Raw genomic sequence first — 561249 nt, forward strand, 5'->3', positions numbered from 1 at the left:
AGGAGCGAGGCTCGCGGGCGCTGAGGGCGGGTGCGGGAGTCCCGGGGGAGGCTCCGCCGCGGGGTCCGGGTAGAGCTGTCCCGGCCAGCGGTGACCCTGCCGGGCGGAACAGCCCCTCGGCCCCTGTGTCCGTGCCAGGGCTGCCTCGCAGGGGGAGGCTGGGAGGTGTAAGATGAGGATGCCTCTTGCGGGAGTGTCGCGCGGTCGTGAGGGCAGCGTTTGTGTCCCGCAGAGTCTCCCTCCCGGGCGATGCTCCTGAGCCGTCTGGATGCCATCCCGTGCCTCGTGCTCTGGGGCGGCCCTGCTGGAGCAGGGAGGCTGGAGCAGATGAGCCACTGCGGTCCCGTCCAGCCTGAACCGTGGCGTCACTCTGCGATTCTGCAATTCCGCCGTTCTGTGGATCACAGAATGAGTCAGGCTGGACGGAACCGCAGTGGCTCATCTGCTCCTGCCTCCCTGCTCAAGCACGAGGCACAGGATGGCACCCAGACCGCTCTGGAACATCGCCCGGGAGGGAGACTCCATAATCTCTCTGGGCAATCTGTTCAGGTGTGTGGTGACCCACAGAGTTCTTCCTCATGTTCAGGTAGAACTTTCTGTACGTCATCCTGTCCCTATGATTGTGATCCGAGTTCAGCTCAGATGTCCAGCACAATACAGCTTCCTTGTCCGTAAATTCTTCATTGTCCGTGAAAATCTCAGGTGGGTGCAGGACCTTCCCGGTGGTTTTAAACATAGACAGTCACATTGGAAAAATGCCACAGACTTCCTCCTGCAAGACACGGTGGGATCCAAGCCCCAAATCTGCAGTGCCCAGGAGAGTGGAGAACCTCTGGGCATTCCACGTCCCTCCACAGCTGCAGGAACTCCAAGCTGCAGGAAAATGTTCACCAGCTGTGCCCTTCCGCTTCTTAGGGTGAGGATTAAGATGTAGTTCACCATCTTAGCAGAAAAGACGAACCTTCAGAGATTCATTACCTCAAGGAGTAGTAAGAGAATATCATCACCTTGTGTTTCATCTCAGTAGTTCACACCCTCTTGGCACTTTTGTCTTTGCAAATTGTTTCTTGAGGGTTTAAGTTACCAGTTTCTGCATTCATTTTTCACAAAAGCAACTTCGAAGTTTTGGGGTTTTTTCTTTGCTTTTACATAGTCAGGAATCTTGCTGCTACTGCAGAAAAAATAACTCATTTTTCCATTTTACCAAGCTGAAAAGGCTCATACGTCTTCGACCAGGAAATCTAATTGTATAAATTTTTTACTCATTTTGTACAAAGACAACAAAAATATGATTCCCAATGATTTATTGAGGTAGAAGAGTGGGAGCATTTTAAGTAATTATTAATGTTTAAATGCTTGCTGAAAACTATTTCAGGATGCTGGATTAGTCAGAGAGGTCTTTTTCCATCATAATTGTATGTGATGAGGATGGACAACCATGTGGAACTTCCCAGCTGGGAATCCTGCTCTAACTAAATGTAAATAATGCAAATTTATGGAATCTTGGCGTCCTTGTTAATGTGAGTCTATTAGGATGGCACAGTGCCTCATCATAATTTGGCTGGATCTTTGCCCTGTTGCAGCACAGATGCCAATTAGTTATTTGTTGGTTATGGCCTGTGGGACACCTTGCTCTGGCTCACACCTGTTTGCTTTGTGTGCCAGAAAGGAATTCATGCACACAGGAAGAAAAGTCACAGTGAGGATGTGGATAACATTACCTGTCCAACATATTAAACAAATAAACACATTAGAAACAAATCTTCAGTTGTTCGTTTTAGACAGAATTGCAAATAATTGCCTTCTGGTTCTGTATTTTAATTTAAAAAATTAAAAATATCTTTCTCAAAATCAAAAAGCCTTTTGAGAGTTAATAGGACATTTTATTTGCTAAGAGATTGTGTTTGGTTTGCTTTTGGCTCATTTCCTTCTCTGTTTAATCCCCGTTTAGTATTTTGGACTCAAAATGTCCTTCCAATATTTATGAAACAAAAGAACAGTGAGGTTTCATATTAACAGAATAGGAAAAATACTCCTCATTTTACTGATTCTCCCATATTTTTTTCCATTTAAACATGTCACTGAATATGACCTGAATCTGCAGACCAGTCTGAATGACCTGATTTTTCTTTTCCATATGAGCTAGTTTTCTGAACTTTTTTTTTCCAGCTTTAAATAAAAGTGAACGAATCATGAGAGGCTTGGCAGGGAAAAGGAGTACAGATGAATGAGGCAGAGCGTGGTGTGGTGCTACATCAATGCTCATGATGTTTGTCTCCAGAAATCTTCTGTCACATCAAAAAAAGACAGAAAAATAATTTTAAAAGTCTTATAAAGGGCGTGATTCTTAGGTTATCTACACTGACTAACACAGAGCAGAGCACCACAGAGTCTGTGTAGCTCATGTGCTGACACTCAGCTAATGCAGTTTCTCTTTGCAGTTCCAGATACTGCCTTTCCCTGGCTTCCACCTTGGATTTTTTCCATATAAAAAAGGTCTCAGCATGCTCTTCTGATTCAGAAGGTAGCTGGAATAATACTGTCAGGAAAAGTTCCTTTCCATTCTTCTCTAGCTGGTTTAAAGGGACTTTGGTAGGGCAGAGCACAGTCTACTCAAACTCACTCCATGTTTTCTGGAATGACAAATTCCTCTGCAACATTTTTATGACTGCTTAGCACACAGCTACAGCAATAATTCCTGGAGCTGGAAGAGAGATCTGCAGACTGAAGCTGTGAGGTTAAAACCTCTTTATTCCAAACAGAATAGAAAATGCTAAATAGAAGTCATTCTGCTGAGCAAGAGAATTTTTTCTTCAAAATGAAATACTTAATCATTTGAATCCCTATTAAATTTGACCATTTGGCAAAATCAGTGTCACACATAGCCCAGCTGATCACCTGCTTCCACTGTTTCCAAGGCAGAACTGCATCACTAATGCCATCAAACAAGTCTATCACTGCATCCTGTCATTTGTCATTCCACTCACACTGTACATGCAGCCTTCCCTCTCAGTATTTGTGCTCTGTACGAGACGGAGGAAATGGCTTTGGTTGTTCTGCATGTGAATCTGTCACGCACCTTCTGTTAGTGACCCACTTCTAATGGTATTCACAGACAAGTTCTGGGCTTTACACTGGAATACTAATGTTTGGCAATTGGCAGTGTGCAGGCAAGCAGGAGGAAGGCACGGGACTGCGGCATGTGGTGCTGTACCTGCACAGAGTGTCAGGAATGACAAGTAATTAACAGGCTGCATGTCATCACCCTGAATCCTGCCAGTTTCCCCAACTCCATGCATGTGACAGCATTCTTTCTCCAAGATTCACAAAAAAAAAAAAAAAGAAAAAAAACAGCATGATACAACTAGAGAATACCAGTTATAAGCAAAATAAAAAATACAGGTAACAAAGTCCCATGGAGCCAGCAAGATGTGCTGGGCAAAGCTTTGACTGAGACTAACCCATTGTTCTTTATAGAATGAAGCATCCTTTTCTTCAGCAACGTTCAAGATCCCTATCCCAGCCCTGCCAGGCTGGCAATGCATGCTGCCTGCACAGCACAGGAGTGCAGCCTGAGAATACAGCTCCCCATCAGCACCCCCCAGCTCCAGGGAAATAGTGAGAAACAAAGGATTTTCCAAAAGAACACGGGAGAATTTGTAAGTCTGGGACCTTGACACAATCTGGGCAAAATTTCTCATCATCTGATCTAGTGAGGTCTGCTGTTTGAGAATCACAGAATATTCTGAGTTGGAAGGGACCTACAAGGATCATGAAGTCCGACTCTTAAGTGAATGGCCCACATGGGGATTTAACCCACAACCTTGGTGTTATTACCACCATGCTGAACTCATCCCAGGGTCAAGAATGCCCATTTTAGACATTTGTGTAATTAATAAAAATACTCATAGTTACATAAGGACTTTTTACAGGAAGGTTGTACATAATTATGTTTCAAGGCACAAACTAAACATTGACTTGAGGAGGATTAAGAAGACCTTTCTTACTAGCAGTTTTTTTCCATTAAAGTGTACTATACTATATATTATTCCAGTGCATCTTCACTGGAAACTACTACTATTAGTCTGTTCTAGGCACAGACTAATGAAGTAAACCAGCTGACATATGAATGGCAATTACTAGATCTAGATATAGCGAAATTCCAGTCATAACTGGGTAGGATTTGCTTTCCAATAGTTATTTTCCTTCTTCATATACCATGAAGGACATGTATCCTTGTTTGTAGTGATGCAGTATGTCAAAGTGACAGCTTTGCACTGCTCTAACCTTGTTCTAGGTATCATCTGATAAGGAAGTAGAAGATAAAAATATGAAAATACGTAGTAGTAGAAGTTAAAAATTATGGTTGTGAACTCCCAGGAGAGCTTAGTGCAATAGCAAAGTTAACAGCACTTCTTAGCTACAAGAGCTCATCAAACACATTAGAGCTTTAAACAGAGGAAGAGACCAGTGAATGTGGTGCTCTCTGTCAGTTTGGGCTTGACTGTACAGCAATTGCTACAGTAGGGCTGTTACCCTTGTGTGTGAACAGAGGACAAAATACATTTATACCAAAATACATATATTTGTGTGTATTTCTGAAAGGTCCAAAAAGAGAAGCACTTTAGGAAGGGGGAGAGATTGGCCAGCAGGAGTAGATTCAGATCCTAAGTGTTGTCACACGCTCTTTGGCACCCAAGCAAAGATGAGATTTAACAAGGGCCAAGGGGAGGATTACACATGGTTCTACTGTTACTTACAAAAACACCTCCCAAACAGAATATGACAAATACAAAACAGCAGCCCTGGAAATCCAGCAGGTATGCTGAGAAGGCTGGCACTGGAATACTTCAAGAGACTTAAGGTGTCTGTGTTGAAAGAGAACAGTCAAAGAGGGCCTTAGATAACTGAGGAAGGATTTGGAAGCAAGACCAAGTCTTGGTTTATATAACAGAGAGCAGAGCCGTTTGAGGGGTGCAGAGAGAGAGATGACAATGTAAACAAAGGTACTGGACAAGAAAACACCTGTTTCATGAGTGTTGTGGTCAATTTTCTAGCCACAGAATCATCACAGGACAATGAGTCAAGCTATCTAGGACTAATATGGCATGTATGGGAGTCGCTCATCAGAGACAACGTGTCCTCCTTAACATTCACCCCTGCAGTGATGCCAACAGGAAAAGCTCAGCAGTGACTCATCTGGTGGTTTCCAGTCACTGCCTTCTAATATGTTGACCAGTATGATCTCACTGCTACCTTGTGCTTGCATTATTTGTTTTCTCTATAGACCTGTCAGCTCTTCATTTTCATTACAAGGTGTTCAACATAACAATTAAAAAAAACCAGCACAGAATGTCAACACAGTGGGGCACAGAGGCTGGCAGTTCTGACTGAAAGCACAACTTTCACGTGTCTCTCTCAGTGTGATACCACCCTTATCAGCAACAAAACTCTTCTTCAGCTGTGCTATAAACTGAAACTGATTCACACAGAAACACTGGAGGCAAGGGAAGCACTAGATTTCTTTTTGCTGTATCGCTTTCTCCATCTGGTTGGGTGCACAATCCCCTGTGAGTTGTCCCAGGACAATGGAAGGAAAGGGGCAGTACAGGATCAAGGCACAGAGGGGACTGTGGGACATGACCACCCAGAATCCAGTAATGGCACCAAGTGCTTTAAAACACTACATCACAGCTTTAGGCAGGGACATCTAGGCATTATCTCTGTTACCCTTAATACAAGTGTATTTTTTTTTTAATGTATTGCTATTCCCCTAAGAGGAAATTCATCACTCATAAGTGATTTCTACATACGAGATGTAGAAAAATCAGTTAAATATTAATGGTCTAAATTCAAAACATGATTGCAGCTGGTTATTTCTGGAGTATAGGTCAAATGGGACGCAGATTTTCTTTGTCACTTGTGAAAGTCCCCTTCACACCAGTCAGGACCTACCCAAACCCTTCTTTGTAGAAAAACTAACAGTAGTTGTTAGTGGTTCAAGGAACCCCACAGTAACAGACTAGCAGAATGTGAAAGGCAAATGAAAGACTAGGGCAAAGGAAGAGCATTCTGTTATGCTTTCAAGAGGTGCTTTCAACTCAGTAATAAGCTGAAATAAGTAGGTTTTTGTCCCCTTTAATTTTGAAAAGCCTAACATGGGGCTTAAAATGACATTTTTACAATTCTAATTTTGTTGGTTTGGGTTGTGATTCCTTTTTAAACCTACCATTCATTAAAATATCTGCTTTTTTACCCACCACTGACTCACACTCTTCATTATATAAAATTACTGGTGCTTTTGTCATTCCTGTGCCCTGTTGGAGAACTAGCTCAGCAACATTTGTGTACTCAAATAAAACAAATAAGCCTTACTTTGTTCTGTGATGTATTCCTTACACCAAGGAAAAAAAATAGGAGAAATCCTATCAGTGAACTGAAACAAATCACACCTCAGATTCAGTAGCATTAAGATTTGACCTCAGCTGTTTTTCTCCAGAGTCAGAAGTGCCAGACTGAGTCCATCTGGAGTGCCTCCCCTGGCATTCAGCTTGACTTGTGACATGATACATTCAACCAGGACCTGTGAAGACAAACTCTCAGTTCTAAAGTCTGACATAATGGAAGTCCAGGTTATGTTCTTCACTGATCATCAAATAACATGTTCTTGTTGTAATTTTAAATGAAGTTTTGCATTTAAAGGAGGTCCCTAAATTAGAGAACAACCTGTCCTCCTCAGTACATTTTTTGTTACAGTTAACAAGAAAAACACTTCCAACTCTGAGCATGCAGACTTACACTGAGACACCAGGAACGAACAGATAAATTTCATTAGCAGACATTGCCATCTCTAATAAAGCTGTAACAGGCCAAATGCTCTAATTTACACTCCTGAAATTCAGTCTCCCTCCAGTGACACTGTTGTTACACTTTCAGAGTGCCAAGAAGGGAAATGGATCTGGCAATTGTCACTGGTTGGAAGTACAAACAATTTTTCCCTTAACTGCAGCAGCTTTGCACATTTACCAAGAATATAAAAGCATGAAAGCTTGCTGCAGTCATTAAAGAGATCTGACTCACAAAGCAGGGATCACTCTGTTGAGTTATGAAATGTCAGTTCACATAGTTACTAAACTGAGTGCCAGAAGCTGGGAAATTAGAAACTATATTTTTTAAACATTTTTTCCCCTAATTTTCTGCCAATGGCTTGTGCCAGAAGGAAATTGCTCAGGTAGATGACTCTTGAGACCTAGTGTAGCAGTGTTTGTGGGTTTGGAATAGAGGCATGGGTTTGTTAACACCCTTGGCACTCTCAATTAGATCATCAGATGATAATAATTTATTGTTGTGGCGCCTGAATTGTTGTCTGTGGCAATACCTCAACATCATCCATGCTTTCACTCTAGCTTCTGAAGAGATGAACAGAAGTTACAGGGTACTGATATTAAAATTAAAATGAAACGGCAGTAAGAATCTTTAAAGTACAAGAATATTACCAAGTGCTTGAAAATGAGTTAAATTTTAACAAATTAAGATAAATGACCCCTTCAAGTATGGGAAAAGGTAAGAAAATTCCTTTAACAAATTTCCCAGTATAAGACATCGGACAAAGCAATTGGTAGAGAATACTTTTAGAAAAGAACCAAGATTCACTTCTCAGGAGATGATGTATAGCCAACATCGCTAAAAGCTCCTTAGCCTGAGCCTGCTTACATGTACTGCTAACCAAAAGCCAAGTCTGGGAAATCACAAGCATATGACAATTTTCCTTCCTGCTGCTAGAAACTCTGCCTAATCTCCCCGCAAGTGGTCCCATTTGGCTCATACTCAAAGCCTGAAAGCGATCCCAGTTTCCTATAGCTTAATATAATTTGTATGCCAATTCAGTGAGCAGAGGCATTACAAGAACCTCCTGGCATGCTGACACCTCACCAGTGTCCATGAACTTCTCACAAACCAAGCAGGAAGGAGCAGAGCATGGACTATTTCTGTGCTTTTCACCAGGCTGGCCAGCCTGTCCACTCCTCACAGGGTTGAAAGTCAATGTTCGTATTATACTTTGGTCTTTATTTTGTACGACTACACAGATCTGAGTGCTGAGCAGCGCACACACCAATCCTGTACTTTGCAAAGCAGCAAGCAGCCCCATAAATTTCAGCCAACACTAGATCAAGCCACATGAGGTGAAAGCATGGGTAATAAGCCATTAGATTGACTCCATTTTCTCGTATACTTACTTTATGCCTTTTTAAACTTGCCTTAATTAAATTCATTCTCTAAATTTGCCTTAATTAAATTCATTCTGGAACATGAAAATTGCTCAGTTTCCATTCATCTGGAAAAGGCTCTTTTTAGGCCAGCAAGACTCACCTTGAGGCATTTACTAGAGCTAGAATAGGAATCAGTGCTTTCAGCTTGTAGAGATTGTTTTATTATCATGCATGTGCCTTTGCACACTGAGAATCATACCACACTTCTACTGTGCCAAGGTTTGTATTTTCAAAAATAAAAGGTTAGTAGATAATGTCCTCAGAGGATTATCTGACAAATCAGTGTTCTATTTAAAACACAAAACCAACAGATGCTGCTTTCCTCATGCATATAAATAATTGCAAGGTACTGAGGGGTGCTGCTTTTTACAGTACAGCAAGACAACCTGTGAAAATGAGTGCAACCATTTATCATCACCACCAATGGTTTATGCTTAGATGCAAATGCTCTTTGCAGAAAGCAGGTTTCCCAATGAAATCCCATCAGGAGACACTACCAGTGGTACAATCAACCATTTCTTGTAGTGCCTGTGAGCCTGGTTGTAAGGTACATATGAGACAGGTATAGAGCAAGCAGGGTGAACAGCAGCAGGTTTGGAAGGGATCTTATGAAGAGAGAGCAAAGAACAAAGAATCAGGAGACATGGACTATCTTCCAGGGAATGTAGCAAAATTACTGTGTAACAAGGCAAGCCATTAGTCAGAATTAAGTCAGTCAGGCTGAAATAAGAAGCATTTAATATCTTGAATTTACTGAAGCCTGAATTTGTGGTGAGAGGTCTATGAAACTGTTGTAGAAACTAATTTAATAATTAATAATACAAGGAATCATGGAAAAATCAGGCAGGAGGGGTTAATGGCATTTGAAATATAGGAGAGCTATTGTTTTTCTAATTCTAACCTGTGTTTGTACTTTCCTCTTTATCATGTCGACGTTTGCAAGCAATAAAAGGGCATTATGTGCTGGTCATTGCATCTGCTTTTGAGATAAATTTGTGTTAGCATTCCAAAGGGTCAAGGAACTCTTCCAGGGCAAACAAATTCTGGAGCACTGATGCCAGATGGTGTGTATATAAAATGGAAAATGGGAAAAGCAATTTACTGTGTTCCTGTTCCAGGGAGAAGTATCACCCAGAAGGAAAGCAAAAGAGGTGAGAAATCACTGAGAAACTGGAGAGATAGTTTTCTTCTTCTGTATAACTTGGTCTTTATATCTGAAAAGTCTAGGTACATAGAAGAACTGCAGTGCTTATTCAGACAAAATTATTCCAAAAAGTTAACAGGAATATTTAATTAAAGAATGAAGGGTTAAATTAGTAATATGTACAAAGAATAATGTATTGATTTATGTAAAAAGTTCTAGATTTATCTTTATAGGTGACTAATGTATAGCCCGTGTTTCGAGAAATTTTAGTCATAAAGACAAAGCGTTTTTGTCTTGCATTTTGACCAAACTCTACAAAAGAGGCCGAAAATAACAGATCAGATTCTAAAATATAAATTAGCATAACTTCAACAAAGGTGAGTATTCAATGTAATTTATCCAGCTCAGGTGGTGAACACTACTATCTCACTTGCAGCTATATCTAATGTGTCATTTCCAAGTGTGCAAAAAAACTCTTCAGGTTTTAGAATTAATCAATACTTTCTTCAAATCTAATGAAACATACAAATGTCTCTTGGAAGGTTTAAAAAATAATTCAGCTCAGTGGAAGAAATTGAAAATAATTTTCTTAAATACTGAAAATTATAACATGCTTTCATACATAGCCTGAATTATTGATGACTTTTATCACTTGCCACCAAACCTCAGAAACATGTAACAGAGGGCTAAGTGTTCAGTTATAAACAAATAGGAAGGGAGAATGTGTCTTAGTATTTCTGTGTGCATCTTTGCTGAGCATTTTTATCTGATTATACATGTAGTATTTTAAATGCAGTCCTTCCTTTTAATGTTATGGGTTCTCCTAGAAATAAAGGAGGTAAACAAAGACTTCTCTCCATACAGGCAAAAGAGCTGAAGAACAATGCTGAGGTTTGCTATCACCCTCCTTGCTGTCGTAACATCATCCACCTGCCAAAACTATGGATGTCTGGAAGGGGACACCCAAAAACTGAAGCCAGGTCCTGAGCCAAATATGCAAGAGTGCACTCTCTACTCTAAATGTAAGAGTGTTTAATTTTTTCCAAATATGGTCAAGAAGTAACGCATTGTACACATTAATTGTTTTGGCAGTTCCTCTAAATTCTCAAAAATATATAAGATGCAATATACATTGTCTTTGAAAAGCCTCCTTCATTGGCATTTTGCTGCATGCAAACCAAGAGTAAGATTCTGGGTCTTAACAAAGTCAGCTGTAAAACTCTCATTAACTTAATTTACTTTCTTTTCAAAATTCTGATGCAGTTTGCCTTTCTTGTAGTTCCATCTGCTTAAAAATGTTTAGAGCAAAGATTATTTTGGTTTTTTGTAATTAAGTATAAGAATCAATTGTAGCAGACACTAAATGGAAAATTTGAAATCAAAATTCTATTGTAAGCAAAGTACAGCACTTATTAAAATTCTTCAACACTTTTTTTTAATGTTTGGTAGTTTTCAAAGTTAGTATCCTTTGGGATGTGGCATCTGGCAGAACACTGGTAAAATTCTTGGGACTCTCTGGGCACAACTTGACAAAACACTGTTTATGTCAGTCTGCCTCACCTGGCATTTACACTGCCACTTTCGCAGCCAAAATTGTTAGAGCCTGAGTACATCTTCTAGTTACTACTGTTACTACTAAAAGACTTTATCACATTATGGTTCAAACCAGATTAATCTTACATTTTGCATCTTCCACACACAGTGTTAAAAGGAACACTTATTGCAAGATCTTTGTTTTACTCCCAACAGCTTCCTGTTGCTATGCAGACTTCACAGAGCAATTGGCTCATTCCCCGGTAATTAAAGTAAGCGACAGCTACTGGAACAGATGTGGGCAGCTCAGTAAATCGTAAGTCAGCTTTGATGTTTTCTGTGTCCTGCTTCCACTGATCTGGGCTGGAGCAGCCACCAGCTGCTGATGGACAGTAGGTTACCCTAGAGATTATGTCACCCAGCCTAGTTCCCCATCACCTTTTCTCTATAACTGCCCAGCCTCTGACTCTTCCTATCCTCTCACACAAACCCACAAATCCCTAAGTCTACATGATTTCTGCCATTTTTTCAAGACAGGGTTTTTTCAAATTTGCTTTCAGTATAGAACCAGATCTTGCAAAGCAAACCAGTCATAAACCCAGTAGGTGACGACCACCCTGCACCTCTGTAGTTCTCTAACCATCACCCAGCAGTGAGAGTGATCTGTAATGAATAGAGGCTTCTTCCTTTGTTTAGAAAGCACATCAACTAGATTACTAAATCTCACCAAAAACAAAGCACAGGAGTCCAGAAATGAAATAGCTGAAACTTTAGAATTAAAATTCTTGTAGTCCTGTGGGTTTTGTAAACATGAAAAATGTCTCCTTAATTAAGATCTTTAGTACCCCGTTAGATGTTAAAGCTGTGAAACATGGCAAGTTATAGAAATAAAGGGATGAAAGTACAAAACAATTAAGCAAAACCAGATGTGAAAAAGTAACAGCTCTTGCCTGCCCCTCCCAGGAGAGCATCACAGTATGCAATTTTAAGTAAATTCAGCTGGGCTGTGGGAAAAATCTAAAGATTGGTGAAAGCATGAGGCTACAGCACAGACAAAGCTTTATACTATAGTTTTAAACAACATTTTATTATTGCCTGGAATCGTTGTTGCCAGGAAAAGTCAAGGCCTCAAAAGTTTATGGAAAGCTTACACAAATAGGGCTGAAATATGCATGGAAACATTTGTGCTGTAGCTGGCTGTGGTAATTGCACGGTCAGAGCCTGTACACAATGCCAGAGGAATGAGTTTCAAACTTCGGCATTAACAGGGCCAAAGGATGCTTTTCTGTGTTTTTCTCCTAATCCGTAGTATTGCATCCACATCAAAGCAGGCCTAGAAAACTGAGGCTGTAGCCTTGATGCTCAGAAACAGGCTTATTTGTGGCTTTTCTCATCCACCACAGCTGTGAAGATTTCACAAAGAAAATCGAGTGCTTTTACCGGTGTTCTCCAGATGCTGTTTACTGGATCCATCCCAATGACACTGCTGCTATCCAGGCTGTTCCATTGTGTCAAAGCTTTTGTGATGACTGGTAGGTTCAGCTTTTTAATCAAAGTATTTTTATTTAGTTTTAATATGCCCATGATTCAGTGGTGTTGCATCACCTTTGCTCTTGTTCTGCTTCTGAATTTCTTGTTTGCCATCTCTGCTTTTCCTTCTGCTAAGCTACTGCCCCCAAAATAATAATGACACAGGCTGTGAATGCAGGATGGGGACACTAAGATGAGTTTAGTGACTTGGGGACAGCACTGCCCTACTCTGGGGGAGGATGCAGTGCAGTGGCATTGTGACAGAGGAGCTCCTGCCACACTGAGGGGCACTGGCAGCAGCAAGGGCCTGCCCACCCTTCAAAAAGTCCATGCCTGTGAAACATCATTTATGCAATTAGCATTTTCAATCTGAATACTTGATCATGATATGATAAATTTGTTTTGCATGTATAAAAGGAAAGACATAAACTCATGTGGGATTTCAACAAATTATTGTTACAAATTAGCTTCATTCCTTAATTTTTTACCCATGACCTTATCCCTTCTATCATCACATTCTCTAAAATCTCTTCTAAAATCCTGAATATCAGAGACAATTGCAGCCAACTAATGCTAAAATTATTAATAGCAATGAGCAGCATAATAGCATTGAATTTTGTTTCCTAAACCACAGCATCAGAGAATCACATTATGTTTTGAGTGCAAGGCACATGGTAGGGCAACCCAGCACCCACCTGTCCTTAGTGTTGGGGCAGGAGAATTATATCCATGTAGGGTACTGAGATTTTTCCACTGGTACTTATCCAGCATATATCTCTCTCTCCCTCTCTCTCTCCTTTCCATCCCTGTTTTGAGATGTTGGATCTTAAAAACATCACCATGGGACACATAAACTTAGTCAGCACCTTATGAATGTTGCGCCCAGTCACTGGAGGAACCTGTCTGGATGCGCGTGTGAAGCACAAACACCCCAGGCTCTGTTCACACTATAAGATTATAAGTGCTAGCTTTCCATGCAAGTAATGGACTGTGAATGTCTGGATCCCTTAGGCCACTCTGAAAATCACGAAAAACCATTACAATACTTCTAAAAATGTCATAAAAGAGCTTTTCTTAAAAGTACAGAAAATACAGAACACAGTAGGGTTCTCTTGGGTTTCTCTCTGCCCTGCTTCCCTAGGGTTTACACAACTTGAATGTTATTGACATGTGGATCCAGTTCCATTCCCTCCAAGGGCAAAATCATGTATGCAGTGCAGAATTTCAGTAGGATTTGTCTTCAAATATGTCTCCATTGCTTTGTGCCAGTGAAGGAAACAAGAAGCATAGCTTGCATTTGTAATGGAAGTGAGTGAGAAAGGCTGATGCATTTCTTAGAGGTTTCCCTAGGAATGAATTTTATTTCTGTGTCAGGAAACTACATGTGCCTCAGGAACAGATTTGTCACGCGCAGTCTTCCTTGCTAAGTTTTTTGTAATCTTCTAAACTGAATCCGGATTATTGACCTCCTTGAAGATAAAGACTGAGACCTTGAATTTCCCTCAGTGCTCTGAATCTTAAAGCTCAGAACCAATTACCAAATATTGCATTTGGGTGTTAAAGCATTGCCAGTGAGCTCTAGAAGAGATCTAATGGGCAAAATGATAGAATACCATTATCAAAAACAAATGTGTCCCAAAACAAGTAGCATGAAAAGTCTTTACTAAACTGTTATATCAAGTGAAAGTGTAAAGATAAAAGAAAATATGTGCTGTAAGTTTAGTTTGCATCTATTAACTAATTTAAGCCAGCTTTATTGTATATGAGGTTTATACCAAAGTGTAGAACATTGTAGGTCAATTGTAGATCATGCAGGTCAATATTACATTGCAAAATCCTCAGTGTTCCCTGGGCACTTCCAGAGCCGGCAGGTAAACAGTACTTTTAACTTTTGGGGTGTAAACAGTACTTTTAACTTTGAACAGTGGGGTGATTGAGAGCTGCTGCCCAGGATAACTGACCCTTTTCCTGAATAGAGTCTCCTGGCAGAGAGAGGATCTGCTCTAAACAAGTCCTGAGCAATGATCTATGGCTCCTGTTGGCGTCACAGATGCCTGGCCTGAATCAAAAGTGTACTGATGGCCCATTACCCTGCATGCTGGTCTGTGTGCCTGCCTAATGCCAGTGTCAAACCCATTCCCTCACCCTGCTTAAGGCCTCAGGCTAGAAAAGAGCCTGGACAGAATTCCCACTCTTTCTGGTGATTTAAAGTAACATTTTTTCATGTTCTATTCACTGGAGGCCCTTTAGCATGCTGTAGCACTGCTGGTGATGTGACCTACTTTCTCTACATACTGTGAGTGTGCCTGCTGCATACTGTATGTCTTTGTGGCCAGAAATGTGCAGAGTATTCTGAATGAGCAGTGACTTAATTTAAAAGAAATCCATCTGAGTAGCTTGGGGCCTTCCTTTTCTTCCTATTGTTTTAGGATTCCTTGCTCTCACTAGTCCTTAAACTATTGCTTTTGAAAGAGCCCAGTGTACAAGTCATTTTCTCATTCACCTGCGAAAGGGCCCTGTGTCCTATAAAAGAGAAAGAGTTTAATTAGAAAAAATACAGTGGAAAAGGTTTTAAAATAAAAATATCTTGCTCATTATACATAGGGAACTAATATGGTCAGGGAGGGTCTTTTACGTATTTATGTTTCTCACATTTAGTTAATGTTCAAATAAAATTATGGGTTTCTGGACTGCAGAAATTAGACTTTTCACAAATCATGACTTTTCGTTAAGTTGACTTCATAATTACTTCCACTGGGATAAAGAAAAACTCCTACCAATGGAATTATGCATTGTCACCTGCTTATAGAACAAACCACAGTCAGGTAATAATAGTGGTTAGGAAATATTTTATCTTGACAAGTCAATAAATAATGGTGAATAAAAATATAAACACTTCTATTCGTATTCCTGAGGAAACCAGATGCATACCATGAATATTAATTTCTCAAATTTTGGCCTCTATTTCCAGCAGAGCCACTACCTCTGACAGCAGATTCAGGGATGAACCCATTGAGAGTACATGTCTTCTCACCCTGAGCTGTTTACTTCAGGCCCTGGTTACCTTCCATCTGTTATTGCTCTTTCTCCCTCCAAAAAGCCCAGAAAACCAGTGTGAAGATACTGCAGATATGCATCTTCTGACCTTTCTGCATTTGCAAATCTACTGCAATGTCCAGTTCTCGTGACCACATGACAGCCCCCATATTTCATGTAAAAATGTAAGGCTGTAGCCCTCGTGATATCAAAACAGTTTTGAAACATGACCCTGAAGATTAAAAATTACAAACAGAAAATCTATCCAAAGACACTAATTACAAAGACCATGCTAAACATTAACTTTCTGGAAGCTGTGCCTCATTATTTTACTGCTTACTTGTATGAATAGTCCTACAAGCCAATGAGACTAAATTTAAGAAGATGTTAACTGATTTCCAGAAAGTAAAGTTCTCAAAAAAGATAAGAGCCAAAAAGTACAGCATAAAAGAGAAGTGGAAGGGAGGAAATGATGTAGGATAATGGTAAGTCATGAGATCTCTCATCACATCGAACAGCCAGAACTCTATTCATTCCAGGCCATTTATAGGTTTTTTCTACATTACCACTTACAAATTAAAAATAACTTAGAATTTAAGATTTTAGACCTATGCTCTAGAGGACTCTTATCTTTCCTTCTCTTTTTAACTTTGAAAATGTCATTCTGAGGCTGACAGCCTACTAGTTTATATTATTTTGGTTTCTGTGGAATTTCCTTATTTCAGTGCATGTTCCTCATAGCAACTCCCCTGCCTGGCAAACATCATTCTTCTTGTCCCATATTAATTCATAAATACAAACTTTCCCCACATCTCCTTCAAGTGACAGTTTACCCTTAGCACACCTATGCTCTGTTGTGATACTGAACAGCAGAATTCATGAAACTCCCTCTCTCCCTCCCAGGATTTCCTCCACTCAGAAACATCAGATAAACAAGCAGAAAACACCCACAACATGAGCCCTTTGCTAAGGCTGTCAGTATAGGAGGTAACGAGTGAACTGTTTAGTTTTCATGGGAATTTAGGTTTTCCTGGGCAGCTCAGAGTTTATGAACATGTCAAGCTAAGATAATGTGCACATTGCTTGAAGATCTGTTGCTAAGCTGCACTGTAATCACACCATGTTACTAACAAAGCCCCTGGACATCTCTTTGAGGTGAATCTAAGTCCAATGAAAAATGTGAGAGAAGTAACTATCTTCCACACTAATCTCCATGAAGGTATGAAGCCTGCAAAGATGATTCCATATGTGTTCGTAACTGGCTGACAGACTGGGAGTGGGATAAAAATGGAGAAAACCACTGTAAGGATAAATGCATTCCATACCATGAGGTAAGAAAACCTGATCAACTGAAGCAGAAACTATGGCATTAGGGGTTTTTTCCCTGAATATATGGGAGTAAAATGCCATCAGTGAATTATTTTTACTTCAGAAATTTCAAGCCATTCCTACATCAGACTTTTTAAGTACACAAATTTTCAAACATTCGTTTTTATATACAGCACTCGCTGTAGGTTGATATACATTTAATTAATCACTATTCATTCCACTCGGGAAACAAAAGTCCAAGAAACACAGATATTTTAACCCAGTGGGATTTAGAAAGTAAAAGATAAATGAACTTTGTTCATACAAAAACACTAAGATGCAATTCATAGGGTTCCTTACACAATATGGAGCGGTACACATATCTGTCTTTTTAAATTGGAATGTGAATTCCCCAGCCAATGAGGAATTTTTGAAGTTTTCTTGCCTATTGAGTATCTTTGCCCTTTTCTCTATTTTACCTTGTCCTTCTTTATCCCATCTTTCTGAGAATGTTTAATGGTTGGGATAACTAATTTTATGAGCAAAAGTGTATAAAATGAGAACTGACAAGACTTGCCTGGAACCTGGTCTACAGACTTTTCCAGAGTCAGGTAGGATTTTTCTAGTGACTCAAGTAAGTTTAGCATCAGAGTGATATAATACAATTCAAAAGTGTATTTGAATATTTTTAACAGCTGAACTTCACTGAGTCCATTAAAAACTGGCCAAATTGAAGAAGTAAACAAAATTTAGGTGAACTGCTTAGGGACTGGTAGTAAGGCTTGCAGATTCATTATTTTGAATTCAATTCAAGTACATGTACTTCCAGAAGTCAGCTCAGCAACTGATACAAGTAGAAAACACAGTCCAGTTTGTGCTGGATTGCTGTCTGCCTTGCAAAAGTGACACTAATCAGCAGATTCAGGAAGGTGGCCAAAAACAAATGGGCTGTGGAAACTTACAGCTTAGTTTCCCAGATGTGCTAAATCATCAGTAGTTCCAGATGAAGTGAAAAACAAAATTATAATCTCCATAAATAATCTCCAGTCTCTGTTCAAACTGTCCTTGTTTCAGATATAGGAGTTTTTAACCTTGAGTTCCTTTGCACTTATTTCTTAAAGAAAATATACCATCTGCAGGGAAAAACATGCAGCAAACTCCAAGGTCTTATCACTCAAAGCCAGGCACAGCTATTCCTTAACTAAATGGAACCACACCTTAAACTACCCATGTTTTTCACCACAAATAGGCTTGCCGGGTAAGTAATCATAAAGATTACATTTCTGTAGAGAAATTAAAAAACATACATTTCCCATATGAAGATTACATGATATACAAACACTAGACTGCCTCGGTTTGGACTCAACTCATGGAAGGGTTCTCACACGTCAGAGCACTGTAAGCAGTTCCTTTTTTTCACACAGAGGAGCAATCAGCAGCCCTACATGTGATGTATGCAAGTAGTTCTAAGGCCCATTTGGGACAACTGCTGAATAAAGAACAAATGCTGACTATTAAGGATACACAACTGACCATGGCCAGTTTTAGCCTTGTCATTATTCTCCTAGCTGGGTGCTCCTCAAGCAGTGTTAATGCACAGGCTAGGACATTTCCCAAGAAGCTAAAGAGTCAGAATCCTTTGCAGAAATTTAGGAATATGTTGGGGAAGCAGGCTATGTGCTCCATGTATTTGCTGCAGCATTCTGATTATCCTGTGGTCTTTAAGCAGAATTAGGAGGAAAGTAAAATTACCAATTTAGCTAGTAGAAAAGTACAAACATATTATAGAACCTGTGGGACACAAGTATAGGCTGTATACAGGTCTCTTGCATAAAGACCGAAACAAACCCATGTGACAGGCTTTAATACTTTCTGGGATGATTAGCTAAAAGCAGGTAGAAATTCAGAACTGCACAGGAGCTGGAAGAAAATATCTACTGCTACTTAAAATAACAGGAGTAGAGGGAAAGAAAGAGCTAAGATCTGCCTGTCCTGAGAGCACAAGGAAAGAACTAGATGGAGGAGATTTCCTTTTCTGACTGTGCTCCCAGTCCATCATCCAACCTCCATACTCCTTCTCCAGCACCTGCAGCATCCATGGTGCAAGCCCTGGCTAGAGATGGTATTGGCTGAAAAGCTGGTTTACACACTACAGAGTCTTTGGGGCTATTTGAAATGGACATTGTATTATTCATAAAGGATAGTTTTTTAAGGCAAAAGACAACATAATTTTTTGCACATGGGGACACAGGGAAGAACTTGCTAATTTCTTCAGATAAACTCAAGCTGAGCAAGCAGAACATTGTCACAATGTGAGCTCAGCAAACAAGCAGTATCTTTGTTGTGTGGTTGACGGGTCCTATGACACAGGACTTACAAAATGCAATAGTAGCAAGAACAGAACAGTTTCACTTGATAAGGGTACAAGAAGCTGCAATTTGCAGTTTTTTGAGCCAGAAAGGCCATTGCCCCACTGGAAAAAGCACCTTGGAAGCTTGACAAAAACTTACTTACTTCAAGCAGTTTCTAAATTACGTCTCTTCTCTTTGCCTACGAGGTCCTGCCCGGCCATGAAGTACATTGCAGCAGGCACAATGAGATCTCTCGGAGCTGTGACTCCACTGGGCTCTCTCTGGCCTGTAAATAAAAAGATTCCTCTATTCAAAGCACTATCTGGCACTTTCAGTGCTACTCAGATTTCAAGGCATGTCAGAGTGTCCTGACATGCTACAAGTTGTAAAAGCTCTCACACACAGCTTTAACTGTCAGCCCCAGAGAGCTGCTGGGCTGTCAGCCCCAGGGTGGAAACAAAGGGCAGCTGTTGATCTCTGCATTTTGTGTAACCACTTGCTCTCAAAACAGGCAAATTACTTTTGCCAATTGGGGGGACTGGGTAACATTTTCAGACATCTCAGAAGAGATGAAGCATAGCACACAACAAGACAGAAAATTACTCCAGACAGTGGTTTTATATCCTGGTACAAATTTTTAAAAAGTGATAAATGTTGATCAATTTGATACAAACTGATGTTAATTCAATTTATTTAAATGTAATGAGGCATTTCTTATTTGACACACAGATGTACGCAAATGGGACTGATTTGTGCCAGAGTATGTGGGGGGAGTCATTTAAGGTGAGCGAATCCTCCTGCCTCTGCTTGCAAATGAACAAGAAGGACTCGATTGCAATCAAGTATCTCCTCTCCAAAAACTCAGAGGAAAGCTCCAGCAGCAGCAGCAGCAGCAGTGAGGAGCGTGCCTGCCAAAATAAACTCCTGAAGTTCGAGAAACTAAAGCAAAAGGAAGGTGAACAGATGAGATAAATGCTAGTGGATGTATGTCAGCACAAGAGAAATCGTGGTGGAGGCTGGGCTTGGGGCATCATGCCAGCCTGCTTTATCCCTTCCTTTCTAGAACATAATAAATCAATGGCTGGTTCTATTAATCTTGCTCTGATGTTTTTGCATCTGCATCACAAAGCTCCAGACAAGCTAGCACAGGTGTAATCTTGTGACTTGAACTGAACAGCTACAAGCCTGAAGGAAACATCCAGGGGTTGACTTTCAGAGAAGAGGCACAAGCAGCCCCTGCTGACTTAAGGTGGAGCAGTGAGAACCAGAGACCTCTGGAAGGTCATGCCTGCCAGTAATGCACCAAATCTTCAACCCAAACACTTCATTAGCCCAGGCACATAGCACTCCTGTCACGAGTTACTCTGTGCCTGGGTCTGCTCAGATAAAGAAGAAATCTTTAGGCAGAAATAGGTCAGGGAGCCTGGCTACTGACCACTGAAAATGTATTTATTTTGAATCTTAAAAACAGAGATTTATAGTGTACTACATAAATCCCTGGATCCAAATATTGTCAGTACACAGCATACACAGTCTATTGCACAGGACTTTTACCTTAAGCAAAAGAAGTGGAAAAGTCTCCTACAATAGTGAAATTATTCCCACTGAGTTATTCCAAAGATAATGAAACCAAAGTGTCAGGGACAGCTCCAGTCAGGTCTCTCCCATCAGTAATTCTGTTTCCCAGCATCACTATTACAGTCAAACTAAAAATCTGCCCCAGTCCCAGAGGGATTTTTAAGGTAAAAATTATGGAAATCCTGCTTTCAGTTATGCATCCATACTTCCTCTGACATCACTGCAGAGTGGACAGGTCTGTGCCATTCTGTACAGCCTTTTTCAATGCCATCACCCCAGAAAACATGAGAAGGGTTGAATTTGGGGGTCACATTATCAAATTGTGAAAATCAGCATCATCTCGGTGCTTCCAAAGGATCTGGTTGCCTTACAGCATTTAAGGATCTGTTCCCAGTTAAAACAATGACTTGGCACATCCTCTTTAACTGGGAGAATGTTAAAAATCTAACACACTTTCTTCACTGAGCTGTTTATTTATTGGAATGGTTTCACACAGCTGCAAAAGTAATGCTAAACCCATTAGGTCATGCTCTGCTTCCAACCAGCTTCTCAGTACACTTCAAAATGGACTAATTCCTAACAGCATTGAATTGTTTTCAGAATGATTCTTTGCCACATCTGTATTTTGTGCTAACTCTATTTGTCAGTTCTACTGTTAGAAAAGAAAGAACAAGAATTTAGTCTTCTGAAAAGCTCTAATAGTCCTTTTCTCCCCCTATTTCACTAACTCTGTTCTTTCCTGTCCTTTATTGCACCTGAATCAGAGCAGAAATTTTCCTGCATTTTATTTTGCTATGCTCAAAATTCCAGAATTCCTCTCACTGATGTAACATCAATTTTTTTCTGTATCACCATGGACAAATATTTTCTTCATGTTTTTTGTTACGCATAGCACATTTTTTTTTCCCTGTGCCCCTGCTCTTTTTCTTCCCATTCCACTTTTTTCTCTTTGCTCTGACTAAATTACTCTTGAAACCACTCTCAACAAACAACTCCTCCGTGCTGAGTTTCAGGATGACCCATAAGACTGATTATTGCATGCTTTTGAGGAACATTGGGTCCTATAGCAAGATAAAGGACAAAGAAAGATCGTTCTGCTCCTATTCATAACTTTCCCACTGACTCATGATGCACCCTAAGTAAACCATTTAACTCTTTTATGACCCAAATAATTTTGCAGAGCTACCATATTTCTTCTAGGCCATTTCTTTTCTAGGACAAAAATTCAAGAGCTTCTCAGTTGTCCCTATGGGACAGTTTTCCACTCTACAGCTCCCTGGTCCCAGAGGTGTGAACCGTGATCTTAGCTTTCAGGCTCATTGCTTTGCACTCGCTTGTGTTACAAAAACTTCACATGAATATGCCAATCTTCTTAAGCCACTGTTGCTCTGTCTAGTTGCTTTATATACACAGTAATTTACACCCAAAACAATCTTTGTGATATTCAGAAATGCTATCAGTGGATATTTTACAGAAAGACTAGGATAACTCAGGTAAAGCAAAATGAAAAAAAACACAAATGGCTAAAAAATAGACCACAGCAATACACTGTGAAGGCAACCAGGGAAAAGAAAGATCCAAGTTATTGGTGGCTGCAGACATCCCCAGCTAGTGCTACCGGATTAGGTAGGTGCCTCTATGCATCACAGCCCAAAAGCACAGGTCCTGCCTCTGGAGCCACACTGGCCCAGACCACTGAAATGCCTCCATTTTTAGTGACACTAGACTTCACTAAGATCTTTATTAAAGTGCCACAATGGTAGTCAAATGCTTTGGGAAATAGGTTGGGAAATAATTCCTACACCAATCTGAGGAAACAGATCTAAAACTCTTATCAATAAATTAAACTGGACTTATCAACAAGACAGTGTTGATAAAAATTAAAATTATTGCCAATTATTGACTTATTTACAACCTGGCTAAGAGTCAACTTTTTCACTGTGCCACTTGGGCCTGGTGTCATGTTAACCAGCTAAGCTGGGTCATCCTGATTGTTCTGTTTATTTAATGTTCTTTCCTTAAACACTGGCAGAATACTGTGAATCTTCTGGTATTTCACTGACAGGCCAGGATTTCTTACAAATGAGACCCCGCACGACAGATCTGTTAGAGTTCTCTAGTATATGTTATCTTAGCCTACTGTTTTAAAATTATGAATGCAACTTATGATGATGATGAACTTCTTCCTTAATTACTTGCAGACTGAAAATAATTCCATCATACTTCCATAATACAAATACTTCATCCAGCACATTTTCAATACTCAGTATTATCAACAAAACTTGCCCACTGTTCTTTTTGCCATTGCAAGGCTTTCTTCCTCAGGCCAGAACTTCCTGTAGTACCTTTAGAGTTCTCATTCTATTTTTATGGTTCATAAATCTCCATAGATATTGATTGCCATAGAGTCTTCCTTTTTAAAAAATAATAAACATCAGTAATTATGACATTTTCAACTTCTGTTGCATTTTTCATGTGCAGGTTTCACTCAAAACATTTTATAAATATTCATTAATCTTCAAAATATACCTGAGAGGAAAATAAGAAGTGAGAAGCAAACTGTATCAGTGGGAGACAGTCAAAAAGAGACTTATCTGATCTCTGCAAGTATTGCAGAACTAGGACTAGCACAGACAAGTTCTGTTGCAGTCTTTTTTCACATTGCAAATGGAGCTACACTTTGTAAGATAAATGTCAGAAAAAGTTATTATGTTAAATTATCATGCAAAAGTTATTATGCAAAAATTATAGAATCACAGAATTAATCAGGTTTGAAAAGACCTTTAAGATCATTGAGTCTGATGCTCCAGGTTTTTATAAAGTAAAATAGTGCAAAAAGCCTGAGCATCCAAAAACCAAAACAAGTCATTAAACCATACATTTCCATGGACCTTGAAGGATAATGAAATCATAAAAAAAATAAGCATTAAATTATAAAAAATAATCATTTCACTATATAAGACAAATAATGTCAAACAGGCTAATTTGCCTTGCTGAGAGACAACCAGCCCAAAGAGAAAGATATAGATTTGGCTTTTTAAGATTTTGATAACATTTGATATAATATTCTGATAAGCAACTGGAGAAAATCAAAGTGCAAATGAAATCACCATAATACTTGCTTAAAAATACATTAAAAGATTACTGAGTATGTTGCTGGTAAACTCAGATTTTCTGTTAGTAATCCCTAAGGATCTGTTCTGATCCAGCCAATCCTTATGTTTTCCTAAACAATGAAGCAGAGATTTTGCAAGCACTTTGAAGGACAAGATTAGAATAAAAAAGATCTTTCTATCCAAAGAACTAGACCAAGCCTCCAAAGCTGATATTCTAAAAAGGGAGATGAAAAATTCTTGTGCTGAGGAAAGATAAATAATTGGAAAAAATTATCCAGGAAAATACATGGCAAAGCAACAGCAGAGCAGCCAAGGAGCTGGGATGCATAGCAGCAACCTATGCCATTTACAGCTGAAATGTTACATTATGGAAGAAGGTTTAATCTTTTAAGGCTTCAGTGTATGCAGAGCCCTGGAAGTCCTGACTCACCAAGCAAGCAGATGCAGGACCTACAGGCATCCTACTAACAGTTACTCAGAGTTGGTGACGTATCTCACATTCCACTGAGGCCTGCTTCTGGAATGACCCCACTGCATCACACAGGCTCTGGAATGTGGTGGGTATCAGGCAGAGTTTAACTCTATCTATCTTCCCAATGAAATCAGCTCACAAGCTCTGTCAACACCAGTGCAATATCTTCTAGGAGAGCAAACATGCTCTTGGTATATATCTAATGACTATATAATTTAAAATGAATGAAATTAGCTGAATTCATGCACATTTTCTGATTATTTTCTTTCCCTTTTTTCTCTTCCAAAGGTTTGCATAACTTGGAGATATTTTAAAAAATGCCACATGCTTCAGACAGCTCATGTCTATTGTATGCTTGCTCCTACATCCAAGGAAACACTGAGATTTAGACAAGAGTAAAGAAAAGAGTCCAAAAAGCATTAGGGTTTGGATTACAATTTGAAACATTGCCAAACTTTACTAACAGCAGGACTCAATTCCCCCATGCCTGGAGAGGATAATTCTCAAGCACAACTCATTTTTCCTTTTGGCAAAAAAAACCCCAAACCTGCACCTTTGATACAGTCACCTAAGAGAGCAGATCTAATTCAGTGTGAAGCTGCAGGTCAGCTCCAGACTACAGTGAAAAAAGACCCAAGCAATGAAATCAATCATCTGCTTCAAATAAGTGTGAGGACACAGTTAGGATCAGACCTCAACAATCTGGCAGCTTTCAACATCTCCAAGATAAAGTTGCTGTGATTCCCTACTACTGAGATTTATCTTCACAGAGAATTGAGGGAGGAAAATCTCTCTCCTAAAAGCATATCTCTCCTGCCTCTGTTTTGACACCAACTGCTATCCGAATTCCAGTATTCTTTTGGCCTCCTTCCTTGGAAATGCAGTGAGGTCTCTGTGGAGCTCGCCTTGGTTCCCCTCTCAGACAGCTGTGACTAATTCAATGTTCAAGCTCTTGAGTTAATTCTCTCATTAGATCACTTTCCTTCTTCATGGAATAATTATTCCCACGGGAGAAATGAGGAAGACTAATACAATATTGTGCTAGTATCTGACACACTGCATCCAGGATGTTTATTTTAAATCAAATTGCCTGGAATTGATCCAGATCTATGGCTTAAACACAAGAATCTTCTAAGTGGTGGGGAACTGTAGCCATGCATGTTACACAACATTCCCCATTTCACTGGAATTCCTCCAAACTTCCTGCTAGGTAAGTGTACCTAGAACACAAACCTCTCTACACAAGTAGGTCAGGTGACACAATCCTTTCATTGCTGGGGCATACTTTAGGACTGCAAAAGGTTTTTTCCCTGGTTTTATAATTTTTTTTTATCACCAATCCCTTTTCCACCCAATGCTGTTGTGAAGGTGAAGCCTGGAGCATACAGTAGTGAAATATCGTCAGTTATCCTGAAATCACAAGCCAATATCTGTGCATTACTGACTGGGAATGTCACATTCTCTCTGAAGCCTCCTGTGGCTCAGATGTGTTTCCCAATTTTGCTACGTGGCTGATCACTGGAGGGGGCAACACCTCTCTCAACTGGATGCCAACACAGCCTGTGCTGCAGCACCTTTGGTGGGATCTGAATACATTGGGGGAGTTTCTCAATCCCCACCTCAGGAGTGCTAAACCTCTCTGGACTGACAGCTCTGATACCAGGCTGTTACCTTAATGCCACCTTTACCTCAAGCCACATTACAGTGAAAATAGTAAACACTTAGTTTCGAATTTTAAAACAGAGAAAAAAGTTCACAAAGGCTTCTAAAGATGGGAGAGGGGTGGGGAGGGGCAGGGTGAGGCGAAGACAGCTGTACATGTGAAAAATGGACGGAGGCATCATCACCTTGCTGGTAGTGTGAAAACTGAAATGTGGGACTGTCTGTGCAGAAAGACTGTCTTTGGGGACCCCTCTTGCTCTCTGTGTTTGGGTCAATTTCAGTTCAGACCTCTACCCTACCCACACATACACACATATTCATCAAGATTCATTAACCCTCACAAGAATGACGGTAATAGCTCTTGGGCCTGGCACAACCCTGTCAAGAAAGAGTGTTCTCATGCCTGGCTTGAGTCTGGAAAAATGTGTTATCTCCCTGTGAAGAACTACCCACTGAGGTAGGAAACATTCAGACCCTGAAGAGAAGCTTCTTTATCCACTGAAGCTTAGGTATCACGTGAAAGCATAAGCTGACAACAGGTTTATGCAGGTATCTAATTAGAATATAGTGTCTGTAGCTCATTAGAGGCTTTTGGCTGAGTAGACAAACACAACAAGCAGTTGTGATTATCACCATTGGGGTGATAATGGAATAAACCAATGCTGTCTTTGAGAAATACCTTAAAGGAGACAGGGAGCATCTTCTCTACTCCAGGCTGAAGAGTGTGAAGTCCAGCAGCCTGCCTTGTCTTACCCCTTCAAGGGATACACAACAGCATGCACCAGCTGTGCATCCACAGACTGCTGATCTGCATCATACCTTTGGACATGCAACAGCATCCAGAGTAAATGGGACGTAGGAAAAACCTAGACCTTAACAGAGACAAGGTGTCTTGGAAGTGTGAGAGATGTAGCTTAGATGCTTGTACTGCAGATGTTTGTACTCCTCATGAGCTCTTGGTAGCTCGGCACTTTTACAATTTTGGCTTTCCTGGGAGAAGTTTGAGTTCAAATCCTTGTGGAATTTAGGGAAGTGGAGCAAAAATTGTATCTTATTACCTGCACATCAAAGCACAAAGCTCCTTTCCATTTTGGTGAGGCTGTAGAACACCTCTCCTCTGATAGATCCAGTCCATTACAATACAAGCAGCAGCTGTGCTAGGTAATTAGTAACAAAAATGGCAACTGCCTGTACCACTGAAAGGTTACAGCAGATGCCTTAGCACAGAGGGCAAAGTGCAGAGATGCAGTTTTTGACAGGAAGTGAAGATTTCCTACCCACTAAACTGGGGGAGGAATTATGGCACATTCTGGTTGCAATGGAAAGTGGCTCCCTATCACAATAGATCCCATGGAATTTGATGTACCTATGAATAGTCAAGCACTAAGTTTCATGTCTCCTCTGCAATAGAGAATTTAACAGCCAAGTATGACAAGAGGTTTTAAGTCAAAATGGTCCCCAAAACTGCAGGTGTAATGGACAGGTTCTGAGAAGAAGCAGTCAGGCAAAACTGCACATTCAAATCAATTATTACTCCTTTTAGGTTTTGGGGTGGGTGTTTGGTGTTTTTTGGGTTTTTAAGACTAAGATCTCTCCATCTTTATCAAATTCAGGGGGAAAACAAAACAAAAACAAAACAAACAAAAAAACCCCCACAACAACAAAAAAACCCAACAAAACCCAACAACGACAAACTTAAATCATACTGTAAGAGAGAAGAGATTCAGCACCCGCACAGGCGACACCTTTCAGCCTCCCGATTTGGTTAATGTTCCAATACGTCACCCTGCAGTCCCGGTTTTATTAATGTTCCAATACATCTCCCTGCGGTAACAGCGGCACCTGCAGGATTCGGGGAAAGCAGCACAGACACATCCCATGGCTCCGCAGAATATCATCCAGGCATTTGGAAAGGTTTTCCTGAGAACCCTTCAGCCAGAGAAATCTGAGCAGCCATGGGCCTGGGTGGGACAGGGGTTTTTCAAGAGAAAACCTGGATAGTTTTTTGTGAGAATCTTCTCACTGTTTTGGCAGGGTGGCAGCAGCACTTTGGAGCAGGTGTGGGCAGTGGGACATGTTGAGGAGCACAGGGCATGCCTTTTTTTGTCACCAGTCCTACATCACAGTCAGCATTCAGCTGGCTTATTGGCAAATATATTTTTAAAAGTCTATTATATTAAAATTGAAGACATTTTTAATTCCTTCACTACAGTGACTGCCATTCTTGGTGCTGGTTAATCAAAAGGCCTCCTCATTACACGGTGCAATCTCACACTGTCAAAGGTACTTTCAGACTTATTCCTGAAAATCTACAGTATGTTTTGGGAAATTCACAATTGTATATGGGATCATTAGCTCCATCCTGTACAGCTCCTCTGTGGCCCAGAAGACACCTGCTGAAGAAATGCTCTTTGCTGGGGGCAGAACCATGAACACAGCAAAGGCCTTTGGGGCAAAATGAGCCCTCTCAGCAACACTATTTTGCATCCATAAATTTGGAACTATGGTGTGAAATCCTAGTGCTGGCCAAGAGTCGAACAGCTGACATCAGCCAGCCAGCAAGCCACTGGCATTTAGGAGAATTCTAAGCCTTTTACTCACAGGCCACTTCCAATGAATAAAATGTCAGCACAAGAGGGGGCTGGTTTCTTTTACTGATGTGTCAAAGAATGAAAAACTTTGATGCATTTATTAGCCAAGCTTAAAATATATAGAATTATACCAGCATGCATCCAACCGTGTGCTTACAGAAACCTCTCTAGATCTATGTTTTCTATGGCTTTTTTAAAGACCAACTTGAAATGTAATTAGAATGTAATGCTGATGAAGAGAGAAACCAACAGCCCCACGAGGGTATCATGATTCAGATTCTTTCCAGAAGTACATTTAAAAGTTATTACAATGAAATGCAGACTCATGAGAAAAGCCTGAGGGGCCATGACCATTGTAACTGTGAGCAGACATGTTTTTCTTTCCCAGTCTCACAGTAAATAGATATGGAAGCTTTCCAAGTGGCTCTCTGATCGCTTTTTGCTCTGGCTGGATGTTATGCTCCTGGAACAGCTGTGGAAAACTCCGGACATGTTTTTCTCTCAGAATTAGTGCCAGCTCTGCTGGACCCAGTGACTGTGTGCATTTAACTCAGTATGTGATGTTCATCCCCCATCAGTGCTCAGGCATGCCGTGACTCAGGGAATTACACAGACTAAGATGGAAGCACACTTTGCCTCAGGATCAGTGCTGAACCCAGTGACCCACATGGTGCTGCTACAGGATACTGATGAAACATCTGTGCTGGAATGAGGAGGAAGGCCCACACATGGTATGACACTATGGACAAAGCGGGTGCTGAGCTGCGCCTGCCTGTCACGCTCCTGGAACAGTTGTGGAAAACTCAGGAGGGATGCTTTTCTCTCAGAATTAGTGTCAGCTCTGCCAGACCCGGTGATCATGTGCATTTACCTCAGTACGTGATGCTTATCCCCTGTCAACACTGCTCTGCTGCCACAGTCCCAGGCAGTGTCCCTGCCTCCCATCTCTGCGGTTCCCTGGACTGGTGGCTGCTGCAATTTCTCCCCAACATAGCCATATTTCTCACAAGCACAAACTGAGGTGGATAGGGACCCAGTTTGCAAGAGCATGTCTAGGACTGAGGGACAGAGGTTGTGAAGGCAGTGACTAAGTAAATAACCTATTGCAGGACCAGTTTTAACCATGAACAAGCTCTTTGCAGAGCAAGGACCAGAGGTGTCTGTAGGGGTGCACAGGGTCTCCTCACTTTAAAATAAACATTGAGTTGCTGGAGCATGCCCAGGGAAGGCAACAAAGCTAGAAAACATGGCTTATGAGGGGCTGCTGAGGCAGCAGGGGTTGTTCAGTCTTAAGGAGGCTCAGGGGGGACCTCACTGCTCTCTACAACTCCCTGGAAGGAGGTTATAGTGAGGTGGAGGTCAGACTCTTTTACTGTGCCTGCAGTGAAAGGATCAGGGGAAATGGCCTTAAGCTAAGACAGGTGAGATTCAAATTAGATTTTATAAAAAAAATGTTCATTATGAGGGTGGTCAGGCAGTGGGTGGTCAGTGGTGGAGTCACCAGCCCTGGTATTCGAGGCATCTGGATCTGGCACTGGGTGATGTGGTTTAGCAGTTTAGGGGTTACAGGGGCAGTGCTGGGTGGACCATTGGAATGAATAATCTTAAAGGTCTCTTCCAGCCTTGATAATTCCGTGATTCCTGCGGGGCCTCACGGGGCCAGGTGCCCAGGCAGGCGCACAGACAAAGGAGTGAACAGAAGTACCTGAACCAGTGCCGCCGTGAGGGCAGGGTGCTCGACACAAAGAGCCTTCGGCACACACGGAAGCCGCACAAAACGCGGAGCCCCCCACAAAACGCGGAGCCCCCACAAAACGTGGAGCCCTCACAAAACGCGGAGCCCCCACAAAACGCGGAGCCCCCAGCAGCGCCGGTCACGGTGCCCGCCCCGTCCGGGCAGACCCGCCTCAGCGGGGAGCGGGTCCCCCCACTTCCCCCCGCGCACGCGCCCGGGCGGGCGGAGCGGGGCGCGTGCGCGTGCGCGGCGCGAGGCCGGCGCCGGGGGGTGCCGGTGCCGCAGCAGCGATGGCGGCGAATGCCGGGACGGGCAAGGGCGGCTCTGGCTCAAGCTCCGTCTGCAGTTCCGAGCGGCACGCCCGCCTCCTCCTGGCCCAGATCAACCGGCTGCGCGCCGGGCACAGCTTCTGCGACGTGCGGCTGGAGGTGGGTCCGGAGGCGTTCTCCGTGCACCGCCTGGTGCTGGCGGCCAGCAGCCCGTACTTCGCGGCGCTGTTTGCGGGCGGCATGAAGGAGTCCGGGCGGGACGTGGTGCGGATCGCGGGCGTGGAGGCGGACACCTTCCACACTCTGCTCGACTTCATCTACACAGGTGAGGGCTGGCAGGGGGGCGAGGGGTGGGTGCCCGGCGGCCGCAGGCTGGAGCGGGGCCCCGCTGTGGTTTGGTGCCCGCAGGGGTGGTGAGCATCGCGGAGCACAACGTCCAGGAGCTCATCGTCGCCGCGGACATGCTGCAGCTCACCGAGGTGGTGGAGCTCTGCTGCGAGTTCCTCAAGGGCCAGATCGACCCGCTGAACTGCATCGGCCTCTTCCAGTTCTCCGAGCAGATCGCCTGTCACGACTTGATGGAGTTCACCGAGAGCTACATCCACGCGCACTTCCTGGAGGTGCAGAGCGGGGAGGAGTTCCTGGCGCTCACCAAGGAGCAGCTCGTGAAGATCCTGCGGAGCGAGGACCTGAGCATCGAGGACGAGTACCAGGTGTTCACGGCAGCGATGCAATGGATTCTGAAGGACGTGGGGAAAAGAAAGAAATATGTCGTAGAAGTACTGGAGCCTGTTCGCTTCCCTCTGCTACCAGCACAAAGGCTGTTAAAATACATAGAAAGTAAGTGAAAGAAGGAATATCAGATGCATGTATGTGAGCAAACCATGTGTTGTTCAGAGTTACTGGGCTTTGATGGACTATTCTTTACATTAATGGAATGATGAATAAAAACATTTATAGCAAACAAGCTCTAGTTTTTAAAAAATAAGCACAGCTTACTTTAAAAGATGCTTTTGAAAATGCCTTATCAAAGTAGGCAACATTGACTTGTCTGCAGTTTTCAGAGAAGTTAGTAATTTTTCTACAACTGAATTGCTTACAGTTTGTTACTTTTCGCTGTGATTTTTTTTTTTTTTAATTCTGCTCATTTTATTCTCATTCTGCTTATGTTACTCTTGAAGGTATTCCAGATTTCAGTCTTCGGGTGGCCCTGCAAACTCTGTTGAAAGAATATTGTGAAGTCTCTAAGTCTCCCAAAGAGAACAAGGTCAGCAGTTTTCTGCAGGCTTCTAAAGGTCGTCCCCGGAGGAAAGCCAGGAAGTACCTTTATGCAGTAGGTTAGAATGTGGCTGTTTGAACCTTATAAAACAAATGAAGTAGTATCTCAGAATGCAGTACTGAAGGAGATACTCGACGATTTTTTAAAAATCAAAATATAAAATGATACCAAAACATTTCATCATGGCTGAGTTACCATGTTAGCAGCTTTGATCAGAATTGCAGAGGAGTCCAGCATTCACATTTCTTGTCATTGTTACAGGGCATTCAAAGCCCAGATTTGTTGTTCAAAAATAATTTGCCTTGGGTGGAAAGCTGCAAATCAGCAGAGGATTTACTCAGGGCTCAGTGCTGGAATGGTGCGTGCAAATTCACTGCACATTTTGTTCTGATGGCTGAAGTTTTCTCTGTACAGGACACTTTGGTTCATATGATGGGATACTTGAAATTCCAGGTTTTCAGCAAAGCTGCAGTTTTATATTGGAAGGGAACTTGTTTGTTTCACTCTGTGGGCAGTAGCACCAGCTTGTACTGAGCTGTCAGTCACACACACTTGTGCCTCGCTTGTTTATTGTTCTAGTACTCTATTTTTAATTCTGTAGAATTCAAAGACTATAAAGTTATCTCTTGTCTTCTGCCTTTTATCTCATGAAAAGTTTTTACATGGCTGCCAATGTGGTTATGCAGCAAAGGCTGTTTGGCCAATCCTTGTATTTTACTGAAAACACGAATTCTAATATTTTTAGTGTTGTGGCATCAGCTCAGCACAATTTCCATGACCCTCAAGGCAACCATTCTTCCTTGTATGCTGGAGAAATGAAGCTACTTGGAAAAATCCAATTCCTTCTGAAAGTGGCTAATGGCTGTTACTGTAATGTTTTTAATGGTTTGGGTATAGGAGCACGAGGGTGAACAGGAAGCTCTTACTTGGCCTTTCCACTTGCTTTGCAGGCGGGTACACCCGACTGCAGGGAGGACGCTGGAGTGACAGCAGAGCCCTGAGCTGTGTGGAGCGATTTGACACCTTCAGCCACTACTGGACCACGGTGTCCTCTCTGCACCAGGCCCGGAGCGGGCTGGGCGTGGCTGTGGTGGGAGGAATGGTCTATGCCATTGGAGGTAACAGCTGAAATAAGCTTTCTTTCTTACAGGAATGCTAGAGAACTCATGGATGGAGACTTTCAAAATTAGTGTTAAGTGGTTCTGAGGTTAATACAATTTTTAAGTGTAATAACAAAGGAATTGGGGTTCCTTGATTCTCTACTGTCACTGCTCTGTGAATGCCTGTTAGGGATCCTCTGCTGGCAGTTTTTAATAAGCTGCTCTCCCCTCATGATGTAGCTGTTCACAGGTTACCATACAGATGTCTGCAGATATACTCAAAGATGCTGGCTATTCTGAGGCCTTTGTGTACCACCGCTGATGGAATTTGTTTTCTCACTTACAGTAGCATAAAAGGCAGTAGCACAGGACAGACCACTTGTACACTGCCTGCCTGGAAAGGCTCATTATGTCTGTTTGCACAAGGATGTGATGAGTAACTCTACCAGCCCATCACACAAGAATGCATATGTAGACTGTTTTGGTCACTGCAGAGCTCATTCTTTGGTCTTGAAAACCCAGTCAGTTGTGCTCAGGAGTAAAACGTGCAGCACCGCGGTTGTTTACCTCTATGATGTTTTCAGGAACGTTTCAGGGAACTACTGATGAAAGTGGTTCCGAGTGATGATTCATGTATAATCATCACTATGTATAAATTAAGCTTTTGCTACGTTGGCTCTTTCACCAAAAGATAAATCTTGTATTCAAATGTTGCCTGTCCTGGAAGAAGTTGAAGAATGTTTCCATATCTGCAGTGCAAAAGATTGCATTTCCCCTGACTCTTCTTGCTTTTATTATGCAGGTGAGGACAACTCAATGATTTTTGACTGTACTGAGTGTTATGATCCTGTTACTAAGCAATGGACAACCGTGGCTTCCATGAACCATCCCCGTTGTGCACTGGGAGTGTGCACGTGCTATGGTGCCATCTATGCTTTGGGTAAGTTGTGGGGTTTTTCTAGGTGGAGTTAAAGATGTAAAGTCATAGAACTTGTAAATTTATTTGATCTTTAATATTACATCTTGATGATGCAAATTCACAAACTTAAGTTTTGAAAAACATCCGTGTCCATAAATATTAACATATATACTAAATTTCTGTGGATTAGTTATTGTTTAGTTATAATTTATTCCCTGCATTCCCTGCAATTAGCATGACTGCATGCTAATTTCAGAATTTGTCCTGGAACAGTCCACTGCATGTCTAAAAATGCAGCTAATCCAAAGCTTTATGCCATTAAATTCCTTCCTGTGTTTGCTGTTATTTGCAGGAGGCTGGGTTGGAGCAGAGATTGGCAACACAATTGAAAGATTTGATCCTGACGAGAATAGTTGGGATGTAGTGGGAAGCATGGCTAAGCCTCGTTACTGCTTTGGGTGTTGTGAAATGCAAGGTGAGTATTCTTAAGTTTATATCCCTAAACAGTTCCAACAGCCATTGGATTTTGAAGCTTTATGTCTCAATCATGAAGTCTTACCTTTGTCTTGTACTGAGCTCTCACACACACTTGTGCCTTGCTTGTTTGTTGTTCTAATACTCTGTTTTTAATTCTGCAGAATTCAAAGACTATAAAGTTCTCTCTTGTCTTCTGCTTTTTATCTCATGAAAAGTTTTCACATGCCTGCCAGTATGGTTATGCTTTCCTCAGGCCTTCTAGTGCTCAAGCCTCAAGCTGCTCATGCAAAAGCGTTATGTATTCTACTACTGAGCAAGAGGAGGATTTTCTGTCATTCTTTAACCATCTTAATGTCAGGCTGAAACTTGTGTTGTGACAGTAAATTTTCTGTCTGCATTATGCAGCCTAAAAGAGGAGAAACTCTGTTTCTGCAGGTTTGATTTATGTCATTGGTGGTATCAGCAGTGAAGGAGTAGAGCTGCGTTCTGTTGAAGTCTACGACCCCATCTCCAAACGCTGGTCTGAGCTCGCTCCAATGGGCACCCGAAGAGCCTATCTTGGTGTAGCTGCTCTCAACGATTGTATCTATGCTGTGGGAGGCTGGAATGAATCCCAGGATGCACTTGCTAGTGTAGAAAGATACTCCTTTGAAGAGGTATGGCAGAGTCCCTTCTTTTCATAAAGGTAGACTGCATCAGCTTTGTGCACGCTATAGAGCCTGCTTCCTTTCTTTAAAAAGAAGAAGCTGAAAATTCCATTTCCTTTTCACTACTGGCTGGGTATCTTGACTGAAACAAAGTTTTGGTGATCTCAGGGTCCTAAGTAGTGGACAGAGGTGATCTCCTCTGTCCCAAGTAGTCATCATGGTTTAACTATGCACAGATATACTGTAGTTTGGGGTTAAGATGAAAGGATAGATTCCCCCGCTGCAATAGAAAGCTCAATAATCTGAATAGAGAGAAAAAACTCATTGTAAAGGTAAGAGTTTCCTTTTATTGCAAAATTTGAGGATCTTCTGCATCAAAATGTAGTGGTGTTTCAGCATGACTAGAATATAAAAAAAATTTCCAGACTGCTATTGCTCATGTTTTTATGATGCTCTTTGGAAGAGTAGCTACTCTTAAGAGCAGAACATAATCCCATGTGCCATCTGCTTTGCTTTTCAAATTTAATCTAGTTTTCCTGTTTCCCCCACCTCAAACTGTACCATGCTCTATTTTAGAGGCTGACTGCATCTTGCAGTGACTGAAGAAAGGGAGGGGTGTTTTGTGCAGACAGTATGGGATCTGCTTTTTAGAGATTACCACAATTTGGACCCCTTGTGAAAGTGTTGTCATTCCTGTCTTGGTAATCCTCTGGATACTGTACACATACCACATGTAAGCCTGTGAAGTGTATACACAGTGTTCTTTGTATATGTTTCAGTCTTTAAGCTTTAAAAGTTACTTTAGCAGAATCAGGGCTTGCCTTAAAGCTATTTCTTCATCTTTCACCTTTTTGTTAGGAAAAGTGGGTTGAAGTTGCATCGATGAAGATCCCAAGAGCTGGTGTTTGTGTTGTGGCTGTGAATGGACTTCTCTATGCCTCAGGAGGCAGAGCTCCCAGTCCTGATTTTGCTGCTCCAGTAACCTCTGACTCTGTTGAAGTTTATAACCCTCACATGGACAGCTGGACTGAAATTGCCAACATGATCACCAGCCGCTGCGAAGGAGGTGTAGCTGTGCTGTAAAACACAAAGAACAAAACTCATTCAAGGAATGAGTCAACTATGTCTCCTCAAATTTCCTGTTTCATTGGCCAGAAACCTCTTTTAACACAGGAGCTTGAGTGAGAATTAGATCAGAGGGATTTTCCTGAGCAAAAGGAAAAGCCCTTCAACATAAATTGGCTTATCCAGTGTGTCTCAGGATGTATTCTGTTAAGAGTAGGAATGCCTCCTAGAACTGGATTAAGCTCACTGAAACAAATGGTGAATTTGCCCTGTAAAAATCTGAAGAAATAACTCCAGCACATTAAGAGACATTAATCAGGTTGTTATTGAGCCGGCACATTAGCCAGACTTGCAATCTGGAAGTGGGTTACTGTCAACAGCAAGGAGTTACCTGTAAGTAAGATCAGATGGGTGCTTTGGATGGCATTAGTTCTTTTTCTGGCAGAAAACAAGGAAGAGAAGATAACACACAGGAAAGACTTGGTGCCTCTACTTATGACCTTGATGCATTTAAGCCTCTTTTCTGTTGTTGGACATGGTGGGCATTAAATATTAATTGGATCTTTACTTTCTGGCCACTCCACAAATTTGAATGGTGAGTGGATGAGGATTTCCTATTCTGGAAGGTTGTCCTCACAGTTCTAACAATGCCATTCCCCTTCAGCGCTGGCTTTTCTTCTCAGTGGTGTCAGTGATGCCAGTAGAGCTGGTTTTTGTGTAAGCTCTGGTGAATTTTAAATGCAAATGTATTAGATTGGCTGTTCTGTTTAGGACTGCTCTTAGTATAAAAACACAGGGAAAGGCTTTTGCCCCATATTTTTTCCCCATAGTCAAATGTGTTTTTACCCTGTGTGACACATGCTGAGACTTGGCATTGAATACTTGCTGTTCAACAAGACACACTCTTTCACCTTCACTACATCTTGTATCCTGCCTCATCCAAATTTGAGCCAATGGAGCTTTCTGTGATAGAATTAGCTGCATTTAGCATTGAACTGATGACATCAGTGTGCTCTTAAGGAGTCTGTATTTAGCTCGGACACACTTAGTAAAACAATGCTACAAAGAGTTTGGAGTTATTTCTAGATTCAAGTTGTTTTTTGCACACAACAAAAAACAAGTTGTTTTTTGTTTTGTGGCTGCATTTTCAGCACAGCTGTGGATGATTTGGATGGAGTCTGAAGTGAGGCTGCTTGAATTTTGATAGGCAGTGTTATTCTGGATCACCAAACCACAACTGGAATGTCACAAAACAGGAAGCCTGGCACTGTGTAAAAAAGGAGGATTCATTTTGTTTAGGTCAATATCCCCTGTGTAAAATTAACAAATTGTTACATGATAAATCCTCCAAGGTGAGTGTTGCAGGTACCTTGATAATCGAGGTCCTAAAATCTAATGTAGAATTGGGCTAAAACATGCTAGATGAGGGAGAGGCTCTCTGGTTGTTCCATAATCTTGTGTATGCTTTTACTTCAAAGAATTTCTTATGTGTCTGAATTAATGGTTTGATCTTGTTTAAACTGTTTTTCATAATAAAATGTATTTTCAGAACTGACTGGAATGCTCTTGAATAGATTGCTTTCATTGTCTTACTGCCACTTTCATATAATAGGTCATTTTTTCTTTTTACTGGAAATCATATTTCCCAGTAGAACACTAGGGGAAAATCGGTTATAAATTTTGGCTATTTGAGTGGTGGAAGTAACATGCTTCTGCAGTAAAATACTCATGTATTTCTCTTCTCAGTGTAAAATCACTCAAACTTCTTGGGAATCTGACTGTCTTGCCAGCTCTATTCAGCCCTTTGTGGGATGAAATTACAGGTTAATATTTCTTCTTTATATTTCAGCATCCCTCTTGAAACTGTTTGAGAAATAGTACCTTAGCTGTATTTTATTTGTTTGGGAACTACAGGTTTACCTCTGATCCCTACCTGTAAACTCCCTGGTTTAATGGAGCTTGAGGGAATCTGCAGTTGACTGAAGTTACCTTCTCCAGGATTTGTAACTGATTCTGTCATGTTTGAATGAACCTTTGAAGCTGGTTGATTATGGTCTCTGAACCTCAGCACCTCTTTTACCTAATCAAGACAAAGACAGGACTCTTCTCTGGACTCATCCTAAAAGATGCTATGTCTAAGTGAGAAGGAATAGAAAAACCATTTTCATTCACAAATTCAATTTTATTTCCTTTATGTTGAAAAAGCTCTGAAATATTTTGTTTAATAGGGTACTTTTATAATTCAGCATAGAGCAATTGATACCCACAATTGCTTAGTGTGTTCTTTAACATAAAAATGATAACAGATTGCAAAAGGGAGAGGCTGATGTACAGAGCTGCTGTTTCAACATCATACAAGATGGTTTCATCTCCAGGACAGGCAGGTTTCTTAAACATCTGTTCTTTGCAGAACAAACAGGTAACAAATTTTAAGGGACAACATGTGCAACAATGAAGAATAGTGCTTTAACAGAACTATGAAGATTATCTGGTCCTAAGACCGCATGTGGATGTCATTTTCAGCTTTCTTCCTGCATCTTACACTGTACTTAAATATTTCTGAAAAAAAGCTTACAAGAAATATGCCCACATCCCATTTCATAGGTTTCTTGAGGTAGCTGACACAAAAAAGAAAATCCATGTGACTTAGGTTGTATCTTCTACTAAATGATGTACAAGGAAGAATCAAGTACAGAGAGCATATGCTTCTGCAGTGGTTTCAGTAATAGACCTGCAAATGGAGGGTTTGCAGGCTACATACAAGCCCACTGGTACCTGTCCAAATGTACAGATTCTTAGGAGAGAGGAGCTACTTTCAGTCCCATTATCTGATCCCTAAGTGCCAGCACTTGAGTCCTCGTGTCACAGCATAAGTTAACAGTCCTTTAATTTAGGAGTAGAGCAGATCTTTATGGCTGTGTTGCATGCAGCTTCCTTAAATCCAAACAAAACCTAGGAACAGGTGGCACAAATAGCCTTTTTAATTTCAGTGAGCCTGAGCAGGAATTTGACCTTCCTTCTCCTGTGGCACCTTGTCAGCCATACAAAGCTTCCTCTTCAGTTTTCCCCCACTCCAGCACAGCAGCTGAATGGCACATTTCAGGTGAGTGCCACTGCAAACAAACCTCACCTGTCCTTTCTTACTGGACATCACACTGAGCACTTCCTCACACAGCATCCCTGGAAGAGTCCAGGCTGGATGGGGCTTTGAGCAACCTAATCTTGTGCAAGGTGTCCCTGGGTACAGCAGGGGATGGGAATGAGATGATCTTTCAGGCCCCTTCTGACCCAAACCATTCTGTGATTCTGTGATTTTCAGCATCTCCTCTGAAAACAGAAGTGAAATAGGAGTCTTGTTCCACATTACAGCAGCTGAGTAGAATGTGCTTCTGCATCATTCTCTGCTACTTATTTAAACACCAAACTAGAACTGCTTTCACCTTGTTACTGTCGTTTTCCCCACCTCAGAACATGATCACACATTACAGTCAAACCAGACGCTTTCATAGCTCAGCATAGAGTAATTCATACCCATGTCATTTTCCTAGAGCAGCAACATCTCATTCAGGAGTGATTCTTTGTTCTACAGATAAGGACAGACTCGTGCTTGCCTTAGAAGTAATTGCTATTTACAATACTTCCCTCCTGAACTAACTTCAAAATCAGTTGGAAAATCATTTTGCTTCAAGAATAAGCATCTTGATTCCTGCCATCATGCGACTTCTAAGCACAAATCAGTCTTTATTTCTCCTGGAAATCCATACAAATACCTTATTAGTAGATAATAGCTTTTCCTTACAGATTTATTAATTTATGCTCTGCTGTATTTTTCTGTCATCGCTTTTCTCCCCTTCTAAGAAAGCTTTCAGTGCTACAGTGGCCAACAGGGATGATATCATCACCACTGTTCCCACTACCCTCAGTACTTTGAACCACCTGGGGTAAGTAGGAAGAAGGGAAATGTCATAATGCAGCGCTATCCCTAAGGCCACCGTGAGCATCAGTGCTCCCTGAGTGACATCTTTGAAAAGCAAGGCTTGGCAGGCAAGCAGAGCAGGAACGGTGCCGTTGGCCAGGTTCAGCCAGTCTGGCTTGGCTGGGCTGTCTTCTGGGAGGGCAAACCCCCACCTCATGCCCCCCAGGAAGGAGGCTGTGGCAGCTCCGTAGGCGACCTGAGCAAAGGCCAGCTCTGGGCAGTAGGAGCCCTGCGAGGCCATGGCCAGCGGCACGGCCACAAAGGGAATCAGCCCCCCCAGGCTTAAGTAAAGGGCTGGCTTGGGACAATCCTTCAGGGATCCCGGGCTCTCTTGTGATTGCGCCTCAGATTCCGCAGCGGTTTTCTTCTCGGAGACGGGGAGAGAGGTGCGGAAAGGCCGGAGCTGGGTTGTGTAAACTGAAGCTGGTTTTGTGCAGAGAGGCCGTGCATCTCTCTGCAGCTGGAGGAGGGCCAAGGAAGAGCAGCTTGTCTTATTCCTCCCGTGGAGCAGCACGCTGGCACCAAGGAACTTCTGCAGCTGCAAGCACAAAACTTGTTCTCAACAGGGCACAGTGCAGGCTTACAGACCTGCAGGTACCTAAATGACCTCCTGAATATTGTACCAAGTGGTTTTCCAGGTCAGGTGGCACCACAGCTGTCTTTGCTTTTGAATTTCGAGTGGTTTTAACCAAACCAATGAAGGCACCCGATGCAGCTGATGAAGAGCAACTGGGCTCTCCAGAGTGCACAAGCAAAGCTTACTCAGTGCCCACCTATCCCTCCCCACACATCCTCTCGGCACTTCGAAGATATATCAGTCCTTTTCAGAGTAAAATATAAAGTAGTTTCATATAAAAGCAGGACAAGGTCACCCCAGAAATCAGCTACTGTCCCCTCACTACTCCACCAAGAAGTGATAGGAAGAAAAATACTTTGAGACAATAAAACTTGATTTTATAAAAGAGTTTTGCCTAAAAGTGCTGTAGAAACAATGAACTATTCCAGAAAAGCTGAGTGATACACTCCAACTTAGAAGCCACCTTTTTTCCAAAGCAGTCCTATCTTTTGCTATTTTATTTTAAATAAAATCAGCAAAAAAAGCCTTCAGTAACTTACTCTGAAAGGTGTGTTGAAGCAGCATCGTTGTATGACAGGAAACATATTTGTTTTCTCAAGGTCCTAAAATAGAAAAATTCAGAAGAATGTCTGAAACCAATGAACCACTAAGTTGATCTGATGCTCAAAGTTCAGTGACAGTCTACACTTATCAAATACAAGAGTCTTACATGTATGTATTTAAAGAGATAAGTGTATAAATATTACATATGTATTCAATCAGTACTTGCCCACTGCAGAATACTGCGTTTCAAGCAGCTCTATAAACTGAAATTCTAAAGTTGTATTAACTGTTTCAAGAACAATTTCTAGTTAAAAAACTGAATAACAGCGGACAGGTGATGACTTCCCGTTCATGGATCATTCCCTCTTCAAGGAATAAATGGCTTCACAAAGCTTATAAAGGAGCATTTCTTCATGCGCGGGAAAAGCGACCATTAATTAAAAAGGGAGCAGAAAAGCCATCCCATGGAAGCAGCAGGTGAGCTCCCGGCCGGGGTACGACACTCACCGGGGGAACGTGGGCGGCTCGCCCCGGATTTGACTCCGCAGTTCCCGGTCCTGCTGCGCCGGGAGAGAAAGGCGGCTCCGGCAGCCAAACTCCCCTACCGGAGGGCGAAGGGAGCGGAGAATATATGTATCTTCCAGAGGGAGGAGGGGCCGCCCTGCCCACCGGGGACCGGGCAGGACTCCAGGACTCACCGGGCGCTGCCACCGCCCCGGGCCAGCCAGCTGCGGTGGCTTCCGGTGCTCCCATCAGCGCTCCGGCGGCGCCCGGTGCCTAGCGCTACCGGTCCGGGCGGGAACCGGCGCGGCCCATCGTGTTCCTCCGGGCCGCGGAAGGCCCACCGAGCCGATACCGGGGGCAGCAGTGCCGGTCACTCTCAGCCCGAGGGCCGCGGTCGGTCTGGCAGAGGAGCGACACGCTCCTCTCTTACCCGTGGGGCAGAACGTTTCCTGGGGAGCAGTGCGGCCGTTCCTGCTTTCTGGCTTCCGGCATCACCGCATCGGCAAGCCTTTCATAGCCGGACTACGAATCCCAATCCTCCCTGCGGCGCGCCGCTCGTCTATCTGCACGGCGGAGATGGCGGGTAGTCTTCTGGGACTCGTAGTCTGCGGCTGCTTCCGACAGGCGGTGACGAGGGCGGTGCGAGCCGCCGCCTCTGATTGGTGGGGCGTGAGGCGCGGGGCCCGGGGCGGGGGCAGGGAGGGGGAGCCGGGGGGCGTGTCTCTTCCGCGTGCTCGGCCCCGCCCCGCGCGCGCGCGGGCCCCGCCCCCTCCGGCCCCCGGCCGGGCAGGGCTGGGCGGCCATTTTGGGCAGAGCTTTGTTATGGTTGTGGGGCCGCCGGAGCCGCGCCAGGGCCCGCCCGGTGAGTGCGGCCCCCGCGCCGCCCCCTCCGCGCCCCCAGCGCCCCCCGCGTCCCCCGCGTCTTCACCCGGCCCCTGCCGCCCCCAGGCCCGCCCCGCCGCCCCCCGCGGCGCCGCGGGCTCGGTGCGGCCCGGGAGCGGCCTCCCGCCAGGCCGGCCCCCTCCCCCCCCCCCCCCCCCCGCGCTCGGTCCCGCGGCCGCGGCGGCTCCGGGGGGGGCAGCGCGAGGTCCCCACGGGCAGGGCCGGACCGGGGTGGGCGGCGGGGCCGGGGCTCTGCGGGTTATTGTTTCCTGTTCAGCCGGGAAGTTCGTAGCGCTGACACTGCCGGAGCTGAGCTCCTGTCATGGGGCCGTCTGTGAGCGGGGCGGGGGGGGGGCGGGCCGGGGCGGCGGGTGAGTCCCGGGGGCCGGGCAGGGGCGACCCCGCTGTGGGCTGGAAACGAAACCGGGCGGCCCGGCCGTTCCCCTTCGGCTCCTCCCGGGCCGCGCTTCCCGGCTGCCCCCGGCGGGAAGGGGCGGTCGGCGGCCGGCAGTGACACGTGGGCTGCGGGCAGCCGGGGCTCGGCTCGCCGTGCCCGCTGCCAGCGAGGCTGGGAAACTTGTCAGGTGCCGCTCGGTGTCTGCTCGTAGGGAAACAACGCCCGGCCCGAGCGTGAGGCGGCTCTTTCGGGCGTCAAAGTTATTTCCGTGTGTCCGGTGTGTTTGATGCCCCCTTGGCCTAAGGTCTTGCGTGGTTTGACTTAAAGGGCTGGGGCTGGACTTGGTCAGAACGCGGCAAGCGTTTCCAATATCCATTTAAGACTTTGAATTCAGTTCAGTTTAGTAACGAGCTGTTTTGGAACGATTTTAGAGCAGTCAGTAGGTGTCTGCACAAGTTACGAGTTTTTAAACAGCTTTAGAGGAACAGTGGCTATTTAAATTTTTACAAGTAATGGTGGAATGGTTTAAGAGTGCTGTTTAAAGATCTTATTATATTAACATGACCAGGTAGGTCAGCCTGCCTTTCCCCGCCCCCAAGCTGTGAGTGACACAAGCGTTAGTAATGTTGATAATACTCTGAAACGTTGCAAGTGCCTGAGCAAAGTGTGGAAATAGCAAAGAGGGGGAATGGAGATAACAGCTGAGATAATTGGAGCACCATCAAAGCTGAGTTTACTGTAGAGTTGACATTGCTTCTATAAAAATGTTAGGTGGTTATGAAAAAAGCTTATGCAAATGTTAGTTCATGAATGAAGATGGCTGGTATTTCAGTGAAAGGTTCCCCTTAAAGCTTATCCATTTGGAGACGAGTATCTGAAACTTTCATTTTCTGACTCAGGAAGGAAACAGGTGTAGAGCAGTGGTAAGAACAAATAAAATTCCCAAATTCTTAAAGCAGCTTTTCCTCTTGCACTCTTTCACTTCATTTCTGAAGGAAAGTCCCTTTAAGAAGAACTTATTAGAAGTTTTGTATTTGGAATAGAAAGGCTTCAGGTGGTACTTCCTTATGGTGTTTGGTTTCTTTTACAGCTGTTTGTAGGGAAGTGCAGCAGCCCTCTGCATTTTATATTCATCTGGTTTATAGCCTTAATCCTATATGACACAGAAGTTTCCATTGCAGATATCATACGAGGACCTAAAGTGAAAATATGCAGGGAACAGATGGCATTTAAAAAAAAACTCAAATCCTGTTTTTTCTGCAGTGTCTCAGAAATATGAGGAGCAGAATGCAGATGTGAAATACAATAAATCAAATGGAAGTGCATACTTTCTGAATGTTAGGAAAAAAATCTTCACTTTGAGAGTATTTACAGGGTATGGTCACCTTGTCTCACATATGTGACTGCTGCATGGTGTTACTGAATCTTGACATTCCTGTTTTAAATTAGGAAATTAAGTCACTACAGGAAAAATAATACTCACTAGCATTTTCATTAAATGGAAACAGTATTTCAGGAGTTGTGGGATCCTTATTTTAATACAGAAAAATGCTGTGGTTAGATCTGTGAATTTCTTCAGGAGTGTGGGATGTCAGATAATGTTGTTCTTGCCTTTACAAAGTGAAGAAAAACTATCGGCTCAGGAGTTAAAGTTACCTCTCCCCCCCCCCAGTTAGGAGTTGTTTGAAGTTAGTTGTGTAACTGCTGAATTGACTTAGCTGTGAAGTGTACTCCAGGGTGTGCTTTGTTTGTTTGTCTGTACGAAGAGATTTGGAAAAGGGCTGACTCTGTTCAGTAGAGCTGAAGCTTTAAAGCACCTCTCTCCTGCGGAGTGCTGGCTGTGCTTGCATGGACACAGCTTTTCCTCACAGCTCCATAGAAACCAGGGGGTGACTGTTGCTCTAGCTTATCCAGGGACAGGTCATACTTAGTGCATTTTGCACTTGATGAGGTAGTGTGTGTACCAGAAAGTTTGTCTGGGATTTTTGGTTTTGTGTTAATTTATTTGTAGAGGCAGGAGGGGTTTAGTTTTGGTTCTGCAAATTCAGCAATGTAAGTAGACATTTTACTGTCACTTATGTAGCGACCAGGATGCCAACTAAATCATGTGTGGCTTTTGTTTCAGCAAGAGGAATTGAAGTCCATGTTCTCTTTGCTTGTCAGATTTGATGAAAAGCAGTGAAGTTGGCAGAAACATGGTCCTGCTCAGAATACTTCATGAAAGCCAGGATGTAGTTTAACTTGTGTACTGTAACTTTATATGTTCACGTGAAAATGTGCCAAACTTTAATGAGTTACTGTATGGTCAGAAGATAAATCTATGGTTTTGGGAGTGGATTTAGGTAGAGATTGATAGTGGCTATGTGTCCACTGCCCTGTACATGTATGTGCAAACACTGGGCAGACCTAGAAGTTCTAGGTTAGACAGGGCTGTGAGCGTGTCAGTAAGCAGGGAGGACAGCATTTTGGCTTAATTGATCATACATATGAGTGATCAGGCTGTATCACTCCAAACTGGAAATTCTTGATTGAAATGTGCAACTCCTTCTCTAGCTGGTCTTTGAAAGTTGAAAGAAGAATTTTCACACTTGATACTACTTAAACCTTTCTATTATTAAACAGCAAACAATTTTGCAAAGTGTTGGTGTATGCAGTTCTATAATATGACTAATCTGAAATAGTTGCACTTCCAAGGTCTGGCTTAACAAAAATGCTTTGAACCAGTGCAGCCAAACATGACTGAGGTTTTCTGCAATAAATGATGCTCAGAAAGAAATATTTTACAGCATGTGACCTTGTGCCTCAGGGACTGTTGTACATTAGGGAGTTCGCCAGGAGCAACTGAAGTTCTAGGACTTACAGACATTCTAGCAAAAATGCCAGTGTTGATTTGTTTTCTCCTTGAATCTTGTGATCATTTCCAGTTCAGTGTTTTGCATAGTTTTATCATCCTCCACACTGGAAGGAGGATCACAGCTCTGTGGTGTGAGGTTAGTGGCACTCGATAAGAAAGTATGTGTATAATGTTGCCTAAATGTCCTTGGTTTTAAGAATCCCTTTTTTCAATACAGGAAGAAATTAGACATTTTTAAATAAGTTTTATTTTTGGTGTCTCTTCTAGGTTCTGGAAATCTGTGTAACCCCCTCCCCATAGCATATTTGCAACATACAGAGTATGTGGCAATGAGTGAATGAGTGACACTCTCTTGGAATTTTGTCATCTTCAGTTTGTGATGAACAAATAACTTGTAAATAAAGGACCGAGTCTGCCAGGGAGGTACATGGTATTATTCTGGGCATAGAAATTATTGGTATTCACAACGTTGCTGGTGAAGGTGTATGGTTAAGATTACAACAGGTCTCCAGCCTTTCAGCAGAGAGGAGTGTTTTGCCATTGTGTTACAATGCGTCATCCATCATCAAGGGATTAATCAGGACTCACGTGAGATGATCTGAAAAGACCTTTGATGTTAATCTTAAAAAAACTCAACAAGGATCTCTCATCCTGAAAATATTGAATGTGCTATGATCTTGACTGTTAGTTTGGAGAAACTGTCTTTCTTCTACTTTGAACTCCAGTTAAAAGTAGAGAAATGGGTTAATGATAACTTCAATGTCTTCAGGGTGACTGGGCCTTCTGGAATGTTTAGGGAGCTGATAGCCATGGGGGTGGGAAAAGTTCCAGAATGCTGAAGAGTTGAGGAGCTTTTTCCCTCTCAACATGTAGAAAAAAGGCAAGACTTGGGTATGTCCAAGGGAGAGTGTTCACATCAGGGAGTCTGTCCGGTGTTATGTACTTTTTGGTGGTTTCAGTTCCCTATATTGCAATAATGTTCTTACTGAACACGCAGATAATGTGATCCTAACAAATTCAATAAATGGTCTGAAAACAATAGCTTTGGATTCAGCCATTTTGGTGTAGATGGGTTCAAATTACTGTGTTTTGGTATATTGCCTACACAGACAAGTAGCAGCTGGTAGGGAAGCAGTTCTGTGGGGGAGTATCCTGGGGGTTGTAATAGTTCCTAAATTATCATGACTCAGCAGCATCACTGTCACGAAAATTCATTTGTCATACTGGAACATACAGAAGCATTTTAAATAAGGCAATGAAGCAGTTTCTCCATTCTGCTGAGGAGGGGTGGGTATTCAGCAGGAGCTATCTTGTTCAGTTTGGGATAATGTGATATTTGAGAAAGTTATGGCTGTGTAACAAGATTTGTAAAGAAAATAATGAAGTCTGAAAAAGAGAAACCATAATTAAGGATTGGGAAAAAAATTGATTGGTTAGCTCTCCAATGGTTTTATACATCATGTTTCATCAGACATAAGCAGGTGATATATAAAGCAGCTTAAAAAAGTTACCTGCAGGTATAACTGGGAGGCACTTCCAACATCCTGTGACTGCCTCTGAGCTGTCACACTTGGTAGGTGGGTCATGTCAGTTTTTTCATCATTGATGCTTTGAACTTGAAAGCTTGATCTTTGCCAGTAAAATTTGACTGGTTGAGGGTGGGTTGTTTGTTTGGTTGTTTTGTTTTTTTTTTTAAAGCATGGCTATATTTGATCTCAGAATATGATAGTAGATCCTTTTTCTGCTGCCAAACAATGCTGGGATACAGGGTGGTCTGTGGGACTTCCCCCAAAACAACACCTGCTAAAGTTGCCTTTCGTTCAGGGAATACTGAAGTTTTGGTCTGAAGAAAATATTTCTTAAAAGGTATCTGCAAGGAGAGTTTAGTCAGTTTTCCACATCCATCATGAATAAAACAAGCAGTTATGAGTTGAAATTGCAGCAGAATATGTTCAGGTGAGGCATTAGATGCAGGGACAGGCTTTCAAGCCATAGGAATAACCGAAACAGATTGTAGGGATACACTGGAGAATGCTGGTATGCTAATCTGGTTTCATTTACCTTCCAAAAAAATATCCCAGTAGGGGTATATATAGCTGCATAATGAATTCCAGTCTGCTGATAACAAACTTGTTTCTCTGATACTTCATGAGACATTTTAGGGTTAATTTTTGCACCTCTGCAGGCTGAAGATCACTGTACAAATTGGTGAAGAAGGGAGCATTGCTTAGTTGACTTTGAAAGATATCTGATGGACGAGGGTAGAGCTAAATTCTTTTAAATGTCTGGAAAAGGTCCTTAACTGTGCAGTGTATGAAGATTCCCCCCGCCCCCCCCAGGATGTTTTGCTTGTGTTCCCTAATTTATTGTAGGACACTAGGATAGAAGAATGACAGTGTTTTAGTCTTGGCCTGCATAGATTACCTGGAGAAGAACAGCACAATAATTCTCTTCGAGATCTAAAGACAAAGTCCAAACCAGCTGGACAACATTTTGTCCATAACTCCTTGCTTTATTTTTACTCAGTTTCATGGAGTAGATCATAGAGAGAACTCCAGGAAAACACTGTAAATGTGCAAAGAGGATATATGCCCCAGCTGCAGCAAATCATTAGATCACAGGACTAGAGATCACTTTCTCCCCCACCTTTTTTTTTTTTAAGCCAAGACCAAACTATATATGTATTAGTTTTGCAGTTTATTTTTTATGTATATGAGTTGTTTTAAACTTCATTGTGTTCAGTGACTTTTCTGCATTGATGTTTGTTAATACTTTCTCAATCAGAGAAAGTGCTGAAAATGTTAAACCAGTGAAATAAAAACCATTGCAGACAATGTAAACTTTACAAACTGTAATGCAGGTGTTGTACACATGCTGAAAAGTGCTGAGTGAACATGTCTTTGTCATGTCCTAGTTACAGACAAATAAATGTGGAGTTTGATCATATTGTCCTGGTCTTCATGTACAAGGGTTTGGAAATAATCCAGATGCAGGGAGGGGCAGAGGTATGAGCTGTCCCTCAGTCTTGGCAGGTTGTCTGTAGGGGAAGTACCTATAACTGGAATGCACCTCCCTTCCCAGTTTGTAGTACTGTTCTTGTAGGACCCAAGCAATGGTATTGAGGGGAAGAATTAGTCCAGTACTGGTTAGGAGAATGGTCTCTTATTTCTGAATGTCCTCTGTTTTGTTGACTTTCAATTCTTCTTCCTCTTTGCAAATGACATGTCTTCTACTTGCTTATCCTTCATCTGGAATGCAGATCTGTACTTCCCTCTACTTGATTTGTAGTCTCTCTTGCCTTGACACAAATATTTGATAAATAGTCTGGTTGCATTTGAAGCTCTTTTCCATAGGAAATGTGTTTTTCTCCACTCCAAACAGAATATATTTAAATATAAATGTGCTGTAGTAGCAATAATAACCCTGGTAAAATACTGATTTATAAAATACCCTTAGTGGGAAATACCCATCCCATTTTTTTTTTAAGGTGCTGGAGAACTACTTACTTAACTTCTACTTAGGCTCCATCCACATTTCTGGAAGACAGGTAGGCAGGATGTATGCAGCATCCAGTGGGGATAAGCCAGTAATTACATATTTGCAATTCTTTCCTGATGATGGAGGACATTATCCTGGTGTGTGCTGCTGTGCAGTAGAACTGACTTCGTTCCTTAAGGCTTTGGGCAGACTGCACAGATGGGCTCTTCATTGCCCTTTCACTCATTCTGTCATGAGAGTTTGGGGACAAGAGTGGTACCTTAAAGGCATCCATGACAAGGTGCTGTGCTGTGCAAGCTTCTGGGCAGAACAGAGCCTTATCTTGACTTACTTGCACAACGTCTGTAGATCAAAGTGCAGTACAAAATAGATGTTTGATTTTGTTCCTTAAAGAGCTAAAAAGACCTTTGGATTTGATTAAAATAATAGAATACCTTCTGCAGATTTGAAATAGCCTATTTCATAAAATGCTACAGCTGTTTGAAAGTTCAGAGCATTGTTCACATTTAAAGCCTAATACTATTTAAAATGTGTTTCTTTGGTTTGTATCAGTAGTGTCAATAGATGCACTTATTTAAGAGAGGTGTACAGTCCCTGAAACCCTCCTCCCTGAAGCAGGGTAGAGCAGTAAACAGATTTTAATATTTCAGGTAAATATCACAGTTCTTTAACATAAACAGTCCCAAAGACAGTTAAAGGGGCACTGGAGGGAAGTGGAATCTTCACAGGCACAGGAGAGTGGCTTAAGGGGATGACAGCATTGCCAGGGGCTGCACAATATGAAACATGCAGGAATAATTGGTAGTAGGCATAATAGCTAGAAAGTCTGTGCTCTCCTATTTTGTGCTTATGAGAAGTTGAACCTTTTAGATTTTACATGTTTTCAATGGCTTTATCTTGGTATTCTTGCTGCTTTGAGGAGTGAACTCATGAAAACCCCTTGGAAGGGTTCATTTTTGATGTATCACACTTGCTGGCTGAGGGCCAGAGACTTATCATCTTACACAGGCTTCTGTACAGGTTCCCCAGATGCTGCCTTTTCCAAAATGCACTTTGGGCTTTTGAGTTAAGTACAAATTGCTTCCAAAGACAAGTTTGCTGGCTTTTGTATGGTAACCTTGCTTGCAGAAACTTGGATCAACAGAAGCTCGAAGGGCAGGTATCATTCCATCAATAGCATTTCTAAAGGCGGTGTTTTTGTCAGTGGTGTTTTCTTGTTCGACGAAGAATCTTTTCTACAGTCCTGGAAGTCACTTTTCTCTGTTACTTGGTTGTTACTCTTGTATGCCCTTCTATCTTTAATTGCTGTCAGAAAGGAAAAAAATAATCTCCTTATCCCCTGCACTTGAGATCTCAGTATGTATTCACACGACCAGAGTGCTAAGGCTTTGTTCAGCATGTGGTTTTGTGGGAGTATGTGTTTGTCCAGAAGTTTTGAAGGAGGTAAGACTGGGTCAGCATGACCTTGGAGAAGTGGCAAGTAAGTATGTGAAGGGACAGGTTGTTTGTGAAGCAGAGCTGTGTGAGATATCAGTTGAAGGACTGTCAGTAGAGAAAAGGGGAGTAGGACACAGATGTATGGACCTTTCTTAACCTATTTTCAGTTCATTTAAGTTTGTCATCTGGTTTGTATAAATGCTCAGGTATGTAACCATTGGTATGATTTTCCCCCACCCCTAGCCTGTTACTCTGGAAGAACTTTTGTATGGCCAAGCTTCTGGCATGTTTTCATCTTGGAATACAGATTTATATAGCAGTGTTCTGTCTAGAATGCAAAACAGTTTTGATGACTCTGCAAGATAGATTAATTTGCTTTAAACTTGAAAAATAAGGTGTTAATCTCTCAGTAATAGCTGCTCTTCACTAAAACATTTAATATCTGTATCTGGGAAGATTTTAGTTTAGTACATGATTAACATTTTAATCCATCATTTAGTGTTATAAAATGGGCTCATATTTCTGTAATTCTAGAAAACCTGTTATGAGTGATGCTCAGCATTTTTAGATACTGGAGTTGTGGGTTTTTTAGCAGCCGGATACCATTTCAACAATGTTTTTTGCAGTATTTTTACTTAATAGGGCTGTCCTTTATATTTGTGTAGTCATTTTGGAGGGCTGACTGTGGGATATAATGGGAAAAAACGAGTGGTGATGGCATCTCTGGGATATAGTTCTGGTTGCTGTGGCTCAGATGCGTGAGCTGTGCCAGTTGTTCATGCCATTCCAGAACATCTGCAATTGTCCTCTCCAAAGGGAGCTGTGCAGACACGGTGAAGGTGTGTCTAGTTGTATTCATGGAAGTGAAAGCAAAAGGAAAGTAAGGGTTTTTTTGTAGATACTTGATGTATGTAAACTGGAAATGAATGATCTCAACTTGTGAAGATGTGGCTCACCAGTTGTTACTACAACTGAATGAGTTGTGCTGCGCTTGTCTTTTACAGTGAGGCCTAATAATGCATGCCAAGTTGAAGCAGAGTTTATAATTATGTTAGAAATGGAATTTGCTGGCACAGATTGCCCAGAGAAGTTGTGGATGTCTGGAAGTGAGCAACCTGATCAAGTGGAAGGTGTCTCTGCCTGTGGCAGGGGGGCTATAACTAGGTGCTCTTTAAGTCTGTGTGCCCAAATATTATTTTCTTAATGAAATGCTTATGTAAGACCAAGCCATGTTCTGTTTGGGTTTTTTTCAGGATAGTGAGATTTCATGTGAAGCTTTTTGATATCCTTAAGGAAATCAGTAGCATACTTTTGACTCTTCCAGAGTTGGACCCCAGGCTGTGGCTCCCTATTTCTGTGAATGTATTGGGTGAATTGGAGGTTATTAGAAAGAGATATTTTAGTGAATACATATTGTTGTAATTCCTTATTTTAAGGTAACATACACCCATTCAGTGACACTACTCCAAAAATTAGCTAAGTGGAAAGTGGTCTGTTTTGAATGTTTGGGCATATCTGCTTGATTAAATAACTTTAAAAGAGCTTCACAGAAAGAAAACTGATGAGAGAAGTAAATTCTGTTCTGCCTTCTGCATCCATTAAATTGTTCACTAATGCTTCTGAATGCTTTTGCAACCCAGCTGACATCTGATCTTTAGGAATATTACTGAAATCCCCATTGACTTGGCTGGTTAGAAAAACAAATTTTTATTTCTTTAAAGTAAACATGTTTTATTTAGAGTAAAGACAGAAATGCAGTGAATTAAAATCGTGTCAGGGATAGACAGGTGTTGCCCTTATGACCTTTTACAGCTGCTATTAACTGGATTGATAAATGTGTAATGAAGGGTAAAAGTTTACTTTTATGCTGGTTTTTTGCTAAAGGTTCTACGTCATTGTGATTTGCTGTTGCAGGAAAGGAAAAACTGAAGTAGAGGCTGCCGTTTATAGGATTCCTGGTAGACAGCAGTGCTGAAGGGAGCTGGGGATGTCTGCAGGGTACTGTGAAGCAGAAAAAGCACCCAGTAAAATGTGACCATTTCAGAAATGTGCACTGCAGTACGTAATGTGGACAAAGGTTGGAAGCCCTAGTTCCAGGTATTCCCAGAGAGGGGCTGGAACAGCACATCATGGCACAGCAGGCAGCCTGGAGCTCAGGGGAGACTGCTTCCCCTTGTGTTTTTACAGCCTTGTAGGCCAAGGCAGGAGATGGAAGAGGAAGTAATAGGAAAAGTGCACCACTGCTAAGGCTCATCTGTTCTGTTTCTTAGGACTTCTGAAGTATCTTGATCCATTTCCAGTGAAAAATGTCATAGCTCAGTGGCTCTGATTATATGTAGCTTGTCTCTCTAGGCTCGTGTTCTGGTCAATGTAGGTCTTTACATATTGAGCACCTCCTTGGTTCCCACTGCCAGGTGTATCTGAAAAGCTCAGCTTGAGACTCAAAGCTTTAGAAACTGGTTTAGAGATTAAGTCTGATCAAGTCTGTATTAGGAGCAGAAATGAAAGTAAGCAGAAGGCTGAAAACAGCCAGGCAACTCCGTTCAACTGAGGTACTGCAAGAACTTTATGGAAGGGGTATTAGAGAATGGGGGTTTGTCTCTGCACATGTTTCTTACTGTGGACTGTGTCTCTTTAAATTCAATGTGGTTGTATGTTCCTTCTGTTTTCATGCCAGTTTTTAATACTTGTTTAGACAAATACACTATAAAATCTGGTATATAAAAGAACACCTGACAATTTTGTTTGACTCAGTGATAAATACCACTTTTGCTTGCATGTAAAATGACACAGTGATATTTAGTTGTGAAACTTAGGCACTTAACAAGGGAAAACATATTTTGGAACAACTAAAACTTAAAAAATAGGTAGCATGAAGTAGCAGTTAAGACATTTTTCATGTTTCACATAAAAAGTGATATTCTAAATTGTTAACAGTTCTAGTGACCTTTTAAAAATAAGTGGTACCCAGGTGCTAATGCAGAGTTTAATTCTTTTTCGTACTTAGATTACTCACCAAAGACTTAACCATTTTGATGGGCGAAATAATATTTTGGGGTAGTTGACAGGTTTTTTTTCTACACCAAAGCTCATTAATGCAGATTTCATTGTTCTGAAAGGAGGTATGCCTTTAGAGAACATTTCATTTAGTGATATTACTAGTCTTTTCTCTTTTTCTGATTCTTATTACCAGAAATAATTCACATTTTAATTCATTTAAAAGGAAAGCAAGAATTAATTAGATTTGCATTGACAAGCACTTTTGTTTGCTTTTTTTCTGGAATTGGGAGTGTTTACTGATGATCTTTGTCCTTGTGTTTTCCATAGTGAAGCAGAGATCAGTTCGATTGAACTGTAAATGCAATAATAGAAGAACTGAGTAATTGTCAAAGGTCATTTCAGTTCTGTGTAGTAATAGAGGAAAAAATAACTACGTTAGATATTAGGAATGCACAGTTTTGCCACTGTAGAAATGGGCCATACTCCCAAATCTTGAACATTTGATGCTGTTTTGGTGATGATGTACCTAAAGAATAGGGTAAAGGCTAATAAGGATGACTGGAGGCATTCAGAAGACTTCCATGGAAACTCTTAGTTTGAAAGAGGCATGACTTGATGAGTCCGTGCACCTTGGGTGAAATCCTGAGTATCATGAAAAGCTGAATAGAATGTGGTTGGACACTTTGGTAGCACAAGAAAATATCCAGTTGAATTGAGGCAGGTTTTTTTTAATAACTCCAAGTTGAATTCTACATAAAGCACAAATAAACTGTGCCCACTCTCATTTGGGAGGCAAAAATGTATAAATGCGTCTGAAAACAAAGCAACTAAATAATACAGACTCTGGCTTAAAAGTCTAAGTATCCTGGGAGTCCTGATGCTATTTATTCTTGGTCTTGCACTTTTTTTCTCAAGAATTTATTACAGGTTGCTGTCAGAGAGGGCAAAGGAGAGACTTTGGGTCTTTCCCGTTAGGATTTTGTGATGTTGTTGTCAGTAGAGTGGTAGGTTATGGAAGTGGTCTCGCGTAGGTTGCAGATGTGCTGTTGGACAGGATTCAGAGTGTGTGTGGGAAGGGGGCACGTGGGCTAATCCTGGAGACCAGAGGGTTTCAGTGCTACTATAATTTACAGCACTTCATCTAACAAGGTTTTTGCTTTAGCAAAAAGTATTGCATTTAAATGTGGCATCTGTCGTTCTCTTTGTGCTGGGACATGCCCAGGAAGGCGATGACTGAAGAGTTGTGTATGACCCTACTGAATTTTGGAGTCAGCTCTAGGTATTGTCCTAGGCTGTCTACTTGCATGTTAGGCACTGCTTAAGAAACTGCCCTGGTTGCTCATGCTAACAGTGGTATCAGAATAGCATCTTAGGAGACCCAAATGTCTGCAGGATCATCTATAAATTGGTGGTTGGAGTTTTAGAAAATGTTTCACCTTCACTTTGATTATGCTGAAATACAAGATAAGACATGCAGCACCACAAACTGTTGATAGGCTTTTCCCTTGCCTTTTCCAAAGGTACTGGGAACCATTTTGGTAAATGGAACCTGTGGTGTTTTTATTTTTATTTTGTGCTCAGACCTCGTTCTTACTTCAAAACTGCAGTTCTGTGGTGTTCATTTATTTAGATACCTTAAATCCAGAGAACAGTTCTCTCTGGGCTTTCTTAGGTCCATTTTTCACATTGCTGTGAACCATTCTCAAGGTTCATTAAATCAACTTCTTAAATTTTTTAACTTCTGTCAATAGCTTGACATAGCTTAATTGCTATACAGTTTGTTCTGAAAAGCATATTTATTCAGAAGGTAATGAATCTTGTTTAAATACAGTCAACTGCATTGACTTTGTCCCTGTTTTATCTTCTACTTACTGCTCAAACGTTTGGTAGTAGACTTGGAAGGTCACATCTGAAGGAGTTCTGCACCTGTACAGAGTTCAGCAGGATGGGAAGTCTGTTCTGTCTGCAGCACGTGTTCCATTATGTCCATTATGCACACTTTAATATAAAACCACATTTCTATGGATTAGAACTTCAGTAGTTTGCAGTGTGTGACGCTCAGTAGATTGTAGCACAGGGTGGGGTGCCCAGAAAGTTCCCAGGTCAACAGTGTGTGGCCTTGAGCACTCGGCTTTTTCCTCATCTTGGCTGGTGGTTTATGTGCATTGTGAGGCTGCTTGTTCTTACTTTGCCTGTAGAAGTGTGGTTGTGGCTCAGAGCTTAGGTGCAGAAGTGTTTCCATCTTTCCAAACTCCTCTATACAACAGTAACATCTAGTTCCAGAAAGGGAAAAAAAAAAAAAATTAAGGAGCTTATTAAAGGGGTGACCCAGAGGATATAAGGTGGTGATTATTTTACTGTTCCCCAGGGTGTGTTTATCTTGAGCCTTGATCAAAATCCCCTTTAAAACTTTTTTTAAAAGTTAAGAATGACATAACATACACAGTGAAAATCAGAAGTGATCGAAGAATGGAACTGTATCCAAACAAAGAAAACAAACTCGGATAAGTCAAATATAAAAGCATAATAAGACACACATAAAGGCATCCTATGAAACAACTAATGGCATCAAAACAGTAATAAAACTTGTCAGTTGTTTTAGGATCACTAAACTATCTATTTGCTTCTGGTTAGGTAGGATGGTTCAAGAAAAAAGGTCATAGCAGAGTAACTCAGGTTTTGGTGTGGATGGTGGTATTTTCCATGGAGAAGTTAATGGAATACTGTTTGTATTGCTGTCATCATCCTCTTGAGAGGGTACTCTGGCTGTACTGGAGCAAGTTAGGGATGATGTGGGCATGTAGAGATGAGGCATTTGGAATGGCCAGGCCGACCTGCAGCCCCAAGTCTCATTTGAGCAGCAGGTTTTAAAATTGCTGTGAAGTGTGGAATCGCTTTCATCAGCTGCATGCAATTTCTCTAGTCTTCCCTTTATTCTGATTGTTTTTGTTGCCCTTTTGTGGACTAAATCTGGGAAGTGATCATTTAAAAGTAAAAATGCCCTTTTCAGGGACTCTTTTTTAGGTAGATTATTTCAGGTTCTGTTTTGATCGGAGATCAAATAGCTTTTGGCACTTGCACTATAGTTGCTCAATTTCCCTTTCTGTTCTTCTCTTTAGTCATACTTTGTTGTGTTTATGCCACTTATATTGATGGAGTTGTGTTTGGTTTTTTTCCAGTGACGACAGTTCCTGTCTCACCTCTTTGATGGAAGAGGACTATGACCCAGAAGTGAACTCTTCACTGTAGAACAAGAAGCTCTTGTGGATAAATTGTGTCCCTTTAAAAGCAGCACCCAGTCTACAAAAAATAGAGTAGAAGAGATTATTTTTGGACCTGGCTTTTTTTGTTCATGTGACCTATGTTTCAGCATGTAAATGGTGAAAAACAGGGAGAACATTTGTGCCTGCTTCTGAGCTTTATATCAAGTAGTGCTTAGCTCTGTGGAGCATTAGCCAAGTTACGTGAAGACTAGAGTATATCCTAACATTCATTTTTTAAAATATTTTACCTTTTTTTAGCAGATGTATGTGATAAAAATGAAATTTATATTTTAAGAGCACTTGGGCAGATGCATCTTGTTTAGATCTCAGCATTTAGGGCAAACATTTTTATGTAACATCTTTTTTCCTGAGTGTTTAGGTTGATCTGCTGCAGATCATGAACTGTCCAGCAGCCTTGAGTGTATCTGTTTAGAATTAACCATGATGTTGCTCTGAATGTTGTCATGCAGACTTGACAAACCTTTTTGTAATGTAAAGGCTGATTTCTGTACTACCACGACCAGAGGAAATTTAATGAGGTGAACGTGGGCGTGGCTTTTTTAAATATAAATTACCTTCTTAGGTATCTTTTTTTTGTAGTGAGAGTGCAAAGAGAGGGTAAAATGAGCAGCTGAGGGGGTGAAGGGCGCAGTTGGCACGAAGTGCGGCCTCTCGTGCTCTGCTTCGAGACGCACTATTGCCTCAAGGCTGGCCTTCCAGAACTCTGGAGAAGGAAGGAACCTGGAGGTCACTGAAGCACACAAACTGAGGACATTGGACTGCAGAGGCCAAACTCAGGGTGAGTGATCATATGTATTTACTACTTTGCTTATACTGTGTTGACTTGTTTCTTGGTAAATTAAAGTTGAAAAATGAAGCAAAATGGTGAATTGGAGAACCTTCCACAAAAAAAGGTGGAATTCTGAGCAGTAAAAATGGCTATGATACGTTGGAAAGAACATAAGGGTGCAGGAGCTGGCATATGGTTGTCTTTCAGGTCTCTGATCTGCTTTGAATGTCTCTTAACATCACCAGTTGGTCATATTTGATTTACAGCCTCTGGAATAAAACATGCAGACTGTGAGACAATGAAGGACTGTACCCCAAATTCTGTCATGTCTTGATTTTTACATCTGCTTTGTGTAGCTTTTCTATGCCATTGGTTCTGTTTTCTTCCCCCTCCACACCTATTCTGTCATGGGTGTGTTAATGGTAAACAGGAAGTAACTAGGACTGTTAAATTTCTTACCTGTTTCAGTCAGAGGAACAAAGTCAGCAGGAGAAGAAAAATGCTCAAGTATAATACAAAAAACTTCAGAATTTTACCCCCTCCTATTTATATGGGCCAAATACTGAGAGATAAATTGTATTGTTATTTCAGTTTGGATAAGATGACAGGGAATGTTCTTCTCATTTACAGAGCCTGGCCATGAGGTTTGATGCCTCATTTTATTGAAGGGAGACACTGGACCTAAATGGCGCAGCATGACTTTGTTCCTGCCTGGCTTAACTTCTCAACACCACAGTCAACCAAGGTAACAGTAATACAGATCAGCTTCTTTCACAGCTCTGGCCACGGGTAAGACCAGTTTGTTGGTTTCTCTGTGATTCTGTGTGAGACAGGTGGATTTGTGAGCTATTCTGATCAGATCCAGGCTCATTGATGTTGCTGGCTAATCAATGCAGTTATGGATGCTGTATTGAAAACTGATACAGGAATGTGAGGGTTGGTGGTTTTTTGAGTTAGCCAAATGTCACTGCTGGGCTGACAGGCTCCTGGAGAGTCCAATGAGTGCTTCATTTACATGACTTTTTACTTTCTGCAGTCCCCTGCAGCCACCTTTGAGAAACATGGAGAGCATCTTCCAAGGGGAGAGGGCCGCTTTGGCGTGAGCCGCAGGAGACACAACTCTTCCGATGGATTTTTCAATAATGGGCCCCTCCGAACTGCAGGAGGTGAGTAGGAAGGATCAGAATGCAGCCTGAGAGCAAACAGTTTGAAATATTCTACAGAATGAGGAATTCAGCAGAATAGAAACATTTTCCCAAACTGTACCTTTTCAAAGCATCCTAAGAGGAAGCTGTGCTATTCTCTTCTCCCCTGCAATGTGCTCAGGCCTTAAGAGGTTTTCATAGTAGCTGTATGTGCATTGTGTAGCTTGAGTTGTTTTCTGATATAATCACACAGTACTTAATAAGTTCAGCTCAGCAGTTCTTTAGTGAGCACTGGCTGAACAACAAGAAAAACAACCTGATATTTCCAGTATTCTGCATACTGTGTTGATTTTTTAATTTGCATCCTTATCTCCTTTTGTTTAGACTGCTGGCATCAGCCGTCCCTTCTCCGCCATGATTCTGTAGATTCTGGTGTTTCTAAAGGAGCTCATGTTGGGCTTTCTGGCAGTCAGCCTGGCTGGCATGGTCCCTCACGGGGCCATGATGGTGTGAGCCAGCGTGGAGGAGGAGGAACTGGAGTTCATCGCCACTGGAATGGCAACTTCCATTCTCGGAAAAGTTCCGCCTTTCAAGAAAAGCTGCCTGTTGAATCTAGGGAAGAGAAGAAGGAAGATAAAGAGCATTTGCAGTTTGAGGAGGAAGACTTTGTAAGTGTGTAGCTTCTCACTAGAAGTGGAAGGTGTGAGAAATGGCTTTTCAGATCTCGTTTGCATTAGCATTGATAGGTGGTGAGGATCTAGAATTGCATTCAATTCCATGTTTGAGACACAACAAATTTAACAAAACTTTTTCAGCACTTATAGGATGCTGATTGGTACCCACAGCCCTCAGGACTTGAAGACCTGTTGGATTATGGGGTTTGGCTCCTATGTTTTGCCAAATGGTTATTGTGAACTGAAGGCATTGTAACATTCAAGCCAGGTCTTCAGTGAAACCCATAAGGTGACAGAGGAAGAGTAGTTGTACTGACTTTGTGGCTTTGTTTACAAAGCCTTTTTTTTTGCTCCTAGAAATACATCTGTTCAGTTTGTCTTCAGTCTGCATGCTTCAGTCTTCCTTCACTTTGATACATGTTGGTGTTTGTGATAACCTTTCCCAAGCTTGTTCATGACATGCTCAGACTTTAGCCGCCATCTGCCTTGAATCTTCTGTAACAGTATTATCAGAGATGTTTTCCTCTCTGTTAATCGGTGGATCAGGGTTTCTTGAGTCATTTCTTCCATCAGCATCTTCAGCTGACCAACTTTCTTCTTATTCAGCATTTTGATTCATGTGGTATTATCAGTATGATAGTCTCTTACATCCTGGCTCTATTTTTACTGGAATATCTTTAGTTTTTCAAACTTTATCAAACAGTTCTTGGGCTTAGAATTTTCATCTTAGCATGTGCCTTCCTTAATGCTAATACTTTGAGGGATGTGCACCTTTTCTGCTTTCTCTTTTCAGTTTAATTCTATTTCTCCTGACCCCTGAAGAGTGTTATATTATCAGACCATGTGTTTTTCTTTTTGCATCTATTTCTTGCTGTCTCTAGGCTCTTATAGACCAGTGTAAGGAGAATATCCTCTATAAGGTTCTGGTAACTCTGTCCCTTCCCTTAATGCAGTTCCTCTGTCTTCATCTTCAGTGCTAAAGCCTTTGCTGCCTCCTGTCATAAGAGGTTCTGGTGATACTGTGCACACTTGTGTGTATCATCATCATGAGGTTTTTGCTGTCTTATTCAGCATTTGTCTCTGGAAGGTTGTTCACAGCTAAAATTGTTGTGGCAGTTTGATGGCTTCTGCTGAGGAATTTACGAGTCAGAGTGAAGTACTTGAATACCCACAGCTGCTTCAGGCCAAAATCCAGAGCCTCCACTTAAACTGCCACAGGAGGTAGTTTGATTTAAGCTGCTGGGTTTTTTTCAGTGAAGGGCCTGGGAAGTGATTGCCCGCTCTTGTTCAGCTGCTGCTGCTTGAAGCAAGAGCCTGCATCACAGAGTGGTTAACAGCTGGAGAGTGGGAATAAAGCTTGTGTGTGGATTTCTACTAGCTGATTTCTCAAGAATATTGTAATTCAGGCTTTCTATAAGCCTGGGTTTTTTGGGTTTTGTTGTTTTTTTTTTTGACTGTCAGAAGTCTGTTGAAATCTAGAAATATTTGCAACTGTGCAATGATTGCAACTGTGCAATGATTGCAACTGTGCAATCTCTTGTTGTCTATCTAGGTCTAAATCTTTCTTCCACATACTTCATTCTCCTCTTTAGTGCCGTGATGAGTGCCTTCCCCAACTACATGGCTGTTTCTTCTCTAATTACTTCCCTCATTTTTAAGATGATAATACCACTATGCTGGCTGGCAGCAAGCTTTGTTCAGTAACTCCTGTACTGTCTCTGCCATAGTGGTGAAACTGATGTATGCTGTGGTTAAGTGTGTAGCTGTTGGGCCTGCATGGCTGACAACACTTTTCCTGAGAGGTCTGCAAAGCAGGCTGTTTGTCTGAGCACCCCTGCTGTAAAACTGACCTGTGGCTAAAAATTGAAGCACTTAAACAGAGGAGTTTCTGGAGACCGAGGCAGGAATTTATGCTATGGTGTGACATTTTTCCTTACTCTTATAGAACAGAAATACCTACTATTTCAGATGCTCACTATTAGGGAGTTATACTGTCACCATAGTAACTGACATATGAGGAATTCATTAAAAAGAGGAAAAAGATGGCTGTATTTTGAACTGAAGTTATCTGGGACAAGGGAAGAGGAATAACTAATCAAGAACATTTGTCATTGAATGCTTAGATTTTCTTCATTCTGCTTTGAGCTTGGACATGTCTGTAGTTGTTCCATCAAGTTGAATTCTGAAACTGAATCTCATGTAAGTGTGCAGAGAGCACTGCGTCTGCGTGCACTCTTGTCCTAAAAAGTGGACTCTGAGGTTTGATACAAATTTAAATGTGGCTCTTTTTTTGTTAGTAAATATATTCTTTCCATTATGAATCTAGTATTGCTTTGGGGTGTTTTTTAAAATTGGCTCATGCATAATTACTGTATTAAAATACTTATGAAATAAGGATAGAGTGTTCATTTACTAATGATGTGGATTTTATTTTATTTTTTAAGCTGCTGATCAAATACCTAATTTTTTAATACATGTACTGGTTGGTAGAATCTACTTAATTATAGTAGAAGACTAGAGGAGTTATCCTGAACCCTCTGGTATTTCCATTGGAAATACAGCAGAAACCAAGAAGGCAAACTCAATTTTCTGATGTCTTGTGGCAAAGCACTCTCTTCCACTCCAGCTGCTGTTCATAGAAATCTACCCATCGTCTGGGTTCTTGGAAACAAAATGTTAATACTGATTTTTTTTTTTTGTTTTGTTTTGGGTTTTGTCTGTTTGTTTGGGGTTTTTTTGTTATATGTGATATAACAATATATTCATTTATATTGTCTTTTTACAGCCATCTTTGAATCCAGAAGCTGGAAGACAGAACAACCAGAACAAACCTTTAGGGACACCTTCTGGAGTATGGGGTAGGTAAAAGTCACTCTACACAGTGCTGATGATGGAGCAGAAAGTTGTAACTGGTGTTTAAATGCTGGAGTTTTCACTCCAAAATATTTTAAAGATTTAAGTGAAGCAGACAGTTTGCTGCTTTCTGTCCTTTGCTGTTTTCCTCCCACAATCTTCCCTAATCTCTTGGCCTTTTTGTCTGTTTGAAACTGTGCTTGTCTTGTCATAAAAAAACAGCCACTGGCAGTAATGTCACTGTTCTGTGTTCGCTTCCTGTCGTGCTGCAGTTACAGTTTCACACAGACATCACTTGAAGGGCAGAGCAGATTGGAGTGAACTAGACATTAGTTCCTGACTTGGGATCTTCATAGTAGAAATACAGCAAAGCTGTCATAGTTCTGTGGTTTGAGTTTAGTTGATTTTTTTAAACTCAGAACAGCCTTGCTTTTGATCTTGATATACTCTGTGAATCTATGCCTTTAAAAAAAAGAGGTGAAACAAGGTACCAGTTCTAGCAGTTAAACACGGATAGTTAATAACTAGTAGGATTAGATATTGTAAATAGTACAAATGCAAAAGAAACTCAAAAACACTTCTTGCAATACTGTTGAGTTGTATTCTTTTGTATTGGTCTGTATTCTTTTCTATTCTGTTCTTCAGGTATCTGTTGTTCTGCTCAAAACCTAATGACAACATTTATAAGGCTTTTATCTGTTTATACTATTTGTATTTTTGTAATTGTAATGCTCCTGGAAATGTGTTTATTTGGCCTAAGAAGCATTAATGTGCTTGTTTGTAAGAGCAGTGTGCCTTTTGAGGTATAGGTTATGTAAATATTTTTGCTGTGTTAGTGAACTAATAAAGCTGATCCATGGTTGCTCAAAAAAATGCTCATACCTGTTCTGATTTCTGTAGAAGGGTGCAAGGCTGTTAACTGATGTCACTGTAGGTTTTTCCTTTCAGCGTCAAGGGAGCTGTTGTGTTTAAATTAGAAAAGATTGTGTTTAGATATCCACATCAAGTATCTTCTCTCAGAGCTGAAACAAAAGAGCAGCTGATGGTTCCAGAATCAGATGTGCAGTGTCTAAGATGGAGAGGGAGGAACTGGACCAGTGTACTGAAGCTGTTCTGAAACTGAACATTTGTATTTCAGAATCTCTTGTTCTCTTTTTACAGAAAACCCCCCTAGTGCCAAGCAACCTACCAAGATGCTGGTCATCAAAAAGGTTTCAAAAGAGGATCCTTCTGCCGCCTTCTCAGCTGCATTTACATCACCTGTTTCTCACCTGGCAAATGGCAACAAAGCCACCACCATTGTCCCAAGTGTCTACAAAAATCTGGTTCCTAAACCTGCAGCTCCTCCTTCCAAGGTACAGAGGGTTCCAACCAAATTAGTGAACTGCAGATCAAAGGAATCAACCTGCCAACAAGTAGCAGGAGTTGGAATCCAGTAGTTTCTGGGCAGTGGCTTTTACAGTAGAGATCTATTTGCTACTAAAGTTGTTGTTCTCTGTTAAAATGCCTTTTATGTTTGTCCATAGGGAGAGCTAACCTCTGACTACAGTGCTGTCCAAATGGATGGGTGTGTCCTCATGCATGAGACAAATCCTTATCTTAATAAGACAAAACGAGCACTGCTGGAGAGGTGGAATGTGTGCTGCTATGTGCTTGAACTGTTCACATGACTACCTTGAAAAATCTTTATTGGGTTACAATACTTTGATGTGTCCAGAACAATAGAGGCTAAGATCAGATTAGATTGTAACATCCTGCAATTCAGGTGTAATTTAGTTGAGCCTTAAAAACAATCTGGAAAAGCCATGGAGTTTGTGCTATAGTTCTTTTACTGAAGGAAATACAGTTGTGCTAAAAAAAAAAAAAAAACAAGTTTGGTTTTTTTTTCCCGTAGTTCTAGGCTTAGTCTTGCCCGTTTTTCCGGAGAAACAACTTGTATAGATGCATTAGAAATTTTGAGGAATTAATAGTGAAAGTATTTAAAAAGCTAAAAAAAAAATGCTAGCTGGGTTATTCTTTAAAGAGATGTCCAAATACTTTGAGTTCTAAAATGTATTAATTACTAATGCTGCCTGCGACATTCCAACAAAATCTTCCCTATGATTACAGTAGAAAATGTTTAACACACTTGAAAGATAAAAGCAAAATAAGAGACTCACAGCTTCTTTTTGTAAGAAAGCAAGTTTAGAGCTTCTTTCCATTTTGTAAATTTTTGTTAATTCAGGTTAAATTCTGCCAGCTACAGAAAAAATTGTAGTGGTTAAAATTATTATCAAATAATCTTGTCTAAATACTTAATTTGACAGCTGATCTACTTCTTGGTGAGATAGGATAAATTGACCCATTAGAAAGGATGTTTATAAGGAGTTTTTCATTCTACACACAGTTTTCAGTCCATATATGTTCTTGTTTAGAATAGGTAAACAAAATGCAGTTTCTAATGAGTAGGGAGCCTCCTGTAGCTTTTATTTTTGCTTTTACAGTTTGATTGATACATATCGATATAGCCTGATTGATACATATAGATACAGCCTGACCTGGTTTTAGTCTGGATGTTTTGTGTGTTCTTTGAAACAAAAGGCCAGAGATACAGTTTCTCACCAGACTGTTAGATTGTCTCTGGCTTCAAAGTAAACAGAATTTTAGTGAATCACAATGCATATAGCTTGTCCGTGTTACTGGCTGTTGTATGCAAAGATAATTTCTGAGGTCAGAAAGTTAATGCTGTACCAGTGTAGAGACTGAGAGATGAAAATGCACTTCTGAAAGTTATGGGAATGTGTATTGTTAGTGCTGGTCATGATATACCCGTTGCATTACAATGTAGAATTTAGTCATAAAAATCTGCTTAGGTAATGTAGCAGCTTTAGGAACAGATACAAGTGCAACAGTAATTGCACAGCAAGTTGCTCCTTGCAGCTTGCTGTGCAATTACTGTTGCGTTTGTTGTAACTGCTTCTGAAGCCCATGGACAGAGGTTTTTCATTAATTCAATCAAGGAGAGCTGCTCTCTAAGCTTTTGCTAACCATGTTCTGAAATTAGACTATGTAGGTTTTGATTCCTCAGATAAAAAGAATGCATTATTCAGTGCTCAGAGTTGGAATAAAACTGACTATGAACTGAAGGTTCAGTATCCATCAAAATATAGTGGTAGGGCTTTTTTTTTGGCTTGCTTTACATGTGACATAGTTAATTTGCATTCCAGATCGTTTATCTGTATTTAAATCAGAGATTATGGCAATATGGCAATAGTGGTACCTGCCTACATTCCTTTTAGTTAAGTTTTTACTTCACTGAATCCAGTAGGCCTGGATTACACCTGGATTTATGCAGGAAATATTGCAGTATTGATAAAAAAGGAAATGTTCTTTGGCTAGTGGAAAAGGTATTAATTTTTTAGATCAGTCACATTAAGCGGGCTATTAATATGTACTTCGTGATTTAGCTGCTAATTTCTAAGTGTTTACACACTGACGTGGTGCTGTGATTACTGGGGCAGTGTGATATTCCTCAGTGGTGGCGATTGCAGTGGGAAGAATTATCTGATGTCATCAACAGTGCTTTTGTTAATGAATGGTGACCATTAGCAAAACCCAGAAGTGGGGTATCAGCATATCCTTAGCCAGAAAAGCTGTGTGCATTGATGCCTTTTTAAAGTCACAGCCTTCATGCAGCTGTGGTAGGATGCATTAGCCTGAAGACTTCTAGAAAGTTATCCAGGAATTGCAGTGCATAAAGTAGTAGAGGAGTCAAAACATTCCTTTCCATAAAGTCAGCAGTATTGGAAAGTTGTCACAGGAAAACTGAATGAAAAATTATTTTGTTAAGTTGTACCAAGTAGTTCAGAAAGGAAGAGAACTGATGGCAGTGAAACAAGTGTGTTCTTTCTGGCTAATCGAGATGGCCAATAGCTCACAGTCAGGCGATCCATGAAGGTAACACTCAGCCACGCAGGGAAAGCAAGGGGGGTCTAGCTTGGATCTGTCTGAGCTGCGAGCTGCCCCTTTGTGGAAGCCTGGAGAACAACACTGGGCAGCTGAGAGTGGGAATGGAAAAGTGCAACCCTGAAACTGTGGAGAGAAACTTCTTGTCAGAGTCATACTGTGCCCTAATTTTAGTGCAGGCAATAAATATTGTGCAGATCAGGATATTTCTGAGGTTTGGAGGGGATGTTTTTAATGTGTGCTGTGAGTGCCATAGAATCTATTTGATAGTGTGGGATGCTCATTTTTAAGTTAGAGCGAAAGAGTAAAGCTGATGGCCTCCCCATGCAATGTATTTTTTTTTTAATTCATAGAACATAGTAGATAGTGACAACATACTGAAATAGTGCCTCTCTTCTCATTGCTGGCAGATTGCAAGATCTGTTGCATCTCAGATTTAGCTGAATCCCATCTGTACATGAATTATTTTGAGTGACTTGAAGCTGACTTCAGAAGTCCAGTGGGTCAAAGGAACCTGTATGTTTTAATGTTCTGACAGTGTCTTGCTAGTGCCACTTGGTACAAGTTTCTCCTTAGGATTGTTTTTGTAGAGACTCTCACTTCACAGTGTTTGTCCCTGACTGATAAGAGTGCTTCAAGAACAACATTCCAAGTAACAAAAACTTATCTTTAAGTCTTTGCTCTTCAGCCAAATGACCAGTATATTCAAAGGGATACTGCAGAGAGTATCCAGGGTAAAACAGCAAGTGATCCTGCTCTGTAATAAATTGGCTGCTTTTGCTTCTTGTTATTGCTGCTAAATTGGTGCAATGATGAACACTTTCAGGGCCCTAGGAAATAAATAATTTTCATTCTCACTCAAAACAAAACTATTGCATGATGATCTTCTTCTTCACACAGGGAAACTTCCTATCAAGTGATTGGAAGCCTTTCTTTGTGGTGTGCAGTGTTCCCCTAAGAAATGTCATTTTAATTGGGATTTTTTTTATTTCCCATCTGTGAGTGGCTCTAAGGTGAATTGTATTACACAGTGGTGATTCCAATTAATGAAGGGCAATGCTGGATTTTCTCTGTGAGCTCTTAATGGTGTTTTACTGAAGGGTGGTGCCCATGAACCAGAATTGTGTGTGATTTGGGGAAAACAGAAGATGCCAGGGGAAAAACAACAGGTGTTGAAGTAAACCTGTTGAGACTGTTGTTGGAGAGGGAAGAAGAAAAGGAAATCCATACAACAGCCAACACAATGTTGCTTATTTATTTCAGTATTTGCAAGCAGCCCCTTCTCATGCCTTCCCACTTACTACCCTGTGTTTTGTGCTCTCTGCAATACAGCCAAGCCCATGGAAAGCCAACAGAAGTGAACATAAACCAGGCTCGCTGTCCTCCACCCGTGACTCTGCCTTTACCAGTCCAGTGTCTGTAACCAAACCAGCGGTACTGGCAAGTGGCTCAGTCCTCACCTCTCCCAAAGAGGTAAGGGTTGGGCTTGGGGATAGGCTGGGAGCTTTTGTAACTATCACCTACTAGAGCATAAACTCTAGTTTATGATAAATCCCTCTCTGCATGTGGTATGTACCTTTGCACCCTTGAGGGATGACTCACTTGTACATTCTTGGCACATTCTGCCACATCAGTGATACACTAAAAGAAAAAAAAATGGGGTTTATCTTTCTGTAAAGCCATTGATGTTTGTTCAACTGTATTAGAATTTCCTTCCAGTAAAAAAGAAAGTACTAATGCTTTAAGTGGTGTTGTGTAACAAGACATGTGTTAACTTGGTGTTATGGGAGTGCAGATACAAGAACTGATGTGAATAGGTAGGCAAATTGATTCCCATGATGTTTTTCAGTATAGGAAAGGAAGGGGAAGGAAGGTAATCTGCCTAATTTCCTTTCTCTGGAACAACAGCACAAGCACTCAGATCTGAGGGGGCTGAAGGAGTTTAACATGTGTACAGATGACTTTTCAGCTACAGTATCTCTTTTTAGTTTTGACATTGGAAGGAGGTAATCTGCTGAGATGGAAACTGACTTGCTCCTAGTTTTGCTCCGAAGTATAGAGAGAACCTTGAAATACAAATCTCTTAATATTTCAGCAATAACTGACAGAGCACAAGAAAAAAAAAATTAAAATAGAACAGACTGTGATAAATTCTTGGCCAATGCAGCTGCTCTTTACAGGTTTGACTTGATGATCTTGGAAGTCTTTTCCAACCTTAATGATTTTGTGATTCTGTAAATGATGATTCACAATATCTGAAATTAGCTTGTTCTAACTGTAGAATTGGGGGATTTTTCTAGTTGCGCACTTGTCTTGTTCTGTTGTAGGCATTACTTCTAAAATAAGGCCTTGTCACTTTATGATTCTCTGCTTTGCAGACTTTACTTTGCAGCAACCTGTACTTTTCTGCCTTAGCCAGAGCTGAGTGTACAAGCAGTTATTAAATGCAATAGTTAATACACAGGCACCTGTCACTTTGACAGATAGATGTTACACTGTTTCTTTCCCTTACTTTGCTTTTCTCTCTCTTTAGACAAAGTTCTTTGTGCTGCTGATAGCTTTCCTTTTGTGTAATGCACAGCACAGTATGGACACTGTAAATATGTAAACTTCAACAGGCTTTCACTTCAGCAGACAGGACAGGTGTTCACTTTGTATTGTCAGGAGTAATGCAAGTGTTTCCTTCACATGCCCCCAAGAGGGTCTTTTGTGAAACTCCAGTCAGTGAAGATGTTGGGTACCAACCTGAGAGCTAAACATAAAGGGCTTAAAAATTACTTCCAACTAAACTGCATACTTGTAATACATTTTTCTTTGAATCTGTTGGAGATTGAGATTATGAAAACACAGGTCTGTGGCCAGCAGATAGTATTGCAGTCCTGGTTGTCCAGGACTACTACACATAGTCTCTGGCTTTTTGTTTCTGAAAGGGGGCTAATGCAACTCCTTCAGAAGTGGTAAAAATAGCACCTTTATTCATAAGAGACCACAGTGTGTTGAAAACTAAAAGGATGCCAAGTAACGCTGGCCCTGTCCCCACAAGCCAGTCTAAGACAACCAAGCTTACAATACAGCCTGAGTTCTTAAAATGAATTCAGGATTACTTTTCTGGAAGAATAGCCATCCGTGTTACGTAGACAGACATCAGAACAAATCTGAGGTGATGCGTAGTGCTCTCCTTCATAAAAACCCAAACACTCAAAAAAAAAAAAAAAGCAACACCAAAAGACTGAGGTGTCTTATGTTTCAGTGAAAGGGCTAAGCTTACTTGAGAAGAGATGCCAGTTTACTATTTTAGTGCTAAAGAAGAATATTTTGTAAAACATAACCCTTCTGCAGAAAGTTATGCATAAAACCACAATTGAGGTGAAATTCATTCCCTTTCAGAAATCTGTTGTTTCTAAACTTTAGCTGTAACTGTCTTCCCCTGATGTGTAGAAATTAAGTTTTAGTACCTCAGTAGTTTATTAGGGATTAAAACAGCCACTAGCAAAGAGTTCAAGTTGAGTATTTCAGATTACCAGAAGACATCTAATTTTAGTCTCCTTTGTTCATTGTTACCTTCTGTCACTGCAGTCAAACTAATAGTTACGTTGAGTGCTTAATTTCACTCTTGTGTTGGCTTTTTATGCTGATAGTTGCAGTCACTCATTAGGTCTGTTACAACTGCTGATTTGTTTCTTACTGTGTTGAATTAGACAAAATCTGGAAGGTCTGCCTGAGAAATTACTTCCAGGCTGTGCTTACTTCCTTGCAGGCATTATTTCACACCCGTGTTTCACATGCAACAGCCATTGGAAATATAAGCAGCAGTTGCTGCCTTGTTTTTGGTCTAGTTCCCTTGATCTTTGCTCAGAGCAGTGAGTGCGATAAAAATTTTTGGCACCGGAGATTCATTTTGAAGAGCCTGAATTTGCAACCTTCCCCCGCAGCTTAAAAAAAAGTGTGTGGGGAGAAAAACAAACTTCAGGAAATTTTACTGGTTTAATCTTGATTTTTTTTTTTAAATCAAAGCATGTACATGAAGAAAAAGTAGTTTTGCATGCAAGATTCCCGTGTCATTTATCCATAATAATGATTAAATTCCTCATTGTTTTAGAGTAGCCAGACATGAACTCCTGCAGGAGGTTAAGATACTGGGAACTTTCCCATAACACGTTCTTAGATTCCTTTTGTGTGCCCAGTCAAAACATGGAACAGATAAAATTGAAAGCTCACCTTGGTTAGCAGTGCTCCTATTGCAGGATCATGGACAGATACTGCCAGTGGGCCTGGTTCACAGACTCCAGATTATTAAGAAAGCTTAAACATTGTGGAAGAGCACAGGAGGTTTCCTTGTGTTCCTGCATTGAGCTGAGCAGATTTCCCACAGGCTCAAGGGTTGTCCGTGTCTGGCTCCACACTGAACCATCTGGGCTGAGTGTACAGAGCCAGCAGTTGGCAGCATTCTCTGCAGGGGAGGATTCCAAGGCTGCGGCTGCCTGTTCCGCACCCGGTTGTGGTTAGTTAAGGATGTGACCACTCCCTGAAAGGAGATTACCTCCCCATAGCTTAATTTCAGGGTAGAGTCTGTCAGGATGACTTAAAACGCAAATATGAACTGAGTCTGATCTGCTTAATTTGCTAATTTTTGTAGGGCAGGAATCCTGCATGAAGTTTTTTACCCTAATAGTCTGTTGTAGGCACCAGCTTGCTCGAGAGAATTACATTACAAAGGAACAAAATAAACATATTCATGGCCATGTGAATTGACTCCTAGGGGAAGAAAAGAAATTGAGTTGATAATAATAGATGGGAGAAGTGAATGTGCAACACCCATTAGTATTTTGATGGGAATTTGACATTAGGTTGGGGTTTTTTGAGGGGTTAAGAGCCACCCAAGGAACTGATGAGTGTTTGAAAGGTGTAAGCACAGCCACTGAAGAGGCCTCAGGTTTGCAGCAGTGCAGTTTGATGTCTGTGTTCTCCCTCACTGCGCAGAGTCCTTCCAGCACCACCCCTCCCATCGAGATCTGCTCCTCACGCCTGACGAAGCTGATGCGTCGGACCACTGACAAAAAGAGCGAATTCCTGAAGGCACTGAAGGATGATAGAAATGGGGAGATAACAGAAAACAGGGAATGTGACAAGCTGGATGATGTAAGATCACTGTCCTTGCTGTGTATGCAATCATTACTGTTGTAGGAGTTGGGGCTGAAAAAGCCCTGAGCAGTGTATGTAATTCAGGCTCTGGAAGAGGAAGGGAATGATTCCCACTGGTCTGGCATACATGTCAGTGGAAATAGTGAACAGCAGTGATGGAGGGAGATGTGTAGCACATTGAAATGCAAGTGGATAAGTAATAAATGAGGTGGAAGGGAGGGTCACAGATGTTGAAGGTAATCTAGATTTTTTGCAAGGATTCTCTAAGGAGAGGAACGGTATCATATTTTAACATCTCAAGTTGCTTTCCAACTTCCTTGTCAAACTGCATTCACAGAAAAGTAGAATTTTGTGTTTGTGAAAGGTGCAGGAATGTGGTTTAAGCCTCAGAGGTTCAGACCAGATCCCCAAATGTATATATCTGTGCCTTAATATGTATGTAATGTGTGTCCTTAGGAGCATTTAGTTCTCGTAGTTTTCTTGCTGTCACTCTGAGCTGCTGACTTTGCAATGCCAATGCTGCTTGGCACAGCAGCACAGGCCACCAAATGTCCTTCGTCCTGTGTTGTCCTGTCGCAGCCAGGTACATGTTGCTGCAGCTTCTGTAAAAAACAGTGGCTCAAGGTGAAAGCCTTGGCTGAACTTTCAAAGACAGAAGCTTGAACTTGGAACTGTGCTGTTGGCACGGTCTGCACAAGCACACTTTGATGGTTTTATTTTTCTTTAGATGGAGAGCAACAGCACACCAGAACCAAAGGAAAACTGGGAAGAGAACTGCCATCAGAATGGCCTTTCTCTCCCTTTGCCGGAGGAGGGGGAAAACCTCTCCCATTCATTGGAAGCAGAACACAGGTGAGTAAATGGCAGAATAAAGTGTCTGGAGTAAGGGAGGGTTAATCCTTGGGCTGTGTGAGGAGAAGGAAACAATTTTGAAGAAAATTCTATTTTTGGGAAGCAGCAGTAGCTGTGTTTATACAGGGAAGGAGGTGTGGGGGCTTTGTGACTAGTACTGGACTGGGTGGGGTCTTATTGAAAGTAAAACAAGACACCAATGACAGATGAGCCAAGGCTTTACCAAGCTCTGTAATTAAATTCCAGTGCTTCTTTAATGCCACATCCCCATGTGTTAATGCAGCCTAGAGATATTTATCTGCCCACAGTGGGAGTCAGCATGAACCAAGGGGGATTCTGGTTAATTTGCAAGCAGGTGTCCTAAATGTAATGATTTGAAGACACACACCACACTTTGTTTGCACTTAGAATACTCCTGTGCTCCTTTACATGCTGTAAAAGTAGAGGAGAGTTGGGAAAATATTTACCTGGTATCTCAGGCTGTATCTCACATCAGTGAGTAAGCAGTGTGAGCATCTGGTGCAAGCAGATAATAAGGTTCAGGAGATTCTGAGCTGTGATACTGGCTTGGTTGCCTCATGTCCTTCTTCAGTGTCCTTGAGTTAGAATTTCAAATCCCTGTCTTCCACAAGGCTGGTTATGTACCCATTGTACAGGGCTGCTGATGGTTAAATATTTGTAAAAGACATTGAAAAAATGGTGGGTAAACACAAAGGATTGTTGAAGTGGTCTGTGATAGAGCAGATTCCGTGGTGAATTTGGAGTGATTTACTACAAAACCTTGCTTTTCATGGACAAAGTGTTCCTTCCTTTGCCATTGTTCCCTTGCTTTAGTTCCCATGCCCCTTTTATTTTCTCCACAATCAGGTTATTGAAAGAAATGGGATGGCAGGAATATCCTGAAAATGATGAAAACTACCTTCCCCTCACGGAGGATGAGCTCAAAGAGTTCCAGATTAAATCAGAGCAGGTATGTTTACAGCTCTTGCTACTTGTGACTGCTCTTTTCCTCTCCTTTCTCAATGGCTTGTTCTTAAGCGTGTTCAGAAGGACCGAGCATTTAAAGGACAATGTAGTAGAATGGATGATTCTGCATTATCCATGTGTGCATACACAGTTAAATGTGGTATTCATGTCCACCACTGAGGGTTGGTCACAGTTACTCTCCACACTTCTGCTCATTTTAAAACTTACTTTCATTCCTACAGCGAAGAAGAAACGGATTTGGGAAGAATGGATTTCTTCAGGGCCGCGGCTCCAGCCTGTTGTTCCACTGGGGAAGCACTTTTAAGACAAAGATTGAGGACTCAGACACAGAAACAAGTAGCAGCGAAACGTCAGATGACGATGCCTGAAACTGGGCACAATAAAATTAAAATAAATAAAACCAACCCAATAAACTCAGTTCATAGTTCAACACGTGTTTGGGGTTGTATAAACTAAACAGAGTTTATTCTGTCTCCAGTCTGTTCAGTTTTTTCTTTTGTTGTTGATACTTCATGCACAAGGGAAATAATTGTATCCCAAAGAAGAGAGAAATTGGCTTCTTTAGCTTTTTCTTTTGGTTTTGCCCTTAATGCTTACTAGAAGTTTGTGCAGCTAGCAAATTTTGACAAAAATCCCTTGTGGGGCAGTGCACAAGTTCAGTCGTGTGAGCAGGACACAAGTGGCTGACTGATCTCTGCAACAACAAGCTTCTAACAGTGCCGCCGCATTGCCCAGCGCGCGGTAACGGTGTGCTAAAACAATCATTGTCGATGACAAAATGGCTTTTGAAGTTCTAATTATGTTAAATTAATGCTAATAACATGAATATTTTATTTTATTTTATTTTTTTTGGCGGCTCGGGGAGCTTCATCACTTAACCAGGCGTTTGTGGTTTTCTTTTTTTTTTTTTTTTTTTGGGTACAGCTGTAAAATATTTGGATATAGGAATTGTTTGTGTTCTTCTTCTTGCAGCCTTGATATTCAGGGTGGATTGTAAAATATAAATTTTTTGTGAGATTTCAAAGATTAAGATTATTTTGATAACATTATTTACAGATTTTAAAAAGTGACTATCACATTGAGTCTGTATGAGGGGGAAAAACTACTGCATCAAAAATAACTAACTTGGAATAAATATTTTGCATCAGTTTGCCAATTCTAATTGTCTTTCTTATGTAAGAGAAGCTTTCCTCTAAGGGACCTGCAACTTTGGGGGTTCAGTAGCACTGGGGATAAACAGTTTCTTCTCCCATTCTATTTTTCCACTTGGCAAACATTGCTGTAGTGCTCAGACTGCAGGAGCTGAACTCTTCCTTTAAGAAGGGAGAGGGAGAACAATGCTGAGATGACAGTCCATGTTTGGGGATTTTTTTTAAAGAAAATAATTCAAAATTATCTTCTACTAAAGCAGTTTGCTTTTTTTTCCGCTTCATACAAAATGGTGAAGCTCGACCGGTCGGTGTCACTTGTTCCTAGTGCAATGCTGCTGTTTATGTTCACAACGTGGCAAGGGAATGTCTGAATCCAAAGCTGTTTTCATTGAAATCTTTTTTAAAAATTCATGAAAACATTTCTATTAGATTAAAAAGAATTTTACAAACAACTCAGTTGTGGCCTAAGCTATTTTAGTGTCTGGTGTAAGTTCAGCTTGTGCACAAAGGTTTTGGATTGGAAAGTGCTCCGGGGTTGTGCAGTGTTTGCAGCGCGGTTGGACGGAGTCACACAAAACCTGGTCTTGTTGCGCTGAGGGGGTTTATCCCAAGGCTGTGCCTGTGTGTTCTTAATCCATTCCTGGCCAGGCAGAGAGAACAGAGGTGTATGAAAATGATAATGTTTAGTCCTGAATCTTTGCATCTGGATTCAAGGGCGCACGCTCAGCATTATCGGATGTAACTCTGCTACCTGTGCTTCCAGCTCCTGCTGGCTCTGCAGTGAACTCCAGAGGAGAGGGGCAGTGGGGTATTTCTCCATCCCTGTGCTCTGGAAACCTGGGTCCAGAGGCTGAGGCTGCCTGGGAGTACTTGGGAAGTGCTGGGGCTCCTGTACAACTTTGCACAAACCATCTTGTTCCTTCTGAATATTCAACCACTGTTTTTGTCTGGGAGAGCCTATCCATTTTTTTAAAGTTGAACTTCCTATATCCATTTAAACCAAGTTATGCAGATCTGTGTGCACTGATCTCAAGAAATGGGGTAAATTTAAAAACCCCTTCACCTGAGATCCATGCTGACAGCATTTGGAATGGGGGAATTGGATTGCTGAGCACTCGAGTGGAACTGGCCTGCCCTGGGGCAGCAGGGCCTGGCCTGTGTGTGCCAGGAGCTCCTTGTGCTTCACACCAGATATTGTGCCCCGAATCGCCCGTGGGCTGTGCAGGGCTTAAACATCGATGAAACTTTGGAAGTGGCAATGGCAGCCCCTGGGTGAGCCTGGCAGGGCAAGTCCCCATCCATCAAATGGCAGCTTTTTCCTGAGCAAATAATGAGTACCACTGGCAGTGAGGTGAGCAGAAAAAGCTGGTAAGCACTTGCCAGGCAGAGCTGAGGTGGGTGCAAGGATGGAATGCAGGGAGCTTTTTTGGGATAAAGAGCAAGGCCAGGACACTTGTGGCAAGAAAGGGCAGAAGGAACTATTTCACCTCTGTGTGGAGGTTCCCCCTTAGCTTGAAGTCTGCTAAGGATCAGCTAAGTGGGAGCTGCTGTAAGGCGGGCAAGGGGTGCTCCTGGACAGGCCCAGGCCAAGCATGCCTGTCAGCGAGCACTTTGTAACCTCAGAGGGACACGGGGCAGCAGGGCCTCCCTCATCTTGTTTTCTGTGGGATTGCTCTGGTGGCTCAGCGATATTTTTTCCCCATTCCAGTGCCCCTGGTAAACAGTGGGAATGTCCTGGGCTGGGGGCGGGGCCCTCCAGCCCAGCCCAGCCCAGTGTCCAGCCTAGCAACAGTGGCTTCAAACACTGCAGCCACCGCCGCCACCAGCAGGTCTGTGCGCACTTCCAGCCTGTCCCGGGGTACCAGCCCCGCGGGGGGACCCCCTCTGCCTGTCAGGGTGGCCTCCCCGAGTGACTCCACCCGCTCTGCTTTCCAGGGTGTTGGACATGGGAACCTTCCTCTGCCCCCGCTGCCGCTTGGCGTTCAGATCCCGGCCGCTGCTGCAGGTGCACATGGAGAAGCTGTGCCTCGGGCCCACAGCACCCAGCAGCTCCTGCCTCCATGGCGGGGACCGTCTGCCTGTGGAGGGAGCACAGGGCACGGCAAGGAAACCACAGGACATCTCGGTAGTGTGGAGCTGGGTCTGGCACAGAATGGGGATGGGGACAGCTGCTGGGCTGGGAAACTAGGTATCAATCACATCCTGGATCCAGCTTGGTCTGAGCTGGGTAGGCTTCCATCTTCCCATGCCGGCACCACACAGGCAGCCCTTGGTGCCTATTTTGCCAAAAGCAGAAAAGTATATTATTAGGGGGGGATTGGGGGAGGGTGGGAATGTCACCCTTTTCTTCCCTTTGTGTCTGCGAGGTCGGAGTGTCCCAAAATACCGACAATGCTGAGCCACGCCATCACTTTGTGCCTCGTGGAGTCCCACCAGCCGTGCAGGGACAGCCGGGACCCGGGTGGGTGCGGGGAGCTCCCCTGGGGGATGTGCTGACCCCCCGCGAGAGGGCCCTGCTCCGCACGGCCCACCCCACTTCTAGGAGGCTGCCAGTGGAGGTACGGAGAATCCCGAATGCCAGGGCGGGCATCAGCAGCCTCAGGACTGGGGCCAGCCCCTCCTTCCCGGTGAACCCCGTGTGCCGCAGGGAGAGCCCCCCCGGCAGCCGCTCCCACTGCAGGGACACTGGCAGCCGCCGCAGGAGCTGCTGGAAGCCCACGAACGCCAGGTGGCTGAGATCCGGGCCAGGACCCAGCAGCTGGAGCGGCAGAGAGAGGGTAGGCCCTGGAAATGGTTTTGGGGCGATGGGGAGACACGTGTGGGATGCAGTAACCCCCGAGAGTGGGGCTGTGGGGGCTGTGCTGAGCCCCCGGCCCCTCACGGTCCTTCAGGGCTGTGCCGGCGGCTGGCAACACTGGGGGCCGGGGCACCTCTGGGGCCCCAGCCCGAGCAGGGGGAGCCCGAGCTGAGCCACGGCCCACGGGACCAGGCCGGACAGGTCCGAACAGCACGGCACAGGTGAGCCCCGGCCTGAGGGGTCACAGCACAGAGCCCTGGCCCTGCGGGGTGCTCTCCATCAAGGCTCCCTCACACACAGTTGCCCATCTCCTCCCCAGGGCCACCCTCCACCTCGACACCCTCCTGCTGCCCGCAGGGCCGCTCACGGCTGAGGCCAGGTGAGGGTCTGCGGGCCATGGCGGCTCCAAGCGCAGCGCCCAGCCGGGCCCTGGCAATGGCTGATCGGGGGCTCCGGCAGGGCACTGCGGGTGTCCTACCTGTGCTCCGGGGGACACGACCCGGCCATCCTGGATCAGCTTCTCCAGCTCCAGCTGGAGGCCATGGTGCTGGAGAAAGGAACCGCGGGGCCACACAGGGGGCGGATGGGTAAGCACGGACAGCAGGCCCAGGCCTGTCCCCGCTCAGGGACCACGGCGTCCAGCAGCAGCTGAACACCCCCGGCTGTGCCAGCAGAGCCCCCCAGCACTGGCACTTACGGTCTGGATGCAGCGCTGCTGGCTGTGGAGCTGGAGAACCGGCGTCTGGAAGATGAACTGTTGGCACTGAAGGTCAGAAGGGAGAGGAAAGCAGATGCTGGTAGGTGACGGGTTCCCCATCTGCACCCCACAGCCCCCGGCTGCCTCTGTGGTTGCAGCATCAGAGCTCTGGGCTGGAGATGGCTCCTGAAATATTGGCAGGTGGAGGGGGGCTGCAGCCCGGGGTGGACTCTCTGCAGTGAGAGTCCTGGACCCCTGGGGACCTAACATGGGCCTGGTGAGGTGCCAGGAAAATGGCTGCTGTAAACCCCACGGTGACCAAATCCTGTTGGCCAGGCTCACGGGCAGCCCAGCGGCACACGCAGGAACTGGCCCGGCTCCAGGCAGAGGTGGGAATGCTGCGATGCCATGCAGAGCAGACAAGGCCATGGCTGCACCCCACTGTCTTCCCATGCCCTGTAGCCCCCCCACTGCCACCAGCCCTTGCTGTGCCAGAAGTTTTCATGGTAAGAGCCTCAGCCCAGGGCGACTTCCAGCTCTCCAAGGAGGAGAGAGGAGTTGGGATTGGGATGATGGGTGTGGAGGTACAAGCTTGGGGACATTTAGGAACAGCTCCCTTTGCTGTACTTGGGGATAGGCCACTGGGGGAAGAGGTGAGTCCCCACCAGTGCTAGACCAGGGGTTCATTTGCTCTGCATACACAGTGCCACATGTGAGGGGATGGCCAAGCAGCTCCCTCCCTGCCAGGACCCTCCTCCCCCTGACATCACTTCTCTCCTTCCCAGGAACCCCCCAGGCCAGCTCTGGGGCCTGGCAGACCCACAGCCCATGTGCACCCCGGACTCCCCCTCACCCCCTTTGTGGCACTGGAGGACCCTCCTCCTGCTCAGGAGCCCCCAGCACAAGACAGGGCTCCCCAAAGGTGAGCCAGGAACAGGCCACGGCCCTGCTGGACAGCCCTGCCACCCCCTCCACCAGCAAACTGAAGCTTCAGTAATTGTTAGGGTGATGAAGGAAAAACCTGTGTTCCATCTGCAGAGATGGGTTCAGGGAGCAGTCATGCAGCTGGTACCAGGATCCCACAGTGCTGGGGTGGGTGGAAGTGGGACCAAAGAGGCTCTGGGCATTTCAGCACAAAAAGGACAGGCAAACCCCCAAGCCAGCAGCAAACTGACAGCTCAGGCTCCATCTCAGGACAGAGCCCACAGCCAGAAGAGTGGTTCAACCACTCCTGCTCACAATGGTGGTTTGGGGACAGGCAGAGGGGCACAATAAATTCTCTGCCCTCAGGCACATCCCCACATCCAGCCCTCAGTAGGGAAAGCCTAACCCAGGGCATGCACAGCTCAGCCCTGGGAACCAGCACACAAGCCAAAGCCAGCTTTACAAAGTGTCAGAGGCCCTGTGCTACATGTTTAATAAAAGGCTTCAGCTCATTGCTTCTCACTTCTTGGCCTTTTTTTAATACACACACAACCCAGGGCAGGGTCCCAGCCCCACCTGGGCACTCCAGCTGGCTCGGGGACAGTCCTGCCCCTGTCTCCAGTCATCAGCACCTGCTCCTGCACTCCCTCCTGGGTGCAAAGTGAAGGTTGAGCAGAGATAAAAATATACAGCAACAAAGCCCAGGATGTTACAAAGCTCTTTCTTTATCAGCCTTCCCCACCATCTTTAGGCTGTTCAAAGCTGAGGGAGGCACTATCAGCACCCACTTAGGTACAGCCTAGAATGAACAAAACACAGCCCCAGCTGTGACAAGGCCCCAGCAGAAGAAAAAAGATCAGGTCCCTGGCCACGACAGTGAAGTTCAGGCAATGCTCTCCTTCCCTGCAGCAGCCAGCCCTGCCTGGCCCATCCAACCCTCTGCTCCTAAGGAGGTAGATGTGGGTGGAAATGCTGAAATTAAAGGGAGCATGAGCCCAGCAGTGGGCCAGGGCTGAGACCTGCAGCCCAGGGGACAGCCAGGAGCAGAGGCGGGAACCTGTCACAGGAGGAAGGTCAAAATAGGGACTATTTGCTTACAATCTTTATTGAAGTCATACAAAAGTTGCCAAAAAGTGAAAAAATACACTATATACAAAACCATTTTCCTTGTAAGGAGAGGAGTGTCCAAGGTTAAAGAATCATTATCATACTGTGCTTTCAACTGCAGCCCCTGATTCTGCTTGTGGCCTTTTCTCTGTCTAAAAGAGAAGACAAGGGTTTGTTTTTAAAAGACAAGACACGGTCTTACAGCACCAACTCATGCAGCAACCCAAGGGTTCTGTAATTTGAAGACTAAACTATGTGAACTTTGCCAGTCTCCAGAGCCCAACACTACCCTAAAGCATTGATAGTAACAAGTGCAGCCCAGGGGTAAGTAATAAAACCCAGGAACATGAAAAATTGGAGGAAGACCCTGTGCTGGAGTTGAGCCCAGAAAAAAAAACACCCAGAACCTGTCTCTGTCCCACCCCACAGGTGACAAGGCTCCACAGCTGGGTCTGTCCAGCCCACACAGGGTCAGCACCACAGCACAACATGCATCCTGCCCACTAGGAAGAGTCTTCATCTCATCTGGGAAACCTTGTGAAGGACAGCAGGCAATAAAACCAGGACCTCTACCAGACACAGAAGCATCCCTGAACAGAGAGGGGGGGAAATAAAATAAAAAGCACAGCCCAGACTCCTGGCTCAGCTGCCCACCTCCTCTTCCATTTTTTCTGCAACCTCATTTCCACGGGGGACAGCATCCCCACCACCACCATTGACAGCTGGTTCTGGTTTAGATTTCTTGGCTTCATTGTCTCCCTGATGAGTCTCCTCCTCTGGTTTCCTCTGAAGACAAAATTGTTTATAATGTCCACTAAGTACAAATCAAAGTTTAAATCTTTTTGAGAAATTTAGCATTAGATGTCACTGCACATCATCTACCCAACCTCTGCTTGCCAGGCTCAGGACAGACTCCCCAATGTTGGGGTTTAACAAGAGCTTTAAGATCCAGGTCTAGACCACAATGACACTTTAGGTGCCAGGATTTCCAGAGCTGAGTTATCTTTAGTTACAATCTGGTAAAGAAAGGTGCAACCATTGAGCCTGTAACTATCCCAGTGTAGACTTAGGGCATCTACAACATTTGAAATCACCTAAAGCAGCTCAAATCACTCCAGGCACACCTGAACTGACAGACCAATGGAACAGAGGCAACATAAAACTGAGAGTATCCCCTAGATCTTAGTTATTATCAACAAACACTTCTAGAGAACACATAACACTTAAAGGAACCAAGTTCTCAATTATCTGATCTCTTAAAGAGGCAGTTTATAATTACCACCAGTGTGGTTTTACTATTTATTAGAAGTCCAAGTCCAAATTTCCTTTTGGAAAGAAAGGAACTCAGCCCAGCCTGGTTGCCTGCCTTCTCCTTGGGATTTGCAGGTGACCCTGCTGCTCTTGAGGGTCCTCAGCAGAGGAAACCTTTGTTCAGGGAACACCTGCAGAAGCCACACAACGGGGTCAGATTTACATCAGCGTGGGTCAGGCAGGGTGCTGAACCTCCAAGAGTGGTCTCCTGGAGGCCAGATGGTTCCCAGACTGATTGGTTCCCATTGGAAAGGAGTTTCATACACTACTGGTTTTACTTCTGGAGTGTTTTCCCATTATACAGCTAAGTTAGGAAAACATACTTTTAAGACAAATCCTATTACACAGAGCAAGCCAGTGGTACTTCAACAAACTGCTTGTTTAACAAGTATTTCTGGACTCACCTTTTTCCTGACTAGATGAGAGATGTCTGTTACACACTGAGATGCACCATCAGCTCCTTTCCTTACTGGAATCTGTTACAAGACAGACATTGACACATGAGCAAACACAACCAGTAATCCTTAGAGCAGATGAGAATTAACAACGTTCATTTCAGATTAACTTACTGTGGATACAGAACCACTGTCTTCACTTTGTGCAAAGCCAGATGTAGTTCCAACCTTAAGAAAAGCAGAAAAAACAGACACAGACAATACATGTGAACTCAGTGAGATACAGAAAGCCCAAGTCTTTCCCATCCCTGGATTGGAATCCCCACTGGATTCTGCACTTGTGTACGGGACAGATGCAACATGTGCTCCACATTTGCCTGACCCATCATTTGCAGCCCTGATACATTAAATGTCACAGAAGCCTATCAAATTCCTGTTTAGTTTGGAACAATTAGTATCAGGGCTTTCAGAAAATATCCTCTTCAGACATCAGCTGCCTCAGTTTCCTTCTCACAACCACAGCCTGGTAACATCTGTGAGCAACCACCAGTACCTGATCAAGTCTGAGCTCCTGCCATTACTTATTTATTCTAAGTTCCACTGGAAGAAGGGTTGGGTCAAAAGGAAACCACAGGACACACTTACCAGAGTTGCTTTCAGTCCTAGCTCAGCTACTTTTGCACTCTTCTGTGACTCCTTTGAATCTTCTATCTTCTCTTTAATTTCAGGAAGCAGTCCCTTCAGTTCTTCTATCTCCTTCTCGTCCTCAGGGGAGCCAGCGTCCGCCTTCTTTATTCGCTCAGTCAGTATTGCTGGGATGAAACAGTTATCAGGGCAAAACACCTCGAGACAAAGTAACTGTCCAGTTACCAACATCCAGAGGCAACTATCTGCTAACAAACAGTTTTACCAATTCTACCCCTGGTGTAGTCTCACCACTTTCAGATAAAACACGACACAGCAGACAATGAGCACACCTCACTATGTGACTTGTGAAAACTCACTAGAGGCAGCTTCAGAATTCCACATACCCAGTCTCTTGTCTATGACCTCCATGGACTTCCCAAACTGCAGCACGGCCTCGTCGAAGTCACTGTTGTAGTGGTAGGCCAGGGCGAGCTGGTAGTGGCTCTCGGCCAGCAGCCGGTCGTGAGCCTCCAGGTACTTCTGCTGCAGGGCCAGGCAGGCCTGGAACTCCTCTATTGCCTGTGTGTAGTTTTCTACAAGAGAAAGCCCCAAAGTCTTTACAAAGCTCAGTAATTATCCACAGCAGCACCATGTAATCCCTGGTTTGGTTACCCTGTGTTTTGTTACACATTATACAGTCTGCAAACAGAACCATCACTGAACACAGCAGTGCTGGGCTGCTTTCAGACCATCAGGTGACAACTCTGCCTGCCCTGAGAGACTGTCTAGGCCAGCTCCTCTGGTTCTCTCATGAGTGCTTTGTTTAATTTCAGCACAGAAAACTGAGCAGCCAAGTCAAAGCAGGCACCAAATCCTCCTGCTTTACCTTCTACCAAGAACTGAACGTAACTGGTCCCATCTGCAACACGGATCTGGAGCTAAGGACAGTGACCCCTTCCAGCCAAGCTCTCCCTAAATGTGCTCCACTGACATAAGACACAACCCCTGTTCTAGCCCTGGCCCAGAAACCTGTTGGGTGATTTCCAATGCCTGCCCCAGAGAAAGTGTACATTTGGATTTAACAAGATTAGAATATATTTTTAAATGAAAGGCAAGTGAGTCACTACAAGGCACAAACCTGGGGTTTGCCTCCCACTCCTTTTTTCTGCTGTGTAACACAAGTCTTTCCTGACTATAACCTAGGATTTGGGAAGGTCTAAGAGAGTCAACTATTTTTCATGACAATTTCAGCAAGTCTCTCAAGTTCAAAAGCAAGGTTTGGTCACATCAGAAAGCAGAACACAAGGCTGGCAACACATTGCTTCTTACTCAAACTTTTTTTCCACTGCTCTGCAGAAGCACAGACTATCCTATCTAAGATACCAACCATTACTTCCAAAGTTTCTCACATGGTTGCAAACTATCATGCTCTAATTAGTTCTTATCCTGACAGCCTTAATTCACATGTGCTCATTTTAAAGTACAAAACCCAGAGACAGAAAGTAGAACCAAACACTTTGCACATGAAAATTAACATAACTTACCAGATTCAATGCTAACTTCTCCTAACTTCAGATGAGCTTGAGCTGCATGGAGTTGAGCTTCTTTTGTTTCTTGTCTACAGCCAGAAGAAAAAAATAGTTTTCAAATCCTTATCAGAGCATGCCACATTCTCTTACTGGCTATGCCACCATCCAATTTACACTGAGTTTCTGAGGCATATACCCAAATTAGAACTTTAGTCTTTACCTTTTGTAAATTACTTTTGCTAACTCCAGCATGTCCCAGGCTAGTTCAAGATTGCCAATTTCATCCTCCTCACTTTCCTGTAGAGACCAGAAGTGCATGACAGATTAAGTGACTTGGCCATAGACCACATCAAACACCACCACTACATTCCCAACCAGTGTTATCAAGGAATCATTTCTGCAAGAGGTGAACATTTCACCACTAGAGGAAAAAAAAATGCAAAAGAGGTTATTGCATCAAGCAAGTCTTTCCCTGGAGTAAGGATGTTTAAATGGAACATCTTGGTTAAGGTTCTCTTCAGCTGAACCAAATAAAGTTGATGGCCCAGCTTTTTTTAATAAGCCTTTGAGCTTTGTTAGAACAGTCTGAGAAAAGGACAGTTATCTTGACTGCTTAGTGCCACTAAGATTTTTCCAGGCTGCAGATTTTTCCAGGTGTTTTGACTATTATATCAATGCACATCCCAGGTTCATCCTAATCACAGCTCACTGGACAAGTGGACAATTAACTGTTCCAAGTAACTCCAGTGACAGGCTAGAACAGCTCTCCCTGCCTGCCCCTGCACCACCAGGCCAAGTTAGCTTAGGACACCACAAGCATTTGTGCCAGAGCAGCTGAACAAACTTAAGTCTACAGACACAGCTGAGCAAGATGCCACAATGCAGACAAGACTTAATATTGGCCATCTCTAAGCAATATTGGCTTTCAGAAGTATTTTCCTACACGGAACTAAATGAAACACAAGTGAACTTTTAGGACATAAACATCATATTTAGGCCTAATACTGCATCCTTCCATGAGCACTGGTGTCAGACCTCAGCAACCTCACCTTGTCTTCCACTGTCAATTCATTCTCCTTATCATCATCAGCTTTATCATTTTCTTTATCTTCCTCTTCAGATTCTTCTGTTTCTAGAAGGCAAGTAGATGCATGAGGACACTTCTGATTACTGTGCTTGCTCAACATGGAGTCAGGCAGAGTGTGTTTTATCCAACCCTTATCCTTCCAGTGACAGGTTAGAGGTGTGATGTAAGAAGAGCAGACACATTAAAGTCTCAGCATCAGCAGCCATCTTGATGAAACTGTTCAGCACTGTAGACTAAAGCAGTCCATAAGTTCAACTTCCTACTATTAACAACAGAAACTTACATAGAATTCCGTTCTCACCAATCTGTTGTCAGCTCTCACTGAATGGAGCAACAAGATTTTGAGCAGCCCTAGAGGCACCGGCCAGCTGCTAAACTTCATGCTACAGAAGGTAAGTGTTTTCAGCAAAATAGCTGCCAAGCTGAACACAAATTAGTCTGTTTCTCAGTTCATAATCCTTATGTCAGGCATTTAAGTATCAATGTTAACAAACCTCCTCTTGTGTAGTACTAATTTGACTTTTGACACTGTGTCAAAGCATCCTTCATATCATCTGTTCTACCAGCAGAAGACATTTTGGGAAAATGTGCAGTAAAGGAATATGGCTAATAACTTCAGAGCACTGGCTGGTCTGCAGGCTGAAGTCACACAATTCCTGTATCACAATCTCTGGCTATTCCAGAGCACAAGCTTGATTGGGGGTGGGACTAGAGAGCCTGTGAACTCACTAGTCTGACTCCCAGCACACACCCACCACTGAGAGGGCCAAACCTGTGAACATGAAGACACTTGTATAAAGGTAAACAGAAGAGATGTCAGGACTCTAAGATTTAAGTAGTGGGAGGAGTTTGGAATGACTCAGCACCAAGCCAAGATGTTCCAGAGGGTCCTCAAATTGCCAGACTTGGGACAAAAAGCAGCAGTATGTGTGCATAAGCAGCCTCTCAGCACTGAGGCTGAGGAGCAGGTAACTACTCTTAGGTTATCCTCTCTCCACACAGACACCCTGTTAGGCTACTACTCCACCACTGACTGTTCACTATGCTTAGCAGAACAAATCCTTCCAGGCTCGAGAACTGCTTAGTCTGAACATTTGCCACTCCTGAGTAATGCACTGCCTGTGAAGATGAGTTACTGACAAGCCAAGTTGCAATTACAGTTCATCAATAGAAGGCAATAGGTCCACTAAGGCCAAAAAGTACTACTGCAGCAAAGGGTGCAAGTCTTACTGCAACAGAGCCTGCGAATCAGCTATAATAAAGCAGGGAAGCAGAAGGGCAGAAGCTGGACAGACAGAAGACTGCACTAGAGCAGCAATAAGCCTTCAGCAAATCAAGTTTAGAATTTCCAACTGAATTTTCGCTAGCAATGACCATCAGAAAGACTCAATTGAAGAGTTCCTCTCCTCCAAGAGACGTAAATTTATGTGTTCAGCTGTTCTTGTATTTTCACAACCATTTTAAAACAAAACACAGCTATAACCAGAGACAATTTGTGCTTTGCAGTTATGTGAAGGTTAGTGCAATACACCCAGATGCATGCAAGTGAACATCCATTCAGTATTCTCCACCAGCCTAGACATTACTTACACATTTCACAGGGCTGTCAGTTTGCTTTCAAGACTTGCTTTGCAGTTAGTTAAGCGTTAGTCTAGAGAAACTGAGACTATTCACTATTCCTTGAAACTTTACTTGTATGTAAAGTCCTTCAAGAGCCCCTTTACTGTGCCTTTTCCTTATTCTAAGGCAAACAGAAAATTCTGAATGGAACACTTTTTACCCATTGTTAGCCAAATCCATCAAGTCATCCACCCACAAGTACTTTTTGCCTCTCAGTGTTACCTTCTCCCTCTTCCATCAGGTCATCTTTCTCTTCTTTTTCTACCTTAGCACCTTCACCCTCTTCCATCAGGTCACCTTTCTTTTCCTCTTTCTCTACCTTAGCAGCAACTTCAGCCTTTTCTTTCATGTCATTAGGTGGCTCTTTGCCCTCTGTGGGCACATGTTCCTTTGAGGACTCCGTCTCTTTAGATTCACCTGGTTTCTCTTCTGTAAGTGTCTCTACTGGCTCATGTTTCTCTTCTGCCTTCTTCTGTTCAGCCACCTCTGCATCCCCTTCTGCAGTTTCTTTCTGTTCCACAGCAGCTGCTGCCTGTGCTTCTGCCTTCTCCTCCACAGCTGTCTCTGCCTGCCCTTCTACAGCCTCTCCCTTCTCCACAGCCGCCTCTTTTTCTGTTGCTTCTGCTGCTGGTTCTCCTGTCTCCCTCTTCTCTTCCACAGCCACTTCTCCTGCTTCAGCTTCTTCCCCAGCTGCCTTTGCCTCCTTGTCTGACACTTCTGTCATTCTCTCCTTCTCCTCAGCTGCCTTCTCTCCTTTGTCCTCAGGCACCGTCTTCTGCTCTTTTTCTACCTCCTTCTCTTCCACAGCTGCCTCCTCTTTCACAGGCACCTGGTTCTTCTGCTCTTCAGAAGTTTCTTCTTTTCCCACAGAAATCTCAGTCTTCTCTTCAGCCTCTTTGGGCTTTGCATCCTTGTCAGCAGCTGCTTCTTTGGATTCTTCTTTAATCTCATTCATTTCAACATCCTCTTCCTTGACTTCCTTCTCAGAGAGTACTGTAGACTCTTCTGTGGACTTTTTGGCCTCTTCCTTTTCCCCCATGGCGTTATAAACCTGTTCTCTCAACTCCTCCCTTGTTTCTTCTACATGATTGAGGAAGCATAAACATTTCTTCGAGTTTAGTGATAAAGACATTAACGGGCACTGCCAATACCACCCTCAAGACCCTCCAGTGTGTTGATTTGTTACCAAGTTGGATGACACTCCTAAAAGCTTCATTTTCCAAGTACAAGGAATTAGGAGACAACCAACATAGCTGCATGATCTAAGCAAGTCCCTTCCCCTTCCCCAGACTGCAGCATTGCAAGCGGCCGCTCAAGCAGTGTGCGGTTGTGCAGCGATTTTAGTCACAGCTAAGCAAGAGGTGCCAGTGCTTTAACAGTCTGGATGGACAGGAACTCCTGTATCCTCTCCAGCTGCAGGCAGCACAAAATAACCACTGCTCCTGGGACTTTGCACAGAGACTCTGACCTCTGGGACTATACACACTGTACTGCTACAAGGTTAAAAAGCAGTTGGAGTCAGCAGTGAAGCTTAAGAAAGCGAGTCTGAATGCAGTGTTCAGGACACAGACACCTGGTGACCCTTACACATGCTTTCAGTGACCAGCTCCTTGCAGATGTTTTACAGATTTTGCTCATCTTTAAGCAAGACTAAAAAAAACCAAACAGAAACAGAGTCCATTCAGACTGCCAAGAGTTTCAATAGAATGATTCAGGCTACCCAAGACACCAATGGACTAAATTTGGATAACTGCAATAAGAAAACACATCCTGGAGCCTCCATGGCAGGGCAGGCAGTTTTACATACCATCAGCAGCTGGCAGCGCAGAGTCATCTTCTGCTTTTTCTCCTTCCTCTTCCACCTGCACCCCTTCCAAGGCATTTCCCAGCACACCATTTTCCATTCTAAAGGGAACAGGAGTTTGTTATCCCTTGGATCTTTTAATATCATTATATGAACTGCACAAGCTGCAATACCCCAGCCCATCCCACCCAAGGCGATTCTGTCCACAAAGGAGTGAAATCCTGTCACACCAGACACACCCTTCACCAAATGACAAACTGTCACCGTACCTTGCCAACTCCAGGAGAGATTTTCCATAATAAAAAAAAGCTTCTGCACACTCATCCGCTGTCTCACCGTACTTTTTACCCCTACAAAAATAATAAAGAATTATTTGCCTACTTTAGATTTGGATATGCGAACTTCAACATTAAATATTCCTAGACAAAAGGATCACTTTCTTGGCTCATTTCTCATTGTTTTAAACAAATACTGAATGCTTCTCTCAGTTACATATGGCTCTCAAACACCCAACTGAGGAAATTAATCTGTAACCCAAATAGTACCATTCACAGAGACTGCTCAAGACAAGTCAACAAGTAACTAGAGAAGACACCTGCATAATAAACTGTCAAATCCCTTTCCCTCCTTAGGGAGCTCTGCTGGCAATGCCTATCACAAAAGCCACCTAAACTGCACACCAACTACAGCACTGTCCAACTCTTGGGTGACTTTAAATGTTTGTCTCCTCTCCACAGTTGCATTATAAATTATAAACATGTTAGGTAAAAATCCCAATCTTTCTTGCATAATCCACATCAGAACAGCCAAGCTGAAGCCCAAGCCCAGCAAAAATGCACAGAACATTCTACTACTCACAGTAAGCTTGCAGCTTCCTGGAATGCATTCACAGCAGCTGGAATATTTCCCATTACCAAGTGCTTCTGTCCCAAACCCAATAGTTTCTTTGATTCTCCGTCCACATCCATACTGGAGGAAGGGAAAATAAATAAAGGATTCTGTTAGCCTTCACAGTAATTTTAGCTTTCAAAACCGAGTCTGCTTTATGGAATAGTGAGTTGCATACATTACAGTGGTTGGAACTACCAGGGTAGCTGGGATTTGTTTGGTTTTGTGTGTGTAAATCTGAAACAATTGATAGTTCCAATAACCAAGGGAAGACAGTCACATTCATCCAGTCACTGCAACAAGTATCAGAATCTGCTGTAACAAATGCTGCTAAAAAATATACTTTAGGAGTTGCACACCAACACACCACAGAGCACCAGTGCTCCCGACTCCAATGCTAAATCAAGAAAAAGAATAATAAACTCAAGTTAAAACTTTTCATAGCACACCATGGTGCATCTGAGAAGAAAAACAGATGCAAGTGTCAATTTCAATTCAGTGCATTTTGCACAGCTTTGTTTCCAGAGGGTCTAGCCAACATCTCAGACTGGGATAAGAGGAGCTGCCCACAGAGGAATAACATCTATCACACGCCAGCCACATACTTGTGCCTCTCCAGCACTAATTAAAAAGCAAAAACTTCAAGAACAGCTGGCATTTTTGCATGTATCAGTCCCTGAAAAGGCCTCGATGCACTGGATTTGTGCGAACCACTGGTGAGCGCAGGGAACACATGGGAGTTAACTCCAAGTCTAAGAAGTGATCTGAAGGATGACCTTTGCGTTTCACATAGTAACTCCGAGTTTTTGTGTTATTTGATAATTGACAGTTCCAACTCCCATCTCACCTGTCTGTCTTGTCTGTGGATGTGGAAGGAGCTGCCAGTTCCTCTTCCATCCTGCAAACAGAAAATCGAATGTTCTCTTTATTCACGTTCAGAACCGGCCACCCATTTCACAGCACCAACTGAGCTCTCCGAGCAGCGAAAGCAGCACCAGGAGCCTGGACCAGAGGTGCCCATCCACCCGGAGCGGGCTCAGGCCCCTCAGTCTGGTGTTTACGGTTCGAAGGGAGGCTGCGAGGGGCTCTGTCAGCCCCTGCCCGCCCGGTCCCGCGCGGACAATGGGGCCTTTCCCGCCTTCCGCCGGCCCCGCCCCCCGCCCTTGGCGCCAAACCCCGGCGGCGGCTCCTCACGGGCCGCCGGTCACGTGATTCCCGCCCGCCCGCCCCGCGGCGTCGGCTGCCCCCAACAAAGATGGCGGCGGCCGCGCAGCGGTCACGTGGTGGCTCCGCGCGAGCCGCGCGGGCCCAGCTGGCGCCGGAGGAGCGGGGCGGCGGCACGTACCACCGCCGGCGGGGGGAGGGGGGGACGACGGCGGAGGCAGGTACCACAAACGGCGAGGGGGGGGGACGGGGGACGCAGGTACCGCCGCCGGCGAGGAGGAAAGGGGGGGAGGAGGGGGTGCAGCTTCGCCAGCCCGACCAGCACCCCCAGCCCACCCCCTAAGGAAATCCGGCCCACTGCCCCCCTTACCCCCCATCCCCTCCGGTACCCTGCGGCCCGAAGGCACCCCCCGTCTCCCCTGATGCCCCCCGTCCCCGACACGCACACACCGTAACCGGGGCAGCCCGCGCGGCCTTACCTAGTCTGGGAGGCCGGCGCGGGCTCAACGCAGGGGGGAGCGGCGATGGCCGAGGATTGCATAGAAGCTGCTGGAGAGAGGGGCGGCGGCGGCAGAGTGCAGCCCCCTGCCCCTCCGGCTGGCTATATACCCCCGAGGACACGCCCCGGCCCGCCTGGCGGCGCGCGCGCGCCGCAGGGGGACTACCGCTCCCGGCACGCTGCGCGCCCGCCCCGCCGCGGGACGTCGGCGGCGCCGCCGCGCGAGGCGCGCTGGGAAATGTAGTGCCGGAGAGGGAGGCGGGGTCCCGCGGGGCATGCCGGGAGATGCAGTCTCGCTGCCTCAGGCCGGCTGTGGGACCCCCTCAGCCCCAGCTGGGGGCCCGGGAGGCTCTGGCAGCCCGGCCCGGGCTCTGCATCCACCCTCGACCTCTTCCAGGTGAACAGAACCCGGGTTTCTGCCCAGCTAACGCTCTCCCCTGCGACATGAACATACGAGCAGGCAGGGCTGACATGGCCGCTGCCCTGTCACAGCACAGCCCAGCACCGAGATCTCCAGGCACTGCTATTTCAAGGTAAAAGTTCTCCAGCTTCAACCTCGCTATGTCCCTCCCTGCAGAAACAGAGCTGAGAAGTGTGGGGTTCACAGAGCTACAGTATTAATGTGCTTTTCTTGGGAATTCTCCCAGCCCACTTAGGTACTCTTGCTCAGAGAAATAACTAGAGAAAGTTAATTGGGGCCTTGATAAGAGGGAGGGGAAAAATCACAAAGTCATGCAATGAGTATAGAATTTATTTAAACAAGCAAACATGCAAGTGAAACAAGCAAGAAAAACCACCATCCTTGGCAGGATGACTGCAGTCTGCAGAGTGCCTTCAAAGTACAATTGCTTACCTAATGATTGCAATAAGAACCGTATTCAAAGTCACCATGTTTGAGTAGAGCAATTAAAGAAACCAACAGGAATTTAATTTTCCATAGGAGAAAATGTCCAGTCTAGTAAAGAATCCTAAATGAGGTGCAATGGCTTCTTCCACTGAGGCAAATTCATCAGGAATTAGGAAACATTTTACAAAGGAACAGAAGTTCCTGAAATTTTGCCTGCGGTTCAGAAGGAGTGATAAATGGGTGTCACTCATTTTGTTGCAGTTCAGCTGCACACTGTGAGGCCCACGGCTGGAATTACCTGAGAAGGTTTTACACTCAAAATGAATGCATAGATCTGCTATAGGCCTATGGCAAATGAGGGTATTCAAATTAAAATGTCTAATTCTTTAACTTTTGAACTATTTGATATACAAGACTGTTTTTCTAATTGCTTGCTACTACTACAGGAAAAAAATTAATCCTATTTAACAGGTAGAGAGGACCAAAATAAAGTGTTGATGTTTCTAAGGCCACAGAAAGTGTCACCATCAGAGCACAGGTAGGTACTAACACCTCATGCCCTTTGTGCTCAGATGACCAGCCAATTCCTTAGGAGACTGACACAAAAGAAAACTGTGCTTATTAGAGCTGGAGATCCAGTCCAAGGGTGCATCAGCACCCAGCAAATTAGTCCTTGCCAGGGGAACACAGAGACATGGCAAGTAGGAAAAGAGGCACAAAAGGCAAATGACTCACCCCGAGTTACCAGCAGGTCAGTGGTACAGCAGGAGACAGGAGCAGCTCTCCTCAGCATCAACCAAAGACATTTTTCGGCAGCAGCCAAAAATGCAACATTAAAATGTTGGGAGCTCTGAAAGGTCTTTGGTCTTACTGTACAATTAGGAACTAATTTTGTGACCTTCCAGAACTCAAAATGGATATCTTTGGTAAAGAAACACTGGACAGCTTCATGGGAAAAGCAGGATGTTCCTCTGCAAGACTTGCTGAAAAGTTCTTGTGGCTTTTGTGATAGGATCAGAGCTGCTGTCAGAGCTGAAACCCAGCACTGTTACAAGCAAGAGAGAGAATTGCCCTGAAGGCCTGCTCCAGGGTCTACTTTTATTCTGCTCAAATCTACAGGCAAATCAAAACAAAGAAAATTAACAACTCTAGGTCCCAAAAGTACTATGAAGTGGAAAAAAAGCATTGGGCATAGCTAATTACTTGGGTTTTAATGAATGGTTTATGGACATAGTGCAATTGTAGCACCTTTCACTTTATTCCCTCTTTAAAATATTACTAATAAAGATATCAAAGTCGATGGCTGAGCAATTCTTGAGCCTTAAACTTTCACACCTTCACTCTTTTTTTTCCCCTCATCATGGTAGTAACTGAAGTTACCATTTCACAGTAGTAACCAAAGTAATTACTCAAAGTAATGCCCTTGTCTGATAACGATGTGTTTGGAACTTGACTTAGACTCCTTCACTCTTTATCTAATCTCCAAAAGATCTGATGCCTCCAGGAGCCAGCCAGCAGTTATTGTAATAAATCTACAAACTTTGGAACAGAAGCTACAGGATCTCCAGGCAGGAGGTCGATTAGAAGTTGTACATTGTAGGAAAATCCGCTTGGGAAGGAAGGTTTTAATTTGGACACTGGCAACTGTCAAAAAATCGTGGCAACAATTACTTTGTGGAAAGGCAATTACTGGAGCGTTACTTTAACACCTTGTTTTCCAGTAGTTAATAGGGGTCATTGAAGGGGTAGTGGGGGTGTCCAGCATCTCTGGCTACTAGCTTTCCATCCACCTGTGAAATAAACAAGACAGACTCAAGTCAGAAAGATAAAATCCACTCTTACTCACAGTTTCAAGTTCTCCGTGATTTAGATTTCTAACACTTTGTATCCCAAAAATCTGAGAGTACATTTTTCAGCTTAAACAAGAGTTCTTCCCTCTACTCCCAGGTCCTCTTAGCCTTTCTTGAAAGAAAAGACACTTCTGTAGCCTAGAGCAAGAGTCTCTCAAGCTGCAGAGACTTGAAGAATTAGACTAAGGGTAGTTAAAAGCTTTGTGCCTTGTAGGTGTTACCGAGTAAGTGCTGTAACATGCACACTTCAAAACACTTTATTGGAGTTGGAGCCTTTGTCCATGTTTCCATGATAGAGAATTGCTGGGCTGCCAATTTTAGAGATGGATAAGATGAAACACATTGAGAGGCTTGTTCAGGGTCATATACTGAGGCATTACTAGTGTCACTGAACTCCTTTTAGGAACATTTCCACAGAAGATCTTGTCCAGCTGTAAAAATGGGAGCACTGAAACCAATATTCACAGATAAACAGAGGCTTGGGCTAGCCCAAAACCAGACATGGCCATGCAGAAGTCTCAGTTCCTACCTCCCACCTGGAACCATTCAGATGGACAACTTGCATTTCTGTTGCACCAAGTCCATTGCAACACCCCCAACTTCCGTGTGGCTGAGGTAAAACCTCATCTGTAACTTTTGGGGAAGTCTGGGTGCAGCACTGGCCCACAGCACACACTTCCCCACATGTCAGGCAAGCACCATCCAGCCAAAACTTAAGTTAAACAACTAATGCCTCAATAAAAGTTATATTAGAGAAATCCTTGATTTTATACATAAAAACGTGATGGTAGTGATCACTCGAAATGTTATGAGCACGGAGGAAATCACACGGACTTCCAAACCAAGTATCCACTAGCAAGGCCCCATTAGCTTTGAATATAAAACCTGCATTTCAAAGCGACTGGAATTCCTGCAATGAGCTGTTCAAATGAAAGGAGTCACCTGGGGGCACTGCAGAGCACAGAACGAAGATGTTACCGTGTAACATTTGACTAACGTTCCGAGTAAAATAGACCTGCTATGAGGCTCTCAGCTGAAGGCAATCCTTAAAACAGGACACAAGTGTCACAGTAGCTTCAGGTTTCCTCAAGTTCTCTTGAATGCCAACAGCTTCCTCATGTTCCTAGAATTCATATTCTTCACTCTCTCCCCAGTTCTGTCCCCCTGCATATTTGTTCACACGGAACAGGCAAGAATTCTTGTTTGCAGCAGGCCAAGACAGCAGCTGCCAGATGCAATGTTTCACATCACTGATTCCAGTCTACTCCAGGAATGTGAGAGAAGGGGGGGATAAAATCAGCAATGAACACACCTGCAGGTCAACAGTAGCTAACTTTTAAAAAAAGATCATGATGTGCTCACTACATTCCTCCTCTCCTGGCCTGACAGTCATTCAAGTTTCACTTAAGTTTATTCCTTGGCCAATTACATGTTTCCAAAAGTTTGGATTTCAGATTGGTGCAAGGTAACTTCCAAACTCTACCCAGATAATGAACTGAACCCAGTTAAAAGTATAAAGCAACTTTAATTGTCTACATGCAATGGAATAGCCTCCCCTCAGGCTTTAAACATATACAACGAGGAAGTGAGTGGCACAATTTTAAGAACTTGTGGCTATAGATCAATGAATTAAAGCCAAGAAGAACTGTTGCATCAATTACAATAGGAGCTCTCTTGCCACTGTCATATCACACTTTGAAATCCAGACACTAAGTCAGATTCATAGCAGAGATAGGCATGAAAGGTTGGACAGGAATTTTAATTCACAGTTGATGAAAATTCTTTCCAATAAGCCCAGAAGGGATGGGCAGGAGACAAAAGGTTCCATTAGAGATCTTAGAGCTACAGAGCTGTGATTTAACTCCACTCATCTTGCTTCTTCCTGTCTCATTATCTGACAATATGGCAATATCTTTGAAGCCCAACTGCATCACATTCACCCTTTCTCAAGCTGGATAGGCCACTTTGAACTGTATTTCATCTCTCCTTTGTGAATCCCTGTGATCTGATCAGGTCTCCCAGGTAATAAAAGCACATGAGTTATCCTTGGCTCATTCAAGCCAGGCTACTATTAAAATATTTTACCATTTCATTAACAAAATAACTTTGTTTTCAGCACGAGTAGCAAAACACTTGAAAGAAACATATTGTCAGCAGCAGGTGTGCTTGTCACTACCCCATTCACACAGATCAGCAGCTAAGCTGCTTGTTTGGTATACAGACTCCTGATCCATAAACACAGAGAGAATTTTGGCTGCAGGGGTGTGAGGGTTTATATTTATGCACACATGCAGTTAAAAGGATGGCCTTGAGGCTCATGTAAGCATGACAAACAGTGAAAGCTGTAACATATCTATCCTTGATATGAGACAATCATTCCCACACATTCACAGCTTCTTTTCTAACTTGGGCTGGTCACTGATATACTCTCAAGTATTCAAAAAACCCACAATGATAAATCCTGGAGAAAAGCTTTCCCCAAGGAATTCCTACAGCCAGCAGCCACTACTGAAGGATAATTTACAGGCAAAGCACTGAAGAGGCCAGACTATGCCTGACAGCTCCCAAATTTGCTGAGATTTCCTATATCTGTACAGTGCACTATACAGAAAGGATAAATCACTTCAGTTTCATTATAGCACAACTACAGCAACTTGTTACAGTTGCCATATCCTGGCCAGCCGTTCTGTTGTAAAGTCAGAAGCAGAACAAGAAGAAATGAGAAACAGTATAAAGACAAGAGATAAAGCATTGACTTGGCATTTTGCAATGAGGGAAAAGGAACAAGTTTAGATCCTTTAATGTAATAAAGGAAAGACCAAGAGGACTTCAATGCTTACAATGCAGCAGCTTCTCTAAAAACAAACTGGCATCTGCTAGCACATAAGGTAAGGGTTCGCGTGACACAGTAAATTACTGAAGCTAAAAGATGCTGCAGCTAATGGATTTGGGAAGAAAAATAGAACAGCCTAATCCAAACTCCTTACATTGGAAAAAGGTCATTACAACAGATTCTGAAAAGGGGGACATGCAGTAGAGGGGAGGGAACGAATTCCCTGATGTGACTTCCACCATGGATATGGAGAAGCAGCAGCATCCTGAGTCTTCATTGATCTTAGAGGTTTATGGTACAAAGTAGACAGTGACAGCTGGCACAAGGAGTACTTCTGGAGGAATGCCATGGAGCTTAGACTTGAGAAGAACAAATCAGCTGGAGTTTGGCAAGATTTGAAGATGGGACTAAAAGACCCATGGGAGTCAGTAATGAGAACTCAAGAGAGAGCCACCCATGTCCAAAACAGAGGACGAAAGTTTTCAACAAGCTGCCTTTTCTGTAACCAGCTTTTGAAAAATTCCTTCATCTTAGATACCCTAAGAAGATGCAGTGTTCTTATGAGTAAGTAGTTCTGATGAGTACTAAAGAACTAAAACTGTAAAAATCCCAAGTGGTGGCCATGTGCACATAATAAAAACTATTAGATACACAATAAATTTACCGTAATCATTGGCACTATGTAACGCCAGTTCTTATTCAGGTTTCCAATGTGGCTCATCTCCTCTGCTGTGAGGCTGAAGTCAAACACCTGAGAACAAAAGCCAGAGGCTTTACTCAATAACCATAGATTGCCATCAGTTTGTTTTCTGCTAATAAATGTGAAATTGCAATTAAACTCATAACAAACACCAAAGGAAAGGCTTAAAGTCTGAGCTGTTCACACACCTTCCAGCTCTAAGCTTACACTGGTACTGCATAGAGCTCTGCCACTAAGATAGAAAGCAATGTGACTGTCACAGTAAGTGCTGCCTATTCAATAAATATTCTGCTTCCATGTAGATCTAAACCTTGAGCAACTGCAGAATTTATAGGAATTCGTTGAGATTTCTAGTAGCACACTACGTGGCAGAATTCAGATTAATGGGAGTAACAGATACATGAACAACTCCTTACTTAAAAACAAGTATGTAACCAGCCAATCTTTATGAAAAAAGATTCAGAAACATCCCTCAAGATTATTTAAAGTCAGGGTTTTCAAATAATTTCTGAAGTCTCTACTCCAGAGCAGAAGTGAACCACACTTACTCCTTCAGCATCACTAGAATGGCAGTTTGCTGGAGAAGTAGTCACCAGCCCTCACTTGCAGGATAAAGCAACTATTATTCATAAATAATAAATAAATTCACTGAGCATAGTTAGAAGACTCCCTATTTCAACAGATTTGTGTCTCAAAAAAATGTAAGTACAGATTTTTCATTTAGACCTCTACAAAGTACATTCTTTACCTTCTGATAACAAGACTGTGCATGTGCACATTGCACACACACACACACTGAGTTGCTTAAAACACATCCTTTGTTTTCGAAAAAGCATCTTTACCCTCCCTCCCCAGCATGTGCATACACTGATGAACAAGTATGAACCAAGTGCCTCAGCTTGCTGCTCTGCAAGTGGTAGGACAGTGTAGCAATTGCTCACATGGAAAGGGCATTTCTGAAATTCCTCTCCTCCATTTCAGCTTACCTGCAGATTCTGCTGAATGCGAGCAGGAGTGACACTCTTGGGAATGACAACCACTTTACGCTGCACTTGCCATCTGCAAGAGGAGGTGAGAGGCTTCGTCTGTGCATGCAGTCCAAGGACAATAAGTATTTATTTTGGTTGAGTAATAATCTCTGGCAGCAGAGATGCCACTTCTGTGAAATAAAAATCTCACAGGAGTGACACAGCCCTGCATTGTATTAGGACCTGGTATGTCCAAGCTAAACCAAGACAGTAACAACTGAATTATTCAGAGAGGGGAAGATGTTCATGCCTTGGAACAAGTGCCCAGGTTTCAACTGCTTTAAGCTAAAAGCCCAAGAAACAGTCAGAAAAACATACTTAGGCATTTCAAACAAGTTCTAACCTGACAACCACTCAGAAACTAAATGAAAACCCAGATCCCTAAAGTGCCTGTCTAGTGGCTTGAGCACAAAATCTTGAGTACATTCAGCTCTCTGGGTAACTTGCTACTGCCCAAGACTATGGTAGTGACACTGATGGATACAAAGCCAGTCAAGAAAAATGAGGACAGAAATCCAATTTTAGTTTACAAGGTGCTGATCACATTCTGAGTATCACTCAGTCAGCTTGTTTTCTAATATCCAGTACCTGGCTATATAAAAACAAAACAGCAAATAGTTCTTCAGTGCAAAAGAGGCAAGTCTTTTCCTCAGCCCCTCTTCCTGGGAGCCCACCTGAATGCAGCAGCAAGCACTAGAGGCTTCAGGGAACCAGCCTGATGCAAATTCAGTGGGCAGCACTCAGATGTGGTACACTGCTGCCTTAATTGTCCTACTGCTATTTCCCAGCAGAAAAGGTACTGTCCCAGACATGACAACAGTCCATGTGAACTATCCCAGACATGGATCCAGGCCCTGAATAGACCCCTCTGATGTAGCCTACCTGCTCTAAGGCAGGACCAACTCTACCACTTTTGTAAAACAAGCACCAAGTGGGGTTTGCTTTTGACACTCCCTGTGATTTTAACCCGTCCTTGACACACTTTAAGTAGATTCCTTCTAGCTTGTATGTTTTGCTTGACTGAAGGCTGAGTCCAAAACATCACCTCTCTCACAATTATTCTGTACCTGAGGATGATCTGTGCAGGTGACTTGCTGTATTTTTCAGCAATTTTCTTGACCCCAGGTTCCTCTAGCAGCACAGGCTCATCCGGGTGTTTCCACATGCGATCCGGAGAGCCAAGGGGACTGTAGGCAGTGACCACCAGTCCTCGTTTCTGGCAGTGAGCAATCAGCTCGTTCTGAGCTAGGTAAGGATGGCATTCCACCTATTAAAAGGACCCACAATGAGTGGCTACAGAACAGATATCAACATACAACGAAACAAACAGGAAGTCAAGCACAGAAGAACTAAACATATCACAGGAGCTCATTCCAGATTCCAGAAAACCTTATGAGGATAAGGTTTAAGTCAACCTTAGTAAATCAAGTCACTACCAGGAGAAAGAAGTGTCTCGTAGGCTAAGCTTATAGGAAACAAAGAACAGATCACCTAAGCTTGGTGCTGGACTTTCCCTTGGTACCAAACAGATCATCCAACAAGCAAGGACTTTCTATGCAGTAGGGATTCAAGTTACACTCTCACAATCTTTCCTTTTTACAGACTAAATTGTTCCTCACACAGAAGATGAACTCTTCCAAAGACCTGTTCATCTAAGTAGGCATAAATGCCCACAGGACATGAAATGTAGACTTCCTTTCCAATCTGCCTAGAAAGACAGCCTCTGTGTGCCTGCTCCTGCAGAGCTGGCTATATTCTTCCCAGCAAATAAGAAGCTGCGCCTCTTGTGCTAAACACATGACTCTGGTTTCCAAATTCTTCACTCTTATGGACAAATAGGAAAGGTATTTGTGTCCTTTATCCACCTTACCTGGAGCACAGCTGGCTTCACAGTAGCCACACTCAGTACATCATCGATCTGCCGACTGTTGAAGTTTGACAGCCCAATGGCTTTCACAAGACCTTTCTCCACCAGTTTCTCCATAGCCTTCCAGGTTTCCTTATAATCAATGTAGTCGTAACGCATCGTGTTATCAGGATTCTTTGGGAAGAGATTGTCCCCTCGTCTACAGCAACAAAGGTGAAGTGTAAGTGCACCAAATTATTTCAGTTCTTCACTCAAAGAAACCTTCCTCACAGTAGTCTTAAAAGTTTCTACATAGTCTGAAGGATAGATACAAAGCACCCAGCTGTGCCAGGTGACAGCCCCACAGCCAACGGGGTGAGACCTATGACTGGTCTCTGAGCAGTCCGTGCTGGGAAGGGCATCAGCAATGCCCCCTGGAAGAGCCCTGCTCTATAATCACCACAGGACTCTGCTAGCTCAGCAATGAGACTGTTACACTGCTCTAGCTCAGCAGTGAATGGTGTGAGAAATAGCAGTACCTGGGGACAAGGGGAGATGGTTCTTCATGTCACTGGTAAATCCAGAATCAAAAATAACTCTGAAAGCCTTATGAGCTCCCAAGTCAGAAGGGCAGCTTGATATGTCAAGAGTTGTGTATTAAGTGAGAGTAATTTTCAAGACCTACAGGCACTGTGATTATCATCTGGAAGTCTGTTCTAATTTTTCTGTAAATAACATTCCTTAGCTTAGCCTCCCAATGCAACAGACATTATAAATAAGCACACATTAAAACAGTTACATAGAAATAATGGAAAACTGCAGAGTATACTGTTTCTAATGACAAAATAAATGAAACTGCTTTATTAGACTGTCAGTTTTGTCAACAGTGTCACAGTACGATCTAAATTTAAATATTAGTACTATCTAAACATACATTATTATTTGTTTTACATGTCATTATCAAAGCAATGTTTGATGGGGTGGTTTTTTTCGAGCAAATGAAAAGCAAACCTGTTGCACAAGAACAATTTTTACAAGCTCTTCTTCTTCCAGACCAGTTCTAGTTAAAAACACTTCCTCATTCTGTTATGCTGAGGAATATATTTATACTTTGAGCATCTTTCATCTTATCATTAGTGTATGACATTTGTAAAATTCAGTTCATATGACAAGAATAAGAAAAAATATCCTCAGATTTGCAGAACAGAGGCCCCTTAAACTGAAAGAGCTTGAGTGAAGACTCCATGCAAACCTTTGGCAAGGAGATTTATTCCTCCTGCCTTTTTGTTAGTTGTAGTGGGGCGGGGAAACAACTACTTCCACATCTACACATCTAGAGTATGGAACTATGCTTCTCATGGGATTGTGGGATAAGTGCATTTAACACTTAACTGGAAAGCTTTTTGTCTCTTATTTCCTCAAATCATAGAATTACTGCAATTTGTGTCATAAGAAGTCAATTCACTTCCACCTCATACAGATACCACCATGATACTGCATGTGCTTGTCCACTCCAGTACAGTTAACAACTACAAGTGAAAAGTGTTGTCTTTATGAAGCACTTAATTCCCATTTTACAGATCAGTACAGCTAAGGCACAAAGCAGTTCTGGTGTTTTCTCAAGGTTATCAGGTAGGCCAGTGGCAGAACCAAGAACAGCTGCTACACTTCTCCAGTACTTAGATGAAGACACTAGACTGTTTTAAACTTTAAACACCAAAAAACACCTTGCAGGCAGCATAAACAGGAAGAAATTCACAGCTCAGAAAGAACATCCTCAGGATATAACATGAGCCACTTATGTAAAACTGGTGTTTCTGCATTCTGTGCCCTCTGCATCTAGAACTTACTCAAAGGCATGAGGCCAGTGCATGAGGTACAGGTCCAGGTAATCCAGTTTCATATCTCCAAGTGTTTTCCTCAGTGCTGGCTCTACATCTTCTGGGTGGTGCTTGGTATTCCAGAGCTTTGATGTTACAAACAGGTCCTCCCTTTTAATAACCTTCAAGAAAGGAAGGAGAGCATAATATACTGGAGCAAGTTCAGAAAAAGAATTGCAACAATTCCCCAATTAGTTTTAAAACAAAGAGAACAACTGAAGTTTTGTGGTTTGTTATGTTTTGGGTTTTTTTTAACAAAAGGAAAAAAGGTAACACATGGAACCTACAAATTAAACCTTTCAAAAATATACTGGATGGAGAAGAGTCAGAGAAATTCACACAGTAGCAAATCTTAAAGTATATCAAATACTTTAGCAATTAGAAGTTTTGAAAAACAAAAACAAAATTTCTTTCTACATACTCACTCTTCCTAACCTTCCAATTCAAGGGTTAAAGCCATTACTAAGTGTGATGTGGCCAAAAGAAAGATTACTCAGCTTATTCATATGTAAATTTTCAAATTTCCATTTAACAATTCACATATTCCAGGCTCAACCAGCTAACTTACTTTACTCTTCACATGTTATAAACCAAGATTGCTCCTTGTGGAAAAAGCATGGGAAAATAATCAGAAGATTTCCCAAACCTCTGCATTGGAGTTTCTAGGCTGTGGAAGGAACACACTAAGAACTGAGAGCCCTGTACCCTGTGCTGGTAGGGTAGGAACCAGAAATAAAACAATGGAGAACTGGTTAACTATGAAAGTAAAAAACACAAAAGGGAGATCACATTGGGAAAGATGCACAGAATTCCATCAGAAAGGACATTTCTCACTATCTCATGTCTGACAAAACTTCAGTCAAGTCTATTTTGAAGAATTTAGAATTATTAATTCCTTAGTTTCTCTCTTCCAACCTTTCAATTATTTCTGTGTTTCACACAAGGATGTTGTGTTTAGAAGGAAGATAAGAATTTTGATTCAAATTCTAGTTCTAAGTTAGCTAGCTAATATGAACTGAAGAAAATGCTTCCCATTGTTACCACAGCTAATAGGGAGGAATCCCTGAGGCAAGCTGAAAACAGCCTCTCTCTAGCACATAACAAAGAGATTGCCCTAAAGCCAAGGCAAGAGCAGCAGGAAAGCAAGAATATGAAAAGTTCCTTTCCATGGGCTGTGAGGCTGTACAGGTTATCCTTTATCCTTTTGGCCCCTCCAGGGAATCAATTTAAGATTCCACCTCAGCTCATGCATAGGAATGCCTGTCACTTTACATTATACTTAGGCCTCAAACTCTCAGGTGCAGATCTGGAGTCATGAGCCTTTCACATGCAACCACTGTTCAAAAAAAATTTAAATTCACCACATTCACTCACTCATATTTTATCTATAACAAAAAAACCTACAGTTGGTATTTTATCAATAACCAAAAAACAAAATTTGCTGTGGCTATTCCCCATTGCATGCTAGACTGGAAAGTCAGGGTAACTTTTTATATTAATCATGACAAATATTTTACATTATAACTAATGATTCTGGGAACCCCGAGGTATCCAAATTGGGATACTTTGTTAGGGGAAAAGGACCAGGAAAAGGAAAAAAAAACACCAGCACCACAAAGGCATTTTCTGTAGCTTCCATCCAAATATCCCAGACAATCTTTCGCCCCCATGACAGCCAGGAGGGCTCTAAGAGCAGAGAAAGCCCTCTTTCATGCCTTCTCCTGATAAAGAGCAAACAGCTGGGGTAGAGCAGCAGGAAAAGCCACAACTGTGAACCTCGCAGGGGACAGCTGCGAGCTTTGGCACAGCACACAGCGAGCAGGGCAGCGCCTGTGCTCTCACCTTGCTGGGCCCAACGCACTCCTGGAAGGCCTCCCCGACCTCGGCTTCGTTGCTGTAGGCGGCTGCGCAGTCGATGTGGCGATAGCCCACGCTGAGGGCGTGCTTCACTGCCTCCTTCACCTGCAAGCACAAACACACTGCCCATGCAGCCACTGAAAAGGGATGTGGCACGGGGGAAAAGGCAAAAAACACTGAGACTTGGTGAGGAACACCCCCCAAAAAGCCACAGACCTGTTTAAGGTCATGAGATTCAAACACGAGGATCTGGAGTCTCTGTGGCACGGTCCTTAGAGGAGGAAGGACAAACTGCTGGCAGGCACTCCAAGAAAATGGATCATGCACACAGGGCCAGCATGCAAGAATGTAGTAGAACACATCCCTACTCCTCACTACAGTTGTTACACTTTTCTTATATAAAAAATGAGTTATAAGAAGCAGTTTTCAAATAAGTCATGGTTTAGGAAGACATTTTCTGACCCAAGTGACAAATCAACATCAGTCAAACCTGGGATATATTTTCTCTTGCCCAGTAAAGAAAGAGCCTGGCTTCTAACTCCAGAATCACCACAATTTGGGTTTGGTTAGCCACTCACACTTAATTACCAAGACAATGCTCTTCTATGGAAAGTTTTTCTTCTTGTCTCATAATTGCACAACAGCAAAAGTCATGCTGCTGGGATACTCCTGATGATGTTCACAACTTTACAGTCTGCTTTCAACATTGCTGACAATGAAGGTGTTGCCAACAGCAACACAACTCTTGCTTCCATATTGTCACACAAAAGCCAGAATAGTTTTTGGAAACCAAGGCACTTTATTTCAAATCTCTATCTGCTTTTGAAAGCTCTAATGAAGCACAAGCACCAAATGTCTTCTCATGTGGGCCTCAGATACAAAGCAAGTCTAGAAACCAGAAGGAAACAGAATGGCATCTTTGTGAGGACTCCTAAGGAACTTTTGAAAAAAGACTTTCTATAAATGATTGTGCAAGAATGAAGAATTACTACAGTTGCCAGTGTAATCATCATCTCCCATTAGGCTGATGACCATTTAGTAAAATCTATTTTATTTAACTTCTAGTGGACAGTTAGCACACATTCTCTCTTATATCTGTCCTTCTGAAATACTACAGAAAGAATAATAAATCCCATCTGTACAGGGATTTCTGTACATTGCACCTCACTAACTTTTCTCTCAAGAATGTGGGAGACTGTAAATTACTCTGTGTATAAGGCTTGATGCTATAGGGCCATAAATGTTAAGTGAGATCACACCTCTCTTGTCATGAGATTAAAAAATATGCCCACAAAGGCTAGAGGGCTACTTTGACCAACAGTATGTGACTTCATCAAAGTAGCTGTAAATTTGAAAATGTTGGTACTTTGATTAACAACTTAAAGCACCAGCATTTTCAAATTTAAAGCTGACAAAATTAGTAATACCAAGTAAAAGTGTGTACAGTGCTGCTTTCAGATGCTACAAAAAGGCAATAGAGAATCAAATGTGAGAGCTCTCTCCTGCTGGTGGATTTGATTTGTTTTTCTTGTCAAGAAGTGCAGTAAAAGCAGACACGGGATATTCTGACTACATTCTTTGGCATTTTGAGAGGAAAACTGGAGTGTAGCTCAGTTTCCCTTAGCCAGGATGACAAAGCACTTCTATTACAGCAGTGAACTCTTCCTTTCTCTAGCAGGATGGTACTTACAGTCCTTGTTTCACCTGACAAAGACATTTCTCAGGTCACTACAAAATCAAGGGCAGGGTAATTCTGAAATCACTCGAGGCATAGTTAGGGCTTTTAAGACTCAGTATCTATCCTCCAAAAAGGTGAGATTTGTGGAGAGGGACAGAAAAACAGCAATGTTCTGAGTCTGAAACCCCCTATTTCCTGTATCAGATTAATACTCTTTTTAATCAAACAGGCACAAAGTTTACCACAAATGAAAGTAGGCACCACTCACAGAAAAACAGAGATAAAGCACTCCAAACATGTCTCTGCAAAGAGATCAACAAGAGGCTGTATTTTTTTATCAGCATATTTTGAGAACTTTCTAGCACTGAAGAACTGTGACTGATAATTTAAATAAGGTTTGGAGCTGACAAAAACAATCTGTATTTGGGTAAGCTACTCCCATCCTACTAAGACATTTCAATGTGAACTGAGAGCTCCTGTTCCACACAAAAGGCAAATAATCGAGAGTAAACATGCAAAAAAAAAAAGGCATTTTTAGAGGGGAAAAACAAAAACATAGATGTACGTTTTAAAAAAAGTAGTTTTTTTTAACAAGAAGTTCTGTATTTTGGAGATTAACTTCAGAGAGCGATATGCATTTCATGGTAGGGGATAGAGAACAAAAACACAACAGAGGAAGCTGAAGATTCATATGCCCGTGGGTATTTGTTGTTGTGAAGTACCAATAGCCAAAGGATCCTTCAAACTTTCCATATATTCTTTAGTTTAGCCTGTCAATACTGCTATGAAAGGAACAATTAATGAGTTTCCTTTGCATTAGGCAAGTTGAGCCACACAAGTGACTCAAGTGACTCACCAACCCATCCCCACAGAACTAAAAAGTTAAGTCTTACTACAAGTACATCTGAATGGATCTTCAGACATCTTCTAGTCTACCATCATGGCCCTCAGCTGGGCAGAGTAAATCCAGACCACTCCTACACAGATCTGTCATAGTCCTTCTTGTGACAGGCAGTCTATTCCAATGCTTTGAAATCTTTCTGCTTAAGTCTTTTAGACGACTCACAGAGATGGCCTTGATGCCACATCCCATTCCTCCCAGTGATGAAATTCACAGCTTGGCCTTTGTGAGAGCTTTTCCCACATTTGCAAAGTGCACAGCTCCTCTCACACCTCTCTTGCCCACATAACTGTGGGTGCTTTCCCCCCTTTGATCACAACTCACCTTTCCCAAACCTTGCATCACTGTTGCTGCTGTCTCATCAGCTGTTTCATGCCTTTCTTCAAATGCTTTGCCCCAAAACAGACACAGGTATTGTAGTTGGAGCCTCATTCTCCTTCACTTTATAGCAAAGTCCAAGGAACTACACTCCCATTTAAACATCCCAGTAAGGGATTTGGCCTTGCCACCCACCCTCTTTTGAAGATGGATGAACACATTATCAGCGGCAGATTCAGAAACAATCTGTAAGTCCCATTAACTATAATATCCATTACTAGATTTCCAATTCTTCAATTTGCCTCTCACAAGGTTAAAAAACTAACAAGCCATCTTTATACTACCAGGCAACACACAGTTCAAGTGACCCAGGAGCCTCTTGTGCACAGCCCCAAGCCATTATGAAGAGATTTCCACTCTTAACAGTTCAATTCTTCTGGGGAAGAAAAGGCTCTGACCAGCCACCCCTGCTTCCTGCAAAGTTGACACATTTTAGCAGTTCTTTTGCTGAGAGGAAGTAGGAAAAAACCAAACAATCACAATCAGTGCACGTGATGTTCAGAGGCACTGTGACCAGAACCCAAGTGTTGCTATATCACAGTTTCTAAATATTGCACTAAAATTGGCTGAAAAGGAACTCACACCACAAGATAAATAATGTCAATTTAAAAGGTGGTGTTCCCTAAAATAAAGAGGTTTGCCTCTTATCCTTCAAATGTTGAATATAAGTCCCTTCCTCAACAGCAGTGAATATTTTTGTGCCTGTAACCAGGACTCTCTGTACTAACAAATTTCAAGAACTAAACATTCTCGCTGAAGCTGCAGTCCTGTCACAAGACACCCTGTCGGACTGGTTTTCTGAGGTGCACTTCTCAGCTTTTCCAAGGTTTCACACAGAAATACAAGCCCTGTGTCTCCCTGTCCCACAGAACCAGCCTCTGCCACTCAGGTTAGGCTGCTCATCAGGTGGGGATCAATCCTCCAGGATGAAAGCACAGCTCACTTGAGAGAAGAGAACAAAGCATTAAAGGATTACAGCTAATCCAGCTGCAATATCAAAAAGCCATGGTACTGATATTCTTGATACTCCTGTCTGAATGGATTTCTCTTTGAACTGATTCATGCTGCCAGTTCATAAACTTCTGTACTGTGCTCCCTTCCATTCAACACCCCTCCATCATATTCCTATGGAAACATGCAAAACAAATTTCTCTTCTAGCATTTGATCATGGAAAACACAAAACATCCTATTATTTTATATGGCGTCGATCCTGTAAAATCTTTTCAACGTGGAATTAGATTCAATTATTTTCCCCCTATTAATATCTAGGAAACTGGGACTGCAATGACACCTTTTTACTGGACTGCTAAGATCTGTCTACAAGATTGTTTACAGTCAGGAACAGTAACAGCCATAATAAAGAAATTACTCAAGCTTGGCAAGGGAAAGAATTACAGTCTGCAAAATATTTACCTGAAATAATTTTAAAGCCATCAATTTCCACACTTGCTTCTAATGCAGCCCTTGAACAAAAGAGCTGTTGATAAATAGCCTCTACTTGGGAAACCAAATTTAATCAATGTTAATTCTTCTGCTTCTCTGGGTTTTTGGCCCCTAGTTTTTAATTCATAATAGTAGTTATTATCCCTGAACTGCATCATGTCTTTTTAAGGGTAAATCATCTGGACACTGCCAAATTGCTGCTATGCCCCTGAATTTTCAAAAGTGGTAAGCAGAAATTAATTTATTCCATAGGAATAGCAGCAACTTCTATAACTCTGGCCCTTCTACTGCACTTCCTAGATTTTGCCTTTAATACAGTCTACAAGGAAGTCTTTGAAGGCAGCAGATATTCCGAAGAAGTGACTCCCAATGACTTCCAAGGAAACCCAGAGAAGATGGCAGGATCCTGTGTAGGGTTCAGCTGCCAGCAGCACTGCTGATTATGGCAAAATCCAACTGAATTAGGTTTAAATTATGCACAAACAGGATCTGTCCTGGTTCCTTTCTAAAGCCACATGTTTCTCAGAACAATTAGTTCACAGAATAAACAACACATTCATATTTTGTTTGTTTAGTTTCAGACATTTGCTTTAGACAAAGCATATTTAACTGTTTTGAGTGCACAGAAATTCATCCATTAAGTTTGTGCATGTTAACAAACTTAATTCAGCTGTCATTTGATGTTTTAAGTGGCAAAGCTGCACATTCACCCTTTTCCTCATTTAAGAGGTTGACTAAGCTTTCACACCAACTCAGCTTCCACATTAGTACAACTTGAATTCCAAACAGATCCACTGTCCTGACAGTTGTTTGGACAGGAAAACCCACAGTAAAATGGCTCTGAATAGATTTAATTTTCATAGCTTGTTTCCCACCTTTCCCTCTAGCTGGCACAAGAGAATTGCACGTCTTGAGAGGAGTTTTAACTTTCCCTCTCAGTCATGAGCATGATGTCATCCAACATACTCCACAAAACATCGTGAAACTCAGAGAGGAGTAGCAGTGAGACGTCCATTTACTGCACAGACCTGCAGTGGTGTGTGCATAACCCAGAGAAGCTCTGGATGCCCCATCCCTGGAAATGTTCAAGGCCAGGTGGATTGACCTCTGAGCAAACTGGTCTAGTGGAAGGGTCTTTCAGCAGGGAATTGGAACTAGATGGTCTTTAAGGTGTCTTCCAACCCAAACCATTCTGTGATTCCACAATTCTTTGAATACCAGCTAGGAATTCCACCAAGCAGTGGACATTACCTTTCACAGGAAGTACATAAAATTTCTTCCCCAAAAAATGTATCTTTTAACTAAATGAAAGAGATACTAAAAGGTAGACAAAGGGGAGAAGCATTACAATAGCAGGCACACCATGGAGCACATAAACATTCCCACAGACTGTTTGTAGTAACACACAGAATTGTTTCCAAGTGTGGTGTTTGCCAATTCGCTGCATTCAGAAGCAGAGTGAATGTCTAATGATACATGAGCCTTCTTATTCTGACAGCAGGCTGACCCAAGCAAGTTCTTTGTTTGCCTGCTAACCATTGGCTGGCTGCTGGAACAGGACTTATTACAAGAACAACTTGAGTTTCTGCCTCCCAAAATAATGCTTTCTGCTGAGTCATCACCCTAAGCCAGAGGGGTGTCTGGTCAGACCAACAGCCTGAGGACCTGCCAGGGCAAGAGTCCAGCACCATGTTATAGAAACACCATTCACTGGTCATCTTCTGGGTTTATGTCCCAGAGCTCCACTACCCAAGGCCAGGGCTAACAAGTCTAAAGGGATCTTCCTTTCTGGAAAGATCTGCTGTCTCTGTGCCTTAGGCCTCAGTCAGGCAAATACACACATACATAGATTCAACTTTGGTGGACTCCAGACTAGAACAGTTCAAGCAAAGGATACAGACCTCAGATCTGGGACCTTCAAAAAAAGTGCACAGACACACATACTAGTTGAGAGCACAGTATCCTATTGTTCCCTGCTTACTTGGCCACGGTCACTTTTCCAAGTTCCCAGTCCCACGAGAGGCATCTTCTGCCCAGTGTGGAGTGTAACGAAGTCACACGTTGCAGGCATTTTTGCCTAAAGAATAAAAAGAACAAAGAGTTTTGCAGCAATTCTTTAAGTTGCAACAATTTACCTTTTCTGCTCACAATGGCAAAGTTTTTTCATCAACAAAGGAAAGGCTTACAGCATGTCCCAACATCCTCACAATCTAGGTTTCTGTTCAAACAGTTAAAAAGAAACTGCATTGAGGATGAGCTCCAAAGCTGGCTAGCTGATTTCAGTTACTTCCCAAGCTCTGCTGCATCCAAAATCATGAATGTTATTTATTTAAAAACAAAAAGCAACAAATGGAAGAATGCAATGTTAGTTACATCTGCCTGTGTAGGAGGAATGGATGTTTTCAGAGTTCAGCATCCACATAGCATACTATCCTAAAATAGGTCTGCCTTCTCAGTGCTGTCATTTTCTTCACATAATTAGGTTCCAGCTGATGGATGCATTCACACAGAGTGTATGTTTTCAATTTCTTGCTTCTTCATAAAGCAAGGATCCTTTCTGTCTGCTTAGCTTCTCAAGCCATACTTTTGTAGATTTAATAGCAGATGCCATATAGCACACTTGTTTTTCAGAGAGACATACAAGAGCAGTTGGAGTGATCCAGACCCGAAGGCCATTGTACACCAAGGAGCTGGGGATCCCTGTAACAGTTAACCTGAGTAGGTCCAGGCTCATCTTGTGCTGCACTTCATGCCCAGCCTGGTGCTGTGGGAGGCATAGGCTGCAGGATAAGCTCAGCAGCAACCTGTAACTGGAGTCTGCAGGTAGCTCACACTTTGTATCTGAATTATGCTACCTATGCGTCCTTGTCTTTATCTAAAAACACAGGAAGTTCTCCTGCAAGCATCCTTTCTGTCTGACAGCAGACATGATGAATAGAGGTGTTTTCTTGTAAAAGAATCCCCAGCAGTTCAAATCACCAAAACAGGGTAAACCCCTGCTATGGACAGGGTCTGCACACTGTGCTGCGTGAGATCTGCTCAATGCTGCACAAGTTGGGGCTCCCAGCACCTGCAGGGATGCACAATTATCAACACTCTCCTCTTTCTTTAAAGGGTTAGCTCTAAAAAACATAATTTGAAATGATACCTTAGAGTCTGAGTGCCTTTCTTGTCAGGACTGTAATGGGCCAGCACCTCCTGGTGCAAGGCAATCATTACACTGACCTAATAGCCCTGGATTTTCACTGAGCTAAGTCCAGCTATTGGTGCTGAAGACAATCACTGGTGAACCAAACTGCAGATGTTCATCTGTTTTATTGGGGTAGGAGGTGAGAGAAGACATGGCAATAGTGCCAGCAGTATTCTCTTCTACTCTGAACTTGCACAGCCATTTTGTAGCCAGCTACATGCAAGTGGGTGCTGTTTAACAGAATTTAGTTGCCTAAATAAAGACATCTTGCATCAACCAAAACAACTAAAAATGCAAGGCTTTTTCATTCACTTTGGCCTATAATACAAATAAGATACCAACTGTATGCTTTACACAACCATGTTATGCAATCACCTTAAAGGTAAGAGTTCAGCCCAGAAGACAAGGTACATGTTTAATCGATAACTAGCATCAGCACATTTTTAAGAACCATCTTGCTTCACGTAGCATTGGACATTAACACCACAGAGAGATTTGAACTATAGCCTCTGGAAGAATGGAACACATCAGAATGGCAGACACTGGAAAAAAATATGTTAATTAATACTTTCCACTCAGATTCTTCCCTAAAATAGGGGATTTAGGAGAATCACACTTATGATGCTAACCATAACTACTCAGGTCATTAAAAAGCTGAAAGCCTCTTCTTAGAAAAGCAGAGATAAAAACAAACATAAAAGTAAACTAATTCTGGACAAGTAAGATATGGTTATGGCTTAGCATCACCAACCTACTGCCATATTCACATAAAGGGATTAAAGCCCAGAGTAACTCAAGGACAGTGTGAGGCTGGGAGGATGCATCAATAAACACAGTAATGCAAACTATCCCGGTTCATCACCCACGGCTACAGCTCATTTTTAACCTAAAGCAACGAGTCTTTCAGCAGTAACGCAACCATAGTTACGCATGCCATTAATATGTATAGATATGCAAATAGCTACAAATTAGCAATGCGTGTATTAGCAATGCGTAGGTCGCTGTAACCGATCAGCTTCTGCCGCACAGCTCGGAGGCAGCCCCTCTGCATTTTGGCTTCCCCCAGAGGGAGGGAGCGAGCGCGCCCCCCTGTCCCTTATCGGGGCGGCGCAGGGCGGGCCCGCCCGGCGCGGGGGGCGGTGGAGCGCTGATAAGGTGGCCCCGCAGCCCCTGCAGCGGTCCCGCACTCACCGCCGGTACCGATCGCTGCCGCCGCCGTTACTGAGGCTGCCGCTCCTGCCGCTGCCCGGCCCTTCCGCTTCCGCCGGGAACGCGCCGCGGGCCGGGGCAGCGCGGGTGCCGCTGATGGGTTCAAATGTGAAAGTCCATCAGCGGGGGTTTAGCGGGGCTGAGCTGCCTTCATGGCTCTGCCCCCGGCGGGGCTCCCCGGCACCGACCCGCTCCCCGTAACTCATCGGGCCACCGGCACCGACCCACTCCTGTTTCTCATCGGGCCCCTTCATCGGGTTTGTCCCGCTGATTTTCCGTGCCCTCCCGGCCCGGTTCCCGCCGGGAAGCTCAGGCAGCCCCAGCCTCGCCGCTCCCGCCGAGCGGTGGAGCGTTAAATGCGATGGGCTGCACCACACGGGGGGGAGCGACCAAAGACGACCACGGCCCATAAATTCGACAAGAAGCGTTTGCATCTCCCCCACTGCTGTTTGTCGCGGCCTCTTGAAGCCGTTTCTATTTGTCGGAAGACCGAATATACCCAGTTTTATTTGCAGACCTAAATAACAGGAATCCGGGGAAAGTGAAAGGCTGCTTGCACTGGTTTTGCTTCAGCTTTTGTACTCTAACGCGTATAGAGAAGTCGCACTTTCCGAGAAGGCTGGGGCTCCTCTCCTTGCAGATGGGCAGGAATTCATTTCCTTGTTTGCTCGGACCGCAGTGAGAGTAAAGCAGGCTCGGTCAGCTGAGTGCTTTCACAGCTGGGCAGGGTCAGCTCTGCTACCGCGAAGTCAAAGCCTTCCGCTGGAGCAGACTTTGGCCTGTAATCGAGAATCAACTGTGCGCCCAATCTTAAACACCACTAAAACCAGATAATCAGTTTTGACTTTTACTCCAGGATTCCGGCTTTACAAGCAATTTATAAAGATTCAGAACTCATAGTAAGATTAGATCAGAAATAAGGCAATTGATACCTCTGGTGGGCCTTTGAAGAGCCTGTTACTTATTTCCAGAAAGATAAATCTGCTGCCGATTCTGTCTTTGCTGTTTTGATTTGAACTGCTCAGGAGGCTTAAAGGCACAAAGGTCAATTAATCTCTTGGGCACACATGTGACCAGATTTTTCTGTTGCACAGCCTGTTTTGACAAAATAAAGGAAAGTGGAAGAAAAGTGCAAGGACAACACAACAATTACAAGTAACAGGAAGCAGGAAATGAAAGAATAAAGGGGGAGGAATCACTGTTGAGTTTGATTTACTTTTATGAAGACCTTGGCAACCACATCCATTTGAAAATCCACAATCTTCAAGCAAAAGAAGATGCTTGAATTATGTAAATCTCACGTATGAAAACTTTAACAAACCTTAGCCTCCAGTAATGTAATAGGGGAGTGAAAGAAAAAAAATGAAGAAGACTAAAACATTTTGTCATCAAAAGGCAGTGGTTATCCAAAAATACAGTAATAGCCTGCTAATTGAAAAAAAAATATGCAGAGAAGAGGTAATTTTGACCTAGAAATAGAATCTTCACTTGATTCAAACAAGGAAAGCTAATATGTGTTTTATATTTAATGACACGCAGTTGTTTTCATTAAAATGATTGTGCACCAGCTGCTTGTGCATAAATGCCCCATAGAACTTGCCAGTTGCTGACTTGTCAGCTGACTTTCTGCACATATTAAATTAAATTGTCCCCACATGGCCAGGACTCAACTCTGACTGTGCCTCTGGTAGTACCATGTGTACGTAGGAGGTTTGGTACATTCAGGACTCAGTGGGCTTTTGGCACATGCAGTGATCTACAGGGAATGTGTGGGGTGTCCCAACACGCTGGTTTTTGAGGACATGCAGGGACTACCTCTGCTGTGTGCTCCAGGGGCATGCCCAGTGTTGCCAAATCCATTACTATTCCAGCTAAGTTTATCTTATTCTGGAAATCTTTGATACTCTTACACAAAACCATTCTCAAATGCATGGGAACCCAAATGTGTGGTAATGTTCTGAAACAGGTCCAGTTTCTTTGCCTTTCTTTTTACACACAGCAGGGTGTTTGTTTTTCACATCAAGGGCCCATTCCCAACCAAAATGCATGGGAGATACTGTGATCAAAATGATGGATGTGAAAGCTAGTTTGGCTCCCAGGGCCTGCCAGCTCCTCTTTGTTGATAGATGAAGTACTTATTGTGTCCCTGTCTGAGTGGAGGGGTGCAGAGAGGCCTGCACTGGGCTCTGATGCTCCATGCTAATCAGGTACCAGCTGATCCTGTCTGGCAGCTATTTTAGCAGAGCACAACAGCACAGTTACACTGCTGTGGGGAGAGAACTCCATCCTTCCAGCACCTGCGGGGGTAGACGTGCTCTCTCTTTCCTGGAAAACATAATTGTTTGAGTCTAATAGCATCCTACATCTAAAGGTTGGGAAAGGCTACAGAAATCCAGGTGCTCACTGAACAAGGAGTGGCCCCAACAATTTATTATTCCAAAACCTCCAAAAACTGACAACTGGAAAGACAAGCTCAGAAATTAATCAAAAGTAATGAGGCCACAGACACATGAATGGAAAGGCAATGCTTAGAGCACAAACCTGGAACAACCTGCAGACCATAGTGGGCATATTGTGCATCTGAAAGTAAGAGAAATGAACATAACAAGCATTAAAGGAGTCAGAAACCATGAGAAAGTCATGACTGCTTTCTCCATTGGTAAACATGCCAGAGTTGCAGTGGGACTACATTGTTCTGGAGGTTTTGAATAGGACTGCCTGACCTTTCAGGGGTTAATCTGTTCACGGGTTCATTGGCCTGAGGTGATGGGGAGGTACATACATGTCTCAGTATATAGACCTCAATTCTCATGAGAACGCTGATGTTAAGAGAGCAAACTTCTTCCTGTAAAAGATTAAGCGTGCTATAGCAATAGAAGTAGATAAATTACTTGCATGAAAGTGAGTGCAGATTTTTTTTCTGAGTCCATATATGCATGTTATTTGCTTTAATCATTTAAGGATTCATTTAATCTGGTCCCAAAATGAGTCATCTCTGGGCGAACCACCACATGGGTATGGACACCCAGCAACACTACACAGTGGTCTTGATTATTAACATTTAAAGTTTGTTAATCCTTTGTGGTTTTCTACTCATTACAATTTACAATCAAGTTTTAACATGTATAAGAAACACAACTGTAAACTGCAAACCAGATGAGTAAAAATCAGTTGGTGAGCACATTTATCACTTTTGACAGAAGCAAGCATTTTTGTCCTCGATATGGCTTAATGGCTTTTAATATTCATTATTTAATAAAGCTTTCACATTTAAATTCAGAATTTGGCCCTTAAAAAGTACCACACCGCTTCTTCACTCTTGGATTCAAAGACAGTGCTTATGGCAGAATCACTGAGGTTCCTCAGGGCAGCGTTACTACTGAATGACGCAAAACTCCCTGAAGTAACTGTATCTTCCAAGGGCTTCCATCCTACCACTGAAGCTCAACGGTCACACTTTAAACTCAGTTTTCATCTTTCTTTTGCTGACTTACATGACTGTGATCAGTGTTCCCATTGATGGAGAAGAATCAATTAAAGCCTTGGAAAGGAATATCAGGGAGAGGGGGCAGTGGGTAGTGCAGAGCGAGAGGATGGAGATTTGACACCGCACCTCTGTAACACTGCAAACACATTGCTCTGCTCGTGAGACGTTTCGTTTTACTTCTGTCAATGGCCAACACTTAATTCACATGAATGACATGCCAGTCATCCCTTACTCTCTCTCAAAGTCCTGCGTACCCTCTGAGAACTTCAAATAATCATAGCTAGGTCAATTAAGCCACTAAAAATGCCATCGCTTCTTGCACCAAGCCCACCAGTCGTTTATAACCGCGGCATTGGATATTTCCACGGCAGTTCCCGGGAATCTCCAGGGAATGATCTCCGTTCACTCGCACCCCGATGGCCCCGGATCTGCCAAGTCATGCTGCCCTTGCAGGCGCTGCCGCCCTCCCCTCCCCGCCGCGTCCGCTCGCGAGATCCGCGCTGCTATAAAGGCGGCGGCGCGGCGGGGCTGCGGCACTCCGGGCCGAGCCGAGCCGAGTCGTGCCGCTTCTGCTGCTGCGTGCGGGACCGGGTCTGCGCTCCGAGTGAGTGTGCGGGGCTTGATGGGGGCTTTGCGCTGTGTTTGGTTTTGTTTTTTTTTTAAATTTTATTTTATTTTTATGTGGATTTTGTTACTGTTTTGGGTGGGCTTTTTGTTCGCTTTGCCCTCCCCCTCTGCGCAGATGCGCCCTTGAGCGAGGCGCGTAGGGCGAGCCCTTTCTCCCCGCTCCCGAGGGTTCGAGCTGCTGTGGCTGCCTCCTGCGCCGCAGTGTTCAGTTTCCCCTGGTTTTGGTTTGGCCTTTTTTTGGCGGGGAGAGCGAGCAGATAAGCCCTTCCAACGCTCGGGCCTTTATCAGCGCTGCGCGGGGAGGAGCCGCGGGGAGGGCCCGCGGGGGGAGCGCTCCGAGCGCCTGCAGGGAGCCGAGCGCCCCTTCCCCCGACAAGCGAGGCGGCATCGCGCTTCGAAACCTTAAAAAAGGCACAAACCCGAGCGCTGGCTCGGGGACATGCAGGGGGCGGGTTCCCCAGTCCCAGAGCGGTGCAGGGGCGATCTGGGCGGGGGGGGGGGAGGCTCGGAGGTCGCCTCGGAGCCCCTTGGGCGCCGCGCTGCCGCGGTCCGTGCGCGATGCCCGCGGTTCGGTATCGCACCCCGACCGCGGCTGCGGTGGCCTGACCGCATTTTTGTGACAGTCTGAAGGCGGGAGTTGGGAGGCTGATGGTGCGTTTTGAATCGGCCTTTCGCTTTTGTTCAAGGCACCCTAAAGGTATGAAATCGCTCGTTCAAGAGAGCAGGCCTGCCTCATTATAATTGCTGTTTGAAGATAATTGAGGCCGTCTTGCGGCTATGAGCAACAAAGATACTCTGGCCGGATTCGAGTGTATTTGATTTAAGGTGCTCATTGTACTTTCCTCCGGAATGAAAGGAAGTAACAATGATTCTGTGGTCTGCTCTTCTGCGGGTTAGGAAATGCTGTGGCTAAAAATCCGAGCAGAACACGCGCTGACCCCACACGGAATAGCAGAGGGGTTGGTGGGTCCCAGCGGGTGCTCTGAGGAAAGCACATGGCTCTCTTGAAGTGTGAGGCAACCAAGGTCTCCTGCAAATATTAAAAGGTTTTTAATGTTACCAGAGAAAGGGGCAATAACTTGTAGTTTAGAAAGGGGAAGTATCAAAGAGCAGTCTGACCTTGAATACCTAGTGAAGTACTCCAGAGGATTGCTGATGGAACAAATATAGGACTGACACAGAACTGAGCAAAATTATGACCTTGAACTTGAATAACAGAAAATAATGTAATTCAGTGATAAAAATGTGGGGTCGTGCACTCCAGGCCGAGCAGCTTGTGCTTATAAGATAAAACTCGCTAGTTGGAGGCATCTCAAATAAATACTGTGCACTTTCTGTTCCCCTGTCCCTGCTGCAGAATTGCACTTTGAGAACCACAGCTGCATTTGTGAGTACAGGCTTCTTGATGTCCTCCTGTCAGGCTGTTCCACTGCATCTTACAAATGATCTCTAGTCCTGGCCACCACATTCTCTCCCGGTCTGCTGCAGTTAAAGACTAAAAATCCTTGGGTGCACATGGGGATAAGGAGCTTTGTTGCTTAGTTAGAAATGCTGAATGTGTGGGCACTTCCCAAAATGAAAACTGAGAGGTGGATCATTACTGTTAGGGTGTGTGAGAGAAACTTCCAAAAGCAAAACCATTGCTAAAAAGGCTAGATGTGGGTTCAAAGCTAAATGTTTGACTTGTGGGCTAGTTCTCCAGGAAAAAAGCGGCTGGTAGGGGGGAGGGAGCCAAGAAATGAGGTGCTCTCAACCTTTTTTAGAACGGACTCGGTGCCTTGCAGGCGCAACTTGGAACAATCCTTAGCTCTTGGCTTTCCTTAGCAACATGAGACTCATACTAACCTTTGAGGTGTTTTTTATCTCCGAGGCAAACAGTGCTGCCGTGTGGAGAATAAAGTGAAATAACTTTTAACAATATTTTGTGATCTACAGAAATTAGGTTTGTAGAGTTTACTATTTGAAAGATTATGCTCTGGAAGTCTAAAGAATTATACTGCACTCCCAGACTGAGCAGAAATACTGTGCAGGATGCATTACACATGACAAGCTTTTGGGGCAGACAGCCAGAAGTAGCTTTCTCTTGTCCTTGTGTACCCTTTTATTTTTTTTTCAATAGACTTAAAGGGGAAACAACCTGGCTGTACTAATTTAGACTTAGTGAAATTAACATAGAATGTGATTTCCATGTGTGCCAGGAGTCTTTCTGATGCAAATAAAAAAAGAGTTGAATTGTTCAAAAGGGTAAAGTGTAGTTATGCAGAGCAATGTTCCCTGGGGATTAACAGAAGTTATTTTCCTTCAGAGTGAACAGGAAGCTCAAGTCTGAGGATTTAAATTCCCTTGTGGAATTGAACAAGGTTCTTCTCATTGAAAGGTCTAAAAAACAGACATCCTACTCCTCCACCATGTGGAATGGTGTGGTTTTCTGAGTATTAGTAAAGCTCTAGGCTAGCAGTTTCCCAGACTCTGAGCTGTTACTGGTTAGATAACCATTACTGCATCTTTAGGAGGCCATGAGCCATATATTAAGTGCTGGCAGTCTCTATAGTGGCTCAACTATCCAGGTGACAAAACTCATTTAACACTTCAGCCTTGTTGCAAGATCGAGTCTGATAAACTGTCTTTGGTGTTTAATCTAGATTGATGAGATGCTTTGAATATATCCTTACTTGCAGGTGCAAATGTACTACCATCTAAACTATATTGGTGTTAACTCCTGTCTAGGTTAAATCAAGATGTCTTCAGGAAAGGCTTTCATTGGAAAACCAGCTCCTGACTTTACTGCCACGGCTGTAATGCCAGATGGACAGTTCAAAGACATCAAACTCTCTGACTACAAAGGTAAATTCATGTACTTCTCTAATTACACAGATAGTCTGGCCACAGGAAGGACTGGAGGGTATCTGAAGGTGCATCTTGATTTGGCTTTGAAATGATAGTGACCACTTGGCAGTGGACTGAGGATCAGAACTTGTGCAGTGGTGGCTGGAATAGGCTTAGAAGGCTGTCAGCACCATGACTGAATGTCCCAGCTGTGATAACTGTTACCAGTGGCATAAAACTCCTCTAAACTGTTACCTTGCATCAGGCTCATTGCCCTGTATCATAGTGGGACTGGTGTAACATTTCCACACTGTGGAACAGCAACATCTTCTGTCTCGCCTTTGGCAATGGAAGGTAAATTCTTTCATCTAACCAACCAAGTCCCTTTCTCTGCAGTGCTGGCAATATGTTTGCTTTACCAAAAAAAAGCTTCACTAAAAACAAAGGGAAGGCCTGAAGTAACCAAGTACTCACGTTGATGGCTTTAGAAACACATTTCTAATGATGCTGCAGGCTACATGAGGGTGATGAGTCAGTATAGACTACTCACCTATTAAAATGTCTCCTGGGCTAGTAGCCTTTCAGGTCTGTGGCATTTCTCTGTTAGGGGTCAGCCATAGGGTCTTCTGGTGGAGCACACCCAGAGTTGTACTTGGGGCAGGCCTATGGGAGTAGACCCAAGAGACAAGCATTCCCTGCAGTCTGGGTTTGGGGAGTTCAGTTGGGTGGGGTTTTAAGGTTGTTGTTTAGGTTTTTTCCTGTCTTTTGGTGGGGTTGGTTTGTTTGCTTTTTCTTAAAAACCAAACAGATTAACTGCTTGTACTGCTTTTCTAGGAAAATATGTTGTGTTCTTCTTCTATCCCCTGGACTTCACTTTTGTCTGTCCAACTGAAATCATTGCCTACAGTGACAGAGCTGATGAATTCAAGAAAATCAACTGTGAAGTAATTGGAGCTTCTGTTGACTCTCACTTCTGTCACCTTGCCTGGTAAGAATCACCCTTTTAACCCAGCAAACTGTTCTGCCTGGCCTCAGTTCTTGCAGGAACTGAGTCCTGAGTGTATTCAAAGGCACTTGGTAAGTGTTGGTAGTGCCAGGTGCTGCTGAACAGAGCTGAGCATACTGGGCATCCGTTCTTTTGCTGCTGCATGGCAGATTGAGTATGATATTGCAGAAAGGATCAGCTTCCTTGTACCTTGAGCCCTCATTCTGAACTGCCCATGTTCTTAATGTGTGAACTTTTCTTCTTTTAGGGTCAACACTCCTAAGAAGCAGGGAGGTCTGGGCACTATGAAAATCCCCCTGGTTTCTGACACAAAACGTGCCATTGCCAAAGACTATGGAGTGCTGAAGGAGGATGAAGGTATTGCATACAGGTAATGTGCCAGAGGTGAACGAGCTGATAAAGTTATGTTGCAATGCATGGACATGAGAGATGAGCACAGAGCTTTTGTACACTTGAACCCCTGCAGCCAGCTAAAGCTATTGGCTGTTCTAGATGTGAGCTCCTGCAGGCTGTCAGACACTTCTGCAAGGGGAAATGGTCCCTGGTTCTCTGTGGTGCTTAGGCTTCCTGTGCTTCTAAGTTAAATTCTCCTTCCCTTTGACTGCCTGCTGCTCAGTGCAGGAGTCTCATGCAGGTGAGCTGCAAACAGTGATAATGCAAGACCTACATAGTCATGAACATGATTACAGGTATTTAGTCTAGTGATCAAAGTGCAGATTAATTAAACCCCAAGTCTTTAGTCTGCTGTTCATAAAAGTTGCCAAGGGAGCTGAGCTTCTGCTAACTCCTAACCTGATGTTGGAGGACTGATGAGCATTTGCTTGTTGTCTTTTTGAGAACAGTGTGTAGTGAGTTTTTTTTAATGTGAGAATGTCTCTCCTTGGATTTGTTTTTTTGTTGGGTTTCTCTTCCTTTTTTTTTTTCCCTACTAGTATCTTCCTTGAGTAGTATCTTCCTGTGTCAGTGCTCTGACTTGCCTCCTGTCCCTCCTAGTTCTTGTTGGGCTTACAGCTGCTACTGTTTCATTGGTGTGCATGCACCAAGGTGTTAGTCGCTAGGAAGAGGTCACAGTAGATGGTACAAACAGTGCCATAATCAAATAGTGAACCTGAGGTTTTGAAACTCATGTCAGTGTAATCAGCCTTTCAAAAGCTGTGCTTAACTTCAGGGCTGGTTTTTGTTTGTTTTTAGGGGTCTGTTCATAATTGATGAGAAGGGGATCTTGAGGCAGATTACAATCAATGATCTTCCTGTTGGCCGCTCTGTTGATGAAACCCTCAGACTTGTCCAGGCCTTCCAGTTTACAGATAAACATGGAGAAGGTAAGAGAGCTTTTCAATTTAATGTTTTCTCTAAAGAACAGTATTAACTAGGCAGATTAAATCAAGGGTTACTGAAAGGTACTAAGTACATGTATGAATCTGTGCACAGCAGGTAATTGTGACTGTTGAAATGCAACTGGTTCTGTAAATCTGCTTGTTGAAGGACACCATAATCCTTTATCTTATTCCAGTTATTTCTCCCTTGAGTACTTGCTCATGTTGGATTTCACTTAAATCAATTTGGTGATGGATGTCTTGTCCAGCACATAGTTGTTTCTTTCAATTAGATACAGAAAATACTTGAGACAGAAATTAAGAACATGTAGTAACTTAGCCTTAAGGGTAAGCTTGATTTAGATTCTGCTCTCAGATTTGGTAGGTTGAGACCATCAGTACTAATGTAGTGTTTTATGCAGCCTGTTAGACAAACTGCTTAAATTCCTGAAAGTCTACTGATCTTTCTGTCAATATATAGTGAGGGTAAAATGGATGAGACCCTATTCCCATAATTCAGGAGGAATAAGATGTTTGATACTGCCAGCTTTTCTGCAGGTGTGAAAGAAAAAAAAAAGACACTGCAGATAAAAAGTTAGAACCAAGTTAGAGAAACTCAGAATTGCTATGCAGGTGTTAGTAGTCTTCAGTTGTCATTGACTGATGACATGTGTTGCTGCTGGTCATACTCACTGTGCTTCAGAAGTGGTAAATCAGTGGCAGGTTTTATTAAAATGAGCTGCTCTCGTGACTGTGGCATATAAACATATGTTATGTGAGGAGACATATTAAACATTTGATGATGGAGCGGTCTCATGTCATGCAAATGAAGCCTTTAGGGGTTTACTGTGCCTTTGAGTAGTCAAAACCTGGCTAAAGGTTTTCCTTCAGAACTTTAGGGCTGCAGTCACATCTAAATCAGGACAGACCAGAGTAAGATGTGTAGCAACACTCAGAAGCTGAGCATTCTGTGGCTAAAATTGCCAGTCCTGAGTGGAGCTAGCATCCAGCATTCCATGTCAGTAAAGAAGGAATGCTGTTCAAAAAATGCTGCTCAAGGAGCTGCAGGAAGTTTGAGACTATGCAACCTCTGCATTTTTGATAGCCATGTAAGGGAACCAGTGACAGTTGAACTCTTCTTCCCCTGCCCCATTCAGCTGGAGGGCTGGACCAGGGTGGATTAAAGATAAGGGGAATACAGACTTGACTGGATCCAAGGAGATAAGTGTAGTGTGGTGTTAGAGCCTTTCTGACCTGGCTGCTGGAGTTGGTGTTACCTTTGCTATCAAACTTCCCAGAAACTTTTAAGTGGGGCTGGGAGAGGTGCTTGTGTAAAGGACCCGCTGTTGCCTGGGCAGGCACCTGGTCTGGGTGTTACTGCCCAGTAAACAAATAGAAACAAACAAAACAGAGCATCATGTGACACTGAATGCACTGTCTCTGTGTTGCAAAGATCTGTACATGTTCTGAGTTGCTACTTCACTTTAATGTTGTGTAAAACATGTTCTGCAGGAGCAGCTGGTAAGACTTAAACATTCTTATCATTTCAGTGTGCCCAGCTGGCTGGAAGCCTGGGAGTGACACAATCAAGCCTGATGTTCAGAAAAGTAAAGAGTATTTCGCCAAGCAGAAATAAACATTCAGCCTGAGTGGAAACTAGTATGCCTTACATAAAGAGCAAGTATCAGTTACTGAACTTTGATTAAGTCATTGCATCTGAGTCAAGGGATCATGTTATAGTTCTAAACAGTAACTTTTTTACTTGAAGGAAAGTTTGTCCTGTTGACAGTACCTTCATAGCAAATCCTAACCATCAGTATCTGTACATCAAGCCCTGTTGACCTTAGTGACAATGCCGTGTCTGTGGTTAGCCATGTGTTACATAGAGCAGTGGTATCCTTTTGTAACTCTATTAAACTTGTGAAAAGAGCACACTGTCTACTGTTCTTGCATGTGGTCATCAGGAGACCTGGGAGCAGTGCGGGCTGCACTTCTGGAAGCTTTCTGTAGGTACCTTTAGTCATAAAGGCCTTTTACTACAGCTCCATTAGAATGGAGAGAAAAAGACTTGGTTTGCATGTTGAAGTAATAAAGTACTCCTCACACTCTTCATGACTTGGCTGCTAGATGGAGGATCAGGCTGTCAGGCTTAAACTCTGGGCACTCTGGTATTGCTTGGAGCATGTGACTGACAAAGGTGGGGCATCTCCTCGTGCATCATGTCAGCTCATGTCATTCTGGCATCTACATTAGCCAAAACTGACTGTTCATGTCATTCCTGGGGATCCACCATTGAGTTTGAATGCTGGCTCTATGGGAGTGGAATACTGGGCTTTCTGGAAAGGAAACTTCCTTGGCTATACAACATTCATCCACAGTCTTTCCCACTGCAGGTCATGGGGGTGATAATATGCCAGTTATCCATTAGCTTGTAGTCATATGATCTGGATCAAAAGGGTGGCATTATAAAATCTGGTACTCAGGTGTGCTCAGCCTTGTCTTTAATCTTTGTATTTCAAGTGATTATGTAAAACTCAGAGCACATGACTGGCCTTAAGTTATACCAAAGCTGTGACTGCTGTGTAGCTTCATAGCTCAGTGTGGCTTGTGATAGGGCTAAACTTCAAAGCTGAGGACTTGGGTAATGAGCTCTTGCCTAACAATGTAAAGGAGTCAGAGCCCTGAGATCTTCATGTACCTGTGAAGATGAAATTCTTACTGGACCTTGTAACTATCTTCAGCTGAGGTTGTAAACAAGTTCTGTCCTGCTTAAAGTCAACAACACCAAAGATGAGGCCCAGGGCTACTTATGTCACTCAAAAGTGAAAGTTGGATGCCTTGAGTAGTAAATTTGTTTTGTTCAGCTCCAAAACGTATGTGGCAGAAGCCTTGGTATCAAATAGTTGAATATCTACTAAAGTAGCTAATCCCCATGAACATATGTGCAAGTAATGTTTAGCTGGATCACTTCTGCTTAATTTTTAAAAAATCCAAAGTCTCAAGATAACAAATGAGGCCAGCTTCCCAGGAAAGCATTGATAAGTAACAGGGACATTTATATGGTTCAAAGTAAAATGAATATAAATGAGCATGGCTGAGTAAGAAGTTCCCAAACTTTCTTTTCTGGCAAGTGAAAAAGAGTAAAGTTAGGGCTAAGCTAATGTAAAACTTACCTTAGTTGTTATATTAGCCTTGAAATTTAAAATTAATTACAGTAGTTACTTGGAGGGCACTATGTCCCCAAGTGCCACATCTATATAGCTTTTTTAATACTTCCTGTATAATAATTGTACCACTTCCCTGGGCAGCTTGTTTCAATGCCCAACCACCCTTTCAGTGGACAAATTTTTGCTAGTATCTAATCCAAACCCGGTGCAAATTGCATTTCCTCGTGTCTCATTGCTCTTGAGTTGGGAGAAGTGACCAAACCCACCTCACTGCAACCCCTTTTAGGTCGTTGTACAGAGTGATTTTGTAACTACTTGGTCACCTGCCCCTGGATATGGAGGATAAAGGGGTTCTCTGATGCTCTGCTCCTGAAGCTCTCCAAACAGGGGATCTTCATGTGCCCATCCCAGGCCCTGGGAGGAAGGTGACGGGTCTGAGGGTGGTTCTGACCCTAGCAGCTGCTGTCAGGAGAGGTCAGAGCTGCCCTGCAGCACATCTGGGCATGGGAGTGTCCTGTGGAAACACCCCTGGGGTTCATTTTCATCCCACTCCTCTGGTGCAAAGAGTTTCCTTCACGTGCTGTAATTTCCTGTGTGTCCTGCCCACCTTGAGCTCCTCCACACTGAGAGGCTACAAACTGTACCTGCTTAAGCATCACAGTCACAGGTGGGTGATGATACTGTGGAAACTGCAAACAGCCAAGAAACCAAATCCCTGTGGATTAGGAGCTGTATTACATGTGTGCATCAAAGGATTGACAGCGGGAATCAATGCAATTAAACAATTATTTTTCATTCTTCAGCCACATGAGTCATTCCTGGAAAGGTTTGCTATGCTGTCATTTTAATGTTTACATTATTTACATTTCCAAGAGAATAGCACACAAAAAATGTGTAACAAAACTTCTTCAAACTAAGAAGAGTCTAAGTTTATTTCTTTCTTTAAACTCTGTGTTGATTTAGATATAGCTTGGATACTCCAGGAAGTGTTCAGGGGCTTACACCCCACTCCTTGCATCATGACATCTTAGACTGGTGTAACTTTTATGATACTCAAATAACTATAATTTATTTAGTTTTTTATTATTATAATCATTTATTGAGGTGGGTTTTTTCCATGTACCAAGATGCAGACTGTATTTTCATTACAATTATGAACTGCTTTTGCTTTCACAATCAACAGGTGTCATATTTCCCAGTGAGGTAGAAACCTCCCTCAAGCAGTGCTTGAATTTGAGAGGATGGGCAGCTGCCTAGGGGGATTTTCCCTGAAGATGTAAATCAGAAAGGATAGATGTGATGTTTGCTTTTTTTTTTTAATGTGTGATTGACTGCACATCTATTTTCCTAGTTTGAGTGTTTTTTATTAATACAACCTTTACTTGTTTATTTCTGTAGAATAGTCAGGTGAAGGGAAACTGAAATATATCTTACTGTGTCTCTATCCTAGATCTCTTAATTTGTTGCTGATTGCTGTGATTCCTGGGGATTTATGTAACCATTCCTCAGCTGGACAGGGGAGAGAAAATAGTGGAGGTTCATGGGTCAAGGTAAGGCCAGGGAGAGATCACTCATCAGTTACTGTCCCAGGCAAAACACACTTGGGAAATTGGCTTAATTTTATTACCAATCAAATCAGAGTAGGATAATGAGAAATAATGAGGCTGCAGGGGAATCTGTGCTCTGGAGCACCTCCTCCCCCTCCATCACTGACTGGTGTCTGCACAGCTGTTTCTCACATTCTCCCTCTCCTCTCTGCAGTTGCAGATTGTTGCACAATTGTCCCCCCTCCTTAGCTCTGTTATCCCAGAGATGGCTGGCGTTGGCTCCCTGGGAAGCTTTGAGGGGCTTCTCACAGCAGCCACCCCTGTCACCCCCCTCTGCTACCAAACTTTGCCACACAAACCCAATGCACACACATTGTGCTCTCTCATATTATCTAGAATTTTAAAAAATTTATTTCCTCATGTTTGTGACAGATACTTGTAATTAAGTCTTCAGATAATAGCATTTGTGTAGGAGCAACTTGATTTTTTTTGGAATTTATAATACAAAGCTGTGCATCAGACATAAATTCCATATAATATATCTTGGCATATATAGGATGTGATGTTTGATATTCAATATACAGAATCTAACCTTTACTAGATTTTGAACAACTTCTGAGTTAGTTATTTCAAAATTAACAACTGCATATTTATATTTAGGTGCTTAGAAGAAAGAAACTGCCTCTTAAAGAATTATCACTTTGTTACAAAGCAAGCTTCTCAGTAGTTTTGAAAAACCGTATAAAAAATTACTAATGTTTAAAAGTACTATTTTCTTAACAAGTATTCCATCCTTTTTATCAGGCCTTTGTTGAATATGTTATTGGATTGTCCAGCAAATCAATAAAGTTCAAAGAACAAAAGCAAGCATTTTATATCTCACAGGTATTGCAAAATGTTGCCCTTTGGTTAGGAGTCTGTTTGCAAAAGCTCCATGAAAGCAGCTTTTAGTAATGTACACATCAAAATAACAGTTATGTAAAGATTGTATCAAAATACTCAGGTTTATTGTATTAATAGTCTGAAATTTTCAGTGGCTCTGGTGTTCAGCATTATATTACATGACAGTCTGCAAGTGTGAATTCTGATGTATTATTGCTAGACAGATAGAGGACTTAAACCAGAAACATCTTGGTTCTAATTTGCAAAGGGTAAAATGAGGAAAGTGCAGAGTAGTGGAATGCAGCATGCTTGGACAATTAATTCAGAAAGTGTTAGAGCTGTCACTGTCTTTTTTTTTTTTTTAAATACAATTTAATGGTCTGTACAAAAAGAACACTGAACAAAGAAATCAAAGAAATGGTTTAATACAGTCGCTCTATTTTTAATCCTTAGAAAGGAAAACCAGGAGTCTGCCTTTAATGTAGAGTCAAACAAACTCTGCATTACCAACTGTGCTGCACACCCCTGGGTGGCTGCAGGAGAACAGGCTGTGAGTTGTTTGCAGTGTTCCTGAACAAGAGCTGAGCCTGTGGGAAGCAATTCTCACCACACCTAGTGATGAAAGGTTTGCTTCAATGTGAAATTTGGCACTTTCCCCTGAAACCTGAATCACTGTAGATGCTATGGGGACACGTGTCTGAATTCAGAATGTTTCTGTGCAAGAAACCATTGGAGCACAGATATGTGACTAAATATATGGGAAGTCATTAAGGTTGCACTGTTCTCTGACACCAAGTCCAGTAGGTTTATGTTCATATTCCACAGCAACAGATTTTTGAAGTATCTGCACTGATGAGTAAAACAAATATCCTTTGTCTAGGAAGGAAACAAAGTCTTCAATCTACACTTGATAAAACATCATACCCTAAAATTGATGTATTTGATCAAATTCACTTTTCACAACAATAGGGCAGTTTTTCACATTTTGGAATGATTCAGGACGACTAGTCTGAACAATACTAGAAAAAAGGTTATGACATGAAATTAAAACCTAAGACTAATTCCTTTGAAAGGAATAAGAGGGTTTATACATTCATAGAAAAAGCAATGATTCTGCATAAATTTAGGAAACACAGAAAAATCTCTCCACTCCTTCTGTAATCCACTTAAAGGAATTTTCCTGTCCCATGGTTTGTTCTACATGAGGGAAAAAAAACCCCAAGCAACTTAGTGTAAATGTGTCTGATCTTTAGAACTTTTCAAGGTGTTTGGGGGAAAAGAAAACATATGCAGTTATTAAAAGTAAAATTGCTTTCTCACTGAGTTATGTACAAACATCAGCAAAGATGAGAATTATAGATGTCATATTAATGAATTTAAATATTTGTATGAATTTAAAATATTTGTATGCATATATAATCACATTTTGAAGATATTACTGGAGAGATTTTAATCATTCCACTAAAATATCTTACTGCTCATTTTATGACAAAATATTCAATTCTTTCAAGTTTCCCACCGTATTTCCTAAGGAATGTGGACATCTTTTTGACTCACAGAGGAAAAAGAAAAGCTCATTTGTGTTCCTTGGTGCTCTGTTTCCTCCTTGAAAACCTAGAAGGGAAGTTCCCTGTTCTGTTTTCTGAAGGAAACGTGATGGATGATCTGTCACAGGATATACGATAGCACAGGAAGCCAGTGTAACAGCAAAAACCCTCTCATGAATACATTTGTCTATTTTGGTAGATGAATCTCTGAAAGTTCAGCTTGCAGAGGTGCAGCTGTTTCTCTGCTGCAGTGAGCAGCAAAACCACTTCCCTCAGAGGAAGAGTTTTGAACTGCTGCTGCTGGAGTCAGTATTCAAAGCTAATTTATGAACACACTTTTTGCATGAGGCTTAACAAAGAGTGCTCATAACCACACTGGCACTTACCAGTAGCTGCCACTATCTTGTTTTTTTTTAAATACATCAGTCTTAACTTGGGGGTTTTTGATTCAATTTCAATTCAAGCCAATGTGCATTTTCAGAAATACAACCCATGTCAAATAGTAGTTACACCAACAATAATTTTGGTCACAAATGAATAAAAGACCATGAATATATTATACTGAATGAGTAAAGTTATGCTTCTGATCCAGAGGAGGGCAATCTAGCCCTAAAAAAAACCCAAATCAAAAACATAGCAAAAACCCCAGCCCAAACCAGACTTTATAACCCCCATCCAAACAACAAACTAGAAGTTTTCTGCTCTTCTAAGGTTGGCTGTTTTTGATTGACACACCAGCACACATTTTTACAGCAAAGCATCTTTAGTTCTCCATAGTTCAGAGGCAAACAGCATTGTTACAAGCCACTCTTTTTATGGGAGAAAGAAAAAGTCAGTCAGTCAACTTAATCAGAAATTCAGTTTGCCACACTCTTCTTCATACTACAAAGAAATTTTAGTGCTTATTATCGTACCACTGAGATGTAACTGATTCAAACTTATACCAAAACTCACCAACAGTGATTTTGGAGGTGTTTTTCTGAGCAACAACCCTGATGGTTGTTGGTAACCAGGTTAGACTGTGCTTTGTATTTAATTGGTGTTGTCTATCAAATCTTTAATTGTTATAAAAATCTCAGTTATTTTTAGGGAAAAATAAAAAATAGGGAAAAACTAAGGGTAGTAAAAATGGTAAATGCATGAAACTATTACAAACTTGTTAATTCCCCATAAACTATTTTATTAGCTTGAAATGTACTGAATACCTTGTTGCTAAAACTGAATTTAAATTCAAATAGCTTTTAATTTCTTTTATTTTTCCTGTTCAGCTCTTGAATACTCACCCTACTGGTTATACTGAGGAAAAGAGTCTTTAATAAATGTTTAAAAATTAGGATTTAGAGAACAACTTGCTTAAAAATGTAAAATGTGATACTTGAACTAGTAAATCTGTGCAAGTATTTGCAATTACTTGTTTGACATTTGCAAGGGCTGAAACTAAGAATGCCTTCACAATGCCTCAGGATCCAAGGCTGATCCATTCCTCACCATGTCTGGTCTTGTCCCAAGAGATGAGGTAAGTCAAACAGGTTCTCAAACTAAAGTTTTATAAGACAAAGGCCATTAGACTCCAACCAGCAAGGGGAGAAATCTACTCACTGTGTATCTCACTGTGCAGCTGTGGATCTCAGTGAGCTGGCTGAGAGAAAGAAAGTAATGCCCAGTCCAAGTCACCCCAAAATCACTGTGGTAGGAATGGATATTGCTAAATATTTGCACTCTGTTCTGCCTGACACAACTGCTCCCAGAAGCACAAGGAGCACAGATCACTGTTCACTAATAGGTAAAAATTCCAGTCCTTACAGGCCTTACTTTGGTGCTACTGAGGGGAAGTCCTTCAGTTATGTCTCACTGGACATCTGGAACTTTTGTTACTGTTAAGAACAGAGGAAGAAATAAGAAGTGCACTGTCATGGTGCTTGCTGTTATAATGCTCTTGCTGAAATGACCTGGGAAAGATAAACCTTTATTGGGCTTACTCATAATGTGATGTAGGTTTTATTTTTTTATATCCCAGTGGGCCTGTGATAATAGTTTACCAACTTCTGCTAGGATAACCTTTTTTTTCCTTAGTTTTCAGATACTGGACTGTGTGTGTCTTAGGTAGCTCTTTTCAGGATATTAAAAAAAACATGATTGATTCTCGCTTGAACATCCTGACTTCTCCACAAGTTAAGAACTGCATTGTTTAAATAAAAATACTCAGTACTGAGGTTTACTTACAAGTCTGTATATTTAGTAACCAAAATACCATTTGAAGAGAAATAAATTACAGAAATTGAAATGCAGTGACCATTGTAATCTGTTTAATAAATTAAGACAAAATATTAAATATTTGTAAGAAATCAATACCAAAAAATCAAAATAATTTACTTTAAATTGTAATATAAAAAGATAGATTTGATTCAAATCTATATTTATCCTTCTAAGAGAATCAGTATTTTGTCTTTGTTACTAGTATGAGCCATTACCTCAAGCCCCTGTTAAATTACAGTTCAAAGTTCTGAAACATCAAACAAATTTGAACCAGAAGTAATCCTGTAACAAAAGAACAGATTTTAAACAAATTTCATTCTTTACCTTAAATTAAACATCACAATACCCCTACCACATTCTAAGTCAGGTGTCTGCCTTAGTCAGAGATGAACAAAACATGGAAAGCAACAAAGACTTTTTTGTAACAGCAAATGCAGTGAACAAATGCACATGCTCACTACTCTGTTTACAGGGAAGCAAACTTGTTATCCTGAATTTGGATTACAATGAGTTAGTGTACTGACTGTGAGCAACTGTATCAAGCAGTGAACAACTGAGGTGAGGTGAGGGCAACCTTCCTGGTGGAGTCTCCAAAGCTTTGAAGAATCCCAACATAAAAAGAAAGGGCTCAATTCTGCAAAGTGAGTATTTCTTCATCATCATGTTAGTACCATCCAAAGGAAAAAAGTGCCTGTCCATTTGCAGTATCACACTGCAGTCTAGTAAAACAACTCCCACAAAACATTATTTTAATGTATTATATTACTTTAACAAGATCTGAGCTCAAATTGCTCAAAGAGAAATTAATTCCTGATTTCCAGGTGCATTGTAGCCTCTGGACAAATGTAACAGGACAAAGTCATGGAAAAAATGTTGCTTCTGTCTGAACAAGTTTAATCCAGCAATATAAGTAACATAAATGTCATTAATATTTCCCTTTCTTCTGTGCTTGTTTGCCTGTGCATGTGACAAGGCCTTGTGCCATGGCTTTTACACGTGTGCAGGTTTACAACCTCTCCCACAAAGAAAGCACACCAGGAAACTGTGGCAGTAACTGTGGGGGGTGTGCTGTGTGCTGGCACTGAAAAATACTTTTAACACAAATGTGGTCTTCCTTAGAAAAGGCCGGGAGAATTGTATTTTTCAGTCAGTTATCTCAACGTGAGTAAAACCTCCAATCATATGGACATTACTCAGCATCTTTCCAAATATTCCAGTCAGCTCTATGAATGGATAAATGCTTAAATGTGACCTAGGCAAGACTCTAAAGACTGGACATGTGTTCTCTAGAGAGGGCCATGACACAGGATAACAAAATGCTGGTTACATCTAAAAAAGTACCTGCCCCAAGTTTAGACAAAATCCAACTAAGTGGTACAATGACTGATTTTTTTTTTTTACACCTACAAAGAATAAAAACAGAACATTCAGAAAGAAAAATTTTGAGAACAAAAGTGATTTCTCTAATAAGCAGCATGGATTTTGAAGTTGCCAGGATGTCTAAACTACTCCCAACCAAAGGCTAATGGCAGCTAACTGGGTTCCCAAAGGACACCCCAGATCAGCAGCAGCACAGAACAGAGGGCTCCCACCTCCCCCAGACCGCAGAGCTGTGCCCCTCTCTCTGGGAAGCTTTGATTGCAATGTTTGCATTGGATTTGCCACGTCTATACCAGCATAACCATCCTCCTCCTCCTCCTCCCCCTCGGCACCGGGAAAAGCCGGTGCTCATGAGTTGCCCTTTGCTGCCCTCTGCCCTCCGCGGAGCCGGTTTCTCAGTGAAATGTGATTCTCTGGGCTTCCTGCGAGAGCCCCAGCAGCCGGAATCTCTCGGCCGGAGGAGTGGCAAAGTAGGCTTTCTGCTCCTCCGAGTACCTTTCCTTCACTTCGATGATGTCCCTGTAGCGGCCGTCCTGCCAGTGGAAATTGAACTGCTCCAGCAGCTCAATCCTCTTCTCCTCCGTGCTCACACAGTCCACAGGGGCGGGCTGCTCCAGGAACGGCACCTGGATGGCTGGGAAGAGCAGGAGAGCCCGGATAGCAAACCAGCCTCCGTACTTGGGATGGATACAAACGCCAAAGATCTTCTGGAAGAAAAAAAAAATATCCAGGCTGCCTCACTTTGTGTCTAATCAAGGCTAGAGATCAAAGCATCCATCAGATGCTTCTCTCTCTCCCAACCTTCTCTTGGAGAGCTGTGCAGAGCAGAAGGGAAAACTTTCCTGAACGTATGGCTCGAAGCACTGCATTTCACTCCCACTTTCCTGTGCCCACACACACCTCCCTGGAATGCTGGGGAGAGGTTCCTTTCTGCAAATCTATTACAGAAATTAACCACAGAGCATTTCCCCCCCATTTTGCGATGCTCTAAGCAACAGGTTTTCCTTTACACTGCCATTTATTCTTCTATCTAAGTAGATTTAACAGATTAAGATATTTCTCTCCATGCACATCTCCCTACTATCCTGAAGAATCTTGGAAGCTTCCAATTCCCACCTGAAACACTTTATGAACCTGTATGTGCTCTGGACTTTGTCGTTTCCTGCAAGATGAACTAGTGACTAGTGAGCAAACAATCACTGAACAGTTCAATGGTTCTTCCCAGACTGTGTTTCTGCCTCACCTTTTTCCCCCAAGGATCAAGCTTCACATCCTTCCTTTGGTAGTAATATGCAGCTCCAGCAACGTGGGCAGCTGTCTGTGCCAGGAACTTGGGCTTTCGGCTCGGCAGCAGCTCGTAATCAAACATGATCTCCACCCTCTGGTCGGGGAATTTCTGGGAAAATTTGAAAACATCAGCCTAGGCTCATGGAAAAAGCCTTGCCACCCCAGAACTGCTGGATGGCAGCAAATCAGGCGCATGTGAAGCCTGCAGACTCCCACATCCTGCTGCTGAATTCTACCAGCAGGTTTGAGGCTGTGGGCATTCAGCCTGTGCCTGCAGAGCTCCCTCTCAGCTGTGAGGTGTAATCCAGAGGCAGAAGATGCAAGTAAAGCACCCAACGCCTGCTGATGCTCCCTCCTTCAGGAATAATGCTTCACCCTTCCAAAGAGCAGGGCAGGAACCTGCGGGGCTTTGTCTGCTGCTCAACCCACCTGGTTATGTGCTGAATGGAATGGGTATTTCAGTTTCTTACCTCCTTCACACGAGATAAGTGATGGGAAACACACTGATCCACGGGATCCCTGATTATTTTTAACCGTTCTTTGTTCACAAAAGGCTTAAGGGCCTTGTCGAACATGGAGGGCGTGCTGAGGACCACGAAGGCCAGTGTGTCATCTGGGTAGGGGAGGTGGAAGGCTGGCTGGAGAACAGCATTGTACCACCCAACCTTGGCAAAGAAACACAAATTTCCATTAGAACACAGACACCACTCTAGTGGACATGCAGGAATGCAAAAATGTGGAAATAACTGTAGCCCCCTTCATTTGCAACCCAGATGGGCAACCTGCCCAGGGCCTTCCTTTCAAACCAAGTTGTTTTGCACACCAGGATTCACAGTTTGGAAAAGCTGTGAGCTGTGAGATAAGAATCACACACAGCATTCAGCTCCATCTGCCCTTTATCCAGCTCTGCTCAGAAACCTAGAGGGAAATATGAGCAATCAGTCTTGCCAATGCAAATCAGATTGTTTGGTTCAGATAAAGCTTTTACAGGTTTGGTTTTTTCCTCTTATCTTTGGCCAGAAAGAAACTGGTGGTTCTGTTTTGTGTGGCAAGTTGCATGTTTTACTTCTTCTGCAGGAAACACTTGTGGGGAATAAAGGATGTGAAGCTCTTGGCAGTGCTAAGCCCCCCCTAAAAACGTTTGTTATCAGTAGCACGTGGATTATGACACAGCCACATTTGGATATTTGATTCCAGGGCTGGACACAGTCCAGAAATGAGAGATCAAGCCAGGGCAGCAGGAAGCATGACCAGGAGGACAGGGCTCTGACCTGCAACTGCCAAGTGCAGGAGGAAATGGCCCAAACCCCCTGCACCCCACTCCTGATGCCCTGCACAGTAACATCAATCTTTCATAGGTTATCACAACTTCCTCCCTCCTGGGGTGCCACAAGGCCAGGTCTAACAATCAGAGAGGTGTTGAGTAATGGAACAGTAAGTTCGAAAATGAAATATACTGGTTATTCTAAGTAATCAGTGAAATTACTCTGACAGTGATTCTGCAGCTGGCAGTGGCAGCCAGACTGCCCATGAGGAAACACAGAACAAAAGCTAGATTCACTATAAAGTTTACATTCTGATATGAACCTCTAAGTTTAATCAGTTTTGTGGCTCTGAAGGTGCTGAATTGAGATGTTACAAGGAATTAGAGAGATATGAGTCTAAGCTTTGGTGGTTTCCCGGGGAACATCAGTCAGTGCACCAGGACTGGCTGTGTCAGAATGAAATCTGGAGGGAGCTAGAGGGCTAGAAGGTTTCCCCTCTGGTAGCTACAGTCTTTTTATCTGGGTTCTGCCCCGAATTCTGCTGATGTGTTTTAGGCAAGCAGCATTGAGTTTTCCAAATTCTGGAGGCACCTATCTCATTACTTCTCTCACCACCTCATTGCCTTGTACTTTTTATGCGAATGAGATCACAACAGGAAATAAAAACATTTCAGGTGACAGATACAACACTCCCCGAGGGAAGGGCACGTTTATTGCAGATTGATTTATTGCAGATTGCCCTGGGGCAGGTGAGGAAGGAGGCCCTGCACTTACAGGTGAATAGGGCACAGCGGCAGAGGCTGCAGGGGGTCCCTTCCCCGGGCAGAACAGAGGTCAGAGGAGCGCATGAGGCGGTCAGCACTCCCACACTCAGATTAAAATTTAAACTTGCCTAGAGGACTTTGCCGTCGGCTGGGGCAGACGTGTCATTACGTAACGCCCGACCCCGCCGGTCAGGGGCCCGCACCAAGGGCCGGAGCAGCCGCGGCCGCTGCGGTCACCTTGCCCCGCGCTCCCGGGCGGGCGAGCCGGCCGGACCCCGCGCTGCGCATCGACCCGCGCCGGCCGCAGCGGCTCCGCGGGGCGTGCCCGGCCCCGCTCGGCCGAGGGGCGCCCCGAGCTCCCCGGGGCACCGACCCCCGGCACCCCCGGCCCCTGCGCGGCCCCGGGACCCGCTCCGCGCCCCGCGCTCCCTCAGCCCCTGCAGCTCCGCGGGCAGTGACGTCGTTCTCGTGACGTCACGGTGACGTCATTACCTTGAAGGCGTGCGCCTCGAGGCCGAGCGGGCCCAGCGCGCTGCGGAGCTGCTCCGCCACGCGCCGCTCCATGGCGGCGGCGGCGCCGCGCGGGGCACCACGGGAGCGGTAGTTCCGGCCCGGAGGGACCCCCGGCGCGCATCCCTGCGTCTCCTAGGAGACGGCGCGGCGCGCAAAGAACCGCGGGAGTTGTAGTGCGCAGCGCCCCCCCCTCCGCGCCGGCTCCCCCGGAGGGGACTCCGTGTCCCAGCATGCTCAGCCAGCCCAGTCCCGCCGGGTCCCCTCGCCGTTCCCGCCTTGTGGCCGTCCCTTCACACCGCCCGGGATTAGGCCTCTTTTCCCGGCCCCGCACTCTGTGGGAAAGCTCCACCTGTGCCTGAGGGAGGGTGCTGCTCGCTGAAACAGTGAGGGCTCTGTGCTGGCAATCCTTTCTCCTTCCCCTTCTGAAAGTACACGTTCTTTGCAGATTCTGTATTCCCTACCGCTTGCCATACTGGAGACTGAGCCTCAGATTTGGATCTCCCTACCCTAATCTTAATAGCTGCTTATCACAATCTTTATAGTACTTGTGCAATAAGTGCAGGACACCAAATGTGCAAGTTCTTGGGGACAGAACTACCTCACTGCATTGTGGAGTTTCCTTATATCTTCTGGTACCCCAAGAGTTTCTCCATATTATATCCCTGCCTTCTGCACTGGGAGGACAGATGGATCCTGTCAGTCATGTTTAGAAATACAATTTGTTCTTTCCAGATCTCCCTGTATTTCCAGCTTGTGAAGTTGCACCAGACCACTATGTGCTTTCTTGGACTAAATTGTAAGTAATCCTCATACAAAATCTGTTTCTGCCCATCCGCTCATATCGTTGAATATCTCCATCTGTGAATTGACTAAAACAGGAGAAAGAGCTCCAGCAGGAGCAGATCCACAAGCTATGAAGTAGTGAAAGTAAAGGCAGTGGAACCAAAGCACTGATAGCTGCAGGAGCCTCTTACACGGATCACTTCTTGTCTAGGTTTCTGAAGTCCTGCTGAAGAAACAGGCTGAGTGTAGCCTGGCACAAACTTGCTCCATCTCCTTGCTCAACAAAGAGAAAGAGATGGATATAAGGCAGAAAGGGCTTTGCACCTCAGATGCTGGAAATAAGAGGGTTTTGCCTATGTTGGCATGTTATGTGTCCAACTCCCTTCTTCTCAGTCGTTCCAAGATTTTTCTGAAGGGCTTAATGCTGTGCTGGATCAGAGGCTGCCCCTGGAAAACACTTGGAAGTGGTTGTCCCCTGTATTTCATTCAGGTGAGCAGCCACAAAGCTCAGTCTAACAGGGCACAATCTTAGAGTTTGTACAGCACTCGCCAGAGGCTGGGCCACCTCAGGTGGAGGGGACACCCCTGCAGGGAATTTGGGGATGCCCAGGGGCAGCTAGGCTGCCGGAGCAAGCGCAGCTCCCGGCTGTCAGCGGAGCAGCTGCCGGGAGCTGCAGGAATGTGTCACAGGAGGGTGCTGCTGGCTGGCGGCTGCTCCGAGCTCTGCAGGACAGCTCCTGCTGTGGAAATTGCTTCCACAGGCGCTGGGCTGGCAAGCTCAGAGATGCTGGGGACCGATCTCTCACCCCGCTGTTCTCTTTTGCCAGCTGTCCTTTGTACCTGCCTGTGGAGCACAGCTCATTTCCAGGTGGGGCTCCAGCTTCACTGATGCAGAAGGGGACAGGTTTGCCAGCTCTGTGAGGTGGGCTCTTCCATTTCAGTCCTGAACTGGCAAGGCTTGAGGCAGGTTTGGCTTCAGTGTCTGCCCTCTCCTGGAGCTGATCTTAGGCTAAGTGCAGGAAGGGTGTTCAGTCCTTCTGAGGCAGCTCATGAAGGGAAGGGCTGACAGCACTGGGCCTGCCAGAGTTCATTTGGACAACGCTCTCAGGTGCACAGGTGATTCTTGGGGTTGTCCTCCTGCAGAGGCAGGAGTCAGACTAGACAATCCTTGTGGGTCCCTGTCACAGCACATGCCACAGTGAAGATGGCCACAGTACACAGAGTGTCACCATACAGCACCACACCCCATCAGAAGGCTTCAAGCATCCACCATTTATTGCTCTTCAGTCCAACCTTTTATTCCCCTCATTTTGTGCGCCTTACACCTGCGTGCCCTCTGTACCCTCTGTGATTGCTCAGTACCCTGAGCCCTCCATATCTCACCCCCTTCCATGCTGGTCACCTGTCCTGCACAGCTGTACCCACTGGGGATGAGGCTCCATTGCAGCCCCACTCCCAACTACCACAAGCTGGGTGCCCGCAGGTTGCTCCCAGCACAGGCTATTCTGTGATTCTACATGGCAGCCTCTGCCACTGAGATGTTTGTATCCTGAGGGTTGGCATCATCTGCTCATTCCACGTGGGTGTGAAGGATGGTACCTGCTGTTCCTCCACAGCTGTCCTTGGAGCTGTTCCCTGAGCCACCTCATCTGCCTTGTTTAACCAGGAGTGCTGCTGTCTCCTACCCAGGCCCTCTGGCAGGGCGGTCTCCTTGTTGCTATTTGGAGAATACTTTACTTGCACTTTACTGCAATGACTGAAATAATTGGGGAGTTTAAGAAGAGGTGCTCATTTATAATGCCTGAGCTCTAATTCCTTCCCAGTTTCCCCATCCCTCACATTCCTTTCTCCCCGAGCTCGAGCTCGGCTGGTGGGAACTGGCTTTGTTTGTGCCTCAAACCTCTGCTAGCTTGGCCCTTGCTCTCCCCCACCTCTACCAAGGCTCTGCCCTGCTCCCTGGGGAGAAATGAGTGACATCTCAGCTTCCTTGTTGAAGATCCTTAGATCTCTTTGGCTCTGTTTCATTGTCCCCTCTGTCCAACCCCAGCTGCCCTCGGACAGCTGCCAGATGTCCAAACTGTCACAGGTCTGGCTGAGAGTTCATGTCACTGCTTCCATTCTCTGCCCCCTGACAGCTTTGTGCTACAGCACAACAGCATCCAGAGAATATGGCTCACTTCCCTGGGGGAAGGCAGCAATGTGTCTGTGAGGTGTCTGTGTCCCAGGTGTGGCAGTGTGGTTTGTTCTATTATTAGGAAAAAAACAACACTCTCATTCATCCCCCTCAGGCTAATGCTGCTGTGACGTGGCATACAGTGTGATTTGGTGTTATCATGAAGCATTTATACAAAAAGAATCATTAGATCTCATTGTTCTCCACAACAGTAAATGACAAAGACACAATGTGATTGTGACAGAAGGGATTTTCCTTCTGCTTTCCATCCACAGCTCTTGAAACCTTTTTCTGACCCTGGCAAGGAACAATTGCTCTGCATTTGGTAGGAAGCTAATGTGAGAGAGAGACTCACACAAATTGTTTGGACAGTCAGGGCAATTTGGCAACTGAAATGGAGTTAAAGGGCATCTCAATTCCTTGTCAGTTTTTCTGATCTTTCCAGCTCTTGACCACAAGCATATAAATGTCTATTTTTATTAGTAGGGAAGTATTGGTGAACACTGAGTCTGGAGGTTAATGTAGATTCATTATTAGGTTTTCTTTGATAAAAAATATTGTATCAACTTGGTGAGATGTTTTCAATAATGCAACTTCATTGTAATTCTCCTGTAATTAAATATTGATTCCCTATTTCTTTCTATAAAAGCCTAATGCCTTCCCTTATTGTGTCACCCTCCCACCTGTTAAGCTCTGATTTCATGAGTCGTTGTCTGTGCTGTCAACATCAGCTTAAAATGTTCCAATCTCTCTGCATTTTCCTGCCCTGGCCTCACAGCACATTGCCTCCCAAATTTCTGCCACTGCAGTTGTTGGTGTGCTGTAAATCTGATCGGGGAGCCGAGCTGGTTCTAACAAGTGCGTCATTGTTTGGGCTTTTTTGTTGGATTTTTTTTTTTCCCCTGAAGTGGTGTGCTTCACAGTGCTGCTGCAGGAAAAAATTGTGCTGGCACATTTGAGTGAACAATGTGATCAGGGCTAGGTGGGGAGGCAGAGGTTCTGCTGCCAGCCCATTCACCTCTGAAAACACAACTGAATTGCTCAGCAGAGCTGCCTTCTGCTGCATGAGGCACAGCTTTTGGAAACCCCACCAAAGTGGTGCCACCCCATCCTCACCCCCAGTAACTGTTCTGGCAGGCATTGCTAAGTGTCAGGGTCTGTCAGTGTTATCCTTCAGTCAGATCTACAATCTTTGATCTGAAAGATCAAGTGTAAAGTCTCTCCTGGAAGGAAGTAACATCCATGGCACCTGCAGGGAAAGAAGAGATCACAGGAGTGATTTCACACTTATTCCAACGTTACTAACAGTCTGGGATCTGGTTTTCCAGCCTCTGGTTTAGAGATCTCGTGGTAAGGTCAGGTGTCCTGTCCCTTTCCAGCACAAAGTGACCCCTGTCTGGGAAGGGTTTTGCATTGTGGCTGTGTCTTAGAGCAGAAATGAGGTGGCTGATTCTTCATGGTTTAAACCTGAATGATGTGGAGCTGGCTGGAGCTGTTGGTGCCACAGACAGGTGAATTCCAGTGCCTGAACATTTTTGCCACTATGTTCTCCTGCCTGTCATGGAACCTATTTTCTGCTGCCTTGTGCCACTGCTTGTACCCATGTAAGAATAGGAAAATGCTATTAAATGGGAATAACTGCAGTTTCTCCAAGTGTAGCAGGTGTCACAAAAGGTAGGCAGAGGATGCTTAGACTCAACAAGTCTATCCTTGAAATGTTGGCCTAATCTGCTGTTTCTTTAAATTTCTTTTAGAGAGAAGCAAGACCTTGCTGAGATAGGCAGAGTGGTTCTCTCCATCTTTGGCTGAGGTTCCCACCCCAGACACTTCAGCTCCAATGAACTTTCCAGGGCCATGGAGATGGAGGTGCCTGCAGGTAAGTGTGGCTGGATCCTGCACCCTCAGGATCTTAAGAACCTGGAAGGGTTTTCTGCTGTGCTGTGGATGACAAAGCTCTGCTGCTCAGGGCATTCCAGAGGTCATACAGATGAGAGGCTCCTGCTGGGCCCAGTTTTACTGGTAGGGCTGAGTATTAGGTGCCTAAAGGCAGGAAGACAGTACAGTTTGAAGTGGTGGCCTAGCACTTGGGCCAGATTTAAAACTTAGTTCTGAGAGCAGCATTGCTATGCCAGGACAGAGGTAACATGTGTGTGCCTGTCTGGTCTTTCATCCTCCCTCCCCATGTAGTGTCAGGGTAATGAAAAGCTGCATGTGAGGGCCAATTATGATACTTATCACTTCCTCTGACAGTGCCAAGATACCATTTTTTAATGTGGCTCCATTTTTGTTTTGGTGCTGACACACAGCCAGTGAGAAGGTGAAAATTGCTCACTTCAAGAAGGATTGTCTCTCAGCCTCTTCATCCTTTTGGATTTATGCCTTGCTTTTAGGATATAAAACCCCCTTGTGTTTGCATTAACTTAGCATTAAAAGAAATCAGGAACAAAGGGCTAATGTTCCTTTAAAATAAAAAAAATTCATGCCCTACTTTAGTAAGATGCTTAAGATTCTTGTGAATGGAGGCTGTAAGGCATATTAAACTGCCCTGTGTGCTGCTTTTCCAATTTACTAATCCTGCTGATTCAGACTTTGCTAGCAAACCTGCTACAATTAACTGCTTTGTAGGTGCAGTTGTAACATGTCAGGTTGCTGTCAGGGCAATGCCTGAAGAGCCTGCACGTCCCATCAAAGGGTTAAGCTGTTCTCCAACATTTATTCTGAAGCACTGCCAGGTGGGGACTCTCATACGGAGTTTACTGATCAGACGGTCAAGCAAAGCCCCTCATTTAATAATGAGCAGCTCGTTACCTGTTGCTGTCCCGTTGTAGCAAGTATTTGTACATGGTAGCATCAGAAACCCTGCAGGGTTATTGTGGCAGGGGCACCCAGGAGAAGCTGGCTAGCCTAGGACACTTGGAACCACAGGCACCTCTTTTTATCTGAGTTTACATGGCTTGTGAGGATGCTCATTGGTATTTCTGTTTCAGTGGGAGATAAATGAGGATGTTTTTAATAGGGTTTGAGACGATTGCAGAGCACACTGAACCAGCAGTGCTGGAGGGGATAGACACAGACTGCTGCTGTTCTCAGGTCTGGCAGATGGGGTGAGAAGGCTGGGGAAAGATAATTCTTTGGTCTTTTGGTGTAGATTGTACACGTGTCTCCAGGCTGTGTTTTGAGCTGGCGTGAGCAGTGCTGGAGAAGTGGCTGGAAATAGCTGGAGTGATGATCTCAGCAATGACCTGCCTGGGCTGGAGCTGCATGACCTTTAATGTTTACTAAAAGATGCACTCTTTACTGTTGGGAGCAACTAAAAAATGGAAAGAATATTGGCTTCCCTGGGTGGGCAAACTCTTCTTCACTTGTTTGTGCCCTGGATTTTCCACAAGTGGAAGCTGTGAGATGTGGGGCTGATCCAAGGGGGGCAGCTCCAGGAAGGGAAACAGCCATTTTGAGAAATCATTCACAGACTGCCCAGTCCCACACTCGTCCAGAGACCTGAGCTGTTGTTTTCCACCTCATACCCCCCCTTGTTCAGACCTGCCCCTCCTACCCTTTCTGTGTGTTCTGCTCTTTCTCTGCAGGGGACAGGCACTGGTGCAGGGCCTGATTTGTGATTTGTCAATCAGCTTTGGCAGCTGCCAGCTGGCTTGCAGAGAGAGAGATGCTGTGGTGCTTGGCTACACTGGGGGTGTTCCTCCAAGGTCAGAGGATTCCTAGCTGCAGTCCTCTGCTTCAGCCCTCTCCCATGGGATGGGATGTATGATCCTGTCCTCTGAGCTCTCACGTGGTGGACCAGAACAAATTGAGAGAATTTAGTGTATTTTCTCTAATGCCTTCAAATGTTTAGGGTTTTTTCTCCCAGTTATACAGTAAGTTTTGTGTTATGTTGGACTGTGCTTACACTGTTGGCTATCTAAAGCTCTGGGAAGTAGAGCTGAGCTTGGATTTGTTCCTTTTAGGGAGACTATGCCAGCAGGAACAGAACAGATATAGAATGACCATAGATTTACCCTGTCACGACCCAATATGGAGCAGCTGACTTGACAAGTGCTGGTAAAATGCTTCCTCTTGTGTGCTACAAAACAGGTGGAGAAATGTTGTTATTTGAACAGAAAATTCCATGACGCTCATAAGGGGGAGGTTGCTGGTTTGTTTTATGAGAATAGAGTGCCACAGTGACAGAAAAGGGCTCTGTGAAATTTCCTTATGTGGTTTGAATTTTTTTTATTCCATTTCCCTCTGAGATAACTTAATTTTATAATTGCTGTCTGTTGAAGGAGAAGGGAAGATGTGAATGAATGACACCAGCTGAGACTCCGTAGAATAATGTAGAATGTAGCACTCTCTTCCCAGTGCTTCTATAAGCCCTTTGTGAAAACAGGTTCCCTCTCTGCTAGACACCCACAAATAGTTTTGTCCACAGTTGCCTTCCACCTAAAAATATTGAGATCCTTTTGAAAAAGGGGGCAAAATTTCTCATCCTGCCCTTAAGATTATCAAAAGGGAAATTGGAGCAATTAGCTGTGTTTATTTGTCTGTGTGATCAGAAGGCATAGCCAGGACTAGTGCAAAGGAACACTTTGCTAATTTTGCAGTTGTCCCTAGTAAAACTCTTCTCAATCAGAACGAAATGAGTGTCCAAATCTGGCTGAAAGTCATGTTCAAGAACCCACGAATCTTGTCTTGTTCCAAGCAGAACCTGTAATTCAGCATCGAAAGCTTCAGGAGTCTGGACATAACAGCAAATTTTGAAGAAAATACTGATCAGAGTTGAGTGATCATCCCTCTTCCTACTGGTCCCAAGAAAGACCAGTGAAAGGAAACACTCTAATGCTTGTGAGAGTCGTCCTGTGGCAGCTGATGTGCACTTCTGAAAGGGAGAGAGGACTGAAACAGGGGAGGAGAGAAGTTACCCTGCGGGAGATTGTCAACAGATGCTCATTGTAGTTCAAAGAGAGCTAGCAAAAGGCTTCTGCTGCAGGGGTATATTAATTCTGGGCAGTTCATCACAGGGAGACCTGTTTTATGACTGGGAGGATACCTCTGGTAACTAACTTAGCTCTTTATTTGATCTGAGGGTGGGGAATCTGGTCTACCTGTAAACAGAGAGGGAGCTGAACAGTTGGAACAAACATGTGCTTGTCTTCTTGCAGCTGTGACCACTGTCAGTCTGATCAAGATCAAGTTGGTTTTATGGTTCAGGGGCTTATTTGGCTGATGGGTCATTGAATAGGAAAAATATGACAGAGGAACTGAGGCTAACCATTGTTAAACTGCTGGGGCATGTGGAGCAGACCTGTGTTGAGTATGTCTTTCAAGTAGACTTATTGGACAGGAAGTGGGAACAAGCCAAGGAAGACAGTGCAGGCTGTCAGGCAGATGAATAAATCGATCCCTTTGTATTTAAAATGCACAAGATTATCAACCTATCCATGCTACCTTCATGTAGTAATTAATGATTTCTTATAAAACCTTACCAATGTTGCAGGATTAACTCTGGTGGGGGATCTCGTTCACAAGGTCTCTATCACCAGGCACAATAAGAAGGTCCTTTTCTGGGAGCTTCTAAGTGCTTTGTCTTCTGACATTGTTTTGAAGTTGTGCTCAGGATGAAGGTTGATTTTTTTCAGGTCTGGGAGGAAACATGACCCCTTTAGTATTAGAGTGAGGAAGAGCCTTCATTCAAATGTGTTTGGGTGGGGAACTTTGAAGCCTGTTGTTAAAGTTCTGGGAGATTAAAACAAACCAAACCACAAAAAAATATGGGAAACTGCTGGGAGACTTTTATATTCGCAGTCATGGTCTTCCAGCTTTGCTTATCACTTTGGTATGTATCAGTAGGACTGAAAATTTGGCTGTTTTATGGACAGTAAGTGCATGATTTTTGTTTTCTTTGTGGGGGATGGAAAGGAATTATTGGAAAAAAGATTCCTGTGCTGCTTCTGCTATGCAGTGAAGCACAGGCAGCAAGTACATGAACATCATGGGCAGAGGCTCAGGAGGTGCACTTAGAAAATCTGTCCCCCTTCCCCCATGACAAATCCACATTTATACTGATTTGATGTAGTTATAGAAAATTAAGTATAAATAATGCGGAGGTGAGCAGCCTCCTGTTTCCTTCACAGGTCTCTGGGAAATGACAGTAGGCATTTCTGTTCTCCCCTGGGTACAAGAAGAACACTGGCTAGTAAAATCTTCCAGGTTCTGCATCATTTCACAGTGTTCATTACTGAAAATTTACTGCTCTGCCTCCCTGGCTTGCTTCTGTACTCCTGCTCCCTGGATCAGTGGAATGCCTTTTTCATTCTGCTTTAAGTGGTAGCAAGCACAGCAGACTGACTGTTATCCGTGGGAAATCCTCATGGGATGATCTGTCTTACAAGACCCACTCACTGCCTAGTCCACTCCAGTGCTCCTCGTGGCAGTTTCTCTGTCCCTGAACACCCTCTGTAGCCTTATTTACAGACTTGCAGTGTGACATGATGGTTTAATACAGTGTCTAAAGCTAAAATACAGACACTGAGACATAAAGGACAACTTGAGTGGGCAGAGAAATGGCACAAAGCACAGGTAGCCCTGCCCATGGCACAGCAGCTCCAGGACTGTCACTTTTCAGCTTCAGCTTCAGACCCCTTCCCTTCAAAACATAAGCCTGGAGAGAGGAGGAGGGAAGGTCAGAGGAGGCAGATGGGTCTCAAACTCTGGTTTTCTTTTACCTGTATTTCTTTCCTTTCTATTTAACTTTAAACCCAAGTGATTCGGTTGATTCTTGGCCCCTTGCTAATTAGTAATACAATCGTGCCTTAGCCTAAGAGGCATTAAAACCAAACCCCATCAGAGGCAACAGCTGTGCTCAAGGAGAAATGCATGAGCTGGCAACAGTTGGTTTCTGGTTCTGTCAGTTCTTTGCTGCACAGGAAAGGTGGAGCCCACACAACTGGCCCATGCTCCATCTCCAAACCTGGCACCTCAGAGGTTGCATCGTCTGGTTGGAAGGTCAGAACTCAGCTGGGCAAAGGCACAAAGCTTTGTGTGTCCCAGGGGTGGCTGCCTGCAGAAGCCTGTCCTGCTGCTGCCTCTCCAGCTAGCACAGCCCTGCTCTGAGCTGCCTCTCCAACAAGGCAGCTAAGCAGTTTGCTGTGCAGAGAATGAATCAGCTCTGAGTGGGTTTGGAGGTAAAAAGGCAGAGCAGAGAACACTCCAATATAAACCACCAGAATAATGCTGACTTTAGACCTGAGAAGACTGGCTTAGTTGTGGCATGTTTGTTTTGTTTTGTATGGTTGTGTGTTGGGACAGGACTGAAATCTCTGCAGGGTTTAGAGTTCACCCTCATGTCTTCAGATTACTCAGCAAGCATTTTGCTAGGCTACAAAGTCTTTGTTTGCTCTCCCCTTGCTCTAGATCTTCCAAGGATTTGCTTTTCTAGATTTGTAGTGGGAACTCTTTAGAAATCAGCATAAACCAAATTACCAAGAAGTTTCACTCACCACATTTTGCTTTTGCAATAGAAAATCTTTAATACAAGCAATCTATGAAATGAGCTGACTGATTTTGCCAAAGTATTTTAACAGCTAAGAGAGACTCTTTGCAGGTCTGTAGCAGAAGCTGGGCTTTTGAGCACTTACCTCCCTGCAGGCCTGAGCTCTGAAGAGTTCAAAACATCTATAAAGCTAAAAAGAAAGAAGTATGTGCCTTTCAGTTTGCTTTGTCTGCTGTACTATAGAAAGAAGCATGACAGATACTACTTAGGTTTGGATTAGGCTAGCTTTCAGGATATTTCTGTAAATAAGGTTTGGGGTTACAGTTGACAACATGAGAATATCCCCAATCAGAGGCAAAAGAAGAGAGTCTAAAGGTGTAGATTAGATTATTTGGTCTAGTGTGGTTCTCTACGACGTTTAATCTGATTTAACTGTATACATATTAATCTCACTCAACCCAGACCAGGAATGACCCTGACAAGAAGGAACACAGGCAGGGGGTGGTGTCCTTCTGAACTGTCAGAGCTATGGTTCATGGCTGTCTGGCATTTTCTAGTTATCAGCTCTGTGAGTCTTTGTGCCCCAAACTGCTGCTGTTTATCTATCACAGGATTCATCGTGATCTATAGAAGCTTTTCAGTTAGATGTTTGCAATGAAAATATGAGGACTGAGACACTTTTGGCATTTGTAACTTTATTGCAGAAAAAAAAAATTCCACTATCAACATATTTTACAAACAAAGTTGCACTTTGGTGTTGGGCGAGTTTTTCCTCACCCCTTTCCCCTGCACAGCGATGCATGGGAAACCAGAACAACCAGCCTCTGCCCTTTTGATTGTGTGCAGACACACTTCCCAGATATGCCAGCCTGCACCAGTTCCAGCCAGGATGGAGTTCTGTTTTCCACCACTAACTTGCCAACTTTGTGCCGAAAACCAGCAGCACCCTGCCCTCCGGCAGGGGAAACAAGTCTGTAGCTAGGGAGATCGCTCTGTGCAGACAATGCTTGATACAAAAGCTTTGGAGTTGTGACAATTGCTCTTTAGTTCTCATGCAATCATAGGAGAGAACCAACCCTCTTCCCTATTTTACTGGGCATAAATACACAGATGGAAGGCCAAACTGAAGCCCAACTGCACTGCAGCCATTTGTCAGCCACTCTGGAAGCAGCAGCACAGGGAGGAGGAACTGCTGCCTTACCCAGTTCATCTATTTGACCCAGATCGGTTCTGCTCCATCTTTGGGCCTTTCCTGGTAACTTGAGCTCAGCTGATGGGGAATTACCCCTTTCCCTGCTATGACAACCACTAACAGCACTGGGGAAAAAAAAGGTATTTTGCAAGTGAGGCCTGGTATCTGTCCTTTGTGGGGTTCAGTGATGTTGCTACTGAAAGGAGAGGAGAAACTGAGGGTTGTAGAGCAATGTGGCAGATAAACTCTAGCCCTTGCTGTATCCTGAGGGAGCAACTGGCTTAATCAAAAATCAAACACTCTAGAGAAGGCATGTGTTTCCATTTTCCTGCAGTCAAATGTGAGTTAGAAAACAGGAGCAGGTGTAATTACATGAAGATTGTCATGTCACACACACTCCAGTCTTTTTGAGGCAAGGGCACCAAAAGCTCCTCTGATTTATACTGAGAGGCTCTGGTCTATGGGTTTCCTTCAGAGGCCTCAAGGGCCTTGGATGCAGTCTGCAGCAGTGATATTTTTAGACAAAAGTGCAGAATCGAATCAGCATAACACCAAGAAAGGGAAGGGGACGAAGGCACCTACATCCAGGATCTGTCCTCATGACAAGACACAACTGGCTCAAAAGACCAACATCAGAAAGTAGAGGAGCTCTGACCTTGCATAGCACAGGAGGGAGAGCAAAGCACCAGCTTTGTACAACTTCCAGCAACCAGATGCTAGAAGCAAAATGGGAGGTACCTGAGGAAAGGCTTGTGTTAGCCCGGGCAGGGAAATGGACTAAAGCATTTACTGGGCCTGGGAAAGGAGTTTACACATATGTCAAAAGCATCAAGTGTAGGAGACACGGTTTCCTAATTGTGGTGAGACCAAATTAGTGTGTCTAATTGGCAATAGACTGAGTCCTATCAAGCTCAGTTAAGCTAACATTATGTTCAATTTCCTCCCAGCAACTTCAAAGCAACATCAAGTAGCAGGGGCACTTTTTAAGTGGCCACAAAACACTTTTCCCTGGTTGAAGAGAAAAGGCATGCATCTAAGAAGGAAGCAGAGTAGTCTTTTATCCTCCTGTAGGTGTTTCAGGATGGGTAATGCCAATCCTGGGACTAAAGCTGAAACAGGAACAGAAACAAAAGTGCAAGAAAACCCCCAAAACAAACAACCTTAAAAATACAGAACAAGAGGGAGCCCAAGAGAACTGATTTCCACATCCGTGGCTTCCTTAGAAAACAGCAGTCTCCTTTGTGCTGACACCACCAGTGTTAAGAGCCCTACTCTGAAACACTTGCCCACCTCCATTGAAAGCAGCAGCCACCAAGATCAACAGAAGAGATCCATGCAGAACACCATGGCAAAGGTTGTCTTGGCTAACTGGTTGCCACACTAAAAGGAGGAGACACCTCTTCAGGGCATTGTTTTGAGGAGAGCCTGGAGAAAAGGGTCAGACTTGGGCTCTGATTTGCAGCATAGAAACTTCAACACTGAACTATTGAAAATATCTAAAACCAAAAACCATCTGAAAAGGATCTTTCAGTTGTGTGCAAATCACAGCCCCTCATTCCTCAGCAGATCGTCTGGGACCAAGTCCTCAAGGCCTTTTCCTCTGGGCAGTAGACAGCCTGGTTGCCTAGTAGCTGTAGAGGGAGAGAGGGGTGTCCTCCATCATGTCATCCTAGAAGCAGAGAAGAGGGTGCTTTAATGAGCAGTCTGCACGGTGGCATCATGGTCCCAGCCTGGGAGACTGCTGTGCAGGCAGCACAGCCTTCTCAGCCACACCTCAGAGCGTGGCCATCTGCCCAGCCATCCACCTAAACGCTGTCACTGTGCAGTCCCTGGATCTTTGGACTGTCAGTCTCCCTCCTGCTGCAGCATTTGGTGAGAAGAGGTGAGTGCAGGAGCTGCCTGCCTGCTGCAGGGATGTGGAAAACTCTGGCTGTTGAAAACTCCGCTCAGCTTGAAACAGCATCAGCTTGCTTGCTTAGCTGCAGTACTCCTCTGTTCCAGAAAGTTCAGTGAGTTATTTGCAGCGTCCCCAGAGCTAGTCCAGCTTCTGGAACCCTCATATATTTTAATATTCCCAAAGGGTCAAACACAGACAGACAAACAGACAACCTCTCTGGAACAGAGCATAAAATCTGCTTTGTCATAGTTACAAAGCAAATATATCAGAAAACAGGAGGAGAGGGTAGGAAGGTGTCATTTCAGGACAAGCCTGGATGGAGCTCTCCTTCCTCTCTCTAACCTCTCAGCATTCCCCTGCAGAGCGAGGGGAAGGCAGAGAGCTTCTTTAGTGCCCAGCCTTGAGACTCGCTGTCTTGACTCAAACCTTGGATGGAAGGAGAGGGACCTAAGGAGGAACAGGAGTGCGTGATCAGCATTGGTGCTGCTGCAAACACCCAAAGCATTGCTAATGAAGGAGAACTGCAAAGCAGTCAGTGGCAAGGCAGCCCATGTGGGGCTGGGCTGGAGGCAGACTCACCATGGGCAGGTCCTGCAGGCGCCGGAACTCCATGCGGTTGTTGTGCTGGCGGTAGCGCAGGAAGCCCACCAGGGCCAGGATGCCCACCATGACAATGAACACGGAGATCACAGTGATTACCAAGGGGTCAGCCCTCGCTTTACCAGCCAAACTGGGGAGATCTGCAAGGAGACCAAGGGAATGAGGCCAAAGGAGAGCCTTCAAGGGCTGCAGCAGCAAAGCTTTGTCTTTTATGCTTCTGCTCAGTACAACCAAGAGGCAATTTGAGGTAGCTCCGGCCCTTTGCCATGTTTTGTGAGAACAGGTACAAAACAATTACAGAATCTATTAGAGGCTGGAAAAGACCTCTGTGATTATCAGTCCAACTTATGACCCAACACCACCTTGTCAACCAGACCATGGCATTGAGTACCACATCCAGTCTTTCCTCAAACACCTACAGGGATGGTGACTCCATCACCTCCCTAGGCAGCCCATTAAAAGCAGAGCAGTTACCTGAATTATCATCACCAACATCCAACACAGAAGTCTTCTCCTGCCTGGACTCCACTGACTGTGCCAGTGTGGGCGTGCTGGTGGGGATGGCAGCTGTGCTGGCAGACGTGGAGCTGGTCACGAGGGGTGTCACCGTCACTGTCACAGTACTGGAGGCAGTAGCAAAGGACGTGCTCCGTACATCGGAGAGGGGAGCAGAGGAAGTTCTGGGCTCCACAGTGCTCTCCTCTGTGGCACCCACAGGGCTCGTTCCTGGCTTGGTTTCAGACCTTGCTGCTGTGGGCCTCGGGGTCTGCCCATCAAAAAGCCCTGACTGAGAGCTGTTAGTTGTTGCTGCAAAACAGGAACAAGCAGTTATTTCAAAGGATCCAGTGCAAGCATGCTGTTCTGTGGGACTGGACAAGATGGAAGCAAGACTGTAAGAAAGACTGCTGGGACTATGGGAAAGCAGCTTATTGTCAACCCTTTGGAAAACAAGCAGAGCCTTTAGCACAGCCACAGCTGAGCCACACTATAACCCACAGTGCTTAGAAAGTCCTCTCAATTTTCATATGTGCCAATCTGCAATGTCAGCCAACCTCAGCTGGGCCCACAAGCCCTGTCCTTGGGGACAAAGGACAAGCAGACCAGCTTAAACAACTTTACACCCAGCTGGGGATCACCCCAGAGCAAGACACTGGGACAGGCCTTTCATCCCTCCTTACAGGGAGCACAAAGGGGGCTGCCCAGGGACTGGGTAGCAGCATCCCCTGAGGCTGTGTCAGTTGTCACAGAACAGCAGGACCATGTGACACAAGCCAGGGGAAACAATGCAGTTGTGCATGAACACTATGTAAATCAGTGATCATTCAGTATCTGCCTTGCATTAGGGGTGTGTGACAGCCTGGAAGGCCCCAAGATGGACAAAACTGAGATTGCAGACCCTAAAACCAGTTCCCATGCTACCCAGAGGGATCTGAAGGTAGGGTAAGGTTTAATACCAAAATTAATGAGGTTTGCAAAGAGGATGCTGAACTGACATGTCTGCAAATAAGTTGCACTGAACTGGCTCTGCTTAGGGTCTCATCCTCTTCTTCTCCCTCTCTCCAATTAGCAGGAGAGTGCTCAGACATTCCCAGGTTGTGCATCCTTGAGGCAGGACTTGGTGCACAGGCAGTAAAGACAAAACCTCACCCGGCCCAGTGTTCAGAGGAGGCGTGGGGGTTGCACTGCTGGCATCATCCGTTTCTTCAGTTGTGCTGAAAGGCTCTGTGGCTTCATGGCCAGGCTGGTTTTCTTCCAGAGTGCTGGCAGTCAAGGTAGGGGAGGGGATTTCAGTGCTGCTGTTGACTGACAAGCTCATGTTGTCATGCTCAGGATGTGTAACTGCGATGTCCCCAGGACTGGCAATGGTAGAAGCCTGCAGTCTCTCTGCCTTGGAGCCTGCCATGGGGGTGGTGGGGATGAAGGCATCATCCACCTCTGTAGCGTGGGCCCCCGTGGCACTGAGTGTTGCAGCAGTCAGGTTTTTCTCCAGGCCTGTCTGAGGAATGGCAGCAGTCACTGGACTGATGTCAGAGGCTTCCCTTGGCCGATGCGAGGTTAGCACTGTGCTAGGAAAAGGTGACAGTGACACCAAGGCCTCTGCTGTCTTCTGACCCTCTGCTGTGGAACAGAGAAGTTTGTCAGACATCCCTCAGTGAGAGGAGAAACAGAGGGGAAGGACAGAAATGAAATTTCTTTATCCCCTAAATTCCAAATCCAGCACACATTCACACTTAGGGAAAAGGATTCAAACAGTTCCTCTGCCCTCCTGGTTTTTGAGGCAGGGACCTGTTCTAGGGGACTTTTTCTTTACCCTCCTCTCTCTCTCCACTCCCGTGCTGTTGTTCTCTAGGGTCAGCACAACCAATCCCTCTATCCTTGAGCAACTTTTAAACATTTTTAGAGGATTTGGGTTTGTTAAAAGTATCACCTGAGACCTGATTTTGTAAGAAATTTAGATAAGTCTTCTTTGGTTCGTTAAGAAAGAGTCAAAAGTGGTGCTGAAAAAATGCCAACGAGGAAAATGTGGAAGAAGACTCTCTAGCTCCCCTGGCCCAATGAAGTGGAGAAAAGTGATATTTAAAAAGACTGTGGATGGCAAAGGTAAGGCACATATTGTGAGTCACCTTAGCAGTAGCGTGGGGTTCTGCTGGAGGGAAAGGTGAAATGGGCAGCAAGAGTTCTACAGCTAACAGGGCTGGGGTGTGCTTTGGGAGCTGCCTATGTGAGCTATTTATGAACACATCAGCACCATGAAATACAACTGTTGTCATAGAAATGGGGAGCTACTCAGCCTCCCACTACAGCAAAAAGGGGCAGCTTCCCTGAAGGGAACCTGCAGCAAGCAAAGATCCCCCCAGATCCACTAGACAGTGTGACAGCATAGAGGAGGAGGAAAACCAAAAAGCTCTTATGCTGCCTGTTCATAAACACAGATCCTGTGAGGGTTTTTCAGGGTATAAACAGGAAGAAAACAGAGAAATGTAGCCACATCAGGATGGACTCTCCCAATTTAAAAATGTCTCATAGTCAATATTTCGACAATTTCTGTTAAAATTTCTGTCCAAGCCATAGAGGACTGATGAGCTAATTACAGAAAAAAATAAAGGTACTGAAGCAAACCCATCATCATGCCCCTTCTCCCCACAATGAAGAAGCATCCAAAGCAGATGCTATAAGCAAGAAACATTCATCCACCAGCAAGGCAGCCATTCTTGTACTGTTTTGGGGAAATTTCAGCAGTTTTTAAAAGCTCTTCAGAACAGATAGAGTTATCAGAGCTCTTCTCCAGCTACAGCACTTAACAGGCCCTAAAAAAAGACACAATACATCGCTCTCTCAAGACCTTTGCAGTACCCTGACCAGCTGGAGAATTCAAAGCCCTGAGCAGCCTGATGGAGCTGTGCTTCCCCAGCCCGGGGCCCCAGTCCCAGCAGGGCTCCCGCAGGGATGCACAGCCCTGCTCAGCACATTCAGAGAACGAGCTCTCACAGGGAACCCCAGCTGGGGCAACTTCAACATGAAGACCAAAGGCCTAAGTGATGCTCCCTTTGGCCTCTCCTGGATCCACATGTGCATGGCCAGAAGATCCCTCTAGATAAAGTGAGCTGCTCTGCCATGGAGCTCAGGTGTAGGATACACCAATAACACCTGGAAGGAAAAGGGCTGAGTGCTGGGTTTCCTGGGACCAGGCACCAAAAGTCCCAGGTCTTCATGTGACAATTTCCAGCCCTAAACACAGCACTGCTATTGAGCATGGGGTGGGATCCCACCAGCTCCGGATGCTGCCTGGGCACTGGCGGATGCTTGCTCAGTAAACACCCCACTGCCTGCTCCTGCACAGCCAGAGACAGAGCCCTGCTGTCACCGTGGGGTAAACAGGAAAGGTGGTGGCCAGGTGCCTGGCCAGTGGCGAGCCTGGCTATGTGCTACTCTGAATAGCTGGCCTGTGTCCGGGACAGTCTCTCATGGGGTGGCAAGTCATTACTTGAGTCATGCAAAAGAAAGAATTGTGGAGAGCTGTCTTGCACAAAGGCCTGAGTAGCTCTGCAGCCATCATGCCAGGTTTTTGACAGAGAAGTGATAGGCAAGATGGGTGCTAATGTCTTTACAAGCGCTCCAGGAGTGAGGGTCTTTAGGAGAAATGGGTCTTAATGTCTCTACCATCCTCAAGCACCAAAGTTCGTTGCAGAACCCAGACAGTCTGAGTTTCTGGTGGATCTGCAGAACTCAGATAGCCTGAACTTTGGGGGAAAATGGGTGATTTTATGCACAAAAGGAAAGTCAGAGGGAAGGCAGATGAGCCTGGGCCCTACACACCAGGACACCTCCCCGCAGGTCAGGAACTGGCATCCCTGCCCCGAGGTGCTGTGGGGCGGGAGGGCTTGTGGGGACAAGCAGGTCCCCCCAGTCCGCTGCACGCACAGCTTCCTGCGCTCAGCAAGAGGGACAGCCAGTGGGACTGGCACTTCCCTAAGCTCTTCTCTCCGAGAAGCCACTTGGCTTCTTCCCACAAAATTATCTAGCGTCCATCACTGCCAAAGAAAATGGTTCCCGGGTGGATGGGCCGCTCTGGCTTTGGTGTAACAGAGCACTGTGGGGTGAAAAACCTGATTTGTAGAGAATTGCAGAAGAGTTTAAATTAGCAGGTGAGGAACAAGGGACTGCTTTGAGTATGGCAAGTGTTGATGGCACCTCAATTAGCAAGTCATCCAGCCCAGCACATTGCAGCACACCCAGCTCAGGAAACAAAGGAGAGCCTAATCCAGACTAACATTCTAAAAATTCAAGACATTAAGAGATGATGGTGGGAAGACAGAGAAGGCAAGAGCCTTAGAATGGCCAGGGAAACAAAGGACTGAGTAAATCCTGATCACCCGGGGACAAGCAGACAAAAGATTCCCATCACCCACTGTCAGCTCCTAAAGGGTAAGGGAACATCGAAAGCCAGCACAGTCACCAAGCAAAGCACCTGGGGAAATCCCCCAGAGGTGCAACTTGTTCCTTGTGAGCTGTAGGTGTTAAAAGGTACAAGCGCTGGGTTTTATTTCAGTTTCAGTTTAAAATAAAACCACTCCCTCAAAGGGCCTTGCCGCAATGCCACAGCTTTGTTTGCCAGTTTTATCATCCATCCAAAAGGGCAGCCTACTGCCACGCAAACGGAGAGCAGAGCACTGCTGCCTGTGCGGGCAGATCCAGCAAACCCCGCACGGGCTGGGATCCTCGGGGATCCAGCTCCTGGTCTGCTCTGGTGCTTGGTACCCATCAGGTCGGGAAATCCCCAGCTCCAGCGCGGTTGTTGCTGCCCCAGTCACTGGGCGCTGATGGTTTTAGCTGTTTATCAGTTACCTTTATAGATGCAGGTCAGAGCTCGTTCCTCTGGAGTTTTCTTGAAGAAGCTCTGCTTCCTGCACCACATGCCAGGAAAGCCATGGCTGCACTGCCTAAGGCATCGCCCTCACCAGCTTCAGGAGACAAGAGGGAACCACGGCCTTCTTGTTTCAGATGCAAATGGAAAGAGTGTGAATGCTTCACCTTTTCTGTGATTCTCCAAGACCTGATAGTTGCAGCATCCCAGGACAGCTGGTAAAGGTGCACTCACCCTTGAATTCATAACAGAGCAGCTACGACTGTCCCAGGATCTGTAAGCAAGAGCTCTGACCATAAGAATATCTGCTTCCCTGATAGAGGACCAAGGGTGAGCTTTCTTTGGTTACACTTCAGCCTGCTGAAGCAGAGCTGGTCCCCTGGCTACAGCCCCACTGTGTCTGTGCTAACCCTCCAGGCTCAGCCTGTGCGTGGTGAGAACCAGAGATCCCCGACCACATTAGGGCAGGGCTGGTGGATTTGGAGCAGCAGCTCCCATCAGACTGTGCTGACTGCAGTGACCTCTGTCTGGGAAACAAGAGGGGCAAAGGAAGAGAGTGGTCCCAGGGGAGGAGGGATGCAGCCAACCAAGCAGCAGCCCCTGCCTTGAATAAGGGTGGGAAACACTCCCAGCTCTTTGAGGGAAGGGAGGGCTCTGAACATCAGCCCACAGCTTCGACCCCTCTCTGGCATTGTCTGACAACACTGAGGGACCTCCACATATCAACCCAAGCTCCCTCCAGCTCCAATTTACAGACATGGTAAATTATGCTAAAACAGAGAGGAGTGAAGGAAGCCAGCTCTGCAGGAAACAGGGCCATTCCTGCCTTGTGCTCCCGGCCCAAGATTCAGGGCTGGGGCCAGGCGAGGGGCTGAGGAAGGTTTGCACAAGCAGGACAGAGTCACTGCTGTGCCAGACTAGTCACACAGAGTGGAGACTGTGGTCTCCATCCTCTGCCACAGCAGCCACCCCATCATCTATTTGCTTCTCAGATAAAACAGTAACATAGGGCAGGGCCTCAGCTGGACAAGCCCTTAACAAGCTTCTGCCACAACTCTCCTGCCTCTCTCAGCAGCATCCTCTGCACCCACCTTCCTGTCTGGCAGCAACAGCAGCCTGAACTCCCCAAAGGTCAACACCAACCTAGCTCCAATCATAGACTTGAACACTTTTTAAAATCCCTTTTAGGATGAGATGAAGGTGAGGTGAGGCAGGCTCCTGGGGACTGAGGGAGAGAGCAGGGCAGCGGGGTGCAGGCTGCAGCCGCCACTGGGAAAAGTGCACAGAGTCTCAGGTGAGAGCTAAGCACAAAGATGAGAAGGATTCACCCAGGATTTCAGAGAAAGGGCCCACAGGGCAGGACTCCCTGGTGTTGATGTATCCTTCTGCAGAGGCTGTCACTGTCTGAGGACAGCACCTCACTTAAATCAGCTTCCTACAGAATACACTGCTCTGATTCACTGAAAAGGCACCCAAACCCTTCTACAATGCTATTTCGGTGCACTAAATGAATTCAATTTCCATTTAAGTGTAACAGCTCCACTCACAAACAACCTAGTAAAATGGAAAAATACAATGTTTAAAAACATAAACTATAACCTCTATGTATCAAAGCAGTTATATCTTATTTCTTAGCAAACTACTTCAATAAGTGTAGAAATTATCTTTTGTTGCCAGTTATTACATTTTATGGTTACCAACCAACAGTAATTAGACAGTCTCTTCAAGGAAAAAAAAAGCTTGAGTATAAATGCAAATAAAACCATATATAGTGAGATTTAAAACCAAGGCTCTTCATTTCATTAAAAAGCAGAACTGGAATAGCTCCTGATTAGATACTAGCTGAGCCTGATCTCTTTTCCTGGAATAATAATTAAAAAAAAAAAAAAAAAAAACCCACAAAAAAAAACCCAAAAAAACCAAGCAGCAGAAGAGAATTCTGGAGCCCCTCAGGAAGGTGCCAGATGCACCCAGGGATGCTGTAGAGCAAACACCCTCACGGTGGTGAAGGAAGCTCAGAGACAGGATCGGGTACAAGGGGCAGAGCTGCTTTGTAAGCTCAGCTCCATTGGATACCTTGCAGGACCTCGATGGAAGCAGGCTGCCAGAGGCTGCATTTGCCACAGTGCTCTCCCTGCCAGGGCTGATGCCCCAGACTGTCCCCATCCCCATCCTGGCTGAGAGAGGCTGGACAGACTCCCTCTGCTTGAGGAGTCCGGGCAGGAGGCGTAGGCAGGCATCCAGCCTTGCAGCCAGCCTGGGGACCACGTGAAGCTCTTCACGGCAGCAGTTTAATTCACTGCACCCCTCGTGGCCTCTGCGAGCTGCTCTGCAGGCACCAAAACTGGGGGGGGCTGAAAAGGGGGTGCTGAGCACCCAGTTCAGCCCTGGAGAGCTGCCAGGCCAGGCATGCTGCAAAGCAAGGGCTGAGGTAAGGGACAGGAATAGAAACCAGCTCTCCTGACTGGAAGGCAGGTGGCCACGAGCAGGGCACGAGACAGGGGCAGATTAGATATGGGGTGCTGAGCAAGTGCTGCCCTGGGGAGGGACAGCCCAGCACCCAAGCTGCCCAGGCAGGCTGGAAGATGACTCCTCAGGGCATCTGTGGATACCGGGCCACAGGCTTGAACCACAGGGAGACAAAAAGGGGAGGCAGTGCTACCACCTCAACAGATGGCACTGCATCGGGAACCAGGACAACCAGCCAACGGTGGCATGGCAGAGCAGGGCAGAGCAAGAGCTGTGGCAACAGGGATGAGCAGCCCTGGAAACGGCACTACAAATGCCAAGAACAGGTACTTCAGTACTAGGAAAACCCATAAAACAGCAGAGAAACAGCACAGCCCAGAGCACACAGTAGTGGGACAGCACCAGCCTGATCACTACCTGCAGGAACAGCACCCCAGGGTGTCACACTTTGCCTGGTCCTGCCACATGAGACTCTCCTCATCCAGCCAGGGGAGAGAAATGCAAGAAACTTCTTTCCTAGAGGTTTGCAGGAAGCTCTATCACTGATCCCCCATTTAGAGGTAAGGGGACTTATCCCAAATTTCTATGGCAGGGAAAAGGGAGAGTAGGCTGCCTTGCTCAGCTACCACTGTCAGAGCAGCCAGTCACTTTCCACCAGCCACATACAGCTATGGAGCACCTTGCTTGGCAGGAAGGTGCCTGGGAGACTCCCATGCTGTCTGGTTTTGTTCCTCAGCAGGCCACTGAGAAGTGGTGAAGACTCCTTCACCCAGAAGCTGCTGGGCACACCCACGGCGTGCATGGCCTGGGAAGCTTGCCCTGCTCTGGGGTTGTGTAACCCCAGTAATACGGCAACAGCAGGGAGCTCTGGCATCAGACAGCCTGGCCCTGCTTACCTCAGGAGTCACAGCTGCAGTGGAGGAAGCATTCACATCATTAGGAGAAATTAATAAGCCAGTTGCCTTAATAGCAACCCCATGTCAGCAGGGAGCCTACTCTCCAGTGCAGTGTGGCAAGAACTGGGGGAAGTTTGGACATCAGGAAGCTTGCCCTGCCCTGAGCAGCCCCCAGGTCCTTCCAGAAGTGTAACTGCTGGTTCCATGGGCTGTGAGGCTTGGGGGATGCATCCTGCCCTGCCCTGGGCAGCCCTACAGGGCTTAGGATGTGACCCCAGACTCAGTGGCACTGAGTCCTATGAAAGCTGCTCCAGAGAGCATTGCAGGGATGATCACAGATTAAGGGAAAATCCAGTGGCAAGAACGATGTCTGCCCGCCCAGAGGGTCTAGGTGGAAAAGGAGGAGGGAAAGGGGCTTCTGTACTTTAGATCGACCCAACACCCCTTTGTCTGGAGGGATGGGGCCAAGGGAGCTGAAGGAGGTGACTGCTTTGCCCCTGCCCAGCAGGTCAAGCCTTCTTAGAAGGACAGCAGGGAGAAAAGGCCCACCCTGCCCCTGGGGCTGAGGGAAAATCATGTGTAGAAATGGCATCAAAGACTGATGGCATGACATGAAAGGTTGGGCTGGGAGAGCAGGGTCTCACTGCTGGGGGAAACACCCAGAGGAGAGAACCAAGATGTGGCTCAGTTCTGGGTGCAGCAGAACTGGAGCTGTCCTGTCAGGGTGGGGCCAAGTCCATCCACTTGTCCTTGCCCTGAGCAAACAAAGGGAAAAAAATCACGGAAAATCGTCAGTGGGACCTTGAAGCAGACACTCTGCCTGCCTGTGTGCATGGCCCCAGTGGTGCCCACAGACAGGGCTTTATGTGCTCGTGCTGCTCCCAGCCCTGCTCTGCTCTCACTGCTTGCAAGGCAACTCAGCACAGGAGGGAGAGGCAGAAAAATGCCCAGACCAAAATTACTCGGGGTTTTATTTGTAAGGCTGATGGTGCTAGAGGAAGTGGATTTCCGCAGGCAGCGAAGAAAGGCTGCATTGAGAGGCCAGGGTGGGCAGAGCACAGGAGAGCAGCAGCCTGAGCTCCTCTGTGGCCCTGCTGCAAACCCAGATGGGGAGTGGGAGCAGGCACTGCTGACAGCAGGAGCAAAGGGAATCTGTGCTGGGAGCAGCGCAGAGAGCACTCATGGAGCTAGGACAAGCCCAGTTTTGGACAAATTTGTCTGGGAATGCTGACTTTAGCTCTAATCTCTGGGTGAGCCATTCCTTTCCCCCACCACTGTCCTGCTGAGATTTTCTGGTGTCTCATTATGGGTTGTGCTTGCTAAGGGGCATTTTATTAACAGTGGCATCTCTTACATCTATTTTCTATTATCACAAAAGACCTGGTCTTTCAACCACAGTTGGGATTGGGTAGCAAATTCAAAAGCTATGAGGGCAAGGGCCAGGTCAGCTGCCTAGGTACCATTTCCTGAGACTGTGAAGAATCTTGGATTGGGACACTGAGCAACAAAGATCCCAGGAAAAACTCAGTGCAATCTGAATTTCTGGTACATTCTGTCAGTTTGAGTCTTGGACTTTGCAGCAAGAAGGTTCCTAGGAGCCAGCTGGGGCAAGGGGCTCCCTGGGGTTTCCCAGTGTGCCCAGAGTGTGAGACAGGGGCCAGAACATAGCCCCCGGCAGCTCAGAGCTCCTCCTCCTTTCAGCGGTGGAAATCCTGAATCTTTCCTTTGCCAGTGGCTGGTCACCTCCCCACAGCCCATCACAGCACAGCCACTCTCTGTGGGGAGAGCAGCTTTGCCCACATAAAGGGCACTGGTTTGGGATCGCTCCCAGGGCTCAGCCTCAAACCCAGCCGCATCCGGCACCCAAAACCTCATCCTGAGTGCTACTCTCGCTGCTGAGGCTCAGTCCCACAGGCTTCTATTCTAGGGTTTTCCCAGCCCTAATTTGTTATTAGAAACTGAGTTTCTGTGTGTCACCCCCTGGTCTCTATTGCTGCCGTCACGGTGCTGGGATCTGACCAGGGTCTGGCCAAGGGTTTTTCTCAACCACAAAGAAGAAGAAACACGTTTTGCTTTCTGTGCCCCTAAATTGCACAGAGCCTTTGTCACTACCAGGGTCACGGGGAAGGTGACAACCCCCCGACTTGGGGCACACTCCAGCCACGCGGCAAAGCTCGGTGGTGTCGGTGGACGGGGCTGTCAGCGCCACGCTCCAGACTGCGTCTGCCCACGTGGGGACGTGTTGATCCCAGAGCAGAGCCGAAATACGGCCCGGGAGCCTGCCTGGGCCCGGAGTCTGGCTCCTGCTCCGTCCCGAATAGCTCCATCCGTCCTGCCCCTCTCCCCGCAGGCACAGGGCCCTCGTCCCGTCGTGCTGCGGGAGGCGGCAGAGTTCGGGCTTTGTCCGGGCTTCCCTCGGGGGGAAGCTCAGCAGCGGCTCGTCGGACCCCCCGAGCCGCCGGGCGGGAGGCAGGCGGCTCGCAGGGCTGGATGCCGGAGGGGAGCGCCTCCAGGACCGTCGGCCCCCTCCCCGCACATCCCCTCGGGATCCCGCCGGGCGGGAGGTGAGCCCGGGTGGCTCCGCGGCGGGAGCAGCGCTGCCGGCAGTGCCTTGTATGGGCAAGGCCGGGACGGGCGGCCGCGCTGCTGCTCGGAGCGCGGGGCTCACCCGGGACCCCCCGAGCATCCTTGGGCCGCCTCACCTGTGCGTCCGCCGGGGCGACGGCGCCCGGGTCCGAGGGCATTGCGCCCGACTTCGGGGGGCAGGCCCGGGGCGCTGCTCCCCGGAGGGGGAGCCCAGCGTGGAAGCTCTCCAGACCCTTCTCCCGCAGCCCCACCAGCGGGCGGAGGAGCCCCAGTCCCGGCGCTGCCCCGACGGCTGTCCCGGCGTTGCGCTCCCCGCCGCGGCGAGACCGGCGGCATCCCCTCGGTCAGCCCCCCCGCCCCGGCACCCCTCGGCGGCCGCCCCGGTACCTGGCAGGGCGCAGAGCAGGCAGCAGGCGGCGGCGAGGCGGAGCACGGCGCGCCGCGTCCCCTCCATGCTGGGCTGATCTTCGCTGGCTCCGCCGGCGGCACCGGGGCGGCGCCGGGGCGGGCCGGAGGCCGGGGCGGGGCGGGCGGCACGTGGTCCAGCCCCGGCCCCGGAGGAGCGGGGAGGGGGCAGCTGCCGGCCCAGTACCCCACATCCCCGTGTCGGACAGCGCACTCTCGGTCCAGTCCCGGTTCGGTCCCCGACACCCTCGGTTCGGTTCGCACCTCCCCCAGCATCACCAGTTGGTCCCCGGCACTCCTGGTTCGGACAGGACGCCCCCAGTCCCGCCTTTGTTCTGTGAATCCTTAGTCTAGGTTTGCACCACCTCATCACCCCATAGACAGTGGTTTAGACGAGGATCTCATCACCTCCTAATCTGCTTTTGGCAGCCCTAGTTGAGCCTGACACCCCCTCTTCTGCCCCATGCAGGGATGGGAACAACAGATGAGCCCAACGTGGGACATTATCTTGGGACCTCTGGGATGTTTCAGGGTACCTGGGTCTGTGGGCACAGCCAGGTGTAGAGGTGCTCCAAGCACCCCGGATAATTGCCCTGGCTAGGGCTCAGCTGGGTGCTCAATGTGCCACAGCCGGTTTCTCAGGGTGTCCTGCAGCCCCTGGGACATTCCCTGGCTTCCCATCCCTTCCAGCCTCTGGGGGACTGGCCAGCCTCATCCAGGCACGTCCAGGCTAAGCCATCCTTCAGGAAGTCTGACTGCTCTCTTCTGGCCAGTATTTCTGAGGCAGAGGGCCCCATGTCATGGTGTGGTCCGTGTTGATCTTCTCTCAGGCTGCTTTGGCAGAGGTGGGGCTGTGGGTCCCCGTCTCCATCAGATCCCCGTGCCTGCAGCACCAGGGGACATTGGAGGAAAGTTTTGCCTCCCTTTTTCAATATGGAGCTACTTGTAGCTCCTGCTCTCAGTTCTGAGGAAGAAGAGAGTTGATCTGATACAGAACTGATCATGCCTTTTACCAGCTTTATAAGAAAAAGTAAAATTCAATCTTAGCCCCTCATGGGAAATGTGTTTCTATGGCTCGCTACTTACTGCCAGGAAAACTAGCTGTACCATTTTCTGGCAGAGGTAATTGTGCTTGTACAAATGTCCCAGTTCTAAGGGGAATCCTTTTAAGCATATTTACAACTATGGAGCTGGTTATAGGAGTCTTCTATTACCCGCAGAGGTTGCAGGGCTACCCAAGAGACCACAGCTCCCTTTGCTCCAGACAGGCTTGGTCTCTCCGTGCTGCGCTGTGCATCACCCGGGCCAGGAGCCACGTCTCACCAGAGAGGGACCAGGGCATGTCCCCAGGCACCCACCCCTGAGCAGGACACGAGCTCCTGGGGACATGTGCACTGCTGGCTGTGCCCACAGCTCATGAGCCTGTCCAATGCCTGTGTGCTTGGCTCACTTCTCTGCTCTGGCCTCTCCCTGGAGACGCCAAACCCGTAATATCCACCTCAGCTGGCTGACAGAGGGTGGCTGTCAGTCGTCAAGGTTACCGGTCCCTGTGCTTTAATTAAGCACACAAACACTGCACGGGGTATTTTCAACAGCTGGGGGACAAGGAGGAAGGGGCGCTGGCAGTCCTCAGAGGGGCTGGCGAGTAGCACCATAAATCTGGGCAGATGAGACCCCCTGCAGGTCACTGCTATTATTTAGCTGATCTCTGTACTCGTCAGGATTATTATTAACACACTAATGAGGTACCTTTGGCTGTCCCTTTTCTTGCTCAATTGGGTGCAAGTAAAGGGACAGCATCTGTGTGATAATGTCTTTAAGATGATACTGCCAATGTCCCACACTGGAGAAGAGAGCAAAAAGAAGGGGAACTTTAACATCCCACTGGTACCCAGCTGCTTTCTCATGGAATAAGCAAAACCATTCCCCTTAGACAGCAGGCAGCAGCCCCCAAGTCTGTGTAGGCTCGTGGCTTGTTCTTGAGTAAGGCTGAAAACACCCTTGCAAGCCCTAGCAGCATCTAGATCAGACAGGTCTAGGTAGCACTGAGAGTTGAGGATTTAGAATAACTTCTGAAAGAAAGTTTTATGCTCAAAAACCACAACATCCACTTCTGCCACTGTCACACCTCCCTCTTGCAGTGGCTCTATTCAGCTCCTATGTTATTTTTCCTGGCTGCCAGCCAAGTCATGGAGCAGACCAGAGATGATAATGATAATGCTGGTTATAGTAATTTAATAGGAAGAAGCAGATCATATAAAAATTAGTGAATAGAAAATAGTGGCAGCACAAGAGCTGAGGGGAAGTAAGGGCACAGGAGGGATGGAGGTGCTGGCCCTGGGAAGGACAAGTAAACTCAGTCCTTGGGCTGTGCCCCCCAAACCCAGGCTATGACACAGGCTGAGTGCCCCCTGAGTGGGCAGAGCTTTGGCCTCACTGCTACCATCACCTGCAGCCTGCAGCCCCCCACGCCCTGAAGAGTGATCACCTGTCTCACCAGCCCAGGGGAGAGTGATTGCAGCAGAGTCCTGAGCAGAGGGATGGCTCTGGGCATGTGGCTGGTTCACCTGGGCTCTGGGCTCATGGAATTAATTCAATTTCTTGTGCTTTGGCCTCTGTCCCCTCTGCCCTTTGCAGGGACACTGGGAGCACGTCTGGTGCACATCTCAGCCTGGCCTTGCAGAGCCCAGCAGATCCCAGCCTGCCCCCTGTCCCCTAGCTTTTTCATGAGGGTGGGGCATGATTAGGATGGTCTTGGGGTAGACAGGCCCAGGTATCATCCCTAAACAGCTGCTTTCATCTTCCAGAAACTTTTTAGTGCAGAATGAGTAGAGAACCTGCTCTCAAAGAAAGACAACTTGGCACTTGTAGGGATTTTCAATTCTCAAGGAAAATGGAAGTCAACTGACTGGAGCAGAAGAGCTAATCATTGAGTGAGTCATTCCCCCTCCCAAAGCTGAAACATTAAACCATTTTTTTTATGAAAGGCAAATTAAATCCCACAAGTCAGAGCCAAGAAAAGAGAATTTATCAAAGAGCAGGAGATGCCACTGTGGGACTTGCATGCAGACAGAGGGAGCATTTGCTCAGCAGCCCAGGATATTACATCTCCTGTGTCTCTCCTCCAATGCGAGGAGCAGTGCCATTCATCTATTTTTAATAACAATGACGCAGGCAGTGAACCTGACTTCAAGGCTGGAATATCATCTTCTTCCCTCTGCATATCTGTCCTGACTCATCTTCTGTTCCAAGAGCTCTCCACAGCTTGGTAACCCAGCAAAGGAAGAAAGGAAGAACAGAACTGAAATAAAACCCCCCAAAAATTTGGATCAGACAGCAAAGCATAAGAGTTAAGAGACTCATTCTGGGCAAGGAACAATTAACACTGTGACTTCACTGCCTCAGGGAGCCAGGGAAAATTAAGGGTCTGGGAAACCTAAATGTATCTGGCAGCAGGCTGCTCAGAGAGTGGGATCTCTCAGAGAGCTGAGCAGGGAACTGGTAGCATCTGGGTACTTGTAGGTCTTGCAGCTCTGCAAAAAGGGCTGGAGAAAGCAGGGGAAGAGCTAAAGGTGCCCAGGCCTGGGGTGGCTGGTGGGGGGAACTAGCTGAAGAGCCCTGTGGTGGCAGAGGTCTCCAATTTCAGTGCCACAAAAGGGAAAAGTCTCTTCACTGTTGTATCTGCAGAGATAAGCAGTGAGTGCAAGTGTGAGGAGCATAACCAGAGGAGGAGAGGCTGCTGTGCAGCCTGAGGACACAAAAAGCTGTGCTTTCATCCCAGAGATAACTTGCCTTAGCTGGGGAGTGAGAACAGCACACCAGGCAATGCAGAAACCCTTTTGTGCCTCAATGTGAGGCGGGAGAGGTGGGGCTGATGGCCATTGGGCTGTTGGCCTCGATCTTCACAGGACTGTGTGGCCTCTTTCAGCATCCACCATGGTCCAAGGTAGTGCAAATCTGTATTTCTGCTCTTTGGTGAGTGAATACAAAGCTAATTCAGCTTCATCAGATGTTTAAGATTATCCCCTACAAAACTGGTATTCAGACATCTCAAAAGTTCAGATGCTGCTGAGAGAATCCGTGTCCCAGGCCTGCCCTGAGTATTGGGGTCCCACCCTTTGCTTCTCACACGCCAAGGGCTGGGGCATGGTGTGATGGGCTGTGCCAGGGCTGAAGCAAGGCACAGTGACACAGGGTCAGTCCTGGCTCGTTGTCCCAGTGTTTGCAGAGCCTCATGGCTGGGAGCACCCCCGAGCAGGCGGGATCCAGCTGGTCAGCTCAGTGCCACTCCATAACCAGGGTACCACCAGGAGCTTGGTGATAGCCATGCCACAGCACCGTGCCAGGGCAGGCAGGCTCTGAACTGCAGCCAAGGCAGCAGATGGCCACGATGAGCAGGCAGGGGAGCGCAAGGCTGCGGCAGCAGTGCCAGTACAGGAGCTGTCAGTTTGGGCATATCCATCTGCCCTGGAACAATCCCTGTCCAGTTCCCGAGGCAGGGCGTCTGGTGCTGTGCCAGCCTCCTGGAAGAGGAGCAGGGAAGATGCTCTGACATTCCCATGGTTGCCAGGTCTCATGTGGAGACGTGTGGTGGTGGGTTTGGGCTGACGTGGAGCACGGCTTTGAGCACAAGGACACACTGGCCACCTCGTCTGCACCAGTGGTGAGAATTGTTAACCCAGTTGGGCAGCAGGCAAGTTCATTCTTGTGCAGAGGACATTCTTGTGCAGAGGACAGCTCCCCACGGAGCCCTCCTTGCTGCCAGGAGCATGGGCATGACAAGACAGGGGACAGGGGGTCAGAGCACAGCCCCAGCTGTGCCTTCCCCTGCTCAGAGTAGCTGGAAATGCCCTCTCGCCCGCAAGCAAACTTGTCCCTGTTCTGCAAAGGCCGCCTGCAAGGCTGGCTGAGGGAGGCACATGTGGGAGAATGCTCCTCCCAGGGAACTGATTAAGATGGTTTTCAAAATCTAGGGGTTTGGTGTGTGACTGGAAACCCAAAGAAATCATTTTTTCATGGCTGTTCTGTTAAATGTCTGCCTAGGACAGGGGCTAGAAAACTACCTATGTTGACACTAATCAAGAGAAAATTCCTGGAATTCCCATGGGGACCTTCTCTTCCAGCTCCTGTGACATGACTTCAGATCTTCATGGAAGTAAATCAGAGCAGAATTTGACCAATCCTACCCAAAGATGGTTTTTCTTGACGGGTTTCATTACATAAAGTATTTAATGGATTAAATCACTCAAATGCCCAATCTCATCCCAATACTGTGAGGTCAAAGGTCTTGGTCCCTTGGGAGGGAAGAGAGACAGTTGCTGTCGTGTGACACTTGTTTAATTTTGGAGCCCACAGAACCTCTGCTGGGGAAGGCACCTGCTCTTTACATGGATTCATTGCATCAGCTTTCTTCTTGCGAGGAGAAATCTCCCAAACCTCTCTCCTGGGGCATTTCCAGATCCCGGAGGAAGGGAATTCCCCCTTCTGCCTCCTCTCACCCACCTTCTCCTGTCTGTTTTTATGTCCAGCCGTGAGCGAACCTGCGCTGCTCCTTTGCCAAACCGGTCCCATTTAAAATGTCAAAGCGATCCGAGTGCAGGAGGGAGGTGCGAGCCGCAAAGGCACAGAGCCGCTTTTTGGAGCGGCCGATCCCCGCCTGGAGCAGCCTGGGGGCATGCGGAGGAGAGGGGAAGGAATACCCTGAGCACAGGCATTTCCAGGCTGGGGGCCCTGCTGGGAGCGGGGGGCGATCCCCAGAGCCGAGAGCGATGCGGGGACGGGGACCGAGCGAGGCAAAGTCCTGCTGAGATGCCCGGTTTTTTCCGCTTTAAAAACAGGACTTGCCGTTGAGATGAAGCCATGGGAGGGCTCATAAGATGGTTTTATTTCCCTCTCAAAACAGGGCTCAGGCGCGTCACGAGTCACAGGACCTCTGGCAATGTTACACGGACGCGATGTGAGCGTTTCCAACTGAGGTTCAGCTTCACCGGATCTCTCTGCTGTGTTTTAAGGGTGTTGCTTTGCACCAGTGCTCATTCCTGGCTATTACCAGGAAGACATTCGCAGCCCAAAAGCAGGAATTACACGTATCTTGATTGGGAAACAAAAAGGAGGTAATTTTTTTTTTGGAAATTAACGCGGGAAACAGGGGGATGATTAATTTGCGTAGTTCTGGGATCAGTTCCTAAAAAGAGCGGTAATCAAAACCTACCAGCAGATGTCATCTTAAAGCCAACGAATAGCTCCCCAAACAGCAGGGACGAGGACCTCAGGGAACAGGGAGATACTGTTTTTTTTAAACGGGCTACAAAGTCGCAGGGATCACTGGATCCTGACATGAAGGACCCCAGAGCTGACTTTACAAAATCTTGCTGAGATAAATCCCAGCAAAATATAAAACATTGAAATTTAACTAAAAAAAAAAAAAAAAGTTCTAAAGAAAAAAGTCTTGCTAAAAACCCTTATTCTGAGACTCAATTCTGCTTGAATATAGAGAAAAGAGACTGATGGATCTGGGTAGTTCCATCTGCTTTGTCACTCTCTAAAATATGATGGATATAATAATAATTTTTAATGGCTTAATTACCAAAGCTTTGCTGCACCCTGTGTTTGAGCTGCCATTAGAATAGATGTTGATTAGAATAGGTGGTTGATATTTAACATTTGTGAGTGTGGGAAAATTTCCTGTGAAGGAAATCCTGGAGGAAATTAAGAAAACAAGACATTTTTTTTTGCCCACACAAAAAGTACTTTTAATCTGTTACCTGTGCAAAGACGATAATAGCTTTTGTAGTTAAACATACAAGAAAGTTTCACTGTAGACTCTTGATTGAAATTCTGAGACTAAATTTAATCAAGACATTGCAGAATAGAGAGATTTTAATCCAACTGTAAGGAAAAGTCTCTGTTCAGTATTTAGAGCTGGTGCTAATGTGTCCAACATCAAACTCCCTCGAGCACATTTTCCATCACACTGAAAAGACTAGATGTGAAATTAATTATGAACGATAATGAGAAAGCTTATTACTAATATGGTACAGCAAAGCTGAGTGACACATTCTTGCCCAAGACCCTTTTCAGGTACAACTCCTCTGGTTTTTAACTCTTTGGGCTTTGGTTATTCTATCCATAACTGTATAGTAAATGAACTTTGTTTGTTGAAGACTTTCAGTAAAAATAGCTCAGCCTCTGCCAAAGATGAGGTCAGGGAAAAAAATCAACCTCTCGCCAATGTAAACCAAAACCAAATCCCCCTCACAAATGTTTAATGAGATGTTTTAGTCCTGCCGTGCTTTGGAATGGATACTTGGAATCTGGCAGTCCGTCGCAGCAGGAAGAAAGGTGTCCTTTTCCATACCTGTTACAGGCTGCCTACATGTGGATAAGTGATAATTTGAAAAATAGCAGTTTGTATGTGAAAAATCCCAGGCTTTTTTCATCTTGGCCAGCAAAACCCCCAGAATATCTGAGCTGGATTAAGCAGGTTCCAGGCGGGGACCGGGGCGACAGAGCCGTGTGACCGACACCAGGAGCGGGGGGCAGGCAGATGGGAAGATCGGGAGGAGTAAAGGCTGAAGTTGCCCGTCCTGGAGAGAGCGGGAGGCCAGAGGAAGGGAAGGGCCCTGCGGGAAACCCAGCAGGGGACGGGCAGTACGAGGCAATAGCAGCAGGGCTGACACCATGAGCCCAGCCGCGGCCACCGCGGGCCGCGTGCGAAGAGCTCAAGGATGGGAATGGGGATGGGGATGGGGATGGGACCGGGACCGGGACCGGGACCGGGACCGGGACCGAGACCGGGACCGGCCGCAGGTTCGGGACATCCGAGTGCCCACCCCACTGACAGCTTCAGCCCCCGCCGCTACAAACACACGGTGATTGGCTGTCCCGCCCGCCCATCACTGCTCGTCTCGTTCTTCTACTGGCTGATTCTCTTATTTATAACCCGCCCTCAGGAGCTGACCAATGAGAGCGAGGCGCCCATAGCAACGCCCCCTCTTCTTCCTGCCGCTGCCTCCCGCGCGTCTCTCGGGAGTTGTTGTTGCTCCTGTGATTGGTCAGACAGCGTGTCGCTCAAGCGCCCACGACCAATTGGAAGGGGGCACTCACGCGGACTACCTGCGGATCCCTCCGCCCGGTTTCCTTTTTCCATTGGTTGACAGGTGCTGTCCATCACACTTCGCCTGGCGCCGATTGGCTGGTGTGGAGGGGCGGTTCCCGGCCGGTTCCCGCCCCTGCGCTGTGGGCGGCGGCGTTCGTGAGGAGGAGGAGGAGGAGGCGGAGCCGGCGGTCGCGGCCCCGGGTCCCGCAGCCGGGCTCCCGCCTCACATGGGGCCCCCGCGCCGGCCGCAGCGGCGGGGCCGACCCGCTCCGGGGTGCTGAGGGGCCGCGGGTGCGGGATGCGGCCATGAAAGCCCGCGCCGCCCGCGGGCCCTGCAGGCGCCGCCGCTCAGGTAACGGCCGGCGCGGGGGCGGCGCGGGGCAGGTCCGGGCGGGTCGGCTGCGGGGAGCGGGGCCGCTCCCGGGAAGGGGCTCCCTTCCGGCAGAGGGGTCTCACTGCCGTGAGGTGAGCGCGGCGTTCCGGGAGCAGGTGCGCGGAGGGGCCGCGTCTCCCCCGGTGGCGGCAGGTGAGGGGCGGCGGGCGCCGCGGGAAAGGCGCGCTCTGATCCGGGGGCAAGGGTCCGGCAGCGCCCGGCGCGGATCTTTGCCCGGCCGGGATTGCCTTGGAAATGTTCGCTTTTCCAAGAGGTGAGAGGGCTCGGCTCGGGTTTTACTGTTTAAGTACAACCCTGTAAGAATACGTGAATCACGCGTTAATGACAGGCTCGAGTGTTCAAGCGTATGTGCGTGTATGTTTGCTTCAGGTGAGACGTGCTATATAAATGTTGATGGTCACTCTTAATGTTGTATTCCTTGGAGGGTCTGGAGGGTTTTTGCTTCAAGTAGGGGGACTTTCCACTTGTGTGTTCCTGTAAGTGGTGCTGTAACAGTTGAAAGCCATAATTTCAAGAGTAATGAATTGAATTGGAAGAGTACTGAGTTGAATTTTATTTAAACGTTTCTGTTTGCCTCTCTAAAAAAAGCAACAGCTAACATTTAGGTTAGTTTATGAGAAGCCTTTGTGCTTCGATTGGGGTTTTTTTTTTGTTGTTGTTTATTTTTTTTAATAGAGATCAGAGTTCTAGCATATTTTATTGTCTGCAAAATCAACAGACTTATAGTTCCATGGACTTAATTAGGCAGTGGAATTTGCAACCTAAGATAAGATTTTTTTATGAGAAACTCTGACGTGCCCTGTGGACTAGTATAAACCTTTCCATTTAGTCATTATCCTTGGAAATTATTGTTGCATGCCAATAAAAATGTCATTTTCTGATTCTTGCAGTGTTCAGGCTGTAGACATGGTTGAGTAATTCCATTGTCCGTTTTGGTTTTTGTAAAACTTTCATGCAGAACAAGTAGTTGAAACTGAAGGCAAAGGTGTGTTTCCTATACCTGGTGGCAAGTGTGTGCTCTCCTGTATTTTTTGTTTTGATTTGTTTTGTGGCTTTTCATTAGGATGAACAGCTGGCAGTTGGGACCAAGCACAAATTAGGGCCTACAGAGCAAGCCTTGCTTCAGTTCTTCATATTTTTGTGACTGTGGAAGGACAGAGTTAGTTCAAAAGAGCTGCTCTGGTGGCACAGGCCTCCTGTAACTTAGTTATACCCCCGATTCCAGATATTTGCTTTACCATTGTAATCCTTTATGCAAATGGTTTCACAGACTCATGAAAGAAATGCAGGGTTGAAGGAGGGGTCTGTTGCTTCTGTGTCTGCTGCAGAAAAGAATGAAGCTTGTGGTTCACTTGCATCATAGGTTCCCTTTCTGTATTTTTCCTGTAGCAGACAGCCATGCATTTGCACAATGGCAGAGCTCTTTACTGTGTCCTTGCAGTGTGGCATCTTGTAAACTGGCACAAAAATAAGAGCTCTGCTAGGCAAGATGAAAAAAAAGGTCTATGTTCATAATTTTTTCTTAGAACCCTTTTCCTGCTTATTAGTTCCCTAACATATTCATTTGGAGCTGTGTGTTCATCACTAAGTCCATCTAATAATCAGCAACTGTATCACACTGGCTCCATCTGTTGTCTGTTGCCAAGTCTTCTTTCTGACTTAGATTGTAAGCTTCTTTTCATATGATCCTGTCACTTTTTGTTAAGTTGAACACATTGCTGGTAGTGGCTAAACCACTTTCTGGTGTGATTGTCCTGTTGGTTGCACTGGAGAAATGTAACAGCTTTTGCAGCCAGGAGTGGAGTTGGTTGAAATAACTTTGCTTTTGAAGGCTGACCTTGTACGCTCCAGGTCCGTGACTCTCATACTGTGAGTTGTGTTTTCCGTTGTACAGGAGCTTCAGATTGGTTTGTAAATGCCAGCAGACATCAGTGTCTGCAGTACCTTAAGAACAACGGCTTTGGGAAGCCCTGTTCTCACTTCAGAAAGTCATGAATTAGTGAAGACCATGTTATTATTCCACTTGTGCAGCTGCTACTGCAGTAAACAAGGTGCTTGGTGTTTCACTGTAAGGTGCAGCCAGTCACACAGCCTTGTGCTTAGTAAGGGTAGGCTACAGAATGTCTTAATTTTTTGTGGACATGATACTTTAACTGCCTTGTGTGGGGATGCATAAATGTAAGATTGTGTCCAAGAGATGTCAGTCAGGTATGAAATTCAGCCTGTTTACTTTGTCTTCATCCCTCTTTCAGGCATTCGTGTTCTCTTTCCTTTGCTGTTCTGGATTGTCTCACTGGCTGCATTGAAACAACAAAAGTTGCTTCCAGTCTCATGTGAAACCTTCAGTGCTGATAGAGCTGTCAGCCCTCATTGCAAACCCAGCAGAGAGGCTGGGGGGGAAATTCCTAGATTGAGATGTTACAATACCTGTTGGTATTAGAAGGCTTTGATTCCCTTTCTCTTTGTTAAGAGCTCAGCAAATGTCAGCCTGCTGACACCTGGAAGGCATGAGCAGCTTCTCAGTGTCTCTACCGGGCTCTGTTTTGTTAAGCAAACATAATGTATTAAAATTATCCATTTGAAGCAGCAGCTGTGTCTTGTACATGATCTGCTTGAGTGCTTATTTAACTCTGGCGATGCTCTGTACCCAGGCTGGAGCCTGTCTGCACTGTGGATTGGAGTGACTGAAACCAGCCTAGGAGAGGAATGGATTGTTGCAAGGTCTTTAGTAAAGCTTCAGTTTTGTATTTTAATTGGGCCCTAGAAATTGCTGATAATTACACTGTGGGCATAAGGTTCAAGTAGTTTTCTGTTTGTTTGTGAGTTTTTAATATTCTCCCTCAGTTATATTTGCCTTCTAAATATGTGCTAGAAATTATGCCTATGCCTGCTGAAAATATTTTTAAACCTATAACCTTGGCCCTGAATGCTGAGCTCTGCAGTAATAGCTGGTGTCTCTTAGTCATTTCAAACTTGGCTACAGTCACAAAATAAATGAACTGTTTGTTTCAGCTTAGCCTCTCATGGAGGTTTGTTTTCATTATAAAACCATGAAGCAGTTCAGCAGACTTCCAGTTTCTGGAGTGATGCAGTAGGGCTAATGCAGGTCTCTTCTGAGGAATGTCAGTTCTAGTTTGCAGGAAGCTTATGCTTTGACAGTACTGGCTAGAGCTGGGAATTATCCTGTACAGGAGAGATGAAATAAAAGCAAAATGTCATGGAAGTGAAAATAGAAAGTATTGGGATTTTCTGTTCAAATGCACTGTTGTAACAAGTAAGACTATAAATTGAACCTCAAGACTTGTCCCATAAAGTAGTCCAAAAGACTTCAGGTTCAGGATGAGCTGGGCCAAACATAACCCAAGCTCTGGTATTTGTAGCTACCTCATCTGTAAATATTTGATATTGTCTTCCTCTCAAGGACAAGAAGCTAAGTTATGGACAAACCAAGGAACTTTCCTCTGTTAGGGGAACACGTGATAGCAGCTGAGAACAAAGTTGTTGAGTGCTTGGTTCTTTTTACCTGTTCAGTTTAAATTCTTTGATTTAATTTTTAAGCATTTTTTTCCTTGTTTTTATTTTTTTTTCCCTCCAGGATAAGGACCTCAGTCAATTCAGTCTTTGGAAAAGTTCATTCTTTACATTTCTTTGAAGACCTGAAATTTGCACAGTACTACAGTGAAGTCTTCTTCCCTCTTGACTTATTATTTTGTGGAGTGACACTTGCCAGCATAATTCCTTTAATTCCTTTATGTTTTTGTAGTGCTGGCTGTTGAAGCTTCATCAGACTACAAGTTTAAATAGTTAACTCTTGGCAAATGACTTTTTTCAAAGCTTTGGCATCTTGTTCTTCAGAAAACCTTTTCAAATTAATAACATGCTTCTGCCAGATTTATTGCTTTCCAGGCTGAATGCCTAGCGACGGTCTGTGTCTAAAAATTGCTGTTGTTATTAGGGCCATCTTTTAGGAAATTGTGAGTTTGACATTTGAGTGCAAATATTCACATATTTATAAAGATACTGGGGACAGAAAACCTCTTAGTAATGAGTTGAAATGTTTTTTGGAAGGATCTTGTTTTATACTCTGAGGTATAAAAGGGATGCTGCTGAAGTTGAGGAGCCTTAGCCATTTTTATGAAGTATAAAATGTTAATTACTGGCTAATTATGCCACCTGTTAGTTTGACACTGATGTTAAGGGTGTAACTTGATGTGCTGCTGTGGGGTGTCCATCTTTAAATAATTGCAGGCTCCAGCACTGGTTTTGAAAGGTAAATCTCTAATTAACCCAATTAATGCTGATAATAGTTGCATTTATAGTAATTTCTATGATTAAACAATTAAAGTATTCATTCAGTGAAGAAACTGATCTTAATATAATATTAATATGGATTTTTTTCCTTCAAGGTGTGTTTTGGTAAGCAAAGAAATTGAAATGTCGTAGGGCATGAAATGTTCTGAAATTTTGCTTTTAGAGATGTGAGAAATGGCTGAATAGGGCAGATAGGCATTTTGAGAGGTGAATTTCACAATTACTTTGGTCTTGACAGAGTGGGGTGCATTTTTCCTGAATAAGAGTGTTGGAAAAATTGTTCCGGAAGCTGAAAATTTATTAGGAAATGTGTTTTCTGGTGTGTAGTGTCTTTTAACTGTCTGTTGAGCACAGCTTAAGAGTTTTTAAGCTGAACCTTAATATGAAAAAAACCACCCAACAACCTTTTAGTTGGTTACAGGATTTACAGGATAGTCTTGGATTCCATTCAGTGCACTTTAATTAACCATACAAGGTAGTAAATTAAAGTACCTCAGACTGACTTGACAGTCAATTAAACCTTGGTTGATTTCATTGAGAATGTGATCATTAGTGTAATTGGCCAAAATGACAGGAGGCCCACTTGGAATTGTGCCCACTTGAAATTTTCCTCTAATTCTGTGTATGCAATCCTGGGCAAGATAATGGAGCTGTATCCTAATATTTTCCAAGGATTTTGTGTAGCTGTCTGGAAAGGTAAACTCTAGCAGACAAAAATGAAGGAGTGGGTTACTTGGGAATCCAGATGGCAAAACCTTTTGGGGTTTTCTTTTGTGTGAAGTACAGTGAATTGCTTCTCTCATTGTGGAATTTGTACAGTTTTGCAAAGTTCACCATGTCTTTTCAAAAGGATGTGTATATGTGTGAGGGAGATTTTTTTCCTTTGTTAAATAGATGTAAAAACTTTGTTGAGGCCATGTTTTGTTAATGGTATCTGGATACTTGAGAGATTTAGGTTTTTTTTCCTCCTGTTTAATACTGCTTATCTAACTTGTTCTATCTTCCTCTAGTTAAAACAACAGCAGTCTTTGCTCTTTTATTTTTTTTATCTTGCTTTGCCTGAGAACTTCTAATCTTTAGTTTGCTGGGTTGCAGTGTAGATGTGTTTTCTCGCTGGATTTATTCTGGGCTTCTGCACTTTCTGTGGAGTGGTGATCCTGTGGTACCCTCTGGTACTGGGTTGTCAGGTTGTGCATTTCTGGGGGCAAATGCTTGCTTCCTTCCACAGAAAGTGTCTGGTGCATGTGGGTGCTACTCTGATGGAAATAAGTTCTAAAAAATTATTCCTTCAGTTACAGTATGTTTTTTGGTCAGTCTTCAAAGATAGCATCTTCTGATCGACAAAATGAATTGTTAATACCATGGTTTCCTCTGCCTGTTCTCCTTCCATAGACAGTTCTTTCTTTATCTCTGTGAAAAGTAACCAAAATATAGCATGTCGTTTTCAGATCAAAAGGAATTATTTAAGTGGGCCTTGGAAACTCCCAGGCATCTTGTCTGTAGCTGAGGAGATTCTCTGGGCTGTTTTTCTCCATTGAGGACATGTAACAGGCTTTATCTTCCTGTGGTGCTTCTGTGCCTTTTCCAGACCCTCAAGGCTTCTGAGTCAAGAATACGAGATCACAAACTGGATCCTGATCTGCTGTGTGCCAGTTGGCCACTGTAATCTGGAAAGTGCAGTAAGATTAGGCATGTGGGAGTCTGCATACAGAATTCTTTAGGAAAACCATGATGTGGGATTTGATAGAGATTTAATTTTCATAATTGTGCCTTGGTAAGAGTCCCTTATACCCACTGACATCCATTTGGAGAGGTGTTAAGATGTTTGAAATAAACACCCTTCGTTTTTGGAGTGGACAACCTCAAATTAATTCCAGACAGTTCAGCAGAGCTTATTTCTGAGAGCAGGGAAGGACTATGTGTTTGTCTGATGTGTTGGCACAGAGCATCTCTGAAAGATACACTGCATGCAAAACACGGATATAGCAGCACTGCTGTGTTTTCAGTGGACAGCTGGTGTGCCTTTGTTTCTGAGATGCTTTTCAAATGTAATGTATTGTTCAGGTTCTGTACATCTTTGTAAATAGAAGTGTAACTGCCTGCTCTGTGGTTATTTTGCCCACCTTTTAAAAAATTATTTTATTGTTTCCTTCTCCTCCCTCTAGTTTTTCATTCACCCTTGGGGGAAAGAAAGTATCCTCTTTGTGACTGCTCACTTTGTTCAGGCTTTGTAGGTGTCACCAAATTGCTGTAAATGAACAGTGAAGTTTGGAGTAGATGAATAACCTCCTAAGTCTAAGATTTAAAGAAAAAAAATGAAAATACCTGTATTTTATAATTAAAATTTTAAAATACCAGTATTAAAATACCTGTCAAGTTTGCCAGTCCAAGCTGAATTTGATGGGCTCCAGAGTCATCCTGATTACTTCATCATCCTCTTAAAAAGAGAAAAAATTATTAGTCTCCTTCCTTTTTTCTCCTTTTCTCCTACTTGGCAAATGTAGCTTGTTTCCTATGTTTTCAGTTCAACTGAAATTAATATAGCTTTAAAAAATATTTTTGTGAGGAAAATTTGTCTGGCAGATTGTTATTAGAATACTTTACAGCAGGATTGTTGGTGTTTTTATAAATTTGGGGGCTAGGTGTTCAGTGGGTATAACCTTGTGTTCCTACCAGGTAAGGAATTGATCTTGGAACGCTCATAAATGGAAGTTTTAAAAACAAGTTTTTGGTACTTCAAGTGAATAACTTTCCTTATGCTGATTGAAAATATTAAAAAAAAAAAAAATATAGTTGAAGATCCCTTGTTCACTCCTAAAAGTGAAATAGTTTCTTGCTGTAGCAGTAGATTGGTCACCAACTACAACTGAAGTAGAATAAAATGTTACATTTTTTGGGTTTCCTCTGGCTCCCTTGCTTGCTGTAGCAACCAGAATTTAAGTAAAAAAAGAAAGGGTTGGGGGAAGGCAATGAAAGTTGTTTGTTACCAGTTAAATTTTGAGTTCCAAGCCTATTGGTCTCAGAATAGCCAGAGCATAGGGTATTTCCAGGCTCTAAAGGAAAAGTTCATTAGGTTGCTGTCTTTATGTTGATGTTGTATGGTGGTTTGTTTTATTTTTTTTGTTTTTTGTTGCCCCTCCTTGGATATCTTCTTTCTTTCCTTACTCTCTTAAATGGGTGTAAACTTGTTGAAGTCCTATCAAACTTATTAGATACCTTCACAATAATGATAATCTTGACTTTTTTGTATTTTAGGATCCAACAAGAATAGAGAAGACCGCAAATTACCTAAGATGTGAGAAGTCCTCCCATAGTGAAATAAAATTTTGTTTTCAAAATGGACCGAAGTAAGCGGAATTCAATAGCAGGATTTCCACCACGCTTGGAGCGCGCTGAAGACTTTGATGGTAGCACTGGAGAAGGGACTGCATCCCAGCTAGGAAGAGTTTGTACCTCTTCATACAGAGCCCTGATAAGTGCCTTTTCCAGACTCACTCGTCTTGATGATTTCACATGTGAGAAAATTGGCTCTGGTTTCTTCTCTGAGGTGTTCAAGGTGTGTGTTTAGTTTTTTTCTCTCAATGTTGGTTGCTTCATGTTTGATGATGAGAATGTACAAGACTGTCAGGCAACGTACTTTCCACTGAAGTAAAATGATAGTCCTTGTATTTGCTTCACTCAGAATGGGTGAGAGATGAAGAACTTCTGGCTCCAAATATTTCTTCAATCACTCTTCCAGCTGGTTTTTTGCCACTTATAATTTATTTGAGGAGTTGCCGAGCTTTGTGGGAGAAAGAGAGAAAAAGCTAAAAATAATTGGTTTATTTTTTGCCCCCTGACGTGTCTTTTTGCATTCATGTAGTGTTAAACACTGATGGCTGTTGTTTCTCCCATATGCAAGTGTAAATGTCTTTAGTTTAGCTGGTTTATTGGTTTTGTGGGATAGTACACATTCCTTTGGTAATCTTTGCCTCGCAACACTAAGATGCTTGTGTTAAGGAGTTCCATACATGGTTGCTGAATTTGGAACCACAGATTTTATTGCACTGAAATGGCAATACAATTAACTGCTCTTTTCTGTTTCCTTTGCTGCTTATGCCACACTTCAAACTCCAATAATCAGAGATTGGATTGAAGTAAATAATATTAATGAGAAAATCTGATGTTGTCAGTGGCTTGCTGTTATGAATGTGGGACATGGAAAAGATCTTTTTAAAGCAATTTGACAAACGCAGTTTTATAGTTTCTGCTGCTCTGACTGTTCTGGTGAGGTTTATTGTAGAGGAACAGGACATGGAGTTGTATTTCAGGCATTGAAAAAATAGTCTATTTCCTTGTTCTAGTTCCTGACTTTGCATGGAGTTACCCTCCACATTGTTTCCATTTCAGTGAAATGCCAGAAAACTATCTTACAGTATGTTATATCCATTCCATGACAATTCATCTGTTTTTTTATTGAAATTAAACCAAAAAAATTTTTATCCAGTTTTATTGCTGTAAATAGATTCCTGCATTAGAAAATGGAAATTATTTTGATATTGCTTAATACCCAAAGGCATTGAGACCTCCATGTATATATTCCTCTTGTGTAAAGGCGAGTCACTCCACAGAAGTTTTTCTGTTTAGCTAGCTATATGAAATTTTAGAGTTTGCTAACACAAGTTTTTAATTTTTTCAAATGGCTAGACATGGAGAACTTTATTTGGGATGTGTAGGAGACTCAGTGCAGGACATATCTTTATAAAGCCAGCTTTTGTAACAGTTGAAAACAAGGGGTTTTTGGTTGTTTTTTGTTTGGTTGGTTTTTGTCTTATTTCCCTGTAAAAACTTTCTGTAACGCATTTTGTAGCAACTGGTTTTGTGTGGAGATATTTTCTAATGTTAAATGCTTTAAAGTTCTTTATGTTACTGGATTCATCGTTACAGCTTCTATGGTGAAGCTGCTGTGCCATATATAAAGGTACCCATAGGCTTGGGTCGTGTCTAAATAACTAGGAAATAACAGATCTTCCTTATGTGTGAGAATTTCAGAATTCAGGTGGAGGGGAAAAGGTAGCTAAAAGTAAAGATTAATTTTCAGCATTTATAGTAATTTATTAATTTGAGAATTTGTTGAGAGAAATCCCTGATAACCAGTTTATTTTTATGTACATAAACAAGTCCTCTAATTCTTTAGAAACCTTCCCCTCCTATTCTCCTTCACAGTGAGCTAAAGTAGACATCCCAAGGAGTTGGTGGCATTACTGTGGGGAGTGATGGTGGTAGTCTGAGTATCTGGTGTCTGTTTTCACAGAAACAACCACAGTCCCCCTGCAGGCAGAGACTGAGTGATAAACTCTTTTCTTTTGCATCAGTTTCGACCAGAGCTCTGCAGCTCTGGCACGAAGGGGTGAGGATACATTACAACTTTATCATAGATGCAGTTCCAAACTCATTTAAGCAGGTTTCTGTTCAGCTTTATCAGCCTGACCACCTCTGTCATTAATCCTGCTGTGCTGATGATCAGATTTCATGTGAGAACCTTGATGTGATTCCAGTAAAGACAGCCTCGTGGCTGGACACAGTTAAATTTCAGTTTCATCTGCAGGCTCACAGCTAATGATTGAAGTTGAGAAAAATCTAGGATAGTTCTAAACTTACTGTGTAAGTAATTTTACAAGGGCCATGAAGCCTTCCCTTTAAATGATCAAAGGTGTTTCAAAACCCACCATGTCTCCAGAGCTTTTTCAATCATCTATTTGTCTATTGTTTTGTATCATACATTGGGTTCACTCAAGCGATTTAGCAAAGAATGCTTGGACTATTTTAAGGGTTTGAGATTTTTGTTTTGCTATGTAGTTGACAATTTTTTTCAGTGATTTCTTCCCCTCTATCCTTTTCTGTGGAAACTTCTTTTAAAATATAGTCTGTTGTGGTGGTTAGAAGTTGCCTTCTCTTAACTTGTGAATAAGAGTATGTTACAGCTCAGATGTGTATGTTAATGGTCATATATGCTATAAATTATCTTTTAACAGTTCTAGTGCACCTTTATTCACAAACATATTAAAAATATGTGGTTTATTTAGAGTATTAAACTAGTGTTTTGATTTGTTAGCCATCACTATAACACTGTGAATTCATGTTCAACTAAATACCAGATGTTATGGAAACTAGTTTAGAAAAACTGAACTTTTTCAAAATATCAGCAATCTAGTTTGAAGCAGCTGACTGACTAGTGCCTGTTCTAAATTTCAATGGCAAGTGCAGCACCCTGAGGTTTGCTTTTAAGTTCAAGCTGGGCAGAGACCATTTGTATAAATGAACAGCCACGATCCCAAACCCTTAAACTGTTGGGAAAACCGGCTGATGAAGCTGTAAGGAATTGTGGGGGAATCCAAGCATTATACTAAAATGAAGTATTGCATTAGGAAATAGTTACTATTAATTATAAAATGTGCGTCTGGAGCAGCAGTCAGATTAAAATCCAGGATGATCTTCTATTCACATTTATCTTCAGGTTCAGTACTAAGTATTCAAGTTGCCGTGAATTTCCTTCAGTTATTTTTTGCCTCTGCATTCTGTAGCTGAACTTTTGAGAGAGACTGGAAATATTTGTGACATTTCAGTGTTAAAAATGGACTTTTTGCAGTTTATTATTTATGTACACAGGAAAACAGGAGTCATTGATCCAATACACTATTGTACAAGGCCAAGTATAAATACAAAGAGAAGGCATCATACTTATATGTATGCTTGATATATATATTATACCAAGTATACATATATTGGTATATGTATTATACCAAGTATTATACCAAATATAAATACAAAGAGAAGGCATGTCTTAACAAGATGGATGGTGGGTGCAAAAGGATCAGTATCCTCAAGGTGTTTGTGCTGTATGTGCTTGTACTGTGAGGCCTCCTATTTGAATACCCTGGAGTGATGGTCCCCAATTCATTAATTAGTTGTTAGTCTTGATTTATGTGGTCAAATTAATGTTCTTTGACTTTCGAAAGTGCTGACTGATCAGGAAAGGTGTGCCTGTCCAAATACGTACCTTGTACCTGAGGCTAGGATCCTGTTTCTAGTATTTATTTAATGTCTTCAGGGTGTTTAGAGATAAGCAGCATCCAACTGTCTAATGTGAAAGGAAAAACGAGGCTGGAGTTGTGCTCACAGGTATTCTGGAGAATGCATACATAATTCTTTTTATCAAGTACTCATAATGCACTTAGGATAAAACTGGTAGTTCTGTCACTTCTAAACATACAAATAATAAATGATACTAGATAGTGTATAATTTATGATATTGTGTGTCATGGGCACATTGTGTCATGGGCACATTGTCATGGTGCTGGGCTTGATCTCTGGAACATCTTGTTCTAGGCTGTGGGAGGTTTAAGAGATGCTACTGATCTGGCTTTCCCAAAGTGACTCAATGGGAAGGTTTTTTTTGTACTTTATAACTTCGTTACCATTTAGATTAACATTTCTCTCTGTTTGTCTGTAATTTTGCAGGCCGTGAGGAGTCAAGTGCAGAAATATTTAATGTCACTTTCTTCTGTTGCCTTTGACCTAGGTTTGACATGGCTTAACTAGAATAATGGTGCAGAGTAGGAACAGAACAGTAGAGTGAGTGAGGGATGAACTCATGAGATTTCAGACCCAAAAGTTGTGAGAGCTCTCTTGACCAAAAAAAAAAGGGTATCTGTCTTGGTGAGCATGAATATCTGTATCATGTTATACTTTGCCTATAATGTCTTATAGTTGAACTCTATGTCTAAAAATAAAGGCATTATAAACTTCTCAAACAGTTAAGATTTGGAAGAGTTACTGGATCATTACACACACTGCCACACCACCTAAGGTCTTTGAATTTTACCAGTAACTGGAACTTTGTCTAGAGCATACATTGACACCACATACAGCACAGATATACCTACCTCCTTTGCTGGTTTTCAAATTCAGTTCTGAATTGAAGATCTCAAAGACAATACCATGCCCTAGTTTTCTCGACAACAGCATGTAAAAACCATCCTTCAGCTTTGTGTAACACTCTTACAATGCGCATCACTTGTTGCTATCGTCACATTAGTACCTTAGGTTTAATGGATGTGGACCTCCTGTTCTGTAGCCTTCAATCCTTGTTTGCAATGAAGGTTTTCATTTGGGTATGTTGATTTTTGCTCAGATAGATTTAAGATATGAAGTGGCCTTCTCCGGTTAGTGAAATAACATGAACAGGGTAGTGGCAGCTTCCCTCAGGAGGAAGGCAATGCAGAACATTGAGGTAGAGGAGACCTTGCTTAGTTCTTGAAGAGACTCCCCTGTCTTACACTTGGACATGACAAAGCAGGGTATCTTCAGACTGTCCCTGGCCAGTCTGTAACATGTTGTAGTCAGTTGACGCATGGATGCCTCAGAAGTCAGATGCCTTACAGAAGTCTATTTATATTGCTATTGCAAAACATGGATACATTTTGCTTAATCAATGTTATTACCTAAATTGAAAATTAATGTAAATCTAGGCCGGGATGTTATGAGAACTACTACAGTATCCTTAGCTAAGCCAGGCATAAGTATTTCTGCTCAGTTCTTGGCAGCTACTTTTGGCTTGTCCTTTAAACTTCCATCATAAAAGATTCTACAGCCTCCTTTGGTGTATCCAGGCTATAATTTATTATTTTTAAATGATCCTTTTATAGATAGAACCTCCCAGTTTGAGTTGTTTCTACAGCTGGTCCTTCCTATTTGCTTATTGACTCTACTAGCAACTCATTACTGACAGAGGTTTCTATTTTCCTGTGGCATTTAGTCAGAAGAGTAACATGTCTGTGAGTGTGTGGAAGGAGGAAAGCAGATATTTGAGTAGTTATAAAAATGAGCATGCAAGGAAGGGAATGCCAGTTCATATTAAAAGGAGGATATGACTACAAATAGGACATGGAAAAAGTACAGGAAAAAAAAGCAAGGGACCTGCTGCTTGGTTTTCAGCCCACGCTCAGCAAAATCCCACTGCAGAAGGTGTTGGAAACAGTATCAGAGTTTGCATACAACATTTTCCTGCACTGGAATCTTTATTAACTTGGGTTTTATCTGATAAACAGGCACTGCAATATTTGAACTGTCGAAGGGTTTTAAATCTAAATGTGAGTCTGTGCATTATTGCTGGTCTTTGCAGGATGGCCCTTCACCTGCTTGAGTGGAGGGGAGAAGCTCCTGGAAAAGGGATGGTACAAATTTATTGAGGAATTGAGAAAGCATCTGGAAGAATTGCTTTCCATCATTGATAAATGCTTTCCTCATACCTTCTCTATCGACAGTGATTGTCACTTTGTCTTAAGGAGCAAAATAGTAGCGCTGTCAATTTAGAAATTTGAAACTCAACGAAAACACCTTTCTGCATAACATGTAGATTTTCTGGTATTCAGGTTAAGAGTACTCAGAGAGCAGCATTGATAATGTAAAATTTCACTGGAAATCTCAACTTTCTCAAGCTTTTTCTTTGTCATTATGGCTTCAGTTTCAAAGTTTTCTCACTTTGTCATGTGTTGTTTTGAACATTTGTTGAAAGGTTTGTACTGGGAAAGGATCTTATTTGCCTCTGGAATTAGCAGCCTGATCAGAGGCCTAAATGTAAGTGTCTGAACACCTAAGTGTTTTTCAAAAACTTTGTAAAACGTTAGAGGTGAGATCACACAGTATTCATGATATTTGTGATACTATTTGATAGGCTTAAAAGATACTTCATTTTAATTGTTCTATTAAGTATTAACTTTGAAATTTTAGGCTTTAAATACTTTTTCAACATTGGATATTTGACTTTAGAAGAGTTGGAGAACACAAGTTGTTAACTTGGTGTTAACACATGAGGACAAAGTAACAATAAAACTTGGTTTAATAACTAGAGAAGTGATTCAGTGGATGACTTTAGTCTTAATGTGTTTGCTGTATAAAAGTTGTCATTACAGTGCATAAACAGACTTACAATAAGGAAATAGTTATTTGAAGGTGCTCTTCAGTGTAATGACAAAAGCATTATAAAGCCCAATGGCTAAAAGCTCTAATAAGAATTGTACTTATTTTAAAAAAGCGTCAATGGGATGTGCCTTACCAATCAAAATTTTTTTCTTTCCTGTTGCTTTATTAGTGATATTTATGGCCATCTTTATTATCTTTTTAGAATGTTCTTGATTAAGTTTGGTAAAGTATTGAGGAAGTTTTAGCTTACAGCAGTATAGTACCACCAAATTTGGAAAGTCATGGTCTAGACAATAGGAATTTTTTTTTTTAAACTGATGTGTGGGTTTTTTTATCTTGAAACTGCTGTAGCCACATCAGGTGAAATGAGATACTTCAAGGTCTGCTTATGACGAATAGTGGCAGAAGCCATCTTTTTAGGGTGGAAAAGGAATAGGGAATGGTAAGTGGATTATCCTGTGTTTGATTTTGTAGATATAATATTTGATCTTTTAGGCATGGGGAATATGCTCTGTGATTGAAAAGTGATGCCCATTTGACCAAGGCCTATCTTTCCTCACTCAGGTGTAGAGTCATTGTTCTTGTCCCTGCCCTTCCTGTGTGATATGATGCCAGTTAGAAAAACAGACAGCAACTCTTCTTGTCCATATATACCTTTTGGCCTAATTTTTTTTATGGGATTGAATTTTGAGCTGAAAATCTTTTCCCTTTGACTAGTGAAGGAAACTCACTTTGCTCCAGGTGACAGAAGTAAGGTATTGGAGGCTAAAGGTCTCTCCTGTGAAGTTATGATGCTAAAACGAGCTACTAACTGTTTGGGAATACAGTCACTGTATTATGTAATCCAGCCAAGGAGGCTAAAATAACTCTGAAACTTCACTTCAAACTCTGGGGTTTTATTAGAGAGGTGATTTTGATCTATTCTGGTCCTTGTCAGGAGTAGGAAGAAGCACCATTGTGGAACTGAGGGATAAATGCATAACTCTTGTGAGTTTGATTTTTCTCACACTGATGTGTGAAGTATCAGTCCTTTGGAGCCCTTCTTTCAACTGCTAAGATGATATGTATGGTAACCACTTAACCAGACTCTTCTTGCTAATGTTTTTTTTTTTGCCATTGAGGTGCCAAGCTGCTGTCATCCTAGTCCTTGTCACTTAATTAGCAAATGCTTTTATAGGGCATAGGCTATAGGGAGAAGTAGTAATAAATAGGCTGTGCTCCAGCAGGTCATTAATATAGGAATTAAGAACCTCATCTGTGTTGTTAGTTTTTATGGATTGCACCATTGGGGCAAAATACTCACTTCCTCCCCACTTAGCAATTCTGAATTTTAATGATATTTGCATATATCTAAGTGTAGAGCACTCTTACTTTTAGCAGAATTGAAAATTCTTTGAAATACAAGGTAGAATGGAGGGCTAACTCATATTTGCTATCTGAAACAAGTTCTGGGTTTTATTAATTTATTTTCTGGGTAGAAGTCCTAAGATATGCATGTTATAATCATCTTAAAACATCAGCTGAGGAAACAGGATTGAAGGATAACCAGGCTGCAGATTTAATGAAAGCCTGTCTTTTGTAGTGTTACTGAAATATTTTAAGAAAATTTCCAAAACTGTGCTTCCATAATGCTTCTTCCTACTGTCCTGCTTGGCATCACTGCAGTTAAGTCTAGAACTCTAATGAGTATCACAAAATAAAAATGGGCGAACCAGTTCTTACACTATGTTTCACTTTCTCTGATTGTGTCAGCTTCGCTGTTGAAGAAATAAATATTTAGAAAATATGATAGAACTACCCTGAAATGAACAATTTGTTTGACGACTAAAAAGGCAGAATAAAAATCACTGAAACAAACTTGATGTTAAAGAATTTTCTGTCAGAAAAAAAAGGAACATAGAAAAAAAAAGGAACATAGTTTAATGTAAAATTGTCCATTTTGAAATGGATTTTTTACCTGATTGAAAACCTGGCCTCTCCTCAGCCTTGCTGAAGAGCTGATACATGGAATGTCTGAGGTAAGTCTTTGTTGTCCTCACAAACAGAGCGCTCACAAATTCTGTCAACAGTAAGAAAGACACTGGTACTGTAACAAGTACCTTGCAATAGGAGATAACCCCCATTTGGATTTTGTGTTTAGTACAGTGACTGCTGTAGTTCAGAGTCCTTTGGGCCTTTGATTTCCTCCTGTCGGAAAATTGCCAATCTGGGTATCATTGTGCAGTTTTCCCAGGGCAAAACAGGTGGCAAGATTCCCTTGGCACTGAAATGTTTGTGTTCTTTTTTGTCTTGTTTTCCATAATAATTTCTCAAGCATGGTTAAACGAGATCTGTTTAGTTTTCTCTTCTGGATGGAGATGTGCTGGGTTGGCAGCTCTGGGATTTTCTGTGTTTTGCCAGCTGGCAAACATGCACATTTGTGTAAGCTCATTCATAGCTGATACTGAGAGACAGGTGCTGATTTACTGTTCTTCAAATAACTGTGCTGGCGTATGTCCAGTGTTAACATGACTGCGCCTAGAGAACAAGAAAGCATCACTTAAAAGCTTTGTGAGCCACCTCTGAGGCACCTCTCTGGACTCCTATTTACTGGGGTTGGCAGCAGGGGACAGTTAAATATATTTCAGTGGTGGATTTCACTACCTGTGCCTGGGGAGTGTCTGTGATGTTAATGCATACAAATGCATATGTGTTACTGCCTAATATGAAATGTAAAAATGAGAACTGCAAATTACTATTGATGGCACAAACAGAATAGAAATGGTTACACTCTCAGATCCATAGGGAATGCTTCTCCATAGCTCCTTAGCAGCCATTGGAAGTGATTCGAGAAAGGAGCTCTAAAGCCTGTATGACAGGGTTTATTTGAATCTTTTCTTCTGCAGTTATTGGCATTCTGTATGCAAGCAATCCAAAACTTCTTCCCAATAGATGCTGAGGCCGTATCCAAAGTGCAGGAACTTCTCCCGTCCACGTGCTTCCTGTGTCTGGGAGTTGCCACAGCTGCTGTCCCTCACTGAGGCTGGAACTGCAGGGAGGTGCTCTGGGGTGGCTGCAGGGCCCTTTGCGCTGGTAGCAGCTCTGCAAGGTGGGGCCCTGTTTGATGTTCTGGTGGCATTAGGGGTTGAGGAGAGGACAGAGCTCTGAAACATCCGCTGGAGTGATGGATACCGAGACAGCGTTGCTTTGTTAACTAATCCGGAGCTGACAGTGTGTCTCACACTGACTCACTGCTGCTGCTTTGTAACGTTCACATCAGCTGCCTGCAGTTAAGTCCTGCAAATCCAATTCCTGTGCTTCCTAGCCTTTACAGGCTATGAGGAGACATAAGAAATTATTGCATGGCATATTTACTTAGCTGCTTGTGTAAGAACCTAACTCTCAAGACGAGCAGTTTCATGAGGACTTAAATAACAAGAAATTACTTAGAATATTTGGTTTTGGCTGTACCCTGAAAATTATTAACTGTATCAATTTATAAAAGCTGAAGTATCTTCAAGGAAGCAAAATGTGGCTTCTTCCTGCTCTCTGCTCTCTTTTTATTTGTGGTTGTGATCAAGTTTTTAAGTGTTGCAATTATAATAGCAATAGTTCTATGTCAGTCGGCTCTGTTCTGAAAGGTGAGACAGACTTCCTTACTTATGCATGGTAATGTTTATTTGAAAGATTTATAATGGAAATCTAAGGAAATTATTTCTGCCCCAAACAGAACTTTCTGTCAAGGCTCCCATACAGTTTTGAAAAGAAACCCCACAAATGTGTTTGAATTCCAATGATGAGATTATTGATGCAGTGGGGGGGACTGTGTGCTCAGTGCCAAAATGTTCATACACTGTAAAAGCTAGAAGATACAATTTGTGTGTCAGGAAAACTCAGTCCAAAGTATTGATTTCTTCAAAAACATCTGCAGATTATGTAAGTATCATTATCTTTTATACAGGATAAACCCATAATAACATGGGAAATATTTAACCATAAGTATTAAAAATTAAATGGGAAAATAGGAACACAGATATGGTATCTGATTATGTATTATCCTTGGATGTTACAGCAGTCATTTGCAGATGTCAATCTTCCAGTTTTCTGGCAGGTAGATAATATCACCTCAATTTTATAGACCAGTTAAGTAACAAGAGAAAGGGAGTAGCATGCTCTGGGCTGCTCAGTGAGCTGAGGATAGCTAGCACTGAAAATTAGGAATAAGCTCTCAGTTATGAACTTCAAACTCATTTTTTTTTTCTTTCCTGACTGTGATATTACTCAGGTATAAAGTACATGGCTGAGCTGTTTACTGAGGTTGTGGTAAAGCAGTGCTCACCCAGTGTCTGTGTTCCATGTGCTGGATTGCAGAGGAAAGTTTATATGGTTACATTCTGCTGAAGTGGCTACAAAATCAGTCAGCTTCCCCACCCTGGGCTGTGCCTGTTTATTTCTCATCTCAAACTGTGGAACAATAGTCCTCTGATCAATTTGTGCTTTCTCTCAAAATAAGACTGTAGTCTCTTTTTGCCTTTATGGCTTGATTGAGATCAAGTTAATGGCAGAGGCAGAGATATGTGCAGAGATTCCTATCAATAAATGGTTTGTTTAAAAGAAAAGGGTGCTCTATTTTGGGCCCTGCTTCTAGATTACAGTGGGCAATGAAGAAAAAACAAAACACAAAAGAAAAATTTAGGGTTTTTTGGCACACAAGTGGATTTACAAAGTATCAATGGTACTGCTGTAATACTGATTAGAAATTCACTTTAGTTTGGAAAAAATCATTGGGTAATTTGACTGTAGGTGTGGAATATTCTCTAGTAATTGAATATATTTCTTTGCTGAATTGGTGGTGCTAGAAGTTACTAAAGTTATCAAATTAGGAGCTTTGTTTGACTAGTACTGAGCTTTTGTACTAAAGGGAAAATGGTAAAGTCTCCAGCTTTTTCTGTGTATGTCTCTCAACTCTTTTTAGCATTAGAAATTAGTACAATCACAATTGCTGCCAGACTTTTGAAAGGTTTTGGGGTTTATTCTGTGCCTAGTTTCTGTAGATCTTCTGAACCTGTGCTAAAGCTCTTGTAACACATGCTGACTAGTTTTGTTTGGCAAAGTTTTGTTACATTTGGCACGTCTCTCTTCTTACTGCAAGAAGTTGTAGTATAGTGACATTCTGTATTACTGCTCTGAAAACAGCCACAACCCATCTGACTCTCTGGCATCAACATAGCAGCTTACTATTATTTGAACTGGTGTATTTCTTTCAGCTTCTATTTGTCATTGCAAATTTCCTAGTGATATGAAATTTTTGATTTGATACAGACATCGCTGCTATGAGTGAGTGTGTGTATCTGACAGTGGATACATTTTCATGTTAAGAAAAACATTTCAGATTAGTCTTATAAGCAGTATGATCTGAGCTGAAGAACAGGTTTATCTTTGCTGAAGGGAGCTTCTTCCAATCAACCATAGAGTTAAGGCATTCTTCTTGCACATTCGACCTTGAGGCGTGAATATACATCCCTGGAAGTGTGATGACTTGGTGGCTTGACTGTGAGACTTGGATAAAATACAGCTGACCCTATGTTTTTTAAAAATATTTCTTCTGCTGTCACAGCAAGGAAGTAGTCTGTGCTTGAGAGAAGTTTTGTATCAGAGCCAAATTGCTGGTCTGCTTCCTTGTGAAAGACTTTTTTCCTGTCATTTGGTAGGTACTTTTATGATGAAGCCTCTTCTCTCTAACAGTGATTACTGCTTCATCTCACGTGCTTCACAAGCTTTATTTTTAACTCAGTCAATCAAAATAAAATTGTGTAAAACATGTACTGCAAATGGTCTAGAATGGTAGCTAAGGGAATGTCTTGTCATCAAAAATCAAATACTTGTAAATTAAATGAAGACAGAGAAGGAAACACAAGGAAGGTGAAATGTTTGGACCAGAGGGGTTAAAATGGTGCTTTGGATACATGGCAGCAAAGGTGAAGGTGAAATGGCCAGATGAAGACAAAGGTGTGTAAAAGAATGAACAAAAAATTGGTGTGTGTGCTAGAGCAGCAACATGATTTTATGGAGTAGGCTGTATAAGGAAAGATCTGTAAATGTATTTAAGCAGTGAGGCTGGATGCCAGAAGGAGGGGAAGGTAAGGAAAAACTGGAAAGCAGTTAAATGAAGTTTGGAAGAGAACTGTGACAAAATACTTGCAGCTATATAATGATGATTTGGAAAATAACGAAAATGCAATGAAAAACTAGAAGCACAGCTGAAAGCTGTGTTGGCAGATTTACAATATCAGTATTAGGAAATGTTCTTCAGATGTTTATTCCAGGGCCACCTGGAAAGGTACAGTGAATACAGATCAAAAAGGCCTTGTGAAAGATGAAATCAGGCTAGATTTCAGCTATTGCTTAAAAATACCTCCCCTTCAGTCCAGCAGAAAGTGATATATGTGTTTGGATTTTCAGAGAACCCTGACAGACATATATGATGTAATAGATAAATAATGATCTGAATTATATTTAATTTTTTTAACAATAAAGAGCTTTACAGCTAAGCAGCAAGCTGAACAATAAACCCACCAATTTTTTGCATGATAATCCTCATGAACTTTATATAGAGACTATTCTCTGGAATGTGAGTCCTGCTGAATCACTATTATGAGATTTCATTTAAATGCATCACTATTTCTTTACCTGTATCCATGACTTACTCTACTTCCCACTTTCTTCTAAAGAAAGGGGTAAGGATCATAACATGGTCTGATGTGAGCAGAACCACACAGGTAACCATAGCCAGGTCAATGTCCAAAGTGCTTTGATCCTAGGAGAATCAGAGTGCAAAGGGATAGTTTAACTACCTGTCAGCAATAAAACAGGGAGGCAATATCTGGTTAATGTGACCTTGGAGATGGAGTCACACACATAGGTAAGCAGACTGAGAAGCTGGAAGCGTGAGCAAAGCAGCTGTGGGTTTGTCAGAATGTTTCTAAGCAGAGACGCCATGATCCAGACATTGCTGAAAGGTTATTTGGTCTGATATGCAAGGAGCCATAATTAATAATAATGTCAACAGCTTTGAAAGCTTCACAGCAGCCTGCAAGTTGCATCAGTGAGAGGTTTGAATTGCATGAGAGAATCCCTGTTTATGTTGGGTATACAGGCATATGCCTGAGGCAAACTGCCTTGTAAACAAATGTTAAATTAGATCAGCAGTATTGCCAAAATATTTACTAATTTTCCTTCTGGAGTCAGGTGGTTGAAGCATGACTTCCATGCTTTTATGGCACAGAGGTGGCCTGAAAGGAGAAGAAGGATTAAAACTAAGTAGTTTGCAGGGCTTTGGCAAGGCATGCCAGGAGAGACACAAATTTTGTCTAGGGTATGACTGATGGGTAAGTAGGCATGGAAGGCAGAGCTGACAGCTCCTTCCATGTTAATAATTCAGTTTGACTGAGACCTTAGACAGAACCTGTCAGTTACTTGTTGTCAATTTGTTCTTGCCATAGCAATGATGCTTGCCAGTTGTGCTTCAGAGGAGAGAACATGGTTAGTTTTAGGTGTATTCCAGGTGATTAGCATTGTGCTCCATAATTTATAAACTGATAGTTGATTTTATTCATAATATTGAGTATTGTCCTTTTGAGAAAGATGCCCTCTCACCTCCAGTTCTGCTTCTTCCTCCTTGCTTAAAGGACAATTAATGAGAGAGGAAAAGTCCCCCTTTTTCCCCCTCTCCCTTGGTTTGATTAGGAATTTTGCTGTTCTGTCAGATCTTGTAGGAATACATCCTCCAACATCAGAAGAATATAAAGAACTTCAAATAAAATTGCTGGTGTTACCTTACTGTGTCCTTTAAGTGAAATAAAGCATAGTGCAATGTTGGGTACTATTGAGAGACCAGATAACTGAACAGACTCTGCTGCTCTATGTGTAAGAAACGTGAGAAATTTCCAAGCACGGGAAAAGTGATTTTATAAAACAAAAGAAAAGCCTACTGACTCTGCCACCAAACCTTGTTCAGTCTGTCAAGACAGGAAAGACTGCAGGATAGCCTAAAAGAGAGGATGAAAAGTTCTGTCTTTGCAGAAGTAGCTCAGTTTTTTCTTCATGTGCAGTTAGTGCTGTGGACAGTCAGACCTTTGAGAAGCACTTGTTGACCACTTCTTGTTGCATATCAGACCTGGATATCCAAGAAGCATGCAGGATGCAGTGACCCAAAAAGTTACCCACCTTCTTTTCTGAGGTTTCTGTAGGTTAAGAAAAGCAGTCTGAACATGAAAAAAGGTCCTGTGTTAAATTCTACTTTTACTTCAGAGTTGAGGCAAAGGAACAGAAAATTTTGGCATGAAACTGAATGAATTATAGAAATGGGCAAGAAATTAAAAGGTAGCTGGCAGAGTTAATGAGAAGGCAAATACTGTTTAAGACCACATTCCATCTGAGTTCCTGAGCACCTTCTACCTGTATTCATTCCCTTTTGGCATACCTTGAAGCTTCTATGTTGGTGGAAAGCTCATTTCTGAGGAAATTCTGTTGAGAGCATCTCTGACTGTAGGAATTAAGTTACTTCAAATTCTTTCCTTGAAAACCCCAAATTACTCCACCACAACACCCAAGATTCCTAACCTTTGTCTCAGAAGAAGTGTGTTGATTTAGCTGCTGCTGTGTATAGGTTCAAAGCATAGTCCTTTTTTCTTTATTTAAATTTACATTATTGAATTTTCTAAGTCTATGAAAACATTTTCAACTTTTTCCCCTCACCCAAGGTATTGCTTCTAGTAAAACTAAGGTATAACTAAAAAATGTTTTAACAGTCTCTGTGTAGACATTGACCTGTCCACCTTAGTGTGTTCATTCAAATTGGCTGGGTAAAATTAAAAATTAATGAATGTACACAACTGACACAAGAAACCTAGCAAGTAACAATAAACCTCATCAACTTAACATGCAATCATCCTGCTTAAAACCAATAAGCATGCCAAACAGGCAAGACAGGTTGAGAATTATTCTAGATTATCTTGTTGTAATGCATTAAAGCTGTAGTTTGACCAGTTTTATTTTAAAACCAATATTACCACAGAAAGGAGGAGTCCCATGCTTGTGAACTTGCTGTTGGTTTCTATTCAGTGCTGGTTTCTATATCCTTCTCCACCCCCTTTCCCTGATCCTTCTTGCACTGGGATTACTGGGTGACTGTAGGTGAGGCATTTGAGGAGCTCATGTACATAAGCAGGGGGGAGGCAGGAGGAAAAGCATCTGAGGGCTATTTTTCTACTCAGTGCCTCAATGTTGTTTATCAGACTCACCTGGGATGTTTCCAGTGCTACCCTATACCTGAAACTAGGACGGCAGGAGGCAATTTAGAAGTGTTAAACCAGTCACACACCTGAAACATGACACCCTTTCCTCCCCATACATCCCTGTGCTGAATTCATGGGCTTTGTTTCTATATGAGAATGTTTAGCTGAAACATGCCCCTTCTTCTTGCAGATAGAGGTGTGCAAATAAAAATTGAAAATAGGTATCACTTGTTGCCTCAGAAATGCCAGGGAGAGAGCCTTACCTTCAAAACCCATATCCTGTTTTCTTCTTGCATCTGCTTATCATGGATTCAGTTTTTCTTTCTGTAATTAGCATATCACAGCTAAAGGAACCTCTTACTGGAAAAGATGAACAGTCTTCTGGAATAAAAGCAGACAGGCTGCTGTTGTTTAAAATGGAGGTAGTTTGTATGTAGCTAAGTCATAATGTTGATTTCAGTTTTAAATTAGAAAGCTGATGAGTCTTAAATTCCTGGACCATAGACCTTCCTAAGCTAATCTCCATAATGTGAATGAATTTGCCATGGGGGTAATTCAGTGTTTTGAGAAATACATGTTTTCTATTTATGGGTTGCAGGTACCGATGTAGGAAGAAAATGGGAACATAATTTCCATGAATACTAGCAGTATGTGTGTGGGAATGCCCAACTGCAAGGAAATTCAAAGGCTTGGCAAGCCTTTCACTATTGTGACAGCTCCTTTCTAATAGTAGCGCACATCTACATAACACTTCACAGATGGGCTAGTTTGAGTACCAAGTTACAAATGGCCACAGCCCTGCATTTCTGCTTGGGGAGAGTCATGCTGAACAAGGTGCTGGTGCTGTGCAGTTGCCAGAGAAATTCTCTTTTTCCTGCTGATGCTGTACAGCCACTACTGATACCCTGGGTGAGGTGATCTCCTGTGCAGGAACCTCTCTACTCTGCAGCAGGGGTTGGCAGGGTCTGTTTTCAGAAGTAAGCACTGAGTATCTCCAAAATCTGCCCATAGCTGTAAGCAACAGATCCTTGTATAACACATTCTGTGAACAATGACAGCAACCTCTACAGGAGGAAAAAAAGGATATGGGTGGAATGAAAATAAGTTTCATAGGTCTTGGAGTGGGAATCTTTTCTCTGTGTACAATCAAATGGCTTCCTTCACTTGTAGTAAGGAGCTGATAGTTGGGGTTTTTTCAACTTCTCAAGCTTTCTGTCATCATGAGTTGCAAGAGAAGAGCAAAATGCCATTTCACTACTATGCATATTTGCATAGTATGCTTATAGAAAGACATCTCTGTGATAAAGACTGCAGAAATTGCTGTATGGATCACTTTTGTCATGAAGGATCTTTACACTGTACTACAACAATACTGGTTCTTCAGTCTTTCATTTCATATCCTTACCATTTTTTGCTTCTATCCAATAGGTAAGGCACAGAACTTCAGACCAGGTGATGGCTTTGAAGATGAACACACTGAACAGCAACAGAGCAAACATGCTGAAAGAGGTCCAACTTATGAATAGACTCTCACATCCGAACATCTTAAGGTACACTGGCTTTTTTCTGAATCATCTAGAGAGAGGTTGTCTTTAGTAGGGCTCTCCTCTTTCCAATTTTTATTTAGTTATTTTTTGTTGTAGGTTTATCTGTTCTGAATGTGTTAGGATCAATGGCTAATTTAATAGATGAATGGGAGGAAGAAGAAAAGACTTAAGAGAAAAAAACCCAGGTCTGCTTCTTAGTTTTTAGAATTTTCTTATTGAAATGTTGCAAGGAGGGATGAGAAGGACTGAAGAAAAGAAGCTAGAGTTGAACTAATCTAATTTATATGCTCCTGGAAGGAAAAGGGTAGTTCTTGCTTTGCATTAGATTACTGCATGCAAATCCAAAATGTTCCAAGGTGTATCTTGTTATTTCTTAAACCATTTTAGTCTTGGTTTCTGTTCTGTGGTGATGTGACAAGCAATTAACATAATTGGCTGAAGCCATAGCGTTGTGTAATTTAAAGATGTGATGATAGTGCACCAAATGGCCAGTTCTCCTAAGCTGCTGTTGCACACCTGGGATCCATTTCTGATCTCAGTTCTTTTTGAAAAGTTTTGGAGACACAGTGAACTCTGTTACTTAATTTCCTTTTCTTCACCATTCTGTTACATTGTACAGACATAATACTGATTCCTAAAATCCTTTATAACCGATTTTTCTCACCCTTGAAATCCTATCTCAGTCTTCATCAACTGATTTGTATCAATATTATCCTGTGTGTTTCCTTCAGTATTTATGAGGACAAATAAATGTCAGAAGCATTTGAAATATCTGTAAAGAGCATTCCATTATTTCATGTCTGTTTTCTATTATTCTTAAAACCTCAAAAACTTGTGAATTTAAAGAATGCTTATTCATTGTAAACTGCGTTGGTTTTATCATTCAAGTTTTGTAGTGATGTATCCCTAAATGCAATTCCTAGTGTATTTTCTCTGCTCTGAATTGAGGTACATTCCAAGCAACTCCTCCTTCTGTTTGTTTGTTGTTGTTCTTAGATTATATAATTTAAATTTAAAAATATCTAGTTATTTAGATTTCAGGATCATTAATTGTGTCTCATATTGATTCCCCACAATTTTCCTTCCTCTCCTCTTCATTTCCTTTTTTTCTGAATCCTTTGATAAGCTCCATATGACCCTGGGACTGATAAAGCTGCTTTCCTAATAAGGTTTGTGGAAAGAGTAACTTTCCAAAGTAAAATTGGCATTGTCAGAATCATCGGCTCACTACACTTCATCAGTTTCTTTATCAACTTTGTGTGGTTGGTAAATCATATTTTAAAAAAAAATCTAGCTCTACTGCTCTGTTCAAAATCGAGAATTTAATTTGGGTTGGGATGAGGGAAAGTAGGAAAGGAATATATTGACAGGCCAAAAGCATTCAGTTGTACCTAAATATAACCCTGCCCCCTCTTGAGTGGGATTACAGAGGTATTGCTGAGAACAAAAAATATTGTGCTTAGTCCTCAGTAGCTACTGAAATTTAGGTGTCTTGTGAAGTAAGAGATCATATTTGTGATGTACTGGTCCCTTCTGGCCTTAGAGCCTATGAATAATTTGAAATCAGCGGTGTTACACAGATGGTCCTGAAGGAAGAACAATAATGTATTGATTTATGTATGATGAAGAAAAGGAATTTCATTTATTCTTCCAGTTATTATCCAGGATTGGCAGAGAACTCTTTTTCTTTTTGTGCTCAAGTAAGCAGGTATGAGTGAATACATCAGAAATAAATTACTTAAATAGAAACGGTCTATCTTTGCACAGGTTGCTTAGAAGAATAAACTGCATTTGATTTATGAATTTATTGATATGAGGCTTCTTCAAAAAAAGCAGGCTCTGGTAAAATACTGCCTTTTTCTTATCTGTTAGGTTAAGTCCCCTTGCTACAGGGAGCGGAGTTATTCCTACAGGAAATGCAAATGAGAAAACAGTATTTAGTTTTAGTTGTTTTTTTACTGAATTATAATACACAGTAAAAACTACTACTTTTCTATGTAAGAGATAACTTGATGGTTTTGTGTGTTAATTATGTGTCATTTAAGTTTTTGTCTAAATTTTACTGCAGTGTTTTCAATTTCTTTATGTCTGGGAGAAGATTTTTCCCCTCTTAAATGTTACCTGCCTATGTGTCTATATATACCTGTATATAAACACACACATGCAAGCCTCTCTATTTAGATTTCATAAATGTGTAAATCGTTGGTGCTTCTGCTAGTCTTGTGAAACAGCTATTTCCCACTTTAGAAACACATAAAAAATAATTAATACTAATTTGCACTTAAAGTGATGAGAGGTTGTGTTGCTTGTTTGACAACATTGTGCTGTCAGATAAGAGCAGCTGAGTTGTATAGCTGAGAGGTTTTTAGGAAAATGTTCTACAGCAACCTCTTCCCACTGAAACATTTTCTGGGATTATTTTTGGAAATTTTAAGATTGTATTAGTATTTAAAGGGAACATCCTATTCAAAGAAGTTCTAATAGATAACTTTTCCTGGGGCTATGAACTATCTCAGTTTGCTGTTAAATATTTTCTTCACCTAATTTCTTTCCTTTGAAGTTTTTCTATGTTACTGAGTAAGGTTTTGTCACTAGCATCAAGTTCACTTCTCTATTGATTAGCCACTGGATCTCCTCCACATGCCTTGAAAGTGTCCTCTGATTTTTATGTAATACATCTCTGAGCTTCCTCATCTCCTCTGAGCTCTGGGGGTACCTACTGTTATCTTCCGCTGTAAACAAGTTTCTTTCCTTCCTGTTGCTAGCCAGTATGGGTTCTAAGGCTGAAATGTTGAGATCATATTGTGCAGTGGTTAATTGAACCAGGTGAGGGCTGAAAGGTGCTCTACCATCAAATGGCTTGCAAAATTATGAAACTGGATAAATACTGTCTTTGCAGCCTCCAAAATCTGCTCTCAAACCATCTCAACATATGTAGGATAGCAAGTTATTGTTTTAGAAGGCGAATGTCAGATTCAGCAGTGAGGATTTATTTTAGTACACTAAAACCTTCCTTAAGCTGGGAGTGTGTTTTTGAACATCCTGATGAGTATTACCTCAGATTTGTTATTGAATCAGTGTTTTTGTCCAAGAGCTCTTCTGTAGTTTATATAGTTAAGTGTTATGGAAATAAGAGGTTCTTCTTCCTTGGAGTGCATTTGGTAGCCCAGGATCATCATTAGCCTTTGGGTAATTAAAAAACCCATCCCTTTGCCTTGTGCTCTAAAATATATAGGAGCTTTTTACAAGCTGTCAATTCCAATGTGCCCACAGTTAGCTTCAAGATGTTAATGTGAAGATTTTGGTACTTTTGCTGTTGATTGCACTGATGTGACTAATAATATTGCTGACTATTTACAACTGCTTTTCCTTCTGTGCTGTCCATATCTGTAACTCTTTTCAGAGTTACAGATGCCTTTTGAGGTTTTTATCCAGACTCTGGTCACTCTTCTGGGGTATGAGTTTGTCAGTAATTGCTGACTTCCTTCCATTCCTGAGCTCAGTAGAGATTACCTGAAGGTGCATCTGTGTTTTTACCTTACTGATGCTTTTGCACATCTTGAGGAGATGGATTGGGTCAGGGTGTTTCAGCTTCTCTTGGTGAGTTCAGTTTTACTTGGTGAAGTACTGATCTGGGTATTTAGGCTTTAAAAGCAACAGGCTTTATTTGCCATGGAGTAAAAGGCTATCTTTAAATCTCCACACTCATTTTAGTATTTTTGCACTCAAATTCTGCTCTTGGCCAGCCATATAGATTCATCTTGATTAGAAGAGAGATGTAAGTCAAGACTTTAGTTTTCACTTACCAAGTCCCCAGTAAGTCTACCGTCCCCATGGTAGGATCATAAAGATTCCAGTGGTCAAATATATGTGTATATGTAAGCTCCTAATGTATTTTCCATGAAGAAAATGAGAGGCTGCCCTCTATTAGAGGATTTATTTTGGCAAAAAATAGAACTTCTTTTTCAGTCTGTTAAGGATATTTTAGAATACAAGACTCCAGCTCTTGCAGCTACACAGGCATGATGGTAAAAAATAAGGGATTTGGGAGTTTTTTGTCTCCCTTCCTCTTGTTTCCTATTTCAGCTAGCAGATGTGATTCTAGAGGCAGAGTAGGTGTTAATTAAAATGTAGTAACTTTTTGTTCAGTCACTGGGATTTATAACAAACTATGTATGAGACCCGCTTATCTTTTTGGTTTGCTGGTTTTTCCCCAGGGTCCAGGTTGGGGACGTTTTAGGAGTGGACAGGGCAGAAACAGACGAATGGTGTTCAAGGAGTGTTTTTTGTTTCTACCATCAACCTCATCTCCTGTCTCCATCTCACTACTGCATACAAGTTAAACATGGAGAATTAAAATGCTTTTCTTCCTCTTATCGACATTTCTTCCTGCCTTGGCTGTGGGATGTGCTGGTTTTATCGCATCTTCCCTCAGACAGATGGTGAGAGGAGGTGTGGAAAAGTGAGCTGAGGTTGGGGTTTGTGCCATGTGATGTTTACTATAGCCACTGTAATACAGGTTAGCTGATACATGGCAAGACTGTAATTGCTGGGGTTAGGGAAAACAGGGGTTTAGAACATTTCTCCACTTCTTTATTAGCTTGTGTCCTGTTTAAAGTGCAGTGCCGTTCAAGGGTTGGGTAAGATCAAGTACCATGGTTATGAAAGGTCTGGTGTATGCTTGTAGATGTGCTCTACCATTTTGTTACTTTCCTGAATGCTGATGTGCTGCTGTAGTCATGAGTTTTCACCCAAACCAAAGTAAGAAAATTGGTCTAGAAAGAACTCAAGAAATCTCCATCCTTGCATCCTGAGCTTGGGAGCCTTCGGTGTACAGCCTGAGAGACCTGATAGCTTTTTTTTTTTTGGTAATATCTTACAGATGTGTTTTTCTCATACAAATGAAGTGGTGTGCTACCAATGATTCTCCATCTCTTGTGCTGTCTCTTAAATTGGTGTATCTTCAATTTTGAGGTAGAATTTCAGTCTTTAATATCACTATTGTTTGCATGAAAAAGTATTTCTTTATTTGATCTGTACCTTGGGGTCTTAATTTAAAACATTCTGTACACAGAAAGTCTTAGCTCATGTCTTAAGCGTTCTCGTGGGAGCACTTGGAGGTATTGCTGCGTGTTTGGCTGTGAGCATGCAGGCAGATTGACTCATTGATTAAATCCACCTTCTTGTGTGTGCAGCACACAAATAAGCACACTGTGTGCATGTTCTATGAGCTCCTTTCAAGGAGAATTTTATTTCATCCCCTTTGAGACAATTCTATCACCCTGTGAACACAATACCAGGGATTTTTTTTTTTGTGTGTGTGTAGTTTTATCCTTTCAAATCTTCCTTTTGGTAAAATTGCTTGTGATGGACTTTGTTACAATAGCCAGAAGGATGGATTTTGTCTTGTAACATCCTTTATCCTGTACTGAACAGTGCTTTAACAGGAAAGAAAATTGCTTTTTCTTCTCTCTGTGTAATGTGGTTATCAAAAAGGAGTATTTTAGAAAAACAGTATACAAGGCAGCAGAAGAGAGGCTGTATGTGTTGTGTATAATATGTTACAGAAATGATAGATTAAATGCCTTACCCCTTCTAGAATCAAGATGCAAGTGCAGAAAACTTAAAATACATTTTTAATCTAGCATGGTGCCTAAACCATTAAGGAGAGCCTTAATGCAGGCTTATTGTTTTTTTTTTTTTCCCCTCTTCCTTCTCCAAGTCAGTGCAATGAAAAAAGCATGTGTCTTCTGACCTTTTGTCTCTATTACTGAGTCCGTATTAGAGACTTTTGCATTGGTGTGTTTGGTTTGTTTATTTTGTTTAATGTTATCAAAGTGCTGAATTTTCTCATACATGCAGTAAATTTTTGAGGGCATCAATTTCTTTTGTTGAACTGTAGCTGCCCCAGGTTTATCCACAGAGCAGGAATGTGTCCCAGTGAAGTTCTTTTAACTGGAAGCATGTGTTCAGTGTCTGGATATCCACAGAGACTTATGATCTGGATATTACTTTTGCTTGATAAATTAGGGCAAAGATTTCAGACTGAAGCTACAGCATTTATTCTCCCCTTTTCTGTCCAGGATTTTCTCCCTTGCCATCTGACTGAACTGAAAGTAGTTTGTGTAACCACTGTGAAGGACTAAGAAATATCCAGACTTCTCTTGGTTTTGTTTAGGAGGACAGGTTTTCCAGATTGATTGTTTATAAAATGAGATTTCCAACATGTGTGTAGATAGCTGACATTTGTTAGAAAGCATTTGTCAGTGGAAATATGCTGTGCTGTATTTAGTTGGGTGGACTCAAGTGTCATCCTTTCTATTTGCAACTTCTAGGAAAACTTTTCCAACCAGATTTTGGAAGCGTTTCAGCTTGCTGATAAGGCCAGATACACTGTCTTGAAAATAAACTTCCTTAAATCTGCTAATGATCTCCTGTTTTGTGGATGATTGGCCTATTGGAGCTCATTCCAGCTAGAAATGCTTATAGGAAGTGCAACCTTTGGCTGACAAGACATTCTGCTGAAGTTCACCTACAAGCACATTTTGGCTCAGGAGACAGTGTGTCTAGCCAACAGGAATAATCTCAGCTGTGCTGGACCAGCATGTCAGCTTCCTATCCACAGAGCTTGGAATCTCATCTGGGGCAATCTCAGAAATTGAAACCATGTTAAATCTTGCTTGGTAATTGTATTTCCCAGTAGCAGCTGGCTGTATTATCTTTAAGTGAAAATCCTTTCCAACAATGTCTTGTAGCAGTTCTTGGCTTAACCAAGTGGCTTATTATTGCTTGATAAAACAGCTAAGCAGAAGTTTTCCAGAAATTTGGATTGCCAGAGGTCTGTTCTATCAATCTATTTTCCAGAGCCTGAAAACTGAGATTCATTCACACAAGGTTTAAATGGTTTCAGTATGCTGCTTGTAAGCTCATTAATTCTGCCTTTATCAGTGTGTTTAGTTTCTCTTTTCCTGGGTAATATTTTCTAAATATGCGGGGTTTATAAGTGTGTTTTTATGTCCAGCTTTTTTTCCATGAGATCATGATATGGAGCTTTGTTTTTTGATTTTTGATTCTTAGTAGAAATCCTAAGCATGTGAGAATTTTTAAACTCTTACTCTTGGTAACTTGATTCGATGTGTCTTTGTTGCCTTAAGCATAGATTCACAAAGGTAATGAATGTGTTTCTATTGAGACTTCCCTTGACCAAAACATTTATTTTAAATTACTTAATCTCAGTTTTTGTTGAATGAAAATATTGCCATAACAGGTGTTAACTTTGTGTAATTGATAGAGAAGATAGTACTTTGGAAAGTTGTCTTATAGAGAAAGTAATATATTGGAATTGTGTACTTTCCATTTTTGCTTGCGAATAAAGCCATTAACACCATGCCTGATACCTCTGGAGCCTTTCAGAATGAAGTAAGATTTATGCTCTGTAGATGTCTGGGTTTCTTCATCTCAGGAAGTTTAATTTGTCAGTTTCTTTACAAAATTATTCATACGTTGACTATTGTATGAAGTGAAATGCAGAACGAGCAATGCTTTGCGTACGTGCTACATCTAAAAGAAGCTTCTTCCCTTTCTCCTGAGGGCCTGATCATGTCCTATGAGTCTACATTAAACAAGAGCAATTGGATTTTCACTGTCTCTCAAATGAAAATTCCTATATTCAGGGGGTGTTGTTTGAGTGTTTGAGGTAAGAGCAGGCAGTAGAAGTTCTAATTCAAGTCTTGCTGCTTCTTGGGTTATAAAAGCAGATTTCCACAGCTCAGATTATGCAAAGGACTTTACCTATATTATTTTGCTTTGGCTGCTTGTAATTTACCAGTCAGCTGTTAGACAAGAGAACAGTGAGGATCATTCATTTCTTCAAAAGCAGCTTAGCTGAACTAGCACTACATGTCTTGCATCATTTTGTGTTTAAATTTGGAAGTGTTTCAGGATATAAAAGGTCCCTTTCCTTTGAGTTGTTGTCCACCAGATCCCTGTCACATTTAATGAGATCATACATGTCTACCTCTTACTTGCAAAATGCAAATTTCTGAATGTTATGGAAATGACAGACAACTTGGTTTTGCTTGCTGAGACCAAAATCTAAATGCTAAAACTGAAAATTAGTTAATCTATAAAGAACGAACACTTGAACTGTGCAGGGACAGCTCCAAAGTGTTTAAAATTTCAGCTTTACTGAACTTTCTCATGGGAGATGTTTACTAGTAATGTTAATTTACATTTTGTCACTTTTAAGTTCAGCTTGTATGGTGGTAAAAACGAGCTTTCAGTTGTTTATGGCACATTCTGCTGCTCTCCAGAGAAACCAAGGGTGGTAATCACTACTATTAACAGCAAGAGTCTGAAAATTGTGCTGTGTAGGTAACACTTGTGGAATATGTGTGTACTGGATACTACTGAAACTTGCTTCCATCCAAGTGTTGGAAAGAGGAGTTTGGGGAGGGGAAGTATACATTGCATATGTGCCCTCATATTCCTGAGTGGTTAAGAACGGGATAGGAAGAAACATCTTTATGCTTAAACAGCAAAATGCAAAGGGAAGTAATTTTCTGTTTATGCAGACCAACAGTGGATTACTTGGCTTAAACTTCCTTAAAATAGGACTCTGAGACTGTTCCCTTCTGCATAAATCATTATATGTGGGCCTTTGCTTTTAGTCAAATTAATAACTTTACATTTTGAGGTTGAGCTGTCTCCTGTGCTTTCTTGGAACTGGTAATTCAAATTATATTGTAGTGTAGATACATGATTTTTTGTACTGAGATGTTTAAATAATCAGTGGTGAGGTATGCAGTGTCTGTGAGGCTGATTTTTTTCTCTTTCCTCCTTTTTTGGTGTATCCTATATTAGTTTTTTTAAAGAACAAAAAAGAGGGGGGGAAAAAAGCCCAAACCACTTTTCTTTTCTTGTTTCTTGTAGGTTTATGGGTGTCTGTGTGCATAAAGGACAGCTGCACGCTCTTACTGAGGTAAGACTATTTCATAATATACATACTAAATATGAAATATTCAGTTCTCAGGACAGATTCTGCAATTGCCATTCACCCTGAGTGAAGGTTCTTCTATGGTGACTGGTGAGTTAATCACTCACTATTTGCTATGTTAAGGGAAGATTGCAGAATCAGCCCTCAGAACTCCACTCACAGCTCTTGTATGTCTTTTCTCCTCAGAAGCACTTACTGAGGTGGAAAAAAAAATCACAGTAAGAACATAAAGCTTCACTGATAATGTTCTAAATGAAACATGTGCATTACCATTGAGCTGCCCCTAAATATTATTTGTTTCAGTGACATTGCATTGTATTTAAGTCTTATTTATACTCCAGTTGTATATTTCACAAGTGAATCAATAACATTTCAGCTGGGTTGACTTAATCTGGGTCCCATAAAAAGGAATTATTCCATTGCCCAAGATCCAGGTATCAAATATGAAGCTAAAGTTTCCATTCATATGTGTTCCCACCCTGCTTTATTGGGTTGTTTGTTAAATCCCCCTGTACTGCTCAGGAAAAACAAGAAGAGAATATTCTCTTGTTAGGAATAGTGCTGCCTGTTTTGGGTCAAAATCAATAAAATGCTTTGCCCGTTGTATTAGTTTGAGTACAGACTGAAAGGAAACTTGTGGTTAGTAAAGTTAACGTTTCTTATTTACTTCTGTTTTGTTTTCCTCAATTAAAAGATTAACCCTTTCCCACCTTCCCAAAGACAAGTCTGTTATTAATTAGCAATTTAAGCAGGTTCCTGGTATGGTGTGCTTGCCAAGAACTGCTGTAAAATGAGGAGGCTGAGGAGCTGTATGCCAATTAGCAGGATATGTGTCACCATCACTTTCTGTAACTTACAGATGCCACTCTGAGGCAAAGATGCACATATGTGGGCAGTGAATTTCTTCACCTTCTGGGGTGACAATGTTGCAGTTCTCATTCTAGCTGCTGTTGCAGTGACGCACTCTGGTTCAGTGTCTGTATTTCTAGCGAAGCAAAGGTAAAGACGCTTCCAGAAATTTCAAGATACAGCAGGAGTGTGAGCACTTTGCCATGAGAGGGACAGTTTATTTGATTTATTCTTTCTGGTTTTTTTTTCTCCTCCCTGTGCTCAGTAGAGGAAACATTCCTAAGATGGCTGATCAAGTTATTCAGGCAGGCTTTGCTAACATTATTGCTGATTTCTTATGGATATCTGGTAGATTGAAACAGGGTGGTTTTGGGCCGTTCCACTCGCTGAACATTATCGTATAAGAGGTGGAGCTTCATAATGCTTTATTGTACTAAAACTTGGAAGATTTTGCTCAATGTGGGTTTTTTGTTTGGTTATTTTTTTCCCTTCCTTCACAGCAGTTGCTTACCATTTAAATAACTCTCCCCACCCAAAAAGCCAAGAAAATGAAAACAGCACAGATGCTTCCTCATAGTGAGCTAACTTTGTAGCTGTTGCTTTGTTCAGCTATTTTTGAGTTCTTGGCAAGCAAATAAATCTAAGAAAGACTTCAAAGAATAACTTTTTATAGTTATAATTCAGAATAACAGAAGAGATTCCTGAAGCATCTTGAGACCAAAAAGGAAAAGAAGTTTACTGCAACACTTTGAGAAACAGAATAGCTTTAGTGGCATGTTATAAAAGTATAATTAGTGATTACTGCTTTTCTTCTGTGGACAAAGGTGAGCATTTAATGCCTTCAATAGGAAGATCCATGACAGAAATGGATGCTGTAGGAAATCCACACACAATTTTGCCCAGTAACATAGCTATTATTTGATTTTATAGAGCTTTTATAAGTAAAAAACTGTATATGTTCCAAGTGGTGGAATTGTCTTTTCTGGCAACAGTAGTAGCATTTTTCATCTTCAAGTGTGTGTAGAGTAATAGTTGAATTCTGAAAGCTTCTGGAGGTTGGAGAAGGGGGCTGAAATGAAGAGCTGAAGGAGTTATTAGTAAGACAGACAGGGTGAATCACCAGTTCAAATATAGCCCAGGAGGATAAACAAATTGGCCACTGTCTCGTGGCTTTTTTCAGCTTGTGGTCCACAAAGGTGGTCTCTTGCTCCCAGTGCTCAGCATAATTGACACCAGCCTGGCACTGCAAGTGCTCAGAACTTCTGCCAGGGTTTCAGTTCTTGGGAGATGAAACTGTTGATTCAGAGGCCCATTGGTCAATAGATGTTTGAGTCACTGCAGGGAGAATCCTCTGGCAATTGCCTGTGCTGGACCTGTTCTGTAATGAGTTTAATTATCCCTTCTTGTGTTTTGAGAGTGCAGTTGATGATATGCCTGTGTATGAGGGATACAGCACCACTTAGAGCTTATGTCTGAGAGCAGCGTGATGGGAAATCATTTTTATTTTATATGTGTATATGTTTCCATAACAGAAGAAGTTGAGAACTTGGCCAAATGTTTGGTGACTGGATTTAGACAACTTGTGCTATTAACAGGCAAGGCAACCTCAAATGGTGTTAGAAGAGCACTGAGGATTTTGTGAGCCTGTTAAGGGGCTGCATTAGGAATATGCAGCACTTTGTTATTGGAAGGCAGAGTTTAAAGCATTACAGATTTCTTTTCTTGCATGTTTACAGACACAGGAGGCTTAAACATAGGAGTGGATCATGCAGAGCAGGTTTTTGCCTGAGGAAGGTGTTGATCCTATGTATGCCTTGGGATTTTCCCTTTTGGCAGCATTTTGTGTTGATTTAATTTTCCTCTCTCAAGTGGCTTTTGTTTTTAAAACTCTTGAGCAAGAAGCAGTTTCTGTTTGTTTTGGTTTCTTTTTTTCCAAAATAAGAATGGAATTGTTTAATTATAGACTGCACTAGGACTTTGGCCTTGTTCTGAATCCACAGTCTTATCAGTTTTGATAATCCAATATTTTTTCTGAAGTTCTCAAGCCAGAAGCTATGTTATATGCTTCTTCTGAAGTAATTCAATATCCTAAGATTGACAGAACAGCTTAAGCTGCCAAGAACCTGTATCCCTGCAAGCACTAAGTTAAGAAACATTTAAGGAAAGCAAAGTAAATGCTTTAATGGGTGTATCATCCAAGTGAGCTGGCAGGCATTAGACTGCCTCACTAATGTGTAGCTCATGAGCACAGATTTGCCATGCTTGTTTTCTCTAAAACCAGAAACCGGGTATTCCTTTCTTAGCATTCAGCTTTAATCTGAAGCTGCTGGTTTGTTTCTTTAGCTACAGGAATCTGCACTGCTTCCTGCTGTACTCACATGCCTCTTCAAACTAATTTCAGTCTTTCCCTCAGGCCTCTCTGTTTTCCAGCCACTTTCCTAATCTGACAACTCTCTTCACTTCCATTTCCTGGCACAGAGCAGTATCATAAGTCTGGAGAAACTTGCAGAGTAGCAGAGTCTCTGGTGTCAGCATGGGATGCTGCAGAGCATTCAGAGGCCAGCTCAGCATTGCTGCCAGGTGAGCAGACAGACAGTGTGTGCTCAGGGGACATGGAGCCTGAGCCGGTGGGGAACAGCCATGGCTCAATAGCAATTGGGTATGATTTAATCCCATCATGGAATGGCTGCATGGGCAAACATCCATTTTAGATGGAAGACAAACAAATTTGTGTGTTGTAGGTTTTATAGGCCTGTGCTATTATAGTGAAATAGATAATGTAGCAGCATAAAGTCTAGCATATAAAAACCACTTAATACCTTCTTGCAGATCTTGAATTGTTTGTTGAACTCAGTTAAACAGGTTTATCTGAATTTCTAAGAGATGGGTCAGGCTGAAATTATAATTAGATGTATATTTATATATGCACAGAATGAATCATACAGCTTGGTAATTCCTTCTGGAAGGAAATGAAAGCCTTGGCAGTTGTGTGTATAGAAGATGAGGAATGGAAAGTTATTGTGGGTTGATTGGGATATCTTGAAATTGCAGTGCTTTGGGGACAATAGTTAATTGTTGCAACAGAAGTTTTATGGCTATTAATTCATACTGGATGATAGTAAAAATGTGTGCAAATGCACTGCTGCCACAATCTGATTGCTCAGTGTGGGATCTGACATGCATTGGAACTTTCTCAGGCAGAGTGCAGGGTTGTTGCAGTGTGGTAGGAGCATGTGGTAGGTGATGGAGGGCTAGGTCAGTATTATTTCAGCCAGCAGCTGTGTGAGCTGAGAGCTGCCTGAGATGCTCTCCTGAAGTCATTCACATTTGGTCCTTCCTGGAGAATTGCAGAGTCAGACTCAGTGGAACACGTGACACCACAGCAGATTCCACAGTGGAATCAGAAGCACTCGGTGTAGTTGGGCAGCCATGGTTTTCAGGTGCTGTTACATATGGCAGTGGGAAAAGTGTTAAAACTCATCATGATGAAAATGCCAACGTCCTTTGAAGAGAGAGGGTTGTTTTCAGTAAATTCTTTGGTGATAATTGAGAACTTCCTTTCTTTGCTTCCCTTCTCAACAGCAATCATTTAAGTAAACAATAAATGCAATTAGTAGAGTTTCAGATTTTTGGAGACCTTCCTTTTTTAGCATTTTTCTTTTTTACTTTTGGAGATAGCACTACCTAGAAAGAAAAAATAATGAAAGCTTAAAATTTTCAGAATTGTTTCAATTGTGCTGAGTTGCCCATTTACAAGGACTAGAAGGTAACTTCTTAAAGTGGAAAGATTCTTCTAATATACAGCTTTCACAAGCAGAGTAAATCATTAGAAGTATTTAATTGTTCTTTTTTTTTTCCTCCCCTCAGTTCTTGGTTATCTTTCTGCAGAGGGCCTTTGGCTCTAGAATGGAGAAAACCAGACAGACATCACTTAGGTGTCCTCTTCTGAAGCTCTATGCTACAGTTAAAATTGTAGTTGTAGTAAATATATCTAGTCATACATTGCCTTCCAGATGGTAATTGCACACTTGTGAGAGTTTTAAAAAGGCCTGAAATGCCATTCCTTCCCTGCTCCCTCCTTTCCTCATCTCCTGTAAGAAAGACTCTCTAATCCCTAATTTTGTTCCACCAGTGTGATTCATATTGTTTGAGTAACTTAGTTTTACTCATGTGGCACTACAAATATTTAACTGAGCTTTGGTGCTGGCAGTAGGCTGTCAACTTTGGAGAACTTGGTGTCTTTGGAACTGTACTTCCTATTAGCAGTCATTCTGCAAATATTTCATGCAGCAAAGGAATTGTTCCTGCTTTAGGTATTACCTGTTTACCAGCTGACATTTAGTTCCTGGATAAGTTGGCTCTGGCGGTATTTCTCAGAAAAAAAAAAAAAAAAGAGAGAGAGAATAGCTGTGGTGTGAAGTTGGTAAGCCTGAGCTTGGAGATGACTGAAGAGAAAATTGCAGTTGTGCTTAAGGTATCACAAAGTAGAAAAATAAAAGAATTAAAGGACTCTCATTTTTGTCCTGTTAGAAAATATTACTTATTTCCTGGATACTGCTGTCCAATTTCTAGCAAAAAAACCCCAACAATTCAGAGATTTATTAGGGAAGTCCTTGAATTCATGTTAGATAGGTAGTACCTAATGTGTTCAATGAAGCCATACTGAGTAGAGGCTCCCAGATCAGTTTGTATTCCTTGATATCTTGTACTTACTAATGTTTGTGCATTACCTCCTCTTGCTTATTGAAATATTTCTTAGACATTTTATATAGTCCTTCTGACTGAAGTATTGGAAAAAGAAAACTCAAAAAGAGGAGGAAAAAAGCAGAGGAGTGGGAGAACTCTAAAGATAATTTTGTCCTTTATCTCTTCTTAGATTTGAAACCTAATTCTGCTAGAGTTTGGTCTCATTTGCATACATAAAGCATATTCCTTGAATGTATGGAGGTCTTGGGCAGTATGTAAAGTTATTTGTTTTATGGTTTTGTGTCACTGGTCACTGCTTTGACTTTCTAGAGGAACAACATGAGCAATGGTGCAAGCTTTCTCTTGGATGTTTCTGTTTACAGCCCAGAAGATACAGAATATACCTGTTAATTCGAAATATCTTTTCTTTAGGGGAATGAGTCTTGGTACAGAACAGTGTAAAGAGTGCATTTACTTTGGAGTAACTTTAAAAAAAAGACTATTATGCAATAATGACAAATGATCTTTCAGATAACTTCCAACAACTGACAGCCAGAGTTTTTAAATGCCTCCTGGCTGTAGGATGCAGCAGAAGGGCCGTGGTTTAAACTTAATAAGAACTCAAAGTATGCATAAAATTCTGCAGATTAAATTTATCCTTGTGATCTCTCAGCCAATGAATAACATGACCTGTGGATTAATGCTGCAATAAACCTCTGCTTGCAGGCTCTATCCTCTTTGTCCGTGGTTCAGATACTTTTTGTAGCATTAATTGGAGCTACAGCTTCACTTCATGAATGAAGAGTGCTTTCAGTGGTGCTGTGCTAGTGCTGGAAAGTAGCACGCAGAGGCAATCTGGACCTCCACAGGTATAAAACCCAAGCACCAGAAGAGTAAATTTAGCCCTATTGAAAGTGTGTCAGAGGTATTGAGTCCTGCTAAGCTATGGTTACTTTGTATCTTTCCTGTAATGGACTTGAGTTTTAGACCTGGGTAAATTTGGTTCCAGGAATATATGCTCTGATGACAAGAATGGTTATGTCATATAAAACTAGAAGTATCTGTTGCTCTAATTTATTTGCCTTTTTTGCTGCTTTTGTCGTAAGACTGGAAGTCCAGCCAGCACATATCCATGTTATTTCCTCTGTTAATTTGGTTGTTTTTGTTGTTTAGCTTTTCCTTTACAGGAGTCATTAAGAGTTAGACCTTGCATGTACTTGCCTCAGGGTCAACAGAAAACCTTTTTACTCAGAGCCCAGGGATTTGACCTCTAGAGAAGAGTAATGGTAACCTTGTCTGATGCAGCAGTAGTTGCACTCCCCATTAATGACTGTGTGAGCATTCACTGTAGGACCTGAGAAGGGCAAGGTCATGGCAGCAAAAGTAGGGTTTAAAACAGAGTGGGGAAATAGCACAGCTATTAGGAAGACTAGGCTAGTCTGTAATGTAAAAGGTGAGAAATCATTCCATTTCATTGGCACTATTTTTTCCAGCACTAAATTAGGATGAACGGATCATGAGATGTCTCTTAGAGCTGTTTGCTGTCTGTATGGTGCTTTTTTCACAGAATCACAGAATGTTTGAGGCTGGAAGGGACCTCTGGAGGTCACCTGGTCCAACCTCCCTGTTCAAGCAGGGCCACCTAGGGCCAGCTGGGGCTGGTTGCCAAGGCCTGGTCATAGAATCACTGAATAGTTTGGGTTGAAAGGCGCCTTGAAAGATCATCTTGTTCAAATTCCCCTACCATGGACCCAGACAGCTTCCAATAAACCAGGTTGCTCAAAGCCCCATCCAGCCTGGTCTTAAACAGGGATGGGGCATCCACAGCTGCTGTGAGCAACCTGTGCCAGTGTCTCACCAACCCCACGGTGAAGAATTTCTTCCTAAGATCTAAATCTAAATCTACTCTGTTTAAAAGCATTCCTGCTTGGCCTTTTAAAAGTCTTTCTCCATCTTTCCTGTATGTTCCCATCAGGTACTGGAAGGCTGCAGTTAGGTCACCCTGAAGCCTTTTTTCCTCCAGCCTTAACAATCCCAATTCTCTCAGCCTTTCCTCACAGGAGAGGTGCTCCATCCTTCTGGTCATCTTGATGGCCCTTTATATTTCTGCTCTTGAGAAAAATCGCCTATCTCACCACAGAAAAATTGTTGCAAGTTAGTGCTTTTAAATATCTTGTTAATTCTATCATCCTTTGTTAAAATAATAACAATGGTGAATAGAGATAAGGTAAACCTTCAAGATGCATAAAGCTGTTACTGTGTGCCTGCCTACTGGGACATCTGAATATTGACTTAATCTTTTTGGGTTAAAAAACCCAACCAACTAAACTTTTACAGAAGGACAAACCTATTGTCTGTGCTTTCTGCTTCATTGCACATGAACACCAGGACTCAGTTAGGACGAACTCAAAGTTTTATCACCTTTGTTGTTGCATGCAGCAGCTACCTGCTGAAGAGAATATAGGGACTTTTCTTACACCTGAAAAATTAGGAAGCTTCTATTTATATTCCAATATGAATGTGTTTATAAGATGAAAAACCATCTAGCAATAGATGATAGCAAAGTCTCTAGCAATATATTTCTGAATTTATAACAATCCTGATTCTTTAAAGTGAAAAGCTTTGGGATGTGCTTTGGTTTTCTTTTTTCAAAGTATAATTTTTAGCTTTTGCTTAAATTATTGTGACAAAAAAGGTATCTCTATAAATGTGAATATTAAGTACATGGATGTGTGTATCTATCTGACAAGTTATTTGTTTGGTACTACGTATAGACTTTGGGCGTACTTGTTTCTGTGTCACTTGCAAAATGATTTCTACTACATCTTTGATCATTTTGAAATGAAGTTATAATTCTTTTTATAAGCTTGTTTTGGTGCCAACACTTCCCTTCATCTCTTGATTGTTCATAATAGAATTTTAAAAATACTTGTCAACACTTGAGCCATATTTGGTCTTTTTTTTGCACTCTTCACAGCATATGGACTGTCAGTTTCAGTTTTGCTAGAACAGTTCACTTAGGTTCTCAGTTCAATTTATAAAAAGTGGCTGAATGTGCTCTCAGCAAATGTAGTTTGTGCCTTGACAGCCAGCTCTACCTCATTCTTTCTCAGTGCTATGCAAGACATTGTACTTTTTCGTCTTCAGTGCAGTGTCCTTTTTCCTCTGGTTTTATTCTCTTCAGAGCACAACAGCATGTCTCTCTTCAACCTGAGACATCCCCATATGAAAGACACATACCAGTTTGCAGAACTGAAGAGACCCATTCCTGGTCCCTTGTTTGAGTCAAGAAGCACAGGTGCCTCTAGAAGCAGCCATGCCCTGATTAACTGGAGAGTGCTAGACAAACCAGCTGGACTGGCTTAGTGGGGTGGGGGGGTCTGCCCTAACTATGTTTTTTGAAAGAGCGCACGAGAAAGCAATAAAAGTTAAAATTCAGTTTTCAGTGACAGTTCAATATAGGTTAACAATTTTGAAAAAGCTGAGTGAAGGTCAAAAGAATGTGAGCACCCTCATCTGTTTGATCAGCTATGTCTCTTTTTTGTTGAAATGATTCTGTGGACACTTGCACTGAGCTTGTTCAACCAGCTGAGGAGTTGCAGACTGGGTACCTATGTGTGCCTTGTGTGTAAGAGCTGAGTCAGGCTGAGTAACAATAGGTTTTAACCTGACATCTGTATGCGCCAGTGGATGCAAAATCAAATCTAAACATGGTACATGTAATAAGTATTGGACTTTTCAAAGTAAGTAGAGTTTAAAAAACCTTGCAGAAAAGGGAGGGGAATGGTCGTGGTTTTTAGAAAATGTCACACCATTTAAGCCTTATGTTGTAATTTTAAGGCTTCATGTATTGTTTTACAACAAAAAAAAAGCAATGTGTCTAACACAGTGAAGTTATTTCAGAGAAGTTTAGACAAAGTACATATTCTTTACTTTTATATGACTTCCTTGGAAACCTGATATTTTTGTGAATTTTTTAAAAAGAAAAAAGTCTTCAGTCCCAAACACAGCTTGATGTGCTGCACATACCAAAAAAATCCATTTAAAATCACACAAGGGGGCCCGGCTTTCAATGACACGAGGCAGGAAATTTAATGTTCTGACTGAAATTCCACCTCCAGTTCATACTCTTCCAGCTTCATGTTGTGGCATATGTGGTGTGCTTGACCCTTTGGTTCTTTCTCCAGCAAAAATGATACAGGTCTCCACAGGAGTTTCAGCTAAGTCTCTCTTGATTTGTAGCTTTGCTGTTTTGAGTGCTTAAATATCAAAAGTGAGGATTTTGGAAAGCATGTAAAGGACCTAATTTAAATTAGGTGATATTTCAAATTTTTTCCCCCTACATCTAATGCTTGCTTTTTTTTTTTTCTTTTTTTTCTTTTTTTTTTTTTTTAATGAATTAAAGCTAACAATTTTGTCTGATTGCAGTGATCAAAGATCTGGGTTTCCAGAAAAATACTTAACAGAGAATTTGTAAAAATCTCTTTGAGAAGGTTCTACCTCCTGGCCACACAGAATGCAGGGGCCTTCATTTTGGAAGGAAATTCATGTTGCTTTACCTGGTCATGTCACTTATTCTGAAGACAAAGGTGGAATTGGTTCTCAAAAAGTTGCAGTAAAAAGTTCAGTTACAGGAAGCAAAAAGCTGGCAAAAACATTGGCTTCTGGAGGACACAAGCTGGCATTTACAGGCACTCTCTGAGGAGGGAAGCTGGCAGGCCAGTTAAAGGAAAAACCTGCTGTGGGCTGGTTGATGACCAAATAGGTTAAACACATGGGGACAGCTCTCTAGAGCTTGGTCTGTGCTTTTAGCAAAAGCAGATAAGTGGTGAAAGCTGTGTGAGCCCTGCATTGTGCTGCAGGCAGTGGGAAGCTGCTTAGATGCATCTGTCCTATGTGGTTAGGCAAGAAGGGTGGGTTCTCACAAAAATAAAGTTCAGATGTAAAAAGAGCTATAATCAGAGACACGAAAGAAGTCCTCATATAAAGGCAGAAGCCAAGACTTCAAAACGAAAAGTCTAACTTGAGGTGCACAGTCTATATTATGCCTGCAGGTGCTAGATGAGAAGTGATGAGCAACCAGTTGTTTCAGGGAGAACTTCTGAGCTTTTCTCTATTCCTCTCCTCTATTTTTAAAAATTAAATCTTGACTCTGCAGGCTATACCTTGGCTTTAATAATTTCCCCCTCCTCTCTCACAGGAGGAGGACTGACTTGTATCACTTCAGAGCCTGAATAGTGCACAAGCAACTTTTATTCATTATTTTATTTGAGATAGGAGCATCTAAATATGTTGTGTTCTGAGGAAGGCTTGCTAAATGTCTTGCTGGTGCTAACCTCTTCTTCCTTTCTAGAATGTCTCAAGGGTAGAAGAAAGATAAGAGACAGATACAAACAGCAAGTTCCATTGTCTCATTCCTTGTCTCCCTTCTGCCCATGTGTGAGGCACACACATGTGGGTGGGTGCTCTCTGTGTGGGTTGTGTGGGTTTTGTTGGGGAGGGGATTTTAATATCTCTATTTTGGCACTCACTGTTAGCCAACTGGACCACTTGCCATTGCCTCAACTGAAAAAGAAAAAGATTTTTGAATTTCAACCTCTGAATTCTTTTGTTGGTGGCTAGGTTGAAAAAAGTGAGATGTAAACTTCTCAGCTGTCACGGTATGGGGGGAGAGAGAGGAGGAGAACTGAACACTGTCTTGAGCACTAGATTTTCCTGTTACATCTATATGTGAAGAGAGGCAGTCCAGTTAGGTACTGTGATGCTGGCCATTTAGATTTTTGCCTTGTAATTTTTTTCACGTGTATTTTCTGTAAATTTAGTTTGTATGTAGTGCTTTCTCTTATTTTCCCCCTTTTCAGTCTGGATCCCAGGAAATGTACTCTTGAATTAACAAGTGTTCTGTAGTTTCACTTCCTCATTTTACTTTACTTATCAGCCTTCCAAAACGTTCAGAAACTCCTTTAATGTTTGCTTTTGCACATCAATATTAATAGAGGATCTCGGTGCCTTCTATAATTGCCAATAAAGTGTTTGAGCACCCTCAAATGTAAGTGGATGTCTTTAGTGGACGTGGGAGTGTTGAGGTTTGGAAAAGTACTCTGAAACAGCTCAAAGAGTATTCTTTGTGCAGAATTTAAAGTTTGTTCTATGAGAGGTGTTCATGTGCTGTAAGTTTTGCTCTCAGTACATCATTGTAGCTGTTTCACAGACTTCAAAAGTGAAGCAAAAGGGTTATTTTTCTGCCATCTTGCAGGCATATAATCTGTGGGCTGCTGCTGCTGTTATTTATGTGGGGAAGGTGAGAAAGACCTTATTTAAATGAGAAGCTCCTTGTTAGGAATTGGAGCTTCTCAGCAGAACTGAGTCCAGTATGTTTGAAATGCTGTCAGTATGGATAGAGCCTTCTGCTCTTAACAGAAGTGTTATTGTAGAGATGCTGTTTCTCTTGCCTGTGTCAGCAACAAGGTACTTTCTCTTCTATGCCTGTGAGCTAATTTATGCCATATTCCAGATTCTTATCTGCACTGAGACTGGGCTCCACTTAGAATCCAAATGGTTGTGACTTCAGATTATAAATGCAGGGTTTTTTGTTAGGCCTTCTTTGCCTTCTGGGTTTTTTTTCTGCTAATATAATTACAGGAAAAATGGTTATCAAGGTCAGTTTGTATAGATATATTGGGAGTGTTTTCCGGTTCCACCAAAATAAGCTTATTTCCTGCAGTATTTCAGACCTGAGTATGAGTGAGCGTCCATAAAACTGCCCTCGTCCATATGGGTTGCAGCAGTGCATTGTTGCTATGTGCCTCAGCTGAAGACTTACCAACAAGAATCTGTTGGTAGCAGCAAGTAGCCAAATGAGCATTACATTTTGATTGAATGGAATGACAGAAAAGGGCTAAATTCAGCATACTGACCATAAGAGCTGTTGGAATTAGAGAATTAAAGGAAGACAAATCTTGCTGAATTCTTTTCCATGCCAACGCTTGAATGTTTGGAATGCAACAAATGGTTTTCATTACAGCTCCTTCCTGAGTTAGTGCATGTTAATTCTTGTTTGCCCTTATAAAAGAAGCCATGTCTGTACATGCCTTTTCAGAAGGAGGAGCCAATGAATTAATCAATGCCACAACTGACACAGAAGAAGAAACAGAGGTAGATCTGTTGCATTTCTTGGCTTTTGGTTCCGAGTTCTGAAGAGTGACCCAGATATGGCAGTTGACAAAGCTAACCCTTTCCTCTGTGAATAGCTGGCACTTAAATTTATTTTAATCCTGTAATCATTAACACCTTTAAAGAAAATACATAATTTTTTATTAAAGAACAGGATTGCTTGTATTGGTAGAAAAGCAGATGAGAAATTGATTTTAGGTTACAGATTCTTTTCCTTCAGTTTTCAGGAACTGAGGAGCAGTAATGGAGTCTTCAGATGAAGACTTTTGGTTTTGCTTCTGTTCTTTCAATCAAGCTGTTTTTCCAAGCCACTTGTGCCCTTGTGGTCCCTCATTAAAAAGTTCGATCTTTGTTCTGAAATGTTTGCTTCCCCTGTGTTCTCCTTCAGTATTTATTCGTTTCTCCGTGGCAACATTAGTTGACCTGCTGACCAAAAGTATACTCACAAATTCAACATCCAACTTGTTCTGTTTCAATGATTAATTTATTTTGTGTAAAACAATCAGTGGAAATGGAAGGTTACTTGGGTCAGAGGTACTTGGGTCAGGTGGTTTTGTATATTTTTAAATTGTGGGATTTTTAACAACTGGAGGTCTAGGAACCAACTTCAAATTTAAAAAATGTCAATTTAATCTCATTGTCAATCTCGCTGTATCAACTTGTAGTATCTCATATTGTAATTTTGAACATAGTGATCTTGTCTTTCTTTTCCAGTTCTGCACAGCTGAAGGTAATGAAAACAGTTTGGGGAAAGGATGAAACTTCCAGTCCTTCCACTGTAGCTAGTTATGCCAGTTGTGACAGAAGGGTACACTGGCTTGTGCAGAAGCCAGAAGCCTTCAGAGTAGTGACTTGGAGACTGCAGAGTGTGACAGATGACTATTAAACATACGAGAACTGAAGATGTGGTTGTGTCTTCCTTGAGACAGGTGGTCTAAAACTGGATTTAAACTTCTGTAGAAAGCTTAGTGAAAAGCTCTCAACTTCCTTTTATTAGGCATGAGAGTTGCCTTCTTACTTCCAGCATTAGAAATGACACAAATATGCAAGCTCTGTCTGCTTTGACACTCTTTCATGCAGTACTTTGCTTTCCAGGTCTCCCTTCAGAGTATAACTGCTTATTCTGGGTTTTGCTCTGATGTCTCTCTTCTTTCCCCATGCAGAAGGTGCTACTGCCCCAATTCTAGTTTCTCTTTTTTCCTGTATCTCTACCCCTTTCTTCAATGCATTTTTGCAGTATATTCATTGGTTGCTATCTCAATGTTTGTCTTGTAGTGTTCTGGGTCCCTGGATCTCTTACTCTTTACTTGCCTCATTTGGTTTGTCACCTTAAATGCACTCTCCACATCTACTTTTCTTAACCACTTAAAGCCTTGTCTTTCGCAACATTTGGCCAACAGTACAGGGGCGTCTTGTGGTTATTTGTTGCTTTTCAAATGACAGGCAGTGACATTTAAAGACATCTAAATAGCAGGCCAAATTTTTTCTTTTGGCTTTCCTGTTAGTATCTGTTGGCTTATTTATATCAGACCTACACACTGAAACAGCATTGGTTTTCAAAATAGCATTGGAAACTCTTTGCAATTCCCATCAGTCTTCTCACTCAGACTTGGCAATATTTGGAGTCTTTGTTTTTGAGAAATAACTGTTAGAATTGTGTGAATCTGATGTGCCTTTTCTTTAAGAGCTATTAGTTCTCATACTAGTGTTTAAACTGCTGTTTTGATTTTTGAAGCTAAAATCTGACAGCTGAAGTTTGTTATTAGTCTCTTGAAATGAAGCATGTAATGCTGTGCTTAAGTACCATTATATGCTGAATTTCTTCATTTCATATGCTGGAGTCTGATAATGTGACTGCAATTGTGTTATGAGGCAGCAGTCCTATTATGCTGATTTTAGGTTAAAGTAGCATGACTTGCATGGGGATAAGTTATACACTGCTGCTTCTGGATTTCATAGCAGTAAACAATAACATCAGAAACTTCTTCAAGCTTCTTTGATCCAGAAATCATCTGTGCTTGGCTGAGCTTCTGAGTAACTTGTCCTTCAAAGGAGCTACTACCCTCTTTCTCCATAACATTTGGGAGAGGTAACAGAAATGCAGTTTAGCTGAAGTTTTGTTTTCACAACAAAGGTATGAGCTCTTACCTCAGATTTTTTAAAGAAAGAATATTTTTGTGGACTAAGATGCCAAAGTGTTTTAAACCAGTGTTCAGCTTGCTGTGTTAAGTTGTAGTAAATGCAAAAATAAACCACCTATAGCTGTTGCTTTCAGACTGGCAACCAGATAAGCTGGCTGTTGGTGTCCAGTTACATGACAGAAAAGTAGCATGAGGAATAATGGGTAGCTGTTTCACTGCAACCTGATGATACAGGGTTTGAAAAGGTCTGAACACTGCTCCATTTAGCTGTGATGTCTCTAAGAAATGTAGTGCCCTTTGCTTTCATTGTCATAGCCCGGTCAGATCTCTGTTCCAATTGCTTGTACACTTATGTGATGGCTGCTGTTGTTGTTGTTGTTGTAGAATAATGTTTTGAGATAATGTGTGTGCTGTAGCCTTACTGTACCAGTACTGTGTCAGGGACAGAATAAAATCCAGTGTTCTCTTTGGGAGAGGTGGATTTTCTATGCTTCAGGATATTCTTACCACACAGAGCTGATTTGTGCCAGTAAGAGATTGAGAACAAGTATTTTTCTCTTTCAGTTGCACTGGCAATTAGGAAGTAATGTACATAGTTTTGTGTCTGTCCTGAAAAGGCATTGTTGAAGTCCTCTGAAAAAAATAGGCCATCAGGCTGGCTGTTTGCATTATCAGCCTGAATGACTGGAAGAATTGGATTACTTACATGACACTGAGGGAGCACTGTGCAGTGCTTGCCTTAGGAACAATTCAGATCTCTGCATGCAAATATTACCTGCTGGCCAGCTAAAACCTGAGATCAACTAAAGATGTCTAGGAAAATCTTAGTTTGGTTGTTCACTTGATGGTTAGCCTCATGTGCTTCATGTGTGTAGAAATTTGAGCCAAAGGCACAACTACATCTCTGATAAATGAGGGCTGTGCACTTGCTGGGTGGCAAGGAGGCCTGGTGGGTTTTTGTAGATCTGCTGGAAACAGGTTTGACTGCTACTTTTGTAGCTCGTGGATGCTGTGTGCAATGTGTGTGTCAGCTGTCACCCAGCCCATGCTAGAATCTAGTCCTTGCAGTTAAGATGGGTGAATGACCCTGCAAGCCTGTTTGACTGGAAGAGTGCTGCAGGAATGTATGTATTGGATGCACTTAGCTTATATGGCATCAATGGATCAAATCAGTAGGCTGCTGTATTGAAAAGGAAAGCAAGAGCATGCTCGATATAGTAGCCAGCTATTGTCCCATTTCATTGTGTGTGTCAATACTCCTAGGGGCTGCTTGTTTATTAGCATTTCTGGAGCAATTTGTGTAATGGAATGGCGCAGTTCAGAGAACAGAAAATGGAAGCTAGGTCAGTGATTCCCTCCCCCCTTGCATTGTCTTTCCAATGAATTCAAGTATGGTGGTGCTTTATGGATGGTCTGTTACTGGCCTGTCAGAAAGGTGAAATGGTTTGGGATAATTGCTAAGTGTCATTTTATAATTGAGTTTTTCAGCCAGGTGCTTTGGTGCTTTCTGTTCCAGGTTGGTCAGTATTGTTCTGATTTGAACATGACTGGATGAGAAGTGCTGTTAGCACTGTTTCAATGAGGCTGGGAATCTATCACGCTACTGTAGAAATCTTAGTCGCTGTTTTTAACTTAAGCATGATAGCAACTTATCTTTAAAAAAAAAACCCTAATTTTATTGAGCACGGGTTTTATTTATTTTTTTTTTTTTTTTTTGTGTGCTCTATAAGGTCATCTAGTTCCCCTAGGGGTTCAGATAAAAGAAATGAGAAAGATCAAAGCTGGAAAAGCTCAAAGCAGCATTGTTTCCAACATTGAACCAGGTTGGCTACAGCTCTATTTGGTCTTGAAAGTCTCCAAGGATGGAGATTGCACAGCCTCAGAGTGACCTGTTGCAGAGCTGCTCTGCTCTCCTGGCACATGAACTCCAACACAAGGAGCAGGTTGTTCTGGAGAGAAGGGGGTCATGCCCCGGGCTGCCGGTGAAATGCGCTGCTGTGCACGGGCTGGGATGAGCCCCGTTCCCGAGGGATGCGCGCAGGAGCCCCTGGCTGCTTCGTGGCGCCCCCTCCCGATGGGCTCTGTGCCAGGTAAAATCGCTTTGTGCCTCCTCTGCCCCGACAATTTTGCCTGCTCAAATAGTTACCTGTGGAACCTGTGTATCTGCTGAAAGGGTTTTCAAAATTCACTGGTGAGATCAGCAGTGGGTGGACCCGAGCTGTAAGGAAGAAGGTGTTTCTTGCAGGCTGTGCAGGAGGTGACCTGTGTGACCCCCAGACTTACCAGCAGAGTCCAACTTATGTGTGTTCTTTCCTTGCTGTAGCACAGCCTCAGGAGATCAGCTACATCCATCCACACTGCAGGGTGTATGGCTCGTGTTTGCCTGGTGTCCCAGGCTCCAAGACACAAGGAAGAGCAACAAAATACAAGCAGGTTCCAAGTTTCTGAAACAACAAGAGCTGCAGTTTAGGTTTTCTTTTTTTTTTTTAACATGAGAATGGTGCCACATGTTTTGTCCAAGTGAATGACACAAGAAAGTTGTTTGAGAGGGAGCTGGAGACCTGTGTGGCACAAAAGTGAAGTTGGTGCAGTTGGGTTTCCTTGACAGAAGTCGCTGCATTGCTGCCAGGTGTTCCTTCTGGAGCAAGCTCCTCTCTTTGCCTGGTCCCTGGTGGGGGACTGGGGCTGGGAGAGTAGCAAGAAGCAGCTTAAACACTAGGTAGCTGCTGGTGTGGTGTAAAGAGTCTACACATAAAGCATAAACTGTGCTGCTATAGTGATTATTCAAGCACTGGAGTTGCCTTGTCTTAACCTGGGCTATATTACTTAGTATCATTTAGGTGCTGCTTTGTTTCACTGTCTCTTGCAGCATTTATCTTTTACTTATTGTGCTTTCCTTTTTGTGAGGGCTACCATTTGGTGGGGTGGATGTAGTACTGAACACAGTGGGAATCATATTGCTAATTAGAACTTGTAGATACAGCAGTGAAAAAATAGAACTTAGAGCAGCACATTGTAATATTTTTCTTTGATGCCGTCTCAGTTTAAGGAAACTGGGAATTTGATCAGGCTCCATGACCTACACTTGGATACTTAGCTCTGCCTTTGTTGATTAATTCTATATGAAAGTCAGCTCTGCATTGTTTTTTGCCCTAATTTCCCTCAAGCTGAAGTGAGAGAGTGATAGGCTATTGCAGGGGTTTCTGAAAGGTCTATTTAAATACCATAGAGTTAATACAGTGGTGGCTGTTGCATCTTTAACATAAGGGTGTTGGTACAAGTGGTAAAGGGAGACATTTTCAGCTTCTCTTGATCTGCAAACTTTGTGTCTGCCAAGCCCATGTGAAAAAAAGGTTTCAATGTGTAACTGAGCTGAAGTCACTTGTTGTAGTGATGAATTTTACATTCCTGACAAAATATTAAGTTAAATAATTAATTAAAAATGTCACTTTGTCTTTTCAGTACATCAATTGTGGTAACCTGGAACAGCTACTAGATGGCAACCAGCATCTGCCCTGGACAGTGAGGGTGAAACTGGCATATGACATTGCTATGGGAATCAGTTATCTTCACTATAAAGGCATTTTCCACCGAGACCTTACATCCAAGGTACTGTTTGTAAAATTAAAGGAACTTCCTAATGAAGGTACTGTTACTGATTGTTGGGTTTTCTCCCTTCCTCCATTCCATGCAGAGAATTGCTATTATATAAGGTGTGATCTAAGACATTTTGAGTAACAAATTGAAATGCTGTCTGTAGAATGAAAACTCTCCTCAAAACATGTTCATAATTTGTATGGAAATTGGAGAGATTGTTATCATGAAGGAAGTTCATCCCTTAAATGAGTTCAGATTAGGATTTCTCATAAAGCAGCTGCAGAGTTTTTCTAGTTCTGAATTCTGGTTCAGTAAAGTATTTAAATCCCTGGATAATTAAGCCCAACAATCTAACAATTGAAACAGGTTAATCATATAAAGAACCCAAATTGAGGGGATTATTACAAACACACTTTCAAATCTCCTTGTTGTTTTTATTTCCCTGTGTATTTCACAAATCTTCTGTAGGAAGAGTGACCTTTCATTACTAATTCTGCCTTAAGTGCTATGCACAATCCTGGTTTATGTTTCTTTCATTTTTAAAATCAGTAAGATCAATATAGCTCGCCTAAAATTTTCAAATTTTGATTCTTTTTTTCCAGAATAATATAAAAGTGGCAGAGTTTTCATTGGACATAGATTTATTTTTTTCTAGTTGCTTTGGTGACATGTTGCATGAATTTAGTTGGCTGAAGTAGCTGGATAATTCAAGCTCAGCTAGAAATATTGACATAGGGAGCACTAAGCTGTGTGAGCAGATTGTCCCAGTGTTCGCACTGGCTCTTACCACAGGCTATCACTGCAGCCTGTGCTGAGGGCTTTGCTGTCCTGTCTGTCCTGTTGTCTGGTGCTAATGAGCTGGTTTAAGCTCACTGGGGGCCTGCAACATGAAAGTCTCTCAAAACTCTTCTTGAGAAGGCTTCATCGTGTCACTTCAATCAGAAGCATCCAGAAGAATGTTAATTTAGTCTAAAAGGAATTATTTTTTAGGATTAGAAACAGTTTTTAGAAATAAAGCTACAAGAGAGTGTGTTTACCAATGAGGCTACTACAGTTTTAGGGGTTTTTTTAAAGCTTCCTTGGTGCAGTGTTAAACAGATGTTGAGTCTTCATTTAGTCAAGGTGAAAAAGAAAGAGTTCAGCTGGTAGATGAAAGAAGTATTTTGGTGAAGTCATAAAATACTTTCTTGGCTGTTCTTTCAAGTGAAAGGCACTGAATTCTGTAAGGAAGAATATCAAATTTATGAAAAATGCCCTGACTTGGAGTCATGTCCTTTTGACATGATACACTCAGAAAGCTCCATTTCAGTCACCTTGGTGTGTGCAGGTAAGAGATCCATAAAAATATCTGAAAAGACAGCTTGGTGTTCCCCTTTCTTTTTCAGTTCAGGATGTTTTTTAGTGCATTTAAAGTGGAGTTACTGCAAGGAACCGAAGTAACTAAGGAGAACTGAGTGCCTGCAGCATTTATTGTAACACGTTTTGTGATGGTCAGTCATATGAAAATCCAGTTCCTGGGCTCCCTGTGAATGCCTTTGTTCCCAGCTTTACATAACTGTATGTCATTCTCTGGAGCTGCCCTGCCAGTGCTTCAATGTTATCTATTGTTGAATGCCAATTGTTTGGAAAGCTGCACCCGCTGGGAGGGGTGCGGGATGTCCCGGGAAGAGCAAACTCATCAGAGGCCACAGGAAGTAGTTAAGGTTATTCAAAAACAAATGAACAACAAATCAAACCCTAAGAATTCACTAGCAGTTATGCTATATTTGGGTGGTTCTTAGCACTGAAGTTAGAGTATCTGTGTGGGTCACATCGAAAGCTGTCAGCTTTAAGAATAATACAGAATTAAACTGATAACAGCTAGAGTCTGTATTTTTCAATTTCTTGGGGATTTTTGGGTTGTTTTGTGGGGTTTTTTTCCTGTTTTTTAGGTTTAATTATTTTTTATGTGACGTATGCACTTTGCTTGTTTTGTTTGGAAAGGAAGTAGATGAAACACCTGGCCTTAAGTGCTCACCTTAAAAAATGCACTCACCTTAAAAAATTCATGAATTTTATTCGTGTATTACGGTATTGATAAAATAAACTTTAAATCTGTTGGGCAAGCTGCTCCCCTTTTGGCAAACGTTTGCACTGCTGGCTGGCTAAATTTTTAAAAAGTAACTTTGTTCCAAAGAAAAACAATGAAAATAACCATAGGAAAAACCTGTCACCAAAATTTTCAGTTCTCACACTACAGCTTTTGGCTACTGCATGAGAATATGTGTTGGCTTTTACCGGGTTTGTACTGGTGATGGATGAGTTGTCTTCATTCTTACTAGTAAATAGTGTGTGAGCAAGCTGAAGGAAGATGTGATGGACTCTTGCCTTGGGAGAGAACTTGGACTGAACAAGGGCAAATTCAATACTATTCTATATTGTCCTTCTTTCTTCAGTAAACTTCACTAGTTAATGGGATGTCTTGATTATTCAAGTAAAGCCAAAGACAAGGGTCTGGACATCTGCAAAAGTCAGAACAGACTGAGTTTGCAAGGTGGGAGAATGGAATATTTTTTCTATGAAGCTTGCTGGCCTTGACTGAAGTGTGAACAGAATGAAACTGAGACTTTGTGTGCAGGAATATCTCCATGGTTTACATGTTACACTTGAGATGACAGCTCACTGCGAACTGTCCCTTTAATATGAATTTTACTAATTTTAATGAATTTAGATTCATACTTCTGCCTTTCTGTTTCTGGTAAACCTCTAATTCCTGCAGCTTCCTCAAGTGGATGGTGTCATACATAAATTTTACTGTGTCAGTTATGGCAGTAGAGTTGTCTTGCTCTTAGCATTATATGTGTCAATGTATTTGATGCCTAACAATTAAAAGAAAGAAAAGTTCCTGTCCCCTGCCAATCTAAGATTGGAAAATAAGTGGGTTGGGCCATTAGTGTATAGCAGGGTGATCTCGCTTCCTAATTGCACCATGTGGAGAGGAACAGAACAGCATTGATACTGCAGGAGGCCAGAGGGAAGAACGGTAGAGAAGAGTAGATGTAGGTCATTATAGTCGATGTGACAGCCCAGGGGCATGTCAGCCCTCATCTCCCACTGGTGCCCTTCCCAATGGCCTTCTGTCAAAAGACAGGCAGCGCTGGTTAGAAGGGATGTGCTGCCCCGACAGCCGCTGCTTCCCCATGTCATGAGCAGCTCAGTGCCTGGGCTCTGGGCTTGGGCTGCTGTAGCTGATCAGGCTGAGCTGCCCTAGCTGATAGCAACAGCCTGGCTTGAATCTGTCAGAAGGTACGAGTGGTCAGACTGGCCATTTGCAGCCTGCACAGAGTAGGGGTGTGGGCAGAGTGACTTGGACTTTTTATAGGCCAAGAAATGTGGCGTCTGCACTTTTGACTTGTCATGAAAAGATTTACGTGGAAATGATGGGTTCTGACAGCCGGCCTTGCTTGGCTCATTCCCTAGTCTTGGTCCCTGCCAGTCCCTGGCTTGGGCTTGTTGTTCTGTCTTGTCAACTTAGTGGTGCTCTCAAATTCCTCACACAGCATTGATACTGTTCTAGTCTCTTCCAGTCTACTCTTTTGCAGAGATGGCAACAGAAGCATCTTATACGGAGGTCTCACTACATTTTAAGTTGAGAACATGCCAAATTCTCTATGATACCATAGACTGATATTTTGACCATTTACACGTCCTCCCTAAAAATCCACCACCAAAATTCTTGATTAAAAACAAACAGCCAAACCTCCAAACAAATGCCTTTAATTTTGCAGAATTATGTATAATTGAAAATCAGGTTTTATAATCAATAGTAGGTTGTGAGCAGTTTTGGGAACATTGTGAGCTCCATTGATGATGAAATCTATGGAGAAATTGTAATCTCTGGGCACATATATATATATAAATAAACACATGTGTATGTGTGTGTATTCCTGCCAACATCTGCTTTCACTTCACAGTGTGTAATGGCTCAGCCTTCTCTCACTGAGAGAGGAGCAGTCTCAGTTACTATGGGACAGAGTCATGTGTGTAAGCAATTACTGTGGATTATCTGATTTAACATAAATTCCCTGCCTTTGGGCTTGAAAGTGACATGCCCTGCCTTCCTACCTTGTATTCTGTTCGCTTCCTTAAAACAAAATAAACTCTGCGGCCGAGAACAGCACCTTTGTCTGATGAGTCTCAGAGTTGGTGCTGCGGTTGCAAGGTTCCTTTTGTGCTGGAATAAACTTTTGTCTGGATATTTTGCGCTGAAAAATTAGCTGTTACAGATAGCAATTTTTAATGATAGTTTCAATACTAAACTTCTACTGATACTTTGGGAAGCAAATGGAACTTCTCCCTTAAGCATAATAGTTTCAAAAGTGTATCCAGTACTGTAAACTTCCTGTTACACATTAATTCTCAGTGGGGTTTCTCCTAGAGGATAGCACTTTTTAAACAGCGGATACATCTCAATTGGCCTTTAAGTATTTTAAATTGGTAACAGTCATCAGAAGGTTGCAAATGACACTGCAGTGTCATTTTCTGGAGTGCAGTAAAATCTCTGAGGAGTTTAGCTTGTATGTAATATCATAAAATAAAACTACGATGTTTCTTCATCTAAGCAACTTATTTTTAACTCTGCAACTCTTGAGTCTATATTCATTTTTGTTTATGTGAAAGGGGGAGTAGAATATTGCATTCGTCTTAGTAGGATTATGCTGTGCAAAGCAGATGTTAAGCTCCTGTAACACACAAAGGGGGCTTTATGTTCTTTCACATCTGTCTGCATAAACAGCTCTGTTAACTCTTTCAGACTCATGTACAGAGCTCCTTGCTTCTGTTAAGAGACTGCCTCAGGAAGGACTGATGAGGTCCCTATTTTGGGAGGAAAAAAACCCCTCAAAAACTCCACTGAAGTCAAATACTGCCCTCTTTGACTGTGTGAGCTGCCAAAGGAAAGACATCCCTCTCTGCAGAGGTCCAGAAAGAAAGCCTGAAAAGGTCACCAAGTTTTATTGCCTTGCAGCTCATACAAATAGTGCAATAATAAGTCAAAAGTCCTTTCTCAAAGCTCATGTTGTGAAGCTGCTTGGCATTTCATTTCTTAGGCAGTTGTTGAGAGGCTCTTTGCATTAGTGAGGGGTTTGAACTCTGAGCTAAAATCCATTAATGGAACTTCTTCATGCCACACTGATATACTATTTTTTTACAGAAACTTAGAAGTATCACTTTGTTAGAAGAAACAGTGCGGTTTCTACTATTGTACTTTTCCTGCTAAGATACCACCTCTAGATTAAATTCAAAAGCTATTTTTAATCTTTTTGTCTCTACTGAAGCTTTGTCCCTCTTTGATCTTGATTTATCTTGTTAGCAGAATGTGAATTCTTTGTCTTTCATTGAGTGCACATGAACCACGGTGGGCTGTGTTATGTCACCTATTTATGAATTGCATCTTAAATCTGGTAACTCCATTATCTGTGCTGTGGGTTTGGCATTACTAGGGTGGGAAGTGTGAAGAAAAGGAGTATGGTGGTGCTGAGGGCTCACCTTGACTGCTTGGAGAATCTCAGCACAGGATGCAGCTTTACCATCTGCACAGTCTTGCCCTGAATGAGCAGTACAGACCGGAGAAGTGACATCTGACCATGCTGGTGTATGTAGAAAGGGTTTACTACTGATTTTGCTAGGAATGGGCTTTTATTCTTTCTGGGTTCCAGGAAGTCAGTGCTTAGCTATGTAAAAATTTGCCCCAGATGAATTAAATCAGTTTAGTTTCACTACAGTGAGCATTTGTAGTGACACTGGAATTTTATTGTATGGTACATGTCACCTGCTTGTGGCTGATTTAAGTGTGAATAAAAAAGTCACTCTTGTATTGGAATACGTATCCTAATGAATTTAAATTCATACTCAGCACTTCTTCATGTGCAAACAAAAGACAAGCATGCACTAATGAGAGAGAACAGCCCACCACAGCAGAGCAGTTCCTATCAGTACTCTACAGCAGGGATGTTCCCCAAGGCTTTCCCCTGGTGCCTTCTCCTGGTGGAATGGCCTCTCCTGTGGGATCTGTGGACCCCACAGCAGTGGGGTGTCTGTGCTGTTGGGGCTCTCCAAACGCTTGCACTGAAAGGGAGCCTGGCTCTGCTGCAGGCAAATCCTGCTCACTGGGGAAGGGGCTCAGAGCTGTCAGCCAGCATTGAGTTAATGTATGATTTATCTAGGAATAACCTATTTGTATAATAGTTCAGTGCTGCACCTGAAAGCTGAGACTGCCTGGGGCTTGGTGAGGGGTAGGATTGTTCAGCTTCAGTTGATGTATTGCTGTCTAACGGGATGAGATTAGATCCTGGTAAGAACCTGAAGGAATATTTGCTGTCAGAATGATATTTCATTTAAGCTTCCTTAAATGAAGCTTTGGTAATGTTCCTTTGGTAACAAAGCAGGCTTGTAAATTATTGTGGATCTTAAGATCAGTAGGCAGATTTTTAGTTACATTGAAAATAGTTCTTAGTCGGGATGTAAATGTTTCCTTGAAATTTTGGAGATCAGGGGTTATTGGAGAATGACAATGATCCATAAAACCCAGACGGTAAAATTAAGTACTGCCATCTTGCTTCTCAAAATGAATTAAATGTAAATAATCAAAGGTATAATGCAAGAAGGAAACCTACATTTCAAAACTAGTGATTACAAATTATAGAGGTTTTTTTAAAAAATGTTGAATTAACAATCATCTTTAGTCACTGAGAAATCTAGGGCAGAAAAATAACCTGATTTTTTTTCTGCATAAAATAGTATCGGCCTTCTTGAACACTGCAAAATCTTTGGTGTCCTCATGGACTTGTTTCTGTATGGTACACAATGAAATTCCACTTGTCTGAATCATTTGAGTAAGATTTTTCAGTAGTTTTATCCTTCTCAGTTTTAAGTCCACTTACTGTGACCAAATGTTTAAAGAGAGGCAAGCTGAATGAATGCACTCTTTGATAAAAGATAACAAAGCCTACAACTGAGAAGCTTTGCTGCTCTTTAGGCAAGCACAGTTGATTTAACTTGGTACATGTTTATGAATCCCCAAACTAACTGTAGTTATTATACTTGAGTCATGCTAAAAAAAAGCTTTGCATCTCAGGAGCCTGGCATGTGTTTCAAGAGGCTGGCATCCACTTTCTTTACATGACCACAGGAGTGGCTCGCTTAACCTTTTAATTGGCAGGAAGAAAACTCACTTCATGGCCTAAGCCACAATCGTCTCTGAATAATGTAAACAGTGATGACCTGAACTTGATCTTTTAGACAAGGGACTCACTTTTCTTGGTAGATGCATTATGCAGACTATCTAATGCTCTGGGGTCAGCGAGGGGCTTTTGTGTATCCAGGCACAATAAAGGCAGAAAGTGTTTCCTGCTGTTTAGCTAATTAATGCAGGGTACCACTCGGCAGGAGAGGGCAGTGGGTTTGCTGCTCACTGCTGTTGTACTGCCCGCAGGAGGATACAGAACAGCACGTGGGAAAGGAATGAATTCTCTGTCTTGTTCCTTCTATTGCAGAACAGAACAAAATGCAGGGTATCAGCTATCTATTCATTTGGTGAAATGGGCAAAGATGTGGTACTAGAATGGTCAGAGTACATTTCTCAGAGTTGTAAATAAAAAACAAAAAGAAATTGATAATACCCTGTGTGGGATGTGATGCTGTTAGAGCACAATTATCTGTGTGTGTCCTTAAGTTGCCATCCATCCTGACACTGGAGGGCACATCTGAAAGGAAAAGACTGACAGCATTTCCCTATTACTTTTCTCTTAAATCATGTCTTAGAATATACTGTAAAATAAAGAATTTTGAGACTCTAAAAGCACATATAACTTGGTCACATCTTAAATTTTCTGATGGAAGTTTATTGCAAAGCAGTGAGTTCCTTTTCAGTAGTTAATGCAACAAAACATAGGCATTTAGAGTCTGCTCTGATCTTGTATTCTGGTCTGGTACAGGCAAATTGTAAAGAGAAAATGTAAGGTGTCATAGTGAACAGCATGTATTGCATATTTGAGCATAAGGGAGCTAAATCATTTTAATTCCTGTTAAAACCTAGCGGAGTATGTGCTGCCTGTGGCTGCCTGCCTGCCTTCTCAGCAAGTTTTTAAGTGGATTATTAGCTAAGTGGAAGGCTGTTTGCAGCATCTTAAGTTTGATAGACATGTGATTGTGCAGGGGGAAAAGGGTCGTTGCTCTCAGACAAGAGCTTCTCATAGATGAATAACTTCCAAACTATATTTGTAATCTTGCTTTATCTATTTTTAATCTGGAATGTTACAGAGGTTTCATGCCCAGATAACAACTCTTCTGTTTGGTTTTTGGTTTGTTTTTTTTTTTTCCAGAACTGTTTAATCAAACATGATGAGAATGGATACTCAGCAATAGTTGGAGACTTTGGTTTAGCAGAGAAAATTCCTGATCACAGGTATGTGAGCTAATCTAAATGAAGTGAGAATTGTAGTGCAAGTGCAGGTCGGAAGCTCTAGTGAGCCAGATCCCTGAGATTGTTATTGCACTCTGGTACAGAATTTTCAAAAAGTACCCTCAGTCTTCAGTCTGGAACTGCAGGCTGGATAGCCAAAATGTTCCAGCCTTGATTACTGTCCATTTTGATATTTAGTGGTGATATTAATTCTTCTCAAATCTTCCAAGCACTACAGGATTTGCTCAAGCTTTTTGGTAGATCTTTTAAGGTGGTACTTGGGAGTTTTGGGTTTAAAAAAGCCCAAACCACAAAGAAAACACAATAATTGAAAATACTGTCCAGCATTCTGGGTTGGGATGATTTTGTAAGAAATGTCATTTGTTGATTTCAAGCAACTTTAGCTTCTTTGCACTTTCAGAAACAATATTCATTGTAATTCCAGCATTATTCTTATTTAACCTCTGGGTTAGTTTTTATGATCCAGGACTATAACAGAGTAAAATAAAATTAATTATTAAATTACTGCCTAACAGTAGCTTATAATTTTCTTTTCCCTAGGATGAAATTGTAATCTTAACTCATTTGAGGAATGCACAGGAGACTGTCACAAGCTATTGTCACAATTGAAAATAGTCTTTTTGTCATCCCTCCATTCGAGAGATCAGGGACAAGGATTTCATTGTTCTCTCTGTATATTGACTTGTGTATTGCAGAGTATTCTGACTGTGAAATGTGCTGTCAGATTTTCTCCAGTGTCTGCTTCTGCATAAAATAAATAAAAGCCTTCCAGCACTTCTGACTGCAAAGAAAACAATAAAAGTTGATCTCAGCTCTGCGCAGTTTTTAAACTGCACATACCCTAAAACCATATATTGAGAGATCTGAAGGTTTGCATTAATATTGGTGAAATAGTGGATCTAAAAGCTTAGCAAAGTGAACGTCTTAATTTACATACTCCTGATAGGTAGAGCCAATGTCTGTCTGGTAGCTGCTGTGATGCACCTGTGAGGTGCTGAAGGCCTCAGCTGTATTCAGATGAACCCATCACAAAATCAGCAAGACACTAGAGGTGCCTTAAGGTGTCCTTAATACCCAGCTTTGAGATGCCCTGAAAACTGAGATTGCAGTTAAGGTAGCTTGAGACCAAAGCCAACAACATAATAGAATTGCTACATTGGCACTATTAGCCACTATTTTGTTTTGATCTAGTTTTACCTCCATTTTCAAAAGCAGCTTTGTCCTTTCCAGTTTGCTGGTAACAAGCCATGCTACTTTGAGACTTTCAGAGGCCTTTTCTTTTTTAAATAGGTATTCCCTCAAGATCAGCTGGGTGACAGGCTGGAGCCTTTCTCAAGGCCCCAGTATTCAGCTTTATGGAAACTGCAAGTTTTTCAAATTGGGTCTATTCTGAGTACTTTTAATTTTTCCATACTAAAGGATTCATCTGTCCATCTTGATTTTTAATTTTTTAAAATCCAGTTTTAAAATCTTTATTTTTAAAATAAGTTTGACTTCATTCAGAACTGCATATACATCTAGGGATGGATAACTGCATGTCTTGCTGGATGAATGGAGAACTTGGCATCTAGCCCTAAACTGATGTCCACAAACCTTTTTATGTATAGATGAAGGAGCCAACTCTGCCAAGAGTTAGGCAGTAAAAGCTATTGAACAGCTGTGACCTTAACATAAAACATTCTTTTAAAGTCGCTGTACACTTTAAACTGGAAATAAAATATGAGTAATTGATTATGAAAGTTAGTAGCAATGCTTGAGCGTTTAATTAATGCTTCTTCCTTCTCTCCCACCACCCCTTATCCCTATCTATCCCACATCTGTATAGTGAGAAGTTACCAGTTGTGGGTTCACCCTTCTGGATGGCACCAGAAGTTCTCAGAGATGAGCCCTACAATGAAAAGGTAGGTACATGATATAAATGCAGTTAGTTGTCAAATGTTTTTCTTCTGTAGCAGTATGCAAGATTTAGAATTTCCATCATGTTAAAACTATTGTTATTTTCACTTGTGATGTGTCTGTGCTCAGTAACAGAAACAGACTAAGGGAGAGTGAGAATGAAATAGCTAATATTTGTAATTCATGGTGTTTAATCTTATATGGAACTAGAATTGGCTTTATGATTGTTGTTATGCTATTTCCATTCTGAAACACCCCACATACTGAAATATAGTAATGTTTTGTTGACCTGAATTTTATTTAGCCAAGTCTGAGAAGTGTAGCAAAGTTGCTTCCCTGATTGTACAGTAGTGAAACCTGGGTAGAAGTAAAAGGTCTGTATGTAAACATGCACAAGTGTGTGTATATATCTGTTTCTGTATTTATGTATGTATGTGTGTGTGCATAAATATAAAAAATAAACCAGCATGTCTCAAGGTGATAAGACAAAATGTCCTCCAAAGGTATTTCTAAGTTTTCCTGTTTGTGTCATTGGGGAATGTTTCTTTCAGAGGAGGATCAGCTCACACTGGGTTTTAGAAGCGGTGTTTTCAACCAGTCTCTTCTTTACACAGGATTTTGTCTCCATTACTTCAGCTCAGCCACTGCAGCTTTTATGTGATAAAGCCTACATCCTGTACCTCTCTATATCTAGTAGTTAATACTGTTTAATTGGTGGTACTTTTAACTTGCAGGAAAGCAGTAACTACCTAACTAATGAATGTAATAATTACCATTTCAAAGCTTTTAAAAGAGTTTAATTGACCTAAATTAATAATAAAGTACCCAAATCTATCATGCCACATTCTTCATTGACCCTACCATGGGGAGGACTAAAGAGGAAGCAGATGTCTTACCTCATCAGCATGAAAGGTGGCATACAAACAAGCCTGATAAGGGATGAGGGATTCATGCTTCTGCACTGTAGACTTGTTTTCCTAAATTTTGTTACCTGAAAAATTCAGGTGGGTGGAAATCTGAGGAACTGTGCAGCTCCAGAGGTAGTCAGATAAGTGGTTATTAAATGTCATGGAAATTAAACCTGATACACAGTGCTGCTAGATATCTCAAGCTTTGGGAAGACAGTTTTCTCCAGAGGTACTGAACTGAGGAGAGGAAAATGTAATTTTTCTTAAAAATAGCATTAATGTTCCAGCTAGGCTGTGAATCGTGTATTCTAAACCTGTTTTTCCAACCACCGTGATATATGGGCATGTCATGTTTTGGCTGTTTTTAATTATTCCCATGTGTAGGACATCAGATGGAACTTCACTATTCTTTGTGCAAGGATTTTTAAATTTTTTTTTTTTAATTTTTGCATTGCTGAATTAAGAGTAGTTTGGTGGGGTTTTTGTCTCTTGAAAGAATTTTAAGTTTGTCATTGCTTTGTGTACAACAAGAATGCTTTTTGTGAGCCTTGGTTTCTTCACATGGAAAATGTTAGCTTTAATGCAGTTGCTCAGTGTTTGAGGCTGTGGTGGTGTTTCACGATAGCCATTTGGGGTAAGGAGAAACTCAGTGGCAGATAAGAATTCTGAGCATTCATAGCTGAACCATGTGTCTATTAAACTTTTTCTCTCTCAGGCGGATGTGTTCTCCTATGGCATAATTCTGTGTGAGATTATAGCAAGAATACAGGCAGACCCAGACTATCTCCCTCGCACAGAGGTAAGTGGTTGTGTTTAGAACATTGGTGGGAGGTGGTGAGTCTGCCATGATAACAGCTCAGCCTTTAGAACTTCTGCCACTGCTGTCAAAGATAGGATGAATAGGTGTGACATTAAAAATAGCATGTCAAAAGCTTCTGCTCTTTATGCTGTTGTTGTAGGAAGCTCCATTGAAGACACTTTTTCAGAGACTTTGTGCAGCTGCAATCCTCATGGGAATCCTTTCTGCCCCTAACTGGCAGGACATCGAGAGCATTGCAATGCAAACTCTTCCTTTTGTGGAGTGATAGCTCATGTAGACTTCTTGCCAGGTTCACAACGAGACATTTTGGCATTTTGTATGCACTAAGCAGCCCCTCCTTGTGAAAGAGGCAGGAGCTGTGTTAACAGCAGCTAAAATAAGTTAACCCTTATTTTTGTGTGACCTCAGCTGAGCACAGTGGATCTGAGCTATAATTGACTAACTGAAGATACTTTTTTTTTCTTCCCTTCTACGGGGAAGCTTTTAACCCTTCTGGGGTTATTCCAAATTGTGTATCCCCCTCCATTTCTAAAAATGGAAAATGGCTTAAGTCTCAGACTGCAATAAATGAAAGATTCTTTTTAGTCTGACCTTCAGATTTTATAGACATGCACTTAAGGAACTGGATAATTTACCAGTCTACCATCCACTGAAAAGTTAGCCATTTTAACTGATACATTTCCATCATAGCAAAGCCTCTGGTTTTGGAGTGGGCTGTTAATTTGCACTATGAAAATCACTACGGTGAAACATCATAGTATATGGTATTTCCAAATCCACACGGGCAATATTTCAAGTGCGATGGATTGCATTTGAATCCAGGAAGAAGGATGGGCTTTGATGTCAGCCCATTCTCTTACAGCTATCCTGTGTCAGTAATCCCCACTGGGGACGCTGCAGTCTGGAGTGTGCATGAAGTTTTCTCAAACTCCTCTGTTATGTGGTTGCTGAGAAAGGTGTTCATGGTTATTCCTGGTAACTTCACATAGGGACCTCCTAAAAGAAGATGCTTTGAGCTAGATAGAAGACCTCATTTATTTCTCTATGCTTTGTTGTCGTTTGTACAGAATTTTGGATTAGATTATGATTCCTTCCAGCACATGGTGGGAGACTGTCCTCCTGACTTCCTCCAGCTGGCCTTCAACTGCTGTAATGTGAGTATCTTATTTGAAGGGGAGAGGCCTAAACAGGAGTTCTCTAAATCCCTCTGGCTTTTGAAGATAAAGCTTAAAGCATTTACGGAAGAGACTTGAAGAGCCTACCTCTAGAACCAGTGTGCCTTCTGACAACGCAGAAAGCCCCTTTCAGTTTTTATAATCCTTCCCTTCCCCTTGCTCAAAGGTCTATCTTGTGTTTCTGCAATTCTGTGTTCTGTCATGCCAAACAAACAGGTCTGGCACACTGAACAGCTTCTTGCAGGCTGCTCACACTGACCATAACCAGTTGGATGCCATTGACACTGGCTAACCCTCGGGCTGACAAAATCCAGCTGTCGTTGTGTGCAGACCTACTGAGCTATGAAGGACTGAGTTGCTCTTACAAACAGAGGGGGCAAACAAATCAAGACCAGGCATTAAACTATTCTGAGGTGTCTGTATGATGCCTTCTGGAAAAGGGCTTTGACATCCAAATGCTCAGCCTGTGTCATAAAATCCAAACTGTGACTGAAATGATTTAATATCTGTAAGGCTATAGGCCACGTGCTGTATGGAGAAAATTTTCTGGCAATTATTCAAGTAAAATTGTGATAGTAGATACCTTCCTGGCTCCTTATTGTGAAAACTCCAGAGCAGTGGATCTCTTCTGCTGGTTATCCTGTAACAGAGTTACTAGTACCAATGTATAGTAAAGCAGTTTATATCAAATAAGAGAACCTGAGCTTCCACCACATTCAGCTGACGTTGGGAATGTCCAGTTTGCTCAACTTAAGTAGAGGCAACCTTAAAAAAATTTACTGCACAAAACTTGGCCCTGGATTCCCAACCAGGCTGTGCTGGAACTGGTGCCAGCATTGTGTCCAAGTGAGTGCTTTTAAGAAGTCTCATCTCTTTGTGCTTTTGGTGGTTATTTTTGACCTGATGTCTTTCTTTACTTTGTATTAGTACAAAAGTTCATGCTCAAGGAGAGAGTGGTATAAAGGTGGGAATGGGGGCAGTGACTGCTGCTCTTGGCACCACAGAGCATAATTTATTTTTAAAATGTTTGTGGAACTTACTATGGATGAGCTACTTAACTCCTCTTATTTCACCTTAGTACAGCAGAGCTTGCTTTACATGGATAGGGGTACATCTCACTCATGTTTATGAAGCCCTTTGGATTGCATGAGTACTAAAGGGTTTGGTTAGAGGTAGGATTTGACTTTGGAAAGCTCAGCTCCCACCTGCAGACTCCAGAAATGGTATTGCATCCAAACACATGGTGCATGATTCAAAGCAATTTTTCAGCTCAGAAGTTCAGAGTAAAGCTTCTCATGAAGGAAGGGACAGTGACCTTATATTCTCATGTAAAATTTGGTGTGCTCAGAGAAAAAGGGTTTTCTCCTGCTCATTATTGTCAAATGCAGCTTCCTGTATAATAAATGTCCCTTTGCTGAATTGAAATGGAAATTACTGTCTTGTGATCTGGCCATTAATATGCTGATTTCAGTGTGGGGCATGCTGGAATTCACATACCACTCACCTAGGGGAAGGGAAATGGAGCAACAGATAAGGCTTTCTTATATCTTCCTCAGCATGCTGTGCCTCAGTAAGAGGTGTTCTGTGTGGTAATTTTTTCTGAGACATGGACATTTAAGTACCTTTTTATTATGTGATAGGTCAACAAGGTGTGAACTGTATAGCCCAGTTGAACTAATGTGCAAAGCCCTGAGACTTTCTACAGCCAGGAAATGTGTTCCAAGGCACCCTAAGAAAACCAGTTAAAACTGACATGTATGAGTGGATTAAAATGTAACTTACTGTTATAAAGTGTGGGGGGTTGTATATGCACCTGTAAGAACCAACAATTATAAGCCTACTTGTGGGAATATTTAATAAATGTAATCATAAATGATCATGCAAAAAACTTACCAGGATGAGCTAAGCTGTTGGCAACTTCTGCTTTAAGAAGGAACCTTCTCTTCCATTTGAGCAGAATCTGGACTGCTTAGGGATGGAAGAGGCAAATACTGCTCTGAGTAACTTTTCCATTGCTGCTCTTGTCTTGGATCTTACCTTGCACAAATTAAAATAGCCAGAGAGCTCTTTTTACTTCCTCTAACTTCCTGTAGCTTGCAGCAGCTCCGTAAGATTCCCAAATTAGTAAGCTTGTCAGAGTACAGTGTGTGCTTCAGTGTTGCCCCTGCCCTACTCTTTCAGTGAGACAGGGAATGCAGAAAAATGTTTTCCAATGCCAGTAAATTCCAGCTGCTGCTTTAGAACAGTTTTCTTGCTGCTGTTGAGTTCTTCAAGTGTGGTTTCTTTGTTTGGTTTTTGTTACTGTCCATAGGAATTTTTAGCACTTTTCCCCTTGTGCTAGAAGGTGTTCTGGCATTGCTGATCATACCAGTTGTCTTCAGAAAGATCCATCTCAAACAACCTCCAGGGCAGTATTGGTGAGGTCTTTGGGGCTTGTGTACAAAGCACTACTGTTCCCATTGTAGAGGTGGGATCTGTCTGGGCTTGTCCACTCTGAGAAAGCCTTTAGACGGCTGGAAACAGCAATCAGGTCAAGCAGAAACATTTCTATTACTGGAATAAAGTTAACTTTAGGCCACTGAATTAGATGTTGCTACCTACAGTGTGAAGCCTGTGACATATATACAGAGTCAATGCTCAAAATTATGAAATGCTTTCAAAGTTACTGCTTAAAGGAAGCTGCTTGCCCTGTGGTACAATTTTAGTGTTGGACTTTGTTTAGAGATCTGTATCTGCTAGAGTGAATAAAGAAACACGTACTGAGAAATACAGACTAATACATATTGATGAGCAGGGGGAATATTTTACCTGGGAAAGATGGATTTTTCTTTTTCCTAATTTATAGCTTTGTCAAATTATATAACCACCCTTGCTTCCTTACAAGATAGACCAGTACCCTGAGTAGTATGGCTAATTGACAGATGGAAAAATACAGCATTTTCAGCTTTAAGATCAGAAGTGACATTTAGGTGTGTTTTAATTAAAGCCACAAGGAGATGATGGAATAATTACAATATTTTAAAGACTGACATAGCCATGTTGTTTTGTGTAATCCTTTTGAAATAACATTGGTACATAATCTCTGTTTGACAACCAGAGTCCAGAAAGAAATCCTGAACTATCCAAGCTGTTTCAAGCAAACTAACCAACCTTCCTCACAAGCCATGAATCTGACAGTGTCCCACCTTTTAAATTAAAATTTTTTTCTTTTCATAGAATATTTACAAATTGCTTATTAAATGTGAGAGGTGTAATAGAATACTGCTTTCCCTCTTCTTTCTAGTTTTTTTTGCAATGACAACTCACATAAAACCATGTTGAATTTCCTCAGCTTCCTCAGATTGTCCCTCTCTCTGTCCACTGTGTAAGCTTGGACAGACTTGGAGAAGCCCACGTGGTTTGGACAAACCCACATGGACTTATTTGATTTATGTGCATTCACAGATGGATCCAAAGTTGCGTCCTTCATTTGCTGATATTGTCAAAACACTGGAGGAAATGCTAAACCGCCTGAGAAATGAGGACTCAGAGAGAGATAGAAAGTTCTTGAACCTTGACAACAATGAAAGAAAACCAAAAGGTAAATGTCTATATTGTACAAACATTGCTGGGTGCTCACAGCAAGAGGAGGAAAAGCTTCATATTTTGAAAACTGATATTTGGCTATATATGGTTTTATTTACGGTTTATGAATGATTTTACACAAACCCTGGAAGTTTCTCTAGAGCAATGCTCTATGCTTTGCATTGTGGAATGTCCGTTGGTGAAAAAAACCAGCTGTTTCTTAAAGTGATAAAAGTCTGTCCCCAAGATCTTGAGAGGAAATTTAGAGTTCAGTTGGGAATGGGTTTGTAAATTGCTGGTAGTATATGAAAATCCATAAATTTTTGATTTATTGCTGCCATACTTTGTACATATACATAATTTCTTTGGTGTATGTTACTTGTAATATTTAGAGGCTTCTTAAATTCCTTCAGGAGGAAGAGCACAGAAGATGCAAGAGTATTATAAAGTACCTAGAAATACTCTGAAAGACGAGAAAAGATGAGTCCCAGGTCTGCTTGGGAATGTTGGCCTTGAAAGGTTTTCTCTAAAGCTGTCTGGTGCCACCTGGTGTGGGGAGCAAACACTTGTAGCCTGGGCTGTATTCTGACTTGGGTGTTTTATGTTAGTACACTTCTGGCTTAAGAAACTTAAGAGTACATTAAAAATAGTTTCTTATATAATGTGTCTATACAAATATGCAACATAAAGACATAATTATTGATCTGTACTATAGTTGTAGATTGAAATAATTTTTCTCTATGTCAAACCACATAGAGTTAATGCATGTGGTAGTTCTCCCACACCTGGAAAGCATCTAAGAGAGGTGTGAGTTAAAAAGGAAGTTTGTTTGTTTGTTTAGGGTTTTTTGTTTGGGTTGGTGTTTTTCTTTGGGTGTTTGGGGTTTTTTCCTGGCATTCTCCATTTGGAGTACATGTACAAAACAAGTACTTCTCAAAGAACCTAGTTCTTTGACTATGCAAGTCAAAGAACCCCTGTTCTCTGACTTGCATAGTCTTTCCTACATGGAATGGCTGTAGTCTAATCTGTGGCAGTATTTAAAGGGAAAAGTGAAAGTCCATGTGCTTATTCTAGAAATGTTTAGTCAAAAGGAAATATCACTTCTCTATACCCATTTGTTATTGCTTTCTAACACTGCTCTTCAGAGGCACCTTGAGAGCCCATGGCAGATGCATGTTCCAAACACTTGGGGTTAACATCTACTAGTTTCTCATCCTAATCTAGTGATACAGCTTGTATTTATAAATGTGTGTGTGTGCAGTGGGTGCAAATACACAGGCATATGTACAACTTTTAAACTCCTATTCATTAGGGTCAGACTCTCATATATCTCCAGTTTTGTATTGGATAATGTACTGAAAGAAGGCTGGGATAGAATGACTTAAAATCTGCATGGTACAAGGAGAGACTTATTTGTCTTAGACATTTCCCATCAGGGTGAAAAATTGCCAATTTCTTTGGCAACTATGTTTTGTAATGGTTCTCTTTTGTGGTCAGTAGGACCAAGAGACCCTAGGTAACCTCTGCTGGAAGCCAGGATGATAAATATAGAAACATGCAAATTGTTCTTCTCCAACACCACCCTGTGCCATCTCTACTGTGGCAGTGTACTGGCAGCAAGGAGGTTTGCAGGGACCCTAAATACACTGAGGAAAAGAGAAGAGAACGGTGTGCTTGTGTTTGTGCAGCAACTTAAAAGGAAGAAACAGACATGTGCTTATGGAACATAGTTTGGAATATCAGAAACACAGCTTTTTTCTTTACAGTGGTCATGAAGGCTCTGTGAGTGAGCAGGTGAGCAGGTGCAAAGCTATATGGAGCTTCTGTAAGCTAAGAGTGTTTCTCTTTTTCACTCAGGATCAATTGACAAAGGACCAGGAGTAAAACGTTTGAGTTCCTTGGATGATAAGATCCCGCCCAAGTCACCCCGTCCGCGTCGGAATATCTGGTTGTCGCGCAGCCAGTCGGATATCTTCTCTCGCAAACCTTCCAGGAAGATCAACGTGCAGGACCCCTACTACACACCGAGCAAAGGGTTAGGCCGGAAAGTTAATCCCTTCAGTGCCCGGGAGGACCTCAAGGGGGGAAAGATCAAATTCTTTGACATGCCAAGCAAGTCTGTGATTTCCCTCGTGTTCGACTTGCATTCTCCAGAGGCAGGTGGAGGCCTGAAAGCCAGCCAGTCCCAGTTCCGGCAGGCGTATAGCACAGACTGGCAAGACCTTTCCCTTCTTCCTGGGAGGAGATGCAGATCGCTTCCACTCTCTCCTGAGTTACCACACAAGGAATATGGCCTGTTTGGGGGACTGTCTTCAACTGTTGGCAGGTGTGACCCAGCCCAGTTAGGTGCAGAGGTTCGGCAAAAACTCTTGAGTAGCACTAAATATGGTGTGTCAGAGATTCCCCCCTTTCACGCCAAGCCTCACAGAACAGAGTTTCTTCTTGCACCAGGACAAGAAGAGGATATGGACTGTTCAGATGGGCCAGTAGCCCAGGAGGAAAATGGGTTTTGCCCTGTTGAGAACACATGTGGAGATCCAGCATGTGATCAGCCATTAGTGCTGGCCCAGTCTGGGCCACTATCTTACAAAAAGCTCCCAGCTGAGAATTCAGTGAACTCTGAGGGACGTGGCTCCCCACAAGTGTTTGCAGGTTGTCTCCCTTCTGAAGAGATGGAGGTAGAAGATGACCTACTGAAAATTACTCTGTTAGAGCCTACAAAGCCTCTGTTCAGTGTTAGTCCTCCCACCGAGCTGAAGAGAGAGGCATGGCCCTTCAGGGAGCAGGATGGGGACAGTCCTGCCCTCTTGTCTCAGACCTCCTCCAACATCTCAGCAAGTGGCAGCACAAAGTCAGCTTGTGACATATGAAGAGAGGGCTCAAACTGAATGTGTCCTTGAGTTGTTCCCAGTTGCTTAAACGAAGTTTTTCTGCAGTGCTGGGCTTCACATTAGAAAGAGACTCAACAAGCTGGCTGTAGGACAGATAGATGCAGACATTGTCTGAAGAGACTGATCATTTTATAAAACTATATTTCAAATTGTGCTTATGCCCTTTCCTGATTTGAATTAGGAGGGGGAACTACACCAGCCAGAATGGCCATGTGGATCCCACAGCCCTTCCTGGAGGCAGCAGCCAGGGCAGGCACCATTAAACAGTTTGACCTGGATTTCCAGCATGGGGCATTTTAAGGTCTTAAGCTCCATGTAGAGTAGAAAGAATGACCCTTAGATTTTTCCCTCTTCCTCTAACTGAACATCTGCTCTAAGCCACTGCATATTTTTCATTAACATTCTGCATCAGTGCACCTGAGTTAGAGCCTCTGTTTCAGAAACAGGCACAGAAGTCTCTCCAAGCTATGTAGAGTAGATAGGAATGCTCTCTAGTCCCAGAGCTGCTTTGAATGCTGTTGTAGCATTAAACAAGCTCTTCTTTCAAAAGCAGCAAAAACAAAACCCCTCATGCTGGTCACAATCTGCAGGCTGAGTCACATGACAAGTACTTTGTGATTAACAAGAAGAATCTGTTCCCTGGTGTTTCATTTTCCCTTGGGATTTAGTGATGATGTTTAATACATTTGTGCAGGGAAGCTCGCTTCCTTGTACAGCTCTTTATGTACCTCAGCCCAAATGTGGAGGAAGATTTGCCCAGGGCACAGAGAAGCATATTCCAGGCATTGCCATTTCTGGGCTTCTGAAGAAACTGCTCCTGAAAGTACCAGCTGTACTGAGCTTTTTGCAGGGGGTGGGCCCTTATCTCTGAAGAGCTGAGTGGACATCATGATCTGTTTCTGCAGAATAGTTAAATACAGTAGCTAATTGACTATTATCACTAAGCTAGAAGGGTCACATTCACCTCCCTCTCTGGTACAACATCCCATCTCACTGATTTCACTGCAGTGATGATGGCTCCTCACTAGCCTGCTTGTCAGAGGACAGCAATCTCCTGCTTAGGGGAAGTTGCCAGCAGGGTTGTAGCCCCACAAGTGCTCTTGGAGAGGACAACTCATAGGAGGGCTTTGAATTGTCAAACTGAAGAAAATTAGCTTGTCCTAAATTGACTTTTTGTTTCCTCTACAGAAAGAAGCTGCTGTCTTTATTGGTTTCTCCTGTCACTGAATAGGATGATCTTTTTATTATTTTCTTTTTTTTTTTTTTTTTTTTTAATTACTTCCCTTAACCAGTGGGTACCTGTGAAAGAGGCAGCAACATGAGCTTTAATGCTGCTTGCTGGAGCCATCATCAGCAATCCCTGCTCTGGGATGCAATGTATGGGAAAGCTCATTCTGTGACATTTGTGCAACATCCTGCCCTTTTCCACTATCATCATCTGAAAAAACATGGGATTTTAAAAATTTTATTTTATGGGGTTTTTTTTAACTTATATTATCATTCCTAAGTGAGGTAAACATTGCACACCTGTTGAGCAGATGGTGATGCAGTGGAGTCCAGATTTTCATCCAGGTAGCCTGTTACACTTCTGCTCTCTTGTAAGGCTGGATACTGTAAGCTAGTCTCTGATGGAAGCCAGATTACTTCTATTCTTCTCCCACCTCAAAGAAAGGATGGAAAAAGCCTTAGTTCTCTTTTGGCTGGGATGTCTATCTTTCCTGAGGTGTAGGTAGCAGTTCTATGAGTTACAGCTGTGACTTCCTCTAGAGAAGTGTGCGTTAACCTAGGCAGTTCTCCCTTTGCAGTGGCTGTTATGAATGAAAGGAGAAGCCCAGTGTTGCTGAGTTAATTAATACAGTCCATGCCAGATTAGGCAGCTGTTGGCAGCTCGAAAGAGAAAATGCCTGTGCTCACTAAGATCACCCCTTTTGGCCCACACCTCTCTGCCCCTTGAAGGTGTTGATCTGCAGAGTAGTCTCTGTCCTCTGTATTGTGTCTGCAGAGTGCAGAGCAGCTTGTATGGCTGCCACTGTGCGTGTATAACTTTGAGGACAGAGAAACACCAGAGCTCAGTGGCCTACCCTGGTGCCTGCTTTTTTTTTTTTTTTTTTAATCTTTTTATCTTTACTACAACTGTATCTTCTGGGAGAGAAACCATCAGCACCAGCTTCTGTTGTCACAAGATGCTTTTAGGTGTGTGACTTCAGAAAAACAAGCAATAATGAGTAGTTTACTTTTGGATCACCAGGCTGAGGGAAGCTGCCCAGCAGCCTGGCTGGAGAGCACACACACACCTCTGGCTGCCCTGGGGCTCCCCTGAGTGAGCCCTGGCTGCCAGTGCTGACACCTCATCATGAAGCCCTCCCTGACACTGACTGCAGAGCTTGAGCAGTCAGCTTGGGGTACCCCCAGGGCACCCACTGCAGTGACCTCACTGTTCTCTTACACTGCTGTCCTTATGTTTCCCTGCCCTGAACAGCTCTTACAAAGCAGCAGAGCTAAAATTTTATTTTCTTAAATGTCCGCTCTAAGCACAACCAATTGACATGCATTGGGCACAGCTATCAACCTTTCTGGCTCTTGGTACTGAGGTGGAGAGGTCAGAAACAGAAATGCCAAGGAGTAGCAGCTCAGGCCTTTCCTGGATTGGTCTGCATGGGAAGAGGCATGTGTATGAAACCAGGGTAGATGGTCATTTTAAAAATTGCAAAGTGGTTGCTGAAACCCAGTGTTTCCAAGGATGCGGTTGGAAGTCATATCTCATCCCTTTGGCTGCATAAAGCTGAATCTAGGCTGCACCTAGTAATTCCTAGGTTTTGTGCCTACTGAGGTTGCTTTTCTACAGAGGGCCATTTTCTGACAGCTACTGATAAACATGAATTTGAACATGTGGTCAGCAAACTCCTTGTTTTATAGTGACGTGACAGAGTTTTATCGTGATTGGATTTTACCGTGATTTTGACTTTACAGGAGCAGTCCTTGCTCTTTTAAAGTACTTTCTACACATTGCTACACATCTCCCTGAAGAGATCAAAGATGTTTTTAATTCACTTTAAATCTTTGTTGAGTTCAATTAAATGTCTGTTATAAGCTATTTTTGTTGTGGTTGCAGGTTGATAAAACGCAGCCAGGAGAATGCATGTGAATTGCTGCCCCTCAAAAGCAGCACAGCCAAGGGGCTGTAGCAGACTTGTACTTGTTGGAGAGGCATTGATGTATTATGTGTAACAGAACGTTGGTATTTTTTGCCAGTACAACTAAAGACACTTGAATAATTCCTGTTTGCACTTAATGCTATTGTTTATATTGCATGTCACTACATTTCTATGCAAAACAAATAATCTTTTTTTTTTTTTTTGGGAGGAGGGGCAGCCAGATATTTGATTAAGTATAAAGATCTTTGCGAGATGATCTATTTTCGTATTTATGAAGGAGTTTTACGTCTTAATATTTTGCAGTCTGTAAATAGCTGAACTTGTAATTAAAGGCTTAGGAAGAAGTTTGTAGCCTGTGTATAATAGTAAGTTAACACTGCCAGAAAAAAAATCTTTGCAAAACAACTTTTCTAATATTGCGGATATTTATGAATATGTAAAGAAAGCACGTCTTGTTTTTATGTTGATTGACCTTTCTGACTTTTTTGAACTATAGAAATGGTGTATGTTTTATTGGAACTGCAATAAGAAGTAACCAAAGATGAATCCACTTAAATATTTTCATAATTTTTTTCTTGGTCAGGTTTTGTAAACTTTCCCAACTTGCTTTCAAAATAAAAATGAAATCAAGGCCTGCGTCTTGTGATTAAGAGGACAACTGCTTTAAGTTAAAAAAGCTGGCTCGAATGCTTACTTAAAATAGGAATGCCATTAATACCTGAATTGAGATTGTATTTGCTATTACTCAGTGCTGAGTTATACCCAAGGAAAACATCCTCAGTAAATGTTATTTCTCTCCTGCATCTCATTGAAGAGTTCCACTATTGAATCCATAAGACTCAAAGGATTTTTTTTTTCTGCTCTGGCCGTATTTTGTGAGCTACAAGTTAAGATGGCTTTTGATAGTAGCCTGCAGGGTGCTTGTCATGGTGGCTGCTCTGTTCTAGCCCTAATTAGCTTCAGTAGCACAGAAAGCTGTGCAGTTTCTCAGGATGACATATCTGGCTTTCAGCCCCACTGCCTCTGCCCTTGGAACAAGTCTGAAGGCCTGCTATGGCTTGGTTCTGCATGCAGTTAGCCGGCTCTAGAATCAGCATGTTCCCAGGGGCGAGGAATTTTCTCCTTCCCTTCTTTCCTGTAGGGGGAAAGGTCTCATCTGTGCATGCTCTAACCAAAGGTGCACTTCCCCCCCCTTCAGCCTCATCCCTGCCTTCACATCCCAGCATGCCACTAAGGAACACGGGCATCTCCAACTGAGAGCAATTTAATCGATCAGATGTTAAAACACAAATAAGAATATGAAACCTGTTCGCTTTTTCGCAAGTTCTTGATGGAAGAAAGAACTCCAAAACTCCAAAGGAGACAAAAAAAGCACAGTTTAGTGAGGAGTGCTGTAGCTCTATGCACTGTCCCAGGCCAACTTTATCTTCTCGCTGTGAGCTTTTGAAGATTTCGAAAACAAGCTCTTCACTATTTGCAGTGGCACTGATTTCCCACTGAGGTACAGTTTATTATGGCAGTCTGGCAACCAGGGCCCTGCACCGGTGTCTGTATTTTTCCCTTGCTTCAGCATCCAGACGTAAGCCATGATGTAGCCAGTCATGAACGCATCAAAGCCAGCTCGGTGTGTGCCCCCCTGTGACAGAGGGCCATGGGTTTCCTTTTCCTTTCCTGCAGCACCTGCTGCTTCAGTCTCACGGGTGGCTGGGTGATTGGCTGAGCCCAACCCAATCTTTGACTTCTTCTCTGCTTGGTCACTGTCAGAGGCATTTGCCCTGGCAGAAGGGCTCTGGGCAGCTCCTCCCTGGTCAGTTCTTTCAGTGCTCCCCAGATTCTCTTCCCATTGCGTGCTGGTGTCTGAGCTGACCTCTGTTTCCATGTCCATGGAGATCTCCTCCAGTAGCCTGCCCTCCCCGTTGGGTGCAATCTCTGCCAGCTCAGAGGCAGCTGCAGGTTCATAGCAGCTCTGCTTCCGTGGCGGTCCCTCCTCCCCGTTCTGCGCTTGCTCCATGTTGTCCCCTGAGCTTTCCTGCTGGAATGCTGTTGCGAGCACTTTCATGTTCTTCCGATGCTTCCATCTATGCTTCCGTTTCTTTCGCTTCTCCCAAAGCTTGTCGTCCTCATCAATGATGAGGTCGATGTTATGAGACTCTGGACACTTCACCCCTTTTGGACACCACCCATAGGCCTAGAGAGAAAGAGAGGGGTCTGTAGCCTCCATCCTACTGCTTAGAGCAGCAATCACCATAACATGGAGTGAAGCTAATTATTCCCTTCCACTGAGGGCTTGTGAGGCTAGAGCATGAACAGTGTCCAGTTAGAGTCCCCCAACACACAGCATATGAGCAGAGGCCAAGGAAGGTGGGTTTGTTCTACCTGGAAAAGACAAGGATAAGGGGAGAGGGATACCTAGTTGCTGTCTGCAGGTACCTACAGCAGAGGTTATGGGCAAGATGGAGCTAAACTCTTGTGAGAGCACACAGAGAGGGGACCTGGTAACAGTCAGGGGAAACTATGACTAGAGATGCAGGAAAACATTTTTCATGTAGTGGTCAAGCACTGGAACAGGGAACTGGAGTTGTTTTTTAATCTCTGTCTTTATACAATTTCAAAATTTACCAAACAAGGCTCTGAGCAATACTGAGGTCATGGTTGGATGAGAAACTTCCAGAGATTTCCCCAGCTTATGTTCTGTGACAGAATGTACAACATGTGGAAGAGCTCCTTTTCTTCATGAAGCACCTGAAGCCAGTTATGATCTAACCAGATGGGCTCTTTGCTGCTGTAGCTGCACTAGGACGAGCTCTCGTGGATCACCCTGTGCTACAGTGCCAGAAGCCGCAGACAGGTAATAATTTTTTATATCTAATGAAGGTAAAGGGAAGGGTAGAGGTGGTACTTCTCTCTTGTAGGACAAGCCAAACTAACGCGGAACTTGCAGCCTCCCCAAGACAGCAAGGGATACTGTAACTCATAGTGTCAGACTGTTTAGGGCCATAGACTCTCTGCTGGAATCTTCCTAATGAAGCCTGCAGGATGCCCCACCTCCAAGCAGAGCACACTATTGCCCTGTCTGCCATGAAGCCACCTGAAGTTTGAAAATGTCCCTTGTACTATGAAGCGGGTGAGGGTGAGTTGCCAGGTGCTTTCCTACAACCTCTGGCTCGGGCCACATGTGCCCCTGTCCATGGAGTCAGGAAGGGAGTGGGGATTTGCGTTCCTTACCGAAAATTTCTCACAGACAGGCACCTTGTTCCCCCCTGCAGCACTGTGGCTGTCCTCCTCCAGAGAGCAGTAGCGGTAGTCGATGTAGCGGGACATGTCGGCGGGGTAATTGCAGAACTCCACCGTCAGGTGCTGCCCGCTCGAGTCCCTCAGCTTGCAGTTCTCTCGCTTGCTGCAACAAGAGGAGCACACAGTTACTGTGGGATGGGACCAGGGCACGGAGCACACACTGCCCTCCACCAACTCTCAACTCCATGACTTTCCTGCTCTTGAGCTCCAGCCCCAGATGCTGGAAAGGAATTCAATCCTAGGAGAGCAGTTTTACTAAGGAGTTGTTTCCATGCTGATTCAAAGGGTTTTTTTCTTATGCTGACATAGAGGAAGGGAAAGCAACATCTCTGTTAAAGTTACAGGAGAAGGGGATGCACAGTTTGTTTTTTTAACTATAAAGGGCACTAAGATATGTGTTTGTCTTCATAATGGTAATGGACAAGGAAAAGATACCCCAGAATGAGGTACTGTGCAGACCATCGAGTCTGTGCAGTCACCACCCAGGCAGGTTGAACCTGGGCAATGCAGGCAACAAGGAAAGGGGTTTCACTTCATGAAAAAAAATTTGATCTCTGTTTTGTTTCAAGAGCTGGTTAAAAGGTCAGAACCTTTGGAAGGCTCTACCTAATGAAAACTGGGGTTAAAGCATTTAAGACGTCAGCTTAGAAAGTTATTTTTATCTTGTCAAAACAAAGTACTCTCATGTTTTGAGAACGGCCATCTTGAATGTTTTCAGACCTGTCAAAGTGGCATTTCCTGAGATAAAACAGTCACAAAAAATACCATTTCTCCTCAAAACAGCATGACTTGAGCTTTATTAAGATCCCAGGGGCTTGTTTAGATTCTGTGGGGCCTGCAGAATGTGGACCCAGTGTGCAAAGCACAGACGTGTATCCTGAACAAGAGCCCTTGTTGGAAGGGCTTGGAAGAAACCCTTGCTTGGAAGGAAGTGATGGGAGTCAGAGTGGGCCATGGGCATCTCATGTGTAGGACGTGTGACAGAGCTGGTCAGTGTCCAGGAGTGCAGGGAGCACCCACTCTTTAACTGCAGCATCCCTCACAAAACAGAATTATAACTAGCAGACCTGCAGGACAGCCCTGTGTGAGGTCCTGCCATGACCCTGTGGCACTGCTGGACCAGAGCCAGGCAGTGACACAATTAGCTCTCAGATCAGGCCACTGTGGTCAGTCTTCTACTGGCACCAGTTCTGAAGTTCTTTTTCAGCTGCTGCCCACCAAACAGGTAATGCCTATTAAAAACAAACCCATTCTAGAAACAGCACGGGGCAGTCACCTGACAAGCACCTTCAGTCAGTGGAGCAGTGAAAGGACACAGCCCCTGTGCCCTGTTTGGCTGGAAAAACAAAAACACACTGACTCTCCCTTTGCCTTTCCTCCTGGAAGCTCTGAGTACCAGTGTGCTGCTCACCACTTCTTGTAGGCGTACTCCAAGTAGGAGGCTACAAAGCGAGTCTCAAACTCCGAGGCGTACTTGGTGTCGTATATTCCCGCCGGGAACATCTCGGAGAGGTCGGCGGTGAAGGTGCCGAGGCTCTCCGGGAGGTGAGCGTAGAAGCACTGGTACAGGAAGACCAGGTCGATCAGGCCGTTGTGGAGGATGAGCGGCTTCTTCGCCCGGATGAGCTCCAGGAAAAGCGTCCGAACGCTCAGGCTCTGGCTCTCGTTGCCCTGCACGAGGAAGGATCAGTCAGTGAGCCTGGGCATCCTGAGTGGCTGTCACCCTGGAGAGCCCTCGGAGCCTGTGGCAGCAGCATGCTGCCCACAGCTATGACTTACTCGGAAGAGAGACACAAATGTTTGGAAAAGCAACTGCAAGGAGTGAGTTTAGAGCAGCAGGGAGGTGAAGGGATAATGCTGCAGGCAGGACCCCAGGGTGTGCCCACTTTCACGCAGGAGCATGGGAAGCCAGCACACTCCCAGAAACCTAGAGCAGAGCAGGCTGAGGTGTCTGAGAGGGAGTGGGTTTGTACCTTGTCGTTGCCCTTGTGGTAAGGGATCCCCTGGGAATACTGCTTGTTGAAGTCGAAGCCGTGCTGCACCAGGAACTGCACTGACTGGGGCTCGACCACATAATCCTCGGTGCAGAGCAGCGTGAGGTTGTAGATCTGGCACAGGTACGTGTTCTCGGACTGTGCAAGGAGAGCGGGCAAAGAACCCAGGGACACCCGTCAGAGGGAGCTGCCGAAACAGCCGGGACAAGTCCACGGGGAAACTCCATCTCCCAGCGCGTCCCCGTCTCCCGGGAACGACCAAGACAAAACGGCCGCCCCACGGTTCGTGCACGCACCTTCTCCGGGAGCTGCTTGAAACAGGCGACGCCGAGGGACAGGACAGAGCGTGTCCTGGCGGCGCTGCAGACGGCCTTGTAGCGCTCCTCGATGCACCTGTTGACGGGAGAACGGGCCATGACGGCTCCGGCCTGCCCGTACCCCGGGGAGAGGGCACCGCGCAGCCGGTACCGAGAAACGCACCCCCCCGCCCCACCGGGCACTCACGGGCTCAGCAGCAGCTTTCTGGCGCCGAGGCCGCTCAGCTCCTGCGGGGAGACAGACACCGTCAGTGGCTCCCCGGGACCGGCCGCGCCCCTCCCCGCCTCCGCCCCCACTCCGGCTCACCGTGTCCACGGCCACGAAGGTGGCGGAGCGCAGCGCCAGCACCATGGACGGCCACAGCTCCGCCAGATTGTCGCTCTGCACGTCCACCACGGGCACCCGCGCCGGGCCCGCCATGGCCGCGCCCGCACGGGGCCTCCGCCGCCCCGCCTGCCCGCCGCCTGCCCGCCGCGGGCCCCGCACGCTTTGCCCGCTCCGTCCCCAGCGCCGCCTGCCCTCGCGGCCGGCCCGGCTTCTGCCGGCCCCGGTGGGGTTTTTTACCGTTCTCAAAATCCGTTTTCAACCGAAATTTGGAATTAAGTCGACAGGCGTTTAGCTGGAACAGCTCCTTCGGGTCCTTCCCGAGCGACCGCTCGGACCCGCGGGAGCGGGGGCGGGCCCCTTTTGCTCCCGGCTTGCTGATTGGCTCCAGAGCGCCGAGAGGCCCCGCCCCTCACTACTGCGTTCCGGGGGTGGGCGGGCACAAGCTCGCTCCATGCTTCTCTTCCATTGGCTGGCGTGCAACGGTGGGCGGGGCCTCCAGCTCTGATTGGCCGTCGCGCGGGGGTGGGGCGGGACAGTTTTTGCCGGGAAAGCGCGCGCGGCGGCGGGAGCGGCTGCGCCATGAGCCCCGCGCGGGGCCGGGCGGCGGCGGCGGCGGCCGGGGCGCTCCGGCGGAGCGGCGGGAGCGCGGCCCCGCCCCAGGGGCGGAGCAGGAAGCGCGCGTCGCCCCGCGGAGGTGCCCGGCAGCGGGAGGGCTGGGGGAGTGTGGGGTGTTCTCTCCGGGGTACGGACAGCCAGCCCGGGCAGTCTCCGGTGCTTGCTGGGTCCTCGTAAAGCCCGGTACTCGGTGCGCGTCCACCCGGCAGCGGCTCGGTCGGACTCCCGCCTCTGCTGCGGTTGAATCCCGCAGCCCTTCGCCGTCTCCCGCCGTGCGCTGACCTCGCGCCGCTCTCCTGGCAGGGGCCCCGGCTGCAGCGCCCGCTCCGCCGCCCGCCCGGCATCTCTTCAGCGACCCGGCTGAGGTCGAGGCCCTGCGCCGGAACCTGCTCGCCTGGTACGACCGATGCAAGCGGGACCTTCCCTGGAGGGCGCTGGTAAGGGGAGACATCGGGAAGCAAGGGGTGGGGAACCACTTACTCTGCCTTAAGGGAGTCTGGCTGATGTGACCGTGGTGTTTTTCCTTACGTCATGCATCCCCACCTGCATGGAAGTGCTCCAAGCTGGTCGTGGCTGTGTTGTGGTGGGTGGTCTGGAGCCAGTCTCTAGGTATGAAGAGTAAAAGCAGGGCACGCTTCTCAAATGTAACCTTCAGGAGGAGTACTTATCTCTGGCAAGGTTAGTCTAGCTGTGTTTTAATCCTCTTTTGTTCCTGCCTCTATGGTACCCTGAAGCAGCGAGTGCTGCATGGAGAAGGTTTTCCATACATTTGTTTTAAGCCTGCTGGATGTTTTTTTAGAGCTCCTGCCTGTTCTATGCTCAGCCTGGCAGTAGTGGCTAGAGAGTTATTGTGGTGCTGAGGGTGGGGTCAGCAACGTCTGAATGGTGGGAACTGCACAGCCCATCTGTGGGATTTACATCTGCCTCCAGTTGCTTCCAATGCAGGGGGGCTCGGGTATGGGATAGCTCTCTGTGGGATTCTAAACTTCCTAAGTAACTCTCCATGTGAGATTTCATCAGCAAGAAGCTTTGCCTGTCATTTGATTAACCCAAACTCAGAACTTCTGAGTGCTTGGGGGAAATATTTTTTTACTTACAGATTCCATTGCAGTGTTCTAAACACACCATAGATTGTTACATTTTACATGCAGGTCCCCTCTGCAGTGGGGTCCTGTCTAACCTTGTTTCTTACACTTCATCTTCTTCCCCTTGCAGGCAGCGACGGAGCCGGATGCCGACAGACGGGGATATGCAGGTGAGGAGCAGGGGCTGGCTCTGTGAGGTGTGGCTTTGTGTGCCATCCTTGGAACAAGCTGCCTGAAGTGGCCACGAGAGCCATTGATTCCCCTTGCAAGGCACTGGGGGGGTTGGAGAACCCACCTTGGGCCTGGGGGAGCAGCTGTGGGGAAGGAAGAGTGGGAACATGTCCCATGGGCTGGATGCTGGGTTTGTACACCGGGTGTGTAGCCAGTGCTAACATCGCCACAGCACGAGGTGTGGGTGGCGTTGGTGCCTCTGCCCTGACCCCTGCCCTGCTCCCTGCAGTGTGGGTGTCCGAGATCATGCTCCAGCAGACACAGGTGGCTACGGTGATCGACTACTACACCCGCTGGATGCAGGTGACTGCTCCTTACACAGTCCTGTGCCCACAGCCTGCCCCTTTTGGAGGGGGCAGCCTGCCTGTGGCAGATCCCCAGTGGCAGAACTCCGCTTGTCCCTGACTGTCCTTTTCCCTCTGTCCCGCAGAAGTGGCCGACGCTGCAGGCTCTGGCGCAGGCGTCCCTGGAGGTGAGCATCACTGGGACCGGGTGCGCTCCCTGCCCTGTGGCTCTCCATTAACACCCTGCTGTGTCTCTTGGAGCAGGAGGTGAACGAGCTGTGGGCTGGGCTTGGCTACTACTCCAGAGGGAAGCGTCTGCAGGAAGCAGCAAGGAAGGTGCTGGAGTAAGGGGGAAGGGGCATTTCTAAAGCCCTCTGTGGCTGCTGGGCTGGTGCTGGCTCATGTCTGCCCTGCCTCGCTGGGGCTGTGCTGCTGGCAGAAGGCTGCAGAGGCTGGGATCCCATCTTCCCATGGGCAAAAGGGGCTCCTTGTACACGCCCAGCCCAGCTGTTTCCCTGAGCTTGGCCCCTTCCCTGCCAGGTGGTGTCTGAGCTGGCAGGCCGGATGCCCAGGACGGCTGAGGACCTGCAGCAGCTGCTGCCGGGCGTGGGCCGATACACGGCGGGAGCCATCGCGTCCATCGCGTACGGACAGGTGAGAGCTGGTGACAGTGGCCATGTCTCCCCTCGCTGCCCAGCCCCACTCCTGACAGCTCCTGCTGCGGGGTCTCACAAGCCAAGGGCTCCCCAGGGTTGTGCTTGGCTCTCCCCCCACTTCAGGATGCATCACAGCCCCCACCTAGCTGGACCTGTGGGTTGGCCTCATGTGTGTCCCTCTCCATCCTGGGAGCATCCCAGCTCCCTTCTTTGTCTGGAGCACATCCCAGCATGGTAATGCCAGCTCCTGGTGCCAGGCTACGGGAGTTGTGGATGGGAATGTGATCCGGGTCCTGTGCCGCCTGCGATGCATCGGTGCCGACTCCAGCAGCCCGGCTGTCATCGACCGGCTCTGGTAAGGGAATGCTGTCTCTGGAGCTGTGCTGAGTGTGGCTAAAGGCAGGATCACCCAGGAGCCTTGGGGAGCTGAGCCTGTGAAGGGAGGCAGGTGTGGAGTATGGAAACCCTTGGGAAGTTGGTGCTGTTGGGAGCAGTGGTGAAAGGAGCTGTGTTGCCTGTGCCTACCTAGGAGCTTCCCTCTGACAGGCAGGAGGCAGGCTAAAGTCCTGGCATGCTCTTCCCAGAGATCCCCATGCCTCTCACTGCCGTTTCTCCAGGGACATGGCCAATGTCCTTGTGGACAGGAGTCGCCCAGGGGATTTTAACCAAGCCTTGATGGAGCTGGGGGCAACTGTGTGTGTGCCCAAGTCCCCACTGTGTGGGGAGTGCCCAGTGAAACAGCACTGCCAAGCATGGCGCAGAGTAAGTGTGACCCCGAGGGTTTGCCATGCCTGGGGACAAGGTGGGCTGGTGGATGAGCCTGTCCTCACTTCTGTTTGCCCTTGCAGGTGGAGAAGGAGCTAGCCTTTGCCTCTCAGAAGCTGTTTGGAAAAGCCCCCCCAGTGCCTGATGTTGAGGACTGTGGTAAGGATGTGGGGAGATTGCTGTTGTAGCTCCAGGTCTGAGCCCTGCAGCAACTGTTACACTGGTGTTTGCAGGTGTTGGGGACTGTCCCCTGTGCCCCCCAGCCACGGAGCCGTGGGACAGCAGCCTGGGGGTGACCAACTTCCCCCGGAAAGCAGCGAAGAAGCCGCCGCGGGCGATGCGAACAGCCACGTGTGTGCTGGAGAGGAGGGTTTGCCACAGGGCCCCAGAATACCTCATTGTGCAGAGACCCAGCTCGGGTAATGGGGCTGGGAAGGAGGGGGATGAAGGCACCACACAGCCCCTTCCCACCTGCATGAGGGATAGAGGGAGAGGCTTGGGTTGCTGGGGTGGGGAAAGGAGCCCTTTGGGGCTGTAATGAGGCTCAGTGTCCCTGGATGTGTCCCTTGCTACCTCACATTTCTCTCATGCCTCCTTCCCAGGTCTCCTGGCTGGGCTCTGGGAGTTCCCAAGTGTCCCACTGGCTCAAGATCTGCAGGAGGAGAAGGAGAGGGAGAGGCTGGCTGATCACCTCCAGGCCTGGATGGGGCAGCCCGTGGCAGCAAAAGGCCTGCAGTTTATCGGAGAGGTGAGCCTGGAGCTGGAGGGATGCAGTGAGTCCCCTGTGCTCAGCCATGGGGATGTAGCACACAGAAAAAAGGTCTCTCTTCTCCACTGTCACCCCTCCCAAGCTCTGCCCCACTGCTCAGGACCCTGGCAGGCTCAGTGCATCCCCCACTGCCTGCCTGCTCACTTTGCATCCCCCATGTGCATCCCCCCACTGTGCATCCCACATGTCTCATGTGGCTTTCCATCCCTTCACAGGTCATCCACATCTTCTCCCACATCCACCAGACTTATGTGGTCTACTTCCTGCACCTAGATGGGGATGTGACCTTGGACCCTGCCTCGTCCCCATCCCGCTGGGTGACAGAGGATGAGTTCCATGCCTCAGCTGTGTCCACAGCCATGAAGAAGGTATGGGGGCACTTGGGCCTTTCCTCCCTTCCCTCAGTTATCTTGGGAAAACCCCTGGCATCCCCTCTACTTCTCTGGGCTGTCCCAGCTGCTGTTCAGCTCTGGGCTCTCTTGTCCTTCCTTCAGGTGCTGAAAGCTCACGAGAAGCAGCGCAGGAAGGAGAGCAGCCCTGTCAAGGTGAGCAGAGCTCCAGGGTGCCTGGGACCCCAGTGCTGCAGGACAGCCTCTGGTGTGCTGGGCTGAAGGCACCCTGGGGTTTGGGATCAGGCCAAGGCGCATCCCCAGCCTGTGGCCATCGCCCCGGGGTGTCCCATCCCCAGGGGGATCTCTGGGGACCGTGGGGGCCCTTGGGGTCTGGTTGAGCCCTGCTGTGTCTCCTGCAGGGCTCCAAGCGGAAGCGGGGGGCAAAAGCAGCGGGCGCAGGCAGCCCCTGCCCTGGGACACAGCTCTCCCTCCGTGCCTTTCTCCAGACACCGACGGGCCCCTGAGGGCACCGACCTTCCTCGTGTGAGACCCCAGAGCCCCTCGCTGCGGTCAGTCCTGCCCAGGGCGCTGTCCCTGTGCTGTAGCAATCCCAGGGCATGGCACTACAATGGTCTCTCACTCCTCCTTTCCCCTGCCTCCCCCGTGGGCATTGTGCCTGGATGTGGCCCCTGGTCCTGGATTAATCCTGGAGCCAGACCTGCCCTCCCTCCTTGGCTGGAGCCCTCCTGGGGCTGCTCGGCGCCGTACTGCCCCTACTTTGGCACTGTGGACTCAGGGCAGCAGGGCTTTCTCTCCAGCTGTGGGAAGGCTGTGGCCACATGGCTTCTGCAGCCCTGTCCCCTGCCTGCATCTCATGCCCCAGCCAGTGACTGGGGCTGCTGCTGTACCCTCTCTTGTTTTTATTGGACCTGAAAATAAATCTCAAGTGTGTGGGTTTTTTAAGTAACTGTCTCTGTTGCACTGTGCTGGGGGTGTTGGGCAGCCTGTGATAGAATGTGAAGATAGCCAACAGGATCCTTAGATCTGAGCTGGGAAGAGCAGGAATTTTTTCATTAATGCACCCAAGAGCCCCTTGCCTGGTGACCCCTAATAAAGCACCCAGAGCACCCCTCCTGCAAGGGCAGATACCAGCTCCCAAGGGCTGTGCTGCTCCTGCCTGTAGGCTGCTCCTCCCTGGGGCTGAACAACAGCCTCCAGGACTTTTTGTAGGGTTTCATCCTCCTTTTATAGTTTTTCCATTGGGCTGCTCAGCACTGTTCATGCTGAGTGTGGTGCACCCTTGCAAATGCCCGGTGCTGGGGGCTGGCAGGGGACAGTGCTGGTGGGGTGCTAGGGGCAGTGATCTCAATTTTAGTGATACGCTCACTCTGAGTGATGGAAATGGCCATTTCATCCTCACCTGGCACTCAGCACATCTTAAATAGGAGGATTAAAAACCCAAAGCAGTGCCTGTAAGTTAATTCTTTAATTGAGAGGAGGAAGAGGCTACCACTCACCCCGCAGGGCTGGTCATGCTGTGGGTGGCAACTGCCAGTAAGTGGCCGTAATCCACGGCCTGCAGATTATCTACTCCCCTCAGGCAGCCCCTCATCGCTCTGTGTCTGGGGGTGTTTCTGTGCCAGCACACTCTTGGCCATGCTCCAGGCTCAAATCTCAATAAATTAGGCTGAAAGTAAGGCAGAAAGTTCTTTACATGTGGTCGATAAATCACTGGGAACCCAGGGCAGCGGAGAAATCCCACCCATCCCGGGGCATGGTCACACCCCTGCTGGACTCAGCCCTGAGCATCTTGCTCCCACACTGAGGTGGCTCTGGATTGATCTGGAGCCATCCCTTGGTCCCTGCCCACCTGGGCCGTGCCAAGGATGGGATCTCTATGGTCCTTGCCCCGGGGTTGGACTGGAGAAGATGGGGAGCTGAGGGAGGAGGACTTGCACTACTGCAGCCTTGCACTACTGCTGCTGGTCCATGTAGAGCTGCACAGCTTTCCACAGTGCCCGGATATTGCCTTCCCCGAAGCCGGGCGCTCCCCGACGGTCAATGAGCTCCAGGAAGAAGGTCTCCTCCGAGAAGATGGGATGGGTGAAGATCTGCATCAAATATTCCCGAGAGGGGCTCTCTGTGGCATCAGTGCCTGGCCGGCCCTTGTCCCCAGAGACTGTGGTGTCCAGGAGGATGCCAAGCTCTGCCAGTATCTGGGGGTCCTGCCCAGCTCCTTGGATCTCCTCTGCTTTTTCCCCCTGGCTGTAATACGTGGCGGGGGGTGTGAAGAACCGTGCCCCCCGTTGCTGCAGAGCCCTGGTCGTGCTGACAATGTCAGTGGTGCAGAGGCCAACGTGCTGGATCCCAGCCCCGCCATGCTGCTCCAGGAACGTGTCAACCTGGTTGGTGCCATTTTGGGAGAGGGACTCGGCAAAGACCAGCTTGCAGCCGTGTGCTGGGGTGCCCTGGGCGCTCTGCAGTGCGAGGAGCAGCATGCCCACCCCCTGCCCCCCCAGCACATACCCCTCAGCTGGGCTTTCCTGGGGGTTCAGCAGGAAGCGGTGGAAGCCGAAGCAGCGCTGGTACCAGTCCAGAGCCGCCCGGGCCCCGCCCCGGGGGCAGACATACGTGATGTGGTCAAAGTGAGTGATCTTGATCCCATCCCTTGTGGCTGAGGGGGCTCCTCGGATGGGCTGGAAGCCAGGCAGGAAGAGTCCCCGGTAAGAGGATCGGTCCAAAAGGGTGTGGCTGATGTTGCCCACGACAGAGCCCACCACGCCGTAGGTGACAGAACCACCCTCATCACTCAGCTCAGTGGGGGGCACCAGCAAGGAGCATCCCTGGCTCTGCAGCCGTTTGCAAAGCCCTGGCACATCATCCACCTCGAAGCAGACGTTGGAGGCCGTGCCCAAGGTGGGCTGGGGATCTACATCATAGAGGAAGTCATAGGATGAGGTGCTGGCAGGTGCCAGGCGCTCGTTGACGAGGAAGATGATAGATTCCCGTCCCAGGGCCACCTGCCGGACACGCGGCGTCTCCCGCACGGCCACTGGCTGGAAGCGAAAGGTGTTGGCCAGGTGCTGGCCCCAGCCCTGCCTGTAGGGCAGGTGGAGGGAGATGAAGCAGGGGCGGCTCAGCAAGGCTGCCATGGCTGGGCAGGCTGCGGGGAGGATGCAGGGGGTCAGGGGGGCTGCTGACCCTGGGGAAAAGCCATTCCCCCACCTTGCACAGAGCCCATCTGTGTTTGCAAGCACAGATGCATATGTGTGTAAACTCGCACCTTTTAAATGTGTGTATTTTAAATAACTGGGTCTCAGAAGCCAATCTGCACTGTGAAAGGGCATCCACCTTCGGAATCCCTAAGAGCTGCCCAAGGATGCCCAGCCTTCCACTCTGCTGCCCTGCCCCATGCTTGAGGTCTCAGAGCAGGAAAGCCTCGAGCCCTGGATGCAGCCCTGTGGGTCCCCTCTGGAGCCATGAGTCCTTTGGGAGTGCCACAGGGAGGTCAGCAGGGACCTGAGGAGGAGGTGTGCTGCACGTATAAGCAAGATTACGGGGACAAGGGTTATGGTGGGAATGTCCTGTACCAGGAACATGGACTGGTAAACATGGAGCAACACACTGGTTACAGCTAAAACACTCCTGTGCTGCCCGAGAGCCTCTCAGGTGTGTTCCACCAGTGGAGGGGAGCAGTGGGGTCATGACAGGCTGATGTGCCCTTCCCCTCCCCAACTAGGACAGCGTGGAGCCACCATGCTCTCTGCAACAGTCCGGGAACAATGACCTTGCCCTAGGGGCACAGATGAGGGACACTTCGGGAAAGCGACCTTCCTCCCCACCCATCCAAATATCTGTGATGCTCAAGGGGGAAAACAGATCTGCCCAAAACTCCAATCGGAATCACCTCTCCAGAGCACCCACTGAGGCTTCCAGACCCCATGGCACGCACGAACCGCTCTGGCCAGTCCTCACAGGTGTGCAGTGGGCTGGGGGCACACAGCTGCTCAAATATTCCCTTTCCCCTGCCCGCCTGAAGTGGCTGCGTGCACCGAGCTCTCCCTGCTCCTCCCCACCATCCCAGGGCGGAGGGACCGCGTGGAGCCCGGCGAGCACATGGGCAGGGGCCGGCGCTCCTTCCCTCCGGCCCCGCTTCCCGCCGCGCACCGCGGCACGGGCACGATCCCCGCTCCGTTCCCGCCGGCCCCGCTCCCCGCGCCCGCCCCGCCACCCCCGTGCCCGCGGGCCCCGCTCGCCCTCGGGCTGCGGCTCACCGGGGTCAAGGCTGCGGGCGAAGGGGACGCAGGGCAGCGCCGGCGGGGGCGGTTCAGTTCGCTCCGCCCCGGCATGCACCAGGCACGGCCCTGCCCGGGCGCTGCGGGGCGGCCGCGGGAGCGCTCCCGGCGGGGGAGCGGGGGGATCGGCCCGGGCAGACACGGGGCCGGCGCACGGAGAACGCGCTGCCCGCTGCGGCTGCCGCGGTTTGCGGACCAAAAGCCGCCCAGGCTGAAAACCGCAGGCACCGCGGCTCCGGATGAGCTGAGGGGAAGAGGGAAGCGCCTGCCAGGCGGTGGCCTGGGGCACAGCTCGTGTTTGCGCAGCGTCATTCCCTGCCAGCCCGAGTCCCGGGACATGAACTGGGGAAACGCGTTCCTGCGCAGTGCTGGGCGCTTCACGGTGTCCGGGAAACAGCGTGCGGGTGGGGGGTGACAACTGCGGAAAGTCCAGTGTCAGTCACGAGGGATTGCTCACCAGTCCAACCCACGGCCCCACATCCTTGCAGACACCTCTGCCCCCCTCAATCCCCTCAACAGATCCCCTCTCCCCCTGCTGTTTTCAGACGAATCCCCGCTCTGTGTCTGGGATCATGTTCTGCCCCCGCTGTGACTGTGGCTGCTTGCCCTTCCCTGCCTTATCATGTTTTTGTACAGATCCCAAGTACAATAAACTGCTCAAATATTTGCAGAGATGTCCTTGTGCTGCCAGAGTGGTGAGCTCCTCTTGTTTGGTTGGGGGGTGGAATCCAGTGTCGCTGTGATTTCCCAAGGAAACACCGACACTACCACAGCCCCATCAGTGTGGGGCCGGGCAGGAGGCATGGAACCGGACACTGGGGAGTTGCTGTTGGGCCAAGCTTGGCCTGAGAACGGCCATGGGCACAACAGAACAGCCCGGCTTTTGAGGTGACACCGCACAGGGCAGGGAGCTCCAGCACTCCGGTGTATGGGAGGCACCATCTTTTTGGCTGCAGGGAAGCAGAGACGGCACTGGTGGCTCCTGTGGCACCTCGTGCACGGATGGCGCTGCTGTCGCCCCAGAGTGGTGCAGCCCTTCGGGGTAAGCAGTGTCCTTGGCAACGCCCCCGGCCCCCCTGTGCCTGCGAGGTTTGGAGCGGCTGTGTCCCTCTCTTCCCTGCAGCACCGCCTGTCAACCTCTGGCGTCAGCCCGGCACCAGGCACCGCTTTGCTCCGGTACAGCTTGGGCTGGGCTGCGGCAGCAGCACCCCGAGGCCACATGGCACCGACGGGGACAGTGCCTGCCTTGTCGCCGTCCGCTCGAGGCAGGCGGGGTGGCCGGGGTGCAGTCCCCGCTCCAGCCAGGCTCTTCTCCTCCCTCCTGGGCGGGGAGAGTGGTCAGGAGATAAAAGGGGGACCAGGGCCAGCTGGAAGTTGCTGAAAGCTGCTGGGGCCGGGAGCGAGGGAGGACGGCAGCGAGGAGAAGCGCGGTATCGAGGGCTCGTTCTCGCGGGGAGAGGGCTGGGGAGGGGGGGGCACATCCACCCTGACCAGATCCTGCGTCTCCCTGCGCTCTCCCCAGACCATTCCCTCCAGACCCATATCCTCCCCCTTGCCCATTAAGTGTGCTGGACATTAAAGGGATGGGGAATATCCTGGGGTGGGCAGAGGTAGGGGGCTGTTGCAGGATGGGGCTTCAGGCCGGTTTTGGGAGACTCAAGGGCTTTAAAGGCTCTGGTACCCCCAAAGCACTTTGTTGGGCATCAAGGACTCTCAAGGTGACCTGAAGGTGAAATCATCTCTGTCCCAGTGACTGCTCACTGGCAGCTGAGATGATGAGGGCTGTATCCCTGCTCCCTTCTGGGGCAAGGACAGACCTCTCTCTGGGGCTGGGTTTGTTTTGTGGGATCAAAGAAATGGAGAAGGCCCGTGGGAGGAGGAGAACGTTCATCTCTTGAGATGTGGAGTGGGTGTTCACTGCCAGGGGAGAACAGGATGCTGTGGCACTGGGTGCCCACAAAAGACAGTAGCAAGGAGCCCAATTCCCCATCTCGTCCCCCTTTCCTTGCCCCCTGGGATGGGGGTCCCAGCTCTCAGTGCCAGGATCAGGCCAACACTGCCCACAGCCCTTTTCTGCCCTGGAGCTGGGTGCAGGGAGGTGTTTTGGGGTTGCAGTGGATCTTGGAGGAGCGTAACACCCCGTGTGCCCCTGCCAGGGCCGGGGTCCAGGATGGGGTTGCTGGTGCTGGCCCTGGCCACCTGGCTGGGGCTGGGGCTAGCCTCGGCCTCCGAGGACACGGCCAACAGCAGCCGGATCTGCCAGGAGGCACCGGCATGGACCATCAATGGCTCGAGCCCCATGGAGGGGGCGGCAGGGCAGGTGACGGTGGTGGCCCTGCTGAAGGCCAGCTGACAATTCTGCCTGAGGCAGGCCCACAGGTGAGCCCCGCTCCCCCTCCCCGCGGCAATCCCCGGCTCCTCGGGGCGGAGGGCGGCCCCTGCCCCCGCAGCCCCTCCCAGCGCCTCCCGCCCGCAGCCTCGGGGGCCTGCGGGAGCGGCTGGCCCGGCAGGGCACGGCCCAGGTCCGCTACATGATCGTCAACGAGAAGGCGCCGCTGTCCCGCGCCATGCTGCCGGAGCTGCAGCGCCATGCCCCGCCCGGTGTCCCCGTCCTCCAGCCCGAGCAGGAGGACCCTGACGTCTGGCAGGTCCTGGGGGGTGACAAGGACGACTTCCTTGTTTATGACCGGTGAGTGTCCCTCGATTCGCCTGGGGCTTTACTGGGTCATACAGAGCGTTTGATGGGCTTCCAAAATCCCCTCTCTGGGGGAATACCGGCCCCTGTCTTGAGCCGGGCCATGACTTCTCCCCTCAGGTGTGGCCGTCTGGCTTTCCACATCCAGTTACCCTTCAGCTTCCTCCACTTCCCCTACGTGGAAGCAGCCATCCGCTACAGCCACATCAAGGACTTCTGTGGCAACTGCTCCCTCTACCCCAACGCTACCCAGGAGGTAAGAGCTGGAATGCTCGCTGGAGCTGGGATCCCTGCTGTCCTCGGCACTCCATATCAGCAAGAACAATCTTTATCTCCGTACTGGGGATGGGCTCTGGGTTTGCAGCTGCCCTCAGATGTGTTTGAGAGGGAAGGTGATGGAAGGTCTGGAATAAGGGCACTTAAATAGGTCAGAGCTTTCCAGTTGAAAAGGAATTGACCAAAGAGGTCATATCCCATGTCTGGGAATGCTAACTAGGACTGTTCCCATATAAGAAAGGGCAGGCAGTGGATGCAGAGGTGGCAGGCTCAGAGCAAAGAAAAGGCTGTAGCTCTGAGCTTGGCAGGCGATTAGTCACTTCCCAGGAGAAAAGTACATCCAGAAATACTGAATGCAAATTCCCGTTTCTGGACCACAGACAGCTTGAGCCAAGGGACACAAGTGTAGAGGCTTGTGCCCTGTGTGCTCCAGCCTCTCCTGTCCCCCCTGTGCCCTGAGTCAGGGCTGTAGAGCATTTGCTCTGACCCACAGTTTTCTGTGTGATGAATGCTGGTCTGCCTTCCCAGTTTGCAGCTGTGCTCCCAAGCTTTCTGCAGGGCTCTGTGGGCGTTCCCATACCACACCTTGTGTTACTTTCCTCAGGCTAACAGCACCATGGAGAGCCCTGCAACCCCGAGTTCCCTTCCTGAACACGAGGGGATGGAGTCAGAGACCCCTGTCCACCAGCACAAGCCCCTCCATCCTCACCACCATCACGAGGTCAACAGCGAGAGAGACACAAACCCAAGTGAGGGCCACAAACCTGCTACCCACGCTCACCACCACCATGGAGACCATGGCCAGCTCCATCACAAGGGGAAGAAGCAGAAGGAGGGGGATGAGCATTAAACCAGGCTGGGCAGCCTTGCAGAACCCAGTAGTGTGCAGACAACCCCACCTCACTTCACAGAGGCATGGAAGGACTTTGCTTTGGGCTGCTGGTCACCACCAGTAGCGCTGGTTTCACAACTCCCTCCAGCAAAGCCCATGTGGGTTGCCCTCCTATGCTGTGATATGGATGGAAATTCCCCTTGGACCCTGCTCAGTGCTGCATTTGCAGCCCCAGAACTCAGTTCTGAGCCTTCATCTGCCACTGCCTGCCTTTCTGTGCTCAATGAAGCCCGCTGTGCAAACCAGGAGGTCCCTGGTCACTGCTGGCTGACACTGCACAGAGTAGCAGGGCAGGCTGGAGGGGCCAGAGCTGGGATGGGAGCAGCACTGCTGGCTGACACTGCCCACCCAGACGCTCCTGGGTGTGCTGGAATCCCTGGGTTTCCTGGCCAGGGAGCGAGGGGAGGGACAGCGTGTGCCCCGCAGGACAGGGTGGCAGGAGGGCACGAGGAGCGGTGGGATGTCGCAGCTCCCCAGGGTCCGAAGCCTGTCCGCCCGTCTGTCCCGCCCTGGGCGCCCCAGGCGCAGACCGTGCGCACGGGAATGTGCAGTGGTGCCGGGTGGCCGCAAGATGGTGGCCTTGTCCCCTCTTGGAGAGCCGGGGCCGGATCCAGCGGGCGCAGCTCGGGGAGGACAGGGTGAGGACCCTGAGGTCTTTGCTGGGGGAAGCGAGGTGGGAGGGCAGCGTGGGTATCCGGAGTGCGAATAAAACCTCTGTGAAGTGACCACTGCTCAGTTTGGCCTCTGGTGGCCCCGGGGAAGGGGGAGGTGTCTTGCTCAGCGCCGGTCTGTGCCCTGGGCACGGGGAGGGACACAGGGCTGGATGTAGACCCCAAGAGGCAGCAGCCAGGGATGGTTTACAACCCCTGAGCAGGACTTGGAGGTAAACGAGTTGAAGACTGAAGAGAAGTCTTCTTCAAGAGAAAACCCTATCTCTTCCTGTCTTCTGGCTGCCTCCCAGGATGGAAGTCCAGGACATTAACACTGTGCTGCTTGGAGGATGTTTGGCTTGGCACCTCCATACCTGGCTGGTAGGTGTGATGTTGGGGTGCCTGCCCCAAGCTGCTGCTGGCTCCCACATGCAGTCCAAAGTCACCATGGGCATGTTGTCCCCAGTGCCCAGAGCAGTCCCTATTGCAGGTACCTTGTGGGGCTCCCCAGCCCTCAGGCAGGTGGGTGCTGTGCCCCTGGCAGACAGTCATGCCTGCCTGCACCTTGTGGTGCCCTGGGCCTGTCCCTGCCCTTTACTCCAGCTCCATCTATCACCCCACACAGCCCTACTCAACGCCTCTCCAGGCCCTGCAGCCTGAGCGGGGAGCAGAAAGATGATTTTCTGCTCAGTGTTTTCTTGGTGCTGCGTCCCAGTGCTGGGTTTCTGCACCCTGTCTCTGCTGGAGGATTCTCTGCAGAGTGACTGGGACAAGAAAAGGAGTGAACAGGGTGAAAAGGAGCTGTTCCTCAGAGGGATGAGAGCAATGGGATCAGATGTGTCTTTCTTACCAGCCAGGCTCTCCCACGGGGTGCTGGCTGAAACCCTGCTCCCCCTCCTCCATCTCTCCTCCCCCTTCCTCCTCTACCTGCTCCCAGTAGCCTGCAAGGGCACCTCTGTCTGCTGCTCCTGCCATCAATATTGAGGTTATCTTTTTCTTCTGGCAGCTGCTGTAATTGAAACAAAGCAGGCCGGGCCTCACGGGCTCAGCTCCTCTCGCTCATTTTGCTGGTGCTGCTGAGACAACTAATTCATCTTATCGATGCATGGTTGGCCTCTTTTCCACCAGATCCAGCAGAGCGGTCTCCCTGCCACAGCTGGTAGGAGCAGACTGTGTTCCTGTGGCGTGCTGCTGGGTGCTGCTCTTATCCAGCCCCTGGTCCTTGGCTTCCCTCAGCTGGGTGCTGGCCACCAGCAGAAGATGCCAGAGGAGCCAGTCAGGGAAAGAGGTGCAGACTGGAAGGATGCTGATTACTTTCATCTCTTTCTTTTGCCTTCTGATGCATTATCAGCACTTGTATTAAATTGCACATCCTTTCCTTGTGCAGCTCCTAAAGGTCTCCCTGCCAGTGAGGTAACAGGTGATGAGTGGGGCATACCTGGATTTGCATTCCCTCACTGATGACCAGTGCTGCAATTAGCCATGGCAGAGAGGGGGATCCCATCTGGTGCTGGGTGTGTAGTCCACTGCAACAGCTACCATTTGGTTACCTCCCAGCAGACAAATTTCTGGCCCTGAAAGCTTGGGTGGGCATTTTGCTCTGGGTAGAGACATTGAGGTATGGGAAAGAGCTGTCACACTGTTTGGATGAAGTCCTACATGATTGTGTAGGGGCAAGGCTTTAGAGTGATACTGATCCTATTCCATATATTACTGTCCAAAGACCAGAAGGGTTTGGGGTGCCACGGTTGGGGCTCCTATGACAGGGTTCACCCCTGAAGGATTCCAGAAATCTGGAGCTCTGCAAATCCTGTGTCAGTGTCTGTACTCCTGCGATGCTGAGGGAGAGCTTTGCTCTGGGTGGGGTGGAGAGGGTTTTTGGGGGAGGAAACAGCCTCTGTACATCACCAGGGTCTTGGAGAGTGATGGTGTAATTAGAGTCAGAGAGCTCCAAGGAATCCTCACCTGTTGGGGGGCTGGCTCAGCTGGGGGGTCAAGGGCCAGAAACAAGGGCTGACTCAGGTTCTAGCAGTCCTTGGTACCCTGTTATCTGTGGCTTGCCACCACCCTGGAGGAGGGTGCACCATGGTACCCTGGTACCCATGGACCCATGGCTGTGCCACCACCCTGGAGGAGGACAGATGTCAGTTTCATGTCACATGAAGCCTTGGCCCTGTGTGCTGCTCCTGCCGAGGGCCGGGCAGATCCTCTCGGGAAAGGAGGAACAGCCAGTCCTAATGTCAACAGAGGCCTCTTGTGCAGCGATGCTGTGTCAAGAAGAGGAATGGGTCCCTCCTCCTCCGCCCATTCATCTGGCAGCCGGGGCTGGCGTGCTGCCAAGCCAGGCTGCTTTGGAAACATTTCATTGAGGAGGCAGCTGAGCCTAGGAAAACAGAATGAAAATATACAGAGGGATCACTGTTGTTAGGCAAAATAAATGCAGGCGGCTGCATTTTTGTCCCCCAAGTCCAGCCCAGCCGGGCCCCTCTGGCTTCTCTGGGGTCAGGGTGGCTGCTGCTGCCTGGGGGTGGCAGCCATCTATCTCCATTGTGGGTTAGGAGCTGGGGAATGAGACCTGGAGAGGTCATCCGTGGCTTTGGCCAGCTTGCTGATGACCCTGATGAAGAGGCCCAGATTCATTTTGGTGTAGTGTTGCCCAAGGAGATGGGACAGAGCAGAGAAACAGCAGCAGGGATGAGCCAGCAGCAGGGACACGTGGTCCCTGCAGGGCCACCAGTGCAGGGGGGGTTGAATGGAAGTGATGCTGGGGCTGCAGAAGTGAGTCAGATTTTGGCCACGTTCAGTCCCATCTCCTTCTTCAGCATCAACCATGGGACCAGGCTGGGCAGGACAGAGTCCAATCCCTGCATTTTCAAAGCCCAGTTGCTTGGCATTCCCCATCTTCTGTCTGCTGGCAGAGTCATCCCAAAGCAATCCCCAGGGACAGAGGGTGGAGGTGCCTCTCTGACTTCTGAGCAAAGCTGCATACAACAGGTTTGCCTCTCCTGTTGTTTCCTTCTGTAACCTCTCTCCTTCCTCCAAAGGCCTTCAAGCCACTCCATGGCCATCTGTTGACCTACAAGGGACACATCCCAGCTCTTTCCCTTCCTTCTGGTGGGTCCAGAGTGATTTGGGGGACACGGAGCTGGAGCCCCAGCCCCATGGGATACCAAGGCTCTCACCCCTGCATGGCTTTCTGTGGCATCACCTCCTCCCTTTGTCTGCTCAGCACAGTCTGGTTCTGTTATTTACAGCTTAGATCAGGAGTTTGAAAGAGCCCAGTGTGAGCGGAGAAAGCCCAACCCACACTCTGGGAGAGACACATCTCACCAGCCCGGCTCATGTGTGGATTTGCAGGCAGGTGCCCAGGACTGAGACTGGATCTTGCCCTGGTCCTTGTGTTTCTAGGAGCTTTGCTAAGATTCAGGCTCCCTCCTGCCCTCCTGCCAGGAAAGCAGACAGCAAGATAATCCTTTTCTGCCACGTGAGGGGTGATTTGCTGTGTGTCTCTCCACACGCCGCTCCTGGAAACAGGTTGGCTGTGATGCTGGGTTCCCAAATCCCACTGCTGAGAGCAGCCTGGTATGATGGCAGATGTGACAGTGATGGCACTCACTGCACCTGAGGAACCACAGCTTTGTAGAGCTGCCAAAATGCCTGACTCCAACTTCCCATCCAGCTGGACCCTGTGATCCACTCATGTTCCAAAGCCAGGGCAGACCCCATACTAAAGGCTAACAGAAACATTGTTTACCCCTTGCTTTGCCATCATTTATTCATACTCTTGTAGCCTGAAAAAATGATCCCCCGTTTATTTTAGCATCCCTAATTCAGGGGAAGGAAGTTTAGTGGCTGAAAGGGGGAGGTGGTGGCCCAATGGGGTTGTTTTCTGCTGAGCTCAGCCCTGAGACAGCCAGCCTGGCTGGGGTGGACTCTCCAGTGCAGGCCTGAGTAACTCTCTGGAGCACTCTGTGCTTGTAGACTCCATGCTGGAGAGGTGGCTGTTCTTCCTGGAAGCCAAGGGTCTTCACCCAGCAACTGCTCTGTGCTTAATTGCTGTCTGCACAGCAAATGCGTTTGCTGGAAGGGTGCTGAAATCTCCGTGGCAAGACAGAGGCTCAGCACATTGCTACTCTTACAGGGGCTGGGGGAAGGCAGCCCTGGCAAGCCAGAGGTGTAATGTCATGTGTGGGGGAAAGGGAACAACAGCTTCTGACAACCAGAAATCTCTGTCTGGGTACAAGGGGGTGTCTGGGTCTGCATCATCCCAGCCTGAGCAACCACAGGGACACACAGGCAAGCAGAGCTGTTCCTGGATCAACATGAGGGTTAGAACAGCTGTCCCACACCTGATCTTGGAATTCAGCCCGTGCTTGGAGAGGGGAGATGGTACTTTCAGTCCTTGCATTTCTCTTTTGAGTACATGGACAATTGCAGTCACACCTGAAGGAGGTCTTTGAGCTTGTCAGTTCTGGAAAGTTTTATAAAATAACTGGCTGGCTAGCAAAAAGCCACTTTATTAGAGTCCCTGCTGGAAGAGGAGCACAGCAATAACTCAGCGCTAATGAATCAGTGAAGAATCCACAGGGGATTTGAACAGTTTGACAGCAAAAAGCTCCAACTCCAGTCTGTGCTTTGTTGGAGACCTTACTAGGCACTAGGAAATCTAAAAATGGTGCTAAACTCCATGGGCAACCAAATCAAGGTGTCCCTCCTCTTGCTTGCTTGCAAGGCCAAATATTTCACAAGACAATGCTCTCTGTCTCTTCCTGGACATTGGATCTATGGGGGTGCTAAGGAATAATTGTCCTGGCCAATAGATTCCTCTGCTCCCAAATGCATTAAGGCAGGGGAGCTGCAGTTATTCCCTGTGTCCTTTCCCTTCTGCCTCTGCTCTGAACAGCATCAGCAACATAGGAAAGGCAGAAACAGCCACACTTCCAGTGAGAACTGTACAATGGAGGCTGTAGCAGGGAGCTTTGCTGCTGATAAGCCTGTCGTCGGCTGCTTTGGAGCAGCAAATCCTCAGGACGGCTGGAGCAGGAGCTTGGTGTCTGCCTGCACTCTGCTGTCCTGTTCCTTTCCCATCATTAATTGCCCATAAAGCTTCTTCTGCCCTTGTGTACCTTCATCTGTCACCACAGAACTTCTTTGGGCCTTGCATAGTTCCGCTGTCACCTCTAAAGGCTCAGGCAGTGTCACTCCTGTTAGTGAGAGCACAACATTGACTGTTGGGAGTCAAAGCAATGTCAAAGCAGCATGGGAGCACCCAAGAGAGGGCAGGATGCCCAGAGAAAGGCAGTCTTTCTGCTGAGGATGGAGTTTGGATGATGGGGAGAGAGGCGAGCAGTTACATGAAGGTGTGCAGGTGGGAGCAGCCAAGGAGGTGACATCCCCTTGGGCTGAGATGTGGCACCAGCCATCACTTACCTTGACTGCCATAAAACAAAGCACAGCAGCTGGGAAGCCCACAGAGGCGTCTCCTCAGCACCCTTGTCCTTTCTCCTTTTTATAGTCCTTGAATTTAGTTTTTAGGAAGATGAAAGCAGTTTTCTTACTCCACAGCACCTGCACCTTTAAGCTGGACTTCTGATTGAGCTGGCACCCAAAGAATTTCCAAGAATATTGCATTGCATTGCTGCCTGACTGTGGTCTAGAGCCCCTGGGGCTCCAGCCCCTTGGTCAGTCAATTTTCTAGCCAGAGACTCAAAATAAAATACGTCCTGGAGCCAGCAGGAGAAATCAGCACTTGATGGATAACACCAGTGATGAGGCCAGAAGGGCTGGAGTTGGTGGGTTGCAGCACAGGCAGACCCTGACCAAACAGTCCTGAAAACAGGAGGGGAACCAGAGCTGCCAGTGGCTCAGCAAATGGCTGGGCTCAGGAAAGCGTGCAGTGAATTATTGATGTACCTGGTTCCAGGCTCTGAATGAGCAGCATCAGGGGCTGGGCTGGAGGCTGACATTTTGCATCCTTCCCCAGGGAGGAGAGGTCTGTCCACATGCCCTGGGAGGAGGAGAGCTCTCCCCCTTGCAAAATCAAGGCAGTGATGAAAGGCTCAGGGAAATATGGGCAGGAATGGGGAGCAACAAATGTTCAGAATGAAGAGAGAGAGGAAAAATAGATTGGTTTTTCTTTGAAATAACATGCGAACCCCCCAGAGACAAGCTGGCCAGCCACTGCACCAACCTTGCTTTGATTTGAGTCTGGATTATATGTTTTATGCAATGAAAAGTCAGCTTATTGGTAATGAATAACATCCCTGCTTGGTCTGAAGTCTAAACTCCTTTTATTGGCACTGTCTGGGGACGACGTAAGTAAGGACACTCAAGGTTGTCACTAGGTGAGCTCTGCAGCGACTGGTGACAGAGGGACCAGACAAGCTGGGGTGCCATGTCCCAGCTCTCATGCAGTCTCACCCTCTGCCTGAGCAGCCCTGGCAGCTGCAGGGAGACACAGGTAAGAGCAGAAATTCTGTGACACCAGAGCCCACAGCTTTCAGCATCGGAAAAGCTTGAGATTGCTGGACTGTTCTCTGCCAGGAAGGTGTGCTTCCTCCACCTTGGGCCAGGAGGGTGCTTTGGGATGGCCCTGTGAGGTCCCTCTGTGCAGCCAGGGAGAGCTGGACAAAGCCCTTCTTTGTCACCCCAGGACCTGTCATCACAACAGTGAGCAGAGGTGATGGACAAAATGCCGTGCTTCTGTGGCAAGTGCTTCCTGTTGCAGCAAACTCTTAAAGAGAGCAAAATGGCCTTCAGGGTTAAAGAAATGGGGATGTGATTCCTGGGGAAAATCTCTGCGTAAACAAATGTGTGTGCAGCTGCTGCCCCAGGCCAGTCTCTGCCACTGCTAGCACTCATTACTTTGAATAAGACCAACAGCAACAAGGAACACCTCAGCCTTCAAGGAAAACCTCTTCCTGACCTTCATCGATTAGCTTGTGGCTTACTGTCTAAAATGGAGATCTCTCATTGCAGTAGCTCTGCCTGCTCTCACCACCTGCCTGAGACCTGATTCCTTCCCTCCGTGTCCTGCAGAGGAGACCTTGGGCTTGGAGGTATCTCGTGGCAGAGCAAAGGCGCATAATTATTTCCTGTTCCCTAATTGCATCGCCCTGTTATTCCAGGAAATGTACTCTTGCTCTGTCAGTAAGAATAAATAGGAGATCTCTGCAACAAGGGAGTAACCGGTAATGGTTTAGATGTGACTGAACTGCAGATAGGAAGGAATTGGTCTTGGATTCTCAAAGCACTGAGAATAATAGCAAGAAAACTGAACTCGGAGACCTGTGAGCTTTGCTCTTCCTCAGAGGATTGTCACTTAAATTTAGACAGGACAAAAACCAGGAATGTATTTCCGGGGAAAATCTTGCAATGGTGTCCTGCTGGACACAGCAGCAAAGTGATGGCAGGGTGTAGAGGCCCAGAGAAGTGGACTTCAGTTGCCGTAGCCCTCCTCCCATCAGCCCCACGCTGTGCTGGTCCCAGGGGTGTTGCCATCACCCTTGGCTGAAAGCAGAGGCTGGTGAGGAGTCAGCTCCCTGGGTTTTGGGATGCCGATTCAGGCAGTGCTGAATATATTCATATGTCCCTTTAATGTAATCCCACCTGAGAGTACAAGAGAGCTCCTGGAAGCCAGCAACCTGTTTTTCATCTCCTCCCCCAAAGGCTGTGTATACTAAAGGACCTGGCGGTTCCTGTGCCCGAGGACCCTGCTATGATTCGTGGGACGAGCATCTTCACTACAGGACTTTAAAATAAAAAGCAAACCCTGATGTCCATGGAAGGGCAGGGCACTGCTGTCTGCTCTGCTACTCGATGTAAAGCCGTAGGTGAATTACGGGTGAGGCTGGGTGTTGATTTGTGGGTCAGACTGGGCGCCTAAACCGGGCACCGCCGGGCACGCAGCAGGAGCAGTGCCGATCCCGCCGACACCCCCGCGGGAGCGCTGCCACCTCCAGCGCCGCCGTGCCCCTTTGTCCCGCTGGCTCAGCGCAGCTCCTGGCGCTCGGATGGCTGCGCCAGCCCCTCACCCACCAGCGCCGTGGGGACCCGCAGCCGCGGGTCTTTCCTCTCCGAGCACGAGGGACACAGCGTCCCTTGTGTGTCCCCCTCCCGCCTGGGGACACGGCCAGGAGGACAGCGGGCGGTGCCCGAGGCCCTGCCCTCACCACCCATACGGCAGCCGGGCAGGTGCCACAGGCGGCGGTGCCCCGACGGGCCGCGGGGGCGGGCGGGGGGCTGCGGAGCGGCCCGCCCCGGCGGGGCCGGCTCCCGGCCGGCGGGACCACCCCTCCCGGTCCCCGCCCTCTCCTCCTCCTCCTCGGCGTCTCTCCTCCCCTCGCCCGGCTCAGTCGGTCGCAGCCATGGCGGAGGGAGGAGAGGGAGAGGAGCTGCTCCGCCCGCCGCTGCCCGCCGGCGCCCCGGGCCCCAAGCGCTTGTGTTCCCGGGCCTGCCCGGCGGGGGGCACCGGGGCCGTGCACCCCCGTCCCGGAGCCGCGGGGGCCGGCTCGGCGGGGCCGGGCGCGGGGGCCAGCGGGGCCCCTCCGGCGCTGCCCGGCTGCTGCCCCGCGGCGGCGGCGGGACCGGCGGGGGCCGCGGGGCCGGCGGCGGCGGCGGCGGGGCAGGGGGGCGGCGGCGGGGGCGGCGGGACCGGCAGCCTGCTGCAGCCCGAGTCGCTGCTGGACGCGGCGGCCAAGCGGGTGGCGGGGAGCTGGGCCTTCGAGCGGGTGGAGGGCCGCTTCCAGCGCATCCCCGAGCCCGTCCAGCGCCGCATCGTCTACTGGAGCTTCCCCCGCAGCGAGCGGCAGATCTGCATGTACTCCAGCTTCCAGCCCGGCCGCGCCGCTGCCGCCGCCTCCCCCGCCAGCGCCGCCGCGGGGGGACCCTCGGCCGCCGCCGCCCCCGCCCCGGCCGGCGAGGAGAGCCCCGCCGCCGGGCCCCCGCCGCCCGCCGCCCCCGCCGCGCCGCAGGGCGAGGGGCTGCCCTTCCGCCGCGGCATCCGCCTGCTGGAGACCGGCGCGGTGGACAACGTGCTGCAAGTCGGTGAGTGCCGGGACGGGGCCCCCGGGGGCTCGTCTGTGTCCGTCCCCGTCCCCTCCTCCCCATCCCCTCCTGCACTTAAGCCTTTTGTCTGGCGCGGTTGTGGTTTGACAGGAAAATCCTGCCCCGGGGGCAGGGACTGCCGTGCGCTCCTTCGGGAAGATGCCGGCTTGGGGTTTGAGGGGGTGGGAGGGCGAGGGTGACCTCCTCCCGCCTCGGGGGGTGCGTCTGCCCGGAGGTCACTGGCAGCTGCCCGCAGCTTGGACGCCGTCCGTTCAGTCTGAGGGGGAAAATAAAGACCACCCCTCTTCGCCCCCTCCCTCCCCCCCCGCAAAGTGCCCGTCGGGGGGTTGTATGGAGGGCACGCAGCCCCGCTGCCCTCCCCGACCCCTCAGCCGCTGTCCCTCTCACGCCTCAGCACCCCCACCCGCGCTCCCACGGGGGTCCTGTCCTTTCCACCGGGAGAGGGCTTATAAACATTATGCATCTCTCCAACAGCTCCGAGCGTTCTTCTTTGTCCTCTCCATCAGGGGCTTTCCCTGCTTGGAACATCTCTAGGGGTGGCATCAGCCCCCGCTTTCCTCTTCGCAGCCTCTGCACGGGCACGTCCAGCGGGGCCGCCTCGGGGGGAGCGAAGGGAGCCCTGGGGGTGACAAGTTGGGTGGACCCGCGGGTACCACCGGTGACCTGGCGTGATGCGCGTGTCGGGGACGGATGCGCACGGCCTTCTCACGCTCGTTCGGTGTCGAAGGGGCCGTGGGAATGACGATGGGAATAATGGCATCGTGTTTTCTCTCCATGGGCAGGTGGCTTTTGTGTGCGCTGGCGGGGGGGGGGGGAGGATTGCCGGAGAGGAAATGTTCCTCTTCCCCTGTCCTTCTAGCCCCTGTCCCCATCAGAAATCCGCATATATTTAAAGAGAAACAAATTGGGGTGTTTTACATAGAATAAGCCGCTCCTCGTTGTTATTGGAAGGGATTGAAATGCGCGTTCCCATTAAAATGACATTAGGCGAGAATTTGTTTTGCAAATGCGAAATGTAAATTCATTTTGTGCCAGGGTATGGCGTGAATGAGTGAAGGGAGGGTGGTTTTTGTTGTAAGGAATGGGTAGTTCGCTCTGTTTATTTAAAGAGCCGTTCTTCCTTTTGGGGAAAAAAAAGCTGCTTAAAAAAATAATAAAAATCCCATTTGGTACAGTTTACATTCAGAAGAGCATTATCAAAACATTTTCCATTTGAGATGTGAGAATAGGAGGCAGCAGAAGAATTCTCCTCCCACCTCTGAGGACATGCAGTGAAAATTCCTGAAGCACAAAAGGTTTTTCTCTGAGGATATGATTATAGCCTTTTTTTTGGCGTGAATTAATATTTTGTAAGGGCTGCGTTAAGATGATTAATTATTCTGTTTAAAATACTGTGAAACTCAAAACCAAATTATTTTTTTAGAAGGAGAGGAGTAGCTCTTCAGGAACTTTAAAATTAGGGGGGAGGGAAGATAATAGCTTGCTGAGGGTGATGTTTTAATGACCTGCCCACCAAGGTGTGGATGCAGTAAGCTGGTGTGGGACTGGGAGACAGAGGTGACAGTTGCCTAAACCCAGAACTGGTTCAATACAAAGGAATTTTCTTTTAAAATCAGGTTTTAAATTTATTTGTCTTTGGAACATAGCTTTGACGAGCCTTTATCCAATTCTGTGAAGGATGTGGGTGGGCACTGGGGTCAGGTGCATGCAGGACACGAAGCAGAGCAGTCCCATCCCAAAGTGATGTCCAGTGCTGGTATCCAGCGTCCCATCTGCCCTGTCTCCCTGCACTTCCTGCTGCTGCTCTGGGCGAGCCAGAGAACAGAGAGGATGCTCTTGGCTCTGGTGTTTCACGCCCCCCCCTTCCCCCAGCAAGTCTAAACCGTCTCCCCAGCTTAGAAACCAGAGCTCGCGCTCATTGTCCTCGGAGCCATCAGCTTTTTAGATGAAGCAGCACGTTCTGGAAGCGCTCGCCGCAAAGTCGGTGGGTGATTTATCTCCTGTTTCCACAGCCCGAAAGGGGCGCGCGGGATGCTCGCCATGGGAATTTGCCTTTGGAGCTGGCGGGGGGAAGGTTTGGGTCTTGCCTGTAGTGTGGCTCTTCTTCACATGGCAGTGGGTGGGTGAAGTGGGGTCAGACACCTCTGTTTTTGTCCCAGGAGCAGCCACGTCACAGCCTTGCAGCCCTGAGCCGGAGGAGGAAAATTTACATCAAACAAAAGGCTGTGAAGGGCTGTGTGTTTATACGGCAGGCAAGGCTGAGATGTCCTCCGCCAACTTTCCACATCCATCCTGTGGATGCCTCTGGAAGGTGAGGTGGAAGAGCTCCAGCCACCAGAGACACAAACACTTTGTGGCTGTGTGTGTTTGCAATTAAGATAGGAACTTGGGAACCATTATGTCTTGGGAAAAAATAAAAACTCCAAGCCTGGCTTCCTTGATGCTCTCCAGCAGTAAATCAAAACTACTGTTCCCCTCTAAGGATCCCTTTAACGGACACCACCGGCTCCTGGTGCCATGACCTGAGGTTTGCACAGTTGAGATTTTCTGTTAATAAAGATCAGATGTTTATACAGTTGTGTTTCTGACTCAGACCTGTGAAAAAAATAGGGACAGTACAGATGTGAAATTCCTTCTCTGTGTGGTTGGAAAAATCCTTTTGAAAAATTGACAGACAAAATCCAGGAGGAATGACCTTCTGGCAATGGAGGATGGTGTGGAGGGGTGAGGGTTGTGCTTATGGGCACAAAGTGCTTCAGGCTCTGGCTCCTTCGTGCTTATAAAGCTGGCAGGTCTGAAAAAAATATATATGCCACATTATCAACCAATAATTCCTTCATGCTTAGTAAAACTTAAACGAGGCTTAAACCCTGATCTCACTGGAGTCATTAAATTGATTTTTTTTTTCCCCTGCTCAAAGAAAGATCTTGGATGTTGAACACAGGCATCTTTGTCTTCTTAAAAACTGCTTTATTATTATGTGTACAGATCCCGTCTTTGTGTGTGTGTGGTGTGTGGGTTTTTTTTCTTTTAATTTTTAGACAAATGACAAAAGCATGCAGGAAAGGAATGCAGAAATGCCAGGCTTAATATAAAGCATGCAACTGCACTGCATGCCGGGAATCCTAAAGGATACAAAACCTTTAACGACAGCGGTTAATTTTTAACAAGTTCACTTGCATAAATATTTATGAACAAAAGTTTTTACACTATTATCTCTTGGGTTTTTGGAGAGAGAAAAGACCTTTGGTGGATTTTGACAGTAAGCTGTGATCTGGCAGAACAAATTCATGTTTCTCGCCTGTGCTCCCCAGTATGGTATAATATGGTTTGCCCTCGAGTGGTCTCGGATGCTGATGGGTGGGCAAGTGTCTCGGGTAGTTTTAGGGGGGAATTCTGCTTTTTCATTGGTTTTACAATGACTTAGCAGAGGAAGCATCGAGCTTTGTGTTGTTCTTTGGGTTGTAACCAGCCGCTTAGGAACCTACACGGTATGTGCTCCTTAGCCGCAGATAAGCCTTTGTGCCCCGATGGGAAGGTATGCGGTCCAGCCATAAGTACATAGGCAGAATTTACTTTTGCTGTTAGAATAACAATGAAGCAGGGCTTTAAAATGCTCTGGCTTTGTAAACACTTGGAGGGAGCCTGTTTCTTTCAAACCTGCAATTAATTCTGGATATTTTATCTGATGCTTTGCAGGTCAGTCATGAGTACCGTCCCATGTTTCCTAGTGTGGTATCTATGCTGGTCATGTAGGTGCTGGGGTTTTTTTAACCTTGCTTCAACAGCCTTCTGACTGGGCAGAGGTTCAGCAAGACCTGATACCTGTAAATGATATCTGTAAATGCATTTTAATTGGAGGAGTTCAGATTTGGAGGCTTTTTCTTACACTTCAGTTTTCAGCTTGTGTTGGTCTATGTTTGTAATGATGCCTGTTGAAATGTAGCTTCAGAGGTAAAAATACCAATGAGTTCCAATGTGGTTGAAACCACTTCTAGCTTTTTTTTTTCCAAGCTATTTTTAGGTTTTAAGCTTCTTTTTTTCTTCTCCCCTAAAAATGCTCACTTTTAGGCAAGCGTTTGGTTTCCTGCCCCTGTGACGTGGTATGGAGCAGAGTATAAATTTATATCCAGTGGTGTGTTGCTTTATAGAGCTGTTTATTTTGGGGAAAACACTTTGATGGGGCTCTCTAGGGCGAATTGTGGTTGCTTTTGTTTTGTGTAAAGATTGGTCTCCTCCTGGGTCTGGGTTTAAAGCTGTATCCGGCAGGAGCAGGTTTGGAAGGAACGCCATGGGATGTGAAAGGTTTTTTCAGGTTAAATCCTGGTGTCGTGTATCTGAGTACTGTTAAGGGAGTTTAATTTTTCTGTATCCTTTTAGTTTTTGTGTGGGATGCTTGTTGTACAACATGTATCCAATTTGCTAATTAATTTTTACTTTGTTTTTCTTTATGGGTAGATTACTCGATCCTACCCTATGTATTAAAATACTTTAAACCACATAAAAGGAGCTGGCAGAGGTTCATTAGCCCTATCATGATGGAAACTCTTGTACATTTTAAATATACATTAAGCTCTTAAGGTTTCTAATTATCTTTTTCTTAACATATATAATTAAAACAAAAGTATTATTAGGCATTAGAACTTACGATCTGTTTATTGCTGCTCCCTTATAGGTGAGATGTTTCTTGAGCCTGTTCTGGACTGTATTATAGAAACTGGAAAAGAAGATGATGAAAACCACCAGAGTTTCTTGCTGGTAGTGCAGGGAGAGCTGGGATGACAGCTGGAATTTTAACCTTTTATTTTAAGCAGATTTATTTATTGGCTTTTGAGTCTTTTTCAAAGAGTATAAACAGATCCTGTGAGGTTGGGATGTCTTTTGAACTAGGTGGTTAATTAAATGATACTAACTTAGAGGCCAGGGACCTGAAAAATTAAACACAAGAAATAAAATATTTAGTGTTGGCTTTAAGAATAAATAGGTTTGAAACATTTTTCAAGTATGAGTCCTAGTTTCTGACTTGAGCTGGCAGTAGGAGTTTGTTCTCAGCTCACCTGTGCTTTATAAAGCTTAGTCTTGAGCTTCCAAGTTGCGTGTCATTCACAGCAGATTTTCATTTTGCTCACATCTAGGGAGAATATTTTAGGAAATATTTAACTGTGCTAAAACTGCAATAACATAAACCACATGTGCCTGCTTGCTTTGTTTTTGAAGCTTTGTGTGAGGGAATGTGCTTTGCTGTTATTTGACGCTCGCTTTGATGTTAGATGTTTTATGATTAGTCCCTCAAACCTCAGATAGGACTTTTGGAAAACTTAAATGAGCTTGTCTGTCTGATAGCTCTGTAAAATCACATTTAGCTGTGAATTGTCTTGTGGTGTGTCAGCTTTTAATTTTCTTTGAAAAGAAAAAAGTTTTAAAAAAATAATCTTGGTAGTATTAGGATGGAAGAGTTTGAGGGCTTATATATTTCCTTGTCATATACTGGAACCTTGCCCTGGAGGAGGACCTGGTCCATGGGGGTGATGGAGTCCTTGGTGGTTCTGGGGTTATGTCCTGCTCCCCTTTCCCAATGGGAGACCTGCTTCCCTGGGGTTAGCTCAGATGAACAGCATGGCCGACTTGTACTTGCTTTTACTTTTCAGGGGTTTTCCATTTAGGTGACATATTAACAGCTTTGTGTTTAGTAGTGATGGTGGTTTTCTGGGGGGGCTGTGCTGTTTCTCTCAGGGTTGTGAGGCTTTGACTTTGTTCTTCTGGCCATTCTCTGAGAAGTCAAACTTGTGTAGCATCCTGGGTGAGGTGGTGGGGAAGGGTCCTTTGCCTTTTGGGGCTTGTTTCTGCTGCTGGGGCAGTGAAAGACACCTGGACAGGTGGGTACTGGGATGGCCTCCTGGCTTTGCTCAGCAGGAGTCAGGTGATGGTTGAACCTGCTTCTCTGTCAATCTCTCCATCTGTGGCTGGTGCCAGTGACTTTATTTTGCAAGGAGATGGAGGCGTGGAATATCTTGAAGGTGTTAAAAATGAACTTGTAGTATGTCCTACTGTATGTTTGATGCTGACTTGAACAGGTTGTGTCATGGCATTGTCATAGTCCTGGTCTTCTGGGGATGAGAGGAGGGGAGGAAAGTGACTTCTCCAGATAACTGGTTCCTGCCTCTGCTGAGCTTTCACTTTCTCTGGCATCAGCATCAATAGAAATTGATCTGTTTTCCGTTGAAAAACAAAAACTCAAAGACACCAAACCTTGGCTGTGCTAATAAGTGCAATAGGACAAATCTAGCATCTGGAGCTAGGATTGGGATGGCAGTGGGGAGCTCTCCCTGTCTACCCACAGAGCTGCCCAGGCCCTGGAGATGCTGTCCTCCATGCTCAGGAGAGAAGTGCTGAGCCCGTTTCATTTTTCACCTGTATTCACAAGGGTTTGATATATGAGCTTGACCCCCAAGTTCTTTTGTGCTTTTGCAACAGGACTTGGGAAAACTCCTGATAACTTCTCACAGAGAGACACAGGTCCTTCAAAACCCCTTATTGGGGAATGTGGGTAGGAAAGCATCTTGATGGTTTAAAAATAAAATGTCCCAGAAATAAAATGCATTTTTTCAAAGGCTTTTTTCTTTTCTTTTAATCCTGATGTTTAAATATGAATAGATTCCACTTGGTTGGTATGGTGGGTGTGTTTTAATAAATGCTGAGGATTCACCTGTGCACAACACCACCACGTTTCTCTCAAAATGGATTTTCTAGCGCTGCGTTTTAAGAGCATTTGCTTTTTTGTCTCAAGCTTATGGCTTAGGATTTTGTGCAGGATTGGGGTTAGTCCTTGTAAAATGGTGCATTTAAAGTAATGCACAAATTAATAAAACCCTGGGCTTTTACTTGTCGCATTGTAGGTGCGTGTTGCCAGGGATTTTTCTTCTCTTTTTTTTTTTTTTTCTCATTAAAAACAAAGACATGAATGTGCTTAGGAAGCAGATCTGCTAGGATGCCAGCTTGGAAGGGTTGCATGCGGATATATTGGTCCAGCTTGTTTTCTGCAAATGTCCTGCTGCTGTTGCCCCTGGTTAAAATGGGGCAGGGGGGTCTGTGTCCTCCTTGCCATGCCCTGCTTGTCGCTGATGCCTGTAATGAGCTGCCTGCACCTTTGCCACCCAGCTTGTTTGACCGGGGCTGCTAATCATTATTGAGCTTTGCTCAGCAGGATGCAGCGTGGTATCTGCCTGGCTGCTGTCCTTGCACCTGGAGACGGGTGCCAGTGTCCCTGCAGCTGCTGGAGCGGGGGGATTCCCCGTGGGAACACTAGAGGCTTGGTGTCTGGGACCTTGGCAAGGTCAGGGCAGGCTGTGCCCCTGGTCTGGATGCTGACCAGTAGCCCTGGCCTCTGTCCTTTTACTGATACCAGCATGTTGGTGACTGCTTTGGGACCCCAGTCACACGCATTCCTTGTTACTGGTTCTGTGTGGTGTTTAAAGGCTGGGGGGGCAGGAGGTGTTTTGTGCTGTGTCTTGTGTGGTTGCCTTGATGAAGATGAGTGCCCTGTCAAAGGAATGGCAAAGCAACAAATGGTTCCCGAGATAAATAAAATTTCCATTAATGAACTAAAATGGCTTTAGGTGCCAAATTAAAAGAAGTGTATCTGGAGGATGAAAAATAAATGCATTTTCTGTCTCACTCACTAATTCTCATCTTTTTTGATTTTCTTTATCATCAGAAAGACATTTTAAATTTTTTTTTAAAGCCAGTTGTGTTTATTTTGGTAACAGTTCATTGGCTGCTGTGTGTACAGAAGCTTTCTCTTGAAAGTACTGAAACTATATTAAAAGTGCTTTTGGCTGTCATCTTTTATTTTGCTTCTCCTTCGTTCTTTTCCCAAAGCTGGATCGTTGCTATATCAAATGCTCTGAAACTGTCTGGTAGCGTTTTCCCTGCGGTGCTCCGTATAAACTGGAAATAAAAAGGGAAGAAATTGCAGGATTTGGATTTCTGCAGCTTTTTCGCCCCTCTGTGTGTGTGTCCCATTGAAGTCTGAACAGCTGTCCCCATCCGCACAGCCCGCTGATGGCATGCACAGATCTGTTTCTTGTGATTAAAAGGAGAAATAATACCCCAGTGTTCAGAGAGGGGCTGGGGGGTGAGTGAGCACCCAGGGTTGTTCCTCCTGCTTGCCTCTGCCTGCTTGGCCCAGTGACCAAGGGAGCTGGAACCCCTGTTCTTGTCCTTGCAGCCTTGTGGCTTTATATCCCAGTGAGGGAAGCATCCCGTGCCGTTGGTAGTGGGCTGTCCTGCTGCAGCATCTCCACCTCGGGGTGGGCTCCTGCATCCTGCACCAGCGACCTGCAGAGGCCCCGTGGTTTTTATTCTATTCTGGGGGTGTCAAAACATTTCGGCGGTGCTGCAGCCTCTCACTACCGGCGTGCTTTGAAAAATGCCCAGCAAGTGTCAAGCATCTGTCTGTGAAGGGGGAGGAAATCCCCCCCCGTTATTATTTTCTCCCGATTGTCCTCACTTGGTGTGGCTTTGGCTATTATGGGTTTGTAAAATAGAACTATATATGACCTTTTATCTTACAAGAAATAGGTTAAGCCATTTTTAAAGAAAGTGGCGGAGTCAGCAGTGCTGCTAAGGAGATGCTTTCGCATGGTTGATAGGCTGTGAAGCCGCTCAATGGACTTTGGTTTCAGAGACAATATCTGTTTAAATTAATCTTTGTCAGATACATGCCACTGCAGACAATTCAAATTCCATTTGCTTTCTGATCTCATAACAAAAAAGCACCTTACACTGGTTCTTTTATCGGAAAATTAACTTTTGTCTGTGTGTCCTGGAAACAGGGGTGGCATAAAATCTAGTTAAAAGGCTCTGTTATAGGAGGATTCTGTTTCTTTGTACAAGGCAGACTTTTTTTTCCCCTTCTTTCCCCTGTGTGCATTTAAAAAGAAGACGAGTGTTTGAGATAGATTAAGGAGAATGCCAGCAGATGGACCGATTCTGTTGTTGCTGCTGGCAACCATCTAAGCAGCCATTTTGAACAATGCTGATACCGGGGTACTGATAACACAAAGATGAGGATGGGATAAATATCCAGCTAGTCCCTTTCTCCCCGCCTGCTCCTCCTCCCTCTCTTTCACGCCGCTGCTGCAGCCCTGTTATTAGAGAACCCGATTGTTTCCAGAGAAATGCTTCATCCTCTTAGCTCGGCTGGTGGATGTCTAGCATTGCTTATCTCCTTGATTTTCCTCATGGTTGGTGGAGATCCTGGCAGATCAGCTTCTCCCAGGAGTGCCCACAGCATTGGTCGTAAGTGGAATGGGATGTACATTTGGGTGTTTTGCTGTAGCAATGCTTTTCCTTGCCCCAGTAAAGCATGGGGTGGTTAGTCCTTCCCTTGTAAGTGGAGACAGTTTCCTTCCATCCCTGTGCACATTTTATGTACTTAATTACAAAGTGGGGGAGGGCACGAGATTGAGATCTCCTTTATGCCAAAGCAATTAGCATGGGGCGATGACTGCAAATTGAGAGCATCCCCATTGCCTGGTCTCTCTATCCCATTCTCCCACTCGTGGCGTTGCCTTGCTCTTGGGTATCTGGGTCATGTTCATCTCCTGGACCTGCTGCTCTTGGAATTTCTTAAGGTCAGTACCAGTATCTCTTTGGCCTGCTGGATTTTTGACACTGGAATCGATGGCCTTCTGTCTCTCTGTCTGGTTTCCCAGGTCCAAGGAAATAACCCTTTAACTGATGAAGAAAACCCTACCGAGCTTCATTTTTTCCTAGAGAACAACAAAAAGGCTGGTTTGTGTTTTGCATTTGGTGGGCCAGAATGAGCACAGGGCTGTTCAGAGAAACGTATTGGGCTTTGCACTGAGTTCAGTGTGGTGTGACATGGTCCTCAGTGTGGGATCTGGAGAGTTGTCTGTGTAGCCTTTAAATGTTCCAGGAGCTTAAGGTGGGCAGCAATAAGCTGGTGTGTTCCTCTTGCCTTGCACAAGTCTGCAGACCATGGGCTGAAACTTTCATCCATTGACATTGCAGCACCTCTTAGAACTTGGAGTGAGGCAATGCTCTAACTGCAGCTTTTGGTCCAATTAAACTTCTTTGGGGTTAAAAAATGTGCAGATAAGTCTCAAATCTGTGTAGAATAGAATCATGGAACATATATCTAATTATACACAGTAGATGGAACTTTACTGTAAAGCAGCAGATGTAAGGATAAAAAAAAGGAGCTGGGCAAGCATTTTATGGTTTTCCTTTTTAATTTGTCCCTTGTGTCTGGTATGTTTGAGGCAAAAGTTGCTTCTTTTTTTTTCCTGTTGGGAAGTATCTTTTCTGTATTGAGCCTCCCCTCTTTTAAGCCTGCCTTATTTGATCTGTAAGATGTGGACTTGCCATATTTGAGGTACTTGCTAAAACAAGGAGCATCTGGCCTGAAAGTAGAAAAATCAGGCTGTAAATTCCACTTGGAAATGTTGTCATGGTGTGTTGGGAAGTTGTTGAGGTCAGTTGAGCTCTCTAAACACTTAGACTGAGCAGTTGAGGGTCTCACTAGGTTGTCTTTGAGGTTAGCTGGCATCACTGACATATGCTTTTAGTTCAGAAGGAGCTGGAGCTCTGCTGGAGCTCAGAAGGCTCCAGTCCCTGTGTTGTCCCCAGTCACCTCCTTTTGTGGCTTCTGCCATGTTGCTTCACCTTGATTGGCCTCCTGTTGCATTAGGAGATGACATCTGGAGACTGGAAAATGGGTGAGGGAAGAAGTGCCTGTTTTAAGCAGATACCTTCTAGGAAAGGTGATGAGTGGGACAGTGGAGTGTACTCTTCTGTCCCTTTGGCTCATGATGAGGTCAGACCTCAGAAGCTCTGGCAAGTTTTGGTGGAGAGGAACTGCAAACCAGTGTGTGACAAAGCATGATGGTGAACTTGAGTGGCTTCTAGTGTGCTGCTTCTGTTCACTTGCCACCTCTGTGGAAAATATTACTCACCCACACCAGGCACAAAGCAAGTGCTTGTAAGGATGACCAAGAATGAGCAGTGGGGTTTTTACAGTACTTTTAAGCTATGCCCTCTGAAATGGGGCAGAGTGGAGCTTAGCCCTGTTCTTTCCCTGAACCCCTGGATGACATGGAAGGTACATTGCCTCCCCTTTGTAGAGCTCTCTTCATCTTCTACTTCTCTCGAGCTTGACTCAGTTGCTTTAGCTTCAAGGGACCCATCCCACTACATAACATTCAGGTTCTTTGGCTAACCCTCCTCAGGAGTGCTTGATAGCTGCCAGCTTTTTTGAGATTGAGGAGTATGTTTAGTGGCTTATGAGGCTGCTGATTTCATCCTGACCATATTGTTGGGGGCCTATGGAAAGAGCGAGTATCTTCATCTGCATCACTGTCCACTTTGAGTCACAGTCCTCATACAGCTCAGTCATCCATTGTCTCTAAAACTCATTGCAGTGACGTGGTTTCAAAGGTTCCCATGTGCTGTGCTTTGCTTAGGCTGGAAGTTATTTGCCAGTGGCTCACAGTGGGCTGCCTTCCCTGTGGGGTATCTCAGAGGCAGAAGGAAACTGGAGGTGTTTTACAACTGCTGCTGTACTTGCTGGGAAAGGGTGCAGAGTGAAATTTTGCTCTGTTATCTTTCTGTCTGTGTTATGATGAAAATTTTCTGCGACTTAGGCTCTGAAAAATCAAGAATACTTAGTAAAACTAGACAGGATAAAGATGAACGGGTAGTTGTTTCTAGTCATGGCTCAGTTTCTCAACATTCCCCATAGAAAAGAGGGATGTAGAAGGATGGCTTAAAGGGAATTGATGAATGATGTCTGAAGGAGGCCCAGGGCACTGCTGCTGTTTTTGCCTTGCCTGCCTGGTTTTTGGCTTGTTTCTGGTGGCTCCCAGCTCAGCCCAGAGCCTGTGGTGCAAACACTGTGGGAAGGCCTGATGCCCAGGAGGGTTTTTTCCCCCACCCGTTCCCACACCCACGCAGAGGTAGGCCACACCAAGGTTTCCTGGACTGAGGTTTGATGAACCAGTAACCTAAAAATGCCCTGAGTAGGAAGAAAATGTTTCCAAAGGCCTGAAAATCTTGCAACTCTTCTGAAGTGGGAATGGGAGCTGTGGTTTGCCTAAGCAACTTTTTGTGCTCCTGGCTCTGCTGTGAGCTGGCTGTGCTTTGTGGGTGCAAGGGTATGTTTGGGATCTTGCTGAGATGGGAAGGCAGCCCTCCAGGGCTGGGTCAGCCAGAGGGGCTGCCTTCCAAGCAGATGGCGTTTTGGCATGAGGCTGGGCAGGTTTAAGACAGGATGTCCCTTTACTCCAGAGAGCTGAAAGTATTGAAATAAGTAACAGGCTGGGAATGTCTGAATCCAGTTCTGAATTCCTGGGGAAGAGGATTTGGCAATGGCAGGATGTCTTGTGGGCAGACTCTGCCCTGGGAGTGGGGAACGCACCTCGCTGTCCCGTGGGCTCTGCGGGGAGCCAGGTGCTGGCAGGCCAGCTTGGCTGCACGAGCCCCTTCCTCTACAGGACATGCCAGGTCCAGTTCCAGTGCTGAAGGAGACCACTGCCCTCCCCATCCATTGCTTCTTCTGTTCTTCAGTGAGGGGAGGAGCACCTCACTGCAAAGGTGAGGGCTGTGGTGTCAGCCTGACATGGCGGTGCGGGGCTGCGGTTGTTCGGCCATGGCTGTGGTGTGGTGGCACAGTGAAATAGGGCTGTGGTGGCTCTGGGGGTGGCCCAGAGGATGACCTGGTGGCTGCAGTGTGTGTGAAACGGGAAGGTGGGGCTGCCCAGGGAGGTGGACACAGGGACACACGGGTGGGGGGAGGTTGATTTTACTCCAGAGCTGGGTTGGTGACTGGGACTCGGAGCCTGTCTGTCACCGAGTCCCAGTGGTCACATTCCTGAGGGCTTTCCTAGAGCTGCCTCCACAGCACGGGTGACGCTGCAGCTCGGGAAGGAGCTGTGACAGCAGGATCCTGACCCTATTTTCATAAATAGTAACAGCATCTCTAAAGGCTTCGAGGGCTTGGTTGGGAATGGAACGGCTGGGTTCCCCTGTGTCTGGCAGTGGTCAGCAGCAGATGCTTGGGGAGGAGATTAGGAAGCAGGGCTGGAGCAGAGGGATGCTTCCCTGGTGTGAGCAGTCTCTCCAGCCAAAGGGCTGCCCTGGCCCTCGGCTGCAATGTGGATACAGAAGGAGATGGTTTGTGACAGCAGCCCTGGCCCCACATCTCCTGAAGCTCTGGGATTATCCCTGAGTCTCCTGCTGAGGGCGTCAGGATGGCCCTCCCTGGCACGAACTGCTGGCACTGCCCTGGGAGGCAGCAGTGATGCAGCGCTGGTGGGGCTGAAGAGCCTTTTGGAGAGACCAGCACTTCTTCACCCCACTTTTGACACCATCCTGGATCTGCAGGCTGAGGTTTGGGAGAAGAAGCAAAGGTATTAAGAGCTGTGGATTTAACAGGGTGTAAGGAATATGTAGTACAAAAACGTGCAGTAGCACCAGTCTCTATTCTTTTCCTTTCTTATTACAATCTTCTAGATGGTTTGACTTTGCTAAATATTTAAGCACTTCTCTAATTGTAGGACAAGTTAAATTCCCAGTGCTAATATTTCAACAGGGTTAGTGGTCTGGAGGCAGCTGCAGCTCTCTGAAGGGCTGCCTCATCTCAGGGTGTCTGCTGTGTGTGTCTGGCCCTTTCTGAGATGCCCAAGGCTATCCATTGAGGAATGGCCCTAGTGTAGGGATATTTACTGGAAGGAAGCAGAGCTCTTCAGCCTCCTGGTTGCAACTTTTTAACATGTGGCTTAGGTGTGGTTTACTGTGGGATTCATAGCCTGCTATGGAAGATGCATCCAGAGGATGTCCCATGGGCTGCTTTGGATGGAAGAGCTGCTGCTCGGTAGATCCTGTGGGATCTCTTTGTCTCATGGGTTTTGGGCAGCGTTACTGTATTTGGAACATGCAGCGCTGTCAGGAGGTTGGGTGAAAGGTTTTCCTTGGAGTTCAGGAGAAAGTGGTTTTTTCTTTAAAAGGGTAACTTGGGGTGAGAGAGAAAGAAAGAGAAGCAGCCTAATCTTGCAATTTAAATATAGTTAAAGATTCCTTCTGTTTAAGTTTGCTTCCTAGCCTTGATCAGAAGGAAATGCTGTTAGCTACAGAGTGGAATAAATCGAGGGCACCCTTATCTGTGCAAGATAAATTACTATTGTTTAGGAAAGACACTCCAGGGATTGAAGAATTTAATTAAATACACAGGGATTATGAATATGCATGTAAATTAGACCATCTAGATATGACATGGCTACAACTGCAGGGAATTGTTCAAACTTAAAAGTGTAATCATTCTTTTTATCGGGATGTGGGGATGGGTAACAAATGAGAAGATTCCCTTTCCCATTTCCCTCTGCCTCGACTGGTCTCAGGTCATTAGGCAGTGGGAATTACCCGTCTCGGATCAGCCCTCCACAAGCCCGCAGAGATGATGGCTGGAGCCTTTCTCCACCCTAATGAGCCACTGCAGGAGCTGAGGGAGAAATGGGGGTTGTGGAGGGGCTGCCACTGCCGTGACCCAGATAAGGGGTTTGGGAGGGTGGGGGATGTGATTTGCCTTCTGCTGAGGCAGGGGAGGAGAGTGCCGTGGGCAGGGTGTGTGCTGCAGGCTTGCTGCTGGCTCTCCTGGTACCTCCTCTGGAAAAAAGGATGCTCTCCAAAGGCATGGAAACATACATGCTGTATGGTTTCAGAGTGTCTTCCTAAAAATCATGGGGCTAGGGAGTGCAAATATTGATTGGTCAGCTTTTCTGCCTTTTTCTGGTGGTTTTATAGGGGTGCCCCCCTTCAGTACGATCACTGCTGTCTAGAAAGCAGTATGGAAATCACAGAATTGTTTTTTAGAGACTGAGATCAGTGTGAACAAGAGAGGAAAGATTGAAATATTTCTTAAAAGTCAAGACACCTGAGGAATTCACAATGAAATGTGGGAACGTGCTCGTGCTGCCCTCCCTGCCAGGTCTGCGCTCTTTGTAGCATCCTGCTGATGTGCTGAGCCAAGGCAGGTTCTTCAAAGGACATTAACTGCAGTATATGGTGCTGCCTTGAATGTGTTTAATTTGCAACTCTTAGAGGTGACATCTAATAACAATGCAGAGAAATATTTTTCTTTTTTTCCCCTGTGTCTCCTTTGTTTGACTTCACCTCCATCCGCTCGGTTTCATTGTTCTGCTAAAATCAGATTTCTCTCTAGTTTGAGTCCAGGACCTGCAGGTGAAGAAATAAATTGCTACAAGCCCCCCAGCCTGTGAATTATATGTAATTTTTAAAATAGGCAGTGAAACGTGGACATGATCTGACTTTGAACTTGACTTGTTTTTAAAAGAAAATAGAGAGGCTGGATCTTGACTTGCTGCTTTTCCTCACCTTTCAGTTTTTTGCTTTTCAGTTGGCCAGAGCTGGATGAGATGGATCTGTTCTGATGGCAGGTCCCCATCAGGACCCCCATGAGCCTGTGGCAGGAGCAGAGATGAGCCCCTGGATGGCTTCCCTAGGGACCTGGGGGGGATCTGTAGGGCCAGACCTAGGTCTGCTCTGGGTCACCCGTCCAGGAGTGGAGCACCAGCTTCTCTCACCTCCTCCACCCCCATCGAATTGAGGCCTTATGGTAATCAGGAGCTCAGTCCTGTCCTGTTTGAGCCACGTGGGAACAATTCCTATTTATCACTTTGAAAAGTGGTTGATTTTCCAACCCTTGGCTCAGGGGTTCTGATTAAAAACAACAAAGAAAGAAACCCCCCACATCTGACAACGTGAAATATTTAAAGCCTCCACACTGCACATTTTTTCAAAAACCTTCGAAGACCTGCTTTTTATTTTTGTCAAGCAAAAATATAATAGGAGAATATTTGTATGGGTGCACAAGTGCATAGAGAGATTTGAACCTTTGTAGTAAAGTATTTCTAATAAAAATTTAATGTCCTCAAGACAGTGTTATGGCAGCTCATTACTACTAAAGGTCATTTGAAGAGTATTGATCCTAAATGTTACAGCCGAATGTAAACTTTGACTGTTACAGTTATTAATGTGTATTTATGATCTATGGGATATGTGTAAAGGGAAAATGAGAATCTAAACGGTATGCTGAGCTCATTTGCTTCAGGATTGCCAAAGGCTGAGTTCATGCAATTCACCTCGGTTTTAAGCATGTCTGTCATCTTTGTGTTACATGGATTGAATCTTATTTATTTTTATTTTTTTTTTAGCTGGAAAAATCCTTTAGTCCTGCCCTAGAAAAGGAATGCGTTCTTGAATTTTTGGTCATGCCCATGACACAGCCTGAGTTTTCTATCTGTGCCTAAATGTATATTGGGGAGCAGTGTTTAGCATTCAGCTTCCATGCTGACACAGAAGTACCAAGGGCTGAACTTTGTTTGTGACTGAGTTGAAGGTATAAGTAGGAGCTCTGAGGAGCATGAATCTACTCTGAGTGTAATTAGAAGGTTATGCCACTGAAAAGCAATAGTGTTTTTTTTTAAACTGAGTTAATAAAAAATGTTAATATTGTATACTGAGAGAACAAGTGGTACTATATTTATATTTTTACTATACTGTAATGCACCTATGTTTGCACATTGGAGGCAGAAAGGCTGTATTCACAGGGAATTTTAAGGCTCTTTGTATTAAAAAAAAAGAGAGAAAAATAGACAAGAAACCTGTGGTGGTAGGAGGAAGATAAACGGTGCTTGTGATATTTCAAAGTCACATTAATCTTTTTTCTTCCCTTTTTTTTTTCTCCTTTTTTCTTTTAATGTATGACTTTCTCCAGGGAAATTGTCTCCTCATGACTGCAGCGGATTAATGTGCGCAGATCAGCTCCTGCATTATTTTTCTGTTTTGACAGAGTGGTGATTTTTATATGCACGTCCCTTTCTGCTGAGATTACAGCTCATGTTCTTGGAGTTTGGAAGAGTTCCCTGCCGAGGAGTGGCAAGGAACAGGAAGCAGCCGTTCGGATGCCCGGTGTTAGCAGGAAGCTCTCCGTGGGTGCGGAGGCTGTGGGTTTGGTGGTCAGTATGGGAGCCTGGTGGGGGTGGGTGAGGGCCAGTGCCCACAGCCAAACCTGCTGCATGTGCTGGCACTCGTGGCACAGGGTGCTCTGCCTGGTGCCCTGAGGATGCTGATGTGGTTTGGTGAGAATTTGGTGCTGGTAGCGAGGTGTGGGCACCCAGTAGTGCAGAGGAGCCAGTTTTGGATGGGTTTGTGACTGCATTGGGAGTCCTTCAAAAGATCCTGCTGGTGTCCAGGCTTGTTGATGCCAGTTTATTTATTTTAAATTGCAGTTAAATATATGCTTTTGTGGTGATCTCTGGTAAAGTTTTGCTTAAACAAAAGCGGGACAACTGAGCCAACTCTGGCAAACCTATAGGAATGGGACAGGTTTGGCCTTTCTTCTCTCCCTGTGGCTCCCACAGTATCTCTGGGCACAAACTTGACATTGCATTTCTGATGATCATTGCATCCTGTTTTTAATGGTTTGTCTAGACAGTGCTGACATAACTATGAAAATACTTTGGTGACCTAGTCTAGAATTAGTGCACATGAAGAAATCAGCCCTCGCTTCTGATGTTTGCAATCAGTTTGAATGACTATACTGTAGCACAACTTAAGAGGGAGGCAGATTTGGAGTTGCTCCAAAGAGCAAGTCGTGAGCAAAACATATCCAAACAAACCCATGTGGTAAATATGCATTGTATAGGGACAATGCCAAAATGCAGGTTAGCCACAGCTTGCCTCGGAGCTGTGTGACAAGTTTATGGAGTCTGGTGTAAGGCTGGAGTTCCCCCTTGGATGGCCCAAAGTTTTTCTGGGAAGCACATAACCCAAACTCTGAACTTGGGCTGTGTGATGCTGTGCCTTGTATTTGGAGAAACTACGTCAGCATAAAAACAATGTGTTCCTTCCAAACATCAGCTGTATTGTTGACAATGCCTTGGATTAGGAGTTTGTAAACTTTGGGACCAGTGGTGTATCCAGTCAGTTAGCTCAGAAATACCTGGCACATCAGTGCTGGTGACTCTCAGCAGTTTAATGGCACAGGACTTCACTGGGTTTGGTTTGAGGCCAGTTTGTGTAGCACTGCCCCCTCCAGAGTGTGTGACCTGCCTTTAGATTACTAATCCCAGATATTTTAAGATAACATAAGCCTCCTGAGCTGTAGGGACTGTGTGGATATTTCTACAGACTCTCTCCTAAGAAGCCCATGTCTGGTCATTTGCTGATGTGTTGAGGACTTGGACACCCTGGAATAAGGGTGAAACTGGAGAGGTTCTTGGTTGTAACATAGCAACAAAGCCATAGGAAAGATTTGGTTTTGGTGGGGGTGTCTAGGGCCACCTTAGTGGGATTGGTAACCTTTGAGAGCTGGATTGCTGCCCTTGGAGGGGACAACAGCTCATTCCCCATTCCTGCAGTGCAAACAGGGAAAAAGTTGGCAATATATGCAACGTTATGTTCATTTGTAGGGAAAAGGAGTCTGGCAGAGCAGTACAATGGTTCTGTGTTTGATGCATAGCCAGGTAGCACATGGAGGCACTTCCCAGATGTGGGAAAGCTGTCTGTTGCCCCCAGGAACTCCCTCTCTGTGTAGGAGCAGGAAGAGGTTTCCAGGCAGCATGAACAGAGAAGGAAGAAGAGGACAGACAGGGTGTGTACAGGGGTTTAGCTTTCTTTAATGTTGAAGGAGAGGGATGGCAGTGCAGGTGGAGCCTTCTGCCAAGGTTCTTTTGGGGGCATGTGGGTTTGTGGGAATTTAGAATGGAGAAGTCCATCCTGTGAGCATGAAATGTTGCTTTGTTTGCCCAGCAGCTGTTTTTATTCTTGGATTGCCATGTGGAAAACATTGGAGCTGCAAGTGTCCTGGTGGAGAGGGGCAAGAGCAGGAGCCCTTGAGCTGGGCAGTGGGCATAGGGTGAGGGCTGGTGTGTAGTGGAAGGTGTCCCTCTGGTGTGCTGTAGGATTTGTTGGTGCAAATGCCTAAAAATTCTCCTCTTACTCTTCTGCTGCCTGGAGAAGCCCTAGGGCAAGCAAGAATAAAGAAAGATGGCCAGTGAAACCTGGATGTGACCTCAATCTAGCATTGAGGAGGGCTGGAAAGGTCTCTCAGGTTGATACCTGCAGGAAAAAGATGTGTAGATTTATTGAGGAGGGCAATTAGGGATTTGAACAGCTTTCAGCTTTCTGAGAGACCCCTCCTGCTGCAAATGGTTGGGGGTTGTGTGCTTGGGGCAGCACCAACCCTGCATTGTGCAGGGGGCTGTGGTGGATCCAGGTCCATCTCCCTGCTGCCCTCCCTGTCTGCACTGGCATCTCCCTGTGTGGGGACAGCAGTAGGGTGGAGGAGATGTGCAGATGTGTGCAAGACCCAGTGTGCAAGGGCTTGATGCCTGACGATGGTGCAGTGACTTTCTGTGCCCTTGAGCCTTTGCAGAAGCACCATTGCAATAACCAAAGGCAACCGGTCATGACATTTCGAGACCGGTGGGGAGCCTGGCCCGCCTGCCTGCTGCTATTGGAGGAGGTGTTTCATGACTACCATTAGTTACGTGCTTGAAGAGGGAGGAAACAAACCTTTACTGAATTGGAAACCTTGTGAAAAGGTCACACTTCTGAAAAGCTGCGCATTTTAAGACTGCTCAGCTCTGCAAAGCTGCCTTTGAACTGGAAGAGTGGGAGTTTAACACCCTTGCGACAGCTCTGGGCGTATTAAACGAACAAAGCAGGAGCTGGAACCAGCCTTGAAGTTTAACTCTTGCCAGGTGTATGGCCTCACAAGGGGAGAGAAGCCTGGCCCTGGTAGGTCTCCAAGGAGAAGCAGCATCAGTGTGAACCCATCTGCCGCACATTAGAGTATCCACTTGGGAGAGAAATGGTGCAATTGGGGAAAACAGTTGTTACTCAGAATTAGTGGGCATGTGAGGATACGGCTTCCCAGGAACTGTGCTTCTTCGGTGCCAGTGGAAATACTCAGGTTTTTAAATTAAAAGATAGGGTAAATGTTTTTCTTCTTGGGTTTGGTTGCTATATTATGTTCAGTCCCTTCTGTCTTGGACACTCCCATGTTGGTAATTTACTTCTATGTAACAAAAATGTCTTTCTCCTAGTTCTTCTTCTTGGTCTCTTTGGGTACCTGTTTCTTCCTTGTTCCTGTAAATAGCCAACTTCCCAGAGTGCCAGCACCACCTCTTCCTCTATCTTCTCTGCTTTGCTGTGGCAAGGTTTGCTCACCCCAATGAAAAATGCTAGAGAAATCACTGTTTATCATCACCCAGCTATTAGCATAGGTAAAATGTTCATTACTGGCTATTAGTTTGAGACTGTAGGTGCTAATGGCCCCATTCCAGAGGGCAGCAGGCACTTGCAAAATCCCGCTGGTGAGCAGAAATTGATTGCTATTGATCAATCAGTCTGGGAGCACCAGCCGGATGTTTTGAAGAGGATTTGATAGTGCTTACAGGGCAGCTGTTCCTCCTTATCTTTTGGACTCTTTTGAAGCTTACAGATAAGGAACTCAGGCTGTTCCTGCCAAGTCAGGACCCAGTCAAGTCTGCTGGGCATGGGTGCCCTCGCCCTCTCAGCTGGAAGTTGCCCTCCATGCGTGCACAGTGAAGCACAAAAGGTACCTTAGCCCATGGTCAGGGTGTCCTCACACAGGGGTGTGAACATGTCAGCAATGCATCCTGCATCCTAGTGATGTCAGTGGGGCCTTCCTTAGCCCCTGAATTCCCAGAGTTGCGATTCTTTGCATCCCTAGTGCAAAGTGAACTGGAGAACTGCAGGGAGAATGTTTGCTGCCTGGATCTGGGCCATGGTGTTTCTGGAGAACTTGCTCTTTTGTGGTCATCTCTAGCTGAAGCTGGTCACTGCTCTTCATTGCTCTGCGTAGATGCTTTGGGAATGTGATGTGTGTTCTCCTTACAGATGTTTTTGTGCAGCCACTGAGCTAAGGCAGCAGTGAGCCTGCAGATGGTACAGGTTTTGGTAGCAGTGTCTGTATGCAGCAGGAGAACCTGCAAGTGCTGAAATGGCCATCTGAAAAAACAGTTTCCTGTTGTCTGTGGTCTGCTCAGGCTCAGAGACAGAGTGATCTTGCAAATCCAGCATCCCACCTTCACTTTGTAGTTTTTTTTTTTTTCCTATGGCTGGTCCAAGGGAGACTTTGCTGATATTCCCAATGGGTGTAAAGTATCCCCTGCTGCTGTGCCCTTTCCATTCCTTCCCAGCTGAGAAATGCCTCAAGGTTCTGAAAGAGTGGGACAGGATTGAGAAGAACAGGAGATGCTGCAAACAGAAAGTGCTGCTCACAATGTAGCCTGATGGCTTATGGTTTTGGTGAGAGCTCAGGGCATTGGGAAGAGTACAAGGAACGGTGTCTGAAGTGAAGACCTGCTTGAAACCAAGAGAAAAGAAAAACAGGGAGTATGAATGGATGGAGTCCAAGCAAGTTTGACCTCTGCTTCTCTCTGCTCAATATCTGAACCACTGGGCACCATGTCCAGTGGGACCTCTGACTCCTGTGTGTGAGCTGACGTAATTTTAATTAAATTGTGCCTACCTGGCTTGGATCCTGCTGGCATAAGGGATTACTTTGAAGAGTCATCTGTGCTGCATAGGCTCTGGGCTCACTGCTTCTTGTATCCAGCACAGGTTTTCCCACGGTGCATTTTCACTTCCCCCCACCATTTGCAGTTGCCCTATCTTTTCCTGCATCCCAGCAATGAGGTGGGAAGCAGGTCTGGGAAAAGGCAGGGTGAAATGCCAGCTTTGGGTACCCCACTAAATACTGCTTGTGTCTGTGTGAGGCTGGGACTGTTGCTGAAGGGTCAAGCCATGGCAGGTGAACTTTTTGCAAGTTAATAAATCAATGGTGTGCCTTTCCAGGCTGCGTGTTGCGGGCCAGGGAAGAACTCTTTACGGCAATGAGTCACCTGTTTGTGGCCCTCTGGCAGAGGGACTGCTGTGCTGCCTCCAGTCTGCAGCCCTCCCTGTTCAGACACCATGGGCTGGAGAAAGTGCTGATGCAGCCTGCAGTGTCTGAAACACGCCGTTGCCATCTGCCTCCCTGATGGAGTTGGAGCGGCTTCTTTTTTTAACCTGAGTTTGCTGAGTCTTGACTAATTAGCTGCCTTTGGAATTTGTAACATAGAAAAATGCCTGCTAAGTTTGGGATGGAGTGGGGGTGCTAGGGCACTGTACAGTCAGAGGTTTGTTTTTTTTTTTTTTAAGGAGAGAAGTCTAATTAGAGCAAGAACAGATATGCAGTAGTCTGATTGGCTTGATTTCTAAATTTGAACACCAAAGGCTTTGCTGTTTCTGAACTCAGTGAAAGTGGTCATTTCTCTAAACTGTGGCCTTACCTGGTCCAGCAGTTCCGTGTGTTTGCTTAGGGGAGGGAGGTCATGTCCTCTTGCTGGTTTGTGGGCTGTTGGGGGAGTCCCCTCAGTGTGCCACTTTGGAGCAGGTTGCCAGCGTGATGGGAATGGGTGCGAGGCGCATGGGGATGTCCATGGTGGGCTCATGCTGTGTTCCAGGCCTGGTTGGAGGCTGTGTCTGTTCCCTTTGCTGAGGATGAAGATGGGCACTTTAGGGGTGATCTAACTGGAGAGGGATGGTCCATGAGTGGTCAGGACAGAGGGTTTTGTTGCATTAGTCCAGAGCAGGGCAAGATCAGTCCTGACTGAGTGGCTCAGGGTGGTTGATCTTTCAAGACTTCTCTGTCTGTATGACCCACAAGGGTTCAAAGACTATCTCTGCTCAATCTTGTGATTGCTCAGTAGGAGTGATTTGGAGTGTGGTGGGAATGTTTCTAGGTAGGGGAGGAAGTCCACTTGCTATGGGAAGGGAGCACCATCCACCCTGGGGCTGGCCCCAGACTCACATAAACAGTGTGCCGAAGCAGCCTTCACTGCTTTGAAAGGAGATCAGTGTGTGAGGTCCATCTGGCACTTTAAACAAGTATGTTTATTTCAAAGTGAGCAGGCTTTTTGATATTTGGGGTTGAATTGCCTGTTTGAACCCATAACAATCCTCTCTGTTCTATCCTGTTTCTCTAGATCTGCTGTTACCAGTGGGCAGAAGGGCACTTCAGGATGATGGAATTAGTTTTCCTTCATTCTGGGTCCAAAAATTCATCCAGTCTTAATGCAGATCTTCAACTTGTAAACTGGAGTGACAATTAGATGATGCCTGGGCAACAAACCTAATAAGAGGTCAAGCAGAGCTGATGTTTCACCCTTGCCAGCAGAATAGCAGACTAGCTATCTGAGACATCCTTTCTCTAAACAGCTTTGCCATGCAGACATTTCACAGCAGCTAAAATAAATAAGCTCTTCTCCATTTTGACCATTGTGAGATGTCTTTGCTGGGCTGGGGGAAGCCTCCTGGAGCTTGCTTTCCAGGCTGTGAGCTGCTGTTAGGGGCTGATGCAGATCCCAGCTCCTTTTTTTGATGCTCTAGTTTGTGGGCAGAGGGAAGGTGCTCTGCCCTTCTCTGCCTTTCCTAAGGCCTCTCTTTCTCACCTTTTACATCTCCTCCTGGATTTCTATGAGGAGCTCATTCTTTTTGGGAATGAACTCTTAATATTTGGTGCACTGCCAAAAAGTGCCCACTTAAAGTCTTGGGGGATACTGTGGCTTGGGGTGCTGTAGAAACTGTTTCTTTCTGATGTAATGCTCACTTCATATTCTGATGTGTGTTATTAATTGCAGCCACCCAAGAGTTGAAGGGGATAGACTTTGCCCTTCAAGGTTGGGATGTTTGTGCTGGTGGGACTTGTTTGTGTCCTAGCTGCTCTCTTCCCCATCAGGTGACTAAACAGTTTGGAGGAGACAGTCCATTCCCCACAATCTTTAGCTGGTGAATTTTGCTCTGGAATTCCATTCTGTGCCATTGGACAAAGAAAGGGAGCCTGTAAAAATGCAAAGTGAAAACCTTGTCTCCTGCTATTTTTGAGAACTTGCCTGTAATTATGCATCCCTGCTGTGGCATGTTAGCTTAGACAAAACCTACACCTGGCAGGAGTATCAGAAGACAAGAAGTTGCAAATGTCTCCAACATCAGCTTCCTGCAGTACCTTTTCGCTTGGCCTGTCAGTTGTTGATTGGCAGGAGCACAAACATGGAACACAACATGGAAGGAGGAACACAAACATGTTTTGCTGATGCTTTTGTGGTGAGGATTTAGTATCCTTCCTTCGTTTGCTTCTTATTTGCTTCTTATTTTTGTAGTTTGTTTCTTCTTTCAAATATGTATGTATTGCTCCCCACCTCCTTCCTTTTCCAGATTTGCCATCTTTTTGTTGTCTGTCCTGCCCCAGTGGCTGTGGTCTGAGGGCCTGAAGATTAGAGGATTACCCTAAAGGATCTGCAGAAGTAGTCAGGCTAAGTAATGCCGGCTGATGTTCTTGCTGTGGGAGTGCATCTCCATGGGAAAAATGTACAGAGATCTGCAAACATAAAAGGGTTGAAGACATTGTGCTCCTGTCTCTTTAGCTTCCCATGGTGACCAATCCAGCTGGGCAGTGCAGGGAGTAGCCCTGTTGAAAAGTGGGAAAGACATGGGCCACCTGAAGTAGTGCCAAATACCCAGCACACCAGTTGAAAAATATCCAGCACATCAGAAACGTAGCAATGATTTTTTTTTTCCTGAAATCTTTGTGCTTTAACCAGGTACTGGACCAATATGTTCTTTAAGATGCAGAAGCTCAGAAGATGACAAATACTCCAGGAGACAGTGTGTGGTGAGGTTCTGTGGGTCAGATGATGGCTACTTTGACACAGGCAAACCCCATAGTAAGGAACAAAATGGAAGATACCAGCTCCTCCTTTCCAAGCAGACCAGTACCAGGTGGTTCCAGTTCTCAGGAGGGCTGAGGAGAAGCTAGGAGCTTGGCTTTCTGCTTGTGATGGTTAAAGCTGCTGTAAAAATCACATTCTTGGTCACTTGGGAGTTGGGATGCAGTAGTGTCTCCAAAATAATAAATGGCTTTGAAACTCTGAATGAACAAGTGTTATAGATTACGCTTCTCCTCCACTTTCTTCTTTTTGTCTAAACCAAATTCATATTGCAGAACTTAAAAAATATACAGTCTAATCTCCCTGAAACCTAAAACCATTGATCTTTCCTGTAGGGCTTCATGAATGTGTTTTATTTTTGCAGCGTAGCTGTCATCTTGAAGATCAGTGATTTAAGTAAGGCTTTTTTCCCTAAAGCCCCATTTTTATCTGCTGGTGAAGCTGTGGTGAAGCATTCAATGGGTGCAAGATTCATAGCAACCCTTGTATCAGGAAGCAGAAATTAGTTGTTTGTTTGCCACCACATACCTACCTCACCATCAGTGCCCTTGGTAATGTTTATGTTATGTGACCATAATGTTCTGGGAGTGGGGGGAAAGAAAGACACTTGAGGTTGAAAAAAGGATTGGTTGCATATAAATATTTTTTTGTTTGAAGCCCATCCAAACAAAACCAATTTTTAAGCTATTTTGGACTGTGAGAAAGTATGCTCTTCTCCTGCAGATGTAGATTGAGTGTTAAAATACTCAGCTGATGTCCTCACAAGGACCAAATCGCTGGGAAAGAAGACAAACCAATTAAATGCTGGAATGGAAAAGCCTTGGCGGAGAACCTTTGCCTCTGTGTGATGTGAAACTGCTATAAAATACATAGAGGTACGTTGGCAAAGAGGGAAGAATGCCAGTTGAGGGTTGAAGAGTGGATCCATGCCATTTTGCACTGTTAGGATGTCATCACACATGCACAAATCTGCTCCTGTCATAAATTGGCCTGTTTGATCCTTTTCCTTTCCAGAAAACTAAACAGAAGCGTGTATCCCAGCTGGGAGTGGAGGAAGTTGGTTTTTGCAGAGTTCTTGTTCCAAGCAGAAGAAGAGCTTATGTACAATGGTCTGCATCTTAAGTTTGCACATGTGACACTTAGCATCTGTCCAGCATACAGCCTGGTTGTGTGAGGTGTCCTGCTTAATAACCAGGGGAAAACACACAGTGCTGAGACTCATCCTTCCTGTCTCTTGGGGTGGATGTGGGATACGTATCCCAACAACAGGCAAACACTCATGTTTGGTCGCTTCAGGTGCTTTCTTCTTGTTGGAGCCTGTACTTTTAAGAGAAATTTTACTTGATTGTACCTTCCATTTACTATCCTTAAGTAGATGCCTGAATTCTCTGGGTCTGTGAGGATTTTCAGCACAGAGACTAGAGACATGCTAGGCAGGACAGGTGGAACAGTGGTTAAATTGATCATAGTGATCTGTAAATACCACCTTGCCTTCCAGGTATTTACATAAATAGAAATCAGAGTAAATATTTGTGTTAGGATAGACCCTGCCATTATGCCAGCTGATCTACAAACTCAGGAAGAGACATGTTGCCTGCCAGTGTCATCTTGGCAACGTTAAGTGGGTGCAAATGTTCCTGTTCACCCTCAAGGTCTTGGGGTAGATTTCTTTTTTTAAACGTTGTTGAATCAGTTGAATGTGGGGTGGGGTTTTTTTTCCCCCTTTTAACTTTGAGATCAGAGTTATTTGCCCTCCAGATTAAAACCCAGCTCTGGAAATGAGAGTGAATTTATGGAGTGTGGTGCATTTTAATTAGAACATTTAATTAGGAGAGAATTCATGAGAGTGGGTCTTGTTTTAAAACGATCAAAGATGTTAAATGAAAACAAAAGGGAAAAAATTATAGAGAAGCATAAAAGATTTATTTTGGGTATCTTCTCTACTCATCAGAGGAGATCACCTTCTGTCCTGTGCTTTTTGTTCCAAAAATAGCTGAGGTGCTGCCTGATTTCTGCAGGTCGATGTTGATCTCTCTTTGTAATTAACTCTGAAAACAAATTGCGCAGTTGGGAGGGGAGGGAAGTGAGTGTCAGCAGGCTGCTGAAAATCGCTCAGGTGTGTGAAATGGCTCCACTGTCTCACGCCGACTGCCCAGGAAACAACGCTGTGGATTTCTCGCTTGTGTTTAACGTCTGTGTCATCTCCTCAGCTTCATGCTGACAGTTACTTTCCATGTGTGGCAGATTAATCTCCTGAGACTTCGGCCCGTCTCCTCTCTGAGCTGCATTAGCATCTCCTTACTTCTGGTACCAAACCCATGAGCAGCCAGTGCGGGCATATTTTTCTGATGGGCAATGAAGGAAGCAAGGAGACGGTTTTCCCGACAAACTGCTTCGGTCTTGCTGTCTCCAGGTGGAAATCATGTTGGGTACTGATTCCTGCTCAGGTATGTGCCTTCACAGAGATTTCCAAGGAAGCTTAAAAATCAGCATCCCTTCGCAAACCTAAAATACAAATATCTATTTTTAGCATAGAGCAAGATCTGGTGTCCTCAGGAAATGAAGTCACTGACTTCACTGCATCACCCGTTTCTGCCATGGAAACAGTTGGTGAATTAATGCAAGTTTTGCACAGGTTTAACAGCCATCCTCCTCTTCAGAGAGAGGGGTGGGAGGAACATTTTCTATTAAACTCAGAATTGTTGTCTTAAGTTATTAATTCCTTGCATCCTAATGTATTTATCTCTGGCTGCAGTGAGGAGTGGAGAGCTTTGAAATCTTCTTAGCTCAAAGGATGCTTTCTGCACCAGGGAACAAAGAAGCAGCATTGCTTCAGTAGGACCATACATGGATGTAAAGAGTACTTTACATACACTGTGTGACTTGTACACATGTAAACACTCCACACAGACAGCATGGCCAGAACCTTGCTGTGTTTTTGAAGGTGTGCAGGTCCCTGTGTCCCTCAGGACCATGCCATGTGTGATGTGGGTCCTGTGTAAATAGGGCAGGCAGCATCTTGAGCGTTATTCAGGTGAGGTCAGGACCACCACTGGCTGTCGCCAGCTGTCCTGGTTGCTTGGGACTGAGACAGAAGCATGAGGAACTAGGATGGTGGTAGTGGAGGCTGTAGACCCTCCACACCAACATACACTCCTCATCTCTGTTTCCCAGGTGTTACAGCAGCAAGAACATTTTGTCCTAAAATCCAGACTTCAGGACCTGCTTTTACAAGGAACAGGATTAGATTTGGGATATTTTTGACTCCTAAGTGGTTTTTGCATTTGATTTGATTCTCTGCCAGCTTTGCTGTGTATCTCCCTTGGTACCCCATGGCTGATAGGAGCACATTGCAGGGTGCAGTGTCTCAGTGCAAAGCACTCACCTGCCTGTGGGGCACGTGGGTGTGACCTGCAGGGATGGGGTGTTAGTTCAGCCACGTGGCTGTGAGCAAGGTCCTCTTTGGGACTTTTTCAGTCTCTGTTGTGCGGTTGGCCACACTTTCTGAAGTTGTTTCCATCTCCAGTTGCTTGGGCTCACTCTTGGCCAAGAAAACATCAAGTTGCTGAAATTATAAGCCAGGATCGTACTATTTATGTTGGAGGAACAGCACAGTTTACATAGACAGGCTCTTTGCAAAATCAGCTTACACTGGCTTTTAGCAGTTGAAGTGAACAGCTGTGTCAAGTTAGAGATGCTGAAAGGGAGTCCAGCTCAAGAACAGCGTCCTTGTCCAGCATGACAGCGGCTCATGGGGAGGGGCAGTTGTTTTTAATCAGGTTTTTGCCAGGGTTCAAAGGAGGTGTGGTTTGGGATGGGGGTTTGAGTGCCATGTTCCCCAGGAGGAGCCAGGATCCTGGGGGCCTGCTGTTTTGTTTACCCCCATCCCAATGGTGATTAAGAAGCAGGGCTCCCCTGTTCCCATCCAGATTGTGTTGAGCAATGCTGTGGTGCTGGCTTGATGATTCTGGTCTTGCTGGAGAGCAGATTTCTGGAGTGCAGGTTTCTGCACTCTGCTTTTCCACTCTCCTTCATTGTGTGTGATCCTTGGGCTGCTTTCCTAGCCTTGCCCTGTACCCTGAACCCCCTGAACTTGGAGCAAAGATGAGTTAAAGCTTAAAAATCCTTGGGAGGGAGTGGGTACTGAGAGGCCATTTTGAGCATGGTGGGAGAGCTGGAGGAGATCAGGCTCCCCTCTGATCTTGACTCTGATGAGAGCAGGTTTTGATGTGAACTAGTTTTATGGCAGGATCTGGAGGGTGTTTGGGACATCTCAGTCTGTGTGGCGTATGGCAATGTGTGGGAAGGTGATGGATATTTTGGACCATGGGACAGCTGGTATAAAGGCAACTGTTGGGCAGATGTGTCCCTTTTGAAGTGGTTTGAATGGTCTGTTGTCCCTTAAAGCGGGGAAGCTCTGAGTGCAGTTTCCTCTGGATGTGAATGTCCCCAAAATCTCAGCTAGTTCTTGCCGTGTGAGCTCAGGTCTCCAGGACCAGGTCTCCAAAGGAGCACCAGCATTGCCAGAGAAGCCAGCTCCCTCCCACAGATGCTACTTATGGGCCAGGGGCTGGAGAAGGCTCTTGCACTCCTTTTCCTTCCAACCTTGGAGCTACTTTAGACAGGACTGACCCTCTGTGTCCTCCTGGTTTCCTGCTGGCACCTTTTCCCAGCATCAGTGGATATGTTGAGTAAGGGAATACTTTCTCACACCTGGTGGAATGTTTTTGCCACCAAAGCTGTTTCTCTGATGGGTGCCACACTTGTGTTTGTAGGGAGCAGGCTGGCCAGGGTCTGGAAATAAGCATTTTTAAGGCAGTGAGGGAAGGAAGATATTACAAATATGATTAATGGCAGTGGGTGTGCATCTTAAAACTTCTTTTAGTTGTTATTTGATCTTTCTCCTGCAAACTCAGCAGCTGACTTCTGCAGAAGATAAACACATGGGAGGAGAATGAAGAGGGGCTCTTTGGTCTTCAAAAGCAATTAAGTGTTAAATATCTGACTAGAGACATCTTGAAGAGGCCCAGACTTCAGTAGGAGGGTGTTCATTCTTTTCTGTGAAGCACATCTCGTTTAAGGGCTCTCAGATGGACAACAGCAGTTGCAGGTCACTTGGGCAAAGTGTGATTCCTTATGGTGGGGGGTGCATGGAGCTGTGCTGGTCAAAGGCAGCTCACACCAGGGCGACATTCTGTCATGTAATCTATATTTAGGTTGTGTTTGACGTTCACCACTATTGCTTCAAAATAGTTTAAAATACAGCTGATGTTGACAGAAGTTGATGAGTGTGGTTGGAAGTTTGGGTCCTGGTGACCCTGAGCAGGTGTTCATGGTGCCACAAGGTCTCTGAGAAGGTGGAGGCAGTGAGTTGAGTCAATGGGTCGTGTAATTCTGACACGCAGGAAAGCAGATGAGTCTGGCCACCAGCGTTTCTGTAGCAACTGTGAGCTCCCAAAGGGCAGGGGCTGCTGCTAGTCAGCTGGAAGTGTTCCTGGAGATGCCCCTGGGTGAAATTTTGGAATTCCTTTGAAACATGAGGTGGCTACCACATGCTGTAGTAGTAGATGACAGGAGGTGAGGACAGAGCCCAGGTCACTAGATCTCTCTTCTTGACTGCATCCAGTTTTCAGTAGCAGATTTTGGTTAGAGATGTCAGCTTGTATGGCCTGTTTGTCCTTTCTGAATCATAGAATGGTTTGTGTTGGAAGGACCTTAAAGATCATCTTGTTCCAACCTCCCTGCCATGGGCAGGGACACCTTCCACTAGACCAGGCTGTTCAAAATCTCATCCAACATGGCCTTCAGCACTGCCAGGGTTGGGGGATCCTCCCATGACCCCATGGATGGGATCCTCCCATGTGCCATATTGCCAGGCTTTGTGGTGGACCCCTGTTATTTAGCCTCATTTGAAAAAGGATGTGGAAGAACTTATTAAAGCACTGACTGAGTCCTTCAGCTGCATCTGTCTGTGGAAAAGAGGTTGAAAATCATGTGAAGGGACATGGAATTAGTTCTTGGAAATAGTCTTTTTCTAGACTGCTTCCCTGGGCAAGGAAGGTGAATGAGGGCCAGGTTTCTGTATTACCAGAGACTTTCTGCCCAACTGTTCATGCAGCAGAAAAAGTCCTGAATTCATTCAAAGCTGAGGAACTGGGCAAAGTTTTAGAAGAGGTTTGGTGCAGACTCTTGCTCCTAATCCAAGGAATATGGTATCTGCTTCTAAAACAGCCACGGGCGAGTTGTCTAGGAGCCAAGTCGGCAGCAGAGCAGCAGGGCCTCTCACTGGTGCCAGTGAACTTTTGATGTGCTTACTGGCTGAATCCCACATTTGGAAGGCAAATCCAAGGGGGAAATTGCATCTATTATCCAGGCACATGCTGTTTGAGAGGGACTCCTGCCTGCTGTCCACTGTTTAAAAGTTGTGTGTCTCTTTCAGTATAGTCTTCCAAGATCTCTAATAGTCACTGGAGACACCGGTGCTGCCTGGAGATGATGCTGTCCCAGTCCTTTGGGGTGTGTAGATGATTTTCTTACAGTTGCTGTTAGAGGAGCCTTGTCTGCTGGCTTAGTCCCTCAGTGACTGTGTATGAATTCCACCATAACCTGCACGAGTAAGATACCAGCTGCTCCCTTTTGTAGTGGGTTTAGCTCAATTGGCACAACATTCTCATAGATACGAGTCCTTCCTGAGGCCAGAGGAGGTGTAAGAATGTGCAGGCCAGTTGAATCCATGGGTCCTGACTGAGTGCTGGTCATTCACTCTGTAACACACATGAGGATTAGTGTGAGCAAATCTTGAGAGTGTACACTCTTCCGTGTGATGTGCTGGGAGATCTGGAGGAAGAAATGGGTGACTTGTTCTGTAGAAACATTTTTCACATCTTCACATCTGTTACTCTTTTTCCTGTCTTTTCTCCCCCCAACCCCCAAATTTGCACTTTGTCATTAAAACCAGGAAAGAAAAGTCCCAATATGCATATGACATTTTACAAAAGTGCTCTCTTTGCTCTTAAAATCCAACAGTTCTGCTGTACAGCATTCATCTGTAATCAATTAGAAGGTTTTTTGATCAACAGAAGCTGGAGGTTTAGTTCCCTGGAGCTTAGCACTCTGCATGAGGAGGTGGGATTGCCTTGGCACTTTGTCTCCTTTCACCTGAAGAAGGAAATTAGAGCTGCAATGAATGAAACTCAGTGAGGCAGAATGAGATGAAAAAACTCCAAAGAAGCTTGTTAACCCTATTCCAGCCCCATTTCAGTGGTGTTAAACCAGATGGTCCAGATGCAGCTTCCAGCTCAGGAAGTTCTGAAGCTGCTTCTTGCTAGAAGCAAGGGAGAAGCTCTCTCTGGGTGTTGTCATTCCCTGTCAGAGACAAGATAGAGGTGAAAGCTGTGATCCAGTGCAGATTGGCTTGTCATTTTGAGCTCCTCTGTGATGTGCTGCCAGTGGTAGGACTGAGACCTCAGGTACCTAATTCCCCCTGACCCATGACCTGCTCACCTCTCCCTCCAGAAACCAGCCCAGTGTTGTATTGATCCCTGATTATAGCCCTACAGAAGCAAAACTTTCTGGGGGCAAACCTTTGCTTTCACACTGCTTGGAGCCTGCTCTGGTTCCTCTGCTGTGTAGAGACTTCATGTCCGGTTGTCCCATGGTGTTCGGAGGAGGCAGTGGCTGGGTGAGGGGGAGGAAGGAAAAGAAAACTTAAGCTTTAAGTTCTAGGAGGAAACTGAATATCCCCATGTGGGGATAAACAACTTGACTATTTGATTTCTTAAAAAGAGGGATCGAAACCTGAGATGTCAAAAATTAGGTTGGGCCAAAACTGAAATATAATCAAGGAGAGATTTGTTCTGGATGTTCTTGGCCACCAAAACTGGTCTCTTCCCTCCATGCTCTTAAGAGAGCTGACTCTGTAGGAAGCCTGCCCAAGACTGGTTTCTTTGGCTTCAGAGCAATTGAGAGCAGCAGCAGAAGCATCATCCTGTCTGATGGAGCACCAGGATGTTTCTCCCTGTGGATGTGGCAGGGGCATAAAAATTACAAATAAAAGGCAGAAGGGCTTTTGAGAGGGTAATAGAGTGCAAGATGGGGAGTATTAAGCCCATCTCCAGCCATAATTAAACCTGCAGTTGGAGGGTCTGTCACATTGCTTCAGACCCTTGGAAAAAAAAAAAATCAGTTGCTAGCTTCATTAGTAATTAAATGTCCAATTACTGTATGTAATGTTTCTGCTTTGCTGAACTCCACAACTGCATTCATAAACAGCCCTAAGGAAGGCCTCTAATCTGTGCCATTGTTCTTCAAGTGGTTTGCACATGCAGAAAAAGAAAAGAAAAATCAGGCAGACATACATAATATGGAAAGGAAAGGGGGAAGGGGTGGGAAGAGGAGGAAATCAAATCAGCATCTTCCACCTCTCTCCCCCTCCCCGAGGTAGGATCTCTGCCAAGCCCACAGAGAAGCCCTCAGGCCCCTCGAGCATGCAAATGTAATTTTCTATCCAGACAACACAGTATTTTTTTTTATGAAATGAAGTCCACCCCCACTCCCCCTGAAAACCTCCTCAAATCCCTGAATGCACAACAGAAGCTAGAAGAAAATTACAATGAAAGGAGAGAGAGGGAGAGAGAGAGATGAGAGGGGGGAGAAAAAATAAAAGCAGCAGCAACCCACAAACAGAAGGAGAGATGGAGGGAGAATTGAGATGAATATGCAGTGTCCAGAGTTTAAATAGACATAAAAGATAATGAAGGTGGGGAGGGGGGGAGGAGGGAGGAGAGATTGTAATCAAACAAAATGATTTTGGTCCTCTTCAATCATCCCTGGTTTGCAGGCTGTCATTTTATACAAATTAGAGCTGGGGTAATTGTATGAATATTCACTGGGATTGAAATCACGTTTATTAAAGGGAAGGCACTCTTCTCAGGGCCCACTGCGCCGCTCGGCTTTTGTTCGCCTGGAACAACAGGAAAGTCACTTGTGCAATGAATGAGCACGGGATCCACGCCCCTCCCCTCCGAGGGGCTGGCACTGGGGTCCTGGGGGAATGCTGGGGCTGGCAGGGCGCTCTTAGGGATGGGTGGCCCTTCCCTTTGGACTGAGAAGCAGAGGGCTGTGTGGAGGTGTCCATCTCGGGAATAGCAGCCGTAGCCTGGGAATTGGCTCTTCACCCTGCCTGCAGAGGGGAGAACGACAATTGAACCAATAATGTCTTGAAACCATTTGGGATTAAATAATTGCCGCATTTTTCAATAATAAGTCCAAATTCGTATTAATAATGTGATATCATTATTATTATTACTACTATTGCTGTTATTGTTATTATTGTTTCCCGCCTTTTAAGCATTGCTGCTGAACAGAATTCTTCTTCCTGCTCAGGAGTCCGACCCAGGTCTGTGTCGCACATGTCTGGCACCACGCTGGGGACGGCTCCTCTCATACATAACCAATCAAAGATGTATTCAGGGCCGTTGTGAGGAAGCTGGGGATGATTATAAGTCAAGCTATCCAAGCCTTTTGCTGACTGCTCACCCTCGCATATTATGAAATTTCTCTTAGAAGGGCAGACAAAGCCTTTTGAGCCCATGTATGGTGATGGCCTCGCTTGGATGTCTGGCTTTAACCACTTCACAATGTCAGCCTCTCATTTCTGAAAAAAGGCAAACGTATCCCATTGTCGCATGTCAAGTACCCAGCGCTGCCATTCAGTGGCCCAGCCATGGCTGTAACCCATCCTCAGGTTGTCAGGGCAATGCAAGGGGATCGCTCTCCGCTCGCTAGCCGGCAGCAGGAGGGAGGCGAAGCTGACCTGAAGCAGAAACGTTCATTTAAATATTTGATTGTGCCTTAGCCCAGTGATGGGATGGGTTGTCCCTTCTCCAGGACAGCTGGGCTGCAAGTGGTCTCGAGGTGACTGGGTGTCATGTTTGGTTATTGTTGGTGTAGCCATCTGTAATAACTTGCAGTGCTGTGGGAAGATTGAACAGGGAAGGAGATGTGCTGGACCGTGGGCCCAGGACTCTGCTGGTGTGGACAGGTTCTCCTGTCAGCCCAGGTGCTGTGCATCTATGTGGTCTATGTGGCAAACCCAGGTGGGAGTAAGAAATCACCTGATGGGAGACCAAAAGCATTTTTTTCTTTTTTAGAGCTCATCTTTTTTTTTTTTCCCCTTTCCTTTCTTTGGATCTAAGAAAGATGAACTCAGATCTGAGGCAGCCAGCACTGTTAATGCAATGGGTGTATGGATAATCAGTCTAGCTTGAACCTTACAAGCTGTAAAAACATCTAACTTAACGTAATTAAGGAGAGTGGGCTGTTTTTGCTGGATGTGGGAACATCACTGGGGCAGACTGCAGAAAAATGGTTACACATGTAGCATCAGAAGATTTCTTCTGAAATTGCACTGACTGTAGCATCTGCCTGCGCTGTGGAGGGTCCTGCCTTCTCCAGATGATAAGCCAAGCCAAAGGGACAACAGATATTCCCAACATTTTCCCAGGGCTCAGCTGAGGCCACAGCTGAGGGGTTTGATCTGATAGCACCAATCCATAAGACCAGCCGTGGTAGAGCAAGGCATGGGTTCTGCTCCCAGCAGGTTGTGTGGGCCGGGGCATTGTCTGCAGTCCCAGCCTGCTGCTGGGCCCAGTCAAACTTGGCTTTCCCTTCTCCTCTCTGTCCTGCCCAAACCCTCCCATGGACGGTACTGCCCCACCAGTGCTGGGGCTGTTGCTCAGCCTGATGCTGCTCTTGACTGAGCTGGACAAGCCATCTCCACCATGAGGGGAGGCCATGTGTGTGCTTCTCCTTGGAGCCACAGCAGTCTCTGGCTGCCCTGGTTCAACATGGCCTCGTGTAAAAATAACCCTTCAAGGCTTCAACCTGGGAGGCAGCGTGTGCACTTCAGGGCCACCAGGCCGTGTGGTTTCTGGCTTAGCACCCCTGCTGGGGGACTGTGTCCATTGGGTGTTCGTAGGCATCTCTGGCTTCCTGCAGATCTGATGTAGAGCTGCAGAGCTGCCCATTTGTTTTCTATCCAGGGTTTTCCTCCTCTTCTGGCAATGCTTTGTCTTTGAAATCCAGTCCAGACCCCCACAGAGAGCCCCTGTATTGAACTGCAAGGCGCTGGGGGCTGTGCTCAGGGAAACTGGTTGGGATCAGAGGCTCCCTGTGGTGTTGAGGGCAAAGAGGAGGAGTGGGGTGGTGGTTTGAAGACGTGGGATGAAATGATTCCCTGTCTGTTGATGGTGTCCTTGTTGCTTGGATTGGTGTACGTGTGCCTGCCAGACCCTGCAGACCCCCAAGCCCAGATGAAGTGAGCCAGTGCTGTCTCCTGTGAGATGGGGGTCCCTAGAGACCATGGGTGGGTGTGAAGCTGAGGTTTATTTAAGGGGGAGTGATGTAAAGGTCAACCCCATGGGATGCCAGGCAGCAGCAGCAGAAGTCTTGTTCTCTCTGTGTTGTCTGTTGCCTGGCTCCTCTTTGACTTTTCCAGCACAAACAACTTTGCCAGAGTGGGCTGATCTTCTTATTTGCATACAGGGACCTAAAATTTCTGAAGTGTATTTGAGCTTTCCCATGTAGAGACCATGGGAAAGCTTTTCTGACTGCTGGGGTGTATCACTGAGGGAATTTTGGGGTAGACCTATAGGACCTTTGTTGCTGTAGGGTCGTCTAAGTTGCAAGGACTTCTTGAACTGGCATAAAGAATGGGCTATTCCTTAAGTCTGTGCTGGGAAGCCTTTTTTCTGTCTCCAAATAGGGAAGCTTTTTTTTTTTTCCCTCTGAGTTCAGTTGTTATTGTCCTAGTTTTTGAGCAAAACTAAGAAGAAAAGCCCTCAAATGGTTCACTATTTTGTTATGATACCAGGAACAAGGAGTCTTTCCAACAGAAGAGATAATCCCTTGTCTCATTAAGTTTATGACTTCAAAAAAAACTCTTGCTGGCCGTTTTCTGTGGGGACTGTTTTCTGAGGCAGCTTCTTCGGTTTTGAATGGTTTCATTCCTCAGCGCTTCTTTTGAGTGGAAAGTTTAAAGATGCGTCATCTTGCTTGAGCAGGGCGATAAACTGTGAAGCAAATGTGAAGAGCCTTAGAAAAGGGCTGTACAAAATGCAGATGTGGGGGATTAGAAAACAGAACTGCACTACATCCAGCGATAAGTAAGGTCAGACTCAGCAATTTCTGAGCAGTTGCACCAGGGAGGGGCAGGGAATGATGAATTATTTGCTTTTTGGCTCCCAGCAAGCGAAGCAGAGGCGGGGAAACCTCTGGGGTAGGTTTGTGCCTTGGGTGTTGCAGTGGTGCTGGTCAGCAGTGTTCTCTGGACAGGGCTGGGAGTGGCAGGGAGGTGAATTACACTGCAGTGTGTGTTAGGGGCTGTAGTCTCGTCACCTGTCAGCCAGACAGGGCACAGGGATAAAAACATCCCACTGGATTTCATGTTTATCAAGTGTTATGTGCTCCAGAATGGCTGGCATTTCCATGGATGAAACACAGCTGCTGGCAACTATCTCTTGCTGCTGTTTGGGAGATACAAAGTGAGAGGAGGGACTTTCAAGCAATAAAGATGCTTTCAGGTAAGGAAAACCCAGCGTGTAGCTGTAAGTTTTGAAGGTTGGAGCGCCCCAACCTAACACTCAGAAGTACGGCTTTGGTGGCTTAGAGAAAATCAACTCCTGCCTGGAGCAGGGTAGGCAGGAAGGGAAGCCCTGGACCTTGGCTCTCATCTATTAATACTCCCATTTATTTTATCACATCTCTGTTTGCCTAAAAGTTTTTGCAGTTTCCCCAGGGCTCAAATTGCTCTCTCATGGCTGAGGGCACTGCACACCTTGAGTTCCTGGAGAGCCTGCCTTGGTTTTGCAGTGCTAATCATCACCTGTCTGAGCAGCTCTGCCAGGGGTTTTGGTTTTGCTCAGGAAATAAGCATGCAAAAGCTCTAATTGAGTACTGAGGCCCCACCTCTAGCTCAGGGTTTCCTACACAGCCCTCTCCCTATGAGATTATTTTTGTGCCTTCTCCTTTGGCTTGCTCGTCTTACTGGAGGAACAAAACTGCTGTTGCTCCCTTGGTGCTCTGGGGTAAGATCTGTTGATGTATCCTGAGGCCAGAGTCTCTTTCTGTTCAAGTAGTTTTCAAGGCACAGATTATAAGTGCTATGATAAAAATTTTGAGTTGGATATCTTCATTTTTTTTCTCCTCTGATCAGGTCTTGCATCACATGTCTCTTGCTAACCAGAGAAGCTCTGAGACTTGGGTAGATTTCAGAATTTCCATCTACCCTGGAAACTACAGATTTAGTTGCCACTGGCCCAGCCTCACAAGGCTCTGAGCTCTCCAACTGCCTTTGACTTGGGGAGTAGCTATGCAGGCTCACTTTCTTACCTGAGCTTTTTGATAGACCAGATCCACCTTTTCCTTGTGCTGAGCCTGTATATACACTGTCTTTATAGGCCTCTTTCTTGGGATACCTGTGGTGCAAAGACCCCTGAACCTGTCCCTGCCAGGTGCACTCCACCAAGATGTGAACCTGTGGATGTAGGTTTCTTTTCTATTTCAAGCTTGTGAAAAGGCATGGGGGATCCTATAAGTCTGTTCTACTGGATCGCTTTTGCCATTTCTTTCTCTTATTTCCATTTCTTTCTCTTCTGAAGACTTTCCAAAGACATGAAAATTATGCGATGGGCTGTGAAGGACTTGAGAGAGAAAGCTGTAAAATGCACATCAGCCACTCCATAAATGTCAGGGATGCTGTTCAGAAGCATGGCTACTCGAGTTTAGCCAGTTCTGTATCTCAAGTGATCCCTGCAGATTTATTAGATGTTTCAAAATAGATTTGAAATAACTGGATTTAGTGTTTCTGGCGATTCTTTGAACCCTCTTGTTTTTCAGCCAACTTGCATAAATGTGCCAGTCATGGGCTGCGATGTATCAGCCAACTTAGCAAATGGTTTTATTTATAGCTGAAAGAGTGAAGCCAAGGAGTATAAATCCTGAAAAAAGTATAAACTGTATTGTGGAATTAATAAACTTCAGATTCATGGAATTTCTAATGTTCCACTGATGGCTAAAAAATCTGTTTAATGGCCGCTGAGTGATACTTGGCTGCAAGGCAGAAACCCCAAAGTTGTCTTAACTCAACAGTGATATTTTTTAGTGTTTGTGTGCTGGCGCTGAATGGCTTTGCTGAACGATGGAAAGCTGACCTTCTCTATTGCGTTTCTGCAGCGACCAGATAAGATTTCAGATCTCAGCTTCGCTTCTTCTGTTGATGGTCTGTGGCTGTAGCCCAAGAAGCGCTGTTAGATGTCGGGCTGTTTATCTGGAGGATCAGTTGCGTGTCTGGCTAACTCTGGGGGTGTGAACGATGTTCAGTGCTGAAAGCAAGTACAGGGGAAGGAGCTGAGGAGTAGAGAGTGGATCCTTTGCTTTCAGAGCATGGCTGGCCAGCCAGAGGAGGTCCAGCCACATCTTCAGAAATACCAGTATGTGTTGGACCTTTAGAGGTATGTAGATCTGGGCTGTTGAAGAGGCATCTTCCTCCTTCATCTTTTATCTCCATTGAAACTGCTTGTGATTTTGGTGTATTTTTAAGTTGGTGACTATAACATTCTTTTTCACAGTGATTCATTAAAGTTTCAGGACCTTATTGCACAATCCTTTCCTCGTAGGTCAGTGTCAGGGCAAGTGTGTTGCAGAGATCTCCTTGCTACATGGATTATTTATGTGGGAATGCACAGGACCTCTGTGGGCATTTAACAGCTGCTGGTTGGCAAATCTGTGTGTAGGAGTGTTGTCCTGGGTGGTGCTGGTCAGGGAGCATTGGCAGCAGCCTGAGCTTGGGGTCCTCTTCCTGGATGGGGGGGTATGGAAGGAATGGTGACAGCAGAAACCACTGAGCCTTTGTGTCCCCAAGGCAGCGGGTGTAGCGTGATGTCTTGAGCACGCGCGTGCTGTTTTGTGACTGCAGTGAGCTTGAAGTGCCTATGGGGCCATTCCTACAGCCTGGCTGAGTGGCACTGATGTGCTCCTTGGCAGCCACAGTGTGTCTGTGCCTGCTCTGTCTGCAGGTGATGGCCAGGTCTCCTCCCTGATTGTTGTGTCCCTCGTGGTTGATGTCCCTGACCTCAGAGAAGAGCAGTGTCTCCAGGGTCATTTCTCTCAGTCTCTCGCCTGTTACTGTGCTTTGTCAACTTGGACCAGCCTGGCTTTTCATGCATGTGGCTGCTGCTTCCCATTTGAGAGATGGGCTCTAAAAGCCTACTTATATTTTATTTATTTAATTTACTTTAGAGCTAAGTTCAGCTAAGCAAGTTTGCACTTTTCTAGGTTCTAGTGATTGACGTTGTGTTTGAACACCACGTTCAAAGCTAATATTTCTTGCAGATGCTGAGATAAGTATCTGTAAATCTTTGCATTTACCATTATCCCCAATTTTCTTGTGCAGTGCCTGCTGTCACCGCATAAGGGTATTTATCCTGCACATAATCTGATTGGAAAATAACGCTTTGAAACAGAAAGGAAAATACGCATTTCAGGTGGTGTTAGAAATGTCAGTTGTGGATGCTTAAACAGTTCTGATTGTCTGCAGGCTTTGGGGCATTTGGGTTTTCAGCCCCCTATTGTTACATCTAAAGCTGCTTATTGGAGTCCGAATAGGTTAGAAAGGCACCTTGTTCTCGAGACCCTCAGAAGTCTGCCTTTCCCCCACCGTGGAGGATGGCTTCTCACAGCCCAGCCAGTCAAGCCTTAACCCTTGGCTTAGACAGCGTGGGGCCGAACAAAGAGCTGCAGCTTTCAGATGGAGCAGAATAAAAAGCTATTATTTCATAATAATACTCTACTCTTTCCTTCCAAGGATTTCCTAAGGACTTTACAAATATTAAGGCCTGGGCAATCACCCCCATGACTGAGAGCTGGAGAAGTAGCTGTGTGTGGGCATCTCAAGAGCTGAACATGAGGCGTAATCTCTGCCCTGAGGTGGATTCAAGCCTCAAGTTCCCTGTGCAGTTCATACCTGTAAGAGGTCAGTGTGTGGGACCATGAGGATGTTTGAGGCCAGGAGAGCCTCCTGATTTGCTTTGCTCTGTACCAATTTCTTAGCCTTGCTCCAGCTCCTTGACCCTTGCCAGTCCTTGTTGGGTCTTACATGAAGCTGGTGACTGTGGAATCAAGGATGCTCTCTGCACAGTCCAGATGGGCGTCTTCATGCCATCCCTCAGGCAGGAAGATGGAAAGATTTCAGTGCTCATTTAGACGCCACTGTGGGGGTGGTGGAAATCCAGTTGTTTCCTGGACTGGTTATAGCCAACCCTCTGCCTCTGCCACTATCACAGCATCAGGTGGGATTGAGATATCTTTGTGCAGAGGGACGTGCTTGCAGCCCCTTGTCCCCATGGTGGGAGGAGAGATGGGGTGTGTGATGTCTTCCCTGTAATATCTAGTAAGATCTAACTGATCTGTTATTGAGCAGATCAGACCCCTCCTCAAATTAAAGATGGGAGCTTCTCTTACCGGTGAGGCTGAGAATCTTTGCTCTTTCATCCATCTCCTCCTGCCTTTGTAGTCCTCTGGGGCACTAACAGGAGCTGTTCTAGGTTGTGAGTTTTTCTTCTCCCACCTCTTCTTCAATTGCACCTTGAAATTGGCACCTCTAGGAATGTCGTGGACTCTCAGCTTGGCATGTGGCACTTCTGCCCAGCCTGGGGCCAGCTGTGTCTGACTGAGCAGCAGTGGGTGAGCAGTGCTGAGAACCTCCTGTTCCCATGGATGTGGGTACTTCTGTGGAGGGAGCACATGGCACTGCCCTCTTTGTCCTCGCATCATCCCTCAAAGACCTCCCTCTGGCCAGCATTACAGACGGGTGGATAGATCAGCTGCCATTTTCTCTTTCAAACAGTGACAATAAGTCTCTTTCCTTTGCAGGGACAATTAGTTTCTTTCCTTTGCGAGGTGTTTGGTTGGAATGGGCTGACCCCTCTTCATGGAAGGAGGGCCTTTGTCCCTTGTGTCCCTGGGAGAAGCCACAGCATGGACCGTTTATGGTTTTTCCTTTTAACACAGTGACGGCGGCTTTGTTTTCTGCGTTTAGTTTGCATCTAAGACCAGGACATGGCTCACGCTGTGTCCCTGATCCAGTGTTTAAAGCTTTGCTGTGATATAAGTTTGGCCTGGGCCCTGCAGGGTTTAGCTTAATTTTTAAAGCTCTCAATGTGAATAATTCCTTGCTGAATGCAGATCGCAAGAGGGGATATTGATTTAAAGCTTTAAAGCTGGTGGTTATGGATTAAAAAAAAAAAAAAAAAAGGAGAGAGAGAGGAAAGAAGGAGATTTACTGTAGTCAGAGCTGGTTGCCTAAATGTCCCTTACAGACAGGCTTTTGCTGAGCTAGGTATGGGAATGGCAAGGAAGCCTGGTGAATATTAGCTTTAAATTGTTGACTGCTGAGAACCAACCCTGGGGTACACTCAATAGCTGTTTGCTGTGCCAGGGGAGCATTTGCTGCTGCCTGGGCACTGTCTGGGGCTGCAGCTCCTAACCTGGACCCTTCCCTAGGGTTGGGGGAGGATCTGTTAGGTTGGGCTGATGCTGCTGTGCAGCCACACATGGGGTGTAACCGGGGTGCCAGGTGGGGGGCACTCAGCAGAGCAGGGCTGTAGCAGCTCGGAAAGAACATTGTGGGAAAGGAAGCTTTGGTAGGAAAGATGCAGTGGAAAATAAAGAGAATTAAAAGCAGGCTGTACGTCCAGTTAGCAGACAGGGCTCTGAGGTCACTAATGCTGGTTATTTGGATTTCAAAGAGGATCCTATTAGCTTCTGTGGCGGAGAACCATTAATCAGTGGGGCGGGAGCTCGGGCTGGCTGGAGAAATCAGTTTTCAGTGTCCTTGGTGTCCTGCCGGGCTGGCGCTGCAGAGCATCCTGCACAATGCTGGGTTTGTCTGAGATGAGGCACTTCTAGCCAGAGGCACTGTGTGGGATGGGGAACGCTAGGCCCCTCTGCCTGGGATCAGTGCAGGGATATATGGATGTTGTGGCCGTGCAGACCCCACTGCAAAATCCCATCTTGATGCTGCTGTCCCTGGGAGTATTGCTGAGCTGCTCAAAACAAAGTTACATACCTTTGGCAAGCGTCCAGCTAAGTTTGCTAAATGGGACTTGGGGAAAAAAAACAGTGTTTCCAGGTGTGACTGTTTGTGATCCTTTGGAAATATAATCTCTGGCCTGCCTTTTTGTTCCAATTGAGAACATGTGCCCAGAAGCCATTTCCAAAGGAGCTTTAAGCACAGGACTCAAAGTAACATTGGAAGTTTGAGTTGGACTTGCACAGCAGCCTTGCTCTCCAAGCCTGGTGCTTTAAAAACTTGTTACTATTTGGAAGAGTCATTTGCTGTAGAAAGATTTCATAAAAAATGCAGAAGGAGACCAGAGATGGTGTCAGAGAAGGGTTGCTTAGAAAAAATCAAGATGTGGATGTGGTGGTAGAATCTGGAACAAAACTTTTTTTTTCCCTACTTTTTGCTAGTCTTTTCCTCAAGAAAAGTGTCTGAAACCTCCTTGCTTGAAATATTTAAATTTTTGCCACAATTTGTTTAACTAGGATTTGATCTAGCACTTCACTGTTATTTAAATCCTCCAGATGTCATCAGAGGAAGATATTTATCAACAATTACTAGATCTAACATCCATAAACCTCAATAATTTTTTCTTCTACGTTTAGGTTTAAACCCCCAGTCTGATCCATTGAGACTTTGTAGGGACTGATAAGCAGAGCTTTAAAAAAAAAAAAAAAAAAAGGACAATAAAAATGGTTTTGTGTAGAAATTATAGCCATTGCTTTGAGAAACTTGATTAAGATCAGCAAGTCTCTGGCTGGACTGAGTATACTTAAAATCCCTAATTGTCTGGCTTTTTGTCTGCAGAATGAATTTATAAGAAAAAGGAGAACCCAAGCCTACTATTTTAACATGCCTGGAGCTCATGAGTAGAGCTGGGTTTCAGAGACTCCTGCCTTGTTTTGGCTAAGTCCTTAAAATGGAGATCTGGAGATTAGCGTGGTGGGCCTGGGGTCATCTCTTTGCAGACACACAAGATCTTTTTCCTCAGACGTCCCTTCTGGTTGTGATGTTTGAGCCTTTGCTTTGCTCCCTGGCTAAGAGCAGCGTTAATCATAGGACTGGAATTTGTGACTTAACCAAAGAGGCGTTTTAATGCTTTTCCTGTCATCGATCAGTGGCTGGAAGCCACTGTCTCGGTAGCGTGTCCACATTGACCTCTGTGTTGGTGCTTGATGGGTTCCCATCCTTCTGGGTGCTTCCCAGCCCAGGAATGCCTTCCAGCATGCCTGCCTTTCTCCTTTGGAAAGGATGCTCTGAACTTGGACCCCTTAGAGACAAGAAAGGAGGCTTTTTGTGCAGGCTGCAAAGGGCTCTTGTGTCTGCAGCAGGGCACGACAGAGACTTTCCTTCTGAATCTGTACTTGGAGAACAAAAAAAAAGCCCTTGCATCAGAACTTGCTATTTATATTTCTAGCTCTGAGACTCCTCAGCTGCATTATTAATGAAGCGTTTACCAATTAAGATAGATGAGTCTGCTCTTGAGGGTGTTTGTTAAGGTAAGGAACCTTATTAGCATATCTGATAGATACAGTGCCAGGTGCTGATTAAAACCTTGTTGACTCCCCAGGGGCAGAAGTCTTGAGGAAATAAGGTGGGGAAAGTTTCCTCTTTCCTGGCTTTGGCCGTGCAGGGAGCAGGAAGAGAAATTCAGCATCCCTCCCCAAAGGCAGAGCCCTGAGCCTGCGAGCAGCTTGAAATGGGCATGGGGAGGAAATTAATCAGTCTGGATCAGAAATTCCAATAGCTGGAGTGATGCAAGTGTGATTAATGCCTCCTGAATGTGAGAGGTGGCAAGATGCTAGTTTTGCTGCTCATGCAAGGCCAGCAGCCTGTCAGGCGAGGAATTAGTTTCCAGTGTTGACCCTATGGGTTTGCGGAGGTCTGGAATCGATGCTTGCCTATGTAACAGTGTTTCAGCAGCTCACTAAATTAGGTTTGCAGGCAAAATGATGCTGTGAGGTACAGTCAACCCACATATGAAACCAGTTTCCCTTTGAAGCAGCACTAAAGAGGGCGACCAGAAGAGAAACGAGATCATCTTTAGGTCTCTCGTGACCTACAAGATTTGAGAAGTGTGTATTCACTTTCCATATTTATTATAATATGGCAAAGGAACTGAATTGTAGGCTTTAATGATCCGCATGTGAAGAGCGTCTTAAAATAGACTTCAGATCTCCCTGGAACATACATATGTGTTTATAATTTTCCAGCTATAAAAATATATATTTACTGAATACATGTACTTTGTTTCTCCATCTGCTAAATATAGTCATGTATGAAAGTTATATAGAAAATGTAATTTTCCCCTGAATTATCCTGCTGTCAGTCTGCTTCAATTTCAGTGTCGGCAGAGGCGAGGCGGGAGTGGAGATGGGCACTGTTGTGCTGCCAAGCAGGTGTCTGGGAGCAGTTTGCCTCAGGATGGGGATTGCTGGAGGTGGGGTTGGTGGTACCAGCTATTATGAAGCTTTGTCCAGCAGTACATGAGATAAGATCCTGTTTTCCAATTGGCTTGTTATTTTGTCGGGGTTTTAAACATCCGTGCTTGGCATTTTCACGGTGGATGTTGACCTCAAATGGTTTGATTTTTAAGGAAGGGGAAAAAAAAATTATAAAGTGATCCTGCCATTTTGGAGAGTAAGAGTGGAGAAGAATGTTGTGTTTACCCTGTTGAAGAAGTCCAGAGAGCTTTTTTCAGAGTTTGAGACTCAGCGCAAGGGGAATGGGGAGGAGGTGCCTATTTTGCGAGATGTATTTGCTGTCCCTCTGCAGATGTGGTCAAATCCAAGAAAAGCTGGAATTTGCATGTTCTCAGCAGAGACTTTTTTGATTCCAGCAGCTGGTAATTACCCAAGTGCCTTCACAATGGGCAAAGCTCCTTCCCACATGGCTCCCCATGGGGGCAGGGCTGGATGCTGGCCATTCCCAGCCAGTGACTCCTGTCACTAGAGTGTCTTGTCCTCTAATAGCTGCTCTGGGGAGCAGGCACAGAGTGGGGAGTGTGTCCCTAACCACACCAGGGCAGGCAGGTGGGGCTGGGCCTGGCAGGGGACGTTGGAAAATGGGGGTATTCTAGGCAAAGGTAGAAAATGGCACCGTGTCTGGGGAGGGAGACTTCCCTGGGTCAGGGAGAAGCCTGGGATGGCATTGTGCAAGAAGGACACATCAGGTCAGTTTGTCTCTGGTATTTCCCAGTTGTGCAGCTGGAGTCACAGCCCTTCACCGGGTGCCGCGTCTCCTGTGCACGGTCCTTGCAGAGGGCTGCAGAAATGCTTGCACCACGTTTGGGAGATCAGCAGATGGTTTCTCTAAAGAGAGCCTGAAATGTGACTGTTGCTAAAATCGGTTTTTACAAAAACCACAAGTTCTTCAAGAAAAGGATAATTTCTCTCACAAACTCCAGCTCAAATAGTCTTTAAAATAAATACACTTCTGTGGTGTCTGCAGTTGGGCCTGGCTGGAGAGCCTGGAGTCTGCCTTGTGAGAAGTGTCATGACTCTGGAGTTTGTTTTGGTTCATTTTTGGAATGTTCTGCTGTGAAGGAAGGAGCCAGGCAGTCATCAGAGCAGTTCCTGGGTAGGATCTGGAATGGGTGACACCACCATTCCTGTTTCCAGTCCTCTGAGCTTGGAGCAGGAATTTGAAGAGCCCTGAGAAAGCAGTTACCAGCAATAGTCTCCAGACAAGAAGCTGCCGAGGAAGATGCTATCTCTTTGTGGTTTATTCCTCTCTGCTCTGTCAGGACCCCATCTCTGATGGGAGGGATGTGTGTGTTTCTGGTTGGTTTCTACAGCACAGCAAGAAGGTTAGCAGAGGTCTTGGACCTCCTGCTTCCCGACTTTGCTGGTGTGCTATGATGGCAGCATGGCAAGTTATGCTGCTGTCTGCTGACGTGCTGAAGCTCCAAAAATGGCCACAGGCCTCTGGCACACAAAGGGAGGTTTCAGCTTCGCACCCCTAAATGCCAAGGATCGACTTGCTTCTTGCATTTGAGCCGGTGTGTGTCCTGCTGCCAGGGTGGAGGTTTGTAGCCCTGAGGAGTGCAAAGGTAGCAATGTATTAACTTCAAATGTTGTTACTGGGTTTTTCTTTCAGAACCACAGTTTGGTCTCAGAGGAGCATCCCAGTAAAGGGCAGCCTGCCCATTCCTTTGGCCTGTCTTTCCCTGCCACGTGTGTGCTGTGGTGGAGTTGGATGCTTGTGGGAGTGGGTGGGTCCTGTGTAGGAGACAAGTTTCTTTCCTCAAGGATGTGATTTACTGAGAGACAACAGGAAGGATAGTTAGTGGGGTAAAGCCTGAATGAAATGGGACCACATTGTGGTCTTCCAAGCTCTGCCTGTGGGGAGCTGGGTGGGTGGCGTGTTTGCTGGTGTTTTCAGGGATTCCTTGTAAGCATTTGAGGAACATTTGCTCAAAACTCACAACCATTTTTTATCTTCTGTTGTACAAAAATGCTACCAATGAAAATAGACAAGCTCTCTGGGTCATTTCCAGATGCCCTTAGTAAGACAGAAGTGTTTATTTTTTATGGGCCAATTTTTGTAGTCTACCAGAACGTATTGTACTGTTAATGCTGCATGGAGCAATAGCTCTGCAGTGTTTAATAAGAGCAATGTGCTCTTAGGGATATTCAAATTGGAGGTAGTTTCCTCACATGTACACACTCAGTAGCGTGTGTTATGAAACATCTGGGTCCGGAATTGCACTAAAGAAATCAAGTGGCCAAGTCAACCTGAAAGTTGTTCGAGGGCTCTACCTGAGACTCACCATGTGCAGCCTTCTTCTCTGCTGCAAGGCCCTTGAGCAGATGGCCTGGCTTTTTTTTATCCCCTTTCCTCCTCCTCCTCAGGATTTGCAAGTCAGGAGTAAAACTCAGCTTGAATTTTCTGTCAGCATAAGGAACCGTAAGTCCAAAAGGCTTTCTGGCTGCAGTTACACGGCTGTGTGGGAGGCGAAGAGCCCTTGGTTCTCCTGCCTCTGTGTCTGCCCTTCTCCTGCTGTGGTTCTTGGCTTTACCTCCAGGTCTGGACCGCCTGTTGCTGGTGGTGCTGGAGTAGTGGGTGGCTGGTGTAGGAGGATGTTGGCGGCAGCAGCTCTGCCGCAGCATCCTGGGTGCCTTGGTGCCTCCAGCCCCTAGGTTCCTGGTTCTCAGAGATGTGCAGCGTGATGCTGGTGACTCTGCCTTGTTTTGGGGCTTCTCATGCCTTCCAGCTGCTCTGTGACCTGAGTGTCTCCAAGCAGAGTGATGGTAGGTGTCTGGGGGAGAGCATACATGCAAGAAAAGCTTACATAGATGCTGCCCCAGAGCCCTTAGTGTGAGTGAGCTCTCTGGCCATCGGACATAATCCTGACAGGGCTTTTCCATCAGCTTCATGAGGAACAGTGTTGCTTTTCCTCAGAAGGAGCCTTATCTGCTTTTCCTGGGCTCTCTGTGCTTTTACTGTGGGAATGGAGAAGGATGGGACAGGCAGCAGCTGAAGGGCTGTGCAGCTCTGTTGGATGCCGTGTCAGTTGTGGCACCACAGGCTGGGACATGGTCATTTGGCTGAATTTCCTTCTTTGGTTTCACCTTAAAACCTATCTTTCCCTTTGGGATGAGTGTTTCAGGGAGTGATCTTCAAGGTTTAACCTTTCTGATAGGAAATCTGCTCAGCTCTGACTTTCATCATGGCTGCTGTCCTTCAGAAATGTCCCTGGCATCTCCATGTCCCTGTTGGGTGTGACTTGTTTGTAAGATTTTGCTGCAGAGATGGAGGAGGTCTGTGTGTGTATCTTGCTGAGGGAGATGGCAGAAAAAGCAGGAGTCAGGGAGCTGTGGTGCTTTTTCTGCTTTTGCTTCATGAAGGAAGGCAAGACCAAGAGCTTGGCTTTAAGGGTGTCTGAAGTTGCTATCTGCAGACTGGGAGAATGTCTCCCCCTTGGCTTGGAAAGGCAGTGGGCTGTGTTTTACATGAAGCCTGTTCAGTGTGGCTGGCATTGCACCATGTACAAGAGGGAAACCAGCTAGCTCTCATTTTAAACAGGGATGGGAGATGCAGTGGGAATCAGCCCTGGAGCAGACTGCTTGTTCCGGGCGTGGGCAGCTTGCCTGTGAAGTGTGTCAGCGTGGGTGAGGGAGCCAGGAGGGACTGAGATGCTCGTGTCCAATGCTCTCAGAGGGTCCTTCCTCTGGTGCTGCACCAGTAACTTGAATGACATCTGAGTTACTTGCTGAAACCTGCTTACAGATGTTGTAAAGTCATGCTAAGCCCTTATCAATGTGGCTTCCTGAAGGGACCATGTTCCAAGGATCTGGGATCCTTCTCCCCTTCATATTCTCTCTCTACATTCTCAGACTCTCTGCACGTGGGATGGACTGTGTCTGCAAAGATTTGGGCTTAAGCCTGAGCTATTCCAGTCAGTGCTGGTAGGTTGGGGGCCCCTGAGAGGTGTGTCATGCTCTTGTACATGCTGTGTGTGCTTCTTGGGGGTGCTGAGAGGAGCAAATAGAAAATGATGGGCTGACCAGGAAAAACATTTCCCCAAGAATGCAACACCTGGTTCCCCCCACCTCCACAGCTGACATTCTAGAAACCAAGAGCCTTTCTCTGTTCTTGTAGATCCCAGCTGCACTCTCAGCTGTCAGCAGGAGGAGGAGATAAATCAGGGTCTTGCTGGGAGAAGCCCAGAACAGTACAATTTTGGCTGAAATATTATGTAGGTGTCATGATGGACCATGCAGCTCTGCTCAGCTGTGTGGCTGGGGGTGCAGTGGTGGAAGTGGATCTCTTGTCTGTGCAGCTGATAGAGAGGAGTCCTCCTGACTCCTTCAACAATGCAGATTTTAGTGTAACGGCTGTGCTTGGGAGAGGTGATTTTTTTGTACAGCTCAGGTGGTGTGTTGTGCTCAACCTAAACTTAACAACGTGGACAAAAATCACATGGGTTTTGATGAGTCCATGCTTTACCTTACAGTGTAGGTAAAGAGTCTTCAGTCAAGGACTGTCTTCAAAATCTGGATGGCTGAATAACACTTGAAGGAGAAGGTACTTGTGCTGAGATGGTGCTGGATCCCTTGTTCTGAACAAGCCCCACTGTTGTCTTTATCTTTTGTATGTCTGTCTGCAGAGCAAGAGCGATAATTAATGCACAGTGATGCTCCTGGGTTCTGCCAAAACCAATACTGGCTTTCCAAAGCCAGCTCAGAAGTACTGAAAGTGCAGTTCTAGGCAGGGCTGTGGGTCAGACCATTCTCCCTTTGGCTCTTGATACTTTGATTGTCAAGCATCACTTGAAGCTTTTCAGTCAGCATTAAAGTGAGAGCATCAGTCTAAACTGAGGCAGTCCTGGGCATCAGATGATTACATATTTCAAAAAATTACCTTAGCTTGGCCTTGGATGAGGGGAATGGTCAGCATAGCTTTTATATACTTTTAATGAAGCTTTTAATTTTAACTTCTTTCAAACAGTCTTTTTTTCCTTCATAGAGCTTTTCTTCCACAGCAAATTCACCGGTCATTTCCTGAGGAACCGAACTTCAGCCTGCTCCTTAAAATACCCCTGTGAGTCCCAGAAAGGGCATTATCCCAGCTTTGCAGTCAGGGAAACCAAAGTCCAAGGAAAGTAAAAGCTTAATTTCAAGAACACCAGGTGGTTGTGATCCACGTTACAAGCAATGGAGACTAGGGATATTTTCAGTGGGGTTGGGTCTGTGGCCCCTCTGAGCCAGGTGGAAGACCACAGGCTTTTGGAAAGCTGGAGCTCCTGTCTGATTCAAGTCCTGCTTGCCAGAACACTCATCTTGAAGAAGCAACATTGGGCTTTGGTGGAAGGGTCTGAATCTGGGACTGATGTGGGCTGGATGGTTGGTGCCACATCACCTCCCCAAGCAGTGCGGAGCAAGGGTAAGAAGGATTCTCAGAGCTTGCCAGCCAGCAGGATCAGGGATAGTTGGGTGTTTTAGGAGTGGATGCAGGTTGTTTGAGAAGGCTGAGACCACACAGTGGCTGGCGGTTTCACGTGTGTGTCTGGAGCAGAGGGGAATGATGAGATACATCACTTGCATGCCTCTGCTCTGGCTTGATGTGGTCTCTCCAAGTGAATCAAAGCTTTTTCTTTGAAGGCAGAGGAGGGGGAAGGGACTGTCTTTGTTCTGCTTTTTGGAGGGTGCTGGAAATCCTTCAGACCAGAAGACTACACCCTTCATTATCCTCTGGGTTATTTGCCCCATATTGGAAGTATGACTCTGTCATGTGAAGTATTTGATTATTTATACAGTTAATGTTTAACAGAGTTGGAGTATTAGAATTAAACAGGGGACGAGCTTCCAACTTTACATGGTTAAGGGCTAATAAAACTTCTCTGATCCAGTGTTTTCCTTTCACCAGAGGGGATTTTTTTCATTAGCTTTGGAGTGTTAAAAAGAGATCTCCTGTATTTGAGGCAGATTGATCTGTTGGCTCCAGACAAAGAGAATGTGCAAAGGTGTCAGCTTAACTATCCAGTCGACACAGATACAGGAAGCCAAAAATTTCAAGGTGAGTTTAATTGGTATCTTCAGTGGTGGTAGCTGGATCCAGCATCTGCTTTGGATACTGGGTGATATCTGTAGCCTGCCCTGGATGTGGAGGAGCTGCATGGACAGTGATAGGTGGAAAGTAGCAGGAGGCTGGACTGCCCCTTGCTGGCTTTGTCACTTGTGCCAGTCTCCACCACTCTGTTTCATCTGTCTACTTGCTGCAGGACTGCTTGGAGATCTCAACTGGTGACCCTTCAGTCATCACATCTCCCAGGGGTGTTGAACTGGAATAGCATTTCCCAAGCAATTGGCTTGAGGATTGCACAGGTGTGATCAGGACAGTCCCATGACTGCTGTGGTCCAGGGGTCAGTAGAAGGGAACAACAGTTGGGATTGGCTGAACTTCACAGAGTCTGCAGTGGTCACAGGGGATTTGATTTTCATTTCTTTCTAGTTTAGTTCACTCAGACTTATGGGTCTGAGGGTGTCTCACCCCAGCACAGTTCATACTCATTGCCTGAATCCAGCAACGTCTCTTGGTGGCACAGAGCTCTCAGAGCTGTGGTTCTTACACTAGTGTGGTTGGAGATGATAGGAAGCTAATGTGAGGTTTCACACCTTCCTTAAGGGGGAAGCTGAGGAGTAAGGACTTCATGGCGTCCTAGAGGTCCCAAGATTGCGACTGCCCAGGGGCATCCTCAGTGCTGTTGCTCTGCATTGATCACTTAAAAATCAAGATGGTTTTAGCGAACCACCAGGACCGAAGACAACCATGCCTGCTGACCTGCCACGTGTATTTTAGGTGTCCTGATTACCTGCTGTGAGTTTTCTTTCCCTTTTATCTCCCATGTACTGCTGTCTGCACAAATGCTGGATATACTGTGAACACAGTTTCCTCTGTGCTGGTGTAGTGATGCAGTTGATAACTTGCACTGGGCTGAAAACAGCCATTTTTAATTCTCCCTTGTGACTGGAGAAGCAAGGGAGGATGTATGAAAGCAAGGCTGTTAGAGCGGCTGTTGCATGGGTGGAAAATCCACAGATGATGTTTTGCCTTTGCAAATGTACATTGTGAGCATGAAGGGAACTCTGTTCCTCATCATCCTTCCAACCATTTCTCCTCACTGTAGATGACGTTGGAAACTGTACTGAAGAGTTTTGTTCTTCCAGTTCCGCCCACGAGCATCACCTGCTTGTTGACTGAATGGAGTGAGACTGTTTTCAGCTCTCCTGGGAAGTGTTGGTCTCTTCATCCATGCTGAGTTCATCTCTAGGTTTAACAGAGCAGTTTATCTAAACAAGGAACTGAATTGATTGTCAAAGGCTGCGCCTCCTCTGCAAGATGTCAAGGTCATGATCTGTGAGAGCAGACTGTAGAAAGATGCACTCATCACTCAGATGCATTTAGCTTTTATTTTAAAATGTCTATTTTTATTTCCATTTCACCTGCTAGGTCCAAAATTTGGTGCTTCCTCCCCTCAAAGATGACTGGCGCCTCAACATAACATGGAAGTCTGTGGGGTTTCCATCCTGCACAGAATGGAAACTGGTTCCTGGGGGAAACAGCAGGTGGAAAGTGTAATCTAGCATAGAAGTATTTATTTTTTAAAGGCAACTCTGCTGCCTTGTGTGCTCCTGATCTGTTTCAGACTTTAATAAATTTCTTGTTTATCTTGAGGAAGCAAATTAATAAGTAATGGCAGTTGCTCTTCAGAGAGAAAGGGGCTGCTGAGGGTTGGAATCATTTTAATTTGTCATGTGTGTTGTTGAAGGACTGTTTGCTGTTGAGGTGAGTGCATCAGTGTCAGAGCCCGTCAAGGTTGACCATTCCCTGTGCACGCAAGTGATGGGTGTGAAGTTTTGCAAGTACATCTCTGAGCAAGGGCTCAGGGAGAATTAAATTGTTCTTGCTGGGAACTTTGAGGCTCTCATCTCCTTTAGCTCTGGGTAAATTTGAAACCCAGCACAACTGGACAGACACTTCTTCCCTGTGTATCACTGAACAATCCCAGTGTTGCTCCTCCTGGCAAGCATCATCATTTGGTGTGTGGTGCCAGTCAGGTGTCAGCCCCCCACAGCTGCTTCCTTCAGACACCCACCTGAGGTGATGCTGTGTTTGGATTGGAAGTGACCTTGGCCTAAGTGTCGTGCATACCTGTCCTGTGGGAGTGTGGAGATGGTGGAGTCTGGCTGTGCATCAGGCTGATGATGTTAACTTCTCTGAGCAGCTCAAGTTACTCGGAAGCCATAAGCCATGGCAAAAGCAGTCATATCTGCTTAAAATGTTACAAGCTTTGGAAAGCAAACTGAGTTTAATTTCTGTGCCTTGGTGGTTTCAAGATCATACTTTCATCTTCTCGGAGTGCCTGTGATAACCAGGCTCCTCATGTGGCTCCACAGACTGGGGCTGTTCCACCGCAAATGGTTTGATAGTAGTTGTTCAGTGGTGGTGTGTGCTGTAGGTTGGCATCCTGGCAGGAACTTTCAAGGGCCCAGCAGAGGCTGAAGTGGTACCTCCTGTAGGAAAAAATGGCCTGCATGTTATCTCCTGTCTGTTCCTCACCTGCAAAACCTGAGTGTGAGGGTACTTAATGGTGTACACGCAGTCGGTGCTGCAAACTGTGGGAGTTGCTAAGCAGCTCTGGAAGTGGGGTTAGCAACATCCAGCATCAGGGCAGTATGGAATCCACCTGCACAGATACATTTGCAGGTGTCATCTTAGTGAGGGCATCATCAGCCCTGACTGCACTCATTAGAGCAATTAATTTTGCAGTGAAGCACCATATTTAGTCAGTGGCAGGGGTTCTTGGAAAGCCCAGACATGAGAGTTTACCCAAAACCTTGCAGATATTACAAGTTGAGCCCCAGGAAGATGTCTGGGAGTAAGGCAGGGCTGTAGGTTTCCTTCTTGGAGAGACAGCAGTGGAGCATGGGCTCCTTGCATACTTCCCAGCCACTGTTCCCTGGCCTTGAATTTGCTGCCAGACCCCTCTGTCTTGGTTTCCCAGACAGGGGAAGGGAGACTCTGCTCCTGCTCAGCCTGGAGCAGGAAAAATAGCAGGGTGCAGCTCCTCAGGTGCACTCTGCCATCTGACCAGAAGAGAGACCACTCCAAGCCAGGACGTGTCACCCTCAGTGTGGGACTTGCTCCTCCTTTTCTGGGCGTGCCTATGGATGCGCTTTCAAGGGTCAGGAAGATTTCCCCACAATGTTTTCCCATCTCTTTAGTGGGAGTACTGTGTAATACTTAGGTTATGTGATTATTAGGGCGACTCCTAAAACCCTTTGCTGAGATTGTGGGTAAAACCACCTTCTCTCAAATTACTGCCTTCCCTTTTCAAAGGGAAGAGAGGAGTCAGTTCCTAGTTGCTCATCTGGTTTTGCTTTTTACTTTATTTCTTTCCCATTATGCTGAGCTGACTGCATTTTAGGTTGCTTCCAGTTCCAAATTGTGATGAATGTGCTGATAACCCTTTGGTACACACTGTGTCTGCTACCAGGGAGCTGTGCCTGGCTTGTCCCATAGAGAATGGGGGCTAACCAGGAGCTTCAGGAGGCTGCAGAGGTGGAATTTCACCCACAGATAGTTATCTGAGATATTGCAGCCCTTTCCCTCTCCCTTTCCCTTTCCCTCTTTGTAAGAGAACTTAATTACTGAAATAGATCTATGTTTAGAGGAGCTGGAGACCCTCCATCCACTGCCAAAGGGGCCTCATATCACATAATGGAAGAAAACCACCACTAAATGTTTCACATCACGCTTTTCCCTTTTCCCTTCAATCCTTTGTATTTAGCATTAACTTCACAATATAGGTTTCCTTTTGTTTTAATTGTCTTGAATTCTAGGGAGAAGGAAAGGATCATTCCTTTGTTTTTCTTTCTACTGTAGCCCCAGCCATCCTGATGACAGATCTTGTCATTACATGGTGTCATTTTAGATGTTTGCACTGCATCAAAAGCAAACGGAGGAGCCTGCAGTCTAGGCTGTGGGTTGAATAACAATGTTTTTCCAGGGGAAGGAAAAAAAAAAAATCTGTGAAGTTTTTAATGAGAAACATGAGTTTCGCAGAGGCAGCCTGTACACTGCTCCCAACCCAGCAAGAGCGATGGCTCCTATTTCCCTGGATATCAGCTTCTGTGGCCCTTTGTGTTTCTGAAGGCTGTGAAGCTGTGGAGTCATCTTGGACTTAAAAAGCAGGGGGGCTGGTGTTTTCCTGTGCATGGTGGATCTTGCAGGACAGCTTTCCAGTTGCATGCTCCTTGCTAAAGCAGAGGTTGGTGATGTGTGGCTGGGAGATGCTGGGGACAGTGTGTGTCCAGAAGGAGAAAGGGTAGTACTGAGGGGCTTAAAATCACTGCACGGGAATCTGCTTTTCCTGAAATGCCTGCATGCTAAAGATGGTGAAAACTGCTGATGCAGGAGAGCAGAGCATCTTTGTCAGGCATCTGTCTCCCAACCACATTCCTTTCAAGCAAGGAGGGCTGCTGGGGAAGTCTCTGCTCTGCAGACCTCCTGCTGCCTTCCTGACTTCTCAGAAAGGTCATGTGAAGACTAATGTGATCAAAAGGGTTTTTAAAGTGTTATTTAAAGCGTGTTGACTGTTCTGCAGAGGGTTTTGGTCCTGCAGAATCAGGAAATTTGACTGCTCGTCAGCCGTGACCCAGAACTTCGCTGTGGGGTCTCACCAGAGAGGACATACTGGCAGCTGAGGGCTTTTATGTGGTTGCCTCGCTTGGGTTGGTCTTATCCCTTCTTTGATTTTCCTTACAGTGCATGAACACACTGCTTTGCTGTTGCCCTCTGAAGTGTGTTGAGGTTTGTGCGTGGTGGTGTTTGTACCAGGGAGCTGTTTGTGGGAGTTGTGGAAATGGTTGTGCCCAGGAAATGGCAATGAGTCTGGCTGCTCAGGCACAGCCTCTGGGCTCCATGGAGCTGACTTTGAGTAGTGTTGGATGTGATGCATAATTTGGTAGAACTGGAGAATGCCCAGAAAAGGCCCTGGGCCATGCGGAAGAGGCACAAAGCATCCACCAGCAGGTTGAGTTGGGCTTGGAAACTGCCACAGCACTTGTAGATGTGGAGCTCTGCCAGGGCTTTCCACTGTCAGAGTTGGTGCTTCTCAGATTCCCTCAACACACTTTACTTGTATGATGGCTAAAAGCTGTGCCATCCTCCTGATGTTACACCTTGTGGTGCAAAGTGCTCCAGCCTCTTGCTGGATGGTTCTTCTCGCTTTGCAATTTACAGATTGAAAGAAAGCTGGAAAAAACATTTCTTTCCACACAAAATCAAGGTCTGTGCCTTTCCTTCATCTCAGTTTTTGCTGGATGTTGAAATACAGCAGTCAGTCTTCCCAAACTTGACACCACCTCTCACCTCCTCTTCTAGGATGGCTCTGGTCAAGGCTCTCACCACAGGATGGTGACCAGCCCAGCCACTGGTGTGCCAGCAGGTATTTGGATAACTCCCTGTCCTAGAATTGAGGTCCCTTTCTTCAGAAATCTACTCACCGTGTTTCCAAAAATTATTCTGGAATAAAATGTCAACAGAGGAGGCTGATCTGGAATAGCAATTGCTGAATAATTTATTCTGCAATGAGCAGATAATTTCCCTATATGGAGCAGCCCAAATAAGCTCCAGAATTTAAGCTTTATTGGTTTGGGGGCCAGAGAGGGGAGGAAATGGCCAAGGTTTGGTGAAGTTACTGAAGTGAGCTAAGCTGTTTAAGTATAATAATATTTCTGCAATATAAAGTGTGTGTCTGTGGTCTCCTTAGTGAAATTATATATCTATATGTAAAAAGGAAAAAAAAAAAAGGTGGGTTTATTCTAAATAAGGGCTGTTAAAGTCAGCAGGAGAGGGGAGTCATTCTGGTGCCTTCTCCTGGGGTCTGTGCTCAGCTCCCGAATGGGGAGTGGAGGGCGGAAATGGCAAAATGGTGTCACCTTAGAGTTTTTTCCACTTTGGGGAGGCAGTTTTAATGCAAAGCCATTTTCTGTGCTTAGAAGTGAGGTTCTCGGAAGGAAGTTAATTGACCTTTTCAACAAATTTGTTACTGAGACCATTACCAGAAATGCTGTTGAAATGCTTTGTAAATACAGTGTTCATTTAACAGCACTGCCAGTGACTTAGAAAGTCAGACTTTATGCTCTCTTAAAAATGAAAGAGCTATTCTTAGTGGAAAAAGTGTCTTTTTGGGGAGGAATTTGGAGCAGATTTTTGTATTGAATCTAGGCTGCCTCATTCCCTCGGAAGGCATCTGAGGGCCAGGAAAATCATAACTAATAACTTCCCTATAAATTGTAGAGCTGCTATTTTAAGGTCTGATGTCTCAGGGAGGATGAGGGTGGTGTCCTGCTTCCCTCCATTGCTGTGTGATGCCCTGGTTTGATTCTGGTCCTTGTTAAGATAGTCCTGCCCTATGCAAGACCAAAATGTGGGAAGAAGACAAGTCAGGAGCTTCTCAGGCTTGGTTTTGCTTTTGTGTTTCGATATTGGTAAATTGAATTTGTGTTTTGATTTGAAGATGGCCCATTCCCGAGGCAGCTTTAAATGGTAAAATATGCATTGAATGCAATTTATCTTTGCATGTTTGGAGACAGAATCCAAAGCTGCTCCCCAGCCTCAGGCTAAGTCCTGGAAAAGCAGCCAATTCCAGAGGGAGGTTATGTCTCGGAAAAGCAGGGCAGCAAGGCAAGCAGATACCTCGAGAGAAAAGGATGTCCATGGCTCTGGATCAACTTCTTCCACAAGCAGAGGGCACTCAGGAAGGAGCCCTTAAGCCAGGAGCAACGGGTTAAGGGCTCTGGCATAGGAGGCACTTTGCTTTAAGGGTTAGGATTATTTTTTTGTGGTGCTAAGAGCTCTGTGAATCACCACATAAAAAAGGTGGTGAAGGAAGAGCACTGCTCTGTTTGCTTTTGACTGTGATGAAGTTGAGTGATCCCATCATGGTGACGCTTGCATGAAGGGATAAGAGGCAATTCCTAATTAGAACCCTTTTATGTGCTAGAAGCCAGCTTCTCAGCTGTTGGAAATCTGGGTGGCTTCATTGAAGTCAGGCGATGACCCCATCTGAGTCTCGTGTGTGAGTTTTGGCATCTCCCATCAGTTTCCTTGAGGCAGCCGAGGTGGTGACAGCACGGGGCTGGGTTTGCTTTGTGGCAGCTCCAACTGATGGCACGCATGAGCCCGGAAGCTGCGGCAAAAGTGAATTTCCTCCCTGTGGATATTTTCTTTCATGCTTGAAAACAACCCTGCATCTGTTGAGCAAACACCTGAGCTCTAACAAGGAACCATGTTGCTCCTTGTTCGGATATAGCCGCTTGTAAGCACAGGGAGAAGAGGAGAGGGCTGGATGCCTTGGGAATGGTCACAGAAATGCATTGCTTTTTCTCCCTTGACTGTAAGGATGCCGCATTCACTGCTTCTGCTTAAAAATGTGCTGCACATCTTCACCTTTCTCACATTTCTGATTTTTGTAAGAAAAGTCTTTCTATTCAAGATGCCTATAAGTTACACTGTAGCAGTAAAGAACAGAGACTTGACAGCATTTTGCCACTAGTTATTGCATCACACCAAGATGCAGTGAAGTCATCCTCTCTTCAAGCCCTTTCTGTTGCTTCAGAACCATCATTTAGATTGGTTGGATCTGACCTCCTAGCAGAAGAATTCAGCTTGCAAGGCTACACCTTAGCAGAGGAAATCAGTTCAAGCTTTAAAACTAGTTGTATTTTTTCTTTTTTGCCCAAACCATATGTCTTCAGAGCAAGAGTTGTACATTGGGGTAGATTAAAACCCATTTCTGGGCAGGTATTGGAAGATTGTGGAAGGTGATGCTGGAAAGGATGGTCTTGGCTTTTGGGGCTGGCATCAAAGACCCAAAAAACCTGGTTCTTAAGAATTATATGGGCAACAAAGAGCACTCCAGGCTGGGGAGAAAATGAAGAACATTTTGTAGTACTTTTGGGTAAAATCACAGATTAGGACTGGTTGTCTGGAGCATGGCCTTGGGCCAGCCAAGCCCCTGAGCTGGGTAGGGGGAGGGGAAAAACCTCCATTTCAGGCTCCTAGATAAACAAACACCAGAAATCTCGTAAGGGTAATAATGGAAATCACTGAGAAATTGAGTTAATACAAGGGCATCTGTGTAAGTGAATGCTCGGGACAGGGAAACGGCTTTGTCCTTTAACTCTAGTAATGCTGGAGCAGATGGGAAGCGCGGTGTACTTCACGCATTAGCTGGCTCGGATAAAGAGCAAGGCAGAGGCCGGTCCTCTTGGCTGATTAGAGGTTAACAGGGATAGAAACCAGCGGATTGACTCTTCATTTGCAGGAGGTGTTGTGGGATCGGAGCAGATGGCAGAGAGAGCGTCCCTCCAGCTTACTCAGCTGCTCAGAGGAGCTTACGGCTCCCTCCAGCACAAACAGCCCCATTCCATCTCCTCTGTTTACAGCTGCAGCTCTTCCTTCTTCCCTGGCCTGCCTGGAGAGGTGATGGAAGAGTATTTCTCCCAAACATGGGGTAGTTGGTGCCTGGGGCCGTAGGTGTGCGTGGGGACCCTTGCAGGCACCGTGCATACTCTCCGACTCATCCATATCCCTTTGTTTCGGCTCCTCCTGCGGCAGCTCAGCTGCGGGCATGGCTCCTTCCTGGGGTGATATTAATGGTCTTTGTTAGCTCTGTGAAAGTGGAGGTGCTTTTCCAGGATGGTAATGACTGGGCAAGGACAGGAGCGTGGTAGGGACAGGGAGAAGGGCTGCAGAGGGAAATCTTTTAGCAGCAGAAGTGTGGCTGCGTTCTGCTGGGGCGGCATCCTCCTGGCCAGCCAGCGCCTGCCTCCTTCATCCCTGCCAAAGTCTGTCCCAACAGCAGCACCTTTGCCTGCCATCACAAAACAGAATAGCTTTGGAGAGGAGGGAGGATGGAAACTCATAGCAGCTCTGCTCATTGACTCTCTGGAAGCCTGGGTTCCCTATTTTGCAAGGGAGAAATGGCAATTGATTCAGCCTTACCCTCTTTCTTTCTGTCTGCCAGTGCTCTGAAAAGGCACATTTTATCTGTGTGTGACAACACCTGCCTAGGGTGCCTCTCATTGAGCCGCTGAATCAAAAGAGCAACAAGAAAAGTGGGTTTAATTGCACACATCTTCAGCAGAGTCTTTCTTGCACTGGCAGCACAAAAGGCCAGCCCTGTGCTGGTTGAATGGAGCCCGGGAGGGCTGGAGCACGCCGTACTCTCGTTACTATCGGAGGCAGATGATTCACTTTGCTGGAGCATTGTCATGTGCAAATGAGTTCATGAGCCCATCTCCTTTCCAACTGCAAGGTCAGGGACTGAGCAATTGTCAGCATCAGCCGGCTGGAGGAATTGATCTAGAAGCTGGAAAGCTTTGGGAGATTTTACTAACCTCCTCTTCCCACCGCCTGAGCACACCGACACCTTCCTCCCGTGGGTGTTTTCTACATTACAAATATTGACCGATTTTGAGTTCATGTTTAGAAAGCTGCTGTTTCGAGGCATGGAAATGTGACTGAGAATGGCTTATAAATAACACTCGGGTGCGGCAATTATTATTCATTGCTAGTTATGGCTTTCACACACTGGAAAAACAAATGGTTTTTCCACTAGGAGCTGGAGCTGCAGTCCATTTAATCACTAAAGAGCTTGGAATCACTTTAGTTTAAAATAACTTTCCGCTGTGGTTTGGAAATTTTAAAAAAACATATTTGGGTCACGTTAACCTAGTGTATACAACTTGCACTGAGAATTTCAGTTTACCTCATGTACATCTGCTAAGCCCCGTAAATATCCATCTATTCTTTTCCATTTGGTTTCACAGAGCTCCTGCCTGCCTCAAGACAGAGCTCCCCAAACAGAGATTTGGAGTGGGGTTAGTGTGGCTAGAGGTGGAGAATCCTGGGAGCTGAGCACGGAGTACAAGAGCAGTGAGCAGCCAAGCTGCTGTCTGCCCCAGCCACCCCTCTCTGGCTATGATGCAAGGGGATGTGGCTGGTGCCTTCAGGAAGCTGCGTGGATGGACTTTCCATCACGTGGCTCCTGACAGAGGCTGCCCAAAATATCAGCCTCAGGTACTCGGGTTACTTGAGGTTTTGACAGCTAGGTGTGGTTGTGAGTTCTTTATGTACATGGTCTAGGTACATCCCACCAGTGGTCCATGCTCAGGGCATGGATGTGGTGCATTTTCCCCTCTACTGGGCCATTCCTTGCCCCCCTTCAGGGTTATCACAAAGACAGAGAAAGGGCTGTGGAGGAGACAGAAGAACCACAGTGCCATGAAGAAATGTTCCCCACGTTACCTGTGTGTTACTGGCCATCATCCTCTCACACAGCTGTGCCGGTGCAGCACCCTCAGGGTTAGGTCCTGCAGGTGGCTGCAGCTCTGTGGTGCTTTCCACCCCTGCAGGACTGTGCCAATGCTCTGGGAGCGGCAGGCGACCGCCACGCCTGGGAAGGAAGAGCTCATTTTTTCCGAATGGCGCAACTTAGCAAATGACAACTGTGACTTCAGTCTGGGCTGCAGTGTGAAATCTGAGGGATGGCTGTGAGCAGCAACTGCCAGAGGGAGCAGAGCTGAGCACTCGGGTTCCCAGCTAGTGTGGTAGGTGTGGAGGAGTCCTCCTCTCTCTTGCAAGTGTTGGTGCCACAGTTATGAGAAGGGAAGGGGCTGTGCCTGGGTTTTGCTTGCTTTTGGGGTTTAAATTTCCATCTGGACATCTGCCTGTCTCCAGATTCCAGGTATTTCAATATTACCAGCCTAAATGTTTGCTTTATCTTCAGTGATTTGCTGAAGGACACAAAGGAAAGGGTCTTTGCAGCTGGTCTCACGGTAGTTTGGAGCTGCAGGACAGGCTAGTGGTTTCTCCTGATGGTTGGCATGAGGATATCTGAGTTAAAGATGTCCCATTGAAAGGCTTTCTGCTCTAACAGAACTGGAAGAGTTTGCATAACTCCTTTTGGTCAAGTAGGTTTAGATATCAGAGTTCACCATCTTGGTTAAAGATGCTTCGAGGTGTTAATACTGTTGTCCAAATAGCAAAGTCTCCTGCACTGGATCCCTGCTAAAGGCTTGATCCTTTGTAGCTGTTGGAGAGCCCAGGATTTTTTATTTTATTTTTTGTGGATCCATCCTCCTCCCAGCCTGCAGGGTTTATCAGCTCCAAAGAGGAGAATGCTGCCCAGATGACAAGTTTGTAAGTCCCACCTATGTGGAACTCACAAACTCCTGGAAAACAATTCCAGGATCTGTTTTCATTTAAATCAGAGGCACAATGTCCTGTGGCAGTAAAACAAGGAAGGTTCTTCCTCCAATTTTGTCCCCTTTTGATGGGTTGGATGAATGGGATTAGAAAGAGATGAGCTCATCATGCCCTGTGTGCCTGTGAACATTCATGGCACCTTTCTGTGCTTTTTCTGGGGCAGTTATGAACACTCAGCTCCTTTTACAACCTCGATCAAAGAGACATCCACTGGGAAGCTTCTGTGGTAAAAGTAGGAGAGGGTGTTCTGGGGCAAGGAAAAGGTGAAGATCTTGGGACAAAGCTAGACTCTGGAGGGGCATAATGAATCTGTAGTTACAAAGTTGGTATTTAATTATTTATTTTCCATGGTTTTCAAGCCTTGCCACTGTCGCTTTGCTGGCAGCAAATCAAACACCAAGTTAGCTTATGTGAAGAACAGAAGATGAAGTCCTAGATAAGCACTGGGCTGTAGGAATGTCTTAAATTGAATGTACAGGGAGGATACAGAGGAGAGTGTGTCTTTGCTCTCAGTGCTATCCAGACCCTATGTCAGTGATCAGGGCTATGTTTCTCTCTACTGAAGTGCTGGTATCACAGCTCCTAGGATGCTTCTTTCTTCTAGGATGTAAGGTGAGCAGAGAGGAGGGTACAGTGGCAGCTGTACTTTTCCAGGGCTACCTATAGCTTTTTGATGATAGCATCAGTGTTCTGTGTGGAGCAGGAGTGTGTGCTTCGATGGACGATGAAGTAACCACACCAAAACCTACCTTTTAGCCACCACTCTCCTCTGGGGCTGTGATGGCCATCACTGCTGAGCTTGTGTGCTCAGCAGCCATGGTGCTGGGGTGCAGACTCGGCTGCAGTGTGGTAGCTGCAGTCCGACCTCACGTTAATGTAAATATTCACAAATAATGCCTCTGTTCCTGCCAGCTCATCTCTCTTCCACTCCCCCCATGTTTAATTTCTGACTCAACTTTTGATAAATGTTTTGTAGAGTTCCTAGTTTATCCTACAGACCTGCTGTCACCACAGCTAAAATCTAAACCAACACTTGACTTGGGGCTCGAGTGCCAGATGAACTTGGCAGTCATTGACATAATGAATGTCCTGATATGAATTGTGAGGACCAGCTCTTGGAGCAGATGGGAGAGCGCAGCTTTTGGGATGCCTGAGAATATCCTGAGAAATATCTGGACAAATATGCTGTCGTGAGAGGCTGAATCAGACCACAGCTGATATATTTTTAGACTTATACCTGTCTGAAACATATAAGATAATTTGGTTAAATGAGTTCCTCCAGCCTTACACCAGTTAGCCCCAAGTGGAGTCTGGCCCACAGTCATGTTAAAGTAAGCATTTCAAGGCAGTGTTTATGGCCAGTAATTTGTCCTAGAGTGTTTTATATATGTGTGTGCGGGCATACATATGAGGATATACGTACATACTTGCTCAGGAACGCGGTTTCCAGTCCCTTTAACTTGTTCAAAAAGTAAACTAGGGAGAAACTGGCAGTGAGTCGGAGCCGCCTGCCAAGCATTGCAAACCAGAGAAGTGGTAAAACATAAACACTTTGGAGTTTATCCTCTGGATTTATATAGTTTGGCTGCCAGGGGACGGGCTTGTGTGGAGGGGGAGGCTCATCAGCCCCTGGCCGTGCTGCTCCCGCGGCGCCGAGCCCAGCACCTCCACAGCCACGCTGCTCCTGCGAGCAGGGAGGGCAGGGAAGTGCAGGGCTGTGCATCCCTCCCCTCTTGCTCTGCTGGCCACATGGGGTGGCTTTTGGGTGATGGCAGCAGAACAGGTCTGCTTTTCCCCCGCCCCAGCACAAAAGTAAAAGCAGACCTCCTTGACGCTTAATCAGATTTGAATGTGGTTTTTGGCGTGGCTTTAAAGAGACTGGCAGTGAATAGCTGGTTTTGATGCCATTTATTAAAAACCTCTGGTAGAATTTGTCTCCGAAAGCCTTTGTAAGAGCTGGCAAACGCACAAGGGTTTGATGCAGTTAATGTATTTTAATCTTCACCCCCCCACCCCTTCTCCTTTTCTGTCGCTAATTGTAGGGCTCTCAGCTGTCTGCTGCCTTCTCCAAGGGGATGGCAGGCTCTGCAGGGACCTGTACATACACAGGCTTAATAAGGTTGCAGTGGCACGGAGAAAAGTGAGCATCCTCCTCAGGGAGGATGGCTGGGATGGGCACTGTGAGGTGCCAGGTCCCACACCATGTTCTGACAGGGGGCCACCAGATTGCCCTGGTTGTGTTAATTAACCTCCTGGTGCACCCTCACTCTCTTGGAGGAACAAGGCAGATGAGTGTGAGAAACAAAGATATCCCTTTTCCAGGTGGCTGAGCAAGTGCAGAGTGTTGTTGTTGAACCCACTCAGCAGCTGGATCGTGAGGACTTCTGAGGCTCCCATTCAAAGCGAGGTTGATAGGCATCCATCAGTCAGTCTTACCTCACTGACTTAGTCCCTCACTTGCTTGGTACATCCACATTTCTTTGGACCCATGGGACTTTCTGAGCGCATTTCATTTTCCTCACCTGTGTTTGGTCCTTCTGGGGGGTTTGTGCCTGAAGGCACTGCACCCCCTTTCTGCATGGTGGCAACTATCAGGAGCACCATAACATTGGTGTGAACGATTTGTGGAACTAAGGGAACGGTTTTCCCCCAGCTGTGGTTTGGATTGTGCATAGCTCCTGTCCCTGCTCTTTGTTTCCACTGTGTGGAAGAGCTCAGAGCTGTGACCATGCCCTGGAGCACTCTACCTGGTTGAGAGACCAAAGCTGGAATTGCTTTGTATTTAGTTTGTGGATTTTTTTGTCTGCCTCATCAAAGAAAAGCAAATGTGGTCTTTTTCTACCAGCCCTCACTCATGTGAGTTGCAAATTCAGCGAGAGGGAGGCGTGGATGGAAATGACTCCCAGGAGAGAAACAGTCTGAGATACTTAAACAAATGGGAACCGAGCAGCTTCGCTCTTCCCCTGAGGGTTTGGCTGTTAAATAAACTCGCCGCCGATGAGTCTGGCTGTGTGTGTGTGTTGGTGCAGAAGTGTGTTTGTATACACGGGCTGGGTGTTGCTGGGTGTAAGCCACGGGGATGGGCTGTGCTGGGTGCTGCACTCCTTGGTATATCAGAGAGACGCACAAACAGTCTTGGCTTTCCTTCCTGCCAGAGCTGGCATAGGTGGTTGTGGTCAGAGGGAAGCTAACCTGACCTTTCCCTCTCCTTCTTTCCCTCTCCAGGGTTCCACCTCAGTGGAACAGTAACAGAGCCAGCGACTGCGACAGAACCAGAGATGACCTACAAGGTGGCCATCAGCTTCGACCGCTGCAAAATCACCTCCGTGACGTGCGGCTGTGGGAACAAGGACATTTTTTACTGCGCTCACGTCGTGGCGCTTTCACTGTACAGGATCCGCAAGCCAGACCAGGTCAAACTCCGTCTTCCCATCTCAGAGACCCTTTTCCAGATGAACAGGGACCAGCTCCAGAAGTTTGTTCAGTATTTGATCACAGCACACCACACCGAGGTGCTGCCCACCGCCCAAAAGTTGGCTGATGAGATCCTGTCATCCAACTCTGAGATCAACCAAGTGCACGGTAATTTCTCCCTCCTCACTGTGTGACCCTGGCTCTGTGTTTGGGGCTGGGGTGGTGGTTTTGGTGCCCATGGTGGTGTCCTTCATTTTACATTTGTCTTTTGCTGCACAGAAAGGGCTGGTAGTGTCACACTGATGATAATGCATGGGTGTTGGGACCACATGGCTGGGGTGTCCCCAGCCTGCCCTCTCCTCTTCTTTATGTGTTTGTCTGTCAAACATGGGCTTCAACAGGCAGGAAGAGGCAGAGCTGACAGGCTGGTGGTGCACAAGGCACAGCTCAGAGTAGAATGGAGAAGCCAAGGATGTGGTGCTGGGACCCTGTGGAGAGGGAGGTGCAGTGGGGATGTGGCCCCTCCAGCACGTGGGGACACAGTGTCAGCCTGAGCCCAGCACTAAGTCAGATGTGGCTGAGCTGGTGGGAGATAAAGCTTTAATCTCCATGGGCATTAATTTGCCCGTAATAATTGAGCGCTGCTGTTCTTACCTACTGCGCAAAGGCAGTGGAGGTGTGTCCTGGGGCTTTGTGTTTGGAAAATGCTTTTGACTTCCTCCCCTGAAAATCTGGGGACAGTGCCCAGCCCAGCCCTGCTCCACTGGCCCAGGATGTGGCCCAGGCTCTTGGGGATCTCCCACAGTGTCTTTTCAAGGAGCCCAGAAGCTGAGGTTGCCCAGGGTCTGCAACAATGAGCAGCTTCCCGCTGTGCGAGTCCCACCAGCTGTAGAGCAGAGATAATAAACACTTATCTGCCACGGAAGGGCGTTGCAGGGATTAACACGTGCCTGTTAAGTGTTCTGAAGATGAAAAGCCCCATATGCAGCCTAAAATACCATCTGAACTAGTTGAATCCACATGTAGAGAAGTAAGGCCAGAGGTTCACCATCACCATGGGGGTGATGGCAGCTCTGATCTTAGATGTGTTCATCTCTCTCTATCTGGTAGTTCCTGTTCCTACCTTGGGAGAGGCCTTTGTCTCCTCTGCTGGGCCACATCTGCTGCATGGGTGGTTGTGCTCTAACTAACTGGCTTTTGCAGGGGTGCCTTCAATTTTTGACTTTGTAAAAGAATGAAGAGCTGTGATGCTGCAAGGATCTGGTGAGGGCCATTCCCTCTGTGAACTGATCTACTGAAGCTGAGGCTGGGCAAGATCCCTTCCTGGCCATTGTTTGAGGCTGCTTTCTCCTAAGCAGCTTGAAGTAGATCTTTTAAGGCTCTGAATATTTATTGTTCTAGAGTCAGCAAAAGGCTGGTGGTTGAGAGTCTTACAAAGATACAGATGTTGGCTCCAGTTCAATATCTGCTTCTTGTTTTTACAAGTGGTTAAAAAAAAAAAACAACAAAGCAAAAATTCTCACTCCCTTCAAACTTGCTGCAAATTTACACACGTGTGCGATTTTAAACCAACCGAGATGTGGTCACTCCACAGAGGGTGGCACCTATCTGACATCTCTGTGGCTGCCCGGCTGGTCACAAGTGAGTAAACACCTCTGCAAGCAGGAGAGCAGCTTTGTCTCACCCTGGAAAGGATGCAGATCAGCCTTCATATGTTGACACGCTCTTGAGGTGATCTATAGCTCATAAATGTTGCTTCCTGTGAAAAGGATGCCTCCAAACCCCTCACATTCAAGTTCATAGTGATGCTGTCTAGGGCTTCGATTCTTGATCCCAGACAGTGTTGCAAGTTTTGCCCTCTTGGTCCTGCCAGAAGCACAGCCACAGTGCAACCAGCTACACTGCAGACCTGCTTGACCCCAGGGTGAGGAAGGGCTGCAGCCATGGGGGCTTGTTTGTGGGAGAGGAGTTCTGGGGTCTCCAGGTGAAGTGGATCCAAATTTGTCCACCATCTTGCCCTTCCCAGCTGTCAATCATGCATTTGTAGTGGGTCAATGGTCCTGGGGTTTGTAATTCTTTAAGCTGTGCTCTACATAGAGCTTTATGTGCATTTCTTGACCCCTGGGGTCACACCCCAGCCTTGGGGTTGGGGCCAAGGTGTCTTTTGGCAGGCCAGCCTCTGCAACCCAAACAGTAACCCACTGTGTGCACTGGACACCTGAAGTCATTACACCCTGGAGCAAGAATGTTCTTTCTGGAAATCCTTCTTTTTTCCCTGCCCCTCCTTCTTTTGAGAGTAGGTCTGTTGAGCTTCGTATCAGCATCAGGTCTTCCTCGCCTGCCTCTGGTCACTCAAAGGATTCCTCTTTCCTTGTTTATATGGTGAGCTTGTAGGATTGAGGAGCTGGTTTTGCACCAGGCTGGCTGGGGAATGCCCCTTGTGCAAGGGGGTTGTCTGGTTTTGTAAAATAAGGCTTTCAGGGATGCTCCTTCTCCTCCTGCAGAGCCTGAATGGCAGAGAAAATTACTGGCCATTGTCTGGCGCACTCAGCTCCGGGCACTGGAGCTTTGTTCCTTGCAGGAGTCTGTAGCCGCGGGCTGTGCACCGCGTGCCGATCTTCCCGGCTGTCTTCCTAGAAGGAAATGCAAACTATCCAGTAATGATGGAGTCTTGGAGCGCAGCCAAGGCGCTTGCGTGTTCCCGAAGGATTCAGTCCAAGCAGAGCCTAGGTGTGTGCCTGCCGCTCTGCTCCCCGCTTGACCTCCGCCTGCTGAAGTGGGTCACGTTTCTGCTCCCGTGGCTTGGCTGCAAAGGGCAGCGTGTGCCAGCAAGAGCATCTCCCGTGTCTGGCACCTCCACGCTTGGCGTCTGGAGTGGCAGCTGGAGGGAGGAGACCAGGGTAGGTTTCAATGCTCCTCCCCAAGGGGACAAAGCCAGCAGTGTGGCTGCCTGGCACAGAGCAAGGCTGCGAGGATGTTACTGTGCCAGCAAAAGTGACTCATGGCTGCTTGGTCTCTCCTGGTGGGTAGAATGCTGGGGGCAGCCAGAAGCTGCTGCTGGAAAGTTTGCATCCAACAGCTGGGACTCCAAGGGAATGAGGATCATCTGGTGGTGGCCACCTTGGCACCCTGTTCCATCCACTCTTCTGTGAGCTTAAAGGTGGTGGCACAGTGCCTGTGGGCCCAGATTTGGGGCTTAGAGGTACCCTTCATGCATCATTGATGAATTCTCCCCTTCCTTGCGTAAGGAGCAGGAGATTTTGTCAGACCCCATATTTGCAGTTCTGTAACTCACCAAGCTTGAGCAGCATGTGGACATGGCAGAGGGTGCTGCTGCCCTCAGCCCAGGAGTTGTGGCTGAGGTGGTCTGTCTGGCCCACAGAAATGCCAGTGGATGACACTGTATCTGCGGTGCTCAGCTGGTGCCATCAAAGGGCTTGGGATGCTCTTCTCAACCAGAAGTGAGAAAAGCCACAAAACCTCTGCTGTCGCAAGGTGCAGGGGCAACTCCCTCTGAGGACAAGCCATGTGAATCACCAAGAGGCCTCTGTGGTCCTGCAGGGTCTTGGGAGCTTCCTTGGAGGAGAGGACTTTTGGAAAACCATGAACAGGAATGGTCCCTCAGGCTTTGGCAGGGGAAAAGCAGATCTCCTTATGCAAGAACCATAACAAGCCTGCTGCCTCATCCATTCCCTTTTGTCCTACATGCATTCTTGACCACCTTAAGCTTTCCTTCAAATCCTGGGCTAATAATGTCCCACCTTCCTCGTTGTGCACAGCGAGTTTGCTGCCAGGTCAGTGTGCAGGAAGTCCCTGCCTGTCCTGTCACACTGAGCCAAGGCTGATGTTTGAGGAGTCCTCGGGCACTCTTTGACTTTCAGGTCATCTCGAGACAGCGTCTGGAGGGCAGCACCAGTTAAATCTATTTGAAATTCTGCTTTCCTGCAGGGGAGGAGGAGAAGGTCAGATCTCCAGGGCATTCATGTTCCTGTTTGCTGAGCTGTGGTGGATTTGAGGGAAAAAACACACCTGAGTGCTGGAGAGAAAGGCAGCTCTTCCCCTTGTCTTGCAGAGTGACTGGGGTTGCCAAATGACTCCAGAGCACGAGTGGTTCTTGACAAGCAGCTTCCAAAGTTGGCTGCACCAGGTACTGGTACCAGCTGGACCACATTGCTCTGTCCAGCATGCTGGGAGCCAGTCTGGATTCCCTTGCCCCGGTGCTGTCAGGTGTATGTGAATCTTCTGGCTGCCCTGGCAGCTCCTTCTGACTTGCCTCCACTTGAAAACGAACCGGGAGTCTTGGCGGAGCTGGATTCCTTGCTCTGCTGCTATTTTTAATCCCTTGTTAGAGTTCATTTCCTTTCTGGTGCCTGGTTATTTTCTCTTCAAGGTTTTCTGCCGTTTGCTTATTTGTCCATGTCCTCCCCACCCCCCGCCCTGAGCTGATCCTTCACATCTGTTTTCTCTCTGGACGCTGCAGAGGAGCCTGGAGGCATTCAGCAACACCACCATGTGCAGTCATGAGATGGCCCTTGTGAATGGCCACCACGACAGCCAGCCCTGCTCCAGGCACCGCTGACCCCGGGGCTGGCACGGCCAGGCCCCAAACCACTGCTGGGTGCTGGGCACAGTCGGGTGAAATGACCATAAGGGAGATGCTGGAGCAGCCACCCTTATCACTGGGTGGCTTTTAGCATCACTTAATCAGCTCCAGGTACTGGTTAAAAATTAGAATCATGCCCTTTTCTTTGTATCACCAATCCTGCTTCAAGTCAGATGTTCTGGGAGTGCTTTCCACACAACTCAGCTGATGTATCTCCCCTTCTTGGGTTCAGGAGCTTGGGTTTGGGATGTGACAATGCTTTGGTGTGACCCACAAGGTCCTACTGCCTCCTCAGCCCTGGAAACCTGCAGCTTCCCATTCCAGGAGCCCCTTTTGTTTTCTTCATATTGGGCAGCTAATTTCTGAGCAAGGAATTGAATTTTCCGTGCCTGACTTGACTCTGTTTTCTAATTTGTAGATTTTTCCAGTCCTTTTTCCTCAGTCATTGTATTTGCCAAGTCTCTCTTGGCTGTCAAACAGTTAAACCCCCGAGCTTCCAGTGAGGGGGGAGCCCAGCAGGGGTGTGATGGATTGCATTTTTATCTCAGTTTCTACAGCCAGTGTAAACGGGCTGGTGAAACACTCTTTCCACTCAAGATGTGCAATGGTGTTTCCTTAAATCTGAATCCGGCAGGACCAAGATCCAGCACATCTGAAACAGGGCTCTTTGGAGCACGAATGCTGCTATATGAGAAATGTGTTATGCAGGCGCCGGGCTGTTTTACATGCCGTTCCCAGCTCCTTTGGAGCTGAGACATGGAATCACTCATCAGCTGCGTCACGGCATGCCGCTGCCGAAGCCCCCACGGTGTGAACGTTGGCAAGGGGAAGTGGACAAATCCTGCCATTAATATTTAAACCCAGCACAAATCCCGTTGTTTGCTCTTAAATGTTTATCCAGCTCCCCAGCGTAATTGGCCCGCCCGTTATCTGCCGGGTTGTGCTGCACGTGTGGGAATTTGCTATTACAGCCCTCTCTCTGAATCTTTTATGGGAGAGAAAAATACATTTACAAGCAAATTCGGGCTTTATTTGGAGGCGCGGGAGGCGCGTTGCTAATTTGGCTGCGGCCCGAACCCCAACGTGCGAAGTGCTCAATGTGTTGCGTGGGAGGAGGAGGTTTTATTTAGCTGCGCGCTCCCTTCCTCGCTGCTCGGGCTTTCCGTCGCTAACGCTACGTGTGAGCAGCCGGCACGGCGGGGTAGCCCCGGGAACCCCCAAAGAACGCACCTACTTTTTGCATTTTGCGACCTCCTCCTCCTTAATCTGTCACAGCGGCCACGGCCGTGGTGAGGGATGAGGGATGAGCTGAGCTTTGGTGGGATGGGTCATCCCAGGTGACCATGCCCTCCTGGTCCCTGTAGACAGACAGGTGACCCTGTGGAGGCAGTCGAGGCTGCTCTGGATGGCTGCAGCTGGGAGCGGCGGGCAGAATGGTGGGGAGGAGGATATTAAGAGTGCAAGCGTCTGGGATACCTACGATGGGGCCGGATAAGCGCTCATGGTAGACAGATTAGTCATCGGTTCCTGATAGGGGATAATCACCGGCTTGTCTGCTCTTTATCTGCGAGATAAGGATGAGGCTGGGGGAGGGAAGGAAAAGGCACAGAAAAGCTCAGAGGGCCGGCATGGACTGTCCCTGTCCCTGGCTGTGATTGTCCCTCGTGGCTTATGACAGGACTCTGAGCTGACTGGTGGGACACTGAGCAGGACTTGTCCCTTGCTGGGGGCTCAGGGTTTACCTGCTTCTCCAGGGCTGTGGTAGGGGAGTGGGATTAGGATCAGGGCATATGTGGCAAAAGGCCTCATGGTCATCCAGGAACTCTGATTTCCTTTCTGCTGCTTCAGCTCTTGTCCCAATTATGTGGTTGTGTCGACTATAAATTATTCTGCAGAGGGAGCAGCAGCATCCTGTCCCTTCAGCATGCCTAGAGCTTGCTGGAACTTCTCTCAGGCAGTGACTGTTAGCAGAAATTAAAGTAATTTTGTAAAGAACATGAAATACAAATAACTGTATCTTAGTGGGTCAGGAGTGTTCTCAGCCTGCTGGAGGAGCAGAGCCCCTGAGGTTGATGTTGTCTTGCTTACAAGCCAGGAAGAGACACTTGCCCTGCTGAGCAGGCATCCTGGAGCACAATTTTTATGAATTGTATTTGAGCTCCTGGTTCAGCAATGCACAAGGCCAGGGTGTGCACAGCATCCCAGGCTCTCTCTGTAGGAAAGTGATGTCTGCTCCCCAACCAGATCCCAGGTTTGGAAAAGTCATCATGAAGATTTAATTTGGAATGCGTCAGCTACAGCATCCCATGGTTCCTCATGCAGCACCTTGCTCTTCCTGTGCTGACCTTCTTCCTCTCTTGAGAGGGAGATAGGGGAAGCAGACCAAAGTGGAGTGGAGCATCCTCCAGCTGCAGCAGTCCCTCCTTGGTACTGGTTTTCCTTAAGGGCAGGTCTGTAGAGCAGGACCCAAAAGCAGACAGCTGAAAATTCAACTTTCTGTTCCATATTCTGCCCTTGGCTGCTCATTGGAGTTGTGCTACTGCCTGTCCTGTGAGCCCTGGAACCCATAGCCAGGACATAGGGTAGTGCCTGGGCGGGAAAATGGGAGTTGAAGGGGGCAAGGTGAGGGAAATGTGGTCCAAGTTGTTTAAATCAATTGTGGGTTTTCTTTCTTTCTTTTGTTCTCTGGAAGATGAAATGCAGCCTGTGAACTCTTATGTATGCCTGCCAAAGGCCCTGCTCTGGTCACAGTTTGCTCTTCGAAGGATTATTGATCCTTTGTTCTTTCCCAGGGAGGGTCTCTCTCAGGCAGGTACAGTGATGCCCAGGGACTTGTCCCCTGTCCTAAAGCAAGTGAGGGGCAGGACCAGGTGTTTAACCGAGTGCTCTGGAGCCCAAGTGCAGTAGTACCTTTGTGTTAGACTGTCCCAGACATGGGGAAGGGCTTGCAGGAATTGGAGCTTTACTGATGCTTTAACAAACCGGTGAAGTGGAGCAGGAGCACACTGGGCACTCCCTGGAGCCGCAGAGCGCTTCAGGCTCTGCAGCTGTGCTGCCTGCACTCCTGGGGCTTTGGAGGAAGGCAGGTTCCCTGGTCTTCCTCAGCCTCATTTCACATGGAGTGCAGAGGGTGAGGGCCCATGCAAGCATTAGCCCTGTGGTCAGGATATCCCTCCTGACGGCTGCTGCCAGTATGGTGTTAGGACAGCACAGTGCTGCCACTTGGGCTCACTGAGGAATCAAGTTGGTTTTCTCTCACCTGAGCTGATAAAGTAAAGGTGGGTTCCTAATAAAACAGAGGTACGTCCACTCCTTGCTGGTTAGACTGCTGACCCTGCTGCCATAAACGTGGCTGTCTCTCTTCTCCCCCTCATCCTCTCAGGCGCTCCTGACCCCACTGCTGGGGCCAGCATCGATGACGAGAACTGCTGGCACTTGGATGAGGAGCAGGTCCGAGAGCAGGTGAAGCTGTTCCTATCTCAGGGAGGATACTACGGCTCGGGGAAGCAGCTCAACTCCATGTTTGCCAAGGTGAGGAGCCGGCTGCTCTCTCCCATCTCTGCTCAGCGTGTCACGTAGCTGGCACTCGCTGGCTGCCCTGGCAGGGTGCCCATCACAGCTGGGAATCTCTGCTCCAGTGCCTTCTCGCCCTGTCGCGGAGCAGGCGGTTGTAATCCAGGCTCTGGGTCAGGCCTGGATTGTCTCACCTGCTGTCCTGGCAGGTCCCTTCCTCCCATGGGTGCTGGGATCCCTGTGCAGGGAAGGGCATTCCCCCATCTCCTCTTCAGCGCAGTGGGGAAAAAGCCAACTCTGCAGAGCTTACCAAGACCATGGGAAGGTGGAACCATAAGCCACAGATCTCACCAACCTATGGGCTTTTCTCTTTCTTTGCAGAAGGGCTTTGCTTTCGTGTTCTTAATCTCAGTCTCCTTCACAAACTGGCTGTGGCTGCTACTCAACTGGGCTCCAGTCAGCCTTCTCACAGCCATTGCACGAGGGTTATAATGTGTGACTGTGCATTACACACACACACGCATACATGTATGTATGTATGTATTTACAGTCTGGACCCTCAGGCTGAGGAAGCTGTGGGTGAATGTGTCTTAAACACCTTTGAGGGACCATGGTTTGTCTCACCCAGGACTTTCTCTTTGTCCTTTCCAGGTCCGGGAGATGCTGCGAATGAGGGACTCCAACGGGGCCAGGATGCTGACGTTGATAACAGAGCAGTTCATGGCTGATCCTCGGCTCTCCCTCTGGAGGCAGCAGGGGACAGGCATAACAGAGAAGTGCCGGCAGCTCTGGGATGAGCTGGGTAAGGGTCACTGCCTTGCAGAGAGGAGCAGAGTTACCTGGCTGCTGGGCCAATGGGCATCATTACAGAGGCCCTATGGGACTCTTTCTTGGGAACGGAGACCCTGAGACATGCCAGGACCTTACTGTATCCCCTGCTGGGGAATCATTGTGAGACAGCTGGATCAGGCCCAAACCACACAGTTCAAAACCTTAAACCTGCCCCTCTCCTGCAAAAGGATCAAGGATGACAGGTGTGCAGTGTGTTGCTGGTCCCATGCTTCCAGCAGGTTGGTGTTTGGTGAGCTGCCCCAAAGCCTTTGCGAGGGAGGACACGGGGCTGGTGAGCCCCAGGGGCTGAATGTAGCCTGGATGTGAAAGTTCTGTTCCTGGGGGAACCTTGATCCAGAGAGGGAAAGGCGGGTTCTCAAGTCTCATCACATCTAACAGATTCTGCCTGCTGTGGTGCACGTTTCCGGGGTGAGGGGGGCAGGATGGGCAGCACAGAGCCTGGCTGTGAGGGAAATGCAGTTCTGGGTAATTCTAGCTAAGCATCTTAGACACCAGCTCAGCTGGCTGACACTGTAATATCATTAGAATAAAACATTTAGATGACGTGGGCTTGGGGAGTAGGGTTGTGTGGTGAAGTTAACCCTGCAATTCTGGGCTCTCCTGCATGTTTGGGATCTTGGGTGAATAGTTTGACTTGAGCCATAGTTTGATGAGTGAGTTTGAGCTCCTCTGCAGCCTGCTGGTAGGAGATACTATGCCAAGGGCAAGGGCTGATGGGCTGGCTCCAAAGGGATATGGTAGAGCTGGAAGAAGGATTAGGATGGTCTGGGATCTGGAACATCTGAAACTGCAGCTGGAAATCACAAACCCACCTACCAAGTGCCCAACAAATGCAAACAGAAATGAGGCTGGGAACTCTGGCCAAACTATGCAGACAAGATCTGGGCAGGGGTGGGATGTCTTGTTTCTGTATGAAGTTTCCTGGATGGAAATAACCACACCAGCTTTGGAGAGCTCATCTGTGCTTGCTTGCCAAGAAGATATTTCCAGGATTTTGGGATGCTGCAGCTAGACAATTGGATATGCAAGGATCCCGGAGAGGTGGCCAAGTCCACCAAGCCAGAATTTCCACATGGAAGAAAGCAAGCACATTGGTGATGTATGAATGGATGGGTGTGTGGGCAGGCCTGGACGCAGGAAGCAATTTGCTTAAAATTACAGATTATTTGGCCAGATTTCCAAGCTGCTATCCAAGCCGAGAGCCCTCCCTCCCTTCCTGCACAGGCAAGGGGAGGGTGGTTGGGTTTCAGTCCTGGCTTAACTGTACAAGGACCAGGTTGGTGCACGCGGGTTCGGTCGGCAGAGTGGGAGGAGGTGGCAGCACGTCCCCGTTGGCAGATGGCAAAGTGGCTGGGGAATGTCAGGGCCCTACCAGTGCTGGATCAACACGACAGCAGGGGAAGCGTGGTGCCAGCCAACACACGTCAGAGCAGCTCGCCTGGCAGAGGCATGTCACACGTGAGGGTCTGGGCATCTCCATGCTGAAGAGAAGCTCCTGTAGGGGACATGGTGATGTTCCAAGAAGCAACTCCAGAATGGGCATGGATTGTACTCAAAGCAGGTATTATTCATTCAATTTACAGAAGCCTTTTGCATTTGGCCTTGTGCAGTGTTTACTGTAGGAGCGGAGCATATCTCTGAAGGAGGTGTGGAGGCACAGAGAGACCAAAGCTGCTCAGAGTTGGGGGTGTTCACCAGTAACAAACATCAGGAATGCAGAGCAGTGTCCTGAACCATCCCTGGGTGGGTGACAGTAACCAGGGCACATGGGGCAGTGGAAGCCCCACATCCCACTGCCTGTGGGCTGTGGATGCCAAAGCTGCCAGTATTACCATTACTGCTGAAGGGAGGGATGAGGGGCCTGTTGCCAGCTGCCACGGGAAGCCCTGGCACAGACCACAATCCTCCACCACTTAGAAACAAAAAATGGGCCTTTTGGAAATTATTTTGGGCACGTGCTTAATAATTAATCATCGATTTTAGCAAAGACTGCATCACAGACTTGCGTGGGATTGGAAGAAGATCAGCCTTAAAGAAGATTGTGGATTTATGCTGGGGAAAATGTAAAGGATTTTGCAGGATTTCAGAGTTATACAAAAAAAAGGAAATGAAAATAAAAACGGGATCGTTTGCTTGTGCATGTGCTGCCAACTGAACCTCTATTGCCCCGTCTGCTGGGGAGCCAGAGGAAGGACCTGCTGGATGGAGAGCTCAGCAGCGTGGGAGTATTTGCCCTGGCGCATTAGTACTTACGATTAAAGCCTAATTACAAAAAATAGACGAAAAACCAGCTGAAGTGCAGCCTGACCTTAATCTGCCTGGAGACGGGTTTATTTATCTCGGCCACTTGTTTACAGTGGGGAATTTCAGCAGATTAAGCCAGGGAGCGACCCTGTGGGAAACGGGAGAATTTCTTTGATGGTTGGGAAACTTGGGCGCGGGATCGGAGCGCCTGTCTTCTCTGGGGCCTGCAGCCAGGACCACTGGGCTGGGAAGGCTCTGACCCCCCTGTCCCTGCACCCAGCCCCGTCGTCAAAAAGCATTTTTGTTTAGAGGCTTAGCTTAATCGTGATCTGCCGCTTTGTTCCCCACTTAACCTCCTGCTATCAGAAAGTTCAGATGAAGGTTTCTGCAGCATGTGGAGAGACATAGAGTCTGACCTGGTGTGGCATTTCGGCTCAGGACAGGAGTCACTTGTGCTGTCAGCTGATGTCACTTGACCACAGGGCTCAGAAAACCACTCTGTTATATCTCCCAGATAATTATCATGACTGAGACAGATGCAAATCTCACTTCCCTCCTGGTTCCCACCTCCCTACCACATCGTTCTTTCTGCAGGAGAGCCCAGGGGCATAATGTTTTGGCATGCAAAGGATGCCTCAGAGGGCTCTCAAAAATAGGCAGCAAAGTCATGAGGCTTCCGAGGAACGCATATTAGCAGAGCTGTGGGAGCCAAAAATCCAGCGGGTGCATCCCATTCCTGGGGGCGGTGAAGCTGGAGCACCAAGCCTTGTTACTGCCTGTCAGCCAAGATCTGTGCACCCTCAGAGGCGTGAGTTGAAACTGCCCAAGGCTGCTTTTGACAGAAGCACCCCCGAAGTGGGCGAAGAAGAGCAGTGACAACAGGCGGGAGCACTGATGGGAAGGGAATGCCCGACACCCAGAGTCGAGTGCAGGTTTTATCTCATGGCCACCCAAGGAGGTGGGAAGTTCTATCCCCTTCCTTAAAGAAGACTCATTTTCTGGAGCTGAGACCTGATTTTTATAAAGATGCCATGTCTGAGTATCCCCCATGGAGCCTGCAGGAGCCTGTGAGTGAGTGACATAGACCTACTCTGGTAAGGATGGCCCCCTAAGGAGGTAGCTCTTTTACACATTAATTAATTGCTGATGTTGCAGCTCAAAAATCTTAATCCCCCTATTCATCAGAAAAAAGTGAGGTGTTGGTGGGGTTTCCTGGGAGCAGAGATTGAGCTGAACCGGGCAAGGGCTGCTTTGGACATTTGCTGATGCTCGTGCCTGCTATTGCTTTTCCCGTGCCCATTCCTGGATGTGATGCTGCTGCCACCATCTGCGTTGTGATGCGGTGATGTCTGTCCTGCTGAGCCAGGCAGCTCCAAGGAGCCAGACAGGCACAGCCTCCATGCCTTACTAATGATTTGAACCAGACATGTCCACAAGTTCCAGCTGGCAAAGGATTGGTCAGGGGCCGTGCACCCCAAAAGCACCACCAAAGCTCAGCTGTCATGCAGAGAGGCACCAGAGTGGAGCCAGGGCCAGGACTCGCTGCTCAGCCTGGGTTTGCCTCACGTTGTCTGGCAGAGGAACTGGTGCTCTGGCTCCTGTTGGATCTGCAGCCTCGCTTGGGGCTGTTTGGCTCAATGGCAGGGCTGGGGAGCTGCTGCTCAAAACACAGCCAGCGAGGGAGGTGGCTGGGGTTTGTGGAGGAATCTCCTTGTGCAGTGGAGGCATGTTGGGTGATGTTGTTGTGCCACTGGCTGTCATTTTGGGATGCGAAGTTTGACTCTGGGAGTGATGGAGAGGTGAGGGACATCAGGGAGAAGGAAGGTGCTGCAGGGCTCTGCTGAGCCCATGGAGGAGAGGCAGGGAGGGTGTTTCTGCAGGAAGGTGAACTGTCCCAAGTGTGTGGCAGGATTTGACATGGACTGAGAGAGAAGCAGCAGGAGCTGCTCAGCCTGAGGGGATCCCTGGGGATACCTCATATTGCAGCTGTGTCAGCCTACAGCCATTCCCACCCCGCAGGGAAGCACAAGGGAGGGGACATGCTACATCCTGGCAGCCATGCAGGGAAGTTTGGGTGGAAATGGAGTTAGCTGAAGAAAAATTAACGGGTTTACACCTACTCAGGTTGCTGTAGCCCTTAGCAGAGCAGTGAGTGACTTGGAGTAGTCTGTAAGGCTCAGTTAGCATCACCAGCATCAGCCCTGTTTTATGAAAGGATGAGCTGGATCTTAATGATGACAGATGTCCTTGGTTCTGGTTTTGTCTCTCACACAGCAGACAGCATCACCAGCATCATGTGAGGTCCCATGGCTGACCCAGAGGGTGTCAGTGTGGGTGTCCTGCTGGTGAGCAGCTTGGCTTGTGAGATCCGAAGGACTCACATCAGGGAGGGCTCTTGTCTGCAAGACATCAAGCCAAGCTCCAGGTTCCTCTGCTGGTTCCTCTGCAGGCTTGGGGCTAGTAGGGATTGAAAAAGGGAAAAAAAAAAAAAGAAAGAAAATACACCAAATCTCCTTTTTAAATAGTTGAATGCAAATGGCCTGAAGAACAATAGCAGATGAAATAGCATTCAGAGCGGGTTTTAAAGCGCTTGGAACGTGGGTAGGATCAAAATCAGGTTAGTCTTTGGAGATGCAGACTCTGCAGCTTGCCAGGGTGTTTTTAAGCATGCTTTGATGTGTAGTTCAAACACTAGATTTGTCCTGGCAGACAGAAGCACTCACAAATTCATACACAGCCGCTCTCTCCTTCCCTCCTCCCCACTGTCCCCCATCTCATGAGATTATAATTTAGCTTCATTACGAAGGAGTTTTACTTTGTCCTGGTTTCAGCTGGGATAGAGTTAATTTCCTCCTTATTTAGAAGCTGTGTAAATCCCCCCTCCTGGGTCTCTGCATTATGCTGAAATGAGTTTACAAACCTCGATGGAACCTTGCAGGCTCTCGGGGCGGCCGGAGAGCTTTGCCCCGCACGCGTGGCGGTGGCAGCTCCGTGATTTCTTGGCTTTGTTTAGGGGCCCTGTGGGTGTGTGTGGTGCTAAACCCGCACTGCAAGCTGGAAGAGAAATCCTGCTGGCTCCGGCAGCTGCGCAAGTGGGGTGAGATGGACGTCTGTCCCCTGGAAGATGGCAATTATGGTAACGAGCTTCCCAACATCACTAACGCGCTTACGCAGAGCTCCGGTCACAGCCAAGGTGAGTCTGGGCAGGGAGTGGAAATCCAGCTGACAGCCACAGGGGTGGGTCCAGGTCAAAACTCACCCCAAAGCTGAGAGAGCTTGTTTCAGCTGCTGGTTATGTTTCTGCGAGTCATAGGAATACAAAATATTTGTCTGCACAGTCTCTGGTTTTATATAGAATTGTTTGCTTCTTTGCTACAGGGTAGAGTTGCCCATGTTTTGAGTTTAGAGACTGTTTTAAAGCAGTTTGACTTTGGGGGAGTTTAGTGCAGGTTTGGGCATGGGGTAATACAGGAAAACGGTACTGCTTGCAACGGAGCAGAGCTAAGCTCAGAAGTCCTGGCTGTAATGTGAGAGTGAGGAGCTGGAGATGGTGCAGAGCCCGTTTCCCTGCCCTTAAGCCTCACTTAAAGGCTGTGATTCAGGTGGTAGAGAAGTCATTAGCCAGGAATGTTAACGCAGTTCAAGTGCAGAGCACAGACAGAGCAATGTAGTTAGGGGGTTGTTCCTTAGTGCTAAAATAGTTTCTCAACCGCTGACAAAGCATTTGATCCCTTTAAATTTAAGCACTCTTTCTCCTTCCTTTTGCCTGAAGTAGACATTAATTGAAAGTTATTGCTCTTCACATGCCTCTGTCTGCTGCACTGGAATTGCACTTCAGTGTATTATGTGTGGCCAGAGTGGGTGGAGGAGAGGGGGACAGCAGCCATGCCACAGGGGAAACTTCATTCTTCTGGGTGGGGTTAGTCCTGCAGCAGCAGTTTGGGAGCGTGGCTGTCCTGCCAGCCATGGCCAGGACACATGCTCAGCCTCCCTGTGCTCTTCCTCAGGGAGCAGCTTCAACCTGGCCTTGCTCCATGTCCTGCATCAGTCCCCTGGTGTTCCCAGCTCTTCCAAGGATTTGCTCTGGCATTTGGGGAAGGTTGCTAGGGCTGAACAGGTGATTTTTTTTAGACCTGCAGGGAGTTCCCAAAGCACATGCCAGGGATGTCCCCTTTTCTTCTCCCTGTGCTCCTGCCTCCCCAAGAAGGGGACTGAAAGCAGCATAGATCCTGGAGGTGTCCTGGGGTTCATGTTTGTGCCTATGCAAATACTGCTCCAGATTGTTGACAGCCTCTTTTATTACTGAAGAACAGCTGATTCTTGAAATCCTTCCTGGTAAAGTGAGCAGCCTTGGTTCTCAACATACAAACACCTGTTTAATTTCTCTCCACCTCAGGGTGCCTGCAGCATTCCGGCTAATTGCTTGTTGCCATCGTTTCCGGAGCATGTTTACCCAGCCTCCCTGGATCAGCTTTGAACAGTGCCTTTTGTTTTCCACCCTTGAATGCATTTAACTCAGCCCCTCTTGTGGGTTGCAGGACCTAACATGGAACGCTGAAACCCTTTGGGGCTTCCCGTTTTGCAGCCTGCCAGCTGTGTTTGGCCTTCATGATCCAGTGTGGCTGGAGTGATAGTGGGATTGCTCCGGACAGGTTTCTTCCTCATAACAAACCACTTGTCTTGATTGGTCTGGATGGGGTGAAATGCTAATCCAGCATTTGGTAGGTTCAGAAATGCCCGTGAAGTTACAGAGCAGCTCTGAAAAGGAGCAGATATCCGGTGCAGGGCAGCAGTGGGGTTTCAGATGATGCTGTCTCCTCCCTTCCAGCCCTCTCACGCAGCCCGCAGAGTTGCTGGGGGGTGGTGGGTTCCCCCAGTCACTGGGAGGCAGCTGAGACACGTTCATGTGGTTCCCTTCATGGCTTCATGTGCTGCTGATCTAAGAAGCTGCAGTTCAGTGAAGCTAAGACTGTGTTGGAGCAGAGGAGGAGAGCTCATGGTGCTTGCAGGGCAGTAATGCTGAGGAAGCCCAGTCCTGACCCAGGGGCAGCTGCCTGCATGCTCAGTGTCACAGGGGAGGGACCACACTGCCGGGTTTCAAGGCATCAGCCTTGTGTGTGACAGTGGATTGTGGTCACAAAGCCCATGGGTGGGTGGTGCCTGCCTCTTTTCTCACCTCTCTGACCAAGTCAGCTATTCTAGCAAATTACTTAGCAATGCTGTCTGAGGAGACGTTAGTCAGCAGAGGTATCCAAAGCCAGAGCCCATGTCCATCCCAGAAATTACTGGGGTGAGACCAGGTTTTGCTCTCATTGTAGAGACAGAGCTGTGCCCAGGGAGGTCGTGTCTGGGAGGAGGAACAGGCTGCCCCTGCCCCAGCAGGGCACTGATGGTTTTTCTCTTTGCAGACTCCCTGGCCAGGCCCAGACGGACGGTGTTCACGCGGGCGATCGAGGGCTGTGACCTGCACTGGCAGGACAGCCACCTGCAGCGCATCATCAGCAGCGACTTCTACGTGTCCCCCTCCTACCAGCGGGAGGGTGAGAGCCTCCTCTTCAACTCCCAGGGACAGCCACTGTGGCTGGGTGAGCATCCAAACCAGCAGCCCCTCTCATGGCCTGTGTGCATGGGGCTGCTGGTGGAGAGGAGACACCTGAGGCTGCCCTGCGTCCTTGCAAGTTCCTGCATCCTAGACTGAAATTGCTACCCTGGCTCTTAGCCTGAGGAGTGGGGGGAGCAGAGGAATTCAGTGCCCACCCACACCCCAGCCACTCCAGATATTTACAGTCTGGCCTTCTCTTGGGCAGTTTGGACCGAGCTCATCATGTCCCTTTTCATCCTGCCAGTGTTTAGCTGTCCCCAGAGCAACCTCTAACTGTTTCCAGTACAGAGGGTCTGGACACTTAAAGTCTCTTGAAAGTTGACTGCAAAGCACAGCTGTATCCTCTGGATTTTCTGTTTCCTGCTCTTCCCTTCTTGTTAGTCTTCCCTTAAAGGCAATTAGTAGTCAGTACAATTAAGCCTCACAGGAGCTTAAGGTGTACTGGGCCAGGCAAGCCCAGAGGCCTCCTGTGTTGTAGACTTTTAGCCCAAGTACCTCAAGCCACACAAATTCTCTCCTGCAAAGTCATGACCCCAGGCAGGTGACCCCAGACCCTCGACAGTTCTTTGTCTGGGATGAGAATGTGTGATATGAAGGGCTTGGGGCGAAACTTGGTGTGGCTGTCAGCCTTAAGATAGACCCCAAAATGGGAGACACAAGTCCCCACCCACCTCCAGGAAGGGGGATTACTTATCCCCTGCAGTCCAAGAGTTGAGCATATGAACACAGAACAGGTCAAAGCCCACCATTGCACTGTTGTCCACTCCAGAAGCTGGGGTCTGTCACAAGGAAAGAGAATACTGAAAGTTGTCCAGAGATGTAGTTTCTGGAGTAGCAGGCACTAAGTTGCTGTTAATGCCAGGAGATAGGAAGGGCTCATATCTAGGCTGTTGGTACACTTTAGCTGGAGCAGGAGAGGATATTTCTGCTCTGGGAAGAGTTCTGGGCAGCAGCAGGCAGGAGGTCCCCTTCCCACACAGCCACAGGCAGCAGTGGTGAGTTAGTGCTTCCATGGACTCCATCTAGAAGGGATGTGGTGGCCACAGCTCCCCTCTCCTGAGCCTAATCTGGGTTCTGGTGAGCCCTTTTCCCCAGCTGGTTGGTGCATGTTATTTTTCTGATGTATTTGCCATGATTTTTGGATTTTGCGCTTTTGCTTTCTTGGCACCTCTTCAGGGACTCAGTGCTGGGAGAGGAGGGTGATTTGTCAGCAACTTCCAGTGATGAATTCAGTGAGAAGATGAATATTTCATCCATTTAGCAAATGAGTAGAGGGAGCAACAAGAAGCTCTTTTACAGATGTGTTTGTTCTGAAATCTCTTCCTCATGTATTCCTTGTGGGTGACCTTTGGGATGTGGATACCCCATTTGTGGAGGTGGTTGTCTGCATTTCCAGAGCTTTCTGAAGTCTTCCAGGAATAGAAATTATCCCTCTACGATAACTTCAGATCATTTGTGTTTGCCTGGGTTTTTTTTCTCCCCTTGGTAGGACATTTTGAAAGAAAATGGGATTTTTGCTGCTTGTTATGCAGCATGTCATGTCATCTGCTCCTGCTAATTTCTCACTCAGTCATAATCCTCTCCACAGTTGCTTGTGATTTCAGGTGAGCAATAAGCAGCAGGAGCAGATGAATTCCTAAGCAACTGTGAGTCTTGGGAGGGGGTTTAGTGCAACTGTTCCTAATAATAAAACACCAGGTAGGAGAACTGCAGAAGAGACAGGATGTCTGCAGAGCTCACTCCATGGAGGTGTTAAGGAGTCAGTTCAAAGCATCACCCCAAGTGTGCCAGTGCCCCCAGCCTCGCCCTGTGCCCTGAGAGCAGTGAGAGAAATCGAGATAAACCATGCAGATTTTAGCAGAAATGAGCGGCAGGGTTGTAACAGCCTGCGTTGGAGCTGTCGTACTGCAGCAATGGTGTGTTGGAAATGCTGCCATTAGATAAGCTCTGTGGAGGTGGGGATTTAGGTACTGACGTGGCTGCTGTGGGTTGAAAGTGGCAAGAGTCCCGTTAGTATTCCTGGTAGGCATCCTTTCCAGGAGCAGGGAGAAAGGGATGACTTCAAGACAGGAAGCAGAGTTTAGCTCAGGTGCGGGGAACATGAGTAGAAGGTGCCCCATGAGTGCCATCCTGTCAGTGCTTGTGCTCCTCTGGTTCAGCCCTGCCCCTGCTCCTTGCCTTGCAGAACACGTCCCCACAGCCTGTGCTCGGGTGGATGCGCTGCGCTCCCACGGTTATCCCAGAGAGGCTCTCCGACTAACTGTTGCCATAATCAACACCCTGCGACTGCAGCAGCAAAGGCAGCTGGAAATATACAAGCATCAGAAGAAAGGTATGAGTAGAGCTGTGTGACAAGTGTCTTGTGAGGTCTGGCTGGGATATCTCGGTTGTAAATATCTTTTCCACTTTGACGAAGCAAACATCCAGCCTGGATGGGCAACAATGTTTTGAGGGAACTTATGAATAAAATGAGGATGCATCAGAAGAGTCAGGTGTTTCAGGAAGTATTTAAGGGGGTTGCTAGGGCATGTAGGAAAAAAATTTGAGATGCCAAAGCTCAGTTCAAACTTAATTTGGTAACTTTTGTAAAGGATAATAAAAAATGTTTTTACAAATATATTAACGGCAAAAGGAGGGGTAAGACCAACCTTTGTTCTCTACTGGATGTAGGAGGAAACTCAGTAACTGCAGATGAGGAGAAGGTGAAGGTGCTTTATGCCTTCTTTGCCTCAGTCTTTAGTGGGAAGATGGCTTGTCCTCAGGACAACTGTCCTCCTGAGCTGGTAGATGGTGTCAGGGAGCAGAATGGGCCCCCTGTTATCCAGGAGGAGGCAGTCAGAGAACTGCTGACCTGCTTGGATGTTCATAAATCCATGGGCCCAGATGGGATCCATCCCAGGGTGATGAGGGAGCTGGCAGATGAGCTTGTGAAACCACTCTCCATCATTTACCAACAGTCCTGTCTCACTGGGGAGGTTCCAGATGCCTGGAAGCTGGCCAGTGTGACACCCATTCACAAAAAGGGTGGGAAGGAGGATCTTGGTAACTGTAGGCCAGTTAGCCTGACCTCAGTACCTTGTAAGGTGATGGAACAGTTTCTATTGAGTGTCATCACACAGCACTTACAGGACAGCCAGGGTATCAGACCCAGCCTGCAGGGGTTTAGGAGAGGGGTAGGTCATGTTTGACCAACCTGGTCTCTTTGTATGACCAGGTGACCCACCTGGTGGATGCAGGAAAGGCTGTGGATGTTGTGTACCTGTACTTCAGCAAGGCCTTTGACACTGTCTCCCATACCACACTCCTGGAAAAGCTGCAGCCCAGGGCTGGGACAGGAGCACTCTGTGCTGGGCTCAGAACTGGCTGGATTGGCCAGCCCAGAGAGTGGTGGTGAACAGTGCTGCATCCAGCTGGCAGCCAGGCAGCAGTGGTGTCCCTCAGGGCTCTGTGCTGGGGCCAGTTATGTTCAATATTTTTATTGATTACATGGATGAGGGGATTGAGTCTTTCATTAGTAAATTTGCAGATGACACTAAGCTGGGAGTGTCTGTCAATCTGTTGGAAGGTAGGAGGGCTCTGCAGAGAGACCTGGAATGGTTTGATGGAGGGGCAGAGTCCAGTAAGATGAAGTTTAATAAGTCCAAGGGCCAAGTGCTGCATTTTGGCCACAGTAACACCCTGCAACACTATAGGCTGGGGATGGTGTGGCTGGACAGTGCCCAGGCAGAAAGGGACTGGGGGTACTGGTCAACAGCCAACTGAACAGGAGCCAGCAGGGTGCCCAGGTGCCCAATGGCATCCTGGCCTGGATCAGGAACAGTGTGGCCAGCAGGAGCAGGGAGGTGACTCTTCTCCTGGACTTGGCAGTGGTGAGGCCACACCTTGAGTGCTGTGCCCAGTTCTGGGCCCTCAGGTTGGGAAGGACGTTGAGACACTCGAGCACATCCAGAGGAGGCAACAAGGCTGGAGAGGGGCTGGGAACACAAACCCTGTGAGGAACCACTGAGGGAGCTGGGGATGGTCAGCCCGGAGACAAGGAGACTCAGGGGTGACCTTACCACTCTCTACAACTCCCTGAAAGGTGGCAGTAGTCAGGTGGGGGTCAGTCTCTTTTTCCAGGCAGCAACTGACAGAACTAGAGAACACTGTCTCAAGCTGCATCAAGGGAAATATAGGCTGGATGTTAGGAATAAGTTTTTTATGAAAGGGTGATAAAATTCTGGAATGGCCTGCCCGGGGAGGTGATGGAGTCACCCTCCCTGGATGTGTTTAGGAGAAGACTGAATGTGGCACTCAGTGCCATGGTTTAGTTGAGGTGTTAGGGCGTGGGCTAGACTCAGTGATCTTGAAGGTCTCTTCCAGCCTAGTGATTCTGTAACAGAATTGTGCTGCTCCATTCAGAGTGGCAGAGATGGGCAGCGCTGCAGGGGACTGCTTGTGTCCTAGGAAGACAAACTGAGTTGTTTGAGCCAAGTTGAGTTGATACCCACATACTAAGGACAGAGCTGCCCACATGATGTTCTTCAGGCTGCTACAGTAGGCATGTTCTTGTTCCCACTGTTGCTGTGTCTGGTTGCCTGTAAGGGTTGCCCAGGCAAGTGCTGCCTGCATTAAAGAGGAGCTGCCTGTCTGCAGAGCAGCAGTAACTGGCTGTGTGTGCTACTTCCACCTTGCATTTCCTGAGTCAATGTACCAGGAGACAAGCCCAGCGTTCCTCCTTTTGCAGTTGCAATTGGCAGGGAGCCGGGGTCAGTTACTGCAGTGCTGCTGAAGGTCAGTGACTCCTGGTCCTTGCCAGCTCAGCCAGCTTGAGATCACCGAAAGATGAAATTTTAAGAATCACTGGATGTCTTGGTCGTCTCAGGAGAGATTTCTGCTTGTGTTTCCAAAACATTCAGGCTACCATTGCAAAACAGTCCATGAGCTGCAGGTCGGGCATTATAGACCTTATCTTTGGGACTCTGCAGACCCTCATGTCCTCCTGGAAGAGAGAATGAGTTGCTGCATCTTATGGCCTCAGGGACACCTTTTTTTGTGTCTGTGCCTGCTTCCTCAGTTGTCTGTGCACAGTGGCTTCTCCTTGCCCTCATGAACTACCATGCCAGAGTTGGCCCTAGAGGTTCCTGTGATGCAAGTTGTGGGATAAGAAAAGTCCTCTGGCCTCAGAAGCCTCTCTGGGTGCAGAACTTGTCTTTAAATTCCTTACTTTTACCATCATCCTGTTTTGTTTTATCCAGAACTGCTGCAGAGAGGAGCAACAACCATCACCAACCTGGAGGGCTGGGTAGGCCACCCTCTGAACCCCATCGGCTGCCTCTTTCTCACCCTGACTGAAGCTTGTAGATTAGAAGAGGAAAATTGCCTTGAAATTTCAGGTACCAATTGTTCCTCCTGGATCCCTTCCTGGTGTCTGTGGCTGAGGTGGGTGCAGATCTGGGACTCTGGACACCTGGACTCTGAGTCCCCCCTCTCTGCCTTGGCAGGAGCAGCAGGGCAGAGCTGCAGACAAGAATGGTAGTGAATAGAGAGAAATAGAGTTTTCTCAGCCCCAGGGTTTGCAGCCAGAGCAGAGCAGGTCCAAGGGAAGGCTCTGGTGTCAGCTGTGCACTCTGTTGCACATGTGTTGGGTCTCCTGGATCTCTTGATGAGAGCAGGAAGGGAGGGTGAAGCCCACATCTCTCTCAGGGAGCTTTCATCTGTTGTTTCTGGGTAACTGAAAGCAGGCAGGAGGGGAAGTGTGGGTCTTGCTTCTGAAGTGAGAGATTTTTCTCTGCAGTGATTCTGCTGTCTGGGAAGACTCTTCTAACCCCACTGCATCTCCTCTCCCTCTTTTCAGACGCTGGGGACTCCAAACCACCAGTGTATCAACATGTGCCCGTTGTGACCGGCAGCCAAGACGGTGACGAGTCCTACCTGTCCCTGGCCTTAGAGGTGGCCCTGATGGGGATGGGTCAGCAGAGAGTGATGCCCGAAGGTCTCTATGCCCAGGACAAGGTGTGCCGCAATGAGGAGCAGATCATTGCCCGCCTGCAGGACCTGGAGCTGGACCCGGTGCTGGTGCAGACCCTGCGGAAGCAGTGCATCTTGCTGCTGGAAGGTGGGCACTTGGCTCCTCTAGCTGACTTTTGTGTCTTAGCTGAGTGTTGGTAATGCCTCTGAGGTGCCCTTTTCAAAATGTATGCACATCCTGCTTCTTCCTCTCTGGATGGGGTGCAGAGCGTGTAGGATGGCTGCTCTGCCCCATTACCTGGAAAAGCAAGGGTTTGTTGGCATCCCTAGAAAAAGGTGAAGTCAGAGGCAATATGGAGAAGGGTGCTGAGCACATGGCTTCAGTTTTTTATTGTCTTTTAGAAAAGGAAAGAGCATCCCTGGGTCCAACTTGAGTAACATGCCAGGGAGCTGAGCAGCAGATCCTCAGAGCTTTGGGGTGGTCCAGACCCCAGCCACAGATCCTGCTGTGCTAATTATGGCTGATGGGCTCTGCTTCTGCCTAGGTGGTCCCTTCAGCGGCTTGGGAGAAGTCATCCACCGGGAGAGCGTCCCCATGCACACCTTTGCCAAATACCTGTTCTCTGCCCTGCTGCCCCACGATGCTGACCTGGCATACAAGCTGGCTTTGCGGGCCATGAGGTTGGTGCATGTTTAATTCTGTCTCTGCTCCCCTTTTTGCCTCTCTTCTATGCTTGTTGGGAAGCTGGGATGCTTTGCAACTCTAGAGCAGGGATGGAAGGGGAGACAGGCTTGGAGCTTGCCATCCATGGGGTCTTCTGCAGTGTGTAGGACCTCTGGGCACAGCAGCAGTACAAAGAGGTTCCTGCTCTCTATTTGGGTGATTCCTGATTTATAAACTCCATTTGTACAGATTCGTATGGGTCCAGTAATGTCTGCTGGCCCAACCCTCCACCCAGCCACTCACTCCAGGCTGGACCTGCCTGCCCCTGTGACAGGCATCCTCTGCTAGAGCAGGTCCCAGGCACCCACAGGACTGTCATCTGCCTTCTGTCTGCCAGGCCTCAGGCACCCTGCAGCCCTCCCTGCCTGCAGCAAGGGCTATTATCCTGGCACAGATGGGTGGATGGTTTGCCCCGGGCTCCATGGTGTCAAAGAGCCAGGTGGAGAATACAGTTGCACTCTGTTCTCCATTAAAACCCATCTCTGTCTCTGGGACTAGGGAAATAGCTGATGCTGAGAGCTGCCCTGTCTCCTTCCCCAGTCCAAGACACACTTCAAACATCAGCCTGTGTATTGTTTTGACAGGGATTGGGTGGGTCTTGGAAAAGCTGGAATTTCCTAAACAAGCCAATGCTTGGACCACTGTCAACTCCAGAGCATCCCAATGCTCTCTCCCACTAACCACCATTATAACCCTGGCCCAGAGCATCACCTTTTTTTCAGCATTTCCTCAGTGAATTGGAATGGGTCATCTCTCTCCAACACTGGGGGGAGAAGTTTGAAATCCCCCTATTAAGCAGCCAGGGGCCTCTGTGGTGTGTAGAAGCACCATGTCCGGGCAGACCTGAGACCTCTGGCCGTTGAACAGGACTGAGGCCCCAGGGATGCCATCTGTTAATGCCCATTCCCTGCTCCCAGCTAGGACTCCCTGTCTTGGGATATCTGTGTCCAGAGCTGGAAAAGTTTGGCTTCTGCTGCCCTGTGGTTACCTCAAGCCTGCAAGTGAGGATAGCAGAGACATTTGGATGTTCTTCATGTCCAGGCTGCAGTTTGCTTCCTGCATAACTAGCTCTCAAGTTAGCAACACCAGCACCAACTCAGGGGTTTAGGATTTGTCACCATGGCTGGTGACTTGAGAATCCTGCTCCCCTTCTTCAGGCTTTCTTCTCCCCCAGGCTTTCCAGGCTTTTGGATATGCCCACAAAAACAGGCAACCAAACCTGGCTGCAGAAGCCTTGGAGAAATGTGCTGCTGCTTCTGATCATTACCAAGCATTTTAAGAAGAACCAGATGATACAGTCAGGAGTTCTGCCGGGTGCTTTGACATGAAAGGAGCAGGAGGGGAGGAGGGATTTTATTTTTCTCCTTCCTTTTTTTTTCTCTGAGGTCTATGCCTTTCCTTACAAGTTTATAAATCACTCCATGGATCTTTCTCCCCCCTTTCAAGTCAGTCTCAGATTGATCCCTGTGCCCATGTGCTGAGCACGCAGCCTCGGGAGCCGCACACGTGCACAGCAGCAGGATGTGTTCAAAGGCATTGCTGCAGGCAGCCCTTGCCTCGCCTTAGCAGCACCTCAGGGAGAGGAGGTGAAGCTGGGGCTGGGCTGGGGTCTGATGTTGCCTCCTCCTGCTTGCCCTTCAGGTTGCCTGTCCTGGAGACCACGGCACCATCCGGCGACGTGACTCACCCTCACCACCTGGTCTCGGTGGTGCCCAGCAGGTACCCGCGCTGGTTCACCCTGGGGCACCTGGAGTCACAGCAGTGTGAGCTCGCCTCCACCATGCTCACGGCAGCCAAAGGTTTGTGGCAGGGCAGTTCTGGGATGGGGTTGATGGGATGATGGTGCACAAAAGCATGGAAGAGTTTTTCCTGGAGAGAGGAGGGAGCTCTTGCTTCTGCTGGCACTGGCAGAAACTGGCTGGGTGCCCCACTAGCAACTTGCTGTGGGCAGGGCACGATGAGCTGGCCTTGAGAATCTGGGGTTTCTGGGATTCTTGTCCCAAAGGGCTTGTGGTCCAGCAGGGCAGGATGGGAATTTCCAATGAGGTGCAGGCAGGCTTTGCAGCCACGGTGCTGCAGGTCCTGGGTAGTGCCCGACATGATGCAGGACCATGCCTGGCCCTGCAGCACAGCCAGCTGCCAGGCCAGCAGTCCCTGCCAGGCATGTCATGAGGTCATGCCATGGTTTAGTTTGAAGCTATTTTTCCTTTCACCTCTGCTTTGTCTCTTCCACCCTGTGGTGATGATCCTGCATGGGCTGTGGGAGAGAGAAGACCTCCCTGTGCACCAAACCAAAAGTGGCTTTTGCTGGACATGTAATCAGCAGTGCTGGGTAGGACACTTAGGTCCCAGCTGCAAGGGGCCTGTGAAACACCCCACTGGTCTGTTGGGCCTCTTCTCTTTCTGCCCAGGAACTATTATGAGGGCGAGCACAGGCTTTTCATTAGACATCCTCCTGACCAGAAACAGACCCCATCAGGGTGGCAAGAGTCTTGTGTCCCATGAGGGTCAGTGAGCCAAGCAGTTACCACTGTCCTCTGATGTCCTGGTGCTGCCAGCCTGACAGGGAATGTTTTTCTTTCCCAATGAGAGAGAAGGGAAATGAGCTGTCAGAAAGCTCCAGTCTTGCAGCCTTGGCAGTCTCTTTCTCCTTCCAGCCTCCTCCTCTAGGCTGCTTTACCAGGGCTGATGGTGTTTTGCCCGATTTGCAGTGCTCAGATGAAAAGCTGGTACTTGGCTTATCCTTCAGGTATTTTTCTCCCTTCCAGTGCCTAATGGGATGAGGTTTTTATGCCGGGGATGTGGGGCTGTTGGCTTGCATTTGTTTTTCCGACTGTCCCCTTCCTCAGGTGTTCCCCTGCTGCAGCATGTCCCAGTGTGATCCTGCAGCCTCTCTTGCCCACGCCCCTGCAAGCCATTTTAGGGAGGCTTGGATTTTGGTGGCAGTGCAAGTGGCTGTGGTGGGTGGCAGGTGATATCTTTAGCTATGAGTCACCCGAGATGTCTCCGTGTGTCCAGGTGCAGCACTGGGTTTTTCACAGTGCTGTGCATGATTTGGTTTTCTTTGCATGAGGTTCATCTGCTCAGTCTATGAGTAGGAGGAGAAATGAAGCTGGAACCTAATGTAGCATGTTAGCACCCCTGGTCTGTGCACATCCCAAAGGTCCCAGTCCCCACAATGTGTCCCACAGGCACTGATAGGAGGCTAGGTGCAGATATGATATTAATATGCCTTGATGTTTCCCTCTTCCAAGATCCTGCTCCATCTCCTGGTGCCATCATATATCCTAGCACCCACAACCTCCTGTAGCAGGAGTACTGCAGCACCATTGGGTATTGTGTGATGAACCCCCTTCCTTGGGGATAGCTCAGCCTGTCTCAGTTGTGAGTACTGTGTGCCTGACCTGGAACACTGAGGAACAAGGTGCAGCAAGTCTGGGTAACCCCAGCCCAGCCTTGCAGGGGGAACTTGCTGGGCAAGACAGTGTGTGTGTAGCAAACAGCTTTTCCTCTTCTTCCTAATGTTCCTGGATGAAGACTGATGTTTTTGCAGCCATTCAATACTAGGCATCTCCCCAAGCCCCTCCTTTTCTGGGAAGAAGCTGTTGTACAGCTGTCAAACTTGAAGTCAGGGTGGAACATCCAGGTGCCTGGAAGTGTCTGCTAAAGACAGGACGTCTGGGATCACTCAGGTTTGTTTGTCCTCTCTGTGAGAGGATGAACTTGAGTGAGGACGCTTGCTGTAGGATGTATCACTTCCTGGGGAGGGTGCTCCATTTTAGACTGTTGGACTGCAGGGCCTGATCCAGCATCATTGTGTGTCCCTCTGTGTGTGTGTCCAGAGGGGCTGGCAGTATGAAGGGACTGTTCACCACGTGGGGCAGGCAAGAGATGGGGCTCCAGGACAAGCTGGGGGGGGTGCCTGAGCCATCTGACCGTTCTTGCTTGCTCCTAGGGGACATGCTGCGCCTACGCACGGTGCTGGAGGCCATCCAGAAAAACATCCACTCCTCCTCCCTGATCTTCAAGCTGGCTCAGGATGCATTCAAGATTGCTACGCCAGCCGACAGCAACTCTGACACGACACTGCTCAATGTGGCACTGGAACTGGGGCTCCAGGTATGGGATGATGCTGGGGATGCTGCTGGCCCTTGTGCCCCTCTTGCTGAGGCAACCGTGCTGGTTATGGTCTTCCGCCAAGCAGGGTGACCCCTGTTGGTGGTGTAAATTGATCCTTGCATGGTCCTGAGCAGGGACTTCAGTCCTGGGAAACCCCTGTGCTCACTGTGGTTTGGGTGGAGGTGAGGCAGTGCCAGGTAGTTGGTAGCCAGTTGAACCAGAGGGATTTTTGGGGAGCACTGCTCTGTTGGGTGGCCTCACTAGAGCCCTGCAAGGCAGCCAGTCACCCCAAGTTTGCCTCGCAGGTGATGCGCATGACGCTGTCCACACTCAACTGGCGGCGGCGGGAGATGGTGAGGTGGCTGGTGACGTGCGCTACTGAAGTGGGTGAGTTCCATGTGCGCTGGGGGATCTGGCCTGCATGCAGTGGGAGCAGGGTTGGGCATGGAGATCCTTTGGTCGTGCCTATCCCTGAGCATCTGAGTTCTCCTGAGTCTCTCATTTCTTCTTGGGCAACTGAATTTACCTCAGAGCAGCAGTTGACAGGGTGCGGACTGCAGCAGTGGCCGGTGTTGAGATTTGGATGGGTGCCATGTACCTGGCCCAGGCCAGTGGTGGTATCTGTGCCCTGCAGCATGGCAGTGTGGGTTGGCCTCTGCCTGTCCCCCTCTGCCCTGTCCCTCTTGGTGCAGAGGCAGCAGTTCAGCACTGCTGTGGGCTGGTTTTTCCCTGTCTCTGGGTCTCAGAGGAGCCCTGTGAACTCAGTCAGGTTCCAGGGATTTGCTGTGACCCCGGTCTTTTCTTGCAGGAGTGAGGGCCCTGGTGAGCATCCTGCAGAGCTGGTACTCACTGTTCACTCCCACGGAAGCCACCAGCATTGTGGCAGCCACAGTGATGTCCCACAACACCATCCTGCGCCTGAGCCTGGACTACCCACAGCGGGAAGAGCTGGCCAGCTGTGCCCGCACCCTGGCCCTGCAGTGCGCCATGAAGGACCCCCAGAACTGCGCCCTGTCTGCCCTGACCCTCTGCGAGAAGGACCACATCGCCTTCGAGACCGCCTACCAGATCGTCATTGATGCCGCCTCCACCGGCATGACCTACACCCAGCTCTTCACCATCGCCCGCTACATGGAACACCGGGGCTACCCACTCCGAGCCTTCAAACTGGCCTCGCTGGCCATGACACATCTCAACCTGGCCTACAACCAGGACACGCACCCAGCCATCAATGATGTGCTCTGGGCCTGCGCCTTGAGCCACTCTCTGGGCAAAAACGAGCTGGCAGCCATCATCCCACTGGTGGTGAAGAGCGTGCACTGTGCCACGGTGCTCTCGGACATCCTTCGCCGCTGCACCATGACGGCACCAGGGCTGGCCGGCATCCCTGGGCGCAGGAACTCGGGGAAGCTGATGTCCACTGACAAAGCCCCCCTGCGGCAGCTGCTGGACGCGACGATAAGCGCCTACATCAACACCACCCACTCCCGGCTCACCCACATCAGCCCACGGCACTATGGGGAGTTCATCGAGTTCCTCAGCAAGGCCAGGGAGACCTTCCTCCTGGCACAGGACGGGCACATACAGTTTGCCCAATTCATTGACAATCTTAAACAAATCTACAAAGGCAAGAAAAAACTGATGCTGCTGGTGCGAGAACGGTTTGGGTGAGCCCCGGCTCCTGCCATGCTCACTGGCAGGGTCTGGCCGCAGCACGGGGACTTGGGAGAGAAGAAGGAAGGAAAGTGGAGATCAGCTTCCCCCCATCGGCAGAGGCTGCTCTGTTCTGGTCTTCTGTTTCTTTTTTTCTTTTTGTTTGTTTCTTTTTCTTTTTTTTTTTTTCCTTCTTTTAGTGTTACTCTTTCTTGGATTTAACCATTTCACACACTGAGAGGATCCAGAGATTCCTTGGGCACAAACCAAAAGGCAACCACGGGGAAAAAGGATGGTTTACTCAGCCCCCTGCCCTCCCTTGCCAATACCAAAAGCTAACCTGGAAATCTAATACCTCTTTCCTGAAGGACGTGGTCGCTGGAGGGATACGAAGGTTGCAAAGTGAAAAATCTTTAAAATTATGTGGGGAATTTAATGAAACAAAAAAAAAAAAAAAAAAAAAAAAGGAAAAAAAAGCAAGCAAAGAAACCTGCGACACTAGAACCTCATGCGTCACCAAAAGCGATGGCTTTGCAGAGCGCTTCTCCCGCCCGCCCGAGACATGCAAACTCCTCTATTTGTGAAGATACTTCAATAAAAACAAGTAAAAGTAACTGTTCTCAGGGATTGCTTACTAAAAGTAACACAAAAAAAAAGCATTTATGATACTGTAAATACTATAGTATATGTGTCAATTATTAAATTGTAAAGTTATAATTATTTATAATTCTGTCTTTTATTTGGGGGATACTTGAAATTGTTGTGGGCTGGGGCGATTATTTTTATTATTGCTATTATTATTATTATTGTTATTATTATTAAAACTATTATTTAAAAAACCCACACAAAACCACAGACAAAAAGAGGAGGAGGCACGCGAACATTTCTCAGGTTCCCATGGCATCGTCAGCAGCAAGAAGGGTGTGGGGGGGGAGGCGAACATCTACTCGACTCACAGCCCTGGGACAGACGGACGGACAGATGGACGGAGGAGCAGCAGCCCAGCAAAGGAAGGAACTCGGGGCGATGCTCACTCGGACACCCACAGATGCTGGCGATGGAGGACTCAGCCCATCGCAGGGCAGGTGCAGGGTGCGAGTGCCTGGGCGGGCACCAGGGCTGCCGGCTTCGGGGGAGGGAGGGGCAGCCGCGGCGCCTTCCTGCACCGTTCCCAGCTCGTTCCCAGCTCCGTGGTGCAGCCGAGGCTCGGCCCTTCCCAGCTCACCTGGTGCTGGGGGCACACTCCAGCCCCGAGCCAGTGGCTCTTCAGTTTTGGTTCATTTCTTTGCCAGCAGGTTGGGAGGGCTGGGGAGGGCCAGGGCCGGTCTGGATGGTGACTTGTAGTTGGGGAACGTGCGTTAGTTATCTGCTGTCTGGTTTAATTTTTTGGCAAGTGACTTGTGTCCGCGCTCTGGCCAGGAACCCAATTGTACTCGGTCTGTGTCGCCACCGAAATAGCAGTCTTCAACCAGTCTGTTTCTCTCTTTTTTTCCTTCCCTTTTTTTTTTTTTTTGCGTGCGTGCGTGTATGTGTGTGTGCGACCTCTTCATCTGATGTTTAATAATAAAAGGGATGAACGTTACCGCCTGTGTCTTTCCTGCCTTTCCCTGAAGTGGGGGGGTCACCACATTTGTGCAGAGCAGTGCTGCAGCCCCCTCTGGTAGCCAGCTCCTGTGCCCCCAAGAGGGGGACAGAGCAGGGACAAGGCACCCTGTTTGCTTCTGGGTGCAACTCCCTGCCATGTACAATGTTAGCAGGTCCTTGCCCTTGCTGGAGCCACTGCCCTATCCATGCCAGCTAGACCAGTGTTTCTCCGTGTCTTGATCCGTCCTGCTGCCAACCTGGCCCACAGTGAGCATGCTGCAGTGTTGAGTGGGGTAGCAAGGAGTTGTAACTCAGGGTTCCCGGGCTGCTTTTTGCAGGGTTTGCTAACCCCAGGCAAGCTTGGCTCTGAGGATCAGAGGAGATGGGAGGTGTGCATGGGGGAACACTCTAGGACCAGGGGGATGGTCCTAAAGAGGCTTTGGGAACTGGAGGAGGAGGGCATTGGTGCTTCTGTTGCCATCCCAGCCAGTGTGGCAGGGTGCTGGTGGTGCTGTGTCAGAGGTTCTCCTGCCATTTTGCTAGCTATCTCTCCCAGGTGAGTCCTGCTGGCTCTCCCAGCCCCCTGAGACTACCCTGGGTTGAGGACACATTGCCCATTTCAACCTGAGCAGGACTGTAGGACAGATGATGCTGAGTCGCTGCCAGTGGTGGGCTATGAGCCCCAAGCTCCCAGGCTGTGACCCTGCCAGGCTCAGGCAGCCAACCTTCCCTAGCAGGGCTGAGCACATCCATCCTCAGGAGATGGCTGTTGTGCCCTGGGCTCACATCCTCTGTTGCAAGCACGGACACTGCAGCCTGGCAGGGAGAAGCATCTTCCTCAATTTGCTGCCATCCCTATTTCCCCATTTTGACCTGCAGGATGAAGCTCAGGGGCTCCCCCTCACAACACATGCTCCTCTAGCAGCCTGCCATGACTTCCATCTCCTTCAGGGCCATCCAGTTCCCCATCCCCCCAGCCAGAGCCACAAGGCTGCTGCAGAGAAGGTCCTGGTTTAATTCTGCAGACCAGCCTACAGTGAGCCCTGTGACAACGTGGGTGACTGTGCCCAAACCAGAGTCCTGTCCCCGAGGCCCCAGGCTCAGCTGTTCTTGTTGATATGACGGGAATGAGCATGCACAGCTTCCACAAAGGCACCCACGTGTTCGGGGTTCATGTCAGGGTAGAGGCCATGGCCCAGGTTGGCAATATAGCGTTGGGTCCCAAAACTCTCCAGCATCTTCTTCACCAGTTCGCCAATCTTCTCCTGTAGGTATGGTAGGAAACCATGTGTCAGGCCAATCCAGCTCAGGGTATTTCACCCCCACCAGTCCCTCTCAGCTACCCTGAGGGGATGTTGTGACATGAGCCAGTGCTGCAGGTGGCAAAGCTGAGGCAGAAGGCCTTTAACACAGGCTAGAACTAGCCCAAGAACTAGCCATGGCTCACCTTGGGTGCATAGAGAGCACACGGATCCAGGTTCCCTTGCAGGGTGACATCTTTTCCTATCTGTGCACTGCAGCAGGGAGGAAACAGGTGAGTTGCTGCAGGTGGTACAGAGACTGAAGGTAGCCAGGTGCCTGCAGCCCCCACCGCAGGACGTCCAGGCCTCCTCAGCACAGCCTTTAGAAGCTGTAGCATGGCGGCCCAACGATCCCCACCTTTGGAGCAGCAATGTCCAGGCCTGGAATGTCTCAGGGCAGAGGAGGAGGTCAGAGTACCTGGTCTGGGATCCTGCCCAGACACCTGAGCCCTGAGTCAGACTCTTACCGAGCTTCCTGGGGCCGGATGGTCCAGTCGAGACCAACAACCTCGTAACCGGCGCGGGCCAGGTCGCGCAGGGCGTAGTGTGCATCCTTGGCAAAGATGATCTGGGGAGGGAGGAGATGGGCAGCAACTGCTGTGGCTCAGACCCCTCTCCACAGGCTGGACTGAGGGAAGCGGGTACCAGGGGACGCACCCCTCTCCAGCAGTGCCCAGATGTCAGGGTCAATCCAGGCAGCCCTGACTCACCATGGGCACCAGGGGCAGTGCCTCCTCCTTCAGCTTGCTCTTGACAGCCTGGGCAATGTCCCGGATGTAAGGCAGGGCAAAGTCCTGAAACAGCTCCGGGCCCAGGTGCCCTGCATGGGACTCAAACAGCTGGAGTGCCTGGCAGGGACACAGAATCCTTTAGGCTGGAAAAGACCTTTAAGATGATTGAGTCTAACAACCAAGCACTGCCAAATCCAGCAGTAAAGCATGTCCCCAGGTGCCACATCTACTTGTCTATCAAATACTTCCAGGAATGGTGACTCAACCACTTTCCCATGGGGTTGGGAGGGCAGTAACTCACTCCCTCCTCCTCCTTCCAGATGCTGGATTCTCTCTTCTCCCTGTCCCCTGCCTTCCTTCTTGGCCCTGTCCCCACTGCCCCAGGACACACCTGCGCTCCAGCAGCCACCTGCCCTACGAGGTAGTCAATGATGACATCAGCCAGCAGGCGTAGCAGACGGTGGCTTGCCTCGGGGTGACGGTAGAGCCAGCTCTTGGCCTTGGCCATTGTAGTGGAGCCACCACCTTCAATCATGTAGGACATGAGCGTCCACTGTGGGTAGGAGTGAAGAGAGGAGAGTGATGGAGATGAAAGAAGACACAAAGTCCCAGTCACAGTGCTGAAGGTAGGACCTGTGAACACCCCAGAGCCTAGGAAAAAGCTGCTCCGGCACTGAATGCCCCCCATTACGCACCCATGTAGCACCCACAACTGGGGGTGCCATAGCTGATCTGACCCCAAGAGAGCAGAAGAGTCCATCAGGGAAACCCACAGAGGAGCCACGCTACTTACCGGTGCCCCCGAGAAGCCGATGAGCGGCACCTTGCCCTCCAGGCTGTGTCGTGTCAGTGTGATGGCCTGGAAGACGTAACCTAACTCTGCAGTGACATCCACCTTCTGTCTCAGTTTCAGCAGATCCTCCACCTCCTTCAGGGGCTCTGTGAACGTGGGTCCTTTGCCAGGGACCATGACAACCTCCATGCCCAGTGCCTGGGGACAGGGGGGAATGGAGAAGCAGGAATGGAGCAGCCCTGAATTCTGCTCTATTATCAGCTGCTGCTCCCTGTGGCATTGGCCATGGCTCTTACCTGGGGCACCACCAAGATGTCAGAGAAGATGATGGCAGCATCCAGGGGGAATCGTCTTAGTGGCTGCACAGAGGAAGAGGCAACATTAGTGAGGGGTTGTGACTCCCTTCCCATGGAGGACCTGGTCAAGCACAGGAGGCAGTGGAATCCCCAAGGGCTGCACAATTTACTGAGGCCATCCAGGATGGCCAGAACCAAGGTTTCTCCCCATCCACATCTGGGCAGAGAGAGGGGAAACACAGACCCCTGAGTGATGCTCACCTGCAGTGTCAGCTCACAGCACAATTTGGGGCTCCGGCAAGTAGCAAAGAAATCCTGTGATGCCCGTGTCTCCCGAAACTCTACAAGGGACCACCAAAAATGTTACCGGGTGCTTGCTGAGGCTCCCTCGCTACCCCCCACACACCTCCACCGCTCACCTGGCAGGTACCTTCCCGCCTGCCGCATGCACCACACCGGGGTGTGCTCCGTCTCCTCCCCACGCGCCGCGCGCAGGAACGTGTCGTTCTTCAGCTTGGGGAAACCTTTGGGGCTGCGGAGCAAAGAGCAGGTACAGGGTGTCACCCACGAGGGGTCTGGGTGCCCTGCCAGTCCTCCACGACTGGGGCAGAGGGTGCCAGAGTAAGCAGCTCGTCCCCACTCCCTGACCGCAGAAGAGGCTTGCACCCAGCTGTGACAAATGCGATAACTTCTGCCCAGCACAGCCCAGGACTTCTTCCTGCTGAGGACCGTGGGGCCCCCCCGGGAGAGATGCGATGCGCTGCCCAGGGCCCGCGAGATTAAGTTATCGGGGCCACCAGTTGCTCCCGCCTGGAGAGATTTGGGACGAGCGGGGCGCGGGGCGGGCAGTCCTGCATTCCCCCGGTCTGTGCCAGGCCACGCGTCCCCAGCCTGCCCGTCCCCAAACTCCCGTCCCCAGCCTCCCTTCCCCAAACTCCCCGTCCCCAAACTCCCGTCCCCAGCCTCCCCGCTGTGCGGCTGCTGGAGTCCGGCCTGCGCTGGGGAGGGGGACTCCGGCAACCGCGAGGCCTATGGGAACAAAGTCCCCAAAACCTCCATTTGGGAACAGGGACTCAACTAGCACAGGAGCGGCCCAGCTGATCCCTCCCAGTGCAGGATCACCTCCCCCTCTCCCTCCCCGTCCGGAGCCCCTCCAGTGACCCAGTAGCGGACTCTTGTGCCAGCACCATAATCCCAGAGCCACTCCAGTGCCTCGGCGGTGTCCGGAGAGCCACACCAATGTTCCCAGTACCGGATCTCAGCGCGAAAGCACTATCCCCAGTGCTCCCACAGTGCCGGATCGCCCTTCCCACAGGCACACCAGCATCTCCCCTGCAGGCGCCGGAACATGGCCCCGTTACCACACTAGGAAGGGACGCAGGCCTGCCCGGTCCCGGTTACTCACAGGAGCCGCTCGCCACCCTCCATGCTCCTAAGCCGCTCCCCGGCCTCTCCGTTGCTTCCCGACGCGGAGCGGTCAGCCCCCATCCCGCCCCCTTCCCGCCCCGTCGACGCCGCCATCTCGACGTAGTCCCGCCTCTCCCTCCGCCGCCATTTTGCCCCGCCCCTCCCCGGCTTCCCGCCCCTCCGTACGCTGCCATCTTGCTCCTCTCCTTGCTCCTCTGTACGTGGCACGGGCGCCGCCATCTTGCTCTACGTCCGCCCCGCCGGGCGCCGCCATCTTGCCTGTCGGCGGGCGGGGTTCGCCGTAAACCGGAGGGGCGCGGAGCCGGTGTCCGGAGCGCGATGAGGGCGGGCGGGGAAGCGCCGCACCAGGTGCTGGGCCGGCTGCGGTTCCTGCTGCAGTGCAGCGAGTGCTTCCGCCGCGCCCGGGCGCTGCCCGCCGCGCTCTGCTACGTGCCGCGGGAGGTGCAGTACAAGATCTGCAAGGACCCCTCGGCCGCCCCCTCGGCCGCCGCCGCCCGCAGCCTGCTCAGCGTGTGGGACAGCCCGGGGCCGGCGCGGGGCGGCAAGCGGGCGGCGCGGGCCACGATCGAGGTGCGGAAGGGCGGCTGCCTGCGCGCCACCGGCGAGGAGTACTGCAACAGCGCCGGGCTCTGGGTCAAGCTCAGCAAGGTAACGCGGGTGCGGCGGCAGCGGAGGGCCCGGCCCGGCCTCGCCTGACCGCCGGCTGTCCCCACAGGAACAGCTGGAGGAGTACCGGAGCGGCTGCGATCTCGAGGAGGGATGGGTGCTGGTGTGCAAGCATGCCGACGGCGGGGACCGGCTGGTGCCCGTGGAGTCCACGGAGCGGATCCAGCGGCAGCAGCAGCTGTTCGGCGTGGATTACAAACCCGTCATCAGGTGCAGGGCCGCCGCGGTGTCCCGCTGGGTCCCCGGGAGCGCGGAGGCGCTCGCCTCTGTGCAGGCTCGGGATGCTTCCCCACGGCCTTTCCTACCTTGGGCTAGGGAACCCCCGGCCTGCTTGGACAGGTTTCGTGGAAGTGAGGCAAGAGGGATGCCGGATGTGGAGTGAATTTGGTTTGGCTCGGGCCCTGTGCTTGTCACATGCCCAGTGGGGTGTGAAAGGAGTAGACGTGGTTGGAAAGGAAAGGGCAACAGATGATGCTGGAGAGGATGGAGGACCATGGGGCTTTAAACCTAAATCTTCCCCTTACAACTACTCGATCACCAACTTCTTGTTCCTCTGGGATGTTCTGACTCCACTTCTCCGTGTTGTTTCAGATGGGAGCAGGTGGTGGATCTGACATACTCCCTGCGCCTCGGAGCAAAGCCCAGGCCCATGGAGCAGGATGAGGCTGCAGTAGAGAAGCTTCGGTATGAACTGTTTCCTGGCTTCTGCTATGGTGGGGGACAAGCTCCTGTCTCTTGTGACTGCCCACACAGCCGTCTCCTGCAGACCTGGGGGAGAGGGGGGAAGACAGGCATCTCTGCACAGCACAGTCTTGTCCTAGATATGCCTGCAAAAAAGCAGGAAACCGAGCAAGGCAAGCAGGATGTGGACCTTCCTTTTTTTGACCCATTAGCCTGGCTGCCTCTGGCTCCCCAGACCCAGTAATCCCTTTTCTCTGCTAGGTTTGTGCCCCCAACATGGACTTATGAATGTGATGAGGACCTGGTGCATTTCCTGTATGACCACATTGGGAAGGAGGATGAGAACTTGGGAAGCGTTAAGCAGTACGTGGACAGCATCGATGTCTCATCCTACACGGTGGGTTAAAGGGACAAGCTACATCAGCCCCACTGTGCTGTGGGGCTGGGGAGCATGGGTATTGCCTGCTGTGCTGTTCTGGCCTGGACTGCACTCTGTTTGAGGATGTGGGAGAAAATCATGGGGAATATCATGCAGCAGGTTGTATAATGTAGGCCCTGGAGGGACAGTGGTTTGAGAAGCCAGTGCTAATATTAGCTGCAAAGCTGATGTTAGAGAGGGTTTGATACCCTGTGCTGTGTGTGTGACCCCAGAGCACCTCAGAGGGTCAAACCCCAGTGTCCTGTGTGCTCTGCACTCCCGGTGCCTACCCACAGCCCAGCAAAGGGAATAGGCCAATGTGATACTCCTAACACCGAGATTCATGATGAAAGTAACCACTAAAGAGAAGTTAATACTACACTCATCTAATCTTCCTTCCATTCGCTTGCCCTCTTCCAGGAGGACTTCAATGTGTCATGCCTGACCGATAGCCATGCTGACACATACTGGGAGAGTGATGGGTCCCAGGGCCAGCACTGGGTGCGGCTCAACATGAAGAAAGGCACTATTGTCAAGTGAGTCATTCTCTGTCTACTCTACAGTCATCTCTGCTCTGTGTGCTGGGTAGTGTTTGGGCAAGCTTTGCCACTCTCTCTCTGCCCGAGTGTGACGGCCCAAATTTGCCCTGCACTCCCTGCCCTTCAGCCCTTACTCTGGGGCTGAAGTTGGTTTTAGCATTGTCACAGGGACCTGGGAATCCCAGCTTGATAACAGCATAACCAAGTGATGAAAGGGAGTAGCAATAGGTGTTCAGATGCAATTGCCTTCTCCTTAATGTCCTGCTTCTCTTTGCAGGAAGTTGCTGCTGACAGTGGATACCACTGATGAGAACTTCATGCCCAAGCGGGTCGCTGTGTATGGGGGCGAGGGGGACAATCTGAAGAAACTGAATGACGTCGGTATTGATGAGTGAGTGGTGGAGGTGCACAGGGTGTCAAGGCTCTTGCAGGGGCCCAAGCTGCTGAACACTGGCCTTAAGCAGTCATGCAGTACAGGCCAGGCTCTCTGGGATGCGGGCTGACTCTGGCTGCAATAGCATGGTACAGTCATCAGGGCTCTCCTCATCCGATTGTGGGACACATTAGACTCATGGTACCTGGACCTGAGTCACCAGCAGATTCAGGCATTCAGCTGTAATTGTAAGCAAGAACTGGCTTCTTACTATAGGCCCCCATTTCAAAAGATGCAAACTGTCTTCCCGTACAAGTGTCTGAGTGGATTTTGGCAGGATGGTCACGGGAGCAGCCCTTTAATCCTCATCTGTTCCGTGTTTGCAGGAGCTATATTGGGGATGTGTGCATCCTTGAGGACATGACAACACACCTGCCTGTCATTGAGATCCGGATTGTGGAATGCAGAGGTAGGGCTGATTGTTGTGGCCACATCCATAACGCACCTGTAAAATACTGTACATTAAGAGTTTGTTCTGTGACTTGTACTTCTTCTCCCTGTGAGCTGTTTTAGATGAGATTCAAAAGAACCATGGGAAACTCTTGGGAGATCTGAAGTTTTGCAAGTTCTCAACTTTCATCCTATCTTTCTCTGCCTTCAATAATTTAATTATTTTTCTCCCGTAAATGCCCTGCTTCTTCTTCACAGACGTATTTGAAGCTCACAGTGCCCAGCCCCAGAGCTGGTGGTGCTGGTACATTCCTACTGTTTTTGCTTATAGACCTCATACACTTTATTTAAGGCTTGCTTTCTTGTGATCTTGGCATATCATTTATGGTCTTCCTTGGCAGATGATGGGATTGATGTTCGTATCCGAGGCATCAAAATCAAATCCTCTCGACAGAGGGACTTGGGGCTCAGTGCTGACATGTTCCAGTTGCCCAATTTGGTGCGTTACCCTCGCCTGGAAGGGACTGACCCTGACATGCTGTACCGACGGGCCGTGCTCATTCAAAGGTACTGTGGGGAGGGGAGCAGACAGGTGCCATTGCCTGCAGGGATCGATGCCATCTTCAGCATGTACATGGCTGGAAGCTGTAAAACTGTGATACTCCTCTTGAGACAGATGTCCTGGACACTGGAGAAAGTAGCAGTCATTTGGGGACAAAGTGGGCTCTCAGGGGTGGCTCCCTTCTGCTTTTAGAGGAGTTCTATAGCTCAAGTTTACAGTGTCCTGTGTGTCACAAGCATAACATATCTGTGCAGTGTAGGGGGCAGGTATATGCAGAGTCACTTGTAAGGGATGCGAAATCACTGCAGTGCCCAGGGAATGGGAATTTAGTACCAAAGGTTCCATGAGGTAAAAAACTATGCTGGGTTTGGTTTGGATCAGATACTTTTTCTGCTTGTGTTCAGGGATATATGGTCTGGAATAGACCTGTGCAGATCCCCATCACTTCTTGTTGCAATACCTTCTTCTTTGGGACTTAGGTTCATCAAACTCCTTGATAGTGTCCTGCATCACTTGGTGCCAGCCTGGGACCACACTGTTGGCACTTTCAGCAAGCTCAAGGTGAGCAGTTGACTCTGTGTCTTGTTGGGGCCTCAGTCTGACAGGGTGATGGTGCTCATGCTGTGGTAAGGGAGGCAGCCAGGGCTTGTTGCCTTTAAAGCAGCTGGAGGGAAATACCTTCCTGAGCTCAAGTCACTAACACTGTGAAAGGTGATATTGCTTATTTTCCTGCTAAACTGCTGATGTCGAAGCCTGTAGCTGTGGGCTAACAAGTGGACTCAAACCAGAACATTTCACCCTCAGAGGAACTTGGATCATAGCAGCACTGGGCATGCAAGCTGGATCCACATCCCCTCCAAGATCTCAGCCCAGGACACTCTGTTCCTGTGCTTCCTGCCAGCAGCTTTGAGCTGGCTTGTCCAAACATCAAGGCTTTTACCAGTAACATTCTTCCTGGCTTTAATAAGCTTTTGCTTTTCATTCTTTACGTAGTGCTGAGTTCATCCCTCCAGTTGTCTGTTTTCCTTATATCCTCTCCAAGAATACACATGCTGGACATTACCAGGATAGCCCTATTCTGTGTGTTTCCAGGCCTAGTATCAGAAAGCACTGCAATTCCTGTGCCAGGTCAACACGGACGCAAAGCATTTGGGGTTTTTTGTTTGTTTAGAGGAGCTGGCTTTGATTACAGCTAAAAAGGATAGTAGGACCAGTGTTCTGGTGAGAGTGAGGGTAAAGGACTAAGTAACACTGGAGTGTGAGCATCAGATGACACCTGGTAGATTGAGGGCTGAGCTTGTTATCTCCCTTAAGCCAGAATGCAGAATCTTTCAGAGGCAGAGGGGAAGCAAATACTGTCAATGAGAATATGTCTGTGTTGGAAGGCCCTGGGAAAGGGAGAAACCTGGAGGTGTGATGGCTTCAACAGAAAGTAGATGACATGTTTTTTGGGTCCCTGTTGGCAGCACATCAAACAGTTCTTGCTGCTGTCCAAGAAGCGCACAGCTCTCATTACCCAGTGTCTGAAGGACTCGGAGACCAGCAAGCCCAACTTCATGCCAAGGCTCTACATTAACCGGCGCCTGGCCATGGAGCACCGGGACAACCCTGCCCTGGACCCCAGCTGCAAGAATGCTGTCTTCACCCAGGTACTGTCCCTCCTGCAAGGGTGTCTGCTGCTCTGGGGAGACTGGGGCATCCCAAAATCAAAATGATCTGCATTAGGATGGGTGGAAGGGAGAGCTTGAAGTTGGAGACAGACCAAGCCTTCAAGGGTTCTTCACGTGACTCACAGGCCCCCTAATTACAGGGGCTGATGGTCCCATAAGGAATAACATCTAGGAGGGATTTGGGATCTCTGAGTTGAAATCTCTGCTCTATCCTGGATGCTCTCTGTGGCATGTTGTTAGTGGAGAGTGTAACAATCCTGTTGCACTAAAAAGGCAGCAAAGAATTCTTGTGTGACTGCAGTCAAGTAGCTGCATAGAGTTCTGTGTTATGGTTTTACAGCAATGCTGATCTTCCTGTGTGCATTCTCTCCCCACCTCCAATAGATCTGGGGCTCTGTGCATGCACAAATACCCCAAACTGCTGTGAGACTTGGTATGTTTGATGTACCTGCCTTCATGTGGCACCAGTTCCTCTGGAGAGGGGATACCAACCTTGATTTTCTCTGCTTGTTGCAGGTATATGAAGGCCTGAAACCCTCAGACAAGTTTGAAAAGCCTCTAGATTATAGGTAAGCAGTGTCTCGGGAAGGGAAGGCACCATGCAGAGCTGGGAGCTGTGTCCTGTTACAGCAAGGTGTTTGGGAAGCCCATGTCCTGTACTCTGGAGAGGGTTTGCTAGGAGCCATGAGATCAGGGCCCGTTCCCCAAGGTGTCACCTCCCTACTGAGGATGCAGCTGTTTCTGGAGATAAAGATCTTGTCCTGTCCTAAACCCAGACTGTTCCATCCTAGTCCTTGATGTCTGTGCTGTGCCTGTCCCAGCACCTCCTTGGCTTTGAGCAGCACCTCAGGTGATGCCTGGTTCTCCACAGGTGGCCGTTACGTTATGACCAGTGGTGGGAGTGCAAATTTATCGCAGAGGGCATCATCGACCAAGGTAGGGGCTGTAGGAGGCCAGAGCTCCTCTGGAGCAGTCGGGGGCTGATGAGGTGACTGTTGCTGTAGGTGCTTTTGTTTGGTTCCAGCGTTAATTCCTGTGGAAGAGAGAGGGAAAGCAGGTTGCCTTGTCCTGCCACCTCTGGCTGTGTCCCAGATAAAGAGTGCTGTTTGCTGGGAGGGGGACCAAACTTCCATTAGTCGCTAATAGCAGCTTTACCAGTGCCAGTGATCCTTCTGGCTGTTCTCCACAGGCCAGGCAGGGATGTTATTTCTCTTGTCTTCCTTTCTCTAGTGCCATAAGGCTCTAGCAGGAGCCTTCTGCTCAACCCAGGGCAGGTTGGACCAGAATCCTCATCTTTGCTCTATAACTCTGAGGATCAGCACATGGGGAGTTCACATCACTAAGAATGCCCTTCTTTTGGGGTTGCAGGTGGTGGTTTTCGGGACAGCCTAGCAGACATGTCAGAGGAGCTGTGCCCCAGCTCAGCAGACACCCCTGTGCCTCTGCCCTTCTTCGTGCGCACATCCAACCAGGTGCTGTGCATCGGGATGTTTGGGGCAAACCCTTCCATGCTGGCAATGCAGTGCTGTCCCTGTCCCCTTGCATGCCAGGGACATACCTACTTGAAGCTCTTCTTTTGAAGGGTTGTGTAGTTTGCTTTGTGGTATTTCATTTTAGAATATGCTGACAAGTGCCTGGATACTGGTCTGTCACTGGGAATATTGCCAAGGGGGATGGGGGGTTTAGCCCACTCCTGCTGTGAGAAGTGCCCAGAGGCATGGCAGGAGTAGTTTGTGGTGTTTCATGCTGTGCTGAAATTATGACTTGGAGTTTTGCCTCTCACTCCTACAGGGTAATGGCACTGGAGAAGCCAGGGACATGTATGTCCCCAACCCCTCTTGTAAAGACTTTGCAAAGTACGAGTGGATTGGGCAGATCATGGGAGCAGCTCTGAGGGGCAAGGAGTTTCTGGTAAGTTTCCAGCCCCATCCCTCTAAGAAGATTTGCTGCAAAGTGAGCTGATAGCCCTCTCCTGCAGCCTGTCTAACAGGAGCATGGAAGGGCTCTGTGGTTACAAACTGGGAAAAGAGGTATTTGGGGCCAAGCAGTTTGGAGAACTCACAGTCTGAGTTTTGGGGGATGATGCTGAGAGCTTGGGAGATAGTGTTTGGTCTCTACTCAGCTATGATGAGCTCTGCATGTAGAGGGAGAAGTAAGGAAGTCTCTTTGTGTCTGCATTGTTGAGTTCTATCTCCATCTTTGGGGAGGTCTCATTTTGATACAGACTCAATAAAATCTCTTTTCTTCTTCAGGTCCTGGCTCTTCCTGGCTTTGTATGGAAACAATTAACAGGGGAAGAGGTCAGCTGGAGCAAAGACTTCCCTGCTGTGGACTCTGTGTTGGTGAGAGGGAGTGGGAGGCTGTGCCTGTCCTATTCCTTGTGGCACTCACCAAGGTGCTGATTTGTGTCCCTGTCCTCATGTACTTGCTTCCTCCTATGATATGTCAAATAAACACAACAAAGGGCAACTTTCAGCTATAAGAATGCACCAAATGCTCTTATAGAGATCCAGCCATGCTGACTGCTGCTGTAAGCATTCAATGGCTCAAAGTCTGCTAAACAGCTTTAGGGCAGCATATCCCATGTTGTGTCACTGTCGCTTGTCTGGGAAGGGAAAAGATGAGGACTTGGGCACATCACCACTCTCTGGCCATCTCTCTAACATGGACTTACTTGGTGCCTGGACAGGTGAAGCTCCTGGAGGTGATGGAAGTCATGGATAAAGACACCTTTGAGTTCAAATTTGGGAATGAGCTGACCTACACCACAGTGCTGAGTGACCAGCGCATGGTGGAGCTGATCCCCAACGGCAGCAACACCGCCGTGCGCTACGAGGACCGCAAGGAGTTCATCCGCCTGGTGCAAAAGGCTCGGCTGGAGGAGAGCAAGGAGCAGGTGACACTGTCCCACCCTGTGGCTGGTCATTGGCTCCCAGAGACCTGCCCCCAGCCTGTTCCTGGTAAAATGCACTGTGGTTAACATCCCTGTGCTCATTAGGGCAGTGGTATCCAACCCTTTCAGTGGGGTCCTGGAGCCTGTGGAGCTGTTGAGAAGCAAAGTGGCTTCTAGTATCACTGGTGATAGGGGGTCTTATTCACAGCTCTGACATAGGCTTTCTGAATGAATGGGGATTAATGTTCCTTCAGGTTCCTTGGAGCATGTGCTGAGCAGTCACATGGCTTGAATCCAGTAGAGTCCCTAGATTTAACCTTGAGCCAGGGAAATGGGCAAGACATGCTGCTTACCTGCCTTGTCTCCTTTTCAGATCATGGCCATGCAGGCTGGGCTGCTGAAGGTGGTGCCCCAAGCTGTTCTTGACCTCCTTACATGGCAGGAACTAGAAAAAAAGGTCTGTGGAGACCCTGAAGTCACAGTAGATGCCCTGAAGAGGCTCAGTAAGTGAAGGGTTTTGGTGAAAACTCTCTTCCTGAAAGCAAGACTCTCTTCTATCTGTGCTGGCACAAGGAGAAGTGTGGGAGGCCAGTATTAGCCTTTCTCACAATGAGACTGTGGTCCTGTGTACTTCTTGCCTTCATCTGGGTGCTGATGAGGACTGGAGTGTCCTTTGACTCCATCCTGAGCCTCATAGTAGAGGCTGGGTCATCCCTTGGCCGCCAGTATCTGAGCCCCTGTGGAGATGTGGATCTGGCTGTGCTTCCTGGGAAGGGCCTGACTATCTATGTTTCTTGCACCTTGGGTCTATGTAGTCACACCCTGCAGGCACCCACTGCCAAAGCGGGAGGAGTTCAGATCTTCATTAAACTCTTTCTGTATCCTTTCTGACAGCTCGTTTTGAGGACTTTGAGCCACAGGATACCCGTGTTCAGTACTTCTGGGAAGCACTCAATAACTTCACCAACGGTGAGCAATTTTCTCTGTCCGTGCATATCTTGTGCCATGACAGCTCCTGCCTGCTGGCTGGGAGCTCTGAGGAAAACCACTCGAGGAAAGCAAGCAGCTAGGCTGGAGGGACTGCTCACTGGTGCTGGGGGTACCTAGAAGCAGCTGTACTGCATCTCACATCCCTCTAGGATTTGCTGATGTCTTTGCTTTTCCTTCACAGAGGATCGCAGCCGCTTCCTCAGATTTGTCACTGGCAGAAGTCGCCTTCCAGCACGGATCTACATCTATCCAGACAAGATGGGGTAAGTCCATTCTTCTGTAGACTGCAAGGCTGACAGATCCCACACCAAAGGGGTGGGTTATCTGGGCTCCCTGCCTTGCTGGCCTGCTGGTTCTAACCAGTTTGTCATCTTCTCCCTAGCTCAGAGACAACGGATGCTTTGCCAGAGTCATCCACCTGCTCCAGCACTCTCTTCTTACCCAACTATGCCACGTAAGTTTTGGTGCTTCCCTGTGTCTGGAGGACTGTGTGTGGGCTCTCTTCTTAACCTTGGTGCTGACCCATTGGGCCCCATCACTTTGCCACACTAACATCCCCTGCCTGTCCCATGTGGTTGAATTTCTCTCTGTGAGCCCGTGGTGAAGCATATCCTCCATTTAAGAAGACATCTTGTCCTCTCAACTGGAAAATGTAGCAATGGCAGCTCCTCCTTACCTTTATCTTTTTTTCCTTCCTGCCATCCCTAGAGCCAAGGTATGTGAAGAGAAGTTGCGCTATGCTGCCTATAACTGCGTGGCCATTGACACAGATATGAGTCCGTGGGAAGAGTGATGTTGCAGCCTGACCAAACAGCATGGACAATTGTTCAAGAAAACCATGCAGTGGGAAGCATTCCCTTGTCCCCACGGGATATGTATATATAATAAATATATAGGTGTGAAGCCTGGCTCCTAGCAGTTGACATGAAGGGTTGGGTCTTCAACGGGGTGGGAGCTAGCTTGGACTGTAAATGTGAGTGCAGTGATGGAACCCTGGCTGAGCCCTCATGCATCAAAAAGCTGGCAGGCTTTTGTAATGAGTTTCTTCTCCACGTCTTCTTGTAGCTCCACAATGCTCACTCCTTCCAGGCTGTACTTTGTTCAGACAAAAGTGGGATAAGGAGACAAAGCTGCACAGCAGCTTACAGCACAGGACAGAAAACTGTGAGCTGCTGCTGAGACTAGGAGGTGGCCAAGATGCTCAGTGTGTCCTCATCATACTCTGTTGCCTTGTTTCTGCTCTCTCATGAGGTCAATGGAAATTAGATCATTCATCTAGGATTAAGAGGAATGGGGCAGGCTGGTGGCAGGTGCTGCAGGGGTGCCTTTGGCCACCAGGTGTCATAACAGACCTGCACAACAGGACTGTGGGTGATTCCAAAGGGACTCCCATGATTTTACATCACACAAAATCTGAGTTCCTGTCATTCCTGGCACCTCTTACACAGCAGCAACTGCTGGGGAAGCTGCTTCCTCATAGTGAGTGGGAACTGTCTGGTTCCCTTTAGTTCTCTTAGTTCTGCATCCAGCATGCTGGTGTCCTGGCAGCTGTTCTCCCAGGCTCTTTGAGCCTCAGTTTACCCCTGAATTGTCAGTCTTACAGCTACTCTCTTCTAACTCTCATGGAGATCTGCCGTCAGGGCCAAATTCATCTTCCAGGCTGCAGAGGTTAAAGCAATAGCAGGCATGGCAGTGCCAGGCTCTGCTCCCCTCCTCTCATCCATGGGAAAGGACATGGAGGTTTCAGGTGAATAGGAAAAGCATTTGCCCTAGGCAGTGTAGAAACCGGATACTCCTTGAGCAGATGGACATATGCTCTTTGAGTGGGGAGTGGGCAATAAAACCTTCACAACTATTTGGAAGTATTTGTTGATCATCCCACCTCTGGGCAGGGCTGGTCATTGCCTAGCACTGGGAGCTGCTTGATGTTAGTCTACATTTATACCTCCAGCTCCATCTTCAGCCTGTGTGGTCTGTTGGACCTCCGCCTCCTGGAGTCACAGGATCACTGGGGTTGCACTGGAGCAGGGCAGATGCTGTGAGTTAAGATTAATCCTGTCTTAATGTTTGATGGCTTTTTTCTCTGTTGAAGGAGTCTGTCATCCAGAAATCACTTCTAGTTGTAAACAAAGTCCTTCCCTTCACGAGTTTCTTTTGAAACATGTGTTCCTAAATCTGCCAAGGAGAGTTGTTACTAAAAGGGCTGTAGGACCAGGAAGGAGCATGTGCTGCCATCTCTTCCATCATGGTGAGTGGAGAGAGCACAGGGTGAATTAGGCCTGCAGCAAGGCCTTCCGTGCTCAGCTGCGTGGGTGTTAAGTTCTGTCTGCTGGAGGAGGTCTTCTGTAAATCCTAGAGCTGTTCCAGAATTGATCTCTGTGGCTTTGTGGCTGATTTCAGCCACCAGTGTGAATGGGAACAGGAGCAGAACCAGTGAGATACTTTTCCGTGCTGGTGGCTGAGTCACTTCCTAGGGTGTCTGTTTTAAATGGGCATGAGTAAGCTGGTGAAAGGACTTTGATCTGCTGGTTTGCCTGCAGTCAAGAGTGTTGAGAAAGAAGCCTGCAGCAGCGAGCTGGGCTTTGAAAAAAGCCATCAGAAAAGGGACTGACATTGGGATGGAATTTATACTGCTTTTTCCAACCTTGTCCTCTTACCTCTACTGGACATCAGCAGGAGGCCACATTATTTACTGAGCAGAATTAGAAATAGCAATAAAATAGACTCTTCTCTTTATTGCTGGGCAGGGGCTGGTTGGTAAGTAGTTCAGGGTGGGATGTATAAGATGGCCGTAGTCTTTGGTGGAGGGTGAGCTGATGGAATGGGCAGGTTAGGAGCCAGCTAGGGCTGCTTGGGGTGATCAAGTAGGGGAACAAGCACCTCTGGCTCTCCTGCCCTTGGAAGCAACTGCAGCTGAAGGAGAGTAACTGAGGCAATTAGAGAGGTATACCCAGAACACTTCAGGTTTCTCACTGAGATGTGTTTAGACAGCTCTGTTCCTCTCATTATCCATGTACACATCCCTGCCTTCCATGATGAGGAGAGAGCTGCTGTGCAAGGCAACGCTGAGAGCAGAACCTGGCTGAAGTGGTGGGATCCTTCCCTAGAAGCATTGTGGCACCTCTGTCTTTGGAGATGCTCAAGACTTTTTTTACAGCCTGGGCACTGTGATCAACCTTCCAGTCTCATCCTGCTGGCTTTAGATCTAGGCCCTCCCTAACCTGAAGCACTTGATAACTATGGAGTTATCAACTAGTTTTTTCCCATGTTTCCTGTATTTCTCTACTCTTCCTTCCAGAAAGCTCTTTTAGCATCTGAGACCTCTTATTTCCTGCCACCGAGTGCTGCCCAATGACTTGCTGGAACTGTGGGAAAGGATCTAGCTGGTGACAGGGATTTCTGTTTAAAAGATACTTGTAGTAACAAGACCCTGGTCCTAGCAGAAAGGGAATCACCCAGGATGGTCTGGATTTAACTCCTACAAGCATACTGAGAAAAACATCTTTTTACCATATAAACCATTGTTTTACTGTCTATTTTGTGTTATCACCATATGCATGTTGGAGAATTGCAGCAGTTGCTGTGGTTGTGTACTGGGGTGGAGAGACCCATGAAAGCCCCTCTAGTAGGGAGAGGAGCCCATTGTAGCAGTGAGATTGTTAGGTTCATGGTCAGAGGGTCTGGAAAAACATGGGAGCTGTGGAACAATGCCAAGATAACACGCTGATTGTGCTGTTGAGTTCGCTGTCAAAGGTGGGCTGGGAAGGGGGAGCTGGGAGCTGGCCTGGGTGTACTCTGCATGGTCCTCTCATCTGCAGCATTTTAAAGCCAATCACAAACTGAATGTCTGCTGTGACAGCCCAGCAAATTGTGGAAAAGGTCAGCCTGGCTCAACTCTGGCCAATCTCAGGGGCCAAAAATAGGTCAGTGCTGGGTCACGTTTCTTCTCAGATCTCTAAAGCTGTGGGTAGGAACTGTCTCCTATAGTGTTTGACATGGTACAAATCAAGTGCCCCTGCCCTGCAGCAAGAGAGTCCTGAGTACCAGGAAGCAGCAGCTGCGTGCCCTTGCCCCAACAACCAGTCTCAAATCAGTGGAGATCCATTTTCAAGCCGGTGCCATCCGAAGGAAGGTGCTGGTGTCTCTGTGCTGCTAAGGAGCATCTCCACGTGCCAGATCTGCAGCTCTACAGGGTGGGTAAGGGTGGGCTGGGGGAGGGAGTGATGTCTTCATGGTTCCATGTAACCATTTGCTCTCTCCTGCCTTCAACTTGCTGGATTGTGATAGAATAGTTTCAGGTGATTAATAATGCACGTGTAGTCTAGCTGTTCTTGTTATGCTACTACTACCCTGGAATATGACAAACTCTTAGTAGCTTGACAGGTTCTGTCTGTCCCTGCCTCGTGTAGGATCTAGAATAAAATGGATGAACTAACTGCTCCTGGCCTTCCTGATGATTTCTCAGGTCTGCCAGGGGCTCCTATGTCCTTCTGTTGGGTTAAATAGTGGATGTGACACTTGGGGACATGGTTTAGTCATAAACACAGCAGTGACTCTGTGAACTTAGAGGTCTTTTCCAGCCTAAATAATTCTGTGATTCTAAGCAGCAATGAAGACTCGTGTTGTGAGAGGCAGCTGGAGGTGAAGCAGAAATCGGCCCTGCCATGTCTTGCACACAAAGTAGTGTCACAGAGGTGACTCAGAGTATTAACTGGCTTAACCCTTTGCAGCAGCTCTGCAAACCAGTGGTACAGGGTGACTGTGGCTGCAGAAGGAGGGCCCAGGACCTTCCTGGCTATGGTTACTGCATGTAAGAGCAAGGCCCAAGACTGCATTTCTTCTGCATCACGGTTCATGGCAAGGCAGGCGGCCATTGCTGCCGTCAGGCACAGTTGTGCCTGTTCAGTAGGTAACACTGCAGGGATGAACAGCTGTTGGATCTCTCTGCAGTGTGCCTTTGCAGGCAGGGATGGAGCTGGACTCTGACCTGCCAGGAGAGCAGGCTGGCACCAAGGGACCTTTGAGCTCTGCCAGCCTGCTTGTTTCATGATCCTTCAACTCAGCCCTTTGTGCCCAACCTGAAGAAATTAAGGTAGCATGGGGTGGAGTTGAGTTGCTCTCTGCCATCGCCTTGCTGTGGAATGCACCAAGCAGACATGATATGGGGTGGCACACCCCACGTTCAGGGTGGGGTGGGGGAGGTGGGGTTGGGTGCTTTTGGGTGTAATGGCCTCACTCCTGCTGCCAGGATGCCTCTGCCACCTGGGATAAAGCTGTTCTGAGCAGAGAAGCCTGTCCTCCTACCCAGCAGTGCTTGTAGCATCTCCACCTGCTGCAGGCCGGCCCAGGGCAGGGATATAACAGCCAGAAACTGGCTCTCCCATACCTGAATTCCCACTAACCTCTTTTCCCTATCCATAATGGAGATGTAGCCCTGTGCCTTGATGCCACAGGATTCCCTCTCTGCTTATCGGAATGCAGGCAATGACAGAGGTGCTGGAGGAGAGAGAGCAGAATCCTAAGCTAGGGCAAGGGATGCCTGTGACCCGGGTCGGCTCCTGCCAGATACTGAAGTGGGCGTAACAGAGTCACATCTTGGCAAAGGGGGCCCGGAGCTGGAGACCGGAGCGGCTGCGGCCCGAGAGTGATGAAGAAGCGCTGGGGCGTGCCCGGGGCACGGGCGGAGCGGCGCCTGCCTGGCGTGGAGGCGGCAGCTGGGAAGTGAGGGCTGCCCGAGGCGGGGCGGCCCCGGAGGGAGGCGGGCACGGCGGCCCCGCCGGAGGCGCCCCGGCCCGGCGGGCACTCCAGGGCGGGCACGGTCGGGGAAGCCCGGAGCGCAGCGCAGCGGGGCCGGTGTCCGGAGCGCGATGAGGGCGGGCGAGGAAGCGCCGCACCAGGTGCTGGGCCGGCTGCGGTTCCTGCTGCAGTGCAGCGAGTGCTTCCGCCGCGCCCGGGCGCTGCCCGCCGCGCTCTGCTACGTGCCGCGGGAGGTGCAGTACAAGATCTGCAAGGACCCCTCGGCCGCCCCCTCGGCCGCCGCCGCCCGCAGCCTGCTCAGCGTGTGGGACAGCCCGGGGCCGGCGCGGGGCGGCAAGCGGGCGGCGCGGGCCACGATCGAGGTGCGGAAGGGCGGCTGCCTGCGCGCCACCGGCGAGGAGTACTGCAACAGCGCCGGGCTCTGGGTCAAGCTCAGCAAGGTAACGCAGGTGCGGCGGCAGCGGGAACCACCCGGGTATGCCGGCTGTCCCGACGGCGGTGACAGGACGGGATGTGCCTTCAGGAGCAGCTGGAGGAGTACGCGGGCACCCGTGACTTGGCGGAGGGCTGGGTCCTGGCGCAGAGGTTCGGAGAGGGAGGAGATAAATTAGTCCCGGTTGATTCCGTGCAGAGGATCCAATGTCAGCACCAAACGCTGGGGGTTGATTACAGACCTGCTGTCAGGTATGGCCCCGGGCAGGAACTGGGCTCTGGGCGCTGGAGACGCGTGTGACCGGTCCCCACTGAGGACATGCAACCCAACCATCGCAAATCCCTTGGGCACGCCCAGCACAGCCCACTCACTCCCTCCAGCGCAGGTGGGACCCATCCCCGCAGAGCACCGGCGGGCAGGTGGGTGCTCCCTCGGAGATTAATCCTGTTTGCTTGTGGCAGCGCCTGCACAGAATAAAGATGATACCGGGGGCATTCTAAGTAATTTGAATTTGGGTTGAGTAATGATACAGAGGTAGTGCAGTGATCAGAGAGTTCAAATTTTATTTTCCTGATGGTAGGTCATGTGCAGGCCGGGATTCCCCTGCTCTGTCCCAGCCTATACCCGGGTGCAGGGACACTCACCCTTCCCACAGCTGTTCCTGGGTGTCACCCCCAGTGCCCCACTACTGCTGACTACACTTCAGGCTAAGGCAGTAATGGACACACTGAGCACTGACACATCTTTTCCATTGTGCGACTCCTCCGCCCCTGCTGCTCCAGCTGGGAACAAGTGGTGGACCTGACGTATTCCATGCGCCTTGGAGAGATGCCCAGGCTTATAGAGCAGGATGAGGCTGCCGTGCAGAAGTTTCGGTATGAATGCATCTCCTAGAGCAGAGCTGCTGGCCAGGGCCTGGACATGCCTGCGGGGCCAAGACTGGCTTCAGGGTCTGGAGAGGGAAAGGGGAGGATGAGTGCCATAAGATGCCTTTTACATTGGTACCTCGGCACTGCTCAAGCAAAGATGGCCTTTGCTCCATAGACCATTGGAGTGATTTGTGTACTGCTATTCCCAGTGAAATGGAGTGGCCTGGTGTGCTAGTGATGAGATAGAGCCATGCCATCTGTGTGCTGCAGGGACAGGGGCCTGGCACCATGTCACTTTGGTGGCTATGAGACACTGCAGCTATTTTCAGCTGGGGCTGGGGCTCCTGCACTCTGCTGGTGGGCAGGTTTGGGGCACAGCCTGGTCTCCTCGTCCTGTTAACACAGAGGCTCCCTGCAGGTCTGTGCCCCCAGGCTGGACCTATGAGCACGACATGGAGCTGGGGCTTTTCCTGTACGATCACAGTGAGAAGAAGCTGCAGTGTGCTGACTGCACCAAAGAACACATCAACAGCATCGAGGTCTCCTCTCACATGGTGCGTAGTGGGGCTCCTCTGCAGCCTCCAATCAGCACAAGACACGTGAGCATCACCACAGATATGGGGTGGAGTGGTCAGCTGTGGCTGTCCCCTCTGTGAGGGGCTGGGGATAGTGGGGGGGTTTTGCTGCTCTAGCAAAGCAGTTGGGAGTTGGGTGTTGGGGTCAAAACCCCATTGTGTCTCTGGGGTCAACACCCCATTGTGTCTCTAGGGGTCCACAGCTATGCCCGTTTGCTATGTCAGGGAGCCACCATCCGCCCACAGCCTAACAAAGCAAGGGGCTGGCCTGTTCCTGGTCTCCTTTGGACCCACAAAACACATCTCAGAGGAGGCCATGGTGTCTCAAAGGATGCTCATCTCCCTCCCTCTGCTCACTGCACTCTTGCAGGAGGATTGTGTTGCAGCCCATCTGACAGACAACCTGACACACACCTTCTGGGAGAGCAGCGGGCCCCCGGGGCAGCACTGGGTGCGGCTCAACATGAAGAAAGGCACCATTGTCAAGTGAGACCTCGGGGTGTCCCTCCATGCCAATGGCTGTGCCAGGGAAGGGCAGGGTGCAGGGCAAAGCACCATCTTCCTCTTCAACCCTGCTTTCCCCCTGCTGCAGCTGGGGGTGTGAGGTTGAGGTGGGGGCAGCTGCTGCCAAGGGCACCCCAGGAAGGCACAGCTTTGCCCCAGGTCTGGGGCACCTCTGGGCCCAGGCAGCTCATGAGGAGAGGAAAATGCTGTTCCTTGCTCTTCTCACCCCCAGGAGGCTGTGGCTGATGCTGGATGGGCAGTCCAACTCCCATGTGCCCAGGCGAGTGGCTGTGTATGGGGGAACACCAAGCAGGCTACAGCACCTGAGAACAGTCCTAATTAACGAGTGAGTAATGAGTGAGGAGCGACCTGTTCCCAGCTTGTGCCAAAGTCCTGAGCTGTCTCTGCATCCTGAGCAGATATTAAGGATGGGGCTGGGGTTGGTTCTGAGTGACTTGCCAGTGACAGTGGCTCTCTGAGGGTTGGAACTCTCTGGGTGCAGGCTACATCTGCTGCCACAAGTGTGGTGGTCCCTTGCTTTCGTGTGCCAGTCAAATGCCTTAATCTCCTCTCCTGCTCCTCACCCATGCTGCAGCAGCTGGTCTGCAGCGTGCTTCCTTCTGCCTGGTGACTTTGGTGGTCTTTCTGCCTCTTCCTCTCACTTTTGGAACACACACCACTGCTGCCACATTCCTGAGCATCTCTGCCATGCTGTAGCCAAGAAATCCTGGGATGCTTCACCTTTCCATCTTCACCTGGGCCCTGAACACTCTTCGCAAGGCAGCCAGGGGCTTACACAGGAGTGCAAAGGTCTCCTTCGCCTTCCCCCCAAATGTGCCTGTTTGATGTTTTCTGGCTGAGCAGTGAAATCTGTCTCTGAAGAAGCACCCATGAGACTGCAGAAGTGTCCTTTGCAGTGGCAGGAGCCAGTTCCTCACTGCATCTGAATGCTTGCAGTGTTTTTTCCCCATGGGCTTACAGGACTTTGATGGGACCTTGACAAGGCGTTGAAAATACACTTAGTAAATTGCTGATTTACACAAATCCCTGTTTCTTTCAAAAACACACCACCCTTGCATGACCAACTGTGCTTGAAGGATGGTTCTGCCATTGTGAGATGTGCTGGGACTCCCAAGAGCAGTGACTTGCTCTCAGCTGTCTTGTCTTTCTGTACTGCTTTGAATTTGTGCTCTTTTCTGGCTTTTTGGATGCGGCTTCCACCTTCTCCAGAACGTCTCTGTGCCTCTGACAGCCTCTTCTCTGCTTGGGCACCTCCTGCCACAGCCCTGGTGAGGTGGGGGGGCTTTTGCATGGGTAGAAGCACATCCTTGGCTGGGGAGCCAGAGTGGCCCGTGCCTTGCTGGCCACCTCACCATTGTCTGTGCCTCATGGCTCTGCCATCTCCCTCCATGCTGTGTGCAGGAACAGCTACCAGAATGTCTGCATCCTCCGTGACATGAAAACCCACATGCCCGTGCTGGAGATCCGCTTCCTCGAGTGCCGGGGTGAGCCTGTGCACCCAGACTGTGGCTGCCAGCCCAGCCTGGCCCTAAACCCACAGCTAGTCCTGACCCTGCAGCTCTTCCTACCACATTTGCTGCTTTTTGGGATCCGCTGGTGGGCAGGTTGAGGAATGAGCTTCATATGAGGTGCTGCAGGTGCTGGGGGCGCCTGGCCTCCTGTTGCAGCATCCAGGCCGTGCTGGCTGCAGCACACACAGCATCGCTGTTCTTTCTCGGCAGACCAAGGGTACAATGTCCGTCTGCAGGGGATTAAGATCATGTCCTTCTGGGAGTGGGACCTGATCCTGAACGCCGACATGTTCCAGCCAGCCCGGCTGGTTCGCTACCCTCTCCTGGAAGGGGTGGATGCTGATGTGCTGTACCGGCGAGCTGTGCTCATCCAGAGGTACGGCACAGGGATGCCCCAGTTCCTACAGTGATCTCTGTCCCAAAAAGCATCGTGCCTTGACCTGCAGGGCAACCCCAGGCTGGGGTCAGCACTGGCCCCAGAGAGACCTTCTTCAGTGATTCAGCTGCAGTGCAGCAGCATGGGCTGGGCTGCTCTTGTTTGCAGCGTTTTTTTTGGGAAATGAAATAAAGTGCTTGGACAGAGGGTGCTGGGTGGCTGCTCCAGGGTGCTCGCCTGGTGTCTGATGTCCCTGAGGGGACCCATGTGCAGGGAGCACAGTGTCCAGGGGTTGTGGTGAAATGCCGCTCTCCCGCAGCCTCACACAGCTTCTCTTCTGTCTCCAGGTTTGTCCAGCTCCTGGAAAGTGTCCTGTGTTACCTGATCCCGCTCTCCGAGGACAGCATCGGCACCTTCAATGCACTCAGGGTGAGCATGTGCCAGGCTTCCCTGGTGCCAGGAGGGGCATCTCCTCACAAGTTCAGGTTTTCTGGGGGCTGTAGTGTTTCCCCCTTATCCAGTGGGGACAGACCAGCTCAGGCCTGAGAGCTGCCATGTTTGGCATTGCCTCAGGGATGGAGGAACATCCCCTGTGACACCAGGGCTGACTTGAGGAGTGGAAAAGGCAGCAGGTGGTGGCAGGATCAGACCTCCAACAATCCCTGCTTGTCCCTTGCTAGAGCATGAAGCCATTCCTGCTGCTGTCCAAGCAGAGTGAAGCCCTCATTGCCCACTGTCTGCAGTCCTCGGAGAGCTCTGCTCCTCACAGCGTGCCTAAGCTCTACATCAACCGGCTCCTGGCCCGGGAGCACCGTGCCAACCCCGCGCTGGACCCCAGCTGTAGGAAAGCTGTTTTCACCCAGGTATGGCCCCACCATGCCCTGTGCCAGGTACCTGTCACTTCAAGCAGGTATCTTGCCCCCATCTCATCCCCTTTCTGCTCTACTACTCTCCAGCTGTATGAAGGCCTCAGATCTTCCAAGAACAATCTGCCCCTGGACTACAGGTAGGTCTTTAGTGTCATATTTGTGGGGTGTCACTTCCCCAGAGCAGGGTGCAAGGGGATTCCAGGTGCTGCTGGTATGCTTGGAGGAGGGATGTGCATGGGGCTGTTGCTTCCCCACAGGTGGCCCCTGACCTACAGCCAGTGGTGGGAGTGCGATTTCATCACTGAGGGCATCATTGACAATGGTGAGAGCTCTCCCCTGGGGGTGTTGGGGTGCAGCTCAGTGGGTGCCCATGCTGTCCCAGCTGCTCTGGGAGAGGCAGCCCCCTGCTCTGCAAACAGGAGATCATCCCTGTATCTCCCCTACCCCACCAGTGCTGCTGCTGCCCTAGAGAGAGGAGCAGCTTGGCCAGATGCTGTGGCTCAGTGTCTGGCCCTGGTGTATCAGGCACTAACCATCCTCTGCCCCCCCTGCAGGTGGTGGCTTTCGGGACAGCCTGTCAGATGTGTCAGAGGAACTGTGTCCCAGCTCCAGCGATGTCCCGGTGCCCCTGCCGTTCTTTGTGCGCACCTCCAATCAGGTTTGGCATCCCACAGTCTGCCTGTCCAGGCCAGGGGAGTCAGTCAGCAGAGCTGGGGTGTTAGCCCTACCTTAATGCTTGCAGGGCTGTTGGCTGGGGGACTGTGCTTGTACCTGGGTGGTGGAGATCTCCTGGAGGGGTGTAAAGGGCAGGAGAAGCAGGTGGAGGGGTGGATGGGGGGGGAGGCTGCAGGAGAGACCATGCTGGGCTCGTCACATCTCTGTGTCCTAAGAATCTCTCACACAGGCTAGCAGCAGCAGTGACACCAGGGACATGTATGTCCCCAACCCCTCCTGTAAGGACTTCCCCAAGTATGAGTGGATCGGGCAGCTGATGGGAGCAGCCCTGAGGAGCAAGGAGTTTCTGGTGAGCTCAGCAGATCCTTCCTGGCCAGTGAGGGGGCTTGGCAGCGGCCCTCCTGTCTTGGGCAGAGGGGCTGCCCATGGGTGAAGAAGAGGCAGGAGGAGAATGCTTGTGTTCACTCCTTTTGGCAGATCCTGTCTTTGCCAGCGCTGGTGTGGAAGCAGCTGGCAGGGGAGGAGGTCAGCTGGAGCAAGGACTTTGCCACTGTGGACTCAGAGCTGGTGAGCAGGGCCGGGTGCTGGCAGGGCAGCGCTGTGCTCTCTCATGGCTGCTCTGGCTCCACAAAACTGTGGTGGGTCTTGCTCATTTGGATTGCAGGTGAAGCTGCTGGAGGTGCTGGAGAGGGTGGACAAGGATGGCTTTGAGTTCACATTTGGCAGAGAGCTGACCTACACCACAGTGCTGAGTGACCAGCGCATGGTGGAGCTGATCCCCAACGGCAGCAACACCGCCGTGCGCTACGAGGACCGCAAGGAGTTCATCCGCCTGGTGCAAAAGGCTCGGCTGGAGGAGAGCAAGGAGCAGGTGACACTGTCCCCCAGGGCTGACAGGGCTGCAAGGGGACCCTGCTCCTGTGGCAAGATGTCCTGGTACTTGTGGGACTGGTGGTTGCCAGCTCCAGCTGGGTGGTTTCTTTGTGCATCCCATGCCCAGGATGTCTGTGTGCCCTGGGGAATCCCTTTTGGGGTCCTGTGGTTGCTGTCCCCAGAGCCCTGGGTGGCTGCCTGGGGCTCAGACCCACCATGGTGACATGGAGGCCATCCTGTGTCCCTGCAGATTGCAGCCATACGTGCTGGGCTGCTCCGTGTGGTGCCCCAGCCCGTGCTGGACCTGCTCACCTGGCAGCAGATGGAGAAGAGGATCTGCGGGGAGCCAGAGATCACAGCAGCTGAGCTGCAGAAGTTCAGTAAGTCACAGGGCCAGCCCAGAGCTGCTCCCTGCCCTCCACAAGGACAGGGGATCCCCTTGATAATGCTTATCCTGCACATGGATCCTAGTCATGGGGTGCCTGAGAGCCTGGGGGAGAATTAGTTCGAGGGTCCCTGGATGCTTCAGGTTTAGCAGCAAACCCCACTCTGGTCCATCTGGTCCTTAGCTGCTATGGGCAGAGGTGAGTGGCCACTCTGCAAACTAGGACCTCTGTTTCTCCACCCGCTGTGACACAAGGTGCTGGTCCCACTCAGGGGTGCCAGGGGCTTTCATGGGCTCAGTGAGGAGCAGAGGGTCTCCTCCATTCCTTTGCTTTGTTGGGAGTTTCTAATTAAGCCATTGCACATTCCTTGTTGCAGTCAAGTTTTATGACTTCCCCCCTGATGATACTCGTATCCGGTATTTCTTGGAGGCACTCAACAACTTCACCAGTGGTGAGTGACCCCAAACCTTTACCTGCTCTTCATGTGCAGTAGGACAGGCTGGGGTATGGGGTACCCACTGCCCTGTGCCTCAGGGGTACTCACCAGGTGCTTCCCTGGGAAGCGGCTGGAGTCATCCCACCCGGCCCTTCCTGGGATTCTGAGAGGATCCCTTAGCTTTGCCCATTGTTCCTGGGGTGATTCTGCGAGGCAGATCTTGCTGGGACACCCCTGTCCCTGAGACCTGAGCTCTGTCCTTCCCCTCAGAGGATCTCAGCCGTTTCCTCAAGTTTGTCACCGGCCGGAGCCGCCTCCCAGTTCAGATCACTGTCTACCCGGAAAGGTCCAAGTGAGTCCATCCTGCCTGGGGTCCCTGTGCCATGCTGGGGTCCCCACACGATGTCAGGTTGCTGTGCTGGGGTCTGACTCTCCTTTCTCCCAAGCTTGGATGCGTGGGACCTGCTGCCACAGGCCTGCACGTGCTCCTGCAACTTCTTCTTGCCCAACTATTCCTCGTGAGTTGAGCTGGGGATAGGGATGCTCCCCACTCCCTGGGGCTGGTGTTGGGGTTCCCATCAAGACTCCCCAGGCCTTCCCCTGGGGGATGTCCAGGCAGGCGTGGGGAGGGAAGCCTGAGGTTTTCTGTGGCCATCGTGGCTGTGACCTGGCGTTCCCCCTGCCAGGGCCAAGATCTGCGAGGAGATGCTGCGCTATGCCGTGTACAACTGCATGTCCATCGACACCGACAAGGACCCCTGGGATGAATGAGACCCCCATGTGCCCACGCTGTGGGAGCCTCGGGGACACTGGATTCAATAAAACTGCAGGGGCAGATCCTGCTGTCCTGCCCCAGGTGCTGGTTGTGTCTGTGCTTCTCTAGGTCGGGGACTGCAGCTGGAAGGATCAGCTGCAAGGGTCAGGCTGGCACTGGCCGCTGGGTGCTGCCCGCAGAGGCTCCTGCGGGGCGGAGAGCGTGGGGGCAGGGAGCGCTGTGAGTCCTGTCCCTTCTCTGGACAAGGTGTGGGGAGCACAGCTGCAAACTGACCCCAGTGTCCCCAGTACACCCCACAGGGAGCCCCCAGTGTCCCCAGTACATCCCACACACAGAGTGCCCAGTGTCCCCAGTACACCCCAAACACAGAGCCCCCAGTGTCCCCAGTACACCCTACACACAGAGTGCCCAGTGTCCCCAGTGCACCCCACACACAGAGCCCCCAGTGTCCCCAGTACACCCCACAGGGAGCCCCCAGTGTCCCCAGTACACCCCACACACAGAGTGCCCAGTGTCCCCAGTACACCCACACACAGAGCCCCCAATGTCCCCAGTACACCCCACAGGGAGCCCCCAGTGTCCCCAGTACCCCCACACACGGAGCCCCCAGTGTCCCCCAGTACCCCCACACACAGAGCCCCTAGTGTCCCCAGTACACCCCACACACAGAGCCCCTAGTGTCCCCAGTACACCCCACACACAGAGCCCCCAGTGTCCCCAGTACACCCCACACACAGAGTGCCCAGTGTCCCCAGTACCCCCACACACGGAGCCCCCAGTGCCCCCCATTACCCCCGCAGTTCTCCCCGTGGCCGCCTGGGGGCGCTGTTCCGCCGAGCGCCCCCGGCCGCTGGGCAGGGATCCGTGACTCGGCGCTCGGCAGCGCGGGATCCCTTCGCTCGGTGTTCCTCTCGCCGTCCTGGCTGGGTGGAGGCCGCCCGGAGCCCACCGGGGAGGCGGATCGATTCTATCGGCGCTCGCCTTCGATCGACGCTCTCGGCTGTCCGCGCGCAGGCGCAGCGCGGCCGAGCCGCCATTGCTGCGCTGTCAGTGCCGGGAGCGGTCGCAGGGAGCGGAGCCGTGAACCGGCCTTGTCCCACCTGTCCCGGTGAGGCCCTGCCTCTCTGTGTCACTCCGCCACACGATGGAGTTCCAGGCCGTGGTGATGGCGGCCGGAGGCGGCTCCCGCATGACGGACCTGACCTCCAGCATCCCGAAGCCGCTGCTCCCGGTGGGAAACCGGCCCCTGCTCTGGTACCCGCTGAACCTGCTGGAGCGCGCCGGCTTCGAAGGTGAGGCACGGCGGGCTCTGGGCGTGCTGACCCTGGCGACTGCAGACTCCCTCTGGTCACTACGGGCTGTCCCCGGTCGCCGCCGCCGCTCCCGTCCGTTCTCCCGCCGTTCTAGTGCCGTGTCGCAGGTGCCCTGTTGGACGGGGCAGGTGCTGTAGCACGTCTCCCCTCTGCGCTGGAGCTGTGCTGGTGGCCCGTGTCACATCCCTTCGTGCCCTCTCGGCTGCGCTCCCTGTGCCTGCACCCCTCTTCTCACCGAGGGCCGCGGGTGTCCGAAAGGAGGTTGTAGAGAGGTGTGTGTCGGTCTTGTCTCCCAAGTGACAAGTGACAGGACGGGAGAAAATGGTGTCAAGTTACACCAGGGGAGATTTAGATTGGATATTACGAATTTTTTTTCACTGAAGGGGTTTTAAAGCATTGGAAAAAATTGCCCAGAGAAGTGGTGGTGTCACCATCCTTGAAAGTGTTCAAAACCCATGAGTATATGACACTTGAGGACGTGGTTTAGTGGTGAACGTGGTGGTGCTGCTGGTTGGTTGGACTTGATGATCTTCAAGATCATTTCCAACATTGCAGCGATTCCGTGATTTGAGGCCTTTCCCAGCTCTGATGTCATTCCCTGGGTAGCTAACCTTGAGTCTCCCATGTTCCTTTCTCAGAGTCATTAATGGCAGCAGTGTGAGAAGTGCCATCTCTGGGGGATGCCTGGTGGTTTGTTGTTTCAGCCTGGCCCGGGGTCAGGGTTGCTGGCTCTGTCTGAGGCGCTCAGTCCGTGTGCCCACAGCAGGGTGGGGACAATGGCACACTCGTGGTGCTCACCTGTGGGCTTTGTTTACTCTGGGACTAAGGTGCTATTTAGTACCTGGTGAGCCTCTTCAGTATCTTCTGAGGTTAGGCTTTTGTTCACCTTTTGAGTGCTGGACCAGATCTTTCTGTGGTGTCCCCGCAGCTTCTTCTAAAGCTTCTTCCTGACACCTTTCAAGCATCCAGGTTTTTTATGTTTGTGTTTGTCTTTTGTGTTTCTTCTTCTCTGTTTTGTCTCTGTGATTATCCTGTACTTCATCCTGAGTCTGTGGCTTTCTTCCTGACTGCTTCTATCTTCTGTGAAGATGTAAAGATCAACTCATGATTATCCATGTTAGCTTCTTAGTATTTCAGTGTGAAGGAACAAAGCTAAGAGCAGACTTTGCCTTTATTCTGTTTTATTAGAAAATCCTAAAGAACTTCCGTTCTTTGGATTTGTTTTTTTTTTTTTGAAATCTACATTCTGAATGTCTCCCTTTTTTGCCTGTTCTCCTGTCTCTTTTTTTTTTTTCCCAATACTTTTATCCTGCAATGGAAATTTAGATAGCTAAAATCTTCTGTATAATAAGTATTGTGCTTTGTCTGCCTCTTTATTCAGAAATAACCATTTCCACTTGATGCTCTTGATCACTAGAACTAGTAGGTGCCCCTCTACACAGCCCTGATGAGGCACATCTGGAGTGCTGTGTCCAGTCCTGGGCTCCTCAGGATAGGAGGGACATGGAGCTCCTGGACAGAGTCCAGTTGAGAGCAACAAAGATGATGAAGGGACTGGAGCATCTCTCCAATACTGAGGGAGCTGGGCCTGTTCAGCCTCAAGATAACTGAGAGGGAGCCTCAAAAATGTCTGTCAGTCTCTGAAGGGAGATGTCAGAGGATGGAGCAGGCTCTGCTCAGAGGTGCCAAGCAATGGTACAAGGGGAAACAGGCAGAAACTGATTCCCAGGAAGTTCCATCTGAATATAAGGAAGAACTTGACTGTGCAGGTGACTGAGCGCTGGGACAGGCTGTCCAGAGGGAGTGTGGGATCTCCCTCACTGGGGGTATCCCAGAGCCATCTGGACACAATCCTGTGCAATGTGATTTGAGATGACCCTGCTTGAGCAGGGAGGTTGGACCAGATGACCCAGTGTGGTCCCTTCCATCCTGAACCATGCTGTGACTCTGTGATAGTGCTGCAGTCAGGTCGGTCTCCTTTCTCACACGTAGTGCTTCAGCTTATCTGTGTCCAGTGAAAACGTGGACGTGCAGGGCTGTGTTCAGTAAATGCATTCAGCTTCAGCAGGCAAACTGCCACCTTCCTGCTCCTTCCGTGCTTCACGCCATGACTAAGCTGTACATCCCTGCATTAAATGATCCAGTGGCATGAATTCTCTCCCTGGATGATTAGTTCCTCATACTTGCTTAGGTAAGTAAGTAGGTGTTCCATGGGCTGACTCACTGTGTCTCTTGCCCTAACTGCGAGTGCTTCGTCTCTCCTAGTATTTAGGAGGCCTTTGCCCAGCTCACCAGGTTTATGCTGAACTGTGTGAGCTTACAACTTGCACCTGACACCAGGTCCCTCTTCATCAGTTAATTCTTTGCCTAATTCAAGGTGTGCTTTCAGTCCTTTTCTGTAGGTTCTTCAGCCTCTTTTGAACTCACACTGCCATCCAGTATGGGAGTGGAAGAGCAGCCGTGTCTCTGGCACCAAAATACCACACAAGTCCCATGTTTACAGTTCCTTTCTCTTTTCTTTTAATAGATTCAAGATGAAGCCTGATTGATGCAGATTCATTCCTGATGTGTCTTCATCTTGCCTATACTATTATTATAATTATTATTTATTATTTCCCATAATTCTCTGTTACAATTCTGTGTGGAATACAATGTTATAGTGTTGAGGTATTTTGAGGGGATATTTTAACTGGAAAATTTGATTATTGCTTTTCCTTCCTATTCTTAAGACTGGGGGAAAAGGTTTCTTGTAATTTTGTTTCCTCAGTCTTTTCTTTGCAGAGCTTCTGTTCTCAAATTCTTCATTTTGGAAAATATGCTTTCATGCCAGTGTCGATTTCCTTCAAATATGCATTTATCCTTTTTCTTTTGTAGATGGAATGAGTTTGTTGCTCATATATTACTCCACTTTCTTGCCAAGCTGATGCTGAGAAATAGTTTAACCATTGTATTTTAATAGTGTGGTTGGTGTTGTCCACAGAGGATTACACAGGATTGGGGCAGCAAAAGACAAAGCTCTGAAGTGTTGGTGACATGAACACGGGGTCTCATTGGTCTGTTTGAGGACATATGGTTTGAGGTTGCTGGTTAATGATAGAAGGAGTGTCTGTTCTATCTTGCTAGCTCATGCCACGCATGCATGTGTCCCTTTTGGTAACAGCCTCCACCCAGCAAAGCAAGAAAGATTGTTTTCACATTCATTTGAGTTTTATTCTTTTCTTGAAAAGTTACTGTTGCCAAAAGAGCTTGACTGGGTGGAGAACCCAGTTATGTTACTCAAGCCTTTTGACGGTTCCATCTGCCTTTCTAAATAAAATAGTGGGTGTATCCTATTTGTGATAAATATTATTTAGATTTTTTTTCTACTTCATCTCATCTCACTCTCCTTTGTCCTAGAGGTCATTGTGATTACAAGGAAGGAAATACAGAAGATGCTAAACCTGGACACAAAAATGAAGCTTGATTTTGTGTGCATCAGTGACAACATGGACATGGGTACAGCAGATTCACTGAGGCATATTCACCAGAAAATTAAGGTATTACTGTCATTTATTGAACTTAACTGGAAGTTACTTGTTTATAGTTGTTTTTTGCTGTGTTGTACGGAGCGTCCTGTGCAGTGATTCTGTGCATAACTGAATTTCCTGGTCTTCAAAAGAGCTGAATTTTGTAAAGGTCACCTCACAAGGGAACACACTCGTGCATGCTCTCGCACACTCGCGCACCCTCTCGCACACCCGCTCACGTGCGCTCTCACACACCCAGTTGCTCTCGCTCTTGCGCACCCTTGCAGATGCTCGCTCCTGCACACTTGCACGCAGGCACTCGCTCGCGGATGCTTTTGTGCACACTCGCTCACACGCTCGCTCGCGGACCCTTTTGCACACTCGCTCGTGCATGCTTGCACACACTCGCTCACAGGCACTTACACACTCACTCACGCTCGCACACACTTGCAGGCTCTTGCACACTCGCTCGCAGAGACTCGCTCGCAGGCACTCACTTGTGGGCACTCACTAGTGCACACTTGCTCACGGGCACTCACTAGCGCACACTCGCTGGCAGATACTTGCACACTCGCTCGCGGACACTCGCTCATGGACACTTTTGCACACTTGCTCGTGGGCACTTGCACACTTGCTCGCGGGCACTTGCACACGCTCGCTTGCGGACACTCTTGCCCGCTTGCTCTTGTGCACTCACTTGCAGACACTTTTGCACACTTGCTCGTGGACACATGCTCCCGCTCGCTTGTGGCCACTCTTGCACGCTTGCTCGTGCGCACTCGCTCGCAGACACTTCTGCACACTCGCTCACAGACACTTTTGCACACTCGCTCACAGACACTCGCTAGTGCACACTTGCTCGCACGCTCGCGCACACTCGCTCGTGGACACTTTTGCACACTTGCCCATGTACACTCTCGCACACTCGCCCGCGGACACTTGCACACTCGCTCGCAGACACTTTTGCACACTCGCGTGCGGACACTCACTCTCGCGCACACTCTCGCACACTTGCTCACAGACTTGCTCGCACACACTCTCGCACACTCTCACGCGCTCGCTCACACTCATGCACACTCATGCACACTCTTACTCTCGCACATTCACGCACACTCTCACACTCTCGCACACTTGCACACTCGCGCACACTCTCGCACACTCTCACAGTCACACGCTCACTCGCTCACTCACTCACAAAAACTGTGAATGATTGGAATTGAGAACTGGGAAGGCTGGAGCCTGTTCAGGCAGGGCTCTGGCTGCTTCTTGGTCATTGTTAGCTTTCTGGAAAGGTAATTCAAAGGTTGTATTTGTTTCTGTGATTTTTTGATACAGAGTGTGATAGTTGTTGTCTGTGTACCTTGTGCTTGGGGGAGTTCTTTGCTGTCTAAGGCAGTGCAGTGGTGCTCCAGAGAGTTTGTGTTCACTGCTGGTCATGACACAGGCGTGCCTGCACTCTTGGGTCAGTGACTTGTGCTGGGCTTCAGTTTTCTTCTTTTCCTCTGCTTTTGTTCCCTTGTTCTTACAGTAAGCTCTTCAGTAAACAGTGCCCAGATGTGATAAAGGGCTGCTGTTCGAATAAAACCAGCAGTTTATAGAATTTTAATTTCCAGCTGCATAATTAAAACACTCCCATGTAAGGCAGAAACGCTGCTCGGAGCTCTTGCTGTGATCTGGGACGGAATTTTGTTTTTGTTGTTGTCATAGACTTAATCATAGGATTTGTTCCCTGTCTGTTTAGGCCATCTTAGCCAAATTGCCTGTTTAAATAAATGTTGCAACAGAACATCAATGAGTGCTTAAGTCCTGAGGTTTCTTTTTGAAGCTCTTTTTGAAGCTAATAAAGTGCAGTGTTACTGGCTACATACTCCCAAGAGAAAGACTTCATTTGAGACAAGGTGAAACTTCAAGGCAAATACGGATGTGTAGATGGCACAATGAGACAGATCTGGCAAGGGATTAATGCACAGACTAGTATTTAAAGGGTGAAGAGAATGCATAACAAAGAAAATCAAAATTAACAAAATCAGTTTAACTGAACTGAATGTTTCTGTCATGTGGAGAATCACGTTTTGTCATAACTGAGTTTGGCACTATTTCTTAAATACATATGTGCAATAAGGAAATATCTGCACTGCAAATTGGGACCCTGACCTTACAGTTTTATTGTCTGATCAGTGACAAGCCATATGTTGGGGTGTCTGTCTTTTTGGTAATCTAGCCAGGTCTGCTTAGGGGCCCTGGGAGGCAACAAGTAGAGTGTCTGTGAATTAGAAAATAGCGTGTCTTCACAGGCGGCAGTGTTGATCTTCTGTTTATTTTCCAGAAAAAAGGCTTAGAGAAGATGTGAGGTAGTCCTGAAAACCACACAAGTTTTCCTAAGTCAGATGCTATGTATGAGTGGCAGCAGCTGCTTCTGCCCTTTTTATTCCATGTCTGCTTGCCTGGGCACAGAGGACAAAGTGGTCTCTTATTTGAAAGAAGCCTATACTAAGTTCTTGAGCAGATTGCTGCACTGTGTATTTTGGAGTCATTCCTCTAGTAAATGCATACCACTGGTGCACCTCTTACAGGGTATGCCCTCTCCTGTGTGATATAGGTGAGAGAACTCCACAGTAGAGGTAGCTGAAAAGCTGCTGTATGTTGGCTGTGTTTGCGGTGCAGGGAGAGACGAATCTCATTGAAGAATGAGTTTCCCTGGTGAAAACAACTGCTTCTTGTGGCCATAGTTTGCTGGCAGGCTTTTTGCAGCCCATGCCAAAAGTCTGATGAGAAGTTTAAACTGGTTGCTGAAACTTAGTTGTCACAAATTGAGTTAATTGCCCACAGACAGAAGAGCAAGTATGCTCAGTGAAAGCGAGGTAACATGGCACAGTATAGACAACTTGCTTGTGTGCAGTGCAAGTGACAGGGAGTAGAGCCAAGATTATAAATGCACAGTAAGAAATATGTCTAAGGGTAGCAGAACTGCTGATCACAAATTCTGAGATGTGCATAAAGCACTCTAAAGCATAACATTTCATGACTTGCTGCCTTGTCTAGCTTTCACTGAAGGAGTCTCGCTGCTGCTTCCTGTGCCTGCAGTTTTGGGCCTTTTTGTTGTGTTGCTCCTTGGGTAATGAAGTTTGATATTTTAAAGGTTAGATGTCAAGAGTAGACTTACAGAATTGCATTCAGAAGTAGCAGGAGAGAGCATACCTGCAAAACCTGTAAGGGCTAAGGAAGCTAGTTTCCATTGTTTTCTCTCTTTCTGGTGCTGCTGTTTTTGGTGGCAGGTAAGACTGACTTTTCATTCACAGTAACAAGCATCTGACTGCCAGTCTTACTTTTTGCAAGTTGTTCAGAAGTTCATGAGAGCAAATGAAACTCATTAAAGTTTTTGTTTGCTGTTTGCTCACTCTGCACACATAATAATGTTTTTGACAATTTTGCTTCAAAAGTTGATATACTAGATGCAGGTTCTTTCCCATATTGGAAGTCTTCCTGTTATTTTTGGCTGTCTCAGCCTACACCTGATTGACAAAGTAGCAGCTTCATTAGGGTTTTCATGTTCATTACAAGTCTGAGTGTATCCTTTTCTTGGATCCTTCATACAATAAAAATATTATGCTAAACTTGATTCCTAAAAGCACCTACTTGAAAAGTAGTGAACAACAGAAAATTTGGTCCTGTAAGTTTCCCTTTGTGTGTTCCTAGACCTGGGTGTCAGTCTGGCCTGTTCTTTATCAATACTCTCTAATAGACTCGTGTAGTGGGTTGTTTTATTTGGTTTTATTACGCATTCAGTTCTGGGGTCTGAATAGCAAACACCATTAATCAGTTTGTCCTCACAATTCTCCAACTGAGAACTGAAGCATGATGAGGTGAAATGATTTACCTGGGATCCTTGAAGAGATTTGTACCAGTACTGGAAAGTGGACTTCTGTCTCAGATCTCTTACAGTTTCATGAATAGGATAACCTTATTATATTACATATTCTGTGTAATATTGCATACTCTGTTTCCCCACCTTCAGAAAGCCAGCAGGACAAGACATTAAATACGAGCTGAAGCTGTTTTAAGTGAAAACAGTTGAGGAAACTTTATTAGAGCTGTAGTTCAGTTTCTGAATCTCTAGTGTTGTGGTTTATTCAGTGTGTGCTAGACTATGATTTTAAAAAGTTCCTCAGTCTGGAATGTGTCAGTCTGAACATAAGTAATTGAAAAATACTTTTGCATTTGATTAGAAAAATATTTTTGCTCTTAAATAATATTTCAAATAATATGAAGTAAAAAGGAAGGATTTTTTCCCCCTGCATTTATATTACCAAATTTAAAAACAGACACTTATAATTGTTTTAAGTGCAGCACTTAAGTTGTCAAAAAGCAAAAATGTGGGTATAGGACCTATTTATTTGTTAAATGTTTTGTTTTATACAGGGTTATTAAAACAGTTTGTTAAAGAACATTGTGACAGCTGTTGATCAGATCCCTTAATTGCCCACCTATGGACCATCTCAGCATTTCCCTGGAATGCAGTATGTTTCAGGATCCTGCTACAGTCTTTGTGCCTTATGACAGCTTTCATGAGTATCATTGTAATACCCAGTCTTAGGGTTTTGATAGAATTTTAATATCATTGTCAGTTTTATTCTTTTGGCCGTTTAAGTTCCCAGTTTTCTGCTCATCCTTTGAATGACTGCTAATGAATGACTTTTCAAAATACAAAAATGAAAGTAGAGCTCCAAAGACTAAATTATTTTTGTCTTTATATGTAGAATTAGAAGTGGTAAAACGGAGGCTGTATAGACTCACAGTTGATGGTATAACAATGCTGTTGTTGAACTGCAGCTTTAACACCACAGGGGTGTTTGGAGGTCTCATGTTAGAGGTTTGGTTACCTCACGTTCTAGCCTTGACAGAGCAGTAAGTCAGTCTTCATGCCCTTAGGTTTGGAGTGACCTTCCTGGTCTTGAAGAGTTCAGAAAGCTCCCCTGCTTCAGATGGGGCTTTAGCAAGGGCATGATGTATAGAGAAATTTAATCTATTCTGGAAGATGACAATCTGCTTCTGTAGCTGAATAAAATCATTACAGGAACACTGTGTGTGTTTGTTTGTTTGTGTGTTTGTGTGTTTGTTTGTTTGTTATGCCTTCTGACTTTAATTTTCTTTCAATTGTTCACGTACGCTATTGCCTTCCCTGCAGCATGAAAGTGAGGTGGGTCCAGCAAGACTTGCAGGACACAAAAAAGGGGCACTGCCTTTTGACTGTTTTACTTTATGACTATCAGTGTTTTAAAAACTGTGTCAGTAGTGGTGTTCTAGTCTCCTGCTTTGATGGAGCCAATCTGCATTTGTCTTAATCTCTTGTTTGCACTAAAGAATATTCTTGACCTGTCAGGATGTGTTTGAAAAAAAAAATTAGTTAGCAGAGGTATAAAAAATTCTTTTTGTGCAAAAAATAAATCAAACTTTCCATTATAAAATTGCATTTTCTACATCCAGTTTTTTTTCTGTCACTTTAAATATCTTTCATCAGTCAGTTAGGTTGTTACTGGTTGCTGTTTCACCCGTTACAGGCATGAGAGGCATGTTGCCTTTGCACACTTTTCTAGGAGCCTGGAGAATCTGTGTGGGGGAAGAAGTAATTTGCTTTCTTAAGAATCAGGTCCTCTAAAAACTAAACTTTCATTAGGGACAAAAGAGCAAACAATTTGAATGTAAGGAAGGCTTAATCTAACCCTGGGCATGAATAACTAAATACCCCATCCATAGATGATAAGAAAACATTATTCTTGCTCTGGATTTGTACTCAAATTACCTCATATATATACTGCTTCAAGATTAAGGGGTTTTAAATGTGATCAGTGTTTGGCATTTTTAGTAAAACAGTAGGGCTGATTTTGCAGGTGAACACAGCAGGTGTTAAACTGTAATTTAATAACTTCCATTACCTTGTTTTTATTTATTTTTATTTGGCATCCTAAGCTTGCTAATTGCTTGGAGCAGCATGGCAGGGGTTCTATGTAGGAGATAAGGCTTTTCTTTAAAATTATATATAATTGCTTTCTCCTCAATAACTATTACTAGTCCTTGTTTCTGGTTTTCATTGGTAAGCAGCACTGGCTGGAGCATTCAGGTGAGTTGAAGCTGAGTAATAGGGGAAATCATAAAAGTCTTGACTGTTTCAGTGGTGATATGTGATAACACTTTCTAGCAAGAGAAGAGATTGAGTGCTATCTGCTGCAGGCTGTGGTAGCAGATGATGCAGTTTGGTTTTATAGGCAGCTTCTGTTTCAGTGGTAATTTTTTTGTTGTTGTTATTATGGGGAACAGCCGTTTAAAAAGTAAATTTATTTTGATATTCCTTGTAATTTTATGTAATGAAATCCCCTGACTCACTTAGGGAGGCTTTTCCTCTGACACTGGCATTAGTGGATATGATTTTTTCAAGTCATATTGTGAAGTCTTTTGATACATCCAGTATAGTTTTTTGCAGTCCAGAGACAGGTCTTCATTTATTTGACTTCTGGTGCCATTCCTAAAGGCCTTCTCTTGCAGTTCAGTGGACCTCCTTTGGCTGATTCACAGGACCATGTGGAAAATGTGTGCCATGACCTTCCATATTATAGCACATATAGCACGTAGAGTTTGGCTGGTAACACAGAACTTGTGATTTTGGGGAATAGTAACAAGAAATTTGTGGTAGGAGCTAGAAGCCCAAGAGTAAATTGCAATGTCTCAGAATGTGCTTCTTGAAATAGTGTGATGATAAGCAGCCACTCTGATGGAGGAAGGAAAGGTTGATGCAAAACTAGAATGTATCAGGTAAAGTATTCTTTATGGTACAGATGAGAAATTAATTGTATTGCTTAAGGCAATGAGAAGGGGCTGTTTGCCAGGAATACTGAGCAGGTGTGGAACTTAATGTATCAAATGTGGGACAAACACTAGAAAAGGAGATAAGATATTCAGTGTGGAGTATAAGTGGTTTTAAATGAGCTGTGAGAAAACATAGGCTGAAAATTACAGAAAAGTTTTAATCAGAGCAGAATAAGATTGTGAGACAGTTTTCCAGGAGTAAACAAGATAAGAACTCCCCAATTTCCTCCTAGAATGAGAATCTGTTTTGTTGTATTTTTGTTTGCTTTTAAAGAAACTAAGTAAATCAATAGCTGGAATGACAGGAGGCAAAATTCTTGACTCAGGAAACCCCTTTGAGGACTGTGTTTCTGTGACCTTCTGCTTGTACCATTCATCAGGCTGTTAAAGCCCTTTTTGCGGATTGTAGATTACTGTTGATGAAAAAAATAAACGGCAAGGGGTGTCACTATAGTTTACAAATGAGCTCCTCTGAAATTTAGGCATCTCTAATATTTGACCATTTTGTTTCCTGTGCCAAATTTTACCAGACCCACACAGCTGCTGTCTGGCACCCCTCCCAGGCTGGGGCTCTCCAGGCAGCAGGTTGAAAAACCTGGTTAACTCATGATTCTGTGTTTTGGGTGGATTGGGTGTGCCTGGATCAAACATTTGTCTTCTCTGAGTCTGTATTATTTTCATCTTCTATTAAGCATTTCTCTCCCTTGTGTCACTCAACTATACTCCAGACAGTGATTAAAATGTGGCGTTCCAGCAGAGTAACAGCAATGGAACAATTTCATATTTTCCTCCCTTGATGAGCCCTTAGCTGTGTTAATGGAAGCCCTGAATAATATGGTGTGAATTAATCAGCTTGTCTTCTGCTGCTATCGCTGGTGAGTGCTTGTGAGAGAAATGTTTCGTCTCAGGTGGTCCACCTGGTTTTCTCAGTTTCAAAAAGAAAGATTACAAAGTAATATAGCTCTTTAAAAGCAAAGCAAAACAAACCCTATAAAGCTACCAAAAAGAAGAAGAAAAACCAACTTTCTTTGAGCAAATAAACAAAGATTGAAACTCCAGATTCTCTTGGTATGTGCATCTTTGGGATCCGTGTTGTGGAAAGTGTGATGTCACGGTGGTGGTCTGTGTGCTGCTGAGGGTCACTGATCCGTGGAGTCTTGGCCAGCATGGCGAAGCGCTCCGCTTCCTCTGCTGAAAAATCTCCTTTCCAAACACATGATGTAAGTAAGCTTGCTGGAACGGCTGGAAGATGGAATCTGAATCCTTTTGGTGCGACTGAGCAGAGTTTGGTGAGCATGGAAAGAAAAACTTAGGTCCCTATAATAGAGAGTTATGTATTTTTTTGTACTGTCAGTGGAAATAAAAAACCCAAATTAAATTCATGTGCATGAGACAAGGTCTATATAATAGCAAGGCTGAACTAAATATTCTATTAATCTGTTTTGAAGTAGTAAAAATAATTTAATAATTTTCTTCCAGCTCAGCTGACAGCAAACGTTTTTTACTTAACTGTTTAAAATGCAAATAAAAATGCTGTCTTGGTGGTTTTTCTGTTTCTGCCTTTAACAATGTTGTTAGTAGGGAAAGCAGATGTGTCAGATGGCGGTTCACAGGGTATGTAGCATCTTTTTTCTCTCTCTCTGCCTCTTACTGAAAGCTGCCACCACTGAAGGCACTAGCCAACATTATTTTTGGTTTTTTAAACATTTATTGCAGTTTGCATGCCCAAGTCCCATTCCCAAAGCAGAGCTGATTGTCTTTGTAGAAAGCAGCTACATGGGCAGGTGCTCAGGCTGGGTGGCTGGGAGGAACAATACACCACTGCCTGACTCTGTGCTTGAAGAATGTGTTTAGGGCTTTCAGCTGATCATTATTTTTTCTGGCAGGGTGAGAGAGAATTCAGCAGTTGTTGGGGGTTTTTGTTTATCTCTTGTTTTATTTTTTTTTTTCTAATGTTACTCAGCTTTAGAAGACTCTAGCTAATGAAATTATTTTGCTGCCCAGGTTTACTATGGATAATGGCTTAAACACCAGAAGTTTGAATAAGGCAATTAGCTGTGAAGGTTGGATCAAGAATGATTATTAGGGCATTTGCTATTTTGCCCATTGTCCACTAGAGAGGATGCCTTCCATTATACAGGGGGCAAAACCTTAGGTGTTTGCAAGATGAGATGCCTGTCAGTTTCAATTGTTGCATCTCCCACTGCATGTCCTTATCCTTTTCATGCTCCTGGGAACTCCAGGCCTGTGCTCATTATGTTGACCAATACCTCTTGTTCCCATGTGGAAGTTAATGGTCATTGCTTTTCCTGTATTACAGTGTGTGTTTTCATTTAGGCCCTCTGTGGTTTCTGACGAATTACACAAATTCAGCCTATTCTACTTGCAGACACAGCAAGCTGTTTGCACAGGCATATAGCTGAAGTAATTTATTTAAAAGCATCCTGGTAAAAATATTTTCCTGGTTTTGTCAGCCACTACTAGTTTTCATTTTTGGGGAGTAAATAGTAGTGTTCATTTTGGTAAATCCTCTTTCATTTTCCCTATTTAAAATATATACAGCCGCCCTATGTAAATAACTTACTGTGCTTTAAGGATGACACTGAGACAGCTGTAATGCCCACAATTGCCATGAAAAGCCCAAACATTCTGTGAGGGAAGCTCTGTTAAGATCCAGACATGGGGAAGATACACAAGGAGAAATCCCACAGGCTAGAAACAAAACAAGGCTGCAGGCAGCAAGGAAGGAATGTTCTTCCAGAAAAATGTCCAAAGAAGGTATAATTGCAGGTGATATTCTTCCCCTGAAGGAGAAGATGGAATTGTTCAGATCAGACACAATTGATCTATGTGTTGGAGCCTAAGTACCTCATTCCAGATTTTGGGGAATGTGGGAGGAAGGAGATGCCAAACGTCAGCGCATGGACTTAATTGTGCTGGAGAGGGTTTTCCCCTGTGTCTGGTTTTGCAGCTTGGTACAGTTGTGTAACGCTGATAATAGGAATGTGGTGCTGTGAACAGCACAGACTATCCCAGAGGCTGTCACTCTTCGCAGCACTGGTTTTCTGTCGCTGTGTAATTTGGTGAAAGCCATAGTAAAGATCAGTGGACTTCAGGATGACTGGAATTTAATTTTGCATTTTTGTCATGCTGTATTAACTGGGAAACCCAAACAGGTTATCTCATTTTTCCTCGGTTCTGTGCTGAAAATAGAAAAGCAAATGTGCATTTGGATTCTTCATGAAGCAAGTTTAGATATTCTGTAGTATAAATTCAGTCAGCTTCTTTGGGAAGATGGTGAAAATTCTAGATGTAGACTAATAGTGCCAGAAAAAGCAGTGGAGGTCTTGAAGTTTTCATAACATTTTTCTTACAACAGTAGTTGTTGCAGACCAAACACCATTAGCAAAATTGGAAAGGTGCTAGAGGAGAAAATGATGGGTGGAAGATTAGTTTAGGGATCTACAGTTTATAATAGTGCTTTTATTTACCATAGCATGGAAAGTGTTTAGAGAAGAGCCCCAACATCTGAGCAAGGTTGATGGGATTTCAGGCAGGTGGTTTCCATTCCTGTGCAGATTGGTGCACAGTAGCAGTTTCACTGAGCTGTCTCACAGAGCCTCTGCTTTGCAGAGTACATCAGAATTTGGGTTTTCTTTTGAAGCAGTGTTGAAACTGGGTGTTGTGTAATGACTTGTTTTGACCTTGGAAAGAGTTTTTTTAATTTAAGATCGTTCTGATACTAGCTGCAGGATGGCAGAATGATTCCTGAGGACACATGCTTGTATGTTTTGGTTTTTATTTAGTTTCTAGTTTGAGACTGCAAGGAACCATTATGATCCTCTAGTCTTTATGTGAGTTTGCACCCACTAATTGGGTCTGTTAACCCCAAAACTTAGAGATGACTTATCAAAAGTGTTTCTGAAATATAGCAAGACTTTCTTCATCTACTAGAATGTATGAATCGTCTATTACATACTTTGATATTTTATTCCAGGCTATACTTATTCTCCCTCTTAAACCACTTTGCATTTTATTCCTATGCTGATCACTGGTTCCTAGCCCTTGAATCCAGTCATTCCTGCTTTTTGTTGTGCTGCTGAGAGATCTGCAGTTGGGCTGATTGCTGGCTGTGGGCAAAGGCCTTCTTTCCCTTCAATAAGTTGAGCCAGTTGAGCTCCATTAGGACTACTTTTTATTATTATTGTGTGTATGACTGCAGCACCTGACTGCCTAAGGCTCTGCTTACATTAAGTGTTAAGCCTGGGCTTGAGCTCTGGGCTTTGGCAGCAATTCCTGCTGTGCTGCTGCTGTTGAGGTTGGAGCCCGACTGCTGCGTTCTCCTTTGTGTTCATGGGAGGCAGAGTCCAAGATCAGCTGCACAGCAGGTCTGGCAGTGCTGCCATCCAGGTACTCCTGGAAACCTGCCTTCCAGGAAAGGAGTGATGAAGAGAGTGCCATTTGTTTCTGGAGTTCTGCCTGTGGACAAGGGGTCTGTCCATGCACTGCATTGAGCCAGAGGAGAATTTACCTTGCCAGGCTTACCCTCCATGAACTGGCAAATGCAGGGTCTGGGTTCTGGGGTGCTCCCCTGAGCCTTTGCAGGCACAGTGCACACTTCTGGATGCCTTGAGATGGGAAAACCACATACTCAGGATTGGGACATAAACCCAGGACATGGCCCTGATCTCAGACAAATGAGAGAGCCTACCATTATAGGATCAACTGTGTCAGTCCAGTGCCCCAGGATACTGATAGGATGGGAACTGTCAGTGTCCTGCAAGCCTAAGGGTAGCAGATTTCTTTTAGTTAAAAAAAAAACAAAACAAAACAAGCAAAAAAGAAAAAAAGACAGCAGTGGCTGAAGCCACACCCTTTAGAAAATACAAATAGATACTAGGGCAGTTGTCCTGTATTGGAAGTGAAGTAGATTTGTTAAATGTGTGACAAGTGGATGGGATAGGCTGTTAAAAGGACAGTAAACAGCTTGTGGTTCATGTGGTAGAACACAGAACCAGTGAAGAAGGGTGATGAGGGTAGAGAAATAAGCTGGGAGAATTACTTTTGGAGTACTGTATAAGTAGGACAAGATTGATTTAGTTGACACCAGAGAAAAAGGTGGATTGCAAAGCTTATGTTCCAGACCAGAAGTTTTACAGTTCAGTAAGTGTCATATTATCAATGTCCTGCTTTGAAAGCATCCATAATAAGTTATGAACTTCTGTTCATCTCTACAGTTCTGGGTTTGGTTGCTGCGAACTGTAAATTACACTTTTCCTCCTCACATGTCAGTTTGAGCACAGGTAACATGACTTCCTTCTGGGAGGAGACAGGATGCCTCCTAGGCTTGAATATCTTTCCTGTTCCTAGCTTATATGTATGTAAATTAAAAAATATTGATTTTGGATGATAGCTTGTGAGATGAAAAGATAACCTAAAATGGTGTTTTCATTGTATGGTCCCATCTGATACAAAACATAGGATGAGCCATATGATGGGACTGGGGTTAAGTCTCCTCCCCAGCTTCTGGCATCTTTCTTGCAGCTTTCTTTGAGAAGATAAACAGTGATGCTGACAGGTTACATATGTGAAGGCATTCACATTGCCTTAAGATATCCTCACCTGATGAATTCAGGGCCATCCAGAAAATTAGAAGAGACTCCCTTGGCTGCCACATCAGACTTTTCTGTTTTCTTTTTTTTTTTTTAAAAAAAAAGGGGGAAATAAGCCTCTAAGAAGCTCCTTTGACATTACACAGATCTTAAAAAATAATTTTTCCATCCTTTAATGAGGATAGGTTGCTTCTGGATTTCAGATTGAGAGACATTCTGTGCCTCCACTGTCCTCTATCCTCTGAATAGTTAAGAAGGTGCTGGTCTGCAGCAAACTTCCAGCTGTAGGGTGCAGGGTGACAGCAGAGTACGTAAATGCTTCGTGTCTGCTAGCAAAGTACTAAATCATGATTTCCCTCTGAATCTTGCCATCAAGGACATTACAAAAGGAGAGTGGGAATTCCCAGCCAAAGGCGGCCATTTCAGTTGGTAGCTAACAAGATCTTACAGACATCAAAAAATAAATTAGGTTCCCTGCTCCAGTTGCAGCAACAGCCATAGAGCTTCAAAGAGGTCACAGGTGTAGAAATTGGAGGTCTCTTAATGGAGACTGAGATAAAAAGGGATTATTTAAAGCCTTGGATGTAAGTTTCTGATCTGAAGAGTGGTGAGTAATGCAATTGCTGGGAGGTATCTTTGACTTTGCCTGGAGAATGCTAACAAGCAATCAAAATGCTCGCCCACAGCCAAACTGTTTTTTCCCTTTCCACTCTTTAGAATAATAAAAAGCATTACACACAAACCCCACTGTTAATGCAACATGTGGGTGAAGTTCCAGGCTATTGTGTATAAAACTCAGTCCTAATTCCAGCAGTAATTATAACTTGTTCCTCTCTTTCTCCCGCGTTGTTTGGTGACACCGCAGGAAGTGATGCAAAGTTCTCTGTTTGTGCATGTATTAACTTAGGTTGAGTATATCTAATCTCTAGATTTTTTTTTCTTTTCCTGTCAAAGTCTCAGCTGTAATACTTTGCAATTGGAAACTTTTAACATTTAGCTTCAGTGTTTCGTCTGTTTTCAGTTCTGTTAAGAAGCTGGTTCTACTGCTTGTGGATGTTTTGCTTCTTTTCTGTTTATAATGCAATCTGACATTTGTTTTCCTCTTTCTCTTGAGGCTGATTTTGTTCATATTACAGTTTCCTTGCAACACATGTTTTCTCATTTTCTAGTCTGCTGTTTTTGAGGCCATCAGCAGTTTAGGCTGTGAGGTCCTGCCCTTGTCTATACTTGATAGAAAAAGCATAGTGAATACCACTAAAAATTCATAATTTGCTGCCAGCTATCTGTGGTAACCTTGACATCTCCTGTTTGATCATAAGGGCTCCAGCAATAATTGCTGAATATAAAAGGGTTTTTAGCATTGCCTTTGTATGCAGGGTGTGAGAAAGTCCAAGGCTTTTTATTTATGCTGGTATATTACACCATATAATTGCATCCATCTTTTGATCTGTGGTATGAATTAGTTCCATTGAAAACATATTTTCTATTTTTAAATCGGCTGTCTTGATCCGAGTTCTTGAAACAATCTGCTTTTTGGTCTTGTTTTTGTGTATATTTTCCATATTGTGCTGGGTTTAATATAGTTGTTGACATACTGGTTTTCAGTGTTTTTTCCTTACTGTTTTCTCTATTTTGTATAAATCTCTTCATGTTTTCGGTTACCCTGTTTTATTTATCTGGATCATGTATTTAACTTATTTAATATCTGACCATGTCACAGTTTATAACATTTGATGGTCAAGTGCTGTTAGCCAGTGTTAGAAAGGTAGAGGGGAGATTTGGGGACCTTAGTGCCCTGTTTTCATACTTGACTTAACTGAATACTCTGTATTCAGGGGTGGTTGGACTGAAAGGCCAGATCTCCAATAATTTATTAAATCAGTAGAGATGCAGACAGATCTTCTTGAAACTCGGATCATAGGTGGGATGATCTCTGCAGAGTCCCACCTTTCTCCACTGGTCAGTAGCCTAGTCTCCGTTTTTCATTTGAGTGAGTGAATTGCAAATCTGAGGTTAAAAGGGATTGCTAAGGCCCAAGTTAACACTTCCAAGGAGCATTATATTCTCCTTGTCTTTTCTGTGGCTCTTGTGATCCTCACAAAAACATGAGCTGTGCCACCAGGAGGGCAGGGCCTGCTATCCCTGTGAGTAGCGATACAGTGTTTTCCTGTGTTCCTCAACCCAAAATCATTTGCTGCTCTCTTATGCTTGGTGGCCTTTTCACCTGCTCTGTATAGCAGCTTCTATGGTAGAGCCCTGGTCTGTGATGAGGCCTGGAGAGCAGGAAGATACCAGATATTCCAAGTATTTGTCTTATGCTCCATCCATTAGATGATCCTTCTTGGTTTAAGACCCTTGCCTTGCCCTGCCCGTGGTTGTAATGCCTGTCAAGAGTGCATTCGTGTGTGCATTTTTTCCTTTGCAGTCGTTCAGCTTGAGGTGTGTGCTTGCTGGGGTTTTTTTAATCAGTTCGTGTTGATTCTTATCGTCTGTATAATAGTTTGGGGTTGATGTAATCATTGTTACATGTATTTCATTAAGAGATCTTCGTGTACTTAGGCGTTTGCATAATTCATGAAGTCAAGTATGTTCACATACCCCTTGTTAGCGCGTGAGTGCATGTAGTAAGTATGTACTTCTCTTCTTTGTATCAGTGGCTCATTGGGAAAGGTGCACTGCATTTATTTGGTGTGTATATATGTAAAAAACCCACAAGTTCTACCATTTATTTTCTTTCTTCTACACCCACCTCGAAAACGTAAAGAAAAACACACACTTCTGCTAAGGTTCTAGGATAGTTTATTTTTTCATTCAGCCATTAGTTTATTCGTTCAGGAGTTGTACACTGGAAAAAAAAGTGCATCCATTAGACAGTGAGGGCTTTATTTATGAGGGGGGTGGTGTTTCAAAGGGGAAGCTGTCAAGTCCCAAAAGAGCCTTTCATGGTGTATTCTCAGCGTGCTTCTGAGGCCACTGCTCTGCTCATCAGGAGGAGAGGCAGAAATGTGGGCTTTACAGAGCAACTGTGTGTTTCACTGGTCCCTGCGCTCACTGACGTTTATTTACATATTGGGAGAGTAAATGGGTAGAACAGATGGCAACCAGACATTTGGTGGTTCTGTTCCCGTATGCTCCTCAGGGGTCTTGCATTCAGTTTTTGCAAAAAGCTTGTCCTATAGGGAGGAGAAAAAACCCAGGAGCCTGGTCAGAACTATGAAATGCTTGTTGGGTTTTTGCATTAGTGACAGATTAAAGCATTTAGTAAAATGTGAAATAATTACAAGGTTTGTTTTACAAGTCCAGATAGTCATTCCTTAGTATAAGACTATTGGGGTGTCAGTCTCTCTCATTTGATTATTTCTTATTTTCACCACTGGAGCGAATGCAGCTAGATTTGAAGCTGGCAATCTCTTCTTTCTATAAAGCGAGTTTGAAAAGTACAGGTCTATTTATATGGGTCTTGAATACCTTTTGGTCTTTTCTGTAAACGTTGTTAGTCATTCATGCTCTTGTAAAAACAGAATATCTGAAAATTTTGCAGGATTTTCCAGGATATTTAATATGTGTTTCTTCACAGTTTACAGTTGTGAAGCGGGAGATTTGCTTCCACACCAAGCTGAATTTTTTTCTTATTTTCTTTGTGCACCCTGGAATGTTGGAACAGGGCTGCTCGCTGGGCAACTCGCTTTAGTGGTTTGGGTTGTTGGGGTTTTTCCCAATGTGTGCATGTTGGGTTTTTTTAGAGAAGTGCTAATTAAAACACTTTCCTTGGGCAGAACTGTAATATAAAATACACATTTTGAAAATATGTTAAAAGAAGTGATGCAAGTCAGGTTTTGAATGTGTAAAATTCTTAACCTGCAGATTGTTCCCTCCTGTAAAGTAGCCAGGTGTTTCTCACTAAAGTGGGGACAAATCACATGAAAATGGAAGAGCTTGACCTTTTGCACAGCATGCCAAATCAGCAGCTCCAACAGTTTGTGACATGATGAATTCCAACACCTTATTGGTAAACACATGAAACTGCCTAGCAGTTATAGGAGAACCTATCAAATAATGTAAATACCAGACCTCAGCTAATCTCAATTACAATGTAGAATCTCCTCGTGTTAGATAAAGAAGCAAGCTTTTCTTTAATAAACCTTTCTGGAACGAGAGGTCAATCCTGAAATAGTTTGCTTTAAACCAAGATAGTTTTCAAAAGTAAGAGTAATATTACTGATCGATCCTCCATGGTTTAACTCAGTTTTTTCTAAGTACTGTCTAATGCCCTTCTCATTAAATATTGTCTTTTAAAAAGATAAAATTAGGCAGCCATGTCACACTGCAAGGAGGCTTAGCATGGAAAATGGCAGTGGAAAAAGTGAAAATGGTAACTGTCAGAAAAGAAACTGTCTTCAGGAGAGGCCCTTAGAAGGTTGATCATTAACAAAAAGTGGAAATTTGCTACTTTTGTGTCAGCCATGCTGCACAAATATTATGTTAGGATTAGTTTAAATTAATTGCTGAACTCACAGGTTTTTGGCAGCATATCTGACAACCCACGTGAAATACAGAAACTTTTTTCTAAATAAGAGTTTTTAGACGGATTATATTAGTAGTGTCCACTGTTAATGATGCTGCTGTGTCTTGCTCAATATGTGATAATGTTCCTGTGATTTGTGCAGCAGTTCTCTTAAAAATTGCATAAGGGATTTTGGAATCCTTTGAGATCAAAATAAAGTACAAGCCTCCTATTAAATAGGGCCTAACATCCTTTTTTTTTTTCCCCTTGTAATATGGAGTATTGCTGGTTTTAGGAAATGTATTTCTAAACTGAGCCCACCATCACAGTGCAATTACTGAGTAAATCACATCCTAGATAGTCTTTGTTTTTTTTGTCCCCCAATAAAATAACATACTTTAAATATCTTTTCCAGCACTTAGTTGCCAGATGCAAAGTCAGCTAAAAAAGAGTTCTTCAGAAAGATTTCTTTTCTCCCTCATTATATAACTAAAAGTAGCTGTTGAAATAACTGCAGAATTTCTTGTTGATCTTGAAAGCCATGGCTTCTGTGTCCTTAGGAGCAGATGAAGACAATTCAGATGGTCACATATTGTTTATGGTCCAGATCTGGATAAGCATTAACCAAACAATAGTAATAGCACGACTCAAGAAAAAGTGCACTGGTAAAAACCAGGAGCTATTTTTGGCAGTGGTAAATGAAAAAATAAGAAAAAAGTTAAAGTGTTTATTTGGTTTTGGGTGTTCAAATGCTAATCCATATGTGGTAATTTCTGTCTCTGAAAGGTTTGCTATTTTTTTTTTTCCTTCTTTGACAGACTGATGTCTTGGTGTTGAGCTGCGATCTGATCACAGATGTCGATTTATATAAAGTTGTGGACCTCTTTCGAACACATGATGCTTCTCTCTCCATGTTAATGAAGAAAGCTCATGAGCCAACAGAAGGGGTACCAGGACAGAAAGGGAAAAAAAAGCCAGGTATGTAGGAAGGAATACATATTTATTAATAAATTATAGAGAAACCACTGGTATGTATGATATGTTTAGTTATCAATCCCAGAGCAAAAGAAATAAAAAAGGCACAGATACCCTATTTTTCCTCAGATTCCCTGGTGAGGGTGTGACTTGGTTTTTTCCAGCTCAGAATTAAGTATTAGACTCGTGTAATCTTGCAGGCTGTGATCCAAAGCTCACAAGAGTTAAGGGAAAAGCTCCAGGTGACTTCAGTGAGTTTTGGATGAAACCCTGAATTTTTGTTACATATGAACATTAAAACCGTTAGGTTTTTCAAGAGCACTAAGCATCAGCCAGATTATAGCTGGGAATTTTACACTGACTGTAGGGACCAGCACTAGGTGGGTAACAAGCACTTATAGAAATTCTCCCCTCTCATAGTATGTAGTGAATTACTCTTCTGAAATCACATCCAGGAGCCTTTTGCTAGGCAAAACTCCCACTGATTTCAAGGAGCTGATTAGATGCTTATCTTGTCCATTTTACCATAATATCTTAGTGCCTTGTAATCTTTAATGTATCTGTTCTCACAACACTGCTGTAAGGCAGAGCAGGGATATTATAGCCATTTTACTTATATGCTAAAAGTACTAAATACCACACAGTTGTTCCCACACCATACCTCTCATTTTCTGTTAATGATATCTGTTAAAATGCTGAGCCTTGACTATTGGCAGCTTAGTGGGACCTGGTCCTTGATTAAAGCTCAGAGGCATTACTGGAATACAAGTAAGAAAATGCAGGTTCAAACTGCTTGAGAGAGGAGTGAAATGCAAGCCAACAGTTGTCTGAAAGTGGAGGAAATACGTTTTTAAAAGAAAACTTCTTAGGCTCTGCATGAAGGTTTTTCTGGAGCGATGTGTAAGGTTAGAAGGGCTGAAAGCATTTAATAGTTGGACTCTCAAACAGATCTAACTCCCCTATTTTAGAAAAGGCAATCTAAGTGCTAATGGCACATAAAACATTGTCAAGAGCACTGCTGCAGTGGAGTTGAGCTTTCAGGAGTTGTAAACTAATGGGTCTGTGGTTAAACATCATAGAGCTTCCCAGCATGTGAGCTCTGAGCACACAGGATGGGGGTGAGGAGGTCTGTGAGGATAAACAAGATTATCTGAAGGCTCTTTTCAAATATAAACACATCAGATTGTACATGCATTCTTATTTTGCTTGTTTTTTATGTGAGCGTGCTTGACTTTGTAGCATAACTCTTCCTACATGACTTGTTGAAATTTGTGTGTGTTTTTTCAGATCTGTAGAAGACCAAACTTGAAAAGACTAAAATTCCATTATGTAGAAGTGTTCTGTCACCCCTGGTGTTTTTCTGTGGGGCTCAATGCTAAGATCTCCCATGCAAAGCACCACTTGAGCTGCCATGGACAGCTGTAGTGACATGCTTCCTCTGATCTGCCCCCAATAAGATATGAACTCTACCAGGCCTGTTTCAGTCATTTGTTAAAAGCAGAGGGAGGCCAAGACAGGAATCTTAGGTTCTTCTCCAGGTTCTGGAGAAGGGAAGTACATTTTAGCCTCCTGGCTTTCATTCCTACTTGACTAAATCTGCCCTATTGCTGTCAACATTACCTTTGCTCATACATCTTCCTTTGCCTATGCTGGCCTCTGCTGCCACCAACTTCCTTTTTTTTTTTTTGTGTGTGTTCTCTTTCCTTAGTTTCCTTCCTCAAGGATCCCTGTTGACAGCCTGGCTTTTCTTTGTCATCTATTACTCTTTTCTTTCACTGAAGATGAATGGAACTGCCAGTTCCATCTTCTGTCCTTTTTCTGACTCCTTGTCTTCATCTGGTTCATTTATCCACCTACAGTCACCTGTTCTCTTCTGATTCCTGTCCCGTCTAGTGTCCTTTAACAGGCAGTCACAGTTTGCAGTCGTTTTCAGGGTCTGCTTTCTGTCCCTCCCAGCCTGTCTTGCAGAATCCTCATTTTTAAATGTTTTTTTCTTTTCCCTTACCCCTGTGAGTTTATGACTTTTATTTCCTTGGAAAAGACAGACTGCAAAAAGACAAATTAAACTCTTTCCCCTGGAACAGTTATTGCAGCATGGCTGTGGAACCTTGTGGCTTGTGTGCTTTGCTTTTACCACCTGATGGTACAGAAAACCTTAGGTAGCATCTGCTATTTGATCAGTGTTGGAGCTGAGGAATTGGAACAATCTACCCTTTAGAATTAAATAGGCAGAAACATTTGCAGCAAAAATAGAAGGCTGAAGCAAAAATAGAGGAGAATAAAACATATAAACCTGCAGTTTTTCAAAGATTGGTTAGAGCATTTCAAGGGAAGGGACACCAAACCATTTCCACTTATGCTGAACTTTTTTTTTCCTTAGCCTTAGAACCAGCTGAATGGTGTTTGCTGAAGTTTTTCAAATGTTCCTCTTAAGCCAGCACCTGGCATTGGAAATTTCATCCCAGACAGTTAAAACTTGGTGAAACTTATAAGCACCCAAAGACAAGATATGGAGTATCTTAACATGGAGTATGTTAGGCAGTTTTTCATAGTAGGTGGCACTATTAGCTCCTTCTCTAAATTGTGACACATACAGGTTTTTATGTACTTGGACTCTACTGTTCAATTGTTTGTATTAGAAAATGGATCCCATGACGAGCCACTAGATTTATTTTTTCACTGTTCCTACAAAGAAATTCATTTTTTGAGGAGGATGAACAAGATTTTATTTCACATACGTCATGGAATCTGATACAAAATTGTTGCTTTTGGGGTATTATTGAACATTCAAGAACTGTGATATAAAGAACAGTTCTTAAATTAGCATGAATTGCAGTGTGTTAAGTGCTATAAATTCATCCTGTTGGTTTCCTGCAGTGTTTGACTCAGCTGCAAATTACAGGGTCTAGTTCATTGGGTTTTATATTTAGAGGATCATATAGTGACAATAATAATCTCTTTGGCTTTTTAAACTGAGCAGTAAGAGCAATGGCAATTAAAAAAAAAAAAAACCACATGAAAATGCTAGTCAGTGGTAGTAACCCAAATAAACAGAGAGTGTCAGGAATTCAGATACGCAGAATGGAGCTGTGTGCTTAAGGATGACCTGCAAGGGATTAAGTGGAAAATAGTGTCTGAACTTTTCTTTGTAAAAAGAAAGACAGAAAAGATGGGGATGGTGTGCTGTGGCTTACTTGTACAGCCTGTGTCTGTAAATATCAGTATATGGCTGCCACAGAGTGGTGGCTAAACTACAGAGTGAAAATTAGAATGAGCTGAGAATGAGCTGCCACCACTGTATTCAGATGTTGTGGAAAACTGTTAAAAAATAAAACCTTTACATTTCAGTAGGCCAGAGTCCTTGCTGATGCACAGTCATTGATTGCAGGAGATACAGACTGCCACAATAATACATGTGAGTGTTAGGTATTCTCTTGGTGGACAATTTTATAAGAAAATATTTAAACCAAGTCAACCCACCCAGAAACATCCATTGTAGAAGTCTTAGAATCTATACTTTTATGTGTTTGTGATTTACGTATTGGTATTTGTCTAAAATAGATGACTTGCAAAATGCTTATGTCTCAACTGAAATCACAATCCTCTCCAGTCCCCTAATTCTAATGTGGAGTGACATTATAAGAAGAAGCAGTTGGATTTGAAGAACTCACTGCTTGCCTTGAATTTGTTGTTGTTTTAATTCAGGTAGCAGAGGTTTTTATTAAAAAAAAAAAAAAGGAAAGGAAAGCACAGCTCAAAATTGAGTGTTGCATGTCAGGACCTGTAGTTGGCATCTTCTTAAAAAGGATGCACAAACCTTTCAGGGCCAATGTTTTGAATGCCATGATATATATCAGCTACTCCAACTGACAAGAAGTTGAAAAAGTTATCAACAATATTTATTAAATTAATGGATTTGCTGGGATAGTCGGATTTTGTATTTTGGGGGTAGTTGGTGGTGCCATTTGTCTTTCCAGCCTGCATTAAAATGGGGTTATATAATGGTTGTGTTTGATTTTCTACTTCAGTGGAGCAGCGCGACTTCATTGGAGTGGATGACACAGGAAAAAGATTACTCTTCATGGCTAATGAAGCTGACTTGGATGAAGAACTTGTCATTAAAAGATCCATCCTTCAGAAGTAAGCTCATGAGTCCTTGTAATAGAAACTGAACTTGGGATGAGATAAAATAATTGTGTAGTAGGAGAGATGGTTAAAGACAGAGTAGGATGAGAAGGAAAGAGGAAAAGCCACTTTGCAATATTCTGGGAGCAGTATTTTATTATTTGCTATATCATTGGAACCAACTGATAGGCTTATAGTCTATAGGTATAGTCTTATACCTTTATTAGGAAAAAACCTAGGGAAAGAAAAGAAATGCATGATAAGGTAACTCTTCTTGAAATGAAACCTATATTGCAATAGGTCAGTTACAATTTAGATTGAGAGACTGTGAAGTGTTAGGCCTATAAATCAATAGGTCCTATTCCATAAATGAAATGCTAGTCTCATTGGTTGAGTCCCAAATGGATTTGCAGAGTATCCATGAGAGGCTCTCAGGATTTCGTGACCCTCTTATGCATTTAGGGCACAAAATCTCAGCTGTCGTTCCAGGCCCCAAAAGATTCATTGCAGAAACCATGCTATATCCACCATTAAACTTCACCGGCAACTCGGATAAATTTATCAAATATGCCAGACAAGCTGAGCTTTCTGCACTGTGTAATTCATATCCATTAGTAGGAGAAGGAAAGATGACTTGTTCTTTATGCTCTCCACTACAGTGATTTTAGTTTTCTCAGGCACACGTTGTCTGACGTCTTCTGTGCAAAGCTGTGTAGGCTCCTTGAGAGGCCAACCTTTGTAGTTTTTCCCAGGCTGACAGTCAGACTTTCACCTCTGTGAGATGAGACACCTGTGGAACAGCCATTTGAGATCTGGGAATTCATCCATGTGGACCTTTTAAGTCAAGGATGCAGACATCTGGGGTCTGCTCTCAGATAAATCTCTGCTGTGAAAATGCCTCTGGTGTGTGCTGTAGGCCATAGCTCAGTGTAGTCTTTCCTTGAACATCCCGCTACCAGATGTGAGGGAGATGCTCTGTGCCCATGGAATGATGACACCTCCTCTGGCTGAGGTTAAGGATTATTCTAGAAGGAAGGTGATCAAGAGTGGGCGCTGTTAACTGTTGTAATGGAAGGAGCCTGTCCCAGCATGTTGCCACTGGCTCTCTCCTGGACTTATCTTGTGCATGGCAGCGACCAAGCTGCAGGCAAGCCTTCTGTATATACACAGCAGCTGAATTGTACAGAGTAGGAAATTCATCACTGATGCTTTCTGTGGGTTTGTGCACATGAAGACTAATAGATCTATTTTGGGCTAGGGGAGGAATATTTTATCTACTGTTAGTGTCAAACTTGTCTTTATGGCTTCCTCCTGGCACTGGAGGGTGGCTGTGGTATAATAACTTAGAAATTGCTGTAGCATATGTGATCTTAGTTGACCCCTGATTTTACAGGTTCATCTAACCAGAGGATACTCATTCCTATAGCTAAATTTATCAGGCTTTATCCTGCAGGCTAAACTTTGCCCTCAGTAGCACCTGTTCAGTTATATTGTCTTCAGCAGATCTTAAGCATTACTGTTTGGGATTTGGTGAATGGAGTGTTGATGATATACAGATGGGATAAAAATCTGTCTGTCTCCTGTAGTTCTTAGTGCACAGCTATGAAAGTGAATGTAAAGTATTAGCCACCCTCCAAGTAAAGCCCAAAGATGCTAGGATAGTGTAGAAGAGCAAAAAGAGATCTGCTAAGTGTTAAAAAGAATAAAAAATGAATAAAAATGATGCTTTGAAGCATCAAGCAGAAGTATTGGGCCAGTACCCACATGGATGAGCCTCTGACATCTGAAACTGCCAACCATCAATGTTGGTGTGCTCTCTCTGTCCTGCAGCTGCCATCTTTGGGAAGCTCTGAGGGAAGCAAAATACATATGGAAATCAAGTCATTTCATTTGAGGTAAATCCAGGGTAACAACAACTGTGGGAGCTCTAGGAAGACAAAGTGTTGGCAGCTAATGGTGTTTTAACCACTGAGTTGTCTAGACCTGCTCAGCCCCTGATTTTCTCATGTGAGAAGCAAAAGCAACTCTTGAAACAGTCTTTGAAGTCTTTTTTTAATACATCATACTAAAGAAAGAGAAAAAAAAAAAGCAAAAAAAAGCAAGCCCTATCTCATTTTCTTCATGGATCATTTGATGTGACTGACTGACTTTCAGCTGCCATGTTGGCTGTTTCTTGATCTCTGGACTTTGTTTTGATGAAATAACAGGCTTTGTGGCAAGATGGTGGGAGAATTTCCAGTACACTCATTTGTTCCTCTGTAAAATACAATAGAAATCTTGAGGGTGTTGCTTTTGTTTGTTTTGCTTTTAATGGTCCCTTTGAAGGGCTATAGTGGTCTCGTTACATGAACTCTAGAACTCCTCCAGTGCTTGTTTTGTTCTTCAGATCCTTTGTCTATTTTCTTTTTCCTGTCTCTTTTTAAGGAGGGGAGTGGAAGAAGGGACAGGGAGGGAGTGGTGAAAGGAATGGGAAGAGGGAAGATGAACTTTTCTTTAAAGCTAGGAATCTTGTTACTGGGAAAAATCTAGACCCCATACAGAAATGGTTCAAAGGCCTTTTGGCTTCCCCTCCTCACAGAAGGGAAGTTGTGTTGACAAAACATGCAAAACTGTGGAAGGCTAATTTAAATCCTTGAAGAAAAACCTTTTTCCTGACCTTTGCCTTCTTCCTATCATTGGATTTCATGCTCTTCACTTTTCTGCCATAAAAGAACAGCTGGTGAGGAGGGACAGGGGAAAACACACCTTCTCCCGAGTACCTTTTGGGTATTAAATATTTATTTGCTCTTGACCCGGGCATTTTGTAGTGGAAGTGTTACAGAATGAAACATTTTAGTGGAATTTCTAAGCTCATGGTGTAACCTGTTATTCTCTTTCTCAGTTTGGTTAGGATTTCTTTTCCAGATTTGTTATTTTGATTTGTGTTGTGGTTTTGTAAGTCATGGATAGCCATTTTGGGTTTGGGATTGCATCTCCTTGTTACACCACAGAAGGGAGTCTGGATTTTGCTCCTTTGCTTGCCAGAGCAAGTCTGGCAAAGCTTTCAACTTGGCGGGTAAAATTCTCTTTTATTTTCCCTGCGCTGTTAATCACCCTGATGACAAGTCCCACAGGTAGCATCCTCCCTCAGTAAACAAGTGGAAAACAATATCAAATACATATATTCAGGCACGTTTTGGAGTGCAACAGGCTGAGCCAAAAGACAAATTTATTGGTGGTGCCTAGAGAGACTAATGCTGCTGGGGAAAGCATTTTCAAGGAAATGGTTCCCTGTTTGGGTAATGAGAGCTTATAAAAAGCCATGAACAGCCTGTGCATGTCATTCACTTTGGCAAATAGCTGCAAGATGAGATACTAGAATGAAAGAAATACAGTTTGGGGACGTTTCAGAGCCAGCTTAGGGCCCTTTGAAGCGAAAAAAATAAAGTTATGTGCTCATCCCTGGAGCCTGGTTTTGCCGGTGACATCTCTCTGACTTGGGTCTTGACAGGATGAAGGAGTGAGGAAATGATGAGAATTCCATAACTGCTGCCTCTGCTTTGGGAGGGGGCAAAGGTATTTGTTTTCAAAGCATGATTACAATGGACAGGGAGCTTTTTGCTCCACCTCTGATATTTATGGTCATGCAAAGTGAAACAGTAAAAGACACCTGTTGGAGCAGGTCTAAATTTGGAGCATTTCCTTTTAAGATCTTGTGGGCTGTGTAGCGGTGATTTCAGCCTTCGTGGGTGTTCTGTCTGCACAGATGCAGGTGCAGGGCTTCTACTAGAGAATATGTTAATAAATCACCATGACAATTCCAGCTACTTATTACCTCATGCACTTCAGACAGAAAGGAATACCACATCTATAAATATATATAGTACTACCATTAGTAACCTTGAAGTAACAATGCAGATCTGTTTTTAAGGCAATTTAGTAAAAAGAGGGGGTAAGATTGAGGAGTTTTTTCTTCCTTTTCTCCTTGCATCATGAAAGTAAAAATGAATGGTGTAGTATAATTTCAAAAGTCAGCATTGCCAAGTGGGTAGGTAAAGGGAGCTCAGAAAGAGCTTTGATACACTTGATTTCCTTTCTATTGCCTTGGGATAGTGTCCTTTTTCTCTTTTTTTTTTTTTTCCTGATGATAATTGGTTTTAAATAAGTGGATCATATATAAACATGCTGAAACTTCCTTAAGGTTTCTGCTCTCTAAAACTGTTGTTCTTGGGAAATTGGCATCTCTGAAATACTCTGCTGCTCCTATGGTGGTTCTTTTTCTCTTTTAAAATATATTTCGATTAGAAAAGCTGGGAATGACACAGGCAGATGCTCTACTGTGTGAAGCATCCTAAACTAAATCATGGGCAGATGTCCTGTACCACGTCCAGCTGTGCTGGTGAAGGAGGCCAACACCCTGAGCTTATGCCCAGCTGGACATACAGTTGAGTACTCCTGAAGCCACATGTGTCAAAAATAGCTTCTTGGCTTCTGATAGATTAAACAACAGGACTTAGGTAACTTGGTTCTGTTTTCTTTGTGCATTTGGGACAAGTCCCCACAAGCAGTGCCACTGGCAGGGATGGGGGGGATGCAGTAATGCAATTCAATAGGAAAACCCTGAGGAGCAGTTCAGGACAGACCAGGGAGCAAAAACTCTTTGGTGGTCTCAGCTGCCTACAGAAGGAGTACACATCCTAGCTTTGGTGGTGGACTTCTCTTTGAAAAATCAGGAGTTTTCACTATTAGCAAAGTTTTCTGACTAAGTTTCCTTTGCATTCAAGTGGTATTTTGAGAAATACCATAGAAAGTTGTTGGATATAACTTTTTTTCTCTAAATAAGACCTCTATAGAGTGATGTCTTTTCGGTTGATCCAAATCTGCTCCTTCAATTAGTCCAGGTCTGGTCTTCTCACAAATAAAAATAAAATTTTCTGACTAGCATCCAGAAAATAAGTAACATTCTTTCTGGCTCCTCTATCAAAAAATAGAAAATGTATGTGTTGATTTAGGTAATAATCCTTTTACAGATGCCAGAAAAGAATCTGGTTCCCCTTCCCAGAATTGAATTGGTTTCACAGTACTAATAGGAATTTAGAAAGCTGTAAAAAGTTATTTTAGCCAGTAAAGCAAGTGGATGTGACTGAATCAAAACCAGGGAACTAAGTCTATTGAATAAAAGGGTGTGACTTTTACACACTAACTTCTCAAACTATAATCACACTTTAAAAATGTTGATTCAATCATATTTCATTAGAAAAGAGAGTTTTGCTGAACATTTCAGAAAAATATACTGACACGAGTTGTTGTTTGAGACATGAGCATAGAGTAGATGTACTCAGGATGCCCTGAGTAGGATTTGCATGCCTGTTTAGTTTCTCAGCTAACTAAGAGTAGCTGCTGTAGCTAGAAGGCATTCATTTTCTCAGAAAGTTTGCCCTTTTTATTATGCTTTTAAACTTCACTCAACTTCATCTGCTTTTTCTGTAAATTTCTTGGGGATGAGTGTAGCCTTTAATTTCAGAAATGGAGTATTTGAAAAATTATTTACTATTTCTAAAATCAGTGTAGCTAAGTATGATGAAAACTCTTCCATTTGATGCTTTTATATGTTACACTTGTACAATAAACGTGAACATAGTATAAAAGCAGTTAGTGAAACATTGACTTTATATTTTAAAGAACATTGTGCTATTACTAATTTTAATACTGTTGCTTCCATAGGATTTTATTGTTTTGCTGCTGCCATTCATACACTGGTGGAGGGTTGAAAGGAAGGTACAGCATGTCCAGGTCCTATTTATAAAAGAAAGGTCATGCTGTGTCTTGACAGGTTGTATAGGTAAGAGGTCATGAATCTCCTGAATCTCAGAATATGAAATATTAGCAGGAGCTTCTGTTGAATGTAGTTATAGAAAGGCTTATTGTCAATGGCTTTCATTTTACTGCAGGATTCTGGCCAGTGTTCTAGTACATATCAGGCTAAAAGCAGAGAGCTTGAGGCTCAGCATTTGGTTTCTAATCGGCAGTAAATGTATGTTGCATGGATTGCCATTAGTCATTTGTCTGTCTGTCTGCTGCGGTCTCAGACCAGCACTTAGCCTGTGATTCGGTTTTACTTTTCAGAGGTTTCAAAGGAGGAAGGGATGACTGTATTGCTTGGACACCCTTGAGTCCATGTGACTTGGTAAATGCAGTACTCTGCGTGAGTCATTCAGTCTGGACAACACTGAAGTTGAAGCTCATTGTTACTCTAAGCCAGGTTCAGGTCCTAAAAAGATGATAAATGGTCAGTTCGTTTTAGAAAGACATCTTAATGCTTTAATACAGTCGCCACTGTTTACTTTTTAGCAAGGCTGTGAGTTACCTTATTTCACAGGGTTGATGAGGAAGCATAACCATAGTTCTTTTTGTGACATACTTACCCCAGTTGATCCAGATGTAACATGTGTGGTCAAAAATTCCTCTGGATGGTTTGCGTAGGGCAGAGACAGAACGATCAATTGCTTGCTTTCAATATACATTTTCAGCCACAACGTGTATTCAGTGTAGCTGCCTGTTGAAATGTTAGGGTTTCAGCTTGTGTCCAGTGATCCTGGAGTGACCAGTAGGCGACAGAGGGGCACAGAGTTCTCATTGTGCAGTTGGGATGGTACAGAGAGAAAAAAGCCAAAGGTCAGAGGAGTTATCCCTGCTTGTGTGAGCGCTGTCAGGCTCTCCCCTACCACATGTCCGCCATGTGTTCCTCATCAGTGGGATGTGGAACTCCATGACGCAGAGCAGACTGGAATGCAGAGTTAGTTAACACCCGCCGTTGGGGAATTTATCAGCCAATGTGGAATATGGCGGGGGAGGAAACAGCCTAGTTTAAAGCAAAGTAAGGGTGAAATGAGGCATGTGACTGTTCCTCTTCAGTTAAAAGGTCTGATTCTGCTTGGGGATGAGGTTCTGGCTCATGAACCCAGCCAAAGTTTGTGGTTCCCTTACTGTTCTGTGTTACTGATGCATTTTCAGTCCTTTAAATTTTCATACTTAGCAGAAGGTTTTTGTAGTGGCAAGAGGGAAATACCCCTGGGATTTTTGCAGGGAGCCATTCATCTAGTTTATTCCAAGAAATCCAGATTTTGGAGAACCTTTCCTTTATCCTGGTCACCGAGACCCCAAATCACTAACTTGCAAGGACAAATAAAAGTGATAGCCTCTCCATTAAAATTAGCTACGCTTGGTATCAGCTGAACTGCAGTTGCATAATATTTTTAGTGCTGATTTATTGCACTTAGTTCGTGGCTCCTGTGAACTCTAACCCGGGTGATTTACTGTGATGTTTCGCACTGCGAAGAATTGCGAAAGTCATAATGGAAAGAGTCACAATTTGCAATTAGCTGATTGAAGGTGTACGGGGGCTCACATCCTTACTGGGTTTGCATTCTACTTTAGTTGCAGCAAATATATATCTTTGAGAAAGTTTCCATTCATTCAGAATACAATGCCGAATTCCCTGTTGAATAGCAGTAGTGTGGTTCTCCCCAAACAGCATTGTGCTGGCAGTTTCTGGAATTACACAGGAAATGAAGAGCATAGCAAACTTTCCTTTCTCTTGCTAAGACATGCACCCCAGGAGTTCTTCCAGTAGATCAAGTAAATAGCGGAGATCTATTCCTGAGGGCAGCATGTTTCTGCTTTGAGAAATCCTAATTTTCTCTGGCTTTAAATCCTTCCTTTCTTCATCAAATTTATTGCACCATTTCCCTAGAGAAAGCTAGAGAAGATGAGAGAGAGATTCCTTTTACAAGCAGTAAAACTGCTTATCCACTTTTCTTGGAGATTTGTTGTAGAACTCTCCTTCCCCAGTCACCAAATACTATGTACTCTGTTGATAATGAAGAGGAGATAGCTATTAGATCTTGACATGTGAACTGGCAATGCAGAATACTGCATCTTGCCCTGTTACTCATTTTAGTGTAAGTTGCATGTACCTGCATACCTGCATATTGGCCAGCAGCAGCTGTTGGTATTTCTTGGGTTGATCATCTTGAAATTCTTTAGCCTTCTTAAAAATATGTGTGTGTGTGTATGTATTCATAATCAGTTTGGTGAAAGCTCAAAATTTTAAAAAATCTGGGTTAGTTAGTACAGGAAGATTTTAAAAAAGAAATAACTTACATCCTTCAGAAAAATTTGGCTGATGGACTTTAATTAAACTCCTAGGGTTGGAAGCAAACCAGTAAGAAAGCTGGGAAATTTAAGTTAAAGCTCAACTTGTAGTTTTTTTGCATATAAATCATCCAGCAGCTGGTGAAATTTGCAAGAGCACCAGAGACTGTCTTCTAGTATTCCCTTTGATTTTATTTCCCCCCCTTTGCTTTATTATTCCCAAGGTGTAGCATTAAATATAATTTCAGAGGCTGTGTGTGTCCTTAACTTCTCTGTCCCATCTTTATGGTGTATGTGTTCATATATGTATATATATGTGTGTAATATATAATATATAGCTTTGTTCACTGATGCATTGGTACAGCATTTTGCAGAACTAAGTAAGTTTTTGGTTGGGTTTTTTTTTTCCCCAGGTGAGCTACATCATTTCTGAAAATACCTCTGAAATTCCCACTTCTGTGACTTTGAGCCTTAGCCAGGTAGAATAGTAATAACAGAATCATGGCCAGTGGTGCCATAAATTTCAGCTAAAGTATTGGGCAAGAAGTCTGATTTCTGTTTGTACTGTTGTTAGAGATATTTATGCAGGGCTGGTCTTTCAGCAAGTGTGATTATTTTTAGAGAGGCCTTCCCTCCATTCTTGCTTTAGAATGTGCTGAGAATGTGTGTCGGGAACAGCACCTGACAAACAGCAGCCAGACAGAAGGAATAAAATCCCTTGGGAAATGAGACTTCTTTTTATGGCCATTTTTCACTTCTAAGGCCACTTGAAAAATATTGTTCTTCAGGTAGATCTTGTTCCTAGATCCGTGGGTTAGCATTTGGGTGCCTGCCATTTTCCCAGACCAAGGAGCTACTGAAGGCTTAAGCTTTTCCAGTAGGAAAGTATGCAAGTGCATACTTTGAAGCACCAGACGCTATTGAAAGAATAATGGACCCTTTCCACATTCAACTCCATTCTTCTTGCACACACTCCCAGACCTCTGGAGCCACTGTGCTAGCAAACGATTACATTCTGTTTTTCTGCTGTAACTCTTCCTAAACAAAATGTTAATTGAGACATTGATTTATACAATTCAGATTCCTGGTTAAGTCAGCATACTTAAAAGTAGCCTCTGGCTATTGAGGGGATAGATCAGTGAGATGAATAGTGCTTGCTGGTATGTTTTTCTATATTTTACCCTTTGAGAAAATAGTATATATTTCACATTTAAGGAGTAAGTCCTTTGCATGTGTTTGTTTTAGGTGTACCCCCATTGTAGTGTAGCTTTGGAACACAGGATTCTATGTGCTCTCTGATTTATGTTGCTATATGAAGGAAGCATACTGGAAGAAAAACAGACAAAAGCATTTTTTCTATGTTCTTAATAGTTGTTAGAAAAAAAATGTTACAATGCTAGGGATATTATGTACATTCCAGGCCTTCATATGTGACAGAGGTGACCATGTGCGTGGGGCTAAAAAAATTACTTTTACTGTCCTAGACAACTGTTGAATTAAAGTATTTGCAGAAAAATCTGACCTTACTTCCTCCTAATCTGTTCTTCTGTTCGAAAAAAATAAAAGTGTTTATCTTTTTGTTGTAGAGAACCATTAATATAAGCGACTTTTGTGTTTGTGGAGGAAGAGTTCTCTGGGAGATCTGGTGCTGGAAGGGATAAACTTCATACAAATTGGTGTGTTATCACCTGTTTGCATTAAGGATGCCTTGTAATTTATACACAAAGAGATCTCACCTCTCTACTTGACTTTGTGACCTTGAGAAATCCACTTAATGTTAGAGTCTCACATTTTCTTTGCTTGTTAAAATGAATGCAATCTTTCTTTCCTGTCTCATAGGGGCATAACTTGTGAACATTTATGTCAGTAGTGTAAATGTAAAATGCTGCTCTGAGTACAGGGTATTAACTGTTGGCTTTCCCACACTCTGAGTCAGAATAGTACTAGCTAAAATGACCTGCAGGAAACAGCTGATCTAACACTGCATCCAGCCTGAGCTACAGGTCATGTTTGAACCCAGATTTTCAGTTTCAGCGCTGGTATTTTTGCATGTTAGATGCCTGTAGTATTTATGTCCTGTATTGTGTGTTACATTGTTATGCACTGCTGTTCTTACCACTCCACTGTCTCTAATTCCCCTTCAATGTACTAATTCTCCTTTTTTTCCTTATTATTTCTACAAGGGCACTGGACATGCAGTGAAAAATTAAATCTCTTTTCTTTTGCATTAAATACAAGCCGCTCCTCCTGGGTGTGCAGGGATTTGTATTCAGGTGTGAGACTCCTGGCATGCATTCGAACTGGTTCTACAAATGCTGGCGTGAGTCTGGCAGGGCCGAGCCATGCCCCTGAGCTGACACTCAAGGGCTGCCAGGACCGGGCCGGCAGCGGCACCGAAGGGCAGGCAGAGCAGCCCCGGGGCTTGTGTGTCCTGGGGAAATAGCATGGGGACTTCTTGGGAGGAGCCAGTCCTGCTGCAGAAAGAAACCCTTGTGTCATGTGGGCTTTGCCAGGTCCATGTTGTTCTGCATAAAGGAGAAAAAATTATGTTTGTGTTTCCTCAAATCTTGCATTTGTTTGATGCTCTCCTCTTTCAGTTTGGCCACCTGATGGCAGCTTTAAAATGCTGTGATGTCAACTGTGGTTTTGTTACCGTACGTATAGCTTTGGTCAGCACTTTCAGGATCCAGCAGAATACAAGTATCAAACAAGAGTATAATCTTTTATAATTCCTCAAATAGTTTATAAGAGTAATTCCCTTTAGAAGGTGATCACTCCAAAGACTAACTGCTTTCATTTCTCCTAAACATTTTAAAAGCATGACAGATATTTTTGCAAGCAATCTGTTGTAAAACATCTTCCCAGTTGATTTGGGCAGCTGTGTATGATCTACTTCTTCACTTTTTTTAATGTCAGTTTTATCCATAAACAGAAATAGTGAATGTTTTCTGAATAAAAGATTATGGTAATAAAACAAAGTGATACTGCCCTGCTGAATAGAGGCTTCATAAAGGTTGTGTGCATAAACAAAGTTACAATGAGCCTGTAAATCAAGAATGTCACAAACAGCAGAAATGCCAGACTCCAGAGCTGAAATAACCTTGCAGTTCAGTAGCCTGCTGCAACAAAATCTGTCACTTTACCTGCTTCTTTATTTCTGTGTTTCAAGTTCTAGCTGATTGATTCACCATTCTGGAGGCAGTGGATGAAAGGATGTGAACTTGCCAATATGAGAAAAGTGGCTAGTACTGAGTATGAGTGAAAGATCATTGCAAACTGCAGCACAATAAAAGTTCATTTTACTTTGATATCTGTGCTTTGCCTTCTTAATTTTCATATGTGGAAATGTGTTGTGTTCACAGTGGAAGTGACTCACAAGTTCCAGTCAAGACTTCTGGAAGGCTTCAGTCTGCTACCTGCCATATGTCTGCATATCTACTACTGATTTCACTGCTCTTCCAATGGCAATAAAAAAATTGGCCATGAGTGTTAATTCATGTCTCAGTGGAAAATATCCAGAGTCTTAGGATATGGTATCTTAGGATATGGCTGTTTCCTAAGTTCTAGATACTCTGACCTGTGAATGTTTTTATCATTGGGCAGTGCCTGAAAAGTTATTGTATGGTGAAGAGGTGAAAGCTGAACCAAATTGTTCAGCATCCAAAAGCTTGAAATGAGCAGAGGTTTTGGGAAGGTGATGTGAGGCCACCACCAGCTGGGTATGTGCACACAGGAGAGTTAAAGAGAACTGCAGTGTGCACTAGGGAAAGGTGTTGTGGCTGTGTCTTTGCAAAGGCTGATCTGACTTCTCTGTGTCAGAATTGGTTATGAGTGCTTGCTGGGTGCTGCATGCATAGGGAAAATTAGATGAGGTTATAAAGAGCAGAAAAATTTATGAGCTCCAGAAGTATTCATTCAAGGCAGACACTGACTTGAACTTGGATGTTGTCTCTAAAAGTGAATAATGTCTTACTTATACACACAGTTGAATGTTCATTCCCAAAATTCTGAGATATTTTGGCTTTTAAATCTATAGTGAGGAAGGATAAGCGATATCTGTACTCATGGGGATCAAAATGCAGTGGGGAAAAAAACGTGTATGAGAGCCCATTCTTAGTAGTCCTGTTCGTACTTTAAGCAAAATTGTCACCCTCCCTGCCACTGCTTGTGTCCTGAAGAGAATCCATTGTTCACATCTCTGATCAACACGTTGAATAGTAAGACCCAAAATTAAGAGTTACCAAAAAGCAAGAAGCCAGTGTTCTGCTGTTACTTGATCATAGTGGGCTTATTTGTTAAGCTAAGATTTTGACCACTTAGGGGTTTTAGGCTTCTGAATACTGTTCATTAGTGTAGTTATTTCATTGCTGAATGACAGCATATTTTTGTGCACTGATGTCAGTTCTAGCATTGTTTGAAAATGAGAGGTGTTTCTCCTTGCCAGAAGTAGAACTGTAATATGGTTTGTACTTCCAGAAATTCCTTCATGGCTTCAGTTTGTGTTTGATTTTTGGCTGGTATGCAAAAATATATGATCCAATCAATCCAGTCATGTTTTTAATTGAAAACATGCATAGTTTGTGTATATTAAAAAAGGATCATTTGCATGTAGGGAAGAGCCTATGAAAGTGTTTGAGAATTCCTACTTGCATCTGGCGTAGAAAAGTTTAGGCAATTATTGTGTGTGTGTCCACTGTGTATTTTATTTCTTTTTTTATCAATGTACGTCAGAGGTCTGAACACAAATAAAGCATGCTATGCAGACTAATTAAATCAATGCCTCTGTGGAAGCAATTCAGTTTCTGGAATTGCTCTTCTAAATCAGAGATGTAAACAAAAGCCTAGTTATTTTTATATCATTTCCCTTTGCCTCATGTACGTGATTCTGGAAGTGGAAGAGTTATATGTTTATGCCTCTTTTTACAGCAGAATATTTGCGTGGCTGAATTTTTATTGACGCATAATTCCTGGTTTCCTTAAAGCTGAGCAAGACTACTGTACGGTGGGAACACCCATTAATTTGAGTTGCTGTGAAAGGCTTTTCACGTTAAAGCTGTCAAGGCAGCAAATTGTCCACAAGTTTTTTTTTTTTATTAAGGGTTGTTTGCTGCTTTTGTAGAAACAGCTGCTTCAGGCACAGAAAGTAAATGGGGAGCTTTTCCTGAAAGAAGGGTGTGCAAAGAACAGTGTTTAGCTGATGGGCTCTTACTGTCCCTCCTTCCTTCTCTACCTACCTAGGGATGATACAGCTACCACTGCGTTTTGTTCTGTCCCCAGAGACTCCTTTTCTTTCTGAGATTGGTTTCAGTTTGTTGTTTCTTGGTTGTTGTAGTTTCCTCACAGATTTGAGCTCATTGTGCTGGTTCCTTTAAAATGTAGAACGCAAAGATATTACCTGTCTTAAAAGTATAGAATGTGAAGGACTGTACACTTGAAGATCTGGCCCATGCTCCTATTAAATGTGCAATTCCAGCTTTTCAGAATAAAGCTATTTTCTAGTGAAGTCCAATATAATAATAAAATCTATTTGTGAAGAGTGCAGCTTCTGTGGTGTGAAGAATCAGACCCACCTCTTCTGTTGCAGTGCTAAAACTCCCTTTTATTTTTAATAGCAAATTATTTTGAGAGCAGAGCCCAGAAGCATGGAATTTTTAGAAGTAAAAATTGGGCTTCTTCATGGTCTTTTAAGGCTTCCTGTTAATTTTTGTTGTACTTATTGCTTCTTACCTCTCTCTGTGTTTACTTTTTTTTAACTGTCTTTGCAAAAGCAGCCATTGTAGACTTGGGCCTTTTTTATGTTACTAGCATAGACTAGAGGGTTAGCACAGGGCTTTATAGTTACAGATTGGTTCTAATACATTTTTTTCTTTATAAACTAAGGGCAGGACTGTACACGAAATCTGTTATTGTATTTGTGCTTTGTACTCATGCACTTGTTGACTGTTTTACAAGCCAGTAACGTAGTAGCCACAGGCTAGGAAGCTTGCCCAGAAATCTGGCATATTTAATTAGTGCTAGTAAACAAGCAGAGTTTCAAATTTAATTTTTCCTTCTTTAATTCCTATAAACCTCAAGCCATTTAAAACTTAATTTTGACACTAGTTTCGTTTATGCAGTTGGATAATACTGAAACCGTCTACAACCACAGACAGAATGGTCCCAGTCTTTTCCAACCAAGAAGGGAATAGAAGTTGTTTTGTTTAAATAGTATCTGAGCTTGATGTAAAATTGTAAATGATAATCTTCAGGTCATCCACTACCCATTTCTTTTTTTTTCTGTTAGGCTAAATGTTTCAAGATGAGGCAATTGTCCTACCATGAGTTTAGCCTTGCAAAGGACAGAGACTGGATTTGTTGCTGCTTTGCTTTTTGTACAGAGAGCTCTTCTAAGAACAAATGGGAGCATCTGAGCCCTGGTACTTGCCATGGCCAGTTTATTGCTTCTAGGCTGTGAGGTTTAAACTCACTGCCCCAGGTGGTATAAACAACAGAGGATTCAGTTGCTGTCTTCTCACTTGCTTTTCAATATCAACTTGTGATCTGTGCTGAAAATGGTTCTCTACTGCTGCTTTCACTGTGAGGGACCACTGGAGTCTGGATTAATGACGTTTCTCCTATCTATTTAATTGCTGAAGCCACTCTATTTCCAGACAAGTAATGTGCTGAGTGTCATAGCAGTAAAATATGTGGTAATTCTGGCCAAAAACTGGACTTCATAACTGCAGCTAAAAATTTCAAAAATTAATATTGGAATTGTGAAAATACACCAATGAGCAGTGTTTTATTAGCTGTCCTGACAACTTTTCTTTCAAGAATGTGTTTTGGGGTTTTGTTTGTTGTTTGGTTTGGGGGTTTTTTTGCCTACTTATTTATAAAGGCAGCTCCCACCTTAGCATGTTCTGAAGTCAGAAACTTCATTCTAGTGTATGTGAAGTTTCTCAGTCAGCAATAACTGTTCCAGAGAAGGAAGGAAACTTGCTCAAAGTACCTTCTCATTGCATTGAATTCACCAGGATTTTCTTCTGCAGTATTCTAATTGCTGTATGATCACGGTTCCAAAGGAGTAAAATTCTTCCAGCTCAACCGTAAGCTTTTATTCAGGTGCTACTAATGGGTGAAAGGTGAGAGAGATTCTTGGAAGTCCAGCTCTGTCTTCAGTGCAGTATGTTTTTCTTCATCTGGGCATAATGCTATAGAACTCCAACTTTAGTATCTTCCTGAAAGTGTTTTAGTTGTAGGTTCAGTTTCTTGTAGTAATAAGAAGCAGCAACTTCTGCTATAGCTATTAAGAAGTCTGAAAATTTTAAATCATGAGTAATCTGGTCTAACCAGAAACTAATCCAGTGTGGTTGTAACCACTGTAATTACTTGTTTAAAAAAATGCGAATTTAGACTTTGGGTGAATGTTAAGGTCATCTTGTGGTGATGATAATTTCTTGTGTCTAGTCTTTTTTCCTTTTTTTTCCCTCTGATACTTACATTCCTCATTCCCTGGTATTTCTAATGGTGTTTTGTAAAATGCCAGTTAGCTATTAAAAGAAGTAATCATGAAGTTCTTTGGGGCTGAAAAGATGAGTGATGTCTGTCAGTGGCTTCAGTCTGACTTCAGTTCTCCTTTGGCTTTCAATTCTGCTGTCACTCTGCAAAAAGAATGTTACACTTGCTAATTTTAAGACATTCTTTTAATTAAGTTCTTGTTTGATACTGTCAAAATATTAGTTGATAAATTGTATAGGTTCTTTTAAACTAGAAAAGAGCATATCTGTATTTCTTGTGTGATGTTCCTATCACCTGGGGAATTTTACAGCAGGACTGGGCTGTACTCTAAAGTAGTTGTTGTCCCAAGCTCTGATGGCTCTCACTGTCCTGAAATCTCATAGCTCAAGGTTGATGCTGCCTTAAATCTGAGCTAGCATGTCTCTGAGGGTGTATCTGAATACATGGGCTGAGTCATGACTTCAGTAAAACCAAGTCAAGAAACTCCTTTTCCTGTAGGGAAGCAGGATTCATGAAGTCTGAGTGCTGATTCCTTAGAAGAATTTCCTCAACCTGTATTTTTGTTTTATGTACCTTTTCAGCACTGCCAACTGTAGAGCAGCCTGTGCCCTGGCAGTCACAGCCAGGCTTTCTCCACAGTGGCTGCAGAGCCAAGTTCTGTGCCCACTTTAATTCTGCTTGAGATAAAGCTGTTCTCATGACCTAACTAAATATTTGATGCTTGCAGTTATTGGGATCTTTTCAGTATGAAGAGTGGTTACCATGTCAGGTGCTAAAGTGTTGATGTTCCGGTGGAATTGAGATGTGAGTAGATACGGTAGGAAAAGCTTATTGTGAACCAAAACTGAGGCAGAAGCAGTAGTTGCAAAAATCAACAAAAACCCCACAGGTCAAAGCATCAGCTAAGGAAGCTATAGACCATCAAGGAGCAGGAACAAAGTATAATTCACTTAATTACCATTGCCAGGTTTAAGGCAGAAAGGCTGGATTTACATGGGCTGGATTTGAGTAGATTTTGGTAGTAGAAACCATAACACTTAAATTTTCCCCATCTTTGGACTCAAAGCTCAATGTCTTCTTGTTTTCTGGACTGTATGCTTTGGTGGGAGCCAGATGCTGCTTTGTCTAACATGTAGTCTTTCTTCTCTGCTTCTCTTCTTCCTTCTAACCCTAATGACCTGCTATCAGGCTCTTGTCAGGTTGTTCATCAGTCTGGTGAAATTTAACTTTCTTGAATGCAAATATGTTCTACAAAAAGACTCACAGAGGCGCCCCTTCTGTCATGAAGAGCCTGTTTGCTTGCTGGGCAAAGATCCTAGCAAAGGAAAGTGAGTGATCAGCCTATGTCCTGTGCATAGCAACAGGTTTAAAGAGAGATTTTTGATTTTAATGAACTGGTGGTGCAGGAGTAGGTGATTCTCATGAGGTACCTGAACAGCAACTCACAATGGGAAACCCAGGGCATATGTGTGACAGTTTCAATTTGTTCTGCTCCTGGGCCCTGTGAAATGCAAGGGAAATATTTATGCTTAATTCAACTATGGAGGCTTTTTTTGCTTATGCTTTTACTTGCAATTTAAAGTTAGGGGAGGAAGAATTTCTTTTTGCCTATGTATTTTAGTAGCCCAAAGATATGCCCTTACCTTAAATTCCCAAATTTTGTGGATTGTATATTCTAAGTAGGACCCACCTCACCTGGGAGGTGCAGAAGGTCTTCAGAGCCTCGTCATGCAAGGCTCATGCTGCAAGTACAGTTTTATTTGCATTTGAGTCCAGGCCAGTGGCATGAAGAAATTGTGTCAGCCTTGCTGTGTTTAAGCTACATATTGCTAGTGACCTGCAGCTTTGACCTAGTATTCAGTTTCCCATGCATTTACTGTAATTATTTTATTTAAAAAAATATATCATATGTCTACTGCTTAGCCCTTAGGGAACTGATGTAGGAGGGATCAGCAGGAACTGCTGTTCTTCAGTAGCCTCTATACAATCCTCCAGCTTCAGTTGTTTTCTTAAAACTTATTCCTCTGAAGTGTTGTCATCCTTTCAGCCCTGGTGATTTTAGGGAACAATTATTTACTAAGGTGAATTTCCATGAAGCAGAAAGCAAAATGGGCTGAAAATTGGAAATGATTAGGGTTGCCAGGTGCAGACTTCTAGCTCTTTCTCCTTCTTCAGCAAAGAAAGGATTTCCCAAAGCTCGATTAAATCTCTTAAATCACAGTTTAGCCCAGCATAAGAAAAATAAGCTCAAACACCAGATCTGAACTAAGTGACTAAGCCATGTCCCGTTGTGTTGGAATTGAATTGGTTATAGCGCACAATAATCTACTTTATTGTCATCCTGGCCTTAACTGTAGCATAAGATGATTACATTGAATGTGTATAATAATAAGGCTTACACTTTGTATATAGCCCTTTAAATATTTTGGCAGACCATAGAAAGAACCTTTACGTGCAAGGCTTGATTAATCCTTTTCCTCTGTGTATAGAACAAGTAGCTGCCAGAGCTCAAGGGTAAAACCTATTAATAATGTCTCTGGCAGTCCCCGCCCTCCTTCACAGTGTATTCTCTTCTGTTCACACCAAACTCCAGGCTTATTATCATTTTGGTCTCTCTCTTTTGCTTTCCCAGTTTATACATAGCAATCGGGGTATTCTAGCAGAATAGTATCTAGTATAAAAGTGTCTAGTATAAAATATTTGCATGAACTCTGTTTTTCCAGTGACAGGGAAAGAGAAAAGGGGTGGTAGTGTTGTGGGCAGCCTGGCCCCTGCGTTGTTTCCTACAGCTGTTCAGACTCAGTATGGTAGAGAAGACCCTTGGAACCAAGTTTAGGGAAGTGCTTTCACAGGCAGCTGTGTCTGGTGTGCTCCCAGGGGGATGCACGTGCATCCAGCAACGCGGCCGTGCAGCCCCCAGGGAGCACTCCTCTGACTTGGGGTGGCTGAGGAATTAGTGTTGTTCTTGTTTTCATATGGGAAAGCTGAAGCAGGATGAAGAAAAACATTTTTTATAGGTTCATGTGATGGGGTGGCTGTGCAGCCATTGGCACCCTTGCTCTTCAGCATTCAAGTCAAAAGAGAGGTTAACTTAAAAACACAGCGTTGTTGCCAAGAAAATGACTCTTTCTACAGAGAGGTCACACTGGCTTGTTGTAAACCATTGCTGACCTCGAGCAAATATTAATCCTGAGTTCTGACTGCTAACCTATACTCTTTATACTAGAGAAAGTGATTTAATCTTTGGCTTTCCTTGAAGGTTAGTTCCTTTACCAAAAAGTTTTCAGCATGTTTTTGTCAAAAGTAAGTTCAGAGTTTGTATTATAGTCTCATGGGTATATTAATAACATAATACAACAAAGAAAAATGGCATGTGGTGAAGGTTTTAAGTGAAAAATATTTATTATTCAGAAGGCTTTCAAGCAACTTAGGTCACCAGATCAATAAAACATTTTCATTTGGAAAGTACTTCCCATTTCTGGTGCAGTGTCTCTTTAGCAGCAGCAGCTGTAAGGATGGATGGTGGGTAGTTGTTACTAGAACTGCACTGTCCTGTCCTCCCTTGCGAGATCCTCCATGGACCAAAGCAAACCTTGCCCTCCTGCCTTTTTAAATAAGGTTGTTACAGAAGTACAGGGAGGGGAACAGAGGTCAGGGTTGTCCAGGGCTCATGGCATGTGTTGGGAGACACCTCATAGTAGCCTATGCCGTCTTGAGCTCTTGGGGCCCCGTTGCTGGGGTGTTCCTCAGCCTGAACTGAAGCAGTCCCGCCCAAGAAGTAGCATCCTCTGCCCCCCCTCTGCAGCGGCGGGGGGGGGGGGCCCGGCCGGCCCCGCCACCGCAGCTCTGCAGCCCAGAGGTGGCAGCATTTCACCGGTGGGCAAAGGAGCCCCGGCACACAGTGGGGACATTCATGGGGATAAGTGCTTTGGGATCTTTTTGGCCAAAAGCACTGTGTAAAAAAAAAAAAAAAAAAAAAAATTAAGGTCATAAGGTGTCTGGGATTTTTGAAGAGCCAGTGTAACAGTGGTCTTTTATTATTAGTGAGTTTACAGCCAAGAGCTGTCCCGTAAATGAGCAATGCGATTTAGGGATTATTTTTTTTTCCTTTAAAAGCAGGAATGCTTGAGACATTAAAGGTGGTCTGGCAGCTTTTGCTGTGAGACTTCTCTTCATGTTGATCTGTACACTGGCTTTGTATCAACACGAGAGCACCACGTTCTTGCAGACAGGCAGGGGTCAGCACTGTGTTTGAACTGGACCGCACGCTGCTTCATGCAAGAGCACAGTTCATGGTGTGCGGACAGGAAGAATGCGATAGAGTGTTTGGCTATATGGACTGTGTGAGCTACATGCCGTTAGTTAGAAAAGATACAAGTCTGGAATGCATAGTTTGCACACAGCTTGCTGTTATTTATTTATTTTTTTATTTTGGAAGAATGGGGAGGAAGATTAACTAATACCCATGAGCCCATCTGATGTAATTCAGGTGTAGGTTTAGGAGCCGGGTTAGTAGCAGGTATGATTAGATTTTTATTGTGTCATTGCCTGGATTAGTGTTAGAGTATGGAAAGCCTCAGGTCCTTGAGCCTATTTAAAGACCTTCATATTTTCCGTCAACAGCTGTATGAAGTTAGGGAAAGGGAGGCCATGGGATTTCTCTTTCTCAGCTAGTTTATTTGTGAGGTGGTGAGGTTAATGTGACAATATCCCATGCTTAGTAGAGAGGCTTTTTGGCTTTAAGCATTGTGTGTTCTCCCTTCAGATTTATGATTTTGACCCCAGCCTGGCATTATCACACTGTCAGTGGGAGTATGGAGCTGGTTGGAACCTCCAGCTCTTGGTGGTAATCTCTCTTAATTAGTTTACAGTTGAAACAATTGTCCAACTTCTTGCCTTTAAACAAGGGAAGTTTGCTCTATCAGTGGCTGATTTCCCTGAGGGAGGAAATCCTGAGGGGGGTTATCAGGGAAAGAAAAGTTCTGGGCTCCACTTTCAAAGCAATGCCATGTATGAAGCATGCATCAATCCTGTTAGTACTGCTTATTATTTCACAATGGCGTGTCAGGAATTACAGGCACAGACTTTTCTAAGGACTCTTGCAGACCTTTATGCACTCTCATCCTGAGTCAGGATTTTGTGGAATTATGTGCTAATAAAAGCTAATTTTACACATTGAAATTGCTCTTTTAATCTTTCCCTGACTTCTCCACAGATCTCTCCTAGCCTTCTAATTGTCGACTTTCTGCCAGGGAGCCCTCTGTGCCTCGTCATTAGGACTAAAATCTGCCGTCAGTTAACACACAGAGCTTATAACTGAGAGCAGCCCCCTCCCTTGCATGGGAGCACAGACAGTAATAGACCCTATAGTGGCAGCACCAAAGGGAGTTTTACTGTGTATTTTAATGACTTGTGCTTGATTACATTTGCTAGATTGAACTGAAGTTCATTTAGTAATTGGTATGATTCTTACAGGGTACACATTTGACATTCCTCCCTCATTAAAGAGCTCCAACAATGGCTGTTGCAACTTTCATCTCAAGGGTGACCCTCTCAGATACATATCCAGTCTTTTTCTTTTGATAAACCACCCAACCCGGCATTCATTAACACTTAACCATCTGCAGCCAGCCCCTCCTAGTACCTTCTCTCTCTCTCTTTGATGATATAATTAAAAGCCTTCTGTATTATCTCCCTCGAAGCAATAAGTCTAGGTGCGTCAGCTCCTGCATTGTTTGTTATTTGATTCTCTCTGTATCAGCTGTTCTTGGATGCGCTCATTTTTCATATGTTGTAAAGATTAGCTGATGGAGTGGGAGATCAGAGGCATGAGACGGGAGCGTGGCTCTCAATATTAGTAACCAGATGCTCATTTGAAATGGTGATGGGGTTTGCCGTTATCTGTTAGATTATTTGGCTCCTTTGCTTTTACCTGGAGATAAACTGGTTTAAGCACTAGTCAGTGAAAATGAGCATCATCTTTAGTGGCTTGTTATGGTATAGTGCTCTTATCAGTCTGGTTTAGCGTGGCTATTCTCTCCTTGAGCCTGGTTTACAGAAATCACAGCTTTGTTTATGCATGTGCCCAAACTTGCCTGTTTGACCTTTGAAGCTGTGATTATAATATTAATCTATGGGACTATTCTGTTGCAAATCACTTAGGTGGTCTGTATTTTAGAGGATTTCACTGTAGGACCTCCCTCTCGTCCAGCATGATGTTCCATTATTGTTAGTATATTCTACATTGAAAGCTAACTCAGACTGTCGTTTCAGTACATCTTCTGTCTGGCTACTTTTTGTGGGGGTTGTTTTGTGTGTGATGGAGGAGCTGGGATAGCACTGTGCTATTTGTCCACTTCCACTGATTTTGTTTAACTTTATAACAAAGTTGCATAGCTACAGAAAATCTTGGTACAATGCTTGCATGCAGATACAAACTTCAGCCCACAAATCCTCAGTGTCCTGTGGTGTAGCTAAATAGCATTATTCCAGTTTGCAGGTGGGGAGACTGCATGTGTCAGAGCCGCACAGACACTGGCGACAGAACCAGCATTTACTGGGGAATTCCTGTTTTACAGCATTGCTTGATGCCTAGCCCCTGCAGCCTTCCTCTGCCTGGTGTTTAAGGGGGAGTGTATGAAAGATCTTGAATAGGAAGAGACAAAAACTGGAATTCTGGCACTAAAGAAATTTTGTCCTTTTTGTCATCTTCAGGTTAAAAATTGGATTTTTTCCTCCCATTTTTGCCTCTCCTTCCTATATTCCATCTGTTTCTATATTTTTACTTGTTTATTGCCTGCTCCATTGATTTGTTAATTTTCCCAGTAAACTATTGTATTTATTACATAAATACAAAGGAACCCTTCTCAGAGAAGATAGGAATTTTTTCCCTCTCATATACACACAAAATGTGGAAACCATTCTCAGGATGTAGAGCAGGAGGGAATCTGCTGACTTCCAACTGCAAGATCTAATTAAAATTAGTGGATTCCCTATCCTCTTTGCATAAGGAACATTGCTATTTGGGCTGCCTTCCACAGCAACATCTGGGCCACTGATAACATCAGTACTGGAGCATTTCTAGGTGAGCTCATGTTTTGTTAATGAAGTAATCTACTGAAAGTGCATATATCATTTTCTAGTACCATATACTTCACTCTAAAGTGTTGTACTACTATTATAAGAACTTTCCTTTTGCAAATGGGACTTAAAGAATTTTGTTATAGTCAAAAATATGCGTAGCTTGAATGGCATGCTTGAGAAATGCCACATAAGTCATGAAATGTTAATACAAATACTTTGGTAGTTCAAGTCATTAATTGAGAAATGCACTGAAAAATGGCTTACTAGAACACCTGATGTTCTTGGTAGCTTTGGTGTTACTAAGTATTTGGTGTGGTAGATTGGTTTACTGTTTATATGCATGCCCAATTTGTGAGTGATCCTTCTGCTGAGCTAACTGCATAATAAAAGTGATCATGATCACAAACATCTGACTTTAGCATGTTCTGGAATAAGCAAACCAAGTTGGATAGAGTACACTGATAAAATATGTTCATTTGAGCTTAATTATTAAATCCAGACATCAAAGGAAGCAAAATGAAAACAGAGACAATTTCAGGTGTGGATTGAAATTTCTCTCCTTAATAGCCTCTGACCGTGAGTGCAGTTATGGATGTCTTGAACAGCTCAGCATAGTCCCTGACTGTTGTTGTGTTTTGTCTTTTTTAATCTGCAGGCTAAATATTCTTGTGGCTTTTTTGTTCTGAGAACTAGTGGCAAATGTTCAGGCAGCCAGAATGCTCTCAAATGAGGCCACAGATTTGTGGAAGGGAAAGTAATATTGGCCTAAAATATCTAGCTTGTTTGAAACAGGTTCCAAAAAGGGTTTCCATTATCCAAGAACAGAGAAAGCATAAAGAGAAGCAATAGAAGCAGTCAATGAGTCCTTATGGTTTAAACTTTGTTCCTAAAATTTTGAAGCTACCAGAGATTCCTGAGGTTCTGAAATATTAACCTGACACTGCTCCAAAAGCAAAGACTTCCCTGTTTGGCTTATGTTGAGTGGGAATTTTACTGATCTTTCGTACCCTACTGGGCTGGATAGCCAAATGCTTTGTAATTGAGCTGTGGCAATCATTTGTAATGTGTAGTGTAGGAAAGGTGAGCAGACCCCATCTCCTTCCCCTCTTCCCAACCAGGAAGTGTTGGAGAAAATACAGTAGTGTTGTTGTGTTTGCTAGCAGAACATGCCCAGCCTTGCATATATATTAAGGCAGGCACTTAGCCAGAAGCTTTGAATTATTGTACCCTGACATTACCCACTGTAACTTTTAGCACTCTGGGCCCATTACTTTGGCTTCCTGCCCAGTAATGTGCAATTTCCACTTACATGAGAAGATGTAGCAGGAGTAATGACTCCTTGGAGGAGGTGTTTTCTTTTGCAGCAAATCAGCCCAGGGCCAGCAGGTGTAAGTTTATAGACACAGCCCAATAATGGCAGCCTGAGCTCTTCTGTTGCATGGAAAGGAACAGACTTTTGAATACTTGTCACTATCCCCTGACCTCATTGCAAAGTCAGGTTCTTGTAAACAGCCATGCAAAAGCTCCATGATTTCCTTTTTTTATTCTTTTCCAGGCATCCCAGAATGCACATCAGAACAGGGCTGATGGATGCCCATCTCTACTGTCTGAAGAAATATGTGGTAGACTTTCTGGTAGAAAACAGGTAAGAAACCAAGCAGCACACAAGGTAGTAGCAGGAGTTTGCATTGACCTATGGTTTAAGCCAGAGCTTTTAAAGGATTTTTTTCCCATTAAATTAGCTAGCATAAAATAAAAATATAAAAGAAACCAGTTTTCAAAATATTTTAACTATACTAAAAGAAGTGCCAAGAATTATGTCTGAGTCTCTTACTAAGATCTTTTTGAAAAAAACAAAACAAAACAAAAAATCCCAGCATAAGTGAACACTAGCATTTTTGTCTCTTTTATGCATTCCTTCTTTTTCTAATGTATCTGTTCTTTTTGGCTGCTCATTTTACCAGGGCTTCCCTATTGTTAGGCTTGTGAATACATTTCTGACCTTTGATTTCCCCCACCACAGTCTGTTTTGGTCTTTTGCAATCACCTTCCCTTTGCCCCTTCACATCCACCACCACTGCAGGTGGGCTATCTCTGTAGCATCCTATGTTTTAGCTTGTGATATTCCTCTGTCAAAACGCTGAGACCACCCACTGAGAGTAAGAAAAACATCCATTTATGGAAGTGGAGAAGGATCTTAGCTATAATATTTCATGAAACAGACAAAAAAAAAACCCTGTTTGTCTTTTAAAAACAAACAAATGAACACTCCCCCTCACAGTAAGTAGTTCAGTTTTGGAATTATGTCCTGTTCCTAGACTTTTTATAGCCCTCTCATGCCCATTACATATACTGAATGCTCACTGAGTTCTCAAGAGTTTTTCTACCCTTTTAAGTAAGATAAAAGATACAGGGGCTAAGTGTTGTATTCATAGTACATTTTCTTAGCAGATAAACTGACATGTGAAAAAACATTGAGGGTGGGAGATTTATGTTAGTCTTGACCATATACAAATCTGGTGATACAGCTGGATACATGCTTGAAGGAGCTCTTCCAGAATAAGGGTCTGTGAGCGAGTTAAAATTAAGTGGAAAATCTGTGTTAACCCCAAGGGCAGTTTCTTACCACGCATAAGAATAAGGCTTAGCCAACACTTTGGTACACAGGGGCATTGTACAAGTTATTTTCATTCCCACTTGTGTACAGAAATGTGTGAAAGGTAAGAAAGCTTCAGGAGCAGCAGATGCTTTAAACCTGGAATAAACCATTTATTTAGTGTATTTTAGAAAGTTGGTGAGGGTTTGGAATTCTTGTTCTTTCTGTGGTAGCATGAAGCAGTGTTTACACCTTTCTTTTGTCATAATACAGCATGTAGGACTCATTTCTTGAAATCCTAGCACCTATTTTTGCTGGGATTAGGCATTTCCAGAATATTAGACATTTCACACATTCACAGTTATTTTTCCCTGGTATTTCATTTGGTTTTGAATTTAGATCTGTGGGACAAGGATGGTCCTTGTCAGATATGTTACTCAGAGAGGTGTAAATAGCACTAACTTCAGATTTCAAATTTTTTATGCTATTTCAGTGGAAACTGATGAGATCTTTGACTTTGTCAGTCAGGATTTTACCTTGTATTAACCAAAGCCAGTAGAGTAAAACTCTCCTAGTTGCCCCCAGAGCCCCATTGAAGATGACTACTGACTTTTTGCAAGTATGACCAACTAGGGATTTTTTTTTTGTTGTTTTCTGTAGCGAGGTTATTCTCTGTCTTCACTATCTTTTGAAGCTGTACTGCTTTTCTGTGACACTTCTATGATGAATAGATCATTACAGCAGCTAGACAGCATTTCTTAAGACCTGATAGCAACATCTGGCTTACTGATGGTAGATAGCTGCTTCATTCTCTTTATTACACAAATGCTGCTTATTCAGTCAATTGAGAGAGTCAATTGCAAGTAATGTGCTTAACTGGCAAATCTGGGGAATGGGACTTTTGCCATGAGGAATAAGTTCAGCTTTCAGACTTCTGGCACTGGTGGGCATTTGCAGCTTGTTTTTCTTCTCTGAGGAAGGGGAGGACAGTGCATACCCAAGGATCTTTCCATGTTTGGCAGCAATATGCCAAGACTTTTGAAAGACTCTTGGGATTTTTTTTTTTTTGCCTCAAAAGTACTGACATCTACATAATTGTTGGGTTTAAGGATTCTTTTTAATACTTTGGTTTTTGGTCCAGAAAGAACCTACAGTAAGATTTTGCTTCTGCAATTCTGCACTAGGACTGGAGAAGCTCAGATGCCTTGTTTAAGTTGTGCGTGTTTAAAACTAACAGCAGGGACTGAAGGGAACAGTGAAGCTCTTGTACAGTGCCAGGAAGTACTGACACAGTGTACTTCCTCAATATTACAATATTTACATTGTGTTAATATTTTAACAGCGGGGTTTGATGGCAGGCAGAACACCTTTTTTCATTGTTTGTAGCTCAGTGAAACATTTACATTTTTTCAAATGTTTTTTTGACATACAAAAGTTGAAAAGATGTTGCCCAGCAGTAAAAAATCAGTTGCTACAACTGGCTTTTGTAGAGGAAAATTATGATTACTTCCAGGTTGAAGCATTATGTGAAAACTGATGTGGTTATCTGTATGGGATCTGTTTCTTCTTCAGTGAGTCCCAGCTTAGCTGCAAAGATATGGCAAGAACAAGGTCTGCCTGGGTGAATCTAACTTGTTTATAGCTGTACCTGTAAGGGTAATTGGCATTCAGATTAATATATGCGCTGTAAATAAAATAAAAAGTCATGAGCAACTAATATGGAAACAGAGGAAAAAAAACATTAAATGGCTAAACCTTGGTTCTGTCTAACTATAAAAATCTTGCTTTAGGATTTGGAACAACTTTGTTGAGCGGCAGCTTTGCAAAAAGGCTGAACATTCAGCTCAAAGATGAAGTCATGATACCAAGGGTTTTTTCATTAGCTTTATCAGTGTCTTGCTTTGTGGTACTAGACAGATCTTTTGATTTTTCTGTGCACTTGTTTCCTCTTCTGGGTGAGATTGTTTGGAAAATAATCAGTATTTGTTTGGCTGCAGTGAGATTCTATGATGAGAGATGTTCAAAGAGGTCAAAATACTGTTTGGTAGCCTGTAACTCAGTTTGTAGTCCTTTAATACATTTTTATGAACTATTTTAAAAGGCCTGAATTTATGATTATCCTGCCTGAAATTTTATTGCACTATAGCAAATCAAATTCTTGAGTTTTAAAAGGCAGAACTTGCTAGTGCCTTTGAATAAAAGTCAGAGGAAATATTCTGTTTATTAGAACACCCTCAAATATGTATGTCCAGACAAAAATAAAAAATACCATGCCCCTAATGTAATTTAAACCTGGGGAATTTATTTTTCAGGAATGAAACTGCCTTTTCTTTCCTCTCCTAGGAGGAAAAAATGCAGTTTGGCAGTTAAATCTCCATCTATCACTCATCCACTAGTTCAGCACTGGATCCTAGTGAAGTCAAGTGTGCAAGAGTCCTACCCTGTCCAAATCTACCAAGCTCAAAGGCTCATGGTTCCATGCTGGCTTGGGCAACAGCTGAAGAAATTCTTGCCCATAGCAGTTTATTTCCTACAGCTGGAATTTGTTTCTCCTCTTCTTTCCATACTTTTGCTTCATGAGGGCAGGTTGATTATAAAGTGCTCTTTAATCAGCTGCAGTGCACTGGCAGCCTCTGCACAGGGGCATCAGTACGGGATTGGGAGCTCTGCCCTCGGATGAGCGTCTCCATCCCTGCATCTGCAGTGGATACCCAATCACTGCTGACTTCTGGCTCTGTCCACATGAGAGTCACGAGAGGTCGCAGACCGTACCTTGCTACCAGCTGGATTTATCCTGTCTGAACAGGAACTGTGACCTCAATGTGAAGCAGCTCTTCTTTGGCTGAATTTTCTGCTGGTGGTACCTGGCCCTGGGATTTGTTTCAGCGGAGGCCTTTGATTCTTCACCTGATTCCTTTCTTTATCAGTGAAATTAGAGTTACTGAGGTTGGTCTTGGTGAAGAGTGTAGAGTTGTATTACACCTCCACATGGGAGGAAAGTCAGTTAAAAATACGAACTCTTTGTATTTAAGTGAGAGCTTTCCTTTCCTCAGCATTTCCTTTTTGAGAGCAAAGCCAGCCCGGGGATCTCATAGCTGCCACGCTTTGTGGCGTGGGAGGACAGGCAAGCAGAGGCCATGTGTGCTGCTGGAGCTGCTCTGCCAGCCCAGGGCAGGGACAGTTGGAGGTGAACACCTGCACCACACGATGAACTGCACAATATTGCTTTTCTTAAAGCGATCGTTCCACGCGCTGAGCCAGCAGCGAGACAGAAGCAGAGGCTGTAGCTGGCTGGGGGCACGGCTCCACCCCACAGCTGGCGGGCCTCACACCCCTGGGGCCCTGGAGTGGCAGCCAGCACAGTAGCCAGTCCCTTTTTTGGCACTCTCCTGAGTGCTAGGTTGGAATCCTGCCTCGCTGCTGCATTCGGAGCAGATGGAAGAAGAGAGTCCTTATTCCCTTTCCCCTGTGAAGTTCACGTGTAGCAGAGGGCAGGATGTGGGCCCGTGCCGTGTGAGCCCCGCATGCTGCACAGACGTGTGCTGCTATTTCTTTGCTCTGTGCTGACAGTTGGCTTGCTAGCAATCCCAGCAAAGCTGCTACCAGGAGAAATGTGATCAAAGGGAAGTTGCATGGTAGCTTGTGTTCTGCTTTTCCTGAAAATTTCTAAAGCTTTGGCCTGGTGAAGTAAGATACATAATTGAGAGGAGGGCAGAGGGGAGATAGGTGTAGAGCAACCCCTTTCCTTGTAAAGTTTTTACATGGAAAATTCAAACTTGCTTGGAAATTTAAGTCTTGAAGATATGTCTGTACATATCCCTGTGAATATGCTTAAGAACATACGTAGTATGCATTTATAATACATGTATATATGAATGGCATTGTGCCCAAAGTCAGTTGTGCAGGTACAGATGGCAGCATTTGTTATATTTGTTAGAATTTTACCATGCTCACAGCTGAAACCTGTAGGCATAGGGGGCTGCTGTGTTCACCCCTCATTGAGGTAAACCACACAGTCCAAAACCGGATCAAGGCTGCCTAAATCAAAGCAGTATGTGGTCCTAATGAATAAGGTCCACAAAATAATTTTTCTCAAATTTCATCAGTGCAGAGTTTATCTAGTATATTAGCAATGTACCAATCAAACCTAAGTTACAGGTTGAGCATACAAAAAGCCACATTTGAAAATACTTTGTTAATTGTAGCACTAGCCAATTAATAAGTGCCACAGCTGAGGCTCCCTTTGCAACTTTTTGCTTTTGTTTTTCCCACATATTGTGGTACAGCCTCAATTACATGACTTTCTACCTTGTTTGGGTGTTCCCCCCGCCCCCGCCATGACCATTACTTCATTTATTGCCTGAGATGTTTACTGAAGGAGACACTGTTCAGTGTTGTACATAACTTCTGTAGTTCAGGTGAAGGCCACCAGTCTTAATCCCTGTTTAAACCACCTTCTGAAGATAAGTCAAATACTTTGTTTTGGAAGGGTTAAAGTAAATACGTTCCTCTTGCTCATCACTGATTCTGTAATGCCCATGAACTCTTTTCAGCACGTCTATTAGTGAAGCAGTGGCTTTCCCCTTCTGAAAGTGGGAAACCAGGGTACACAAGACCTGAGGTTTGAAGCAGCTTTGTCTTAAGTATTCCATTTTTCACTTATTGATGTTATACAGGGAGCTTGTAATGTTGAAAAAGTCTTTTCCATTGATGATAGCTGTTGCAGGATGATAATCAGTGGCAACCTGCAGAAATTAGATTTATGTTCTGCATGCGGCACCATCCATGAAATCCTCTGACAGAAGGGAATTACAAAAAAAATGAAAAGTAAAAATCAGTTCTTCAGGCATCATTCATTTGTCTTACATCTTAGCAGTTCTTTTCTCCTCTTGTAGCCCTCTGCCTTGCACATTTAACACGCATGTTCTAACAAATGAGGCATTCTTCTGCCTCATTACACAAAGGTGATCCATCCCTGGGGCATAGTCCATCTTTGCATTTGGTGAAGAGATTGAGATTGGTGAGTGAGGAAAAGTAGGTGTGATTTTAAGGATTGTATTATAATGTGAACACACAAGGTCTTAATTGAGGTATAAGCAACATGCTTCTAGCTTTTCTTAATTGGAGTGCCCAAACTGTTACCATGATATTCTTTAAGTGTGTGTATATATATTTATGTATGTGACACTTCTAGAATTAATCAGTGAGTCTACTGTGACTCTTGCTAACGGACTAGCTGTTATCAGCATAGATTTATCACCTTTCAGGTCAGCCAGAAAGGTGATGGGATTCTCTAAACTTCAAAGAATATCTATCTCAGCATTTATAACCTTGGCCCAGAGCACACTCTGTTTCTCTATGGAACAGTGCACAAGTACTTCAATTGCCTTGCAGAAAACAGAGAATGGAGCATGCTCAAGGTAGAAGTACTTCTACCTTTTAGAAGTAAAAAAACCCAAACCAAACAGGTCTCTTCCAAGCATGTGCAAACAGTGTTTTTTCAGAGTTAGCCTGGCGTAGTAAGGGCACTCTTCCTGTTTACAGACGTAATGCCCAGACGAAAAGACAACCCTGTGCTGTGCCAAATTCTAAGCATGGAAGTGCAAGAGCTTTTCAGCACAGCAAATGAAATATTTTTAACATGATCAAACAAAGGGGTTTTTCCATAATTTTGTTCTTGGAAATAGCTGAGACATTTTTGATGACGTTATCCAAAAAATAATCAGCTTGAGGGAAACACCTGGCATGGGTAACTTCAGCCAAAACAGTTACACTTTGGCAAAGTTTACAAACAGATGAAAACAGAAACTTAAAATAGGAAATCTGGGCAATTTTTCTTTAGGCACCCTAGTTGCCCCACCTCTGAATGGTGGTCATTTCAGATTTGGTGAAGGCAGATGCCACTGTGTGCTTGCTCAGATGTTCTGGGTTCTCTGTTCTCCACCTGAGTGTCACATGCACTTTGTGACATAAGATCTTCAGGCTTCATTTCTAAAGACTGTGTAGGCATACGTAAAACAAAATTGACAACAGACATGTTCCTCTTATATATTAGGATGTTTCACATACTTTTATGGTGTCCTTCCACCTTTTTCCCCCACCCCTCTTCCTCCTAAAACCACGTCAAATTTTATTGTGTTTAGAAATGTGTTTTGAAAATCACCATTTTGTCCAGAATCTAGTCCTTCTGAAGTTTTGGATGTAGAAAAAGCCACAGTTTCCCAGGTACAGTCACCTGGGAAGTGGGCAGCTCCTCCTGTGGCCAGAAGGATCGATTGTGGTACTGGAAAGGCAAGAATGACAAACAGCAGCACTGTGCTCACGTCAAAAGATCTGAGTTAGTAATTCACAGTGCCTTATCCTGGGAATGCTGAGTGCTAACATCTTGCCTGCCACCAGGGAAATCCACTTTCCCTGGGGAGCCCTCCTCTCATGGTACACCCTGTGAGAGTCTGAGCTGTAGCTAAGAAAACAAATCAGCTTTCTGTAGTTCTTCAGCACTGGAGAATCCGCCTGCCAGAATTTGCCAGCAGAGAAACTCTTTTCTGAACAGAGCAGTAAATTTGCAGTAAACTTTATAGCCAAAGTCAGTATGATTTGTTTACAAAGTTAAACACTGGGGTTTGGGTTGGTGGTTTTTTTTTTTTTAAACTGCTGAAATAAATAAGAGCAAATTGTGTGAGGTCATAGTGCTCTGCCTTTCCAAACTGCTTCAGCTGCAATCCCAGAGCACACTTCTCTGCTCAGCTCCCTTCTGCTGTGTCCAGAGAGCCTCTGCTGGGCCAGCATTAAGAGGGGAGAGGAAGGTTTGCTGTCTCAGTGCTGTGTTGGGAGATCTGTGGCCATGAAAAGAGCTGCAGCAGAGCCACCCTTCTCCCTCGATAAAGGGCAGGGCAGTGTGAGATCTTTGGAAACTGGGGGTGTGAGTGACTGTCTCTGGAGCTCCTGCTTGGATGGCTGTGTGCTCTGCTGTACACAAAGGCCCCTGCAGGTTTATATTAAGGTGCTGCCCAGACTAAACCAGTGCATTTTTTCATTTTCCCCTCTAAATGCCTTTTTATCATTCAGGCTGTCACCTGTGTTTCCTGGCAAGGGCTGCTGGCTGGGGGAGGTCTGGCAGAGCTGAACACCCAGCTTTGGTGGTCTTTGTGTGGCTGCCTGAAAGATGGCTTAAAACAGAACCTGCTCTGTGAATACCTGCAAGTTAACATGTGTCAGCCGTGTGGCTGGAAGGTTTCTCCTTTTCTGTAAAGAGAAATTTTATAATGAATACTTTCCTTGTGATTAAACCGGATAAATAAACAAATAGCTCCTACAGGAAGTATACTGTGTGAAGTCAGGGCAAATAGATTGTAGCTTTTCAAACAAGGAAGAGAAAAAGGGGGGAAAACACCCCACAATCAACCCACCCCAGGCTCCTCCTTAGTGTATTTAATCTATTACAATGTGAAATGGCAATTCATCTTCCCCATTTCCTTTCCTTGTCAAACATATCCAGCTGTTGGAGCTTTCCCTGCTCCTTACTAGAAATGCCAGGATTTAAAATTTGTTGATGTCCTCATCCTCCAGGGTATCATTACTGCTATCATCTTTCCATGGTACCAATCAAGCTTACTCCTGAAACCTCAGAGGGAAAAGCCCTAATGATCCAAACTAGTTTTAAACACATTATGATTTTCAGCAAATGCCTTCTGTAAGAAATACAATTCCTTTTCCTGTTGGCAGACTACCTGGGGGTAGACATATCTTTGGATATGCTGCATTGGAGCTAATGCTGCTCCTAATGCAAATTTTTTCTAAGGTAAATGTTAAAATGTGTCAGTTTTGTTCTCTTACTGTGACTTACAGCATCATATTATGACCCTTTGGATTCTGTAAAAAAAGTAAATAGAGGAAGGGCATGAAAGATGTCATTCAATTATAGAATCATAGAAATATTTAGATTGGGGAGGAATGTCTAGCACGATCTAGTCCAGCCTCCTGCTCAAGTCTAACTCTTGTGTTGCTCAGGGGTTTTTTTTTGCAGTTGAGTTTTGAAAATCTCTATGGATGGAAACTGGGCCTTGTCCCAGGACTGTACCACTCACTGAAAAGTTATTTTCTTTGTGTCCCAACTGGAATTTCCCTTGTTGCAGCTTGCATCTGTTGCCTCTTGCTCTCTCACTGCACACCTCTTGGAAGACTCTGTCTTCTGTATCACTTCACTTGTGGTAGTGGAAAATCGTAATCAGATTCCCCTGCAGCCCTCTCTTCTCCAGGCTGCACAAACCCAGCTCCCCCAGCTTCTCCTCCTGTGTCATGTGCTCTTGGCCCTCTTGGTGGCCTCAGCTGGGCTTGTTCTGATCTGCTAATAAACATTAAAAATGGTTAACTATTTTCCCACTGTTTGATGCAGTTTCAGTTTCCTTGGTTAACCTTCAGTCAAGCTGACTTTTGTCTTCACACAAGATGTGATTTCAGAGCTGAGAAGTAATTCGTTTACCCATCTTTGTGTGCTTTTTTCCCATTGATTTTTTTCTTCTTAATTCGTTGCCACTTGGGCAGTAGCACCCTAAACATTCCTTTATCAATGCAATACATTTTCTCTACCCAGCACTACTTGCATGTAAGATAATACTTTGGGTAAAGTTATTATCTTGTCCTGCTGGGCATCTCCCTGTGAGGATCCAGTCCTTGTACTATGATATCATGTATGTGTCTCTTGCAGTGATAAACATAATTCCCTTGTATTCTTCATTCAGATGATCTGAATGTACTATTTTCAAGATAATGTTTTCTTTTTTGTCTCTCTCTGTTTTGCTTCTAAATCTCTCTTCTTCCACAGCACTTCAGTCACTGATACCTCCTTCTGAAATGCTGAGTCCCCTTTTACTGACAGGTTGAATTTTGGGTAAAGAGAGAAAACAATTATTGTCTTCCTAGTATTTATCTTTTTCTTATAGTTTTTTTTTTATTCTAGGTGTTAGTTCAGTGTTAAATTTCATTATGCCTTAGCAAGGCAAATGAAACATGAACAATCATAAATATTTCTGTAACACTGTTGCTGACTTTATTATTGCATTGAATTATTGTTGTGGGAGACTTCTAACTTCCTGCCTATAGATGGGACAGTAAATGCTACCAGTGATGATAGGGCACACATACATGAATAGAGTAGCTAAGAAATGTCTGCCTTATGTTAGTGAACCATCATTCAATGAGTAATGGTACTCTGAGTTCCATTTTGAATGAGATAAGGAGCCTAGAGCATGAGGCAAGGGTTGATCTTAGAACAATCTTGAATCAAAGAGGAGCAACTGTGAATTTCTTTACTTAAAATGAAAAAAAACTAAAAAAAAAAAAAGTATAACATTTTAAATAGTCTATGGGAAATGCTGAATGCTGTCTAGTTAAGCTGCTGGGTTTGAAGAAGTCCAAGAGCTGAATGAAGAAAAGAAGTGGCATTTCCCCTAAATCAAAGATGCAGAGATGAACTGTAGCTCCCACAGCATTTTACACCAAACTTTTATGGATTAATACCACCTGGAAAGAACATGATGAATAAAAGCTGTCTTGTGAAAAAGAGGAGATAGACTTCATTGGCCAAAAAGCTTTCAAAGTTCTTCAAGAAAGGATAAAGTGACGACAAAAAAAAAGTTTAGTCCTATCACAGACAGATCATCTTGCAAACAGCATGGTAAAAAGAACAGAAGAGTTGTCCTGCGTGGGGGGGAGCATGGATTAGCAACGACTATAGAGGATAGAAGTTTAGGTAGAGTGATTGCTGGGGAGAAGGGTATAGAAATGGTACTTGTATAGGTGGAAGCAGGTTTGAATTGCACATCAGAGCTTCCAGTTTATTTCCCAGACTGCTGAGAGAAATTAGTCAAACAGAGGATAGGTCTGTTTGATAGCAGACCACCAAACACATTATCTGCATGGAGAAAGAGCAAAGTCATATAGGCATCTCCAGTGCCTGTAATACAATATGAGTTGAGTGGGGTGGAAGATGTTGCCCATGTGCAGCTACAGCCATGTCTGTATTTTCTGGCACTTACACATTTTGTACAAGTCTGAAGTGTTTCAATCCATTTATCTAAATACATAATTATGCACCTAAAGTTTACATAACTCATCGGTTTATGGATACATGTCAGCCTTATCAAATGCATCGTATACGTGTGTGTTTGTTTAGGCAAATTGTCAGAATGCCTGTTTCTTTTTCAGAAAAGGAGCCTAATTTCAAAGGCACTTAGAAAAAATTGGTAACTCAGACACAGATGGCTGCAAAGGCGGAGGTGGGAGAGAAACGGGAAAGATGAGTTCTGGCAAGGAATCCCATTTGTTGCAGGTGCGCTTGTTTGAGAAGAATGGGATGCTGTCTGGGAATGAATGAGATCCATTCCTCAGCAGCGTGTACAACCTGCCAAACACCCTGGGTGGCCTCCGACGGCCTCAGAGACTTTTGGTCAGAGAGAAGTTCTAAAAATGTCTAAACTTGCTGGCATTCCTGTGCAGAAGCTGTGTTAGTTGGGAGCTGTGGGGTGTTGCTGGCTGTTTGGCAAGTGGGCAGAGTTAAGGTTACTTAGATGACCTGAGCTGAGTGTGCACACACTTTCAAAGGATTTGAGTATGTAATTGAGGAGTTTTAATTTCTGTGGTCAATTTTTCAGAAAGCTGCCTTGTTTCCCAAAGGGCTTTTTGGCAGAAGTGGAAGTTAGATCCCTGCTCCTTTAACTGCATCCAGACTTGGTGGAACTTGAGAACAGCTTTTATGTGGTTTGCATCCATACCATCCCTTTCATACTTTGATCTGGTTTCTCTCCGTGTTATGGTGCCTGTGACTGTCACTTGCGTGTCTTCTGCTTTCCCTCCATCATCCAGAATGTGGGGTTTTGGTGGTGATTCTGCAGTTTTGGGAAGTCATTCATAAACTTGAGCCTGCAAAGCTGTGCAGTTTTACTGGCTTGCTGTGTAATGGCTTTTGAATGAGTCATGCACGTTCTTGTGAGCTTTGGGAGTATGTTGCTGTCAGGCTTGAAGGTTTTAGTTAGAAAATAGTATGGAAAGACAAATGAAGCACAAATGTAGTCATGTGGAATTACCTTTTAGTAGAACATTTCTCGAAGCTTCCTTGTCTTCTCCCTAGGCTTTTAACTTCAAAAATAAGAGACACTGACAATTAATATGAAATTATGGCAGGGTGTGAGAAATGTATTTGCTCTTTTGTGGTCCAGATTTTGAGAGTAGAACGGGAGAAATAGAACACAGCAAGATATAACAGATGTTTAATGCTGTGACGAGTGCTGCAGGTTATTGAATTAGGCACAATTAATTGCCTGGTAATTTATTGGCTTGCCTGGTTACTTTGGAGTTTTCCTTTATTATAATTGGTCTTGGTTATACCAAACAGGGGCAAAAGGATTATTGCAAGATGTAAGGGCAGAATTAGCCTTCTGCAGAGACGTGGCACACCCTAGAGATATATCACTTGATTTTTTTTCCTTTTGTATGTAGTCCTTCTCTGCTTTCTCCACATTCTTAACATGTCTCAGAAATTCCAGCATTTTTAGTAATGAATCAGCGAGAAGAAGGGGAAAAGTCCTGTAATTCCATTTTCCATTGTGCTGGTTAAAACGGCGTTGTGGGAAATGGACCCAAACACTGTCTTTTAAGTGGTGTTGAGTCTGAGGCAGGTGGTATTAACTCAGGACTGCATTAACTCTTTTCAAATCTCTTTCCTGTTTCCTTGAGGAAACATGCCTGGTGTATATATGTGGCATGGGCTGTTTGCCTGCCTCTTGCATTGACATTTTAATTTGGTCCATGATATAAATATCATTTCCCTAATCCCCCTTGCCCTGACCCTGTTTTGTCTGTTTTGTCTTTTCTTCAAAGTGAGTTGACTTTTTTTTCTTGAAGGAGGGGGGAGGAGATGGGAATGGTGGCTGGCTGCTCTAGTTTAGAGCATTAAATGCTCAGGGAAAAAAATCTCAGAGTAACTGTTGTTTCTTTCTTTGTATTCACATGGAAATTTTTAATCTCCATCAAAGGATCAGGAGAAAATAACGTTGAGATTCAACAAGAGAGCTCCCAGCTTACATGGAATTTTTAAATGTTATTTGGCTTTATCCTTTAAACGATGAGAACCATGAACTATGTACCTACAGGGTTCAGAATTAACTTTTCTTTTTCTTCCAACACACCCTCTTTTTTTTTTTTTTTTCATTCCCTCCCTTTCTCTTACATCTTTATTGTTCTGTATAAACATGCAACTCCTTTCTGGCCAAAACTGTAAGTTGCCTTAGGATTTGTTTAGTTGTATTTATGTATACATTTCTAACATTAATTATGAGCACCAGTCTGAAATACAGCTTCATGTTCTTTTGATGTGATCTGAAGAATCTCTGTTGAAGGCCATGGAGCTAAGATCAGAACCCAACTCAGTGTACACTTGCATAGCTGTACAAGAGCTAACATTTGCCTGTTAAAAAAAAAAAAAAAGGATACAAATAGGTATGAAAGGGCTAATGATCTGCTTGTTTGTAGTGGGGAATCACAAACACTATCTGCACCTGTAGATGTAGCTGATTGTGCTGACAGTGTGTGATAGCAAGGGAAGCCCCCTGCAGCTACCCATGGAGGGTAACAGCAGATTTCACAGGTGGGTGCTGACAGCAACAGTAGATTTCATGCTTCATCACAGATTAATAAAACAGGGAGGATATTAGAATGCTAATACTCATTAATACTATTTTATGGTGTTTAACATTAAACATGGAAAATGAAAATGAATGACAGCCGGTAAATGGAACTGACAGTTGTGTTCAGGGTGTCTGAAGCTGGTGAGAATTAGCTGCAGGAAGCAGAAGCTGTGGATCTCCCATTCCTGTTGTGGATCAAGCCAAACAGCACCTACAGTTACCTAGACTTGTGCAAGGTCACCCAAACTTAGATTCAAATACTCTTGTATTATTGCAAAATACTTTGTGAGATTCCCTATCATCATTGCTCAGAAACATTGTTTTCCATGTCTTATGACAGAGTCTCCAGTAATACATATATCTACGAACAGAAATCACAGCCCTTTAAAGCATAATTGTGAAATCCTTTTTTGTCTTTTTTTAAGGGGACAGTATGAGTTTTTTTCCCCCAAAACTCCTCTTGTGTTTCAGTTGGCTGCGTTGTTCTTCATTTCTTGCTGAAGTTTCAATTAGCTTCATCCCAGAGGCAATTGCTTTTCAGCAACAAGTAAAAGTTGGCCCTCTGTGGGTCATAATGTAATGTAATATAATATAACATACATAGATACAAACTTAATTCTGCCATGTTGTAGACTGTTTAAAGTTTATTTATGGTTAAAAGTCTCTGAAACACTGCATAGCTGTGTTTAAATATTAAGCTTATTGACCTAGGGTGTTTTCACCCAATGTTCTTTCACAAGTAAAACTTCTAATTTAGCATGAACCTTATCTGTGCCTTTAATGAAATGTAAAAAATCCCAGAAACACTGCGAATTCCGAGAGTGCACAGGGACCAGGGATAAAGGGATTCTAAAGGTGTAATTATGTCTTGCTGGTAATAACAGTACTTGGTAAAATAACAGTTGTCTGACCAAGTAGCCATTTTTGTTCCTTAATGTTTTAGGTTATAAATAAAATTAACCTTGAATATTCTAAGTTTATATTGTGTGAGTCTGAGTCTGCCATCCACATAGCTGACTGCAAGTAATTGATGTGTGCTCTAAACTCTTAGGTATTGAAATTTCCAGGAGGTTCTTTTGATATTTAACTATTTCATCTTCACTTGAATTCCCGCTTTTTTTCTTGCACTTGCACCATGAATTTCAACTGCCCAGTTGTCTTCATTTCCCCCATTTATGCAGCAACATCCCCTGTAGTTGTGACCTGCTGCATGAATGGCAGATTCCTTGCCTGAGATGATACTTCTTTTTGCATGGTTAAAATGTGATCAGTATCAGCCTCTTTCAAAATTGCTGCCAGCTCTTGTTCTCAGAATACTGGAGCCACATAAGGTGCTTCAGGGATTAGTGTGTCCCACTCTCTTCATTTACAAAAAGACATCTAACAGCACTCTCCATCTTTGGTGGTTTCATTGAAAACCTGCTACTTTCTGTTGAGGTGAAAACAGACAGAACTTCAAAAATCAAAGTCATGAAAAAGGGCCTGTCACTTGGGCTAGATTTTATGAAAACATATTTATTTTGGCAAATGTTTCTCAAAGGCAGGTTCATGTTTATGCTCTCTACCATCTGGAGTTTGCTCTGAGGTGTCAAGAGCATGCTTACCCCACATTGGCTTAGAATTGGATTTCTGCCAAAATTTTGTGTGCCCTCCTCTCCTTCCACTCACCCTTTTACTTTCCTTCTCCTGGTTGTAGAAGATTTTCCCTTCTGTGGATCTCAGTGCATATTTCATTTTCACTTCTTGGTGCTAACGAAAACAACGAGCTTTAGAAACCAAGAGGCTCCAATTTTTAAAACCTGAAGAGAATTTAAAAAGATGATTTCTTCAGCTTACACAGTCTTAAGTTTATTTCTCCTTAATATAGGCATGTGAAGTTTGGGATTTGATTGTAAGAATTTTAAATGCACTAGACCAGAAACCTTTTTGGTTTGTCTTCTTCTGTCTCTAGGTTACAAGCTAGTTGGTTCTTCCAAACTCCTGCTAATTTTTTTATGCAGGGTCTTCAGTCCCTCTGCATTTCCTTTTATTTCAATTCCTTTCCTAGTTCCAGCGAGATGGTTGGTTTCTCCCACTGTTGACAGTCACATAATAGTCTCATGCTATCACTTAGTATATCTAATTTGCAAGATCTGCAAAATTCCTGAATCTTTCTCAGAGAGGGCCTTACTGTGTATTTTTACTACTTTCCAAAGGCAAATTCCTTTAATGTTGCATATAAATTGCTTCAACAGCAAGCAGAGGCGAACCTTCCTGGTTTTCCTTTTCCAGTAAGAAGGATGTGTTTCTGAGCCACATCTTATGGATGACCCAGAGATTTGCTCCACCTTTGGCAAAGGAATGTGGCTAGCACTTCAGAGAATTGCAGGAAAGCTTCGGGAGTTTGGCCAAGAAAGATTAAACCATCAAAAACCAGGCAAAACTGCAAAACTTTGTCTTTTCCCCTTTCCACTGCTTTCATTTCCTACCGTGTTGTGTTGTCCTCTGCATCAGACTATTTAAGACTGCCAAATACTTGGGTATTTTATAGGTAATATATCTTATAAATGCCATAGCCAGCCTCTGAGGGAAACAGAGGATTGTCGGTTTTGGATGCAGTATAAAACCCAAGCAGGAAATCATTGCTGAATGGCACAGCTGCAGGCAAACATTGTGAGCTAGTAAACTGCCCATCTGCACAGCCCCACGTGTGTGGGAGCGCGGGGCCGGCGCGGCCGCGGCTGAGCGCGCCTGTAAGTGGTTAGCAGGCAGAAATTCGGTGATTAGGGAATGAAGTGTTTCACTTTGTTAGTTCCTGAAATACAGCTATCTGAAGGTGATTATAATCTTATTTTCCAGCAGGAGGAGAGACTAAAGACTAGAGCTTTTCCTCGTCTGTAATAAAGCATAAAAGCAAAATTTCAGAGGTGGGCTGCAGGACAGAGGATGTGACACAACCTGCACTGAGGGCTGAAGAAAAAGTTCGTCACTAAAAAGAAGCATGCTGTATTTGTTCATAGGGCTGAACTGGCAATCGCATCTGAATCTTCCCTTCAAAGCTAGAGACAGGAAAGACTCTTTTGGTCCTTAGGTCTGCTTCACTATCATTGACCTGAACGGGACCTGGGTGGGCTTTGAGCTGGTCTAAAGTTTGAACTATGTAAAATCCCCCTTTGCTAGACATTTTGCCAAGCAAAATAATTTTCACTGTACTCATTCTAGTACTTGCCTTTTGTAATTTAATCTGTTAGTTAGTTCCTAGTTTTGCTGTCTTCCATTCTAAACAACTCCTCTTTCTTTGTGGGTTGTTATTTGTTGAGTTCCTCTAGCCAAACTCACTGTGTTAGTTCTCCAACCCTTCCTCTGAAGTTTAGCACTTCCTCTTACACATGCCAAGTTCGAGTTCATTTTCCGCATGATTTTCCCAAGTACTACTTTAAATAATCCACAATTCAGTAACTAAATGGAGATTGTTAAAATAATGAAACAACAACAATAAAGCTATTTTAAGACTGCACTCCAACTGTAAAAACTGTTGATTTTTTTTCCCCCAAATATTTTATTGAAAAATAAAATTTTTTTCTCATAGTCAAAATTAAATTTGCAGGGTTATAATCCCATTGTACAATAGGCTCTCTACATTGATATTTGTCTTTTGTGAGAGTTTTTTGTTGATTCATTGCAATGTATAAATCAATGCAAGAGTAGAGGTAATCTTGTGATTGGGACCCTTGTTTAAAGCATAGGTGGTTTGGGATAAAACCCCTCCTGATTTCCCCACCTCCTAGTATTGGGGTATCAAAATGGATACAATAAAAGTTGAATTCTGTACAAGGGGAAGATGGGTGTATTGCCAGCTGAAGCTTTCTGGAAGCTTTCTGTTCACTTACATGTTTTGTAATGGAGCGTCTAAAGAATGTGAAAGTCTTAGGACCTAAACTGAAATGTCCTAATTTCTCTTGTTAAAGGACTGAGTCTTTAAAAAGTTTTGGATCTGTCATTTGAACAGGAATATCATTAATGCATCATAAAAATTTTAATTTAGCAATCTGATATTTCATATGTCCTTGAGCATTTCCATATTTTTATCACAAAGAAAAGGACATGCTTAGGTTTTCCCTTTATGGGTGCTTTATTCTCTCTTTTCCAGTCAATTGATGCCATTTTTAGGCCATATAAAGTGACTTCAGTTTTTGTCACTACGATGTTGGTACTTTCTGCATTCCATCTGGACACAAGTATGAATTGTAGGATAATGACATATTAAATTACAGTCACCTCTGTTAAAATATAGGGGACATAGTTCTGGAAATGAAGCTTTTTCCTCATTTTGAATATTTTGTTATATTTTAATTCATTAAGGAGGAAGGTGACTAGTGGACATTGTCTTGATGTCTTGCCATTTTGATACATCCTCATGAATGAGTGCAAAATGTCTGATGATGTTATGCGCAAAGAAAATGAAGACATAAGTTTTAGCATTCACAGACTTAATGTGTCTCTTTCCCCAGGACAATCACATCTCTCCGGAGTGAACTGATTCCACATCTGGTTAGGAAACAGTTTTCTTCTCCTCCATCATTGCAGCAAGGACTAGACAACAAAGAAGAGGACCAAAAGAAAAAAGAGCAGGCATCCCTAGGTCAGTACAATATCAAAGATTTGGGTTTATGGAAGTTTTAAAGCCCATATGCTACAGCTGAGTTATGGAGTAGAGTACAGAACTAACCTGAAACACTGTTTTAGAGATTCAGCTTTTATTCCTCAGCAGAAGAAGCCTTTTTCCCCTAGCAAATATTCTAGTAGATTTCTTTTTCAAATAGTATTGTGTACTATGTACATTTTTTTGTCCTCCCTTATTTTAGTGTAAGCCTTTAGCAAATCAGCTAGGGGCTCTAGGTTGGGGTTTTTTTCTGGAAAAAAATTAGATTCATTGTTCAAAATGAAATTTTAGGAGAGGGTTTCTAAAATTGAGAAGGACAACCGACTAAGCCTTAACCACCCTGTACTGGGAACTGGACAGAATCTCAGATTCTGGATTTTATTTCCAGCATTTCTGCTGTCTCCTTGTGTGACCTTGGGCAAAACATTGCATCTGTCCTGATTCCTTAATTCACACCTGCAGAATAAAAATAAGCACTTACTCACTGCATGTGATAAAATCTGTTAATGATTGCTGAGTATCTAGCCATGGAGATGAGGTGAGGTGAAGATTTCCCTTCACCAACAGTATTTTAATAGTATTCCTCTTCAGAAGGTATTTCATTAAATCCTGTCTAACTTCATGCATGTGTGTGTTCTCCAGACATTTATAGTTTCATAAAGGAAGATAATAGCTTGCTGAAACCTGCTCCAGATAACTCTTGTTGGAATGATCATAGAGGAGATATGAATGAAACTCTCCATGAAGGAAAAGTGCGCTGCTACGTCCACATCATGAAGGAGGGGCTGTGCTACCGAGTGAATACTCTTGGGCTGTACATTGAAGCCAACAGACAGGTGAGGAAAATACAGAGGTTCTGCCTGAGAATGCAGCAGTAGCTCACAGGACATTTCACCCTGCAGGAGTGACTCCCTGTGACACAGCTGAGGAGTATGTGGGAATTGAACCAGAGCCACGTTATCCAGCCACACATCACCGTACTGCTTGCTGGATAGGACGTGAGGCCAGGAAACAATTCTGTCACTGATTTACTCTAGATTTGATTTAGCTGAGAAAACCCTCACCCTACACACTCTTGTGGGTTTCTGGGAGCGGCAAGACCTGCAGCCGAAGAGTCACAAAGTGTGGAAAATAAGAATGGAAGTGACTTTGATAGCTCATTTAATCAATATCCTCCATGTCCTAAAAGCAAGGTCAGTTCTGATTGGACTCTTCCTAACAGATGTTTGTTTGTGATAATCACAAAGATTATTAACAATTTGAAGAGAGATGTAAACTACCCTTTCATTTAATTTGCCTAATGATTTCCATTATAAAAGGACTCTTTTATGAACAGATTTTTCTACTGTGGTATTCCAGGTACACACAGAGGTGAACTCTTGATCTGAGGCAGCATCTGTTGCAGTTTTCACTTTCATTCTACTGAAAATTCATAAAAGAAAAAAATAACAGATGAGAATTAGGGAAATCCTGTACTACCTAACAAGCTGATGATTAAAAGCTCTTAATATCTTTGTGGGGCAAGATTCTTGGGGGTTTTTTACTACACTGGCTGATGCAATGTACAAATTCTCTGTACTTTACTCTGCTAGTGATGAACTTCATTGCTGTCAGGAATGGACAGCTTCCTCTAGTTTTGAACTACCAGTAAGGAGTGCAGTAAGGAAAGACTCAAGACTTCTGGAATTGAGGCTGGAAAGATGACATAGTCGTATTGGGAATTCTGGAAGTAGTCACTGCTTTACCTTTGCTCTCAGGCTGAGTTGCTTTCTTTTTGACAACATTAAAGGATTAGTTCATGCAAATCAGAATTGCAGAATGGCAGCATGAGTTTACACACTGGAGCTCTTTCTCCTTGATGTTTGTAGAGGAACGCAGAAATAAAGTGATTTGCTTTGTGCTTAGGGAGATGAAGAAGAGAGGCAGTGCAGCTGTCAGAGAAAACTTCCCCAAAAAATAGCAGGAACAAGTGTGCCCAAAGGGTTAAGGGAGAATACCACTTGCTAAGGGAAGTGTGCGTGTACATTTGGCAGCAGCCACTTCAGTAAAAAGTTATTGAGTTAAGCCAGTCAGACTCCATGTGGGATTTTTTGTGTTGGTTTTTTGTTTTTGGTTGGGTTTTTTTTTAACCTAAATATTCTACATTTTGGTTAGTTCAGGAAATATGTTTGCTCCTGGGTGGTACAAAGAATTAGTGTTTTGGAGTCACATTGGGGCCTTCAACGTTGGAAAAGATTTTCTTTGAATTTTGAACTTTTTCAGGATGGTAAAATTTCTAAGGAAACTATGTGGAGGTAAAACATAAAATGGAGCTTAATGAGGAGTTGTGAGAACGCAGTTCCTTTTTTCACTGCCACTGCATTTTGTTTCTCTTGCTAATCCTTATAAAAGATGCACATTTAATTTGACTGGGGGGGGATGGGGGTGGGTGCAGAGTTACCTGTTTTGTTGGTCTCTAAGGAAAATTTCAGTGTTTACTTAGCTCTTATCTTGGCCTTCACAGACCAGATTCTGATCTCCTTGCTGCAGAGTCAGGACCTATAACTTTGAGGTCCCAAAGGACAGACTCACATAGCAGTAGCAGTCCAGTGCAGTAGCTGTGGGAAGGAATGGCATCCTAACCCGTTGCCCTTCTGGCGAGGAAACACTGCTCACATCATTTCACTTCCAGCTGGGTTTCTGGATGCCTGCAGCCTGTGTGTGGGCAGGTGGGTTCAGGAGGGAGTTATCTTCAATAGCAGGAAATAGTTTCTTTGTAAGATGAATTAAATCCAAACACATCTTAAACCTTCCCTTGACCCAGGCACTCCCTCTGACTCCTGCCCCCAGTCTAACCTTTCTTTTCAGAGCAAAATGCTTGAGCTTGTAGCTTTCGTGGGTTACCCCTCAGGCTGCACTACCACTGACTGATTCTAATAAGACCTTTGCTCTGGCCAGTAAAATTCTTTATTTATTTCACCCCACCACCTTTCCACTGGGGAGGTCAAGAGCCTTTCTTCATTTTTTTCCCTTCCTGCAGATCAACACTGGATAGTCGGAATCTTTCCAACCTATGCTGTAGGTATGGTTTAGTGAATGTTCCTGTCCTGGATCTTTGTGTCAGGTGACATGTTGGGCCTCTTCACCCAGCCAGCATCATCCAGGCAGATTTGCCTAGTTTGTGGTGTTCTGGTAACCTGGTGGTTTTCTGCAGTGCCTGCACCTTGGACTGAAGGATCTAATCTACTCTTGCTTTTTAAAAAATAAACAAAATCCAAGTCTAGTGGGAAGGGCCAACTTCAGGATATAAAGAGCTACAGATGTGAAAATGTCTACTAGGGCAACAGGCAAATTGAAATGATAGCTCAGAAATGTGAGCTCATCTGATCCCATCTTCTTCAGATCTGTGGGATTTGCTTTTTGAGGTTCTCTCCTTAGCCATCACTCTTGTTATCCCAGCTTTCTAAGGAAATCATTTTACACAATTGTACTGTGTAGCAGTTTCTTAATAGCAGGTTTGGAAATTGCTGGCAACATTCAGCCAAATTTAACAGAGCAATAGAGATCTTTGGGATACTCTCAGCTTTTCTAAGAGTTTTGTAAAAATAGGTGCTTGGGTTGAGAAAAGGAAGACTTAATGATTGCTGCTTCCTCCCTTGAGGTAAACTCAGTTTCACCATCACTGTGCTGAGACTCCAGACGACCTCCCAGATGGACAGTGAATGCTCACATCCTGGATGGCCAAGCACCATGTGCAGAGCTCCACTCCAGCCCCAGCACGTGCAGCCTCTCATTCAACCCTACAATTTGCTGTGACACAGACCTCTTAGCCCTCATACATCCCTGTCTCTCTGTCCTACCAAGAGACATCTTGCATAGCATCACCCCTGTCAGTAACTGTGTAGCACTGTGTCTGTGCATTGCTCCCCCCTCTCCTGTGCATTGCTCCCCCCTCCCCATCCCTGCTGTCATCACTTCTTCTGTGCTGTGTGACCTTGCCTTCAGCCAGGAGATGCAGAATGCCTCAGGCTGCTCTTTCACCCACAGAAGGAGGAATGATGGAGTGATATCCCATGTCCTACAATCCTAGCTCCCCTTCCTTTCAGGAGCCAGTTCAGAATTGCTCTCCATGGATTTGTTCTTGGCTACCTCATGGGCTGTGTCTGTCTTTTTACCACTGCTGCTCTGTCAGCTTATCTGACCCCTGCCTTCTCCCTGTTGAGAGCCTTTTCTTGTGCAGCTTTCCATCATCTGGAATAGCCACTTGATCACCTTTAGTTTCTTTCTGCTTAAACATCTGAAATACAATTTTGTTGCCCATGCCTGAGAGTACTATCTTATGGAGTGGGCTGGACACAGTCACCTTTTTATGTCAGTTTACTGGTTTATATTTGTTATTGTTTGCTTCCCTCCCTTGCTTTACTGCACAGTGTAAAACAAGCTGAGCTGCATTAGGAATGGCACATGCAGGACATTGTGCTAACACCCAGGATGTCACTGTGCTCAGCTGGAGCCCGCCTGCTTGCTGCTGCTGATCCACTGCTTCTCCACAGGTGGGAAGCTGAGTTGAAAGGAGACATGTAGTGCACTGGGGTAGCACTGTACCTGTCTCCTTTACAAAAGTGGGAGATGATAAATCACACATAGCTGGTGGACATTTGAAATGCAGTGGCCTACCTTTTCCCATCGGTTAAAAAGTTTATGGCAAACACACTTGTGCAATGGAAACCAAAGCCATCTTTGAGCTGTTATGTAACTTGTGGGTACAGCATTATCATGTTAATTTGTGATGTGCGTTTTTTCATGTAGGTTCCCAAATTACTGCTTAATCTGGGTCTGGAAGAGTCATTGGTTCATGGGTCTGCACAGATCACTGATAGAGGCATGGTAAGTGCTGCCTTTTCCCATCTCTGTTCTTTCAGTAGTCTGCAACCCCTTTGTTTCAAGAACTGCTTGCTAAAATTCAGTCCCATTGTTGGAAGCGAAGCCAAGCTCTGAAGAGTGGAATGGTGGAACGTAGGTGATGCAGCCCAGAGTCTTCTGTAGGCTCACCCATGGGTTCCTGCCTTTCAGTCTCTCTCTTTTAAAATGTTTGGTAAAAAGTCTATTTTACTCCCAAGTCAGACACTGCGGCCTCTTGTTCCCTAATGGCAGTTCCTGGTAGTTGAGAAGTTTGCCTCCCTAAGGACACCAAACCCAGAAAGGATCAGTATTTTAGCTTTGCTTCTTGCTAATGTGTTTTGGTTGAATGCCAGCTTCAAGCCTCCCTTTAACAGGTCTCAGAGGGCAAACCTGAGTGAAACCAGTGAGTACCAGCAGGAACGTGCCTACTGTGCTTACCTTTCTGCATGAAGCCTACAGAACCAGATCCACTAGATTTTTTTTTAGGAGTTTTACCAAGCTAACAGACCTTGGGAAGACTGTCTGTCTGCCTATGGGGTGGGCCCTAAATTTTCAGGTCTTTCCTCTGCCAAGGATCCCTCAGGGTAGAGCAGGGTAAACTTTATTGATGAGTGCTTAAGAAGTGCTTTGGGAGAGGTGTATGGAGAACATATATCAGAGAGCTCCATGTACTTTTGCTTGTTTCTGTTCTTTTCTTCCCTAGGTTGGGTCAGACAGTATCATTGGGCCATCCACACAAATTGGAGAGAAGACATCCATCAAACACTCCATCATTGGCAGCATGTGTACCATAAAAGACAAAGTTAAGATAACAAACTGTATCATCATGAATTCTGTTACAATTGAGGAAGGGTAGGTTACCTTTTTGTACCTTAGTTCCCTAAATTTGCAGTTTCTTTTTCTAGATAGATCCTGAGTCAGTAATTTTTGTTCTGTAAAGAATCCTCAGCCAGAAGAGATGATACCTGGGGTGTGTTTCCAAAGACCAAGTCATAAGTCTCTATAAGCAGTCCAGAAGTGGACGAGTGAAATGAGCTAACAAGAGTCTTGGAACATAAATGTCTTCTTTTTACAGTAGACCCTATCATCTTCAGAATGTGTAAGTAAGTTAAGTGAATGTATGAGTCTGTATGAGCTTGTGTGTCATTCTTCCAAGTGTTATTTTAGTAGCTGGATCAGTGAGTATCCCTAAAATATTTGAGGCACAAAGCATATTTTGAAGTGGTATGCTTGCTAGCTAGAAATATTCTTCTCACTTTTGAACATTACAGCTTCACCTAAAATGTCATTTTCTTTGGCCCTTTTTTGTCATCCTGCAGCCTTTACTTTACCATTGCCTATGCTGAGTAATAGAATAAATTAATAAACTTTTCAAAGAGAAAATCTGCCAACTAGTAGAGGTTTCTCATGCACTAAAGACACTGACTAAATGTACAGCCTTGAGCTGTACATTTCCAAATGTGGGAAAAGTGGCCTGTCTGTAATTGTTGATGTCTGCATGCCCCCATCTTTCCATACATGCTGGCTTCCTGTGGATGTCAGTGGAAAGGAAACTGCTGATTGAGTCTGTGCAGACCTGTATAAATCCTCTGCTCCTTCATGGCTTGAGGTTTGCTTAGGGCCTCAGGAAAAAGGCCAAACTCTTAAAAAATGCCAAGTTGGCTCTGAAAGTTGCATATCTGAAAAACATAAAACCCCAAAGGATGTGGGGTCTGTGGAGGATACTACTGTTACATAACTAAATTACAGGTAAGTATGGTACCTTACCACAAAGTGTTTGTCTTTAATAGAAATCCACAGTAATTTCAAGCACATAATAAATCAGAATTCCATTGAGTATAGAAAATAGCTGGTTTCCAGTTCAATCACAGATGGATCCAGTATGGCTGTATCACAAGCACTACTGTCATAAAAAGTAGAGGAACCTCTCTCATTTGATCATGAGACCCTGTGTCATTTTGATTAATTAATTGATGCCACAATCACAATGGTATGGTTTTGCATATGAGGTCAGCAGCTCTACCATTAAATTGCAGAGGCAGCCAAGTGCATAAATAGCACTGTTTTTTATGAAGAGTCCCAAATCATGTTGTGTTTGTCTGCATTGGCATTTAGTACTGTTCTAAATCCTAAATCGATCCCAGAGATGTATATTAAGTATTTCACTAAATTCCACAAGCATTGTAAAGTTGGTGATATATTATTTTTAAGAGAGATAAACTGACTTTTGGGGTAACATTTTTGTGAATTCTAGAAAACAATGTGATCCCTAGTCACTCTTGGTGGAAACAATATAGCCCCCAAAGAGTGAAAAACCTCACAGTCCCAGGGGTTTTACCCCCTTTAGCTGCTCTATGGTTACTGCATGCTGATGCACTGGAGTCAAATTTGTAATTATTCCTCTCCAGCTGGAATTAAGACTGTAGACTCTGGATCTTTATTGCAAAGCATACTCTAATTAATATTATGTAGATCTGCACAGATACTGAGCTGATAAATTATTTCAAATTGCATCATGATAAGACTTAATATTAGAGGGACATGAATTCATGCACACACAGGTAGTGAGAAACAGAACTACTATAGCTGCTGAGTTTTGTTGCAGTGAAGCAAGCAATACATTCTATGTATTTTTAATGTATTTTGACTCTCTTTCATTACTTTGATTAAATCTGATGGATTTTTGATAAAATGCTAATCATTTTTACTCGTGTTGATGGATCCATTTGCAATAGGTGGATAACTTATATGTGGTTTTGCTTTAAACTGTCCACAGTGGACAACTCCTTATAAACACCTCTTCTCCCAAGTGTCTCTAAAACAGCTCAGCCTTTTATCTAATCACAACTTCAGAAAATATCTTCACTTTAATTGGAAAGTCAATATGTGTTGGCTGATATGGGTCAATATGAGCATAATGAAGTGCCTTGACAGATCTAATTCATTTTTTATGTTGCACAGCAGATGTCCTACAAGTAAGGCAGTTTTACCAACTAAGGTATTGTATATTAGAAATTCTGAAATTGCATTGAGAAGTGGATAAAAACTGTGTCATTTAAAGAGTATACATTTTTATGCTGACATGAGCAGCTCAACCAGACTAATGGTCTACTATAAGAATGCCCAAATCAAATGTGAGTGGTAACTGAAGGCCATTCTCAGGAGTGTTCATTGCAGTAACACCAGCTTGAAGCAGTAGGACACTTCTTATGGAAAAGACAAAGGTGTATTGATAACTCAGAAGAAAGAAAGATCAGATAAATTTTTTCTTTTGAAGTTGGGATACTGGGAACAACCAAATGCAAAAATTGCTCTGCATTCTAAGTTCATTTATGAAGAGCTACATGGCACTGCCTTGGTATTTCCCTTGCCTCTTCCATGACTTCTAGCTTCTCTGGGTTGAATCTTTCTTTTTTTTTCCCATCTCATCAGCATCTTCAGTTCACTATGTCAATACAGAAAAAGCAAAACAAACAAACAAACAAAACTCACCAAAACCAAAATGTAAAATGTTTATCTCTTGGTAGTTCTCCTATAATGTGATTGGGGATCCTATGCCGTAATTCCTGCAGCATCAAGATCCACAAATTATATCTCCAAACCAGAAGAAAGCTTTTGAATAACCTCACAGCTGGTATTTAATACCAGCTTCTGAAATGAATAAATTCTTGCTGTGTAGGTGGGAACACCACAAGGTGCTTAGAACAAAACCAGGTATCTCTTATTAGGCAGTGGTTGCCTTGTTACTGGAGGAACAGAGGTCATGGCCTAGGTGATGATCTTTCTCAACTGAAAGGATCAAGTAACTGGGGTTAGTTTGGACAGTCCATTGCATACTGTTTGTAAATTATGACTTGTCCTCCAGCAATGGCTGGTGCATTTGATACTCTGGAGTACCAGAAGCTGAGTTTGTTTGCTTTGGTGTGTAGGGCTTCTATTACATTATATATGTCTCCTGTGAAGTGATTTGAGTAGATATGAATCCCCCCTTAGAAGAGATTACAGGGGATTAAAGAAGTTAGTAACAGGGCAAAATAATTGGTAGTCCTTTCTTAACGTGTTTCCCACTGTGCAGCTAATTCTTCCATCAATGAGACAATAAAATAGCAAAGATTACATATGTGCTGAATGATGGACATACTTGACCAAGCTGGGAGGGATGTAATTTATACAACAGCACAAGTGCTGAGAGATGCTGGCTGCCCAGGTGGCAGGCTGCAGTGGCAAAACACTTCTTTTTTTCCCTCTGGATGGCTCCCTAGAGCTCAGTGACAAACGACTGCACTGAGTTACATACTTGGAAAAAAACTACTAATTGAGTTAAAATCATAGGTTGCTTGAAAACCTTGTCTGTGTGGATGTTCCTACAGTAGCTCTGTGTACCCTTAGTCTCTGTAGTGGCTCAGGACCGCCCTTTCTCTTTGCTCTGTTTTCATCAGGGGTGGCAGCACAAGAGGGTCCTTGGATTGCTGCATCTTTGGTGCAGGAGTCTCCTCATCGTAGCTCTCTTGCAAAGGGACAGCGTGTAACACCCACAGACTTGACTGAAGCTTGGTTGCCCAGGGGACTGTGCCATTTGGCAAATGAAAAGTAATGCCTGGTAGATTTAACCCCTGATAAGCATGGCTGGCAAGCTGGTCACAGCAGATGAGAAGGCTGAGATACTCAACCACTTTTTTTGCTTCGATCTTCACTGTTAGTCTCTCTTCCCACACCTCTCAACTTTATGGACCATAATACATATGATCAGACATAATGCTGATCAGAGGGCTGAAGCACTTCCCCTGTGAAGACCGAAAGAGTTGGGGGTTGGTCAGAAGAGAAGGCTCCAGGGACACCTCATTGTGGCCTTGCAGAACTTCAAGGGGGCTTATAAGATTGATGCTTACAAACTTCAGCCTGGCCTGCTGCAACAGGACAAGGACTTGTGGCTCTAAACTAAAATAATACAGACTAGATATAAGGAAGAAATTGTTTACTGTAAGGGTTTTCAGGCATTTGCACAAGTTGCCCAGAGAAGCTGTGACTGCCCCATCCCTGGAAATATTCAAGGCCAGGCTGAATGGGGCCCTGATCAACCTGGTCTAGCTAACGATGTCCCTGCTCATTTAAGGGGGCATGGACTACATAGCCTTTAAGGGTCCCTTCCAACCCAAATTACACTATGGTTCTAGAATGTTGTTTCATTTGGTAGACTTAGGCACACTTAGCTGTTTTGAAATGAGGCTTAGATATAGATGGATTAATTTAGTTTCAGGTTCCTGTTCTGGCTTTTGTTTTAGCAGTCAGTGGTTGGTTTCTTGATTTTTATCAAATACTGGCTTTATTTTTACCAGTCTTGTTGTTTTACTTAGTTTGCTACCTTATGGCAGCAGGAACATCTAATTGCTCTGGTCATACAGGACCTTGTGCTGAAGTGCTCTGAGCATTACAAATAATATTAACAGGAAAAACATGTTGAATCCTTTATTCCATCCCTGCAGATAAATATTTCGAAATCTCTTGTTTGTTAGTAAAACTATGCCAGTGTATACACTTACGGGAAGGAGCTTGGCCATTTTATGTGCACATTATATCCTTTTTCCTTGGTTGTGGAAAATTAATGTTTCCCCAGTAAAGATCCAGGGGAAGGGACTGTTTAGTAGGGGAAAAAAAATCTGGTCTTTGGACTACTGAGAGGTTAGTTGAGAAGGCAAGAGTGAAAAGCTCAGATAAATACTGAGTCTGCTGTAAGCCATGCTTTGAAAAGGTCTTGTTGACATGGTAGTAGTCAGTACCATAAGGACCCTGGTAGATAGATACTGAAATGAAGTATTTTGCTGCTTTTCTTTTTTTATAGAAATACAGGAAAGCATTCTGCTTCAAATGATATTTTAATGGAAATCATAAATAGGCTGCTCTGATTATCAGAGAGAGCAAATGGCCCAAGATTTGCTTCTAGATTTCACCTCCACAGCACGAAAATACTATATCTTCACAGAGAAACCAAGGAAGCTAAACCTGTCTCACCTGTAATTTTACCAGAAAAACTGTATCCCAAACCAGGATTAGCAATGGGAAAATGAGAGAGTTCCTTCCAGAAAGGAGTTTGCAGCACATATTTGCGAAATAGCTTTGGTGCAGTGGACAGTTGGTTCAGGAACTGTGAGAGTAGAGTTACAGGTGTGACTGAGGTTATTGAGTTTGTGCAGGGGGAGGAATCATTGAACAATAGCCTCATATCGTTGCAGCATGTTGTTGGAACCACATACAAACATTCCACCCAAAAGAACTGAACTAAACTGAACTGTTGAAGTTCCCCATGTGGCGCACAGCTAAGGTCACCTTTTGGAAAGGGAAGGGGTTAAAAAGGCAGATATGTTTTGGGTCAGGCTGCACTGTGATGCCAGCAAATTGCAAAGTGTTGCAGCATCAGGAAACTTGGAATGCAAGGGAGGTGACACCAAAGGCTTCGAGTTACAGTCTGCAGGGAGGTGATGTGAGTGTTGAGGACAGAGTGCCACAGGAAGATGTGGTAAACCTTGGGGTTCTGACTCCCTGGGCAGGAAGAATAGGCTGGAGTTAAAATTAGTATGAAGGACTAAAGTACCTAGATATGGGAAGAAAGAACTGGTACCAAAAATGTTTTGTCAGCCAAAACTAGCATCATCCTTCGTCAGTCATGTGAAGATGTAAGTTATGCGCTGGATTTTGTTAAAGGTGTTCTGGCTACCTGTATGAAAGTAGATGGACAGATGTTGTAATTCTGCTCAGTGAGGGGACTAGAGAGAGAGACCACATGTGGCTGGTTAAGGCTACTCTAGTTTACCACATGTCTTCAATTTATTGCTACTTTGTATGAGAAAACGTACAAAGGAAGAAAACAACAAGCAGGGTGAGCTGGATTGACTACTAACTGCAGATTGATTGTGAAGTTTATTGGTTGTTTCCTCAATAGTGCCAAATCAGCACCTGACGTAGAAACAGTGAGTGGTTTGAAGAAAGTTGTAATTAAAACCAGGGTGGAATTGAGTCTTTGTAGGGTTTCATTACATAAGTAGTCTTTGTCCCCTTGGACAGTGGCAGTACAAAGGAATGATCCTATTGCCAAGGCAACATATTTTACAGTACCTAACCTCATGAAAAGGAATGAGGAGGTGAAGTTGTTTCCAGCACCACAGCTTGCAAAGCTGAAAATAAAGATCTGCTTATGCTGAAATTCCCAAGTATTTTGTATCTTGAACCATTTTTTAAGATGGCTGTTGTCTCCTGGACACTTTGTCTCGCACTGCCAATTGATGCCCTGCCTCCCTAGAAAGCAGAAAGAGTTTAGAACAGATATTGCAGAAAGCACATGAAAAGTGAGAACTTCATTCAAAGAAGTATGTGCTCATCTTAAATATATGGATATAGTAATAATGGATATGGATAAAAATTAAATTCATGAAGAAAACTATATGTATTGTAGTCCTTGCCTGTAAAAAGGGGTCTTATGTCTCTTGATTGTGTAGCAGTTCTGTCCTTTCTGTCATACCTCTTGGTTTTAAACTGTGAACATTTTTGGTCAGGAATTACAATTTTCATTTTACTATTTAATTCACTGCACATGCTATTCAGTAAGATACTGAATAGAGACAACCTCTGGCCAGCAGAGTTTCCTTTCAGGAAGATAAATTGAGGAAGAAAGTGCAAAGTAGGAAACTAGTGAGTAGGAAGTACTGGAGTTACTTGCAGAACTGGTTTTCAATTACTTTCAACTGAAGATTCTACTGTATCTAATGTATTGAGGAAATTTCTCATATAATACCTGTTATCTTGTGTCTGAAACATTATTACTAGCAGCTCCTCAAAAAAAAAAAAAATTCTTCTGGCTAGCTTCCTGGTACATCAGTCTGTCTTAAATAAATCACCTGTTCTTTAATCTCAGATACAGATGTTTCCCTGATAGTGCAGGGAGCTCATCCCAGTTTTCCAAACATCTTGTACATCAAATGTTGAACTTAAAGCACAGATGAGCCCTGGAAAGTGGCATTTTAAAATATCTCCTCTCATTCTGCTTCTTCTGGGGGACAGGGTTATGTCTGACTTCAGAGCTATAAATTAGCTTCTGTCTCCTGCTAACCACATGGGTCTAATCAAAGAGTATGGAGTTTTTTCAAACAGCTGATTACTGCTGGATTTTGGTGGGAATCTAGGTGTGAATATCGCTGGTACTCTTTAAAATCTTCTCCCACCTGGGTATGGAAGACAAAGAAATTATCACATTGTGCCTCTTAAGTTCCTGAGGAGACAAGGGTTGAACAAGTTCAGCTTGGATCTAAGAAGCCAGGTTCAGTTGTAAAGGTGACATCTACAAAAACCTTTTCCATGTCAACCTGGCTCACATGATATGGAAACTGACTTAACCAATAATGTCTTATGAAGGGCCACAGTTCTCAACCCAGAACTGTGCTTAAAAAACCCCAGAGAAGGTGTCCTTATTCTGTGCCTGTTACCTCGCTCAGTCTGTGTGAGCTAGTGGGAAAGTGAAGCAGACCTAGAGGTGTTAGTGAACATATAATTTTCCTGCTTTGTTTCCTTCACATAGACAAAAGTAGCTTTTCCTGACCATCAGTGAAGTGTCTGTAAAATCATGTAGGATCTGGCCTACACTTCCCACTCTGCAAAAGACAATCCAGAGGGTGATCAGTTTTCCTGTGTGTGGGGTTTCCCAGTGTAAACTCCTTGCAGCATTCTTTTGCTGAAGTGTGCAGCCCTGAGCTTGCAGCTACATAAAAGGCCACCAATTTGTTTGTTCCAAGATGAACTGGATGTAACTGAAGTTTCGGAGGTGAGGCATGACCTTCCTGGTGACCTCCCCCTGCACCCAAAGTTTCACTTAATAAAACACATTAAGGTATGTTTGAGGCAATCCTTTAAGGTCAGTTGAACTTTCACTGGAAAATACGAGTGCTGGCAAGTATATGCAATATGTAATGCAAAATGTTTAGGGTGTGGGGAAGAAGTGTAAAGGAGCCATACCACAGTGATGAGCTTGGCTAGAAAATAGACATGAAACAAGTTCCTTAGTGAAAACACCCTCAGAGATGGGCGAAGAATTTAGAGGGGTAGAATGATTTTGTTACCCCCAAGGGGAAAAACAGGAGATCAAAGGCCAAATTCACTTACGAATGCTTGCTTTGAAATATATCTATAAATTATAGCATGTACTGCTGGCACCTATTGTAGGCTTTGGTATTTACTTGAATGTATAACGTGAGATTCATAGTGCCCAGAGTTCTTGTGTTTGTGTGTAAAAGTGTGTTGGTGTAACAATGCATTGGTGTGTAAAGCATGTTGGCAAAGGCAATGTTTCAGGTTCCCAAGTTGCCTAATAATGTTTTTGCCTCTCCCCTCTCTTTCCATGGTCTTTGTGCCTCACCCCTGTGATCCTGAGTCCCAGCCACCAGCTCACTAGCTAGCAGGGGATTCCCTCAGGGGTTGCTGGTAGGTTTTAGAACTCTCCCTGACTCCTTGCCACGTCTTAGAGTTGTTGAGGTGCCTGTGGTGGCTGTTATCTCCTTGGTCAGGGCAGAAGAGGATGTTGCTCCCAGGGGAATTCACATCTGTTACCCCTCAGTCAGCAAAGTAGCTGCTGAGGCACGTCACCCTTTGCTTTTAACTCCCGTGTCAGTCTCTCCGTTTCGTAGCTCATCTGGAGGCGCACGAGACCCGACTGCTTGGCACGGCAGAGCGGTACCAACAGGCTGTCCTAGGCTTTGTGCTCCAGGCTTGCTTTCTTGTGAGTCTACAGTTTTAAGCATTGCATTATAGACACCTCATTTGCTTTGCTGCCCAACAGAGATTATGTCGGGGTTTTGGCACAATTGGATTAAAGTACCAGGCCTGGATAACTTCCATTGGCATTTCAGGAGATTTGCTGTAAGGCAAACCTGTGACATTCATACCTTCCTAAGCTTGCACAACCAGGGCGAGAGCTGCAGTTGAGGTCTTGACCTCAGTTACTTAAGCCCCTTTCTCCCAGAAGCGTTCATCACTTTAATCACAGAGTCCTAAATAATCAGTGGGTAGCCTGTAATTAGGGGGTTGTGTCTTGGACTCCTGCTGCCTGCTCCCGGTGTGCTGAGCACTGCGTATTTTGATTTCCCGTTCCCCCGAAGGATGTTTGATCTCAGATTTACACTTCAGAAAATTAAGAAGGGTACGGCACCTCAGTCCCCTGGCAATCTTCCTGCTTTCAGTGGTAGGTGCCTTGCTTTGCCTGAGTATCACAGTGCTGCAGCGATTGACACACTTGATTTAAGAGTTTGATTTATAGACCGATACTCGGGCTGAAAGTCAGCAGTTCCAGGGCTGCATAAATCAGCCTGTCTCTGGGATTAATACTTCCTTATTTATAATTTCGACAGGAGATGGAATTCTTTCCCAATTCTTTACATTTCTTTCAGATGTAATCGACCACCCTGTCCTTTGGTTTAAAGCTATGTGACTTTGCCACAAATAGAGGGAGGGGAAAGTAAGCCGAGTCCAGGAATTGCTGTGCTATAAAAGCTCCATATTGTGTGCTCTTGGACTTTGCTTTCTCCCAGCTTCCTTCAAGCCCACACAAGAGATGGACTTGAGGTTTTTTTGGCTTTCTTCCCCTCCCCCCTCCCTCCATACATACGCTGACCTTTTAGAAAAATAAATAAAAGATAAAGAAGGACCTGGAATGTTGCAGAATGTGTGTACATTTTGCTCTCTGTTGTTTTCTGCTGGGATTAGTTGTTTACAATGGGGGAGAGAGGGAGGGCAGAGGAAGGGAGGTCTGTGGCCTTAACTGAAATTAGTGGCATTTCAGAGTGATCTTGTTAGGTGGTCTGCAGTTTAAAGACCTAAATCCTTGTAATCCCCCCATGCCTCCTTGGCCACTACTCCTTTTGCTCTTGTTCTCTCACTTTCAAAAAAACCCACCCCAAAGTCGGGCTCTGTCTCTCAGATGCAGGCACGTAGCAGACACACAGACACAGACGTAGGCACACACTCTCTCATATGCTCCCATTTACACGTTGTACCTGTAGAACAAATTAATGCTTTAGCTACATCTGTTCCCACTACAGGACTAGGCTTGTAAAATGCTCTCTCTAGAATGCAGATGTACACTGAATATTTTTATTTATTTTCTGAAAAACACCCAGCTGCCAGACTTTCAGTTTGTGATTACACTTAAAACAAATTCAAATTGAAATTTCAGCCGTAAATCAAATGCCCCAAATTAGTTCCTCTTGTGGGTTTGAACATGCTCTTTGGATTTTAAGGTCAGGAGATATCCGTTTTCACCGTGCTGAAAAGTTTAAAAATATACTACATTTTCAGGGGAAAAAATAAATATGGTTTGCATTATAAAGTAGTACATCAATGTGTGCATATGCGCACACACACCAGAGCTGATGAAGCTGGATGCTGTCAGAGCACCTTTGAGGGCTAATAGCACCTAATTGTTATGGAAGGCAGGAACTGTGGTGGCAGTTTAGCCAAGGGGACTACAGCAGTGCCCTGAGTTCTGATATTTACCCTGTAAGAGAATAAAAGTTTATTCCTTACTCTTCAACTTGAAAAAAATAGTAAAAATTAAATAAACACACAAAATACTTCTCTTGGCAGGCTTTATAACTTTTTTTTTTCTTTTAAGAAAAAAGGCATTTACAAGTGGTTTCAAAATGGCTGTGTTACATCTGTCAGCGGGTGAAGGGAACACCCACAAATTGTGTTTTTATCTCTTGAAGTTTTGTTCCACTTGAGCAATAAAAGCCGGATTTGCTGCTGGTTTGTGTGATTGGGGTAATCTGAGCATTGAGTATGGCTTTAAAACTTCTGCAGTTGGTTGGGTTTATAAGTTTTAAGAAACTCCTGGGGTGGTGGAGTTCTTGGGTTTTGTTTTACCCTGGCACCAGGGAAGGGTTGATTTGCAAGCACCTGGCACAGACAAGTTCATCTTGGTTCCCTGGCCTGTCCCTCCCAAAAAATGGTTTGGCAGGAACCCCCATTATCTTTGATGTTAATGTCATCAGCAGTTTCTTGGTTACAATACTATTCTTTCTCGGGGAGTTGAAAGCCAATGCTCAAGCAGGCTCTGAACACACATGCAGTATTCTCCAGCCTGAACTTCAGACCAACAGCTTAAATCCCCTCTCTTTTGGGGAATATCCTTCTGCATGAGGATAATGCTGAGAGGTGTAGTGCACTCACAGCTGCTCTCATGCTCAGGAGCAGTGATAGATGGTGGGAACCTGAAAGTTTGCAGGGGAAGGCTTTCATCTGACTGGCTCAAAGCAGCGGAGGAGGAGGTATGCTGGAGTGCACGTTTTGGATAGGAGCCATTTCAGTGGGAAATGAGCAACTTCTCCCATTCCCTTTGCGAGTCCTAAGCTAAATCAGGATGGCAGCAGTGGGCAGTCCTGCTTCCAGTGATCCCTTCCCTAGCCCAGCATAAATGCCAAGTTGCTCTTGCTCTCAGCAGCTGCTTGTTGCACAGGAGATGGCCTGAGCCGCTGTGCGGGCACACGAGGCTATTAGAAAGGAAGCAGATCTTGACAGTGTGAGAGCAAAGACAGGCAGGGGTCTGCTGTGTATCTTTGCCGCTTTTTATCTTATTAACATGTTAGTAAAAACCATGCCAAAGCAACCTGAGCTGGTTGCTTGTAGAATAATTGCTCATATTGCCTCCTTATAGGTCAGCAGAGGGGGAGTTTAAGTGAGTTAAAAGAATAATTGTTCAGAGGGGACAGCCTGTTCATGGGGGGTTGTAACTGTGAACCACTGCAACTGAGGTCCAGTTTTATTGCTTTTACTCCTGCAGAATTAATGGTGGTTTTGTGGGGTAGATGGTTTCTGCTCTGACTCACACAAGCAACAGAATTGTAATATGTTTAATGATAAATTCTTTGTTCTAGATAATGGTGTTGTGTGAGCAGGAAAATACTATTAATTAATTTTGGGATCAGCGGTCTGGAGTGATGATCAATGTTTCACACTTCTGAGGACCTCAGCTGACTACTGCTCTATTGAATACAGAATTGAGGCTCAGGGCTTTGACCTGACACCAAAACTGCTCTGTTAATTCAGATTCCAGGCTGACAGTGCTGTCCACAAGCCAGCTCGATGGTGCACTGCAGCCATGCTTCACTGGTGCAGAGAGTAGTTGTGGTGACCCTAACCAAGGTGGGGAATGGCTGCAGGTCATTAAACTGTGCAGCTCACTGTGCAGAAGGTCATTGAAGCCAAAAACTTCTGGTTTTGACAGAGATCAGTTTTTGGACTGGTAATATTCACAGTTATTGTAATTAATGTTGACAGAAATACTGGGAAAAGCAGATATGAGATGCTGTGGTTCACAGTAGGATTAATACTTGGTTATCTAGGGGAGCAGATACCTGCATCTCTCCAGGGTTATAGATCTCACTTATACCCTCTTCCCAATCAGCTGGTTTTGATGAGTGTTAGTATTTTTAGATACATCTTAGCTGTATTTTCTGTCCTTCAGTGACTCCTATCTACCTTTGCACATGTGAAAATAAGGAAAGAAATAATTTGATTCACAGCTATTTTCTTCTCTGTAATTTTGAAAGAAGTTATATTTAATGCTGTTTAACATGACACATCATGCTGAGGGAATAGCATTTCAGGACACATCACAGATACTAGTTAGGATTGACAAGTTCCAACTTACTGGAAGAAGGGGCTCAGAGAAATGCAGTAACTCAGAAACTCTCAGCAGAGAAGTTACAAACCCAGCAGTTGGACTCTGAACTCCTTTCCTCTCTGGACGGGACTGGCACATTTGAAAGCTGATTATTGCAGATTCAAATACATTTTGGAATAAGGGGGCTTTTTGCTAAGTTCTCTCCTGTGTAGCATTTCAGACTTAGTGATGTCAAAGGCAACATGAACGTGAAGATACCCAAGGCAGGTAGTGTAGATGTAGTGTGGGTTTCATTGCTTTAGTACTGCAGAATAATCATGTTTGGGTGCTTGAATGTAACATGAACAAAGCTAACCAGCTGAGCTATTGATCTGCCCCTTTTCTCCACCTTTTCTTCGTGCCTGGCAAGTTGGAATGCATAAAACTGCTCAGCAAAATTTGCAGAGAAAGACTGTGCTGCTGCTCCTGTTTTTAGCTGGGGAGTTGAGCAGAGAAGCCACCCCTGCAGTTTCCCAGACTGTCTGTGGAAAATACAAGACTTGATCCAGGTCTCAAGTCTTTATTTATTCAGTTAAGTATTTATTCTGTTGAGGAAATGTAGAGGAAAGCTGTTCTAGCAGGAGGTAAAACTGCAAACTCTTTTTTGCAAAGCCAATCTGACACCTGGCATTTAAGTTTTTCCAGCAACTGGGTGTGAGGATCAAGAGAGGAATGAAGTTTTTGAGAAAGGAGCTGAACTGAACCTACTCACAGGATCATGTCACAGAGTCATTAGATATTCCAGTGGATGCCTTTGTTTTGTATCTGTCATTTAAATTATTTTCTTGTTTTGCTTGTGTTTGTCTTGTAGGTGCTGTCTTCAGGGCAGTGTTATTTGTCATAATGCTGTTATAGAGAAGGGTGCAGACATCAAGGACTGTTTGATTGGAAGTGATCAGAGGCTGGAAACCAAAGGTAAGTACAAAAGCTGTATTTACTGTGCGTTTGTCATCATTTTCAGAACTTTTTCCTTGAGATTTTACTCCTGCTTCTTCATGAAGTGATAGTAAACTGTGGCAGTTCTACAGTGGGGTGTCCTATAATATCAGGACTTTTTCATGGAAAGTACAGCTTCTTGGCAGAAGTTCAGTGGTTTGCTCCTCTGAAGTTGGCAGCAAAGCTCTGTTGTTCTTATAAAGAACAAGATTGGGTGCTGAGACAGTCTTTTCCCAGAGACCACAATTAGATCAGCCTGAGGTTGTCCTCAGCAGAAGGAGCCATTATTTTGACTAGTAATCTTTGTCAGTGACGGGGCAAAGCAAGCAAATCTATTGAGCACACAAACATCCTTCTCTGTAGATGCTCCCAACCCACAGTGCCAGTGTGTTCACTTTGCTCCAAGGGAAAGCTCGAGGTGCAACATCATATTAGGACCTGCTGTGCTCAGTATGAAATACAAGGGCAGCTACATTCAGATCTGCTTTACTGCCATGAAGTACTATTTTGGGGCTTCAGAAAGGATACAGCTACGTGGCCCTCATTTATACAAAGTTCAGCTGTCCAGTGGGAGTGCTCGTGGTGGTGAGGGCTCGGTGGTAACCGCATGAGTGGAACTGTTGATTTCCTGCCCTAAGAGATAATGGGCAGGAAATGGCTGTTTCAGTGACTGCATCCCAAGCAGAGGCTTTTTAATGAATATTTATGGTTGGGGTTTGGCAGATCCTTGCTCCAGTGTGTAGACCGAGGACAAAAGTGAGTTCCTTTGCAGGCTTCATGTGAAGTTATTTAGTCAGATCAGGATTTATTTGCTTGCTTTGTCTTTGTGGGTGGATTCCCAGTTCTAAGTATCTTGATACAGAGCAGGGTTTGAACTTAATGTAGTATAGCATAACCTGTTGTCAGCTTCACATATGACAAATTTTCCTTAAATTGAAACTAAAAGTACAAAGGACTCATGAAAACAAAGTATTGATCTTGCAGTTGCAAGTCTCTGATACTGTAGGTAACACAGTGAGTTCACTGTGGTCTTGGTCTCTGTGTGGCTGTGTCTACTCGTAGCTTTGTCCATCACACCAGTCTGAATTGGTGTCCTTTGTGGGGTTCATTGCTCCCTGTCATAGAATCATTTAGGTTGGAAAAGTCCTTTTCATATCATCAAGTCTAACCATAAACCTAACGCTGCCAAGTCTACCATTAAACCATGTCCCTAAGTGCTGCAACTACACATCTGCATGAATCACCTGGAGAGGTGAATTGGGGTATGTTTGGTTGTTAACCTGCAGTGTGAACTGTGAGGACACGGGGTGTAAATTTAGCTAATATTTTAGGAAACAGGAATATATTTGATTTCTTTGGTAGATGATACCAGACAGAAATATCCCCCTTTGACCTTGATCACAACCACTTCAGAAGTATCTTCCAGGGTGGAGATCCTAGTCTGGTTTATGGTAGTATGAAAACTAGTCTTTCTTCTTGATTTTCCTTGTCATCCTTGTGTGAATATTTTTTAAGGTCTGTAGATCTATTTGCAGGAAGAGTAACAAAGCTTTACCCACGGATCATTTGTCTATTCTTGAGAGTCTACTGCTCCCCTCCCCAAAGTTTAAACCCACTTGTTGGGTTAATTAGAGGCTGTTTAGAAATGTATGATTGACATTACCAGAGACTTATTCAGGTAGATTATAAATACACCATTATGCTGAGCGAGAAAAAATAGTAAAGCCTCAGTTCATTTTCCTGCCTCAGTTTCCTAACCATTCTAGAATTTCTTTGGGCTGGGGGTCAGGTTTGCCTTGGTGGTCTGGGATCTGTCTGTGAAGTTCATGACTTACTTCCTGCACCATGGAGTCTTTCCAGCCCAGCATGTCTCTTCTGACCTTGACTGATCCCGTAGTAGACTGGATCTTCTCTTTTTTGCTGTGAAAGCATGTCATGACTTCCTTTCCCCTGCCCAAGACTTCCTGTATCTTGTGCCAAGCTTTGGTGTGGCCCTGTAAGTCTGTTTCCATATTGCACCCTTCATCAAGAGTTTGGCTGTGTTTTTCTGTTTGGTAACTTTTCCTTCTTCAAACTTGAGCTTCCATGGCCGGGTAAAGAAAAAATCTAGTTCTCTTGGGTAGGAGCCACCTTTTCTTGCAAGCTGATCACCCTTCAGCAGACATAAGCAGTAGCTGCTGGCTGCTGACCCTAGTCTGGGAGTTACACATTCCAGTTTCTGGGAGTAGAAACCTCCTCAGCAAAACTCCATACACCTTCCCAGAAACAGTAAAAAAATAAAAATATAGCAGTCCTTTATTCCAGAACATCAGCCAGGATTCATCAAAGGTAGAAATATCCCTGAATCATCCTACACAGCCCCAAGCAGATTCCGCAGTTGACTTTGCTGCAGAACTGGCTGTATGCTCCCTGCTCTACCATATGAGACCTGGCCACACTGCCCAGGCAGCTTGGGGTACAAGAGCTCTTTGAGCCAGTGGTGCACTGACCTCCTTTCATAAAATGAATTCCAGTCCCATGCAAGGAGGATGGCAGGAGAACAGCTACCACAAATGATAGGCAAACGTAACTTAAACCAGCTCTCATTCTTCTCCTTCTGCAGAATAAGATGGGTATGTTTAGGGTGATCCAAATGGTACAGCTGGGAGTAATGGGATTGAATTAAACACAATTTAGGTTGGCTATCTGGAGCATTTTCCTAACGATGTGGTCTGGTAGGCTGTGGGATAATCTCCCTGGGGACATGGTGGGAGACCTCATCACTTAATAATGGGCTTGGCAAATCTCTTGACACCTAAATAGAGGGAACATTCCACCACTGGTTACAGGGGTAGATCAGAGGCAACCTGGTACTTTCAAACTAAAAAGAAAATTGGAGACACAGGAGTGCAGGCAACTGTCAGCAGCGTCGTCCCAGTCCTGCTTTGACTTGCACCCTGTCACAGCCCTGGCCAGAGATAGTATTTTTAAATGTCTCTGTTGAAGTCAAGGTATGGAGTTTTATTTAACTTCTGGATTTGCAAGCTGTGCCTCCTGAGAGCCCTGCTATTCTCCTACTGCTTTTATTACCATGCCTTGGAAGCATCCACTTTCCTTCCTCTTTGATACTTAAAGGAATTTGCTAGCAGAGAATTAACAGATGGGCTTTGTGAAAGCTACCTCACCAGGTAGCAGTTTGAAAAACATGTTGGTACCTAAGAAAAAGGCAGTAATTCTTCGAGGAAAAGGAAATGGCAGACAGCATTCTGAAAGAACATCATTGCACAGAGCATTCAATCACTGTTTTGAAGACAGTTATTAAGAGTACACTGAAGCCTTTTTGATAAACCTAGTTTTAAAGAGGAGCTCAAAAGCAGCATGTGCTCAGTGAAGTAGGACTAGAGAGAGGGAGTGCTGGTGATGGGCCAGTTGAGGAGTCAGATGAGCCTGGAGTCACTAAGTACAGCTCCCAAAGGAGTCTCTCGGCCAGATTCAGCAGGGAGAGCGTTGTACATCTGCTATGAGTTAGCCAGGAACAAGCATGTATGGTAAAGCAGCCTAACCCTTGTTCAAGGTAACGTGGCCTAACCTTTCTTCAAAGCAAGACCAGGAGCAGAGACAGTAAACATTCATGCAAAGTATAAAACTAGTAAAATTGGTATGAAATTCACTACCTTATCCCTTGCTTTCATCTCTGTTGTCATTGAGGCAGGGATGTTTTATTTGCACATTTATTTCCAGCGTCAGACATGGGGCTCCAACTAGATCTGTGTCCTACCTGATCCTCATTCCTGCTTCACAGCTCTCCACTATGGCTCTGTCTCAGCACCAGGCTCATCCCAGTCCTAGCCTTCTCTTTAGTTTTTCTCCTAGTGTTTCTCCCATGTTTTTCTCTCTTACTTGCTTATTCCCGGACACCCACCTGACACCTCCTCTTGTCTGACCATAGCTGCTATTTCCAGTCCCATGCTCCTTTTTTCATCTAGTATTCATTCCCTGACTGTTTTCAGTTGGATTGCATCCCTTTCTCTCATGCCCAGGCAGACTGTACTGGGCACAGGAGGGGGGTGGCTCTGTGCCAAGTGCTCCACTGGTCCATACAGCTTGGAGGAAGCCCTGCCTTCTTCCTGTACTTCTATGGTCAAGAGTGCTCACTGCAGTCTCTGGAGCTTTTAGCTGTCCTCCTGAGAACATGTGCAAACTTCAGATTTTTTTCAAAGGCTTATCACATAGCCAAAACTGTGTGGTTTCTCACAAGAAGAGAAAAAGGCACATATCCAGTAAGGACTGGCTCCCGTTTCCAATCATTTTCCAAGTCCTGTTCCAAGCTTGGAGTCCCAGGACTTCTCAATGAAACAGAATGAGATTGTTTTATTTTAATGAGGGCCAAAGAGCACATTCTTCTCTAGTGTCATCCTCTGAAGGCAGGTACATTTTTTGAAACCTCCACATGTGAATGGTTCCCTGCTTGTGAGGAGGCTTCACATGAGCCAAGATTTAACAGGATGGGGACAGAAAGGACCCGAGACACTTTCTGATGCTCTCACTGCATCAGTAAGGGTGAGCATCTGCTCTTGCAAGATGCTGTGTACCTCCTGGTGCAGTCTTCAGGAACTGAAAACACTTATCACGACACAGGGTTGGGATCAGAAGGCATGCTGCTGTGCAGATGGGAGTTAGGAAAGCTCATGAAGAACAGACACAGACTAAACAGTGCACACATGTGTATTGTGCACAGGGGTGCAAAATGAGCTGGAGGTGATGTAGGAATGGTGTGAATTTATAGCAAAACTGAGAGATTGGTAAGATTTCTCTCTAAAGTAGTTTAACTACTGAATGCCCGTGACAAAGATATTGTTGGCAGTTAAAACAGGCATCTCTTAAATAGTTGACATTTTTGTTGCAGTGACTATGCAGTGACTATACTGCTAACTAATCCTAATAAGCCTCCTTTCCAAGTTGTATAAAAATGGTTTATGAGTTCTGGCCTTAGCAGTGGCGCAAAACTTCCTTAGAATATCCATCCGGCGATGCTTTGGCCTCCCTTCTGCTGCTGGGGACTGCCACACTTGTGCATACTGTCATTCCCAGCCAGGGAAGTTCAGGCTTCCTGAGTGAGCGGGTTAAATGTGCTGCCACATTCACAGCATGCTGATATTGAAGTCTACCCAGAAGGCAGCAGTTCATAACCTTGTGGAAATATTTTTACATGCTCCACGCAGAGAAAATAACTACTTCTGCTCTGGTAGAGCTCAGGCACATGAAAGAGCTAGGAAGAGCTAGGATGCTGAGAAAGGACAAGGGCTTGTGTCCAGTGCTCCAGGCAAATATGGCACCTCTGCCATCATATCAGGAAGTGAAGATGTAGACAGTCAGACTGCTATTTTGAGATCCTTCCTTGCATTTGCTGTGAGGGAGTGATAGCCTATGGGAGCACTGATGGATGTAATCCAGTCCTTTCTCACACACTTTGCTAGGACTCTATCCCAGTATGAGGACTTGAAGCATATCCCCCTCCCCAAGGAGCTTGCTATCTTAGGTGCATCCCGAGCTCTGGGTCTCCTTTTCCCTTTACTAACTTTTCTTCTAAGACCCTGTGTGATCACTTCCCTGGACATCTCTGTCTGCTTCCTTCACTCCCTCAAATCTATCAGCTCCAAGCCATGGTAAAGCCATCTCTCACTGGGCACTGAATCACTCTTACCTTCACCCTCTCAAGATACATCTAGTCCCCAGAAGGGTTTGAGAGCAAAGGGATTAATTTTAGTTGAACTATGAAAAAATCCTCAGCTGAACCATGGGGCCACCACTGAGAACTGGTGGTTGTTGGATGTAAGGCAGAAGTAGGATCCCTGCTGCCTGTCTGTTCTGTGGACTGGAGGCCCAGCTGTGGGCCAGAACTGATCTGCCTGAGGCTGCCACCAGCCCCCCTGCGGTGAGCTGCACATCCCTCATTCCCTGCATAAAGGAATCCTGGGAGCAGCTGGAACACTCAGCTTATGGGGATCATCATTGCTGGGGACCCATGGGCTCAAGTGATGCCTGCACACTGGGGCTGACCTGGCATTTGGGAGAAATTGTGAGACACGCCTGGCCTTTGGGGCCGCACTGTGGTCACCCTGGTCTCCAGTGATCATGTGAGTAAAGCTTGGCTGAGAAGAGAACAGGCCTTGACTGGAAAGTCCCACTGCTCTGTAAACACAAACAAATCAGCCCCCATCACCTGCTTCCCTTCTTTATCTGTACATGTAATTTAAAACACCCTCCAGCCTCCCAAAGTCAAGCTTCAGCTGCTTCCCATCCCCTTAAGCCCCTTTAGTTCCTCTCCCCCCCCCAACCTGGCTGCTTTTCCAGAGCCAACCATCACTGCAGAGACAAGTTGCTCTTCTCTCCCACTCTCTGATCCTTTCTGTCCTGGGTGAATGTGGTGGGAACCACCCACAGCGTGTTTTCGTGCATGCGTTTCTGCAGCCACCCCTCCCCCCCACCTAGTTTTTTAAGTTAAACTATCTCTTGCTTTAAAGAGAGCAAATACACAGCAGTGGCTTTCATCACTGCTGTATAATAGAGCAGTAATTCTGTGCCAGGGACTGTTTTCTATTTTATTTTAAAGGGTTTATAAAACAGTGTATGTAATTGAGTGAGTAAACTGAACGTTTTCTGGAGCCCCTGAGGGCTGAAACTTCGTGGTGGTCCTGGGCCTAGGCCCTAACCCTTTTTTTTCCTCTCTTTTTTTTTTTCCTCCCTTTCCCCTCCTTCCCCTCCTCCTTTACAACCCAGCGTTGCCACCAGCAGCAGCAGCAGCAATCTGTCTGGGGCTAATTGAGCAAACAACAAGGAGATGCTTTCACATGGCTTTTAAAGGAATGCTCCAGCATCCCCTTTCTGTGAGTGGCTTGGCAGGAACCTGCCAGGAAGGCTGGGGAGCGCTGGGTCCCCGGCCCCCAGCCTGCTGGTGGGGTTTGTGCTGGGCTGTGCAGTCATTTCCGCCCCTCTGTTTATTTGCATTACAATTTGTTTTTAGCCAAGCACCAAAAGCTGCTCTGCTCTCTAGCTCGCCTTGTGCGTATGTTTTTAAGGGGCTAGTGTACAGTATGTGTAAACAAATGTCTTCCCAAGCAGGAACGCGTATATAACGAGTGACAGGTTTTTGATTTACACTCAGTAAAGTCTCCGTGGACACTCGGTTCAAGCACCCAGGCAGACTTCAGGCTGGGCTGCGTCAGCAAGTTGAAGCAAAGTGCTAATCAGGAGGTTGAATGTGTTGATCAGCTCTGGATTTGCTTAGCACCAGATGCTCCCAATCTGAGAAGATCTAGTTGAACATGATTTAAGGTTGAAGAGTCCAACTCTTAAGGCTTTCTCAAAGTCCTTTCTCTAATCTGTCTTCTTTCTCTGTGGGCTGAATGCATCTGTAACCCTGCCAGTGTCAGATAAAAGGCAGCCTGGTAAGAAATCCGTAATGGGGAGCTGGGGAAGGAGAAAGGGGACTGAACAGCAAAGCATGTGAGGTGCATCTCCCTCCTCCCCCAGAGTTTCAGGCAGAGTTTCTGCGGGAACTGAGCTTGCTGGTACCAGCCAGAGCCACTGGCAACTGGCAGCCACCTCTGATAATGAAACACTATCCACAGCTCAGCTCTCTGGCACACACACTGGAGTCTGAATTCCCTTCGCTCCTCAAGAAGGGCTTTGGGAATGGAAGAGGGAAGCAGGGTGAATCCTTATCTCCCTACCACATCCCCTTGGGGTGCGGAATGCGGCTTTGTTTCTAGCAAAACCATTCCCCTTATCGCTTAAAAACTTTCTCGCGGACAGGCAGATTCATGTGTTTTCTTTAAGCCTTTACAAGAAGAAATCAGTTGGGTGATTTCATATGAGTCTGAGGTAGCAGTGACCACTTTGTGTGCCCACTTGGGGAATCTGGGCCACGGGGATTAAGGAAGAGATGAAACAAGCAGAGGGGTGAGAAATGAGGGAATGTAGGCTCCAATTTCCCATGCGGCTTTGGCTGCTTAAGCTCCCTAAACTCACTGCTGCCTCAGTTTCCCCATCTGTAAAACAGGAATGCTCTTACTCACCCATTCTCAAAAAACATTTGGAACTCATCAGGTATAAAATACAAGACAACATAAGGCTGCTGCAAGCATGTCAGTGCAAAATACAAGTAGTCTGTACCACCTCTGCAGCAAGGTATGTGACAGGACCATCCCAGCTCTCATCCCACGGAGGATGCTGTCTGAAATGAAGCAAGAAGTTCCTTATTAAAAAGTATTGCTACAGATAACCTATATATAGAACCATAAATTGACATGGCTCTCTATAAGCCCAGATGAAGGCATGTATAATCTGCAGAGGCATAATGTAATTACTCTCACTGGATGGTAGCCAGGGTCTTATTCACATCATAGAAATCAACATGATAGATAGTCTGCTTGGAGGAGGTTCAGGAATGGAGTCACAGGAGTTGCTACAGGGCCTGTTGAGATATATTGGGAAAGTTGTTGGGGGTGAGGAATGTTATAGCAAGAAATGCTGCAGGTTGGATTTGAGGTACCTTGGCAAGGCTGTGTGGGGTCCAGGACGGGAGGAGAGAGGCGCTGAAGGCTGGACTTGGGGCTATTGGCAAGAGCTGTCCTGGAGAAGTTGTGTGGTGCTACCTACATCATGCTTGCACCTGGCACTTGTACAGTCAGCCCCTCATTTTCCTGAGCATTGCATCCACCTCTGCTCATCCTGCCCAAAGTGCTGGAGACTGAGCTCCAGGATGTTAATGTGAGGCTCCAGGACTAATTACCAGTTTACAATAAATACTCTGAGCAAAGAGCTAAATGTCTCAACCTGATGCTGCAGGTGAGAAGCAGCCCCTCAGTCTCCTTATTTTAGCCTTCACAAAGGGTCTCTGAAAGCAAGTGGTGTGGCTCCCTCATTCTGTCCCTCACGCTGAGATTGCATATGATCCATATGATTGTGGGGTTGAGGGGTAGTGAGAAATTATCTTGCCACAGTGAAGAAGTTTATAGAGCACAATTGGATCAAACCTTTACTGGAGCAATGATTTGCACAGTACAAAGGTTGCATCTTGAATTTTAAACCAAGAGAAGCACTATGTTGGCCCAGCCACTTAGGGGATTGCCAGGAATTTCTTCCTTTAGCCAAAGGTGGCATATTTGTTGTTTTGCAGCAATCTTGCAAGATCCACTCCCCTGAGGGGAGGGGTTTTAGGTAGGTAAATAAAACACAACTCATCATTTCCATCATCCTTGGCTATCTACCCCCACTGCTGTGTAAGGTGTGGGAGACACCAGAGCCTTCATTGGCGTATCCCAGCCCCTCACAGGCCTTGACACTTTATCCCAGGCTCCAGAGACAATTGTTATTCCTAATTGCAGGAGGTAAGATGAAGAGCCTAGGGGCATGGGACACACCACCTGAGCTCCACCTGAATAGGTGTCCAGCTCCTGGAGAGCAGTTTAGATTCACCACCTCCCCCACAGTTTACTGAGGACACCCACTTTGAGCACACCAGCTTTGTGTCATGCTCTGAGGCCACATGCTTGGGTTTTTTAGGCACTGGGCTTTCAGTTGCGTGTTTTTATTATTTTGGCTTTAGATCCTTTATTTGCAGTCCTTCCCTGACAAGCTGCTTTTGCATTTTAAAGGGAAGGCTCTTTCAGTACAGTGCATTAACAGTGCTGGGGCAGGGACTGGCACATTAATGTGTCCACTGGGGCTGTGCAAAGCTCCTGGGAACAGGCAAAGGAATGACCTTGCAAAAATTGCCCCTCCAACAAATTTGTTCCACAGGAGGGTCAGGTTTAAATTAAAAAAAAAAAAAAAAAAGAAAAGAAAAGACCGAAAAACCTCTTGTTTTTAAGCTGCCCGGGCTGAGTTGAGATTGCTGAGAGGATCTCACACTGCCTCGGTGATGGCCCCCTGGTGCTGAGGACCCTTTTTCCCCCCAGCATCCAAGCAGTTTGGGGTAGACAGTGCTCTTTAGGGCCAGGGTGGATTACTGATCTTTAATTTTATGTCTAATCTCCATGTTGATGGTTCCTTGCCTTGACCTAGGTGTACACCTGTCAGTAGCAGCTGTGACTTCCGTAGGGCCTCTCTTGTTTATTAGTGACACATACATGTGAAAACTCTCATTAGAGAAATCTCCTGGTGTTTAGTCAGTTGTTTAGGCTTTCACCATGTGTGTGGGATACTGTTGGAGAGACGCTGGAGTTCAGCAAATCTCTGTTTGAGTTCTCCAGAATCTGCTTTTCTCATTTGTTTTAAAGTTGCAGATTTGAAAAATGCAAGGTCTGAAGCTCTGCTGCAAAACTCAATTGCTCTTCTTTTTCTCCCTCTCTCTTTTCAGCCAAACATGTTAATGAAGTCATTGTGGGCACCGAACAGCTGATGGAGATATAACCCGAGTAGCTTTTAAAGATGATTTTATGGAAGCCAGCAGCAGAACCAGATGTTCAAGCATCGTAAGATCATCCGTACAGATCAGTACTGGCATGGTTTACCCTGTCATTGCTCCTTTCCTGTTCAGCTTTATATTTATGTCTTAATAAAGGAGTATTTGCAGAGCGGAGTGTCCGTGGGCCCCTCCCCCCTCATTGGGATGCGCGCGGGTTGGTGCCGGGTTATATCGGCTCCTGCGCCCGGCCAGCGCACTGTACTTTTCCAGCAGAAGGGAGAGCGGGGACCACACAGACTGTGCCCACTCCAAAGAATGACTTAGCCGCCCTCCCTGCGGTGTAAATCACGTCCCTGCAGTCCTGCACCACCGTCCCTGAGCCTGGGAGAAACTGCTCAGGATGCTGTTTGTGCATCTCATCAGCACAGCAGGCAGACAGTGAGAACAGCGGCTGTGCCGGCTGCTCTTTGCGGCCCGGCAGCTTCACCGGCCTCCTCCTCCTCCTCACTGTCTCTCATGATGCTGCCCCACCGCACAGAAGTGTTTAATCTTTGCTTCTTCTCCTCTGTAATGCCGTCAAAGAGTTTGGCACCCATTTCCATCAGGGCTGAGTTTGGTCTGATACTTTGAAATTCTGCCCAAGAGCAAGTATGTGAGAGCTGGTGGAGCATGAAGGAGGCATGAGGTGTAAACAGTGGGTACTCCCTGCCTTATTTTGATGGCTCTTCCTGTCAGTCCACTGTTCCTCATCCCAGACAAGAGGTCTCTCCCCACACTTGGATGATCTGTGGATGACTGTACCTGTGTCTCTGAGATGAGTCGCTCCTGTTAATGTGAAACGCGCAGCCTTGTGGTCAGGGCCTGTGCCAGGATTGTAAAGCACCTGGATGGGATTGAAACACAAGTTGTTCTTTAATGTTTATAAATTGGACACAAGTTCCTACCTAAAAGCTGTTTATTAGAATGTAGTATGATTGAACGGGACATTTATCTGCCCCTGGCAGTTTGACATCCAGAGGTGCTTACAGCAACTGGCGGGGATGGTATTTCATTAACTGAAGTGATAAATGTTAAATGTGTGCTTCATGGGCATCTGTGACCCCAAGGAGCGTTACCATTTCCTAGTTAATTTGACGGGAGAGAGATTATAATCCAGACATTCCCTGAGTTTCATAAACAAAATCCTTCTAAAGGACCAGATTGGAATGGAAACTATGGGTAAGGACGAGCTTCAAGGTCTGTGACAAGCTGCAGAGAAGAAATGCACGGCAGTTCAGCTCCAGCTTTGTGCTGGAGGTTTTGTCTCGTGTATGTGCGCAAACATGTTCCTAAGGTACGAAGCCTTTTTCATCCAGGGATCGCAGAGGTTTTACAGAGGTTAATTAAAGAGAGTTCTTGTCTCTGTGTGCGGCAAGGGAGAGAGGCTCCATTTTGGGTGTGTAGAAACAGAAGCAGAGTGGAGTGTAATTACCTGGCTTTGCATTTTACCAGAAGGCTGGCAAAGCCTTGAGAGGTTTGCAGGGACTTTGACTCACAGTCCTTTTGCTGAAACACAAAGCTTTCTCCCCCTCTGTTTTTAGGATACATCTTCTGAAAAGTCTGCATTGCCTTGTTTAGCAGCTACAGCTTTACCTCCTTGTGCCTTAATTATATGTTGAAGTCTCAGTCCTTTTGTTTAGCTAATTTAAGAAGAGGGTCTGAGGCTCTTTACTGTGTCGGTTAGAATTTAGCATTAATTTAGTGTTCTCTGACACTTGAAAACCTGGCTAGGATTTGAGGCATTTTCTTTTCCTTTTCGCCTTTTACGACCTGCAGGTGTTTGGTGTGAGATAAAAGTAGATCCCAAAGTGAGATTTCACAGCACAAATTATCAAAGTGAAGATTCACTCTTGATGTAGTCTACGTGTGTGGCAGTAATTATGAAAAATAGTTCAGGATAATAGGGCCTTCAGGAATCCCAAGACAGGCACTGGGAGGTTAACCCTTCCTCATCTAACCTGGCCTCCACGCTGCTGTCATCATCAGGTGAGCATGTGGTGGGTTGGGTCAGGCAACTTCACAAACCAAGTGATGTTAGAGTCATTGAGAAAATTGGGGAGGCGACTGAGGACATCAAGTTCTGTTTCCAGGTAGTTTTGGATGTGACTGTTTGGTCCCAGGTCACAGAGGCATTCTGGAAGGTGTTACTGGTACAGGCAGCTCACCAACTTTGAGGAATGGGGCACCTCTCAGACACAAATAAGCTGCTCTGTCACACCAGGCAGCTGAGCATTACAGCTCGTGCCCATCACAGTGTTACTGGTGTCAAAGTGGTGCTATATAGGCAGCATTTCTCTGAAGGAGATGAAAGTTCTCCAGCTCTGTAGGTGCATGCTCTTTCTGGACAGACTTGTCCTAAACACTTCTTTGGCAGATGTAATGCCAGGGTTGCTGTGAAAAGGTTCTTGCAGTGGCTTGTCACATGCTGGATCTGCATGGGGTAAAGCAGAGGTTTACCTCATGTCCTGATGGCCAGCAGGACCACTGGCTTGTGGTTTTCCCTGAGTAGTGTCTTGCCAGCTGCTCCCAAAAGGCTTTTTCCTGTCACCAGGGCAGGAGGGTTGGCATGTATGTCCACCTGGCCACACATCTTCCTATGGGTCCTGCCCTGCTGGCACACCATGGCAGGGGCGCCTGGAGTTCTGACCCCTCACTCTGGCTCCCCTGAGAGCTGGGTGCAACTGGCAGCAGCTCTGCAGCCAGGCGCTTGCCAAGATTTTTGCAACCAAGCCCATTTGTAAGACACAGATTTGAGTAGAGCAGTTGTTGGGCAGTTGCAGACATCCAGAGCTGTGGCTCACTTCCCTCAGCAGTTTGTGTTTCCTTTTGTAGGTGGCTGTTGGGGTCTCTCAAGAAGCAGCAGCTCATCTGATCCCTTCTGCAGTCAAACCAAAGCAGATGGCTCCCATCTTCCTGGCAGCCCTGGAAGAGAGCCACATGAGGTGAAGACAAACAGGCAGCCATTCCCAGGGATGGTGGGCTTCCCATCCCCATGGTGTTCAAATGGACACAAAAACTTTGCACCTAGCTCTGATCTTGCTTTTAGGACAGTTTTTTTGGCTTTTGTGCAGGAAGAGGAGAGCAGAGCCTGAGCAGTCATATGGTCTCAGGTACAGAGGTCTGGCTCCCCTGCACACACAGTGTCACCTATGCAGGTGACACTGTGTCTGCAGCCCTAGCAATAGGACTCTCCTGAACCTCTCAGGGTTGGGATCACAAGGACTTGACAATCTTTTACTGCCGTCAGTCTCCAAGGTTGATTGTACTGAGCCATGCTCCTGCTGGCTTCCTTGCTGATTTCTGCACCCTACTGTCCTTCCTCTGGCTGCCTGGGAAGAGTGCTTTTCACCATGCCCCTGGCCACCCTTTGGACTTCGCTGGTCCAGAGATGAGAATTTTCCTAATAAAACCCCACAGGTCTGGGGAACACCATTGTTTTCCAGAGGTGCCTTACTGCCTTCACGCTGACCCAAGTCCCCAGTGAGGGCCAGTAGTGGCTGCTGTGGTCCCTGCCCAAGGCAGAGCGAGATCAAGCCCCACGTGGGGCTCGCAGAGGAGCCGCCTGTGCCGGCGGCAGTGGTGTGACAGACACACGTTGCACAGTGTGTGGTGTAATCCAGCCCCAGGACACCGCAGTGCCGCCCTCCCGTCACACACAGCCACTCCTGTGGCCTTTGGTTATCTGTTTTAAAGGACTGATTATTGCAGTGGGCAGTTGGGGCTGGGGCTGGGGCCTTTGGCATTGCAGGCTGCCCACTGTGCCCTGACCTGGCCCGTCCCAGACCCATGGGGGAGCGCAGAGCATGGGGCCCTTCTCACTGGCCACCTGCAGAGTTAATTTGGGGATGAGGAGATTCCCTCACCAAACGGGGGGTGCCTTCCCAGCACCCCCCCATCCCCTGCACCAGCACCTCTGCAGCAGCCTGCCCACCGAGGCTCACTCCCTCTCAGCCAGGAGGCTGATTTCTGGATCCTGTCGGTTTTCACTCCATCTCCCAGGAGCCAAGGTCCACAGCCGCGCCTGTGCCTCCCAGACGGGCCGGCAGACGGGAACTTCCTTCCAGGTCCTATAGACAGACATTTTATATACGTTAAAATACGTGTGTATATAAATATGGAAAGCAAGAGCTTGGGAGAGTTTGAGTCTAAATAAACTTGTATGTTTTAGGCTTTTAAAATGCTAATGTTGAATTTCAGGGGATGGGGGACGGCAAGGGGATTGTTGGACTGAGGACTGAGACAGCTGATGAGCTTGGATCAGTGCCTTTACAATTCAAGGAAAAATGGGATAGTTTGGGAAGGAAAAAGGGATTTTCTTGTTTTTGTTTTTAGTAGAAAATAAAAGAAGCTGCCTTCTTATTTGCCTCCCTCCCCCAGCGTCGGAGCAGCAAGCGACTGGTGTTGTATGCATAAGCTATTCCTTTGTGCAACATCTAAATGGTTAATTGTGTTTGAGGAAGATGTACGGGCGAATGGAGGGACCACCCAGCAAGAGACAGACAAGAAAGAGCGATCTCTGAAATGTTTAACCAGAGAGAGAGCAAAGTTGTTTAAAAATATTTAATTTACAACATTCCACACTGCTGATTATAAATCGGCCGTCCAAAAACACTGCTGCGTGCAGGGAGGGATCCAGGCAGCATGAAACAAATTCTTGTGATTGTTTTTCCTATCTTCCTCCCTCCTTTCCTTGGGGAGTTTAACCCTGTGGCAGGATGCGGGTTGCCCCAGGCAGGGAAGGTAGCGCTGTTCCCCAGGACTGTGGTCTCCAGTGCGAACACCTGCGCCCAGGGCCGGGGTGCGGCCGCCTGCTGGCGCCGGGAGAGTTGGAGGGGATGGTGAGGAGCAACCAACCGGCTCCACTGGCAGCGGTGACGGGTGGGATGGTCAGTGGGTAATACCCTCGCAGCCCCTTCCCTCTGATCTCCACCCCAGCACCAGGGTTCCCCAAAGCATCCAGCTGTGTTCCCAGAAAAGGAAAGCCATGAATCCCCTGGTGGTGGGTTGAGAGACTTGAGGAGGCAAACCTGGCCAATCTGTGCCATCCTTGAGATGCTGCTCACCATGGTGATGATGGTGCCTGCTCTTTGGGTTGGCAACTCAGCCGTGTCACCCAGACATTTCCAGCGGCGCCAGGAAGGACCCAGGCCCTCATGGGGTCATTGAGCAACAGCAACATCTTCCCCTGCTTGGGCCTTTCTGGAGAGGGGGTGGTTGGTGCCGGATGCCGGGAAGAAGGGATTTGGCCGCGCTCCGCTTGCAGCCACTGCTGATCCACAGCTGGCTGTGACGCACCCCGCCACCCCAGCCATGCTCCCTCCATGCAAGGGGCTGGGACTGCTCTCTGAAGAGTCCAGTTCTGCTCTGCATGGTGGCCAGACCATCCACCCCATCACCTGGGGTTCACTCTTCAATGCTCTCACCATGATGTCCTTTCCAGTCTTCATAGCCCCTTATTCTTCCTGAAGCAAGAGACTTCTGGGAGAGAAGGCTCCTGGGAATGGCCCGGGGAGACCAGGCCGTGTGCACATGGTGGAGGTCTGCCCCTTACCCCTCAGCCCTGTCATCATCCATCCTCATGGATGTTTCCTGTGGGGTTGGAGAGCCACCGTGCCAGTAGGGTGCAGGGGAAGGGATGAGAGGCACAGCCCCTGGCTGGTGACCCACTCCACAGAAAGGATCGGAGTGGAGCTGAGGGGCGGGAGGGATGCAAGAGGAACCAGGATCCAAAAGCAGTGGCTGCTCTCATTATAGATCCCTCCTTGGCATCCTCTTGTAGATCCCACCTTGGAGAGCCAAAGCCAGGGTGCTTTCACACGCCTGTTGCCCCAGGATCCCTGGCCACGAAGCTCAGGGGCCTAGTCAGCAGGGAGGGCAGGGGTCTCGCCTGTTCCTGGCAAGAAGGGGGCACGGGGAGAACTGCAGGGCCCTTTGCCGGGGATTGCCACACATTTCCGAACCCCTCATCAGCCAGGAAGCCTCGCTGGCCACCTGGACACTTCCTCGCGTGCAGCGAGGGCCTGTGACAGCCCGAGGAGCCGGGGTGGGTTTGGCTGCTTGCCCCGGTGGCGAGCTCGGCTCTCAGTGGCTGCACCGCTCCGGGCCCTGCCAGCCCCAGCCGGTGCCGGGAGCGAGAGCGGAGACAAAAGAGCTTGTGTCCGCCTGCCAGCAGCCGGCCCCGCCGAGCGGCCGCCCGCCCAATTAAACCGTGCCCGCTTCCCATGCGGCAGGGGCGCCCGGCGGGCTCGCTGGCCCCCTCCCACCACCCACCGGCCCCAGGGGACCGCCACCCTGTGGGGCCTCCCCTGCCTCCCCGCAGGCGCCAGCGCTTCCGCAGCCCTTGTCCAGTATGAATACGCTCCCTTGGTCCCCCAGCGAGGGCACCTCCACCGGCTCGTGCTGGGGATGGCTCGCCCCAGCCCCAGACATCTCCCGTTTCCCCCAGCTTTTCTCGCACCTCGGGGCTCGCAGCACCCGCCAGCGCGAGCAATGGAGTGCTGAGCATCCCTCCCTGTTCCTGCTGCTCCCAAGGAAGGGTTGGATCAGGATGAGACCTGGCAGCAGCAAACTCTGCCGCGGCGGGAGCATCCCCACACCCCGTCCCGACCCACGGGGCCGGTGTCACATCCACTTAGCTGGCTCCGAAAATCCCTTGCCCTGACACCTTGTTAAATACCCACCAGGGGTCACAGTTCCTGGGATTCTTTTTCCTGCTTTTCCTTTACCCGCTGAGACGTTTCGGTTGGCAGGAGCTCTCCCTCCGCTATTAGGTATCTTTCGGGGAACAAGAAACCTAGATCACTTACAAATTAATTTGGAGTTAAACCTACAGAAAATGAGAAACATGCTGCTTTGCAGGAGAGAGTGCTTGGCCAGCGATCAAGAAAAATACATCCAAACCGCCCGATGCGGCGGCTCGGCCGCGGCCGGGGATGGGGGCTGCGCGCTCAAGGTAGCCGGCAGCTGTATTCGGGTGCACCTTAATGGAGCTGAGGCCTTCCCTCCCAGTTAAAAGGGAGAAAAAGGGCCTATCAACTTCCCAGCCTGTGGGGGGAACGTGGGGAAGGCTGGCATAGGGGGCAGCACCGCAGCATGGGGGGCCTGTCTGCTCCAGCACCTTTGTCAGCAGAATGAGGACCTGCCACCCCATGGTATAGGGAGACCTTTGCATTTCCCCATCACTGCATCCCTGGGGCCACCGCAGCTTGTGCCAGGGCTCGCTCCCGAGAAGGGGTAGGATGCCGTGTCCCCTCATCCCACGGCGCCTTGTGTCAGCCCTCTGGCCAGCAAGGTGCCGTTGGCCAAGGGAATGCGGAGTGATGCAAAGGATCCTGAGCCCTTTGGCAGGCGGGTGGGAGCAGCCCCCGGTGCCAGGCGCTCCCGGAGGGTCACGGGTGCGCGTTTGGCCGCCACCGCGCATTGTGTCTGCTGCGCGAGCGGCTGCGCCGGGAGGAGGCCGTGCGGGGGAGGCCGGGGCGGCGGAAGAGCAGTGATAAGATAAAAGGTCTGCTTTCCCATGCCGAGGAGCCGGGGGGGGGAACGCGGGGCGAGCGGCGAGGCCACCCAGGTTTCAAGCACTCGGCCTCGGCGCCTGACCCCGGCACATTCAGAGAGCACTTCCTAAATTTGTCTCCTGTGTTCCTGACTCACAAGCAATTTCCTCACCCATAAAACGGCGTCGGCATGAAAGGACTGGCCGGGACACCAATTACTTGTCACCGTTTTACCACCCCGCTGCTCACCAGTTTGCAGCCCCCGGCAGTGCCTGGCCAGGATCTCCCCCTCCTCATGGAGCCCCTCTGCCCAGGGGGACACGGCAGCCGGGGTGCCCTGTGCCGGAAGGTTCAGCACAGCAGAGGGATCCCCGACGCCCGGCACCTGACAATGCCCCCCGACAGAACCGTGCGGCGTCTCCAGTGCTCCTGGGCATCCTGAAGGAATCACCCAGCCCAGACTGCAATCAGGGGGACATTAACCATCCCCGGGCCACTCAACCCTGTACTGCTGTCATCCCTCTGCTGGCATTGGTATTAAAGATGCTTCTATGTGTCTGCATAGGAGGAAGCAAGGCTCCATCATCACAACTGTGGTGGCACCATGAGCACAGCAAATGGCCTTGACACAAAGCCCATGGATCCACACTGCCACAGGGCATTGCCAATTGGGTGTCTCTGTGCCCTGCCTTGTCCCTGCTCCCTGTGCCTCTGTGCCACCTCAGCTGCCTGTCCCTGGTCCCCAGCTGCTCCCACGCTCAGGGGATGTGGAGGGGGACAGACTGGTGCAGAAGGGCACGGAGCTGTGGAGGTCTTGGAAGGGTCTGAGCACAGCCAGGACTCCTGGGGAGCCCTCATCTGCCTCCTGGGAGTGGGGAGATGTTGTGCAGCTGCGCCTGCAGCCCGACCTTCCCCAGCAGCAGTTACCCACTGTCCCCGCGGAAAATTGCTCCAGCTCCGTGCTGGCACAGGGCGAGGTTTGCCCAGGGCCTGGCGAGCGCCACCGCGGCTGCTAAACGGGTTTTATGGTGGGATTTAGAGACTTTTCTGCTGGGTAATTGATTTGCCCAGGCAGTAAAAGATCAAGGCAGGCGTTCAGACAGTGGCTCCCCGCATCTGCCCACCGAGCAGGCCAGGGCACGGGTGGCTCGGGGCACGGTGGGGGCCGGCGATCCCCAGTGCCACAATGCACAGCGTGGGGTGCCATGGCCCCACAGCGATGGCACGGGTGCTACGGGTCCGTCCAGGAGCTCCCTTGCAGCACACCCCCGCTCCTGCATCCTCGCATCCCCCTCCCCAACCCCACCACAAAACAGCCCCCAAAGGAGACAAAAGGGGCTGTTTGGGGACCTGCCACCTGCTAGTCCCCATCCTACAATACCGCAGTAAAGAGGCACCAAACAAAGGCCTTAAAATCCTAAAGGGGCCCATTCATTAGGGTGACAAAGGGGGAAAGAACTACATTATCATAATTAATCCCGGTGCTGGCGGTGGGTGGCAGGGCTCTCTGTCTTCCAAGGTGGTGTGGGGACGGCCGGTGTCACCACGTCCACACACTATTGTGCGCCGTGGCCTTGCGGGGCTTAGGCGGGTTTTAAGCTCTGTAAACACCACAGGACCCCCGCCACGGCTACCAGGGATGCCGTCCTTCCCAGCCCCGGCTGTTTGTCTTCTTGCTGCAGACCCCCCTAAAATCCCAGGGCTGGGATGGGTCCACTATGCCCCCTCAGTGCACCTGCTCCCAAGACCGCTGGGGAGTGGGGAAGAGCTTGGAGCCCCAGGTCCTGCTGGTGGTGCTGGGATGGGGGTTTGCTGTCTGTATTCCATGTTGCATTTCCCATGGAGAGTTACTCCAGGTGTGATGTGCCAGGGACTGCTCAGGCTTTCCCTGGCCTCAGAAATCAGGCTTTATGTCTTCCCTATCATATCCTTATCTGGGGGGATGAGGTGGACTCTGACCTGTGGACCAGCTGTTGGTTGTTCCCTGCTGTTTGGGAGGCACAGGGAAACTGAGGCACGGTGTGGCGCCCAGAGATGCATGAGCATTTTGAGGGATGTTAACACCCTATCTCCAATCCCCTCTGCTGGATTCTGCCTCCCTTCTCCATCCCTTGCAACACAGCATGCCTTGGGACACACACGGTACTGGCTGAGGAAGCAAAGGGGCCGGGGACACACTGACACTGCCTGCCCATCTGTGGGGCCTTCCCTGTGCCCCCAGCTCTCTGTCCACCTCGACAGGGTCCCAGTGCTGGGTGCTGTGCAGCCCTGAGGTCCCTGAGAGCCTGTGCCTGGCTCCGGGCCGTGGCCAGCGGGCTGTGCCGGTGGTTGGGAGAGCACCATCTGGTTTCCAGCTAACTAACGCCCGGCGCTGGCTCCCGGCAGAGGAGTTGCTGCTGCGGCGGCGGCTGTTTACAGCGTGCTGAGGCTCTGGCATGTCCCTGCCAAGTCCCCTCTGCTTCTCCCCCCCGGCCATGGGGCTCTGGGGCTGCATGGTGGCCATGCAAAGCTCAGTTCCACGCCCCAGCCTCTGCCCAGTCTCCGCTTGCCCGGAGGATGCTGCTGCCCGCCGCGGCTGTTGTCCTGGGCTGCCCTTCCTGAGAGCGCTCGCTGTGGCGGGGCTCCTGCCACGGGGATTTTCACATCTCCTTTGCTCAACGGGGTGGGACATGCAGTGTGGGGACAGGGTGGGCTCCCCGGACACTCCATCCTCTCTGTGGGTACTCTGTGGGTGCGGTGCCCTGCCCTTCCCAGCTCCCACCGCATCCTGCCAGCTCACCCCGGCATCATCTCCCTGCGGCAGGGCCGAGGGGCGAGGGTGGGCAGAGCCCCGGGTAGCCCCCGTGCGAGGCTCCCGAAGCCTCCAGTGCCACAGAGACACTGCGCAGGGTGGGGGCTGCGCGGAGCCATTTGCCTTTAATTGAATTTATTTGTTACAACCCCAAACAATGTAAAGCAGGCTTCTCCCAGGCTCCAGCTGCCTGCCTGCCCATTAAAATACCATCTAGAACAGCAAATCCCCCCTCCCGCCTTGATATAAAACAGCCGGTCAGCAAGAAGCGGCAGGAGAAGTCTCCCTGCGTGTGAGCCGAGCCCCTGCTCCCCATCCTGCTCCCCCAGGGCCTGCAGGGCTCCCAGTCCCCTTTCGGGTGGCTCCGGGAGAAATAAGTGCCCTGCAGGGAGACTCAAAGCTCATCTCTGTGGTGTCAGGGCAGGGCAGACTGAGCCCCGTCCTGCTGTTTTCCAGTTGGTTTTTCAATCCTCAGTGGCATGGCAGGATCTGGCCCTGTCACTGGTAATGTCACTCCTGCTGCAAATCTTGGGATCCCCAAACCAGCTGCCCTTCTGCCGAGCCCTATGGCCTCTTGCTTGGGGTGCAAGTCACCACATGTGACAGTGCTGCCGGGGCACACAGGTCCTGGGGGACAGCTGGTCCCTGGGGACCACACTGGCAGTGGGAGGGCAGTGGAACAGGGGTGCATGGTGTGGAACAGGCAGGGGTGCCAGGGGTGATCCTGTCCTGCCTGGTGCTCCTGTGGCACAGCACCCTGGTGCCAGCGTGTGTGAGACAGGATGGGGTCATGGAAGCTGGCCCTGTAGCACTGGGTGCCCATGTCCTAGGGTAACCGTTGGTACCCTGGGATGGGGCAGAGCCAGCTCACCCCCAGGCACTGGCAGACACTGAACAGGTCTCCATGGGCCATTCCATGACTTTTCCAAGGATATTGATGACATTTCCCAGGGTGCAGGGCGGAGTGGGAGAGCCCCAGGTGGAAACCAGTGATGACAGAAAGGGAGCCGATGGAGAACATGGGGAGGGGGAACCATCTCTGCTGGAAAGGAGGACTACAACTTACATTTTAAATATGAAGCTGATAAAAAGCTGCAGCTGCCCAGCAGTAGTGCGGGTCCACCGGGAAGGGGAATGGTGGAGCTGTTAATAGCAATCAGGCTGCAGAAGTGCTGAATAGCCGTTTCCCTTCTGTATTTGGGGACACGCCAGATGCTACAGGCCTATCGCTGGACGAGGGAGAAACCCTTTACGTGCCACTGGGGCCCAGGAGAGCCCGGCAGCAGCAGGCTGGGCTGGTGGGGGCTGTGACTGAGGGGGCATGGAGAAACTGCCCCAGGCACTCCGTTTATTTATAGGGGTGTCCCCCGCTTTTGGCAAGGGAAACACCAGGTTGAGCATCTTCAGCATTGCTCCAAGGTAGTGATGGGGGATTGCACACGGGGTGGGTGCTGCTCCATGTTGGCTTACCAACCTCCCTGGGTGCCCTCAGCAGCTCCTTGGGGCAGCTTTCCTAGTGGGAGCAGCAGCAGGTCTATCCAATAAAGAACTGAGAAGGGAGTGAAATGAGCAGAGAAACAATCCTAAACGCCCCACAAATGTTGGGTGTCATTTATCTCTGGCTCTTTTGCACTTCCTGTGCCCTATGGATGGGGTTTTTGTGCCCCTGGCTTCCAGCTCTGGGGTGTTGTGCTTGGCTCCCCATGGCAGGGGATGGGACAGTGCTTGTGGGTACACGCAAGGAGTGGAGTGTCTTCCTGCCCCCCACTGTGGCCTGGGGGAATATCTGGCCTTTGGGGAGGGCAGCTGGTCTGGGGGTGGGTGGACACCCTGTTTTTGTGGGGAGGGGAAAGGGGGGCGAATATTGCTGGGAAAAGGTATTAATTGGGATGCCTGGTCCTTTGGGGGAGAACACCTGGCCCTTGAAGAAGGGGTGCCCATCCCTTGGGACGGCTGTTAGAGAGATGCACAGACTCTGGAAGAACATTGACTACCCCTTGATATGCCTATAAGGGTGCTGCCAGGCCCCTGGGGAGTGGCCACAGTGGGATATCCAGCCTCTAGGAGGGCTGCCTATCTCTGGGGAAGTAGCTGTAGAAAGATGCCTGGCCCTGGAGGAGATACCTGGCCCTTGGGGTGGCTCTGGGGGACGTCTGCCCAGCACTGGGGAGAAGGAACATATGGGGGAATGCCTGCACTGAGGAGGGCGGCTGGGGAGAGGGGTGCGTCCTCGAGGAGAGGCTATGTGCACAACACCGTGTTCTCGAGACACGCTTAGGAGGGATGCCATTCCTCGGGGCATCTCCAGGGGGCTGCCTAGCCTTTGCGGGGTAGCTGTGGAAGAAGGATGTAGGGAATACTTTACTTTGTCTGGTGCCCATCCTCGGGGGTACAGCTATGGCGGGGGAGTGAGAGGGCTGCGTACCCACCCCGGGGACGCTTACAGGGGGGATGCCCATCCCCGGGGCTGTCTGTGGGGCGCTACCGGGGCCGGGGCCGGAGGTGTGGGGTAGCCCCGGGCGCGGGCCGTGCCGGTGCCCCGGTGCCGCCGCCGCCGCGCTCCCCCCCGCGGCGGGGCCGGTGCGGTGCGGCGCGGGGCGGCGCGGGGGGGAGCGCGGTGTGTGGCCGCCGGCGGCGGGCGCGCCGTTGCTTAGCAGCGGCGATGGGCGCTGCCGCGGCGGCGGCGGCCAATGGGAGCGGCGGCGGCGGCGCGGCCCCGGCGCCCCCCGCCCCCGCCTCCCCTTTAGAGGCGCGGCGGGCGGCCGGCGGCGCACACACAGCCCTCCATCCGCACCGGCACCGGCACCGGCACGGCCCCGCCGCGCGCATGGGGGCCGCCGCCGCGCTCGGCCCCACATAACGGGGGGTGCCCAGCCCCGCCAGCCGCCCCGCCATGCCGGCCGAGCCCCCCCGCGCCGCGCCGCCGCCGCTCCGCGCCGCCCGCCGCAAGCCGCTGCCCGAGGTGAGTGAGGGGCGAGCATCGCCCGCTCTCGCGGGGGCTGCGGGCCGGGGAGGGGAGTTCGGAGAGCGCGGAGGAGCCTGGGGCGGGCCGGGCGGGCGCGGGGACCCCCGTGTCCCCCGGCTCGGGGAACCTCCGGCACTCGCGGTTCCGCTCCGAAGCCGAGTGCGGCGGCCGCGGGCATCCCGCCCCGCTGCGGGTCCCCTTCCCCAGGCAGGGGCTCTCCCCTCTCCTCTCCCGGGCTGACCCGATCCTCGTCCCCTCCGCAGGGCAGGGCCGTGGGCCAGAGGACCCCGCTGTGGCTGCGGGCCCGCTTTCAGGCGCTGCTCTTCGCCCTGGGTTGCCGGATCCAGCGGCACTGCGGGAAGGTGCTCTTCGTGGGGCTGCTGGTGTTCGGGGCGCTGGCCGTGGGACTACGGGTGGCCTCCATCGAGACCGACATCGAGCACCTCTGGGTGGAAGGTAAGCGCGGCCCTGCGGGCTCGGCCGCCCGTGGGAACGGTCCCGGTCCCGCTCCCAGCCCCGGCTTTGTCCCCCACGCGCGGCGCGGAGTGCGGGGCCGGCCGGGAGGCAGGTGACAGCGCGGGAGCGGGGCGGGACGAGGAAGACGAGGATGCCGCCGCCGGGCGTCCCGTCACCGGGGCCGCGGAGGACGGGGCCATGGGTGCCCACGAGCCGGGGTCCCGTCTGCGCGGCCGCTCGGGCTGCGCCTTGCGCGGGTGCGCGGTGCTGGATTGAAGAGGGACCCCCACGCGTGTCCCTGCGGGGGTCCCCCGCGAAGGTGCTGACACGTGCGACGGGGATGGTGCTGGACACCCCCTGCCCGGTGGGAAGAACCCCCGGCAGCGGCCGCAGCCCCGCACCGAGGCAGAGCTGGCGCCGCGGAGCCGCCAGTCCCGGCACGGGACCCCGGCCCGGGGGGAACGGGAGCGCGGGCAGGGTCAGGCGGGAGCAAATCCCCGTTTCCGAGTGGAAGCGGCTGATCCCCCTCCTTTGTTATTAATAACTCCAGCGTGGATTTTTTCTCCCCGATCCCTGCAACCCTGCTTCACGGGTCTGGGATTTGCTTTTCCTGCGCCTCACTTCGGCTTTGGGGGGCCCCCGGGGGGGCAGCACCCCGAATCTCACCCCCGTCCGTGCCGCCGGGCGAGGCGGGAGGATCCCCCGGGCGGGGGTCCCCGCGGGGTGCTGTGCAGGGGCAGATGTTGCTCAGCGGAGGGGTGTCAGCCATCTTTGTGCGGGAGCGCTGCCTCCTCCCCCACGCCCCGCTCCCTGTGTGGTCCTCAGCTACTCTTGGATTTGGTTCAACAATAGAAGCAACTTTGCTCTCCCACCCCCTTTTTTTTTTTTTTTTTTTTTTTTTTTAAATTTAAAAAAAAGAGCTCTGCGCTCCCTGGCTGCTTGCACACAGATGCACGCACGGACCCCTGCCCAGGAATGCCCGGCTCTCCCACCTGCTCCCCACTCCCCAGGGAAGTTTGTCCCCCCTCCCCAGATCTCGTCTCCATCACCCCCTTCCACTGCAACACGTAGCAAAGAAATCCAGTGATACCTCCCGGTCCAGCCAGCGCCTGAGCTGTGGCTGCTGAAGGAGGGACGTGCTCCCTCCGTGGTTCCCTCACTCTGGGTCGTGGCTCCGGCTCCATTGAATTTTTATTGTGCTTTTGGGGTAGCAAGGAGTCAGCGTTTTGTAGAACTGTGGCCAGGAAAGCGGTTGTGGTTGTTCCTGTTAAGGGGAATGGGACTCGCGGCACATCAGGGTGGAGAGCGGGATGGGGAAGGGGCCAAGCCTGGGGACGGCTGGAAGCGCCCAGAAACCCGGCTTTTCCTGTGCCCCACTGAGCTTCCCTGCTCGCACGGCCGCAGCCAGCAGCAACTGCGGCTGCTCTTGGGGGATTTCCCCCACGCTGCGGTCTGGCTGTAATGTGGGTGCCGGGGGCCTCTCTCAGGAACCTTCGCTTTCTCATGGCTTCTCATCTTCTTCAGTGTCAGGAGTTGGATTTAATTTTTTTTTTTTTTTGCTCCGTGGTGAAACACCGCTGACGTGGGGAGTCCTGCCCCTTCCTGGGCAATGGGTGCGCTGGGCTCTGCGCACAGCCCCCGCTCTGGATCTGTGGTGTCTGCCCGAGGACAGTGTGCGATGCCAAGGGTGCTGCTCAGAGCCCCCTTGTCCTTCCTGGAGGGCTCTTCCCCCGGGAGTGTGCACTTGGGGCAGACCCCTCTGTGCCTTGCTCCTGGGTGGCACAGCCCCAGCGTCCTCAGGCGTTGGCACAACCTGCGGCCACCAAGGACGCTGTGTCTGAGATGGCTTTAGTCCCATGGGGTGGCATGCCTGGGTCAGGATGTGGAAGGAAGGTTTGCGGTGACACTTTCAGCCTCGTGTATCAGCTGTGGGGCTGCCTCCCTTCCCCATAACCATCTGTAGGTCCCTGCCTCATCTCCAGCCTCAGCTTCTGCATTTTCTGGCAAGATCAAAACATCCCCCACATATGGCCAGCCCTGATCACTGCACCCCATCCTGCTGGTGCGGGGATGGGCGTTATCTATCAGGGGACAGGAGGGCCTGGGATGCCTCTGGAGAATGGAACACAATTGCCCAGACTCTGTGGTTGCATCCAGAGCACTTGAAGCTGCTTTGGGATTTTTCTCAGCCCCTACTTTCTCACGTTCCCATGTATGTGGCAGGGTCAGAGTGTGTGTCCTCTGCAGAGCCTGGTACCACTGTGGCAGGCTGAAGCAATGCAGTTCTTGCTCCTTGGCTGGCATATCCCATCCGCTTGATCCCAAGTGTTTGGGATCCCCAGGGTGCTGGACACCTGAGTTCCTGCCTCCTCTGGGTCTGTGAGATGTTTGTGGGGCTGTGGCTCATCCCAGCCCTGAGGCAGTGCTGTAGGGTGTCTGAGGGGCAGGGTGTGTGTGCAGGGAATCCCAGGCCCATCATCCTAGCCCAGTGGGTCCCATTTCAGGGGCAGGGTGGTTTAAGGTTCCAGGAAGCCTCTGCTGACTGCACCCGACCACTTGCCACTGCCTAGCCAGGCTGAGGGATGCGGGTGGTGATGCTCCCACCCACAAACCACCCCGCCCAGGTGAGGTCCCAGCGCTGCAGGAGCAGAGTGTGACCCTGTGCCAGGCAGTCCCCACTGCAGGCTGAGCTCTGCTGTCTCAGAGCTGGGATCGTGGTGAGCAGGGGAGAGAAGGGAGCTGCTTCCCATGGGAGCATGATGCTGATGTTCCATCCCCCTCCTCCCCAAACAGGGGAATAGGGTGGGCAGCCCGGCTTTGGCCCCATGACTGGGGTCGGCTCTCGGGCCACGCTGATGGTGTGTTCTCCTGAGCCTCGGCTGTGACCCCGGCCACTAGTGGGAAAGCAGAGGCTCCCCTGTCCCACTTCTGCAAATGTCCTTAGACCAGGGGGCTGGCTGAGGGGTTCTTGCAGTGTTCTGGGGTTATGCCTGACCCGTATCCCTGTTTGGGAGATGGGAGGAGGCTGTGTCACCCCATAAATTGGACTCGACTGTGGAAATGTTCAATTAGGCTCCTCCGAAGCAATTAGCCACTCGGAGGCTTTGCAGTCCCGGCTAGCGGCGAGTGTTGAGTTACCTCTAGACACCTGGCAGCTGTTCCTGGCTCTCCCAGGGCGTCTTTAGGGCCAAGGGGCCGGGGAGGCGAGCTCTGGGCAGGCAGAGCCCTGGGTGGTGAATGGGTCTGCCTGATTTATAGCGCTGAGGGCTGGTTCAAAGGAAGGCCGGGTTAATTCCTAACCGGAACAGCCAAGCGCCCCGCACAGCCGTCGCGCTCTCAAAGAGCTGCTGAGTCTCCCTGGAGAAGACCCTGTCCCTTTCCTGGAGGGGTCATGGGCACCCCGAATATGCTGGTGGGATGAAATAGACACATCTTAAGGGGGTGAGGGAAATTTGCTCTCTTTTTCTCATCTTGGGGCACAAAGCTGAGACACCCCCAACCCTCTTGGCAGTGTCTTCTGTCCTTCCTTGACCTCTGCAGCAGTTCTTGGCACAGGGCATCAGTCCCTCGGCACCCAGGACAGGGCTGGGATGCAGCCTGGAGCTCCCCCCGCGGCAGGCCAGCGCGGAGAGGAGGTGCTGGCTGACTCTGTTTGCAGAGAGGGGCATAGGGAACGGGAAGGCCCCTACAGGAAGCAAAGGATGGGATTGAACATCCTCAGCCCTGTCTGTGTGGCCTCTCTTCCCGGCCCCTGTCCCCACTGTGCTGGGTGGGTCCCGTGGAGGGGTGTGGGGCAGCAGCAGTGGGGGCGAGAGGGATGCCACAGCCGTTCCTGGGTGGGCACACAGAGAGGTGGGTGGTCTCCTTGCTGGGTGGGTGGGTTTGTGGCGTGGGATGTTTGTGCAGGGGCTGAGAAAGGAGCGGGTGAATTTGGGGGCTGTGTGTGGCTGGTGCTGACAGGTTGGGGGGCTCTGATGGCAGTTTGTCCCCATGTCTGGGGCAGCAAGATGCCTGCTGGGATCTGCCCAGAGCTGGCTTCACTCCTGTGGGGTGGCTCCTGGACTGCCATGTCCCTGCTCTGTCCCAAGATGGGTGTCCTGTGGAAGAGGGTCCCCATTTCTCTTGGAGTGTGGTGACACAGGTATTGCTCTGCAGGAAGGAAAGGGACAGCCCAGGGTGCCTAAGGACTGTCTTGACTGGCCTGGTGGGATTTTTCCTTCAGCATCCTGCTGTCCTCTCTGTTTGCAGGGTCTGGGTATCTGTGGGGACACTGTGCCCCCATCCTCAGGGGCTTGGAGGAGTGAGGAGCAGCTGGAGTGTTGCTGCCATGAAGTGCTGAGGTCCCTGTTATCCCAAAAATCTGCCTGCCTGGCTCTCCCCTCTGCTCCAAAGTCCCCTCTGGCTCTGAAAGAACCTTTCTTCTTGAGAAGGGGGGGAGGGAAGGAGGCTCACCCAGTAGCCCCCCACCCACCAGAAGATGGGGTCCAGGCAGTTCACCTTTATTTATTTATCTTTGGGAGGTGAGTGCAAAACCTCTAGCTCTTCCTTTTCCCTTCCTTGACAGCTTGGTCAGCTTTTTTGGGCTGGAAAATTTTGCTAATTAACCCAAAGAGACTGGAAGACTTTACAGATGGCTGCAGCTTATCTGCCCCTGTCCATTTTGCTTTCCTTTTCAACTTATATATTTTTTTATTTCCTAGAAAGTATTTTTTTTCTTTTTTATACATATGTTTTTTTTAACTTGGACATATCTACGGACTTAGGGAACGGACTCTTTTTTTGTGTGTTTTAAATGTTATTTGGCGGCTGGGAGGGGGCAGCGCCAGGGCCCAAGAAGAGGGTTTTATTATCTGCCTCTCCCTCGGGCCTGGAAAAGTGGTCTGAGTTCAAAAAATTCATTTCTTGCCTGAATGAAGCCAGCAATGTGGAAAAATTTCACCATTCAGAGGGGGATGAATGTATGTTTCAACCACACATTAAGTGACATTAGCAAGCAGTGGAGTGCCTAATGTGGCCATTTTTCACAGCAGCCAACAGAGGGGGTGATTAGCATAATTAGTACAGGCAGCCCTATACATATGGAAATGGCAAATGCCTAAATGCCAACACCAGTGGAAATTTATGTCAATGCTGACAGGAGTCTTAGCGGTGAATAGTTCCCAACTGAATCCCCTCTCTCCCCCCCCCCCTTTTTTTTCCCCCTCTCTCTTTTTCGGGGGTCGCGCTGTCCCCTCGGCGCTGGCCGGGGCGGTGCGAGCTCCCGGCTGCCCCCCTCGCTGTGCTGGGAACCGCCGCCCCCCGATTTGGGGTAATAAAGACATTAATTTAGCTTTGCCGTTAAACAAAAGGGTTCGGCCGGGGCCGGCGGCTGGGGAGCTGGCCCCAAACGGGCCCTTTCAGCCCCTCCGCCGCTGGCTTTTTGAAGGCATCCCCGTCTTCTGCCGCCCCTCTTGACTTAGTTGGGAGCCCCTTCCGTGGGGCTGGCTTTAGCTGGAGGTGCTGGGGCAGCGCCGAGCCCTCGTCCGTCCCTCGGTGCTGCTGGGGGCACCCATCTGCCACGCAGCTGCCCCCCTTCCCGGGAGCAGCCGCGGGGTGAATGGGGCCGGGAGGACGTGTTTTGACAGGATGGGGCCGCCGGGCTTTTGGCGAGGCTGGCGGTAGCGGCCGGGACAGGTAAAAATGGCTCTTTCAGTGTGCCCTGGGCGAGACTTCCTCCGGAGCAGCATGGGTCCTTTCACTGCCTCCCTAATCCAGCTAATCCGCCCCACAACACTTTGAAGGTGGCCTCCGGCTTGCACGCCGCTCAGCACGGGGAAGCTGCAGCCGAGGGATGCTTGGGGCGGTGCCTCGGGACCCCCTCCCACCGGGATGCGGGGTAGTGCTTGAGTTGCAGGATGGTTCTGGCATCCCTCCGAAGCCCCGGGGGCTGTGATCGCCCAGGGCAGGCATCTCTGCCAGCAGGATGTGCTCGGTCTGCGTTTGCCCCCGTGGGTGCCTCTTGTAGCAGGGAGGTGCTGCAAAGGGGGTTCCCCATGGGGATGGCTTTTCCCAGGGGATCTCAGCCTGACCTTGCCCCACTCCCAGCTGTGCCTTTGTGGAGGTTCCCAACCCTAGCATTGGGATGTTGTGCTGTAGACAGGGAGCTGCTCATCAAGTCCCTTGCTAGTGGGCCCAGCTGGAGCTGAGGTCAGGACTGCAGCATCCCCTGTGCACCAGCCGAATCTGCAGCTCATCATTTGTTGTCACATCCCGTAGCCCCGTTACACCAAGTGGGACAGGGCCTGATTTTGGGGGCCAAGTGAGAATGTGTACCCAGGAGTGCTCCCTCCCTGTCATCCTGTGCCACCCAAGTCACTCAAGTGGTGACAACACTGGCAGTGCCTGGGTGCCATCTGCACTGTGGTGGCACTGCTGTTGACCGTGACCTCTCCCCAGCCTGATGGGACAGAGTGGTCTTTGCAGCATGTGTTTCCTGGGGAGGCAGTGGTACCTCTCTGTGGTCCCCGGCACCTCCCACATCCCTCCCTCGCCTTCAGACTTGCCAGGCAGGGAGGGCTCGGTGTGGGGCTGGCAGCCTGCCCGGACCCACTGCCCTCCCCGTGCCACCCAGACGTGCTGCCCTGGCACACTCAGCCTTCTGCCCCCCACCCCTGGGTGCTTGGAGACAGGGACAGGGCGCCGCGGGGTTTGTTCACCTCCCGCCCTGCCCTGGGAAAGCGTGGTGGGAGGTCCCCTTGCTGTCATAACCAGCGGGGCGGCTGCAAGGGGGCCAGCCCTGGGCTGGGGGGGCTTTGCAACTGCACTGTGGGCAGAGGACCTGGCATGAGCTCATCTGACTCCAAACCCTCTGAGATGAGTCCGGGAGGTTCTGGCTGCCGCTGGGGAGATGTGGAATGAGCTGGGATCAGACCCTTCCTTCCCAGGACAGCACAGGGGCTGAGGCTCTGTCTTGGCTGGAGCAGCTGGAGGGCACAAGTTGGTCCCACTATGTGAGGGTGAGCTGGCTGCAGTGCCGTGGGTCCTGTGCCAGGAGGGTTTGGGGTGCAGTGGCAGGGGAATGGCTCAGGCAGGGTGGCCGGGAAGGGGGCAGGGAGGCTCCAGCCCTGCTCTATAATTTTGTGGCGGATGCTGTAATTACGGAGAGGGCTCCCCCGGCATGGCCCGTGGATGGGAGGCAGCCGCACACGCAGCCACCCTCACTGCCAGGGACCCTGTCCCATCCTTAGCATCCTCTCTCCCTGCTGGGGCATGGCAGGGGCCTGCTCTGCACCCCAGGTGTTTGGAGTGCGAGTGGCTGTAGGGTCCCAATCCACCAGTCCAGCCAGAACTGCTCTGAGCCTATACCCACAACCCCCCCAGCGTGAAACTCCCAGCAGTGGTACCAAGGAGCAGTGCCCAATCCCAGCGAGGATGCTCCTGCCTCGGGGGACCGTCCTGCCTCCAAGCCCTGCTGTTGGATTTCGGAGGGAGCTGGGGGTCCAGGGCACTGAAGCCAAGCCCTGCCGGGGAGCAGAGCAGGCTGTTCGTAAGCAGGACCGGACGCCTGATTGGAACCAGAGAGCCCTTTGCATGAAAAAGCCAAGGGCTCCCTTTGTTAATTGGAATTAAAAAAAAAAACAACAACAAAAAACAAAAAACCAACACAACAACAACAACAACAAAAACAAAAAGGAAGAATTTGCATACAGTTCCTCATTAACGTGCTCATTGTTGGTATGGGGGTGCCCCCCCAGCCCCCTCCCGGGCCGGGGGGCTGCGTGCGGCGTGGGGCGTCTCGCCCCGCTCCCGGGCTGGCCGGCCGGCGGGCGTGCGCCCGTTTGAAGTGTCCTTGGCAGCCCTGTGTGCGCTGCCTTGTCTTTTCATGTTGCTCTTTGGTTAATTAGGGTGTTGGAATTTGAGGCTTCCTCACGGCCTTTGAAGCTTGCTGACGGCTCGCAGTGCCCTGTTCCAAATTAACACTAATTACAAGGGACGGCTTTTTATTTTCTCTCTTCTTCCCCCCCACCCCCCTTTAATTTTTCGGGGGGCTCGCCCCCACCCCATGCTTGCAGATGTGTGGCTCCTCCCGCAGCCGTGCTGGGCGGAGATGCCGGCAGGGCAGGGCATAGCAGGATGCATCCCCCGGGAGCAGCGGCGCTGCCGGGCACCCCCTCATGGCGGTGTCCCACCTCCCGCCCGGCTTCGGCGTGGGTGGCATGGCTGAGATCAGAGCAGCTTGGCGCACCTCCTGACCGACCTCCCAGCCTGCTGGGAACGGGATGGGCGTCCCAGTTCCCCCGACACCCACCCTCCCTGTGTCCTCGTCCCCTCGCCCTGGGTGCTGCTATCCCCTCTGACACACACACAAAAGCCGCGGCCACGTCCCCCCCCTCCCTGTCCCTGGCACAACCTCTATCCCAACTGGCATCTGATGGACACCAGCTGCTCCGTGGCCCAGCCAGGAACAATAAAGATGCTTTGCCCTCCCCGTTCCCAAAAAGCAGGGAAAAAAAACCAAAACACCAACCCATATAATAAGTCATTAAAAGGGAAGATTCTGCTCCTTATTTGCGGTCTCGCTTTGGCCTCCTCGGTGCTGGCGGAGGGCCAGGCCCGCCGGGGCCCCCGCCTCTTGCTGAGGGAGCATCCTGGTGCAGATGAATCGTGACCTCCCCTCGCTTTCCTGGGGCTGGGCAGGAGCTGGCCTCACCCCTGCCAGCGGCACTGCCTTGGGAAGCATCCCACGCTGGGCATCCTGGGGTACCCCAGTGGGTGGCACTGGGACAGGGGCTGCACCCCAGATGTGCCAGGGCAGCCTCCCTCCCACCCTGAGCAGGGCAGCCAAGGGAGGGGTTTCAGGATCCACTTCCCACCCTCCTCTGGGCTGTGTCGCCTCCCATTTGCTATGCCAGGAGGGATGGGAGCCCCCCATTTGAAGGGGATGGGGACAGCTGTCCCTGGGCTGGTGCTCAGCCATGCGAGAGACCGTGCAGGGTTTGGTCCCAGCCCCAGCCACGCTGGCTGGGAGGGGATTCCTCTTCCACGCTGAGGCAGCCGCAAATGGAGTCGGTGGCTTCAGCTGGAAACCTTGGCCCTGCTGTGCTCGGAGCTCTCCTGCTGCCAAAGGGGGACAGATCCCAGAGCCTTGGCAGGGAAGGGTGATGTCCCCAGCACCACCTCCCTCCCCTGTCCCCAAACCACTGCTGGGGCAGCCCACAGCTGCAGGGACTTTGGGATGCCTGCCTCTCCCTGCGCTCCTTCCCTGCCTGCCTTGGGGTGCCATGGAGGAGCTGGGCTGTGCTGGGGTGCCCCCAGTTTCTCTTCCTGTTTGTGGGCTGGTTTTGGGCATCTGCAGCACCCGTCACAGTGCACAGGTGGAAGCGGACAGGTTGGGTCCACTTTGCTTCACCAACCATTTGTCTGTGGGTTTTTTCTGGTGAAAGTAAAGCCAACAAGCTGCTTTAGGGCTAGGTGCAGTGTTGGTGGGAAGGGGGATGCCTGGTCCAGTGTGTCCTGAGGTGGTCCCTGTTTGGATCCCTGGGGTGTGAGCACCCAGAGGATGCAGCAATTGGGGAACCCCACACCAAAAGCCCCTGTGAGTGATCATGGCACCATCTGATGCTGTGCAGGCTTGATTCTGCCCGTCCCATTCCCTGGGCATCCTGATGGGCGGGGCAAATTGGTGGGATAGGGGCTCTGCCCGCCCTGGCACTGACAGGGCACATCGTGGTCCCCTCCACAGCGGGCAGCCGGGTGAGCCAGGAGCTGCGCTACACCAAGGAGAAGTTGGGCGAGGAGTCCATCTACACCTCCCAGATGTTGATCCAGACCCCGAAGAAGGATGGTGATAACATCCTGACACAGGAGGCCCTGCAGCTCCACCTCGAGGCGGCCTTGGCCGCCAGCAAGGTTCAAGTCTCACTGTACGGAAAGTGAGTCCGGCTCCAGATGGGGGACGGGGACCCCTGCCGTGCACATCCCTCTACCCTTGCCATGTCCCCTGTGGGATATGCCCATTCTCAGCTCCTCCTTCTGCCTTTCCAGATCGTGGGATTTGAACAAGATCTGCTACAAGTCGGGTGTCCCCATCATTGAGAATGGCATGATCGAGAGGGTAAGTGCTGGTCATGGATGGCCTCTGGAGCCCCGGGGGTGGCTGTTGGCCGCGGGGTCAGTCCATCCGAGAATGGCAGTGGTCGGGCTGTGGTGGGGACAGGGCTTGTCAGCTCCGGCTGCTGTGAAGGCACTGCTGGCTGGATGTGGGAAGGCACAGGTTTGGGAAGTCCAGCAAGGTGTGGGGAGACTGGGGGGTCTGATCCATCCCTGCTGACCCCTCACATCTCCTCCTACAGATGATAGAGAAGCTGTTCCCCTGTGTGATCCTGACACCGCTGGACTGCTTCTGGGAAGGCTCCAAGCTGCAGGGAGGCTCAGCCTATCTCCCGTGAGTGTGTGTGAGGAACTGTCCTGGCCTATGGGGACCTTGGGTGGGAGCAGGAGCTGGGGATGCTGCCGAGGGTCTGTGCTTGACCTCCCTTTGCAGCTTGGCTCTGCCTGCTCCAAGGTGCTTCGATGCTGCAGCTTGTCCTGCTCGGCCCTGGGTTGGTCCCACCACCATTGCCATCCCGCTGGGTCAACACCCTGGGGACAGGTCCCTGTCCTCCCCTGCCTGGCCTTGGTGGCACAGGTAGGGCTACACCGCTGCAGGGGGGCTGCAGCCCACAGCAGGAACTGTCCATCCCATCCCATCCCATCCCATCCCATCCCTCCTACTGGCCAGGGATGGGGGATGGGGGACAGTGGCTGTGCCACAGGCAGGTCCCTGAGGCTGTAGGACCCCTGGCAGTGCTTTGTGGATGCCACGATTGTGAGGGGCGCCCACCCTCCTGAGCTGTGCCCAGGGGCACGGAGGGCACAGAGTGCCTGGGCTGGGTGGCGAGTGACTCCCAGCCAGCTCCTCACACCGTGGTGGTGGGGCTGGGGACCCCGGGTTGGGCCGGGGAGCCTCCCCCACATTCCTTCTGTTTACACGTGTGTTTGTCCGGGAGAGCTGGGGCGGCTTGTGCATTGTCAGCAAACGCAGCCCCGTGCTTTCTCATGCTAATGCTGCTCTGAAAGCTGCCCCTTGCCAAATAGATGAAATAGTGGCCTTATTCAGGCTGCTGCGGACGGGAGGAGGGGGAAGGGGCCGCAGCCTCCCCAGCCAGGACTAGGGGGCTGGTTTTGCCCCCCCAGGAGCTCAGGTTCTCCCCATCCCAGGCTGGGGAACTGCCGAGAACAGGAGCAAGCGGGGCTGGGGTGGCCGTGCCAGATGGGATGCTGGTGGCATTGCCTGCCGGGTTGGGCAGCGTTCTGCGACTGAGGTCTGTGGCAGGCAGGGTGGCACTGGAGCAGCCATGGGACTCATCTCTCCGAGCAGCCGAGGGAGCGGTGCCCGGGCGGGCACCCCGGCTGAGTGCCGGCCGGCCCAGGGGGACTCGTCCCCCTTTTTAACGCCAAGGGGTGAGCGGGGTGGGAGCTGGGAGAACAAAGAGCAGCAATCTATGGAAAGACAAAAGGATTTGCCCTGGCTCAGTGAAGCAAGCGAAAGCAGATAAAAGGGGCTCTCTTTGGAAGCAGCAGCAGCTCCGGTTGGTATGTGGGAATCTCGAGCGGCCGGCTCTGGCCCAGCCAGCCTTCATGAATTATTAGGCTGTGTTTCTCCCCAGAGCCCACACTTGCTCGGGGCTTTTTCTTCCTCTCTTTGGAGCGCTGGGCTGGGCTATTGGCTTTTTTGTGTGTCCTTTCTGTCTTAAAAAAGAAGCTGAGTGAGGCTGGAAGCTGGCCCCCAGCTCCCCAGGCTGGGGTGGAGGGAGCAGAGCATCTGCAGGCAATGGGAAAAACCCTTTTCCTGGGTACCCAAGTCCCCTGCAGTCCTGCTGGACCTCCAAGAACCCACTCCACGCCCAGCTCCCAGTATTGTGCTGAGTCCCCAGGACCTCTGCTGAGTCCCAAACTCTCCATCTTGGGGGAAAATGGCAAGAAGGGCTGTAAGGGATGCCGGGAGCTATTGCCTGCCTGCTCCCCTCTATCAAGATGTTAGCCCACGGGCAGTAATCGGCCTGACTGCTCACACAAAGCGGGGCCAGGCAGCAGGGCCGGCTCCCCCCGCTTTGTCCCGGACTAACAGGATCAGGCACGCTACTTGACTCGGGGCACGGCCCGCTGTGGAGCACAGGGCACGGGGGATTCCGCGGGCGGCCCCGGGAGGGGGTAAGGGGTGTGCTGGGGACTGAGCTCATCTGCATGCCCGCATCCTGCCTGTGAGAGCATCCACAGCACCCCTGGCATGGGCTGGCAGTGGTGGTGGTGATACTCCGTGTGGGTTTTGGCATCCCCCATGACCCCAGTGCTGCTCTCTGCCCAGGGGCCGCCCGGACATCCAGTGGAGCAACCTGGACCCTCTGCAGCTGATGGAGGAGCTGGGGCAGTTCACATCCCTGGAAGGCTTCAAAGAGCTGCTAGACAAGGCAGAGGTGGGACAGGCTTACATGGAGCGGCCCTGCCTGGACCCCCGGGACCCCCAATGTCCCTCCAGTGCCCCCAACAAGCAGAGCCAGCAGGTGGGTCACAGTCCATGAGGACCAGGAGTGGGTGTGGGAGTGTGCTCTCCTGCCTGCCCCACAGTCCTGACACCTCCCCTCCACCCGCAGAGCCCCGACATCCCGGCCGAACTCTCGGGGGGCTGCCACGGCTTCTCCAGGAAGTTCATGCGCTGGCAGCAGGAGCTGATTTTAGGCGGCACGACCAAAGACTCCCAGGGCAAGCTGCTACGGTAAGAGCTGCTGTGGTGTGGGCATCCCCAGGCGTAGGGCAGGATACCTGCCCTGGCTGCAGGAGGGGCTGTGGGGCTGTCTCAGAGGCTGCTGAGTGTGTGGGGCCAGTGAGCAAGGCAGCACTTTGGAGCAAGGAGGCAGGATGCCTGGGTCCTCTCCTGGCTGTCTGTGGTGGGGATGGGTGCCGTGGGGTGGGGGATGGACCCATTCCTGCATCCTGGGGTGCTGCAGCCGGTCCCAGCAAGGTGCGTGCCTGTCCCCCAGCGCCGAGGCCCTGCAGACCATGTTCCTCCTCATGAGCCCCCGGCAGCTCTATGAGCACTTCAAGGATGACTACGAGATCCATGATATCAGCTGGAGCGAGGAGAAGGCAGGAGCCATCCTGGAGGCCTGGCAGAGGAAGTTTGTGGAGGTGAGCACCAGGAACAGCCCCCACATGGGGCTGGGCAGGGGTGAGCCTGTGCATGGCATCCCTCTGTGCTCTGGTTTTCATGTGGCCACGGTTCTGGCACTACTCTCTTTTAGTCCAGTGCATCCCTAGGGACTGTCAGTGGTGATGCTGGCACACTGAACGGCTCTGGGGTGGGTGTACTGTAGAGCAGGGGGCTCCTGACTCCTCTAATGGGATGCACCTCTGGCAGCTGGCACAGGACTCCATCCCTCCCAACGCCACACAGAGTGTCCATGCTTTCTCCACCACCACGCTCAACGACATCATGAAGTCCTTCTCTGACGTCAGCGTCATCCGGGTGGCTGGGGGCTACCTCCTCATGGTACGTGTGCCCCTTCTCTCTGTCCTCTGCCATCCCTCCATCTCCCCCCAGGCCCCTGCTAACCCCCTGTGCTCTTGCAGCTGGCCTACGCCTGTGTCACCATGCTGCGGTGGGACTGCTCCAAGTCCCAAGGGGCTGTGGGCCTGGCTGGGGTCCTGCTTGTGGCTCTCTCCGTCGCCTCTGGCCTGGGGCTTTGCTCACTGCTGGGCATCTCCTTCAATGCAGCCACCACCCAGGTATGTGCTAGAGGAAGAGCTGGGTACTGTGACAGTGGGTGGGACCCTGAGGGCTCAGGGGTGGCCGAGTCCCCTCTCAAGTGGTGGTCTTGTCCCTCTGCTCATGCCAACTGCTCTGTGGCAGGTCCTGCCTTTCCTGGCCCTCGGCATTGGGGTGGATGACATGTTCCTCTTGGCTCACGCCTTCACCGAGACAAGCCAGCACATCCCCTTCAAGGTGAGCACTGAGCACTGCCCAGGGGCTTCTCAGCCTCCTCCTTCCTCCCCGTGGTCCCTCTCATCACCCCCTCCCTGTCCCTGCAGGAGCGGACGGGTGAGTGTCTGAAGCGTACGGGGACCAGTGTGGCTCTCACCTCTGTCAGCAACATGATCGCCTTCTTCATGGCAGCCCTGGTGCCCATCCCTGCCCTGCGTGCCTTCTCCCTCCAGGTAGGGCCACGGTCCCTTTCCAGGGGATGGGAAGGGATGGCCAGACCCCGCTCTGATGTGTGTCCCCCAATACCTGCAGGCTGCAGTGGTTGTTGTGTTCAACTTCGCCATGGTGCTCTTTGTTTTCCCTGCTATCCTGAGCCTGGACCTGCACCGCCGGGAGAAACGCCGGCTCGACATCCTCTGCTGCTTCTACAGGTACTGGCACTGGGCTGGCTGGGTCTGACCCTGCAGCTCCCTAGATGGGGTGACTAGATATCTCATCCTCTCTCTCCTCCACTCTCTCCATGCAGCCCTTGCTCCTCAAGGGTCATCCAGATCCAGCCCCAAGAACTTGCTGATGCCAACGACAACCATGCGTGCCACCCATCTCCTTATGGGCACCCTGGCATGGCCACCAGCACCCAGATCACCACCACTGTGCAAGCCTTCACCCGGTGTGACCCCTCAGGCCACCACATTGTCACCGTCCTGCCACCCACCTCCCAGGTGTGCACCTCACCTGCCATCCTCCTGCCGCACAGTGACCCCTTGGGCTCGCAGGTCTTCGCCCCATCCAGCTCCACCCGGGATCTGCTGTCCCAGCTGGATGAGGCCAAGGGTGGCCGGGAGTGTGTCCCCCTGCCCTTCTGCCGCTGGAGCCTCGCTGATTTTGCCCGGGAAAAGTACGCCCCTCTCCTTCTGCGCACCCGGACCAAGGTGAGGGGGGACAGCCCTGCTGGTGCTACTCAAGGTGCATGGGTGGCACAGGACTCTTTCTGACCCCCTCGCTGTCCCCGCAGGTGGTGGTGGTGGTGCTGTTCCTGGCACTGCTAGGGCTGAGCCTCTATGGCACCACCATGGTACATGATGGTCTCTACCTGACGGACATCGTGCCACGGGACACCAAGGCACACGCCTTCATCTCGGCCCAGTTCAAGTACTTCTCCTTCTACAACATGTTCATTGTCACAAAGGGTGGCTTCCACTACCCGGGTGCCCAGGCTGCCCTGCTGAGCCTGCACCAGGCCTTCAGCACCGTCAAGTACGTGGTGCGGGAGGGCAACCGCGACCTGCCTAAAATGTGGCTCCATTACTTCCAGGACTGGCTGAGAGGTGAGGGACATGCCTCTTCTCCATGACCTCCCTGCCTGACAGTCCTCTCCTCAGCCTGCATGCTCCCCACTGACCTGGGAATGCCTTCCCTTGTGTGCAGCGCCCTGGGGAGCACTGGAAGCTGAGCCTTGGGGCTTCTGTGTGCCCATCCCTCTGGCACCTCACTCCCTGGGTCACATGGGGTGGTGTGCAGGGTGGCGTGTCCCCAGGGATGCTTACCCCCCATTCTGTATCCCCAGGGCTCCAGGCCACCTTTGACAGGGACTGGCAGGCTGGGCGCATCACCCATGACAGCTACCGCAATGGCTCCGAGGATGGGGCACTGGCATACAAGCTCCTCATCCAGACTGGCAACAAGAAGGACCCCTTCAACTTCAACCAGGTGAGTGGTGACAGGGCTGGGCTGACTGGGCTGGGCTGTCTGTGCCCCAGCTGCCCAGCTCATGCCCACTCCTGGTCTCTCCTGTAGCTGACCACGCGGCGACTGGTGGATGAGAATGGCATCATCCCCCCCGACACCTTCTACATCTGCCTGACGGTGTGGGCCAGCAACGACCCCCTGGGCTTTGCCGCCTCCCAGGCCAACTTCTACCCCCCACCCCCCGAGTGGATTCATGACAAGTATGACACCACGGGCGAGAACCTGCGAAGTGAGTGAGCATGGTGGGCTCCTCAAGGTCCCCTCTGCCCCCAGCATCCTCCTGCAGAGTACCCCATTCCCCACACATTTTTGCCCCGAAGAGAAGCCCCTCACATGCCTCACCCCATCTGGTAAACTGCCTTGCTTCCCAATGCTTAACCCTTGTCCTCTTGCATCCCACACCCTGAGCATCCCACTGTACATTCTGTATGCCTTTAGCAACACACGCCTGCTCCAGCCCATGAGCGTCTCACTGCAGAGAGTAACCCACTAATGCACAAAAATCCTACAGGCAGAGAAATGCTTTGCCCTCCTCCTTGACCCCAGTCTGTTCCCTACACACTCCCCAGACCTGTGGTAGCCAGCCATCATCAGGCTGCCCTCAGGCTGGTGTGACTGTGGTGCTCTCCTGCTGCCTGTCCACCCGTACTGGCCATACCCTCATGCTGCCTGTGATCTCCTCACCAGTCCCTGCAGCCCAGCCGCTGGAGTTTGCCCAGTTCCCCTTCTACCTGAGCGGGCTGCGTCGCACGTCCGACTTTGTGGAGGCGATTGAGAGCGTACGGGCCATCTGCCAGGAGGCTGCCCAGCGCCATGGTGTGCTGAGCTACCCCAGCGGCTACCCCTTCCTCTTCTGGGAGCAGTACATCGGCCTGCGGCACTGGTTCCTGCTGGCCATCAGCATCCTGCTGGCCTGCACCTTTCTCGTCTGCGCCTTGCTGCTGCTCAACCCCTGGACCGCCGGCATCATCGTGAGTACGCACCTGATGCACAGGGATGGCCCTGATGGGTGGGGTCAGGGACATCCAGCCTTTCTCCCGTCCTGCTGAGTGGCCCTGGGTACCTGCTTCGTGGGAATTGGGTGATGGAGTGGCCAGGGGCACCCTGGGGGGAAGAGATGTCCATATGAGGGTGGCAGTGGGTGGGGGACTCCTGTAGGGAGGGATCAGTTATATCATTGATGAAGAGAACAGGGTCCCTGGATACATCCATGCAGAAGAGTGATGGGAGCACCCGTATGGAGGTGGCAGTTGTTGGGGGAGCCACATGGAGGGATCAGGGAACCTGTTATGATGGGAATGTGTGTAGTGGGCAGGGGTTCAATGACATCCATGCAGAGCAGGGTGAGGGCTACCCCAGAAGATGGGACAGAGGGACACCCCAAATAGAGGGAAAAGGGTTGGTGAGGTGAGGCTGCCCTATATGGAGTAGGATCAGGCTTGCCAGGGAGGGGGGACAACCAATCAAAGCCATCTCTCGTTGACCCCACCACCTTTCAGGTCTCCATCCTGGCCATGATTGCTGTGGAATTGTTTGGCATCATGGGGCTGATGGGCATCAAGCTGAGCGCCATCCCTGTGGTCATCCTCATTGCCTCGGTGGGCATCGGTGTGGAGTTTACTGTCCACGTGGCCCTGGTGAGTACAGGCTAATTCCAGTTCCCACTCCCTGGCACCCTCACCCGCTTGGCCATGTGCTAATGGGTGGATCATCATGGGTGGCACATGGGGACAGCCCCGCATGACATTTCCATCCCACTTAGGGCTTCCTGACAGCTGCGGGGAGCAGGAACGTGCGCTCAGCCGCAGCCCTGGAGCACACTTTTGCGCCTGTGATGGATGGTGCTGTCTCCACCCTCCTGGGCGTCCTCATGCTGGCTGGCTCTGAGTTTGATTTCATCATGAGGTGAGCACTGAAGAAGGGTAAATCAGCCACATGCTGGCCTACAAGAACTTTGGCAGTGGGGGCTGGTGGGTGTGGTGGTCCCCCCTGTCTGGCAGTGGGGATGTGGGGTAGCTGGTGAGCACATCTTGCTGAGGACTGCCATTCCATCTTGCCTGGAGGCTGTGGAGACATGGCAAGGCCAGGGGGTGTGGGATAGGAAGCCATGTTTGCGATGGGACAGGTTCATGATGGCTGTGCCTGCTTACCCCATGTGCCTGTGGCCCCCTCAGGTATTTCTTTGCGGTGCTGACCATTCTGACGCTGCTAGGGCTGCTCAACGGGCTGGTGCTGCTGCCCGTGCTGCTCTCTGTCATTGGACCACCCCCTGAGGTACAAGACCCCTCCATCCCACCTCTCCTTCATCCTCCTCAACCCCGTACCCATGTCTCCATCCCACCTTTCACCCCTTATCCATCTTTGCCTTGTCCAGTCCCAACCTCATCTCAAAACCACCTCAGCCCGTCCCTTGCCCTGTACCATCCCTCTTTTACCTCATCCTTTCTCTGACCCATATCCTCCTTGCCCCATACCTACCTGACCTTGTTCCTGCTTCATTCCACACACAACTTCCCCCATCCCTCCCTGACTCATTTGATCCCATCCCTGCTTCACCCGGCATCACCCACATCCCCATCCTCGCATCAACCCTTACTCCCTACTTCTCCATACTCCTCTGTCCCTGGCTCCTCTGACCTATCTTCTCTCCCCAGGCATCCCTGGTGGATAATGGCCCCTGCCTACCCCCACCAGAGTCGGTACCCCCATGTCTGGGCCCTGGGGGACTGTACGTCCGGCGCGCTCCAGCCTGGCCCGCCACTTTCCCTGAGCCCTCCGACACGGAGCACTACACAGAGAGCGTAGGGCCAGGCAGCCCACGGGGACCCTTCGTTGTGCCCCCTGCCCCAGCACACATCCTACTGGAGGCTGGCAAGGACCCCAGCTTCCCCCGCATCACTGTGAGTGTCTCTACCCATTGTGGCATTGCCAACTCCCCTGTATCCCCAGGGAGCGGGTCGTGGAAAGAGCTGGGGGATGGGGGCTGGTGGTGTTGCCAGAGAGATGCTCAATATGATTGGGGACCCTCATGCTTCATTCTCCCCCTCTAGGTGCTGAAGCCCTACAAGGACAGCCTGGAGGTTCAGGGGAAGAAAGAGGCTTCTGGCCCTCAGCCTGCAGCCCCCCTGCCCTTCGGGGAGCCGTGCACCACGCTGCCCCGAGATCCCCCGCAGCCCTGCCCACCGGGCACCCGGCTGGCCCCCCCCGCAGCCCTGCCCACCTACAGCACCCACCTGCAGGGTCCTGCCGGCAGCTACACCACTGTCACGGCCACCGCATCAGTGACAGTGGCCTTGCACCCCACACTGCCTGGCTCCTACCCCACCTTCAGCCCTGAGGGCTTCACCAGCAGTGAGCGGGACTGCCTGGATGAGCCCAGCACCAGCAGCACCGCTGCGCCCGACACCTTTGAGATGCAGAACATGGGACACCACGGGGCAGGTGCCTGGCGCTAGGTGAGCTTGGGGACGCCCTACCCCGGGCTGGTGCATTGCAGTGTGGGGGTGCGAGGTGGGTGTGGAGGGACCCAAGTGACCCCCAAATCTCTCTCCCTGCAGATTGCTGGTTCCTGGGCAGAGCATCTCCCCAGCACCCAGTGGGCACAGGAGGGTGCAGAGCGGGGTCACCCGTGTCATGCTGCTAATCGCTGGAGCGCTCTTGGCCGAGGAGGACCGGCCCCCCTGCACCCTGCAGCAGGGCTTGGTAGGGCAGGCTGGCACTTCTATGCAAGCTGTGTGCAGGCCAGGCCGTGCCCGTGTGTCCCTCACCCGAGGCTGTACCGTCGGTGCCGTGTCCCATCGCCCAGGGCTTGGGGTTATCCTGCCCTGGACTTTTTGCCCCCCAGAAATGGAAGCACTAACTCCCCCCTCTGTTTCTGGAGCTGCTGGCAAGGTGGACTCGGTGCCATGCCAGCTCCCCCTCTGTGGGGTCACTGCCTGCTCCCCATCACCTCCTCCTGGGACCACCCATCCCAGGCCATGAGCTGGGGTACCCCAACAGGGTGCCCTGATGCCCCCTGCTCTGATAAGGGGGTAGCCCCAGAGCCAGCTATGCCCTGGCATGCCATGGGCAAGGCCTAGGGTGGGCACCCCCACCTTTATTTATTGCAAAGGGAAACTATCTATAGAGAGATATATATTTTTAAGCTTATTTTAAAAGATTTATTTCTCAGCCTACAGCCTCACCCGGCTGCCCAGGGTGCAGGCAGGGAGCGGGCAGACCCTTTGCCCAGTGCAGGGCTGTCCACTGGAGGCAGCAGGAGACTGAGGGCACAGACCTGGTTCATGCCCCGACTCCATGGGCAGCTCACCCCTTCCAACATGCTAGTTTGTGCCTCACTTTCCCCAGTGGCAAGGATGGAAAGGCTGGAGATCATGGATGTGCCACAGTGGAGAAAAGGAGCCTGTTGCTCCCCAGCACACAGGCAGGGTTTTGGAAGGGGGAGATCCTTGGAGTGGTCCTTGCTGTGCCAAGCCCCTGAGCTGTCCCATGATCACAGCGCCCTGTGTCACACTTGTGCTCTGTCCAGGGGATGGCACAGGCTTGAGTACGCACAGGACACTGCACGCTGACATGGGCTCCCATGGTGCCACCAGGCACATCTTGCTGGGAAACGGTATTTCTTACCATGTCCCCGTGCAACGGGGCTGTCCCTGCAGCCAGCCCCTGTCCCCATCCCCACCCCGGGCACCGTCCGCGCCGTTACCCAGCACTTTAACTCCAGCGGTGTTTGCTGTGCCTGCGGCCCCAGGCCCCCGGCCCCCCGACACTGCTGCTGAGCAGGGGAGGCCTTGGGGACCCTGTCCCCGTGCCAGGCGTGGGCACGGCGGGCAGCCCCCCCAAAACACGCCATCTAAGTTATTTATATCAAAGAGAGCAAAGGTTTATTTTTGTAGTTTGTACAGGCGGTAGTGGGGACTGAAGGTTTATTTTTAAAGAGTAAATATATATATTATATATAAATTACCTGCTGTGTCCGGCCCTTTCTCCTGGGGAACACAGCTGGAAGGGGGGTATGTGTGCTTGAGACAGACCCAGCTGTGTGCACACACTCAATGGGGGGTGCAAGGAGGGCTGCACACTATGTGTGTGGCACATTGTGGGGCTGGCAGCCCGTCCTGTGTGTGTGTGGCCTGCTGGTAGGGCTTGGCAGGGGTTGGGAGCCTGTCAGTGCAGCAGTTCGTGCAAAGATGTCCATGTGTCCCCTCCCACCTGCACCCCCTCCAAGCCCAAGGGGCACGGGCAGGTGCTGGTGGCTTTTCCCCACTGCAGCACAGCCCCGCTGCCGGGGGAGGGCAGCACGGCCCCGGGGAAGGGGGAGCTCATCTTGGGTCCCCATCCCGCAGGGATCTCTGCAGCCCCACCACCCTTGGGTTACTACCTGGGGAGCCTGCAGTGTCCTTGCACTCACCACATAGCCCAGCTCTACCCTACCCCCAGCCCCTGCACCACTTTTGGGGTGACCCAGGCATCCTGCCCTGGCCCTGACGCTGTGACATGTGACAAAGCACCTTATCGATGCTCTTGTCCACGGCAGCATCAGTGCCCAGCCCCACTGCCTGCCCCGCTGCAGAGTCCCTGGCTGGGCTGGACAAAACTCGTTTCCCAGCCCCTACTTGGCGTGTGGCTCAAGGTGACGGTGATGGTCACGGGGCCGTGTGCCCCGGCGGGGACGGCAGAGGCGGGAGGGCACCCCATTGCCCCTCCTCAGTGCATGGGCACGCCAGGCTGCCGCGATGCTCTCCACCTGTGGGGATGGGGAGACGGTTGGGGGCATCAGCATTGCCACAGTGTGGTCCTCCTCAGCCCATCCCACAGCACCCTCCAGCCCTGGAGGTCAGTCAGGGGACACTAACAGGCAGCAGCTCACCGGGATGAGGAGGTCCTGCTGGTTGTAGCTCTCCAGTGTCACCAGCTCACTGGGTGCCAGCAAGGGCAGACGCAGCTCCCTCACTGGCAGGGCAGCCACCTCTGGCACCGGACGCTCCAGGACAGCCTGTCAGACATCAGGATGTGAGGGATGAGACTGGTGATGTCCTGGGCACCAGGGGAGGCAGGGGCCTGGGGGCAGTGACAAAGCTTCTGTGTGTATCACAGAGCCCTGGGCTCAGGAATAGGGTGCCTACATTCCCAGCCTGGGCTGGTGGGGGCCCAGGCACACCTGGGTGGTCCTTGCTGCATGACACTCACCGAGCTGACGTGTGCCCACTCCCGCACAGCCTGCACCAGGTCCAGCTCATCCACATCCAGGCGGTCACTGCGCAGCACCCGTGCCAGCACCACGTCGGAGAGCTCACGGAAGCCCTGGGTCTGCACCACTGCCTGCCAGCACACCACAACACCAGGGTGCTGGAACCAGGACCCCACACAACCACCCCCATCCATCAGACACATCCTGGTGCCATCCCTGCCTGGCACTCCAGCATCCCCCAACTGAAACTCCAGTCCTCTGGCACTCCAGTACCCCCCAGCCTGCCTCTGCCAGTCACCCAGCATCTTCTCTCCAAACACCATTTACTCCTCTCTCAGCCTCCAGGCATCCTGTCCTTAGGAGCCCTGCTCCTGTGCCTCATGCAGTGTTCTCCATGCCATGTGCCCCCCATACCCTGGGGTACCCCACACCATGCTCCCCCATCACCTGCCACCATACCGCGGTGCAGCCCTCGATGAAGGCCAGGCAGTGCTGCTGGAGGTCCACCTGCCCATAGGTCACCGCAGCCTGAGAGACAACACAAACACCTGCAAGGGGGTCCAGAGCAGGAGGGACTCCCTGCCAAAGCCCTACAGAAACATGGGCACTGTCAGGGACACAGGTGAGGCACACATCCCTCTGGGTTGGGTACCATGGTGAGAGTGTGGGGAGGAAGGGGCACCAAGGCCCCCTCCTTTTCTGGCCTGCCCAACAGCAAATATTTTGGTGGCTCTAATGCCTACAGTGGTCACCCAGCCCCACCCTAAGCAGGACGTGTGATTTTCCACCTCTGCTCAGGCATCTCACTGAGCCCACAGTGGGCGAGAAGCCCTGGTGCTGTTCTCACAAGGTAACACCACAGGCACATGAAACCACCATTCCCCAGTGCTCCCTGTGTGGGCATGGGATCAGCTTAAAGCCCCCCACAAGCACCTCATACCCCTAGTGCCAGCCTCAGCCTGACCCACAGCTGCCATCCCCCGCTGCAGCAGGAATTTGGGGTTGTTCTCATTTTCTCCCAGCCCTACTGAGCAATGCTCGTCCCAGGGCTGGCACTGCCCATCAGGTTACCAGGAGGGCATGACCCCATCCCCCCACAGCAGCCCCTGTGTGTGGGGTACTCGGGACCAGCACAGGCAGGGTGAACATCACATCCCCCTCCACCACAGCAGGGGACCAGTGCTGACGTAAGTGGGGAGGGCAGACAAGATGTTTTCTTCAGGTTTGTTTTGTTCTGGGGTTTTGGGGTTTCTTGTTTTGTTTCCTCTGGGCCAATTTTAGCTCCGTTTATGTTGCAGTGGTCTGGCATCACATCTGGCTGGGGCTCTGTGTTCTGGGGCAGGCACCTCACCCCAAGATTGTTTCAGCTTGTGGGAGATTAAACAAATACCCCTTCTCTGGGGAGCAGCCTTGGTCCCACCAAGTAGCATGGCCAGGGCCATTAGGACCTTTGCAAAGCTATTTTTAGGTGCTTCAACTCTCAGCGGGGGTTTTGGGACTGGCTCCCCAAAACCCAGGGCCTCCTGGTTTCATGCAGATGATGACAAAGCCCTGGCACTGTAGAGTTCTGGCCAGTCCTGCTTAGGCTGACAGAGAAGACATTTCTTTGCCAGGATCTGGTGGCCCCACTGTCCCTTGCAGCCCTGGTACAACCCCAGTAGTCTGGGAATTGGCAGGACAGCTGCTGGGCCAGGGGTGAGTGGGAAATCCTGCCCCACTGTCCAGAAGAGAACAGAAGGGTCAAGTCTGTTCCTGCCCCAAGACTCTACAGGTTATTTTAAGGCCTTTGTGACCCCACTGGTGTCACTCTTACCTGCAGAGCCTCACAGACCTGCTCCACATTCAGTGTGTCCTTGATGAACTTGACACAGAGCTGTAAGGCAGACAGGGAGAGGGTGTGCAGTGGGTGTGCCATCCCCCCCCGCCCCCCCACAACTCTCAGCATCCCCTGAGCCCCCAGCACATGGAACATGGGGCACCTCAACCCCCCAGGACTTCATAAGCAATGGCCTGTGGGATGAGGTCTTGCAGTGTGGATGTGGGCAGCCAGCTTGGCCACTGATGGAGCCAGGGACCAAGATTGATGTGACCAAACCCAACTGATCTGATAGCCCCAGGTGGGTCCCTTAATCCTGTCTACAGATGCCATCCATGTTCTGCCATAGGGCACAATCCTGGTGCTAGCTGCAGTGCACTGGATGACCTCAGCTTTGCCCCAGCCCTGCCTGCCAGCTGTGCTCTGGCTGTGACTGATGGGGGAATAGCATCTCTAGCTGCATCCCCTACATGGATGATGCAGGTGGGATGCAGCCAGAGCAGCATGAGTGGGAGCTCTCTCCTGCCTATCTCAGCTGTCTGTCAGAGTCCCTGGGAAATCCAAGGGGATGTGACATGCAGGGAGGAGCTGTCAGCTGGGGCAGAAGGGCCCTGAGTCATTGGCAGGAGGGATATGAGGTCACCCTGCAGCTGGGCATACTGACATGGTTTCACCAGCTGTCCTTGGTCAGCCCCTTTCCTTCCTACCCCTCCTCTATGCAGGTCATCCCTCTCAGGATGCATTTGCTGGGTGGTGGGGTGTGACTCATGATAGGAGTACCAGGTCCCTCTTTTCTGCTACACCCCTTATATCCCTTCCCTGCCCAGACAGCTGTTTGACAGCTCTCTGCCACATCTGGGCTTTGGCTGATCTTGTTCCCACCACTATGGCAGACAGCAGCCCACGATTCCTCAGCTCCTGAGGTACTTTCCCAGTGTGATGGGTGTGAGATGTACTTTCCCAGTCTGGGTGTGAGGTGTCAGGTCACATGTTCAGCCAGGCTGTAATTCAGGAATCAGGCTGATGACGTGGCCTGGCTGCCCTCCCCAACACCGAGCTCCTTCAGCTCCCTGGCCCCTCCTCATTCAGCTCCCACCTTTCCTCTGTGTCCCTGCTGCCTTCCCAAAACCTTCCCACCCGAAGCAGCATAGCTTTGGCAGCACCACAGCTGAGGTGCTGACTGCTCCCAAGGATCGGAGCTCTCTCTAACTGCATCATCCTGTCAGATGACCAGACAGCACGTGGGGGTGAAGGCACAGGGGCTTTCCTCTTGACCATAGCTGTGCAAGAGATGTGAAACTCCATGTCCTTCCCCATGATTTCTCGGGATTCCCCTGTGGGATTCCCAGCCGCTGTTGCACCCCCTCAAGGGGGATCCCACTGGAGAGACCTTCCAGGATGGAGAAGCAGGGCCAAGCCTGTGTGATTCACCACAGTGCTTTCCTCACAGGCACCTCCAGCTAGCAGCCATGCAGGGACCATCTTGGGGTGCTGCCCAGCCTGGGAACAGTCAGGGACCACTGCCCACGGCCCAAATAGCACCGTACCTTGCACAGGTCCTGCAAGCCATACTCCACCGACGAGGTCAGCACCTCCAGTGCCTGCAGGCAAGAAGGACCTTGTGATCATCAGCGTGTGTGGCCATGGACTGGCACAGCAGCCCAGGGTAAAGGGCAGGTGTGCTCCAGCTTCTGTGGGAGCTCCTGAGTGGGGCATGGGAGATAAGGCTGCTGCATGGAGAAAAATTTAGGTCTTCTGCTGTGGTGTCCCCATTCTCACCATCCAGGGTATGCAAAACCAGAGGTCCCAACACTGGGACAAGGTGCTCTGGACACCCCACTGTGCTGGGTTGAGACCCCATACATTCATTATCCTGTCATCCAGCCAGAGAGCATCATATAGACCATCCCCTCCAACTTTGGCACACAAAGAGTTGCAAAGCACCCTCTTCCCCTGCATCCCCTTCTTGTCCCTCCTACATCCATGGTCCCCACCAGCCCCATCCCCACTCACTATGTGGCTGTTGAGGGTGACACTGTTGGTGTAGAGGAACTCAATGACGGCCAGGAAGACCTCAGGCTGCACGTTGCCCAGGATGAAGGGGCCCTGGGGTGGGACGCTGCTGGAGGAGTCCTGGCTGCCCGCTGGTGCCTGGCTGAGCATGCCACGGAACACCTGGCAGCGGCACGCCAGCACACAGCGGTGTGCAAACACCTTCTGCTGCTCCTGGCCCACCACGAACATCACATCGCTGTGGGAGAGAGGGGACCATGAGGGACACGGCGCCTGGAAAGCAAGGACACAGCCTTCCCAGGGCTGGGACAGGGCCCACAGGAAGGGCCCTGCTGAGTGCCCAGCACAGCAGGGCAGTACCCTTTACTTTTAACCCAGGCGTTTGTCCCAACAGGGGGACAGAGGGGACCTTGTTGGTGGCTCTTTCCAGCCGTTTGAATGCAGCAGGCGAGGTGAGCACAACAGGTCCTCTGGAAAGCACGGAGAGCCCTGGCTGCTGGCACCAAGCAGGGCAGAGAAAGACCAATGACAGTTGGAGAAAGTGACTTTCTCTTTTGGCATAGCAGAGTCAAGGAAAGCATTGCTGTCACCGGGATCAGCCTCCTTGACTCATGGGAACTGACTCATCGTCTCAGGGATGTGAAGTCCCTGGCACAGTTGCCAGAAGGGCTGGCACCAGCCCAGCAGGACAGATTGTGGCATACAGTAGAGCACAGGGACCATCCTGTTGCCCTGATCCCCTATAACCCACCCCTCCCCAAAATATTTCCCCAGCTCCATGGCCCCAGAAAAGAGGGGCAAGATCAGGGGAAAGGAAGCAGGCAAAGGATATGGAGTCTTCATCTTGGGCACACCTGTGGCTATGCCTATCTATCCCCCTGTCTCTTCCTCCATCCCAGCAGGCCAATAAGCAGAAGACATGCCATTCAAACTCTGACTGCATGAAGACATGCACAAATCCATGGCCCAACCCTCAGAGTGTCCCACAGGGAGGTGTATGTGCCCACCAGAAGGAAGGACACCTGGGTCATCCCAGTTGTCTATCAGGAGATACAGCTGGGGCAGGATGGGTGCTGTGAGCAGAGCCCAACAGGTCCTCCATGACTGCTCCTGCAAGGGGGATCATGATAAACTGTTCTGTGATTGAGGTCCACAGGCCAAGAGGGGCAAGCAGAACACAGGATGCAGGCTGTGAGATGTGGAATGCCAGCTATGATGACGGCATGCAAGGTATGGGATGCAGGACACAGGCTGCTGGATGGGTGCAAAATGAAGGTTGCAGGATGTGGGATGCAGAAGAAAGGCTACAGAGTGCAGGCTGTGAGATCCAGGCCAAAAGAGAAAGGATGCAGGATGTGCGATGAAGTAGAAGGATGCAGAGCACAGATTTCAGGTTGCAGGATGCAGATTGCAGGATGCTGGATAAGGGGTATGGGTAAAAAGATGTGAGCAGCAGGATGCAGGCTGAGAATGACCAGGCATTGTCAGCCACTCCTCTACTGCCTGGTGCTGTGGCTGGGGAGTTTTTGCTGGGATTTCTCTTCTGGGTGGCCAAAAATTTCAGCAGGAATGGGGATTTCCTTAGATAGCTCTAGTGTTCCTTAGATAGCTGGCCAGGCCTCAGCAGGAAGTGGGTGAAGAGGACCACAGCCAGGCAGGACATACCATGTGGGTGAGGGAAGCCAAGGCAGCATCACCATCTCCATCTCTGCTCTGGCAAGAGGTGGCAGGAATGAGGGATGCCATGCCCTCCGGGGATAAAACACCGGTAAAGCCAGGTGGGCGAGGAACTGAGCCGGGAGGAAGCTGCTCCTGGGGAGCTCAATGTACCCCCATTCCCGGCAAGGGCAAGAACCCCAGCACAGGATTTACCCTGGGAAACTGCCTTGCCCTGTTGGCACCATGCCTGGGGACAGAGAGGGTCTGGGCACACCCGGGAACTTTCCCTCCTCCTGAGAAAGGATGGCTGTGCAGGGTGGGCTACACCTGGGCAGCCCTGGCCTCCTGTTGGCATGCGGGTGTGTGCGGAGCGCTGCGCAAGCCATGTCGGCCCCACCAGCTGCCCGGGGCTCCCGAACTGCCTGAGGGCCTCAAAGGCCCCAGCCGGAGGGCTCGGGGCTGCGGGAAAACAGCAGGAGCAGCCGCCCGGGATTACGGCGTGTCTGGGGGGAGGCGGCACGCCCCGGGCCCTCACCTGAACTGGGGGTTGTTGACCAGGGTGCGCAGGGCAGCGCTGAAGGCGGCCACGTCGCCCTGCAGCCGCGCCGAGCAGGGTCCGGCCATGGGCTGCCTCAGGGAACGCGGCGGCGGGAGGAGGCCGGAGGATGGCGGCAGGCAATCCGGAGGCTGCCGGGAGGCCGGCCAGCCCGGGGAGGCCGCGGGGAGGAAGCCAGCACGCCGCGTCGTACGGCACGGCCCATTGCTAGGGAAACCTGGCAGGCAGCGCTGGGGCTGGAGGCCGGGCTGCCGGGGGAGCAGTGGGAGGGAGCGATGGGACAATGAGGCGTGAAGCACAGCCGTGCTGCCAAGGCGGCTCCGTCCGGCACTCACCGGATGGGGAAGCAGGGCTGATCTGCCTCTTGCAGCGAGTGGAATTCCTTGCCGTGTTTCGCGGCTTGGCTCTGGCACGCCTGGCTCGGACAGGGACGTTGCGGCCCAAGCTGGTGGCTTTGCTGCGGAGCAAAGAGATGGGGGTGAAGAGAGGCCGGCAGCTGGGGTTTGGGAAAAGGCAGCACATGCACGGACATCACCCTCAGCTCCACCTGCACAGCCCCCATGGAAAGTCGCTGGGCATGGCTGAGTCCCCAGGAGCAGCGCTGGAGCAGACTGGAGCCCGGCAGGGAGATTTGTTCCCTGAAATGGGAGAAGCCTTCTCCTGCGATGCCCCAGGCCAGAGCCCTGCAGCTCTCATATCTGCTTAGGGTACAGGTGCTTGCAGGCAGAAAAACCGTCACCAGCCTCATAGAAAGGCTTGGCTGGGAAGGGACCATTTAGTTCCAACCCCCCTGTGTGGGCAGGGATGCCACCCACTAGATCAACCCACTAAAGACACCGCTCACCTAAACCCAAACCAAGTACTGTGCCATTCTCCAACCCTTGGCTGGCCCCAAGCAGCCCAAGGAGGGGATTACCCATGGAGGGATCCACCCGTGCTTGTCTCAGTGGGTGGTGCAAGGGAGAGGCAGGAATGGGGCTCAGAGCTGAGGCAGCACCCCAAGGGAAGGGGTCCAGCTGGCAGTGTGCTTGGCAGCACTAGTCAGAGGCAGGCTATAAATACCTCTGACTGGAGATAGAAACACAAATGCCGTCTCCACTTTCCTCAAATAGCTCAGCAGTCAGGCCAGACAAAGGCACATTGATGGAACAGCCATGTCGTACCAGCTGGGCTGGGCTCCACTGGCAGAGAGAAACTCTAGCCTGGGTCAGGAGCCCCCAGAGACCTGCTCACCCCCCGGGCATTACACCAGCAGGGTCCCTGGCACATGCCAGGGCTGTGCTCCATCCAGTCCCTGGAAGTGTTCAAGGCTGGGTTGGAGAGGGCTCTGAGCAGTCTGGTCTAGGGGTGGCATCCCTGCCCATTGCAGGTGATTTGGAACTAGATGGTCCTTTCCAACACAACCCACTATGTGATTATATGATTCAACGGGTGCCCACCCATGCACACTCTCCCTTGGTGCAGTGGGGCAAAAGTAGCCTAAGGATGCAAATGTCTGAGTGAAAGCAAGCTGTTGGAGGGCCCAGTCCCAGTGCAGCCCATAGTCAGGGCACAAAGTAGTGATCACAGTGGCTACTCTCCATCCCCTGCTCTTCTCTTGCACATCCAACACCAGCCTGCATTTTTCAGTGCTGGCAGGGAGCTGAGATTGGAGGGCACATGCCTGGAGTAACCACATCCTTGTGCTGACACAGCTGAAAATGCAGAGAGGACAGGAGTGAAGGGGAACAGGGCTGTCCAGGGACCAGGAATCAAGGAGTTACAGAAGCCATGCCCCAGAACAGCCCTGGAGACCTACAGTGTCACGTAGCAACACTTCACCTTCCAGGAGCACAACAGGTTTGTTCCAGGAGCACAACAGGTTTGGCCCTGCTCACAGCAACTTGCAAGATAAAGATTGGTCCTGGGCAGTAACATTCACCAGAGACAAGCCCCTGGGTTTACTCTGGAAGGACAGGAGTGGAACTTAGGGTAAGTGTGGGATGCAGACTGGAACACTGGGGAGAGAGTCACTTACCTGTGCTGGGGGAAGTGCTGGGGATGGGGGAGCAGAGGGCTGTGTGGACAATGCGTTAGCACACTAGATCAGCCCCTATCAAGTCTAATGGGCAGGGAGGCACTGGAGAAGGGAAGACAACTGTCAGCCCCTCTGCATCTTGTCTCATGGAGACTCACATGCCAGAAGTCATGGGATTTTGCAGAGGGCAGGGAGAAGTGAGGCAAAGAAGCAGGGGAACAGAGAGGCTACAGGACACCTTCCTTACCCAACACTCAGGTACATCTCCTTTGCAGGCCACCCCTATGGCTGAGCAGCCCGTCCCAGAAACAGCCCTGCTAGCCCAGGTGCTGGCTGCAGCCAACGCTGAAGCCCCTCCACTCCGCAGTACACGCCGTGGGTCCCAGCCCGCAGCCCCAGCCCGAGGCACTGAGGACAGCAAACCACCGCCCCTGCTCTCCCGCCGCAACTCCATCCTCAGCCGCCGCAGCTCCTTCGGGATGGTCCCGGGGAGCAGGCGGCCCTCCATTGGCCCCTGGATGCTCCACAGACGTGTGAGCTTCTCTGGGCTCCCAATTTTCCAACCCATCCTCAAGACCCGCCTTGAAAACACTTACAGGATGGGGCCGGACAAAGGCTGCAAGTTTGATGCAGAGCGGGTGCAGCGGGTGCTGGAGGGGACCCTGGCCTGTGCCTTGGGGACCGCTGTATACAGTGCCCAGGGCAGTGCCCCACTAGTGCAGAGCCTGACTGAGCTGCTGCAGAACCAGGCCAAGGAGGTGGTGCCACCCCGCTACAAGCTGGTCTGCCATGTGGTGCTGGGCCAGCAGGGCCAGCAGAGCCTCTTGGTGGCCAGCCGGGGACTATGGGACCCCGAGACTGACAGCTTTGCCTCTGCCACCTTCTCCAACACCTCCCTCTTTGCTGTGGCCACAGTGTATGGGGTCTACTTTGAGTAGCACATGCCTCTCTGTCCACCCTGTTTTGTAGAGCTGTACGAGAGAGAGCAGCTGAAATAAAGAGGTTTTGTCCAGCTGTGTGTCATACCTGGAATCTTGGGCCAGGGTGTGTGCAGGGAGCAAGATATGGGCGATCACTCCAGCCTCAGCTCACACCCACACTGCAGTTCCCAGCACTATGGTTTGCAAAAAGACCCAAGTGGCAGCAAACACAACAAAAGCCTGGATTTCCCTGGAACAGGCAACTGCCCAAGGCTGTTGGAGCAGCCCAGGCTGCTTCCCACAGCACAAGCTGCTCCCAGGCAGATTGATTACACAGATCACCTTCAAAGCAAGCTCATAGAGCTGTTTCCTGGCTTCATGCCCAGCTCATATCCCATCACACAGAGATGTCAGTGCAAGGGCCCAGGCAACCCCTCCACCACCTGGGTCATAGCTCCTGCCTTCTGCAGCTCAGCAGTCAGGAGAGCAGCTGGCTTGGGTCCAAGTGCAGAAAGGACTGGCAATGAATTTGGCAGCAGCAAGAAGTTGAGGCAGCTCCAAGGCTCCATCAGCATAAGCAAGAGCTAACTCTGCCCTTTGTGCCAGTCCCATGAAAGCAGTGGAGGTACCACATGGGCTCCTCACAGCCATCCTGCTCCCTGACCTTATCCCCCAGCACCAGTCAGTGGCAAGAAGGGTCATTCCGACAGGCAGAAGCAGTTCTGGAGCAAGAATGATGCTGAAGCTGCTTTTATAACTCCAGTTTCCAACAAGGCAGACATAGTTTGCCCTTACACAAATAAGTTTTTATTGAGGTGGGTCAGGGAAAGGGGAACTGCACATGGACAGACCAACAGGAAAATAAATAATTCCATATAAATAAGATACATAAATAGTCCCACATGGCAGAGACTGCCTTGAAATAAGAAACAACCCTGGGTCCCAAAAAAATGAGGGCTTCTCCAGGCAAGTCCTCAGATCCCATCCCCCACCCTTTATCAAACCTCAGGTTGTACCAGACAATTCACAATTTGGGAAGAGACTGGGCACAGTTGGGCCCAGCACAGCTCCCTCCTTAGTGTAACAGTTGTGGAATGGCACACACCAGCCCACAGAGCGCCTGGCAGGGCAAGCAGCACCCTTCAGCCCTGCCCACTCCTGGGAAGTGCCCATCTCCAGGCCACGCAGAGGGTCAGTGCAACTGATGCGTCAGCTGGGGCAGGGGAGCCTGAGCCTCCACCACAAGTAGTTGCCAGCCTCAGACAAGGCCCAGCCAGCCCCAAACCAGCTGCAGGACACTCACCCACCACCACCTCCTTGTAACACCCCAGTCCATTCCATCAAGACCAGCACCACCAGAGCAGGAGCTTCCAGGGGGAAGACAGCGATTGCCCAGAGCCAGGGAGCAGCAAGGATATCCAGACCAGCTGCTGTAACCACATCCACATGTCTTAGTCCAGAGTCCAGCTGAGCACCAGGATACACAGTGCCCAGGGGGATAGCCAGCACCACATCATCCCTCCCATCCCATGGGAGGGCAGGGGGAAACCTCCAAGTCCAGACAGGGTCCCCCAAGGTCCCAGGCTAGGCCTCAGCCCATTCTTGGAGAAGCTTGAGGATGTATCTGAGGCGGTGGTGGAGCTCAGGAGAGCAGCCCAGCTCCTGGATGCTGCACAGCTTGTAAGTGTAAGAGTTGCGCTCCCGGTTGATGTAGGTGACAAGGCAGGAGTGGTCAGGCTTGCTAATGATCACCTTGGTGTGGTCGTTGTAGAAATTCACCTAGGAGACAGGTTGGGCTTGGTTTAAGCCACGCTTCCCACAGCATGTCGGGAGCCAGGATGGAGCCACATTTCCTGCCTCAACCCGTTCCTCCTCCCCAACCTGCCTGGGAGCATCCCTGCCCATGCCCCATGGCAGGAATGAGCCAGCCCTAGCACAGGGGCAGACAGAAGCATGCAGCTGAAGTGCTATCTCTCCATGGGCTGGGGAAGCTGCAACCAGCAGCTCCAGGCACTGGAGCAGCATCCTGCACCCACAGCTGTTTTCACAGCTGAATTTTCCATTTGGGCTGTGGCAGACAAGATCCAACACAGACCAGAAGACCTCCTCTGCACAAGGGTCTGGGCATCTCCACTGTGCCACACACATACCTGGAGGGTGCCACTGCTGAAGAGCATGAGCAAGGCTTGGTCAGTCTTCACCCACTGCAGGAGGAGCAGGGCTGGCTGCCCAAGGTCATCTATGCTGGGCAGGTCACCTCCCTTTGAGAGAAAGGTCTGCATAAGCCACTGGTCCCACACATGGGAGCACTTCCAACAGCACACACAACACTAAAGGTGGGTACCCACTCCCTGGACACAACTCTGCGTGTCCACCTGGCCACAGCTGCAAGCAGGGAGTCCAACCAGCTCAAATGGTGTGGCCAAGCCATGACCCAAAGTCCAGCCCTAGGCCCCAGCACTCACCTTCATGAGATGCTGCTCCATGTAGGAGGCGAAGTAGCGCAAGACACTCATCTGTCCCTGCAGCTGCTCAGGGATGGCAGACACAGAGAACACCAGGTGTTTGCTGTTGGTCGGGTTGTAATGTACAGTCCTGGAGGGAGCAGAGCACGAGTTTTGGGGATGTTATAGACTCCCCTTCCCACCCAAGGGGCTCCCCTAGAGACAGATCAGCCCCATTCCCACCGCTCACCTGTGGTTGGGGGAAAGCGTCATGTGGGTGCCATTGTTGAAGAGGACCCCAATGCTGCGGTTGGAGAGCTGGTAGCCAAAGCCATACTTGTTGGAATAATCCACCCATTTGCTCACCCAGACAAAGTGCTCATGGCGGGCCAGGGAAGCTGGGTTTTTCTCAGCTGTAGGAGAAGAGAGGAGGTGAGAGGTGCAGCCAGCCAGCCCCTGTCTGTCTCACCTGCCCAGGGGGAAGGGATCCCTACAGCAGGCTCTGGCACCATTTAGGGTGCTATTTGTACCCCAAGCAGCAGCCATGCCTTCATCCCAGGGGGAAGGGGATGCACAGCCCCCTATGTCATCCCAGAGCAGTCCAACCAGTTTACCTGGAGGCATGGAGGAGAGGCAGGTCCTCAGGAGCCGGACAGCTGACTCTATGATGGCAGAGGCAGTGACGCAATCTTCAAAGGCTGCGGGGAGAAGATGACAGGCTGAGTCAGCCAGCCCCGCTATCAGCCCAGGCATGACAGGAAGCTTGGGGCAGGCTGGGGTGGCTGGCACAGGTATTGCTCACCTTCACAGCTGCTGGCCATCGTTCCCCGGATGGAGGGGGACGCAGACTTGTGAGATGTCTCCTCCACCACTGTCTCCACGGGGCTGGAGCTGGCACTGCGGCACGATACAGGAGTGGCCTGTAGAGAGACCTGGCTTTATCATGGTCTGCCTGCTCTGCCAAATAAGAGCATGCATGGCCTCAGAGATGTTCTCACCTCATTGCCTTCCACAGTTTTATAGCTCATCTGCCGACAGATTGAGGTCTTCATCAGCCCAGTAACCAGCTTGGAGATGTCATCCCTGTCCTCTGAAGAGCCCTTCTTGGCTGAGGAGAAAGCAAGAGATGAGTACATGGCTGAGCATAGAGGCTGGGGACATCCAGGCCACCCCTCCCAGTAGCTCAGCTCTTCCTTATCTATCCCCATGCCCATGGAGGCAAGGACATGTCAGACAGCTGTCTCCCACTTTCACTTCCCAGTTCTCATGCAACACAGGGCTTCCAGGAGGAACTGCCCCATGGGTTGTGGCACAGTATCCGCTCTCCAGGCACACCCATGCCAGCACAAGAAGGGCAGGGGCACACCCAGCTTGTGCTGTCCCCAGGCAGGGGGTCCACAGAGATCCACATCAGGAGGTCTCTCCAGAAAACAGGATCCACTTTTTCCTGAAGGAAGAGTCACCCAGAGGCTCCTTGGCAATGCACAAACTTACCCTTGGGTTTCTTCTTCCCAAAGAGAGTCTTGGTGACTTTAGCAAACAGAGTCTTTGCAGGATTTGGGGGACTCAGCTCCGGAGCCATCACGCAGCTGCTGGGAGGGAGTTTCTCAGGCGTGTAGCCCTGCAGAGAGGTCAAGGGAGAGGTTTGGTTTCCACAGGCCACATGCTCCAGCTGCCCTGGGCTGACCACAGTCATTCACATCCCTCCTGACAGCCAGCTTGTGTTTCCGTCAGGCCTCAGAACCATGACTGGCATCAGCACAGGAAACAGCCCCTTGCTATAGCAACAAGGCAGCAAAAGCACACCAGATCCCTCAGTTCCTCTGGCTGGCATTTGAGGAGGACAGCGGCTCCTTCCTTTGAAGGACTGACACTTTGTACAGGACAAGGACAGCAGCCTGCATAGCCCAAAAAACCTCATCCCACCTGGAGAAGGGTCCCTTGGCCCAGGCCCCCACCCACCCACCTTGAAGAACTCGTGGTCCAAAATCTCATCAAGGGTGAGGCGGTCCTGGGGGTTGCGTCTGAGAATGCTAGTGATGAGGTGCTTGGCAGGCAGGGAGAGGAAGACAGGGAGGGTGTATTCCACTTGCTTGATACACCTGTAGGTCTCCTTGAGGTCAGAGGTCTCAAAGGGAGGGTTCCCACACAGCAGGGTGTACCTGGGAGGGAACATGCATGCCACTGTCAGATCCTCACCAGGCTTGTGACTCAGCAGTACTTAAAGCAAGGAAGTTATTGGCATTTGGCTGGCCACACCTGGCTGAGAGCAGTGCTTCCAGCCCCAACAGCCACGCTCACATCCGGCCATGCTTCCTCCTAGCAACTGTTTAGAGCAACAGGCAAGGAGCCTTGAGGAAGGAGGACAAAGAGCTGGCAGGCAAAGGCCACCCGCTGCTCCCACCCGCGTGGCCATCAGGGTGGAAAAGGGAGCAGGAAGCTTGCAGGCAGCGGCTGAGCCAGGGGCTGGATGTGCCGAAACTGTGATTGCTCCCTGAGCAAACAGCGCGGGAGCCACGGAGATTTTCCGTTGTTTATCAGGTTCACAGTGCGGTCAAGCCTGCTCTGAACTGGAGCTGAGTGTGGCATGAGCACACCCACCCCGTGCAGGTCCTGCCTGCACAGTCGCCACACAGCATCCCAGGATGGCTACAGGCAGCACCTGCTCCAAAGTAAGACTGGGCAGGATCCAGCTAGCCGCTCCCCTCCCCCTGCCTCTCAGCAACCGCTGCAGAGCCACAAGGCACAGCACAAGAAAACTTCCTCATCGGGTTGCCCACAGAGCAGCTGCCCCCACCCCAGGCAGGGTGCCTGGACCCCTCCCCACCCAGCAGCACAGACTTACATGACACAGCCCAGAGACCACACATCCGACTCTGGCCCATGGCCCTGTCTCAGCAGCACTTCTGGGGCCAGGTAGTTGGGGGTCCCACATATTGTCCTGTGGGGCAGAGCACCAGATCAGTGCATGCTCTTCATCCCCTCACAGACAGCCTCTCCCTGCTCCAAGCCCTGGGATTTACCCTTGTCCTCCCATTACTCCATTTTGCTCATTGTGGCTCGCCTCCATCTACAAGGAGTCTCATAGAGACTCCCCCCCTCCAGCTTACGGAGGTCAGCAGCAGCTGCTCTTGGGGAGCTGTTGGGAAGAGCCTGTCCCAGAGCTGAGGAGGAACAGAGCCTTTGTGTCCCAGCCTGTGCAGCCGGCACGGCAGCCGGGCAGGCACAATAGCAATAGTCAACACATTGTTCTCCCCGACGGCTGCAAGCTCACTCCTGGAGGAGCCACAAAGCCCCCAGCCCCCTCGCCTCGCCTGCAGCTGGAGCAGGCATTGCTCCCTTGCCCCAGGAAGGGGCCCTAAGGCTTCCTCTCCCAGAGCCAGGCAGGACCCCTTGCCCCTCCACTCTCCTAGGAAGCCACAGGAAGAAGAGTGAAACCCTGGAGGATTCTGGAAAAGGAAAATCTCAAACTTACTTTTTCTTCTGGTCAGAGACATCCTGGCAAGCAGCCAGCCCAAAGTCCCCCACTTTCAGCTCCATGTTTTCATTGATGAAGAAGTTGCCTGCAAGTCAAAGGCAATGCGTCACCACAAGTCCCTCAGGGACAGCTTGCTCCCCACACAACACCATGTGCCACCCACAGCACTCACCAAGCTTGAGGTCTCTGTGCAGGATGCCCTTGAGGTGAAGGTATTTCAAGCCTGAGATGATCTGTTTGAGGTAATAGCGCACTTCGGGCTCCAGCAGAGTATGACGGGCCTTCCAGATGTGGGCCAGGGACTGCAACGGGAGAGAAGACAGCTTACAATGCAGGCAGGGAGAACAGGCAGCTCTGCTGACTAGGCATAGGGTAGGCAGGGTCAAAGCCAGTTCTTCCAGAAGTTGCACATTCACAAATAATCTCTCTTTCACAGCCATGACCTCAGCAGACTCCCCACATAAGGTTGGGGCTGCTCACCAGAGCCATGGGAACCTCTGGATTTATGGTGGCCACACCATGAGCAGGCAGTCCAAGAAAGACAGACAGCTGCTGGAGTGCCCAGTGCTGTGCAAAACCACTCTGCTTACAGTGAGCTTGGAGGGTGTGACAGCTGACAGCTCAGGAGAAGGGGACTGCTACCAAAACACCTCGGCAAGGCCTGCTCCAACCAGCTATGGCTGTTTAGGAGAGCCTTTGACAAGGAGGCCACAGCAGCACTGACCTTCCTACTGCAGTGCTCCAGGAAGATGTAAATGCTCTCTGAGTCCTCAAAGTAGTGGGAGAACTTGACAATGTGCTTATGGTGCAAGTCCCGATGTAGCTCGATCTCATTGGTGATCTGAAAGAGAGATGTAGTGTCAGGTGAGCACAGGCGAGCTGCTGTCCCCCCCCAGCCCAGCCCCCCAGCAGCTGCACGGCACCCACCTTCTCCCGCTGGTGAGGTTTAGCCACCCTGCTGTGAGGAATGACCTTCACGGCATAGGTTTTGTTGCTGGACAGGTCTGTCATTTCATAGCACCGTGCAAACCCACCCTGCAAGGGAAGAGGTGGTTATGGATGGGTGGGAGACAGCTCCTTACCGCTGCCTGCTTACAAGCCTCCTCCTCCTTCTCCCTTCCCTGGCAGCACAGCCCGGGGAGCGTCACACGCTCCCTCCCGCTGTGTCGCCCACTAAGATCTGAACTATGATGCTCTCAATCAGGCATTTTCTTCACCCATTTCTTGTAAAATCTCCAAGGCATTTTCCCTCCCACTGTGGCCGGACTTTGCATCTTTCCACATGACAGATCAACCTGGAAAGTCCTGCGCAGGGCAGGAAGCCCGGGGACCGGAGGCCATCGAAAGGCAGCCCCATGGAGACAGGTTTTTCCTGCCGTGATGTCACCCTCCAATCTGCACACTCAGCCGCTGAGCCCACTCGGGCCGGGCTGGGAACCGGCATCCTCCTCCTACACACGCTGCTGTCAACCGGAGGAAAAGTTGCGTGCGGCGGAGCGGCGCGGGCCGGCACCCCTGGGAACCGGGGCACCCACCGGCCCACGCACACGCCGCGGGGCGCCCGAAACCGATGCAGCTCCGATAGCCGCCGAGGCACGCAGCCAGCCCGGGTGATTCACGGCTTCCAGCACTGCTGCGGGCCCGCCGGGCGAGGCGGGGAGGATGGGGGCGGCGGCGGCAGCCGGGGGGATGCATCCAGCCCCGGGCCGCCCGGGGTGGGGGGGGTGGTCGAGCAGGCGCGCAGCCCCCGCCCCTCCCCTCGCCCGCACCGGCTCACCCCGGCGCTCTCCGCGACGGCCCAGCCCCCTTTCCCCATTCCCGGTACCTTTCCCAGCAGGCGGCCCTTGCAGTAGGAGCGGCCGGAGACCGGGTCGGTGATGATGCGGGTGGTCTCGGCCGCGCGGGGCGGTGGCGCCGGGGCGGGCGCGGGCCGCGCGGGGAGGGCGGCGGCGGCGGGGAAAGGGGGAAAGAGGCCGGCGGACTCCATGGCGGCGCGGGAGGACGATGAGGCTCCGGGGCTGGGGCTCCGCCGCGCCCCGCGCACGTGGCCCCGCCGGCGCGCGCCGCCGCTGCCGCCCCGGGAATCCCGCCGCCTTTATCAGGGACCGCGATTACGTCACCCGCGGAGCTCCGCCCCCGGGCCGTCCTTAAAGGGGCCGCCCTTAAAGGGGCCGCAGCACGGCGGAGGGGGCGGGGTTTTGGGTTCTCGGAATGCACTGGTGTCCCCCCTGCCAGCTGTGACACCGCGGGTGAGGCCCCGGCAGCGTCTCCACTGCAGAGGGGCCCACCCCTGCACACACAGCGATGTTCCCCCTGTAGCTGCACCCCCTTCCTACAGACAGGGACAGCCTCCTCCTGACTCAGGGTTCTCTTACGGTCACACTGAGACCCCACAAAGACACAGAGCTCCCTCCCCTGTCTCCCAGGACATACATGGCCCCCTGCCATGCACATCTGTAAATACACACACACAAAACACCTACTCACGGGGTGTTTCCCCCCACAGGTGTTACCATTGTGTGTCACAGGATCAGCTGGGGTCCTCACACCTCCTTCCCATGGAAGGGTTGTCTTGACCTGATTTTTTAAGATTTTCTAAGCCTTCTGATGTTGACATTTTTGTATCAAACTTTCTCACACACTTTCTATAAATAACTCATTGTTTTGCATTATTTTATGGAGGAGGAGAAATTTGATGGACTGTTGGTTTGTCCAGTGTCATTGGAGAGGTGGCACTGTCACCCTCCAATCCACTGTCACTTTTGGAAAACTATAAATGTTGGAGTCAGAAAATAAACTTCCCTTTTTCTCTTCACCTTGAGAACAGCGGTGTGCACTTGTGTTCTTTCGTGCCCTGTAGTGACAGGTTGTGGCCCAGGGAGGGTTTTCCAAGCCCCCGTGGGCCCTGACCTGCCCTCCCTCCCTTATGACAAACTTGGATGCAGGTAGACACTCCCCAAGAGCCTTTCACCGTGCCAGGGCCCAGCAAAGGGGGTCACAGGTGGGCTCTGGGCGCACAGGGAACAGCGGAAGATGCAGGGATGATGGGATCCACCACCCTTGCCCCTCGGTGCCGGGGCACGCCGTTCCCGGCTCCGCTGCTGTGGGCGGCCTGGCCGTGCAGGGTGTGCAGGGGTGGCCGGGCACGGCGCCACAGCGGTGCTGCCGTGAGGGGCACAGGCCTCTGCCCCCCGAAACGGGCCGTGCCAGGGCGCCTGGCACCTCTCCCTCCCCACGGGCGCAGAGGCTGGCAGCGTGGCCGCAACCCACAACCCCCAGGAGTCTGAGGCGTTGTAAGAGCCGCTCAACCTTCCCGCTGTCCTGCCCTTGCTCACACCACACACGGTGACTCTGTGACCATCCCGTGCTTTGTGCCTCAGTTTCTCCCCACTGCCGCTCAGGGCTCTCGCCGCTGACGCTCACTGTGCCCCTGAACGCGCTGAGGGTTCTGCGTGAGCACCTCTGGCAAGCAGCCCCGTTCTTCCCAGCACATCCCCTCTTACTCTAGGGTACTGGGGACAAATTGACTCCAATTTTTTTTTTCTGAAAAAAACCTGAGAAAACCTGCCTGAAGAGAAAGAGGAAACAACACAGATCTGGCTGGTTTTTTTCTTGTGTTTCCAGCTTTTGTAGGGGAAGCACACAGGAAGCCATCAGCACACACGGCCCAGGAGCAGGCTGGGATGCTGCTGCCCTGAGGGAAGCTGCCTGTTTCCATCACGGCCCCGGGCTCCCCGGTGGCATCACAGGTTTTCCGATGGAGGCCCCAGCGCGGGGCTGCCGGAGCTGAGTCAGCGTCTGAAGGCCACGTGTGGGTGGAGGCACCCGGGAGCGCAGGGAGGCCCCGGGGGACCTGTCTGGGCTGGTGTGACAGACGGGGCCTGTCCCGGGATTCCCCACAGAGGGACAGGGGGACCTGCCAGCACTGAGAGCTGCCATCTCTGCTCTGCTCCCCACTGCCTCGGGTGAGTTCTTGGGCAAGGGGCACGGATGGACCCCACAGCCCACGTCCTGCCGAGGCATCTCCTCTCCAAGAGGGATGGAGCCTGGCAGCAAACCCTGCCACCTGCAGCCGGAGTCCCATCTCAGTCATGGGCTTTCCTATCACTGATCTGTGGCAGTGGGAGGAACTGAGGTTTAAGATCACCAGCCTGCTGGACCTGGGGAAGGGGAGGCTCTGGGGCAAACTCCTGACTGGCTGCAGCTAGTTAGGTGGAGTTATAGGAAAAGGGAGTCAGGCTCTTTGGGGACGTGTACAGTAAAATCATGAAAGGCACACAATGCAAGCTGCATCAAGGGAAATTCCATCTAGATATCAGGAAACCTTTTTCCCCTTGTGCATGTGGTAAAATATCACAGGAGCCCAGAGAGGCTGTGGGATTTCTGTTCTCCATAATACTCAGCCCTGGCCTGGTCCCCCCACCCTCGTGGCATTCAGCTGAACCCAGCTGCCAGCTCACATCTGCACCAGGGCTGCCTTCCCAGGGCAGGGCACTGCTGTGTGCCCTGCTGTGTGCCTGCATGCAGTGCCTGGGCTGCAAGAGCAACACCAGCCAAGCATCGGGGTGCAGACAAGCTGCCCAAGACTGGGGTGACAGCCCTGACCCCCTCAGGAGTGGGGCTTTCCCATCCCTCAGCACAGCTCTGCAAAGCATGGGGCTGCAGCCACCAACGAGGAGCATGGAGAGGGTGGTTGGTCCCTTGGGTCAGCTGGGGAAGGAAGAACCAGCACCAGCAGGGCCAAGGCACCCCAGGAACTGAGACACAACTACTGCACACACTCAGCCCAGGCCCCATCTTACCCACCCTACTGCACCCAAGCAAAGAGCTGTTGGTACACTCCATGCGCCTCAGTTTACCCAGTTCACCCCATAGTGAGCACACATGCACTTTCAGGTGTGCAAACAGAGCTCCCCTCTCCAGCACTGCTTTTCTGAGGGATGTAGTGCTCATGCCTGACTCTGCTCCTCCTTAGGGGCCTGGGACTTATGTGGGAAGGAGGGAATTCTTCAGGGATCCAGCGATGGAGCACGATGCTGGCCCTTTGGTCTCCATCCGGCAAGAATGGACACTTTGCATCCTTTCCCCAGGGGAGCTGGCAGTTGCACCCGGCCGGGCAGAGCCCTGTCCCCATCCAGGAGAGAGACAAACTCAGCAGAGCCCAGCCCAGCCCTTCTCCAGGAGCTTGGGCGGCTGATGATGGAGTACGGACAGGATTGGAGGGGCACGTGGCTTCTGGCGGGGCAGAGGGAGTGGAGAGGGAGAGGCTGGAAGGGACATTCTTTCTGGGGAACGGAGAGGGGAGGGATGATGGAGGAATGGTTACTATGGCTTATGAAGGAGGGGCAGAAAAAAGAGGGACCCCGGCTTGATTGACTGCAGGGGAGCTGGGTCAAGCGTAATTCGGGGGTACCGCTGGACAGGGCGGCTGGAGGGTCCATGGCTGGCGGGACCCCTGCGAGGGGACAGGGCACAGGGAGTTGAAGGGCGACCATGGGCCGAGCCGGACGGCGGCGGGGCCGGGGCCGGGGCGGGATGTGGCGGGGCCGCCCCGCGGCGAGGCGGAGCCGGCGGCCGCGCCCGGTGGGAGCGCGGCGGGACGCGGAGCAGCCCCGGAGGATGGGGCGAGCGGCGGCAGGTGAGGCCGGACTGGGCACGGGGGGCACGGCCGTAGCTCCGGGGTCGCTCGCTGCCCGCGGGCACCCGGCAGGAGCAGCGGGACGTCGCGGGAGAGGCAGCCCCGGGCTGGCGGGGTCGGTGGCACTGGAGGACGGCCCGGGAGGACCAGCGGCGAGCGGGTCCTTTCGTGGAGGGAAGGAGAAGTGGGGTTCAGTTCCCCGCGCCGGGAAGGCTGGAGAAAGGGAGCGGGAGGGCAGGTGGCACAGGGAGTCACCGTCCCCTCTGCTCTCCCCGCAGGCGCCGGGCTGGGCACCGTGTCCCTCTGGGGCAACCTCCTGCTCGCTGCCGGCCTTGCCCTTGACCCAGCACCGCCTATCTGCAACTGCTCGGAGCCCTTGGACTACCAGGCTTGGCGGCAGTCTCCGCTCCCTGAGAGCTGCTGCCTCAACTTCACCAGCTCCAACATCACCCACCTAGACTGGGGAGCACTGGTGGGGGTGCAGGGGCTGCGGGAGCTCTACCTCTCCCACTGCAGCATCACGGCCATCAGCAACGCACAGGGAGTCCCTCCTGCCTTGGAAATCTTACACTTGAGTCACAACCTGCTGGAAAGTCTCCCTGGAAACTTTCTAGAAAATGCCCCCAATTTGAGGGTTCTTTATCTGGACAGCAACCAGCTTCAGGAGCTACCCAGGTCCTTCCTGAAAGCATCTTCCCAGGTCCAGGAGGTCTACCTTGGCTTCAATGCCCTCACCTTTCTTCCTGCCAGCCTCCTGAAGCCATCTCTGCTCCAGCTTCAGCTCTCCAACAACAGCTGGGACTGCAGCTGTGCTCTGCTAACCACCCTGGAGGGTTGGTCCAGCCAGGCTGCTGAGGTCATCTGCCACACACCAGAGCACTACCACGGTGTGGGCCTCCAGAGCATCCCCCGGGATGAGCTGTGCCGCTCACACGGCCTCACCGCCCTCTTCATCTGCCTGCCCCCCCTCCTCATCCTCGCCAGCGTCACTTGGTGCTTCTGCCGGCAGAAGAAAAAGACCAACTACAGCCTTCAGAGCAGGTCCCAGAGTCAGCGGGCCGTGGCAGAGAGGAGCAATGTGCCACTGGCTGCAGAGCCCCACCACTACATCCCCTACGAGCTGCCTGCTGCTCCCTCCAAGACTGAGAAGAAAGTGCTGCTGGGGAAACAGGCTGGGCTCCAGCTCTTCGTGGATCCACTGGAGAGTGGCAGAGACCTCTATGAGGAGGTGGAGATCCAGGTGGGATCCCCCAGCAGTTCCCAGGTGCCATCTCATGAAGAGCAGCTGGGCACCCCAGCACCAAGGGCAGAGGAGCTGGGCAGTGAGCCAGAGGTGGACACTGTCAGCGTGAGTGAAGTCCTGAAGGACTCTGCTGAGCGGGAGAAGATCTACATGAGTCAGACAACCAGCTATTACAACCTGGTACCTGGTATCGAGCTGGAGGACGCAGACAACCTGGAGTATGAGACCATTGACCTGCATTGATGCCAGGACCTGGGCTGTGTCTGGACACACAGCAGGATGGCAGGGGCTGGGCAGCAGTGAAAGCCACCAGAGCAGGAGAGGCACGAGTTGTCCTGCCGTGGCTGTTTGCAAAGCTGCACCCCCAAATACCCATCCCTTCCCCTGTGCTACTGTGTGAACCCCTCGCTTGCCATGTGCTGCAGCTGGGCAAGGCTGCAAGGCTGCTTCAGGCTCTGGGGACCCTACCACAGGCTGGTGGTGCCTGAGGAAGGATGTGGAGGGAAGTTGGGGGCTGGTTTTGGGGACCAAGCGATGGTGCTGTGAGTGCCAGACCCACTGATCAGAGCTTCCTCTCTTGTTGGAGCCAGATGGTGTCTGGCACAGACGTGTTGCTCTCCAACCTGCAGGGAACACGGACTGGAGACATGAAACAGGGCTGGCCCTGCCTGTGTGGTCTGCAGGGAGGTCCCATCTGGACAGGGTCCCCTGGGCCTGCCAGGGGAAGCCTGTGGTGGCTCTGCCTGCTGCCCACCCGACACCCCACAGCGGCATAGGGACTTGAAACAATCAACGCACATGTGCTGCTTCACGGCATGTGTGTGTGTGCACACTTGTGGGGGTGGGTGGGTGAAGCACACACACACAAACAGGGCGGCATCGGAGAGGGCCCCTTGCAGACAGCCCTGTAGGATCCAGCTCTCAGTAAGAAATATATCATTTTACTCCTGGCAGTGTCATTCCATGCCTTTGTGCTTTGGGGTAGTGGGGAGCCAACAAATGGGATGTGGGGAGTGCAGGGATGGTGGACTTCACTCCTACCCCATCTACTCTCCCCTGCCCTGGGTGATGGCCCAGTGAGGGTGTCATGGTTTGACACTGGTGCAGTACCCCTGGAGCCTCTTTGTCGCTCTGGCAGAGCAGAGCTGGGCACTGGCTAAGTGCCAGCAGAGCCTTTGCTTTGTATCAGGATTTACAGCAGGGGTGGGGAAGGTGTCAGCCTGCTGTAAATGCCACAGATCCTGAACAAAGCAAGAATTTGTGGGGCTCCTGGGAGCAGGGCAAAGGCTGGGGCTGCTGTAAATCGCTGCCCAGCAAGTCTCACCCATGGTGCTCCAGCCCTTCTCTGTGGATGGGGGGACACCCTTGAGTCCTGCTCCTCCAGCCCAGGGGGACATTCTCCAGGCTGGAAGCTGCATTGGCCACCCTGTCTGCTCTGGAGCTGTGCTGGGCCTGGTGCCCAGGCAGGAAGGGAGGGAGCTGGGCAGGGCAGGACGCAGTGCTCTGGCCGGGAAAGGAAGTGGTGTTTCCTGCAGAGTGCTGTGGGGCTTCCAGCAGCCCATGGTGGGACTGCTCAGCCCCAGCACTGCTCAGTCCCAGCCCCACATGGCCTGGGGACAAGGATGGGATGATTTCCCTTCATGTCTCCTGCCACTCATGGATGTTTTCCCGTGTTTTATATCCAGCTGGACTTCTTCCTTCCCTGCTCCCTCCTGGGTCCTGGGAAACTATCCCAGCCTTTAATATCCCTCCATCACTCTCTGCCAAGTACTACAGCATACCCTGGCTCATGCCACCCCCACAGGGACAGAGGGATCAGAAGCTGCCGCAGGACTACAGCAGGACAGGCAGGGCTGGCAGCTATCTCCTAAGGCTGCAGCCCATCCCATGGCTGCAGATTTGGACTAGGGCTAACAACAGCTGCATTTTTCACCTGTGCTCTACAAATGATCACAGCCTTTCCATGGGTGCCCCCTCTGCTCATGTACCCCGGGATCCCGTTCCCAGAGCTGCTGGGAATGATGTAACATCCTGTCCTATCCCTTCTTCTCATGAAGCCTGAGTTCAGATGCCACAGCTGATGCAAAGGGAGTGACCCAAATCACCCCACTGGGTCTTGTCCAGCCCTTGCTCTGGTACCTGCAGCCCCTGCCCAAATCTCAATCTCTGACAGGTGGCAGGGAGGTGTGACCAAACCCACTGCTCCCTGTTCCTGGTCTGTGACAGCCCTGGCACACTCAGACACGTTTTCCTTAAGAAAATTACTTTAAAAGTTCTCTTTCCTGCAAGTCCCCCTTCTTTTAAAGCTCCTGAATTCCCTCAACAAGCCAGCCCTGCTTCTCCTCCACTGCCTTCCAGGTCACTGCTGGACCTATTGAAGTGTAACCACAAGGTCATTTCCTGGCTTGGATCACGTCCTGTGAAAATACCCCAAAGTTAATACTGTGTGAAGCTGAGAGAGCCACTCAACAGCAAGGAGCAGGACATCCCACAGCCTGCACCACCTTGGGAGTGAAGTGCCACACACCCCAGCCAGCTGCCACTGCTCTGTTCCCATGTCACACCTCCAGTGCAGCTCCAGGTGCCACTTTGCTCCCATGGGCAGTTGCTCTTGGCAGCTGTGTTTCTCAGAGTAGTAACTTTGTAAACAGCACACACTGATGAGCCATAATCCTGTTCATCAGGGGACAGGTTTATAATCCTGCTCTGACACCAAGCTGGCATTTGCTCCATAAACCCCGAGTTTCTCCATCTGTACAAAGTTCTCCAGAAACACCCTGAATGCTGTTTGCACTCTGTGGAGGATGACGGGAGAGAAGAAACACACTCGGAGGAAGCAGCGGTGACACATCCCTGCCAAGTGCGCTTATCGCCTCCGCTCCACCTCTCTGGAAAGCAGGCGTTGCTGCAGAGCAGGGAAAGTTTACACCGGATCACTATGGAGAAGGAATGTGCTTGTCAAAACATCCCACCCAGCCCAGGTCCCACTGCCAGGGACTCCTGGATTGCAGGGGCACCCAGCTGGGCTCAGCTCTGCTCACAGCGCCCATGAGCAGTGACCCAGTCTGTGAGGGACTGGCAGTGCACACCCATGGCCCAACCTGCTGTCACGGTCATCAGAACAGGTACCATTCTGCAAAGCTCAGCTCTGGAATTGACTCAAGCCCACCTCCCTGCCAGCAGCACAGCATGAACCCACACTCCCCAGGGCACCTCCTGCTGTTACACTTGGCAAACATGGCACAGCATCACAGGAAAAAACCTTAAACTCCTTCCCCCAAAATTATTTGGCGGGACAGAGTTGCATTTTTGAAGCATGAGACTTAGGTCTCACCACAACTCTCCTTGGGGCAAGATGATCATGGACCACCTCCCTTCAGTTCAGAGCTAATAATTGCAATGCTGGAGCTGCAGGAAGCCTGATTTGCAGCAGCGATCCAATGGATAAACGAGGCTTTTGTGAAAACACACAAATGGGATTAAGTGCGCAGTGTGTTCACCTGACAGGCACAAGATGTGAGCCTGGCCTGCCCCATGGCACAGGACCAGCCCCCAGATGGGCTCCTGACTTCCCCCAATACCTGCACAAAGAGCAACTATTTTCAGAGATTTAAGGACAGGAGCCTCTAGGAAAGATATCACCAGAAGACCCAGAAAAGCTTTTGTTCACTACAGCTTTCCAATTCCACCACAAGTGACAGGGCAGAAAGCTGGGGTTTGTATCCAGCTTTCGAAAGGGACAGACCATGATGTGAGCCTGGCCCTTCTGCTAGAAGGAATTGATCTTGCACTGGAATGAGACCAAGGAGGTCAGGGAAAGACCAGCTGGTCACTGAGCAGTGCCACCTAGTTTGGTGAAAAGATACTGGATCCTGCAGGGAATTGTACAGCCAGGCAGGAAACACCAAAAGGGGCTGCTGGCCTGAGCCAGGGGATGGGAGCTCATGTAATGTGGAAGCAGAGGCAGTTACCAGCTGCAGAGGCTGAAGGTAATAGCCAAGTTTTCAGCCAGACATGGCCTATTTCCCCACTGACCTCTTCAACATCCCAACTGCAGCACATGCTAACCTGACACAGCACAGTAACAAGGGTAAAGCGTGCACAGACTTCAGGAGCTCCCAGGAACCCAGAACTTTCAATAGGGGTGCACACTGCACCTAACCTCTTGCTCACAGGTTTTCAATATTGGACTTTCCCCACTTACCGCTCTTTTTCACACACACTTGGTCCTGCAAGTCACTTAGAACCCACGGAGATGTTTTAGTTGAGCACATGCAGGGTCAAGTTTGGCCTGAAGATGTTAAAGGGCTCAGGGATTCCTAGAATTCCATGTTCCTTCACATTTTACAAGGCAGGTGGAGCTACAGAAGCTCTCTCCACACTGCATAGAAAAACGAGCACACAACCTGTTAGGGTAGAAGACTCTTGGTTTATTCGTTCTCTTAGCACAATCGTTTTTATATTCATTTGCCTTTTCTGGCCTTGATCTTCCTCAAGTAGAACTCTAATTCCTTGCCTTCCAACACGTAGCCATCGGCTCGGCCACACTGTCCAGGTCTGGAGGCAATGCAGGCTGCAAGGAGAAGTTATCCAGTTAAAGTTTGGCAATTCCCCGCCCCAGTGCACACACCGAAGAACACACACTGCACGCAGCCTCTCTGCAGCAGCACAGACAGCAGCTCATCAGTAACCAAGT

The 561249-nt window shown here is 46.9% G+C and overlaps 25 protein-coding genes across 35 annotated transcripts in view; 14 read left to right on the forward strand and 11 right to left on the reverse strand.

Annotated features, from left to right (window-relative positions):
* Positions 1-10222: 10222 nt before the first annotated feature.
* Positions 10223-20144, forward strand: LOC311156799 (riboflavin-binding protein-like; the record flags this gene model as incomplete). The annotated part of the gene is made up of 5 exons (XM_084211042.1): positions 10223-10436; positions 11164-11263; positions 12351-12479; positions 16733-16844; positions 19902-20144. The coding sequence occupies exons 1-5, from the start codon at positions 10298-10300 to the stop codon at positions 20142-20144; spliced, it is 723 nt and encodes a 240-aa protein (XP_084067168.1). The 5' UTR covers positions 10223-10297.
* A 10472-nt stretch (positions 20145-30616) lies between these two features.
* On the forward strand, positions 30617-37637 carry IPP (intracisternal A particle-promoted polypeptide; the record flags this gene model as incomplete). Its single annotated transcript, XM_084211256.1, has 8 exons — positions 30617-30920; positions 31004-31435; positions 31777-31932; positions 32825-32992; positions 33777-33914; positions 34246-34368; positions 34806-35026; positions 35876-37637. 8 exons carry the CDS (start codon positions 30617-30619, stop codon positions 36098-36100), a joined length of 1767 nt encoding a protein of 588 aa, XP_084067382.1. The 3' UTR covers positions 36101-37637.
* A 656-nt stretch (positions 37638-38293) lies between these two features.
* TMEM69 (transmembrane protein 69) lies at positions 38294-42157 on the reverse strand. The gene is made up of 3 exons (XM_084211831.1): positions 41686-42157; positions 41175-41237; positions 38294-40596 (listed from the first exon to the last, which is right to left on the reverse strand). Exons 1-3 carry the CDS (start codon positions 41929-41931, stop codon positions 39889-39891), a joined length of 1017 nt encoding a protein of 338 aa, XP_084067957.1. The 5' UTR covers positions 41932-42157; the 3' UTR covers positions 38294-39888.
* A 293-nt stretch (positions 42158-42450) lies between these two features.
* On the forward strand, positions 42451-74877 carry GPBP1L1 (GC-rich promoter binding protein 1 like 1). The gene is made up of 12 exons (XM_084211532.1): positions 42451-42544; positions 56930-57812; positions 58434-58548; positions 58840-58969; positions 59333-59616; positions 62408-62480; positions 63637-63830; positions 67753-67893; positions 71401-71559; positions 72290-72414; positions 73282-73384; positions 73623-74877. The coding sequence occupies exons 3-12, from the start codon at positions 58489-58491 to the stop codon at positions 73767-73769; spliced, it is 1416 nt and encodes a 471-aa protein (XP_084067658.1). The 5' UTR covers positions 42451-42544; positions 56930-57812; positions 58434-58488; the 3' UTR covers positions 73770-74877.
* Positions 74878-80068: 5191 nt separating this feature from the next.
* On the reverse strand, positions 80069-91118 carry NASP (nuclear autoantigenic sperm protein). The gene is made up of 15 exons (XM_084211255.1): positions 90982-91118; positions 90186-90236; positions 89309-89419; positions 88720-88800; positions 88454-88551; positions 86869-87726; positions 84989-85071; positions 84160-84236; positions 83955-84028; positions 82815-83003; positions 82429-82595; positions 81958-82011; positions 81793-81864; positions 80732-80863; positions 80069-80229 (listed from the first exon to the last, which is right to left on the reverse strand). The coding sequence occupies exons 1-15, from the start codon at positions 91041-91043 to the stop codon at positions 80176-80178; spliced, it is 2163 nt and encodes a 720-aa protein (XP_084067381.1). The 5' UTR covers positions 91044-91118; the 3' UTR covers positions 80069-80175.
* A 616-nt stretch (positions 91119-91734) lies between these two features.
* Positions 91735-112695, reverse strand: AKR1A1 (aldo-keto reductase family 1 member A1). The gene is made up of 9 exons (XM_084211360.1): positions 112625-112695; positions 110225-110320; positions 103828-103947; positions 101956-102107; positions 100130-100325; positions 99327-99526; positions 98218-98290; positions 97196-97282; positions 91735-93638 (listed from the first exon to the last, which is right to left on the reverse strand). The coding sequence occupies exons 2-9, from the start codon at positions 110312-110314 to the stop codon at positions 93573-93575; spliced, it is 984 nt and encodes a 327-aa protein (XP_084067486.1). The 5' UTR covers positions 110315-110320; positions 112625-112695; the 3' UTR covers positions 91735-93572.
* Positions 112696-116614: 3919 nt separating this feature from the next.
* On the forward strand, positions 116615-123834 carry PRDX1 (peroxiredoxin 1). Its single transcript, XM_084211253.1, has 6 exons — positions 116615-116733; positions 119484-119600; positions 120417-120570; positions 120836-120958; positions 121780-121910; positions 123455-123834. The coding sequence occupies exons 2-6, from the start codon at positions 119495-119497 to the stop codon at positions 123538-123540; spliced, it is 600 nt and encodes a 199-aa protein (XP_084067379.1). The 5' UTR covers positions 116615-116733; positions 119484-119494; the 3' UTR covers positions 123541-123834.
* Positions 123835-129853: 6019 nt separating this feature from the next.
* MMACHC (metabolism of cobalamin associated C) lies at positions 129854-136570 on the reverse strand. 2 transcript variants are annotated; one of them, XM_084211363.1, is made up of 4 exons: positions 136492-136570; positions 134441-134635; positions 133927-134079; positions 129854-133387 (listed from the first exon to the last, which is right to left on the reverse strand). In XM_084211363.1, the coding sequence occupies exons 1-4, from the start codon at positions 136561-136563 to the stop codon at positions 133079-133081; spliced, it is 729 nt and encodes a 242-aa protein (XP_084067489.1). In that variant the 5' UTR covers positions 136564-136570; the 3' UTR covers positions 129854-133078. The 2 variants fall into 2 exon arrangements, with proteins under 2 accessions (XP_084067489.1, XP_084067488.1); XM_084211362.1 differs by having other exon boundaries at positions 129854-133390.
* An 11059-nt stretch (positions 136571-147629) lies between these two features.
* Positions 147630-162460, reverse strand: LOC311156814 (uncharacterized protein). Of its 3 annotated transcripts, none has more exons than XM_084211070.1 (5): positions 162347-162460; positions 152291-152758; positions 151118-151450; positions 150623-150783; positions 147630-149815 (listed from the first exon to the last, which is right to left on the reverse strand). In XM_084211070.1, exons 1-5 carry the CDS (start codon positions 162411-162413, stop codon positions 149771-149773), a joined length of 1074 nt encoding a protein of 357 aa, XP_084067196.1. In that variant the 5' UTR covers positions 162414-162460; the 3' UTR covers positions 147630-149770. The 3 variants fall into 3 exon arrangements, with proteins under 3 accessions (XP_084067196.1, XP_084067195.1, XP_084067197.1); XM_084211069.1 differs by having other exon boundaries at positions 152291-152761; XM_084211071.1 differs by having other exon boundaries at positions 147630-150490; positions 152291-152761.
* A 5955-nt stretch (positions 162461-168415) lies between these two features.
* Positions 168416-243089, forward strand: TESK2 (testis associated actin remodelling kinase 2). Of its 2 annotated transcripts, XM_084211894.1 has the most exons (11): positions 168416-168477; positions 178423-178723; positions 195834-195955; positions 204884-204932; positions 223259-223405; positions 231754-231836; positions 233680-233755; positions 235374-235457; positions 236546-236632; positions 240098-240233; positions 242075-243089. In XM_084211894.1, exons 2-11 carry the CDS (start codon positions 178505-178507, stop codon positions 243085-243087), a joined length of 2016 nt encoding a protein of 671 aa, XP_084068020.1. In that variant the 5' UTR covers positions 168416-168477; positions 178423-178504; the 3' UTR covers positions 243088-243089. The 2 variants fall into 2 exon arrangements, with proteins under 2 accessions (XP_084068020.1, XP_084068021.1); XM_084211895.1 differs by lacking the exon at positions 168416-168477 and having other exon boundaries at positions 178149-178723.
* Positions 243090-247501: 4412 nt separating this feature from the next.
* Positions 247502-252306, reverse strand: TOE1 (target of EGR1, exonuclease). Its single transcript, XM_084211896.1, has 7 exons — positions 252176-252306; positions 252056-252096; positions 251848-251944; positions 251531-251689; positions 250969-251228; positions 249489-249660; positions 247502-248451 (listed from the first exon to the last, which is right to left on the reverse strand). Exons 1-7 carry the CDS (start codon positions 252287-252289, stop codon positions 247663-247665), a joined length of 1632 nt encoding a protein of 543 aa, XP_084068022.1. The 5' UTR covers positions 252290-252306; the 3' UTR covers positions 247502-247662.
* Positions 252307-253159: 853 nt separating this feature from the next.
* Positions 253160-257584, forward strand: MUTYH (mutY DNA glycosylase). Its single transcript, XM_084211428.1, has 14 exons — positions 253160-253248; positions 254027-254066; positions 254357-254430; positions 254558-254599; positions 254676-254747; positions 254952-255065; positions 255325-255422; positions 255685-255829; positions 255916-255991; positions 256066-256251; positions 256435-256580; positions 256817-256969; positions 257096-257146; positions 257353-257584. Exons 3-14 carry the CDS (start codon positions 254374-254376, stop codon positions 257455-257457), a joined length of 1245 nt encoding a protein of 414 aa, XP_084067554.1. The 5' UTR covers positions 253160-253248; positions 254027-254066; positions 254357-254373; the 3' UTR covers positions 257458-257584.
* Positions 257585-258417: 833 nt separating this feature from the next.
* On the reverse strand, positions 258418-260085 carry HPDL (4-hydroxyphenylpyruvate dioxygenase like; the record flags this gene model as incomplete). Its single annotated transcript, XM_084211511.1, has 1 exon — positions 258418-260085. The coding sequence occupies one exon, from the start codon at positions 260083-260085 to the stop codon at positions 258907-258909; it is 1179 nt and encodes a 392-aa protein (XP_084067637.1). The 3' UTR covers positions 258418-258906.
* Positions 260086-262499: 2414 nt separating this feature from the next.
* On the forward strand, positions 262500-265800 carry LOC311156907 (selenoprotein Pb-like). The gene is made up of 5 exons (XM_084211234.1): positions 262500-262658; positions 263385-263607; positions 263705-263917; positions 264044-264179; positions 264804-265800. Exons 2-5 carry the CDS (start codon positions 263399-263401, stop codon positions 265047-265049), a joined length of 804 nt encoding a protein of 267 aa, XP_084067360.1. The 5' UTR covers positions 262500-262658; positions 263385-263398; the 3' UTR covers positions 265050-265800.
* An 8307-nt stretch (positions 265801-274107) lies between these two features.
* Positions 274108-370243, forward strand: ZSWIM5 (zinc finger SWIM-type containing 5; the record flags this gene model as incomplete). Its single annotated transcript, XM_084211688.1, has 14 exons — positions 274108-274786; positions 340769-341125; positions 348943-349091; positions 349725-349875; positions 355183-355362; positions 357578-357754; positions 359957-360103; positions 363009-363146; positions 363608-363868; positions 364266-364401; positions 366086-366243; positions 368400-368563; positions 368869-368950; positions 369372-370243. The coding sequence occupies 14 exons, from the start codon at positions 274108-274110 to the stop codon at positions 370232-370234; spliced, it is 3642 nt and encodes a 1213-aa protein (XP_084067814.1). The 3' UTR covers positions 370235-370243.
* A 16-nt stretch (positions 370244-370259) lies between these two features.
* Positions 370260-376401, reverse strand: UROD (uroporphyrinogen decarboxylase). Its single transcript, XM_084211689.1, has 10 exons — positions 376327-376401; positions 375341-375453; positions 375183-375262; positions 374922-374984; positions 374626-374823; positions 374224-374385; positions 373812-373949; positions 373569-373669; positions 373248-373314; positions 370260-373065 (listed from the first exon to the last, which is right to left on the reverse strand). Exons 1-10 carry the CDS (start codon positions 376347-376349, stop codon positions 372901-372903), a joined length of 1110 nt encoding a protein of 369 aa, XP_084067815.1. The 5' UTR covers positions 376350-376401; the 3' UTR covers positions 370260-372900.
* A 190-nt stretch (positions 376402-376591) lies between these two features.
* On the forward strand, positions 376592-386450 carry HECTD3 (HECT domain E3 ubiquitin protein ligase 3). The gene is made up of 21 exons (XM_084211251.1): positions 376592-376997; positions 377065-377225; positions 377607-377699; positions 377958-378093; positions 378535-378650; positions 378931-379044; positions 379413-379495; positions 379878-380043; positions 380518-380599; positions 381505-381687; positions 382225-382277; positions 382580-382644; positions 383077-383180; positions 383500-383619; positions 383961-384050; positions 384398-384604; positions 384975-385104; positions 385496-385570; positions 385773-385854; positions 385974-386045; positions 386300-386450. The coding sequence occupies exons 1-21, from the start codon at positions 376668-376670 to the stop codon at positions 386382-386384; spliced, it is 2547 nt and encodes an 848-aa protein (XP_084067377.1). The 5' UTR covers positions 376592-376667; the 3' UTR covers positions 386385-386450.
* Positions 386451-391378: 4928 nt separating this feature from the next.
* Positions 391379-399704, forward strand: LOC311156935 (E3 ubiquitin-protein ligase HECTD3-like). 6 transcript variants are annotated; one of them, XM_084211272.1, is made up of 22 exons: positions 391379-391797; positions 391878-392032; positions 392564-392656; positions 393069-393204; positions 393596-393711; positions 393962-394075; positions 394982-395023; positions 395152-395234; positions 395472-395637; positions 395985-396066; positions 396318-396500; positions 396594-396643; positions 396764-396828; positions 397061-397164; positions 397411-397530; positions 397659-397748; positions 397846-398052; positions 398305-398434; positions 398817-398891; positions 399147-399228; positions 399323-399394; positions 399563-399704. In XM_084211272.1, exons 1-22 carry the CDS (start codon positions 391459-391461, stop codon positions 399645-399647), a joined length of 2589 nt encoding a protein of 862 aa, XP_084067398.1. In that variant the 5' UTR covers positions 391379-391458; the 3' UTR covers positions 399648-399704. The 6 variants fall into 6 exon arrangements, with proteins under 6 accessions (XP_084067398.1, XP_084067399.1, XP_084067400.1 ...); XM_084211273.1 differs by having other exon boundaries at positions 391379-391788; positions 391872-392032; XM_084211274.1 differs by lacking the exon at positions 394982-395023.
* Positions 399705-400686: 982 nt separating this feature from the next.
* Positions 400687-499256, forward strand: EIF2B3 (eukaryotic translation initiation factor 2B subunit gamma). The gene is made up of 11 exons (XM_084211361.1): positions 400687-400943; positions 404361-404500; positions 422266-422425; positions 426451-426562; positions 450816-450905; positions 469030-469160; positions 469824-470017; positions 473970-474047; positions 474766-474914; positions 488573-488676; positions 499040-499256. The coding sequence occupies exons 1-11, from the start codon at positions 400796-400798 to the stop codon at positions 499090-499092; spliced, it is 1359 nt and encodes a 452-aa protein (XP_084067487.1). The 5' UTR covers positions 400687-400795; the 3' UTR covers positions 499093-499256.
* A 12816-nt stretch (positions 499257-512072) lies between these two features.
* PTCH2 (patched 2) lies at positions 512073-532438 on the forward strand (the record flags this gene model as incomplete). Its single annotated transcript, XM_084210961.1, is given in 28 exon segments — positions 512073-512142; positions 512145-512272; positions 512274-512376; positions 512583-512831; positions 522553-522742; positions 522855-522924; positions 523163-523254; positions 525217-525412; positions 525503-525624; positions 525890-526037; positions 526267-526398; positions 526479-526634; positions 526759-526851; positions 526938-527063; positions 527143-527261; positions 527357-527762; positions 527846-528158; positions 528398-528540; positions 528628-528808; positions 529267-529550; positions 530079-530216; positions 530342-530484; positions 530754-530853; positions 531234-531479; positions 531630-532016; positions 532076-532089; positions 532137-532281; positions 532424-532438. Coding segments are annotated over 28 exon segments (4509 nt in total).
* Positions 532439-533502: 1064 nt separating this feature from the next.
* On the reverse strand, positions 533503-540944 carry BTBD19 (BTB domain containing 19). Of its 2 annotated transcripts, none has more exons than XM_084211508.1 (8): positions 540793-540944; positions 538599-538836; positions 538133-538186; positions 536583-536642; positions 535229-535297; positions 534769-534900; positions 534449-534574; positions 533503-534325 (listed from the first exon to the last, which is right to left on the reverse strand). In XM_084211508.1, the coding sequence occupies exons 1-8, from the start codon at positions 540879-540881 to the stop codon at positions 534191-534193; spliced, it is 903 nt and encodes a 300-aa protein (XP_084067634.1). In that variant the 5' UTR covers positions 540882-540944; the 3' UTR covers positions 533503-534190. The 2 variants fall into 2 exon arrangements, with proteins under 2 accessions (XP_084067634.1, XP_084067635.1); XM_084211509.1 differs by having other exon boundaries at positions 534435-534574.
* A 2170-nt stretch (positions 540945-543114) lies between these two features.
* DYNLT4 (dynein light chain Tctex-type 4) lies at positions 543115-543768 on the forward strand (the record flags this gene model as incomplete). The annotated part of the gene is made up of 1 exon (XM_084211513.1): positions 543115-543768. One exon carries the CDS (start codon positions 543115-543117, stop codon positions 543766-543768), a length of 654 nt encoding a protein of 217 aa, XP_084067639.1.
* Positions 543769-544599: 831 nt separating this feature from the next.
* PLK3 (polo like kinase 3) lies at positions 544600-551659 on the reverse strand (the record flags this gene model as incomplete). The annotated part of the gene is made up of 15 exons (XM_084211283.1): positions 544600-545529; positions 545901-546011; positions 546216-546345; positions 546445-546607; positions 546809-546892; positions 546997-547114; positions 547193-547302; positions 547689-547815; positions 548161-548356; positions 549040-549135; positions 549670-549757; positions 549845-549974; positions 550397-550513; positions 550600-550707; positions 551498-551659. The coding sequence occupies 15 exons, from the start codon at positions 551657-551659 to the stop codon at positions 545335-545337; spliced, it is 1935 nt and encodes a 644-aa protein (XP_084067409.1). The 3' UTR covers positions 544600-545334.
* A 3506-nt stretch (positions 551660-555165) lies between these two features.
* LOC311156744 (uncharacterized protein) lies at positions 555166-557439 on the forward strand (the record flags this gene model as incomplete). The annotated part of the gene is made up of 2 exons (XM_084210962.1): positions 555166-555310; positions 555589-557439. 2 exons carry the CDS (start codon positions 555166-555168, stop codon positions 556794-556796), a joined length of 1353 nt encoding a protein of 450 aa, XP_084067088.1. The 3' UTR covers positions 556797-557439.
* Positions 557440-560962: 3523 nt separating this feature from the next.
* Positions 560963-561249, reverse strand: part of RPS8 (ribosomal protein S8) — a 4700-nt gene continuing 4413 nt past the window's right edge. The window contains exon 6 of the mRNA XM_084211225.1: positions 560963-561126. Within this exon, the coding sequence (XP_084067351.1) occupies positions 561017-561126 (110 nt within the window). The 3' untranslated portion in view covers positions 560963-561016. The remainder of the gene's footprint in view (positions 561127-561249) is intronic.

Source organism: Fringilla coelebs (genome assembly GCF_963513975.1).
Source record: "Fringilla coelebs genome assembly, chromosome: 9".
Taxonomy (NCBI): domain Eukaryota; kingdom Metazoa; phylum Chordata; class Aves; order Passeriformes; family Fringillidae; genus Fringilla; species Fringilla coelebs.

Excerpts from the sequence above, each read along its gene's own strand:
- TMEM69 (XM_084211831.1), bottom strand. The coding sequence starts at position 41,931 with ATGGGAGCACCGGAAGCCACCGCAGCTGGCTGGCCCGGGGCGGTGGCA. Across the intron at positions 41,238-41,685 it reads GAGCCGCCCACGTTCCCCCG|GACCTTGAGAAAACAAATAT; the intron begins GTGAGTGTCGTA and ends TTTCTATTTTAG. Across the intron at positions 40,597-41,174 it reads GCTTCAACACACCTTTCAGA|CTGCAGAAGTTCCTTGGTGC; the intron begins GTAAGTTACTGA and ends TTGTGCTTGCAG.
- GPBP1L1 (XM_084211532.1), top strand. The coding sequence starts at position 58,489 with ATGGCGCAGCATGACTTTGTTCCTGCCTGGCTTAACTTCTCAACACCA. Across the intron at positions 62,481-63,636 it reads GACACCTTCTGGAGTATGGG|AAAACCCCCCTAGTGCCAAG; the intron begins GTAGGTAAAAGT and ends CTCTTTTTACAG. Across the intron at positions 72,415-73,281 it reads TCATTGGAAGCAGAACACAG|GTTATTGAAAGAAATGGGAT; the intron begins GTGAGTAAATGG and ends CTCCACAATCAG.
- NASP (XM_084211255.1), bottom strand. The coding sequence starts at position 91,043 with ATGCAATCCTCGGCCATCGCCGCTCCCCCCTGCGTTGAGCCCGCGCCG. Across the intron at positions 89,420-90,185 it reads TCCACAGACAAGACAGACAG|TATGGATGTGGACGGAGAAT; the intron begins GTGAGATGGGAG and ends CCCTTCCTCCAG. Across the intron at positions 87,727-88,453 it reads TGCGCTGCCAGCTGCTGATG|AAGAAACAAGGGAGGAGTTG; the intron begins GTATGTAAAACT and ends TCAATCATGTAG.
- AKR1A1 (XM_084211360.1), bottom strand. The coding sequence starts at position 110,314 with ATGCCTGCAACGTGTGACTTCGTTACACTCCACACTGGGCAGAAGATG. Across the intron at positions 99,527-100,129 it reads TGAAGCCAGCTGTGCTCCAG|GTGGAATGCCATCCTTACCT; the intron begins GTAAGGTGGATA and ends TCCTTTTAATAG. Across the intron at positions 97,283-98,217 it reads GCATTCAGCAGAATCTGCAG|GTGTTTGACTTCAGCCTCAC; the intron begins GTAAGCTGAAAT and ends TTTTGTTCTCAG.
- PRDX1 (XM_084211253.1), top strand. The coding sequence starts at position 119,495 with ATGTCTTCAGGAAAGGCTTTCATTGGAAAACCAGCTCCTGACTTTACT. Across the intron at positions 119,601-120,416 it reads CAAACTCTCTGACTACAAAG|GAAAATATGTTGTGTTCTTC; the intron begins GTAAATTCATGT and ends CTGCTTTTCTAG. Across the intron at positions 120,959-121,779 it reads GATGAAGGTATTGCATACAG|GGGTCTGTTCATAATTGATG; the intron begins GTAATGTGCCAG and ends GTTTGTTTTTAG.
- MMACHC (XM_084211362.1), bottom strand. The coding sequence starts at position 136,563 with ATGGAGCGGCGCGTGGCGGAGCAGCTCCGCAGCGCGCTGGGCCCGCTC. Across the intron at positions 134,080-134,440 it reads ACTTATCTCGTGTGAAGGAG|AAATTCCCCGACCAGAGGGT; the intron begins GTAAGAAACTGA and ends AAATTTTCCCAG. Across the intron at positions 133,391-133,926 it reads TTGATCCTTGGGGGAAAAAG|AAGATCTTTGGCGTTTGTAT; the intron begins GTGAGGCAGAAA and ends TTTTTCTTCCAG.
- LOC311156814 (XM_084211069.1), bottom strand. The coding sequence starts at position 162,413 with ATGGAGGGGACGCGGCGCGCCGTGCTCCGCCTCGCCGCCGCCTGCTGC. Across the intron at positions 152,762-162,346 it reads CCTGCTCTGCGCCCTGCCAG|CAGAGGGTCAGAAGACAGCA; the intron begins GTACCGGGGCGG and ends TCTGTTCCACAG. Across the intron at positions 151,451-152,290 it reads TCCTCTGAACACTGGGCCGG|CAACAACTAACAGCTCTCAG; the intron begins GTGAGGTTTTGT and ends CCTGTTTTGCAG.
- TESK2 (XM_084211894.1), top strand. The coding sequence starts at position 178,505 with ATGGACCGAAGTAAGCGGAATTCAATAGCAGGATTTCCACCACGCTTG. Across the intron at positions 233,756-235,373 it reads ATGAGCCCTACAATGAAAAG|GCGGATGTGTTCTCCTATGG; the intron begins GTAGGTACATGA and ends TTTCTCTCTCAG. Across the intron at positions 240,234-242,074 it reads CAATGAAAGAAAACCAAAAG|GATCAATTGACAAAGGACCA; the intron begins GTAAATGTCTAT and ends TTTTTCACTCAG.
- TOE1 (XM_084211896.1), bottom strand. The coding sequence starts at position 252,289 with ATGGCGGGCCCGGCGCGGGTGCCCGTGGTGGACGTGCAGAGCGACAAT. Across the intron at positions 251,229-251,530 it reads ACCACAAGGGCAACGACAAG|GGCAACGAGAGCCAGAGCCT; the intron begins GTACAAACCCAC and ends TTCCTCGTGCAG. Across the intron at positions 248,452-249,488 it reads CTGTCTGTGAGAAATTTTCG|GCCTATGGGTGGTGTCCAAA; the intron begins GTAAGGAACGCA and ends CTTTCTCTCTAG.
- MUTYH (XM_084211428.1), top strand. The coding sequence starts at position 254,374 with ATGCTCCAGCAGACACAGGTGGCTACGGTGATCGACTACTACACCCGC. Across the intron at positions 255,830-255,915 it reads ACTGCCAAGCATGGCGCAGA|GTGGAGAAGGAGCTAGCCTT; the intron begins GTAAGTGTGACC and ends TTGCCCTTGCAG. Across the intron at positions 256,252-256,434 it reads TGTGCAGAGACCCAGCTCGG|GTCTCCTGGCTGGGCTCTGG; the intron begins GTAATGGGGCTG and ends CCTCCTTCCCAG.
- UROD (XM_084211689.1), bottom strand. The coding sequence starts at position 376,349 with ATGGAGGGTGGCGAGCGGCTCCT. Across the intron at positions 375,454-376,326 it reads GAGGGTGGCGAGCGGCTCCT|CCCCAAAGGTTTCCCCAAGC; the intron begins GTGAGTAACCGG and ends TTTGCTCCGCAG. Across the intron at positions 374,824-374,921 it reads ACATCTTGGTGGTGCCCCAG|GCACTGGGCATGGAGGTTGT; the intron begins GTAAGAGCCATG and ends CCCTGTCCCCAG.
- HECTD3 (XM_084211251.1), top strand. The coding sequence starts at position 376,668 with ATGAGGGCGGGCGGGGAAGCGCCGCACCAGGTGCTGGGCCGGCTGCGG. Across the intron at positions 379,045-379,412 it reads AATGACGTCGGTATTGATGA|GAGCTATATTGGGGATGTGT; the intron begins GTGAGTGGTGGA and ends CCGTGTTTGCAG. Across the intron at positions 385,855-385,973 it reads ATCTATCCAGACAAGATGGG|CTCAGAGACAACGGATGCTT; the intron begins GTAAGTCCATTC and ends TCTTCTCCCTAG.
- LOC311156935 (XM_084211272.1), top strand. The coding sequence starts at position 391,459 with ATGAGGGCGGGCGAGGAAGCGCCGCACCAGGTGCTGGGCCGGCTGCGG. Across the intron at positions 392,033-392,563 it reads GATTACAGACCTGCTGTCAG|CTGGGAACAAGTGGTGGACC; the intron begins GTATGGCCCCGG and ends CTGCTGCTCCAG. Across the intron at positions 395,024-395,151 it reads CCTGCCACAGCCCTGGTGAG|GAACAGCTACCAGAATGTCT; the intron begins GTGGGGGGGCTT and ends TGCTGTGTGCAG.
- EIF2B3 (XM_084211361.1), top strand. The coding sequence starts at position 400,796 with ATGGAGTTCCAGGCCGTGGTGATGGCGGCCGGAGGCGGCTCCCGCATG. Across the intron at positions 404,501-422,265 it reads ATATTCACCAGAAAATTAAG|ACTGATGTCTTGGTGTTGAG; the intron begins GTATTACTGTCA and ends CTTCTTTGACAG. Across the intron at positions 426,563-450,815 it reads AAAAGATCCATCCTTCAGAA|GCATCCCAGAATGCACATCA; the intron begins GTAAGCTCATGA and ends ATTCTTTTCCAG.
- BTBD19 (XM_084211508.1), bottom strand. The coding sequence starts at position 540,881 with ATGGCCGGACCCTGCTCGGCGCGGCTGCAGGGCGACGTGGCCGCCTTC. Across the intron at positions 538,837-540,792 it reads GTCAACAACCCCCAGTTCAG|CGATGTGATGTTCGTGGTGG; the intron begins GTGAGGGCCCGG and ends TCTCTCCCACAG. Across the intron at positions 536,643-538,132 it reads GCTTGCAGGACCTGTGCAAG|CTCTGTGTCAAGTTCATCAA; the intron begins GTACGGTGCTAT and ends TCTGCCTTACAG.